The sequence below is a fragment of the Orcinus orca genome, chromosome 20 (assembly GCF_937001465.1).
Source record: "Orcinus orca chromosome 20, mOrcOrc1.1, whole genome shotgun sequence".
NCBI lineage: Eukaryota > Metazoa > Chordata > Mammalia > Artiodactyla > Delphinidae > Orcinus > Orcinus orca.
Window position 1 is genome coordinate 41,073,821 of NC_064578.1, and position 553,424 is coordinate 41,627,244.

The 553,424-nt window shown below is 43.9% G+C and overlaps 12 protein-coding genes, 2 long non-coding RNA genes, 1 other non-coding gene and 3 pseudogenes across 47 annotated transcripts; 11 read left to right on the top strand and 7 right to left on the bottom strand.

Annotated features, from left to right (window-relative positions):
- Positions 1-76,364: 76,364 nt before the first annotated feature.
- LOC117198251 (uncharacterized) lies at positions 76,365-94,513 on the bottom strand. Of its 2 annotated transcripts, XR_007474469.1 has the most exons (5): positions 94,379-94,513; positions 90,342-90,406; positions 83,270-89,055; positions 81,906-82,074; positions 76,365-78,226 (listed from the first exon to the last, which is right to left on the bottom strand). It is a non-coding gene; the product is annotated as an uncharacterized LOC117198251 (long non-coding RNA). The 2 variants fall into 2 exon arrangements; XR_004479334.2 differs by lacking the exon at positions 76,365-78,226 and having other exon boundaries at positions 79,435-82,074.
- Positions 94,514-94,622: 109 nt separating this feature from the next.
- Positions 94,623-101,446, top strand: PDCD5 (programmed cell death 5). The gene is made up of 6 exons (XM_004284130.4): positions 94,623-94,810; positions 95,728-95,765; positions 98,418-98,479; positions 99,929-100,020; positions 100,871-100,942; positions 101,252-101,446. Exons 1-6 carry the CDS (start codon positions 94,745-94,747, stop codon positions 101,297-101,299), a joined length of 378 nt encoding a protein of 125 aa, XP_004284178.1. The 5' UTR covers positions 94,623-94,744; the 3' UTR covers positions 101,300-101,446.
- A 2,643-nt stretch (positions 101,447-104,089) lies between these two features.
- ANKRD27 (ankyrin repeat domain 27) lies at positions 104,090-157,682 on the bottom strand. 20 transcript variants are annotated; one of them, XM_033413930.2, is made up of 32 exons: positions 157,531-157,682; positions 149,884-150,021; positions 149,601-149,792; positions 148,309-148,440; positions 141,298-141,408; positions 139,255-139,411; positions 138,141-138,295; positions 137,640-137,699; positions 137,099-137,152; positions 136,927-136,992; positions 136,763-136,839; positions 135,811-135,932; positions 134,660-134,738; positions 134,030-134,162; positions 129,285-129,377; positions 128,098-128,225; positions 127,511-127,593; positions 126,568-126,683; positions 125,269-125,361; positions 123,686-123,883; positions 121,705-121,764; positions 121,495-121,614; positions 120,866-120,988; positions 120,432-120,476; positions 118,292-118,414; positions 111,188-111,385; positions 110,383-110,502; positions 109,062-109,223; positions 107,905-108,016; positions 106,942-107,020; positions 106,681-106,753; positions 104,090-105,436 (listed from the first exon to the last, which is right to left on the bottom strand). In XM_033413930.2, the coding sequence occupies exons 3-32, from the start codon at positions 149,730-149,732 to the stop codon at positions 105,203-105,205; spliced, it is 3,438 nt and encodes a 1,145-aa protein (XP_033269821.1). In that variant the 5' UTR covers positions 149,733-149,792; positions 149,884-150,021; positions 157,531-157,682; the 3' UTR covers positions 104,090-105,202. The 20 variants fall into 20 exon arrangements, with proteins under 20 accessions (XP_033269821.1, XP_033269830.1, XP_049559814.1 ...); XM_033413939.2 differs by having other exon boundaries at positions 120,946-121,005; XM_049703857.1 differs by adding an exon at positions 142,339-142,595 and having other exon boundaries at positions 121,495-121,764.
- A 195-nt stretch (positions 157,683-157,877) lies between these two features.
- RGS9BP (regulator of G protein signaling 9 binding protein) lies at positions 157,878-165,472 on the top strand. The gene has a single exon (XM_033413954.2). It carries the CDS (start codon positions 158,717-158,719, stop codon positions 159,428-159,430), a length of 714 nt encoding a protein of 237 aa, XP_033269845.1. The 5' UTR covers positions 157,878-158,716; the 3' UTR covers positions 159,431-165,472.
- A 3,181-nt stretch (positions 165,473-168,653) lies between these two features.
- Positions 168,654-175,718, top strand: NUDT19 (nudix hydrolase 19). The gene is made up of 3 exons (XM_004284133.4): positions 168,654-169,653; positions 173,563-173,770; positions 174,647-175,718. The coding sequence occupies exons 1-3, from the start codon at positions 168,940-168,942 to the stop codon at positions 174,850-174,852; spliced, it is 1,128 nt and encodes a 375-aa protein (XP_004284181.1). The 5' UTR covers positions 168,654-168,939; the 3' UTR covers positions 174,853-175,718.
- A 148-nt stretch (positions 175,719-175,866) lies between these two features.
- TDRD12 (tudor domain containing 12) lies at positions 175,867-266,681 on the top strand. Of its 3 annotated transcripts, none has more exons than XM_033413806.2 (32): positions 175,867-183,736; positions 191,930-192,088; positions 198,138-198,274; positions 199,830-199,949; positions 204,945-205,000; positions 206,313-206,398; positions 212,020-212,209; positions 212,676-212,765; positions 222,408-222,505; positions 224,279-224,355; positions 227,255-227,335; positions 228,735-228,795; positions 229,134-229,241; positions 231,390-231,575; positions 233,415-233,574; positions 234,056-234,183; positions 235,853-236,044; positions 236,288-236,416; positions 237,180-237,297; positions 237,906-238,045; positions 238,179-238,399; positions 240,900-240,999; positions 253,557-253,744; positions 254,490-254,700; positions 255,923-256,015; positions 257,889-258,061; positions 262,035-262,144; positions 263,227-263,287; positions 263,377-263,490; positions 263,575-263,728; positions 263,813-263,884; positions 264,331-266,681. In XM_033413806.2, the coding sequence occupies exons 1-32, from the start codon at positions 183,713-183,715 to the stop codon at positions 264,421-264,423; spliced, it is 3,930 nt and encodes a 1,309-aa protein (XP_033269697.1). In that variant the 5' UTR covers positions 175,867-183,712; the 3' UTR covers positions 264,424-266,681. The 3 variants fall into 3 exon arrangements, with proteins under 3 accessions (XP_033269697.1, XP_049559802.1, XP_033269698.1); XM_049703845.1 differs by having other exon boundaries at positions 198,138-198,250; XM_033413807.2 differs by lacking the exon at positions 263,813-263,884.
- On the top strand, positions 185,633-186,035 carry LOC105748800 (2-iminobutanoate/2-iminopropanoate deaminase-like; annotated as a pseudogene).
- A 211-nt stretch (positions 266,682-266,892) lies between the features above and the next one.
- Positions 266,893-301,852, bottom strand: SLC7A9 (solute carrier family 7 member 9). 2 transcript variants are annotated; one of them, XM_049703863.1, is made up of 12 exons: positions 299,373-301,849; positions 297,727-297,874; positions 297,207-297,449; positions 296,647-296,772; positions 296,311-296,410; positions 295,506-295,550; positions 294,895-295,018; positions 293,936-294,039; positions 278,792-278,888; positions 277,646-277,795; positions 269,357-269,531; positions 266,893-267,263 (listed from the first exon to the last, which is right to left on the bottom strand). In XM_049703863.1, exons 1-12 carry the CDS (start codon positions 299,457-299,459, stop codon positions 267,199-267,201), a joined length of 1,464 nt encoding a protein of 487 aa, XP_049559820.1. In that variant the 5' UTR covers positions 299,460-301,849; the 3' UTR covers positions 266,893-267,198. The 2 variants fall into 2 exon arrangements, with proteins under 2 accessions (XP_049559820.1, XP_033269673.1); XM_033413782.2 differs by lacking the exon at positions 266,893-267,263 and having other exon boundaries at positions 268,333-269,531; positions 299,373-301,852.
- LOC101271327 (NF-kappa-B-repressing factor-like) lies at positions 286,923-293,422 on the top strand. The gene has a single exon (XM_033413780.2). The coding sequence runs from the start codon at positions 287,261-287,263 to the stop codon at positions 289,760-289,762; it is 2,502 nt and encodes an 833-aa protein (XP_033269671.2). The 5' UTR covers positions 286,923-287,260; the 3' UTR covers positions 289,763-293,422.
- A 2,865-nt stretch (positions 301,853-304,717) lies between the features above and the next one.
- On the bottom strand, positions 304,718-385,000 carry CEP89 (centrosomal protein 89). Of its 5 annotated transcripts, none has more exons than XM_033413668.2 (20): positions 384,848-385,000; positions 381,703-381,809; positions 376,169-376,327; positions 373,245-373,431; positions 368,298-368,369; positions 363,323-363,425; positions 360,523-360,551; positions 358,246-358,288; positions 355,768-355,986; positions 354,297-354,439; positions 345,523-345,573; positions 345,275-345,358; positions 338,912-339,015; positions 335,992-336,107; positions 333,847-334,027; positions 320,857-321,024; positions 319,919-320,060; positions 316,345-316,434; positions 311,640-311,809; positions 304,718-306,896 (listed from the first exon to the last, which is right to left on the bottom strand). In XM_033413668.2, exons 1-20 carry the CDS (start codon positions 384,884-384,886, stop codon positions 306,656-306,658), a joined length of 2,448 nt encoding a protein of 815 aa, XP_033269559.1. In that variant the 5' UTR covers positions 384,887-385,000; the 3' UTR covers positions 304,718-306,655. The 5 variants fall into 5 exon arrangements, with proteins under 5 accessions (XP_033269559.1, XP_033269558.1, XP_004284307.1 ...); XM_033413667.2 differs by having other exon boundaries at positions 354,297-354,442; XM_004284259.4 differs by lacking the exon at positions 368,298-368,369.
- LOC101271573 (partitioning defective 6 homolog beta-like) lies at positions 340,511-342,875 on the top strand (annotated as a pseudogene).
- A 249-nt stretch (positions 385,001-385,249) lies between the features above and the next one.
- Positions 385,250-387,900, top strand: FAAP24 (FA core complex associated protein 24). Its single transcript, XM_033413673.2, has 5 exons — positions 385,250-385,379; positions 385,566-385,684; positions 385,806-385,945; positions 386,120-386,272; positions 387,012-387,900. The coding sequence occupies exons 2-5, from the start codon at positions 385,579-385,581 to the stop codon at positions 387,258-387,260; spliced, it is 648 nt and encodes a 215-aa protein (XP_033269564.2). The 5' UTR covers positions 385,250-385,379; positions 385,566-385,578; the 3' UTR covers positions 387,261-387,900.
- On the bottom strand, positions 387,792-443,814 carry RHPN2 (rhophilin Rho GTPase binding protein 2). 2 transcript variants are annotated; one of them, XM_033413671.2, is made up of 15 exons: positions 443,683-443,814; positions 429,159-429,274; positions 414,578-414,706; positions 411,838-411,913; positions 405,084-405,161; positions 404,586-404,710; positions 402,840-403,006; positions 400,521-400,708; positions 399,957-400,113; positions 398,259-398,378; positions 396,567-396,761; positions 394,714-394,790; positions 394,209-394,325; positions 393,743-393,898; positions 387,792-389,560 (listed from the first exon to the last, which is right to left on the bottom strand). In XM_033413671.2, exons 1-15 carry the CDS (start codon positions 443,749-443,751, stop codon positions 389,294-389,296), a joined length of 2,037 nt encoding a protein of 678 aa, XP_033269562.1. In that variant the 5' UTR covers positions 443,752-443,814; the 3' UTR covers positions 387,792-389,293. The 2 variants fall into 2 exon arrangements, with proteins under 2 accessions (XP_033269562.1, XP_004284185.1); XM_004284137.3 differs by having other exon boundaries at positions 394,209-394,355.
- LOC105748801 (translationally-controlled tumor protein-like) lies at positions 432,181-433,133 on the bottom strand (annotated as a pseudogene). The gene is made up of 2 exons (XR_007474467.1): positions 432,823-433,133; positions 432,181-432,609 (listed from the first exon to the last, which is right to left on the bottom strand). The product of XR_007474467.1 is annotated as a translationally-controlled tumor protein-like (transcript).
- Positions 443,815-452,473: 8,659 nt separating the features above from the next.
- GPATCH1 (G-patch domain containing 1) lies at positions 452,474-496,336 on the top strand. Of its 4 annotated transcripts, none has more exons than XM_049702902.1 (20): positions 452,474-452,615; positions 457,981-458,115; positions 460,439-460,524; positions 462,709-462,869; positions 463,463-463,560; positions 464,086-464,144; positions 464,875-465,117; positions 466,190-466,337; positions 469,595-469,674; positions 472,266-472,470; positions 474,386-474,682; positions 475,658-475,836; positions 476,106-476,233; positions 477,225-477,361; positions 477,701-477,867; positions 484,833-485,046; positions 488,631-488,738; positions 490,713-490,810; positions 492,251-492,399; positions 496,058-496,336. In XM_049702902.1, exons 1-20 carry the CDS (start codon positions 452,489-452,491, stop codon positions 496,086-496,088), a joined length of 2,850 nt encoding a protein of 949 aa, XP_049558859.1. In that variant the 5' UTR covers positions 452,474-452,488; the 3' UTR covers positions 496,089-496,336. The 4 variants fall into 4 exon arrangements, with proteins under 4 accessions (XP_049558859.1, XP_049558860.1, XP_012393880.1 ...); XM_049702903.1 differs by having other exon boundaries at positions 477,225-477,328; XM_012538426.3 differs by lacking the exon at positions 452,474-452,615 and adding an exon at positions 452,662-452,809.
- LOC125962678 (uncharacterized) lies at positions 461,698-464,077 on the bottom strand. Its single transcript, XR_007474194.1, has 3 exons — positions 463,897-464,077; positions 462,341-462,425; positions 461,698-462,127 (listed from the first exon to the last, which is right to left on the bottom strand). It is a non-coding gene; the product is annotated as an uncharacterized LOC125962678 (long non-coding RNA).
- Positions 496,337-496,472: 136 nt separating the features above from the next.
- WDR88 (WD repeat domain 88) lies at positions 496,473-534,333 on the top strand. The gene is made up of 11 exons (XM_033413812.2): positions 496,473-498,011; positions 508,512-508,622; positions 513,195-513,283; positions 514,366-514,429; positions 516,969-517,107; positions 518,454-518,583; positions 525,895-526,082; positions 528,160-528,242; positions 530,001-530,069; positions 531,859-531,951; positions 533,905-534,333. The coding sequence occupies exons 1-11, from the start codon at positions 497,697-497,699 to the stop codon at positions 534,076-534,078; spliced, it is 1,455 nt and encodes a 484-aa protein (XP_033269703.1). The 5' UTR covers positions 496,473-497,696; the 3' UTR covers positions 534,079-534,333.
- Positions 534,334-536,127: 1,794 nt separating this feature from the next.
- TRNAT-AGU (transfer RNA threonine (anticodon AGU)) lies at positions 536,128-536,201 on the top strand. Its single transcript has one exon. It is a non-coding gene; the product is annotated as a tRNA-Thr (tRNA).
- The last annotated feature ends 17,223 nt before the right edge of the window (positions 536,202-553,424 follow it).

Genomic DNA, 553,424 nt, shown 5'->3' on the forward strand with positions numbered 1-553,424 from the left:
GTTGGGTCTTCGTTGCTGCGTGTGGCCTTTCTCTAGTAGTGGCAAGTGGGGGCTACTCTTTGTTGTGGTACGCAGGCTTCTCATTGTGGTGGCTACTATTGTTGCGGAGCATGGGCTCTAGGCCCGCGGGTTTCAGTAGTTGTGGCTTGTGGGCTCTAGAGCACAGGCTCAGTAGTTGTGGTGCACAGGCTTAGTTGCTCTGTGCATGTAGGATCTTCCCAGACCAGGGCTCGAACCTGTGTCCCCTGCATTGGCAGGCAGATTCTTTTTTTTTTTTTAATATCTTTATTGGAGTATAATTGCTTTACATTGGTGTGTTAGTTTCTGCTTTATAACAAAGTGAATCAGCTATACATATACATATATCCCCATATCTCCTCCCTCTTACATCTCCCTCCCACCTTCCCTATCTCACCCCTCTAAGTGGACACAAAGCACCGAGCTGATCTCCCTGTGCTAGGCAGGGCAGGTGGATTCTTAACCACTGTGCCACCAGGGAAATCCAGGACTACCATCTTTGAAAGAAGGGAAGCACACAAGGTGAGTCCCAGTCTTACCCTGGCTTTCTCCCCTTAAAGTCTTTCCCAAACCATGGCACAGGGAAGATGGAGCTCAAGCGGAGAATGACAGTCTTACTGAAAGAAAGAGATTGGAGTTCAAGGATGCACCAATGGCTGAGATTTGGTAGGAGTTGGAAGGGCAGGGTACCAGAGAGGAGGGAATTGCAAAAGAGAAAATCTGAGAAGTCCCTTTGGGTCCTTGGCCAATTCATAACCTGCACATGTATAGCTTAGCAGAGAACATCTAATAAGTAACAGAGCTGAACAGAGATTTCAGAGGTTATATAGTGCTGAGGAGATGCTGGAATTGGGGTCCAGCCAGCATGAAGAGGCCATGGTGAACCCCCCAATAATGAGACCCAAGAAAAGCTATACCTTTTCCTAGGAGTAGAGGCTATTATCCTATCTTTTCCTAGGAGTAGAGGCTATTATCCTATCTACCTGTCAAAAGCAAATATAAGTCTGCTATGAAGGATGATAACCTTATCCATGGCCTCAAATTATCTCTCCAATTCCTTATATACAATGTCTAGCACTCAATCAAAAATAACTAGGAATAATAAAAAAGCAAGACTGAAACAGAAACTGAAATAGAAACAGAGCCACAGTCTAATTAGATATTGAAGTTTAAAGCATAGACTTTTAAAATAACTGCTTATTATATTCAAGAAATTAAATGACAAGATGGAAATTTTAGGTGAACTGAAAACTATAAAAAAGAACACAATGGAAATACTAGAATCGAAAAATGTAATAAATTAAGTACTCAGTGAAGGGTTAAATAGCAAATTAGACACAGCTGAAGAGAGAACTGATCAACTAGATGATAGGCTAGAAGAAAATATTCAGGCTAAAACATAAAGGAGAAAAGGATGAACAATGAAAGAGCATGAGACATATATTAGAACATTTCACTTTATCCTGTAAATGTAACTGAAGCCCCACAAAGAGAAGAAAGAGTATGGGGCTGTATGACTTTGGACAAGCTATCTGTACTATTAGCTTCAGTTTCCTTTTTTGTAAAATAGAGTTTTGATAATTACCTATATGGTCATTGACTGGATTAAATGACATGACATTTAAACCACTAGGCCTAATACTTTGTACATGGTGAGTACAATAGGTGGAAGCTACAGGGTATCACCATCATCATCATCAAAATTAGATAATAGGGCTTCCCCGGTGGCGCAGTGGTTGAGAGTCCGCCTGCCAATGCAGGGGACACGGGTTTGTGCCCTGGTCCGGGAAGATCCCACATGCCGCGGAGCGGCTGGGCCCGTGAGCCATGGCCACTGAGCCTGCGCGTCCGGAGCCTGTGCTCCACAACGGGAGAGGCCACATCAGTGAGAGGCCCGCATACCACAAAAGAAAAAAAAAAAAATTAGATAATAAAGACAGATGTTAAAGAGCCCTTGGTAATTTTATGTGAGATATTCTTATGTTGCTATAGAAAATATCTTTAAAAAACAAAACAAAATAAAACAAAAACCTTTAGGGACTCAGAAGGAGGCTAACAAGAACAGCTTGTAAGCAAATCAACTTCTTAGTAATTTCTGAGTTACATATTTACATCACAAAGAGAGGTGTGTTTGTGTTTGTGTCTGGGTGTGTATGTGTATAGAAGAGAGGAAAAAAGAGCCATAGAAAAAGACTGAGAAGCTGATGGCCTGCATGTTTTTGGAAGCAACATCATCATTATTGAAGATAAATGTCAAAGCCCTGCCAAAAAGCACATATTCATAAAGAAAGCAGAAGTGCCTGATTGTGTATGAATCTACTTAAGAGAGGGAGGGGAGTGAAGGAATGTGATTTCAGGATTAGCACAGTAATTAGAACAGCAGTGTGCTAATTAAGGCTCATAAATTTAATGAAACTATTAGCATTTTCTCTTGCAAGAAAAGGTGGATCCCCCTTCCCCCAGGGGAATGACACCTGTGAACAATTATCTCTTATCATTGCTATTAAGATTATTTACATAACTTGTGCTCATTCAGAATTCACTGCTGTTAATGCTGTTTTTTGTTTGTTTTTTTGTTTTTACAATGCCTGATCTCATGCTAGATTCTCTCTCTGACCAGGAAACTGTTTGGGGATTGTTGCTAATTAACGGTATCGTACAAATGGACAAAACCATTGTTAGGGGACCTACTGTACAGCTATTCTGCTCTGTCTTTGTGGGCAGCGTTTTCGTTTGTTTAATAGAAAATCTGAATCTCTGTAAGAGCTTGGTGGTTATGAACATTATGAACACAACCTTCCCTGGGCCACCATTCAGCTCAGTGATTCCTTCCATGAGAACTTAGCACCTACTCTGTGACAGGGTGAGGCCTGAGGATAGGGAAGGTCCTATGATATAAACATGAATAAAAATATCCTGTTGTACTGAGTGAAAATGGTTATGATGATATGCTTTAGACAGTGCTATAAAAACTCCTCTAAGGGAAAACAAAGTTAGGAAGTTTCATGTTGAGAGTTAACAGAAAACCTAACTCTGGCTCAAACCATAAAAAGAATTTATTAGCACATCAGGCCTTTAGGTAAGACTTAATCTAATGTCTCAGTGATTAAATGGACTCAATTAATATTTATTGATACCCATAGGCACTGGGAACACATTAGTGTACAAGACAGACAAGGTCCATGGTTTCACTGAACTTATATTTTAGTGGAGGATACACACAATTGATAAAAAATATAAGAAAATACCAAATGTTTGAAGAGAATTAAAATAAGATGTTGTGATAGAATGTAAGTAGGGGGTTACTTGGTTTTAAGTGCTCAGAAAGGCTTCTTTGAGGAGATGGCATTTAGGATTTGACTGACTAGAAGGAGGCAAGTAGGTGGGAGGAGCCTGGTGCGACTAAGGGTCAGAAATGAGAACATGGGGAAAGGAGAGAGTGGTAGAAGTATGCAGACATCAGACCACATATGCCACAGTAAAGAGGATGAATTTTACTCCAAATGTGATGGGAAAACATTGGAGGATTGAGCAGAGTAGTGACGTTATCTAATTTTTGTTTCAAAAAAAAGTATCCACGGATGCTATATTCATTTTCTGTTGCTGCCATGATCAAATTAGCAAGATATGCTTAAGGGAATTCCCTGGTGGCGCGGTGGTTAAGAATCTGCCTGCCCATGCAGGGGACACGGGTTCGAGCCCTGGTCAGGAAAGACCCCACATGCCATGGAGCAACTGAGCCTGTGCGCCACAACTACTGAGTCTGCACTCTAGAGCCCGCGAGCCACAACTACTGAAGCCCACGTGCCTAGAGTCCATGCTCCACAGCAAGAGAAGCCACCGCAGTGAGAAGCCCACGCACCAGTGAAGAGTAGCCCCTGCTCGCTGCAACTAGAGAAAGCCCACGTGCAGCAACGAAGACCCAAAGCAGCCATAAATAAATAAATAATTTTTTTAAAAAAAGATATGCTTAAAACGTTACAGTTATGTTTTCTCTCAGTTTTGTAGTCAGAAGTCTGCATGGCTCAGCTATTTCCTCTGCTCAAAGTCTCACAAGGTTGAAATCGAGGTTCCCTTCTGAGGGTTCTAGGGATGAGTGCACTTCCAGCCTCATTCTGATTGTTGGCAGAATTCACTTCCATGCACATGTAGAACTAAGGTTCTCGTTCCTTTGCTGGCTCTCAGCTGGGGACCACCCTTAGTTCCTAGTGCTCTCTCTGTGGTCCTTGCTATAGCCCCCTACACCTCAGGACCAGCAAGGAGGTGTCGGAGCCCCACGCTGCTGCATCACTTCTACCTCCTGTCTGCTGCATCTTTCTGATTTCAGCTGGGAAAGTTCTCCACTTTTAAGGGCTAGTGGCATTAGATTGGACCCACCAGAAAATAGAGGATAATCTCCCCGTCTCAAGGTTTATAACCTTCAACACATCTGCAAAGACCGTTTTGCCAAGTAACATGACATATCCACAGGTTCTGGAGATTAGGAAGTGGAAATTGAGGGCAGGGGGCATTACTCAGCCTACCACAGATGCCGTGTGGAAATTAGACTTGGGTGGGCAGAGGGTAAGACTGGAAGCAGGATGACCAGTATAAGGGTATTTCAGTAGTCCAATTAAAAGGTTATGGTTTGGGCTTCCCTGGTGGCGCAGTGGTTGAGAGTCCGCCTGCCGATGCAGGGAACACGGGTTCGTGCCCCGGTCCAGGAAGATCCCACGTGCCGCGGAGCAGCTGGGCCCATTAGCCATGGCCGCTGAGCCTGTGCGTCCGGAGCCTGTGCTCCGCAACGGGAGAGGCCACAACAGTGAGAGGCCCGCGTACCCCCCCCACCAAAAAAAATGGTTATCGTTTGGGGAACAGAATGGTAGTGATGGAGAAGGAAGAGAAGTGGGGTTAATAGGAGGTGCTGATGGATTATACACTGGGAATAAGGGTAAAGTCAAGGGTAACACCTAGATTTTTTTTTTGACTTGGGTAACTGGGTATATGATGGTAGTGCCTTTTCTTGAGATGGAAAAGATTGGCATGATAGTCATTATTGGTGTTCAACAAATATCTCTGGTTCTCCCCTCCCCCTGCCTCCCTTTCGGTTGGATGCAGTCCTATGACTAGTTCTGGCCAATGAGATGTGTCACTTCTGTGTCAGAGCATTTACCTGCCAGTGCAAAATCCTCAAGAACTCTCGCAGTTGGTGGCTGCAGCAGCCTGGGTCCTGAGAAAGGATGGTGTGGAACAAAGCTTCCTACCAACTTGCATTCAACATGTAGGGTAAGAAATAAACGTTTGTTGTTTTAAGTCACCTTGATTTAGGGTTGTTTGTTATTGCACCTCAGTCTCACCTATCCTGACCTGACATACTGGGGAAGGAGCAAGAATAAAGAGTTATGAAGTGGCCGTGTTAAGTTTGAGATGCTTAATCAATGCTGTGTCCAGGAAGTGCGCCTCTCTGTCCACTTTGCTGCTCTCCGTCAATTAGTATTAACATATTATCTCCATCCTCATAGACCTCTTCCTGCTTCTAGACTAGCTGTCAGTTGCTCTCAAGATCTATATGCTGGCATAGTTCAGGTTCAGAGGGGAGACAGTATACTTCCAAGATAGCTCAAAGGTCAAAGAATGGAATTTTTCTGATTCATGTGTCCGTCTTAGAACCAATCGCGGAGACCATGGGGATGGGTTATGTTGACAATTTAGGATAGTCAGTTTCTCCCTCTGGAGTTGAATGTGAGACAAACTGCATGTAAATCACATAGCTAGGAAAACCAGAGTATTATTGGGACGGAAGATGCTGAGAATGCAAGTCCAGTACAAGAGAAGAACACATTTTCAAGTTCCTACTGTAGGTCTGGCACGGTGCTTGCTAGGTACTTTGCTTGTATCATCTTATCGGTAATGCCATCCTTCATGGAACCCATTATAAGCACTATTAATCTCAGCTAAAATTGTCGCAGATATCATGTATGTAACTTTTTTCCACCCACAGATTTCTTTTGACTTTTTTTTTCCATGGAAGCTATGAAAACAGTAAGTAACATTTGTTTCCAGTGTCACAACTATGATAACTGGCCATGTAGAGAGATGTCTGCAAAACCTATGGTCTGCCCATCTGTAGCAGCTGTGTTACCTGCATTGCCACATCTGCTTCTCAGAGAGTTTGGCCCCTCAGCCTCTTTAACAGGCAGGAGACCACATTCATGATCCCTCACCACAGCTGTCTTACCCTAAGTCGGTTATCTTCCCTAAGTGTGATTGGAAATATGACTTCAGGACGCGACTCAGCCTCCACTGGCAATTTGAATTGTGAAATCATAGGGCTGGAGCAGCTATGTGCACGCCAAAGCAGACAAAGCCAGCCTCCACACAGTGAAGCAGGCACAGAAAGTGGCCATAAGAGGCTGTGTGACCACCCAGTGAAGCAGGGGGAGAAATGCTAGGTTGTGGACGACAAGTGCCTACTTGTAGTCCCCCGAGGCTGGCCTCATGCATTGTTCTTGGGTTCCATGAAGTACCCGTTACCTTTCCAATAAATTAGTTCTTTGACTTGAGCTAGTTTGTGTGTCTGTTTCTAATAACCAAATGACCCCTGATGAAGATACTCTATGAAGGCAAAGAGTTCTCCTGAGTCTGGCTTTCTTAAGGCAGACATCTCTTTTTGATGTTCTTTACTTTCATAAGACCATGTCCATACAGTTAACACAGTACTTGTCATCCTGAATTATGTAAGTTTCTAGGCTTCTCACTGTGCTGTGAATTTCCTGAGGGCAGGGACTATTTCTTTCTCATCTTCAAATTCCCAATGGCCACTCAGAGTGAGCATATTGTAAGGGTTTATTGCATTGGATTCTGCAGTTAAGATCAGGTTCATATAGCCAAATAAAACTCAGTGAGCTATAGTCAGTCAGTTCCTCCCAGGGAGAGGAAGGGAGTGAAATCATGGCGCCTAGCGAGCTAAGTTTCCCTTCTTACTACCTATCGAAGAAACTGATTCACCTACATTCTAAAAGGAATGTATGAAAATGAAATCTCCACTCAAAAATAACCAGGCATTCAATAGTCCAAAAAAAAAAAAAAAAAGGGACTTTCCTGGTGGCACAGTGGTTAAAAATCCTCCTGCCAATGCAGGGGACATGGGTTCGAGCCCTGGTCTGGGAAGATCCCACATGCCGTGGAGCAACTAAGCCTGTGCACCACAACTACTGAGCCTGCGCTCTAGAGCCCGCGAGCCACAACTACTGAGCCCGCGAGCCACAACTACTGAAGCCCGCACACCCTAGAGCCCTCAAGCCACAGCTACTGAGCCCAAATGCTGCAACTACTGAAGCCCAGGCACCTAGAGCCCATGCTCGGCCACGAACAGTAGCCCCGCTCTCCACAACTAGAGAGCCCGCGCGCACATAGCAACGAAGACCCAACGCAGCCGAAAAGAAATAAAATTTAAAAAAAAAACAAAACCGGTGACAAAAAATATATATACATTAAAGGATATCTATTATGTTATTATTGGATACAGTGCTCTAACATTTATTAGGCCAAATTTAATTTTGTTATTCAGATATTCAATATATATAATTCCTTATTTCTCTGCTTCTTCTTGTCAGTTGTTGAGAAAGGTGTTAGAATCTCCCACTGCGGCTGTTGCGTTTGCCTATTTCTCAGTTTACTCCTGTTAATTTGCTTTATATGTCTAGCATTAAGATTTAGAATCACTATGCCGTCCTGGTGGACGAGTCTCTTTAACATCATGAAATGCCCCACTTAATTTCTAAATGGTGCTTACCGCCTTAGCTTACTTTGTCTGATATTAGCAGAGTCACAGCAATGCTCTTCGCATGGTATATATATATTTCCACCCTTCTTCTTGGAAACTTTCTGTATTCCTATATTTATGATGTGTCTCTTATAAACCTATAGTTGGGTTTTCTCCTCCATTCTGAAAATGTTTTCCTTTCAATAGGAGTGTTTAGTCTGTTTAGATTTTAGTGTAGTCACTGATTAATACATTGAGAGACTGATACTAAACAAGTGATTTTGTGTCCTTCTCAGGGCATCACATCTGAAGACACATGATACCATTTTTCTTTTTTCAATGATATTAATTTTGATCACTTAGTTAAAGGTGTTGTCCAATTACCCATTGTATAGTTATTATGAAATGATAAAGAGTAAGTGATGTGTGAGGAGATATTTTGAGACCAAAAACCCTGTTCTTCATCAATTCCAACTCCTCCCACTAGATTTACAACCCATCCCTGATCTTATTATTTCAGTGTTCACATTCTTCTAGATTTGAACAGCTGAAGTCCTTCAAGCTAGATCTTGTCTTTTTTACACACCTTATTATTTATCTTAACCTTTCCTCTCTTTCCGGTACAATAAGACATTCAGTGCTCATTGTATGTGATTCCTTCCTGGGCCCTATAACCAAACATTTCTCTAAGGGGCTCTGGTCCCTTTGATAGGAAATGGTAAATATTTAGAAACCAAACACTAGATGCTAGGTGTGCTCATTGCTATTGAGCACCATGGCTTCTAGGCTTTTTCAGTGGACTATGTGAAGAAATATAGAATCACACACACACACACACATGCACATACATGCAAGCACAAGAAAATTTAAATACATATATGTGTGTGCATAAATATATACATACACATGACTTTGTGCCAGTACAGCCATTTCCAATTCAACTCCACAGTGTTCTTCCTTGCTTTCCCTAAAGTTAAACAAAAACAAACAAAAAAAATCAATATTTATGCCTCTTCTTTTGCAGTGAGAACCCCGGTTCCCAATATTATCAATCCAAAACCACATAGAATAGTTGCAGAATTGCTATGCCTGTAAGTCACTATGAAGATCAAGCCAACTCAGAAAAGTTCAGTATTTATTTGCAGGTTTTTTTGTTTGGTTGGTTGTTTGTTAGACTGAGGGTATACAGTCAAAGTATTGCGTTCAAATGTTACTCGAATTAAGCACTTCCCCATTTATTGTGGTTGTTATTCTTATGAAACACAGTTGGATTCAGGGATTTATGTTTGCATTTAGTTTTAGGTTTCCCCCCTCCTCATCCATGCTGTTCTGTTTGTTTGTTTTAGTATTTAGAACATTAATATGATTACAAAAGCCAAAAAAATCAAAAATAGGGCTTCCCTGGTGGCGCAGTGGTTGAGAGTCCGCCTGCCAATGCAGGGGATGTGGGTTCGTGCCCCGGTCCGGGAAGATCCCACATGCCGCGGAGCGGCTGGGCCCGTGAGCCATGGCCGCTGAGCCTGCGCGTCTGGAGCCTGTGCTCCGCAACGGGAGAGGCCACAACAGTGAGAGGCCCGCATACCGCAAAAAAAAAAAAAAAAAAACAAAAATATATTCTCAGAGAACTGTCACTTTCTCCATTAATCTTCCCACCCGACTTTGCTCCCGTACACAATCCATTTTACTAGTTTCTGGTCTTTATTCTTTCTTTGTTTCTTCTTGCAAAAATAAGCAGATGTGTGTATGTCTTCTTATTTTCCGTTTTTCCTTACACAAAATGAATATATTCTTTTGCACTTTGCTATTTTTGCTTAACAATATATCCTAGAAATCATTCCATATCTTTTCATAGAGATTTTACTCATTTGTTTAATAGCTGTTAAGCCCATTAACATTTTTTTAAATATGTATTTATTTATTTATTTTGGTTGCACCGGGTCTTAGTAACGGCAAGTGGGCTCCTTAGTTGCGGCGTGTGGGCTCCTTAGTTGTGGCATGCGAACTCTTAGTTGCAACATGCATGTGGTTCTAGTTCCCTGACCAGGGATCAAACCTGGGCCCCCTGCATTGGGGGCGTGGAGTCTTATCCACTGCGCCACCAGGGAAGTCCCAAGGCCATTAACATTTATTGATATGATTGATATGTTTGGTCTTAATGCCCTCATATTGTTTTAATTATTGTGTATATTATATTTACTGTGTTTCTATATATGCTATGTCAACTTCTTTCTAAAATTATTTTTTATATTTAGGAAAGCTTGTATTTTGTTTCACTGGTTACCTTTGTATTTATACCTTTAATGCTCTTCATTAGGCATAAATGAGAAAAACTCATTTAACTTTTACTATCTGGTGTCTCAGTTGTCTGTTTATTCTCACCTGTTATCTATTCAACAATCAATGACCATATTCTACTTTTCCCTTTTTCCCTTCTCCTCCAAATTTTAGTCATAATTTTTAGTTGAATTCTTTACACTTAGTCAGAATATATTCTGTTTACTGTTACTTCTCCACACTTGTCTCCACCTGTTGTAAGGTTCTTACATTTTACCCGAAGTGATATAGTATTATTTGAAGGTATTCTGTAATGAAGGTGCATATTGTAAACCTTAAAGCAATCTCCCCACCTCTCTCTCCCTTGCTTTCTCTCTCTTTACCACAATTTATCTGTAGCTATTTAGACCACACTTGGAGAATTAATGTCTTAATAAAATTGACTTTATCAAAAACCTTTCCAAGGAGTTCCACTTCCATACTGGTAGCATGAGGAATTCTGTGGTCCTGCTCCCCAGTGAAATAAGCATAAACTGGAAAATAATTTTTTTAATCCAACCATTTAAAGTCTCTGGAAATTTTCTTAAGGGCATACGGCAAACAAACAAAAAACATTTATTCAAGAAAACTTGGTAAAACTTGGTAAAAACAGTACAAGTCTGTGGCGTTTGAACACAGCCTGTCCCCTCGTGCTCCCCCTCGACTGAGCATGACAGAAAGGCAGGTGCAGATGAGGACACAGGGCTCCCTCCCCAAGCTCCCCGCTGGTGGCTGCGGTATCTTCACAGGAGGCACAGGTCACCAGCGTTTCTTACCCCTCAACCCCAGCTGCAGGTTGCAACGAATAGATTACAGGCAAGTGTGGTCAAGGGCATGGGGCTCCATTCTTCCACCTAGGTCCCCACGGTTGGAGGCTCTAGCTCAGGGATGACACACTGAAAACAGCAGGCCCTATTCATAGGGCTGAGGGTCAATGCCAGGAAGAGCAGGTTGGGAAGACCAAGAGCTACCACCCTCCACCACTGTCCTCCTCCAAAAGCAAGGGTGTCACTCAGAAGAGGGCTACTCCCTCCGCCACCAAGTCCATATGACCCAGCAATCACACTACCTAAATGCGTTGAAAATTTATATCCATTTTTATAGCAACTTTATTCATAATCGCCAACACTTGGGAACAACCAAGATGTCCTTCAGCTGGTGAATGGATAAACTGCAGTACATCCAGCAGACGATGGAATATGACTCAGCACTGAAAAGAAATGAGCTATCGAGCCATGAGAAAACATAGAGGATCCTTAAACGTGTATTACTAAGTGGAAGAAGCCAGTCTGAAAAGGCTACATGCTGTATGATTCCAATTATATGGCATTCTGGAAAAAGCAGAACTATGGAGACAGTAAAAGGTCAGTGATTTCCAAGCGTTGGTGGAGAGGAAAGGCTGAATAGGCAGAATACAGAAGATTTTTAGGGAAGTGCCTCCTCCCTAAATACACGTTGGAAGCTTGTCATTATACATTTGCCAAAGTCCCTACAATGTACACCACCAAGGGTGAATCCTAATGGAAACTGCGGATTTGGGGTGATTAGGATGTGTCAGTGTAGGTTCATCATTTGTAACGAATGCACTCCTCTGGGGGGGGATGCTGATGGTGGGGGAAGGTGTCTGGGGGTAGGGGGAGCAGGGAGTAGATGGGAAATCTCTGTACTCTCTGCTCAATTTTGCTGTGAACCTGAAACTGCTCTAAAAAATAAAATCTATTTCTAAGTTAATTAAGTGAAAATCAGTCATAACACGAGCTCAAAACTAACAAAGAAAAAAAAAAGCAGACGATTTGAGCCTGCCGTGTAACGGCAAGATTATAAAACATGAAGAATGACTTCTATCCATGATCCGTTTGGGCTTTTCCAGAAGGACAGTATTAAAAGATTCGGCATATTAGCAGCTGAGATTTCAACATAAATCATTAGCCCATTAACATTTCTGTGATATTTTATGATAATATACAAACTCCGTGAGTGATATTTTAAGAATTCTAACCCAAACAACTGGTGAGCCGTCTGTAAAATCGAAGCTGCTTTCTATCTGACCACCAAAATCTAATGGTACTTGTTACATTAAGATATTTGAAATTAATTTTCCTTCACATATATAATCCACTCCATTAAACTTAAATTATAATGCATATTATTTGCTAATTTTTTCTAATATCCTTCCAAGAGATTTGGAGGAAGGTGGCACAAGGGCTAAATGTTCTGCCCCAGCGGCATCACTCGATAGCAGCATGACCTTGGACAAGAAACACATAAACACAGAAACTGTGTCTCAGTTTCCTGAACTGTAAAAAGATTAAATCAATAGTCTCATCCCATAAGGCCTGAAAGGATTAAATTAGTTAATAATTTAAAGCTCTCCAACAGTGTCAAGCATGGAGTAAGCACCTAATAAATATTTACTGCTGTTATTAACACAATCTTGACACTTCTTAAAAGGGAGTTTGGCTTGTGTAATTATTCTTCTTACCCAATGAAATAAAATGTTTACCCCTGGTGTGACGAGATCATCTATTAATAGACACTTCCACCCTTTTTTTTTTTTTTTTTAACTCCATGACCATTTTGAAACACTTCGTACCATCAGCAAAAAGTAACTCTAACTTCCCAGAGCACTGGCCGCGATGGGACCATTCCAAGCATGGTCCCGTCAGAGAGCGCTTCTAGGCGCCATCCTCTAGGCCCTCTTGTTTCCATTTCCACAAGACTCCCTCCCTCCCTCCATTCAACTCTCTGCTCGGATATTACCTTCTACGAGAGGCGTGCCCTACTCACTCTAATGCTGCTTCCTACCAGCCATCAGTGCCTACAATTACACTTCTGCTTGTTCTATTTTCTATTTCCCCCACGAGAATGTAAGTTTCAGGAGGGCAAAGACTTTATCTTGTTCACTGCTCTAGCCTCTGCTTCCAGAAGCCCCTGCATGCAATCTAGCTGCCTTGGCCCCCTACACAAAAGAGCCCCCTTCACCCCAACCCTTCCACCTTCCTTTCCTTTAGAGTTTGCATCACCATTCTGTTTACTTCTTTTCCATGCCCCCTACTAGAACCGTGTCTAGAACACCTGCCACCAATAAGACACCCAGTAAATATTTGTTAATGGATAAAGAGTGTCTGGCACATAATAAATCCTCAGCAAACGTGCTGAATGAGTCCATGTCCCTGAAGATGTCATGGAAAGACTAAAGGAGGGCTAGATTCCCATGGTCCATCAAAGCATCATAAAAATTTCCAATCAAAAAAAAAGAATAGGGCTTCACTGGTGGCGCAGTGGTTGAGAATCCGCCTGCCGATGCAGGGGACGCGGGTTCGTGCCCCGGTCCGGGAGGATCCCACGTACCGCGGAGCGGCTGGACCCGTGAGCCATGGCCGCTGAGTCTGCGTGTCCGGAGCCTGTGCTCTGCAACGGGAGAGACCACAACAGTGAGAGGCCCGCGTACCGCAAAAATAAATAAATAAATAAAAAAATAATAACCTCATTATATCTGACAGAAGGCACACTGGTTCTACCATAAAGCCATGACTGCTAAGCTCATTTGGGCGCTCAGCTTGGCCCAGAAATCCTATTGTGTTGCTGGTTGACGCACATTCTTTATCGCTTTCCACAACAACCATTTCAAATCTTCTCCCCTCTTTAAACGTCTAGTCCCCTTCCCATCCTCCATTCTCATACATAAAACCATGTATTAGCTATCTATTGCTGTGTAAAAAATTACCCTAAAACTTAGTGGCTTAAAACATAAAAAGCATTTGTTATCCATGGTTTCTGCTGTTCAGGAGTCCAGGGGGGGATTAGCTGGATGCCTCTGACTCAGAGCTTATAACTGGGCTTCAGCCAAGTTGTCAACGGGGTCCACGTCTCCCCTGAAGACTCAAATGGGACAGGACCTTCTTCCAAGCTCATTCCCATGGTTGTTGGCAGTGTTTGCTTCCTTGCAGGTTGTTGGTTAGAAGGCCCCCTCAGTTCCTCACCTGCTGAACCTTTCCATGGGGCAGCTCACAACATGGCAGCTGGCTTTCCTCAAGTGCACTTGCCTGCAAGAGCGTTGGAGACAGAAGTCACCGCCTTTCAGGTTATCTCATATTTGAAGTGGCTTCCCATGACTCTGCCATATTGTATTCGGTGGGAGCAAGTCAGTAAGTCCAGCCCACACTCAAGGGAGGGATTACACAAGGGCATCAGCACCAGCAGGCGCCACTGAGGGCCGTCTCCAATTTTACAGAGAAAATAGAAGCCACGGCACAAGAACTTTCTCATCTCCTACTTCTTCATCGGCACGGTCCTATTATCGCAACAGAGAAGCTGCCCTACCACCTGTGGTTCTGTTCCCATTTTGATCCTTCTCAAGATGCTTGCAGAACGGATTATCCCTCCTTTGTTACACGGTCAACCTCTCAATGCAACTGGGTCTTTCTCATTGCTTGTCAGTGTACTCACGACTCTTCTGACAGAAACAAACCAATAGAAGCACAAACCAAATCAATCTAAACCCTCACATCCTCGCCTTCCAACATATCTCTATTTCTCTCCGTTGTTGAACAGTCCAAATGCCCTTCTCCTTTCCCCCCCAAAAGCTGCATATAGTCGCTTTTCAACCCATTCCAAGGTAGATTTGGCAGGATGACTTGACTAGCAGAGCCCTTGCTGTTCTCCCCAATGGTGCCACGAGATCTGGTGAACCTTTTTAGTCCTTGTGCTCTCTCAGTTTTAAACACTGGCAATTTACAATAGCCAAGACATGGAAGCAACCTGAATGTCCATCGACAGATGAATGGATAAAGGAGATATGATGTGTGTATATATATATATATATATATATATATATATATATATATACACACACCATGGAATATTATTCAGCCATAGGAAAGCCATAGGAAAGAATGAAATAATGCCATATGCGGCAACATGGATGGACCTCATACTAAGGTCATACTAAGTGAAGTAAGCCAGACAGAGAAAGACAAATATATATCGCTTATATGTGGAATCTTAAAAAATTATACAAATGAACTTATTTACAAAATAGAAACAGACTCACAGACGTAGAAAACAAACTTATGGTTACCAAAGGGGAAAGGGGGTGGGGGAGGGATAAATTAGGAGTTTGGGATTAACATATACACACTACTATATACAAAACAGATAACCAGCAAGGACCTACTGTATAGCACAGGAAACTATATTTAATATCTTATAATAACCTATAATGGAAAAGAATATGGAAAAGAATATATATATATATCCAAATTTATCCAAACTGAGATATATATATATATGTATATATATACATATATATATAACTGAATCACTTTGCTGCACACCTGAAACTAACACAGCATTGTAAATCAATTATATTTCAATAAAAAATAAAAATAAATACTGGTGACCACTCCATCCTTTCTGAAATACCCACTTCCCTTATTTTCTAAGACAGTGCTCTCCTGATTCATTCTTATTTCCCCGGCCTCCCCTTCTCTATCTCTTGTGCAGGCGTATCTTCTACTACTTATCCCTTTGGATGTTAGAGTCCCTCAGGGCTTGGTCCCAGGACTTCCCTTCTCCCCTGTATTTCCTCTCCTAGTGACTTACCATGTCCCCACTTCCAGGACCACCTAAATTCATATGACTCACAAACTGAGTTCTCCAGCCCAAACAAGTACGTACTGGCCTATTCAACATCTCTTCCTTGCTGTATCAAAGGCAGTTCAAGTTCAGCATGTCCAAACAAGCTCATTATTTCTTCCTCCAAACCTGTTCTTTTTCAGTGTTCTCTAGTGTATTTGTTTCTGGGGCTGTTATAACAAATTACCACAAACTTGGTGGCTTAAAACAACAAACTTATGCCCTCACAGTTCTGGAGTCCAAGAGTCTGAAATCAAACCTCCCTCGGAAGGCTAGACCTAAGGGAGAATCCTCCCTTGCTTCTTCCAGCTGCTGGTGGCTCCAGGTGTCCTTGGCTTGTGGCTGCATCACTTTAGTCTCTGCCTTCACCTTCACGTGACCCTCTCTTCTCCTTGTATGTCTCAAATCTCCCTCTGCCTTTCTCTTAGAAGGACCTGGAAAAATCCAAGATGATTTCATCTCAAGATCCTAACTTATAAATACCTCTGCAAAGACATTTTATTCAAATAAGGTCACGTTCACAGGTTCTGGGACGTCCACATCTGAGACCACCATTCAACCCACTCCATCTACCTCAGTGAACAGTACCTTCATCCATCCTGCTGTTCAAGCCAGAAACCTGACTATCCTTGCGCTATCTTTTCGCTCGCTCCGTACCTAACGCATCCAGAAGTCATTCTACTTCTTCTACATGTATCTGTCACTTCCCCCTCCTTACACAACCTAATCCAAACTAGCAACACCTCTCTTCTAGAGTCCTGCAGCAGCCGTCTGTCTGTGTACACCTAGCCCTGTGCCCAAAGATCTGTTCTCCATATACTGCGGAGGAGGTGTTTCAAAACGCAAGTCTGAGCGTGCTGCCCCGCCCACTTCGTCCCCCATCTTTTCTCTGCTCTTGTGAAATGAACCAATAGCAGTAACATAGTCCATATTGAAAATGAAAATGAATTAAGAGGATAAACTTTAAACTGTGAAGTCTTTAAAAAGGTGATACATAGCAGGCAAAGAAATGTTTTGTAAAGCAATTAAGAGGGGTCACTACAAAAACGAATGGTTTTGCACACACCCCTATGTTCATAGCAGCACTATTCACAATAGCCAAGATGTGGAAACAACTTAAACAACCTAACAATCGACAGATGAATGCATAAAGAAGATGTGGTACCTATATACAATGGAATACTACTCAGCCATAAAAAAGAATGAAATAATGCCATTTGCAGCAACATGGATGCAACTAGAGATTATAATACTAAGTGAAGTAAGTCAGAAAGAGAAAGACAAATACCACATGAAATCACTTATACGTGGAATCTAAAATATGACACAAATGAACCTATCTATGAAACAGAAACAGACTCACAGATATAGAGAACAGACTTGTGGTTGCCAAGGGGGAGGGGAGTGGGGGAGGGATGGACTCGGAGCTTGGGGTTAGTAGATACGAACTATTCCATGTAGAACGGATAAACAACAAGGTCCTACTGTATAGCACAATCTCCTCGGATAAACCATAATGGAAAAGAATATAAAAAAGAACTTATGTGTGTGTATAGCTGAGTCACCTTGGGGTACAGCAGAAATTAACACAACATTGTCAAATCAACTATACTTCAATAAAAAAGTAAATTAAACTGCAAATCTTTCTTAAAAAGATGAATGATTTGGAACGCAGCCGGCTTGACACCCGACACTTTAACACACTGCAGCCTAACCAGGCCCCTTCTCTGGTCTAGAAGAAAACAAAGTCTCTGGACACTGATGTGCTAAAGACCATCTGCCTCCCTTCAACACTCATCATGTAGTAAATACTGAGATGGCTGGAATCCCTCCAGAGGATTTCTGGCAGCAGCACTTTAAACTCGTCTGCTTTTCCCATGCTCATCTTTCCTCATAACTCTCCAGCTGTAATACCTGAATAGGAGCTGTCCAAATGGTTTCGAAATGGAGTGCCTCTAAGTTACCAACTTTCATACTCCTGTCACTACAGAGCAGTCTGCTCCAAGTTATGTTCCAATAATAGCTCAGTGGAGACCTTACAGGTCCAATGGAAGCAAATTTCTAGCATGAAAAATATGACGTTCACCAATCCATCATGAACTACCTTCTGGGCAGCCACGATGTATCAGCACTACGCTGGTTCTTCTCTGGCCTTAACAAGGGTTTTGGCCCCAAACCAGTGAGATGGAGAGCAAGGTGATTTTATACAAGCGAAATGTTCCCTTCACATTTCTGTGTCTTCAGCATAGGCTTAATTCTGCTGCAAAGAGCCCTAAAATCTCAGTGACTTAAAGAGAGGAAGGTTATTTCCCACTGTTGCTACATATCCAGCAGGCTGACTGGGGCTTTCCATCATGCTGTCCTCCCTCCTAGACTGATTGATGAAGTAGCCCCTGTCCAGGATGTGCCTGGTCACTATGACAGAGGGAGAGATGGCTCTGCGGGGTCTTGCACCAGGAGTTAAAAGGTCTGGCCTGGACACTATAAAACTCTCAGAGTAAAACATAGGCAGGACACTCTATGACATAAATCACAGCAAGATCCTTTTTGACCCACCTCCTAGAGAAATGGAATTAAAAACAAAAATAAACAAATGGGACCTAATGAAACCATAATGAAACCACAGCAAAGGAAACCATAAACAAGACAAAATGGCAACCCTCAGAATGGGAGAAAATATTTGCAAACGAAGCAACTGACAAAGGATTAATCTCCAAAATTTACAAGCAGCTCATGCAGCTCAATATCAAAAAAACAAACAACCCAATCCAAAAATGGGCAGAAGACCTAAATAGACATTTCTCCAAAGAAGATATACAGACTGCCAACAAACACATGAAAGAATGCTCAACATCACTAATCATTAGAGAAATGCAAATCAAAACTACAATGAGGTATCACCTCACACCGGTCAGAATGGCCATCATGAAAAAATCTACAAACAATAAATGCTGGAGAGGGTGTGGAGAAAAGGGAACCCTCTTGCACTGTTGCTGGGAATGTGAATTGGTACAGCCACTATAGAGAACAGTATGGAGGTTCCTTAAAAAACTACAAATAGAACTACCATATGACCCTGCAATCCCACTACTGGGCATATACCCTGAGAAAACCATAATTCAAAAAGAGTCATGTACCACAATGTTCATTACAGCTCTATTTACAATAGCCAGGACATGGAAGCAACCTAAGTGTCCATCGACAGATGAATGGCTAAAGAAGATGTGGCACATATATACAATGGTATATTACTCAGCCATAAAAAGAAATGAAATTGAGTTATTTGTAGTGAGGTGGATGGACCTAGAGTCTGTCATACAGCGTGAAGTAAGTCAGAAAGAGAAAAACAAATACTGTATGCTAACACATATATATCAAATCTAAAAAAAAAAAAAAAAGGTTCTGAAGAACCTAGGGGCAGGACAGGAATAAAGACACAGACATAGAGAATGGACTTGAGGACATGGGGAGAGGGAAGGGTAAGCTGGGATGAAGTGAGAGAGTGGCACTGACATATATACACTACCCAATGTAAAATAGATAGCTAGTGGGAAACAGCTGCATAGCACAGGGAGATCAGCTCAGTGCTTTGTGACCACCTAGCGAGGTGGGATAGGGAGGGTGGGAGGGAGACGCAAGAGGGAGGGGATATGGGGATATATGTATACATATAGCTGATTCACTTTGTTATATAGCAGAAAGTAACACAACATTGTAAAGCAATTATACCCCAATAAAGATGTTTAAAAAAAAAAAAGTCTGGCCTGGAAATGGTTCATGTCTTTTCTGCTCATGATTCAGTCAACCACCAGCGGGCCCCAAAGTGCACCCTGCAATGAGCCCGGAAATGGGGAGAAGTGGAACTACTGGCAAACTGAAGATTATCACAGTCTGTGCTTCTTGTCACTAAATATTTAGACCACCCTTCTTCCCTACAAGCAATATATACTTACACCCCCAAGGGCGATAACCAAAAGTTCCATCCAATCAGGGCATCAGGCTTAAAGTCCACGACCTATGGGTGTTGCACAGGAATTTCTAAATTGGGTTGAAGGAGGCGCTCTCTCCAGAGACTTAAGAACCAGATGCCAAGTTCTCTACTCCACCTCCAAAACTGTTGCCCCAGTCCCAACTTAACAAAGATAGAAAACTCGTGGGCTAACAGCAGTCAACACACCCTTCAACAAGGGGAAGAATAAAAGGCACTCAGACACTCACTCTCTTTCCTTTTCTCTATTGTATTTATTGCATTTCACATTTCCATAGCATCATTTCTCTGCCAGGAATCCCTCCAGGCGCCATACACACATCAATTGACTTAATCCTCACTACAACCCCATGAAAAAGGTATGATCACAAACCCCATTTTCAGATGAGAAAATTCAACCAATGCATCTGTTCCAGGTCCCCCAGCTAGTACGTGCTGGAGCCGACCCAGCAGCCTGGCTCCAGAGCCGCTCCTAACCATTACACTATGCTATCTTTTCGGGGTATCTCCATCTCTAGAGGTTCATTTGCAAGTAAAATCCTCAATTAAGCTCGCAACCTAAAAGTGGGAAAATGCTTATTAAGAGAAGTATAGTTTAGTCTTGGAGGGAACAGATTTGTTACTGGAATCACCAGTGCCTACTCTACCCTCATGCTGTTGTCTTCACCCAGGATGAGTTGGTGGGACACTCACACCTCTCACAGATGGGTCTCCCTATAAGACGGAACACAGATGGAACACCTCCTGCTCTTTGCTGTCAGAAAGCCTCCACGTAGAAAGCACTGCTGCCTTGTTGTATTGCCAGCAGAGGAAAACGCCAGTGAACACTTCCACGCTGGCGTGAGTGGCGATGGAAATGGAGCTTCTGGATCCAAACCAGGAAGTATTTTTGAAGACTGCCTTATATGCAGCTCCTGATTGCTGGCTATGAAGGGATGAGCCCAAGTGCTGCCTGAGCCCATGCGCTCCTGCAAGGGCAGGAAGAGTGAGCCAGCACGCAGAGAGAGGTGGTGGTGGACCAAGAGAATCCTAGCAGCATTCGGGACCCAGGTTCCAGTCCCTCCTAGGAACCCCACGGGGTGGTAGACCCTTTCCTTCTAAAATTTGTTCAAGTTGGAATGACATCCCTTGCGATCAAAATGGGAGATATACCACAATTTATTTAACCAATGTCCTACTGATGCCTTTGAATTTTTCTAATATTTTTGCTAATGCAAAAAACGCTTGAAAATTTTTCTTGTTCTTTAAGTGTGTCAAGAGGATGATCCTAAAAGTAGAATCGCTTTCTACTTTTAAAAAATTACTGATGCTTTTAAATTTACCAACACTTTAAACATTTTGTTGATATTGCTAGTCCTAAAGCACAGTGTCAATGCACAGACTCTCCAGTAGTACATGAGGGACCTAATTCCTCACGTCCTCACCAGTACTTGCTATAATCAGTCTTTTTATTTTTTAATCATTGGGTGCAAATAAGTGATTTCATTTTGCTTTTAATTTATTATTTTATTTTTGGCTGTGTTAGGTCTTTGCTGTTGTGCACAGACTTTCTCTGGTTGCGGCGAGCGGGGGCTACTCTGTTGCGGTGTGTGGGCTTCTCATTGTGGTGGCTTCTCCTGTTGTGGAGCACGGGCTCTAAGAGTGCGGGCTTCAGTAGCTGTGGCACGCAAGCTCTAGAGCGCAGGCTCGGTAGTTGTGGCATATGGGCTTAGTTGCTCCGCGGCATGTGGGATCTTCCCAGGCCAGGGCTCGAACCCATGTCCCCTGCATTGGCGGGCAGATTTTTGACCACTGTGCCATCAGGGAAGCCCCATTGATTTAATTTGAATTTACTTAATTTGTGTGATTAAACATCCTTTTGTATTTCATTGACCATTCATCACTGCTTTTACAATTTTTTTTAATCTACCTGGGATTTATTTTGGTGTGAGTAAAAAGATGAGGATTCCAACTATTTTTTAAACATATAGTGGCTTTTCGACACTACACTTCTCTGAACAGTTACCTTTATCATAAAATTAATTCCCTATATACTTGGGCACAATCATGAACTCTCTGGTCTATACCATTCATTTGTCCCTCGGTCTTACTGATTCTTATGATAAATGAAAGTGTTAATGAAATAACCTATTAAATGAGATAGATTCTAAAATAGGGTCTAAGAACTAAATTCAACTCTGTGTTGTTTATATGAGACACACCTGAAACAAACAACACCACAAAATTGAAAACAAAAGGATGTATAAAAATATACAGGGAAGACGAGGGGAAGATGGCGGAAGAGTAAGACGCGGAGATCACCTTCCTCCCCACAGATACACCAGAAATACATCTACACGTGGAACAACTCCTACAGAACACCTACAGAACGCTCAGACCTCCCAAAAGGCAAGAAACTCCCCCACGTACCTGGAGGGGATTAGGAGCGCTGCTTAAAGGAGCTCAAGAGACGGGCACCAAGCCGCGGCTAAAAGCGCGGACCCCAGAGACGGGCATGAGACACTAAGGCTGCTGCTGCTGCCACCAAGAAGCCTGTGTGGGAACACAGGTCACTATCCACACCCCGCTTCCGGGGAGCCTGTGCAGCCCGCCACTCCCAGAGTCCCGGGATCCAGGGACAACTTCCCCAGGAGAACGCACGGCGCGCCTCACGCTGGTGCAACGTCACGCCGGCCTCTGCCGCCGCAGGCCCGCCCCACACTCCAGGCCCCTCCCTCCCCACGGCCTGAGTGCGCCAGAGCCCCCAAATCAGCAGCTCCTTTAACCCCGTCCTGTCTGAGCGAAGAACAGACGCCCTCAGGCGACCTACACGCAGAGGCGGGGCCAAATCCAAACCTGAGCCCCGGGAGCTGTGAGAACAAAGAAGAGAAAGGGAAATCTCTCCCAGCAGCCTCGGAAGCAGCGGATTAAAGCTCCGCAATCAACTAGATGTACCTGCATCTGTGGGATACATGAATACACAACGAATCATCCCAAATTGAGGAGGTGGACTTTGAGAGCAAGATTTATGATTTTTTCCCTTTTCCTCTTTTTTTGAGTGTGTATGTGTATGCTTCTGTGTGAGGTTTTGTCTGTATAGCTTTGCTTCCACCATTTGTCCTAGGGTTCTGTCCGTCCGTTTTTTTTCTCTTAATAATTATTTTTTATTTTAATAACTTTATTATATTTTATCTTATTTTAGTTTAGTTTACTTTATCTTCTTTCTTTCTTTTTTCCTTCCTTCCTTCCTTCCTTCCTTCCTTCCTTCCACCCTTCCTCCCTCCCCCCCTCCCTCCCTCCTTTCTTTCTTTCTACTTCTACTAATTCTTTCTTTCTACTTTTTCCCCCTTTTCTTCTGAGCCGTGTGGATGAAAGCCTCTTGGTGCTGCAGCCAGGAGTCAGTGCTGTGCCTCTGAGGTGGGAGAGCCAACTTCAGGACACTGGTCAACAAGAGACCTCCCAGCTCCACATAATATCAAATGGCGAAAATCTCCCAGAGATCTCCATCTCAACACCAGCACCCAGCTTCACTCAACCACCAGCAAGCTACAGTGCTGGACACCCTATGCCAAACAACTAGCAAGACAGGAACACAACCCCACCCATTAGCAGAGAGGCTGCCTAAAATCATAATAAGTCCACAGACACCCCAAAACACACCACCAGACGTGGACCTGCCCAAAGAAAGACAAGATCCAGCCTCATCCACCAGAACACAGGCACTAGTCCCTTCCACCAGGAAGCCTACACAACCCACTGAACCAACCTTAGCCACTGGGGACAGACACCAAAAACAACGGGAACTACGAACCTGCAGCCTGCAAGAAGGAGACCCCAAACACAGTAAGATAAGCAAAATGAGAAGACAGAAAAACACACAGCAGATGAAGGAGCAAGATAAAAACCCACCAGACCTAACAAATGAAGAGGAAATAGGCAGTCTACCCGAAAAAGAATTCAGAATAATGATAGTAAAGATGATCCAAAATCTTAGAAATAGAATAAACAAAATGCAAGAAACAGTTAACAAGGACCTAGAAGAACTAAAGATGAAACAAACAATGATGAACAACACAACAAATGAAATTAAAAATACTCTAGATGGGATCAATAGCAGAATAACTGAGGCAGAAGAACGGATAAGTGACCTGGAAGATAAAATAGTGGAAATAACTACTGCAGAGCAGAATAAAGAAAAAAGAATGAAAAGAACTGAGGACAGTCTCAGAGACCTCTGGGACAACATTAAATGCACCACCATTCGAATTATAGGGGTTCCAGAAGAAGAAGAGAAAAAGAAAGGGACTGAGAAAATATTTGAAGAGATTATAGCTGAAAACTTCCCTAATATGGGAAAGGAAATAGTTAATCAAGTCCAGGAAGCACAGAGAGTCCCATACAGGATAAATCCAAGGAGAAACATGCCAAGACACATATTAATCAAACTGTCAAAAATTAAATACAAAGAAAACATATTAAAAGCAGCAAGGGAAAAACAACAAATAACACACAAGGGAATCCCCATAAGGTTAACAGCTGATCTTTCAGCAGAAACTCTGCAAGCCAGAAGGGACTGGCAAGACATATTTAAAGTGATGAAGGAGAAGAACCTGCAACCAAGATTACTCTACCCAGCAAGGATATCATTCAGATTTGATGGAGAAATTACAACCTTTACAGACAAGCAAAAGCTGAGAGAGTTCAGCACCACCAAACCAGCTTTACAACAAATGCTAAAGGAACTTCTCTAGGCAAGAAACACAGGAGAAGGAAAAGACCTACAATAACAAACCCCAAACAATTAAGAAAATGGGAATAGGAACATACATATCAATAATTACCTTAAGTGTAAATGGACTAAATGCTCCCACCAAGAGACACAGATTGGCTGAATGGATACAAAAACAAGACCCATATATATGCTGTCTACAAGAGACACACTTCAGACCTAGAGACACATACAGACTGAAAGTAAGGGGATGGAAAAAGATATTCCATGCAAATGGAAACCAAAAGAAAGCTGGAGTAGCAATTCTCATATCAGACAAAATAGACTTTAAAATAAAGACTACTAGAAGAGACAAAGAAGGACACTACATAATGATCAAGGGATCGTTCCAAAAAGAAGATATAACACTTGTAAATATTTATGCACCCAACGTAGGAGCACCTCAATACATAAGGCAAATACTAACAGCCATAAAAGGGGAAATTGACAGTAACACATTCATAGTAGGGGATTTTAACACCCCACTTTCACCAATGGAGATCATCCAAAATGAAAATAAATAAGGAAACACAAGCTTTAAATGATACATTAAACAAGATGGACTTAATTGATATTTATAAGACATTCCATCCAAAAACAACAGAATACACATTTTTCTCAAGTGCTCATGGAAGATTCTCCAGGATAGATCATATCTTGGATCACAAATCAAGCCTTGGTAAATTTAAGAAAATTGAAATTGTATCAAGTGTCTTTTCCGACCACAACGCTATGAGACTAGATATCAATTACAGAAAAAGATCTGCAAAAAAATACAAACATATGGAGGCTAAACGATACACTACTTAATAACGAAGTGATCACTGAAGAAATCAAAGAAGAAATCAAAAAATACCTAGAAACATATGACAATGGAGACAAGACTACCCAAAACCTATGGGATGCAACAAAAGCAGTTCTAAGAGGGAAGTTTATAGCAATACAATCCTACCTTAAGAAACAGGAAACATCTCGAATAAACAACCTAACCTTGCACCTAAAGCAATTAGAGAAAGAAGAACAAAAAAAACCCCAAAGTTAGCAGAAGGAAAGAAATCATAAAAATCAGATCAGAAATAAATGAAAAAGAAATGCAGGAAGCGATAGCAAAGATCAATAAAACTAAACGCTGGTTCTTTGAGAAGATAAACAAAATTGATAAACCATTAGCCAGACTCATCAAGAAAAAAAGGGAGAAGACTCAAATCAATAGAATTAGAAATGGAAAAGGAGAACTAACAACTGACACTGCAGAAATACAAAAGATCATGAGAGATTACTACAAGCAAGTCTATGCCAATAAAATGGACAATCTGGAAGAAATGGACAAATTCTTAGAAATGCACAACCTGCCAAGACTGAAGCAGGAAGAAATAGAAAATATGAACAGACCAATCACAAGCACTGAAATTGAAACTGTGATTAAAAATCTTCCAACAGGAGAAGGCGGAAGATGGCGGAAGAGTAAGATGCGGAGATCACCTTCCTCCCCACAGATACACCAGAAATACATCTACACGTGGAACAACTCCTACAGAACACCTACTGAAGGCTGGCAGAAGACCTCAGACCTCCCAAAAGGCAAGAAACTCCCCACGTACCTGGGTAGGGCAAAAGAAAAAACAGAGACAAAAGAATAGGGACGGCACCTGCACCAGTGGGAGGGAGCTGTGAAGGAGGAAAAGTTTCCACACTCTAGGAAGCCCCTTCGCGGGCGGAGACTGCGGGAGGCGGAGGGGGGAGCTTCGAAGCTGCGGAGGAGTGCACAGCAACGGGTGCGGAGGGCAAAGCGGAGAGATTCCCGCACAGAGGATCGGTGCCGACCGGCACTCACCAGCCCGAGAGGCTTGTCTGCTCACCCGCCGGGGCGGGCGGGGCTGCGAGCTGAGGCCGGAGCGCAGGGAGAGGACTGGGGTTGGCGGCTTGAACATAGCCTGAAGGGGTTAGTGCACCACAGCTAGCCGGGAGGGAGCCCGGGGAAAAGCCTGCACCTGCAGAAGAGGCAGGAGACTTTTCCTTCCCTCTTTGTGCCCTGGGGCGTGAGGAGAGGGGTTTAAGAACGCTGCTTAAAGGAACTCCAGAGACGGGCGCGAGCCGCGGCTAAAAGCGCGAACCCCAGAGACGGGCGCGAGCCGCGGCTGAAAGCGCGGAATCCAGAGACGGGCGCGAGCCGCGGCTGAAAGCGCGGAATCCAGAGACGGGCGCAAGCCGCGGCTAAAAGCGCGGACCCCAGAGGCGGGCGGGAGACGTTAAGGCTGCTGCTGCCGCCACCGAGGGGCCTGTGTGCGAGCACAGGTCACTCTCCACACCCCTCTTCCGCGGAGCCTGTGCAGCCCGCCACTGCCGGGTTCACGGGATCCAGGGACAACTTCCCCGGGAGAGCGCACAGCGCGCCTCAGGCTGGTGCAAAGTCACGCCGGCCTTTGCCACCGCAGGCCCGCCCCGCACTCTGTGCCCCTCCGTCCCCGCCGGCCTGAGTGCGCCAGAGCCCCCAATCAGCGGCTCTTTTAACCCCATCCTGTCTGAGCAAAAAACAGACGCCCTCCAGCGATCTACACGCAGTAGCAGGGCCAAATCCAAAGCTTAGCCCTGGGAGCTGTGAGAACAAAGAAGAGAAAGGGAAATCTCTCCCAGCAGCCTCAGAAGCAGCGGATTAAAGCTCCACAATCAACTTGATGTACCCTGCATCTGTGGAATACCTGAATAGACAACCAATCATCCCAAATTAAGGAAGTGGACTTTAGGAGCAAGATCTATGATTTTTTCCCCTTTCCTCTTTTTGTGAATGTGTATGTGTATGCTTCTGTGTGAGATCTTGTCTGTATAGTCTTGCTTCCACCATTTGTCCTAGGGTTCTATCCGTCCATGTTTTTTTTTTAATTTTTTTTCTTAATAATTAATTTTAATAACCTTATTATACTTTACCTTCGTTCTTTCTTTCTTTCTTTCCGTCCTTCCTTCCCTCCTTTAGACAACGAATCATCCCAAATTGAGGAGGTGGTCTCTGACAGCAAGATTTAGGATTTTTCCCCCTTTACCTCTTTTAGTGAGGGTGTATGTGTATGCTTCTGTGTAAGATTTTGTCTGTATAGCTTTGCTTCCAACATTTGTCCTAAGGTTCTTTCCATCCCTTTTTTTTTTTTTCTAAATAAGAAGTTTTTAATTCAATAACTTTATTATACTTTATTTTATTTTTACTGTATCTTCTTTCTTTCTGTCTTTTTTCCTTCTTTCCCTCCTTCCTTCCTTCCTCCCTCCCTCCCTCCCTCCTTTCTTTCCTTCTTGCCTTCTTTCCTTCTTTGCTTCTTTCTTTCTTTCTTCCTTCCTTCCTACCCTCCTTTCCTTCTTTCTTTCCTCATACTTCTACTAATTCCCTCCACTTTTTCTCCCTTTTATCCTGAGCGTGTGGATGAAAAGCTTTTGGTGCTCCAGCCAGGAGGCAGGGCTCTGCCTCTGAGGTAGGACAGCCAACTTCAGGACACTGATCAACAAGAGACCTCCCAGCTCCACATAATATCAAACGGGGAAAATCTCCCAGAGACCTCCATCTTAACACCAGCACCCAGCTTCACTCAACGACCAGCAAGCCACAGTGCTGAAAAACCTATGCCAAACAACTAGCAAAACAGGAACACAACCCCACCCATTAGCAGAGAGGCTGCCTAAAATCATAATAAGTCCACAGACACCCCAAAACACACCACCAGACGTGAACCTGCCCACTAGAGAGACAAGATCCAGCCTCATCCACCACAACACAGGCACTAGCCCCCTCCACCAGGAAGCCTACACAACCCACTGAACCAACCTTAGCCACTGGAGACAGACATCAAAAACAGGAGGAACTACAAACCTGCAGCCTGCAAAAAGGAGACCCCAAACACAGTAAGATAAGCAAAATGAGAAGACAGAAAAACACACAGCAGATAAAGGAGCAAGATAAAAATGCACTAGACCTAACAAATGAAGAGGAAATAGGCAGTCTACCTGAAAGAGAATTCAGAATAATGATAGTAAGGTTGATCCGAAATCTTGGAGATAGAATGGACAATAGATTGGACAAAATGCAAGAATCAGTTAACAAGGACCTAGAAGAACTAAAGATGAAACAAGCAACGATGAACACAATAAATGAAATTAAAAGTACTCTAGATGGGATCAATAGCAGAATAACTGAGGCAGAAGAACAGATAAGTGACCTGGAAGATAAAATAGTGGAAATAACTACTGCAGAGCAGAATAAAGAAAAAAGAATGAAAAGAACTGAGGACAGTCTCAGACACCTCTGGGACAACATTAAACGCACCAACATTCGAATTATAGGGGTTCCAGAAGAAGAAGAGAAAAAGAAAGGGACTGAGAAAATATTTGAAGAGATTATAGTTGAAAACTTCCCTAATATGGGAAAGGAAATAGTTAATCAAGTCCAGGAAGCACAGAGAGTCCCATACAGGATAAATCCAAGGAGAAATACGCCAAGACACATATTAATCAAACTGTCAAAAATTAAATACGAAGAAAGCATATTAAAAGCAGCAAGGGAAAAACAACAAATAACACATAAGGGAATCCCCATAAGGTTAACAGCTGATCTCTCAGCAGAAACCCTACAAGCCAGAAGGGAGTGGCAGGACATACTGAAAGTGATGAAGGAGAAAAACATGCAGCCAAGACTACTCTACCCAGCAAGGATCTCATTCAGATTTGATGGAGAAATTAAAACCTTTACAGACAAGCAAAAGCTGAGAGAGTTCAGCACCACCAAACCAGCTTTACAACAAATGCTAAAGGATCTTCTCTAGGCAAGAAACACAAGAGAAGGAAAAGACCTATAATAACGAACCCAAAACAATTTAGAAAATGGGAATAGGAACATACATATCGATAATTACCTTAAATGTAAATGGACTAAATGCTCCCACCAAAAGACACAGATTAGCTGAATGGATACAAAAACAAGACCCTTATATATGCTGTCTACAAGAGACACACTTCAGACCTAGAGACACATACAGACTGAAAGTAAGGGGATGGAAAAAGATATTCCATGCAAATGGAAGCCAAAAGAAAGCTGGAGTAGCAATTCTCATATCAGACAAAATAGACTTTAAAATAAGGACTATTAAAAGAGACAAAGAAGGACACTACATAATGATCAAGGGATCGATCCAAGAAGAAGATATAACAATTGTAAATATTTATGCACCCAACATAGGAGCACCTCAATACATAAGGCAAATACTAACAGCCATAAAAGGGGAAATCGACAGTAACACATTCATAGTAGGGGACTTAAACACCCCACTTTCACCCATGGACAGATCATCCAAAATGAAAATAAATAAGGAAACACAAGCTTTAAATGATACATTAAACAAGATGGACTTAATTGATATTTATAGGACACTCCATCCAAAAACAACAGAATACACATTTTTCTCAAGTGCTCATGGAACATTCTCCAGGATAGATCATATCTTAAGTCACAAATCAAGCCTTGGTAAATTTAAGAAAATTGAAATTGTATCAAGTATCTTTTCTGACCACAACGCCATGAGACTAGATATCAATTACAGGAAAAGATCTGTAAAAAATACAAACACATGGAGGCTAAACAATACACTACTTAATAATGAAGAGATCACTGAAGAAATCAAAGAGGAAATCAAAAAATACCTAGAAACAAATGACAATGGAGACACAACGACCCAAAACCTGTGGGATGCAGCAAAAGCAGTTCTAAGGGGGAAGTTTATAGCAATACAAGCCCACCTTAAGAAGCAGGAAACATCTCGAATAAACAACCTAACCTTGCACCTCAAGCAATTAGAGAAAGAAGAACAAAAAAACCCCAAAGCTAGCAGAAGGAAAGAAATCATAAAAATCAGATCAGAAATAAATGAAAAAGAAAAGAAGGAAACAATAGCAAAGATCAATAAAACTAAAAGCTGGTTCGTTGAGAAGATAAATAAAATAGATAAACCACTAGCCAGACTCATCAAGAAAAAAAGGGAGAAGACTCAAATCAATAGAATTAGAAATGAAAAAGGAGAGGTAACAACTGACACTGCAGAGATAAAAGAGATCATGAGAGATTACTACAAGCAACTCTATGCCAATAAAATGGACAATCTGGAAGAAATGGACAAATTCTTAGAAATGCACAACCTGCCAAGACTGAAGCAGGAAGAAATAGAAAATATGAACAGACCAATCACAAGCACTGAAATTGAAACTGTGATTAAAAATCTTCCAACAAACAAAAGCCCAGGACCAGATGGCTTCACAGGCGAATTCTATCAAACATTTAGAGAAGAGCTAACACCTATCCAAAATATAGCAGAGGGAGGACCACTCCCTAACTCCTTCTACGAGGCCACCATCACCTTGATACCAAAACCAGACAAGGATGTCACAAAGAAAGAAAACTACAGGCCAATATCACTGATGAACATAGATGCAAAAATCCTCAACAAAATACTAGCAAACAGAATCCAACAGCACATTAAAAGAATCATACCCTATGATCAAGTGGGGTTTATTCCAGGAATGCAAGGATTCTTCAATATACGCAAATCAATCAATGTGATAAACCATATTAACAAATTGAAGGAGAAAAACCATATGATCATCTCAATAGATGCAGAGAAAGCTTTTGACAAAATTCAACACCCATTTATGATAAAAACCCTGCAGAAAGTAGGCATAGAGGGAACTTTCCTCAACATAATAAAGGCTATATATGACAAGCCCACAGCAAACATCATCCTCAATGGTGAAAAACTGAAAGCATTTCCACTAAGATCAGGAACAAGACAAGGTTGCCCACTCTCACCACTCTTTTTCAACATAGTTTTGGAATTTTTAGCCACAGAAATCAGAGAAGAAAAGGAAATAAAAGGAATCCAAATTGGAAAAGAAGAAGTAAAGCTGTCACTGTTTGCAGATGACATGATCCTATACATAGAGAACCCTAAAGATGCTACCAGAAAACTACTAGAGCTAATCAATGAATTTGGTAAAGTGGCAGGATACAAAATTAATGCACAGAAATCTCTGGCATTCCTATATACTAATGATGAAAAATCTGAAAGTGAAATCAAGAAAACACTCCCATTTACCATTGCAACAAAAAGAATAAAATATCTAGGAATAAACCTACCTAAGGAGACAAAAGACCTGTATGCAGAAAATTATAAGACACTGATGAAAGAAATTAAAGATGATATAAATAGATGGAGAGATATACCATGTTCTTGGATTGGAAGAATCAACATTGTGAAAATGACTCTACTACCCAAAGCAATCTATAGATTCAATGCAATCCCTATCAAACTACCACTGGCATTTTTCACAGAACTAGAACAAAAAATTTCACAATTTGTATGGAAACACAAAAGACCCCGAATAGCCAAAGCAATCTTGAGAACGAAAGAAGGAACTGGAGGAATCAGGCTCCCTGACTTCAGACTATACTACAAAGCTACAGTCATCAAGACGGTATGGTACTGGCACAAAAACAGAAAGATAGATCAATGGAACAGGATAGAAAGCCCAGAGATAAACCCATGCACATATGGACACCTTATCTTTGATAAAGGTGGCAGTAATGTACAATGGAGAAAGGACAGCCTCTTCAATAAGTGGTGCTGGGAAAACTGTACAGGTACATGTAAAAGTACGAGATTAGATCACTCCCTAACACCATACACAAAAATAAGCTCAAAATGGATTAAAGACCTAAATGTAAGGCCAGAAACTATCAAACTCTTAGAGGAAAACATAGGCAGAACACTCTATGACATAAATCAAAGCAAGATCCTTTCTGACCCACCTCCTAGAGTAATGGAAATAAAAACAAAAATAAACAAATGGGACCTAATGAAACTTCAAAGCTTTTGCACAGCAAAGGAAACCATAAACAAGACCAAAAGACAACCCTCAGAATGGGAGAAAATATTTGCAAAGGAAGCAACTGACAAAGGATTAATATCCAAAATTTACAAGCAGCTTATGCAGCTCAATAACAAGAGAACAAATAACCCAATCCAAAAATGGGCAGAAGACCTAAATAGACATTTCTCCAAAGAAGATATACAGACTGCCAACAAACACATGAAAGAATGCTCAACATCATTAATCATTAGAGAAATGCAAATCAAAACTACAATGAGATATCATCTCACACCAGTCAGAATGGCCATCATCAAAAAATCTAGAAACAATAAATGCTGGAGAGGGTGTGGAGAAAAGGGAACACTCTTGCACTGCTGGTGGGAATGTGAATTGGTTCAGCCACTATGGAGAACAGTATGGAGGTTCCTTAAAAAACTACAAATAGAACTACCATATGACCCAGCAATCCCACTACTGGGCATATACCCTGAGAAAACCAAAATTCAAAAAGAGTCATGTACCAAAATGTTCATTGCAGCTCTATTTACAATAGCCCGGAGATGGAAACAACCTAAGTGCCCGTCATCGGATGAATGGATAAAGAAGATGTGGCACATATATACAATGGAATATTACTCAGCCATAAAAAGAAACGAAATTGAGCTATTTGTAATGAGGTGGATAGACCTAGAGTCTGTCATACAGAGTGAAGTAAGTCAGAAAGAAAAAGACAAATACCGTATGCTAACACATATATATGGAATTTAAGAAAAAAATGTCATGAAGAACCTAGGGGTAAAGCAGGAATAAAGATGCAGACCTCTTAGAGAACGGACTTGAGGTTATGGGGAGGGGGAAGGGTGAGCTGTGACAGGGCGAGAGAGAGTCATGGGCATATACACACTAACAAACGCAGTAAGGTAGATAGCTAGTGGGAAGCAGCCGCATGGCACAGGGATATTGGCTCGGTGCTTTGTGACAGCCTGGAGGGGTGGGATGGGGAGGGTGGGAGGGAGGGAGACGCAACAGGGAAGACATATGGGAACATATGTTTATGTATGACTGATTCACTTTGTTATAAAGCAGAAACTAACACACCATTGTAAAGCAATTATACCCCAATAAAGATGTTAAAAAAAAAAACAAAAAAAAACAGATTGCAGAAGCAAAAAAAAAAAAAAAAAAAAAAAAATCTTCCAACAAACAAAAGCCCAGGACCAGATGGCTTCACAGGCGAATTCTATCAAACATTTAGAGAAGAGCTAACACCTATCCTTCTCAAACTCTTCCAAAATAGAGCAGAAAGAGGAATACTCCCAAACTCATTCTACGAGGCCACCATCACCTTGATACCAAAACCAGACAAGGATGTCACAAAGAAAGAAAACTACAGGCCAATATCACTGATGAACATAGATGCAAAAATCCTCAACAAAATACTAGCAAACAGAATCCAACAGCACATTAAAAGAATCATACCCTATGATCAAGTGGGGTTTATTCCAGAAATGCAAGGATTCATCAATATACACAAATCAATCAATGTGATAAACCATATTAACAAATTGAAGGAGAAAAACCATATGATCATCTCAATAGATGCAGAGAAAGCTTTTGACAAAATTCAACACCCATTTATGATAAAAACCCTGCAGAAAGTAGGCATAGAGGGAACTTTCCTCAACATAATAAAGGCCATATATGACAAACCCACAGAAAACACCATCCTCAATGGTGGAAAACTGAAAGCATTTCCACTAAGATCAGGAACAAAACAAGGTTGCCCACTCTCACCACTCTTTTTCAACATAGTTTTGGAATTTTTAGCCACAGAAATCAGAGAAGAAAAGGAAATAAAAGGAATCCAAATCGGAAAAGAAGAAGTAAAGCTGTCACTGTTTGCAGATGACATGATCCTATACATAGAGAATCCTAAAGATGCTACCAGAAAACTACTAGAGCTAATCAATGAATATGGTAAAGTAGCAGGATGCAAAATTAATGCACAGAAATCTCTGGCATTCCTATACACTAATGATGAAAAATCTGAAAGTGAAATCAAGAAAACACTCCCATTTACCACTGCAACAAAAAGAATGAAATAACTAGGAATAAACCTACCTAAGGAGACAAAAGACCTGTATGCAGAAATTTTTAAGACATTGATGAAAGAAATTAAAGATGATACAAATAGATGGAGAGATATACCATGTTCTTGGATTGGAAGAATCAACATTGTGAAAATGACTCTACTACCCAAAGCAATCTACAGATTCAATGCAATCCATATCAAACTACCACTGGCATTTTTCACAGAACTAGAACAAAAAATTTCACAATTTGTATGGAAACACAAAAGACCCCGAATAGCCAAAGCAATCTTGAGAACGAAAAAAGGAGCTGGAGGAATCAGGCTCCCTGACTTCAGACTATACTACAAAGCTACAGTAATCAAGACAGTATGGTACTGGCACAAAAACAGAAATATAGATCAATGGTACAGGATAGAAAGTCCAGAGATAAACCTATGCACATATGGTCCCCTAATCTTTGATAAAGGAGGCAGGAATGTACAGTGGAGAAAGAACAGCCTCTTCAATAAGTGGTGCTGGGAAAACTGGACAGGTACATGTAAAAGTATGAGATTAGATCACTCCCTTACACCATACACAAAAATAAGCTCAAAATGGATTAAAGACCTAAATGTAAGGCCAGAAACTATCAAACTGTTAGAGGAAAACATAGGCAGAACACTCTATGACATAAATCACAGCAAGATCCTTTTTGACCCACCTCCTAGAGAAATGGAAATAAAAACAAAAATAAACAAATGGGACTAATGAAACTTCAAAGCTTTTGCACAGCAAAGGAAACCATAAACAAGACCAAAAGACACCCCTCAGAATGGGAGATAATATTTGCAAATGAAGCTACTGACAAAGGATTAATTTCCAAAATTTACAAGCAGCTCATGCAGCTCAATAACAAAAAAACAAACAACCCAATCCAAAAATGGGTGGAAGACCTAAATAGACATTTCTCCAAAGAAGATATACAGACTGCCAACAAACACATGAAAGAATGCTCAACATCATTAATCATTAGAGAAATGCAAATCAAAACTACAATGAGATATCATCTCACACCAGTCAGAATGGCCATCATCAAAAAATCTAGAAACAATAAATGCTGGAGAGGGTGTGGAGAAAAGGGAACACTCTTGCACTGCTGGTGGGAATGTGAATTGGTACAGCCACTATGGAGAACAGTATGGAGGTTCCTTAAAAAATTACAAATAGAACTACCATATGACCCTGCAATCCCACTACTGGGCATATACCCTGAGAAAACCAAAATTCAAAAAGAGTCATGTACCAAAATGTTCATTGCAGCTCTATTTACAATAGCCCGGAGTGTCCTAAGTGTCCATCATCGGATGAATGGATAAAGAAGATATAGCACATATATACAATGGAATATTACTCAGCCATAAAAAGAAATGAAATTGAGTTATTTGTAATGAGGTGGATAGACCTAGAATCTGTCATACAGAGTGAAGTAAGTCAGAAAGAGAGAGACAAATACCGTATGCTAACACATATATATGGAATTTAAGGGAAAAAAATGTCATGAAGAACCTAGGGGTAAGACAGGAATAAAGACACAGACCTACTAGAGAATGGACTTGAGGATATGGGGAGGGGGAAGGGTAAGCTGTGAGAAAGAGAGAGAGAGGCATGGACATATATACACTACCAAACGTAAGGTAGATAGCTAGTGGGAAGCAGCCGCATAGCACAGGGAGATCAGCTCGGTGCTTTGTGACCGCCTGGAGGGGTGGGATAGGGAGGGTGGGAGGGAGGGAGACGCAAAAGGGCAAAGATATGGGAACGTATGTATATGTATAACTGATTCACTTTGTTATAAAGCAGAAACTAACACACCATTGTAAAGCAATTATACTCCAATAAAGATGCAAAATATATATATATATATATATATATATATATACAGGGTAAATGTAAACAAAAGAAAGTATGGGTAGCAATACTATCATCAAATATATAAATCGTGGGCAAAAAGCCTTAAATAAGTCAGAGGATGACTTTACAATGATGACGGTTACAGTCCACAATGGAGATGAGCTGATGCTTTTATGCACCAAATAACACAGCATTGGAATATATGAAGAAAAGCTATAGGAGATACATGTTGAGAGAGATAAGCACAGTAGCAGGAGGAGACAACATAAAATTCCCAAAACCAGTCAGGTCAAGTACATAAATGAGTATACCAATAGAGAAGTGATTTAGACATGTCACGTGTATATTTAGAAGGAATTTCTTGAAGTTTGTGATTATCTAAAATTAGGGGGTGGTATGGAAAAGTCAAAATATGTTTATTAGCTTTAAAAATAAAAAGTTAATGAAGGTGTTCCACCCCCTTCCCCCACTAAATTCATATGTTAAAATCCTAAACCCCAAAGATGATGGTATTAGTAGATGAGACCTTTGGGAGGTGATTAGGTCATGAGGGTGGAACCCTTATGAATGAGATTAAGGCTCTCCCACCCTACTCCCAAGTTCCTTCCTTCATGTGAGGACACAAGAAGTCTGCAACCCAGAAGAGAGCCTTCACCTGACAACACTGGCACTTTGATCTCGGAATTTCAGTCTCCAGAACTGTAAGAAATAAATATCTGTTGTTTAAAAGCTTCTCAGTCTGTGGTATTTTGTTATAGCAGCCCAAATAGACTAAGACATTCCCCTTGTAGAAAAAATGAAAAGACAGAGATGCTTTCCAATTCTCTCTGCTTCCATTACTTCTGCTGGCCCTAGCTGAGATGTCTATGATCTCCTACATTTCTTGAATAAGCAGCATAATGCAAAAATAATAACATTTTAATAAGTAAACTCTGGTTTATGGCCACAATTGTCATAGTCATTTTAACCTAATAATTTTGTTTATTTAGATTCAAGGCTCACCACAGACTTCATTCTTCATATTCATAAGTTCTTTATTTTGATTCTTCTTTTAATATGTCTTCCATCAACTAAAGCATATAATTTAAGAAGCAGTTGTGAGTTCTTAGTTCAAAGGCTTTCCCTCACTGCACTCTGCCAACAATTGTTCCATTATCTTTTGGCAACTTGAGTCTTGGAGGAAAGTCTGAAGCCAACCTAAAATTTCCCATGATAAGATGACTTTATCCTACCCTGATGCCTATAGGATTTGTATTGGTCCTGATGACTTTATACTGATTTGTCTTGTTATAGTAAGTGAATCCTTTCAGTGTACAAATTACAGTGATCTTTCTGTTTTGTCTACAAATTTGGTTTTGTTACGTTTGTTCTGTTCTCTTCGGGAAACCCTCTGTGTGCTGCATCTTTACTGTCTGCTTTCATACCCAGCATCTAATCATGTTTCGCCTCTGCCTTTGCCCCTTGCACTTGGTGGGTTTTCCCTCGGATCTCATCTCCATGACAGCAGGACAGATTTGATTCTAAGGTGCTTCTGAGGTGGTTTTCATTTTAAAAAGCTTTCCCCTCCACTCAGTCTCCAAGAGCCACTTTCCTTCTCTTTCTGTTGTTTGATGCTCTTGTCTTTGATGTTCTGCTTGACCTCTTGCTAAATAGGCATGCCCTATGATTAAGATTAATGACAATTTCTTTGAGACTTTGGAGAAGTTTTAAATAAACGTTTCTTCAGGGAATTCCCTGGTAGTCCAATGGTTAGGACTTGGCGATTTCACTGCCAGGGCCCGGGTTCAATCCCTGGTCAGGGAACTAAGATCTTGTAAGCCGCTTGACACAGCCAAAAAAAGAAAGAAAAAAAAAGATGTTTCCTTTTTTTTTAAAAGATTTATTTACTTTTTATTTATTTATTTTTGGCTGAGTCGGGTCTTAGTTGAGGCATGTGGGATCTTCGTTGAGGTATGTGGGATCTTTCATTGTGGTGTACGGGTTTCTCTCTTGTTGTGGCGAGCGTGTTTTCTCTCCTCTAGTTGTGGTGCACAGGCTCCAGGGCGCATGGGCTCTGTAGTTGTGGCACGCGGGCTCTCTAGTTGAGGTGCACGAGCTTAGTAGTTGTGGCGCGTGGGCCTAGTTGCCCCACAGCATGTGGGATCTTAGTTCCCTGACCAGGGATCAAACCTGCATCCCCTGCATTGGAAGGTGGATTCTTTACCACTGGACCATGAGGGAAGTCCCCAAAAGATGTTTCTTTAGTTGTGTGATCTAATTCTTGTTAAAGTGTGCATCTGCCCTTTCCACCCCCATTTTTGGTTTTTTTTTGTTGTTGTTATTTTGTTTTTGTTTTTTTGGCGGTACGCGGGCCTCTCACTGTTGTTGCCTCTCCCATTGCGGAGCACAGGCTCTGGACACGCAGGCTCAGTGGCCATGGCTCACGCGCCCAGCCTCTCCGCGGCATGTGGGATCCGCCCGGACCGGGGCACGAACCCGTGTCCCCTGCATCGGCAGGCAGACTCTCAACCACTGCGTCACCAGGGAAGCCCTCCACCCCTATTTTTGTAACATCTATGCCTAAGACCCACGTTGTTTCCTTTCTGGTCATCACTGAGTAGGGGTAGCTCTCTAAGCCTGCCTCAGAATTGCATGATGCCATCACTCTTTTTTTCCTGATAACCTGAGTGTTGTTTTAATTCTTCCCTTAGAAAGAGAAGTGAAGACCTAGCTATTGACTATTTTTTTTTAATTGGAGTATAACTGCTTTACAATATTGTGTTAGTTTCTGCTGTACAATGAAGTGTATCAGCTATAGGTATACATATATCCCCTCCGTCTTGGACGTCCCCCCCGCCCCCGCCATCCCAACCATCTAGGCCATCACAGAGCACTGAGCTGACCTCCCTGTGCTATACAGCAGGTTCCCACTAGCTATCTATTTTACACATGATAGTGTATGTATGTCAAACCTAACCTCCCAACTCATCTCACCCACCCCTTCTCCCCGGCTGTGTCCACATGTCTGTATTCTATGCGTTAAATCTGTTCATTCTTCCAGCTGCTGGAGAATGAGTGAGAAGGGCGAGGAGTGAGCTAGAGTAACTGTGTGTCTTGACTTGGGAATGTTGCCTGCAAATCTTTTCCATTGTCTCTTCCAATATTTCAGGCATTTCTCTCTTTGGGGAAGCAAGGCAACATGGCAGGAGTCCCCAGATCAAGGTAAAGTCTTACAGCTCTGGATTGGTTATCTATTGTGGCCTTACAAACAAGTCCAATACTTCACAGCAAAGAACAGCAATTTGTTATTATCTCTTTACAATTCTGTGGGTTGAGTGGGCTCAGCTGGGTGGTTCTTTTGTCTCATGCTGTTTCATTCAGTTGAGGTCTAGGACTGGAGTCGTCTGAGGTTTTCTTCACTAACATGTCTGGCAGCTGGGCCAGGATGGATAGAATAGCTAGGGGCTGGTGGGGCATCTCTCTCTCCAAGTGGCCTTTCCATCCAGCTAATTTGGGCATTCTCACATGATGGTGGTGTCAGTGTAGTTGGACTTCTTACGTGGCAAACAGCTACCCCTGTGCAAGTCAGGTTTTAGATGGAGCGACTGGAGAGCTTTAGCATGCATGTGACCTGAACTGAAATGGCAGAAATTGGAGGGATGCAACAGCTGACTGCTGGGACAGAACCACTATCCCTCTGTCTTAGGGCTGCAAGAGAGGAGTGGAGAGCTCTTGAGTATGTGGGTCATGGTAAACCTGTGCTTCTCTAACTTTAAAGCACACAGAAATCCCTTGGTGGTTTTTGATAAATGCATAGTGTTGTGTATCCACAATTAACATTACAGTGTCATACTGAATAGTTTCACTGCTCTAAAAAGTTCCCCTGTGCTTCACCTATTCAAACCCCTGGCAACCACTGATCCGTTTACCATTTTTACAGTTTTGCTTTTACCAGAATGTCATGTAATCAGGATCATAGAGTATGCAGCCTTTCAGACTGGCTTCTTTCATTTAGCGATATGTATTTAAGATTCATCCGTATCTTTGTGTGCCTTGATATTACGTACCTTTTTCTTGATGAATGGAAAATATTCCATTTTGGGCTGCTTCCAATTCTTAGTGATCATGATTACAACCGCTATAAATATTAGTGTGCAAGTGCTTGTGTGGACATAAGCTTTCAAATCAGTTGGGGAAATACTTAGGTAGATGATTGCTGGATCATCTGGTAAGACTAGGTTTAGGCTCAAAATAAACCACCAGTCTTCCAAAGTGGTTGTCCCATTTTGCATTCTCACCAGCAGTGAATAAGAGTTCCTCTTGCTCTGCATCCTTGCCAACAATTGGCATTCAGTTTTTTGGATTTCAGCCATTCTAATAAATCTGTAGTGGTATTTTATTGTTTTCATTTCTATTTCCTTAATGCAAATGATGTTGAGTATCTTTTCATGTTTATTTGCATCTCCATATCTTCTTTGATAAAGTTTCTGTTCAGATCTTTTGCCCAGTTTTAAATTGAGTTGTTTGCTTCCTTACTGTTGAATTTTAAGAGTTCTTTGCATATTTTAGAAACAAGTCCTTTATCAACTATGTGTTAATATTTCTCCCATACTATGGTTTTTCTTTTCACTCTCTTGAGAGTATCTTGCACAAAGAAGGCTTTCATTTTAATAAAGTCCAGCTTATCAGTTTTTTCATTCATGGGTTGTGCTTTTAGTGTCGTACCTAAAAACTCATCACCAACTCTCAGTCAAGAAGACTTTCATGTTTTCTTCTAGAAGTTTTATTTTTAATTTTTTGAAATTACTGTTTTCCACACTAGCTGCACCAATTTACATTCCCACCAACAGTGCACAAGGGTTCCCTTTTCTCCACACCCTCGCCAACACTGGTTACTTTTTGTCTTTTTGATAACAGCCATTCTAACATGTGTGAGGTGATATCACATTGTGGTTTTGATTTTCATTTCCCTGATGATTAGTGACGTTGAGCATCTTTTCTTGTACCTGTTGGCCACCTGTAGGTCTTGAGACTTCTTCAAACCCATGCGTTGTTTAGAAATATGTTGTCCCAGTTCTAAGTATTTGGGAATTTTCCAGCTATCTTTACTGTGTTCTGTTACTTTCCAGCTTTCTGTTACAGATTTCTAGTTTCATTACATTTTGTTCTGAGAACATACTTTGTATGATTTATATGCTTTTAAATTTGTTAAGGGGTGTTCTGTGGTCCAGAATGTGGTCTATCTTGGTGATCTGCTGTGGTTGGATGGAGTATTCCATAAATGTCAATTAGATGAAGTTGATTGATAATGCTTAGGTCACTTATATCCTTACTGATTTTATGCCTGCTTGAGCTATCAATTACTGACAGAAGAGTTTAGAATCTCCAAATAGTGGATTTATCTATTTCTTCTAAGTTCTTTAGATGTTGGGGCTGAAACCAGAAGTCCCAAGACTTTGTTTTTATCATTCATGTCACTGATAAAAATGTGCTCATGCACACTGTCTACAGAGGCAAGAAGCAAGAGATTAAAGCACCCCTCTAAGACCCTTCTGTCAACCGGGATTCCTTAGGCTGTCTCCCTGCACATAAATGAAGATGAATGAGTAGGCAACACAGAAATAGGCCCTTAGGGCTCTAGACCATTTACATGCCAAAAGCACATTACTCAAAAGCTCCAGGGTATCAAATGAGTGTCACATTCAATTTGTTGAAACAGACATACATGTAAATAATTGTTGCGAAATGTCACCAGACAATTTAGAGTCATAACTTTTTTATCCTAAAGTCACAAAAACTCAAGTTTAACTCTATTCAAACAAAACTATCAATTAAAAAAATATATTTTGCCTAAGTCAAGAGATTGTCTCTGCAACTTCTTCCTATAGTCAGTGATTGGAAAGGGTTCCTGCACCCAATTCCAACTTGTTTGCGAGGAGACTTCCCCACACCAACAATAGGCGATTCTCAGATGCCAGGAGGGTGTCCTACAATTCAACTCAGTTCTGACACGATCAACCCAGAGACAGAATCAGACTCCACAGGTAAAAGGCTCGGTCCTAAAAGACCGCCCTTCACTTTAGACGCCAGGAGCAAACTCAGGTTGTTACCTGTGCTTCCGACCAACTGACTATAAGCCAGAGGTTCCCATGACCCCCTCCTTGGGTTCGATTAATTTTCTGGAACAGCTCACAGAACTCAGGAAAACCCATTTACTCACTCGATTACCAATTTATTATAAAAGGATATTAAAGGATATGAATCAACAGCCCGATGAAGCGATACATAGGGCAAGGTTCCAAACAAAGAAGCTCTGTCCTCGTGGAGCCTGGGGCATGGCAAGGTGGCACTCAGAAGCATTCTGTTTCTCTGATGTGAAAAGGGGCCGAAAAGCTGTCCTTCTGGGTCTTTATGGTGGCTTCATTACACAGTAATGATTGACTAAATCATGAGCCAATGATGATTTATTCAACCCCCAGCCCCTCTCGCCTCCCCAGAAATCAGAGGGTAGGACTGAAAATTCCTACCCTCTAATCACAGGGTTGGTTCTCCAGGCAACCAGCTGCCTTCCTTGGGTGCTTCTAAACGTCACCTCGTTCACATAATAAAAGAAACTTTTACGTAGGAAATTCCAAGGGTTTTGGGAGCTGTGAGCCAGGGACTGTGCATGAAGGCCAAATATATATGAGAAATGTACTTTGGTCATCTGAATGACTAAATATATATTTCCTATAAATCACAATATCTCTGTGATTGATAGATTTAATTCTTTAGAAAGATCATAAAGTTTTCCGTGTTTAAAGCAACATTTCTTTTAATAAAGCTTTGTGTCCTGATGATGGAGAGTAGGCAGAAAAGGAGTCAGGCAAGGAGAAAGCTGACATTCCACATTGACCAAGGTCCTATATGGCTAACCAGCCCTCCACCACTGTTATTTCAGCAATAAGAGAGGCAGCACCCCACCTCTGACACCAGACGGGTCCTGGGACATATACACCATCCCTGAAGGTGTTGCAGAACTGTAGAGCCAGACAGGCTTGGCCAGAGCCATTGCTCAGCCACTTGCTGGCTCTGTGAGCATAGCAACCTCACTGAGAATGGGGAAGGTAACGATTCTTCATCTCATCAGGCCATCATGAGAATTCAATGAAGCGATGCATCTGGGCCTCGAACAGGGCCAGCACATCACAGGTTCTCAGCAGTTGTTAATTCCTCCCCTGCCCACCACTTCTCACCCCATATCTTGAAAATATTATTTAAGAGACACCGCCAAATGCATAAGAGACATGTGCGTTAAACCTGCACTTAGGTATGCCTTCTCACCCGTCACATTAGCAAATATGGAAACCCTATGTGACAGAGGTGGCATTACAGGATGGAACATTCAATAATAGTATCGGGACGATCCGTATAGAAAAGAAGCCCTACCTTTTACCTAATGGGTGAAACTCTTCATGGATTATAAATGTTTAAATGTGAAAGGCAAAACTTTAAAAATGCCTAGGAGCTAGCACAGGATAACATATGACCTTGAGTAGAGAAGAATTCCTTAAATGAGATACAGAAAGCACCAATTGTAAAAGAAAAATTAATATATTGTACATTTATATATAATATTTATATTAATTTATAGTTATTTTAGTATACTTATATATTTTAATAATATAGATTATATACTACATATATTTATATATAAGTTTATTTTTTATTTTATCTTATACATTATATAAATTATATTCTTATATTAATATTAATGTGAACATTAAAATTAAGAACTTTTGTTCATCTAAAAATATTATGCAGGTTGTATAAGATGTTAACAGCAAGGAAGGTAGATAAAGGATAAACAAGAACTTTCTGTATTATGTTGCAACCCTTCTATTAGTCTCCAGTTATCTCAAAATTAAAAGTTTAAAACCAAGGATAGAGAAAGTGAATTGACAAGCCGTAAAATATTTGCCACACATATGAGCAGCCAAAGGATTAACGTCCTGACTATGTGAAGAACTGTTACAAGTCAATAAGAAAAGAAAATACAAATAACCCAATAGAAAAAAAGTACATACACACACACAAAATACTAAGAACAAAAATAAAACAAAAACATGGAACATATTTCACACAAGAATGACCCATAAACATAATCATGACTCAACCTCATTAGACATCCAGGAAATGCAACTGAAGACCACAGTGAATACGATGTCTGTGACCTGCCTTAAACTACTTCAGTAAATACACGCAGCTGGGTGATGGGGAAATGAGGCCAGTTACATTGCTATTCTCTCTACTTATAAACACTAGAAAATGTCCGTAATAAAAGGTTTTCCCAAACCCCACAGTTAGATACTATATTTAGTTTGCTCAGGCTGCCATAACAAAGTACCACAAACTGGAGGGCTTAAACGACAGAAATGTATTTTCTTAAAGTTCTGGGAGCTGGAAGGCTGAGATCAAGGTGTCAGCAGGTTGGGTTTCTCCTGAAGTCTCTCTCCTTGGCTTGCAGATGGCTGCATCTTCACATCATTTTTTTCTCTGCTCATTATCTGTGTGCTAATTCCTCTTCAATGAGGACCCCGGGCGTACTGAAGTAGGGCCCACTCTAGTGACCTCATTCTAACTTTAAGGGCTTCAAAGACCTTACCTCCAGATGTGGTCACATTCTGAGGTTCTGCTGGTTAGGACTTCAACATGTGAATTTGGGAGGAACACAGTTCAGACCATAACAGATACAATTCTCCACCCAATTGATTGGCCAAAAAAGAAGCCTGACGCATGTTGGTTGATGAGCACACAGACCAGCAGGAACTTGCCCCACTGCTGATCAGAGTGTGAACTGCCAAACCACTCTAGAAAAGACCACAGCAATTTTATAAAGTTGAACACACACATATTCTATGATCCAGTAATTCCTCAACTAAAGGAAATCCTGCACATGTGCCCCAAGAGACACATGGAAAATTATTCATTAGAAATATGATTTATAAAAAAGAATGGACGTACAACCAAATCACTTTTCTGTACAGCAGAAATTAACACAACATTGTAAATCAACTGTATTTCAATTAAAAAAAGAAGTGTGATTTATCATTTCCAAAAGAAACAAAAAGGCAATAACCCCAAAAACAGGAGATGGGATATATGAATAACAACACAAGGAGGTACAAATGAAGAGGTAATAACAGGAGAGAAGTTCTCAGTTATAATGTATATGATACTTATATAGCTTTATATGATAGTAAAAATCATATTCTAATAATAAGGGGTTAGTTAAATAAACAATGGTAGAGACATACAACAAAATGTCATGCAACCACTAAGAATCTTGTTCTCAAAGACTATTTTAGGATACTGAAAAATATATCATTTAAAAATTTCAGAACAACGCAGAGACTGAAGATAGTGTATCCAGCTTCCTTTAACGGCAAATGCCTAAAAATGGCACGCACGCATATTCACACGTATACGTGTATTTTTTAATCTATGACAGAGTCCTCAAAAAAAGAAGAAATGTCTTCAATAAACCAGCAATTATGAAGAATCCCCGAAATTCAGAAGGCAGATGGGCCTGAATTGGAGGAGAACTCACCCGGCCAAAACATGCACAAGAGTGGACTTCTGTGGACCGTGGGAGCAGTCAGGGTGCTGGGAAAGGAAGGGGCTGCACATTCCAGGATGTGTCCAAACAGGTGCTGGCCACACTGCAGCAATAACCCCCAGGCAGGTCCACTCAGTCTTCTCCCCAGGCCATGCCAAACAGTGGGCAAGAGCAAAGAGAGTGAGTTCCTGGGAATCCACCAAGTAAGAAAGGGCTGTATGAAAAATAGCATGTAATAATCTTGGAAATGAAGGGATGGGCCAAGCAACAGAATGGACAGTGCTATGGAGCCAGTGAGAGAGCTCCTTGCGGATTTGGATTCACATGAGACCAGGATGGAAAGCCTGAAGGCTGAGAGCCAGAGAGAGATCCAGGAATTTCAACAGCAATTCAGCTGAAGATCCAGGAGGAAAAGGGAGGAGAAGAAAAAAAACGAAGGAAGAGTAACCGTGCTGAAGACACCTGAGTCCCCAGATTAAAGTGCCCTCTGAGCATCAGTGGAAAGGAGACCTACCCAAGACACAGCGTGTGAAATTCAGAACAGCAGAGAGAGAGAGAAACTCTTAGAAGTTTCCAAATAAATATTTCCTACAATGGACAAGAATCAGTACACTTCTCAAGGACTATTCTAATTATAGGACAACAGAGCAATTTCTTCAAGGTTTTGAGGGACAATTATTCTGCACCTAGAATACCATTCCCAGCCTGAGTATCTTTCAAAATGAAGAGCCAGATGACAAACACAGACTCTGAGGGGCCATGAAATGTCCCAGATTAGTGAAGAAAGATACTAATACATGTAGAGTTAAACCTCGGTTATCAGATGAATGTTACCTATGACCTTAACAGGAGATGAAGGAGCAAGGGTCTTACAACATGGAAGTCAAAATCTTGATCGAATTTAATAATCTGTTGGATCACTGATTCCCAAGAAAACCCAGATCATTATTTTCTTGGGAAGCCGCACCCCACCAAGTGAGCAGTTGTTTGCACCATCTGCAAGGGTGACATATAGAAGATGTAAAGGAGTTTGTTGGAAAAGACAGATGTGTTTTTCACATCCTCGAAAACCTAAAGTGTTATGGAGACATGAGCACCTGGAACAAAACATTCTTAAAGCTAAACCACTTTGCCGTACAGCAGAAACTAACACAACACAGCAAATCAACCATACTTCAATAAAAATTAATTTAAAAAAAAAAAAAACTAAACCAAAAGTGTGCAAATCCCTGAGCCTAGTCAGGTGAGTTCTGTTGCACTGGGAGTTACTCACATGCTCTCTGTTTCCAGGCCAAGCCCATGCTTTAAATCTCTAACTGAGCTTGAGCAGAGTCCAGCCCTGTGCTACCTGAGCCACCTTCAACGCTGCATGTAGAAATACCCATGCAACCTGGACAGGCCTTCCACAAGGTTTTTTCCTAATACTTAGTGACACAGGGTCATTTTCTTCTTATCAAATCATAATTTAAAAGCATATTACAGGAATTCCCTGGTGGCACAGTGGTTAAGAATCTGCCTGCCAATGCAGGGGACACAGGTTTGATCCCTGGTCTGGGAGGTTCCCACATGCCGCAGAGCAACGAAGCCCATGCGCCACAACTACTGAAGCCCATGCGCCACAACTACTGAAGCCCGTGCGCCTAAAGCCCGTGCTCCACAACAAGAGAAGCCACTGCAACGAGAAGCCCGCGCACTGCAACGAAGAGTAGCCCCCGCTCGATGCAACTAGAGAAAGCCCGCACACAGCAACGAAGACCCAACGCAGCCAAAAATAAATAAATAAATTTAGTTAAATAAATAAATTAAATAAAAACATATTACAAAAAGTTTTAAATGACAATAAAACCTGGGAATTTGCTAAACATAGCATTACTGGATCTTACATATCATAAAATCTTACCACAAACAACCACAAAGTAGAAAAAGGTAGTGTGATGGGCAATTTCATGTGTCAACTTTGAATTCCTATCCTATATAATGATTTATAGCTTCATAATCACCAAACAGGTGAAACAACATTTTTAGGATGAAAACCTGACCTGATAAGATTTTAAAATTAAGTTCTTTTCTTTCGGCCAACATTTCAACATGGTGCAGTAAATAGAAAAGAACTGGATTGTAAGATTTTTTTTTTCTTGGCATAAAATTCTCTTAAGCTCTCTGTCTTTATATAAAATGAGCATAAATTGGATCTATAGAGTTTTAGCTGAATAATTAACTTAGAATTCAGCTTCCTATTGTAATAAGATTGAAAAAGATAAGTTAAAGCAGGCCTGTGATCATTTTACCCCAAAATACAGTTTCTTCATTATAAGGAACCAAACAGAAAAGAAGTTAAAGAACTTCCTTAATAAAAGCACTGAACTGCCACAAACCTAATAGACTATTAGAGCCTAGATGAAGATGGAAAATTGCCTAATAAAAATTGCAATTTGCACAGATTTTCCCCATAATTACATAACTTATTAAGTTCCATTTTCCAGATACCATAATGGGGTTCACCTTTCATTTAATGCGATTTGTGATCACAGACTACTGCAAGCAGCAAACGTTGGTAAAATCAAATCCATAATTACATTTTTGGTTCATACATGAAAGACTGAAATATTCATTAGCTGATACATACACTATTTGTTAAAATTAAATAGAATGAAAAATTCTGAAGAGGGTTTTACTCAATCCTTTAACTATCTTTATCAGGCCGTTTGGTCCATTGACTGTACCAGGTAAGGTTAGGAAGGTTACAAAACAAGGAGAGGAAACATTTTGGGTCTAAATTCATTCAGTCTGGTTCAATACGGTAAGTGTTTATTAAAATCCTCCTATTTGCCTGGCCCTGTCTGAATTAAGCAGGTATCATAGGTGCCAAATGCCTGTTTCATGGTGAATGTTGTAAATAGCAACTACTTGACAGTTTTGTGGTAGAAGAGATAAGTAAGCCTCCAAATTTGTCATGCCTCCCTGAGGCCACACCCTTTTTCCATGTGACTTTGTAGCTCCTCCCTTCAGGAGGTGTGGTCTGGTTCCCCAGCACTTGGATCTAGGCTTTGCAAGTTTGGCTGATAGACCACAGTAGACGTGCAGTTAGGCAAGAAGAAACCTTGCAGCTTCCTCTTCCGGTTCTTGGAATGTTCCAGCTGCCACGTGAGCAAGTCTGCACTAGACTCCCAAGTGATGCGGGGCCAAGTGGAGGGAGAGGTCCCGCTGACAGCCAGCATCAAGGCCCCAGACCTGTGAGGAGACCATCTTGGACTCTCCAGCTGCCAGATAACTGTAGTCATGTGAGAAACGCCAGGTGAGACCAACAGAAGGATCCCCCAGCTGAGCCCAGCCAACACATGGAATCGAGAGAAATAATAATTATTGTGGGGGTTTTTTGCCTTTATTATTTTTTATTTATTTATTTATCCATTCATGTATTTAGTTTTTGGCTTCATTGGGTCTTCGCTGCTGCACGCGAGTTTTCTCTAGCGGGGGCTACTCTTTGTTGCAGTGCACGGGCTTATTGCGGTGGCTTCTCTTGCTGCGGAGCACGGGCTCTAGGTATGTGGACTTCAGTAGTTGTGGCACATGGGCTTCAGTAGTTGTGGCTCGTGGGCTCTACACCGCAGGCTCAGTAGTTGTGGCGCACGGGCTTAGTTGCTCCACGGCATGTGGGATCTTCCCAGATCAGGGCTCAAACCCGTGTCCCCTGCATTGGCAGGTGGAGTCTTAACCACTGCACCACCAGGGAAGCCCTAGCCTTTATTACTAATAAAAATGTTCAGACATAAAAAAGTAGATAATATAGTGTAATGAATCACCATGTGTTCATCACCCAGCCTCGACAGTTACCAACTCACAGCCAATCTTGTTTCATCCATACCCTACCCAGCCCCTATCCAACACACACACAGAATTTCATCTTTTCATTTCTAAATATTTCAATATATATCTTCAAAAGAAATGGACTTGGGCTTCCCTGGTGGCGCAGTGGTTGAGAGTCCGCCTGCCAATGCAGGGGACACAGGGTCGTGCCCTGGTCCAGGAAGATCCCACATGCCGTGGAGCAGCTAGGCCGGTGAGCCATGGCCGCTGAGCCTGCGCGTCCGGAGCCTGTGCTCTGCAACAGGAGAGGCCACAACAGTGAGAGGCCCGCATACCGCAAAAAAAAATTTTTTTGAATAAATAAATAAATAAATAAAATAAAAAGAAATGGACTCTTTTTAGAAAAATAACAACACCTATAACAATCATTTCTTAGCATCATCAAATGTCCTGTCCATGTTCATATTTCCCCAACTGTCTCATCATTTTTTCCCCACAGTACATTATTTGAATCATGATCCAAACAAGGTCTATGTCAGAAACTGGCATTTGGTTAACACATCTCTTAAGTTTCTTTTTTTTATCTGTAGTTTTCTCCTCTCTTTTTTTCTTGCCATTTGTAAAAAGAAATTGAAAGCCTCCACTCTTAAGCACATAATGTAGCACCTTATGGCCATTTTTACAGCTATGCGTTTGGAGGGAATACCCTCCTCCCAAACATATTTCTTTCTTTCTTTTTTAACTTTCCTTTTTTGAATTTTTGAATTTTATTTTATTTTTTTATACAGCAGGTTCTTATTAGTTATCCATTTTAGACATATTAGTGTATATATGTCAATCCCAATTGGGAGATTTGCAAGCAGATTCTTAACCACTGTGCCGCCAAGGAAGTCCCTCAACGATGAAGTCTTGCAGGGTGGTCTTAGAGTAATTCGCATCTGTATACAGTCATCCCTCAGTATCCACGGGGGATTGCTTCCAGGACCCCCGCAGATACCAAACTCCGTGGACGCTCAAGTCCCTTATGTGAAAAGGCATAGTGGGTCCCTCCTTATCCCCAGGTTTCACATCCATGAATTCAACCAATCATGGATCTGATCAATTGTTGAATCCATGGATGTGGAACCCGCGGACACCGACCTGATCGTGGTCACGTAGTGGACTCTCAAATACACAAGTTGATTGAGTTTGATTGGTTAATTTATAATGAACTAAAATCCACTGATATTTGTCCGAATGTTGCCCTTTTACAGAGCTCAGTTGAGAAGTGTGGGAAGGGACGCTTGTATGGGAGTATGTGCGCTCTGGGCTGGTCCTCCAACCAGCTGAGGAAATACCTGTCTGCGTCTGACTGTTCTATTCCCTTCCTTCCTACCAGACCTCTAGGCTCTGAGTACCAAAACTCCTCTCAGACTAAGTTAAGGAGGGATTTAGTTTTCAGTATCATCAAAGCTATCCACAACTTGAAAACAGACCAGTGAGGTTTGCTGGGTGTGCATTCAGTGCAGTGCTGGGCTTGCACCTGTGATTGCTTTCCTATGGACTGGGTTATTTTACAGATCTGTACCGGCAGACCTGAATTTAGATTTTTTCAGTTAGGCAAATAATCTCTGAACGGTGAAAAAAATAATCCTAGATGCTATAGTTATAGTCCTGTAGGAGATGAACCAGTTTTCTATCTAAACCAGCAATCCTACCCTAACACTCCTTTATTAAAGTTGCCTAAAATACCCAGTTCCTCTAACGCACTTTGAATCAGTTTCAACATTTTCCTGGTTCCCACATTAATTGAGTTAAAGAAAATCTTGGACACTTGTTCATATTATTGTTGAGTCTTTTTATTTAATCTTTTATAAATTACACTTTGCATAAGGCAAAAAAAACCCCAAGGTCCTGAAGCAGCCACTGCCTTGGGGTGGCTCTGGGCCACAGGGTCTTGGCGTCTCTCTCTCTCTCTCTCTCTCTCTCTCTCTCTCTCTCTTTCTCTCTCCATTGGTCCCCACTCTCCTCTTGGCAGGGTTGTTACTGACTTAGGTCCTCGGACCTTTTAATTACTAGAAATTCATCAGAGGCCAGAGGAGGAATTCAGGCAAGGCTTCATGGGACTCAGGCTGCGGCACCCCTCGTGTGAAAAGCAAGTAACAGGTGCCCTTGCTCTCTCTCCTCTCCGAGGAGGGCAGGCTGGTCCCCTAAACGGGAGGAGAGGGTAGGGGCAGGACCAGTGTGTCGGGCCGGAAGGGTGGCTTAAGTGGCCTGCCCACCGCTTGGTGGCGCTGTGGGCAGGCATCATGCACAGTACTCAGTCTTTGCTCCCAGCACCTTACAAGTGGCAGTTAGTCAGAAAGAGAAAAACAAATACCGTACGCTAACACGTATATATGGAATCTAAAAAAAAAGGTTCTGAAGAACCTAGGGGCAGGACAGGAATAAAGACGCAGACGTAGAGAATGGACTTGAGGACATGGGGAGGGGGAAGGGTAATCTGGGACGAAGTGAGAGAGTGGCATGGACATATATACACGACCAAATGTAAAATAGATAGCTAATGGGAAGTATCCGCATAGCACAGGGAGATCAGCTTGGTGCTCTGTGACCACCTAGAGGGGTGGGATAGGGAGGGTGGGAGGGAGACGCAAGAGGGAGGAGATATGGGGATATATGTTATACGTATAGCTGATTCACTTTGTTATACAGCAGAAACTAACACACCATTGTAAAGCAATTATACGCCAATAAAGATGTTAAAAAAAGAAAAAAGGAGTGGCGGTGGGTTTTGGCCTTTTTATCTATTTGTTCATAATTTGCCCCAACTGGGCATGCATGTGGTTACTTTTACTCCCTTACAGTTTCTTTGTACTCTGTTGCTGGAGGAGATGTTTGTCCAGGTGCAAACCCTGCAGCAAAGGGTCCCAGGTCACCACCCATCCCAGAACGGCTCTTTCCACACCCTTAGGGAAAATGGCTCTCAAGTTTGCATGTTCTTGATTTAGAGGAATGCCCCATTGACCAGAGTCCAAGGATCTTAAATACATTTCCAGGACAGGGACCGACAAGTATGACTCCAGCATCTGCCCCTTGACCACTGAAAGATAAGGACAGGCTGTGATATTTCGGCATTTGCAATACCATATGCTACTTCAGGGACTAGTGGTGGCTGCCCTGAGGGCCCTCACTACCTCCTGATGCCTGGGCCTGTGGAGAGAAACGGAGGGTGGTGGGGCGGGAATGTGTTATAATGCCATCCATCTCCCCCTCCCATCTCTGTGCTTACACACCCTTCACCATTTACTGTTGTTTTTTTTTCTTCATTAGCATTGCTAAAATCTAAGTCATTTTTATCTTTTTCCAGAGAAGCATTCCTCATATTAAAAATCCTATTTTAGTTCTTTTCTCTAATTTGTTGTTCTCTAATTTTGTCTCCAGTCATTCCATTTTTATTTTTCTTGGCTTTGTTTTATTGGTTTTCCAGCTTTTCATTGAATCCCTAGTTCATTTATTTCCATCCTCTCTTAGCTAATAATGAAAACACTTCTTCTCTTGCTCTGAGCAAAGTTTGCCTGCATCTCTCATGAGCTTTGGTGCCTGGTGCTCTCCACAGTCCTAACTTTTAAGGAGTCCATAATTGTGTCAATGAAAAAATGTTGCCTGCCGTATCAGTAAACAAAGGTTGCTGTAGCCATCAAGCCATCACATTACAGCTGCCCCAATGGTGAGCCCTGAGGAAACTCAGGTTAGAAACAGGATGCCCGCCCTCCAGCAGTCAGCCACAGCAGCCGCTCCCTACGATGCACCCGGAGGAGACTCAGGATGAGAAAGCACAGAATGCTGACCCCAGATAGCTGAGGTGCACATCAAAGGAATGATTTCAGTGAGTCTAGACTCTTGCATTTCCCATACATAGAAAAGCACTAAATTCCTTAATTCCTTGAGATGTCTGATTTTCTTGAATTAGCAGTAATCTTTTGATGTTCCACTACCTGGTCTTTGTTGCCAGAAACTCCTATATATCCTGGAGGACACTCACCTCTTCAGAGCAGTCCCTCAGAGCTATGTGAGAGGCTGCATCCTGGGCTTAAGTCCTCAGTTTTGGTGGTCAAATAAAACATAATTCTCAACTTTTATGTTGTGTGCGTTTTTCAGTCAACAATTGCTTTTTGGAAGAAGTTAACCCTTGACAGAGGGTTACTGAAAAGACTTATTTGCTTAACTCCCAGACCTTGAATTTTTAAAATAAACTTTTTGTAATTGGTTTTTAGTTTTATGACATTGTTGTCAGAAAATGTACTCCTGGGACTTTCCTGGTGACGCAGTGGTTAAGAATCCACCTGCCAATGCAGGGGACACAGGTTCGATCCCTGGTCTGGGAAGATCCCACATGCCGCAGAGCAACTAAGCCTGTGCGCCACAACTACTGAGCCTGAGCTCTAGAGCCCGGGAGCCACAACTACTGAGCCCGTGTGCCACAACTACTGAAGCCCGTGCGCCTAGAGCCCGTGCTCTGCAACAAGAGAAGCCATGACAATGAGAAGCCCGCGCACCTCAACAAAGAGTAGCCCCTGCTCACAGCAACTAGAAAAAGCCTGCGGGCAGCAACGAAGACCCAATGCAGCCAAAAATAAATAAATTTTTAAAAAGGAAGAAAGAAAATGTACTCCTGCCATGTGGGACTGGAGAGTTTCGCATATCCTGAGACAAGGAGGTGATTATGCACAGGACACAAATTCCATGGATCTGTAAGTCAACATTATACAAAGCCTCTAGCCCTTCTGTTTTTCCTGTTTGACCTGTCAAAGGTTGAGAACCGTGTGTTCAAGTGTCTCACTCTGATTTTCCTTAATGACAGTTTATTCTTTCTTTTTGTTTTTTTTTTTGGCTTTGTATATTTCAGCTTCAGTAATTTACTACATCTGTGTGGGCGATATGAATATCTTCATTGTGAATCATGCCCTCTGTATCATTAATACATTGACCCAAATCCATATCACATATTCATGATATAACCCCAGTTTTTTTTTCTTGCAGCCACCTGACATTCATTCATTCATTCAAATATTTGCTCATTTGCCATGTGCGGGGGCTCCATCCCTGGTACTGGGGACAAAGGGGTGAATAGAACCAACAAGAACCCTGCCCTCAGGGAGCTTCTAGTGAAGGAGAGAGACTGAGCAAATTTACCAAGGATGTTAGACTCACATTCGCACATACCCACCCACTCCCACATTCACATGCCGTAGTACACAGACACACTGTCACACACATCCTTGCACACTCTCATCTTGAATCTGTATCAGTATTCCTATAGAACAGATTTCTATGAAGGGAATTTGGCGGTTGAAAGTCATGGGCATTTTAAATGGACAAAAACTGTCACATTTACCCATTCCAAAGAGGGTGTAAATTTGCAAGCAGCTTTTGGAAGGAAAGAGCTCTTTGCAGAAGAAAGCTCTCTGCAGGAGGTCCCCTTGTCTTGTCACTAACCTAACACAAGGCACCCCCATGCTGTACTCATCTCCAGCCCTAGCACACCTTTCAAATCTTTTTTTTTTTTTTTTTTTTTACCTTTCAAATCTTTTGACCACACAATACCTTGCCTAACCTGTTGGTTCTTTCCATAGATCAAAGAAGTAGAAATGAAGAATAAGTAATTAATAGACGACCAGATCTCTTCCTTAGCTTCCTTTTCAGTAATCTCTTGAACAAACTGTGTGAACAAGAGAGCATCTAAAGAAAAACCACAAGAAGTCAGCAAGCCTGCACACAAGCCTGCACACAGTGGGGGATGACGATGACTCTGACCCCCGTTTCGATGATTAACTGAGATTACTTCCCTTTTTCCCTTTAAAAATTTTCATGGCCAAGCAGAACCTTCGGAGGTGGTTTTTGGAGGACGCTGAGTCCACCATCTCCCCAGATTGCCAGCATTCTGATTAAAAGCAACTTTCCTTTCTACCAACATCTTTCTCTTTCTCTTGCGTATTGATTTTTGAGCAGTGAGCAGCCGGACCTGGTTCGGTAACAATTTCACACTCCCATCAACAGAGCAGGAATACTTCTCCCCAACACCCCTACAAACACTAAATTTTTTTTCTAAATTTTTACATTTAGATTGGTCCAACAGTGTTGGTTTTTTTTTTTTTTTTGCTAGTTTATTTATATCTCTTTCATTTATAAACTTGAGTACCTTTTACCGTATGTCATCTATTTTTAGAAGCCCTTTACATGTTATGGATATTAACGCTTTGCCATATGTCACAAATATGTTTTCAATTTTGTTATTTATTGTTTAACTTTATTTATGATGTGGCTGTGTATATAAGTTTTAAATTTGAGGGGGTCCTCTCTTTTTTTCTTCTATTGCTTCTAGGTTTCTTTTCTTTCCATCTCTCAGATTATGAAGTAGGTTCCTATATTTTCTTCTGCTACTCTAGAAATTCTTTTATTTTTAATCCATCAAGGTTTCTGTGAATAACATGAAAGCAGAGAAGTAACTTCTCCCAAATGGATAACCAGTTGTCCAAGGCTACATTTACTAACTAATCAATGGACCAATCCACCAAGAGAAGTGAAATACTTTATCAGAGAAAGGTGGAGAGGAGAGAGATGCCAGCATCTGTTCCAGTGCAAAAAATTTTCTTTCCAAATCTAAGAGCCTGTATTCAAAGAGGAAATAGTAACTACATGATAAGGAGCCATATCCAGCCAACAGCCTTTCTTTATTTAAGGAAGATGAGTCTTTTTTCACAGAAGAGGTCAGGCTTCTGGTCTGAGTCCAAGATGCAAGGAGGTGGCCACCCAGTCATGAGCTGAGCTCCTAAATCTCAGGAAAAACATATACCAGGAGTGAAGGTGGCTAATACAGCATGCATGGCGTGATGAACACTGCCATGGGGACCAATTTAATATGAAGCCAAGTCCTTTGTTTTATTAAAACTCAAATGCTTACCTTGAAGAAGGAGGTTGTCATGGTAACTCTTTCAGAAACAATGTCTTCCCTGTGGACCAGTTGTCTAAACTCTGGAGAATAGCCATTCCACTCTGTGATGACAATAAAAACCCACAGAGGAGGGGGAACCTGGCAGCCCCAGGGTGTACCACAGGGAGAGCCTCACTGGTATTCAAAACACTTCAAAAATGGTAAAACAAGAACTTAAAGTTATATGACACTTGTAAAAAGAGAAGTTGCTTAGATCAACTATTTTACTACACAGATATGAAGTAGTAATAAATAAAAACGACAAAATGAACAGAGTGATAACTATCATAATATTAGAATGGGTTTGCTTTTTTAAAATATGGGGATTTTCAATACTAAATTAAAATACACTAACCTAAACTTTCTCCATTTTCATCTTCTACAGCTTCTAAACTATTATCTTCTTAAGTCTTAAACCTATTTCTGGGTAACAAGCACCCAGAGCTTGACAGAACCAGGTTGAATCTGAGCCCTGGTACTTCCCAGACATGTGACTGCATTGGTCATGGTCTCTGCTGGGTGCTTAGAAGGTTTAAGAAAAGCTGTTTAATGAACATGTAACTGAGCAGGACCCTCTGAGACCTTCCCAGAATAGACCCCCACCCATGTCCTCCACCTGCCTTTTGTCTGTAAAAATCTGTAGTCAAAGAATAAATTTAATTAGAGAAGTGAAAAAATGCAGAAAGAAAGGAAAACAGTCAAGAAAGACAAAATAATACTTTAGCCATTAAACAAAGTCAAGAACCTTTAGTTCTTCCTCAAGGGCTATAAATGATATTCTGAGCCATGTCCTTTGAGCTGTTTTGCAGATACTGAAACCCCTACCATGTGGAACTGCATGCTGCCCACAAGCATGCAGACCCCAGACCTGTTGGAACCAGAAGGTTGGTGATGCTGACTCCCGGTTACCTCACCACCAACCAATCAGAAGCATGTCCACTACCTGACCACGCCCGGCTCCCCGAACACTATAAGACTCCTCACAACCCCCTCCAGGGTGGGACACACAGTTCTGAGGGCATTAGCCCTCTGTGGCCCCCTCTGCCTGGCAAAGCAATAAAACTATTTTACTTTACCCAAAACTCTGTCTCCACGTTTCTATTTGGCACCGGTGAACAGAAGCCGAGTTTTGGCAACAAACAGACTCTTCAAAGGGGAGGGCTGAGGTGTGGGGACCAGCAACCCGGGGAAGCTGTTACTCCCGGGCCTGAAGAGGTCAGAGGAGGAACCCTGTGAGCACTGGGGCTGTGTGAGGGGGTCCGCGACAGGAGGTGTGGCCTTAGGTAGAAGAAGGCTGCCAGGTTCAGAACGCAGGTTCTGGGGTTTAAATCCTGCCTGGACAAGCTACATGCCTGGGTTACCTCATCTGTACATGTGGCTAATAATACTGCAAATAGGGCTAAGGTTTAAATTTGATACTGATTAAAACACTTGGAACAGTGGTTGGCGCTGTTCAAATCATAAGTACTCAAATGTGAGCACATAGTAATAATAGCTAAGGAAATTAACCTTGTGAGTTACATTTTTTTAATGGAAAAAGGACTTCAAAGTTTTTAGGGAAAACAATTTTGACCCTAGAACTCCTAACCCAGGCCAAGTATCAATCAAGTGTTTTCAAATATGCAAAGATTTAGAAAATTGACCTGCCAAGCACTCATTCTGAGAAAGTTACATGTGGACGCACTTAACTACAAATGAGGTCTTCCAGTGAACAGTATTTGCAGAGTAAGAGCACCAAGTCCCCATCTTTCACAGTGGGAGCCCGTGTGTAATATCCACGGCACAGAGATCCACATATGGTAATTACAGTCTCGGATGTAAACACTAGAGAAACTAAATAGAAAATGGAGGAGTGCCTCAGAGAGGAAGGTGATAAGATGGGGAACTCTTTCCATTGTAAGCAATTCTCTATGTATGTTTTCCACCATGTGAAAATTGATAAAAACAATTTTAATTTTTCACTGATGATCATTTCGTGACATCAAAACACATCTTCGATAATATTCAACAGGTGGTTTTACCATTTTAAAAAGCCTTGATCAACACAAGGGAAAGGGGGTGATACAGATTGAGACTTAACAGGCATCTGAGCCAATCACAAACCTTCTCTGAAAACCCATTAGAACAAACTGAAAAAGCAGTTGAATCATTTGAGCATTTGCTGATTAGGTATTCGATTTTAAGGAATTGCAGAAGGGTTATTGTGGATTTTTTTATGTTTTCTTTTTTTAGAAATACATGTTGAAATATTTACAGATGAAATTATATGGTGTCTGGGATTGCTTCAAAATCATCCAGTGGGAAGAGGGTACTGATGAAAGCAAACTGACTATAAGTTGATAATTACTGAAATGTGGGGGTTATATGATTTTCTGAGCTTGTATGTATGTTTGAAATTGTCCATATTAAAGCCAGACACAGAATAGGGATGTATACACTAAGTGGCAACAGCACACATTTTGACATCTTATATTTTTTATTTAAAATGTAATGTTCAGGGCTTCCCTGGTGGCTCAGGGGTTGAGAGTCCGCCTGCCAATGCAGGGGACACAGGTTCGTGCCCCGGTCTAGGAGGATCCCACGTGCCGCAGAGCAGCTGGGCCCGTGAGCCATGGCCGCTGAGCCTGCGCGTCCAGAGCCTGCGTTCCGCAACGGGAGAGGCCACGACAGTGAGAGGCCCACGTACCGCAAAAGAAAAAAAAAAAAAAGTAATGTTCAGTTTTAAGATAAAGCCTTAATTGAGGCAGATTCTCCTCCTTCTAAGGGATTTGAACATAAATTTCTGAAGAGTTGAAGTGTGGACTCCACTGGCAATCTCCGGCTCTTGGGGGGTGTAGAACAGAGACAAGCAATGCACAAAAGGGAACAATTCTCGCGCTCCCCAAAGCTCCAAGGACCCTTCTGAAATAGCCCCGAGTCCCCCGCACCCCTCACCAAGTCCAATCCCTGATTCACTTGTTGGGCTGGTTTGCTGTGCCCGGCCAGGATGCCACTTTCGTTGGTGGTAGGAGGGCTGGGTGGGGGGGAGAATGAAGCAGGAGGAGAGAGTGTGTGGCAAGATTTGAGAGCGAGAACCAGACTGTCAACTGGAACAGTGCATACAGTAAGCACTTAATAAATGTTTGACTGGATGGATGAGAACCAAAGCACAGATACTGAAGAAAGGCAGTAACTTTTTCCCAGAGGTAAGAGGTCTGTTGATAAAGACTATAATAAAAATGTACATAATTTCCAACAAAAAGCCAAGAACTCCCTGGCAGGAATAAGTGCCAATATTCCAAATATTCCAGTGCTCCGCTGAGGGTCATTCTCACTAAGGGAGTTTCTGCGAGTGTTGTCTAAACTCTTTTCTAACCCTCATTTATTTACCTTTTTAGATTTCCATATTATTTTTCTACTGCATTTACTGGTTGATTTGCATATAGTGTGGCCACAGCAACCTCTCCAATGTCATAAATATGCAAAGGCAGCCACAGTCGTATCAAAGGAATTTAAGAAACAAAATAAAAAGTCCAAAATATGACTTCTTAGACATAAGTGAAAAAAACATCCCAGACATGGCAAGATTGCATGTAAATTGCTTGAGCTGAATTTAGACACTCAATTAGGTACTTAATTATCCTGAAGCTTTATTGATGCCCTATTAGAAGTGGGCTCCATCCCTTAGAATCAAATAAAAGACACAGGTCAGCTCCCTGGAGTGGCCTGAAGGCAGATCTGATGGGTTGAGGCAGGTAGCTTTCAATCAACAGTTCACAGACCCCCTCCACTCCTATTGTCCTAGTCACAGCTCTCATTGAACAAGCATTTTCCCCCGAGAGCATCTCAAACCTGAATGTTAAATGTGGCTTTCTTCCAGGGCTCCAAGCAATCTCTCTGCATGGTCTGGCTGTAAGGCCGCCAACATTCAGCCGCAGCTGACCCCTCTCTGACCTTCCAGGGGTCACCATCCCAGCTGCTCTCCTGAGCTGCACCGAGCGGGACCCTGATGGAGCTGTTAGTGGTCTACAGCCCACCCCCTCATTAGTAACTTAGGTCCACAGGCAGCAGGCTCCAGGTCCCTGCCCCGGTATCACATTATATGATAATTATACTCAGATTAGTTTTTCATACCCTTTGGACAGAGACATGCTAATTTGGATTCTTAGACATTAAAATCGTATAAAGTTCTCAAGTGATTTTAAGTCCAGTTTCTTAACTGGGGTGCCCTAATGGAGAGAAAAAGATGTGGCTATCGGCTTCCTATCAAGAGCTGATTCCTCAAATGACTTTAATAAGAAGCTTCTTGGGGGTGGGGATGTCAGGTCTCATATCCGATTCAGCACCTATTTTTATTTTTTTATAAATTTATTATTTATTAAAAAAAAATTTTTTTTGGCCGTATTGGGTCTTTGTTGCTGCACGGGGCTTTCTCTAGTTGCGGCGAGCCGGGGCTACTCTTCATTGCGGTGCGCGGGCTTCTCATTGCGGTGGCTTCTCTTGCTGCAAAGCACAGACTCTAGGCACGTGGGCTCCAGTAGTTGTGATGTGCGGGCTTCAGTAGTTGTGGCACACGGGCTTAGTTGCTCCACGGCATGTGGGATCTTCCTGGACCAGGGCTCGAACCCGTGTCCCCTGTGTTGGCAGGCGGACTCTTAACCACTGGGCCACCAGGGAAGTCCCCGGCACCTTATTTTTGAATGCCCGTAACCTATTTACTGACTGTCTTCACACCTGCTCAACAGTTCTCACCTTCACAGCCCCAAATTGCACAAAGGCAGCAACAAGAACTGGAGATCAGTTGGCCACCTACGTTCATCATTTATTCTTTCAAACTCATCACCATCAGAAATAGAACTGTCCAAGGTACCTCCAAATAACCTACCCAAGTGGTGAAACATTAGTCACGGCTCTCTTTGTCCAGAGCAGCTGTTAACAGTTCAGGCTCCAGGGCTGCAACACCAGCTCCTCTGATTACCAGCTGCTTAACCTCTCTGGACTCCACTTTCTCATCTGTAAAGTGGGACTGCTGTAGGATTAAAAGAAATAATGCCCTGAAGCACACAATCCAGTGTCTGGCCCACAGAGCCTTCAATAAATGTTATTTTTTTTTATGAATATAGAAAAAGAAAAAATACATATTGAATCATTCTCAAGTGGTAAATATATATATTATGTAATAATAGTATATATATTATGATAGTATATATAAATATATAATAATATATAATATGATATATAGTATATGTCTTTTTCTGTTTCCTTTGCTTTTTCTTTTGCCACTTTAGAATGATTCCACAGGTAGGGACACTTCAATTATGTTCTCTGCCTGGTGAGCATTCTTGTCAATTCTGGCTGCTTTTCCCTCACTTGATGGAATCTATCTGTGTCTGTCTGTGCCTATCTGGGTCTCTGTCTCTCCCTCTCCCTTTCTCTCCAGGAACTCCCATAAACTGAGATTCCTCCCCCTCCTCCCTGAGAATATCAGCCTCTATCCACCCCATCCTTCCCTAGATCCTCCCAAACTTCCTGGCCCCGCTCCCTTCCTATCTGGTTCTCACACTGAATCCCAGGGTTGGTCGGTCTCCCTCTGGCATTCCCAATGCCCTGCCTCAGTCTCACAGCCCACCTGCCCCAGTCCTACACCGGCCAGGCTGCCAAATCCTGCTCTAGAAGCCACGCAGCCCTACAGGCTGGCAGCCACTGCCACAGCTGGGCCTTCAGGACACACACCTCTCCCTCTGCCTTTCAAAACGCCAGTGGCAGAAGACTGTGGTTCTTGGTATCTGTGATGAGTTAGAACTATTTCTGGGGACCTCCCTGGTGGTCCAGTGGTCAGGGCTCTGCGCTTCCACTGCCGGGGGCCTGGATTCGATCCCTGGTCGGGGGAACTAAGATCCTGCAAGCCGTGCAGTGCGGCCAAAAACCAAACTATTTCTGGATAAAATTTTCTCCTACAAATTCCTAAACGTTAACCTTGAAAGTCAAGTGATGGGATTAGGAAAGCAGTTTATGGAATGGCAAGGCATTTCAGCCTCATCGATGAGAGAGCGTCCTTCAGATGCCCAAGGCAGATTCAAGCTTCTAGAAGCCTGCACGTGATTTGTAATGGACGTGGTCAACTAAATACTCTTGAAAGTACATGAAGTTCCAGAAAGCACCAGTCACAAGGTTAAGGAATCTTGGGACCCCGGTTTCCCATGGTCAGAATAAAGAGCTAGGAAGGACACAGCACTCTGTCCTCATGCTCATCGTTTTACCAGCAAAAATCCATTCTTAGGGAAGTGTCTCTTATAACACAAAAATTTTCTCAATAGATTTTTAAAAAACACTCTAGGAAAACAAAGAAGTTCAGAAATGGTGGATACAAGGGAGCAATGCAGGAAGGAAGTGGAGACAGCATTGAGGATGTTGTCATGTAAGTCCCAATAGAGATGACCAAGACTAAGAAAGAGGCTGGAAGGAACTGATTTGAGATGGGAGAATCTTTAGGACTTAGTGACTGATTGATCGGGGGGAAAAGGGTGACAGAGAGAATGGAACCTATGGTAAGCCCCACCCCCATCATGTCTGGGAGAAGGTAGATGTGATATTGTGATTTACAATAAGAAATGTATATTTGGTCTTCAGCCAGTTCCTGGCACAGAGTTCTTAAAACCATTGGAATTTCCTAAGTGATGAGAGTGATAGAAAGTGTCTTTTGTTGATGTTAATGAGATGACTTGGAGGAAGCACCTAAAGATGGGGGCTGGTTGCCAAGGGAACCAACCAAGTGATTAAAGGGTTGGAAGTTTCAGTCCCACCCTCCTGACCTCTGGGGAGGAGAGAGGGGCTGGAGGCTGAATCAATCACCAATGGCCAATGATTGAATCAGTCAAGCCTATGTAATGAAGCCTCCATAAAGACTCTAAAAAGACGGGGTTTGGAGAGCTTCTGGATTGGTGAACATGTGGAGATAAGGGGAGAATGGTACCCTAAGGGAGCATGGAAACTCCAAGCCCTTTCCTTTCCCAGACCTTGCTCTCCACACCTCTTCCATCTGGCTGTTCCTGAGTTATATCCTTTTATAATAAACTAGTAATCTAGAAAGTAAAATATTTTTCTGCATTCTGTGAACCACTCTAGCAAGTTAGTCAAACCCAAGGAAGGGGGTCATTGGAACCTCTCATCTACAGCCAGTCAGTCAGAATCACCAGTGACAAACTTTCATGTGAAGGGTGTGTGGGGGGTAGTCTTGTAGGACTGAGTCCTTAACTTGTGGGATCTGTTGCTGTCTCCAAGTAGATAGCGTCAGAATTCAGTTGAATTGTAGGACACCCATCTTGTGTTGGGGAATTACTTGAAATTGTGTGAAAAACACATAGGAATTGGTGTCAGAATTGGAGTAGATAAGGAGTCTGGTTTCAGACTTGAAGGATTTGAGACACCTACGGAAGACCCATGTAGAGAGAAATCCTATAGGCAACTGGATCTTCTCCTGGGAGTTTAGGAGCAAGATGGGGATAGAGACACAGTTTTTGGAGCTATCAGCATCACAGGTGGTACATGAAACCCTGGGGAGAAATGAGAATATCCAAAGATGCTCAGGGAGAGAAGATGGCTAAGGACAGAGCTGGGTGTGGGGGTCTCAACCTGGGCTTCTAGCAGGTGGAGAAGAACCCAGCAAGAGACAGAGAAGAAACAGTGAGGGCAGCGAAGGAGGAAGCCCTAGTGCTGCAGAACAGAAAGTGAAGAGAGTGGTCAGCAGGTCCTCAGAGCTCAGGTGTTGGGTAAAGTGAGAAAAATCCCATTGCATTTGGCAATCAAGAGTTATTGGCTCTGTCTGAGCCATTTGTCAGATCAAACCTAGAAGTTATCCTTAATTCCTCTTTATCCTTTACACTCCACATTGAATCCATCAATGATTTTACTTGCAAAATGTAACTCAGATTCATCTACTTCTCGTATTACCACCATCATGACCCTGATCCTGGACAGCTATCATTTCCGGCCTGGACTTAGCTCTCTATAAGAATGTCTATCACCAATATTAAATGGGACATTGGTTTGAATTCTGTGAATAGACTTCCAGGTTGTTTGTTTCCATATCCGTGAAAATAAGGAGACACTGAAATAAGGAAATTTCCATCTATTTCTTTTTTTTTTTTTTGCGGTACGCGGGCCTCTCACTGCTATGGCCTCTCCCGTTGCGGAGCACAGGCTCCGGACGCGCAGGCTCAGCGGCCATGGCTCACGGGCCTAGCCGCTCCGCGGCATGTGGGATCCTCCCGGACCGGGGCACGAACCCGTGTTCCCTGCATCGGCAGGCGGACTCTCAACCACTGCGCCACCAGGGAAGCCCTCCATCTATTTCTAATATGATAAATAAGCCAGCCTCAGCATGGTGGGGATACACTAGGGACATTCCCACTACAGTCATAAAGAAGACAAGGGTGCCCCATCACCCCTATAACATACCATTATCTTGGCAGCAGTACCCAAGCAGTTAGTTGATAGAAATTAGAAGCATAAAAATTAAACTAAAAATAGAGCTCCCATATGATCCATCAGTCCCACTCCTGGGCATATATCCAGGGAAAAATATAATTCGAAAAGATACATGCACCCCAATGTTCATTGCAGCACTGTTTACGACAGCCAAGACATGGAAGCAACCGAAATGTCTGCCGACAGAGGAATGGATAAAGAAGATGTGGTACAGAGTTTTCAAGAAACATTCTGAAACTCTTCCAAGGCAATAAGCTTTTAACCCCAATATATCCTATCAACTTGCAATGCTCTCACTATAAAGAGTTTTTGGTAAAATGGGAAGATAAGTGAAATAAAATTTGGGAATCAAGAAAAAAAATAATTTCACAATATATACATATGTCAAGCCATGCTGTACACCTTAATCTTTTTTTTTTTGTGTGTGTGTGTGTGTGTGTGTGTGTGTATAAACAGTAGTATTATTCAATACATTTGTATAAAGTTCAAAAATAAGCTAAGTTAATTTACAATGTTCCAAATCAGTATAATCCTGAAGGGAATAGTAATAGTGATTGCAAAGGGAAATTCTGTGGTGTGGTTAATGTTTTTCTTTTTTAAATTTTATTGGAGTATAGTTGATTTACAATGTTGTGTTAGTTTCAGGTTGTACACCTTACTCTTATAGAGTGCTGCATGCCAATTATTTCTCAATAAAACTGGAAGAAAAAAATACATTAGGGGGATAGAGCGAGTGAGTGAAGTCATCTTAGACCATTCAGCCCCATTAGACCACAGGTAACTACAACCACTTGAGTGAGCCCAGATGAGACCAGCAGAAGAACCACCCAGCTGAGGCCAGCCCAAATGACTGATCCACAGAATCATGAACAAACAAAAGGGTGGTTGCTATAAGCCACTATGTTTTGGTGTGGTTTGTTATACAGCAATAGGTAACTATGTTTGTGTCTAACCAAAATTCATATGCTGAAGCCTAATCCCCAATGTAATGGTACTTGGAGGTGGGTCCTTTGGGGGAGTAATTAGGTCATGAGGGTGGAGCCCTCATGAATGGGATTATAAGAAAAGACAGGAGAGAGCTTGTGTCCTCACTCATTGTCTCTCTCTCTCTCTCTCTCTCCCCACCCCCCCTCTCTCTCTATATATAATATAAGGACACAGCAAGAAGGCAGTCATCTGCAAACCAGGAAGAGGGTCCTCACCAGACACTGAATCTGCCAGCACCTTGATCTTGGACTTCCGGCCTCCACAATTGTGAGAAGTAAATGTCTGCTGTTTAAGCCACCCTGTCTGTGGTATTCTGTTATAGCAGCCCGAACCGACTACAACAGTAGTTAACCCTGTATCTCAGTTTTTAAGTTACAGGGTATCAAAGATGGATTGTGACTCAGGTAGAAGAGGAATAAACATCACCTAAAGATGGATAAAGTGACAAACAGGATTGTGAACCCGTTTTTGAGGACCAGGGAGTACGTGCTTTGATTCTTTGAGGGATAGTTGCAACCTGTTAGGTGAAATCATGATTCTGCTACTGTTTTTGGTTTTTTTGCGGTACGCGGGCCTCTCACTGTTGTGGCCTCTCCCATTGCGGAGCACAGGCTCCGGACACGCAGCCTCAGCGGCCATGGCTCACGGGCCCAGCCGCTCCGTGGCATGTGGGATCTTCCCAGACCGGGGCATGAACCCGTGTCCCCTGCATTGGCAGGCGGACTCTCAACCACTGCACCACCAGGGAAGCCCTCTGCTACTGTTTTTATCTGGAACTTAAGAATGGGTAAACGAAGTGAGTATGGATGCCAAGATGACAAAGGTGGAGTGTGTTACATTTTTTTCAACTTGGCGGCCTCTATTTCTCCATCAGCAATAGCCACCAAAATTACAAAAGTATATCCCTTATGACACGGTGATCCCACTTTGGTATTTTTTTCTACAGGTATTCACACCAGTGTACATATGTGAAAATGTATCTCTTGAAGGGTGTTCATTGTAGCATTGTTTTCAGTAACAAGGGACAAGAAACAGTCTAAAGTTTGTCAAAAGTTAAATAAGATATGGTAAGTTCATATAGTAGAGTACTATGCAGCTGTAATAAAGAATGAAAATGACAAAACTCTGTGTGTATTTATATGGAAAGATATCTAAGAAACTGATAGGTAAAAAGGGCAAAATACAGAACCATAGGTAGAATATGGTCTCTTGTATAGCAAGGAAGAAAAATAAAATATATATTTTATATATGCATGCATAAATATTCTCTAGAAGGGTATAGAAGAAACCAATGGTAGAGGGGAACTGAGGCAGAAACAGAGCAGATGGGAGTAAGGATGGAAAGAAATTTTATATACTTTTTAAAAAAAATGTGAACATACTTCTATTTAAAAATTAAACATGCACAAAAATTAATTATGCATTGTTTTAAGAAAAGCAAGTATTATTACAATGATAATGACATTAGTTTAAAAATGTAGTTGCATCTAAATTTATTCTTCTTACTTAAAATTCATTTAACTTATGGAGAAAAAGAGCCACACTGATTTGGCCAGCTCTCATCCCTCAAACTTTAATTTTAGCCATTTTCAAAACTGCAGAAAATTTGAAATAATAGCATGTTAAACAGCCATATGGCCTTCTTCTAGATTCACTACTTGTTAATATTTTGCCATATTTGCTTTATCAGTCTCTCTATACAGATGTACACAAGCAATTCACACTTTTTTTTTTTGGCTAAATTACCTGAGAATTAGTTGTAGACATCATGACACTTTAATCCTTATGTATTTCAACATGTAGCTCCTAGAACAAAGACACAAAAACACAAGTTATGGCCATCAAGAAATTTACTATTAACTAATAAATAGCCCATGTTTAAATTTCCCAGATTGTCCCAATTGTGCCGTTTATACTCATTTTTTCTTATCCGGGATCCAGCCAATGATCACACATTGCATTTAGTTGTTTTGTCTCTTGACTCTCTTTTAATCCAGAACAGTTCCCCAAATCTCTCTTGGCCTTTCTTGACACTGACATTTTTGAAGAATCCAGGCCTGTTGTTTTGCAGGAAGTCTTTAAATTTGGATTTGGATTCCTCATGACTAGACTCAATTAAACATCTTTGGCAACGATTATCACAAGTGATGTTATGCCCTTCATCAGAAGACTTATGGTATCAGCTGGTCCCATCATTGGTGATAAAGTTTGATCACTTAGTTAAGGTGGCATCTACCAGATTTCTCTGTTGTAATGACCCTTTTTCCCCTTTGTAATTAATAAGCCTTCAGGGGTGATACTTTGAGACTGTGTGACTCTCCTGTGGCAACAACATATTACTCAATGGTTTAGCATCCATTGATAAGTTTTATCTGAATCAATTATAAAGTTTGTTGCAAAAAGTGATTTTCTAGTTTTACCATTTCTTCTACATTTATTAAGTGCCACTCTTTTCTATAGGGTAGGGTATGAGGGGCAGTATTATTGGCCTCAAACTATTTTTTATTAAATATGTTATAATCCATTACTGTCATCATTCGTTATTATGCTCAAATTGTCTCAGGTTTGCCCAGTGCTGATACCTCCAAGTTAGCTCCTGTGTCCTTTTGCTACGTTCCCATCAATTTTGGAGCATGTCCTTGCATTTGGGAACAAGATATCCCAGCCTCAGTTTGCACATTTTCTGCTCCAGACCTGAAATTCACTATTTTCCAAGAAGCTTGGTTTCCTTTTAGTAGGGAATGGTATTTAGAGACCACAGTCCGGGTGCCAGGGGTTTTCACTGCTTCTGGTCTCTTTTTACCTACTCGCTCTGGTAAAGAGCTGGTCTTCGTTGTTTAATCAGCTCTCATTCATTTCTCTACCCCACCCTCATTTTCTTTTCCCCCTTCTTTGGCATCAAATCCTTGGCAAAATGTTGGAAGCTCTGAAGATTAGAAAATGCGGACCTAGACGGTACAACATTTGAAGGGAGACGACATCTTCATTTCTTTCCCAGCATGTCCCCTCAAGCTGAAACACGTTATAACTGGACTATGTTAAGGGTTATCTATGAAGAAAGGAGCAGGCAGCAGTTCTCCATTCACATCTTTTTCTGCTTGAGGGTAAAGAACTGGAAGAATTTCATCTAATACAAATATGATTTGAATTTTAAAAGTCTGTGTCTAATTACTACTTATGACTATGGTAAAAATTGATTTTATATACTGTAATTGTGTGATTTGAATATGTAATCAAAAATGCAAAGCTTGATGCCTTTGATTTTTATTTCCATAACCAATGCTTCTCAGTTCACATATTTCAGTGGTTTCTGGGTTGAAACACCTTTTTCTAATTAGCAATCAAGACGTGCACAGTAGTTCAAGACCTCCTCAGGGTTTGAACCACCCTGCATAATGCATTTTATTCCATATCATGATTATGCTTGGCTCTTCGCTGAACCGGTCCTTACCTTGGCCACAGAAAGACATCCCACAGGGAGTCTGTTCTTGAATTCTTAAGTGGCCTAAGATTTGCATCACCCTGGCAGGTAAAAGGGTCAAATTTAACCATCAACTAGCAAACATTTTCAGAAGACAAAAAAGTAAGTTACAGTTTGCAATGACTGGAGCTGTACCCTAATGTTTTAATAAAAATATTTTTATACACGAAGAACATGTGTTCTCTGAGGACACCACAGAAATCACCACATGATTCTACAAGACCAAGCACAAGCCATGAGGTCCCTGGCCTGTGAAAACCAACTGGCCACCCCAACACCTCTCTTCAAGGTCAACCTTTGTGGTGCTGTATATCAACATTCATAAGATATATGGGCAGCCACCAAAAACTCAAAGCAATGCTCCACCAAAAATGGGAAACCGCTGGTTCACTGGGAAGCCTAATGGTGACTACGACTTAAACTGCTTCTGTGCCTTAAGCATTTCAGGAGCAACCCTTCCCTCAGGTCAAAGGAAACTGTGCCCAGGCTTCAAGTCAGCTCTGTAAGCCCAGACCCCCACCCCAGTCCAGAGGCTCCCCCTACCCCAACCCCTCCCCACAGCTCTCTTCATGTCTGGCACTCTCTTTGGTTCACAACTGTTTGCCACTTCCTGTGTTTTGCCTTATATTTTTGCTTTATTACTTTCGTCTCCCCACGTCAATTATGTAGTCCGTCACCAACGAAGAAGCACATAATACTCTCTTCAATATCTCTACGGCATTCTCTGAAAATAAGCACTCTTGTTTCTGTGGTTGTGATCATTGTTAAGGATGTGAAATACAGAAAGCTCGTGTTTGGGTTTTGCATGCACCTAGGGAAAAAAAACTCTAGGGTTTTTCCCCCCTGAAGTCAACTATGGTTACAACGAAAACTATCATTTCTTTATTTCAGTTCCTCCTCACCCACCCAACAGAATGCCCCCCAACTCTGCCTGCCGTAAGAATCCTGTAGGAGAGTGCCAGGATACACTAGACACACAGAGACAACAATAGAGTGGACACAGGACATTTGAGAAATATAAACCAATAAATCTACCAATTTCTGTATTTTTTTAAACAGAAAAAACACTGTCATTTCAAATGTCCATGGTACCTATAAAATAGTAATTATATACCAAGCTACAAATAAAACCTAAATCAATCCCCCCAAATAACAAGGCACATACTCTCACCACCACCAAAAAAAAAAAAAAAAAAAAAAAAAAAAATGGCTTAAACCAAAAAATGAATAAATAAAATCTAATGACTTGTAAACTGAAATTTGTTCTCCTGGTCAAATTGAAAATAAACAAAAGTCACCATCTTATAAATAAAGGACAGTAAGAGCAACATATGTCAAAATTTGTCAGGTGGGGACATAGTTATACTCAGAAAAAAATGCTATCTACCCTGAAGAACAAAGCCACGATATTTTATACCTCCTTCCATTATGAGGTAGAGATTGTTTACACAGCCCTTGGACCTGGGTCATCCTCTGACTTACTTTGGGTAGTAGAATGTGTGAGAGTGATTTTGTGTGAATTCCTAAGCACGGCAATTTCAATTTTTTCTCTCTTGGAATGCTGCCTCCATACTGCCACTTAAGGAAACTTCTAGCCCACTGAGGATGAGAGACCATGTGCAGGAGAACCCAGGGGCCAGCACTAACTGCTGGACACCTAAGTGGCGTCTCCTGGACCTTCCAGCCCAGCTGACCCGCCCCCATAACTGATCCCAAGTGAGATGAGCAGAGTAACCCCAGACAACCTAAAAAAATCATAAGATACAATAAAGTGTTGACATTTTGAGCCATAAATTTTAGGGTGATTTGTTATGCAGCCATAGATAGCAAATGATAACTTACTGTTTATCATAAATCATGGAATTTTGAACTCATCATAAATAAATGAAGCAATTCTAGTGGACTGTGCTGTTTTGGCCAGTAACCCAAGTTGGTCCAATCAGTGAATTCCAGCACTTTTCTGGACACTTCCCTGGCACTTGGCTCCAGCTGGGGGCAAGTAGGCTGCAGCAGGTCCAGCCTTCCAAAGTTCATCACAGAGAACCAGCCTCTCCTTCGGCATAAGTCTCACCTTTCCTCCTTGGCTCCAGGTGGGTCCCTGTGGCCAGGAGATTAAGACCTGCTGATTTGCTCAACCCTGAACCCTCGGTGCCCCTGGAGTTGAGAGTGGAGTTCTTAGCCCACGAAATGTGCTCAGTACTCATCAAGTATTATTATCTATATTGTTATTATTACCTGGAAAATACATTGCTGGTTTTCTAGGAAACAAAGAGGCACTCTTCAACTTGTCCCTGACTTTCACCCCCTCTGGGGACTGGGACACAGGACTTATGCCAAAAGGTGTGAAGTGGGGAGTTGGGGGGGTCATCATTCCTGCTAAAATAATGATTTTATTTATTTTAGCAGAATTTTTTTTTTTTTTTTGGTTTAACCCATCTTCCCCCACCCCCCTGTGGTGGTAAGAGTATGTGCCCTGAGTTTAGAGCAAGCAGCAAAGAAACATTTTTCTTTTGAAAGTATGTTTATGTCGCTGTCAAGCAGCCCAATAATACTGTCTCCCTCCAGGCTTTCTCCCTGCCGGGACCTCCTTACAGACAAGCCTGCACCCCAGATGCCTGCGGGCCCTTCAAGAACTCTGCAGCCTCCTAGAGCAGGAAGATGCCAGATGCTCCCTGCTTGGGGCAGGGCGACCAGGGTTCGAGGGGGCCGGCTCTGTTCTGACTCTCCCGCCCAGTCTCTGCTTGCCCGACCACCGCAGGAGAAGCCTCGAGAAGACCGGAGGGAGGCCTGCCTCTGAGGGCAACCCAGAAACAAGGGTTTGGCCAGAGGAAAGTTAACTCCAACGTTACAGAGCGACCCTTCGACGTTTCTGTGCGTAGCGGTCCCCAGCCTCTCCTCCCCATCACCGCGGAGAACCGTGGCTGACGCACCCAGGACCGAATCGGGGTGGCGCCCTCAGAGCCCGACCCCCGAGCTTGGTGAGCTGGGGCTCCCGCTGCGGGGAGGGACATTGGCAGAACCCCCTGACTCCCCACGCGGCGTCGGGGAGGACCCATGGTGGAAAACAGCGCGTCACCAGTAGTGTTTTGATTCCAGCCACAGAGCGGGCGTTAGCTGTGGCTCTTTTCCGCGGCCTCGGTCAGCCACTGAACACTTCTGGTTTAACCACTCCGGGGAGTGGAAGGTGTTGCCGAAAACCCAGTGTGGTTTCTACTGCGCCAGCGTCTCTGTTGCAAAATTAATCCCATAAGTGGCTGGTAAAGGGCACGTTTCCCAGGTAAGTGGCGCCGGCGCGTGCGGTGACCGCGCAACGAGAGGGCGCCCTCTCACTTCCAGTCCCCGCGCTGCAGCCCATCCCCACCGCCTCGGACACCTGGCCAGCGGTCTCAGCCCCTCCCCTCTTCCAGAGCTTGCCAGGGTCCTAGACTGTGGCAAGGAGACTGCCCAAATGCGCTGGGCAGGGTCCAGGCAAGACCAGGCATTGGCTTGCCTGACCAGCGCAGCTGCCATGTGACTGCCGCGGCCGGGGATCCTCGCCACAGACGGAAATGGTGACCCCCAGTGGGTTCTGTAGCCTGGCACGTTCTGGGCTCTTCTGTCCAGTGCCCGAAAGGCAGGAGCGCTAAGGATCTGAGACCTCTCCTCTCATCCTGCCCTTGCTTCCCTACCCGAAGGGGCTGGCAAGAAAAGGGAAGACCAGAGAGGGGTCTCCAGGCAGAGGCAGGCAGTGGGAAAGACGGCGGGTGCAGGGGGCTGTAACCCTCGCACCCCACCCCCTCCCAAGCCTTGGCTGCCTAGCCCACCTCCTCCCTGCCTTGGGGCCCTGGAGAGAAGGGCAGGGGGAAGGGGAACCGCACCAGAGGTCACCACTGCAGGGTGACACCCTTCCAAACTGATAGTCCTTGATTTTCAAAAAATATATAGAAATAAGTTTATACACATTTCCAAAGTACACAACTTCTTTGGAGGCTTATTATACCCATGAAAATATAGGTTATAAACACAGTAACCTGGTAGTTCCCTGGTGGTCTAGCGATGAGGATTTGGCTCCTTCACTACCATGGCCCAAGTTCAATCCCTGGTCTGGGGACTGACATCCCATAAGCCATTTGGCACAGCCAAAAAAGAAAAAAAAAAAATAGAGTACCATTTGTTTCCAGTGAAGCAGGCCCAGAATCCCAGCTGAGTGTAAGCTGGCCTCGCCTACAGCTGTGCACCTGTAGGTGTCGTGCTGCTTGTACTGAATGTCAAAGACACCCCTTAGATCAGTCGGCAAGAAGAGGGCTTTCCATTTCTACCCCCGGCTACCGTTCACCTCGGCAGGAGCAACACTCTTGGGTAACTCGCCCTGATGGAATGGCAGCCTTGCAGGTCACTTCCAGGCAGCCTATCCCAGAGGTGACGACCAAATTAAGATGCTGGAATCACACCGTGTGTGTTGAAAAGAGAAAAGAGAGCTTGGAACAAAGGGAATGAGATGGGGCAGCTCAGCACACTTGGAATAGGGTGCAGAGATGGTTGGAAGGACCTCGCTGCCTGAGTCCTGGATTAGGCAACGCTAACATGACCCACTTCACACAGTGGCATCAGCCTTCCCCACTGATGAGAACCAGAGTCGAGGATGAGCAAGCCAGTAGACGGTAGGTGCCTGGGGCATGCACACACTCGCTCTATCAAGAGCTACAGGGGCAAGGACGCCTGGCCTAGAACATACATAGCTGGCCGACAAGCCTCTGAGCACCGTGCCTTTTACCTGCACGTCTTGGGCAGGGGACTCGCGACGCCGGAATGAATGTCACCAATAAAGAAGGATGATGCTTCCAACACAAAGCACAGAAGATAATTGAACACGTGCTGCCTGACACCAAAGAGGGACTTTGCCCTTGAAAAGACAATTCGTGTGCATGGAAAAGAAACAATGCCTGGAACCACATTGTCTGGATCCAGGTCTCACTCTGGGACTGAATGAACCCTGTGTTTTGTGAGTGGATTGTTTAAAACTTTTTTTTAAAATTCATTTATTTTTGGCTGCATTGGGTCTTCATTGCTGTGCACAGACTTTTCTCTAGTAGCATCAAGCAGGGTCTTCGTTGCAGTGCGTGGGCTTCTCATTGCAGTGGCTTCCCTTTGTTGCAGAGCATGGGCTCTAGGCACATGGGCTTCAGTAGTTGTGGCACATGGGCTCAGTAGTTGTGGCTCAAGGGCTCTAGAGTACATGTTCAGTAGTTGTGGCACATGGGCTTAGTTGCTCCGCGGCATGTGGGATCTTCCCGAACCAGGGATCAAACCTGTGTCCCCTGCACTGGCAGGAGGATTCTTAACCACTGCACCACCAGGGAAGTCCAGGTGGATTATTTAAAGATGCCAGGTTTCTGCTGTGGGCTGTACCTGAACTAGAAGATGCATTTGAGTCAAAGAATTGAATAAGTGGAAGGAGTGGATTGTAAGGGATGTTGCTGTATTGAGAATACTCAGGGTTTTTTTTTCTATTAACTAATTTTATATTTTTTTAAATCTTTTTTTTATTTTGCCACACTGCACGGCTTGTGGGACCTTAGTTCCCCAGCCAGGGATTGAACCCACACCCTCGGCAGTGACAGCGTGGAGTCCTAACCACTGGACTTCCAGGGAATTCCCAAGAATACTCAGTTCTGGTGTATAGAATGAAAGACACAAATGAGTAGAGCAGTAGGAAAACTCCTAAAATGTGTCTGTAGATTAGGAACGTGTGAGATATGGGAGAGAAGAACAGAACCTATGTCTGGTGAGCATAGACGGAAAGGATGGAACAAATCAATGTTATCAGTTGGTGAACATTTGGGTGGTTTTCAGAACTCACTTTTTAAAAACGTGCAGAGACTTGAACAGACACTTCATTGAAGAAAATATACAAATGGTCCATAAGCACAATAAAAGGTACTCAATATCGTTAGTCATTAGGGAAATTCAAATTAAAGTCACCATGTGATACCTCTAAGCATCTACTCAAATGGTTAAAATTTTAAAACACCAAGTGTTAGTGAGGCTATCAACCAAATGGAGCTGTCAACATGCCACTGGGGACCATTAGAGAAATGCAAATCAAAACTACAACGAGGTACCCCCTCACACCAGTCAGAATAGCGATTATTAAAAAGTCTACGAATAATAAATGCTGGAGAGGGTGTGGAGAAAAGGGAACCCTCCTACACTGTTGGTGGGAATGTAAGTTGGTACAGCCACTATGGAAAACAGTATGGAGGTTCCTTAACAAACTAAAAATAGAGCTACCATATGACCCAACAATCCCACTCCTGGGCATATACCTGGAGAAAACCATAATTCAAAAAGATACATGCACACCAGTGTTCATTGCAGTATTATTTCTAATAGCCATGGAAGCAACCTAAATGTCCATCAACAGATGAATGGATAAAGATGTGGTATATATACACAATGGAATATTACTCAGCCATAAAAAAGAATGAAATGCCTTTTGCAGCAACATGGATGAACCTAAAGATTACCATACTAAGTGAAGTAAGTCAGACAGAGAATGACAAATATCATATGATATTACTTATATGGGGAATCTAAAAAAAAGATACAAATGAAATTATTTTTAATATCTTTATTGAAGTATAATTGCTTTACAATGTTGTGTTAGTTTCTGCTGTACAACAAAGTGAAACAGCTATATGTATACACGTCCCCATATCCCCTCCCTCTTGAGCCTCCTTCCCAACCTCCCTATCCCACCCCCCTTAGGTTGCCACAAAGCACCGAGCTGATCTCCCTGTGCTATGCAGCAGCTTCCCACTAGCCATCCATTTTATATTTGGTAGTGTATATATGTCAGTGCTACACTCTCACTTCTTCCCAGCTTCCCCTCCCCTCCCCCGCAAGTGTCCTCAAGTCCGTTCTCTACAACTGCATCTTTATTCCTGCCCTGCCACTAGGTTCATCAGTACCATTTTTTTAGATTCCATATATGTGCGTTAGCATACAGTATTTGTTTTTCTCTTTCTGACTTACTTCACTCTGTATGACAGACTCTAAAGAAGGATGTCATACATCTTATTACATCTCATTACAAATAACTCAATTTTTTCCCTTTTTATGGCTGAGTAATATTCCATTGCATATATGTGCCACATCTTCTTTATCTATTCATCTGTTGATGGACATTTAGGTTGCTTCCATGTACTGCCTATTGTCAAATGAACGTATTTACAAAAGAGAAACAGACTCACAGACATAGAAAACAAATTTATGGTTACCAAACGGGAAAGTGGGGGAGGGATTAATTAGGAATTTGGGATTAACAGATACACACTACTATATATATTGAATAAAATAGATAAATAACAAGGAACTACTGTATAGCCCAGGGAACTATATTCAATAGCTTGTAATAACTTATAATGGAAAGGAATCTGAAAAAGAATATATATAAGTAAATCACTTTGCTGTACATCTGAAACATTGTAAATCAATTATACTTTAATAAAAAGAAGTGAGTAGTGTGTATAGCTGTTACACTACAACTAGCACAAAAAATGAAGACAATATTCTTCTGACATTCAAAACTATAATCTAACTCAGCAAAGAAGTTGTTTATGTCTTTAACAAACAAGTGATGTTCCAAAATATGTCTTGTTTCACTTTTGTCTTACTCCTTAAAGTAAATGAAACTAGCAACCGACAGGTCAGAACTACACTAGTTAATTGCAAACTTTGGTTGGCTACAGATACAAGACTCTGGAAAAATCAGTGAAAACATTTTGTGATAATCAGTTGACTGTATGGGATTTACGATAAAAAAATACATTTTATTATTACTTATAAATTAGTAATAAACATCCTTTATATCAGCAAAATTCATAATACTTTTAAAATAATACTTTTAATATGTTAAGTTATTAATATGCTAAATAAATAGATGTTAAATATATAACTTTTTCCAGAGAGCCTGCTGTTAAATATTTACCAGTATACTACTGGGCACAAGGGAATACTTTGGATGATGGAAATTATCTATATATTGATTGGAGATATGGTTTCATGGTGTACACATTTGTCAAAACTCATTAAACCATATACTTAAAATGTGTGCATTTTATGGTATGCAAATTGTACCTCAATAAATTTGATTTTTAGAAAAACAATATAAAATTGAAGACTTTGACTGATAAGCTAATGAAGGCCTCAGTGAATTCCATAGTGGCTGGGCCTTGAAGAAACATTTGGGGGTCATAGCACAGTTTGTTCAGTTTTTTTTAACTTTAAGCCCAGAGAACACAAAAGTCAAGAACGTCCTCTGACCACCCCCGCCAGTCCCACGGCCTGCACACAGCTGCAACCCCGGGTCCTCCATCCTGAGCCAGTACACCTTTCTCTGTCATCCTCTGAAAATATCCAAGAACTCACTCGTCTATTAAAATAACGCCTGAGATGAACTGCTCTGCAGTAATTATCAGCCAAGAGTAAAGGAAATGTGTTCTGCACTTTTCAAAGCCTCTTTTATCTGAGTCTTTGATGAATTCCCCAGGAGTAGCCCTTCAGTCCCAGCCCTTTGCACAGGAGGTGAGCAGGAATGACCCCATTCACATGGAGGCACATGTCGGCCACTGCACAGAGAGGAAAGCCAAGTCCAGAAGTTAGGAGGGAAAAATCATAGATCAGGATGCTCTGTCTTCACGAAGCTAAATGTTCACAGTGTTTGGAAACAGCCTGTCAGCCCACTGAAACTTTCATTTTTCGTCCAGATAGATATTGCAGTCCCATAATCCTCTGTCATACATGTATGTATGTATATGATCACATACATATATACATAAACATATATGCTATATATCATATATGCAAGCTTTTATACCAAGATAAATTATTGTTGTAAAAAAAAGACAAATTGATTTTTGCCTATTTGTGAATTAAAATCCTAGCATCAGTCTTCTCTTCAGCAGCCCTCGTGGAATAACTTGCTGTTTAATATCAGTTAATCCATCAGCAGGTATACACAGAATAGTGACTACACGTTTATGACGGCTTCCTGGAAAGATGGGCATTTATTGCTTTGTGTCTCTTTAATTGACCTGGGTAATCCCAGCTCACTGTTTCCATCATATTCCTCTTCTAGACCCAGCAGAGGAAGTATGTGCCTTGAAATCATCACTTTATTGCTATTAATACATACTAGCCAGGACTATTTTGTTTGATATATTTTAATAACCAGTTGATCTTTGGATTTCACTCTGAAATGATTCTATCACAAAGAGAATCTTTTTTTTTAATTAATTAATTCATTTTTGTCTGCGTTGGGTCTTCGTTGCTGCGCGCGTGCTTCCTCTAGTTGCGGCAAGCGGGGGCTACTCTTCCGTTGTGGTGCGCGGGCTTCTCATTGCGGTGGCTTCTCGTTGCAGAGCACAGGCTCTAGGCACGTGGGCTCAGTAGTTGTGGCGCACAGGCTTAGTTGTTCCGCGGCATGTGGGATCTTCCCGGACCGGGGCTCAAACCCCTGTCCCCTGCATTGGCAGACGGATTCTTAACCACTGCACCACCAGGGAAGTCCACAAAGAGAATCTTTACATGTTTAATTAATAATAACTTAATTAATAAAGCTTATATTAATTGTAAACTTTGGTGATTTTACAAGAGTAGTTAATTGTAGTTAATGCACAATTATTTAAGGAATAAGGGATCAATTTCTCACGAATGAAATCATGTTGACACAACCCCAGGAGGAAACAGATGTGAGCGAGTCACAGAGAAGACAGTTCAGCCCCAGAAGTTACCCTGCTCTGTAGCATCCCACAGGAGAGACGTAGGGCCCCTGGCACAGAGTTTTGCTGCTCCTTACTATTCAAAATCAGTCCTTGGACATACCCGGCAGTCCAGTGGTTAAGACTCCAAGCTCCCAATGCAGGGGGCCCGGGTTTGATCCATGGTTGGGAAACTAGAACCTGCATTCATGCCTCAACTAAGAGTACGCATGCCTCAACTAAGAGTACGCATGCCACAACTAAAGATCCCGCATGCCGCAACTAAGAGCTGGCATGGCCAAATAAATAAATAAATAATTTTTAAAAAAAGATGAAGAAAAGCAAAATGAGGACTGAATGTCCCCCAGAGCCTGGGTAGATGCAGCAGAGTGAAAGTCCCTCCCCCAAAGAACAACACACAGGAAGTTCTAGAGAGAAAAATCACTGTGACTGAGGAAAGGGAGCCCCTAACCCTGCTCCCCTGCATTCTCAGCAAACTCCCCAAACCCCGCTGATGTGTCTGCACCTGAAGGAAGCAGACTGAGGAGAAATGAGGCTGAGGGGCTTTGGGGTAAGTGCACAGTAAGGCTGCCCTTTGGCAGAAGCTCCCACCAGGTCGGGGAGGGGCTGGCTGAGTGTCTTTTCTTTCTTCTCTTGAGAAAGGTTCAAGGGAGTCTTCTGGGCCTCCTATGGAACCGGTGCATTAGTTTGCTAGGGCTGCTGCAACAAGAGTACAGAAATTTATCCTCTCACAGTTCTGAAAGCTAGAAGTCTGAATTCAAGGTGTCAACAGGGTTGGTTTCTTCTGTGGCCTCTCTCCTCGGCTTGTAGGTGGTCATCGTCTCCGAGCGTCTCCACGTGGTCTCCCTCTGTGTGTATCTGTGTCCTAATCTCTTCTTACAAGGACATCATTCATATTGGATTGGGGCCCATCCTAATGACCTCATTCAACCTTAATCACCTCTTTAAAGGCCCCATCTCCAAATATAGTCACATTCTGAGGCACTGGGAGTTAGGATTTCAATATAGGAATTTCTAGAGGACACAACTCAGCTCATAACAGCCAGGAATATTCTGTGGAAGCTATGGAGGCAAGGGTGGGTCCTGGAAGGCTGACCAAGAGCAGCCCCAGGACAGAGGGACTGACGAACTCTGTGCTCCTGAGGACAGGCACTGCATCTTACCTGCCTTTATTTCCCAAATGCCGAGCACTAGGCTTGGCACTTAGTAGGGTTTCCAAAACAATGCTTTTTGAATGAGGGGATGAATGAATGAATGAATGAATGAGCATGTTACTAGAAAAGGTATTCCCGTTCTCTGCACCTTTTTTACAAACAGGTGAGAATCTTTCTGGCTTTATTTAAGGACAGGTAAGGGCCCTCTTAATTTCCTCTGAGGTTGGTTCTCTTTGGACCAGACAGGTGAGGGCTAGGATCAAACTTCATCTTGGCCCCCAACCATTCAGCATCCATCCTCTCTGCACCAAGTCCTCTCCACTCCCCGCCCCCCTCCCTCCCCTCAAGGAGCAGGGCTCAGAATTCAGAGAGCTCCAAAGACCCAAGGCCATGTACACAGCCTAGGAGGAAAACATGTATCAGCACAAAGCTACAGAGAAAACAATGCAATGTCAGGATTAATACACTTGAGGAGACATAATACATCAACTAGTTTCCATGCCCATATTGTCATTTATTATTTATTTATACATTATCATGATGTGGGATAGGGGTGCATTTCCATTTTTTTGACATTTTTTGTGTAGGGGATCCAAAAGAAGAAGGCTCTGGGGCCTGGGAAGCTCTTAGACTGGCCCTGTGCCTGTTAGCTTTCCAGCTAGGAGAAGGAGGTCCTAGTCAGGGTAGCATGGTGGTACCCTCGCCCTGTGGCATGGAGATCATCCTCAGAAAGAAGCTGGCCACAGAAGCTTGAGTGGAACTGCTTCTGAAGTCAAAGACTCCATGACGGGTTTTAGGTGAAAAACTGTTTTCTAAATGTTTCCTGTTGGCCCCCCTTTCCCACCAGGCACAGATGACAGCTGTCATCATAAAGGATACAGGACCTGAGGGTTTTTTTTCCACCTAAGAGTGGTTTCAGAACTTGGTCAGTTGCTTTGGGAGGGAAATGAGGCAAAAGGCGAACATGTTTCTTTCTCCCAGAAAGAGCACAGTGTGAGGAACAATGATGGTGTGGCTTAGCTCCAAGAGTAACCCTTGTGGGTCCTGACATCTGACATTGTGCCTTTAACAGTGAGCTGGAAAGGATTTTGAAAAAATGCCATTCTGTGCACTGTGGGCAACTGCATGTACAGTAGGTCTGCTCTGCGCAGAGAAGCATCAATATCTATTACTTAGAAACAGATGAGAAGGCGAATCGGCAGCTGCTAGACCATCAGATGAACTGCGCTCTGTTGTGTTTCAAGCCTAACTTTCCTTCTGCCTCTTACATCCCGTAATTGTCAGTGAGCTCCGTGGTACCCTTCCATGACATAACTGATCAACTGCAGGATCATGGCTAATAAACTGATATAAAAGAGCTTATTAAGACATACCTTTAAGTGTGAGATAATATGTGATTCAACACGCGGCACAAACAGCTCAGAAGCCCAAGCTCACCGCCAAGCTTACTGTGGCTTTCTCCCAGGGAATCACGGCATATGGTACCATAATAGAGCAGGAATTTACAGCAACGGAGATGTATGAGGGAGATTAAAGCTTCATCTGTAAGGACATATTGCGTGGCAAAAAACACCGTTATTGTATTTCCTGCTTTGTATTCTAATGAGAAACTTAATCCCTTTCGGTAGAGTGTGGGCTCCCTCTGCTGCTGGCAGGACATATCAGGACTCTATGCACTAAGGGATCCCTGGGCACCTGAGCAGAGCAGGTGGCCTGTCCTGGGAGGAGAAAGATGGGGCTGAACATTCAGAGGGACAGACTTGTTCTGTAGGCTCTGCCTCTGTGTGACACTGGGACTATCTGTGCCCCTACTGCAAGTGATGGAAAACACAACGATGACCTGTCCACATCACCTGTGTCCATCCTGAAACAGGTCACAGAAGTGATGCTGAGAGGCAGCCCTCCCCGCTGAGTGGCGACCCTCCCCTCTCTCCCTCTCCTTTCCCTTCTCCTTCTTCTTTTCTCTCTCTCTCTCTCTCTCTCTCTCTTTACCTTCCACACAGCCACTGCCAGAAGCTCCTCCAGTTCTGTTTCAGACCCCTCCCAACAGTTTTGCTACTGCTCTGGGTTCTGCCTCGTCCTAGCACGGCCAGCACCTGACTCATGTGGTACCGAGGAGACTGCATCACCCAGAAGGTTTAACACCTTCCACCCATCAGTAAGCAACTCGTCTCAAGACACCTGGTCACACCCCACTCTCAGCCTCCCACCACCGGTCCAACTTCAAGAGTTGCTTCGTCTCGGCAACAGGATGTTTTAATGTAGTATCCACCCCAAGAGCAGAAACATTTTAGTGCCATAACTTTGATGTGTCCCTTTTGGCCAAATCTAAATAAATAAATAGACCATTAAACTCCAGCTGTTTCTGCTACCAAGATAGGTATGGGAAGAGGATACGGCTTGGGGGTGGGGTGGGTCATACACCATACTCTTTGAAACTAGGACCACACTTGCTCCTCTCAGAACCATCAACCATCCTAAGCAAAGCAGCTCATTCTCCGATAATCTGGTTATTCGCGTGGTATCTCAAATTCTCTGATTTCTCTCTTTAAGTTCTAACGGCCATACTACTGTACTTTCAGTTAGTCAATAGAGGTGCACGTCTGTGTGTCTGCAGACTTCCTGGTGATACTAGCGGTCTTTTACCAGGTACACATTAGCTACTGGGTGAGAGGGGTGCGGGTATACTGCTAGTTCTCTGGGTTACATATGCTGATATATGATCACCTATTCTCACCTGCAGCCTGCAGAGAAAAATGTTCAATTACATTTCAGATGGCGTCCTCGGGCATAACACATTTATATTTCATATCGCTAATTTCAACACTCATAGCATTTATTCATTTGTTCATTTAACTCAGAAGCCTCCGCAGTCATCCAGATGAGAGGAGCTTGCCTGGCCAAGGCAGGTGGTAGAAGAGGAGGCGGGGAGGAGCCGGGCCCTGGAGAGGTTTTGAAGACAGACAACAGGATACTCGGGTGAGTTGGATGTGGGGTGAGACAGAAAGAGGGGGGTCAAGGTGACTCCAAGATCTCTGGTGCGCAGTTACGAGGGTGCCTGTTTTTCAATCTGGTTGCAAGGTGGTGCTATTTACTGAGATGGCAAACAGTGGAGGGAGACAGGTTCTGAAGGAGAGGTCAGGATTTGTTCGGGGCATGATGCATTTCAGATGCCTGGTCGACATCCTTGTGACGATGTGGGGTGGGCGGGTGGATGTCCTGCGTTGGGTTCCAAGGGAGGGTGGGCTGGAGACAGAACCTGAAATTCACCAGTGGATAGATGGCACTGGATGAGATTGCCAGGGGGTGAGTATAAAAAGCCTGGGGCAGAGTCCTGGGGTAACTTGCAGATAAAGTCAGGAGGAGGGGCAAGCCCCATCCTACAAAGGAAAAGCGAGAGGAAAACTAGGAGATCATGGGGCAAGTATCTCAAGGAGGAGCGAGAGAGCAACATTGCTGCTGATGGATTGAAATTATCTCAGTAACCCTGAACAAGGCAGCTTCAGAAAATCCTAATTGGAACGGTTCAAGAGAAAGTGAGCCATGAAGAAGTGGAGATAGCAAACAGAAACTACTTTTTTCAGTTTTGCTATAAAGGAGAGGAGAAAAATAGGGCTATGGTAGAAGGTAAATTTTATATTATGTATATTTTATCACAATTAAAAACATGTTTATTTTTAACTGTGATAAAATATACATAATATAAAATTTACCATCTTAACCATTTTTAAACGTCCAGTTCAGCCATGTTAAGCACATTCACATTGTCGTGCAACCAATCTCCAGAATTTATCTTGCCAAACTTGAACCCTGTACCCATTGCATAACTCTCCATTCCCTTCTCCTCCCAGACCCTGGAAACCACCATCCTACCTTCTGTCTCTATGAATTTGACTACTCTGGTATATTAATCTGCTAAGGTTGCCATAACAAATTACCACAGGCTGGGTGGCTTAAAATACAGAAATTTATTTTTTCACAGTCCTGAAGCCTACAAGTCCAAGATCAAGTACTGACAGTTTCGGTTTCTCCTGAGATCTCTCTCCTTGGCTTGGAGATGGCCATCTTCTCACTGTGTCCTCACATGGCCTTTTCTCTGTGTGCATGCATCCCTGGTCTCTTCTTATAAAGACACTAGCGATATTGGGCCCCACCCATAATCACCTCTTTAAAGAACCTGTCTCCAAATGCAGCCACATTGGGAGTTAGGGCGTCAACATATGAATTTAGGGTGGACACAATTCAGTCCACAGCATCTAAGTGCTTCATATAAGTAAAATCATACAGTACATGACTTTTTGTAACTGGCCTATTTCACTTAGCATAACAACTTCAAGGTTCATCCATGTTGTAGTACCTGTTCCAATTTCCTTCCTTTTCAAGGCTGAGTATATTCCGTTGTATGTCTATACCACATTTTGTTTATCCATTCATTCATCAATGGGTGAATGGGTTGCTTCCACCTTATGGCTATTGTGAATAATGATGCTATGAACATGGGTGTGCAAATATCTCTTCAAGACCCTGATTTCAATTCCTTTGAGTATATACCCAAAAATGTATTACTAGATCATATGGTAATTCTATGTTTAATTTTTTGAGGAACCAACATACTACTTTCCATAGCAACTGCACCATTTTACATTCCCAGCAACAGTGAACAAAGGTTCCAATTTTTCCACAATCTCCTCAACACTTGCTATTTTCTGTGTTTTTGATAGTAGTCATCCCAATGGTTGTGAGGTGGTATCTCACTGTGGTTTTGTTTTTTTTAATTGAAGTATAGTTGATTTACAATGTTGCATTAGTTTCAGGTGTACATCAAAGTGATATGTATATATATTATATATATATGATATATACACATACTTTTTCAGATCCTTTTCCATTATAGGTTATTATAAGATATTGAATATAGTTCCCTGTCACTGTGGTTTTGACTTGCATTTCCTAGTAACTAGTGATGTTGAGCACCTTTTCATGTGCTTGTTGACCATTTGTATATCTTCTTTGCAGAAATGTCTATTCAAGTCCTTTGCCCATTTTGAATTGGGTTGTTTGTTTCATTGTTGAATTGTAGGAGTTCTCTATATTCTAGACATCAACCCCTTATCAGATATATCATTTGCAAATATTTTCTCTCATTCTGTAGGTTGCCTTTTCATTGTGTTGATAGTGTCCTGAAAGTTTTAATTTTGATGAAGTCCAATATATCTATTTTTACTTTTGTTGCCTATGCTTTTGGTGTCATATCCAGGAAATCATCACCAAATTCAATATCACTTTTAAAAAATTAAAAATTAAAAAAAATTTTAAAATTATAAAAAGCACTTTGAGATCCTAAGAGAGTACAGAAGACACGTGGCAATGGAACAAGAATTTAAAAGTCCCATTAGGGGACTTCCCTGGTGGCGCAGTGGTTAAGAATCTGCCTGCCAATGCAGGGGACGTGGGTTCGAGCCCTGGTCCGGGAAGATCCCACATGCTGTGGAGCCACTAAGCCTGTGCACCACAACTACTGAGCCCAAGTGCCACAACTACTGAAGCCCACGTGCCGAGCCGGTGCTCTGCAACAAGAGAAGCCACTGCTATGAGAAGGTCACGCACTGCAACGAAGAGTAGCCCCCGCTCACCACAACTAGAGAAAGCCGTGAGCAGCAATGAAGACCCAACACAGCCAAAAATAAATACATTAATTAATTAATTTTAAAATAAATAAATAAAATAAAAGTCCTATTAATTGAGACAAAGGTTATTTAAACAAAATAGAAAATGCATATATACTATGAACTCTTACAAGGTAAATATGAGTGCAAAACTGTTATAAAAACAAGGAGAAATCTACAGAAACACAATAGTATGGTAAGAACTTTAAATAATTCTTTAGTCTTTGATAGATCTGGTATATAAAAAAATTAACAGGTATATAGAAGATATAAATAGCTTCATGTTGTGTATGTGTCAAACTTGTCTACAACCAACAAAGGGTACACCTTTCCCAATCCCATAAAGCATTTTAAAAAATCAGTCACAAATAATGCAATGAAAAAATCTCAGGAATTTTATACAAGCCTACATTCTCTGATTCCAGTGCAATTTTTTTTTAATTCAAGTGTTAAAAGTTTTTAGAATTCAAACACTTGAAATTTTACAATCTTCTGGTGGTTCATTGTACTGTTCAACAGACATTTCCAGCTTTCCATTTTCTAGGCACAGGGTAGGATTGTACTTCTTCACCCCCTTTGATGTTAAGAATAGTCAAATGATTTTCTTTGGCCAATGAAATATGAAGAGAAATGATGGGTATCATTTCTGGGTGGAAACTTAAAGGGACAGTGCAAGATTCACTAGGTTATCTCTGCCATGGCAACTGGCAACAGCAAGATGGCAGCTGCTCTGTTAGCCTGGGTCTCAGAGTGGGGAGACCTGGAGCAAAGCCACCAGCCAACCTCGGTGAGCAAGAAATAAACTTTTGCTATTTTAAGCCATTAATATTTTGAGAGTTTTGTTATACAGCATAGCCTAGCCCATCCTGACTGATACAAGCCTCCTAAATAACTTCTCAGCTAAAAAGATCAAAACTGCAAGTTGGAGACAAGAAAATAAGTGCTATTTTCAAAATGATGGGCTGGCCACTCAGTTTTTCTCTTCTTCCCCCTAAGACCCTACAAAAATGATAGTAAAGGACTAAAATGGGAATAAATCCACAATGACAAAGAGAACAGGAAGTTGTCCATCAGTGGAAGAAAGTTTTAAAAAAAATTGTGAGACTGTGTCAAGCTGATACAGAAGTAATGACAGATGACACACCGCAGAGGAGGTTGCCGATCTTCCCTACAGAATTCCAGAGAGGCATAAGACAGAGTACGCAAGTGAGACCGGGCCAAAAACACTGGGATTACTCCAAAGGCTCTGTCTTAAACAGTCCAGTCCTTAGCTCCTCCCCTCGTTCAGAATGCAGGGCCTCCAAAGATCAACTCTCCAAGTGAAACACCTGAGAGTTCTTCCATTAAATAACAAAGAAGAAAAGGGAGGAGGAGGAAGAGGAGGAGAAAGAAGGAAGAAGGAAGGAGAGAAGGAAGGGAGGGAGGGAGGGAGGGAGGAAGAAGGAGGGAAGGGAGGGAAAGAAAGAGAGACAGAAATTTGTATTCATTTGCTAAGGGCTGCCTTAAAAAAGTACCACAAACAGGAAAAAAACAACCTCAAAGGAAAGAAAACTAATTCAGGAAATAGAAGAGAATTAATAAATTTTTCTAATTATAATCATAACTATATTCAGGAAGTTATTGCATTCAAAATCATAAACAAGATACTAAGTAAACAGGACAATCAGAGAACAAGAAAGGGCTCTTACAGAATGAAAATATCATGCTGAAATAAATTGAAGGCCCAGAAGATAAAACAGAAAAAATCTTCCAGAAAGCAGAGCAAAAAGACCATGAGATGGGAGACATGAAAGAAATGAGACTCAGAAGACCTTTCCGGGAGGCCCAGTTTTACAGGCATTCCAGATAAAGAAAGATAGAAATCAGAGGGGAAACATTATCAAATGAGCAATACAACAATATCTCCAAAAGGTTAAAGTTACACGTTTTCAGATTGAAAGTACCTACAGAGCAAACAGCACAAGGTCTTTTAAAAGACCCACATGTCTGCAAAATTTTAGAACACTGGGAAAAAAAGAAAATACTCTAAAAGCTTCCGCAAGGAAAAAAATACCACTTATGAAGGAACAAAATTCAGATTTTTTATCACCAACACCAAATGTTAGAAAACAGATGATATACCTTCAAAGAGATTGACTACTAAACACAACTGAATCATGGATTGACAAGAAAACAAACAGCTGTGGAGAAGTTTATTTGAACAATTAGAGAGAGACAAAAGTGGGTTGTATATCAGTTAGATGATATTATTTTATTTACATTACTTTATTGAGTGCAATAACTGTAGTGTAGTTATGCATGAGAATGTCTTTGTTCTTAGGATATATATACTTGGGGTGAAGTGACATGATATCTGAAAGTTACATTAAATGGTTCAGAAAAACTGTGCATGTGTATGTGCATTTGTGTGTGTGTGTGTGTATGCATGCACACCACATGTGTGTAGACAGAAAGATATACCAAATATGGCAAAATCTTAATGATTAGTGGATCTATGTGAAGGACATATAGGTGTTCTTTTCACTATTCCTTCCATTTTTTTATAGATTTGATATTTTTCAAAATGAAAAGTAAGGAATTTAAGAAATACAACTGATACATAACAAAGCTGTAAGGGAAAATAGCAAATAATTTTTAAATTTCTTAATTTAAAATAATTCAGAGGGAAAATTCTTTTTTCTAGAAGTTTGTAATTAACCAAAGAATTAAAGTATAAGATTAAATATTCAGACATGCAAGAACATAGAAATTTTACCTACTAGCTCTTTTTCTTAGAAAACTACTTGAAGATGTGCTTCAAAAAGATGAGGGGTTAAACCAGGAAAGAAAACAGGGAGTCCAAAAAACAGGATACAACCTAAAACAGCAACAAAGGGAAATCCAGAATGACAGGAATGCAACAGGCCTAGAGAGGAACCTGTCCAGATTAAAGAGAGAGGAGGAAGACAGGTATCTGATAAGAAAAGTGGAGCTGTCAGAATACATGATATGATGGAGAGTTTAGAAATGTTCAGTTTTCTTTGATAAAGAAAAACAAGGCACCCCAATTTCATTGCAGCATTATACGCAAGAGCCAGGTCATGGAAACAACCTGAGTGTCCATCAATGGATGAATGGATAAAGAAAATGAGGCATATGTATACAACAGAGTATCAGGCAGCCATAAAAAAGAAGGAAATCCTGCCATTTGCGACAACATGGATGGACCTAGAGGGTATTATGCTCCGCGAAGTAAGTCAGACAGGGAACGACAAATACCATATGATTCCACTTATATGTGGAATCTAAAACAAAACAAGTGAACTGAAAAGCAGTTATAGATAAAACCGAAACAGAGTCACAGATACAGAGAACAAACAAGTGGTTGCCAGAGGAGAGCTGCGGTGGAGAGAGGAGTGAAATGGGTTGAGGGAGATCAAGAGGTACAAACTTCCAGGTACAAAATAAATGAGTCACAGGACAAAATGTACTGCATAGGGCATATCGTCCATAATAATGTAATATCTTTGTATGGTAGCAGACGGTAACTAGACTTATCATGGTGATCATTTTGTAACGTATAGAAATGTTGAATCTGCACCAGGCACTAACATAGTGCTGTGGGTCAATTATACTTCAAATAAACAAACTCGCAGAAAAAGAGATCAGATTTGTGGTTACCAGAGGCAGGGGGAAGGGGTTTGAGGGGAGGAGGAATTGGATGAAGGTGGTCAGAAGTTAGAGACTGCCAGTTATAAGGTAAAGAAGTCCTAGGGATGTAATGTACAACATGATTCATATAATTATATTATACTTTGCTTTATGTTACGTATGTAAATCGTTAAGAGAGTAAATCCTGAGTTCTCATCACAAGGAAAAAATATATTTTCTTTTACTCCTTTTTCTTTTTTTTTGTATCTATAGGAGATGATGGATGTTCACTAAACTTACTGTGGTAATCATTTCACGATATATCTAAGTCAAATCATTATGCTGTTCACCTTAAACTTATACAGGGCTGTAGGTCAATTATATCTCAATGAAAAGGAAGGAAAAAAAGACTGAATTATGATTACAGATTGGAATATGAATAAGATGTAGCACAGATAATAAGAAGCACAGATAATAGAAGCTGAGAATGTAGAAAAAAGGATGCAAACTTACTGGAAGGTTAGAGATGCTGGCATCTTCATCTTTTAAAGCTGGGAGTCAAGAGACACTGTCTATACCTGATGGAATAAGAAAGAGAAGGTGTAAGTGTGTTGCTTAAACAATAGACAACTTTGGAACTGAAAATAGTAATATGTGTATTAGGAAACTAAGGAAGAAAAGTAGGAGTTGTGGAGTGTGTCAAATCCCTATCCATCAGGGGATTAGAAAATATCTAAACTATATAAATGAAGACATCATAGCATAGGTATGTTATTTAAATACATAGCTTCTTGGGGCTTCCCTGGTGGCACAGAGGTTTAGAATCCACCTGCCAATGCAGGGGACACGAGTTCAAGCCCTGGTCTGGGAAGATCCCACATGCTACGGAGCAAATAAGCCACCCGTGTGCCACAACTACTGAGCCCACATGCCACAACTACTGAAGCCTGCGCGCCTAGAGCCCGTGCTCCTCAACAAGAGAAGCCACCACAATGAGAAGCCTGCGCACCGCAATGAAGAGTAGCCCCTGCTCGACGCAACTAGAGAAAGCCCGTGCGCAGCAACAAAGACCCAACGCAGCCAAAAATAAATAAATAAACATTTTAAAAATAAATAAATAGCCTCTTAACTCATTTCCTGATGCTGCATTTGCCTTCTCCTCACACACGCAGTTTACAGTCCAGCCTCAATGGCTCTCTTGTAGTTCCTTAAACATTTCAGGCAGGCTCCTACTTCAGGGTCCTTCCGTTCCTTCTGCCTGGAATTCTCTTCCATATGATGTCTCTGTGACTCTCTGTCTCTCCTCCTTCAGGTCTTTTTTCAAAAGTCACCATCTCAGTGAACACTTCCCTGATCCACCGCTCTCTATCCCCACTACCTGACTTTTTTTCCTCTGTAGAACTTGACTTATCACATCTAATATACATATTCTGTCCTTTATTTCTATACTTATACTATATCTCCACTCCACCAGTACTATGTAGGGGGGGATGCAGTGATGCTTCCCTGTTTTTATTCACCTCTATATACACTGGTACCTAAAACGGTTGCTTAGGCACATAGAAGGCAGGCGCCCAATATATAGTTAATAAAAGACTAAATGAAGGAATAACTACAGAGCAAGCTGGAGGTAAAGTTTTACCTTTGGGAACTAAGACTGGTTGGGTAGGAGTGGGCCAGGAATAGCTGCTTTTCCTCACGTACAACTGACTTTTTTTAACCATATTATTTTGACCAGGGTTTAAAGAAATTATTATTACCTTTACAAAATAGGAAAATGTTTTAAGACATTGTGAAAGAGAAAAAATAAGACAATTGAAAACACTATACACACACACACACCTGTACTCACAAGTAAATTCATTCGTTAAATATTTTCATTATTAAACAAGAAAGAATAAAAACAAGCAAATAGAATATTCATCTGAAGGAACCAGAAAGAAATTAACAGTGGAAATATGAAAAGGAGGTAAAAATAAATAAAGAAGAAAGTAATCAGTACTGATAAATTTCAGTTCCTTGGGGAAAAAAGAAAAACAGCAACATATTAAAATAGCTGGAAAGCATAATCAAGAAACACAAAGAAACAATAGCCCAAATAAACAATCAAGTCAACAATCCCTAAAAGGGATATGACCACAGATACAGATGTGATAGCCAGATGTTTCTAAAATGTGAAACCCTGAATGAAATGAATGGTTCTCTAGCAATTAAAATTATCTTGAGAAGAAACAGAAAACCTGAACAGGCTGATGAAGAAACCCAAATGGTCTGACAGAGAGTCCTTTTATATCTGCCCTAAAATAGTCACACAACTACATAAAGAATTTAACTTTGTTTTGTGACTTATTTTTTAAACCTTTAAATATTTAATCTATTGGGAATGTATTTTTTATTTAAGGGATGAGGTGAAAAGCCCCATCTCTGCTTATCTGGTTTCCTTCCCTCTTCATGGGTGTGTGCCACTCAGGCATCATCAGCCCAGGTAGGGCTGCATCTTCCCCTGTGAGTGGAAGTCACAGGACCCATCACATGGCCCATTGTACAGCCTGTCCACAAAGGGTCTCAAAACGTGACACCCGGAAATAGAAGTCGACTCCAGACTGCCATTTTTATCATCTCTCCCCGCAAAATCTTGCCTGTTTACATATTAGAGAAAAAGCATCCTTAACGTTTAAGAATGTTAAATTCAAAACACATGGATTCTCTATACCCAAGAATTGAAAGAGATATTTATACATCAATATTCATAGCAGCATTATTCAGGAGAGCCAAAAAGAGAAAACAAGCCGGGGCTGCCCTGGTGGCGCAGTGGTTAACAAACTGCCCGCCAATGCAGGGGACACGGGTTCGAGCCCTGGCCTGGGAAGATCCCACATGCGGTGGAGCAACTAAGCCCGTGTGCCACAACTACTGAGCCTGCGCTCTAGATCCCGCGAGCCACAACTACTGAGCCTGTGTGCCACAACTATTGAAGCCCGCGCACCTAGAGCCTGTGCTCTGTGACAAGAGAAGCCACCGCAATGCAAAGCCCACACACTGCAGTGAAGAGTAGTCCCTGCACCCCACAACTAGAGAAAGCCCGCACGCAGCAATAAAGACCCAAAGCAGCCAAAAAAAAAATAAAAAAATAAAAATAAATTAATATTTTTTTAAAAAAGAGGAAACAACCCAAGTGATGAATGGATAAACAAAATGTGGTTATATATATTATATATTATATATATATTATATATATGTATATGAGAGAGAAATGTTATTAAATAGGAAAGAAATTCTGACACACGCAACAGTATGTGAGACAGGCTGGGACCTGGGACCCTTTGCTGCAGTGCTTGCACCAGGACAAACCTCTCCTCGAGCAACAAAATACAAAGAAGCTATAGGGACTAAAAATAACTGTGCACATGTGCATTTGGGGCAAATTCTACAAAGAGACCAAAAAACCCAACTGCCACTTCTGAAGAGCTGGGTGCAAAAACAGGGTGTCGGGAGCATAAGCAGGGTGCTGTGCATGCCTCCTGCAGTCAACACCACCAAAGGGGTGGGCAAAACACCTAAGCCTCCCCTCTGGCCCGACCCCTGGACACACCCCTACCCTCACCCCATATTAGGAACAAGCTCATCAGCCCCAGGGAGTGAACAAGGGAACCTGTTACTTGTTCTTGCTCCCGGCTGCTGCAGCAGGGGCCCCAATAAAGCCTTGCCTGAATTTCTTGTCTAGCCTCTGATCAATTTCTATTGATTGGGGAAGGCCAAGAACCCTGGTCGGTGTCACACGGATGAATCTTGAAGACATTATGCTAAATGAAGTAGGCTAGTCACAAAAGGACAAACGTTGTATGATTCCACTTGTATAGGTACCTATAACAGGCAAATTCAGAGACACAAAGAATGGTTCAAGGGCTGGGGGGAAGGGGGGATAAGGCACAGTTTTAGTTTTACAAGATGAAAAGAGTCCTAGAGATTGCACAAGGTGAACGCATTTAAAACTACTTAACTGTGAACTTAAAATGGTTAAAGTGGTAAATTTTATATTTTGTCACAACTGAAAAGTCAGCACATGCATGACACAGGGTTAGGGAGCTGACATTCCGGCCAACACACACCACCAGGGAATTCACCCCAGGACAGCGTGTGTGTGTGTGTGTGTGTGTGTGTGTGTGTGCGCGCGCGCGCGCGCGCCCCAGAACAGCGTGTGTGTGTGTGTGTGTGTAGTGTCCCGGAGTTCACACCACATCCCACAGCCCCCAAGCCAACCTCTGAGGAAAGGCCCATCTGATTCCGACTCTCAGCCTCCAAGTTTGTTTTAACTTGGCTTCGTAACGGCAGGATGACCAGAGTCTCTATTTGCTCCAGCCCCACCCCCAACCCACTTTAAGGGTACAATTTAATATTTCTGAACAAATTTTAAAATTGTGCAACTATCACCACCATCCAGTTTTAGAACATTTCCATCACTCCGCTTAGCGTTTCTAAGCGCCCGGATCCTCATCTGTAAATGAAGACAACATGAGCCCAGCACATTACAGGCCACCAACAAATTTTACCTAGCATTATACTTGTTGAGGATGGCCTGTTTCCAGGTTACTATCTTTTCCCACACGCAGCCAGATCTTTGCCCGGCTGGCGGCCGCGCGCGCAGAGCACAGATTTGCAGCGGGGAGGTGGAACCGAAGTCCGGAAGGCTCCGCGCGGCTGTTCTTCCCCGCAAGCCGCGGCCAGCGATCGCGGAATCGGGCCTCTCCCCGCACCCTGGCTGGGGCGCGCGGCCCGGCTCCGGGCTGGATTGGTGATGCCTGGGAGCTGCGGGCGCCTGCGCAGTGGGGGGGGTGGCGCGCGCGCTGAGGGGCTGCTAGCGGTCTCTCGAGTGGGCTAGAGCGTGGCCGTGGCTGCTCGCTCCGGACGGCCGCACCATGGCGGAGGAGGAGCTCGAGGCGCTGAGGAAGCACAGGTTGGCCGAGCTACAGGCCAAGCACGGGGTGAGCGCGCCCACCCCCCCGCCAGGCCCGTCCCCTGAGGGGCGCCGCCTTCACCCGAGGTGGAAGGCGCGGCCCCGGGCGGAGGCTCCAGGCGCCGACGCCCCAGCTCTCCCCGCGGCCGAGGACCCCGCCTCCGGCGCCGGTGGCCTCCTGGTCGCTTCTGAGCAGGCTTGGCCCCTCTCCCCAGTGCGCGGGGTCTCGGGCGGCCAGCGGACCATATGCTGCCCTGGGCGGGTCGGGCGCGGGCCTCGCCCGGGCAGGGGCTGGTTCTCGTCCGGGCAGGCATTGGTCCCAAACAGAATTCTCAGCCCCTCGGGTCTCTCGGTGCCTTTAGCTCGTGGATCTAGCCTGCTTCGACTAGCATTCCTGCCGAATGTTTTCTAGAATTTAATTGTTCCGACCCAAGGGTCTGCTGTGTGCCAGGTGCTGAGGGTACAGCGGGGAACATCGCCTGATGGAGTTGACAGTCCCGGGGACGGCCGGGCACTAAACTAATCCCGTAGCTAAAACGCCCAAGTAAGGGCTCTACTGCAAAGAGGAAGGGAGTAATGTGTTAGGGGTGGAGTGGGATGGTCTGGAAGGAAGGGCTGTTTGAATCTTCAGCGTTCCCAATACCGAAGCACATTTTCTTTTACAGAAATTATTCTTACCACGTAAAACACGGTTTCGTAGAGCAAGGACTCTTCTCTCTAATGGTTGTTTGTATTCTAAAACATTCTCTTAGATTGTGATGTTAGAAGCTTATCAAAACGTGGTAGTAAGTGGAAACTATCAGTTTGACTTTTGTGAGGCCCGGCTTTGAATTATTTGGTAAGCCGTCTCTACCACTGCAGGAGCCTGTTAGGTATCAGAAAGAAAATAGGAGTTCCTGTTTTTTTCCTCTGTGAAATTACTAAAAGATAAAATTGTTTTTTCAGGACCCTGGCGATGTAGCACAACAGGAAGCGAAGCAAAGGTACGGGCTGGAACTCTGAACTGTTTTTTGTTTTTAATGTAGTGGCTCTTTTTTTTTTTAATTAAGGAGTACTTGACATACAACGTAAGTTTCAGGTGTACAGCATAATTATTCCATATTTGTACATATTGTGAAATGATCCCTACAATAGGTCTAGTTAACATCCATGACCACACGTACTTGCAAACTTCTTTTCTCGTGATGAGAACTTTTAAGATCTACTCTGTTGGCAACTTTCAGACATGCAATATAGTAGTATTAACTGTAGTCACCATGCTGGACATTCATCCCCATGACTTATGTATAACTGGAAGTTTATACTTTTCTGATAATCTGCACTTGGCCCACCTCCCAACACTGATCTCTTGGTCTGTTCTCTGTGTCTGTGGGAACTCTGAACTTTTTGAAGGATGGTTTCACCAAATTTTTTTAATTTTATTTTAGTCACCTTAATAGGTGTGTGACTCTTAAAGATCTTCCTGGCATAGTGATTTTTCCAAAAATCATCATCACTGTTATTATGTTTGTTAAATAAACATGTATGGAATCCCACATTACTTATTACTTTGTATTGCAATTACTGATAGATGTTTCTCTGCTAAACTGTGATTACCTTAAAACCAACATAATCATAAGACTACCTCACAGGTATGTGGTGAGGATTGCAGGGGTACAGTGCTTCACATTTAGTAAGTGCTCAGTAGTATTAATTATCATTCTATTCTCAATGGTATTTTATCCCAGAATATCACAGAGCACCTCACACTTGGCAGGTTTATTGAATGAATGCCTAGTTACCCCATCACGCTACCTTTTTTTAATAACAGATTTAAAAAAAACCCACATAAGATAAAATTTACCATCTTAACTCTTTTTAAGAGTATGATTCAGTCATATGAACTATATTCTCATTGTTGTGCAGTAAATCTCTAGAACTTTTTCATCTTGCAAATCTGAAACTATGCCTATTAAACTCCCCATGCCCCCCCGCCCCCCGCCCCATACCTCCCAGGGCTACCTTTTAACTCATTCGTTCATCCAGCGAATACTGAGCACCTGCTCTCGGTCAGGCACTGTGTTGTGTCTACAGAGATAGGCAAGGTGGAGAAGGTTCCTGCCCTTGCGTAGCTTACATTAGAGGGAGAAGACAGCTGGTAAGCACCTGGGATAGTGCTAAGAAGAAAATAAAACTACTGTGTGAATTTCACTGATTATAAGAAGTGCATTTTTTTCACATTCTAACATATCTGACATTCGAATGTCTCATAGTTGATTGCTCTTGTCCTGGATTCTTCCAAAGAGGATTTACTTTTTATTCTGCCATCACGTGGGTCATTTCTAACCTGAGACCTCTTAAAATTCACTGCTTGAGGGCTTCCCTGATGGCGCAGTGGTTGAGAGTCCGCCTGCCGATGCAGGGGACACGGGTTCTTGCCCCGGTCCGGGAGGATCCCACATGCCGCGGAGCGGCTGGGTCCGTGAGCTATGGCCGCTGAGCCTGCGCGTCCGAAGCCTGTGCTCCGCAACGGGAGAGGCCGCAACGGTGAGAGGCCCGCGTACAGCAAAAAAAAAAAAAAAAAAAAATTCACTGCTTGAGGTTCCCCCTTTCTCCACACTGGTGCTGTGAATTCAAACAGCAAACCTGCAAGACTACAGCTTGAAGTTCAAATTCTCAGAGACACTTTTTTCTTCACTCAGGGCCAAGGTCATTGCACGCACACTTCCTTGCTGTTCCTTTCTGCATAGCGGGTTTATTTCTTGTTTACCGTGTATTGAGGATGTTGCTCTGGGATGATACCCCAGCTATGAGTGAGGGTCTCCTATTAGACACCTCATCTAGGGTGTTTTTCATTCTTGGAGATACAGAATACTATGGTGTGTTTTCTACTCTGGCCTCTTAGATTTAGTGAAATGTAGTAATAGTTCGTGGCAGGGTTGCAGTACTCAGGAGTGATAAGGAAATGGCCTGTGGAAGTGGGCTTCAGTCTGTGTTCCGTGAACCCCAGAGCTCCTCAGATGGGGGCAGTTAGTAGGCACAGCCAGCCCGAGCTCCCCTTCGAATTCAGCCAAAGAATCTCTGCTTTTGTCTGTGTTACATATTAAGTTCCTTGAAGGGCTTCATTTGAAAAACAATTTCTGCTTAAAGTTTGAAACCACTATCCTGTGAACTTGAAATAGTTCCTACTTGGATAGGTAGGAAGATGCAAGGATAGAAGCAGAGTTATAATTTAACTCCCCTCCCAACCCAAAAACTAGAACTGAGAGTCTGGAAATATGGGATCTTGTCCTACCTTGGCCACAAGTTACCTGTGTCTCCTTAACATTTCCTCCATGGACCTCAGCTTCTTTATCTCTAAGAAAATTACCGGGATTAATCACTTGGTCCTTGTAATTGCCTGAAATCTCACTATAAATTTCTAGCACCTCTCACTAGGTACTTAATAAATGTTTATAATCGTGGTTGAACTGAAACTCCACTCTGATTAGGAAAATGTGAAGTTTTACCTTTCAACCTCACAAAATATAAAGATACACACTCACAAAATATAATGCTGGCCTTTGAGTGTACGAGTGGATTCGTTACATTTCTCTGTGTTCAACAGGAATGCTGACAGCTTAGTTCTAATTTTGCTTGACCTGTTTTTGTTGTAGGGAAGCAGAAATGAGGAACAGTATCTTAGCCCAAGTTCTGGATCAGTCAGCCCGGGCCCGATGTAAGCATCTTCAGTTTTCTTTATTTCCATAAAATTGGCTTGAGTTATTTGAATGGGGAGATATATATGAAATTGTTGCTATCTCTAGATTAAATATTTGTTTAACCTTAAAACGTGAGATACAGATTATTTGTAAGAAATGTTAAGTTTATAAACCTAAAGAAATGTACTTAAATCATTATTAGAAGTACCAGCTCCATTCTCTCCTACCAATGAGATGATCTCCAAGTGCATACAGTCGGCCCTCTGTATCCGTGGAGTCAGAATCCACAGATACAGACGGCTGATAGTACTACACCATTTCATGTAAGGGCTTGAGCATCCTCGGATTTTGGCATCCTCAGGGGGTCCTTGCAGGTACAAAGGGATGACTGTATTGGGTAAAATTTATAGGAAACAACTCTTAAATCGAGTCAGTCACAAAATGTTGCTGTTAGATGACACGGGTGACTGGGGCTCTGGTTTATTGTACAGGCAGACCTTGGGGGTATTGCAGCTTTGGTTCCTGACCACCACAGTAGAGCGAGTCACACAAATTTTTTAGTTTCCCAACACATATAAAAGTTAAGTTTATACTATACTGTAGTCTATTAAGTGTGCAATAGCCTTATGTCTAAAAAAAACAGTGTGCATACTTTAATTTAAAAATACCTTATTGCAAAAAAAAACCTTATTGCTAAAAAATGTTAATCATCATCTGAGCCTTCAGCAAGTCACGATCTTTTTGCAATAACATCAAAAATCACTGATCACAGATCACCATAACATATATAAGAATAATAATAGTTCAGAAATATTGTGAGAATTACCAAAATGTGACACAAAGACATGAAGTGAGCAAATGCTATTGGAAAAATGATGCCAATAGACGTGCTCCAAGCTGGGTTGCCACAAACCTTCATTTGTGAAAAACACAGTATCTGTGAAGCTCAATAAAATGAGATATGCCTGCATTCTCCATTTTAGTGTATGTTTTTTTCATAATAAAATTTTTCATAAAAACCATGTAGAAAAACATATTAAATGATCCATCAGAATGAACCAGTATCTTCTGTATTGTAACTTGAAGCCCAGCTTAGAAGAGGCAGGCCTAGATGAATCACTATGATTATATATGTGTAGTAGTATATAAATTGCTTTTCAGAGGGCAATAGTGCTTTTTCTTCTTTAAGCATGGAGCTTAGAATCTGAGGACCCAAGTTTAATCTTGGCTCTGCCACGACCTCTGTGTGGTCTTGACTGAGACTGACACAGCTGAACTCAAGTTTTCCTCGTTTTTAAGAGGAGTAACGATAGCATCTGCCTTATCTACCTTGCTAGTCTCAAGACATGAATAAATCTGAAGGGCTTTGGAAATGTCAGTGCTTAGTTTCAAGGTATAATATAAGTGCATTTAGTTCTGACTTCTTTGTGTATGTGTGTATATAGATTTTTTTTTTTCCTTTTTAGTAAGTAACTTAGCACTTGTAAAGCCTGAGAAAACTAAAGCAGTAGAGAATTACCTTATACAGATGGCACGGTATGGACAACTAAGTGGGAAGGTAAGCTTGGACTGCCTTGAGGCAGTTTTAAACTGTTGTTACCTACTTTATCAAAACATTTTCAGAAGGTCAGTTTTATCTCTTTCTGGTTGCAGAATTCTTGTTGAAGCAATTTTTAAAGGAGAGAATAGTTGTATCTACCATCCTTCCTAAAAGATAACTCATTGTTTAGTTAGTTCTAAGTGCTTCTACACTGGAAACAAGGTTTGTCAGTAATACTAATTAAAACAGGTAAAGTTACGCTTGTTTTGCAAATGAAGAGGTGCTAAAATTCCTGGTTATTATGTGTGTTGCTGTAATGCCATGATGGGTATATTCTGCACCCCTGACCTTGCTTCAAGACCCAGATGAGCCCCACCTGCACTGGGAAGCCCTCTGCCGCCACCACAGCCTACAGGGGTCAGCCCGCCCTGAACCCCTTACACTGAGAATGTGTGTGGAAGAGACAATGACTGCTTCACCTTTTTTGAGTGACTCATCTCCTGCTTTTAAGCTTCTCAAGGTTTCAGGGGCAGAGATGGTGTATCTCTGTCCCTGACACTTAACACAGTGGTGTAGGTGGTTGTCATTGTCTGCCAGTGGTGATGAAGGTGTTCTTAAGTACCTGTTAATTTTGTATTTTTCGAGGAAGCTAACTGATGGATACTTTTCCTCCCTCAAATGAAGACTAGCAGAGCAGATTTTATGTGGAACTTAAACCAAGAGTTATAGCCAGTGGCTTCAGCCCGCTGTCCCACTCTCCTTGCCTCTTGACCTCTACCCCGCACCCCGGAAGGACTAAAACCATGCAGTCTGCTGAAGTCAATTCTTTGTTTTAAAAAAATACTGTTTTTCTCTATGGTTATCCTAGGTATCAGAACAAGGTTTAATAGAAATCCTCGAAAAAGTAAGCCAACAAACAGAAAAGAAAACAACAGTTAAAGTAAGTTTCCCCAAATGCATACGGCAAAAGAAAGATTGATATTTTAAATAAGGGTTGCATCTGCATGTACTGTATCAAACATGTTTCAGCCCATAGACATTTTCGTTTTATAACACAGGGAAGTTTGGGGAGAAAGGCTGCATATATTGAGGGCCTAATTTTCAAGGCTCTTCTATTGTTTTGAAACACTAAGTTGTTTTAAAGACAGACAGAAATGTCTCCCTGTAGTAGGTAGAAATTTGTGTTCTCAGAAAATCTGAGTTATGCTTTGTGAAACATGTTATGATACTCATTTAATTTTCCCCCCAGTTCAGCAGAAGAAAAGTAATGGACTCTGATGAAGATGACGATTATTGAATTTAAGACGTCTAGAGACTGGAACTTAATGGAGCAGTTCTAGGACAGATAAAACACTTGGCTGAAGTTCAGATCTCGTTGGGATGTTTACTTTGTTTACTGTCTATATGCCTTTTAAAAATAAACTTGTTATGCAAAATAAAACAATTTGGACAGACTTGTTTTAAAACCATAGCAGAATGAACAGAAGACCTGCATTTTCAATTTTTTCCTTTCCTATCAAAAGCTTTTGAACATGTGTAGCAGCATGAATATATCCTTTGTAATTGTGACATTAGTGTTAGGTGGGAAAGTGGCCTTAGCAGAAATAGAAGCTGCTCAATCATCTTCAGTAAAAAGAAGATAGCAGTGTCCAGTAACATCGTGGGATTTAAGACTCATGGATTAAGCTGAGTCAACTTTAATATTTCCAAGACATAGGTTCTGAAAGCAGGTAAGCTATTTTTCTTCCTGAAGATAGTACTTACATTTAATGTGGGAAAATTCCTAGCTTCGGTTTCATTTATAATATGCTTTTCAAAGGCATTGAGACTAAATTATCTAACAAATATGACCCGTATCCAAACAACCTCTGTAACTAGAGGATACATCCATTGGAAAAAAATTACCAAAATAACTGAGACATGCTGGTAATATACTTCAACATTAGTAAACATGTTTGTAAGAGAAATGATTTATAATGATTCAGATCCAGTTGAGACAGTTTAGTGGTTAAACATCTTGGTAGAAATGTTCTGGGTCTTCACTGATAAGGTTGCCGGTAACTTAAATGTCATCCCTTGGGACTTCCCTGGTGGCGCAGTGGTTACGACTCCGTGCTCCCAATGCAGGGGGCCCGGGTTCAATCCCTGATCAGGAAACTAGGTCCCACATGCATGCTGCAACTAAGAGTTCGCCTGCCACAACTAAGGAGCCCGCCTGCTGCAACTAAGACCCAGCACAACCAAATAAATATATTTTTTAAAAATGTCATCTCTTATATTGTGCTTTACTCCCACCAGGTTATGAAAAACTGCTCATAAATTTAAATCGTAAACTTAACTCTAGGAAGTTCCCTGGCGGTCCAGTGCTTAGGACTCGGCACTTTCACTGCGGTGGCCCGGGTTCAATCCCTGGTCAGGGAACTAAGATCCCGCAAGCCGCACAGCACAGCCAAAAATAAATAAATAAACTGAACTCTCAAGTGAGCTGTTTGGTGTACCTTGTAGATAGATGTCTTAGTCCTGGGAGGCCTAGCCCTGGAGGAAGTTCATAACATTTAATGAGATGAATAGGATTAGTAGCAGGAAAGTGATGGGAAATGTGGTTTACAATCCCAATCTCTGCTTTAGCTAGCACACTGCTGATACATGTTGAAACTGTATTTGAGATTTTACTATGTTTGAGACTTGAAATTTGTAACCATAGATGCTGAAGAAAGTCAGTGTTAGAATAAAGTGTCTAGTATTCCTGAATAAACGAATGAGTAGAACCATTAAGAACATCAAAAATTTTTCAGAGTAACAGAGTAAATCATCAAAAGTAAAATCTGATCAAGGATTTTGAAAAAAAAAATCCCAGTTACAGGTACATTTGTTTTATGTCTCATTTACATAGAAACGCTGGAGGGAGACTAGACAATTCTCAGCAAGTTTGCTACACACTTTCTCTTGCAGAATAACCACTGTCCTGATGGAGCTGCCAATGTGAATGTGTTTAAAGATTGTCAACCTCCCATCCTTCAGAGACACGCGAGAATGGAAAATGACTCTGTGTACAAGGATAGAGGTTCTTGATTGCCTCAAGGGGGTGGAGTACGTTTCCGTCCACGGGGTGGGGGGGTGGGTATTCTCAACTTTCTAATTTAACTTTGAATTCAGAACATTCTTACACAGAACAGAAATTTGGGCATTACCAATGTCTGAATTGTCAAATTTATTTTTAAGTGGGAAAGTAACTGGAGAAAAACACAAGTGTTTTTAAAAATCATGAGGTAATCACTTCAGATCGCTCACCCTGCTGATTACCAAAGTAGCTCAAGAGGAATCGTCTCCCCTAAGATTGACAGTCCCATTCGTGGCATTTACATCTCCAGATGAAGGGCACGCTGAGCTGGAATCTGCCAATTCAGGTGACACTGCCAGCCAGGGCCTGACCCCAGCTCTGACGGTGCAAACAAATTAGCCCCCTTATTATTTCCATGAACCTGGCTCCTCATTTGACAATTCTACCAGCCAGGACAATTGTTAGAAATTAATTGGGGGGTATATGTGAAAGTTTTCTATATTATATTGCACCACCCCCAAAATTAGGTGGTGTCAAATGTATGTATTTGCATCTTGGAAATGGCGGTGCTGATAAACGGCATAGGGTCAAGTTTCTTAATTAGGATGGTAGAGAAGCACAGCAACTTAAGTCAATGAGGTGGTTTTGCTTAAAAGTGGGGGAAAGGAGTAAAAATAGAACAAAGAAACTTGCAAAGCAACGTGCTTGTTTCCTATTTGGGCTAAAAGCTGTATTATATTCGGTTTTGCTCTTCTGATGTTAAAGGAAATTCAAACATCCTTGTGGGGGCCCTAGACACCGGGCTTACTGGATTAGGTCAGCCCTACTCAGGGTACCTGGGTAATGCTCTCCGGATGATCCAGTTTACATGCTTCAGTCGTACTTATATCTACAACTGAAAAATAAAATGTATCTCCATCCAATGGGGGAAGGTTTTTCCATATACAAAGCACATGTTCATAGCAGAAAGGCTGAGAAACACATCTCCCTAGCAAAACAAACTCAAAAAAGTACACCGTGACACGCTCAAGAATCATAAAGTTTACTGTTTCTTTTCCATCATTTGGCACATGTCCAAGGCACATTAGAAAATTAAAAATCATAAATTACTTTGTAGAAAAATAATCAGCCCCTCCCTTCTGTACATACGCAAGTGTTTCCAAGAACGTGCACAGAACCATTTTCCTATTACAAAGTTGTTTGAAAATGTACTCTGGACAAACCCACGTTTGCAGCTCTAGACCAATTGATAACAAAAAAAATGAGTATAAGCTATAGAAATTTATAAAAAGGAATAAATGGTAATAAATTCTAATTTAAGGTAACTTTGACCTGGTTTGTGCTGTAAGTTTTGAATCTTTTGAATCAAAAGACTAAGAAAAGGTGTGCCAAGTCTACTGTCTAGTTCAGGAACCATCCATCAGGTGTGACATTTAAGGGAGGCTCTTAACGGAAAGGGATTTTTCCAGAGACACTGCTACAGGTGTATAAGTGCAGTGATCAATTATCTGTACTTAATTTTTTAGAAGAAAAATTATACCCAACTTTCCCCACATACATAGTGTAGAACATGTCATATGTGTCCTTTCAACTAAAATGAGCATCAAAATGGCATTTAGGCATCTTTGGGTTCAAGTGTTGCTTGCAAAGGGACATTTTTCAGGTCCTATTTCCTTCATTCCAATGCAACATTTCCGCCCGGCCTCCACGGTACCATGAAACCTAAATTGCTTTTCTTCAGCTTACCGCAGAGGGAGGAATTCTTTTAGCTGTGGTTTGCAAGTTTATACACATCCCAGAGGTCTAGCACCTTTCAGTAGAAGGAGGTCAGAATCTGGTGATGAAACCTCACTGTAACCAAGGAACCCTAATACATAAGAAGAAGCGTCTTAAGGATCTGGACACTACTGGAACTTTTGTCCATTCCTTTTCAAGTGTATCCATTAGCTTTGAAGAGGAAAGAGATGGTGATAACTTTTAGTTGTTGCATTCTTTCCATCTGCCACAGAAAAGCTTTCAGGACCTTTCTGCTTTTCTCTCAAGACAAACAGTAAGTTCGTTTAGTTCTAAGCTGTACTCAGGCTTGGCATCTTCTTGTTGAGGACTCACTTCTTGGCAGTAGATAGTTCCTTATTACTATTAAGATTGGGAAATGCTAGCCTCTTGGGGAGCGGTCAGGTTGCCAGCAGTCTCTGGGCCCTTGGGTACAACCGCATCATTGACTATGTGTCTACGGAGCATTCGCCTCTGTCCAGGAGCAGTTTGTCTCGGTCCAGGCCTCTCCGGCTGACCATCGTTTCCTTTGTCAGCTGTCTGAGAGCTGCTCTGGTCTGGCAGGTTATTCTGCTTCCGAGTGACTCTTTGCCTCCCTGGCTAAAGAAAAGGTATGATTCAAACAGTTCACATTTGTGCTGTACTTGAAACAACCCACACAATAACAGCTCCCATAGAGTGCTTCTATGTGCCATCCAATGTGCTCAGTACTTTCCAGGCATAATTTCAACTCTTAACATCCCTGCGGTGAAAGTATGACATTTGCGCACTCCATGTATCAGACACAATGTAAACGCTTTACATGTTTTCACGTTTAATCTTTACAACTCTAACAAGTGTGTACTATTGTTATCCCCATTTTACATACAGCTGAGGAAACAGGATCAGCAAAAGTTAAGCAATCTGCCTTAAGTCCCCCAGCTATCAAGGGGAACGCTAACACTTGATTGAACCCAGGCAGATTTCAAAGTTTGCAGGTTTCCCAGCCAGCAGCAGGTCTATTAGCAAAGCCATGGAAGATTAACTATGAAATCAAAATGAGTCATCTTAACAAAAATCACTAATTCTCTAAAAGATTTAGAACTTCAGTGTATTTGTTCCAACAAGCCTATGCCACACATACCATAAATTCGATTTCTCATAAATAAGGCATATATTATATTGGCAAGCAGCAATAAGAAAAGCCGTGTTTCAACACGGTCCTACTGTATAGCACAGGGAACTATATTCAATATCTTGTAATAAACTATAGTGGAAAAAACGTGAAAAAGAATACGTAACTGAATCACTTTGCTGTACCCTAGAAACTAACACAACAGTGTAAATCAGCTATACTTCAATTAAAAAAAAGCCAAGCCAAGCCATGTGTTCAGAGAAGAGCCACCTAAAAACACCACAGAACGTAAAGCAGGAGAATTAAACAGTGCTATAGGAAGACGGCCACATACAGAATTGTCTATACGGGCAACTTTACACCATACTTGAAGTTTTTTACCCATCTATATACAAATGTGTTTTCTTCCTTACATTAGTGATTAACACATTAGTGAATTTGCTTCCACAGGAAAATGTGAGAGAGTTCATCTAGTGTGCACACTGTAAACTGCAGCATCTTTCCATGCAGTACAACTGTCCCCACTTTTTCTTCACTTTCCTTTCTCAGCTCAGAAATGCATTATTAAATATAACAATAAGTGACCATGCCACCAAGGAACTCATTTTAATTGTTAGTAACTCTTATCAGTGAAGGGAATAATGAAATGAGAAATGTGTTTACCATGGATTAGTTTTGAAAAATTCAGGCTTGAAAAAGTAAGATTATAAGCCAGTGTTTAATAACTCACCTCATGCAAAGAATCTTCAGCAAAATTAGGGACACTTCTATCTCTTGCCATAATCTCCCTTGAGGTCCTTCCCCTGAAACCCAAAACAAACTAAAATAAACGTTAGGGATAGTGGTGCGAAATACTCTGGTTGGCCACAAGGCGGCAGCATTTGATGAGTGCAGATTTATTTATAACCCATTAAAGCTGCATATAACCTGCTTGAGTTGTAAGTAAAGCTAAGGTCAAAAGCACAGAAATCAACTCGAATCTTATACTCACTTAAACTGACCAACTGAGTGGACAAAGTAAAACTGTCTTGTAAAAGGTTCATCTGGTAGATCATACATTTTGGAGTTCCCTGTAGATAAAAGGATAAACATCTGAAAACTTCCAAACTAGTTTCAGAATTGTTTAAAAATTATAGCACAGATGCAAACTTTCAACCTTCTTTTTGTTAAAGTCTAACAAAATTTAGGAAATTAAGCACTGCATTTGATTACAGAAACGTATTAGTAGATACCTATTTATTACTGTGTGAACCCCCATGAAACAAAGACAAATCCTTAATACACTGATGTTCCCCAGGCACAGCCAACTAGGGTGAGACAGCCTCAGGATTATCCAGATGTGTGAATGGGCTTATTCACATTACTGCATTGCAAACTACAATTGCAGTTTTTTAAAAAGTTGAACAAGGACCCCATCTAAACTGGAACAACTTTTTAAAAAGAGGAAAATACTTCAGCCCCACCCCTGTTCGGCAGCTGCTGTCCTAATGACCATCTACCTCTGTACACCTGCAGATTAACAAAGAATTCTTCAAAGGTAGCATTTACCCCAGGTGTCCAGGAAGTGCTGAGAAAAAGGCCTGGATTCAGAACATGAGACATGAAAGAAACTACCAGAGGTGTTTCCTCCTCCCTGGTTGGCGAGTGGAGGCCTGACCTTCAGGGTAATGCCCAGAGTGTCCATCTTACCTCTTTAGGGAGCATCACAATCAAGCAGAAAACCAGTATCCAAACAATGGATGAAAAAGGATATTACGTACATTTCTGGATGAAATGTATGTTACAGGACGGATGAAACAGGATATAACGTGCATTTCTTTGGTGCCTATATCCCACCCCCAGTCATGATTATAATTGTTTTACATTTACAATTAAGTGAAAACCAGCAACCAACGGCTCATGAACTTCCAAATAAACCCAAGTTGAGAATTACAGAAAGGATGTGAGTTCTTACATTTTTTCCTGATCTTGACAGTAACGTACTCGTTGTGGTCTGTTTCTCCAACATCGTCTAACGTGGCCACACAGCTTGGTACTACCTGAAGCAATTCCATTATTTTTGAATTCTACAATGTGAAAGGAAAAAGGTAACAGTAACGTTTTGTATGCTTTCTTAGCAGGTTATTGCCTGGTTTTGATCTAAATGTCAGTGTTGGCATGGCTGGGCAGAAAAGCTAAGAAGCAGCTACAGACAAAACTTTGAGGCCATAAAGCCTAGTGGTGAAGAACAGCACTGCATTTGGGGGCTGGCTCTGCCCTCTACTAGGTGGTACTCTGGGCACGTGTTTCACTGCTCTGTGCAACTGGGTTGACAAGAACAGGATCTATTACTGTAGAGTTATCGTGAGGTTATCAAGCGCCCAGCACATAGTAAGTGCTCAATAAAAGATATTCATCATTTGAGAAAGTGCTAAATTGAAAGTATAAAATTTTTCAATTCTGTTAAGAAACACAACTGAAAATTAGAAATTAATATACTAAGCCTATAAGTAGGTCGGATTTATGGTGACTTTAATATGTCAGTGGTGTCATTTAACAGCCTAGTAGTTGTCTACCTGAGTAGGAAACTAGATAAAGATTCAACATGGAAAGAGGAACAGTAAAGAGGTCCCTCCTTTAGTCTCCTCCTATTTCCTCACCATTTCTCCATGGCGCACGTCCACGCACTGGGAGGGTAGTAAACCGCACATCATACTTCTCCTTACAGAACTCAAGGTTTGTTCGCTAACTGCACACACTCCCTCCCTCGTGCTGCTAGGACCACAGGCATATTCCCAGTGCAGGGAGGGTGAGACCAGGACGCTGTGTCAACCTGCTCTTCCCCACGAGTACCTAACTGCTGGACTGTGTGCCAGAGGCGCCGAGGCCTGTGGTGGGTAGGGGGCACCTCTAACCAGGCCTTTGAAAACTGCCCCAGCAGGCCGCCTCTGATCAGGTGACCAAGGACCAGGGATGCAGCTACACTCACAGACTTCCAGCACACCTACTCAGCCTGGCACGGCAAGTCAGAGGTCTGACTACTGCTCTTTCAGATCTGGTTTAAACACAGGGGATCCCCGTGAGCTGTAAGGGAGCCTGGGATGCTCTCAGCAATGAAGCGCTCCCACCTACCTGTTCAGCACAGTCTATAGCTGTGCACTGCCTCTTGTTCAAGACCTGAACTGATGCTCCATGAAGCAGAAGCAGCTCCACCACGAAGACGTGCTTTTCTATCACAGCCTCGTGCAGTGCTGTGTTGCCCTTATTGTTAGAAGCATTAATGGAGGCCCCATGCTAGAGAGAGAAACGGCACAATCAGAAGGAACGTTGAATCGATGTGGTACCTATATGGGTGTGCCCTATAACATTCTTTCAACTTTTCTGTATGTCGGAAATTCTTCTTAAGATGTTAGGAGTAAAAGTAATACTGAGGAGAAAAGATTTATGTACAAAGATATTCATGGCAGCATTTATCATTATAACAGGAAAAAAAATAAGTCACCTAAATGTATTGAGCAGAAACAGTTAAAAAAAAACGACCATGATACATCCATAATTATGCAACCACTAAAAACTGAGGTTTTAATAAACAATTTTCGGACTTCCCTGGTGGTCCAGTGGTTAAGAATCTGCCTGCCAATGCAGGGGACATGGGTTTGAGCCCTGGTCCAGGAAGATTCCACATGCCACGGAGCAACTAAGCCCGTGTGCCACAACTACTGAGCCTGCGCTCTAGAGCCCGCCAGCCACAACTACTGAGCCTGCCCTCCTAGAGCCTGTGCTCCGCAACAGGAGAGGCCACCGCAATGAGAAGCCTGCGCACCGCAATGAAGCGTAGCTCCCCCGCTCGCGGCAACTAGAGAAAGCCCGCGCACAGCAACGAAGACCCAACACAGCCAAAAATAAATAAATAAATAATAAAATAAATTAATTATAAAAATTAAATAAATAAAATAAACAGTTTTCTATGTTAAGTTAAAACAAGCAAGACAGAAAACAACAGTGATCTAAACTATGCACATTTTTAAGAAGTCACCAAAGTTAGTTGCCTTTGAGAAACAGGGTTATGGAAAAGTTGGGTTTCTCTCTACTTTTAAAAATTCTGCAGTCAACACATATACCCTTTATCAAGAGAGGCAAAAAGGAGCAGTGACATAAAAGGACATTCAGCTCACACTGCAGGGGACAATTCAACTGACCTGGTTAAATGAGGCAAGATCCAAACCTTAGCAAAAGCGGCGTCTCAGTCCTTAACTCTGCATCCCTGATGCAGCTCGGACGCTGAGACCCCATTACTGCAAAGCTCCCCACCCCAGGGCTAGCTTAAAGCAAAAGCCAAGCGGCCTCCCTCCCCGCCCCTCCCCGGTGCGCTGCCAGAGGCCCGCCACGTGGCGGGATGCCCATCACCAAGCCGTGTCAGCAGCTCCTGGGCTGGGGGCGAGGGGGTCCTTACCTGCAGCAACAGTGCCGCAACTTCGTGGTGGCCTCTGGAACAAGCATAAAGGAGGGGTGTGTTTCCACTTATATCCTTTTTATTGGGTTTTGCATTAGAATCTAGTAGACATTTCACCACCTAGGCCGGAGAAGAAAAGTGTTCAACTTTAATTAAAATTTGCAGGGAGAGATCATCTAACTTGCTATTCTTTTGACTTTTCTGTAAGCATATCTAGAAGACTCTTAGATCCATGTCTGACCCTCAGGAGAAAGCAGACCAGTGAAGGGGGAGGGATTAACATTTGCTGAGGGTCTTGTGTGTGTGGAGGTGGTGTACTAGGCACGCGTGTTTTTCATTTAATCATTCCGTCTCCTCTGTGGAGAGCTGTAATTATTACTCCAGTTTCACATGTTAGAAAACTAATGCTAGGCATTACCCGAAATATGATTCCTAGCTTTAAAAACCTTACAGTGGAACTAATAAGGAAAAATGAAAAAATAAATAGATACTGAACTGTTTGGCACAGATGACCAACACCCAAGAATCAGAGAGACAGCTCCCGGCTGGGGTCAGAATCAGAATGACAGCCTCTGTGCTGCCAGACGTGAATGCCAGTGGGAGGGGGGTTGGCTCCACCCCCAGAAGCCCCAGATTCTGTGTTCTGTTGCTGAGTGGTCCTACCGTGTACATCTCAGAATCTCGGCGCTGGGAGGAAGGAAATGGGCCCGTCCTCTGGGCCAGTAAGCAAACTCTTCCCTCGGCAGCACTCCTGCCAAGTGAGGTTCTAACCCTACACACGCTGTGCAAGAGCCAGGACCCATACCTGGAAGTGGCCCTTCTGGCAGGCCAGGTGCAGTGGGACAGCCTGCTTTGCGTCTCTGGCCCCCACGCTGGCACCGTGCTGCACGAGGAGGAGAAGGAGGTCCGCCCGACCATGCAGGGCAGCAACGTGCAGTGGGGAGGAACCATCCTGGCTGGTCACATTCACACCAAGCCCACTGGCAGGAATCTTTGCCAGCTTCTAATAAGTGCAGAATGTGGAAACGGAAATGTTGTTAGTACTTAAGGAACCCGGCTGAAGGAACTGAAGCCATCTGTCCCTCACAGCCCCTCTGTAAAATCTGGAATCACAGCAGCATCCTGAATCCGGTTGCCCACAGGTGAATTACTACTTTAGAAAGGTATGATACATCGAAGGATTAACTTCTGTTTTCAAGAAAGCAAGTCCCCTACAATGATACCGTTTTATGCCACGGCAATTGAACGGGGAAGGCAAAGTCTGTTTGACAGATGGTGCTGAAACAACTGGACATCCACATATGGGAAAACTGCCCATCAACCCTTACCTCACACCAAACACAAACACTAAAATGCATCACAGACCTAAATGTAAAAGCTACAACTATTAAACTTCTTGAAGTAAACACAAAAGAAAATCTTTGCAACATTGGGATACGCAAAGATTTCTTAGATAAGACACAAAAAGCAAAAGCCAAAAAAAAAAAAGCAAAAGCCATAAAAAAAAAAGCCAAAAAAAAAAGCCATAAAAAAAAAAAAGTCAGTTTGATAAACTGACTTAATAAAAATGTTTAATGTTTGCTCTTTGCATGAGGCAAGTAAGAAAATGAAAAGGCAAGTCATATAAGGGCAGAAAAATGTTTGCAAATATGTGTATCTGACAAAGGACTTGTACCAACCAGAACTTAAAAGCAAAACAAAACAAACTCTTACAACTCAATAAGACAATCCAACTTAAAAAAAAAAAAAAAACAGGCAAAAGATGTGAAAAGACTTCACAAAAGAAGACGGTTGAATGGTCGGTCAATGAGCATATACGATAACATCCTAACATCCGTAGTTTTCAGAGAAATGCAAATCAAAATCAGGAATCACAAAACCAAAGGGTCAGAAAGCAGGTCGGTGATGGTCAGGGGATGCAACATGCAATATGGCAAACTTCAACGGAGCAGGAAAGAATATTTGGGTGATAGAGATAGTCTATATTTTTACTGTGCTTGCGGTTACACATTCGTTTGTCAAACCTCAGAAAACTGTTTGCTACTTATCTCTGAAGTTCACCTTCATTTTTATCATGGAACTTCCCTTTTATTCACAATGGTTTTAAAACCAATCATGAGGAGATAAGAACAATCCATCAGTAATTAAGAGGGCAAACAAAACAAACCAGTAGAACTAAAAACAAACATTAAATTGTGATGTTGAATCATATATTTGATAGTGGAATTAATATGTCAATGTTTTCTGTGATTGATCAAGGATTAAAACTTGGGTTATCTAGTTCACTTTTCGATGATTAAAAATGTTATCTCTTTAAAAAGCTATGCTAAATTTAAAGGGTGAATTTTACTGTACATAAACTATACTTCAAAAATCAAAAACAAGCAGATGAAGAAGTAGAAGGGAAGAACATGAGGAAATACCACTGCACACTTACCAGAATGGCTAAAGTTAAAAAGTCAAAATACCAAGTGTTCACCGGGATTTGGGGCAACTAGAATTCTCATACCCTGCTGGCGGGAATGAAAAATGCTACAATCACTGAGGAAAACTGGTCATTTCAAGTTAACATATACCTCCTGCATAACCCAGCAATTATACTCCTAGGTAATTACCCAAGTAAAAATATATTTACACAAAGAACTGTACACAAATGTTCACAGTTGCTTTATTCACAAAGCCAAAAACAGGAGACTACCAAATGTCCTGATTCCAGGTGTTGCATGTAATCAACCGTTTATTCTTTATCGCTGAACAGCGCCCCGTGGCATGCCCCTGCATTACTTTGTTTGGCAGTTCACCCACTGAAGGACACGTGGGTTGTTTCCAGTTTGCGGACACTGCAAATAAAGTCGCTGTGTACGTTTGTTTACAGGTTCTTGTGAGAATATAAGTTTCCATTCCTCTAAGATAAATGCCCAGGAATGCAATTGCTGAATCATATGGTAATTACATGGCAATTCTATGGCTAGTTTTAAAAGGAACTGACAACAAACACTGTTTTCCAGAGTGGCTTTTATATTCCCACCAGCAATGGATGAGTGAACCAAGTTCCCCACATCCTCACCAGCATTTGGTGGTGTCACTTTTCACTAATTTTGATTTTAGCCATTCTGATAGGCGCATAGTGTTATCTCACTGTGGCTATAATTTGCATTTCCCTGATGGGTGATGACCTTGAACATCCTTTCATGTGCTTATTTGCCGTATCTAAATGCTCCTCAATGAAATGTCTCTTCATTCCCTTTGCCCATTTTCTTATTGGTTTGTTTTCTTTCTTTACTATCGAGTTTTGAAAGTTCTTTATATTCTAGATTCTGGCCCTTTGTCAGACATGTGGCTTGCAGGTATTTTCTTTTTTTTTTTTTTGCGGTAAGCGGGCCTCCCACCGCCGTGGCCTCTCCCGCTGCGGAGCACAGGCTACGGACGCGCAGGCCCAGCGGCCATGGTTCACGGGCCCATCTGCTCCGCAGCATGTGGGATCTTCCCAGACCGGGGCACGAACCCGTGTCCCCTGCATCGGCAGGTGGACTCTCAACCACTGTGCCACCAGGGAAGCCCAGGTATTTTCTTTTAGTCTGTAATCTGCCTGTATAGCTTCTTTGCATGGGTTTCCACAGGACAAGTTTACAATTTAAAGTCCAACGTATCCATTTGCTCTTTATGGATCATGCTTTGGGTGTCAAGTCTAAGAACTCTTTGCTTAGCCCTGGGTTCCAAAGATTTCCTCCTGTTTTTTTCTAAACGTTTTATAATTTTACATTTTACGGTTAAGTCTGTGATCCATTTTGAGTTAATTTTTGTACAGGGTGTGAGTTTATGTTGAGGTTCATTTTTTTGCCTGAAGATGTCCACTTGCTCCAGCACTCTTTGTTGAAAAGGCCGTCCTTCCCCCACCGGCTTGCTGTCAGACCTCAGTTGACTATATATGTGTGGGTCTATTTCTGGGTTCTCTGTTCTGTCCCAGTGGTCTGTGTGTCTGTCCCTCCACCAGGGCCACACTGTCTTGATTACTGTAGCTACATAGTTAGCCTTAATATTGGGTAGAGCGATCCTAATTTATTCTTCATTGCCAGGATCGTTTTAGATATTTTAGGGCCTGCACCTTTCCATATAAATTTTAAAATAAGCTTGTCTATGTCTACAAAAACTTTGTTAGGATTTTGATAGGAACTGCATTAAAACTGTAGATCAGGGCTTCCCTGGTGGCGCAGTGGTTGAGAGTATGCCTGACAATGCGGGGGACAAGGGTTCGTGCCCTGGTCCGGGAAGATCCCACATGCCGCGGAGCAGCTGGGCCCGTGAGCCATGGCCTCTGAGCCTGTGCGTCCGGAGCCTGTGCTCCACGACAGGAGAGGCCACAGCAGTGAGAGGCCCGCGTACCGCAAAAACAAAAACAAAAACAAAAAAAATACTGTAGATCAATCTGGGGAGAAATAACATCTTTACTAGGTTGAGTCTTCATGATCTGATATACCTAAGTATTTACGCACTCTGACTTTTTTCATCATTTTGTGATTTCCAGCATACAAATCTTGTCCATGTCAAGTGTATCCCTAAGTAGTTCATATTTTTTTTGAGCAGTTGTAAATGGCGTTGTAAACATAGCATGTGCTCATGCATGTGCTAGCTGTCTAACTCAATGTGTATGTCCCATGCTAAGAAAATTAATTTGACTTTACAAAACAGATATAGTGGTGTTATCCTTTGTACTGCAAGATAATACTACCTTATCTAAAAAGCTTCACCATGGATGTCTCTAACCTAAGAATACTGAAATGACTTGTAGTTTTTCATTCACTTGTAGCTTTTTCAGCTACAGGGTATTGTGTACATTGGGATGTACAATTTTTCTTCTGTCCGCATGCTGCTGGATATGTACAGTCCAAAACAGACTTCCCCAAGGTGGGCTGCTGTGAAAAACAAAGGGATTAAAAAGGCAGATGCTGTTTCAAAGGATGTGATGTGAATGAAGTAGCACAGCCCTCAGGCCCATCAGTGACTGTGGCTGGAAGCAGTAACTGTGTCTTTGCTGTCCTTCTGGGCATTTACCCACTCTGCTCTCCCCCACCTCACAGTTCATTAATTGTAGCAAGAAACTGAATTACACACTACAGCATCTGTTGAATTTATTGGATAAATTTATGTTCCTTGCTCTTTTAAAGCCTACTATCTTTTTCTCTTTTTGTAATTTCTCAAAGAGACACAAAAGTAAATTGCTTCATGCTGTGATTAAATTAAAACTATTCTTCTAGCCCAGTGGTGTGTTTAGAGTTTGCTCAGCGATGCAGAATAAACCGCTGATTACACACAACAACCTGGAAATCTGGCTGAGTGAACAAAGCCAATCCCCAAAGGTTCCATGCTGTATGATGACTTTTATATAACAGCTTTGAAATGACAAAATATTAGAACTGGAGAACAGATTAGTGGTTGCCAGGGGTCAGGGATGGTGGGCTGGGGTGACAGGGAGAGAGGTGGGTGTGATTATAAAAGGCAACATGAGTTATTCTCCTTGTGATGAGAGAACTGTTCTGTACCTTGAATGTGGTGGTGGACACACAAACCTACACATGTGATAAAACTAAACAGAATGCAGGAGAGTAATGGAAATACAAACAAAAATAAACAAATGGGACCTATAATGAAACTTAAAAGCTTTTGCACAGCAAAGGAAACCATAAACAAGATGAAAAGACAACCCTCAGAATGGGAGAAAATATTTGCAAACGAATCAACGGACAGAGGATTAATCTCCAAAATATACAAACAGCTCATGCAGCTCAACATCAAAAAAACAAACAACCCAATCAAAAACTGGGCGTAAGGACTTCCCTGGTGGTGCAGTGGTTAAGAATCCGCCTGCCAGTGCAGGGGACATGGGTTCCAACCCTGGTCCAGGAAGATCCCACATGCCGCAGAGCAACTAAGCCCATGCGCCACGCTACTGTGCCTGCATGCCACAACTACTGAAGCCCGCGCGCCTAGAGCCCGTGCTCCACCACAAGAGAAGTCACTGCAATGAGAAGCCCGCGCACCACAACGAAAGAGTAGCTCCCACTCGCTGCAAAGAGTTTTTGAAATGACAAAAGAGAAAGTCCGCACACAGCAACGAAGACCCAACGCAGCCAAAAAAAAAAGGGTGGAAGACCTAAATAGACATTTCTCCAAAGAAGACATACAGATGGCCAAGAAGCACATGAGAAGATGCTCAACATCACTAATCATTAAAGAAATGCAAATCAAAACTACAATGAGCTATCACCTCACACCAGTTAGAATGGGCCTCATCAGAAAATCTACAAACAATATATGCTGGAGAGGGTGTGGAGAAAATGGAACCCTCTTGACTGTTGGTGGGAAGGTAAATTGATACAGCCACTATGGAGAACAGTATGGAGGTTCCTTAAACAACTAAATATAGAATTACCATATGACCCAGCAATCCCACTACTGGACATATACCCTGAGAAAACCATAATTCAAAAAGACACATGCAGGGCTTCCCTGGTGGCACAGTGGTTAAGAATCCACCTGCCAATGCAGGGGACATGGGTTCGAGCCCCGGTCCAGGAAGATCCCACATGCTGCAGAGCAACTAAGCCCGTGTGCCACAACTACTGAAGCCCACGTGCCTAGAGCCCGTGCTCCGCGACAAGAGAAGCTACTGCAATGAGAAACCTGTGCACCGCAACGAAGAGTAGCCCTTGCTCGCCACAACTAGAGAAAGCCCATGCACAGCAACAAAGACCCAATGCAGCCAAAAATTAATTAATTAATTAATTAATTAATTAAGAAAAGGACACATGCACCCCAATGTTCATTGCAGCACTATTTACAATAGCCAGGACATGGAAACAACCTAAATGTTCATCAACAGAGGAATGGATAAAGAAGATGTGGTACATATATACAATGGAATACTACCCAGCCAGGAAAAGGAACGAAATTGGGTCATTTGTAGAGACATGGATGGACCTAGAGACTGTCATACACAGTGAAGTAAGTCAGAAAGAGAAAAACAGATATCATATATTAACGCATATTTGTGGAATCTAGAAAAATGGTAGAGATGAACCGGTTTGCAAGGCAGAAATAAAGACACAGATGTAGAGAACAAATGTATGGACACCAAGGGGGGAAAGGGGGAGTGGGATGAATTGGGAGATTGGGATTAACATATATACACTAATATGTATAAAACAGATAACTAATGAGAACCTGCTGTATAGCACAGGGAACTCTACTTCACCTTGCTGTACAGTAGAAACTAACACAACATTGTAAAATAACTATACGGCAATTAAAGAAAAAAACAAAACTAGACAGAACGCGTAAATAAACACACGTGCAGGCATGCGCGCGCACACACACACAAGCACAAATAAAAGCGGGGAAACCTGAGTGAGACGGATGGACTGTATCCATGGTAATATCCTGGTTGGGATATTGTACTGTGCTTTTGCAGGCTATTACCATGGGGGAAACAGGGTAAAAGGCACAGGGGTCTCTCTGTGCTTGGAGGGAGGGTCCTCCCGCAGAGGGTGCACCAACGTGAGCAAAGGCAGGGGGCAGGGGCTCTTGCCTGCATCCTCCCAAGGGACCACGGCCACATGGACGGAGACCTCCGGGCATGTCTGTTCATAAGCTCCTGCCTTGTGACTCAGGGGCCCTGAGAACCACTGAAACACTAAGCCCGCGTTCATGGCCCTGTTCCCTGACCTGCCCATTCAGAAAGCAGGCAGCCGGAGCCAGATCCTGCATGAGTGTCCACTTTCCTCTACCTTGAGCTGTATCTCAGGGGACACCTACAACCAGCCACTCGGCCGTTAGCTGGCTGAGAAGCAGACAACTTTCCTAAGGGGAAAAAGAAGAATTTGCCCATCCCCCAAAAGAAGAAAAGCCAAACCTTTTGAGCTGGAGCACATTTGGGGCACTGGCACAAGGGGTGACAAAATTCAAGATCCACCGCCCTGACAGCATCCTCCGCTTCATCCGGGTCCTCCTCTGTCCACTCCAACAGGTAACGCACCTGGCGCCGGGCAGTAAGGAGAAATAGGGACTTAAAACCCATCCTCAGCTTCTTTACAAGTTATGGTATCTTAGAGACACACACACACACACACACACACACACACACACACACACACACACACACACACACACACACACACACACACACACACACACACACTTCTCTAATCAGGACGTATTGATACATTTCCTCAACCACCAAAGTAACTTATAAATGATGGCTGCTCCCTCTTGAGGATTCCAGGGTTCACCTGTGCTCAAGCCTTTCTCAATCGTTTCAGTAGTGACAGAGAGAGTCTGAGCTCCCATTTCTGCAGCTTGCGGCAGATTCTCTTCTTCCATCTTAAAAAGGGGCAGAGCGGTGTTGCTTCAGTGTGATGGCTTTAGAGCCCTGTCCTGGAGCATTTCGTGAGCACCTCCTCTTACGTCATCTAACTGTCCGCTTTCAACAACTGGTCCGTCTCATCCTACGGGGGAGGAGACTCACTCCGGGGGCCACTTGTTCAAGGCCACAGGATGAGGAGGTGGTGGCCAGAACCTAATCACAGGCTCTCTGATGCCACGCCAGTGTCCTTTCCACTTTAATGCCCTAGCCCACAGGTGAAAGCACCGAAAAGACCCTAACAGGTCAAATTTATGTTCCAGTAAACACAAGTTTCTAGGATATTAAACGTGAGAAAAGAAAACAACATAAATACATTTCTAGGCCTGGTTCTGAGCACTGAGGAAGTCAGCAAAAGCCTGCAAGGAGTGACAAAGGGCCCCAGGAAGACCCCGTTCAATCCCAAACAACCCCCACTCCAGGTCCCTTCCACGTTTCTGACAACAGATGCTCCTCAGGGTGGAAACGCCAAAGCCCTCACCTGAACCGCGGCCTCACCTAACAGACTGGCTGGGACGGACCGGACCGAGGGCAGTTCCTCTTGGTGATTAGAAGGAACAAGACGGGGGTAAGGGAGCCGAGGGGCGGCAGCTTCGGGCACAGAGCAGACGCATCACGACGCAGGGATGGTCACAGTCTCTTCTCCACACTGGCTCTCGCCGCGGCTCACAGGGAGCCTGGGACACTCTTTCTTTGCTTCCCCCCAAGAACACTGGGTGCCCTGGGGCTGGTCTCTCTAGGGGAGCAACAGCCAGATCCAGAAGCCTGTGTCCTCCCCCCGCCCCGAGTAACCACGCGTCAGGCTGATGGATTCAGTGGCCTCTGGGCAGAGGCTGAGACACTGCCAACTACCTTCCGATTCTCAACACCCCGCAGGCTGTGGTGATCAGATGCCAGGAACTGCTGTCCACCACCTCAAGCTCCATCATTGGCAAAAAGCACTCTTGAAATACACATTCCTGTGAAGCGCTCTTGTAAATCTGATCCACTCAGGCCTCCTAATCTGGTAAGCGCTAATTTACCCCTCCTTTTAAAATGGAAGACAGAAAACATTCCTTTCAGGAAGCCAAAGGCAAGCCAGGGGAACTGCCCATGGGCGTCTCCAGTGACCTCATCATAGATGTTCCCTGACACCTTAGCACCATCTCGTTCGGACACTTGCTTGTGAGCCCTTGGAGCCCCAAGTCTGAGACTCAGCCTCCCAGCCAGGGATTCACACCGCCCACAACTCCTGCAGGGCCACACCAACGCCCTCTGGGCTCTGGCCTCCCCTTCGCCACCTCCACCCTTCCCCACCCGGTCTGTTCACCCTGCTCCCGGCTCGTGGACTCTGGCCCCGAGCCCGCACGCTGTGCCCCTGGACACAGGCTGGTCCTCTTGCCAACATCACTGCCCTCCTGGAATAGGAATGTCTAAAGGGCAGGGATAGGCTCACACTGCAGCTTTATTCCACCTGCCTCGTTACTTGCGGGGGGCACGTCACATCCCATCAGCAAGTACTCATGAAATGCGCCCCTTCTGCGTGAACGTGAACAAAGAACCCTGACGGCTCCTGACTCACCTGGAGACAAGACACATGAGCACAGCTGCTTAAGCCGAGAGCAAGCTGCTGAAATTCCTTCTAAAAACTCACCATTTCTAGGTCTCCATCAGCAATGGCTCTTAAGAGTTTTTCTACCTTAATAAAAGAAAAAAGAATGTAAGGAAACTTATAATAATACAATAAGAATAGAAATAATAAAAACCTTCTGAAAACCTAGTAGCTTTCATGTGTCTCTTGATCTCATTCAGTATCTTTCAAACACATCCCCCGCACCTTCCGCATAAGGTCTGTAAGATGACCTGCCATTCATGTGGCACGGTGGGACGACAGCCACCTGGGAGCACGAGCGCTTCCTAAGAGGGCAGCCACCCTTCAGAACTGCATCTATTCAGCTCTCATTATCTGCCAGCTACAGGTACCATGAGGGAGGGCACCCCCCCCAGGAACGCCTCCAGGCCTCTGTTAGGCTCTGGAGCACGCCTCTTGGCTTTCTTTCCTGCGGTTCTGCATCGAGCTAGGCTTACTGGGCCCTCCGAGAGCAGGTCACAGCCTGGGGGTGACAGCGAAGGAGGAACCCGGGGCGGAGTCAGTGAGGGCTCCCCACCTGCAGGGGATGGGCACATCCACGCCATGGTCTGCTCTGTGGGCTGACAATGGACAAGGTCTAAGGTAGGTTAGACGGAAAAAAACACACAGACAAACAAAACAGGCTATGAGTCAGCTTTACAAAACGCAATGTGTGAGAACATGTACACGTCTACATAAAGTCTGCAGGAAGTCAGGAACGAGACACATCAGGTTAACAGGGGTGCTGACGGAGAGGGGGATCAGGGCAGAGAATTTACTTCGTAAAATGATCTTAAAGCAGTGGACCTACAGGTGACTTTACCTGTACTTTTCTTAGAATACCCCCCTTCCCATCTCTCTCTCTCTCTCTCTCTCTCACACACACACACACACACACACACACACACACACACACACACACACACACGTCCGTCCATGAAGGGCAAGCAGGGTGAGGCTGGCCGGGCTCCCCTCGAGGGCGCTGACCTTCACCACAGCAGACACGCTGCCCCAGGGGCTCTCTAACTGGCCCCCAGAACACAGGCCGCCCCCCGCCCCTCTCTGCCCTCCGGTCTGGGGGCCTCACCTCCCTGTAGAACTTTCTGGGCTCCTCTTGCCTGGAGCTCAGCGACGCGGATGAGAAGCTGGAAGCGCAGGAGCCCTGGCTGACGGAATCCACGGGGTACTGAGGGGGCCGCGCGGGCACCTGCAGCCAGGGAGCCCGGTGAGGGGTGGGTGAGGGCCAGACAGAGGCTGGTCTCAAGTAGGGCCGGCAAGCACAGCCCTGTTCTCTTACCTCTGAAGACTTCTGCCCCCTCTCGAAGGACGGATGGTGGGCTTCCATCATGGACAGAATCTAGGAGGCCAAAGGGGATGCGAAAAGTACTGAGATGGGTCGCCAAGGTCTCATCACTCCTATGGCCCCACTGCGCCCACCTCCTTGGAAAGCCACGTGGCCCAGCCAGGCCCTCGGAGAGACAGGGGGGACACCAAGGCCCAGAGCAGGCGGGAACCTACTCAGGACCACGCTAAGTTCAACAGCAGGAGCCAGTGCTCCCCACGAATGGGCTCAGCGGACAAGGGAAGCCCAGGCACAGAGGGGCCCCAAAGGCTGCCCATCCAGCCTGGGCTGGTGGTCCACAGCCCTGAAGTGTGACCTTTCCACTGGCAGCCACGGGCCTTAACTGGGACCAGCTCGGAGCTGAGCCCAGAAGGCCATCCGCTCCTTGTGTCTGCAGAACTCCCTCTGGAAAGGCCTTTGGAGAAGCTCCAGTGCAGAGGTGCCCTCAGCCCCTCATGGGCATCTCAGGCCAAGGGTGGTATCACCCAGTCCCATGGCTCTGGCTGCTACAAAGCTGAGACCCCGTGAAGGCATGGGCAGCTGAGGCCCCCGGGTCAGGAGCAGGGATTTAAACCTTCAAAAACCACACTCCTGGGCTTCCCGGGGGGAACAGTGGTTGAGAGTCCACCTGCTGATGCAAGGGACACGGGTTCGTGCCCTGGTCCGGGAAGATCCCACATGTCGCGGAGCGGCTGGGCCCGTGAGCCATGGCCGCTGAGCCTGTGCATCTGGAGCCTGTGCTCCGCAACGGGAGAGGCCACAACAGTGAGGGGCCCGCGTATGGCAAAAAAAAAAAAAAAAAAAAACCCACACTCCTACAGGTCTTATGTTGTGTTCTTATCACACACACAAAATAATAATAATAATCGATAAATAAAAAGGGTGGGAGGAAACTTCTGGAGGTGATGGATGTATTTATGGCACAGATTGTGGTGTTGGTCTCATGGGTGTGGACTTGTCTCCAAGCTCAACAAGTTGTATACACTAAATACGTACAGCTTTTTGTATGTCAATCATCCCTCAATAAAGTGGTTTAAAAACAAAAACTGTGCTACTCCTAGAAGAAGACATGAACAAACTAAAAGAACTCCCTAGAAGAGGACTGGAAATTATAAAACATCAAGAGGCAGAAAGTAGGGCCTGTGCAAAGGGAGACATTTGGAGACCTGTATTAAAACGACATCACCTATGTGAGCCACTAGCCGGGATGCTCTGGGCATCAGGACCTCGGATGGCCGTCGCACGTGGCCCTGGGCTTCCTCTGGCTAGTTGGCCAAACACGTTTCTCTGAGGACACCCCTTCAACAGAGCTGCTGCTGGGAGGCGAGACCTCTGGAAGCTGTTCCCAGCAACAGAGCTGCTGCTGGGAAGGCCTGGCCTCTGGAAGCTCCCATCACTCCCCACCTGCTCATGAGCAAGCAGTGCATGACATGTGGCCCCAAACTACGTGCTTCCAGAAATTACCAGCAGGATGGGCTAGTAGTTCATTAATGAATCATTTATGGAGGAAATTACACCCAACGACGTTCGAAGTTGGCCAAATCAGAATAAAATTTTAGGCGCTGAGGGTGAAGGAACAGGAAAACAGAGCCGATGCTTGCTGCTTCCAACACCCTGTCCCCGCTCTTCCCGGCCGAAGCCACCGTCCCATTTACTCTCGCTCCACTTGCCCAGAAACCAACAGCACTCAGAGGCCGGGGCAAACTCTGCTGGGAGCAGCTCTTGGCATGACACTGTGAAAATCGCCTACTAAGATGGAAAATAAGATGAATAGGTAAAACCCATGAACGACCAGGTCCCGAGTGCAGCAGAGAAGATGCGGCCAAGTTCTAGCCTTGGGGACTAATGCACGGTTTGAACAGCTCGGCCAAGACCTAAGCTGCGGATGCTGATACCGTTTAAAGTCATACTGCTGCTCCGAGATGAAAAAGGCTACCTTTGAGTTTAACGCACACTTGAGGGGCGTTTCCTTCAGCCTGTTCTGGATCTCTGTGGACGCTCCGTTCTGTAGCAACGTCTCTATGATGCTTTGGTAACCCCAGCGGGCAGCAATGTGCAGGGGAGTGTCTCCTTTCTCGTTACCAATATCTAGTCTGCAGGACTGCACGTCATAGTAGACCAGAGCCTTCACACACTGCAAACAGAATGGGAAAGGCCACTGTGAACTCACAGGCCCGGCCTTGGGCAGATCTGTGCAGCCCGCAGCCTCGGCCCACGTCCCAATTCGATCAAGGCACCATCTGCCAAGCAAACATACAGTAACAGAACATTAGACCTCCAGGGTTCCAGATCACCTGATCAGGACACATCGTTTTTGGTTTTGTTTTTAAAGAACCCAACTGCCAATCAATAAGAAATGGCTGAATAAATTGTCACACATCATGTGCAGAAAGGAGTCACCAGAGCAGGCCTGAGACCGCCATCCCCGGAAAGGCCTGCTTGCAAGGCTGGCCCCCTTGACCTGCGATACTCCTTGGGAGCTTGGATTTGGGGAGTGTTCTCACAGTCCCCTGACTGATGAGAGGGGCTCACTGGGCCTAGTTTGCCCAACAGTGGTTTATGCTGAACACCTGCTGTCCTTCTGGGAGTCTGGAATGTTGAAATGTTCTAGGCAAAAGGGTGTTCACACGACCAGCCTCCAACCAAAATCTTGGGCACTGAGTCCCTAATGAGCTTCCCAGAAGGAAAACACTTGGCACGTGTTATTAACGACCCGTTACTGGAGGAATAAGCTGTCCTGAGTGACTCCACAGGGAGATGCGCTTGGAAGCCTGCACCTAGTGTCCTCCGGACTTCATCCTTGGACCCTCCCTTTGGCTGACTTTGCTCTGTGTCCCTTTACTGCAATAAATCACAGCTGTGCATACAACCATATGCTCACCCTGTGAGCCCTCCTAGCGAACCACTGAACTGGGGAGTGGTCTTAAGGACCCTGACACAACACACGTCATAGACTATGTGTCGCGATTACAGAACGGGTTAGATCTACATTTATTGACCTATGGGATGCCCATGATTAAGTTAGGAAAATAAGCTGCATAAAATTGTGTAGGGTATGATCTCGTTTTCGCTCATCAACCACCTAACCCAGGCTCAACCCACATCTGTATAAATCTACCTGGATATTAGCATGGAGAGAAGTGAGAGAGGGTGGTTAGGAAAAAAATAACACACACACACAGAGTTAAATATTAAGCAAACCCGGAAATGATGAAATTCCTTGATATTTCTTTAAAAATATAAAATGTAAAAATTGAGTATGAAGAAAGGTAAGAAGCAGATGGTAGCGGAGATGAATGCACATGATTTCATTTCAAGAAAAGACAATTATGTTTTAGATTTCTGTTATTTCAATACAGCAACTGTAATGTGTTTTTAAATTTTTTAATTAAAAAAATTATATACCAAATGTTCCAATAACTGTCAACATAAAATACGACATTCAACCGACTGGAAATTCACTTTTCTCTGTGAGAAAGGGTAAACACGGCCGCCCTCGGCGCAGCAAGGACCACTTACGTCTTCGTGGCCGTAGGTGCAGGCCAGGTGCAGAGGGGTGTTGCCGTTGTTGTCCTGCACTTCGGTGCTGGCTTTGTAGTGCAGCAGCAACAGCTTCCAAAGGAGAGGGGAGAGCAGTGAGCACCAGCAAGCCCGGCAGTGCAGGCGCGTGCTTCCTCAGGAGCACGGCCTAGAGCCTCACAGTGGGAAGTCGCTGGTCTCCATTTTCAACCTTATCTACTTACACTACAGTTAAAATTATATCAACCCTATAATGGAAAATAATCTGAAAAGGAATATATATTATATATAGAGAGAGAAATACATTATATATATATACACACACACATATATATCTGAATCACTTTGCTATACACCTGAAACTAACACACTGTAAATCAACTATACTTTTAAACAAAAATTTTTTTTTTTTGGCGGTACGCGGGCCTCTCACTGCTGTGGCCTCTCCCGTCGCGGAGCACAGGCTCCGGACGTGCAGGCTCAGGGCCATGGCTCACGGGCCTAGCCGCTCCACGGCATGTGGGCTCCTCCCGGACCGGGGCACGAACCCGTGTCCCCTGCATTGGCAGGCGGACTCTCAACCACTGTGCCACCAGGGAAGCTCCAAAAAATTTTTTTAATTTTAAAAAACCAAAGCAAAAAATATTATCATCACTCTCATCCTTCCTGATAAAAAGTTTAGAGATTACTAAAAAAAAAAAAAAAAAAAAAAAGAGTGGATATATGTTTATGTATAACTGATTCACTTTGCTGAACACGTGAAACTAACACAACATTGTAAATCAACTCTACTCCAATAAAAGTTAAAAATAGAAAAACAGAAAGAAAGAAAAACAACCCCCATCAATCACTAGCAGTAACTGAGGCACTTTATGTACCAAACAACTTAAGCTGAAATTGAAACATCACTGACTGGCAAAATAATTTTGCCTTTCTAGTTTCTGGCCCGTCTTCTCATCAGTAGATGTTAAGTCTACGGGAAAGTCCATCTTGGGGCCCTATTTAAAATATTTCTAGTATCTTGGGGGTGGGTGAAGGAAAATCCTATCTCATTATTAAAAAGTATGATACCAAAAAAAATGTTTAGAGATTAAAAAAAATCTACAGCCCCACCATTCCTCCCCCACATTACCGTGACATTTCAAACCTACACCTAATAGCTTTTGCCCAGCAGACCCTCCGTGAGGTGCCTGAGACCCCAGCCCTCCCTGTGGCCCGACCGAGCCAGTGTGGAACACAGGAGGGGCCAGCCCTGCAAAGCCACGTGCAGAGCCAGCCCGTCCGAGCCCAGATGCTCACCGTCACGCTCTGACAGCCCTTCTGACACGCAAGATGCAGCGGGGTGGAGCCATGGTAGTCTGTAGCGTTCACCACCGCGCCCTTGGAAACCAGAGAGTCGATGAGGGATGCCTGCCCTACAGAACAGAAGGGAAGAGAGCGGGCTTTCCAAACCCTGCAAGCGAAGCCATGGCATTATTTCACCCTCTCATTCCCTGGCACGAGACATGCCGGGAGGCATTTTTCTGCTTGCGGGGAACAAGTGCTAACGTGAAGTCAGACTCTGCAGATTCCAAACACTCTGGGGTAGCCCCTGGAGGGGACTCAGCTCCAGTCCAGCCCCCAGCCACAGAAGGTAGGAGAAAAGAGCCTTAGACGTCCACAGAAGAGTCCATGGTGCATCAATCTACAGGATGGAATACTGTGCAACCAGTAAAAAATACTGCCATGGAGAAATGTTCCTACGTGTCGCCGAGTGAAAAAAGCACCGTACAGAAAAGTATGATCCCCACAGCATCATCTATCTTATACACACACACTCACAAGCATGCTGACATTTCAGACAGTCATGAATCAAAATGATCTCTGGGAGACAGGATGGCGGGTGATACTACAGATGCTTGTGTTTGTGTTTTCTACCTTGAAAGTGCACATTTTTTCTTTGCATGTGCACTTTAAAAGACAGTATAGCACAGAGAACTGTATTCAATATCCTATGATGAACCATACTGGAAAAGAATGTTTAAAAAAAAAGAATAAAAAAAAAATTAAAGACAGTAAAGTTATATTTTTTAAAGGAGGAATATAAGAACCCCAATTCTGAGGCCATTCTCATAGTTCAGATTCAAGCCTTCCCTGGCTGGACCACCAGCCCAGGGGCAGTACCAAGCATCCACACGGTAAGACCCAGCAGCCACCCACTCTCTGCAGGGCCACCCTCGGCCCCATCCCTTTGCCCACGTACCGCAGAGGGCAGCCACATGGAGCGGTGTATGACCCCTGTCGTCTCTGGAGAATGGAGTGACAATGGACGGGTCATTCAGCCTCCTAAAAGAGAAAGAGGATACAAAGAAATACACCAGGGTCCTGGGACAAGAAGACAGATCTCCAGGTATGATCCAAGCTGGGTCTCCTCTACCGTGTCCCAGAGAGCAGAAGCCCCGACTTCCGCAGGGCCTCTCTCCCCACCCACCCCTCCAGGCCTTGACAACCAGCAAAAGAGCCCAATAAGGATAAGGGGAAACCAGAAAGGTTACAGGCAGGAGCCGACAGTCCTCCCATCCTAAAATCCACTTTCCGAGCCGGGGGCACGCCCTCTGCCCACCTCCCCTGGTAAAGCAGCCGAGCAGGGTGCCAAGTATGTTTACAATCTTTATTCCACCTGATTCTCCAAAGGGACAGACGTTACTCTCTCCACTTCACAGCAGAGGAAGCAGAGTGCAGCGAGGATAAGTTCCTTATTCCAAATCTCACAGCAAACAAGTGGGAAAGTTCCGCCCAGGCCCCGAGTCTCCCCCTTCCTGGCGCTGAGCCCACATAGGACCCTCGTACCCTGAGACGAGTTTCTCACAGTCATCACAGAAGCACAGAGGGTGACACATCTTTTGGACGGCATCTTTATCTCGGTCTTCCTGGCTCAGAAGTCTTTCCACTTCTTTCTGGTTACCTGATGCGATGTGCTAAAAAGTGACATCAAAAGCACTATTGATGTGAAGGAACTATTCGCTCTCTAAGGTGTGAATTTTCTGAGCATCCTTACTGAAACACACATCTACGTATGGATGGAGGAAACAATTTGCTCTCTGGGACTTGTTTCAAAATAATTTGGGTGGACAGGGAAAAGTGGGGGAGGGGACAGAAATGAAACAGGATTGGGAGATGGCTACACGGGAGTTCCTTAATTGCACTACTCTCTTTTATTTTTATAAATGTTAGGGTTTTTCCAAAACTAAAGAAACAACGACATGACAAAATTCCCAGAGCCGCAGGAGTAGGGGGGCAGTACATCCTGAGCCTTGGTGTAGACTTCGACCCCCATTAAAGGGTCAAATCGTCTAGGAATCCAGTAGAGCCTTGGTGTGCAGGACAGCTGTAATGATCGCAAGACCCCATCAACAGGCGAACCTGCAGGGCTCACCCCTGTGAGGCCTGGATGTATTCCCCACAGGGAGTGAGATGTTCTCAGGGGTGCATAGCTCTGGGTCCTCCGTGGAACCCACCCTGGCCCCGGGTGGCCCTCTGACGGCTGCCTCGTAGGGAACCGCGCCAGCCTCCCAGCGGTAGATCAGATCTGAGGAAGGAGCCGCCTGCCTCTGCCTGAGGATCCGACCACCGCCAGGTGCCTTGCTCCCAGCCCAGCACACTCACACGAACATCTGTAACTGGGGCTCCCGGAGCCAAGAAGAGGCGTCAGTTCTGGCAGAGCTGCCAGTGACGTGCCACTGAGCTGACTGGGAAGGACCAGCCATGTTTCGCCAGATGGGGAGAGGAGGACAGCCGGGCAGAGGGTTCCACACGCAGGGCCCGGTGCCCTCGCTATGCTGCCCAGTGGGGCTACAGCGCAGCTCACGTCGGGGGAGACGGGCAGCCGAGCTGATCCAGCATCCGTATCGCTCCCTCGAGCACAAAATGAACTCCTGCACTGAACTACGCAGACCACCCTGATGGATTCTACAGAGGTGTGGGAGGATGGAGAGCCCCTCACATATCTGTGCCCGCAGGACCTCTGCGTGTCTTACCTGAAACAAGCAGTCAATGGGAGTTGAGGTCAGCTGAGACAGCAAGCTCATTCTCTGCTTAAGGAACAGTCTGTCGCCAAACCCCTCGGACTCCTGCAAGAAAAGCCGACAACCCATTTTATCCCACGTCGTGAGCTGTCAGTGCAGATCCTTGAAAACAGAGGACCCAGGAACGATTCCGGCTGTTTCCCACAAAACAGGACCGGCAGTGCCTCTCCCCGCCCCCAGGGAGCCGCACAACAGACCCTCATCAGGCTGGGAGAGGGGCTCCCTGTCTGCCTCTCCAGGAAGTGGGGCTCTGATGACAGCTTCCCGGCAGGAATCTGGGAGGGGGCAGCACGATGGCTCCGTGTGTGTGTGTGTGTGTGTGTGTGTGTGTGTGTGTGTGTGTGTGTGTGTGTGTGTGTGTGTGTGTGTGGAATGTGGCATCTCTAAGTGTGAAATGTGGCGTGCACACAGCACCATCCCCCACGTGGAAACCTGGATTGTCCCGGCCTCCCCCTCCTCTCAAAACATCTGTCCTAATGCCTGCACAGCCCTGTCCGCTGCATGTTACCTGGGTCCACAGACAGGGGAACCATGTGACAGGCTGGTCTACCCTTCCCAGTGTGAACCAGCAAGAGAGAGAAGGGTCCTGCTTTTTGAACATACTTACTAAAACGTCAGACAACACGGCCACTGGCCCGAAGTCCAATAAAATATGGGGTCCACCCCAAGAATAAACTCAGGTCTTCACAGTGCAGGTAATTTTTACCTGGCTATAGAAATCTAAAAATGTATCCTTTCTCTATGAAATCATTTCTAGTGAGACACTTAAATGCTCACTTGAGCACCTGTGACTAAATTGGTAACAAATTAACTTCCTTGAAAAGAATCTTGGTGGGAGACAGATGGAATTGTTTCCAGCCAGCTGCTGCCAGAAGAACTCACCAAACCCTGAGAAAATTATGGGAACATTTCTCTCTGTGGCCCCCTAGGTTCTGACGAAGAGGTCCAGTTAAAGACAGAGGTGGCAGCATTTCTGGGGCCCACTGCCAAGCAGGGCCCCTCATGCCAGCCGCCCTCATGGGGTTGTCTTGGCAGACAAACACCAACCCTCAGACGTAGAGCTCCCTTTGCTCCCTGTCGGTATATGCTGTGTAAGGCTCGATCAACCTGTTTTATTCAGGGATTTACAGCTGAGCTGTAAATCAGAGAAACATCAAAGACCTTATTGTTCAGGTAAATTTGGGGCTCCTTCCTCCACTTAGGCGACTGCTTGAAGGGCACTGATGAAAAGAGGCAGGTCTTCCAGGACTGACTGGTCAGGGAAGAATTAGCAACCAGAAGAGATAGCATATCAGCTAAGACCAATTCGGGAAGAGGTAAATACTATTTATTGGAAGCCCAGTAATGTGAAAAAGACCTGCAAAGCTGGAGCAGAGAAGGGTGGAGATCCTTTCAAGGTTCTCCTCCATTTTTTTCTGTCCACAAAGGTAAATCTAGAGTCATCCCAGTAATGGTTATTTTCAAAAAAGCTCAAGTCTTCATTAATGAACATGCTTAAAGAATGTTTACGGTCATCTCAAGTACGATTATGTCTTGGGGAGAAAATTTCTGTGAAACTACATTATAGTATATAAAGAGTCAACAGTAAAACATTATTTGATTTCCTAACACTTAGTCCTTAATGCTTTTCAGAAACCTCACCTGCTGTGTGGAGATACACTTGGGCTCTTTCCCCGGGAAATTCTATCAATACCAACAAGCAGCCGTGGCCTCGCACTTTCCTAGACGGAACTGCACTAAGGCACAGGCAATGCCACAGACGGAATCCCAACGCTGGCATCACAAAAGACAAGGAAGCCACAACACCTGCTCTGTCCATAAAGGTAAAAGGACATCTCTCAGGCCTGACCCACTCAAGACCCAAGGCTCGGGCTCCACGGCCACCCGAGAGGATGATGCAACCTTGTCGCAATTCCAGGGGGACCAACCACCCTCCAATCCAGGAGGGCAGGACCAGGGTCTGACAGCCCAGACAAGACGGGCGCACTGGGCTGTGTCCCCCCCTTGCCCACCCAAGCTAATGGCCATCCTTGGGGCTATCCACGCAGGATGCACCAGACAGCCAGGAAACAGAGGCATCCAGATGCCGGTGTTGCCAGATCAAGGAAGGGCATCGGTATCACATAACACTTCAAAAAGGCACTTTCAAATATGCCATTTGATCCTCGCAACCACCTGGCAAGGGTGAAATACCTAACACGATCCCCAGTGTAGACAGGAGGGACAGAGGCTCAGAGAGACAAACTGACTTGCCCAAGGGCTGGACTCAAACCAACACCAGCACAAGAGGGGCCACCCCTCAAACACTGCCACAATCCCACTTGGAATATTTTCTGAAAGAAAAGTATGTGTGAGAAGCTGACTGTTAGTGTTTGGTCAACCACCTCTTTACTCTCTGGCCAAAGGCCTTCAAGCGTTGGACTTCCTGCCTACATGCCACGGAAAGTAAGAAAGCAGGATGGTTGTGGTACAGGATGGGTGCAGCAAGGGGACGGGAGCACCTTCAAGAGGTGGGCACCTCCCTCCAGGTGACAAGGGGCACCCCTGGCCCCAGCAAGGAGCATCAGGCAAGTCCTCTGCAGGGTAGTGGGTCCAGGAGGGGAGACCCATCAGAGGGAAAGAACCAGAAGGGCAGGGCCATGATGGAAAACCTCCGCAGGCACCATGGGAACAACACGTGTTCCTAGAACCTCACAGAAGACAATTCAAACTAAGAAATCTTGCTGCCCAACTCTGGAAGTGAGCGGCATCTCTTTTTTTTTTTTTTTTTATAAATTTATCTATTTATTATTTTATTTTTGGCTGCACTGGGTCTTTGTTGCTAGGCACGGGCTTTCTCTAGTTGCAGGGGCCACTCTTCGTTGCGGTGCACAGGCTTCTCATTGCTGTGGCTTCTCTTGTTGCGGAGCATGGGCTCTAGGCGTGCCAGCTTCAGTAGTTGCAGTATGCACGCAAGGCTCAGTAGTTGCAGCTCATGGGCTCTAGAGTGCAGGCTCAGTAGTTGTGGCGCATGGGCTTAGTTGCTCCGCGGCATGTGGGATCTTCCCGGACCAGGGCTCGAACACGTGTCCCCTGCCTTGGCAGGTGGATTCTTAACCACTGCACCACCAGGGAAGCCCCGAGTGACATTTCTGATTCTGCAGACCTGTGTGTATGCAGAGGCGCCCGTGAACACACATGTGTGCATTCTAGAATGTTAATGATTTCCCCCTAAATTAGAAACAACTTTTCACGAGAGTCACAGCCAGCCACATCTGAGATGAGATGCACAGCCTCTAATTTCACCTGCGTATGTGTGTGGGCAATCAAATCAGAGCAGAACTTAATTCTTCAGCAAGCACCATGATACTGTCAGGCTATGTGCCAGCAAGTGCAGCATAAGCTCAAATTCTGGTTAAAAATAGAATTGTACAAGTGCAGAAAAAAGACATATGCCAAAATGTTAATAAGTCATCCCCAACTAGTGTGTTTATGGGAGGCTTTTGTTGTCTTCACTGCTACTTTTTATATTTCACATATTAGTAACAAGCAAATAGTTTTCTAATCAGAAAAAAATAGAACTATTCATTTTGGGGAAAAAGTATACAAGGCTATCTACATTACAATTTCAATTATGTAAAGTATACATGGCAAGGAAAAAGACTAGAAAATACATAAACATGTTAACAATAAATGAATTCAGGGAACTGCTTGTACCCGAGTGTTCCTGTCTGAACAGGCCTATGTTCTTTTCCACGTGTTTCAACTTATTACTTTGGGAGCTTCTAACATCAGGGGAAAATTAAGATCGAAGTTCAATCCTCAGGACTCTTGGTGTTTTTTTGGTGTTTTTTTTTTTTTGGCTGCCTTGGGTCTTTGCCATCACATGTGTTGTTGCTGCATGTGGGCTTTCTCTAATTGTGGCGAGCGGGGGCTACTCTTCGTTGTGGGGCAGTGGCTTCTCTTGTTGCCGAGCATGGGCTCTAGGCGTGCAGGCTTCAGTAGTTGCAGCATGTGGGCTCAGTAGTTGTGGCTCGCGGGCTCTAGAGCACAGGCTCAGTAGTTGTGGCGCACGGGCTTAGCTGCTCCGCAGCATGTGGGATCTTCCTGGACCAGGGCTCGAACCCATGTCCCCTGCACTGGCAGGCAGATTCTTAACCACTGCGCCACCAGGGAAGTCCCAGGACTCTTGGTTTTTAATACAGAAATCTCTTCATTCGATTGATTTCAACTTTGCAATTTCTGTGAGTACTGTCACGCTTTGCTGGTTGGTATGGCAGTGAAATAAGCCAGCAGTGCAATCTTGGTTCAAGAGTCTCACAGTTCTCATGGGAACATCATCGCCTCCACTAGCCAAAGCTCACCAACCAACCAAGAGAATAATAATAGGGCCACTGAGTCCTGAAAACTGCAGACGTTAGTAATCTCATCTCCTGCCCATCATGATCAGGATACCCCAGTTCACCGCTTCTAGCTTCCCCTTCTGCCCGTGTGCTTTTGAGGATGACAAGGATTAATGAAGCAGATCAACAAAGTGAAGGACAAGATAACGCACAAACTTTCACAACCTACGGGGGGCTAGTGTTCACTCACTGGGCTGAGGCCCCATTCTCTCGGGAGAGCATCTCTGACGGCCCCTCCCCCACACCACCCTGAGAACCCCATCACACACGCCGTGACACCCACAAAAAAAGGGCAGAGAAGGAGGGAGGTCTTACCAGTGGCTTAACGGAGAGGCTTCCCTGCCGAATATATTCAATTGCAGCCTCAACTGAGGTCAGGCAGTATCCCAGTTCATCTTTTGCTGAGCTGCTAAATCTGAAGTTTTTGATATAACTCAAATTTGCCATCCTAATAGAAGGAAGAAAAAAGTTTTATTGTTGTATACCCAATTAACACTTTGGCAGAAGCAATGCTATTGGCTTCATCATCAAGTCAGTTGGCTCCTGGGAGCCAGGGCTGCTTGTCCCTGGATCTTTATTTAGAGGGAGCACAATTAGGAAAATAAGTAAAGCTACTTGCGACTTTCCTGGAATGGGCTAGTTTTTAGAAAGCTGGTAATTATACAGGGAACTTGCATTTCTGTGGGAAAAGGACGGGCTTTGGAGCCAGACAGAATTGGAGTCTGCTTCCCGCTCAGCCACTGACTAGCCACATGCTCCAGAATGAGAAACGTAAGCTCGCTGGCTCAGTTTCCCCATCTGTACATGGAATGACAGCCACCCCTTGCAGGACGAAAGCGGGGCAGTACCTGGCTCATAAGGGGCACTCAGTTTCCTAGAGTGACACTAAAACCACCCCAGTACAGTGCTGCCATTTTGAAAAAGCATTTTAACAAAAAATATTACCAATTAGGGATCTCTGTTTTCACAAGCAAATACAACAGGACTGATAGCAGATCATCAGCGCACATGGTCTCCAAGTTAACTGCAAGGGGGAAACACATGTTCAAAGCCATCCTGGGACTCAAATGGACCGACAAGTGTTATCAACTCCCCACCACCATCCAACCCACAAAACCACAATCCAGGAAGATGACACATCAGGGAGAAATTCAATCGCACGATTTCCTTTCTAGCGTCCTGAATAGATGTCAGACTCCAGGGGAAAATGAATGCTTCGCATCCTCAGAACATGTGCAGAAGAAGTAAACTGCAAGCAGACCACCCCTCGCTACCTCCCGGGACAGATAAAGAGCCCGAGGAAGTCAGCAATGGTGGATACAACTTGAAGGCGTGCCAGAGGCACTGCCAGAAGCCTCTTTCCTCCTGGGATCATTTCTGTTTTAAACACCTCAGAGTCTAATGCCGATCTGCAGCTTGACTCTACTGTTTTCATTAAAATTTTGTTTAAGTAATCCATTCACACATTTAAAATTTCAAAAAGTACAAAAGAGCCAACCGTGCACCTCTCCCATCCCTGCCACCCAGACTTCTTTCCCAGAGGCCAGTGCTATTGCTTCCCACGTACCTGTCCACAGACAGTCTATGATCTCCCCATTGTATACATGGATACAGAGTCGCCCCCTCTCCGCAATGCTGCTGGAAGGGTACCATACACACTCCTGTTCTTTCGTTCATTGATAATACGCTTCGAAGATCACCCCCTATCTGCCCACACAGATCTGCCTTCTCATTACTTTTTTCTTAGCTTATTTTGTTTTTACTTTTTATAATGGAAAATTTTAAACGTATACAAAATTAGAGAGAACAACTTAACAGTTGAACCCCCATGCTTCCATCACCAGTTTGGCTCGTTTTTGAGGCCGCTGCTTCTCCACCAGCATTTTCTCACCCTAAAGATGCCTCACCTACCCTGCCCCCCGACCCCCATTGCTAGGCACCCACTCCTCAGATCCGACACCAGGGCACTCACACAGAAATGCTCTGTTGCCCATCCACCCATCTCTATGAGCCTTTAAGATGACTGCTTCTCAACAGACGTTTGCAGCTGGATGTATGCAGCCACCCCACTGCAGGTCCCTTCACCAAGCACACACCTCTCTGGCTGGGAGACTGGGTGATCAGCTGCACCACCTTCCACAAACAAGCCAGCTTCTGCTGCGGGGACGTGCACCTGTTCAGCTGAGCCAGCTCCCTCTTGGCACGAGGTATGTTGAAGCTGCAAAATAATTTGGAAAGTGACCACGTAAGACCACGGTGTGAGGGCCCTCCTTCTCGGATCTAATCCCATACCTCAGATTCACATTTCTTACAGCAAACCGTAAGTAAAGACAAACAAAACTAGAAACTCAGAAGTAATCGGACTCGGGTCACTGGCAAAACCCAGCAGCTTTCAAGGTGCCAATCAAGCTGCCAGGTGATGTAGCTGCACCAGAAAATTAGGAAACAAAATCAGCAAGCCTTAGCCCCAGAATGAAATAGGCCAATGGGTGGCGGTGGGGGGGGGGGGGGCGTTTAGACATAAACAATTTAGATTTTTTTTTTTTTACTTTTTGGCTGAGCTGCACGGCATGCGGGATCTTAGTTCCCCAACCAGGGATCGAACCCGTGCCCCCTGCAGGGAAGCACAAAGTCTTAACTGCTGGACCACCAAGGAAGTCCCTAGACATTTTTGTAATAAAATGAAACTTAATCCAAAAGGAGATGCCCCTAAAGCAGGGGTCCCTCAGACTGGCAGGTGAGGAGAGACATCTGTGTGCAGGGCCCACCTGGGTGAGCTGCGTGCCTGCCCAGAGACCAGCTGTGTACGACTCCACCCCTTCTGGCTCCCACTCACCGGATGCTGGCAGGCGGGTGCAGGAGCATGCCAGCTCCAAAACAGTCATCTGCCAACCTCAGCCCCTTTATCTTTGGTCACAAATAACTGCCCTGCTCCACGGTCTGAACCATGTCAAATCAGTGCCGCCACTGCTGCTTCGGGGGTGGGGGGGGGATGGCGAACGGTGCCCCAGCCCCTGAGGACACGGCCACAGCAGTGCAAACCCTTACCTGAACTCAGGTTTCACACCAATATCCTTCTGCTGAAGATCCTGAAGGCTCCTTGTGATTTTGTTAAAGGCAGCATCCTAACAAGAGATTTTAATGAAGCTTCAAATGTCTTAAAAGGCTTAGAACAGGGCTTCCATCCTGGACGATGATGATGGAGAACCTACCTCACTTGCCTCCATGGTCCCCACATATTTAAAGATCAGGTCGTAAATATCGTGCTGGACATACATCTGTGAAATCAACAGGACCCAGTTCAAGGCATGTGAGTGGGGGGTGGGCGACAAAGGAGCCCCCGGCACTGCCGTCTTCTCTCCCCTCGCTGCCCTGGCCCCTTACCTCTACAGCCTGTTTCATCAGGTTCATCTGGGCCTCCTGCTTGGCGAGCACTTTCTGGAGGACAAGACGAGTACAGTTACAGAGCATGGACTAGCATGTGGGCAAACTGTAAGTCTCTCTCTCTCTCTTTTTTTTTTTTTTTTTTTGGTTTATTTAGTTGATTCACAATGTTGTGTTAATTTCTGCTGCACAGCACAGTGATTCAGTGATACATATATATACCTTCTTTTTTTTATATCCTTTTCCATTATGGTTTATCACGGGATGTTGAATATAGTTCCCTGTGCTATACGGTAGGACCTTGTGGTTTGTCCATCCTATATATAATAGTTTACATCCGCGAACCCCAAACTCCCACTCCATCCCTCCTCCAACCCTCTCCTCCTCGGCAACCACCAGTCTGTCCTCTATGTCCGTGAGTCTGTTTCTGTTTCGTAGATAGGTTCACTTGTGGCATATTTTAGATTCCACGCATAAGTGATATATGCTATTTGTCTCTCTCTTTCTGGCAGGTATCTCTTTTGAACGTCGTGCCGCTTACCAGGTGGGAGTCCCTCAGCAGCTGCTGGAGGCATCTGGTGTAGAGAGCATTCACGGAGTCCTGTGCAACACAGAGCAGAGAGAGGTCACCCTCGTGATCCGAGGCCACGACACAAAACCTGGGACATGTAACATGTCCTGGGGCAAAGAGAACATTTCACAAAATGGATTTCCTGGGTGACAAGCTCTAAATCCTAAAGCAAGCTTATCAAATCAAGTGTGTGATTTGTTTTTCAACGTTTTTTAGGTACATGCATTAAAAGTAGGAAAAAAAATTCCCCTTAGGGTTAACATAGATGATAACAATATTCATCTTTATACTTCTCTGCAATTTTCAAGTTTTTACGGTGGTCTGTAGTACTTTTATAGGTAAAAAGAAACATTTAAACAAAACTTCCAACGATGGAGGCAGCAAAGTTACAGAGTGAACTGAGAGGGATCCTGGTGCTCTGAACTGGCCTGAGACAAAGCACGCTTAGCAAAGCAAGACACGGCTACTGACTATGTGATGACGGAGGCTCTTTCTTTCACACTCTCTGAACGTTCGCTGGAAAGAGGCGATGTTCCTGTCAAATCTCTCTGCATGTCTTCCCAAAAACTCTCTCACGTCTTCGATGGTTTTCAGGGAAAAGGGATCTGAGGGTGTTGAAGGCTCTTCTGAAAAAGAGACAGAGGGTCAGGCTGGCTGAAGGCTTCACTGTTTCCTAACAGGGCAAGTCCCACAACCCTTTGCCCTGCTCCTCCAGGATCTGACGCTCCATCTTCCACAGGAGGAGAGGGATGACCTTATTTCAAGATATCGCCCAAGAGCAGCCCAGTTGGGGGTCCAGAGAGCCTGGTCCTCTTGAAGCCCTTTCCTGGGACCAAACCTGAATTATCTGGGACCCTAGGCATGACCTGTGAGGCTGTGGTGAGGAAGCCCTGATTCCTGACAATAAGAGCCTCAGATAGGAGCGTTTGGCACATTAATTGTTATCTCAACTTCGTGGAGCACCAAAGAATTATTACCTGTTAAAAATAATGAGATCTAGGGCTTCCGTGGTGGCACAGTGGTTGAGAGTCCCCCTGCCGGTGCGGGGGACGCAGGTTTGTGCCCCGGTCCGGGAAGATCCCACATGCCGTGGAGCGGCTGGGCCCGTAAGCTATGGCCGCTGAGCCTGCACGTCCGGAGCCTGTGCTCCGCAACGGGAGAGGCCACAACAGTGAGAGGCCCGCATACCACAAAAAATATATATAAATAAAAAAAATAATGAGATCTCAAAGAGGCACAGCAGTGGGGCTGGGTGGGTAATAATGCTGTAAGAAGTAGCCCTAAAGCCGAGGCCCAGAGACAAAGCCAGGGCTGCCACTTTGCACAACTCCAGGGGGCGCCATTCCCACTAAGGTCTATGTGTGTAACACCCAATATCTGCAACCACGCACAGCAGCCTAATCCACGTCACCTTGGCTCAGGATGACTTTCTGATTAAGTTTTAGGGGGAATTATTGTAAACAGTTATGCAGGTTTCTAGCGGGCTCTTGAATATTTTATGGGATGTTTACAACAGCTGCGTCAGGAGGAAGTTCAACAAGCACATTTCTCCCAATCAGGAGAAAGGGGTTTTCTCCCAGAATACCTGAACTCTCTCTCTTTTCCAAAGGATGGGCTATGCACAGTATGCTGAAACTTTCTTCTTTTTCATTGTAGAAAGTTTCTTCAAAGAGAATGGGCACGGAGAGAAGACAGGCGAAACCAGCTCCTAGTTTAATCCTGTTTCCTTGGATAAAGACATCCTGGAACAAGAGAGCCGTCACTGCACCAGCAGCCTGTGTGACTGCCGACCCCTCAGCCTGGTCCCCATGTGGCACTTCACCCCACCCGCCTGCCTCTGCTCCAGTGTGAGTTTGGGGGGGCACCAACACTCTTCCAGCTTGCTTTCTGATACTAACATGTTTTCTTCCCTCTTTGTTCACCCTGTCACTCCAGCTACACAGTACCCTGATTCTTTTCACATGTTGCAACCCAAAAGCACTGTACCCTCCGCAAAAGGAAAAAGTAAGAAGGTTCTCCTCTCTGAATAAGAGATCAGAATGACCCGACGCTGCGACCCAGAAGCACCAAAGATGCGCGCTGCATCCCCTCCACGGCTCATCACTCTGGCCGTGGCCAAGGTGCCCGGGAAGACCAGCCACGATGAGCCCAGTGCCTCTGTTCTCTTGGTAGATTTGGGTACCAGGAAGAGAACAAGTAAACTGACGGGCAGCTGTGGTGAGCAGATCCCTGGCAGGAAAATGGAAGCATGCTTGGGAGCCACAGGGCTGCAGACCACCCTTCACCCCAGACTGGCGTACTGGTACCCACCCCCCTGGACCCATCCCTCCTCGACGCCCCCCCCCCCAGTGCCCACGGCCCCGGCTACACCAGTGTGGGCCCCCACTCCTGACTGCGGGTAGGCTGGGGACCACGGCCAGTCCTGAGCAGGGATGGAACCTCCCCCTCTCGGAACCTATCTTCTTCCGCTTAAAAAAAATAAGAGAATGCCTACCCCAAAGTTAACATCAACAATGAGACAGACTGCCATCACGTGCCTCCTGACACGATGCACTGAGAGAGATAAAACACCCTTCCGAGGCGTTCCTACTGAAAAGGCATAACTGCGATCTAATCATGGGAAACATCAGAGAAACCCACACTGAGGGAGAGTCTACAAAGCAAGACAAAAATGTCAATGTCATGAAAGACACAGACTGAGGAACCGTTCCAAATGGAAGGAAACTAAAAAGACTAACCACTGAATACACTGCATGATCCCAGACGTGATCCTGGATCTAAAAAAATAGATCTTTTTTGCTATAATAGGGTATTACAACTAGCAGAATTTGTTGAAGGACAGTATGCTGGGACTTCCCTGGTGGTCTAGTGGTTAAGACTCTGCACTTCCAATGCAGGGGGCGCGGGTTCAATCCCTGGTCAGGGACTAAGATCCCACATGCTGGGGTGCGGCCAAAAAACCCAAAAAAGATTAAAAAAGGACAGTATGTTGGAGAAGCGTATTCTATCAATGCTAAATTTTGTGTGATCACTGTGCTGTATTATAGGAAATACACGTTGTTTTGAAGCAAAGGGACATGGTGTCTGCAACTTTTAGTCTTTCTGAAAAAGGTTCAGAAAAAGTAATAATGTGTGGTGTAGACAGATAGAGAGATAGACAGATGGATAGATGGGGATGGGGTGAGGAAGTAAAACAGATGTGGCCAAAATGCTAACAGCTGACCAATCTGGGCAGAAAGGTATGTGAGAGTTCTCTGTACCTTACTGAAACTTTCTATAGGTTTGAGATGATTTCAAAACAAAAAATTCTTAAATTAGAAATTCGTCCCTGATCCCAAGGGCACTGGGGATAAACAGCTTGCTCTGACAGGGCCTCTCTGGGGAGGTGTCCCAGCCACTCCCCGACTCCCCGGCAGAAGACCCACGGGCTGAGGGAGAGGTGCCCGGCCCCGCCTCACCTCCTGGCTGCAGCCAGCTCCTCTGCCCTCAAAGGTAGCAGGGCTGCTGTGGTGTCAAAGCCATCACGTAACACAGACGTGAAAGGGTGAGAAGCAGGATTCTCTCCCCTCCCCCACTCCCAAACACTGAGTGAGTGGCCCTGGTTGACCCACAAGAAACGAAAGAATACCTTTCCATTTAAGGTCTGAAAGTGTTCTTCCACTGGGATCAAAATATAGGACTCAAACTGACAAGTAGACTGAACACTGCCTGACAGGCTTCCTTTGCAGGGTACTAACACCTGGAAAAAAACAAATTAGGGTGAATACTCAACAGACGTGTCATTTACAACTTCAGCAGAACACGAGGCATCTCAAGATGCTCCAGCAGAACCGCCACGGGGACCTCCTGGCAGAGAGGACCTCTGGGGTCACTGGCCAAAGGGGCAGCAGCTGATCTGTTGCCACTGTGATGGAAGCTGAGGCCCCCACCCAGCCGAGGGAGGAAGCACACGCCTCCCCCACCCCGGGGCCTCAGACCGGAGGGCTCACTCCCACCCCGCTGGGCCCTCCCTGCAGCTACCCCAGGGGCCCCCTCTGTCCTCAGCAGGCTCAGGAATGATTCCAGATGAAGAAACAATAGTTTGAAAAGTACAGAAAAGTGAAACTAAAAAATCGCACGGAATCCCACCACCTGAATGATAAACGCAGCACAATGAAGACAGTTTCCTTCCCATCTTCTTTCTATGCTATTTTAAGCTGAACTGTGATCACAGTTTGTTTTACCAGCCACAGAAATACAGTTTCCTATTGCAGGCTGCCACCTCCACCAGAGATGTCTCAGGTGCCAGACTGTGTCTCTGGGGCAGCCTCAACCTGAAACGTGAATTTTGGTCCCACCGTGGCCACCATGTTGACCGGGCACCAGCTTCTTTGCTCAGCGCAGCAAAGGCAAGGAGCTGCCCTGGCAACCACACGTGTATCTGTGCTCGGCCCAGGGACTCACGTTTAAGAGGAATCTCTCAGATTCAAGTGCACCTGGGAGACGACGACCAAAGTGGTGATGTCGCTCAGAGCCCCAGGTCCTAAAGCAGCCTGGCGCAAGGCAAGCAGCTTCTGCACTATCCCCACTGTACAGACAAGGAAACCGAGGCTCAAGGAAGTTCAGCAACTTGTCCCGGGGCACGCAGCCAGTGAGTGACAGAGCCAGGACTCAACCTCCTGTTCCCCACCTCACCACAGCCCAGTCCTGTGGCCTCCTGGAGGCCAGTGCTGGGAGCAGGGAGCACAGCCCAGCATATGCTGGAGTTTCCTCTGTGAAGACACCACGAAACTCTGGGGCCTTCAAGAGCAGCTGTCATTAGGAGCTTCCTCAGGCAGGTCAGAAAGAGCTTCTCTCCCCACGAGGGATACGCCAATTGCTCACGGCAGAAAAGGGAGGCCCTCGTTGATGGAAGATCACAACTGTCTATGAAGTGGGCTTGCCTCTCTGCAAAAAATCAAGACTGAATCAGACCCAGAGCTAGACTTAACTACCAAGTTCAGGAAATACAGAGACCAGAGGACCATGGTAAACACCACCACAGGACTGCAACCGGCAAAAGCCAGAAGGCAGGAAACTCTACAGGATGAATGACCTTGATACTTGAATTGTGGGCAAAGAAGGAAAACGAGGAAAGTGGGGCTTATAGTTAAAAAAACAGACTGTGGTGATGATTTCACAAGTCTACACACATGTCAAAATGGATCCAGTTTTACACATTGAGTAGGTACAGTTTAGTTGTTCTTTTCAAAGTTTAGCTCAAGAAAGTTAGGAGGAAAAGAGATTTAAAAGGCATACCAAGCAACAAGAATTTACTGTAGAGCACAGGGAACTATATTCAATATCTTGTAATAACCTATAATGGAAAAGAATCTGAAAAAAATATATATATATATAACTCAATCACTTTGCTATACACCTAAAACTAACATAATACTGTAAATCAACTATACTTCAATTTTTTAAAAAAAGGCCTACCAATCCAGAATAATGCGTGGATCACCTTTGGATTCTGATTTAAACAAACCAACTGGAAAACAAACAAACAAAAAATTATGAGATGTTCTGGGAAATGTGAACAGTGACTAGACATTTCACAACAGTAAGGAGATATTGAGGAATTTTTTAGCTGTGATAATGGTATGTGATTATTTTTTTAAGTCCTTATCATTTAAAACTACATTCCTACATATTTACAGATGAAATCACATGACTACCTTATATAATTTTCTGGAATTTGCTTCAAAATGGTCCCCTGGCTAAGGGGAGAGGGCAGCAGAGATAGAAGTGAGATGTGCTGGCATCTGAACCGGGCACTGCGGAAGCTGAGTGATGGGGGCGTGGGGTGCATTGCATGATTTGTTCCACTTGTACATGTTTGAAATTAAACATAATAATTTTTTACAAATTTTCAGATAGCCAACTTTATTCAACTAATTATTAAAATTTAGTTTGGTTTTTCTGTTTTTTCTTCATTCAATATTCATGACACTGGGCACTGTTGGAGATAACGGTGCTTTGTCCTCATGGACATTACGTTCTAAGTGGAGGATAGAGATTTCTGAATAATAAAACACATATTCCATATATCAGTAAGTTCTATGCAGAAAATAAGGCAGAATATCAGGACAGAGGATGACTGGAGTGGGGCAAGGGTTCGCTAACTCAGGTAGCGTGGTTACGGAGGTCTCTGAGGAAGTAGCTTTTGAGCAAGGAATGGATGAAGAGAAGGAACCACCAACTAAAGATCTAAGGGAAGAACATTTTTGTCAGAAGAAAGCATGTGCAAAGGTCCTGAATGGGCTTGGTGGTAGCAGATGTGGAATGAGACATGGGGGAGAAAAACATAAAAATTTTAAATGTTAATGAAAGTGCAACTTAAAGAAAGAAACGGGAGGCCCTCAGGTATGAGCCAGAACTGAGAAACAGCCTCAAGGTTCCTAGGTGGCCTCAAGGCAGCCGTGAACACAGAAAGATCTTGGAAACCCGAGGGTTGGCCCCAGGCCAGGGGACAGCATGAACCAGGCCTAGGGGATGTTTACGCAGGCCAAGTGATTGCCCCACTCCAGCTCAATGGATCAGAGTCACATAGTCCCATCTGAGGAAGGGCCTCCGAGGGACCAGCAACTTCTTAGGTGCTTCAGAGACACCCCACCCCTGTCCCCACACCTGTGACTGCATTCTGTGAGCCTGTTTACACACACCTTCTCCGCCTCCTTAGCTTGAATAAGGCATGACCGGCTCCTACTTCACTGAATCCCCATCACCAAGCACACTGCTCACCATATGGTAGGTGCCAATCAATATCTGTTGAGTGCACTGGGGGCCTCCAATTTCAGGGACTCCCCCAAAGTTTTCAGGCAGACAATGCTGCCCGGGGCACTTCATTGCCAGCACAAGCCAGGGCTGGCTCTCTGTAGCCCCATCCATCTCCACCAGGATCCTGCTAAGACTGGGGTGAGGAAGCCAGCCACGGAGGAGTAGGGTGGAGCAGCTATGAAGCCACCCTCCAGAGACAGGGCCAGGTGCCTGGGGGCTCTCGTAAGATGGAGGTTCAGACTACCTCTGGAACAGAGGTCATGGCGTTGGTTTTTGTTTGTTTGTTTATTTGGCTGCGTTGGGTCTTGGTTGCTGCGTGCAGGCTTTCTCTAGCTGCGGCGAGTGGGGGCTACTCGTTGTTGCAGTGTGTAGGCTTCTCATTGCAGTGGCTTCTCTTGTTGCGGAGCACGGGCTCTAGGCACGCGAGCTTCAGTAGTTGTGGCTCATGGGCTCAGTAGTTGTGGCTCGGGGCTCTAGAGCACAGGCTCGGTCGTTGTGGTGCACGGGCTTAGTTGCTCTGCGGCATGTGGGATCTTCCCGGACCAGGGCTCGAACCCATGTCCCCTGCATTGCAGGCAGATTCTTAACCACTGAGCCACCAGGGAAGTCCCGAGGTCATGGAGTTTTAACAGCCGGTGTGGAGGACACAAACTTTACAGTGACCAAGCAGACCATAAGTTAGGGACCTACTCAGTTCAGAGCTTAACAATAAAACTTTTTATTATAGCCCCTTTATAAAATTTTTTAAATAAATAATCGTCATTAAAGAAGAGAAAGAATAAAAGCAAGAAGCAGGATTAGTCTTATCACCCCAGGGTGCCCTCCTGACTCCTCACCAGGCTGGGTCATCCACTCCACAGGAGCCCATGACCACTTCTGTCCTAATACTCATCCCTCTGTGCTGCACATGGCCTGTTTCTGGGATTCCCTGAAGGCATGCTGTGTTCCCCTTTCATCCGTGTAACCCTGCAAACCCAACACAGTGCCTAGATGTTCAATGTCTGTCACCTCAATCTATACTAAACAAATCCTGAGAACTGGAATATGGACCTCAGCACCCTTAGCTCAGCTGTATGGGTATTTACTGGAAAGTCAGTTCTCTGGAACGTGGAAGCCATTGCTGCTGGGTTCTTAGGCTAGCCCTCAGAAGCCTGAGTACCCCATAATTAGAGGGCCACAATAAAAGGACCAAATTTAATTCCCTTTTGTCATTTTTGTTTTTCCTACAGGCAAATGGACCCACCTGCAGTCCACCAGGGAAACCTAGAGAACTTTTGCCATAGCTCCATGGACAAGAGACCCAGGGGTACAGCAGGCCTGCCCAGCTGGCTCTGAAAAAGCCACGGTGCATAATAGCTGGATGGTTACAAGAACAGATGACCATGAGAAGCAGTGTATGGGTGTCACAGGCCTCTGGGCTTGGAATGGGGGGACGTTGGGAGAGGAGCCTCCACGGATCAGTCAGAGAGCGGATGGTGGAGGACGTGGAGGCAGTCCCATCAAAGGCGGCCAAACCCGGGGAGGGGCTGGGGCAGGTGAGGGGCCCGCCAACCTCCACCCTCAGCCGGCGTGTGAGGGCGGGGCCCAAGCTCGGCTCGCAGGGGGAAGGGGGAAGGCAGTTAACCCTGGGGATACACACATTCAAAAGTCGTGACTTCACACTTTTAGAGCCCACTAAAGGACTCTAATCCCAGGGAAGATTCAGGGGCCGCCAAAGTTGGCCCAAAGGCCAAGCCCCATGGAAGGAAATTCAGCATTCACCTGCTGAGGTCACGTGGGTCCTTCAGCAGTGGCAGAAAGGATGAGCGCTCTTCTAGAGGCCACTGGGATACTCTACTTTTTCATTCAACCAACGGACACGGAAGGAGCACTACAACAGATTAGACAGGGATGAGCCGGGGCTCCATCACACGGCCAACAGTTGGCAGGGGCTAGTCACCAACACCTGGCCAGGCTGAGCAGGATGGCGAGAGCTAGCTCCTTCCCACAGCTGACCTGTGCTGAGGAGTTGTCCTTGCTGATTCTCGAGTCCACCGAACGAGGCCAAGGAAGGCCCGAAATCTAGTGCTGCCCAGTGTGGGCCCCAAGCAGCCCCTCATGGATCTCAGTGGGGGCTGCAGTAAGGGGCCTAGGGCACCACTGGAATGCAGGATGACACAGCTTAAGAAGCATCTTTCTGCAAATCTCCTGAGCTGTTTTGCAGATGTGAACCACGCCCCCCAACACACAAATGGAAGAACTACTAGAGGACCATGAGCACATAGCCCAGGCCTCTTGGAGCCTAAGGACTGATAACCCCTGTGACACCACCCTGCTGCCTCGCCATCAGCCAATCAGAGAACTGTGTACAAGCTGATCACATACCATTCAACACCTCGACACCCCCCCCCCCCGCCCCGGTGTCGGGCTGGTAGCACAGTGATGAGCAAGACAGACAGGTCCCCCAGGGCTTCCTGAGAAAGAACTGCGGGTCCACAGTGTAGCATTTTAAAAAGAGAAAGTTACATATGATGACACACTCTTGTCTAGACAACATTTTTTTAAAATATCATAGAACAAAGATGGGAAGGAAGTATTTCCCAAGTTGGGTCAGGCCCTCCCATTTAACATGATGGCTTGGCTTCCTCTACTTTTTCTCTGTGACACTTACCATAATTACTCAATATGTATCCACAGTGTGACCATCTCTCCCACTAGAATTTCAGCTCCATGAGGGTAAAGATCATGATGCCTATTCATGGTTTTGGCTGAATCCCCACATCAAACATAGTGCCTTGCATACAGCAGCATTTAATAGCTACTGTGAAATGAATGGATGACAGTGAATGCCTCTGGTGAGCTTTATGAGATTTTTATTTTCTTCTTTGGAAACAGCTCTACTCTCTTTTTTTATAACGAAGTTTGTGACTTCTAAAATCCAAAGTAAAAAAATTCTGGGAAAAAGATATTAATCACAAAACCAAACATAAAAACAAGAAGGGACTTGAAAAAAAATCAGGCTTCTGAGGGCAGAGAGTTGGACTGGGTATGGGGAAAAGCCAGCTCCAAGCTTGCAGAGAAACCCGAGTTAACTGATTTCTCCATTGGTTCAAATCCTCAGCCGCCTGACACACCTAAGATCGTATCACATGGCAAGAGAAGCAGGAACACAAGTAGGAGAAGAGGACAACGTAGGAAAAGAAGAGGGCCCAAGGCAGATGGGTGGCACAAAGGCACCCAGCTCGCTGTGTCCCACGGTGTAAGTAAGATGCCTGCCAAGTTCACCAATCTGGGAACCAGAAAGACCTGCAGCACAGGGCCTGCCCTCCCTCCAGGCAGCAGACTATGGTTTCTCTCTCTTCTCTTGCTCCTGTTCCCTGGCTGCTCCTGTAGGCTTCTGAGGTTGTGGCCTCTATTACAAAAGTTCTCGGTCCTTTCTCTTTAGGAAATGCCTTTGAAGGTGACATACATGTGTGTGTATACACGTTCCCTTATCCTATGGGAGTGAGCACCCATCTCACAAACGAGGAGGAATATGATTTCTGCCCTGGAGAAGCCCTCCTGGTCCCCATGGAAACAAGAGAAACAGAGGTGAGACCAGTGACAACAGGGGCTGAGAGTTCAGAGAAAGGATTACACCCTGGGCTGGTGCAGTCCCAGGAGGCTGCCTGGAGGAAGCAGCTTGGGGCAGTCCCCCTCTGCTCATTCATATACCAAGCATGGTCTGGGGCTTGGTGCACTTAGCAGGCCTGTACCTGACTCCCTCTAAACTTAACTGAAGTCTACCATATTTGGGGCCTTGTCAGCATTGCTCGGTTCAAGCCTCATGGAGAAGGACCACCCTCGGGATCGATGCACTTACAATGCCACGGGTTTGGGCCACCTTGTTGCACAAGTCAGGACGCCACTTTTGAAGAGCCAGATAGAAGGGATTTTTCAGGAGGTCCTCATCATACAGAGCCATATGGACTTCAGATGGGGCAAAAAGAGTCTCCTGGGACGAGAGAGGAAAAAGCAGTAAATGACCACTTTCAGAATGACCTAACACATAAAAGTCCTGATCTAACAATTTCTAAAAAGCATCCCTGACACATATTACTCTACACTACAGACCTAACACGCCATCGGGAAAGATCAAAGATAACCCACCAATTCCAAGATGACTTTTTTTACAGGTTAAATGTATAAATTATGCTCAGAAAATCTTCTTGACTCCAAGTCACTGCAAAAGTAAAAAATGGCTGTTTTTAGAACATCATACATGACCCAAATTATAACATCTTAAAGATATGCATGTTTTTAATGAAATATTTTTACCATAGAGTAATAATGCTAATCTACCACCCAGAATTACCGAATCTTAACCACTTTGCCGTATTTGCCTCAGATTTTCTTTTCAGAAATAAAGTATATCAGAGTAGACTGTGCCCCTCCCCATCCCATTCTCTCCTCCCCTTTCAGAGGCAACCACTATCCTGAAGTGGTTTCTGTATCCTTCTTGCTCATGTTTGTACTCCTTTTTAAACTCATGTATTCATAAATAATATAAAATCTTGTTTTTTAAAATATTTATTTTTTGGCTGTGTTGGGTCTTTGTTGCTGTGCACAGGCTTTCTCTAGTTGTGGCAGGCGGGGCCTACTCTTTGTTGTGGTGCACGGGCTTCGCATTGTGGTGGCTTCTCTAGTTGCTGAGCACGGGCTCTAAGTGTGTGGGCTTCAGTAGTTGTGGCACGCAGGCTCAGTAGTTGTGGCTTGCGGGCTCTAGAGCGCAGGCTAATTAGTTGTGGCGCACGGGCTTAGTTGCTCCACGGCATGTGGGATCTTCCCGGACCAGGGCTTGAACCCATGTCCCCTGCATTGGCAGGCAGATTCTTAACCACTGCGCCACCAGAGAAGTCCTAAAGTCTTGTTTTATGCGCTCCAAAATCTACATAAATGGTATCACACTACAAGTAGTTTGGAACATATGCTTTTCAATCACCACTATGTTTTCAAGTTCTAGCCGTGCTGATCCATACAGCTCCCATTCATTCACTAATTTCTGCTGTACAGTATTAAGTGAACATGACACAATTTATTTATCTAACATCCTATACTTAAGTTGCTTCCACATTTTCAGAATTAAAAACAATGCTAAAATGAACGTTCTTATACCCTTATGTGTTCCTGGAGCACATATCCAGGAATGTTGCTAGGAGAGACACTGCGGCATGCATCCACCTGCACCTTCCCCAGATGCTGACAACGCTGGACCACTTCCAACCTCCATGCAAAGTCCATGAGCATTTCCCTTCTTCATGTCACATCCTAGCCAACGCTTCTTAGTAACGTCAGGCTAGTTCATTTCTGCCAGTGAGTATACAATAGTATTTCACTGTTTCTAATTTTCATTTCTCTAATGAAGTGGAACATCATTTCCTTACATTCTATAAATTACCTTATCATGTCTTTTGACCACTCTTCTAATGGGTTCTTGGCCTTTTTCTTATGATTGGTAGTTCTTTACAGATCTGGACACCAAAAGATGTTGCAAATATCTTCTCCCAATCTGTGACTTGTTTCTTCATTTTTCCTACTGGGTGTTTTCAGAAATAAAAGTGCTTGATTTTTTTTTTAACATCTTTATTGGAGTATAATTGCTCTACATTGTTGTGTTAGTTTCTGCTGTATAACAAAGTGAATCAGCTATACATATACATATATCCCCATATCCCCTCCCTCTTGCGTCTCCCTCCCACCCTCCCTATCCCACCCCTCTAGGTGGTCACAAAGCACCGAGCTGATCTCCCTGTGCTATGCGGCTGCTTTCCACTAGCTATCTATTTTACATTTGGTAGTGTATATATGTCAATGCCACTCTCTCAAAAAGTACTTGATTTTAACGTGACTGAACTTGTCCGTCTTTGCCTTTACTGGTCGGTGCTTTTGGGATCTAAGGAAAGCCTATCTATCATCTCGGCATGCCCCTTGGTAAACTGACTTCACTATTCCCCCTCTGAGAAGGTGGAGCCTATTTCCCCGCCCCTTGAATTTAAGCCATCCCTGTGATTTGCTTTAACTAACCAACAGACAGAATTGATGCTCTGTGATTTCTGAGTATCAACCTCAAGAGGCCTTGCAAACTTCACTCTCATTCGTTCGGCAACCTGAGACCACCATGCAATGGAGAAGCCCATGGGATGAAAACCCATGTGGGGAGAGAGAGGCCCAGGTAGTCCAGTGAGGACAGCCAACCCACCAGCTGAATGCAACCACATGAGTGAGCCCAGGTGAGACTAGCAGAACCACCTTGCCAGCCCACAGATTAATAGGACATAATAAATTGTAGCAGTTTTAAGTCACTAATTTGGGGGCTGGTTGGTTATGCAGCAAAGGCTACCTGAAACCACATCCTTTCCAACTCCAAGGCCACAAAAATAGTCCCTGTAATTTCTAAGAATCTTAAAGGTTTTCATTTTTAGGTCTTCAAGTCATCTTTATTTTTATATATGCTATAAATTGGGCATCTAATTTAATTTTTTTCTGAAGGTAAGCTATCTTAGTCTGCTTAGGCTCTGATAACTAAATACAATAGACTGGGGGGTTCAAACAACAAACATTTATTCCTCACAGTTCTGGAAACTGGGAAGTCCAAAATCAAGGTGCTAGTAGATTTGGTTCTTGGTAAGGGCCCACTTCCTGTACCATAGATGGCCACCTTCTCACTGTATCCTCATGGCAGAGAAAGAGTTCTCCTGTCTCTTCCTCTTTTTGTAAGGCGACTAATTCCATCATTAGGGCCCCATCTTCATGACCTAATCTAACCCCAGTTAGAACCCAAAGCCCCATCTCCAAATACCATCACATTAAGGATTAGGGCTTCAACATATGAATTTGGGTTGGGGCTGGGGGGACACATTCAGTCCAGAGCATAAGCCAACTGTCCCATTGTCTTCTTTTATATATTTTATCCCTTTCACACTAGCTGATAATGCTGCCTTTGTCATACTCCAAGTTCCCATATATGTTTGGCCTATTTCTGGGCTCTATTCTGTTTCAATGGTCTTGACCAGCGCCATCCAACAAATTTATGTGAGAAAGGTAATTACATATACATTATGCATAATTACATGTCATTTAAAATTTTCTAGTAGCCATATTTTAAAAAGGTGAAATTAAATTATGTATTTTATTTACCCAAAATACATTTCCAACATGTGATCAATACTTCAAAATTACTGACATATTTTACATTCTTTTTACTTCTACTAACTCTTCAAAATTTGATGTGTATTTTACTCAATTCATACTAGCCTCATTTCAAGTGCTTAATAGCCTCATGTGGCTAGTAGCTATTACATTGGATGGGGAAGGGCTAGACCACATTCATTTTCATGACTACAGCTTCATAATAAGCCTTGACATCTCACAGAGGAAGGCCTCTCCCCTTGTTCTCCAAAATGACTTGGTTATTCCTAATTCTTTATGATATCACATGAACTAGAGTCAGTTTATCAATTCCATGAAAATTCCTATTGGGATTTTTATTGGAACTGTACTAAATTTATGGACTGGAGAGCCAACGTCTTTATAATAACGAATCTTATCATCCATGAACATGGTATGTCTTTCCACCTTCATCCTCTTTTATGTCCTCCAATTAAATTTTCTTCATTAAAGATCATAGATCATATAAAACTTTTATTAGACATTATTTATATATTCTGTATAGATTTGCTCCTGTTGTGAATGGGGCCTCCAATGCCCCTGGTCTGCTCCCCTTACCATACATCAGTGTGGTTTTACTGAACTGTGAGAGAGGAATATGAAAAATGGGCACAGAAAAGAAGTCAGAGTTTTAGCCATGTCATTTCACCTCTCCGAGCCTCCATCTTAGTCTGTACAATGGAGAATATGAATACCTGTCTTGCAGGATTCCCATTTACATGCTACCTTCACTATTTTTGCTACACTGCACACCAATGTACTGCCACTTTCTGCTAGCCCACATGGTGCCTTTGTGAGAATTACAAAAAGGCACCCCATCTTCCCAGTAGGTACAGTCCTGTGCCACGGCACATGGCTTAGTAAGCAATTCATAGGCTATATATATCAGCCTAGTTTGCCAACACCTCTCCTCCCCCAGGCAGGACACCTGTGCAATAAATAACCTGTACACTTGTACACAATGGCCCTATTGTTAAAGTTTGACATTTTCCTTTAAACACCTACTCCCACTTAAAATTTATTTGTAAAAGAACTCTTATTACTACTTTAAATGAAAAATAGTATCACTTCCCATTAAGATCGTCTTAAAATTAAAAATTATATATCCAATTGACATTATTTAAAATCTGGCTACATACCACTGCCTGCCAAAGGTTCTGAACTTGAGCCTGAGGCCTCTTCTCTTCATTAAAAGAAGAAAATTAGCAACTATTAAAGAGCATCAAGTAAACTTACCCTTGATACAATCAGATGAATGAAATATGAGTGAAAAACTGAATTACTTTCTCATTATGTAACAGTATTCCCAAACACCTCTTTGGGAAAACACCAGAACAGTATGCATAAGTGCATTATGAATTCTATTCCTTATAGCTAATGTTAAAAACAGCCACCATTTGAGAGCATCCTTGGTCAGGCACCGTGATGACATCTATACATCCTCATCCCATTTTAATGTTCACAATAACTATAGATAATTAACTATAACTAATGCTCACAATAACCATAGGTATCATTAGCTCCACGTCACAGATGAAAAAACTGAGGGTCAGCTGGCCAACTCCAGGTTAGACAGATGTCAGAATTTATTCTAACACCCATCCCTTTAACCACTACATTCATCATGTAAAATAATTATGCCTGGATTAGGGGTTATTTCATGAGCCACAGATGCACAGACTCCACACTTCATTTCTCCTAAAGGAAAAGTCCCCATGACAGCCACACAGGCTCAGCATCAAATTCCCTTGGTCTGGTCCAGCCTGAGCTGTCTTAGCTGCAGGCCATCCTGGGGACTGCCTAAAGAAGGCCCCTGAGCTCCCTGCAGATCCTCTTAGGGAGAAGAGCCTAGCATGAAAATGGCTACATATAATCCCTTCACAGGCCCCAGCTCTGCAACCATTCAGGTATTTGAATTGTTGAATTCAATTATTACTGGAACCCAGATAATCCTTTTATGAGTCTCTACCAGAACAACTGGATAATATAATTTTGCTAGGACAGAGTCACAAGAAAACAAAATTCTTCCTAGTTCCCGACACAGCTGGTTCTACATGGCGGAGCACAAAAGTAAAGATGCCTTACATAAAAACCACATGAGAAACAGGATGCGACAAGGTCAGACTAAAGCTGGGAAGGGACACTCCTCCTTGCTCCTCAGACAAGATGCTGGCAGAGCAGCAACACCCCTGCCCCCAAGATGGGCTTTGATGGAGGAACTAACCACCTAACTGGGAAGCAAGAAGAGTTAAAAAAATAATAATAATAAGACAAAACAAAAACAGAACAATGCCAGGAGAAGTAAGGACGAGATAGAGAAGGGAGCAACAGGGAAGGGTTTGGGGTGGGGAGTGTGGGAGGCATCCTTGGCAGGGACCAGAGCAGGGCCAAAGGGTCAGGAGGTGGGAACACGTTCCTGGTGAGCAAAGAAAACTCAAGAATAAACTTTTTTTGACTAGATGTGAAAATGAGCTCTGAGAAATAATAAGAATCCAAACAGAGCAGGTCAGAGAGGGGCAGCATGGGAAGGGAAGGGCCCTGAATGCCACATTAAAACATTCAGTTCAACTGCATGAATGGTGTAAACACACAAGACTCTCAGCAAGCATTGCTCGTGAATGAGATGGAGCTGGCTGGTTTTCAATCCAAGTCATCTGCTCTCTCTTGGGCATCAGTCTCCTGGATGCCAATGACTGGATCCTCTGTCCAGGAGTAGGGATTCAGAGACCTCTGTCCAGCACTGTTCTCGACCTTTCTGCCCCAGTGTTAAAAATATGTAATAATGCTTAATGCCAGAGTTGAATTCTTATATAGGGGTACGTGCTTTAAAATAATCTGACAAGTTTACTTGCAAGAATTGGTTTCATATTTTAAAATATTGAATAACATGTAAAGTAAACTGACTTTTCCTTGTAAAACTGGAAAGACATGTGAATCCTCATATATAAAACTCCTTAAAAAAAAAAAATTCCACCCCTTCCTAAGTGCAAATGATGGGATGATTTATAGAAAATCCAGTGAAGTCAGTCAGAGATACCAAATAACCCTGCATGTGAGTTATCTGAGGTTACTCTGAACAAGACCGCCAAGTGAGGCCTCAGACCGGTTCTGGGCATTTTAGGAGGCGGTGTGCACTCGTGGTTTTGTGGTCTTCAACCGTCCTGCCAGCCCGGATGAGTCTGGCTTGTCAGGGACCATCTGGTGACAGCGTGCAGGCTGGCTCAGCAGAATCCAGCCCAGGAAAGTCTGCACCTCCCAGAGATGCACTCCCTGCTGAAATCTCACTGCTGTGGCTTCTCCTGCCCTGCCAGGGCTCTGACCAAAGACCCCGACCAGGCATATTCTCCAACTGGCTTAATTTGTGACTCAGAAGGAAAAGGCCAAAAGGGAAAACTTTTTATCCATCTATGTTTAATACCAAATGGAAGCAATTTTATGATGTAACGTGTAGCACTACCGTCACTTGTGTCCTTCTGGCCTGTAATGTCTATGGCTCCTGCCCATATGTCTCTCAAAGCTCTTCTTCAAAGCACTATGCAGCCTCGCTGCCTGGCTCACTGCAGGCATGCAGTAACTGCTGGCCCCACTTGAACAAAATGATAGTGACGTGTTAGAAAAAGATCAAGCTCCCAGGAAGGGATCATCTGTCACAGAAGCTGGAAATCCACCGCCCAGACGCAGGGGAGGGTGAGGGGCTGGCCCCAGGCGGTCCTGCAGGCACTGGCCAAAAGCCAGAAAAATGAACATGCTCAGAGCTGGCTAAACACAATGACTGCTGGAATGTGGAGGATCACGGTAGGAGAGAAGGCCTCAGGGCTGGAAGAGGGCTGTGACCACTCACGGAGCGGGGGAAGTTTGGAGGAGCATAACTGCCCCTTGGAATGCCACTCCATCACCCTGCTCCTAGAATTGCAGGGGAGCCACCAGCACCCACGTCCCTGCCAGTATTTTGGGCAGGAGGGCAGGAAGTCCAAGGACCACTGCTCAGTGTCTCTCGGATGTGGAAGCAACCTCAGGACAAATCATGTCCAATTGTTGGAGTCTGAATCCTTTCTAGATCTGGTACCTATCATCGCATGGTCACATTCCCCTGCTCCCCTAGGAAAGGAGGAAGTTACTGGACACCCACCTAATCCTGGCACTTCATAAACAGAGCGACAGCCCTGATAGAAACACTAACTAAGAGGCAGACATGCGAAAAGCAAAGCCCCAGCAGCCGCCCTCATGAGGGCAACACAGTCCAAGAGCCACAAGGAGGCACAATCAAGACCTTGACCCAAGGCTCTATGCAGACACTTACTGCTGCTCTCCCGGCAGGTGGGATTATTTCGGGTGACAAGCCAAGGTGAGGAGAACTCACCCAAGGTGTCCACCCAGCTTCAGCGGCCCAACTGCTTTCCTGCCACTAGGGCTCCTGAGAAGTACCTGTGTCTCCCCCCATCCTGCACTTCTCCCTCTGAGGCCGACAGGCCCTGCCTCTTGATTCACCACAGACCTGTCCACCTGAAAGACACAAAGTGATCTTTCCAACACTGAAGTCTGTGCAGGATTCTTCAATGACTTCCCCTCCACTCCCTACCAGATGAACTCTCAACTTCTCTGCATGGCATGGAGGGCCTCACTCCTGGCCTCCTGCCCACCTCTGCAGCTTCATCTCCCTCTGCTGTCCCCAGAGCTCCCCAAAGAGATGCGCTCTCCCTTCTTTTACCGATTTTGTCCTAAAAACTACTCTTCCTCTGTCAAGGCCCCATTTGGCCCATAGGTGGCTGGGACCCTCCACCTCAGAGAATGGCCAAGGGCCAGAGTACCACCCAACCCTGGCCACAAACCACCAGTGAGACAACCAATTAAAGGACAGACTGCTGAGTGAGAACGAGCCCTGAACCTAGCGCTCCGGACCCCGGGGGGCTGCCTCAACATCAGGCCCGGCAAGGCGGCCTGGAAATGTAAATATCCCGCTAATATCTGTCTTTCTTCTCTAGGGCTGGTGGAAGGGTGCATTACTTAATCAAAATAGGGGCCTCCCTCCCTAAAACCCACAGACTTGGAAAATTCCAGCTCGCATGGCAAACTAGTAGTCCCTACAGTCGCCCCTGCCCCTCATTCCCTGAATGTCCTAAATCCTCAATGAAGACGCGCCACTTGCTCCCGTGGCCCTGCACGGGCCGCGAGTGCCCACGTCCCCAGCACCTCCAGAGTCGGCCAGAGCGGCACGGCCTTCCTCTCGAGCCTACGGGCAGTCCATTCTCAACGAAAAGAAGTGAACAGACCCAGAGTCCGGAACACCTCTTGGTGCTCCATAGTTTTCCTGGAGAAATCTTTACCCAGCAGGAAGACGAGACCCCGCCCCATGAGAGGCAGGCTAGCAGGGATTCCCTCCTCTCTCCCCCGCGCTTTTATTACCGCGGGGACCACGACAGCTCGACCCGATGCTCCGGACCCCCACCCCCACCCTCCCCTCCACCCGCCCCGCCAGGCCTCCCTTAAACCGTGGAGGCCACCCAGCCCGTGAACGACACTGCTGCCCCAAGTCTGAGCTCCCGGGATCCCGGACCTGCTGACCTGTCCTGGAGCCGCGGGAGTCAGAGGGCACATGCTTCGCCAACCCCACCCCTAGCCTCGCAAACACACCAGAGGAGCAGAGCGAGCCCGGCTGAGGACAGGAGCCGGAGAGCCCGGGCGGGGCAGTCCACCCGGCGATGGGCCGGGGCCCTGGAGGCCGCCCGGAGACCGCCAGCCCAGCTTGGGGCGCCGGCTGAGGAAAGGAAAGAGCCCCTCCCCCTTCCAGCTCCGGGGCCCCGCCCGGCCTCTGGGCCCCGAGGCGCAGCAGTCCCGAGGGAAGGAGGGCGCGGGAGGAGACAGGAGGGAGGACACTTACTTAAAAGGCTACATAGTTTCACTCCCCGCTCTTCCCAGAGCGGCGCCGACCCCCTCCCGGCCCCTCGGTTCAGACCTCAGGCCCACCACCCCAACGCCGCAGATCTGCTCCACCGCCCACCCCCGTCGGGCGGAGCCGCGCCTCAAGATCTCTAGTCAGCCCAATGAGAGGTCGTCTTTATTCAGAGTGACGCGTGCGCAGAGCAATCATTGAGTCCGCCCAGCCGGGGGTGGGGTTCAGGAGGCACACAGCACTTCCTACTCAGGCTGGACCAGCCCAGAGCCACCGACTGCGCGTGCCCGGAACGGGAGGGGGCGGGGCCGAGAGCAGATCTGATCCAAGGGGTGGGGTCCAAGCTCTGTTGCTGGAAAGCGGGCTGGTCTAAGAAGGGGAGATTTTGGGAGCCGTCCCGCCCCGCAGATCGCCCTTTACTGCTCGTTTTGGGAGACGGAGGTGCCCAATCCTACGAGGCATAACCACTCCCGTCGCTGGCAGGGTCTAAGAGTCAGGGTACCTGGGTTCTAGCCCCTTCACTTGCATGGACGTGGCGTGATCCTAGCCCCCCCTTTTTTTATCGAGCCTCAGTTTCCCCTTCCGTAAAACAGAGGATTGGATCTGACGAACGCTAATATTCCAGACCGTAATGGGGTGCGGAGGGGGAGATGGGGGACCTACACGTGACCTCCCGCGTGGGGCCCCGCCTATCCCTGGTCCAGGGGATGAAAGCGCCCAGCGAGGACGGGAGGGGGTGGGCGGATCCTAAGAAACCCTACCCGGCCGCCCTTGGCAGCAGCTAAGGCTGAGGGCGCGGCTCCGCGGCCGGCTAGCCCTGGCGACTGCACCGGAGGAGGATGGCGACCGCAACCCGGGCTTCGCGGGTGGCTACCGTGGAGGCGAGGACTGCGCAGAGATTTGGCGTGTGACTAGGAGCGCACCTGGGGAGGATGGACGAGGGGACGGGAAACAGCTAACGGCTCTCTCTCCGCGCCGAGTCCGCGGAAGCGCACGTCGTGGATCCTGAGCGGCTCTGTAGACAGCAGCGGCAGTGGCTAGCTCCTCTCAGGCCATGAGGAGTGCTCGGGCCGCCTGGCCAGGGGACGCCGTCGGGGCTGGCTGTGTCCTGCTGCGCTGAGGGCGTGAGGCTGAGAGGGGCGCAGGCGGCCGGGCTGCGCCGGAGAGCAGCGCCATGGCGAAGGAGGAGTGCAAGGCACTACTGGACGCGCTCAATAAGGCGACTGCATGCTACCACCACCTGGTACTGACCATCGGCGGCTCCGCGGACTCGCAGAACCTGCGAGAGGAGCTGCAGAAGACGCGCCAGAAGGCGCAAGAGCTGGCGGTGGCCATCCGCGGCCGACTGACACCTCCGCTGCGCGACCGGGGCCTGGGCGCTGAGGAACGTGCCGAGTTTGAGCGCCTCTGGGTGGCCTTCTCTGGCTGCCTGGACCTGCTGGAAGCGGACATGCGGCGTGCGCTGACCTTGGGCACCGAGTTCCCGCTGAATAAGCCGCTGCGGCCGCTCGTGCGTACCGGGGTGGAAGGCGGCGCAGCGAACGTAGCGGCGCGCGCCCTGAGCGCCCGCAGCCTGCGGCACGAGGCGGAGCGCGGCTTCGACGTGGAAGACCTTCACCAGCTGGAGCGGGAGATCCTTCAGGTGGGAGAGATGATCCACGATATGGAGATGAAGGTCAACGTGCCCCGCTGGACGGTGCAGGCCCGGCAGGCGGCAGGCGCCGAGCTCCTGGCCAGGCCCAGCGCCGGCGTCTCCTCGATGCGCTGTGTGTCCGTAGAGCAGCGCATGGGGCCCTGCGACCTGAGCAAGGCCCTGGCCGCCACCATCTTCAGCGCCGTGCTGCTGGCGGCTGTGGCCTTGGCCGTGTGTGTGGCGAAGCTGAGTTGACCCATACGCGAACGACCTCCTCGCTACCCGGAGACACCCCTCGGAGAACATCTGCAACCGCCAGGACTAGGGATGAGAGTGGGATCTGGCATGTTTAAGGGGAGCGGTTCTAAAACCCTGCGTGTGTACGTTTATGTTTATACGCGCGTTTCAAGCACACATCTGCCTGGGCAGAACATGGCTTCCTCTTGATGGCCCGGGAGGAGTTAATTTTGCGCGGGCCACCGGGTCATTACCGCTAATGTATGCAGGAGCTTTATCCCCTATTAATAGTTCGTAGTGAGCGGAGATTCCTCCGAGTTAATACCGCCTGTGCTGCCGGGGCGTGTTTACACTGAGTCTGAGCTTGGTGTCCCCACCCCTGCCGGTGATTCCCATTCTCCGAGTGGGGCAGTTTGGAAAGAGGGTGAGGTGAAATGAAGTGTGTTTTGGCCTGTGTGTGTGTGTTGGGTTTGTTTTCTAGACGAGAAAACAAACTGCAATAAGAGGTAAGCAGTTTTTATTACCTTAATCCTTTGGGGCCTAAGCTTAGGAGAGTGTGCAAATAGAAGTTCATGCAACGTGCTTTCTTTTAGCACATGATTACACACTTCTGCACACCCTTGCCTATTGAAAAGGGCTCTGCCCAGTCAGTCTGGAAGGGGTGCAAGCTTTGGGAAGGGCCACCGGCTATCTAAACAGGCACTTTCTCCTTAGCTGGGGCTTATTTTTGTTCCAGAACTAGACTAGAGTTTTTATCCTCCTTTGGGGGAGGGCTGGGGAATCCTCTTTGGAGCCCTTAATCCTATCTATCCCTTGGAATTTGCTTGCTGGCCAGTAGGAGAGCTGGCTTTGGAGGGAGCTGCACAGCTCCCTGACCTGGACACTGCCCCCTGAGAGGGTCAAGTGGGGCATCACTGGGCACAGAGGTCTTGAGCCAATTAGCCCTGAGACTGGGTTAGAACGTAACAGCTTTAACTTCAAATTTAAGGAGATTAAAAAAAAAAATCATTTGTTAGAAAAATCCTGTAGCCACATTGTGTACTGTCAAAGCTGTTATTTTTTTTATAAAGGACATTTGGCCACGAATTCATACGGGTACCAATGAGTCATACACAGTGTCTTTACTTATATACTTAGATTGCTAAACATACATCTCCACCTATTTTTAAAATCTATCTTCTTAAGGCAGGAGATCATAGCATAAACTACTGGAACCACAGATGTAGATGACAGAAGTTAGGTGGCCCTAGCCTCTTTGTGGCAGTAAATAAGGAAATGTGGTAAACACCTTAGGTCCCAGGCTAGAATTTGCCTGAGCACTGAGCTCCCACCTGTGGATCAGAGAGAGCCTTGTTGGGGAAGTAAGGCTGAGAAAACAGATGCGTTTAACTCTGAAGGTAGTTTGGAATAAAACCCAGAGATTGGTTTGGCTGAAAAGTGACACGGATTTTTTTTTTCTCTCTCTCTTTTTCACCCCAGAAGTGAGAAAGGGGACTAGGAGGAGGGAATCGGCAAGTTTTCACAAGGGCAGTTTGGAGGGTCAAGGGTCAGAAGCAAATAGCAGCAGTAGTGCTGTCTGGGCACCCAGTCCGACAGGCCACCCTCTCCCAGCCTTGATCACCCACTCCCACTCCCACTCCTCCTGAGCACACAGATTCCAGTACTGTAGATAGTGAAAGCAGAGGATCTGTTTGTGTGTTTCTGTGATAATGGTTTTAAAAGACCCAGAAGTCTTAAGCCGATTAAGAGTTCTATAACAATAACTAATAAAAGGAACTCCTTCTGCTTCATCCGATCTGGGTGACTGAATTGGGCCATGTCAAATTCTTTTTACACATGCCTTCCCAGGGTACCTTCAGAAATGACACAGAAAGTTTCCTAACTCCCCTCTTCCTCATCCCACATGCAACACAACACAGAATCTCTGTCACCTTCCCCAAAGTCTCATTTCTTTCAGGTAAGGGGAGGCTGGGGGGACTTCCCTGGTGGCTCAGTGGATAAGAATCCACCTGCATTGCAGGGGACACGGGTTTGATCCCTGGTGCAGGAAGATCCCATGTGCTGTGGAGCAACTAAGCCCGTGCGCCATAACTAGTGAGCCTGTGCTCTAGAGCCTGTGGACCACAACTACTGAGCCCGAGTGCTGCAACTACTGAAGCCCTCGCGCCTAGAGCCTGTGCTCCGCAACAAGAGTAGCCACCACAATGAGAAGCCCGCGCACCACAACGAAGACCCAATGCAACCAAAAATAAATAAAATTAAATCTTTAAAAAAAAAAAAAAAGAGGCTGGGGCATATTGTGACCCAGTGTTGGAAAATATCCCTAAATATATTCTGTTGTCTCTAAAACTGTGATTCTTTGTCCTTATCAACGAGTTTTGGGTCATGATTCATCAGAATGTATTAAAGAAACAACCCATCAGAAGTTGTGTAATCCATTGCTTCTCTGCCTTTTGGCTAAGATCAAGCATGGAAGTTGTGTAATCCATAGAGATCAATTGGGACAAGCAAAATTCTTGTTTTCGCTCTTTCCAGCCACTTGGCACATCCTTGAGTATTTACTTATATGTGCAATCAGATGTGTACCTGATTCTGAGAATCCTCTGCTCACTGAACTTAGTGATAAAGTATTGCACACACACCAAAAAAGCTGAATTACAATAAACATATTTATCCTGTGGACATGTTAACCTATACAACTCTTTGAAAATGTTAAGCATTTGTAATATTTGGCATTATTTGGAGTTATAACATTGCCTAATAGGACTTTTGCTATATGATGTAAGCAAAATCACTTTCTGCTTGAGCAATAGGCTGCTCAATAACAGCAATATCTCCCTGCTGTCATTTCTATGTATAATTCAAGAGGTTGCTTTCTGGTAGAAGCCTGATTCAATGTAGATGTTGGATATCAAAGTCATTAATTTTCTAAAAATATTTGTTATGATATTATACCATGATACAAGTGATTAAAAAATTACAAATATTTAATATAGGGTATATATGATAATGGTCAGTGTTAGAGTCTACTTTCCTAAATTAAAGGTACAAGTTAAAGGATAGATATTTACCTCAAAAGTTAAGTGCTATTTTAAATCTCTTGTAAAGTTAATACCTGTAAGAGAAAACATGCCTGGCTTCTCTTTTAGGAAAATAGCACAGCTTTATCTGATACTGAGAAGACAAGAACTTGGAATGCCAAGGCACTTATCACGGGAACTTTCAACTATTCCTATTAGAAAAAAACAGAAAACACGATAATGTTTGTAGAAGAAAAATATGCCTGGCAAATTCTTTTTTCCTGTTCTCTAAGAATGTATGCTTTTAAATGCCACAAGGGAAAATATTTTTGGTAAGTCAAATTAGAGCATAAACTTCACAATTTACCTAAGGTTTACAATAAGCTACATAAGAGATGTGTGCTGTCCAATGACTAAAAAGCCGTTTGGGTTGAAGAGAGTTCTAGTTTGCATGAGGACCCTGATCATGCTGCATTTTCCTTTTCAATGTGCACATTGATACATTTTTAGCTACACAGTTACTTCTCAGAATGCAGTTCTCTGTTCTGTAATGAATGTTTGTGAAGGGTACAAGCCCCAAAGTGTGATCCTGCAAGGCAGGCTAAGAAACAAAAGTGCTTTAGCAGTGGCCTCTGCTTTCCTTTGGGGAATGCCTCCTCCTGCAACGTGGGACCAGCTGTGATGGGCAGGGCTCTGCCTTTCTCTCTGAGTACCCCAGACAAGTCACTGACCTCCCTGTGCCTCACTTCCCTCATCTTTGAAATGGGGGGGGGGGCAACTGATTAACTCAAAGTTCCCTTCCAGGGCTTAAAACATTTAATAGAATGCAGTTAAACGAAAAAGGGTTGTTTTGTTTGGGGGTTTGGTGGGGAGGGGGTTGTCATTGTTGGTTTTGGTGCGTATGGAAATGGAATCTTAGTTTGTCTAAAATTAGTCTGTTGGTAAAATTCCATATGAATTTTAAAAATCAGAATGAAGTAAGCTTACTGCGATTTTAGTCCACATCAGAATTAGTGTCTGGACTTAAAAGCAAATTTGTATAAATGCTACTTACTTATAGTGTTTAAATTAGATTAGGAATTTAAATTCAGACTCTTAAGTCTGAGTCCAAGAAAGCCTAGTGTTTATTCAACAGTTTGTTTTACCCAGCAATCTAAACTGATTCTGGTAAATTACAGATGTGAAATCCCATCATTTGTGATGGAGTCTAAGAGAATCCTGTTCTGTAACTGACCTGGTGCCCTCAGAAGTATAATTGCATTGGCTGCCTGATTTGGGGAAATGAGCACAGCATGGGCTGTTTTGTATATGGCAACAGATCCTAGTTGGAATTAAATGCTCCGTGTCTACTGTTTGAATAACTTGTCTAACTAAATGGCTATTAATAATTAAAAATTAAAGATAACGTGCAGCATTTATAACTTAGTTGAAAAAGGCACCCTCAAATGATTCAGCTATCAACTCCTTTTTTTTTTTTTTTTTTGGCGGTACGCGGGCCTCTCACTGTTGTGGCCTCTCCCGTTGCGGAGCACAGGCTACAGACGTGCAGGCTCAGCGGCCGTGGCTCACGGTCCCAGCCGCTCGGAGGCATGTGGGATTTTCCCAGACCGGGGCACGAACCCGCGTCCCCTGCATTGGCAGGCGGACGCTCAACCACGGCGCCACCAGGGAAGCACAACTCTTATGAGTTTTTAAGATATTCTTAATCTTCTTCATGCACATTTAAATTGAAGTGAATATCCTGATCAACATATTTACCCTTCACAGATTTCATTACATAAAGAGATGTTCAGAAAGACTCCAGGATTATATATCTCCAGGTGCTTTTCTACAATACAATTATACTCATCTTTTAATGCAGGATGGAATCCAGGAAGAATAGTAGGTCTCCACATAAACAATCTTTGGCTGTGGTCACTGTAGATCAAAGTCATGTTCAAATACTGTTTCTTTGGCTCTTAGGAACTGACCGAAGGTGCAGGAACTGACCACATGCTGCAGCTCTCTGTCCATGAGCACAAGATGGATTTCTGGAAAAGCATTCCTCTCTTTCATTTACTTATTTTCATCTCATTACACAGAGGATTGTGGGTGTTTTCATTGCAGTACTGTGAGATCTTGGGCATCCTGCTTCTTTGGTGTTTCAGTTTAGAATGTTATAACCTTAAGGCTTATATGACAAACGTAAACAAGCCAAATGAGAACTCCTGTTGGCAAAATGATTTTCAAGAGTCCTTCTAACATGCTGTTGTCAGAAAGCAAATTGGAATGTCCTTTGTCTGTAGGTATGTGTTAGGCACATAGAGAAGATCTAAGAGGAAATATACAGAAATGAAAATGTAAAGGTGGTGGAATTATGAATGGTATTTTTTCAATATATTTTTATTTAATATTCTTATATTGTTTTTACAATAAAAGTTTGAATGCTCTTATCATCTAGAAATTATTAGTTATTAAAATATAAATTTTAACAGGGTCTCATTTATAATGAGAAACAATTTCAGAACACACATCCCCTCCCCCACCCCGCCAGGCGCCACAAACAGGCAAAGCAAAACTTTTGGCATCTTACCTGCAGGGAATCAGAAGCACGTTTTGAAATGCAGCATCAAGACAGAATAGCATCGAGGTTAGGAGCACTGACTATGGAATAGGGTACCCCTGAGTTCAGATCCATTCTTTTTTTTTTTTTTTTTTTTTTGTGTTACGCGGGCCTCTCACTGTTGTGGCCTCTCCCGTTGCGGAGCACAGGCTCCGGACGCGCAGGCTCAGCGGCCATGGCTCATGGGCCCAGCCGCTCCGCGGCATACGGGATCTTCCCGGACCGGGGCACGAACCCGTGTCCCCTGCATCGGCAGGCAGACTCTCAACCACTGCGCCACCAGGGAAGCCCCGGATCCATTCTTATTGAAGATTTTCATTAATCTCCCTGACCTCAATTTCCTCATCCTTACAATGGGAGTAATAATAGGATATACTTCATAGGGATATTGAGATAAGACTTTTTGCAGGCACAGGGCTCAATAAATGTTGGCTGCCTAAAATGGGACGGTTGGACAAAAGAAGCAATATATATGAAAACATTAACTTTCTATAACTTAGGTAAAATCGGCTGGAAATCATTTTGAAGATTAAAACTAGATAAACTTGTCAACGAAAGAAGGTATGTAATAAAAAGGTCAAGGTTACAGAGGGAAATTCAGGTTGATCTAGAAGTTGGAATCTGTACATTTTTAAAGTCAGACTTATTGAGGTATAATTTAAATACAGTAACATTCACCCTTCTTAGGTGTGCAGTTTTGAGTTTTGACAGATATGTACAACCATGTATCCACCGCTGCAATCTAGAATGTTTTCATCACCACCCAAGAGTTCCCCCATGTCCTCTGTAGGCGATCCTTTCCTCTCACCCCAGGATCTGGCAACCACTGATCTGATTTCTGTCCCTACGGTGTTGCCTTTTCTAGAATGTCACCTAAGTGGAATCTATGCATTTTTGAGAAAACATATTGTGCACCTTTTTTAAACCCTTTTCAAAAAACCTTTTGAGAAATCATTTTTATGTGATGATTCTTGGTGCACTGGATGTTGCTGGTCATTCATAGGTGAATTCCATTTAACTGCAGTGACACGCCTTCGTTTCTAGGCAGGCTGAACAAACTCTCCTGCTACAGTGGATTCTCCAAGCTGAAGTCATCTCTCCGTGGCTAGCCCCCGCATTCTCTTCTTTTCTTTTTCCACTGAAAAACGTGATAAATAATGGATAACAGAAATGAATTTGGGCTCAATGAAGTAGAGATTGAAATAAAAGTCCACTTGGAGCTATGGGTAAGAAACAATATGACGTTTGGAAAGTTGTTTTTTTTTCTTTCGGGATCATGCATGTTCTAATCAAATAAGAACATTTCTTATTGTAAAGATAGCTGGGGAAGACCAGACCAGTGGAACATAAGAACCAAGAGTCAAGTGTCCGTCTCTGAAGTAAGCAACTGTTGTCATAAACAAAATGACTCAACTCTTGTGATCAAGTGGCACATGGTAACTGCTAGCCCTAGCAGGGGATGGTTGTGTGCACTTACTGTCAGGCCTGGAGTAGCTGGCACTGTGCCCCTGGCAGAACAGGGCGGAGCAGGACACTTGGAGGACACGCCAATAGGTCTGGAGACAGATTCCAAACACTTGCTGCACGTGTGACCTTACATAAATCACAACCAACTGTCTTTCCATATCTCTTGCCCATTTTCTACACAACTGGAGGTTTTTTCTTCTCAGTCCTTTGTGATAGGCATTAGAGATATTTTCTCAGTTTATTATATCTTGGACTTTCTTATGCTGTCTTCTGTCATAATAAAGTTATAAATATGCACAGTGTGTCAAATTGATCAATCTTTTCCCTTATGCTTCTAGATTTTGAGTCAGACTATAGAGGAATTTACCTGTTTTCTCCTAATGCTTCGATGGTTTTTTATCCACTGTGGTAGCCAGCCTCCAAGATGACCACCAATGTTCCCTACCACCTGGTGTTTTCATGTAGTCCCCTCTCACACGGAATAGAGCTGACCAGTGTAACAACAGGATACTGTGCAAGTGATGGAATGTGACTCCTGAGGCTAAGTCAGGAAATGCATCATGACTTCTTCCTTCCACTCTCTTGGATCATTCACTACCATGTCTCAAAGACATCCAAGCAGCACTATGGAGAGGCCAATATGGTGAGGAACTGAGGCCTCTGGCCAACGGCCATATGAGTGAGACATTGTAGAAATGGATCCCTCAGCCCCTAACCAAGCCCCAGCTGACATGCTCACCAGTCTCATGTGAAATACTGAGACAGAACAACCCAGCTAAGATGCTCTTGAAATCTTGATCCACAGAAACTGTGAGATAATAAATGTTCATTGTTTGAAGCCACCGAGTTTTCAACCTCCCAAGCTAAAACTTTAACTCCTTCTTTTCCCTTGCTCTGCATATTCAACCAATTACCACGTTACCTCAAGTCTACCTCCTAAATACTCTCTGGTGAATCATTCCCTTCCTCCCACCTCACCCCCTCTTCACAGCCACTCTCCTAGTTTAGACCCTCACCATTTCTTCCCCAGCACGTTCCACGGGCCTCCAGAACAGCCCCATCCAGTTGAGTCATCAGGCTGTTGTCAGGGTGACCTTTGAAGATATGAACTTAATCATGTCACCACCTTTTATGGCTTCCCATGGCTTAAAGCACTGAAATCACCTGGAGAAGTTGGGGGATTGTTAAAAACACAGGCTCCAGGGTGCCATCGTAGACTCCACAATAGATTGTGAAATGATTGTCTCAGAGCAGAGAGCCATGCAGTGGGAAAGCAGGTAAGGGAGGGGTCCCTAACTGTGGATTATGCAGAGACTCAAGACGGATGAAATTTGGCAGACTCCCCCCCCTCCCCCAACCTGCCAGTACATGTGATCTCCCTTGGCCTCTGTGTGTTTTTCTAAACATGTGGTCTTGTTTCCTGTTTCTGGGATGCGGTCAATACACAGGGATCTGCATCTTTAGAAAATGATGCCAACAAAAATCAACCTAAATACTACTGTTGCCCTCTCTGGATTCTCCCCCAGGGAATATCCCACATTAAAATGATAGTTTGAAAATGAGGCTCAACAATAGTCTATATGCATATCCGGACACATAACAAATGGGTGATCAACTATAACAGCTATTGTGGAGAAACCGTTAGTAACGGATAAGGCGCTATAAAAGAGAAGACTGCTTTAACAGGCTCTTTCTAAAGGTGGAGCAGAGCAAAATTTCCATCTCTAGGCTTGGATTAAAATTCTCCCATGAAAGTGGAAATTATCCAGTGACCTAAGATGCTTAAGGTGGTCCCAGGTGCCCTGACAATAAAAGGTGTCCAGATCACAAGATGGGAGCTTGTCTGGGGATTCAAGGAGGACCTTTCACACTCAGACTGTGCAGTGTGAAATTTGTAATTTGGTATCTGGTTCATGCATCAGTTTTTCATTGCAAAGCTCGGACACCTAGCCCTTGGACGCCCCCCCATCCACCCCTACCCCACCCCCCCGCCAAAGGAAACAAACCCTCTTTGTTTAATCGAGAAAGTCCTAGTTCTCGGGTTTTGGTCGGATAGGTGTCACCAGACCTAGGTTTGCATCGCACTTTTACCTCGACAAGTCATTGTGCAATCATAAGCATTCCTGCTCTTGGTCCGAGTGTCCTGAGTGAGGGTGTTGAGGCCCTCCTAGCAAGCGGCTGTGACAGCCCTTGCCCCGCGAGAGTGACCCGGCTGGGAACAACGGCACTCGAGGCGGAGCTTCACCGCACTGGCACACGCCTGCTTCTTCCCCTTACAGGCAGGCGCGGGTGAGGCCAAACAGCCCGGGTTCACCGATCGCCCAGCGCGCACCTTGCCGGGAGTTCACCCAGCGAGACGCCGGCCTCCGTCCTCAGGCCCGGGGAAAACTCCAGCCTCACCAGAAGCTGAGCCCGGAAGCCGCGCGCCGCCACACGCCATGAGCGGCCCCCTGCGGCCGGGCCCAAGCAGTTGGCGGCGGGCGGCCACCGTGGTGCTGGCTGCGGGCTGGACGCTCCCGGTGGCCGCCGCCCCGCCGCGGCCCCCGCCGCCCGCCGAGGGCTTCCGGCTGCTGCTGCTGCTGCGCTCCGCGCGCCAAGGCTTCTTGCCCGGGGCGCACGTCTTCCCGGGTGGGGTGCTGGACGCGGCAGACCGCTCGGCCGACTGGCTGAGCCTCTTCGCGCCGCACCACCGGCCGCCCCGCTTCGGCCTGGGCCCGGCGCCGCCCAGACGCGCCACCTTCCCGGTGCTGCCTGATGCCAGGCCCGGAGCCGCCGACGGGGACGAGGCGGCGCTGCCGGATGACGTTGCCTTCCGCATCTGCGCCATCCGCGAGGCCTTCGAGGAGGCTGGCGTGCTGCTGCTGCGGCCCAGGGGCCCCGGGCCCATCGCGTCCGAGCCGGGCCGCGCCCTCGCGCCGCCGCCGGCCCTGGCCGACTGGCGCGCCCGCGTCCGCCGAGACCCGCAGCATTTCCTGCGCCTGTGCGCTCACCTAGACTGCACTCCCGACATCTGGGCGCTGCACGACTGGAGCGCCTGGCTCACGCCTTTCACGCAGCGCCGTGGCCGCCGCTTCGAGACCACCTTCTTTCTGTGCTGCCTGTGCGAGCCGCCGCCGGTCTTCCCCGACTTGGTGGAGGTGGTGGACTGCCAGGTAGGCGTCCTCCCGGCGCGGAGTAGGGACCCACTGGAGCTTGGGAATGAGGATCCCACCCCCGGCCGGCGGCCCAGGCCCACCCGGAACCTCCAGATAGGCCGGGCCCAGGGAAGCTAATTCGCTTGCTCAGGCACATACAGCCAGTACGCGACTGAGCGGGCATGGGACTCAGGTGGTCCGGTCCCCGGCCAGCACGCTAAAGCCATGACCTTGGTGAACTGCTTTCTACTTTCCCCGGCTTCACAGCCCCAGGGCCTCGACGATGTCTCCCCACGCGGTTTCTCCAGCAGGAGGCCAGCGGAGACGCTAGGAGCTCTGCTAGCGCTGATCAGGTGCCAGGCTCCTTCCTAAGCACTTGCCGTGCATTAACTCATTTCAACCCCCAGCAGTTTGTTTCCTCATAGTTCAGTCTTTTAAAATTTATTTGAGACTGTTTAATTTGAGACTTGTTTTATGGCCACGAATATGGTCTACCTTGGTGAATGATCCCTCTGCACCTAAAAAGAATGTGTATTCTGCTGTATTTGATAGAGTGTTTGTAGAACTGTCAGTTAGGTTAAGTTCGTTGATAGTGTCCTCAGGTCTTTCATATCATTTACCTGTTCCATCAAGTACTGAGAAAGGAATGCTGAAATCTTCAAAGAATAATTGCGGATTTGTCTTTTTCTATTTTCAGTTTTTCAGTTCCATCAGGTTTTGCTTCGTGTATTCTGAAGCTCCCTTGTGAGGTGCTGCATAGGACTATTCAAGCTTGATGGATTGAGCCTTTGATTATGATGAAATATTCTTCTTTATCCCTGGCAATGTTCCTTATTCTGAAATCTGAAGTTTACCATCTGATACTAATACAGCCGCTCAGACTTTCATTTGATTAGCAATAGCATAGTATATCTTTTTCCATTCTTTACTTTTAATCTGTGTCTTTATATTTAAAGTGTGTTTCCTGTAGGCAGCATATAGTCTTACTTTTTTATCCAATATGACAGTTTCTGCCTTTCAACTGAAGTGTTTAGATCATTTGTATTCAGTGTTATTCTCAATAAGGTTAACTTCAAATCTACCATCTTGCTGTTAGTTTTTTAGTCTGTCCCCTCTATTCTTTGAACTGTTTTTCTTCTTTTCCTGACTTCTTTTGGATTAACTGAGTATTTTTAGGACTGTGTTTTATCTCCATTATTGACTTATTAACTGTACTTTTTGTGATTGCTTTAGGGTTTGCAATATACATCTGTCATTTCATGTGTAGTATTAGAACCTTAAAATAATATACTTCCATTTCTCCCCTCCTGTCATTTATGCTTTTGTTGTCATACATTTGACTTTTATTTCTATTATAAACTCTATAATACACTGATTATTTTTGCTTTAAATAGTCAATCTGTTAAAGACTGTGAAAATGAGGGGGAAATGTCTTTTATGTTTACCTGCACATGTACCATTCTTAGCACTCTTCATTACTTTGTGTGGATTTAATCTACATCTGGTATCTTTCTGCCTAAAGAACTACCTCTAATATGTCATGTATTTCAGATCTTCTAAATTTGTTTAGAATGAATGAATCTAAATTCATTCTAAACAGTGAATCTTCTAAATTTTGTCTGAAAATACGTTATTTTGCTTTTGGTTTTTGAAAGATATTTTGGCTGGGTATAGAATTCTATGTAGGTTAACAGGGTTTGTTTTTTTTTTTCTCTCTCAGTACTTAAAAATCTTGCTTCATTATTTTCTGGTTTGCATAACCTTCTGTTGAGAAGTCTTTTTTTTTCTTCCAGTTTTATTGAGATATAATTGACATACAGCACTGTGTAAGTTTAAGGTGACAGCATAATGATTTGACTTACATATCCCATGACATAATTACCACAGTAAATATAGTGAACATCCATCATCTCATAGAAAAGTTTGCTTTTAACTCTCTGTTCCTCTGTATGTAATGTGTGTTTGTGTTTTTGGTGTATGTGGCTACTCTAAATATTTCCTCTTAATTATTGGTGTTCAGTAATTTGATTATGATGTGCGTGGTTTTCTTTTTGTTTTATGATTTAATTATTTGTTTCTTCAAATATTTTTCACCTCCCTCTGTTTTCTGGGATTCCATGTATGTTGGACTACTTGATAATGTTCCACAGGTCCCTGGTGCCTTGTTCATTTTTTTCAATCTTTTTTCTTCTCTGCTTTATTTTGAATAGATTTATTGCTATATTTTCAAATTTTCTCCCTTTTCTTTCTTTTTTTTAAAAATAAATTTATTTATTTTATTTATTTATTTTTGGCTGTGTTGGGTCTTTGTTGCTGCATGCAGGCTTTCTCTAGTTGTGGCGAGTGGGGTCTACTCTTGGATGCGGTGCGCGGGCTTCTCATTGCAGTGGTTCTCAACATGGGATGATTTACCCATCCCACCCTCAGGTGCATTTAGCAGTGTCAGGAGACATTCTTGGTTGTCACAACTCAGGGACTTCTACCGGCTTCTACTGGGTGGAGCCCAGGGATGCTGCTGAATATCCTTCCACAAAGAATTATCTGGCTTAAAGTGTCAGTACTGCCGAAGTTCAGAAACTGAGGGGCAACAGTGGAACTTAGAGCCCGCGTCACCCCGCCCCACCACCGCCCTGTGAGTTTGAAGCCCAGGTTTTTTAGTTACAGGATCTTCCTACGTTCTCTCATCTGTAAAATGAGAGTATGCAGGGTTATCCTAAGGATTGGAAATACTTTATGTAAAGTATTTTTGCTCAAAATACTTTTACTGGTAACTAGTAAAACTAGTGTTTTACTAGTGACAAGTAACCAATAAACAATAAGTTATTTAAGTTATTTTAGCCTATGGTCTAGACCAACCTGAACAGGTTGAATTAAGTGAGTTAATGGCTATTGTTTAACCCTTTATCTTCATTGTTACCACTGAACTCACAGGATACCTTAGAGATTGGGTGGTCCTTTGAGGCCAGAGCTTTGTTTTTCAAAATGTAACCTTGGCCAACTTCAGAAGAATCTAGGGTGCTTATTAAACATAGATTGCTGGGCCCCATAGATTGAAGATTTAACAAGTTTCTCAGGTTTCTCATACAAGCTTGTAAACTTTGGGCCTATAGATATTCAAGGCAGTCAATCTCAACTCCCTGGTTTTGGGTGTGAGACTCAGTTTCCCCAGTGTAAGGAGATATTTAGTAAACCAGTTGAAGAAAGACCTTTTGGGGTTATTTCATATTATTGAATCAGCTCTTTTTATCTAAATGTGTATGGAAGGAAGGCTTGGGAAAGTGGGCAGGTCACAGCAGTGAGGCCACTTAAGTGAAACGGGTAAGTGCTATCTGGTTGATACCGTGCAGTTATTACACTCCTGGGCCGATAGACTGAGTCACATCTCTTGACCTTCCTGAAAGCTTCTCTTGCTCCGGCCTCTTTACCTTCATTGTAACACATGGCACACTACATTTTGTTTGCTGAAGGCCCTATTAGGGCCTGAGAGATCTCTGTCTCATCCACCACCACATCCTCAGTGCCTAGCCAAGGCGCCCATTTATGGGAGGAATGAATGGGCACTAAATTCTCAATCTGCTGTCATGAGTTTATACTTCAGAGTCTTCCTTTAGGAGTGACCAGAACCACCTTGCCTTCTTAGCATCTCCTGCCTTTTATGCTGAACAGCGCTCCCAGGTCAACCCTTTGTGATCTATCCTGGTTTATTTACTAGTTCTCAGGATCAATGTCCCAATAATCAACCTCTGAAGGGGATCAACCCAGCTTTCTTCACCAAATCTTTTCATGTTGTCTCAGAGGAATCTAGCGAGACACATTAATGAATTACTTTTACATTTTCAGTTAGCTCTTAGGTACTGATCTAAGGATCTCGAGTCTTGCGTTGTCTATAGGATAAACTTCAGGAAGCCTTACCTTTGTCTTCTGCAGTGGTCATCTCCGTCAGAGGCAACTGAAAGCTTCATATCAAAGGAAATTTGGCTTGCACCTCCACAGTTCTACGAAATAAGAAGACTAGAACACTTTGCCTCTCTCTCTGACTTGCACGAATTTTGTTTGGATCGTGAATTAGAAGGGGTGGAAAGATGGCTGCCAATCACATTATTAACTGCTGATGGAACAATCCAGCTTTTACCAGGTAAATCAGTGAGTTATCAATGTTTTTGTTAGTATTCACATTTAATGCTCTGGGCCGTATTATCTCACACAGAGACATGAACTACAGTCTCTGTTTTACACACTACAGAGGTACTAATTAAATAAGATCAAGGTCTGTAAGATATTCATAGTATTTATTATAACCAGAAATTCTGGATACATTACTTTATATACACTTATGTAAATATATTTCCTAGACACTAACAAAGTTCTTTCTTGTATATTAGCTCACTTTTTTACATTTTATTTTTAAATTATGCGAACTTGTAAATTGTACTTATTTGATTGAAAGAGAGTTTGTTGGTGGTCAATTGTTGTTGGGTGAGTACAGGATAGAGGTTTTGTAGCCGCTTACGGTGGAGTTTTGTGACCTGTCTCACTTATGGCTGCTTATCTCACTTCTCAGAATTGTGAAAATACTTGTTGTTCATCCTACAGTGGGACAGCTTAGCAGTTTTCATGTGTAAATAATAATTTCTGTAATTTAACCTTAAAATGATTAGAGCAGCCCACATTGAAACACCAAAAATATATGGATATCAAGGGCAACATTAACACTGAATGGGATAAAGAGAGTCATGAATTAGTGTAAAAAATTATAGTTCAGGATGAAAAAATACTAGTCATCAATGTACCCAAAGAAAATTCTTGGCTGGCAATTGGAGAACTGGGGAGGGTAGGGGTGGTATTAAAAACACAAAAAATAAATTGAGGTAAGCACAAAAAATTAGGATTTTTTAACAACTATCTCAGTTCCAAACACCTGAAATAGATAAAAATAAACACTGATTTATATATCACAAATATATTGGAATGTTTTATAAAATAACACTAAAATTAAAATATTATTTTTCAGGAGATGAGATGTACTTAGAAGATTCAAACTATTTAGAAAATCTTATGTCCACTGAAAAAAAGAATGAAGAAATCATGAAAGGCGGCAAGAAATTTCACCGAATAGTGATGTACAATCGCCATGATTATAACATCCACGTGACAGTTCAGTCAAAGTATAAACATGTTTACCCTAAGAACTATGTAGTGAGTAAGAGCCGTCTGTAGAGAATGGCTTCTTTGTAAGCGGGCCTCCTTGAAGTTGTCCTGATGAAAAATGAGGGTTGACTAGACGTGCCTGGAACTTAAGCAACTTTGTGCCTGTAAGTTCTAGTACAGTCTTTCATATTTCAAGTGTATTACGGAGCTCTCTTATTTTATTCTTTAAACCTTACAGTATCACACAAGTATAAAGTATTAATGATCTTGTTACCAAAACGAGAAAAAAATTTTCACGAGGGTTTCCGCTTCTGTATTGTTTTGTTATCAGAAGTTTAAATAAGATTTTCTACTGTATTGTCTTTTAACTGTATTAGCACTCTGCCTGATGTGCTGGGAGATTGATCCATAAATTCCTTAGACTTTCTGCTGGAATTAATTTAAGGATGTATGATTAGATACATGGTGAACAGTAGACCGAGGTGACCTTCAAGTGACTGTGTCATTATTTTCTTATGACTTTAGCTTGATGATTAAGAGAGAATTCTATTTAAAACTAAATGGCGTGAGTTATTAGGTTTACCAGATTGGAAATTAGTTTAGTGACTGTTGTAAAGAAATATGAAGCCATAACAAAAGCCATAATTATGTTTACCTTGGAGGGCTAGTTAACAGAATCCAGAGAGCTTAGAGGGATGTAGAACTATTCATCATTTAATGGTACTTACTAATGGTGTTTGTTTTCAGTGTTTTTAATATGGGTAATTTGTTCACCTCCTCTTAAGAGAATAATGTTTATTGATTAAAGATGGGAAATGGTTTAGACGCCAGTTCATTTTAGATCTTTGACTATATTATGCATTGTACATTGAATTTCATTTTTCATGAAACGTTCTGGTTTTCCTATCTATAAAATAGAGCTATTGATAATTAAAGTTTATGTGTATTATTTAATCCTACTTAGAGGAATACATCTAGATCAGTGGTTCTCAATCCGGGCACTTTTGCCCTTCCGGGGCATTTGGCAGTGTCTGGATAAATTTGGGCTGTCACAACTGAGAGTGCGACGCTTCTACCATCTAGTGGCGAGAAGCCAGGGGTACAGTTTAATATCCTGCAATGCACAGGACAGCCACCCACAGTGAAGAATTATCTGGCCAAGTTTGAGAACTCTGATCTAGAGGAAAATCTATTGTCTTTGGTAAATGGTTCCAACATGTAAAATTTGAGAGCCACAGATAGAATTAGCATTCAGTCTGGCTTCTGAATCTATAGAAGTTCTCTTTACTCACTTTTGGCCTTGGGCATACTATTCTTTCATTCTCACAGAAAACAGAATGTTATAATCGGAAGAACACCATGATTTTGCTGATGAGAAAACTGAGAAACAGATTCACACAGCTAGTTAGTGCCACAGCCAAGAGTAGAACCTGATTCTTTTTCTAGCAAGTGGCATCTGTTGCCTGTCACTAAAAGCAGAGGTCTGAATATGTCTGCCCATCGCATCTTGGTATTACAGTCGCCAAGGAAACCACAACTCAGCCAAGCATTGGATGAAACAATGCTTTCCTCACATAAAGAGGCAGAGCAAGACCAGCTTTTGAATGACCTCCGTAAGAATCCAAAACTGGGCTGGCATCAGGCTAGTATGTTCTTGTCCTCACAGTTCTTTGTTAATATAAAACAAGAGTGCCCTATAACATGGAAAATATAATACGGACTTGAATGTAAGGGGACTTCTTCTCTCCTGGGGGATGATTTGTGGGGGGAGCCCTCATATATGGGCATATGTAGGTCACATTCTTTAAACCGGAAATTGCTTGCCTTCCACTTTCTCTTTTCTCTTCTCACTGGCTGGAAATGGTGGCAACTGGAGCAGCTACCTTGGACCCAGAGACAGAAGACAGATGTTAAAGCATAACTGCCTACCACTTGGATTGCTCACCTCTCGCTTGTTATGTGAAAATGAAAATACACTTCTATTTTATATAAACCACTATATTTTAGGATCTCTTTGTTAAAACAGTTTAGCTTGTTCCCTAGTCTATACTTTTCCCTCCTAAGCAGGTTCTCTCAGTGTAGCCTTCCCTGTGTCAGAAGGGAAGTTAAGTTACCAGTTACTGAAGCTAAAAATCTGAGTCATTCATGATTCCTCCCTTTCCTTCATTCCAATATCCAGGTGACTAGCACGTCCTATTGATCTATTAAACACAATTATCTTGAAACTCCCATCTGCCCACCTCTGCACTGCTATCGCCTTAGTCTAAACCATAGTTGTTTCTTAGCCAACTGTAACAGCTTCAGAGCCAGTCTCTTCATTTTCATTCTTCCCCCTCAAAATGCATTCCTCCTGAAAAAGTGAACTTGACATTGAAACTTAAGTCATGTCCTGTCAGTGCCCTCATTAAAGCCCTTCCATGGCTTTTCCTGACACTTAAACACTAAATTTGTGGTCTACAAGGCCCCACCTTTCTCTCTGATGTCATCATACACCCCTCTCCCTCTATAATCCCATCGGAAGGGTCTTCTTTCTCTTTCTTGACTGCTCAAAGTTCTTTCCCACCTCAGAACCTTTGCACACACTGTTGCCTTGAGACAAACCTGGATCTCTGAACTGTTTTTGTTCTTGGGTCTCCTTGTTACTGTAGCTTCAGAAAAACAGACATTAAGAACAGAGGTTGGACATCTAATATGTGGATTATTGGCATGTCTAAGTGAAAATTCCAGAACAAATAAATAGAAGAAAAGCATTATTTAGAGAACAAAGTTTTCTTGAGCTGAAGGAAAATATTGTTCTTCAGATAAAAAGGTCCTGCTATGGTCAAAGCAAAAATAAGAAAAATTGTTCAATACCTGGATGATATTTTGAATTTCAAAGACAGAGAATGCATAGATTTTCAGGGAGAAAAAGAAAAGATTACTCACAAAGGCACAAAATCCCCTTAGTGTGTATCACACAGTAACATGATAAACTGGACAGCATATTCTGAGGGGAAAAGGACGTGTGTGGTCAGTAATTTTATATCAACCATGTGTGAAAGCCACAGAAATAGTCCTTGTTTATATATGGGCTCTGAAGATTCCGGAGCTCTGAAAAATATGATTTGATAGAAATACTATAGATAATTAAAATTTTGATTATTGGAAATAAAAACTTTTGAAGTAGAAATGCATGGTAGAAGTCCTAATGGTGAGTGTGGAAATAAAATACAGGAAGTAAGTATGAATAGTTAAATATGGCTAAAAAGCACTGCAAGTATTAAAAATAATTCAAATTTTAACGTATTTTGTAAAAAAAAAAGTAACTTTCTTACAAAAATAATTTGGTTCAATAATCCCAGATTATGTTATCATTAACAGGAAGTGGCTATGGGAGGAATAAAAAAAAACACATGAAAGGAGGGAATCAATGACTGCAGGTTTGTGATAATACCTGTTTAAGTGTTTTGAAATGCAAAAGTGGCTATTAGAATTTAAAACAGAATGGTCACTTTTCAAATCAGTCAAAACGAAGCACAACCCCTAATGTAGAAGATAGAAAATATGAAAATGGCAACAAAACAAAAGCTTAGAATAAGACAGTTCAGGTAGGAATAAATATCAACCATGCTGATGCATGAAAATGGGTTAAATTTATTGAATGATAAAGAATCTTAGATTAAATGTTTTTAAACCTAGTTATCTAGAGGAACTTGAAAAAGAAGAATAAACCAAGCCCAAAGTTAGCAGAAGGAAGGAAATAAAAATAGAAACTTGAGCAAAAATAAATGATATAGAGATAGGAAAACAATAGAAAAGGCTAACAAAACTAAGAGTTGATTCTATGAAAAGGTAAAATTGACAAACCATTAGCTAGACTAACCAAGAAAAAAAAGAGGATGCAAATCAATAAAACTATAAATGAAAGAGGAGACATTACAACTGATACCACAGAAATAGAAAGGATCATAAGAAAGTACAATGAACGCAGTATGCCAACAAACTGTGCAACCTAGAAGACACGGGTAAATTCCTGGAAACATAGAACCTACCAAAACTGCATCAGTAAGAAATAGAAGATCTGAACAGGCCAATAATGAGTAAGGAGATTGAATCAGTAATTTAAAAAGAAAACAAACAAAAAAAACAAACCTCCCCAAAAAGAAAAACCCAGGACCAGATGGCTTCACTGGTGAATTTTACCAAACATTTAAAGAAGAATTAATGCCAATCCTCAAACTCTTCCAAAATTTGAAGAGGAGGGAACACTCCCAAATTCACAAGGCCAGAATTAGCTTGGTACCAAAGGACACTACAAGAAAAAAAACTACACGCCAATATCCCTGATGAATACAGTTGCAAAAATTCTAAAGAAAATGCTAGCAAACTGAATTCAGCAGCACATTAAAAGGATCATACACCATGATCAAGTGGGATTCATCCCTGGAATGCAAGGATGGTTCAACACGCAAATCAATAAGCGTTCTACATCACATTAATAAAATGAAAGATAAAAATCATACGAGCAACTCAATAGATGTGGAAAAAGTATTTGACAAAATTCAATATCCATTCATGATAAAAAAAAAAACAAACTCAACGAATTAGTTATAGAAGGAACTCAACATAATAAAAGCCATAGATGACAAGCCCACGGCCAACATCGTGCTCAGTGGTGAAGGGCTGGAAGCTTTTCCTCTAGTATCAGGAATAAGACAAGGGTGTCCATTCTCACCCTTCCTATTTCAACATAGTACTAGAAGACATCAGGCAAGAAAAAGAAGTAAAAGGCATTAGAATTGGAAAGGAAGGAGTAAAATTGTCTCTATTTGCAGAACACATGATTTTATATATTGAAAATCCTAAAAACTCCACTGAAAAACTGTTAGATCTAATCAACTAATTCAGTAAAGTTGCAGAGTACAAAATCAACATACAAAGATCATTAGCATTTCTATACACTAACAACAAATTATCTGAAAAAGAAACAAAGAAAACAATCCTATTTACAATAGCATCAAAAACAATGAAATACTTAGGACTAAATTTAACTAAGGAGGTGAAATACCTCTATCCTGAAAACTGTAAACCATTGATGAAGAAAAGTGAAGACACAAACAATTGGAAATATATCCCACATTCATGGACTGGAAGAATTAATATTGTTAAAATGTCCGTACTACCCAAAGGCATCTATAGCTTCAATCAATCGCTATCAAGATTCAAATGGCCTTTTTTTTTAAACAGAAATAGGAAAAAAATTCTAAAATTTATATAGAACTACAAAAGACCCTGAATAGTCAAAGCAATCCTAAGAAAGAAGAACAAAGCTGGAGGCATCACACTTCCTGACTTCCTGACTTCAAACGATATTACCAAGCTATCAGAACAGCGTAGTACTGGCATGAGAACAGACACATAGACCAACAGAATAGAATTGAGAGCCCAGGGGCTTCCCTGGTGGCGCAGTGGTTGAGAGTCTGCCTGCCGATGCAGGGGACACGGGCTCGTGCCCCGGTCTGGGAAGATCCCACATGCCGCGGAGCGGCTGGACCCGTGAGCCATGGCCGCTGAGCCTGCGCGTCCGGAGCCTGTGCTCCGCAAAGGAGAGGCCACAGCTGTGAGAGGCCCGCGTACCACAAAAAAAAAAAAAAAAAAAAAAAAAAAAAAGAATTGAGAGCCCAGAGAATGAAACTAGACCCCTATCCTATACCACTCACAAAAATCACTCAAAATGGATTAGACTTAAATGTAAGAACTGAAACCACAAAAATAGAGGAAAAAGTTTGTTGACATGGGCCTCGTCAATAATTTTTTGAATATGACACCTGAAGCACAAGCAACAAAATTAAAAATAAACAAGTGGGACTACGTCAAACTAAAAAGCTGCATAGCAAAATGATCAACAAAGTGAAAGGGCAGCCAAATGAATGGGAGAAACTATTTGCAAACCACACATCTGATAAGGGGGTTAATATCCAAAATATAAGGAACTCATACTAGCTAATATCAAAAATGCAATCCAATTAGAAAATGGACAAAGGGCCTGAATAGGTACTTTTCCAAAGAAGGTATTCAGATGGCCAATAGGTACATGATAAGGTGCTCAACATCACTAGTTATTAGGAAAATGCAAATCGAAACCACAATGAGATACCAGTAGCTCACACCTGTTGGAACGGTTATCATCAAAAAGATAAGAGATAAGTGTTGGTGAAGATGTGGAGAAATGGGAACACCTGTGCATTGTTGGTGGGAATGTAAATTGGTACAGCCACTATGGAAAACAGTAAGGAGGTTCCTCAAAAAGTTAAAAATAGAACTATCATATGATACCATTTCTGGGTATATATCTGAGAGAAATTCTGAAGAGATATCAGCACCCCAATGTTCTGTGAAGCACCATTTACATGAAAACAACCTCAGTGTCCATCAACAGATGAACGGATAAAGATATACGTATCTATCTATCTACCTATTTATCTATATATATGTATGTGATGGAATACTATTCAGTTATAAAAAGAAGGAAATCCTGGCATTTGAGACAACATGGATGGACCTTGAGGACCTTATACTAAGTAAAATAAGGCAGACAGTGAAAGACAAATACTGTATTATCTTACTTATATTTGGAGTCCAAAAAACAACCTCCTAGAAACAGAAATCAGATTTGTGGTTGCCAGAGGTAGGGGTAGGGGTGGGGGAATTGTGGAGGTGGTCAGAAGTACAATCTTCCAGTTATTAGATAAATAAGGTCTAGGAATGTAATGTACATGATGAGAATAGTTAACAATACTGTATTACGTATTTGAAAGTTGCTAAAAGAGTAGATGGTAACAGTTCTCATCACAGGGGAAAAAATTTTGTAACGGATGGATGGATGGTGGTGATGGATGTTAACTAAACATACTGTGGTAATCATTTCACAATATATACATATATCAAACCATTATGTTGTACACTTTAAACTTATACAATATATGTCAATTATATCTCAAAACTGGAAAAAATTAAATCTAATTATAAGTTGTTTAAAAACAATACTGCATGAGGGCTAAAAATAAAAAGAGGGGAACATAAGCAAGAAGAGCTTAGAGACTACTAATCAGATGAGATGGAATTCATCATAGGAACCAATAAATAAAAGTTAATTTTAGTTTGATATATACAGTTAAAAATGAAGATACGAGAATCTTGCAGCGAGTAACACAATATTAAGCTATGGAAAAAATACATTAGAAACAAGGATAATCTGACAGATGTATAATATTAGTGGGAACCACGACAAATGCCTTCTCTGATGCACAGAACAAGTCCATAAAAGATAACTGAGGCGTCTTGGAAAGACCCTGGGCAGGCATCAGGCTTCTGCTTTTGGGTTGAATGACATAACTGCAAAAGTTCATTCCATCTCAACTGATGCAAAATAAATACAACTTTAAAAGTTCTTTTAGGGCTTCCCTCGTGGTGCAGTGGTTAAGAATCCGCCTGCCAATGCAGGGTACACAGGTTTGAGCCCTGGTCCGGGAAGATCCCACATGCCGCGGAGCAACTGGGCCCGTGAGCCACAACTACTGAGCCTGCGCGTCTGGAGTCTGTGCTCCGCAACAAGAGAGGCCGCGATAGCGAGAGGCCCACACACCGCGATGAAGAGTGGCCCCTGCTTGCCACAACTAGAGAAAGCCCTCGCACAGAAACGAAGACCCAACACAGCCATAAATAAATAAACAAATAAATAAATAAATAAAAGTACTTCCCACTAATTGGGGGAGTGGGGAGACAGGTACAGATATTGACCCCCTTAAGCCTCAAGAGGCCTGGGTGGCTGGAGCGCCATGCAGTGAGTTCCCATTTCAACAATCTTGACTCTTCATCTCAGTGTGATATATAATTATTTTCATTTTCTGTGAGGCATGCTGTGAAAAGTTTGGGAAACACCATATTGTAGCATGGTACCTAGTCGAAGGAAAAAAGTGTTAACCCCACCCAAAGACCTGGGAGAGGGCTGGAACTTCCCTGGAGGTCCAGGGGTTAAGATTGTGTGCTACCACTGCAGGGGGCAAGTGTTCCATTCCTGGTGGAGGAGCTAAGATCCCGCATGCCCTGAAGTGCGGCCAAAAAGTAAAAAATAAAGAAAAACACAACATTAATAAAAAAAAAAGTGGGAGAGGGCTGTACTCTGCATCTTCTTTGGGGCTTGGGAACTGCCTCTGAGACCTCGTGTTTAAATCCGACCTGGTGATTTCCCTTTTTTTTTTTTTTGACAAGGTCTGGAGCTTTCAGGTGAACGGGGCCGGGTGATTGGGGGGGGGCGCGGCCTGGTTGGCCCCATTCAGTAACACGTGAACTTCATGTACTTTGCGTTGTGCTTTCCTCCAGACTGGCAGCACATTTTTGCTGCTTGGAGCTTTAAGCACATGTTTACTTGACCTCTGGAACTCAAACTTACATTTAAAACTGAAGGCTTCAGGTGAGTGCTCGCGAGGACCCAGGGAGCGAGCCACGTGACGCCCCGCGCAGCTCCGCCCCCCCGTCGGCCCCCAAGCGCTGTGAGCACAGCTGCGGCCAGTTGTGCTGGCGGTTGGCGCGCCACGCGGTTTCTGGAATCCTCAAGGCGTACGCTGGCAGGGGGCGGGCGTTGGGGGGCGGGGCGGGAACCCCAGTGAGCCCTCGCCGGTGTTCAGGTTGGAGGACGGCGCGTAGCCTGCGGTTAGCTGCGGTGCTGGGCCAGGGCTGCGGGGCCTGGGCTGGGCGCGCGGGCTCCGCGGCGCTGACCTGGAGAGGAAGCGTGACTCCGCGGAGGCCGGCACTGCAGGAGACTCTGTTTTTGCCCCCAAAAGTTCATCTCGAGGGAGTAGCGACGGGGAGACCAGGAGCCGGGCGCGGCCGCTACGCTGCGCGTGTTTCCCGGGCGAGTCTGCCCGGTGGCCTGCGAGGCTCGGGGAAGATGCTCCACGTCCTGGTGCTGAAGGTGAGCGAGCGTGAAGCCCTGAGCCCGGCCGTTCACCCGCTCCCCGTGCAGGGTCCGCCCCGGCTGGGGACCCGCGGGAAGGGGTGCCGGATGAGATCCCGGACGCTTAATTTCAGATAAACAACGGGGAATTTTCGTTCAAGGCTGCCCCATGCAGTATTTGGGACATACTTAGAGTAAAAACTCATTCGTTGTTTCTCCGAAATTCGGATTGAACTAGGTGTCGTGTATCTAGAACTTCAGGGGGAGGGACGGACTCTGACCCCTTCTCCCGGTCCCGGTTCGGCGCTGGGTGAGGCCCCCGTCGCGCCCTCGGTCCGTTGACCTATTACTCTCCCCCGACGCCGGTCCTCTCCGGCCGGTCCCCACCTGCATTGGACAGGGGCGTGGGTGACCTGTGTCTCTCCTCCGAACACACGCCCGTCCCGGCTGCACTCGTGGGGACCCCTTCCCGCTCGCGCCCCAGGACTCTGGCGGCCAGCCCCTCCCCACGCGGGCTCCTCCGGACTCGCCGTCGTTGGAGTCGGGGTGGGGGTGGGCAGCGGGAGTTCGCCCCGGAGGGGGCCTGCAGAGCGACCTGAACTGCAGCTTCTCCTTTGAGTGAGGTGCGTGCTCCTTAAAGATGCCAGAGACCGGGAAAGCACGTAGTGTGTTCACGGTGTGTACTTGCAGGAAGGAGTTTACAAACCAGAGCAAAGGGGTGGGTATTGGGAAAAGGAAATATAAAGAACTTTTTGGAAAAGATCATACTTCGGTGGGCAGAGGAGAGGCATGATGGCATTTAAAAAAAAAAAATCAACTTTCCTGTTCCTGTTTTATGTAGTTTATACCAACAGAGATTCACAAGCGTTTGAAGCAGCTGATTCTTACAGAGGATTCGCTCTGAGACTTTTAGGGTTTCGAGATGTAACTGGCAAGCTCCTCTCCACCACCTTCCCTAAATAGTCTGATTTCTCCTTTAGAAAGACAGGGCTCTTCCAGGGGGTACGGATGATGCCATGTGCAAATCCATGAACTTTGGAAGGAGTTGCTGGACTCTCACTGCCTCTAACTTGGGAACCCCTCTTTTCTCAGTTGGACCCAAGAACCCTTTTCTCTACCCCCTCAGCTCTGGTCTGGCCCCACTGCCGGTTCTTACCCTGCTCACACTCAGAGCAAATTTTCTATCCAATATAGGAGTATTTCCTCAAGTGTGGTACCATTACCAGCTGTAGTTTTCCAGATTAATTTAGCTTTTACATGGATAAATTTTTTCCCCCAAGTTTTTGCCAACAGATGAATGGATAAGCAAAATGTAGTATTTACATACAATGGAATATTATTCAGCCTTAAAAAGGAAGGAAATTCTGATATATGCTACAACATGGATGAATCTTGAAGACATCATGTTAAGTGAAATAAACCAATTACAAAAGGGCAAATACTGCATGATTCCACTTATGTTAGGTTCCTAGAGAAGTCAAATTCATGAAGACAGAAAACAGAATGGTGGTTGCCAGGGGCTGGGGTGGGGCATGGGGAGTTATTGTTTAATGGATATAGAGTTTCAGTTTTGCAAGATGAAAAAGGTTCTGGAGATGGATGGTGATCAAGGTAGCACAACAATATGAATGTAGTTAATGCTATTGAATATGGTTAAGATGGTAAATTTTATGTGTACTTTATCAGAATTAAAAATAAATTTAAAATTTTTAACAGTTATGTATTTGTAATATATTTTAGAAATAAAAACATCATAACTAGCATTACAGACCTGTTAGGATGAGGCTAAGGGGAAAAAAGGTGTTGACTAAAAATATATGTAAAGGAAGCATCCCAGGGAACATGCAGTTGTGTCAGAAATGAGGAAGGCAGAATGCAGTGAGACCCAGAAGCACTGCAGGAGAAAAGGACGTCATGTCATCCTTGATCAGAAAGGTGATCAGCACAGGGAAAGCCCCAAGGCCATTGGTCCTGCAGTCAAGCTTTGTTAGTGGAAAGGATCACTTACATTTCAAGACAGCTAGGTATGGACCCTTCAGAGGGACAGCTTGTGCCAGGAGGGGTGACAGAAGAAGCTAAACAAGCCTTGGAAATAGGGGTGAGATTCTGAAAGCTGCAGGCTGTGACCTCAATAATGTGGTAGAAGCAGCTGTTCTGCTGGCCGAGTGTATGACTTCAGTACCGTCAGTGAAATCCACAAACAGAATGTCAGGAGTGGTTTTCCTGCTGGAGTGCTTACCCGGATGCTGCTTTGTTCTGAGGAGACTGGATTGAGATTGAAGCAGTAGCTGCCCAGGGACCTCTCACGACAGTATGAGCAAAAGTGGGCCACGTGCTAGTTAGTCTGGAAATTTCATAATGTTTTAAAATTAACGTCTTAATTTTTATGATTGATGTCGGAAAGTAAACTTGACTAAAATATCTGAAGTTATTATGCAAATACCATATACTAAGGGGAATTGAACATGAATTGATAATTAATGATGAGTCCAGTTACTGATGTTATAAATTATACTTACACCCACTCATGTTACTGAATGTAGGAAAAGAGACACTCATTACATAGTTATCCAGATAAATGAAAGTAAAGGGAAATAACATGTAGGAAACATGAGTCACTAGTCCTGAGAAACAATAAAGAACATACTTTAATTCAATTAAATCCTATTAATTTAATGATGTGAGGTATTTAGTTCTCATGCCAGATAGCTGATTCTACTTTTACTTGAGTAGAAATAAAGTATTCAAGTTTGAATGGTAGAGATAAGGAGAAGAAAGTGGACCAAAATATTATATAGATACTGTTTTTCTAATGGAAATAACGTAGACATGCAGGGAAAAAATGTGTAAGGCTGATGACTGCAGTGTGGGCAGCATTGCCTTATGGCATCGGCGGGAAGCAGCAGGCCCCAACCTTGGCAACTTGAGCCACTTGTTCTTCTGGAGGGTGAAACTGGACCTGGCCTACATTTTTTAGGTTTCAGTAGCAGATTAAAAAAAAAATTGAAACAATCTAGAAACTTCAAATTATCTATGATGCCTTCAAAATATTTTTAAACATCTTTCCCCATCTTAATATTTTGAAGATTTTCAAACTCAAAAACAAGTTACAAAAACAATATTGAGAATAACCATATACGCTATACCTAGAGTCAACAATTGTTAACATCTTGTCATATTTGCATATTTCTTAATAATATATGTATATAAAATTGTTGACTTCTTTTGCCGAACCATTTGAGAATTAGTTGTAAACTCTAAATACTTATGCCTGTGTTTCCTAAGAATAAAGACTTTTGCTTACATAACCAGAATATAATTATCACGCTTGAGAAATGTAACATTGATACATTAATATAAAATCCATACTCAGATTTCTCCAACTGTGCCAATAATGTATTCTGTAACTTGTTTTCTCTGATCCAGTATCCAATAAAAAATTATACATTGCTTTTAATTGTCGTGGCCTTTTATTCCCCTTGAATTTGGGTCAGTTCTCTGGCTTTTTTTGTATCTTTGATGTCATTGAAATTTATGAAGAGTAAGGGCAGTTGCTTTGCAAAATACCCTTCAGGTTGGATTTGTCTGTTTCCTCATGATTGTGTTCAGGTTAAACATTTTTAGTAAAATACTGCATAGGTGATGCCACGTCAGAAGACAAGAAGCTTTTAAAAAAAATCATTACTTTTGATGAAAAATAATTTAAAAATCCAACTTTTTATTAGGAAATACTCTAGACATACAAAAATGTATAGAAAATATTATAAACACCTGGACATCTATCACCTAGCTTTGCCAGATTTTAACATTTTGCCATATTTGTTTCATATCTTTTTTAACCATAAACTATTTTATTGTTTTTAATGTAGAGTTCTGTGATGTTTTGAAAAATGCGTAGTCATGTAATCACCACCACGGTCAAAATACAGAGCAGTTCCATCACCCCCCAGAATTTCCTTGTGGTCCTTTGTAGTCATTTCTTTCCCCCACCTCTAGTCCTTGGCAACCACTACTGATTTGTCTTCTGTCCCTATTAGTTTTGCCTTTTTCCAAAATGTCATAAAAATGGGATTGTGCATATGGAATCATACAGTAGTATGTAGCCTTTGAGTCTGGCTGCTTTGACTTACTGTAATGCATTGGGGGCTCATCTGTGTTGTGGCACTTGTTAGGAGTGAGTAGTATTCCATTGTATCAACATGTGACAATTTGTTTATACGGTCACCAGTTGAAGGCCATTTGAGTTGTTTCCAGTTGAGGGAGATTATAAATAAAGCTGCTAGAAACTTTGCATACAGGTTTTTGTGTGAATACAAGTTTTTATTTCATGGGTAAATCAGTAGGATTTACTGATGTTTGTTACTGATGTTGTTTGTTACTGATGTTTGTCAGTATGTTTAATTTTATGAGAAACTTTTTCAAAGTAACTGTACCACTTTACATTTCCATGAGCAGTGCTCTACATCCTCCTCAGCACTTGATATTGTCAGTTTTATACATTTTAGCCATTCTAGTAGGTATTTACTGGTATCTCACTGTGGTTTTAATTTTAATTTCCCTAATGACAAATGTGTTAATCATGTTTCCAGGTGCTTGTTTGCCCATCCTTCCATCTTTTTTTGTCAAGTATCTGTTCACATCTGCCCATTCTTCTAACTTGGTGGTTTGTTTTCTTATTATTGACTTTGTAGAGTTTTTTATATGTATATTGGATAAAGTTCTTTGTTGAATATGTGATTTGTAAATATTTTCTCCCAGTTGGTGGCTTATCTCTTCCTTCTCTAAACAATGTCTTTCAAAGAGCTGAAGTTTAAAATTTGGATTAAGTCCAGTTTATCAATTTTTGCTTATACGAATTATGATTTTGGTGTTTTATCTAAGAAATCTTTGCTTAACCACAGTCACAAAGATTCCCCCCATGTATTCCTCAAACATTTTTTATAGTCTTATATTTTACATTTAGATAAATGATCCATGTGAGTTAATTTTTGTATATGGTACAAGGAATGGATCGAGGTTCATTTTTTTGCATATATCTAATTGTTCCAGCATCATTTGTTGAAAAAACTATCCTCCTTCCATTGAATTGCCTTTGTGCCTTTATTGAAAATCACTTGACTACACATGCGTGACTCTGTTTCTGTTGTGTTGATTTATGTATCTGTGCTTTCTCCAGTACCACACAGTTCTGATTACTGCAGCTTTATATTAAGTCTTGAAATCAGATAGTGTGTCTTCCAACTATGTTGTTCTTTTTCAGAATTATAGGGGCTATTCTAGTTCCTTTACCCTTCCAATAAGAATTTCATGAATAGTTTGTTGATTTCACAGCTGCTGGAATTGAGTCCTTTTTATAGACCATTTTGGGGAAAATCAAAATCTTAACATTCCATGAACATAGTATATTTGCATTACAGGCTTTTCTTTGACTTATTTCACCAGTGTTTTGTACCTTTTAGCATGCAAATTGTTCATTTTTTTGTTAGATTTATTCCTAAGTAATTCCTGCTTTTTGGTGCTATTGCAAACGATACTGTTTTTAAAATTTAAATTTCCAATTTTTATTGCTGGAATATAGACATGCAGTTGAATTTATTATATGACCTTGTAACCTGGAATCTTGGTACAATCACTTATTAGTTCTAGTATATTTTTTGTAGACTCCTTAGAATTTTCTACATAGATATTCTTATTGTGAATAGAGACACTTTTCTTTCTTTTCGGATTTTCCTGACAATCTTTTCTTGTACTGACTAGGACCTCCAGCACAATGTTGAGTAGGAGTGGTAAGCACACCACTAATAAATTTTTTATTTTGTTTGTTTCACTTTTTGGTTCTAGAATTACCCTTTTCCAAAGGTTATTTTTTTAAAATAGTTTCCATTTCTTACGTGAAATTCTCCTTTTTAAAAAACAAACTCACTATAGCCATCTTATCCTTAAGTTTTTGAACATGGTATTTATAATAGCTGCTTTTAAGTCCTTACCTGTTCACTTCAGCATCCGGGCAGTCTTGGGTTCACTTTCTGTTGGGCATTTTTTACCTTGGCTGTGCACTGCATTCTCATTTCTTTGCCTGTCTAGTATTGTTCATGCTACACTGAGGGTTGTGGTGACAGGGAACTACTGTGTGCTCTGTCAGCACTTTGGGAGGCTTGGTTTATAGTTCTTTGCAGACCTCTTGATTTTGCCCTTGTTGACAGAGCACATTCTCTTTGTCTTGCAACATGGTCTTTACTCCTCAGGCCTGGCACTGCAGGGGTTCTCAGGGAGCCTGAGGTGTTTACTGAGCCTCCTTAACTCCTGCTCCAAACTCCCTTTTCCTGTGATGGGTGTCAGAGAGAATCAAAGCTGGACATGGGTTAAAGCAGTGAGAACAGATTGTGTTCAGTGACTGCTGATGTACGGGAGGGAGCTGAGTTCTGTTCCAATTTGTGTAGAGATGACCGGACGTTTTAAAGGGAGAGTGAGGAGGACGAGGAGAGGGGCTTCAGTGGAAAATGACAGAGGGTGGGTCAGTGTAACTGTGGTGGGGCAGCTGTGTCCACCGCCTCTGGGGCCAGGCTTCTGAATTCCCGCAGAGACTGGGAGGCCGGGGCCCTGTCCTACCAGATGATTACATCCCAAAAGAATTGGTTATCAGGTCCTCGAGAAGGAATACTCCTGAGTGGTAGGAGATAACATACACATCCCAAAGGGATAGGTAGGCTCCACAACTGAGGCCCTTTTCAGTAAGTTCTGTGACAAGGGGAGGTCAAGGGCCTGTGTCAGGTGTTGGCTGGGACAAAAGTAATTCTTTCTCAGGCAGGCATTGTGGAGGGGACATGGCCTTATGCTGTGAGTTTGGGTGGCCTCTTAGTGCAGAGGTTTGGGCAGTCACTCTGTGTCCAGAGTCCTGCAGTTCTTGTGGGCAGAAGCTGAAACTGTATTTCCATCAGCCTCCCGACTGTGGCTTCTCCCAGGACTCCCTGGAGTCTCACCGTGCCGTTCAGGCTCTGCCGAGGGTTTGAGGGGTTTCGTGTGCAGACTTCAGGTCTCTCCCCTCTGTGGCTCAGCGTTTCTCCCCTTCATGTACAGCTGCTCTGGCAGCCCCAGACGCCATTCTCTGGTTTCTCAAGCCACAAACGGGGTGGCTTCTGCTTCAGTTGTGTTCTGCACCCCCAGGACCGGGGCTGTTTTCAGGGGAAAAGCTGTTTATGAACATGGGTCTCACCTAGCCATGTTGCCTCCCTTCAAGGATTGAATCTCCCACCTGATTTTGCTCACTCTTCAGTGCCTTCAGCCCGTCATTTTCTTTTTTTCCAGGGTTTATCATTGTTACTTGCAGGTGGGTTAGTCTATATGAGCCACTCTGCCATTACTGGAACCAGGATGGCCAGCTGTTCTTTTTTCCAACTATTTATTATAAAAATGTTCAAACATTCAGAAAAATAGAATACTAATGTACTCCTCTCACCTGGTATCTGGGATCCAAAATCTTGGGATGCCATTGCTTTGAGGCCCTTTCAGTAGACAGGAAATATAGCACATTTGAAAAATCATGAGCTTTTGCTGATATTTTCAATTCAAATTTAACTTTTCATTTTATATTTGTATTTTCTCTAATGATGAAAATCGTGGTTTCTAATAACACTAATAGATAATAAGATACATTTGGAGAAGTCTTTCATCTCTCTTCCTTCTACCCCATTCCTGGCTTCCTCCGTACGTAATAATTTGTATGTTTTTGGTTTATCTGCCATTTCTTTATTTTAACATGAGCAGAATGTACATACATTCACATTTCCTTCTCTTTCTTATGAAAGACATAGAGTACAAAGAACGCTGTTCTGAACCTTGCATTTGTATTTTATTACGGATATTTTCAAAGTACAGGTCAAGGGCATTGATCTCTGTTTGCTTTTTCAGTCAGCACATGATTCTAAATTCCATATTACTGGTTACGTGTTTTAGAGTTTTATCTTTGTGTCTTTTATCGTTTTTCCGAGTTTTATTGAAGTATAATTGACATATGACATTATATAAGTTTAAGGTATACAAGATGATAGTTTGAGGGTCTTTTATCTTCTATCTGACCATTTAAGACAGAAGTACTTGTCAAGAATTTGTTAGAGCACTTAAATTTGAAAGAGTTACTGTGATTCTAAGGTTTATTATTTTATGGTTCCACTTTTAAATCATGCATTGTTTTGTCTTTTAAAAATTTTACAGATCGAAGATCCAGGTTGCTTCTGGGTTATTATAAAAGGATGTAGTCCCTTTTTAGATCATGAAGTTGACTATCAAAAACTAAATAGTGCCATGAATGACTTCTATAACAGCATGTGTCAAGATATAGAAATAAAACCACTAACGTTGGAAGAAGGGCAGGTATGTATCTAAATGTGCTTTAAACAACATGTCTTGAAATACTACTCAAAATGGAGACTGTTGTAGCAACTAAGATGATAAAAACTTTTAGAGTACTTCAACTGCTCATGGTCATTGCCTTGTGTTAGGTTCTTTCGGTTAGTCATGGAAAGTGGCAATTGTTGTATCAGGTTCACATGGGGCAACAGGAGGTGGAGTGTCGTCTAAATTCAGGCATAGAGCCATCGTCTTGGGGCTGGGAACCAGAGGATCATTCTAGATCCATCACAGGGACCTTAGCAGAGGGAGCATGGGGGTTTCCAGTCTAGGGCCAGTGCCTCGCTTTTGGTTGCCTGTGACTTTGACCAACTCGTGGTGTTTTATTTTCCTTACTCCACATTGTGGCCCCTCCTTCCTTTCCTGCACCCTCAGCTCTGTGCCCATTGTCTGCTTCTCTCTGCAGGTTAGTCATTTCTCAGAAGAATTTGAATTTTTTTTTTTTTTTTTTTTGCAGTACGCGGGCCTCTCACTGTTGTGGCCTCTTCCGTTGCGGAGCACAGGCTCCAGATGCACAGGCCCAGCAGCCATGGCTCACGTGCCTAGCCACTCCGTGGCATGTGGGATCTTCCCGGACCGGGGCACGAACCCATGTCCCCTGCATCGGCAGGTGGACTCTCAACCACTGCTCCACCAGGGAAGCCCAAGAATTTGAATTTTTATAACAGTGTAATAGGAAAAGATTTATAAACTATGAGAAAAATTAGAAATAATTTGAATTCCTCAGCCCACCCTAAATATTTATTAATAACATTATTTTTTCCATGCCATTTACTTTTTTTTAAAATTAATTTGTTTTATTTTTGGCTGCATTGGGTGTTCGTTGCTGCGTGCGGGCTTTCTCTAGTTGTGGTGAGCGGTGGCTACTCTTCATTGCAGAGCACGGGCTTTAGGTGTACAGGCTTCAGTAGTTGTGGCACGTGGGCTCAGTAGTTATGGCTTACAGGCTCTAGAGTGCAGGCTCAGTAGTTGTGGCGCACAGGCTTAGTTGCTCCGCGGCATGTGGGATCTTCCCGGACCAGGGATCGAACCCATGTCCCCTGCATTGGCAGGTGGATTCTTGTGCCACCAGGGAAGTCCACCGTTTACTTGTTGAAGAAACGAAACCAGGTTAGTTGTCCTTTTAAAGTATTCCACGTTCTGTATAGCCTGGTTGCTTCCTTGTGGTGGTGGTGAACTTTCCCCTTCATTCCCTATATATCGTGCAGACTGATAAATATAAAGCTTTGATTACATTTATAGCCACGTTTTTTCCCCAAGAATGACTGGTGCTGTGAGGTTCCTCTTGTATTGAATTGGGAGAGAATCTCACTTTCGGTGATGCTGAGGTTGACCGCTGCATTCAGACGGCAGCAGCCTAAGTGCCCCCTGTGGTTCCCGTCGGCTAGTAATGCTATCCAGTGACCACCACCACCCAAATCAGCTCTTTCGTTTATGCTTGCAAAATGGTCATTTTCACGTTGCTTCTGCATTCATGAGCTGGAATTCTTCCATAGAGAACCTTCCCTCATCTGTTAGAACGGTTTGGCTTCCTGAAGTAATTCTGGAAAGGTGGAAAAATTGCTTGATTCTTTTCCTTATCAGTCTTCCTGTGCCTCGTTATCTACATTGGCGTCTAGAGGTTTGTTTTGTTTTCCTCTCCTTGTTATTTTTAAGTACTATATTGATCTCATGGCTTTTAATGTATTCATCAGTTGCAATCATTTTTCTTGATGCTTAAGTTATCTCATTACTGGCCAGTAGAAGCCCTAGTTTACCACCTTTTCAAAGGTGACTGACTGTGTGAATTATTAGCTACAGGTTTCTTTGACTTTAGCATGAAACAGAAATACCCTCCATCCTCTGGCGCAATTTCTCTTGAATTATTTGAGCCTTGAATTATGTGAGGCTCTCAAGAACACACCCCTTGCAGAATAGCTGCCCTATGTTTTCCAACTTCAGTTCCCGAGGGCAGGGATCTCTGCCGTCCCACTTCTTCCCTGTTGGGCACAGCAGTCCCTGCTGAGCCACTTTATAAGCCTGTGGTCAGCCTATGGTTTGCCTGTCTGTGGCCTGTCAGTCCCATGGGACAGTCAGGATGCCAAGCACTGTCACTCTAGCAGGGCAGTTTCCCTAAAAGGGGGCTGCAGGTATTTATTCAGTCATTCACTGAATAGGTTTTGAAGACATAGTACATGCCAAGCGCTGTTCTAGGTGCTGGGAATATGGCAGTAAACAAAAAGACAAAAATCCCCTTCATCATGGCGCTGACGTCCATTTGTGGCTGATAGCAAACAAATGTTAGAGGGTGGTAAACAGGCATGGGAAGCAAAACCGGGAAGATGAGCCTGGGGTTGTGATTTTGTGTTGTCCTGGCACATGATTGACAATTATTTGTAAGTTTTGTTTTCTGATTTAAGAAGGTAAAGCAATGCGTTTTCCTTATTTCACTTTCTAAAAATTCTCCTTAGTTAAGGAGTCAAAGTGACTGTAGTAAGAAAACCAGTGAAATAGAGTTCAGGTGCCCTGTGTTCTTGTTTTCCCAATAAGCAGTGTTTAGCTTGGGGTAATCCAGCCTCCTTGCATCTTTAAGGTAAAAGGTATGAGATGATGTTGAGAGTACCTTTTAGTTCTCTCATTATTGACTAGAGATTTTTAATTTAATTTTTAAAAATTTTTATAGTAGTATGGTTGATTTACAATGTTACAGGTTGCAGGTGTACAACAGTTGCAGGTGTACGACAAAGTGAATCTGTTATACATACATCCACTCTCTTTTAGATTCTTTTCCCATATAGGCCATTACAGAGTATTGAGTAGAGTTTTCTGTGCTATACAGTAGGTCCTTATTAGTTATCTATTTTATATATAGTAGTAGGTGTGTTAATCCCAGTCTTCCAGCTTATCCCTCCACTGCCCCCCCCAACTTACTCCCTGGTAACCACAAGTTTATTTTCTACATCTACAACTCTATTTCTGTTTTGTGGATAAGTACATTGGTACTCTTTTTTTGGATTCCACATAAAAGCGATATCATATGATATTTGTCTTTCTCTGTCTGATTTACTTCACTCAGTATGACAATCTCTAGGTCCATCCATGTTGCTGCAAATGGCCTTATTTCATTCTTTTTTATGGCTGAGTAATATTACATTGTGTATATATACCACATCTTCTTTATCCATTCCTCTGTCAGTGGACATTTAGGTTGCTTCCACGTCCTGGCTCAATATTGAGCTCAATTAAATAGTGCTGCAGTGAACATTGGGGTGCATGTATCTTTCCGAATTATGGTTTTCTCCGGATATATGCCCGGGGATTGCTGGATCATACGGTAGTTCTATTTTTATTTTAAGGAACCTCCATACTGTTCTCCATAGTGGCTGTACCAGTTTACATTCCCACCAACAGTGTAGGAGGGTTGCCTTTTCTCCACACCCTCTCCAGTGTTTACTGTTTGTAGATTTTTTTGATGATGGCCATTCTTACCAGTGTGAGGTGATACTTCATTGCAGTTTTGATTTGCATTTCTCTAATTAGTGATGTTGAGCATCTTTTCATGTGCTTTTTAACTGTCTATATGTCTTCTTTGGAGAGATGTCTATTTAGGTCTTCTAACCCACTTTTTATTGGGTTGGTGTTTTTTTTTTTTGATATTGAGCTGCATGAGCTGTTTTGTATATTTTGGAGATTAATCGTTTGTCAGTTGCTTCATTTGCAAATATTGGGTTGGCCAAAAGGTTCATTCATTTTTTTCCTAAGATGGCTCTAATAGTGCTTAGTTGTCTTTAACTTCATTCAAAACAATTTTGTTAGACTGTATTGTGACAGCTGGCATATCAACGTGCATTGAAAAAAAAAATCAAAGTTGGTGAATTTTTGTGTAGCCATTTTAATATTGAAGATGGAAGAAAAACAACATTTTCAGCATATTATGCTTTATTATTTCAAGAAAGGTAAAAATGCAACTGAAACGCAAAAAAAGATTTGTGCAGCGCATGGAGAAGGTGCTGTGACTGATCGAATGTGTCAAAAGTGGTTTGCGAAGTTTCGTGCTGGAGATTTCTCACTGGACGATGCTCCACGGTTGGGTAGACCAGTTGAAGTTGATGGCGATCAAATCGAGACATTGATTGAGAACAATAACGTCATACCATGTGGGAGATAGCCGACGCACTCAAAATATTGAGCTCAAGTGCTGAAAATCATTTGTACCAGCTTGGTTATGTTAATCGCTTTGATGTTTGGGTTCCACGTAAGTTAAGTGAAAATACAACCTTCTTGACTGTATTTCCATATCCATTCTCTACTGAAATGTATTGAAAATGTTCTGTTTTTTAAACAAATTGTGATAGGCGATGAAAAGTGGATACTGCATAATAATGTGGAACGGAAGAGATTGTGGGGCAAGCGAAATGAACCACCACCAACCACACCAAAGGCCGGTCTTCATCCAAAGATGGTGATGCTGTGTATATGGTGGGATTGGAAGGGAGTCCTCTATTATGAGCTACTGCCGGAAAACCAAATGATTAATTCCAACAAGTACTGCTCCCAATTAGACCAACTGAAAGCAGCACTCGACAAAAAGCATCCAGAATTAGTCAACAGAAAATGCCTAATCTTCTATCAGGATAACGCAAAGACAACATGTTTCTTTCATGACCAGGCAAAAACTGTTACAGCTTGGCTGGGAAGTTCTGATTCATCTGCTGTATGCACCGGACACTGCACCTCCAGATTTCCATCTATTTAGGTCTTTACAAAATTCTCTTAATGGAAAAATGTTCAATTCCCTGGACGACTGTAAAAGGCACCTGGAACAGTTCTTTGCTCAGAAAGATAAAAAGTTTGGGGAAGATGGAATTATGGAGTTGCCTGAAAAATCACAAAAGGTAGTGGAACAAAAGAGTGAATAAGTTGTTCAATAAAGTTCTTGGCAAAAATGAAAAATGTATCTCTTATTTTTACTTAAAAACTGAAGGAACTTCTTGGCCAGCCCAATATTTTTCTCCCATTCTGAGAGTTGTCTTTTTGTTTTGTTTATGGTTTCCTTTGCTGTGCAAAAGCTTTTAAGTTTAATTAGGTCTCATTTGTTTATTTTTGTTTTTATTTTCATTACTCTAGGGGGTGCCTTGAAAAAGACCTTGCTGTTATTTATGTCAGAGAGTGTTCTGCCTATGTTTTCCTCTAAGAGTTTTATAGTATCCGGCTTTACATTTAGGTCTTAAATCCATTTTGAGTTTATTTTTGTGAATGGTGTTAAGGAGTGTTCTAATTTCACTCTTTTACATGTAGCTGTCTAGTTTTCCCAACACCACTTATTGAAAAGACTGTCTTTTCTCCATTGTATAGTCTTGCCTCCTTTGTCAAAGATCAGATGACCATAGGTGTGTGGGTTTGTCTCTGGACTTTCTATCCTGTTCCATTGATATATATTTCTGTGTTTGCCAGTACCAATACTGTTTTGATTACTGTGGCTTTGTAGTATAATCTGAAGTCAGGGAGCCTGATTCTTCCATCTCCATTTTTCTTTCTCAAAATTGCTTTGGCGGGCTTCCCTGGTGGCGCAGTGGTTGAGAGTCCGCCTGCTGATGCAGGGGACACGGGTTCGTGCCCCAGTCCGGGAAGATGCCGCAGAGCAGCTAGGCCCGTGAGCCATGGCCACTGAGCCTGCATGTCTGGAGCCTGTGCTCTGCAACGGGAGAGGCCACAACAGTGAGAGGCCCGCGTACCGCAAAAAAAAAAAAAAAAAAAAATTGCTTTGGCTATTCATGGTCTCTTGTGTTTCCATACAAATTGTAAATTTTTTTGTTCTAATTCTGAAAAATGTCATTGGTAATTTGATAGGGATTGCATTGAATCTGTAGATTGCTTTGGGCAGTATAGTCATTTTCACAATATTGATTCTTCCAATCCAAGAACGTGGTGTATCTCTCCATCTGTGTCATTTTTGATTTCTTTCATTAGTATCTTACAGTTTTCTGAGTATGACTAGAGATTTTAACACCGAAGTTTTCTTTTTATTTTGTAGGTTTGTGTGGTTTATTGTCAGGAACTGAAGTGCTGGTGCAGGGCTGTTATTAAGTCAATAGTGTCTTCAGCAGACCATTACCTCACAGAGTGTTTCCTTGTGGATTTTGCCAAGTACGTTCCAGTGAAATCCAAAAAGTATGTATGTATGTATTTATTTTGCCTCATGCTTTTTAGGGGACAAATGTCTGTTTTCAAGGAGAATGTCAATTTTCGAAGTAAGGGGCGAGAGCTTCAAGATGGGAAGACTTGCAGGTTCCAGTTTTACAAGCAGTGAATGTAAGAGCAGGTGCTCAGGATGAGAATTCAGCAGGCGCCTCCGGCCCTCCTTCTGCCTTCCTTCCTAGAAAGTGCAGGTGCTCTCTGTCAGCCGCTCTCCTGGCCTGGCGTGGCATGGCCCCTGAGTTTGCTCAGGTGATGGAATGGGTGCTTCGGGAGGCCTGGCTACCTGGAGGCAGAGAGAAACTCTTCTTGTCGCCACAGAAGGGATGGTTTGCTGGCACAGCCTTAGATTGCTGAGAGCAGAGCGTGCGTCCCTCGTCCTGCTTAACAGAGTGAGGGTGTGACTGTCACAGAAGACAGGAGGCCGTTCAGAGTGACCCTCGATGACTCCAGGACCACACACCACGGTTCCCTAGAAAACACTTGTCAGCAAGTTGGTCTTGGTGTTTGTGGTAATTTTTCTCATGGTTTCCTATCCCAGAGTCAGAGGGTATCAGTTTAATAAATCATGAATAGTAAGCATGAGGACCCTTCTTCCAAAAGGGAAAGAGTGGTCCCAGCTGCAGGGGAGGTGGGTGCCCTTGATGGGGAGTCTGTGTCAGGGGGCCGCTCCCACAGCAGGGCTGGCAGGTCTTCATGGAAAAGGAGGTGCCTTTCTAGCTTGTGGTTCTGCGCCCATGTAACCATAGTGGTTATTAAAATTAACACCGTATTTAACGGTTTGGAGAGATTTCCTCTTAGTATTTGGAGTTTTAAGTTTAGTTTGTTTTGGGCAAGAGAATTGTATGATTAGAGCGGGGAGGCCTGGAGGGGCGGTTAGTGCAGCCGCCTTTTCTAAACGGTCCGAGACCAAGGTGGCCAGGCTGCCCACACACGGCCCCTGAGAACCTGTTGATGTCGAAACCATATGTTCAAGTGCTCTGTCGTTTGCCTGAAGGAGAATGGAAATAAAAATGCTGAACAGCTTATGAAACCTCAGCCCATCAGCTCTTTTGTGCAAAGTTGACAAATACTAATTCTTAAAACATCTGCTTATTTACAGAAGCTTCAAGATAATTCTGGTCGTGTATTGAAATTGCTATTTTAAAATCTTAAATAGAATTTGCTTCCAGGTTTGTTCGTTATTACCCAGTGTTTCTCAGTCTAAGGAGACAGTGTTTTTCTAATGCCTCCCTGCCCCCATGCCATAAAATTTTAACGCCAAAGATTACTGAGTATCTTTTATGTACTATATGTATATCTGTGCTTTATACATAAAAAAGTAAGATTTTTCTCAGCCCCCAAGAACCAGTTTTCACCTTGCTCGGCAGATGTCTCCAAGCACTTGCTGCTGTTGGTGGCTGTAATAGAAACAGAAATAATCAGGTTTTGTTTCATGTTAAGTATTTTAATTATGTACTAGGTGTACTTTAAAGAAATATGTTATATATAATTTTTTAAATCATGGAACTCTTTCTCTTTCACTGTTAAGCATCCGAGTTGCAGTAGAAACTTTTATGCAGCTTCCCTACAGAGCAAAAAAATTCAGACTGTACTGCACAAAACCTGTCACATTGCACATTGACTTCTGTGAAGACAGCGCTGAGATTGTGTAAGTACAGCTTCTAACATAGGCTGAATCGTTAGTAAAAGTCTTAAATTGAGTGTATGATGCTTATGTGAAATCAGACCCTCTTGAGAAGTGCTAAGCCATTTCAAAGGTCTCTTTGTCCTTCAGGAGGTGTCTTCTGAGTCACTGTGTCAAACCTGGCCATGTAGCCCCATCTCCAGAGGCTGTGTTGTGAGGGGGTTAGAGTATGGTCTGAGCTCTGTGCTATTTGGCTTCTTAACTTACAAAAAGGGATAAATTAAGTGTAAAGAGAAACATTTATACATCGGGTCATGGAGCATTAAAAAAAAAGTCCATGACATCCTTCTCCAGCCCCATTTCCTCCCTCCCTCCCTCCTGGGAGGCTTCTGTGACCTGTTCAGGCTCTGAACTTGCAGACCTTTTTCAGTGCTTTTATACATATTCACATGCATGGAGCTTTTAATGAAAATTAGAACACACTGTCTTATTGGCAAATTTAACTTAAGAATGTATTGAGTTGGCCAAAAAATGCCTTTGGTTTTTAAGTAAAAATAAAGGACACATTTTTCATTTTCACGAAGAACTTTATTGAACAACATATTTACCCTTTTGTTCCACTACCTTCTGCCATTTTTCAGGCAACTTCATAATTCCATCTTCCCAAAACTTTTATCTTTTTGAGCAAAGAGCTGTTCCAGGTGCCTTTTACAGTCGTCCGGGTAATTGAAATTTTGTCCATTAAGAGAATTTTGTAAAGACCTAAATAAATGGAAATCCGAAGGTGCAGTGTCTGGTGTATATGGCGGATGAATCAGAACTTCCCAGCCAAACTGTAACAGTTTTTGCCTGCTCATGAAAGAAACATGCAGTCTTTCTGTTATCCTGATGGAAGATTATGCATTTGGGACACTTCCCTGGTGGCACAGTAGTTAAGAATCTGCCTGCCGGTGCAGCAGACACAGGTTCGATCCCTGGTCCAGGAAGATCCCACATGCTGTGGAGGAACTAAGCCCGTGTGCCACAGCTACTGAGCCTGCGAGCCACAGCTGCTGAGCCCACATGCCACAACTACTGAAGCCGGCACACCTAGAGCCCCGTGGTCTGCAACAAGAGAAGCCACCACAACGAGAAGCCCACACACTGCAATGAAGAGTAGCCCCTGCTCGCCAGAAATAGGGAAAGCCTGCACGCAGCAATGAAGACCCAGTGCAGCCAAAAATAAAGATAAATAAAATTAAAAAAAAAAAGTGGAAGCCAAATGTTTAAAAAAAAAAATAGAGAATCGTATGCAGAAGTATGGTCAAGAAGGTGTTTTTTGCTTAACTTATGTGGAACCCAAACATCAAAGTGATTAACATAACCAAACTGGTGCAAATGATTTTCAGCACTTGAGTTGAATATTTTGAGTGTGTCGGCTATCTCCCACGTGGTATAACATTGATTGTTCTCAATTACTGTCTCGATTTGATCGCCGTCAACTTCACCTGGTCTGCCCGACCATGGAGCATCGTCCAGTGAGAAATCTCCAGCACGAAACTTCGCAAACCACTTTTGACACATTCGATCAGTCACAGCACCTTCTCCATGCGCTGCACAAATCTTTTTTTGCGTTTCAGTTGCATTTTTACCTTTCTTGAAATAATAAAGCATAATATGCCAAAAATGTTGCTTTTTTCTTCCATCTCCAATATTAAAATGGCTGCACAAAAATTCACCAAAAATTTTTGATGTTTTTTTTTAATGCACGCTGATATGACAGCTGTCACAATACAATCTAACAAAATTGTTTCGAATGAAGTTAAACACAATTAAGTGCTACTAGAGCCATCTCATGGAAAAAAAGAACAAACCTTTTGGCCAACCCAGTATTTTGAAGTTCTTTGCCAGTACACGTATTCCCTTCTACTTTCAGTCGTTTTCCTGGGTGAATACAATTGGCATACTTGCTGTCTTTAACCGCTTCTCTCTTGATAGCCAGCTAGATTGTTACCAAACCAGTTTGCACTGTACATTCTCGTAAGAATATACGTAAATCAAAATGAGATATATAGGTGTAGAAATGTATACATGCATGCATGCACATGTGTACACATGTATCATACACACACACACACACACACACACCCCTGTCTAGTAATTTGACCACATTGCCAGTGTTGGTACAGGATGGGTCCCTGCACTGGGCAGTGCTGTGTCAGGGTTATGATTGTGATCTTTGCTGTCTTGAATGAGCACTACCTGAGGTCCTGGGGGTAGCCCCATACTCCCCCTCCAACACTGTGGCTTTGTGGGAGAAAGAAGCGTTGGGAAGCAGCACAATTTTTTTTTTTTTTTTTTTCTGTGGTACGCGGGCCTCTCACTGTTGTGGCCTCTCCCGTTGCGGAGCACAGGCTCCGGACACGCAGGCTCAGCGGCCATGGCTCACGGGCCCAGCCGCTCCGCGGCATGTGGGATCTTCCCGGACCGGGGCACGAACCCGTGTCCCCTGCATCGGCAGGCAGACTCTCAACCACTGCGCCACCAGGGAAGCCCGAAGCAGCACAATTTTGATTCAACTTGCACGTCCCGGTGATGTTGCATTCTAAGTTCTCTCTGAACTTGGAAGCTGCCTCTCTTATGGATGCTTTTGTGGGATCTGTGGAGACCCTCCCAACTCCACTCCCCCAGCCCTCATCACCTGTAGCTCCCTTGGGATGACGAATGCATCACTCTTGTGGCTGCCTCGGAATCCACACTGATAAGCCAGCTGGTCTCTGCTGAGGCCGCTGTTCCACCCGGCTGCCCAGCAACGCCTGCCCCCTTCCTGTCCCTCTTGCAGAGCAGCCAGCCCTCCGTGCCCAGCTCTTCCTCAGAGGCAGACCCCTGTCTTTCTCACGCCCCCTCTGCATTACCCCCTTCCCAGCGCCACCACAGTGCTCCCCAGGGGCCTTCCCAGCCTTGGACACACCCAACCCTAGGAGTCCCTCAGTGTAGGCGATGAAAGCCTTCAGGTAAGTGATCTCACTGGGTTTTGATCACCTTCTTTGATGTTGCTGGTTTTGTGTCTGTGCCTCATCTAGAATGTCTTTCTTAACATGTGTATTACAGTTTTTGTTAAATTTCCCTTCAAAAGGACTAGCAGTCTATACCCCCATCATTGGGGTGTAGAAAGTGCTGCTTTCCCCACACAACGTAGAGTATCATCAGGCTTTTTAACTTTTGCTTGTTTGCTGGACAACAATGGTATTTTGTTTTAAGTTGTATTTTTCTGACTTGTAAAGTTGGGTATCTCTTCACGTAGTTTGTGTGTGTGTGTGCGCCGTGTTGAGAGAGAGACACACATACACCGACACACAGACTAATTGATTAACGTGTGACAGACTTGTTGATTTACTTGTTCATAGACTAGATTGATTTTTCTCTTGGGCCTTTTCCTTATTAGGAATCTACTACATTTTGTTAAAAAACAAAAAGCTTATTAGGTAATTTTTTGTATAGCAAGGTTTTAAAACCACTGTATTCGTTTGTTTGTGTGTTTGTTTATACCTCCCTTCGGAAACCCTTTGTGATTCTTTGAAGTAATGTGCTTAGTGTCTTAGTAAAAATAAAAATAACAGGGCTAAGTGCTTTGTGTACATTACCTCATTTGATCTTTGAAACAACCCTTGGAGGATGGTGATGGCATCTCTGAGAAATAAAACCAGTGGAGAAACATAAAACATATCACTCTAACCTTACTTTATTTTATTTTTGTTCCATGCTTCTAAATATTGGTTTTTCATGATCTTCCACTGCCTGTGGCTTCTCCTGCGATTTTCTTTCCAAAGCATAGTATGACTCTGACTCCAGTTTGCGAGTGTGTGTGTGTAGCAGCCTAACCTGACGTAGCATCAGATCCCACAGGTTAAGGGCTTCACCCTACAAGACCTCCCCCAGCCCCCGCCCCTGCAACTTCAGATGCCAATTTCAAGTCTGGGTTGTCACCTGTGCTTCTGAATGGGATGGCTATAAATGAGAGGTTCGCTTCTTGGGTTTGATTAATTTGCTCACAGAACTCAGAGAAACATTTTACTTACTAGATTACCAGTTTATTATAAAAGATATAACTCAGGAGCAGCCAGATGGAAGAGATGCGCAGGGCAAGGTGGGGAGAGGCGCTTCCTTCCCTCTCCAGGCACGCCTGTCCCCCACATCTCCACGTGTTCACCAGCGCAGAAGCTCCCAGCCTAGGCCCTTTTTGGTGTTTATGGAGGCTTCATTACCTAGCCGTGATTGATTAAATCTTCGGCCATTGGCAATTGATTCAACCTCCAGCCCCTTTCTCCTCCCTGGAGGTCAGGGTGGTGGGACTGAAAGTTCCAACCCTCTAATCACAAGGTTGGTTCCCCTGGCAACCAGCCCCCATTTTTAAGTTACCTTGGTGCTTTCCACTCGTCACCTTGTCACTCTCACCACTGAACTCTGTGCCAGAAACAGGGACAATGACAAAATAGATATTTCTTATCATAAAATCACAGTATCACACATAGGAAAGGACAAGATGATAGGGAGAAATGGGACACAGTGAAAGGGGTACCACGAGACAGTAGTGGCTGCGTTTCCCACAGCCACTTTCAGAATGTTGGTTTAACCAACATGTGTGGGGCCCTCGCTCCGTGCCAGCCTGTGCTGAGCAATCCTAACTCAGGGTCCCTGTCCTGGGAAGCTAGCGTTCTGGCTGGGAGATGGGTGTCGCAGGTAATGGGATGGTGGTGTTGGGACATGATGCCGTGGAGGTGGGCACAGTAGCTCAGGAAGCCCCAGAAAGGGGCCCATTCTCAGCGAGTCTCTGCACTGGCACAGGCGGGCATGGAAGAGAAGTCTGCTGCGGGGTGCAGCTGGGATCATCACCCCCAGGCCAGAGCCGGACCCCTCGTTACCTGCATCATATGTTCAACGTGTAATATCAGAAACATCCAGTGTATAATTTACTAAATGATGTTAGCGTACTGACCTCAGCTTTTTATTTAATGAAGTTGCCTCTTTTCTCCGTTCCAGACCTGCCAAGAAGTGGGACAGTGCAGCTATTCGGTACTTTCAGAACATCCTAAAAGGTGAGGCAAGTGCATGATCACTGCCGCCGGCTCTGAACTGACGCCTTCTGTTGATGAGAGGGTTTGAGATGTGCGTGCTTAGCTGTCTGACGCCCTTTGTGGGGTTCATAAGTGACCTGGAGCTTCTTCCACCCCAAGTGTCACAATGACCCTGCACCCCTGGAATTTTGGGGGTGGATGTGGGCATCAGTAATTGACAGGTGAAATCAGGAAGGAGCTATGTGGGTGAGGACCCTTACACAATAATGCCTGTCTCTTAGTTGGCATAGAAGCTGCAGCACTGCAAAATAAATTTACGTGCATTTCATTGAACCAACAGTTGATGAAAAGCCTAACTTTTTTTCTGCAAGCAAGGGGTAGTAAATGGATACTTTGTGATCACCGTCATTGCTAATGAAGATGTGTAGGATGTCTCAGCACCTCTTTAGTGTGCTCTTTTTATTTTATATCCTTGGCTGTAAGACAGACTCTCATTTGAGACATCTGTCCTAACCCCTGGCCGTCTGAGCCAAATAACTGTGCCCAACTCCAGGGCTGTTCTGAGGAGTAGTGAGTTTGCATTGCCTGGGGTGCTGGCCCCTCTCCTCCACTGCCCCACTGTCCGGGTAAAGGAGCAACCAGAGGCGTTGCACCTGGGAGAAATGGGAGGGGCGCCTCTGGTTTTGTAGCTTGGGCCCTTGTGAGCCCACAGGGGGCCCGGGAGACACAGGTTTGGAGGAGGCAGAGTGCTTGGGTTGAATACCGTCCTGCTACGTCCGCATAGCCTCCTCACCTGTAAAACGATAACAGTGCTTGGAGCTGCTACATGGAGCTGCTCTTTGGGGCATTTGGAGGGGTGGAATGGACTCAGGTGAAAGACTGTGACTGGGCACGTGGGTTTGGGAGTCACTGGAAAAGAAGAGAGGGCCCAGAACTGTGCTCGAGGTGCTGTCACAGGGTGACAGGAGGAGGATGGCGGGCTGAGAGGGACAGAGGACACATGGCTGACTTCGTGCCGGGAGAGCCTGCACCTTGCCTTGCCCAGTGCCAGACCCGTTCTGCGGGAGGAGGCTGTTGAATGTTGTGGCACTGGGTAATCGTGAGTGGTTAGCAGAGATTAATAGGTGAGAAATAGTCATAGTTGTTTAAAGCATACTTTTTTTTTTTTTTTTGGCCTCGCGGTGTGGCATGCGGGATCTTAGTTCCCTGACCAGGGATTGAACCCGCACCCCCTGCAGTGGAAGCATGGAGTCCTAACCGCTGGGCCACCAGGGAAGTCCCTCAAGCATACTTTTAATATCAGCTACTTTATGTTTTGATTTATGCTATTTAGCAGCTACCCAGGTGGAAGCCAAATTGTGTGCTGTGGAAGAAGATACTTTTGAGGTTTACCTTTATGTAACTACAAAACATGAAAAGGTAAGTGAAAGAATTGTATTAAAATATTATTAAAAATGCTTATTAAAACAGTACACACCTAGGAAAACAGTGTCATTCACACAGCATATAAATTTTCTTAATCTTTCAAGGTCTGGCTTAGATCAGAAGTTAGCCAGGTCTGTTTTTCTTCTTTTAATTACTTAAAAAAATTAGTATTTTATTTAGACAGCATTTTATTGAGTAATGGACAAGAAATTATTCCCATAGTGATGAGTGTGAAATGTTATTTTCTTACGAGAGGATGTAATTTTCTTGAATACACACATTTGGTGTGGCTTTAGTTCCCTGCTTTTTCCCTTCCATAATTTTCTCATTGTGTGGACATATGCTCACTGTAAAGAATTCAGATACCATAAGTAGAAAGGAAGTGGGCCTCACCTGTGAGCCCCCTCTTTCCTCCACCCAGTTATTAGCTGTTCACCTTTGGCTGGCTGCCCTTTATGAAGGGTGGTATGAGGACGCAGCAGCTGTGTACCTTGTGTGGAGGTGGATAGAGCTGCAGATCTAGGGCTGCTCAGGGCCCACAGAGGGCATCTAAAACCTGGATTTATTTTAAAACTTTGTTTTGGAACAATTTACACTTACAGACGAGATGCCAAATTAGTGCAGAGATTTTTGTATGTGCTTTACCTGGGTCCTCCTAATGTTAACCATACAAACAAGTAGTACAATGATTAAAACCAGAAAATTTACACTGATAAAATATAATTTAAAAAAATCTACAGACCTTATTTGAATTTTGCTGGTTTTTTCACTGATTTCCTCTCTCTGGTTTCAGGTCTGATCTCAGATCCCACATTGCATCTGACTGTCCAGTCTCCTTAGTTTCCTCCAATCTGTGACAGTTGTCTTTCCTCCTCTTTTAAGACCTTGACACTTCTGAAGAGTACTGGCCAGTTATTTTGTAGAATGTTACTCAATTTGGCTTTATTTGATGTTTTCTCATGATTAGCTTGAGGTGTTGCATGCTTCTAGCAAGAATGCTACAGAAGTGATGCCCTTCTCAGTACGTCAGGGCGGGGGTTATGATGTTGATAATGTTTTATGATTTGTCATCTTAATCATGATCACCTGGTTAGGGTGGTGTCTGCTAGGTTTTCCCTCAACAGAGTTACTGTTTATTCCGTTTTGAAATTATTAAGTATCTCACGGGGAGATACTTTGAGACCATGCAGGTAGCCATCAATGACTCTCTCTGCAAAACTTATTTCTGTGGTGTTTGCCCATTTCCATCATGCCCTCTGCATTTTTAATTGGAATCTATGAGGAAGAGCTGACCATTCTTCCCATTTATTAATTGATTCAATAATTTATCTTAGTATAGACTCTTTGGATATTTATTTTACTCTGAGGATATAATCCACCATTATCATTATTTTCCTGCTCAAGTTGTTGCAGATTTAGTTGTTAGGAGCTTCTTCAAAGTGGCTGATGTGTCCTTTCTGTGTGTCCCATCATAGTTGAAAACTCCTACTTTCTGGTACCACAGGATGCTCCGAGGCTAATTTTGTCCTTTTCCAGCCCCAGAATCAGCCACTTCTCCAAGAAGTGGTTCCTTTTATTGAAGAATGGTCTTCTGATATTAAGATCAGGGCACTAGGTGTGCTCATTATTACTACTGGGGTGTCATTGATTGCAGGCCCTCTCAGCAGACAGATAGGAAAGACATGTATGTACGTTAACCCACTTACACAAACATTTACATCTATTCCTAGATCTATCCATCTGTATATATATTAAGAGCTCTGGTACCTCTAATTTCAATCCAGCGCTGCAGGGTTCATTCTACCCCTCCCCCTCCTCATTCCTAACACCTGTCTCTGACAGTAAGAAACCTGCGTTAGCTACAGTATAGTTACTTGATTAATTCTAGTATTCACACAGAGTAATTTCAGACTTGCTAACCCACATTCCTGTGCAAAAGAAATTTGTCTTTAGCCTTAGAGCATGCAGCCCTGGATGCAGAATTACTTAGGTTAGCTCTTTTCTTCCCTACCCTCTTCAGTGTCATTGTGTTATTCCTTTGTAATAAGGTTCATTTGTTACTCTTTGGATTGTGTTTTGGGTTCCCCCACATTCTTGTTGATTTTGCCTGTGACTTTTCATTGCTTATTTTACAACTTGGTAAAAATGCCAGAATGTTGGCTCTAGGACCCGTCTTGTGAAACATCTTTTAAACAAGTTCTCCAGTGACCTGCTTCTTTCTTCTTGCTTTTCTTTCTCTGTGTGTATGGCTGTGTTCGGATGACAACTTGCTTTTACCCCAGGGTGTTAAAAGAGCAGAGGCATGCTCAGCGGAGAGAACTTACAGTGGACGCATGAGGTCATAATTGCCAGAAAAGAAAAAATGGGGTCAACAGTCCTTTTCTAGCTCCCGAAGGAAGCACAAGGATGTGTCCCAGCGTGTTCTCTCTCTCTCTCTCTTTTTTTTTTTTTTGCTTGTTTTCTTTCACACAAAATTATTTTAAGATACATCCACGTTGATCCTTTTATTGTCAATATCCTTCCATTGTCTGGATATACTACAGTGTGTTTATCCATTCACTTGTTGATGGACATTTAAGTTGTGACCCCTTTGGGGCAACTACAAATGAAACTTCTATGAAGATTCATGTACAAGTCTTCCTGTGGACCTGTGCTTTCATTTTTCTTGAATAAATACCTAGGAGTCCCACTTCTGGGTAGTGTTATAGTATAGGTATTAAGAGCCTACCAAATTGTTTTCCAAAGTGGTTGACCGTTCTACAGTCCCATCAGCAATGAGAGTTAAAGTTCCTTCACATCTTCTTCATTACTTTTATGGTCATTCTCATTGGTGTGTCATGGTCTCTCATTGTAGTTTAAATTTGCATTTCCCCAGTGACTTACGATGTTGAGTATCTTTTCATATGCTGTTTGCAATCCGTATATCTTCGATGAAGTATTCAGATCTTTTACCCATTTTTTTTCCTTTTTTTAAATTGAGGTATAATTGACATACAACATTATATTAGTTTCAAGTGTACAATACAATGACTTAATACTTGTGTATACGCATTGCAACATGTTTAGTTAACATCCGTCACCACGCGTTACAGAATTTTCTTCTGGTGATGAGAACTTTTAAGATTTACTCTTAGTAACTTTCAAATGTGCAATACAGTATTACTAACTATAGCCACCCTGCTGTACGTTATATGCCCGTGACTTATTTATTTTATAATTGGAAGTTTTCACCTTTTGACTCCATTCACCCAGTTCATCACCTTCCCCCCGTTTTCCCCCACCCCAGCTCTGGCAACCACCAGTCTGTTCTCTGTATCTGTGAGCTTGGGGTTTTCTGTTTGTTTCCTTTCGGTTTTAGACTCCACATACCAGTGGAGATTACATAGCATTTGTCTTTCTCTGGCTTATTTCACTTAGCATGCTGTCCTTAAGGTGTTGTCACAAATGGAAAGCTTTTGTTCTTTTTTGTGGCCAAATCATATTCCATTGGGTATATGTATATACACTACATTTTTTTAAACATCTTTATTGGAGTATAATTGCTTTACAATGGTGTGTTAGTTTCTGCTTTATAACAAAGTGAATCACTTTTACATATGTCCCCATATCTCTTCCCTCTTGGGTCTCCCTCCCTGCCTCCCTCCCTATCCCACCCCTCTAGGCGGTCACAAAGCACCAAGCTGATCTCCCTGTGCTATGCGGCTGCTTCCCACTAGCTATCTATTTTACATTTACACCACATCTTTATTTATCCATTCATCCACCCATGAAAGCTTAGATTATTTCCATTAACTTGGCTATTGTAAATAATGTTGCAGTGGTCGTGGGGATTCATGTATCTTTTCAAGTTAATGTTTTCATTTTCTTCAGATAAATAGCCAGAAGTGGAATTGCTAGATTGTATGGTAGTTCTATTTTTAGTTTCTAGAGGCATCTCCGTGCTGTTTTCCATAGAGGGTATACCAATTTACATTCCCACCAACAGTGCATAAGGGGTCCTTTTTCTCCACATACTTGCCAACACTTGGTGTTTCCTTTTAACAACAGCCATTCTGACAGATGTGAAGTGTTACCTCACTGTATTTTTATTTATTTATTTAATTTATTTATTTTTGGTTGCCTTGGGTTTTTGTTGCTGCATGCGGGCTTTCTCTAGTTGTGGCGAGTGGGGGCTACTCTTCGTTGCGGCGCGTGGTCTTCTCACTGCGGTGGCTTCTCTTGTTGTGGAGCACAGGCTCTAGGTGTGCGGGCTTCAGTAGTTGTGGCTCACAGGCTCTAGAGTGCAGGTTCTAGTTGTGGCGCACGGGCTTAGTTTCTCCACAGCATGTGGGATCTTCCCAGACCAGGGCTCGAACCCGTGTCCCCTGCAGGCGGACAGATTGGCAGGCAGATTCCTAACCACTACACCACCAGGAAAGCCCCTCATTGTGGTTTTGATTTGCATTTCCCTGATTATTAGGGATATTGAGCATCTTTCCTTGTACCTGTTGGCCATCTGTATGTCTTCTTTGGAAAAAAGTCTATTCAGATCCTCAGATCCTCTGCCCATTTTTGAGTTGGATTATTTGGGGGTTTGTTTGTTTGTTTGTTGCTGTTGTTGTTGTATGAGTTCTTTATGTATTTTGGATATTAACCCCTTATCAGACAAATGACTTGTAGATATTTTCTCTCATTAAGAGTCTTTTCATTTTGTTGGTGCTTTCCTTTGCTGTGCAGAAGCATTTGAGTTTGATGTAGTCCCACTGGTTTATTTTTGCTTTTTGTTGCCTTTGCATTTGGTGTCAAATCCAAAAAATCATCTCCAAGACCAGTGTCAAGGAGGTTATCACCTGTGTTTTCTTCTAGGAGTTTTATGGTTTCAGATCTTATATTCAAGTCTTTAATCCATTTTGAGTTTGCTTTTGTATATGGTGTAAGAAAGTGGTCCAGTTTCATTCTTCTGCATGTGGCTGTCCAGTTTTCCCAACACTGTTTATTGAAGGGACTGTCATTTCCCCATTATATATTATTGACTCCTTTTTCATAATTTAATTGACCATATATGTGTGGGTTTATTTCTGGGCTGTCTTTTCTGTTCCATTGATCTATGTGTCTGTTTTTATGCCAAGACCATACTATTTTCATTAGTATCTTTTGTCCATTTTAAAATTGGTTTTGTTTTCTTTATATTCAGTTTTGAGAGTTCTTTATGTATTCTGGATACATGTCCATCCAGATATATTATTTAAAAATATTTTCTCCTTTTCTGTGGTTTGCCCTTTACAGTATCTTTTGAAAAGCAGAAATTTAAAATTTTGATAAAATCTAATTTATCAGTTTTTTCTTTTATGATTTGTGTTTTGTCTTCACCCTCTTCCCAGATCTTTACCTGGCAAAGCCATGTTAGTTCTCAAGCACTTTCAAGTAGACGTTTTTTAGATTTTGTGCCAGGAAGGTTATTCAGAAATATCTAGTTCACTGTTACTAGAGCAGAAGTCAAGAGATCAATTTCTGTCAAATTATGTTCTATAAAATAATTTTTCTGAAGATTGAAATTTTCGGTTAAGTTTGGCATATTTTCTGAACAGTCACCTGAGTATATTTGTCTTATTCATGAAATGTTTAAAATTATACAGGTTTGTGTGAACGATGATCTGGTTGCAAAGAACTTCGCTTATTATGTATCACCCACGGAGAATAAAAACCTTGATTCTTTAGAGAAACCAAGATTGAATATAAAATCAGCATCCTTTTCCAGTAAACTCAATCCAGCGCTTACTCTTTGGCCAATGTTTTTGCAAGGAGAAGATTCTCAAAGGATGGAAAGTGAGTGGATTTCACCAATATGTTTTTCTTAAACTGTCTTATTTATAGGAATCTTAGCGTATTGATATAAATTGTTGTACAGACTTTTCCCCGTGTGGAGGCAGAGACTTCGACTCTGAATTTAATATTTGAATTTTAATCCTGGTGAGTTTGTTACAAGTTTTGAGGTTCTAAAAGAGCTGCTGCCGTTCGTTTTTATGAGAACAGGATAAAAAACTATTGTCAATTTCTTATTAACATGGAGTTATATTTTCAGAAGTCCATATGTTCGTAATTTAAAGATATTATCAAAACAAGGTTTTGTTTACTGTTTTAGATACTTAGAAAAAAGCCATTTATTAGCAGAAAATATGAGAAGATTCAGTCACGGACAATGGAAACAACTTTAAATGTTTCTCTCTACATCCACTTTTGTATTTTGGGTTTTATTTCATGCTTTAACCCTGAAATGTATTCTTTCTGTCAGAGTCAAGTGGTTTAACTTTTCTGGCAAAGTCTCTCCAGCATCCGTGCCCCAAGGGTGTCGGTGACCTCGGGCCAACCTCTAGGATCCTGGGTGAGTTCTCTTTTGCTCCATTTCATAGGCAACGTAAAAGAACACCCTTAACTATCTAAAGATTGTAGGGGTTGTTTAGAAGGGCTGTGGTAGTTCTCTCTCTTTTTCCCTTAATTTAATGGAACCAATTTATGATGTAGATGCTGACAAAGGTAATTTGCCTTGCAGTCCATAGGATTTTGCCATAACGTAAAGAACATAACAGGCACTTGTTCATGTGTAGGACTGATTTATTCCAGCCCAGCCACAGGCCAGTGATGATTATTTGTCTTCAGAATACACATATGGATTTATGATTGATTTTTACTTTAAGCAATAGGAGGCATAGAAATAAGAAAGAGGCGGGGGCTTCCCTGGTGGCGCAGTGGTTAAGAATCTGCCTGACAATGCGGGGGACAATGCGGGGGACACAGTGGTTAAGAATCTGCCTGAGTCCTGGTCCGGGAAGATCCCACATACCACGGAGCAACTAAGGCCGTGCGCCACAACTACTGAGCCTGCGCTCTAGAGCCCACGAGCCACAACTACTGAGCCTGTGCTCTAGAGCCCGTGAGCCACAACTACTGAAGCCTGTGCACCTAGAGCCCGTGCTCCACAGCAAGAGAAGCCACCGCAGTGAGAAGCCCACGCACCACAGTGAAGAGTAGCCCCCCCCCCAACAGCAACTAGAGAAAGCCCACGTGCAGCAACGACCCAACACAGCTAACAATAAATAAATAAATTTATTAAAAAAAAAAGAGGCATTTATGAAATCAGACATATCTAGTCTTTAATTCCATATCTCCAAGGTATTTAATGAATTGGATTTGTTGGGCAAGGGTGAAACATGCCAGCCACTCTGATGCATGGCTCACTCTCTGTGGTGATTCCTCTGTGATCACTCTTACATTGGGTGTATGTATACCTGTTGATATTTCAGATATATCCATTGTAAACCTCAAGTAAACTAAAGCTTTAGTCAACTAAAATATTCCATGCACCTTAAAATTTTTAAATTACCTTGGTAATGTTCTTCATCATAGAAAAATACAGATAATTTTCAAAGCCTGTCACCTTTGATGTACCTACTTATTAAAATTTTACAGTTTTTTTTTCCCAAAGTTTTCCAGATGTGAGGGTGTGTCTTACAGAAATGGGATCCTACTATACCTACCTCTTTGTAGTGGTTTTTCACTTCTTTCTAGGTCAAATGCATCCAGTATAACCTCTCTGAGGTGAGACTCTGTCAGTCCACTCCCTCCTCTGTGGCACTGGGAGGCCTTATTCCCTCCTGCTGAGTTGGTCAGATGGGCTCTCCTTGTGCAGAGTTTGTGTGGTGGATGTTGGCCTATGTGGCCCCCACCCATATTCTGATGTGCCTCCTGTAGGGGTCCCAGATGGGAATTTCTGCTGAAAGGAGCCCATTACTAATGGGAACGTGTTATTTCCATCTGTGTTTTTTCCATTTCCACAAGAGCAAGAAAAATACCAGGCGCTTAGATGGTGTTTAAGCACTGTACAGCTTTCCATTGTATAGACATATTATTTCCAGTAGCCCCAGATTGCTGGGCAATAATTGTTTCCTACTTTTCTTTATTACAATCAGTGTTGGAATGAACTCTGCATATCTTTGAAAAGGAAGCGGTTGATGGTAAACAAAAGAAAGCTAATGTGAGATGTGACTGGATTATCATGTAAGAAACAATTATTAGATGTTACTTATTCAAGCAAAGATTTCCTTTTTCTTGTTAATTATTGTGAGGCGCTGTTTCAAGTATATTTTTATTAAGTTTTGGTACTTCTCCTTGAAGTTGCCTTATTTTTTCAAAAATCAAAGTGTAGTACTTTTCCATACTTGGCTGAACAGTCAAATAGTATGGAAAGGCTATAATGAAAAGTAATTTTCTCTTGTCCAGCTTCTTCTCACCCAGGCCCCTCCCTAGAGGTAAACCTTTTATTTTTTCTTAGCTATTTATCTTGGCAGTTAACTTTAAGTTTTAAAATATTTATGATTATTTTACTCTGCCCAGGCTTACGCATTCTAGACCTTGTCCTGACTTCTGCGGCAGGTTAGCTCTCGCACTCCCGTTCCACACATCTTCAGTCCTCAGATACTCAGGAAGCGCCTACTGTGTGTCAGGCACTGTTCTAGGATTCATCAGAAAAGGAATCAAAATCTGTTTTCTCGGAGTTTACTTACATTTTCTCAATAAAACTTTTAATTTAAAATGATCACAAACTTCCAGAAAAGTTGGAGAGCATTACAGAGAACTTGATGTTATCCTAAACCATTTGAGAATAAGTTGCCGACTGGAACGCCCCAGCTCTCCCCAATACTTGAGTGTGTTTTTCTTGGAAATAAGGGTACTCTCAAAAATATTCACAGTACAACCCATCTAAATCAGAAATTAACGGTGATACATTGTGATCATCTAACCCTCAGCTACCATTGAAATTTTGCCGGTTGTCCCACTAATTCCTTTGTGGGAGAAAGATGCAGCTCAGTACCACTTGGTGCAATTCCCGGTCTCCCTCGGTCTGCAGCAGTCATCAGTCTTTCCTGGATTTTCCTGACTGTGACACTTTTGAAGATTATGGACCAGTTATTTTGTAGAGGATCCTCAATTGTGGCAGATGATTTCCTGTTTCCAATTACATTGATTTTTGCTCTGATTTTTATTCCTTTTTCTGCTTACTTTACATTTAATTTGCTGTTCTTTTCTAGTTTCCCAAGGTGGAAACTTATATTATTAATTAAAAATTTTTCTTCTATTCTAATATAAACATTTAACGATATCAGTTGCTCTTTACTGCTTTTGCTGAATCCCACAGATTTTGATAAGTTGTATTTTTATTTTCATTTAGGTAAAAATGTTTTAAAATTTCTCTTGATTTCTTCTTGATCTCTATATTATTTAGAAGTGTGTTGTTTAATCTCCAAGTATTTTGGGATTTTCCAGCTATCCTTTTGTTATTAAGTTAGTTTAATTCCATTGTGGTCTGAGAGCATACATTGTACAGTTTCTGTTCTTTTAAGTTTATTTAGGTGTGTTTTATGTGGTCTGTCTTGGTGTAAGTTCCATTTGAGCTTGAGAAGAAGGTATAATCTGCTGTAGCATGAAGTAGTCTAGATATCGATTAAGACCAGTTGATTGGTGGTGCTATTGAATTCAGCTGTACTCTTAACTGATTTTCTGCCTGCTGGATCTGTTCGTTTTTGATAGAGGGGTGTTGATGTCTCCAACTGTAACAGTGTTCTCATCTACTTCTTGCAATTCTGTCAGTTTTTGCCTCACATATTTTGATGCTCTGTTGTTAAGCACATACACATTAAGGTCTGTAATGTCTTTTTGAAGAATTGGGTCCTTTATTATTTTATTTATTTATTTATTTGGTTGCGCTGGGTCTTAGTTGCAGCAGGCAGGCTCCTTAGTGGTGGCTCAAGGGCTCCTTAGTTGCGGCACATGGGCTTCTTAGTTGCAGCAGGTGGGCTCCTTAGTTGTGGCTCAAGGGCTCCTTAGTTGCGGCACACAGGCTTAGTTGTGGCATGTGAACTTAGTTGCCGCATGGATGTGAGATCTAGTTCCCTGACCAGGGATCAAACCCCAGCCCTCCCTGCACTGGGGGCACAGAGTCTTAACCACTGCACCACCAGGGAGGTCCCTGGGTCCTTTATTATTATATACTGCTTCTATCCATAATTTTCCTTGTTCTGAAGTCTACTCTGTCTGAAATTAATACAGCTACTTCAGCTTTTTTTTTTAAGCTGTAAATTTTTTTATCGAGGTATAGTTAGTTGATGTACAATACGTATAAGTTTCTAGCGTACAACATAGTGATTCACAAGTTTTAAAGTTTATACTCCATTTATAGTAATTATAAACTATTGGCTGTATTCCCTGTGCTGTACAATATATCCTTGTAGCTTATTTATTTTTTATGTAGTAGTTTGTACCTCTTAATACACTACCTTTTTTCTTGTACCTCCCCACTTGCCTCTCGCCACTGATAACCACCAGTTTGTTCTCTGTATGTGTGAGTCTCTTTCTCTTTTGCTATGTTCACTCATCTTTTCTAGATCCCACACATAAGTGATACAGTAACAGTGTTTGTCTTTCCCTGTCTAACTTATTTCACTAAGCATAAACCCATCCATGTTGCTGCGAAGGGCAAATTTTCATTCTTTTCTCTGGCTGAGTGATATTCCATTGTGTGTATATGTGTGTGTGTGTATGTACACACACACACACACACACACACACACATACACCACACTTCCTTTATTCATCTGTTTATGAACACTTAGGTTACTTCGGTATCTTGACTGTTGTGAATAATGCTGCTGTGAACATTGGGGTGCATGTATCTTTTGGAATTAGAGTTTTCTCTGGATATATGCCCAGGAGTGGAATTGCTGGATCATATGGTAGTTCTATTTTTGGTTATATATATTAAAGACTGTTTGTTTCCTTTGCCTTAGGAGACAGATTCAAAAATGAAATATCGACTACTGTATTGTGCTATACAGTAGGACCTCATTGTTTATCTATTTTTTTGGGGGGGGGGCATGCCACAAGGCTTGCAGGACCTTAGTTTCCTGACCAGGGATCAAACTCGTACCCCCTGCAGTGGAAGAGCAGAGTCCTAATCACTGGACTTCCAGGGAGTTCCCTGTTTATTTTATATATAGTAGTTTATATATAGTAGTTTATCTGCTGCTCCCGAACTCCTAATTTATCCCTCCCTCCCCCTTTCCCCTTTGGTAACAATAAGTTTGTTTTCTGTGTCTGTCAGACTGTTTCTGTCTTGTAAATAAGTTCATTTATCATATTTGAGATTCCACATATAAGTGATATATGATATTTGTCTTTCTCTGCATGACTTCACTTAGTATGATAATCTCTAGGTCCATCCATGTTGCTACAAATGGCGTTACTTCATTCCTTTTCATGGCTGAGTAGTATTCCATTGTATATATGTAGCCCATCTTCTTTATCCATTCATCTGTCAGTGGACATTTAGGTTGCTTCCATGTCTTGGCTATTGTAAATAATGCTGCTGTGAACATTGGGGTGCATGTATCTTTTCGAATTAGGGTTTTCTCCAGATACACACCCAAGGGTAGGATTGCAGGATCATATGGTAACTCTGTTTTTAGTGTTTTAAGGAACCTCCATACTGTTCTCCATAGTGGTTGTACCAATTTACATTCCCACCAACGGTGTAGGAGAATTCCCTTTTCTCCACACCCTCTCCAGCATTTATTGTTTCTGGACTTTTTAATGATGGCCATTCTGACAGGTGTGAGGTGATATCTCATTGTGCTTTTTTTTTTTTTTTTTTTTTTGGCTGTGTTGGGTCTTTGTTGCTATGCGTGGGCTTTCTCTAGTTGTTTCAAGCAGGGGCTACTCTTTGTCCTGGTGCATGGGCTTCTCTTTGAGGTGGCTTCTCTTGTTGCGGAGCATGGGCTCTAGGTGCACAGGCTTCAGTAGTTGTGGCGCACGGGCTTAGTTGCTCCACGGCATGTGGGATCTTCCCGGACCAGGGATCACACTTGTGTGCCCTGCATTGGCAGGCGGATTCTTAACCACTGCACCACTAGGGAAGTCCCTCATTGTGCTTTTGATATGCATTTCTCTGATGATTAGTGATGTTGAGCATCTTTTCATGTGTCTGTTGGCCATCTGTATGTCTTCTTTGGAGAAAAGTCTCTTTAGGTCTTCTGCCCATTTTTTGTTTTTGTTTTTTTTTTTTTTTTTTTTGCGGTACGCGGGCCTCTCCCTGTTGTGGCCTCTCCCGTTGCGGAGCACAGGCTCCGGACGCGCAGGCTCAGCGGCCATGGCTCACGGGCCCAGCCGCCCCACGGCATGTGGGATCTTCCCGGACTGGGGCACGAACCCGTGTCCCCTGCATCGGCAGGTGGACTCTCAACCACTGCACCACCAGGGAAGCCCTGCCCATTTTTTAATTGGTATGTTTGTTTTTTGATGTTGAATTGTATGAGCTGTTTGTATATTTTTGAAATTAAGCCCTTATCAGTCATGTTGTTTGCAAGTATTTTCTCCAGCCTGTAGGTTGTCTTTTGTTTTGTTGATGGTTTCCTTTGCTGTGCAGAAGCTTGTAAGTTTAATTAGGTCCCATTTGTTTACTTTTGCTTTTGTTTCCTTTGCCTTGGGAGACTGACCTAAGAAAACATTGCTAGGATTTATATCAATCTCTGTCTTTTATTTGGTATATTTAGACCAATACCGTTTAAGGTGATTATTGATTTAGTTGGATTAATATCTGCCAAACTTGTTACTATTTTCTATTCATTGCCTTTGTTTTTTGTTCTTGTCTTCCACTTTTTGTCATTTGTAGCTTTAATTTAGCATTTTATGTGATTCTGTTTTCTTTTTTAGCATATCAAGTTTTACTTCTTTTCTCACTTTTCTGAATGGTTGCCTTAGATTTTGTAATATACATTTACAACCAATCCAAGTCCACTTTCAAATAACACTATACCTCTTTACGGGTAATGCTAGTACCTTATAATAACAAAGTATTCCTAATTCCTCCCTCCTGTCCATTGTATCATTGTTGTTATTCATTTCATGCATTCATAAGTGTACATAGGCGTGTGTGTAATTTATGTATATTTATATATTTTTATATGTATATGCATAAGTAATTAAATATAGTGTCACTATTATTTTGAACAAACTGTTATCTATTACATCTATTTTCAAAAAAAAATTTTAATTTGCCTTCATTTATTCCTTCTCTAATGTGCATATCCTCAAGCTCAAATATTCTTTCCACAGATGAGTCCAGTCTACTAATAAGCCCATCAAAGGCATTCTTCATTTCTGTTAGTGTTTTTGAACTCTAGCGTTTCTCCTTGATTCTTCTTAGAATTGCCATGTCTCTGTTTATATTACCCATCTGTTCTTGCATATTGTTTACTTTTTCTATTAGAGCCCTTGGCATATTAATCATAGTTGTACTAAATTTCTGGTGTAATAATTTCAGCATCCCTGCTGTGTCTGACTCTGGTTCTGATTTGCCCTATGTCTTCAGACTGTCATCTGTTTTGCTTTTCGGTATTCCTTGTAATTTATTTTTTTGTTTAAAACCAGACATGATATACTGGGTGAAAAGTAGGCCTTTAAAGATACGGTTGTAAGATGTAGAGGGAGGGTAAGCCGCCTATAATGCTACGATTAGATCTCCATCTTTGGGAGCCTGTGCCCCTGGGCTGTGACCTTCACATGTGCTTTTCAGTCCTCCACCTCTCCTGCTTTGGGGGGGACAGGATGGCTGGAGGGGGTAGAGAGATAGAGTGGGGTATTTCCCCTCCCCCAAGGCGATTAATCTCTGGTAAAGCCCCAGTAGTTTAGGCTCTGGTTAGTTTCTCCCGAGGCCCAGCCTTGTTGAGAACAGAATGTGCTGACATATTTCAAATTGGTTAATTTTCCCCTCCCTTACTGGCAGCCCCAAGGGGATTTTTATATGATCTTCACTATGAGAACCTGGTAGAGTTCCAGTAGGTAAGATTCACAGAAGTGCTGGGGGCCTCCTGGAATTGTTAACTTACTTTCCCACCCTGAGCCTCCAGGAAGTGGTCAATTACAGTTCAGATTTTTCCTGCTCCAGTGCGGGTTCCTGTGGAGATTTCTGCTCACATCAGTTGCGAATCTCTGTCTCCCGCGTCTGTCTCTCCAGTTGTGGGGGAAGAGGTTTGCCCTGCAACCTCATTTTTTAGGTCAGATCTAATAAGAGTTGTTATTTTTCAGTTGGATTAGCTTTTTACTTATTGTTATGATGGAGTGGTGAATTCCAAACTCCTTACATGCTGGAATCAAAACTGGAAGTTAAATTGAGTTTTGAAATGTAAGATTTCAAAGGGAGTTTGGAATTCACCACTCCATCATAACAATAAGTAAAAAGCTAATCCAACTGAAAAATAACAACTCTTATCATATAACAACAATAACAACAAATAACAATAATCAAATATAAGATTACAGCATTTATTTCTTCATGGAGATTCTAATCGCTTTTCTTTTTCCTGCTTGTATTATCTATCTTTATTGACTCCTTAAGTTGTTCCAGATTCTCATTTGGGTATTATATATCTGTATGACTTGAATCTTTTTTTTTTTTTTTTTTTTTTTTTTGGTGGTACGCAGGCCTCTCATTGTTGTGGCCTCTCCTGTTGCAGAGCGCAGGCTCAGCGGCCATGGCTCACGGGCCCAGCCGCTCCGCGGCATGTGGGATCTTCCCAGACCGGGGCACAAACCCGTGTCCCCTGCATCGGCAGGTGGACTCTCTCAACCACTGTGTCACCAGGGAAGCCCTGACTTGAATCTTTTAAAATTTATTAAACGTGTATTATGACCCAGAATATGGTCTCACTTGGAAAAGGCTGTGTGTGTACTTGAAAAGAATGTATGTTCTGCTATTGTTGGGGAGAGCATTACATAAAGGTCAGTTACGTCATGTTGGTTGATAGTGTTGTTCAGGTCTTCTCCGTCTTTATTAATTTTTTTTTTTGTCAACCCATCTATCAACTACTGAAGGACGGATGTTGATATCTCCAACTTTGCAATTGTTTTATTTTTGTCTCCTTTCAATTCTATCAGTTTCTGTTTCATGTATTTCGAGGCTGTTACTTAGGTACGTGAAAGTTTAGAACTTTTATGTCCTCTTGATGAATTGATCTGCGTCATTATTAAATGACCCTTTAATCTCAGATAATATTCTTTGATCTGAAGTCTGCTTTGTCTCAGCTGGGGCTGTCATCTGAAATACGTATAGTGGCCTTTCCACGTGGTTGCTTGGGCTTCCTCACAACGTGACGGCTGGGCTTCAGAAGTGAGCATCAAAGAGAGCAAGTCATAAGTACGTGACGTTTTTGTGATCTAGCTTTGGAAGTCACATAACACCCCTTCCCTGTTTACAAGCCCACCCAGGCAGTCGGGAAAGAGTATGAGCCCATCTCTCCGTGGCAGAAGTGTGAAAATCACATTGTAAGAATAGCATGTGTTGGGAGTCATGTTGTGACCTTTGCAGAATAGATTCTGCCAAGTTGGGAAAATAAATTATGGTTAATTTTTAGCCATTAAAGGAATTTATAAAACATTTTTTAATAATAAGGTTGAAACGAGATTTTTAAATTTAATCCCCTCAAGTAAACACAAAATCCTATTCCATAACAATTTTATATATTAAGGTTTTACAATAGTACTTTTTTTTAGTATAATCCTTTTTTTTTTTTTAAGGTTTTTTTTTGGGGGGGGGTGCTGTGTTGTTGGGTCTTCGTTGTTCTGCGCGGGCTTTTTCTAGTTGTGGTGAGCGGGGGCTACTCCTGGTTGCGGTGAGTGGGCTTCTCATTGCAGTGGCTTCTCGTTGCAGAGCATGGGCTCTATGCACCCAGGCTTCAGGAGTTGTGGCTCGTGGGCTCTGGAGCGCAGACTCAGTAGTTGTGGCGCATGGGCTTAGTTGCTCCGCAGCATGTGGGATCTTCCCGGACCAGGGCTCGAACCCGTGTCCCCTGCATTGGCAGGTGGATTCTTAACCGCTGCGCCACCAGGGAAGCCCTAGTATAATCCTTTTTGTCCTATTTTCTATTTATTAATAACGCTTTCTAAGATAATTTTTATTACTATTTGTATTTTGCAGATACAGCTATAAAGTATAATACGGATTCATTGCGAGACTCACCCAAAAAAAAATCAGAAAAGAAACAACAGTGCGTCTCCTTAAAAGATGTAAATAAGGTGGTCTTTTTAAATGTGCATTAAATACAAAGTTCATATAATGTTCATTTTAGAATATTCTCCTTTAAAATCTACTAGGAACCAAAAATATGGCTATGATAGTTTCATTCATGAAAAAATATAAGTTTACATGTTTGCTCTGTTTCAAAAGAACAGGGTAACTCCAGCTCCTCCCTTGTCAAGTCCTTGTTCTTTTTGTTGTTGTTGTTGTTTAACTTTAGTAGCTTAACACAAAAAAACTTTGTTTTGCAGTCATACAATATGCGTTCTTGAAGCTGGGGGGGATGCTCTGCTCCGTATAATCCTTACTCAAGGACCTGGGTTCATCACCTAGAACATCATAATCGTAGTGGCGGGGGATAAAGGGAAAAGAGAATTGTGAACCTGCTATAAAGTCCTTCTACCCAGAAGTGACACATGTCACTTCTGATTATGTATCATTGGTCAAAGCAAGTCATATGATCATGTAACTGCAAAGGGTCATAAAAGTACATTCCTGCTGATTAGCCAGAAGGAGAACTGGAAATAATTAATGAGCTGCAATGTATACTGTTAACTCCCAGAAATATTACTAAGTGAAAAGAAAAAGCATGCTTTATTCTTCATGTTAAAAAACATGTTACAGGGCTTCCCTGGTGGCGCAGTGGTTGAGAGTCCCCCTGTCAATGCAGGGGACATGGGTTCGCGCCCCGGTCTGGGAAGATCCCACATGCCGCGTAGCGGCTGGGCCCGTGAGCCGTGGCCGCTGAGCCTGCGCATCTGGAGCCTGTGCTCCACAACAGGAGAGGCCACAACAGTGAGAGGCCCACATACCGCAAAAAAAACACAAAAAACAAAAAACCATGTTATATATACTATATACTCTTGAAATGCATTGAGTATTTCTGGAAGTCCACGTTGAAAATAAGGAGATAGCTCTAGGTAGGCATAGAAAACCTAGGTGGTTTAATTTTCTTGAAGTCTTAATTTTCACTGTATATGATTTTGTATTTTATGTATTTCATAGCAGACGCATGTATTATCTAGTAAGGGTTTCCCAAAAGGAATATGTGAGTCCGGAAGAGACTTCTTAAAAATTACTTAAATTGGGGCTTCCCTGGTGGCGCAGTGGTTGGGAGTCCGCCTGCCGATGCAGGGGACGCGGGTTCGTGCCCCGGTCCGGGAAGATCCCACATGCCGCGGAGCGGCTGGGCCCGTGAGCCACGGCCGCTGAGCCTGCGCGTCCGGAGCCTGTGCTCCGCAACGGGAGGGGCCGCGGCAGTGAGAGGCCCGCGTATCGCCACACACACACACACAAAATTACTTAAATTTATAAAGATTTAGTAATCATGGCTTATCGATAAAATCTCCAAGTGGGAGACACTTTAAACTCGAATCCTTGTTCTTGGCTTACTGCCCACTCTACAGAAGTGGGTGTTTACTCTCATTTTAACAAGGGTGTAAAAATCTGGAATTATGGGACACTCTGATAGTTAAGGGCAAGTCTAACCTGTCCCTCCAGGTCTTTTGAAAAGACAGGTGAAAGTAATTCCAGGACATTTTAACTACTGATTATACGAAAAGGCAACTGCCCGCTATTTGGACATTTCAATCTAGTGGTTATAGCAGTGGCATAATCACCCAGCTCTCCAGTTCTTGGTCTCTTCATATCTGTGTTGCCTGAATGTTATCTGGGATGGTTGTCTATGAGAATAACTCCCATGGAATTTTGGTTCCTCAAGAATGTATATCATGTTAGCATAATTATTCTTTCTGAAAAAACTTTTTTTACAGTGTGCTGAGTCTTCAGTGTATTGGCCAATGAAAAGAGGCACAACCATGTCTGCCGATCCAGATACACCAGCAGCAAGGTATGATTTGAAAACCAGTGTAATTGACTAGAGACTTAAGTATGATATTGTTTTATACAGCATTCTGTAAGATTGATGATAGAAGAATATCCAATTTCAAAAAAGGAGTGACCTTGGAAATATCGATTAAACATATATTAATTTAAAATTAAAATGTTTGACAACTGGCTAGCAGCACCGTTGACCAAAAAGTGGTAGTGATTCTTGTCTCCTTGTTACCTTATCAGACAAAGTTGTGTCTGTAAGGCAGGTCCAGTGACACTGTCTTGATGTAAAGGATGCGTAAATGTGGGCCAGATGGCAGTTCAAGTTGGTGGAAAGCAAAGAATGGTCTGTTATATTTTTGAAGATGAGCATCAAAGGATCTGTCCTCATCAAGATCCATGTCAGTGATACTAATGAGATCACAGAAAGGATGTATTGTAATGTTATACATTTCACATATAGTGTAAGATCTTAAAATGGGAAGCTTCCATTTCTCCCCTTCTGAACTTTATGCTAGTGTTGTCATACATTTTATTTATACATTTGTTATAAATGCTGGAATCTATTATTATTTGTATTTAAGCAGTGATTTTTCTTTTAGAGGGATTTAAATAATAATAAATTAAATAATTTATTATTATTAATAATAAATTAAATTTAAATAATAATAAGAAAAATTATATATTTACCCACGTAGTTACCATCCATGCTTTTCAGTTTTTGTGTAGATGCAGATTTCCATCTGGTACCATTTTCCTTCTACCTGAAGGACCTCCTTTACTATTTCTTGTATTATGGGTCTGCTGGTGATGAATTCTTTCAGCTTTTGTATGTCTGAAAAAATATTTTAGCTTCACTTAAAAAAAAACAAAACCTTTGCAAGGATAGAATTCAAGGTTTAAATTTCTTTTCCCCTGTGTTTTAAAGATGTTGCCCCACCATCTGCTTGCTCATATTGTTGCCAGTGCAAAATCTACCATCGTCTTTTTTCTTTGTTCCTCTGTGTGCAGCATGTCTTTTTCCTCTGCTTTTAAGATGTTCTCTTTATTGCTGGTTTGAACAGTTTAATTATTGTATCACATGTCTTGGTGTAGTTTTGCTCACGTTTCTTATGCTTGGGGATCATTAGGGTTCTTCATTTGTAGGTTTCTGTCTTTTCATCAAATTGGGTAAGTATTCAGCTGTTATTCTACAAATATTTTTTCTGCACTCATCTCTTTCTCCTGTCCTTTTGAGACTCTTATGAGACAAATGTCTCTGAGGGTCTGTTCATTTTTGCAACCTTTTCTTCTTGCTGTTTGTCATATTAATAATTCTGCTGATCTATGTTTAATTGACTCTTCTGTCATCTCCATTTTGCTACTGAGCCCATCCAGTGAATTTTTTATTTGATGTATTATGTTTTATAATTAAATAAATTTTTTATTTAATTTTTTTCTAATCTGTATTTTTTTTTTGCTGAGAAGAAAGGAGCGTTCTTATCATGCCGTTCAGTAGTGCTCCCCTTTCCTTTTCTTATGGAGCATGGCTATAAGAGCTGCTTGATAATTCACACTTCGGAGCTGTGCTGGGGTTGGCACCTGTCGATTATCTTTTCCTTCTACAGTCTGTCTGATTTTCCTGATTCTTTGTATGTCAAGTAATTTTGGATTGCGTCCTGGATATTTTGAATATTATGGTAGGAGACTCTGGTTTAGAATCCTCTGGAGGCTGTTGACTTTGTTGTTTGTTTTAGCAGGAGGTCATCGCTTCCTTAAGGTTCAGACCTCAAACTCTGTCTTACTTGCCATGGGTGGTGATTGTGGCACTGTTTCTAAGTCTTTGGTACACTGCTTTGGGTCTGTTCTGAATATGCTCAACTTGGGGTGAGCGTGGGACTTCTTTTGGGGCCATAAAAAGAAATAAGGGATTTCCCCCCCCCCCCCGCCACCCAGCTCTCTATCTCTTTTTTTTTTCCCCAGGATTTTCCTCACATTCGCCATTTTCTAGATGCTCTCTCTCTCTGTTCCTCTGACCAGGTAGATGGTTTCTTGTGGAGAAGCCACCATGCAGTTCTGTGTGATTGGGGCTGCTTGTGTGATAAAATAGCAATAGAAATAAGAGAGGAAAAAGGAGGGGGATTTTCCTTGTACAGTCTTTAGACTACTGGGTCCCTATTTCCTGGTTCCTTAGAGGGAGGGAGAAGTTTTCTCTCAGGGTTTTAAGTGACCGCACTGCCGTTACCACTGCAGCATGCAGCTCCGTGATCAGAGCTGCCCTTGGGGCAGGGCCAGGAGAGGAAGAGAAGAGAGAAGTCGGGATTCCTTACATCCTCTGGTTTAAGGCCCTTCCCTGTTCTCTGGCTTGAAATACAGTCGGCCCTCCTTATTCACAGCTCCTGCATCCGCACTGACAAAGGTCCCTTGGGTACGGAGGGCTGACTGTACTACACCATCTTATATGAGCATCCGTGGATCTCGGTATCCGCAGGGCTCCTGGAACCAGTCCCCCGTAGATACTAAGGGATGACGGTGGACAGTTTCTCTCAGGGTTTTTGATGTCTGCATCTTCTACGCCATTCTGCAACTCAGGCTGCCCTCAGCTCAACACCAAGGGAAAGCCAGGAAACTCTCCATAGCTCTGGTGGCTTTTCACGTTTTGACTTCTCTCCGCTGTAGTTGCGTACTTCGTCCCAAGTTTCTAGTTGTAATCAGTAAGGAAGAGAGGATGTAGTGGGCTTGCTCGCTCTTGGCAGCCCAGGACTGTCAAGATGGTTCTCATACTCAAAGGACTCAGTTTCAGTTCTCACAGAATTTACTGAAGTTGATCAGCTTATTCCAGTGGAACTTCTTAAATTGTCTCCCAGAAAATGACGGTATTTTGAGGTTGGGGATAAATGGGTTCAGAAATTTTAATAAAAGTTTTTGATTTCTAGTGCTTTATGTCAGAAGTCAAATGAGAAACCACTTAGATTGGCTGAGAAGAAAGGATACAATGAGAAGAACGTCTGTGTGAAGTACGGATTTTTTTCTTGGCCTAAATTTTTACTTGAAATAATTGTAAACAACAGTATAAGCAGGAAGAATTGAAAATATGATTTTATTATTAATTTCAAACCTGCATTCCCATAAAGTAAATAAATATATACACACACACGTTTTTTCTTTTCCATTTGCTAGAGTAGATTTTTCTGTTTAAAGCTTTGTTCCACTGTAAATAGTCATTCTCTACCTCCTGTTCCTGATTCTCTTGTCAGGTGAACAGTTTTATGAAACAAATTATATATAGTCGATCTTTTGGGGCTATTGATTTTATATGGGTTGGTGCTTGCTTTCTTCCCAGTTTTTTGACGTTAAATAGATCTACCACCTGCTGGAGAAACTGTTTAATTATTTGCAGTGTAGAACTTCAGGATTTTTGGGGTTTTTTTTGTCCTGCCAGATTCACAAAGTATTCACTTACAAGGTGTTAACAATAGAGCGATCACTTCATTTTATACTTGTTTAGTCCACAAAATATTTTCCTACCAATTTTTATGATTTCTTACCCTAGTAGCTTAAAAACGCTCTTCCGTTCCAAGTAACTGTGGCTGCTCTCAAACCACCAGAGCGACAAAGTGTTTGAGACAGTTCAGAAGTGGGTAGGTTGTACTGCCTCCACTAACTGGCCTGAGATGACTGGGGAGAGGGTGTTGACCCTACAGCCATTTTGCTGCCCCGACTTCCCAGAGGCCACTCTGTGGCCCTGTGATGTCCCCTTGCCCAGCAGGAGGTCCTCACCGTGTCCAGGGCCGAGGGCTCTGAAGGCCGCCATGGAGCCCGTGGATCTGGGGGTGGCTGTTAATGTACCAGAGTTGACATCCTCTTACCCAGGCATCCCTCCACCTAATACCTGAAAGTTGTGGTGCTACAGCAGGTTATTTTCCTTGGAACCAAAGACCTTGGTTATCCATGCAACTCGTTTCTTTTAGCTACGTGCCCTTTACTTAGAACCCACTGGTGAAATGACCTCAGTTATTCTATCAGTCTGTGGTGGGTTCCAGGGAACCTTGAAGTGATTAAAGATTGAACAGCAAAAAAAGGAAGGAGGCAGTGGGTTTCTTAGAAGAAACATGAGATGACCTAGTGATCATGCAGTCTTTCTCCATGTCCGGAGCAAGTGGTCCTGGGATTGGCAGTGCTGTGTCCACAGAGCAGGGCCCAGTGGGGGAGGGAGAGGGGGCAAGCATGAGACTGGCAAGACCCCCATGGCCCCTTACGTAGCAATAGACAAGGCAGAACAGAACAAGCAGGAATGTCATAGCCATGCCTTGGGAGGCAGAGTTCATTTTACCTCTATCGAAGAATTAGAATAGTAGCTCAACTGAAGAAATATAAACACTCCCTCCTTCTTCAAATTATCCTTTTATTTTACAGATTATTGCAGTTTCTAAATCCTGATCATTTGAGAGCCGATGGAATCTCTGATCTGCAGCAGGTATGGCAAACACCCGCAAGAGAAAGCTGTTTACTCTTTAAATCCTTCCCCTTCCTCCCTCAAGATTTGAGATATGAAGAGAAACTCCTTGCATGGAGGACTTCACCTGAAGATACCCTTTTAGAAATTATCTAATGAATTATTGCTTTAGAGACGTGGCTCTTTTGGGTAATGGATAATCTTCCTTTTATTTTGGTAATTTTGGTGGGTTTTTATAAGCGTATAAACTTAGGGTTTTACATGGAAACCAAACTCTTATATCTTCTTTATTTCCATAAAGTTCTTGGTATTCTGTGCTAACACCACAGGGCAGAGCCATCTGACATCTGTGTTCTTAGTTGCAGAAGCTGAAGTCAGGCTCCCGGCTGCCCTTGGTCGTTCTGCGGACCAGGGTCGAGCCCTGCTTGTCCATCAACACGGCGCCACTCTCGGCAGACCTGAAAAAGGTGACGGGGCTCAGACCAGGCTTGTGAAGGAGGACTGACCTGCCCTAACATAGAAAGATTTTTAATAAAACAGTTTTAAGTTTGCATTTATATAATTTCTTTGCTTTTGAAATTTTCTTTTAAGATTTTATTATTAATTTCTCATTTATTCTTAAAGTCGAGGTTAACTTCTTATAAGTGAATAATTCTTTTGTGGAGAAACCTAAGTGCTTTTCTGAAATAAGTTTTCAAATGCGCCTCTGAAAAGGGGCTTAGAAGGGGCACAGGTAGTCAGGGCAGTTAGAATGTACTTCTTGGTATTCTTTTCAGAATTGCGTTATAGACCTGTGGTTTCACTTAGATCATCAGTTTAGATCATAAATCTTTATCTACTTCCCTCTTGATATTGAAAAAAAGTAAAAACAAAAATACTACAAGGATGAATAGAATGAGAGCGGAGCCTTTATTGGACAAGAGATTTCTACAGGCTTTTGGAAGATGGAAAAGAAGCAGCCAGGATGGCTGACCGCCTGAGGAAGGAGTGACACGGGGAGGGCAGTGAACTCCCTGCCTTGTTTCCTGAACATCTTCAGCCAGTTTCTCAGGAAGGAGATTGGAGGCTCTGTTTGGAGAAACCGAGTGGCCCTAGAGAATGACCTTGCGGTGATGCTGTTTTCGAATCCTCTCAGTAAAAATGCATGCTCGCTGCCTGTCTCCTTGCAGTGATGTGACGCTCACATGGTGATGAGCTCTGCCCTGCCTGCGGATATAGTCAGCTTTCAGTGTCCTCGATGTGAGCAGACATCAGGGATCCTTCGACATTGGAAGAAAGCCTTACCTAGGGAAAAAAAAAAAAGACCAAAACAAACTCTGAAAGAAACAAACAATGTAAGGAGTGGAAGAAAACATTAGAAAATAGATATCCTCAGAGATAAGAGAAGATATTGCTTGGATTTAACAATAATAGGGTGCTACTAAAAACAAAAGGAACAGTCAGATAAAAAGGGCTCTTAGAAATTAAAAATGCTATGGAAATAAAAAAACAGTAGATACGAGAGGTAAGATAGAAGTTAACAATCAGAAAGTAGAACACAAAGACAAAGAGATGGAAATGGGGGGGAAAAGAGAATTTGAGGGTCAATTTGAGGTCTCGTATCTGAGTGGGATTTCTAGAAAGAATGACGGCAGAGGACCGAAAATTCTGAGAATAACACATGGACACTTTCCTTACTTAATGGATATGACTTTCTAAATTAAGAGGGTTTGCCGACCGGAGACCCAGCACAACCGAGGAGCAGGAGCGTAGACACGTTGCTACGAAGCATCTGAACTGGAGGGATTCAGAGATCATGAAAGCTTCCAGAGAGAAGAAACCCATCCCACGGCGGAGTCAGGAATCAGAATGACTTCAGACTTTCCCACAGTTCACCAGAGGAGCAGTGACTCCACAATTCTCGTGAAAAGTTATTTCCAGCCTAGAGGTCTGTACTCAAACCATTACTGAAGTGTAAGGATAGAATGAAGACATTTTCACACGTGCAGAATCTCAGATTGCCTTCCCCTGTACCCTTTGTCGAGAAGCTACCGAAATTTGTTCTCCACCAAACCAAGTAATTCAACCGAGAAAGTTTCAGCAAAAAGGGTGATGTTGCAGGGGAATCCCAGTCCCGAGTGCAGCTGGGGTTCAGGGCCGGGGGATGAGACCTTCAGAGAGAGGACGGTGCTGATGAGTTCAGCCTGTTGGCAGATCTCATCAGTGTGGCTGGAGAACCCTCCTCTGTGGAACATTTGGGAGGTTTTGATGACAGCGAATTACATAGAAAAATAAGCAAACAAAGGCAAGTTATTAAAAAACTTTCTAAGTGGAGCTGATGCACCAGCAGTTTATCAGGAGGAAGAGAAGCCACGTCTTTGCTGTGGTGAAATGTTAAGCACCTCGTGCTTCAGCAGACTGCCTATTGGATCCTTTCAGTTGGGAGCCCAGAAAAGCAAGAGTCTTTTGAGCAGGAGTTTGTTGCTGGAAAAGATTCAGGGGGGACTTATTAAGTTAGGTCTTGGATAATACCAGATTAAGCAATGTATACTCGTTACTGGGGTAAAGTGAGCAATGAGAAGTTTAGTAGTTTTCTGGGTTTTATTGTTGTTTTGGTTGTTGTTGATGTTTTGTAGGCTCTTCAAAGAAATAAGTTTCCGGGCCCCAGCCACACTGAATCTTACTCTTGGCCTCCCATAGCACGTGGCTGTGACATGGTGGTCATTTCTCATTGTGGAAATGACCCTTTGTTGTACCTTCCACCACTGCTTACGATTTTGCAAACAGGGGGCTGCTACAAGTCATTACCAAGTAGAAATGGAGTAAGTTGAAGACATTTTTGTTTAACAACAAAATGGATTAAATATTTATTTTAAATTTGACACCTAACCTTTGGTAAAGTTTAAGTTACATTAAAACTGGCAGGGGGCTTCCCTGGTGGCGCAGTGGTTGAGAGTCTGCCTGCCGATGCAGGGGACACGGGTTCGTGCCCCGGTCCGGGAAGATCCCACATGCCGCGGAGCGGCTGGGCCCGTGAGCCATGGCCGCTGAGCCTGCGCGTCCGGCGCCTGTGGTCCGCAGCGGGAGAGGCCACAACAGTGAGAGGCCCGCGTACCGCAAAAAAGAACCAAAAAGCAAAAACAAAAACAAAAAAACTGGCAGAACAGAGACCGTCCTATGAGAAACTCTTTTCTCAACACAGTCACTGATTCTCTCACACTGATTCTTACCGAGAACCCCTAGTTGTGAGCCATCGGCTGAGTTGGGAGAGTCCTGGCTTTTAGTGATGACTGTACAGTTTATAGAATCATCTAACTGATTCGATTCACGTAATTATCATGGCAAACCCTTGAGATGGTCATGCCGTGTATTGTTTTCACTATTTTATAGATGAGAAAATTAAGCTCATGAAAAGTTACTGGTAAAAGTTCTTACCTGCTGACAGGTGTGACAAGAAGTGGGACTTGAATTTAGGATTTCTGTCATCTTGTCCCTCTTCTTTAAATTATCTTCACAGAACCCCACACTGTTTTATAATCCCACTTTATTTTTCCCACTCATAAGAATCAGTTAATAGCTGAGAAGGATGATGGAAAGGAAAGAAATTGGATGTGAGGGTCAAATGATGGTGAGTGAGTGACATCTGCTTTGCTGGGGTTTTGGCTGTTAGGTGAATTGATGTGTATGAGACCCGTCTCAGATCTTCTCCCAAGATACACTACAGATGGTTCCATCGCTCGTTATAAGGTGAAAAATAGCAGTGCAAGAGACAATTCGAATTTCATCTTAGGAAAGATACTAGTTTATTTTTCTGATTATGCCATGTAGTTTAACGAGTTCTCTTTGGAAATCTGTGTTGGCTATGTTACGATGTATTGACTTAATAATATTAAATGGATACATTTGTATCACTCAGTCAGGTAGCAGCTGAGCCCACTGATGAGATGCAGCTTGTGTTGAGATAGACCCCTGGCCGGGCCAGAAAGGAATGTCCAGGTCTGACCCTTGTGTCCACTCTGCTTTTTCCGCATCTCCAGGGTCAGTCTGCATTTAGGCGTGAGCCCTGGAAGCAGGCGCTTGCCTGCGTCTGCGTAAAAAAAAGAGGAGACTCATTCTTGTCTTCAGTTAATTGAGGGCATGTGTCCAGGAAGGTGTTTGGCAGGCAGATGTCGAGAGATGTCGCGGGATAGTAGAGGGCAGGGGTCAGATGGTGCAGTAGGGAACTTAACCTCCTAAGGAAGTGACGTTAACCTTTTTCAGGGCCCCTTTCAGGAGGCAGTTCATCCTTGTGCTTAGCAGCAGGAGGTCTGGAGCCAGATTGCCTGCTTCTTCTGAATATTAGCTGTGCAGCCTTGGGCAACAAACTTCACCTTTCTGTCCCTTAGGCTCCTCATCTGTGAAATGAGGTAGTAATAGGTCTCACCCTGTAAGGGGACTTTAAGGACTAAATGATTTAATACTTGTGCATAGTTTAAGCCCCAGCAGAATCTGAGTCAGTGTGTCTGAATCCATTCTAGTGAAATTATATTTTGACTTTTCTGACCTGCATGACAGTGATGATAGCAAAAACTTACAGTGCTTACTGTGTACAGGGAGATGTTCTGCATGTCTTTGATTCTTAACCTTTGTCCAAAATTACGTGAATTTATTTGTCTTTGCAGCCTCTGGCAGTCATCGTGTGCCCTGGGTGGAAAAAGGCCCAATTAGTTTTTGAATTATTGGGAGACTATAGCGTGTCCTCCAGGCCTGTTGTTCATCCTGTGGTATTAACAGTCGGACTCCACAAAGATGAAGCCAAAAATATGAAGCTTCCAAGTGGGTGTAAGCATCCTTTCCAAGCTATCTGGTTTTCCCTAGAGAACACAGTGGAAGCCTGCTCAGGCAGGCCTGGGAGCCAGCGCTGACCCGGGGCTTGTGTGGTGATCAGCCAGACGTCACTTGTCAGTTACCGATCAGTGTTGGTGGTGAAGGTTTACTCTTGGCTTACATCTGTTTTACTGAGAAAACTAAGTCTTTTCATTCATGTATCAACTAGTTATCAAACACTTACTGTTTATTAGCTGTTGACTAAAACCACCCCCTGCCTTTCAGGAGCTCAGAACCTGGTGGGAACGCAGGTATTTAGTCAGACAGTACAGGGGCAGCCTGGGCAGGCCTCTTCTCACACCCACCTGAGTAAGAAACACAGGGTTTATTTCATTGAAAGGCATTTCTAGAAAGTATGTGGAATCTTAGCAAAGGAAACATTAGAAAAACCTGTGGAAAATCTAAGGCGTTAACTGTGTTTTCTTTTAAAATGTAGGCAATGTAATTGTTACAACACCACATAGCCTCCTGAGACTTCTCAAATATCAAAGCTTGTTATTTCTTAGACTCTGTCATCTGATTTTGGATGAGGTGGAAATATTATTCTCTGAAGCTAATGAACAAGTAAGTATGCCATTTATTTAGATGTCATTACTACTCAGAAATATATATATATGTTTTATATATATATATATGTAAAATTAAAGTCTTTTAGGAGTCAGGAAACGTGTCTAGTTGGGAAGAAGCTGGTTAATCTAAAAAATGTTTCCCTTTAACTGCTATAATTAAGAGGAGAGAACATTTATCTGAATTTCCTACCCAATGTTAAAGTTCTCTTTGAAGAGCAAAATTTCTTTCCCAGGGACATTTTCTAAAATCAGTATTTTTCTGGTTATGTAAGCAATACTTTTATTTTAGAAAATTTGAGAAATAGAGAAGAACCCTTGAAAAACCCCAACATCCATAATCTTATGCTCAGAGGTTACGTAACCACTGTTACTGTTTTAGAGTATTTCTTTTCTTTTTGTAATTCCTGTGTCTATTGATACATATAATTAATAATATCAGGACCTTATTTTATGTATTAGTTTGTAACTTGCATTTCAGTGAACAGCATTGTGAGTATTGCTACCAACTGTTCTCTAGCATGATTGTTACTGTTACCTTATTTTATGTATTGGTTTGTAACTTGCATTTCAGTGAACAGCATTGTGAGTATTGCTACTAACTGTTCTCTAGCATGATTGTTACTGTTACCTTATTTTATGTATTAGTTTGTAACTTGCATTTCAGTGAACAGCATTGTGAGTATTGCTACTAACTGTTCTCTAGCATGACTGTTACTGCTACCTTATTTTATGTATTAGTTTGTAACTTGCATTTCAGTGAACGGCATTGTGAGTATTGCTACTAACTGTTCTCTAGAATGATTGTTACTGGCCATGTGGTATTGAACCCTGTGGACATAACATAATTTATTTTCTGATTGTCTTATATATGGACATTTAGCATCATTTGTGTGTATGTGTGTAGCTGAAGAAACATCTTTTGGCACGTGTTTTCTTAGGATAAATTCCTAGGAAGGGGATTAATGGATCAAAGGCTATGAATTCTTAAAAGGCAGTTGTTGGAAGCAGTGTAGCATGAAGGTCAGGAGCATTCCTTTGGGAGCAGCAGTGGCCCCAAGGTCAAGCCCAGGCTTTGTGACTTACTGACTGCCTCAGTTCTTATTTGCAAAGCTAGTATCTGGAACACTGCCTTGTTCAGTGGCACTCTGAAAGTGTAGATGGGTTTGCACTCCCTCTGGCAGTGTGCCTCCACGCCACACTGCCTGCACCCCTGGCAGTAGGAGGCCCTCGTCCAGCTTTCTTTTCTAGGCTGATTGTTACACGTGGCATCTGATTTGCTTAATCTGTATTTCCTTGATTACTTTGTTAAATTGAGCATTAATTCATACTGGCCATTTGTACCCATTCTTCTAGGAGCTGCTTGTTCATTTCCTTCGCTTGTTTTCTTTCACTGGGATCGTCTTTTTCTAACTAGTTTGTAGAAGTTTTTATGTAAGGCTGTTCATCCTTTGTTACCTGTGTTGCCGGTATTTACCTAGATGTTTGTTTTAATTTTGTCTATACATAAACATTTTTCCTTTTTAGTTTTTTCTTTTACTTTCATGTTTAAAGACCTTTCCCACTCTGAGAACAGAAAATATACATTCCTTACATTTTATGTTCTGTCAAACTAATTATTAGTTTCTTTTGAAATAAAAGTGAAATTAATTATGCTGATTTTTTAGATGTTTCCTATATTAGATAACTTTAAAAAAATTATTGAAGTTGAAGAAAGGGAATCTGCCCCACATCAGATTGTCGCAGTTGGAGTTCATTGGAACAGACATATAGAGCAGTTAATCAAAGAGTTCATGAACGACCCCTACATTGTGATCACAGCCATGGAGGAGGCTGCCCTCTGTGGCAGTGTCCAACAGGTAAAGAGTCCTGGGTGTGTGTGGTGGGGGGTTGGTGAGCCCAAGCAAGTAACCTTTATTCATGGCTTAATATTAAAAGATTACAGTATTAATTTCATATACAATCTGTAATTGTGTATTTAAATTTATATTGCTTTTCTATACCTTCTTTCCTATTAAAATTATGACTTTGCCATAAAAAGTAAAACTGGAGCACCTTGAATATTTTTTAAAAATCCCACTGTTTCTGCATTTCATTACCAGGTAGTACGTCTTTGCCTGGAATGTGAAAAGACCTCCACTTTACTCCAGACTCTTGATTTCGTTCCAAGTCAGGCACAAAAGACCTTGATCTTCACCGGTTCTGTAGCTGAAACAGAAATAGTGTGTAAGGTGAGCCCTTCCACACATGAAACGTTCTTACTGCTTGTTTAGACTGTGGTTGAATCTTGAGTCACCCGAGAATTACTTGGAGTAGTTACGTATTTGACAGGGAAATCGCCTTCCCATGGAAGCCAGCGGTCCACAAGGGGGACCTGGCAGAGCATGAAAAGGATCTGGTTCATGAAAAAGTGCCAACATCTTCTGAACCCTCTATTTAAGACAATAGAGACGATAATGCTAAAGTATATCATCATTTAGCCAATTGGCTAAAGATTTATTTAATCTAATTGTATATAAATTAATGCTAAAGTGTAGAAATGAGGCCAAATACAGAAGAATCAGTAGTGCACCGACCTTTAGCAAAGATGAACTAGCAGGTATAGTGAAAAACAACAGTACCCTCTTGACAATAGTACCATGTTTCATGTATACGTATACATATCTCTACAGATAATCTGTGTAGGTAAGTATACATGCACACAAGTATATATATACGCACATATACGTATGTACACGTTATTTCAAAAGGAAGGAAAATAGTTTTAGCAAAATAATGTTTGTTTCACTGGAGCAAGTTTTTAGATATAAACCATAGAGTTTTGAAAATATATTTCTTTAAATTTACAACCATTTCATTCTTAGAATTAGTGGATCAGTGAGGTGAGACCCTCACAGATAATTTTAAATGATTTGTATCGATAATTATTGATGAAAAATTATCTTCAAGCTTATGTTCCTGACTGTGAACTGGCCCCTTTGGTTTCATCTTTAGGTAGTAGAAAGCAGCTCCGTATTTTGTTTGAAAATGCATAAAGAAATGATTTTTAATTTAAAAAGTGTTTCAGAACAGTGGAAGAAGAAGTTAAGTTCTGGTTCTCACATTGTATTAGGTAAGTATTTTAATTTCTACTTGTATTTAGAGAAGGCTGAGCTAATAGGAATCATGTCTTCAATTCATTAATTTATTTACCTCCTCCAAATTTCTCATCATTTCCCAGATTTATTGAGAATGTATTAGTAATGTGAATTTCAAAGTGAAAATTAACCTTGACTATGATTTTGATACTGAGGTGGAATCCAAGTGTCTCAGGTTAGTAGGCAGCGAGCGGCCCTTGGGCTAGCCGTGCTCCCTGCAGTTCCAGCTCAAGGATCACTGTCGTATGTATATGCCTGTGATGAAGCTTGTCGTAAATGATTGTTAAATTTAATATTGGAAATATAAAAGTCAAAACGTATAAAGTAAGTGAAAACCATATGGGCAGCCAAGATTTGTAATAGAGGCATTTTTCGAGTTAAAAAGGAGACCACTTTTCTCTGGAATTTATTAATTAGTGGGCTTTGACATTTTGGGAAGAGAAATGGGAAGGGAGTTTCTTTGCATCTGAAAAGTAAAATGCAGTAAAGAAATGTTTTGAAGTATGGTTCCTGGAATTGTTCTGTAAAGTATGTGCAGTAAAATTCCAGCTTCATTTGAAATTGTCCGAATCCTTTTCTCCAGCCTTAACAGATGATTGCACACCACTCTTGGCCATCACCGATGCCACGTGTGTGATTCACTTCAGCTTTCCTTCCTCGCCGAAAATTTTTGGTGGACGCCTGTATTGCATGTCTGATCATTTTCAGAGTTTAACTGAACAGGTTTGATTAATTTATATTATCACTTAATGTTTCACTGGCGTTTTCCACATAATGACAAATGCAGAGTCCGGAAAGTTTTATCATTTAGACCGGTACGGATGATCTGCTTCCTTTATTCACCCCCAATTTTAAGGGTTCTCCTGCAGAACAGAGAGAGAAAAAAACCAAATCTGTGTTGCTGCTGACGGAGAGAAATGCCTGCCATGCAGTTGGCGTCCTGCGCTACTTGGAGCGAGCAGATACCAAGATTCCTTCAGAGCTCTACGAGTTTACTGCAGGGGTTCTGGAAGCCAAAGAAGATAAAAAAGCCAGAAGGCCTCTTTGTCCGTATCTTAAGGCTTTTGGTTTTTGCAAGTAAGCCAGTCATCTTTTTCATAACTGACATGTAGCATACAGTAAACTGCACAGATGATAAGTTTACAGCTTGATGATTGTCATATGCATATGCAGCCCATGTGAGCTACGGCCCAGCTCTGAGGGAGCCCCTGCAAGGTCCCCTCCTGTTCCTTCCCAATTTGAAGTAACCACCCTCACTCTACCAGCACTGACTAACTTTGCTTGTTTTAGAATTTTATATACATGGAATTGTAGTGTGCTCCATCTATCAATACTGTCTGTGGCATTCATCCGTGTTGTTGCATGTATTGGTATTTTATTTATTTATTTACTTTGTGGCTTAGAATTCCATTGTGTGGGGACTTCCCTGGTGGTCCAGTGGTAAAGAATCCACCTTCCAATGCAGGGGACGGAGGCTCGATCCCTGGTCGGGGAGCTAGCATCCCACATCCCACAGGGCAACTAAGCCCATGTGCCACAACTACTGAGCTCACGCACCTCAACTAGAGAGCCCGCGTGCCACAAACTGCTACAGAGTCCACACGCTCTGGAACCCGCGCCACAACTAGAGAGAGAAAACCCGCACGCCACAACTAGAGAGAAGCCCGCGTGCCACAATGAAGAGCCCGCGCACCACAACAAAAGATCCCAAGTACCGCAACGATGATCCCGTGTGCTGCGATTAAGACCTGACGCAGCAAGATAAATAAATAAATACTTTTTAAAATTCTGTTATATGAATATATCATGATGTACATATCCATTCTACTCTTGACGGGCCTGTGAGTTGTATTATGTATGAAGCTTCCATGAACACTCTTGTACGTGTCCTTTTCTGGAACTATGCACCCGTTTCTCTTGGGTATATATTATACTCTGGAGTGGTATTGCTGGGTCATGGGGTAGACTTGTGTTTAACTTTGCCAGAGTGGTTGGTCATCTTGTGATCCCACCAGGTGTGTGTGAGGGAGTTTGGGTTGCTCTGTATCCTCACCAACACTTAGTATTCATGGGGGTGTAGGGGAAAACCATTGTTATTTTAATTTGCATTTCCCTAAGAATTCATGATGTTGAATGGCTTTTCAACATGATTGTAGGACATTGGACATCCTTTTTTGTGAAATGCCTGTTCAGGTCTTTTGCCCATTTTTAAAATGGGGTATTTATTGGTTTATAGGAGTAATTTGTTTATTCTTGATACAACTGCTTTGTCAGAGATATGCATATATGCTTTGAGAAACTTCTCCCAGTCTGTGGCTTGCCTTTTCACTCTTTTAAGAGTCTTTCAATGGACAGACATTTTTAATTTTGATGAAATGTTTTATGGTTACTGTTTTATTGTGTTTTAATATAAGAAATAAATTGCCTATCTCTAGATCATGAAGACATTCTTCTATATTTTCTTCTAGAAGTTTTATAGATTTAGCTTTCACATTTAGGCATATAATCTATATTGAATTAATTTTTGTGTATAGTGTTTGATATGGGGCAAGGTTTACTTTTTTCTGTATGGATAATCTCTTGCTCCAGCATTCTTTATTTAAAACACTGTTGTGTTCTCACTGAGTTGGTGCCTTTGACATAACCCAGACGATAGTACATGTGATCCATTTGTGGACTCTCTCTGTTACATTGGTCTATTTGTCTATTCTTACACCAGTACTACACTTTTTTAAGTACTGTAGCTTATAGTGGGTCTTGGGAAATGGTATTTAAGTCCTCCAACTTTGCTCTTCTTCAAGGTTTTTTTGGCATTTTAAGTCTAATGCATCTCCATGTTTATTTTAGAAAGGGTTGTCAGTTTCTTCAAAAACGTTGCTGGAATTTTGATAACTGCATTGATTATATGAATCAATTTGGAGAACTTGGATATATCTTAACAGTCAGGAGATCCCTGAGTCAGGGATCCAGACACGATGCCAATACTTGATCAGTGGATCTCTGGGACTGAGTAGTAGATGTCTGTTAGATATCCACTGGATTGAATTTAATTTTAAGATAACTGTTGAAATTAACTTCTTTGAATTATGTACATTATCCAGGTTATTAGCAGCAATTTCCATTATGCCTTTAAATAAAATATTGAATTTTAAAACTGAAGCTTTAACTATTTCTCAGTTTGGGTTACGGAATGGCTCCTGGTTTAGAGGTTCATTGGCCCCTGTTGTGGGTTATAGTGATGTGTTTCTGATTCAGAGTCTTTATTTTGGAAGTATATTTTGTTCATTTACGTACTGCATTTAAGACTGTCTGGAGAAGTAATGCAGTAACTCTGTCCTTTGAGTTTACTTAGTGCCAGTTAAACTTTAGGATCCTTTCCACTTATTTACATACCGTTAGTGTCATCTGAGGGATCTAATTAGCTTTACAGCATTTGGTTACTTAACTTTACAGCGTTTGGAATACAAGTTCTCTGATTTCGATTCTAGATTAATTTTCCCGGTGAATACTTTAAAATTCATGTTGAAAATTGTTATTTTTTTTTTCCTGGTTTTAAAATCCTGTTCCTTTTTTTCAGAGACAAAAGGATCTGTCCTGATCGACACCATGTTAATCCAGAAGTAGACATGCCAAGGAAGTTATCCAACCAAACTCTACCAGTGTTTGGATACATAAAAGTAAGTCCTATTAAAGAACTTGTCGAATGATTAATGGTCATTTTAATGAACAACTTTCATTCTTTAAGAGGTAGAATTTAATAGAAGGCAATTATGACAGTACTAATTACCACCGTTAATCTGACAGTAGGCACTTATTTTAAGGGTTCTTATACGGTGCCTTATTTCAAGGTGCCAGTTCGTTCATAAAACCAAGATCAAATTGGAAGATAGATAAACCACTTAAATTTAGGGATTTCTTAGTTATCTTTTTAGAAAGAAAGTTGTTTCCCTTTGGGGACTATTAAAAATAATGTGATGATTACACGAACCTTTTCAGATCATCCATGATTATTCCTTTGGGGAATATTCTGAGATACAGATAGAATTGCTGAGTTGAGTTGTCACTTTCTTGTGAATCTTTTTTTTTTATTTATTTATTATTTCTTCCTTTCTTTTTGAGTTTGAGTGTTCTGCCTTCACCTTCCCTTTCCCTTAGGGCGAATCTGTTATGTTCATTCATGCTTGTGCTCCTCCTTGTGTGGCTATGCTGTACTCGTTTCCTGGGGCTGTTGTACAAATACCATGAACTGGGTGCCTTAAAACCGCACAAGTTTATTCTCTCACAGTCCTGGAAGCCAGAGTTTGAAACCAAGGTGTCAGCAGGCTGTGCTCCGTCTGAAGACTCCCTTTCCTGCTTCTTCCAGCTGCTGTTGACTCCAGGCGTGCCCTGGCCTGTCCTCACCTCGTGGCCACATCCCTCCAGTCTCTGCCTCATCTTCACATCACCCTCTCCTCTTCTCTCTGTGCCTCTTACAAAGCACACGTGTCAATGGATAAAGGGCCCACGCCCATAATCCACAGTGATCTCCTCACCCAGAGATACTTAATTACATCTGCAAACACCTTTTTTCCAAATAAGGTCACAGTCACAGATCGTGGGAGTTAGCACAGAGACAGTTTTCTTTGGGGGCGTGGCAGGAGGCACGGATTACCATTCAACCCCATACAGTTTTCATTGATGAAATGATTTTTGTCTTTAAATTCTGATTCTTCCCAAGTTCTATCACCTCATTTCTACATTTTAAAATTCTGACTTATGTGGTTCTTTTATATCATGTGTCACTTTCTTAATAAGCTAAAAGGCAGCTAGTTTTGAAATTGGAGTACAGTTTTCATCTGTTTTGTGGATACATTTTTCTGGTGGCCTTCATTGTCTCTAGGGACTGTTATTCTGCTTCTTATTCTCTTTTTTATTATTGTAACTTAATATGGGATTTGACCTTGATACTTTGCTGTTGCTCATTTTTCGGTAAAATTCCTTTTCCTTAAATTTGAGGAGGAGGTGTGGGTCAGGATAGCTTTTCTAATTTCACAGAGTTTCCATTTCTGTTGTTTCCATGTCTGGTTAAAAAAAAAAAAAAAAAATGAGAACACAGTTTCTGAGATTTCTGAGATGCCCTGGCTCTGTGCCCCTCACCCAGGTACATCTGGCCTTTCTCTTCCTTCATCTCTCTTGTCCCTGGGTGGACAGTTTGGAGATTTCACAGGGGCCCAGCCTTCACCCACTATCAGAATGCAGGAAAGCCTTCCAGTGCAGCTGCCCTTGTCACCCAGGCCCACCGTGTTTTCAATGAACACCTGCTGCCTCTTGTGGAATCCTCCTGTTGCTAGTCTTTCAGACGAGCTCATACCTCCCAGTGCTGCTTCCTGCACACACAGTGATACCACGCAGGTCTTGTGATGTGGGTGGTTTTTACTCATCTGCTATTTTTGTTGTTGTTATCTAAATTAATAGATTTTATTTTTTTGAGCAGTTTTAGTTTTACAGAAAAACTGAGCAGAAAATACAGAGTTCCCCTGTACTCTCCCCCGGCGCCCCCAACAGTTTCCCCTATTATTAGCATCTTTCATTATTGTGGTACATGTGTGATAATAGATGAGCCAATATTGATAATTATTATTAACTAAAGCCTACAGTTTAAGTTAAGGTTCACTCCTTGCAGTGTACGTTCTATGGACTTTGCCAAGTGTGTGATGACACATATCCACCGTTACAGTATCACACAACACTTTCACTGCCCTGAAGGTCCCCTGTGCACTCCACCTGTCCATCCCTTTACCTCTTCCCCAGAATTCCTAGCAGTCACCGATCTTTTTACCGTCTCTGTAGTTTTGCCTTTTTCAAATGTGATATAGTTGCAGTCATACAGGGTGTAGGTTTTTTGAACTGGCTTCTTTGATTTAGCAGTTTGCATTTAAGATTCTTCCATGCCTTTTTGTGGCTTAACCGTTTCTTTTTATGGCTGAATATACTACAGTTTGTTTATCCATTCACCTATTGAAGGACATCTTGGTTGCTTCCAATTTTTGGCAATTATGAATAATGCTAGGATAAATATTCAAGTGCAGGTTTTTGTGTAGACAGAAGTTTTCAACTCATTTGGGTAAATACCAAAGAGTGTGACTGTTGTGTGTGATTATGTATATAGTAAGACTATGTTTTGCTTTGTAAGAAACTACAAAACTGGTTTCTGAAGTGACTATACCATTTTACATTCTTACCAGCAATGAATGAATGAGACTTCTTGTTGTTCCACATCCTTGCCAGTGTTTGACGTTGTCAGTGTTTTAGATCTTAGCCATTCAGTCAGGTGTGTAGTGGTATCTCATTGTCTTAATTTGCAATTCCCTGATGACGTGATGTTGAGCACCTTTTCATATGCTTATTTATCAGCTGTAATCTTCTTTGCTGAAATAGCTGTGAGATAATATGTTCAGGTTTTTTGCCCATTTTTTAATTGAGTTGTTTGTTCTCTTATTATTGAGTTTTAAGCGTTCTTTGTATATTTTGGATCCCAGTCTTATCAGATATGTGTTTTGTAAAAATTTTCTCCCAGCCATTGGCTTGTCTTTTCATTTTCTTTATATAGTCATCTCTTGTTATCCGTAGATTCAACCAACCTCAAATCTAAAATATTTGGCAAGCAAGACTTGAATTTGCAGTGGTCCAGCAACTATTTACATAGCATTTACATTGTATTTACAACTATTTACATAGCATTTACATTGTATTTACAATTATTTACATAGCATTTACATTGTATTAGGTATTATGAATAATCTAGAGATGATTTAAAGTATATCCTTAGGCTGTCCTTAGGTTATATGCAAATTCTTACACCATTTTATGTAAGGGACTTAAGCATCCAATAATTTTGGTATTCACAGGGGGTCCTGGAACCAATCCTCCGTGGATACTAAAAGATGATTATAGTGCCATTTGGACAGCAGAAGTTTTTAATTTTAATGAAGTCCAACTTTCCAATTTTTTCTATCACAGACTGTGCTTTTGTTGTTGTATCCAAAGAGTCAGTGCCAAACCCAGGGTCACCTGGAGTTTCTCCTATGTTATCATCCTCATCTGCTTTTATTTTGGGGTCCATGGGGATGTTTTGTTAATTACGTTTTTTTTTTTTTTTTTTTTTTAAACATCTTTATTGGAGTATAATTGCTTTACAATGGTATGTTAGTTTCAGCTTCACAACAAAATGAATCAGTTATATATACACATATGTTCCCATATCTCTTCCCGCTTGCGTCTCCCTCCCTCCCACCCTCCCTATCCCACCCCTCCAGGCGGTCACAAAGCACCGAGCTGATCTCCCTGTGCTATGCGGCTGCTTCCCACTAGCTATCTACCTTACGTTTGGTAGTGTATATATGTCCATGCCTCTTTATCGCTTTGTCACCGTTTACCCTTCCCCCTCCCCATAGCCTCAAGTCCATTCTCTAGTAAGTCTGTGTCTTTATTCCTGTTTCACCCCTAGGTTTTTCATGACATTTTTTTTTTTCTTAAATTCCATTTATATGTGTTAGCATACGGTATTTGTCTCTCTCTTTCTGACTTACTTCACTCTGTATGACAGACTCTAGGTCTATCCACCTCATTACAAATAGCTCAATTTCGTCTCTTTTTATGGCTGAGTAATATTCCATTGTATATATGTGCCACATCTTCTTTATCCATTCATCCGATGATGGACACTTAGGTTGTTTCCATCTCTGGGCTATTGTAAATAGAGCTGCAATGAACATTTTGGTACATGACTCCTTTTGAATTATGGTTTTCTCAGGGTATATGCCCAGTAGTGGGATTGCTGGGTCATATGGTAGTTCTATTTGTAGCTTTTTAAGGAACCTCCATACTGTTCTCCACAGTGGCTGTATCAATTTACATTCCCACCAACAGTGTAAGAGGGTTCCCTTTTCTCCACACCCTCTCCAGCATTTATTGTTTCTAGATTTTTTGATGATGGCCATTCTGACTGGTGTGAGATGATATCTCATTGTCGTTTTGATTTGCATTTCTCTAATGATTAGTGATGTTGAGCATTCTTTCATGTGTTTGTTGGCACTCTGTATATCTTCTTTGGAGAAATGTCTATTTAGGTCTTCTGCCCATTTTTGGATTGGGTTGTTTGTTTTTTTGTTATTAAGCTGCATGAGCTGCTTGTAAATTTTGGAGATTAATCCTTTGTCAGTTGCTTCATTTGCACATATTTTCTCCCATTCTGAGGGTTGTCTTTTTGTCTTCTTTATGGTTTCCTTTGCTGTGCAAAAGCTTTTAAGTTTCATTAGGTCCCATTTGTTTACTTTTGTTTTTATTTCCATTTCTCTAGGAGGTGGGTCAAAAAGGACCTTGCTGTGATTTATGTCATAGAGTGTTCTGCCTATGTTTTCCTCTAAGAGTTGGATAGTTTCTGGCCTTACATTTAGGTCTTTAATCCATTTTGAGCTTATTTTTGTGTATGGTGTTAGGGAGTGATCTAATCTCATACTTTTACATGTAGCTGTCCAGTTTTCCCAGCACCACTTATTGAATAGGCTGTCCTTTCTCCACTGTACATTTCTGCCTCCTTTGTCAAAGATAAGGTGACCATATGTGCGTGGGTTTATCTCTGGGCTTTCTATCCTGTTCCATTGATCTATATTTCTGTTTTTGTGCCAGTACCATACTGTCTTGATTACTGTAGCTTTGTAATATAGTCTGAAGTCAGGAAGCCTGATTCCTCCAGCTCCATTTTTCGTTCTCAAGATTTGTTGCAGTATGTCCCTGGCTTTGGCTTTGCTGTCTCACTGCTCTGTCTGTCTTTATGTGGGGGATTCAGCGAGAGTCAAAAAATATGACACCTCACTGTGGCCACCTTCCAAGAACCCCTCTAACCAAGACCTTCCTTTTTATTTAATTTATTTATTTTTTTACTTTATTGAAGTATAGTTGATTTTCAATGTAGTGTCAGTTTCTGTTGTACAGCCAAGACTGATTCAGATACATACATACATTTATATATATATATATATATATATATATATATATATATTCTTGTTCATATTCTTTTCCATTATGGTTTATTACAGGATATTGAATATAGTTCCCTGTGCTATACAGTAGGACCTTGTTGTTGTTTATCTGTTTTATATGTATTAGTTTGTATCAGCTAATCTCAAACTCCTAATTTATCCCTCCCCCACCCCCTTTGCTCTTTGGCAACCGTAAGTTTTCTGTGTCTGTCAGTCTGTTTCTGTTACGTAAATAAGGTCATTTGTGTCGTATTTTAGATTCCATGTATAAGTGCTAGCATATGGTATTTGTCTTTCTCTGTCTGGCTTGTTTCACTCAGTATGATCATCTCTAGGTCCATCCGTGTTGCTGCAAATAGCATTATTTCATTCTTTTTTATGGCTGAGTAATATTCCATTGTGTATATATTACCGCATCTTCTTTATCCATGCATCTGTTGATGGACATTTAGGTTGCTTCCATGTCTTGACTGTTGTAAATAGTGCTGCTATGAACATTGGGGTGCATGTATCTTTTGGAATTAGAGTTTTCTCTGGATATATGCCCAGGAGTGGAATTGCTGGATCATATGCTAGCTCTATTTTTAGTTTGTGAAGGAACCTCCATGCTGTTTTCCATAGTGTCTGCACCAATTTACATTCCCACCAACAGTGTAGGAGGATTCCCTTTTCTCCACATCCTCTCCAGCATTTATTGTTTGTAAACTTTTTAATGATGGCCATTCTGACCGGTGTGAGGTGGTACCTCATTGTAGTTTTGATTTGCATTTCTCTAATATTTAGTGACATTGAGCATCTTTTCATGTGCCTTTTGGCCATCTCTGTGTCTTCTTTGGAGAAATGGTCTTCTGCCCATTTTTTCATTGGGTTATTTGTTTTTGTTTTAGAGTTGTATGAGCTGTTTGTATATTTTGGAAATTAAGCCCTTGTCAGTCACATGATTTGCAAATATTTTCTTCTGTTCCATAGGTTGTCTTTTCATTTTGTTTATGGTTTCCTTTGCTGTGCAAAAGCTTATTACCTTGATTAGGTCCCATTTGTGTACTTCTACTTTTATTTCTGTTGCCTTCAGAGACTGACCTAAGAAAACATTGGTACGATTTATGTCAGAGAATGTTTTGCCTATGTCCTCTTCTAGAAGTTTTATGGTGTCATGCCTTATATTTAAGTCTTTAAGCCATTTTGAGTTTATTTTTGTTTATGTTGTGAGGGTGTGTTCTAACTTCATTGATTTACATGCAGCTGTCCAACTTTCCCAACACCACTTGCTGAAGAGACTGTCTTTTCTCCATTGTATATTCTTGCCTCCTTTGTTGAAGATTAATTGACTGTAGGTGTGTGGGTTTATTTCTGGGCTCTCTATTCTGTTCCATTGATCCATATGTCTGTTTTTGTGCCAGTATCACACTGTTCTGATTACTGTAGCTTTGTAGTATTGTCAGAAGTCTGGGAGAGTTATGCCTCCAGTTTTGTTCTTTTTCCTCAGGATTGCTTTGGAAATTCTGGGCCTTTTATGGTTCCATATATATTTAAGGATTATTCTAGTTCTGTGAAAAATGTCATGGATAATTTGATAGGGATCACATTAAATGTGTGAATTGCTTTGGGTAGTATGGCCATTTTAACAATATTAATTCTTCCAGTCCAAGAGCATGGGATATCTTTCTATTGAATCATCTTCAATTTCCGTTATCAGTGTTTTATAGTTCTGAACATACAAGTCTTTCACATCCTTGGTCAGGTTGATTCCTAAGTATTTTATTTTTAAAAGGGATTTTTTTTTTTTTTTTTTACTTTCCCTTTCTGATATTTCATTGTTAGCATAAAGACATGCAACAAATTTCTGTATGTTAATCTTGTATCTTGCTACCTTGCTGAGTTCATTCATCAGTTCTAGTAGTTTTTGTGTGGAGTCTTCAGGGTTTTCTATATACAGTATCATGTCGTCTGCCTATAATGATACTTTCACCTCTTCTCTTCCAGTTTGGATGCCTTTTATTTCTTTCTCTTGTCTGATTGCTGTGGCTAGGACTTCCAATACTACATTGAATAGAAGTGGTGGGAATGGGCACACTTGTCTTATTCCAGATCTTAACAGGAAGAAAGGCTTTCAGCTTTTACCATTGAGTGTTACGTTGGCTGTGGATGTGTCATAAATAGCTTTTATTATGTTGAGATATGTTCCCTCTATACCCACTTTAGTAAGAGTTTTTATCATGAATGGATGTTGAATTTTATCAAATGCTTTTTCTACATCTATTGAGATGACCATGTGGTTTTTATCTTTACTTTTGTTGATGGAGTGTATCACATTTTTTGATTTGCATATGTTGAACCATCCTTGTGACCCTGGGATGAATCCAACTTGATCGTGGTGTATGATCTTTTTTATGTGTTGTTGGATTCAGTTTGCTAATATTTGATTGAGAATTTTTGCAACTATATTCATCAAAGATATTGGCCTGTGATTTTATTTTGTGGTATTATCTTTGTCTGCTTTTGGTATCAGGGTGATAGTGGCTTCATAGAATGACTTTGGGAGTGTTCCCTCCTCTTCAATCTTTTGGAAGAGTTTGAGAAGGATTGGTAATAGTTGTTCTTTGTATGTTTGGTAGAATTTCCCAGTGAAGCCATCTGGTCCTGGACTTTTGTTTGCAGGGAGTTTTTAAATTACATACCCCCCATACCCCTGGTTCCCAGGGGATCTGCTTTCTGTCACTATGGTTTTGTCTTTTACTGGAATTTCATATTAATGGAATTGTACAGTATGTGGTCTTTTGAGTCTGATTTCTGTTCCTCAGTGTATTATCTTTGCGATTCGCCTGTTTTCTATTTTATTGCTGTGTAGGATTCCACTGTATGTTTGTCTGTTCACAAATTGATGGACATTTGGGTTGTTGACAGTTTCTGGCTGCTTCGATCATTTGTGTTACATCTTTGACAGTACATGTTCTTTTCTCTGGAGTAACACCTAGGAGTGGAATTGCTGAGTCATATGGTAAGTGTATGTTTGTAAGAAACTGCCAAACAGTTTTCTAAAGAGGTGGAACCATTCGCATTCTGACCAGCACTGCACGCAAGAATTCCAGTTGATCCACATTCTCATCAGTACTTGGTATTCTCAGTCTGTAATTTTTGCCACTCTGTTGCATTTGCACTGTTATCTTATTTGTGTTACCCTGGTGATAAAGAATCTTAGACATCTTTCCACTGCTTACTAGCCATTTGTATCTCTTCTCTTGTTAACTTTTCTGTTCAGAATTCTTGCCCATTTTTTATTTGGGTTTCCTTCTTGTTGAGTTTTAACAGTTCTTTATATATTTTAGATATCCTTTGTCAGATATATTGCAAATGTTTTCTCCCAGTGGAAAAGCAAAAGTTTTTAATTTTGATGAAGCCTAGTTTTTTACTTTTTTTTTTGTTTGTTTTGTTTCTTTTTTGTTTTTTACTTTTTTATTTTGTATTTTGTGCTTTTCATGCCATAAGAAATCTTTGCCTACCATATGGTTGCAAAGATTTTTCCCAGTGTTTTTATTCTAGAAGCTGTATAGTTTTACATTTAGCTCTGTGATCCACCTCAAATTAACTTTTGTGTGTGGCAGAGTTTTTTAAAAAGAGGCAAGATTTTTTCTTCTGGATAATTGGTCACTCCAGCATCATTTAGTATAAAGACCTTCTTTTCCCCCTAAATTATATTGACACCTTTGACAAAAATTAGGAGACCATATATGTGATTTCTGAATTCTTTTTTTTTTTTTTTTTTTTACTATTTATTTATTTATTTGGCTGTGTCAGGTCTTAGTTGCAGCACGCGGGCTCTTTGTTACAGTGCATGGGCTCTCGGTGCGGTACGCAGGCTCTAGAGTACACAGGCTTAGTTGCCCCCCTTGCACGTGGGTTCTTAGTTCCCCGACCAGGGATCGAACCTGCGTCCCCTGCACTGGAAGGCAGATTCTTAACCACTAGACCACCAGGGAAGTCCTGATTTCTGAATTCTTTATTCTGCTCCTTGGTTTCTTTGTCCTTATACAGTATCACACTGGCTTGATTACTGTAGCTTTATAATCTTGAAAACTGGTGGGTAAGTCTTCCAACGTTGCCTGTCTTCTTCAATATCCTTTTGACTGTTACTTCGCATGTCCATATAAAATTTTAGAATCAGATTATCAATATCTATTATACTTAGAATCCTGGTGGGATTTTGCTTGGCATTGCGTTGAGTCTGATACCAAACCAACCTTGGGTCCACTTGCCTGTGTGCATGATAAAGCCGCTCTACTGACACCAGGTTGTAGTGAAGGAAGTCCAGCGTCTACTGTAAGGTGCCAATACAAGGAGAACGAGTGGCTCATGCTTTAAAAACCCGCAACTCCCCAGTGGGTTTCAGGAAACCATTTTTAAGGCCAGGTGAGGGATGGGGAGTGACAGGGTATGTGATCAGCTCCTGCACAGTTCTCTGATTGGTTGATGGTGAGATAACAGAGTGGTGTCACGGGGGTTAACATTATCAATCCTTAGGCCCCTGTAGGCCTGGGGGCTATGTGCTCATTGGTCATCAAGTAGTTAACATCTTCTATTTGGTGAGGGGTTTTCACATCTGTAAAACAACTCAGGAAACATGCACAGATACAATTACCTGGGTGCTTCAGAGAGAAGCTAAAGCAGAGGATATGGGGGAGGGGTCTGCCGTGGGAAGGCCCCACAGGGTCCTACTCGGTTTCGAGTCTATAGATTAACACGGGAAGAATTGACATCTTAGCAGTACTGAGTCTCCTTAGTCCGTTAACGTGGCGTATCACTCGTTTGTCTCGGTCGCCTTTAATTTTCTGAGCAACGTGTTACAGTTTTCAGTAGATGGATCTTCTACTTTTTGTGTTAAACTCATCCCTAGTATTTCATGTTTTTGGATGTCATTGTTATTTTTCTAATTGTTTTAGAAATGTGATGGATTTCTGTATCTTACCTCGTGTCCTGCAACCGTAACAAACTGAATTACTGGCGAGAGGGGCATCGAAACAGGTGGGGAGGTGTGTGGCCAGAAGGGACCGTCCCATGTGCCCAGGACTGAGGGGTTTCCCACCACCCAGGATGTTCGGTGCTGGAACCAGGAAGAGTGGGTCACCTGTGTGGAGGCCTCACGCTCTCGCCCTCCTGGCAGGAGAGTCCAGTCCACAAGCTGCTTTTTGCCACCTCCGTTCTGCCAGCTCGGCGTGTCGTGGATGTGCTGACGCCGTGTGGAGGGGACTGCCACACACTGATGCCTGCTCGGGCCTGGACTCTGTTCATCAGTGTGTGCTGAACACAGAGCCTTCTAACTTAGGAAATGCGGGGGAAAAGGAACTCTCCCCTTACTCCTGTCATCCTAAAACAGTCACCATTGGCATCTTAGTATATTTTCTCTGTTACTTTTCTTTGTGCATCTTTCAAAAACTATATTTGCAGTTGGAGTGTATGTTATATCCTGCCAAGCTCTCCTAACATTGGAGTGAGAGTTTTTCCCATCCCCTGCACCTCCTGTCCACTGACTCCTGTCACCCAGTGGGCTTCTGTCTGGGATGCCAGGTTGTTGGGGCCCCTAAACCATAGGGGAGAAGACTCCCTGGGAGAGGCCATCTGCCGGGCTAGAAGGAATACTGAATTCCCTGCCCGAGATGAGGGCCGGCTTGACAGAGCACTGGGGGTTCCCTGAGGCAGACTCTCCACGGGCTGGAGGGTGGCTGGGTTGGGAGCCATGATAGACGTGCTACTTGTCCTCTCCCGGCTCACCTTCCAGTGGGGACGGTCAGCAGTGAGTAAGATGGTGACAGTGCTGCGGAGAGGATGAAATGCAGTGAAGTTCCGCGGTGTGTGCTGGGGGACACGGGGCCCTTTGGAAATTAGAGGCAGGGAGGGGCCCTCTGAGGAGGGGTCAGCTGCCCCGAGGGCCAAATGATAAGAAGGATCCAGCCGTGAGACTATCTAGGGAAGGATATTCCAGGCAGAGGAAGCAGCAAGTGCAAAGGCCCTGAGGTAGGAGTTGTGTGGAATGTTTGTGGAGTAGGACAAGGCTTACAGCGAGTGTGAGGGGCGTAGGCAATGAAGCTGGTGGGGGGGGGGGGGCGAGCACAGAGGAGAGCCACCGGCTGTCAGCCCTGTGAGATCCAGCACCTTTTGGTCACAAGGGGTGACCTCTCCCCTGCCTGCCTTGCCTCCCAGATGGCGCTGCCCCCTCACCAAATAACCACTGCTCACTCCTGCCATCTGCTCACTCCCGCCCTGTAGCCAGGGCTCCCTGCCCTAATGCATACTGTTTGCCCCCCGTCTGGAATGCCTCCTCCGTACTCTTGCGTACCTGTGCGCACCGACACCCCAACACACGCCAATAACCCTGCGTACACTTGCCTGTGAAGAGTTGTCTTCTTGACCACACACAGCTGTGGCACATCTGTGCACCCACGGTTGCTTAGGGTCCCTGCAGGACATGCTTCCTCTCTGAGTTCCTTGTGCCTCGTACACAGCAGGCTCTCACTAAAATACTTCAGAAAGGGCTCCAGAGACACGGAGGCTATGTTTTTTTAAGGATTTTTCTAAAGTGCAGTTAAAAAGTAAACAAAGGAACACTTACTAATAATAAAGCTTTAAACTAATATTTACCCAAACCACTTCCATTAAATTTAAAGTGAAACTATAATTATTTGTGTGTATGCTAAGGTTTTTATTCTGTTTTTTGGTCAGTTTCCTAGTTTATTTTTAAATCCCTGTTGTGTGCTTTGGGCTCTTAGGTCAGGTGCTGACTTTTGCAGATACCTCTTTGCTTCAGATTGAGGTTTTTAAAAATTAATTAATTAATTTATTTATTTATTTTTGGCTGTGTTGGGTCTTCGTTTCTGTGCGAGGGCTTTCTCTAGTTGCAGCGAGCGGGGGCCTCTCACTATCACGGCCTCTCCCGTTGCGGAGTGCAGGCTCCAGACGCGCAGGCTCAGTAGTTGTGGCTCATGGGCCTAGTTGCTCTGTGGCATGTGGGATCTTCCCAGACCGGGGCTCGAACCCGTGCCCCCTGCGTTGGCAGGCAGATTCTCTACCACTGCGCCACCAGGGAAGCCCTGTTTTTTTTTTTGAAGGGATTTTATGTTATTTTATTTTTTTCACATATTTATTGGAGTACAATTGCTTTACAGTGGTGTGTTAGTTAGAGTGAGTTTGTTTTCTGGATATGTTTACTGTTTATGTTTCAGATAATACCCTTTTATGTTTTGAATGCAACAAATTACTTTGGTCGCATAGTTGATAAACATGTGGATCTTTATGCAACTCTTGCTGCTGACATGAAAGAGTATTTTGAAGATTCCAGTAATAAAACAACTGTTGAAAAGGTGGAGAAATTTGGATTATATGGATTAGCAGAAAAAGTAGCTTTTCACAGGTAAAGTGTCTCTTTATTTCATCTCTAGAAGTTGTGAAGCATAAGGTGACTTCAAGTGGTGTTGAATCGCTGTTTTTATCTCTGCCCATATGACCGGTGTACACGTACTGAGCCTGGCTGCCTCCCAGGAGGGCGGTGGTGGGGTCGTGTTCACCCTGGTCCGGCTCAGCCGTACTCTCGAGGCTCCTCTGCCCTGGGGCTGCTGAGCACAGAGCGTGGATGACAGTGTGACATTTACCTATGGACAGTCAGCGACTCACTTAATTCTTACAAAATTCCCATCAAGTGGGCACAGTTCCCATTTTACAGAGAAGCAGACTGAGCCCTGGTGAGGCTATGTAAGTCAGCTAGGTCAGCCCAAGAAGTGGCACTGTCAGCGTTCCATCCTGCCTCGTGTGCCTGTTTGCACCGATGGCCCTCGAATGCCCCACCCGTCCCCGCTTGGTGATAGCCCAGATTGAGAACCTTGGAACATTTAATTTGCTATGTTAATTTTTCTTGTGTTGTCAGATAAAGGAATTTCCTTTATTCAAAGTACTACACTGTTTTTTATACATAAGAATACTTGAATTAAATAAATCATGGCTAAGTGCTCTTGGTGACTTCAGTTATTTTATTTCTAGTATGGAGTAAAGCCGTGCAGTTTAGGGAACTTTTGTGTGGTTTGCTTCTAACGAGGAAGCCAAGGCGACGACTATTTCCCTTTGGGTCTCTGTGTTAGACTGAGGCCACTGTTGTCCTGTAGGGTTCAGGTGTTGGAGATGAGCCAGAAGGAGGACACGTGGGCCCTGGATAATGTCCTTGTGAAGTTCATAGATGAAGGCAGGACCAAACTCATCACAAGAGACCAGCTGCTTCACCTCCCAGAAAGTTTCCACACTCTGCCCCCTCAAGCCGTGGAGTTTATCGTTTGTAGAGTGAAACCCGCGGACAATGAGATTGAATGGAATCCAAAGGTGAGCTATTTGGGCTTTTTATATTTTGTTGACTTTCAGAATATATTTAACCCAGAATATACACAGAATTGAGGTGTATTTGAATTTGGAGTATTGGGTTTGGGTTCACTGCTTCCTGTTTCTGGTCAGGAACGCACTCACAGCGCCATGTGTAGACCAGCTCTGAGCCCTCAGAGAGGCCGGGCGTGATGGGCCGTGGTCGTCATTAGTGCTCGCACACTTTGGGTGTGAAATATGCACTGTGCTAAAAATAAACTGGCTGTTACTTAAAGAGAATAAACAGTGTATGCGCTTAGGATACCCGTGTCACGGGGGGCACATAGGTGATGGACCCTCGCCAGAGGGACCAGGTAATTCCACTGGGCTTGGGAAGCTGGGCAAGGAAAGAGAGAGAGCGTCCAGAAAAGCTTCCAAAGGAGGGGACGTGCCCTCTGGGTCCTTCAGAGTGGGTAACTAGCATGTCACCAAGCAGAGCGGATAAGGCACTGTGAAGGCGAAGAAGCCCCCCTGTACCAAGGCATGGAGCACATGCCGTCTCGGGTGGGTGGATAGGCCCCGCCTTCGGCCCGGCAGGGACGTCACCAGAGCACTAAGTCCTGTTCATAACGAGGCTCCTGCTTCTTCAAAGGAAGGCTCCATTTCCTACAGTCTGATTAACAGGATATGAAAGAAGCCATTGCCGTTGGCAAAGCAAAAGGTTTGGGTTGTAAACAGTGGAGTTGAATGAGGACAGGTGCAGAGGTGAGTCCCCAGCACAGGTGTGTGCTGTGGACTCCTCACACCGCGTGGTTCCCAGCGTGGGTGCGTGTCCCCCATCCCCTCTGTCAGCTGTCAGCCTGTCTTTAAAGGATGGATGTTTCTTTCTTTGGAAGCTCAGTGAGAGAGTGAGGAGAGTTCGTTCTACTGTTGCTGGGGACCAGGGCCCCCCAACCCCAGTGTCCCTGCTGCTGAGCAGCCCCAGTGTGTGACCTCGTCCTCTGGAGCAGCTGGAACACCCTGTGCTCGGGACTCACCTTTGCACCTGTCCTCATTCGTCTCCACTGATGGTTACCCTTGTTGGTGAAGGGGTGTGATGGCCTCCATAACCTGCCCCATGGGGTGGTCGGGAGGCTCAAATGAAAGGCATGGAAAAGCTTCTTGCAAAACTATAGAGCACATACAGAATAAAGTATTTTTTTAAAGCTTCAGATAAATTACTTAAGTGGTTTTTTTTTTTTTTCAGGTTACTAGGTACATTCATCATAAAATTAATGGGAAACTGCATGATGCAAAAGTGATGTTGGCTTTAGGAAATACGGTTTGGATTGATCCAATGGTAAGTATGCATTTTTCTTGAAAAGAAACGTGTGTTTGGATGGGCCCCTAAAATTATCCAAATTATTCTAACCTGTTGCTTGAATAACTATTTGCCTCACATAAACGGAGGCTGATTTGATAAGGGCTCTGTGTAAAGGAGAGCTTTTTCCATGTTATTTGGGTCATGAATGTGGTCATGGGTTTTTTGGTTTAAGGGAACCTTTTATATTGTAACCCAGCACTCACAGGTTGTGTGTGTGTGTGTGTGTGTGTGTGTGTATGTGTAAAAATCACACACGCTCACACATAACAACCGAGACAGAAACTTCATGAAACTATTAATAGTTAGTACACACGGCAGTGTCTCCCATTTATAATTCTTTTCCAAGTGGTGACTGTGCACTGGTAATCCGATTTCACAGTCCTCTGCCCACACAGGTGGGAAGCCCTGGGACAGTAACTGCCCTGCAGAAGCACAGCCTGTGCTGGTGTAGTTGTAAGTGATCTTAAAGTGGTCAGTAATGTGGAGGATTCCGGTCCTCAGGCTTTCCAAGACAGATTTTATTATGTTTGCGGTTCCTACCTCATCCATTCAGCAGATATTTATTGAGCACCTACTGTGTGCTAGGACCTGTATGGGGCACTGGAATTCCATCCATGAGCAGACTCCTACCCTGTGGGGGTGGGTGGGACTGAGCATGAGCCCAGGACATGTGACTCAGGGCCTCAGTCCGTCCCTGCTGAGGCCGGCACCATCCCCCCTCTGCTTGCACCCTGGGAACTCTACTTTTCAATTCAGAGTTTTGCTCTATTACACTTAAATCTTAATTATTATGATTATTTATACGATTTAAAGGAATTCAGTTCATAAAAACTGTTTTGTTGAAAGTTCTTTTTATAAGAGCGAAAAAGCCTTAACATGGAAAAGAAGAGTTTGGGTATAAGATTTAAGAGTAAGAGGAGAATATGATTTTTAGAAGGGAAGGTAGAGACTACCAGTGCAGGTAAATGAAGAGGTCTGGGGGGGTCTTAGTCGATGTCATAATAGTCAATATTGTGGTGGTTTTTCATCAGAGAAAAAAATGGAAACTTTATTAAGCAAGGATTTTTTAAACTATAGCTAAGAGAATGAAGCAAAAAAAAAAGAAAACCCACCTGGCAAACATGCTTCCGCAGCTCCAAAGTGTAGCACTGTTCATCGCACACTGGAGGGGAGACAGACCCCACACCTGCCGCCTTCTCCCCCCAACACCAGCTCGGTCCCCAGGCTGAGTGGAGAAAGGCTCTTCTGCTATCCCTGGACGGGAGTGCATTCCTGATTCCCACGCTCCCCGGGGAGGCACCCCAGCCAGCGCCAGCCTGGTCTACTCCGACCCCCATGAAAGTCCTGGGGCCACACCTCCCAACAACAGGAATCAGACAATTGCAGATTTTCATGTTTTACTTAATTTTGTGTAAACTGAAATGGATGAGAATGTTTTGGTTGCAGAAAAAAACAAGTGGAGGAAACTGTCCAGGACGCAGGATTTAGGGCCTTGGTATAGGCCCTTTCTGGGCATCTGAAGACCCTGAGCCTTCTTGTGAGGAGAGGTAAAAAGCACAGGAAGGAGAACCAGAAAGATTTAAGAATTGTGCGTGTGGTTACAGCATCACGGATGGGTCTTGTCTGGGATTTTACCTCGGGACTTGATTTTGGCCCCAGCCCCACACCTGATCATAGTTCTCCAGTACGGGGCTGCGTTCTGGAAGATTCCAATGAGGAGGCCCTTGTGGTGGCACATGCCCTGGTGCATCAGACATTGCACAGTGAGATCAGGAGGCCACGGTGAGAGTGTTTGTGATTCATCTAAAGTTCTAAGTGTAATTCCTGCATATTTTTTCTTTCATTCAAGGTGCACACGACAAAACTTGAAAACTTGAAAACTTCTGTCATTGATTATAATGTTCGAGCTGAAATTTTGTCAATGGGAATGGGCATTGATAACTCAGAACATGTAGAACAACTGAAAAAATTATACAAAGGAGCTAAAATGCCAACTTTTGAAGAAAGCGTAAGCCAGACCCTGTAAGTGGACTTTTGTCTCCTTTTGGAAGAGCTGTTTTGTGGCAGTATAACTCACAAGTGTTATGGACATTTTTTCTGAAAGTAGAATAGTTTAATGAGTCTCTGCGTTCCCATCACTCAGCTTCAATAATTACCAACATTTGGGGAGTCTTATTTTATCCAAACCCCAGCCCACATTTTTGTTTTTGTTTTTGTTTGACTGTTATAAAACAAATTCCAAATATATTTCATCTGTATTTCTTACAGAATGAATTTTTGTTAGCTTTTTATTGACAGCACACATACAGAAAAGAACACGTATTGTAAGTGTGGCTTGGTGGATTTTCTGAGCACAGAAACCAGCACCAGATCAGAAACAGGGCATGACTCAGAGACACCTCCTGCTCCCCCCGCGGGCAGCTGCTTTCCAGACACAAAACAGCATGGATGGCTCTTCCCTGGTTCATACTTTGAATGGAATCATGCAATGTGTCTCTTTCATATCTGGCTTCTTCTTTTTTTTTTCTTTTTTTTGCGGTACGTGGGCCTCTCACCGTTGTGGCCTCTCCCGTTGTGGAGCACAGGCTCCGGACGCGCAGTCTCAGCGGTCATGGCTCACGGGCCCAGCCGCTCCGCGGCATGTGGGATCCTCCCGGACCGGGGCACGAACCCGTGTCCCCTGCATTGGCAGGCGGACTTTCCACCACTGCGCCACCAGGGAAGCCCTCTCAGTCCCCTTTTGAATGTCCTAATTTCCAGCGAGTCTCCCCCTAGCTTCTCCAGGCCTTTGATGGTCTGTTGTGTGTCTCCTTGCGTCATACCTTGCCTCAGGTGTCCATGGGTCTGTAGTGGCCTCTTCTGAGCAGTGCCCACAGCTTTCCTGCCTGTGTTCTGAGTTCCGTGAAACAGAGGTGAGCATCTTGCATTATAGTCCCTCAGGTGTCCCCCAGATGGCTTAGAGTGGACTACACAGTAATTCACACACGAAGTCTGCTCTGCCCTCTCTGGTTTTGGGGGTGGGGGGTGGGGGGACAGGAAGGTGGTCCAGACAGCTTCTGCTGGTTCTTTCAGTGTGTCTATGGGGAAATGGGAACCTGGAGCTTCCTAATCCTCCCTTTTGCTCTGTGTGTGTTTTGGATGCTGGAATATTTTGTTCAGTCTGACTGTGTTTCATTTGACCTAATTAATAGATAAATACTGCTAACTGAAGTTGCCAATAGGTAAAGTTGAAATTTTAAAATTTGTTCATTTATTCAGCAAATATTGATCGATTGTCTACTGGGGATACAGTAGTGAACAAAACAGATGAAGGGCCAGCTCACATGTCAGTGGAGACAAATGATGAACAGGTTACAGAAATACAGAGTGGATAATGTGGTGGTATGTGAGATGGAGCAGATCAACACAGAAGGGAAGACGGGGTAGTTTGGGGTCTGAGACGGTGAGCAAAGACCCAAGAGGTGAGGCCTGACCCAGGCAGATACCGAGGCGTAGACCCATGTGGGCAGAGGGAAGCCTTGGTTATTCCTTGGTTCCAGGAACAGAGAGGAAGTTGCAGTGACCAGAGCAGCAAACAAGGGGAGAATCTAGGTGTGAAGGTCAGATCTTGTTGGACCCTGTGGCCATTGCATGGGTGGGCTCCTCGGAGGAGGAGGTGGAACCATGAGAGAGTTTTGAGCAGAGGAATGGCTTAATCAGAACATTCTGGGCTACTGTGTTGAGAACAGACTGGAGCGGGGGGACAAAGTCAGTGCCCAGAGTTCAGGACAGGATGACAGCGGCTCAGACTAGGGTGGTTTTGTGGAGGTGGTGAGAAACAGCGGGTTTCTGAATGTAACTGTAGTGGGCGTGTGGTCTCGGGGGGGCCTGGTCAGCAGATCCTGGTATTGAGAGCCAGGTTGCTGGACAAGGCCCCAAAGGATTGAGCACTGGGACTCTAATGTTGAGAGGTGGCCGGCAGTGGGGACATGGGGGAGGAGCCTGAGAAGCAGCAGCCTGGAGCCGGGGGGCCGGGGAGGGCGTCCAGGACAGCAGGTGAGGGAAGGGTTTCACAGAGCAGGGAGCCATGAGCTGCCAGGTGCTGCGAGGTCAAATGAAACGAGGACTGAGAACTGACCAGTGGATTTAATGCTGTGACCATTGGAGACCTTGAAGGGTTCCTGAATTACTGCTGAGGGTAGGAGAATTTCAAAGAACATGGCAAAGATTAAAATAGTCTTAAGTTTGTAGAGGTTTCTATCTTAATAAAATTGGGTGCCTATGGAATTAGGATAGATTTTGTTTTCTACACACTTTCAGGAAACAAGATTTGCTCCATACTTACTTTTAAGATATTCTTTTAAAAATGAAGACACTACTACAGTTCAGTAGATTTAATCAAGACAGGTTGATCACTTATAGGAAACACCACAACGACCGTTGAGCCCCAGCTCTGCACAGAGCACTCTGCTCAGTCCCTCTGCACATGTGATTCTGTGGTTGCACAGGAGTGCCGCACACCTTGGTGATAATCACAGGCAGAGGGACGTGCAGAGGCCTTGCAGTCTACGGAGGGAGCCTGCCTCCAAGAAGGGACTCCACGTGGGGAGGTGGGTTGGGGAGCTGGGATGGTTGGACCAGAAGTGAGGAGAATGGCACCATTCCTACAGCAGACTGGGAAAGAGGACAGAGTCTGGGGACGTGAAGATCTGGAAGCCACAGGGCTTAGTGGTTGGCAGACCCAGGGGGGAGTGTGACTGTATAATTCTGAGCCCTCACGACTGAGAGTAGCCAGCTCGGAGAGGAGGACACACTGAGTGGGTTTGGACACGAGTTTCAGGTTAGTGAAGGTGTAAGCCTAGAGCTCAGGAAAGCGGCTGGGGAGGCTCTGGTTTGCTGGGGTTTGAGGAGAGTCAGAACTTGTGTAAGTGTGAGAGGTGGAAGGAACAGGACCCCAGGAGATGAGGGTCGAGGGGAGATCAGAGCCGTGGTGGAGGAAGAGGGTGGGCAGCAGAGCGTCTGGGGCTGCACAGCGGTGAGGAGAACAAGGCCTGAGGAGGGGTCCCTGCCTGGGTGGCTGGAACGTGGGACACTGCCCTCCATGCCACAGGCATCATGGGTGTCCGTCAGTCGTCCCCTTGGAGACACACACGCACACTCCCTAACCACAGGTGTGTGTGTGTGTGTGTGTGTGCACACATGTGTTTGTATAGGTTTGCTCCTTTACGCTTGAATTATCTCAAAAAGGATGCACAAAAAATGAATTACACTGTCACCCATGAGGAAGGAAATTGGTGGTTGGGGAACAGAGGTGAGAGGTAGATTTTTCACTGTGTAGACCTTTCTATTTATTTTTAAATATTGAACCACATTAATGTGGTTACCTGTTCAAACAACCAAAAGAAAAGCACAATTAAAAAGTTTTACAAGAATGAGATAGCCCTCTATATACTGATATGGAATAATCTCCACTTATTAAGTACAATAAAATAAGGGGTAGGAAAGTGAATGTAGTAGGTTCCCATGTGTTTAAACTCGCGTGTGTGTCTTTAGCTAGAAAGATGCAGATGGCAGTATTTGCCTTTTTATGCAAAGAATGTTTCTAGCAGTAGATCCAGACTGGTAAGAGGGTGCTCTGGGGAGGCTAGGGCAGGAGAGGAAAGGCGATGGCTTGTGTTATCCTCTTTGAAGTGGGTAGCAGTGCATACTGTCCTCTAAGTGATTTGAAAAGAATTTTATTTCGGTAAATGAGTTCCTGCCTTTATCAGATGATATGTGTGTCTCGATCAGCTACTCTGCACCCGATGCCAGGGACGCAGTAGTGCCCAGAGCTGACTGACCTGCCCGTCATCTGTAAATGAGCCGTAAGCTCTGTGCGGGTCTGACTCGTGGTAGGAGGTACTTCACAGACGTGTGTTGCTGGCCTGCCTCCCTCTTCTTGCCAGGAGGTCCCTGTAGGGAGCCAGATTTTGCCTGTCTCCTCATCTCACAGTTAACCTCTGCCTCTTCTACCCAGGATGCCTTCTTCAACAGAAGACGATGCTTGTCTGCAGAGCACACAGCAAGAGGACAAGGGCTCAGAGAGAGGTGCCGACTCCCAGACAAACTCAGAAAACCCAACACATGGTTGGTTATGTAAAAGACTTAACTTAAAATCATTAATGCTTGGAAATTTACCACCGTTTAGGCTTTCCACTTTTAGATGAATTAGAGAAGGTGACAGAAACTGATATTACCCAACTTTCTATTTTTGACAGTACGGCTTCCAATTTTTTTGGTAACTTTTTTCTTATTTGAAGTATAATGCTCACCCAGTAAAAGTGCACAGATCTTAAGTGTACAGCTCATCAGAATTTTTCCTATGTGTATTACCATTACCCACGCCCAGATCAAGCTGTTGAACATTTCCAGAACCCCAGTGGTCTCGCTTACGCACCCTCCCTGTCTGTAACCCTGCCCAGTAACCCCTGTTCTGACTTCTGTCACCATCAGTGTTGCTGAATTGGAAGCACATGGTATACACTCTTGTGTCTTCTTTCACTCAACTTTATGTCTGTGAAATTCATCTAGATTATTGCAAGTAGCAGTGGTACTTTTTTATTGCTGAGTTGTATTCCATGATATGCATATACTACAGTTTATTTAGCTGTTCACCTGTTACAGGACATTGATTGTTTTCAGTTTGGGACTGCTGTTAACAAAGCTGCTCATAAACATTTTCGCTCAAGTCTTTGGAAGCTTCAGATGTTTCAGATTGAGAATTTAAATTGCATTGTTTTAGGAAACGTTATGTTCAGCAGTGGTTCCGTGTGTGTACTGGCCACTGTTCTGGAAGCCGTTAGTGGGGCCCTAGCAGGTTAAGATGCAGAGACACTGGAGCATTTGTATCACATGGCCAATAATTATATGTGGTTCCTTTTCAGAGAGTTTACTTTCCCAGTTGTTTAATCATAATATTTAACAAGGCAAATATTTGTTTTCTTAGTCTGATATTTGTTTCTTAGTTATACTAAGTGATCTGCATTTTAATTTTTAAAAATTATTCTTTGCAATTGGATACTTTGGTTACTATGAAGTTTATACTCTTATAGTCTTAGTGAGTAGTTCCTCAACTAAAAGTTGCATAAAATGCAAAAAAGTACATACACATACATATATTATGGAGTCACATATCAATAACCTATAGGAAAATTTGACTTTTTGTACAGAAACTTTACCTGAAAACACTGGAGATGCTTCCATTAACAAAACTACAGGGCCTCTGAAAAGGTATGCTCATCATTGTTGGGGGTCTGCTTCCCTTTCTTGCCTAGCGAATAAACAGAGATGAGTGTATAATCCTCTTCACTTTCTTCTAGCTTCCACCCACAAATAAAATGGTTCCAAAAAGAGGATGTGGTCATATTGAAGATAAGAATAAGGAATGTAAAAGATTACAAATGTAAATACTTTAGAGATAGAGTTGTTTTCAGGTGGGTTTATGGATAGCTTACAAAGTAAAAGAAATAATTTCTAACATTGTGAAAGGCTGACCTCCTTTCCTTTTGTAAACCTAGTGCCTGGGCGGGAGAGAGATTTTACTCGGCTGACTTGGAGCTGCAGGCCAACATAATAAAAGATGATTGCAAATGCACAGTGGAAAATGGTGAACCAATAATCACTCTCTCGAAAGAGAAAAAGGAGTCTTGGTGTGGCTTACTCAGACAGAGGGTGAGTTGAAATCAGCTGCGCTTGGGCTTAACACGCTGAGCATGTTTTATTCTCTCACTTAACATAAACTGTTATATTGAACAGAATCCTAACGTGGCTTTTGATTTTGATCACTGGGAAGAATGTGACGAGGATGAGGATAGCCACTTCTCCAGGGTAAGGGGGGGCACCCATCCCTTGGAGAGTCGTAGGTCCCGAACACCGTGGGGGTGGACGCAGTCACTCAGCTGACTTCAGCAATGTGGCCTTCGTGGACATGGGTCTTCATGTAAAGCTCTTAGGTATCCGTTTTCTCCTCGTGGTTGATCTTGGTGCTAAATGTTCTGCTTTGAGGAAGTTATCAACTCTTGGTTATAAACATACCTCCTTATAACACATTTACAAATATTTCTCCTAGGAAAATCGTTTATTCATAAGCAGGCAAATTTTACCTGCTTGTTTCTTGCTTAAAATAATGAAAATATAAAATAGGTCACAAAATACAGAGCTAGAACCCAAGGGACTTTTTCTGCAATGACCAAAATAATGGGGTGGGGTGGAGGGGGGGAGATTTGCTAATTAATCTATAATTAGTAACACATTTTTAATACTATCTCTCTTAGCTGGTAAATTCTAAAAACCCGTCCTGCAAAGTGGTAGAGTTGGTTGAGACCAGTGACAAAGCTTCAGATGAAAACGAAAGTGAGAGTGAATGAGAATGTGAATTAAATCCTGCAGAGCGGCCAGAGGACTCTGAACAGAAATGGACGTTGCTACATGACCGAGAGCTGAGAAGACAGGCAGTCACGTTCAGACCTTTTGTCACTTCAAGGATCAAGTATAACTAAGTGCTACCTTGTGGCACCGGGATTAGTAACGGTGAGAAGTTCTTAACTGATTGAACAATGGGCCGATGATGAGACTCTGGAAGGAAGGTAGAAGCAGAGACACAGCGAGTGCTGGGCTGTCCTGCCCATCGCCTCTGGTGTGAAGCCCACCTCAGCACTCAGGTTGAGTGATGCCCGCCGCGGCGTTCGGGTAATGAACTGTACCATCTGGAGTTCGTTTTTCTTTTTTTTCATTTAGACCTGTGTTTGGTTACATTCTTAAAACCTTCTCTTGTGCATATAAATTGAGATTTCTTAAAATTCATACCCCGCACGGCTTAACAGACCTTTTCAGCCGTGAGTTAGTTGAGATTCAGGGTTAACTGTCTGTGTACTAATACTCCTAGTATTCTTTCGATATTGATAGCTACCCAGGGTAAGTTTACTTCCTGTGAAGAGACAGTCCAAGGATGAGAATGGGGTTCCCTCAGCAATAGCAGCCTGACCCAGGGCTTTCCGGAGGTAAAGCTAGTGCTTCCGAAGAACCCTTGGAACCTGCAGAGTCCTGGACAAATAGGACACAGGTTTCTCTCCAGTGGAAACGGAAAAGGTCATGTGGGGTGCCTGGAGGTAACCCTCAGAATACCTGGATGTGGTGAGCCCTGAAAACATTCATGACTCCATCCTGGGATGAGGCTGCGGTGCCTTAATAAGGGCACGAGGTTATCAAGAAATGTGTATTGTCATTACCGCTTCAGTGTGGGAATGCCCAGAGCCTGACTTTTCATGGTAACTGGAAAAAGTTAGACAGGCGAGCTATTGGGAAATTTACACCCCGTGCACTGCTGTAGTGTGGGTCTGGCGGCTTTGCCTAGAAGTGGAAAAGAGCATCGGTAGGTTGTTGGAACTGCCCGCAAGATCTTTCTTCTTTTTACACATCAGAAAGCACAGGTGCCCAAGTTTGTGTATGTCCCAGGTATTAAACGAGAGGTAAACTCTCTGTCGTCAAGCTGTCGTGTCCTGTGAGCAGGCGTGGATCACCGTCTGGCTGTCAGTTTCCTCATCCGTAGAATAAGACGTTCAGCTCCTCGTGGGGCCTCACCTGGCCTCGGGGGGGCCCGAAGCGCTGCTGGGCGGGGTCAGGCTGCTGCCCTCTGGTGGGAGGACGCGGCATCCAGCCTGGACAGCTGCCAGGAGCGCATCCTTGCTGCTGCCGTGACTCCCGTGGGTTAACTGGCAGGTGTCCGATTGGCACATGAAGTGTACGGGGAGTGATTTTCCTTTTTCTTGGCTAAATAGGGCAGGCTCTTTGGGAAGTGTGAAGTGCTGGTGTCTTTGCTGGCAAAGGTCCTGATTCTGCAAAACTCTTTTAATGTCCTCATCCAGTGTACTTTGCTTCCACCGGGAAGGGCTCTGGATCGGCAGCCAGGCCTCCTGAGCTGCACTGGCTTTCCTTGCGATTGTTAGCCACCTGCAGTGTGTGCTCGGTTGTATTGTCTCTTTCGTAAAACAGCCCACAATAATAGCAAGCAGTAGAGCTGCACAAACGTGTGTTGCCCACATGCAAATGGTGGGGTCCTGCTCTCAGGGAAGATAGAATACTGATGCTCTCGTGTGGTTCACCACCAGCTAAATGAAAGTATTGGCCAGAGGAGGGTCCATGTTTAAATTTCAGTTTCTTTTTTGAGACATTTACTGTTATTTGAAGTTCTGAATAACATTTTGTAAGACATAGGACACCGGCTTGTGAAGTGTAAACAATTACTAATTGCTTTTTTTGTTCTCTACTATTAACATGTACTGATCTCACGTTTGGGGGGAAATTTCTGAAATGCCTGGTAAAAGTACTTTCGTCTCTATGCTTCTAAAATTGCTCACATACTTAGTAAATTTTGGTGTGAGTGTCTTCTGCAGTATATCAATAAAATTTCAGTGTTTTCACAGAAATGTTACTTTTTCCCATTTTTTTACACCGTATTTTGTCAGGAAAATCCATGAGTGCCAAATGCAAAATAGAATTTTATACACCACACTTTCTGGTTTGACCGAAATGCCAGTGAAGGCTGTCAGGGAACCTGCGATGCTGAGCCCCTTGAGCCCCTTGTGGACACAGGCTGCAAATGGTTCCGGATGGCCAGCTTTGCACTGAGGGCCTTGACGTCCAGCCTGGGACAGACCTGTACATACATCCCAGGTGAAATATGGGTAGGTAGTAAAGCATTTGTACTTTATTTAGTATTTTAAAAATCTATCTCAATCAAAGCAAAAGTTCCACCAATTTTATATTTTTATATATATATATATATATATATATATATGTATATATATATACACACACATATGCACCTTTCTGATCACTGAGTTTCAAGAATTCCCTTTATTGAAGCAGGTGTGATGTGCCCCTTGTTGAAGAGTCACCGTGTGGTGGGGGCCGTTCTGACTCAGCCCTTCCCTGGCCACCAGCCTTCTGCTGGGTTACATCCTCACCTGCTAACTTCAGCAAACACCCACCCAGAGAGCTAAGGATAGCTAAAAATAACAGTATTATACACATGTGAATACATTTTCTTCTTAAGAAAAACATCAGGAAGAAACAACCACAAATACTGCTTACAAAAATAAATTCTTCACAGCTTAGACTTGGCCACAGGAGGCTGGGCTTTGTCACTCTGGAGCTTCCTCTGGGGGGACGACTTCCATCAGCATCTGAAGGTGCATGGTGAGAGGCTCTGGAGGGAAAAAGTGCAGTCAGAAAACCGTAATTTAAAATTAGCTTCGCGGGCTTCCCTGGTGGCGCAGTGGTTGAGAGTCCGCCTGCCGATGCAGGGGACACGGGTTCTTGCCCCGCTCCGGGAAGATCCCACATGCCGCGGAGCGGCTGGGCCCGTGAGCCATGGCCGCTGAGCCTGCGTGTCCGGAGCCTGTGCTCCGCAACGGGAGAGGCCACAGCAGTGAGAGGCCCGTGTACCGCAAAAAATAAAAAAAAAATTAAAATTAGCTTCGCCTTGCTTATCAGTGAGCAGTGATATTATTACTACTTCTTGGTGATGTCTCACATCAGAGCCTGTGCTCAGGGGACACAGGTGGGTAGAGGTGGGCAGATCCATCCTGGGAGCTACGGTGGTTCTTTGGAGATAAGTTATTTCCCATTAAAGCATTAGGAACCTACTAAATATTTTACTGCCACCAAAACATTTACAGGAAGAATATGAATGACTCAGTTATATGTGTATATTTAACTACCACTGACCAAAGATCGAATGTTTGGTCTGAAGTCACTAAGTCTGCATCCTGTTTAAAATACAGGTTGTTAATTCTTTTTACCTCCTTAATTTTAACTTCTTATTGGTTTCTGTACGGAACAGCTCGGCTAAATATTCTAAAGCTGAGAAATAAGACATATTTCAGGCCTTTAGGTTGTAAGTCATCCTAGGTAGCTTCTCTGTCAGTATGATCAAATGCAAGTCCATTTTCAGAGGCATGGGAAAAAGTGGCTGTTTTTCAGGTAGTAATATACCTTTTCTTTCGTTTCTATAGCAGTGTCCCTGCAACCCCTCTCAGCTTCGGGCTTAGATCAGCGTAAAGAGGTTAGGGGTAGGGGGAGCTATTTCAAGAAAGGGTAAAAGTCTTTGGGAAATAATAAAGCCATATTTTGGTTTTGCTGTCCCTTTGGTAACGAACATGAAACAGATTCTCTGCCTCTTAGAACACCGCTGTCAGGTGAGAGGTGGTACCAGTTTCACAGGTGGGGACACACAGGCAGAGGGAGTGGAGGCAGGCATCCCCGTCGCTGAGGCAGGCATCCCCGTCGCTGGCGGCTCAGTCTAAATGGAGTCTCAGGGCCAGCTTCCCCCACTTGCAGTTGGGTTTTGCTCTTTGCTCCCTTGTATGTCTCCCTAAGTTGTATGCATCTAAATAAAAAACCACATGGGGTGCCTGAGGAATGACTGTACTCTCCTGGTGAGAACGAGCTGAAGGCAGATTTTTCATCACATTTACTCAGGTACTACGTGGCTGCTGTATAGATCCAGGATTAAATTGTACACAGCCCAGTTCCTGCCTCTGGGGGGCTCATGTTTAGGGTGACGGAGACCAGGCAAGGCTGTGGATCACTGTTGGTGTGGTGAGGGGCTCGGGAGCCTGGCAGGCTTTTGTGAATGGCGCTCCTTGCAGCCGGCTGCGCCGTGTAGAACATAACACACCCTTGGGTGTGCTTCAGGGTGCTCTGATGTACTCTGCCGCCACTGCTTGCTTTTTCAAGATGAAAATGGCTAATACAGCTAAACTTTTAAACAACTTGCCTAAAATACACAACGAATCAGTACGGCTGAGTGAAAAGCAAGAGCCGTGGCCTTGGCGTTGGAAGGCTCAGGCCCTCGTCCCAGCTCTCGCATTTTGGGGGTCTCTGGGCTGCTGCTGAGACTCCCAGATGATGTCCGGGTATCAGGCACGAGGCAGTGCTTCGGGTGTGGGATGCACGACAATGTGAATATGTATTGTCACTACTGACCCGTACACTTAAAAATGGTCAAGATTTATGTTATGTGTATGTTACATTTGAAAAAAAGAAAAAAAACGGTGCTTCCTTTTCCTGCTTGTTACAGGAATTGATGGGAACAAAGGAAGAGGCCACAGGTGGACCCCAGAGGTGTCACACTGAGGAGAACAGGTCATGCCTCCTCCCAAAGAGGAGATGAAATTTGTTAGCTGAGCAAGACCCTGTGATGAGAAGGTCCCGGTAGAATCGGGACAGATGAGGCTACAGGATGTCGGGCCTGCCTCACTTTACTAACAGCAAAGCAGTCCCTCAGCTGATACTTACTTGAGATTTTCTGAGCCCATCCAAACTTATAGTAGACAAAAAGGAAATAAAATATAAGGCCGCTCAGCATAAATAACACACAGTAGAGGTACTCCCATGCAGGCTGGCTGATGATTGGGGCCAACACCAAAAACACGGATAAGAGAGTCACCAAGATGGGGATGAAAATGGGCACCTGTAGGCAAAACAGAGTGGTGTCATGATTTTGGCCATGTGCATTCATTTCCTTTTTGAAAATTTTCATTCAAAACAAAACACTTGACAGAAAGAAGAATATAATGAACTCCATGTACCCCTCCTCCAGTTTCAATCATTTGTAAGTAAAATTGCCAACCTTAGTTCATCTTTTTCTTTTCCCTAGACTGTAAAGAAAATGCCATCATGTCATTTTACCTGTAAAATACGCGTTATACATCTCTAACTGATGACGACTTTGTTTTTAACATGTTTGTTCGCTCCTCTCTTTATCTTGCCATTAATTCGTAGGAATTGGATGGTTTATCCTATACAGTATCTTCGTTCTAGCTTTGCCTGATAACTTGCTCCTCTGTCCCTCTTGTTTCCTGTAAACCAGTAGTTAGCTGTGGAGGCAAGAATACTTTGTAGCTGGAGCAGTGCACTTCCTCTTGTAACACATCATGAGGCACTTAAGGTCTGACTGTCACACTTTTGAATCCCTAAAGTCCATCAGTGGATTCAGGGGCTGGAGAGGAATCCAGTCCCAGTGGATCTGGATTCACCCATTTCTCCAGGGCGTTTGGTAGGAAATGGCATTTAGAAACCGTAATCTGGGTGGTTGGGAGTACTCAGTGTTCTTTTATAAGGACAGAGAAAAAAATTTCTTTTCAAGAAGGGAAAAAAATTCATAAATTTCTACTGATCGTTTCCGTTCAAATGTAAGATTGCACTTTTTTCCTTACTTTCTCTAGACTTATGCCTTCTTTCCTTATGCTTCTGAAAATCTTCTCAATGGCTTTCACATAATTACTTATTTTATTTATCCTACAATGTGCCTATAATAAACTTCAAAATAACTGTACCAATACTACCACTGTAAGAAGTAGTATGAAGTTTAAGATTTTTTTGCAGTTCTTTTTAACTGCACAGTATAAGCCACAAAGGAGATGCATTCAAAGTCCTGCACTTCAGTTCTAGTGATTATGTTCTCTGTGTGGTTATGTCATCTACTTGTTACAGAGTAAGGTTTCTTTATCTCCATTTGTTTCTAGTTTTTTAGGTTTTTGCTTTTTCCCTTTTTTATTTGATTTTTTTCATATTATAAATTTTTTCTTGATTTTGCTTTATTCTTCCATTATTTCTCTTTCAGAATAAACACACGTATATGCACAAATATACATACACATGTTCATCTTGCACTCCTCTTACATAAAAGGGAGCAAATGCATAAAACAGTTTTGCGCCTTGCTTTTTTCCATTAATATATTCCAGAGAGTCATAGTACTGTGTAAAATTACTCATCCATTTTTTTACTGCTGCATACCACTCTACTTTGCGGATGTACCAAAACTTATTCAACCAGTCTCCCATCAATTGACATTTGGGTTGTGTTGAACCTTTTTCTATTACCAATTAATGCAACAAGTAAGCTTATATATATTTCATATTTTTGTCGACTTCACTTAGGGATGGATTACCTCCAAACAGGATGGCTGGGTCTAAAGGTAAATGCATATGTAATACTGCTGGATATTGCCAGGTTTCCCTCTGTAGTGGCCATACCATTTGTATTCCACTAGCAGTGTTTGAGAAGGCTGTTTCCCCATAGCCTCTCCAGTGGAGTGTGGCCAAACTTTGGGATTTCTGCCCATCTGATAGGCAAGGAATGGTATCTCATTAGAATTTTGGTGTGCCTTCTCTTATAAGAAATAAAATTGAGTTTGCTGGGGTTCATTTGGTTCATGTTTAAGTGTCGTTGCATTTTTTCATTGAACTGTCGTTTTATTTTCTTGTGTCCATTTATATCTTTTGTCCATTTCAATTGTTAGTAACTCCCATCTCAATTTTAGTAACTTTAAATTAGGGATATTTATCCTTTTTTTGTGATATTATTGCAAATATTTTCCCCGATATTTTATGTATATGTGTTTTAAACTTCTCTCTTTTTGAATGCATTCATTTTTATTTTGGGGTGGTTAGAGTTGCCCCTTTTTAAAAAATTACTCCTTGATTTTGAGTCATGGGAGAGGTTTTCTTCATTCTTGAATTACAAAGCAATTTATATTTTCTTCATGTATCAGCACCATGATATCTAAATTTTAGAATCTATATATTTTTTTGAATTTCTGAATTTTTTATACAGCAGGTTCTTATTAGTTATCCATGTTATACATATTAGTGTATACGTGTCAATCCCAATCTCCCAGTTCATCCCACCACCACCAGCCACCACCCTCCACCCCCACCCCGCCACTCTCCCCCCCTTGGTTTGTTCTCTACATCCGTGTCTCAATTTTAGAACCTATATTTTAATATTTTTCTTATTTTTAGATTTTCCCTGGCTATTTTGTCTAGTTTGTTCTTCAATATGAACTTTATAATCAACTTGTCGAACTCCAGGAAAAAAAATTAGACGGTGTTTTTGATTGCGATCTCATTAAACATCTAAATTAGTGATGCTGAGTTTCCCTATCCAAGAACATGATGGATTTCCTTTTGTTCAAGTTACCTTTTCTGTCTTTCAGGAGAATTTTACTTTTCTACTGTGATGTCTAACCTCTTGTTAAGTTCATGGCTAGGTGTTTTTTGGTTTGGGGATGAGTTGTTCTCTTTCATTATCTTTTAATTGGATATCGTTTCATAAATGAAGGCTATTGATTACAGTGTATTAGTTTCATGTCATATTACTTCACTATATTTCCTTATAGTGTTTTCTTTGATCCTTTTGGGTTTTCCAGATGTACAGTTTTATTTTCTTTGAAAGGAGAAAGTTAGACTTTTGAAAGTCTTTTCTAATTCTTATGCTCCACATTGCTTTCTCTTGTTTAATTGCCTTGCTGATATCTTCAGAACAGTGTTAGCTGACAGCAGAAATAGAAGGAAGGCTTTTTTTTTTTTTTTTCCGCGGTACGCGGGCCTCTCACTGCTGTGGCCTCTCCCGTTGCGGAGCATAGGCTCCGGACGCGCAGGCTCAGCGGCTGTGGCTCACGGGCCCAGCCGCTCCGCGGCACGTGGTATCCTCCCAGACCGGGGCACGAACCCGCATCGCCTGCATTGGCAGGCGGACTCTCAACCACTGCGCCACCAGGGTAGCCCAGGAAGGCATTTTTGTCTTCATCTTGGCAGAGATCTTTCTAGTGTTACCTTATCAATTAAAATTGCTTTTTTGCCATAGGGCGTGTTTGTGTGTGCGATCATGCCAAGGAAAAGGTTATAAATTCCTATTTGTGTTTTTATCACTAATGTATGTTGAATTTTATCTGGTGGTTTTTGGCAACTGTGGGAGGTGATTATAGGGGGTTTTACCATAGGTATATTAATATGATGAATTATATCCCCAGGAGTTAAATAAATCCAGTTCATTCTAATCTTTAGCCACCCTTGCACAGACCTGACTTAGTAATGATATGTTTTTAATAGAATTGGATTCTATTTGTTAAAATATCTTATTTAAGATTTTTATATCAATATTCAAAAGTGAGATTGGTCTGTGATTTTCTCTTCTCCCCTTTTTTGTGCTATCTTTGCACCGTTTGGTATCAGTGTTATAGTCCATAAAAATAATTTGAAAAATCAATAAAACGTCCTGTAGCTTACCTTAAAAAAAAAAGAGAGAAAGCATAAACACAAAAATAAGAAAAAAAAATGGAGAAATAATCTCCAGAACACAGGAAGGTTTTTTTTAAATCATAAACTATTTTGTACAACTCTATACAAATAAATTCAAACACCTAGATGAAATGGACAGTTTTCTAGGAAAATATAGTTTACTAAAACTAACCCCAGCAGAATCTGAATTCATGGTGAAATTCTAAAAATCATATAATCCAGTTAAGTGCTTTCTTTATGTTTATTAATCCCTTCTATATCCTTTTGGTTTTCTTTGTTGTTCTTTCTCGTGCCCTTTGAGTTGCCTATTTAATTTGTTTTCGTTTTTGTTGATGTAAGTAATGTAGTGGAACTTCCTTAAAGTGCTGATCATAGGTTATACGTCTTGTTTTCATGATTGTTACTTTTAGGAATTTATGTACTTTCATTTCCTATTTCCTTTTGGACCAAAATGTTTAATTTTTAAAATTAATTTCCTGTTTTATTGCATTATAGTCAGAGAATGTGATCTGTATCATTTCTGATTTTTAAAAAAATAAATGTACTTATTTTTTATTATTTATTGTTTTAGGCTGCGTTCGGTCTTCGTGGGTGCACGTGGGCTTTCTCTGGTTGCGGCGAGCAGGGGCTGCTCTTTGTTGCAGTGCACGGGCTTCTTATTGTGGTGGTTTCTCTTGTTGCAGAGCACGGGCTCTAGGCGCGTGGGCCTTAGTAGTTGTGGCACATGGGCTCACTATTGTGGCTCATGGGCTCTAGAGCACAGGCTCAGTAGTTGGGGTGCATGGGCTTAGTTGCTCCACAGCATGTGGGATCTTCCCGGACCGGGGCTTGAACCCGTGGCCCCTGCATTGGCAGGCAGATTCCCAACCACTGCGCCACCAGGGAAGCCCCATTTCTGAGTTTTTTAATCAGGGTTTTTCTTTGTGGTATTAAACATTGTCAGTGGTCAGACCTGTCCCATATGCACTATGTTTGCTATTTGGGGGATTCAGAATTTGAAATGAATCTCTAAGATATACCTTGTTACGTCTTTATAGATCTGCAGTCACTTTTACTAGTGATGTGCCTGGATCTGTCTTGTTCTCAGAGAGATGTTTTAAAGTCTCCTATTAGTGTGTGTGTCTGTTTCTCCTTGTATTTCCTATAGTTTGTTTCGTAAAAGTAATTACTGTGTGGTGTGGTGAATGGGTTTTCATAACTGTTGTCTCTTTATTGTGAATTTTAGCCTTTTGCATTACTAAATGGTCTTTGTCTTGTGTTTCGGGCCTGAGTGCTTGTCTGATAAGATCACAACCCCTGTTTTCTACGTATTTTCATTTGCTGATTTTTCTTTGCCTATCCTTTTACTTTGCATTTTTCACAGCTCTGTAAACCTGCCTGAAAATTTTTTCTTTTAATGTCTCATTTAAACCCATTTAAACTGAATAAGCTGGTTTATTCATACAACTGATAAGTTTGGTCTCCATATTGCTTCATATTTCTATATAAAGTACCTTCGACTTACTGTCAGTTTTCTGCCCTTAAAGAGTGACATTCTGTGGGAAAACTCTTCCCGGGGCCTACTTCCTTTAAGTGGGAAAATTACCATGTATCACATGAAACCCCAGACTTCTAACCAGTGTTTTCAGATATAACAAAAAACAGTAAATGCATATATATATCCAACATGTGTTATACCTGGAAGTAAACTGCTTTAAAAATGACCTCCTGGTGACCAATTAGTATGATTGTTAGTAAATGGTTACCTTTAATGCAATAACATGTTTCCCAACATCTGAGACACACATGCCTCACACTTTCCAATATGCCTCCATATGACTGCGACTTGTGTTGGATTTGGAATGCCATTTGAAACTTTCCTCACACACGTATTAAAAATATTGTATTGCATTTGGGGAATTTAAATATTCTTTTTTTTCCATATAACTATCAACTAGAAATAAGAATATTAAGAGATTCATAGATTCTGTAAAGTTTGGGGATGTTAAAAATCAATAAGCAAAAAACAGTAACAACAAAAATCCCTAATAAGCATTCTACCGGGAAAATGTCAACCAGGAAGATATTCTCATTTGTTTCCCTATTCGAGTCTTTATATATAGGTTCTTTTATGATACGGTTTCGTGGATGTGTTTGTGTGTGGGTATGTGTGTTGGATATATCTATCTATAAACACTGTTTTTGTTCTGAGAGTTACCATTATAAATAGTAGGTATTAATACCTTTGTCTACTCTTTTTTAGATATTATCTATAATAAGCAGTAATGAAATAAGCTAGGATTTCTTCTCTTTCCCCCCAGCATCTAATTTTAAATCGTATCCAAAGGCAGTTTCCCTGAGATACTTTCCTTAACTGGCATACTTTCATATGCTTTCTCTCCCATTTTTGTTGTGTTATGTTGTCAGTGCTTAATATTTATATACTGTTTTGCTATCTTTATCTCCCATCATTTAGTCTTAGTTCTTTAATTAAATATATTCACCTTATGCCAATGGCTTTTTGGTTTCTAAAGCTCATTCTCTAGCGATTCCTTAGGTCTCATGTAACAATATATGCTTTGAGTTATTTCGTTGGTAACTAACTTTATTCTTCAAGGTCAATTTGACTGGATATAAAATACTTGACTTACATTTTTTTTCCCTTGAATATCTTAAATAAGTTGCCCACAGTCTTACAGCATGAAGTGTAGCTGATGAGAAGTCTGATGCCTGTATTATTTCCTTTCCTTTATAAGCAAATTGAGGTGAAGGAGGACAGGAAAGGAGAAGTGGATATACCCAAAGCTTTTTTTTTTTTTTAAAGAAACTCCATAGTTTTATCAGAATGTATTTCTTTGTTGCCCAGTCTAGTTCGGATTTCCCAGTTACACTGTATGCCTTTCAGTGTGTTGGTTCAAGTCTCCCCTCCTTTTGTGGTCTCCCCTCCTACCTTCCCTCACACTTCAGGAAATGTTTCTTGAATCATAGCTTTTAAGCTGTTGGTGGGAATGTAAACTGATACAGCCACTATGGAGAACAGTATGGAGGTTCCTTAAAAAACTAAAAATAGAATTACCATATGATCCAGCAATCCCACTACTGGGCATATACCCAGAGAAAACCACAATTCCAAAAGACACATGCACCCCAATGTTCATTGCAGCACTATTTACAATAGCCAGGTCATGGAAGCAACCTAAATGCCCATCAACAGACGAATGGTTAAAGAAGATGTGGTTCATATGTACAATGGAATATTACTCAGCCATAAAAAGGAACGAAATTGGGTCATTTGTTGAGACGTGGATGGATCTAGAGACTGTCATACAGAGTGAAGTAAGTCACAAAGAGAAAAACCAATATCGTATATTAACGCATATATGTGGAACCTAGAAAAATGGTACAGATGAACCGGTTTGCAGGGCAGAAATTGAGACACAGATGTAGAGAACAAATGCGTGGACACCAAGGGGGGGAAGTGGCGGGGAGGTGGTGGTGGTGTGATGAATTGGGTGACTGGGATTGACATGTATACACTGATGTGTATAAAACTGATGACTCATAAGAACCTGCTGTATAAAAAGATAGATAAAATTAAATTTAAAAATTAAAAAAAAAAGAATTCTGTTACTTTCATTTTCTTCTTCAAGGACTCCGGTTATACATATGTTAATCTCTTTTTTTTCTTCCTGTCTCCTTACTTCATTATTTTCTCTCAAATCCTTTTTACTTCTGTTTGAGAGATTTTGCGCAGATTAAAAATCTGTGCTACCATAATGACTTTGCCTGCCTGATGCCCCGGTTGAGGTGGAGCTGCCTGATTCCAGCAGGCTGCTCCACGCCTTCTCTGACTCCAGCAACTTGGTGATAGTCAAGCTACTGTGCCAGAAAGACTTTTAACCAGATTTGTGAAACAACGTTCCGAAGCTAAAGACATTATCTTTATTCTTGCACTAGTTACTGAAGCCCTCTTCTTGCCTACCTTTTTCTTACATCTTCACTTGTTATCATAAGAATAAACAGCACAGTTTTTTTTAAAAAGCAAACCAAAAAATCCTGTAACATAATCAAAATAAAATACATCCTTCCTCCTCGATGGTATATGGACCCACACCAGCCATGGAGGGAGGTGGGGAGGAGCCCAAAACAGATTGCAAACACGGACCGTTAGTGGTTGTATGCATAGGAATGGGTCTGGGCCAGAATCAGAAGTCCCCATCGGTCGACGGAAAGTGTATTCCTGAGGGGTCCTGGAACTCTCAGAACTGGACATCTCACTTCGGTTAGAGAGACAGGTCACAGGTATTGTTGATAACTTTAATAAATTATGAGATGAATGACTGGATCATAATCTATAATATGAAATGAACTGAAGAGCAAACTCCACTCTAAAGTATGATGTTCAAGAGAAGAGTCAGGTTGAAAACAGAAAGCATGCTCCTAGAAGTTAAAATAGTTACCTCTACCTCCTGGTTCATTTCAGAAAATCAAAGCCACTTGTGACATCTGGGGAACTAAACCTACCTTGATAGGCCTTTTCAGTTCTTTCCTCGTAAACCTCATCACAACTAGTCCAAAGATCGTCAAGCCATAAAACAGCCATGCAGCAAAACTGAAGTAATTGACTAATGAGTTTATGTCACCAGGGATGATATAAATGATCGCTATGATACCCTAGAAGAAAGAAGAAGGAGTTTTTAGGTCACTCGTACATGAAAACATGAACCTTATCACTTCACAAAAGATGGAAGAAGCCGTTTTTTTCTGTGGATAAACACTTTAATGTGAAAGAAAACTCGTATGTATCCCATTATATTTGGGGTTAAACCAGACTGGTGCTATGACAGCTCTTCGAGGTGTGATGGAAAGGACTTGGAAAATTTGTAGCTCTTTTAAGCAGGGGAGAAACAAAATGTGTATGTATATTGCACCAGCTTCCTAATTATGAACTTTCCTTCCAGAGAGTTTTCACTGGGGGAAAGGGCCCTGCACCATAAAACCCAGGCTGTCTAGGTCTGGTCTTGACTGCGTTAGCTGCAGGGTCCTAGACTTGTAATTCCAAGGGCCTTGTAATTCTGGGTCCTTTTTCTCATCTTCAAAGGGAGTAGGCTGACAGAGAATAAGGGCTCCCTCTGGGGGTGGGAGGAAGAATCTGGCCCTGAGGCTGGGGTGTGGATGGTCCAGAGGTGCCCAAAACAGTTGCATACAGCCAAGGACTATCCCTCACTGAGAAATTCCAATCAGAAGATGTCAAACACCTGTAATTCACAAGGGTCCCATGACTTCTGAATTATTGGACTGTAATGAGAAGCTGTTGTCATTAGCCACCTTGTAAAATGCCTTATTCTCCTTCCTCATAAGCTAGTGGGTTTTTGTACAGTTTGTTACCAGGGACTCAGAACATACAAATGTACATGTAAGAAGTGTAGAGGGTACAAGCTCAGAAGATTCAAACTGTCTTTCGTGGATAAATTCAGAACAAGGAGCAGAAGTTGGGTAAATTATTTGAATTGTTCTGAACTTTTTTATATACCTGTTTATATAACTGAGGGCTGGGGGAACCTGGGTCATTTGAAAATCACTGAGCTTAGTGATCAAGTTTACTTCATCATCCAAACTGAGGGACCCTCTGCCTTAAGGGGGTGTTTTTGTGGCAGAATTCATACTTACATAAAAGATGATGGCAGGGGCCGGAGTGAGGCGCTTGACGCTAACATAAGAGAGCACTTTAAGCATGTGGCCTTCCCGGCCTGCAACGTAAACAAGTCTGAAAGGGCAGTAATAAGGAAGTCAGTCGATGAGGGTGAAGGCTGCTGTATGATCACCGAGCAAGTGTGTCCTGAGCATCACTACCCAGGCCACAGAGAAAGGGACTGAGTTATGACCCTGGTGTCTTCAGGTAGGAGTCTAGCCTCTTGAGATGACTGCGTTTTGCAGAAGTAAGTGAGGTGATTAAATGCATCTTAGAGGAATGCATCCTGGTGCAGTGGGGTCACCTGTGGGGGGTGGGGTGGAGTGGGAGATTGAGGAGCCCCTTTCAAGGAGGAGGTACCTGATCTGAGTACTGAGATTTATGCAAGAAACAAATGTAAAAACTAGTCAAGGGCCTATGGACCTCAGTGCTTGGAGCACCTGACAGAAGCCAACACAGACATGCCTTGCACTTCCTAAATCCAAAGTCTGTATTTTTAAAAAATCAGAAAATCAAGGGTGAGTCAGCAGATGCAAACAAATGGCTGAGCCACCCCGTCCACCCCCCAAGAACTTCTGATGATTCAGGAATCTGAAAAGCTATCTTTAAAATGGTAAAGGAAAAGGAAAGGAGAGCTAAACAGAATTCCTAAGGAAACAAAAAGTTACTTTAATTAAAAAGTTAATCAACAACAGACAAATATACAAGTGAAAAAAGTAAAAGCTAGACTGAATATGAAGCATAGAAAAGCATAGAAAAGCATAGAAAAGAAAAATGTAGACATGAAATTAAGAGAAGAGACCTAGGAAGAAGCTCAAGTATATTGAATAGAGTAAGAAATTCAAAGAAGAGCACAGAGCCTTTACACAATCAAAAAACACTGAGCCTTCAAACTGAATCCTGTTCTAGACAAAAAGATACCCAGATATAAACATTAGAGTGGAAGGGAAAAAAATTTAAGCTACTGAATTTAAAAGATAGCTACAAAATTAGGGCAATCAGAACAACAGCCATGGCATGAGAAACACTTTCAAAGTGATGAGGGAAAATTGATTTGACTTTCAGATTAGAATACTACACAGCTAAACTATCATTCAAGACTACTGGCAAAATACATTTGTAGATAATAACTGTGAGACATTTACAGTTCTTCAGTCCTTGTTGGAAACTATTAAAAAATCTACAACCAAAGAGGACACTGAACTGAGAAGGAATTGATTGAAGAAGCAACATTAAGGAAATAGCAGTAAAGCACATTTGGTATGTATATAAGTATTGGATTTTTTGTTTCTGTCATGATGGACTTTTTTTGGAGGGTTGGTTGGGATTATAAACAAGGTGTAGCTGATACACTAGATGATATGAAAGGGAGAGCCCTTGCAAGAGAGGGAAGAGAACTGAGATAGGCTCTACTAGGTATTCATGTTAAATTTTAAAGATAATTGCTAAAAGAATAGAATTATAACTTCCATCCACATCAGCAGAAGAAAAAAAAGGAATAAAGGACATTTGATGGTTAATAAATCAGGGTAAGATTTTTTTAAGCCAAGAAAACACAAAGGAATACGTTAGAAATTAATCCAGCAGTAATCACATCCGGTGTGATCAGATTCCACTTGCCCAGCTGGAGACTCTCCGGTTGGGTTTGTTGAAAGAGACACAAGCCACAGCCCATGACACTGAGAAGTAGACAATAAAAGGGATGGGACATGTTACCAAAAGTAGCAGCCTTAAAGACAGCTGATTCAGCAATATCAGTATCAGAATTTAAGGCAAAAGAGGGAGCATTCCTACTGAAAAAGAGAACAGTCAGAAGATATAAAAAACAGAAGCCCTTGCAAATATACAGTAAAGGTAGAAGATCAACCATGTACAAAGCTAGTAGGAAGGTTAAAAGACAAAAGTAGTAAAACCATCTATATCCACAATAAGCAGTTAAAGAATACACAAAACAATTAGATGTAAAACACGTCAAAAACGGTAATCGTAAGGGGAGGAATGTACAAATGCAGGGTTGTTAAATACATTTGAAATTAAGAGATCAGCAACTTAAAACAATCATATATATATAGTTTGCTATATATAAACCACATAAATACAAACCAAAAATCTATACTAGATACACACATAAAAAAGAAAAAGGAATTAAAACTATCTAAAAAGATAGTCATCTAATCACAAGAGATGAGAACAAAAGAAGGAACAAAAAAGACCTACAAAAACACCCCCCAAACGAATAACAAAATGGCAATAAGAACATACATATCAATAATTGCTTTAAATGTATATGGACTAAATGCTCAAATCAAAAGACACGGCTGAATGGATACAAAAACAAGACCCATATATATGCTGCCTACAAGAGACTCACTTCAGATCTAAAGATACAGATTGAAAGTGAGTGGATGGAAGAAGGTATTCCATGCAAATGGAAATCAAAACAAAAGCTGCGTAGCAATACTTATATCAGACAAAATAGACTTTAAAATAAAGACTGTTACAAGACACAAGGACATTACATAACAATCAAGGGATAAATCCAAGAAGATATAACAATTGTAAATAAATGTGCACTCAACATAGGAGCACCTAGATATATAAAGCAAATATTAACATACATAAAAGGAGAAAATGACAGTAACACAATAATAGTAGGGGACTTAAACACCCCACTTACATCAATGGATGGATCATCCAGGCAGAAAATCAATAAGGAAACACTGGCCTTAAATGACACATTAGACCATATGGACAATATATAGAGAACATTCCATCCCAAAACAGCACAATACACATTCTTTTCAGGTGCACATGCACTGTTCTCCAGGAGTGATCACATGCTAGGCCACAAAACAAGCCTTGGTAAATTTAAGAAAATTGAAATCATAGTGAGCATCTTTTCTGACTACAATGCTATGAGACAAATCAACTACAAGAGAAAAACTGAAAAAAACATAAACACGTGGAGGCTAAACAATATGCTACTAAACAACCAGTGGATCACTAAAGAAATCAAAGAGGAAATCGAAAAATACCTGGAGACAAATGAAAATGAAAACACAATGATCCAAAATCTATGGGATGTAGCAAAAGCAGTGCTAAGAGGGAAGTTTATATGCCTACCTCAGGAAATGAGAAGACTCTCAGACAACTTAATTTTACACCTAAAAGGACTAGAGAAAGAACAAATGAAACCCAAAGTTAGTAGAAGGAAAGAAATCATAAATATCAGAGCAGAAATAAATGAAATAGAGATTAAAAAAGAAAAATAGAAAAGATCAATGAGGAACTTCCCTGGTGGCACAGTGGTTAAGAATCCGCCTGCCAGTGTAGGGGACACGGGTTCATGCCCTGGTCCAGGAAGATCCCACATGCTGCGAAGCAACTAAGCCCATGCGCCACAACTACTGAGTCTGTGCTCTAGAGCCTGAAAGACACAACTACTGAGCCCGCATGCCACAGCTACTGAAGCCTGCATGCCTAGAGCCCATGCTCTGCAACAAGAGGAGCCACTGCAATGAGAAGCATGTGCACCTCAATGAAGAGTAGCCCCCACTCGCCGCAACTAGAGAAAGCCCATGCACAGCAACGAAGACCCAACACAGCCAAAAATAAATAAATAAATAAATTTTAAGAAAGGAAAAGATCAGTGAAACTAAGAGCCATTTCTTTAAAAAGATAAACTCAATAAACCTTTAGCCAGATTCATCAAGAAAAAAAGAGGGCCCAAATCAATATCATCATAATTGAAAAAGGAAAAGTTATCAGCGACACCACAGAAATACAAAGGATCATAAGAGATTACTATGAACAAGTATATGCCAATAAAATGGACAACCAAGTACAAATTGACAAATTCCTAGAACTGTACAATCTCCCAAGACTGAATCAGGAAGAAATAGAAAATATGAACAGACCAATTACCAGTAATGAAATTGAATCAGTAATTTAGAAAAGTCCAGGACCAAGTGCCTTCAAAAGTGAATTCTACCAAACATTTAGAGAAGAGCTAACACCTATCATTCTCAAACAATTCCAAAAAATACAGAGGAATGCTTCTGAACTCATTCTATGAGGCTAGCATCACCCTGATACCAAAGCCAGACAAAGATATCACAAAAAAAAGAAAATTACAGGCCAATATCACTGAACATAGATGAACATAGATGCAAAAATTCTCAAAATATAAGCAAACTGAATTCAGCAACACTTTAGAAAGATCATATACCATGATCAAGTGGGATTTATCCCAGGGATGCAAGGATGGTTCAGCATCTGTAAATCAATCAGTGTGATACATCACATTAACAAATTGAAGAATAAAAACTATATTATTATCTCAATAGATGCAGAAAAAGCTTTTGACAAAATTCAACAACCACTTATGACAAAAACTCTCCAGAAAGTGAGTAGAGAGAAAACACACCTCAACATAATAAAGGCCATATATGATAAGCCCACAACTAACATCATACTCAACAGTGAAAAGCTGAAAACATTTCCTCTAAGATCAGGACCAAGACAAGGATGCCCACTCTTGCCACTTTTATTCAACATGTTATTGGAAGTCCGAGCGACAGCAGTCAGACAGAAAGAAAGAAAGAGAATGAAAGAAAGGGAAGCCAAATTGGAAAGGAAGAAGTAAAACAGTGACTGTCTGCAGACAACATGATACTATATACATAGAAAATCCTAAATACACTACAAAATAAAAATAAAAATAAATACTACTAGAGTTCATCAGTGAATTTGGTAAAGTTACAAGATACAAAGTCAATATACAGAAATCTGTTGCATTTCTATACACTAACAACAAACTATCGGAAAGAGAAATTAAGGAAACAACAGCATTTACAATTGCATTTTAAAAAAAGAATAACACACCTAGAAATAAACTTACCTAAGGAGGTGAAAGACCCATACTCAGAAAACTGTAAGACATAGATGAAAGAAACTGAATACAACACTAACAGATGGAAAGATACACCATGTTCATGGATTGGAATAATTAATATTGTTAAAATGACCATACTACCCAAGGCAATCTACAGATTCAATGCAATCCCTATCAAAATACCAATGGCATTTTTCACAGAACTAGAACAAATAATTTTTAAATTTGTATGGAAACACAAAAGACCCCAAATAGCCAAAACGATCTTGAGAAAGAAGAACAGAGCTGGAGATACCACACTCCCTGACTTTAGACTATACTACAAAGCTACAGTTATTAAAACAGTATGGTTCTGGCACAAAAACAGACACACAGATCAATGGAACAGAATAGAGAGCCAAGAAATAAATCCACATGCTTATGGTTAATTAATCTACAAAATAGGAGGCAAGAATATGCAATGGAGAAAAGACAGTCTCCTCAATAAGTGGTGCTGGGAAAACTGGACAGCTACATGTAAAAGAATGAAATTAGAACATTTTCTCATACCATATACAAAAACAGACTCAAAATGGATTAAATACCTAAATGTAAGACCAGAAACCACAAAACTCCTAGAAGAAAACATAGGCAGAACACTCTTTGACATAAATTGTAGCAATATGTTTTTGGATCTGTCCCCTAAGGAAAAGGAAACAAAAACAAAAATAAACAAATGGGAACTAAATTTAAAAGCTTTTGCACAGCAATGAAACCACTGACAAAACAAAAGACAACCCACTGAATGGGAGAATATATTTGCAAATGATATGATCAATAAGGGGTTAATATCCAAAATATATAAATAGCTCATACAACTCAACATCATAAAAACAAACAATCTGATTAAAAAATGGGCAGAATAACTGAATAGATATTTTTATAAAGAAGACATACAGATGGCCAACAGACATGAAAAGATGTTCAACATCACTAATCATCAGAGAAATGCAAATCAAAACCACAATGAGATATCTATCACCTCACACCTGTCAGAATGGCTATCATCAAAAAGACCACAGCAAATGTTGGCAAGGATGTGGAGAAAAGGGAGCCCTTGTACATTGTTGATGGGAATGAAAACTGGTGCAGCCACTGTGGAAAACAGTATGAAGGTTCCTCAAAAAACTAAAAATAGAGGGACTTCCCTGGTGGTGCAGTGGTTAAGACTCTGTGCTCCCAGTGCAGGGGGCCTGGGTTTGATCCCTGGTCAGGGAACTAGATCCCACATGCATGCTGCAACTAAGGGTTCACATGCCACAACTAAGGAGCCAGAAAGTCACAACTAAGGAGCCCATAAGCCGCAACTAAGGAGCCCGCTGGCCGCAACTAAGGAGCCCACGTGCTGCAACTAAGACCTGGCGCAACCAAATAAATTAATTAAATATTTTTTAAAAACTAAAAATAGAATTATCATATGACCCGGCAATTCCACTCCTGGGTATATATCTGAAGAAAACAAAAACACTTAATTCAAAAAGATACGTGCACTTCAATGTTCATAGCAGCACTATGTACAATAGCCAAGCTATGGAAGCTACCTAAGTGTCCATAAACAGATGAACAGATAAAGAAGGTATGATACACACACACACACACACACACACACAATGGAATACTACTCAGCCATAATAAAGAATGAAATTTTTCTATTTGCAACAATGTGGATATAGCTGGAGAGTAGGTATTATGCCTAGTGAAATAAGTCATACAGAGAAAGACAAATACGGTACGTTGTCACTTATATGTGGAATCTAAAAAATAAAACAAACTAGTGAATTTAAAGAAACAGACTCACAAATATAGAGAAACAGACTCACAGATATAGAGAACAACTTAGTGGTTACCAGTGGGGAGAGGAAAGTGGGGAGGGGTTTAAGAGGTACAGACTACAATGTATAAAATAAGCTACAAGGATATACTTACTGTACAGCACAGGGAATATAGCCTATGTTTTATAATAACTATAAATGGAGTATAATCTTTAAATATTGTGAATGACTATGTTGTACATCTGGGACTTTTACCCGTGGGACATATAATATTATAAATCAACTATACCTCAATAAATTTAAAAAAAACAGGAGCCCATAAAACATAGGAGGCAAAGCTTGACAAAACCACTGTGAGAGCATAAGATTTGAACAGTCAAGGTACAAACTTAATGATAACATAAAAACCTAGAAGTTAGTAGAATACACATTATTTTCAAGACCATGGGAACACTTATAAAAATGGCAGTAAGCCACAAGGGAAGTCTTAAAACTTCTCAAGAAGTAATATTGTAAAGATCACACTCTCTGAGTACAATACAATAACATTAGAAGTCAGATTTACACAGGCCAAAAAGACTCATTTTTAAAAACTACTTTTTGAACTTTGAAAAGATATAAACATAGTATTAATTCCCAGAACAAGTCAGTGAAACTGGGAGGAAAGGGACTGCTAGATGGAGGGGAGACTTAGACTCAAGATGATGCTGTGAATTCACTCTTTAAATTCTGTCAGTTCTCCACAAATCAATATATAAATTCCATGCACTGAAGATGCAAGCACGACTTTTCGGAACTGGACAAAATTACTGTAAGTGCATCTGGAATGCTAAACAGGCAAGGAGAAGTCTGATGTGGGAGCACCAGTCCTACCAGATTTTCCATTACTGAAGCTGTGAAACATGTAATAAGTAAGATAATAGCACAGGAAAATATTTAGCTGTGAAACAAAGTGAATCAAGTACATTGGAATGATAATGCTGGATTTCAAACCAGTAGGAGAAAGGGTGGACAATAGGTAAATGTTTGGGGAAAAAAAGTGAGATTTATGCCTCACGTCAAGACGCTTTCTAGATTGGTCAAAGAGCTAAAGTAAAATGCTAGAAGAAAACATAGGTGGGCATTTTTGAAAGGAGAGAGGAAGGTCTGTTTATGTGAGATAGAAAACTCAAAAACCAGTAAGCAAAAATCTTAGATTTGACCTCATAAAAATGATATCCAACATAATTCAATGTAGCACAAGCCCCTGGCCAACCCCCAAGCTGCACAGGTACATAACTATACAAAGTTAACTCAAAATGGATCGTATACCTAAATGTAAGAGCTAAACCTAATAAACATTTAAGATAAAACAGAAGAGAAAATCTTTGTGACCTTGCGTTGGGCAAAGGTTCTCAGATATGACAACGAAAGCATGACACATGAAAAAAAAAAAAACCTGATAAACTGCCCTTTGTCAAAGTTAAAAGCTTTGGTGTTCAAAAATACCACTAAGAAAAGGAGAATAGCTCATAACCTCGGGGCTGCACGCGGGTAGGTAGACTAGAGGAAGGGGAGCAAAGCGTGCCGGTGTCTTTTTTTTTTCCTTCCCAGTGCAGTGCGTGAGTCTGCGGGTAGCCGGAGGTGCGGAGCGTGGGGCCTGGCTCGGCCTCCCGGGCGCGCGTGTGACTGCGGCGGGTGCCCTTCTCCTGCACCTCCACGAGTTGGAGGAATGCAACGGGCGTGCTCCCGGGTTGCCGGGGATGCAAGCTCGTGCTCGCCGCTTCAGCGGTCGCCCGTCACGCAAGCACTCCAGTCCCCTGGGAGTTGGTTTCGCGCCTCGGTGCGCCCCTCCTCACCCGGCCCCTCCCACCGACCTCCGCTCCCGCTCTCTCCTGGTAGCGAGTCTGCTTCATCCCTGGGGTCCCTGCTTGGGGGCAGAGAAGATGGCTGGCATACGTCTGCTGTTGGGGGGCGACTTCCTGTCGCCGCCGCCGCCCCCGCCCCCGCCCGAGCCAGTGCTGGAGCAGTGGCGCTATAGCCACGAAAGTGACCGGCAGTGGGCTCTGCGGCGCAGCTTCATCTGTCGACACCTGCACAGCTATCCCGGCGCTGCCCTAGACCAGCTCCTCGCGCTCTCCGCTGCCTGGACCAACCACGTTTTCCTGGGCTGCAGGTACAGCCCACGCTTGATGGAAAAAATTCTCCAAATGGCTGAAGGTATGGATATGGGGGAGATGCCTTCATATGATCTGATGCTGTCCAAACCTTCCAAAGGTCAAAAACGTCACCTCTCAACATGTGATGGTCAAAATCCTCCTGAAAAGCAAGCCGGTTCCAAATTCCATGTGAGACCTCGTTTTGAGCCTGTACATTTTGTAGCTAGTAGTTCAAAAGATGAAAGACAGGAAGATCCTTATGGCCCTCCAGCAAAAGAGGTAAATGAACAAACACATTTTGCCAGCATGCCAAGAGACATCTACCAAGATTATACTCAGAACTCTTTCAGTATACAAGGTGGAAATTCTCAGTATTGTGATTCATCAGGATTTATTTTCACAAAAGACCAGCCTGCAACAGCCAACATGTATTTTGACAGTGGGAACCCTGCCCCCAGCAGCACATCACAGCAGGCAAACTGCCAGTCAGCTCCTGAGCCTTCACCGTCACAGACATTTCCTGAGTCAGTGGTAGCCGAGAAGCAGTATTTTATTGAAAAATTAACAGCAACTATCTGGAAGAACGTTTCTAGTCCAGAGATGACTTCTGGATCTGATAAAATTAATTACACATATATGTTAACTCGTTGTATTCAGGCATGTAAGACAAATCCTGAATATATATACACTCCTTTAAAAGAAATCCCTCCTGCTGACATCCCCCCAAATAAAAAACTTCTAACAGATGGTTATGCTTGTGAAGTTAGATGCCAAAATATCTACTTAACTACAGGTTATGCTAGCAGCAAGAATGGTTCCAGGGATCGAGCTACTGAGCTAGCTGTAAAACTCTTGCAGAAACGTATTGAAGTTAGGGTTGTCCGACGGAAATTCAAGCACACGATTGGAGAGGACCTTGTGGTGTGTCAGATTGGCATGCCTTCATATGAATTCCCTCCAGCTCTGAAACGACCAGAAGAGCTGGTGGTGCTGGCTAAAGAGGCTTCTGGACAGCCAATTTTTAATGCTTCTGCCAAACACTGGACCAATTTTATCCTTATAGAAAATGCAAATGATGCAATTGGTATCCTTAACAATTCTGCCTCATACAACAAAATGTCTGTTGAATACAAATATGAGATGATGCCAAATTGTACATGGCGTTGTCGAGTGTTTTTGCAAGATCACTGCTTAGCTGAAGGTTATGGAACCAAAAAAACAAGTAAACATGCAGCTGCTGCTGAGGCTTTGAAAATCCTTCAGAAAACACAACCCACTTACCCATCTGTCAAAAGTTCACAATGCCAAACAGGCTCTTCACCCAGGGGATCTGGGAAGAAGAAAGATATAAAGGATCTCGTAGTTTATGAGAATTCTTCAAATCCTGTGTGCACGCTGAACGACACAGCTCAGTTTAATCGAATGACAGTTGAATATGTCTATGAAAGAATGACAGGACTCCGATGGAAATGCAAGGTGATTCTAGAGAGTGAAGTCATTGCAGAAGCAGTTGGAGTGAAGAAAACTGTCAAATATGAAGCTGCTGGGGAAGCTGTGAAAACCCTCAAAAAGACCCAGCCGACTGTCATTAACAACTTGAAGAAAGGATCTATTGAAGATGTGATTTCAAGAAATGAAATTCAGGGTCGCTCAGCAGAGGAGGCTTACAAACAACAAATCAAAGAAGATAACATTGGAAATCAGCTGCTGAGAAAGATGGGTTGGACGGGTGGTGTTTTAGGTAAATCTGGTGAGGGCATTCGGGAGCCAATCTCTGTCAAAGAGCGTCATAAGCGGGCAGGGCTTGGTCTTGATGTAGGGAGGGTAAATAAAATTGCCAAGGGAGATATTGAACAGATCATCAGAAACTACGCCCTCTCGGAGAGCCACACGGATTTAACCTTCTCTACAGAGCTGACTAATGATGAGCGGAAGCAAATACATCAGATTGCGCAGAAGTATGGTCTTAAGAGTAAGTCTCATGCGGTGGCCCATGATAGGTACCTGGTGGTAGGCAGAAAAAGACGGAAGGAGGATTTACTAGACCAGCTCAAACAGGAAGGCCAAGTGGGGCGTTACGAGCTTGTGATGCCTCAAGCGAATTGAGATCTTACTAATTTATTTCGTAAATGCCTAATGAGGCAGATTCGTGGATTAAAGAAATGCTGCATGTTCTGGTTGCAGAGTATATTCATTAAGATGTTTCACCTTGTTCATTTCATAGAGTGCTTTATTAGATATTGGAACTTGAAGAATTCTGTCCACTTGTATTAGCTTAATCCAGCAGATAATATCGTGCGGTTACTGTTTGTGTCTTTGATATTGCTGTGTCCCTCAGATTTTCGTAGTTTGTACAAAGTAAGAACACATATCCAAATGGAATTTCACCCCAAGAAAGAAATTCCCATTTTAAAGGGCATAGCACAGCAATTTGCAACAATATGTAAAGTTGATATTGACTACAATAAAACTACAGTCTTAATTCCAGACTTAACTGAAGATGTCAGGTCATTTTGTATTATCTATTTTCATCTTTATGTGAAGCCAGTTATAGAAGGTTTAATAGTAAATTGTGCTGTACGTGTAAATGTCCTTACCAACTAAATGATGTAAAACTTTGTTAAAGTAATTTTAGTGTTCATTTATTTATAACTTCTACCATGTGGTTTCCAGAATATTGGAAGTGATATACTGTATCTTGTGATATATGAGTGTTAACAAATTCTAGTCTTCATGCTGAGAGAGCACTACTTGAGAGAGCAATTGAAAAGTTCCCAAAACTTTGATTCAGTCTGAAGAAAGGAAGCTGGAACTGTCTGTTCTTGGTGCCTTGCAGAGAGACTCGCAGCAACTCTCCGCCATAGCTTTCACATGATTTGGGTGTATAGCACATCCAAGGTGGCCACAGCTGTGGTGGAGCTTGGTAAAAGACTGAAGATACATTGGTGCTTTGATGAAAAGGTTAGCGGGCTGGTCCCTCTCTCAAAAAGCTTATTTAACCCCCAAAGCCAACTTTGTAACCTATTTAAAACTGCTATTTTCGCTTATTTCTGGAATGTAAAAAAAACTGTATAAAAAGGATTAGTGTATGCTTCCTGAATAAAAAGGAGCCAAAGTTGATCAAAAAAAAAAAAAAAAAAGAGAATACAAGGCACAGACTGGGAGAAAACACGTGCAAATCAGATACCTGATAAAGGATGTATCTAGAATATATGATGAACATGTACAACTCAATAAGAAGATAAAAGGAAGCCCAATATTTTAAATGGACAAAAGATTTGAATAGATATTTCACCAGAAGATATACGAATAGCTAATAAGCACACAAAAAGATGCTCAGTATCATTAGTCATCAGGGAAATGCAAATTAAAACCACAATGACAGGGGTTCCCTGGTGGCGCAGTGGTTAAGAATCTGCCTGCCAATGCAGGGGACATGGGTTTGAGCCGTGGTCCAGGAAGATCCCACATGCCACGGAGCAACTAAGCCCATGAGCCACAACTACTGAGCCTGCGCTCTAGAGCCCATGCTCCGCAACAAGAGAAGCCACCGCAATGAGAAGCCCGCGCACTGCAACGATGAGTAGCCCCCACTCACCGCGACTACAGAAAAGCCCGCATGCAGGAACAAAGACCCAACGCAGCCAAAAATAATTAATTAAAACAAAAAAACACAGTGTCATACTAATACCCAGTGGAATAACTTTAAGCAAAAGACAAATACAAGTGTTGGTGAGAATGTAGAGAAACTGGAACTCTCATGCACTGTTTACAGAAATTAAAATGGAGCAACCACTTAGAAAAGAGTTAAGCAGTTTCTTTAAAAGTTAATCACAAAGTTACTATATGACCCAGCAATTCTATCCCTAGGAATCTACCCCAGAGAAATGAAAGCATTTATGTCCACACAAAGACATATATGGACAGGCTCTTTGGTGGGGCTAATGGCAGACTCCGGGAGGGCTCACGCCAAGGAGCACTTCCCAGAACTTCTGCTGCCAGTGCCCTTGTCCCTGCGGTGAGCCACAGCCACTCCCCACCTCTGCAGGAGACCCTCCATCACTAGCAGCAGAACCAAATGAGATACGAGTAGGAATGCCATCCCTCAGAGTTCCCAGAGACACCCTGGAGCTTCATCCGGACTAATTTCCTTCCGCGGACAGGCCATAGAACTCGCAAAGAAAGAGCGTCCTCCAGGCCTGCACTCAGGGCAACTCTGTTTCTGTAGCATTAAAAGTGTTCTGTTACTGAGAAAATACCCCCAAGCAGAAGATACTTACACGTCGCCACGCACGGCACTTGGGGTAGGTCCACTGTGAAGGTACCCGGGTTTTCGGGCATGGATTTGTGCTAGAAAAGCCTTTTCAGAGATCTCTAACATAAGTTACGGGTCCTTCTGCAATGAGCAGACAAATGAGAGGGAACCAGGGACTCACCGGAATTCAACTCTTTCACGAGAGAGGACATGGTGTTAGTGACAGAATCCGCTGCTACTAGAGAAAATGCCCTGTAATGGACCTTCCTTTTTCCCTCAGAACAGAGAGTACATCATTCTCTCCCTTCAAAATGTAAGCTTTTATCCCCTATAAACAGTGGATGAGAGCATCTTTTTCCTCAGTCTCCCTGGATATTACTGATGTTAGACAACTTTTTTTCGAATCTGCTAGGCAAAAGATCTACATGTGAGGACCTGGAAGGATGTTCGTGATATATCGCTAATTCAAGGAAGACGCAAATCGCAGACCAAAATGCAATGCATGATCGAATTTGTGTGAAAAGAGTATGTGTCCATAAAAGCACCCTTAAACATTAAAAAAAAAAGAGAGAGACAAATATGTACATGAATGCTCACAGCAGCGTTACTCACAATAGCCCAAACTGGAAACAATCCAAATGTCCATCAGCTGGTGAATGGGTAAATGAAATATACATCTATAAAATGGAGTACTATTCAGCAATTAAAATGAATGAACTGATACCCGCTAGGACACAGAGGAACCTCAAAAAGAATACGCTAAGTGAAAGAAGCCAGATGCAAGTGTCATACTGTATCATTCCATTTACATGAAATGTCTAGGAAAAGCAAAGTCAGAGAAAAGTCAGAAGCAGATCAGTAGTTGCCTAGACCTGGAGGTGGGAAGGGGATTAACCATACTAGGCATGAGGGAACTTTTCAGAATGATGAAAATGTTCTAGAATTGGACTGTGATGATGTTTGCACAGCTTTGTAAATTTACTAAAATCACTGAATTGTCGAATTACAAAGTGAGCTTTATGGCATTTATTCCTCAGTAGAGCTGTTTAAAATGTGTTTCTATATACCTGCAACAAACCATCAGAAACTGAAAATGTTTACATTTTTGAAAATACCATTTACAATAGCATGAAGAAATATTTCAGAGTAAATCTGACAAAATATGTGCAAGAATTTGTATACTGTATACTGAAAGCTGTTACTCAAAACAATATTTTTTTGAAAAAAGTTAAAGAAGACCTAAATAAATGGGGAGCTAGTCCATGCCCGTAGATTGGAAGAATCAATACTTTGAAATGGCGGTCCTCTCCGAACTGATCTATGCATTAGGTAAAGCTCTAAGGAATGATTTTGTGGCATGGATTTCTCTCTTTTTTTAAGCGTCTACGTGCTTATAGTTTGGCAATTTCACTCTCAGAACTCTATCCACTCAGAACGCTGGACAGCCGGGCAAAGACGTGTTCACGAATGTCCCCTGTCGCAGTGTTTATAAAAACCACCCCCAACTAGCCCGTGAGTGGAGGTGATGTGAAACTATGCTCCATCGTAAAGGGGATTCCAAAGCAACCGTCTCTACACCGGATAGGGTCCAGAGGCTCGGCAGGGGCTGGAAAACTGCCTGTTTATGTAAATAAAGTTTTAGTGGACCGTAATCACAGCTTTTGGCCTTTCGACTGCAAAGACAGAACATGACAGGTTTACACGGGCTGCAAGCCTAAAACCTTCACTATCTGCCCTTTAAGTTTACCAATCCCTGATCTAGACTGTGTATCTATTAACCTGAGAAGATGTTCAAGAAAGCTCATTCGGTAAAAAGTCCCACGGGTCAACCTCGCTCACCCGGGTCGCGAAGCCCCGCCTTGCGCTGGGGCGGGCAGCACTGTCCCCGCTCCCTCGCTCCCTCGCTCGGGGCCCGGGGGCCCGCGCAACGCGCCGGTCCGCGCACGCTTTCGGCTCCATCACCCCAACTCAGGCCTGGCGCCGCCCTGTGCGCACTCCGCCCCGGGGTGGGGGCCCGGCCCTACCTGCCCGCCGTAAAGCACGTCCCGTTAGCGGCGCCGAGGGTTGAAAACGCCACGAAGAGTGGAACGACCCACGAGGCAGGGTAGAGGACGCGGTCACCAAACGTCTGCGAGAGAAGTGGGTGCGTCCTGAGACCGTGCGCGCCCCCAGGAGCCACCGGCCCCGCAAGCTGCTGTGCCCTCCCAGCGGCCCCGCTGAGCTGGGCTCCCGGACACCTCCGGGAGGCACAGTGGAGCGCCCGTCGGGAGGAAACGACCTCCTCTGCGGATGGTGATGGACATCTCTTCTCCACCTCTTCCTGGCATAATTCGCAGTGTTTCAGCAACCTCTGCCGCCCCTGCCTCTCCCTCCCTCGGAATGACCTGGTCTCCCTCCCCTCTGAGCCGCCTATTCTCCGGTCAGTGGCCCGTCAACAAGCTGCGTCTCTCCACGCTCCCCATCCTTGTCACATCATTGCCTGTTTTTAGTTTCATTTCCTGTCCCGCTCCAGCTCCGAAGGCCTCCTCCAGCACGTGGACCCCACCCACCTTTCCACCTGTCCCTCACACCCATCCCTCTGTCCTCTTCCCTCCTCCCCCAGCTTGAATTCCACAGTCCATTATTATAACTCCCTCTTTTAATGACTCCTTTGCTCTTTCTCTCCCCTACACTTGCCTGTCAAAGCCCCAACCCTGGTGAAGTCCAACCCTGCTGCAGCTACACTCTGTGCCTTCCCCGGTGCGGGGGAGGGGGGGGGCGCGGGCGGGGTGTGCTGGGAAAGCAGGACCTGCCACCTGCTGGCAGCCTGGAACCTCAGCTGGGTGGCTGGGACTGCCCTAACCTGCACACCCTCTCCGCGTCTGGTCTCCTAGACGATTATTTCCCTCCCCCGCGGTGAGGGCCTTTCAACTTGAGCACTTATCCCTTGCCTGTCCCCTTCCCACACACCAGGCACCCTCCCGCAGAGACCCTGGGCACTCACCACGGCCACAGCCTGGGACTGCAGGAGCTCGGTGGCTGTCATCACAGTGAAGTAGGACACGTTCATGAGGATGTAGCACCCTGTCACCAGCGGGATCCCGATGATGATGGCCAGGGGCAGGTTTCTGGGAGGGGCAGGGACCCAGGGACCCAGTCAGACCAGAGCATCCTGTTAGAGACTCACAAGGTTGTTGTCCTCGTCTACGCCTTTCTTCCACCCGCCCCGGCCAGCCCTCCACCTGCTCCTGGGGTGGGCTGGGGTCACAGCTGCCCTTCCTGAGGCCCACCCAGAAGCAGGGGGCTTGTTGGACAGCAGAGCCCCAGTGGGGACATGTGACATTTTCAAATGAGAAAGAACTCTCCCTCTCTCAGACTCCAGGGCAGTAAAATTGAATTGGTTATAAAGCAAAATAACCTAGAGTTCTTCCTTCCCCTTAGCAACCATTCTACTGCCCCAAACAAAACCAAGCTCTAACGAGTGTAAATGAGGAAACCATCCTCTGCGTGGAAGGGGGTGGTGGGTGATGACGGGGGAGCAGCTCCACTTTATGGTTGGGGGAGAGAAATACCCTCACCTGTCCACTGTCTCCTGCCCTGACTCAGCTTTCTTACCTGAAAGGGTTTCTGAGTTCTTCTGTAATATAGTTGAGTTGATTCCTAGAGGGGAAAAAAAGTAACGTGAGTAACATAACTTTGACTTTCTTTGCTAAGATTATGAAACACAAAATAATAAATGTAGGTCTCATTTAAGCTACTCCATCACAGAGAAAATTCCCCTTGTAGGAATTTCGGGGCAGTTTCTTTCGGAGAGAGCCCTGGTGGTGGTGGGACTACTGAGATCTGCACATCTTTCAGTTGGTAGGTCTTTGCCCTCCATGGGAATCGTGTGAATTTTCCACAATTATTGGGAGCAATGAGTCCCCAGTGTGCTTTGAAAACAAATGGAAGATTCTTTTTCTGAAAAGGGAATGGAGCCTGCAGATGCTTTGCATGAGGGAAAGACCAGTGTCCCGGATGGCCACTGGACACAAACAGAATCTCACCGACTAAACCTAGTGTTTGCAAGTGCTACTGAATATCTGCCTTGTCCAGTGCCTAGCAGCCCTTGCTGCCTCCAATCCGGCTGAGCCTGTGTGTGTCTGGTGAAGCTTCTGGCACAGGGTCCCACCACTGCGGGCTCACGGGACACTGTGTCAAGGGCTGCTGGCATGTGAGCGAATGGGACAGGGGCAGGGGCCTCAATGTCTCTGGGGTCCGAGGAGAACAGAAGCGTGAAGGGTGGGGTGCTTCACGAAAGGGAGATGCAAAGGTAAATGTCAGGCTCCCACCAAACCCCGAAAAGGAGAAGTCGTTGCTTTCCACAGGGTTTCAGTAAAATAGCCTAAAGAAACCCACAGCCAGACGTGTACCATCTTACCATCCATCATACGCCCAGAGTCCGTTATAAAACGCCAGACCGATGGCTCCCAGAGACAGCTTTGTGCCCTCAAAGGAATTTTCAAAATTCCTTGTATTTCCTGTAATTAAGCCAGACGGTGAAAAGCGGGTGTCAGCTGACCAGCCTGGGACTTGGCATCACCTGCCTGGGAAGGCAGGGGATGCCTAATGACCTCAGGTGATTAAACACACGCTGAAAAACCGGGGAACGAAAGATTGTTTCTGTTGAATTCCTGCCTTAAGGGTACGCTTAGGAGCAAGACTTCCAAATGGTCTGTGCTGTGTGGCATCACACTCCCCTCCAGCCACAGGTCACCTTGGGCCAGGAGGACAATTCCGCTGATGATGATGACGACCACGATCACCATCTTGGTCGCTGTGAACACGTTCTGGACGTAGCTCCCCAGCCGCACGCTCAGCGCGTTCACCGTGGTGATGAGCACTGGGGAAGTCAGAGGTGGGCAACATTCTGTGTCTGTGGGCTCAACATCTCCCTCCTTTCTTAAGGCCCTGGAAAGAGTCTCCTTTCCACTCCCAGGCCCACCCCTCCAGCCTCCCCTCTCCACTGCCACATCCCTCAAATGCACCTTTGAAATCCAGCCGGGCTGCCTCCCCCCAAGGGCAATGGAGAAGCAGCCGGGCCCCTGTGGGACAGCCTGCTGCCAGCCGTCCCTGACAGCTCCGATGGCCCCGCAGAGCAGGGACTGGATGGCCAAGGGCATCAGGCTTGGGCCCAAGACTAGACCTGGCCCTGCTCCTCACCAGCGCCTCCAGGCCCACTCGGCCTCTTTCTGGCTGTGCAGGAGCCGAGTCTCCCCACACCATCCGTGCCGGGTCTCTTCTGACCCCTGCCCAGTGTTTCACACACGTACTCACAGATGGCAGCAGCAGCCAGGAGTTTAATGACAACTTGAGGAGGGTTGCAGCCTGAGTAGAAGGGCGCAGAAACGTACTCAGAGAAGCTGAGACAGATGATGGCAAAGGACGAGGGCTTTATGACGAACAGGCTGGTCCAGGAAAAGAGATAGGCAGGAATGGGGCCAAAGGCTTCCATCAGGTAAGGGTACTCGCCCCCCGACTTGGTGATCATCGTGCCAAGCTCCGCAAAGCACAGAGCGCCTGGAATACAGAGAGGAAGGGGGCCCCGGGCCCCTCGTGAGGCATTGCCCTGGTCGAGGGAACCCCTCTCCCCCGTGGGGGACATGCTCCCGGAGCCCATCACGGTGCCTCTCCTCCTGAACTCTGGCCATTGGACATTCTGTGAAGCCCGATTTACACCTGTCTGTGCACAAGCATTGAAGGGGATCCCAGGCAGCAGCAAGACCAGGCACAAACAGAGCCCCAATAGCAGCCCCACACTCAACAGAAGGTGTTCAGGGCAGGGCATCTTTGTTACCCAGTGTCGCAAGAATCCCACAAGCCGCCCAGACGATGAGACAGGGTCCCACGGCTTCCATGTTGCTGAGCACAGACTTGGGGGAAATGAAAATCCCGGAGCCGATGATGGTGCCCACGATGATGCAGATGCCGCTGAACAGGCCCAGCTCGGGTGTGGAGAAGGGGAGAGGAGAGTTAGTGCTGCCACCCAGTGGGGCTCAAGAGGCCCAGACGCAGCCCTCTTCCTCCCTCCCTCCCTCCCACTCTGGGTGTGGCCAGGGCAGCCCCCAGTGTCCCAGGCGCCTTCACCCTGTGCTGTTGCAGGGGGAGCACCAGGGAGCTGCTCCTGGGGCTTCGCTTGTAAGTCAATTAATCCTCACAACAGCCTCATGAGTCGGGTACGCCATTATCATACCCATTTTACAGAGGAAAAAATAGAGGAACAGAAAGATTCCGTTACTGCCCAGGGTTCACATCCAGTACGGTTCATAGGCCCGGCCGAGTTTCCATGCGCCAACCCTTACCACCCTTGACAAAGGTGCCCAGATGGTAAATAAAGGCTGATTTGACAATCAATCACCAACAGGAAAGGCCCTTGGGACCCACCTCTTAGGTGGGCATAGCAGAACGGAGCTTCTCCCCCCAGACAAAGAGTGAAGTCAGGGTTTGGGGCTCCTGGCCAGGGGAGTGGGGGTGAGGGGGTGAGCAGCAAGGTCTCCAGGGACAGAAACACTCGGGGGCTGTGAGCTTCCTCTCATGTCATTCTGTAGAATATGAGCTTCCTACCAACGAGACCCTGCTCAGACACACCCTGTATGATTCCGTCCTATGAAGTTCCACAACAGGGAAAATTACTCTGCAGAGATAGAACTCGGGGGGTGGGGCCCTCCTGGAAAGGGGCAAGAGGGAACTTTCTGGGGCGACCAGTTTGTCAAACACTTCAAACTGAACACTGAAGAGATGTGCATTTCACTCTATGTAAATCATACGTGAATCAAGAAAAAAAATTTTAAAGGAATAAAATAGTTTGATTCAGTATATATAAGTCCATGCCACTCTCACTTTGTCCCAACTTACCCTTCCCCCTCCCCATGTCCTTATATAAAGGACCAAATGTAAAATGGACAGCTAGTGGGAAGCAGCCGCATAGCACAGGGAGATCAGCTCCATGCTTTGTGACCACCTAGAGGGGTGGGATAGGGAGGGCGGGAGGGAGACGCAAGAGGGAGGAGATATGGGGATATGTGTATATGTATAGCCGATTCACTTTGTTATAAAGCAGAAACTGACACACCATTGTAAAGCAATTAAACTCCAATAAAGATGTTAAACAAAAAGAAGGAATAGGATTTCCCTATCACTGGAGGTATTCAAACATAAGAGGGACCAACATTTGGTGAAGGTGCTGTACAGGGGACTCCACATCAGAAGTCCTCTCCGACCATCCCGGAAAAGGCCACTGGTCTGAGCAAACAGCCACCCCTTCGGGTGCTTACCCAGCACGCAGAAGCACACATGTATTAACCTCACAAGAATATGCTGAGTTCACTGGCGAGAGAGAAAGGTGAGTACAAGGAATTGTTCGATCAGAGATGGGGTGGGGGGACTTGGCCGTGCACCCCGTGGCTGGACCTGGGAAGAGCCTGCCCCTAAGGACGGCCTTACCTCCTTTTGGAGATTTGTGGTCTTGTGTTCGATGCTCTGGATCGACTTCTCATCCTCTCTCCTTTTTCTCAGGCTTGTCTCTTCCATTTTCCACCCGCTGCCAATTCTAGGAGGCTGCAAGGAGGACACGGGTGTTCACTCAGCAAATGCTCTATCGGACAAGATGCAAATGGGGGCTCAGCTGTCGCACCTGGGTTGTGGGAACTGATTCTATGAGCAGATGATTAGCTACAGTTTGGGGGAAATGCAGCTGTCGACTCCTTAGGGATAATTTGCTCAGTCCCAGCAAAATTTTGACTGCCGTTCAGAGCCTGGGCAGCTGGGGTTCCAAGCTCTTTTCCAAACTACTCCGGTACCCCCGTGCCCCCTCACCTATCCTATGCGCCCACACCCTCAGCAGTGACATGCCTGAAAGTCATTCTACAGCCCAACCTCATTTTTTCAAAGGCTTTTAAAAAGAAATATTTAAAAACATACTGGAATATCCTTAGTGGAGTCAAGTCTGAAGAAGGAAGGCTTTTCTCATAATTACTCCCCAAGTAATTAAGGCACCTCACACAATAGATCCACGGTATAGATAGTTTTTCATTGAGTGATGCCAGGAACGTTGCTGAGGGAAATCCGTTCAAGGCTGAACTACTTAGTGCTCATTCCCTGTTCCCCTTCTCCAGATGAAGTCCCTCTCGGGTCCCTGGCCAGGGGATCAGCCAGCCTTCCCATCACCTGGTGGCCTTACCTTCTCCTTGACCTCGAGGAGCCCAGGGACCTGCCCAGGGCAGCTGACCACCTTCCTCTGCACAGTAGTGCCCTAGGAATGGCCATGTCTCGTGCCCAGGAGAGAAGGAAGCCACAAGGTACAGAGGTCAATAAAGGTAATTATTAAACACCTTTTTTTTTTTTTAAGCAACGAAGCTTGGATACACCACACAAAAAAGGGAGGGTCGAGCAGCCAGTTTCTCTCCAAACTGTTTTTATTTTGCTCATTTGTGTCCAGACCAGTCTGTTTTAAAATTAACCAGATTCCCCCCAGATCAGCTACATCCTATAAGGAGAAATCTCTCTAAAGACTGGAACCAGAGGAGATAAACTTTGGAACCCACTCTTTTATTATCTTAATAGGTTCTATTTACAACTCCAGGCAGGCGGCACCAACAGTAGCTGCACTCCTAACTCACAGGTTGGGGGGAGCCCTTTCCCTCCCCACTGAGGAATTTCCTCCAAGGTCCTTGGCCTGTCTGCCTCCCACTGGTTCTGACCAAGCTTGTCTGGCCCCTGCTGAGACCGCATCTGGGACGGAAGAGCCCAGCCTGAAGCACTGCTGCTTATCGCCCATCTCCTCCGGCAGTTTTGCGCTGGGGTAGATTTAACAGCATCCCAGATATCCAGATGAGACCAAAGGTCACAGGACAGGGTTGGTGAGTCACTGAGGTTTACTGTGGGAGCACTTTGGGACAGGCAGACCTGGGAGGAGGGCAGATTTCTCAGGGTCATCTCTTAGAGCCTACTGAGAATGTGGAGGACCTCTGCTTTCCCAGAGTCAGGGTCCTGATGTAGAAGTTTGTTACCTGCCCCCCTTGACGGGGCCATGCCTGCTCATCAGGGCACCTGATCCTCTTGTCGGCCGTGGCCAGAGCCCGAGCAGAGTGCTCGTTCACGGGCTGTCTCTCCAGAGCACGGAGGCAGGACCTGCCCCCAGGCTTGCCTGAGGCACCCCTTAAGCATTTGCCAACAGTGCAGCACTCAGAGGTAGGTCTGGCCCATCTGTACTTGCAGAGCCCTACAGAAGGCTCCCTGGGTCAAGGTTGCCCCAGAGGGCTGATATTCTAACAGAAACCACTGAGGAAAGCAGGGTGGGGGGGTGGCGGTAGTGGGGAGTTAGAGGGTCCTGTGAGCCCACACCAGCCACGTGGTCTCAGAGTTACTTAGCCTCTCTCCAAGAACTGAGTTCTGAATCTGTAAAATGGGCTAGTCCTGGCACTCCCCTTCACAGAACTGTGAGAACTGCAGAAGGTTATGCATTAAGTGTCAGCATTCTGTTAATGCAGAGGATCCCATGGGCTTCTTGGGCCTCTGTCAAATGCTGAGTTTGGAACATCTGGGCATGAGGATCCTTGCTGAGGGTCAGAAATCGACTTCAGTTCATTTTTGGCCCTTGGTGCGCATTTCTTTTCTTGAAGCTGTGGTTTCTTCTTGTTTTGTTTTTCCCCAGCAGAGTGAGTGTTCAACCAATTATCGTAAGGGTTTTTCCCCCCCTCAGGGAAAATAATGTGGATGTGTCTTCACAGTTTTTTCCCCAGTTCTTTAGGACCTTTGGTTCACTGTGCATCCAGCTCTTCTACCACATGGCTGAAGTTTTACCTCCTTGCAGTCAAATCCCTCTCACAGTTAATTTCCTAGGAAGTTTCATGTTATTTATTTTTTTCATACAACTCCATTGCTTCTTAAGTTTCTGCTAAAGCTCTTGACCTTCACTTTCTTTTTTTTTTTTTTTTGTGATACGCGGGCCTCTCACTGTTGTGGCCTCTCCCGTTGCGGAGCACAGGCTCCGGACGCGCAGGCTCAGTGGCCATGGCTCACGGGCCCAGCCGCTCCGCGGCATGTGGGATCTTAGTTCTCCGACCAGGGATCGAACCCAAGCCCCCTGCAGTGGAAGCGTGGAGTCTTAACCACTGGACTGCCAGGGAAGTCCCGACCTTCACTTTCAAACTGTGCCTTTTCCAATTGCACAGATGCTTGCAGTTTGAAGATGGTAACACCATCTGCATTTTATCGTCTTATATTTGGTACGTATTTGGTTCCCTGGTCCTGTAACGGTTTATAAAGACACGTTCAGCCCAGCAGTGTAAATCCATATCCCCACAGCCTCTTGGCTTTTATCTTCTGAGTCAGGGTCAGAGTCAAACCTTCAGGACAGATGCCGGCTCTTCCTTTACCACTTAAAACTTGTCCCAGACCTGGCTTCAAGTTTTCAAACTTTCTTCTGTTCCTAAGTTTACTCATCTTATATTCCTTCCCTCTGCTGCTGACAGTACTTCAGAGCTTTGCGGGGGACCCAAAAGGCCATATAACAGGCGTTCACTTACCTACCAAAATCCCAACCGAAAGAACTCATAAAGAGTCAGTGGAATGTGCAAAGTCTTTAAATGTCAAGGATTTACAGTCTGACTGTAAAACAATTAGCAAGGAAAGCACAATTTAAAAACTCTTATCTGGGAAACAGTATCTATATATATCCAAGAGCTATTGGAATAGTGCAATTCTACCTTAGAATTGTCCATCATTTTTTTTAGATATAATTGACACATTAGTTTCAGGTGTACAATGATTCGATATTTGTATATATTGTGAAATGATCACCACAATAAATCTAGTTAATATCTGTCACCACACATAGTTACAAATACTTTTTCTTGTGATGAGAACTTTAAAGATCTATTCCCTAGCAAGTCTCCAACAATACAGTATTATTAACTATAGTCACCATGATGTACATCACATCTCTTGAGACATTTATTTTAGAACTGGAGGTTGTACCCTTTGACCACCTTCACCCATTTTGCCCACCCCTCACCTCTGGCAACCACCAATCTGTTCTCTACATCCATGAGGTGGGTTGTTTGGGTTTTGGGTTTTTTGTCTGTTTTTCTGTTTATCTGGTTTTGGGGGTTTTCTGGGGGGAGGGATCCTGTTGGTACATTCAAGTGAGAGCATCCATCTCTGTCTCTCTGACTTATTTCGCATAGCATAATGCTGTTAAAGTCCATCCATGTTGTCATAAATGGAAAGATTGCCTTCTTTTTATGGCTGAATAATATTGTATTACATATATGTATATATGTGTATATATATCACATCTTCATCTATTCATCCACTAATGGACACTTAGGTTGGACACATCTTGGCTGTCATAAACAATACAGCAATGAACATGGTGGTGCAGATATCTTTTCAAGTTTGCGTTTTTACCCAGAAGTGGAATTTCTGGATCATATAGTTCTGTTTTTAATCTCCATACCGTTTTCCATAGTGGCTGCACCAGTTTACATCCCACCAACAATGTACAGGGTTCCCTTTTTTCCACATCCTTGCAAACACTTGTTATTTCTAGTCTTTTGGATAATAGCCATTCTGATAGGTGTGAGCTGATACTGTGATCTTGATTTGCATCTCCCTGATGATTAGTGATGTTGAGCATCTTTCCATGCACCTGTTAGTAATCTGTATATCATCTTCTTTGGAAAAATATCTATTCAGATACCTCTGCCCATTTTTTAATTAGATGATTTTTTTTTGGCTGTTGAGTTGTATGTGTTCTTTATATGTATTGGTTATTATAGTTTCTATTGAAGCATATTTTTTTTTCTCTAAAGTCACTCTCATTTCTACCAAAGATGGCCAAAGTCACACTCATTTGTTTTAAAATAAGTTTAGTTTCATTAAACTTGACCTGATTATTTACATAAGTTCAGCAAGAATAGCAATTGACCATATAGGCTGTTTTAAATCTGCTTTGCTGGAACTTTTCATAAGGAACCTCCAGATTGAACTTTTAATAGCCTCTTTAGGCTAAGAAGCCATGTCAAGGAGTCATCATCAGACTCGCCTGTAATACCTACAGATTCGGGTGAATTCCTCTCTTCTTGAAGTTCCCCCAAATACCCTGAAGTTCCCCCAAATATCCTGGAGGAAGGCCAGAAAGTGACCTTCCTTACTCACCTGGCAAGGCTGTTGGGAACTGTGTAAGCAAGGAAGCAGGCTGTTTTTCCAAGGGCCTTTGTGGCTCCACAGTCAATCTTAGCTCCTTAAAGCTGTCCGTCAAATCTGATTCTAGGGCTTCTCTGGTGGCGCAGTGGTTGAGAGTCCGCCTGCCGATGCAGGGGACACGGGTTCGTGCCCCGGTCCGGGAAGATCCCACATGCCGCAGAGCAGCAGGGCCCGTGAGCCATGGCCGCTGGGCCTGCGCGTCCGGAGCCTGTGCTCCGCAACGGGAGAGGCCGCAGCAGTGAGAGGCCCGCGTAGTGCAAAAAAAATAAATTAATTAAAATAACCATCTAAAGATTTCCATCCTGCTGGGATGAGTCCTGCGACTCTTTCTGATTCCTCCTTATTCTGTCACTTTCAGTATTTGCCTTATTTACCTTATTTATTAATAACCCTTTAAAAATTTCCACCTTGTTGGGAAGAGTCCCTTTGACTTTCCCGTCAGCTTCTTCCCATTCTCTTAATGTCCAAGGGAAATATAATGGGAGCCACATATGGGATTTAAAGTTTTCTAGTGGCCATATTTTAAAAAAAGTAAACCAAACCAAAAAACAAAACAACAAAAACAAAACAAAACCCACAACCAGGTGAAATCAATTTTAATAACATTTTATTTAACCCAATATATGCAAATGTTATCTCAACATAAAGCCAATATAAAAATTATTAGATATTTTAATTATTTTTTTCATAGTAAGGCTTAAAATCTGGTGTATATTTTATACGCCAGATGTGTTATAGCACATCTCAATTCGGATGCTGTATTTTCATCAGAAATACTTGACCTATATCTAGATTTCATAAAATTTATAGTTGAGAAGGCAGGTTCACCTACCCACATGCTCCAACACACACGTCAGTTTTCCCGTGATGCACTGAGCCCCTGCTTGCTCTGGGAGCTCATGGCTCTGGGCTTCTGTCCTGGTGCTTTTCTTCTGAGCACCTTGCACGCTCTATAATGATGTCTGCGTTCGTCACTACTGCTGTTCTCAACAAACAGTGCACATAGGTAAGCATCCACAACATATTGGCTGAATAAATATATTTATATCAAAATTAATAAAATCCAGAATTCCCCCCTCTCCTAAGAGTTAGAAGACCCGCTGGTCTACAGAGATGTAAGCTGTTGGAAGAGGGTGGGGTCTCTCCCATCTTCTCAGAGGTTGAGGGGCAAAGGCGTCACTTCTGATCCCTCCACCCCTCTGCACGGGACAACGGCAAGACAGGACAGCCCCCCAGCTGCTGTCACACCAAACGCACACCCACACTTGTGCCTGGATCCTCTCCACTCAGTCCTGACTTCCCCAGGGCTGCTTTTCAATAGTGCCAAAGGCAGCAGGGCTCACTTGGGTCCCGGGGTCATGTTTTCTAACTGTTTGCCTTGGGTTCCTTTCAATCTGATCAGGACCTTTCTAGAGCCACATGAAGACTCACGAGGACCAAGAGAGAATGGGACCGGTTGCTGCTCAGACTGGAAACCGGCAGGATGACAGGAGCCCCCCCACCAGCAGTCAGGCCTTACCGCCCACCCAACATCTAGCCCACCCAACCTCTTTTAAAATGTAAAAGAACAATGATTTTCTATGTCAACTTCCCACTTAGCAATCAAAGAACACATGTGTGTAACTTTTATATATGACCAGGGACCAACGCTGGGTCTATCTGCACACCTGAAACCACACAGGCCTTAGCTATGAGGGGTTTGGTAAAAGGATAGGACAGGATTCTACCCTCCATACACTGTTTAGGATCCTTTGCAGCCTTCTTCCAGCATGCCGGGGACAAGCAGCCCTAGACAGCTGGCATTACCGCCAGGAGTCCCAGGAACGGCCCTGGAGGCAGGGGTGATCTACCTGAGGAGATGGCACAGGGTGGAGCTGGACTACGGCCCCGGCATCCTTCTCGGTGGTGGCAGTGGGGCAGGGATCCCACCTTGGTGCTCAAAGTCAAGGCTCTCAGAAGGGGAGCGAGGTTACGTGGCCCCAGAAAAATTACCTTTCCAGGAGGACAGGGAAGGGCTCGGGGAGAGGGCAGGACAGATTTTGTACAACCTACTGGGGCACGAAGACCAGCACCTGTTTTTTGCCAAACAATAAAATATCACCCAGAGTGAATGCACAGGTCTCATCGCTGGGGCTTCCATCGACGGCTCAGCCAATGAAACTAACTCATCAAACACACAGGTTGAGAGCTCGGGCCTGCCCGCCCTTCCCTCTGGGGCTTTCCCAGCGCAGACCTAGGAGCCCGGAGACAGGCCAGCTTGCCAGGTCACCTGTTAGCCTGAGCAATGGATCTCACAGAGCCCGGCTCGGTGGCAATGGGGTCAGAGGACGTGCACTGGCTAAATATAGTTCAGCAGCACATTTTTAAAATAAAGCAAAATGTAAAAAAGCAGGTTAAATTTCTGAGACAGTATTTCTTCCTTGCCCTGAGGAGAAGAAACGCTGCAGTGGTGGGCGGGAGTCTGCCCTCTCCTCCGCGCTCCCTGTCCTGCATAGGGCAGACCTCTCCACAGAGGGGCCCTAGCCCAGGGGCTCCGGCAGACCCTGGTGGGAGGTGGGAGGCGGCTTCAGGTCACAGAAGCTGAAGCGGCAGCCGTCCTGCATGTCTCCCTGAGAGATGCCGTCCAGGCAGTGGTCCGCAAAAGCTCTGGTGTTGTCCCACGGGCCTGTCCTCTCCAGTGTGGCCTGGAGAAGTTCTCGGATCCTTCGGTTTTCCTTGGAGGTGGACTCCCAAACAACGTCAAGCTCACCTTCCATTTCTCTGAGAGAAATAAACAATATAAAGAAAAAGTTTAAAATAACACAATTTAAAAAATATTTATAGATCCCTTATGAATCCTAAAGTAGTGAGAAGCCAAGTGGAAGAATGTTTAAAGTCAGAGAACAGAGCCCATTGTGCGTGGGTTCTGAAGCAAAGATTCCCAGTGTCGAATGAAGCCCGATGTCCCCTGGAAATAGAAAAAAATACAAAGGCACAGGCTGAAAATGACGTCTTAGATTTCCTCCCTACATCCTGCCTTTTCTTCTATTTTGGCACCAGTGCACACACCCTTTGCTCTCCATGGCATTAATGTTACAAAAATAAAACACGATAACTGCAGTGGCTGACCTACAGTGCAACGGCCTGGCTGTGGGCGCCCACACAGCATGGGCCCTGTAGGCCTCTCCAGTGTTCCCACTGCGACCTGACCAACACTCAGACACCTTTCACAGCCTCCATCCACAGAGTCACTGATGGGCCCAGACACAGAGAGTGAGTGAGAGGGTGAGGAGGAGACCAACTGTGGAGAGTGAGGATCACAGCCCAGGTCACAGAGAAGACTGGCCCAGACCATGTGCCAGGAGGGCGAGTGTCCAGAGGGAACCAAGGCTGAGCCAGGACTGTGTGACGGGCCCCATGTGGGCAGCTGAGGAAACAGGGCAGGCAAGGTACACATGTCCTCACAGGGCTGTGGTCCACTGGGGGAGCAGACCAGATACCTGCCTCCACCTCACATGAGCCCCACGGGGAGGGAAAAGCAAGCCTCAGCCTGAGAGGAGGAATGGGCCTCGTGCAGGACGGCAGGGCTGGGAAGGCCAGCTCTTTCACAGACACTGCCCGGTGGTTACGCAAAATGTTAGCAACTGGATTACCAGGTGGACTCAGCACTGTTGTTTAAAGAGGAGGACACCACAGAGATTCAGGGAGGCCAGTGACACATCCACTCGTCCAGTGTCACTTTCCTCGTGAACTGTTGTTTCCTTCCAAAGCCCATGATGCCCACTAATTACTCTATGTCTAAAAAATCTCCATGCTTCCATTTTCTGATGCAAAACACCCAGATGTTTGATACATTACATCATGATAATGTACAGTTAAACTCAAAACAAAGAGAGAAGGAAATCTCTAAGGGCGGAAAAAAAAAAAAAAAAAAAAGAGGATTAAACTGAAACCACAGAGTTTGGCAAACAAAATGTTTGTATTGCTTTGAGGACAAAAGTCCATGCTAGAAACCCAGATTTCTGTAGAATGGAGACTAGTCTTGGGCACATGCAAACTGGGTGCAACAGAAAACCACAGGGCTCACTCACATCCATGTTTCCCCTCTTCCTCCTAGCAACACTGTGAACTGTGTGTCCCAGAATTAGGCAGGTAAGTGGATATATGTGAAGAACCCTCAAAGGAGGGATGGTTGGGTGGAAAAATCTGCCAATCTTCAAAAGAAATCTGCTCTGAGAGGCTCCTTGGGGACTGTAGCCACTGACTTGTTTTCAAATGAATCTGGGGTTTGAATATACACTGTTCCCCATGGTAGAGCATCCCCAGCCCCTGACTGGAGTGAACCAAGAGTAAAAAGACATTTTTGAGACAATCAGGGAAAAAACTCAATGGATGAGTTAAAAGTACATTGGACACAACCAAAGAGAGAATTAATGAAGTGGAATATTGAGCAGAGGAAACCACCCAGAATGCAGCTCAGAAAAATATTAAGAAATATCAGAAAAATCAGAAAAATTTATCAGAAAAATATTAATAAAATATTATTAAGAAATTATACATTCATTGTAAATGTAATAATGGCATCGTGAAATTTTTTTTGGTTTTGGCCATGCAGCTTTCAGGATCTTAATTTCCCGACTGGGGATCGAACCCAGGCCCTCAGCAGTGAAAGTGCAGGGTCCTAACCACTGGACCGCCAGGGAATTCCCTGTGAATATTTTTAAAGTCCTTTTGTATTTTAAAAAAAGCATTACTGTAGATTCTTTTTTAAGTTAATAATAAAATTAAAGTGACTCCAGGTTTGGAAATACCCTCTGGCACCAAAGAAAAGCAAATGCAAACCTGCTCTGGAGAAAACATCCTCAGCCCAGGCCCCTAGGACTCCACAGACTAAACTCAACCCATACGTGAGTTCATGGTAAAAAAATTACTGTACGTAGAATAAAATAAGCCACACAGGGCAAGAGTCAACAAAACCAGATTTCAGACCCCCAAATTGCAGATAATGAAGCTGTCACACACAGAATATAAAATAACTAGGAATAAAATGTTAAAAGAAATAAAAGATGTATTAGAGATAAGCAAAGACCAAAAATTTATTTTAAAAACGACTAGGTAGATTTTCAAAAGAACCAAACAGTACTTCTGAAATTGAAATATACAGTTGTTGAAATAAAAAACCTCCATGGCTAGGTTAAACAGTACATTGAACAAAACTGAACAGAGAACTAGTAAACAGAAATATTGAGAATTACCCAGAATGTAGACCAGAAAAACAAGGAGATAGAAAATGTAAAAGATAAGACACATGAAAAGATTCAATAAGAAGGTCTAACATACATTTAATATGAGTTCCAGAAGGAAATCTAGAAACAATGAGGGGAAAGACTTATTTTAAGAGATAGATAATGACTGGTAATTCCCTGGTGGTCCAGTGGTTAGGATTCTGCACTTCCATTGCAGGAGGCACAGGTTTGATCCCTGGTCAGGGAATTAAGATCCCACAAGCTACACGGCACAGCCAAAAAAAAAAAAAAAAAAGAGAGAGAGAGAGATAACGACTGAGAATTTTCTGGAAGTAATGAAAGACACAAAATCACAGATATAGAGAATAACTTATACCAAGCAGATAAGTGAAAAGAAATTCATAGTTAAATACAATGAAACTGCAGACTACAAGAGACAAAGGAGATCTTAAAATAGGCAAGAGAAATGATGGATCATCTAGTTTTAAAAATGACAAGAGTTCTCAACAGCAATAATGAAACAGAGAAGACAGTGGAATGTGCTGAGAGAATAGACTGTCAAGGTAGAACCCAGCAAAAATCAACTCACAAGGATGAGGGCAAAATGTAGACATTTCCAGATAAACAAAAACTAAGAAAGCTTACTCTCACTAAAACTTCTAAAGCATGTACTTTTGGAAGGAGGAAAATAATCTGAGAAATAAGGTCTAAGATGCAAAAGAGAATAGTAAGCAAAGAAACTGGTAAACTCTAGGTAAATCAAAATAAAATAACTATATTGAAACTAGTTATATGTAATTTCTGGGGCTAAAAACAATGATATAAAATAGATCTTTGCTTTTCATCTTCACGTATCTGTATCTACATGTAATGACACTAGACACCAAGAGCATATAAACTGAGTGGGAAATAATTAGGTTAGAGCATTAGGTCTTGCATTTGCGGGTAGAGATGTAGAGGTGCTGATTAACTTTAGATTTTTGTTAATGTTAGGTATCCATATGAAATTTCAAGGGCAACCACTAAAAGAACATAAACAGAATGTTTAACTTTCAAACCATTAAAGGGCAAAACATGGAAAAAGGGAGAAAGTAAAAAACAAAGTTCCATTTTATTAACGCAATTCTAAACCTCCTGTCTGGCAAGAAAGTTGGTACCGGCCCAACTTTTACAAAGTGACCACTTATGGTGGTAAGAACTTCTGTGACTACAGAAAACCTGTTAGATAAGACTTCATTTTGCCTGGCATTAAGAAACATCTGGCTGATAGAAAACATAAACAGCTGTCTGCATTCTGTCTGGTAACAAATACACGGATTCTACTGTAACTTGAAGAAAATCACATCCGAGTGTCATTATGATTCTTCCACGTGCATCAGTTCACGTCCCAGTCTGTCAAAGACAACACAGCCATCCTGAAAAGGCCGACTTAAATGTGAACCCAAACTACGTGAGGGGACCACCAGGTTCACCTCCACAAAACATGCGCCATTCCCCAGGGTTTTCAATACACTGGCAATACCTCCTCTATCACACGTTTAAAGGACAAAGGTGTAACTGACAGAGTACCTTACAGCCACAGAGAACATGATATACCCATAATCTTATGACTGTGATCTTACAAAACGGGAAGAATCTGAAATTTAAAGTTCTCAGAAGTGAGAACATAATGGCAGAAATAAAACATTTAATCAAAGATTAATAAAATCTCCCAAGAAAATGGAATAGAATAAAAATATCAAAGAGATGGAAAAGAGGGGGGAAAAGGGAAGGACAATGAGAGGACTGGATTGATTTAGGAAGTCCAATATTCAAACAACAGGAATTTTTAAAGGAGGGATTAAAGACCTGGGATCTACTGTACAGCACTGGGACTATAATTACCAGTGCTGTACACTGGAAAGTTGCTAAGAGAGTAGATCTTAAATGTTCTCACCATAACAACAACAAAATGGTAATTACATGAGGTGAAGGATATGTCAACCTTATTGGGGTGATCATTTCACAATATATATGTATATCAAATCACACTGTACACCTCAAACTTATACAACGTTCTATGTCAATTGCTAGGGAAAATCTTGTCAAAGAAAAAAAACGAGGAGCAAATAAAAAAACCAATATTAAAATATATTTAATATTAAAATCAGATAAAACTAAAATGTAAAAACAAAAATAAGCAATCAAATGAACAAATCAGGTCCAGAGGGTTTCACTGGAGGATTCTACCAAACATTCAAAAAACAAACACATGGCAACGGGGCTGGGGTGGCCAGACCTTTTCTGCTGCAGCGCCTGGTCCAGGACATCCTGCTTGTCCTGCAGCATCCGATGGAGGTGTCTCATCTCCTGCTGGTACTGAGCTGTCTTGCTAGCAAAGTCTTCCTGCTGCTCTGTCAGACGGTGACTGATGTCACCCATCTTCAGGGCCGCCTGCTTCCTGTACCCCTGGGGGAGGAGGATGATCTCTGAGTGAGGGGGTGCTGCCCGTGGTCCAGGCGAATAGCTTTGTGGATGCGTTCCCTCTCCACTCTTTGGCCTGTCAGAGGCCCTGAACTGAGTAAGCCCTGGGCAAGTCCGATCTGAGAGGGCAAGTCTGGATCACAAAAGTCACATAAAGTAATAAAAGAACTTCAAGTATAATAAAAACAAATTTCTGACTTGCATCATGCCTAGTTTTTTATATGCCACAAATAAAAATTAAAACAGAAGGACCTGGCAAGGTCTGTCATACTCTATTGGTAAACAGGTGACTGAGATAAAAGCCTGATTCACTTATTTTCCTTCTTACATTTTTATTGTATAGTTCTTATGGTTAACAGATTTCCCTCAGAGCATTTCCAAAACTGTTGTCACATAGATTCTGACGTGTAGTTCCCATAGGTTCAGTTCTCATTAGAAATTATGACATTCAATGTATACAACTCCTCTGACCCAAGAGTTAGTTTACTATACAGTTTTTACATTTCCAGGTGAAAGAACATTTTCTGCTCTCTGATTTTGTTGATTAATTTCTGGTATTTATCTTTTTGATCAACAAACGTCTGCCTTATTTCTACTTTAGGGGTTTATTGAGGCTTTTTCTTTTTTTTTGGTAGCCAGTCTATGATCAATTTTTGTGATTGTTCTGTATGTGTGTGTGTGTGTGTTTACACACACACACACACACACACACATATACACACATAAATAAACCTTATAGATTATGTTGTAAAATCTTCTATATTCTTACTTTCGTATAACTTCTTGATCTGTCTTAGACCAAGAGAAGCGGATCACAGCTCCTATTATCACTAAGTTTCCATTTCCCCTTGTATCTCCTGTAGTCTATAAAATTTGCTGCGGTGTTATTTAGTACGTAGGCATTTGTAAGTACTATGTATTATTAACTGTAGTCTTTAGCATTATCAAGCCCTCTCCTTTTTTTTTTTTTTTTTGGTCTCATTTAGTGCTTTTGGCCTGAACTCTCTCTTGGCGGATGTAAAGATCGCAACTATGCTTTGCTTTTGTTTGCATAAACCTGAATTATCTTCACTCATCCTTTTATTTTTCATCTTTCTGAAACACTACTCCTGACTGTCTCTTGGTTCTGGCATGCAATAGTGTTTTCCTTTATAATATAATCTAAAATTGTTTCCTGTTAATGGGTGAATTCAGCTCATTTATATTTTCTATAGGGCAGATTTGTTTGCCTCGATTTTATCTTATGTTTTATTGTTTTATCTACACACATTTTTAAAGACTTTAATGTAGTCTGTTTTCTTTGCTCTTTTTTGCTGTTGTAATTTTGCTATTAAGGAATGAATCTCTTTTGATTCTTGTGGTTACTTTTATTTTTATGCCTTTATATTACATGTCCTTAGGCCCCTTATTTATTAAAGTAGCATAATGTTAGCTCCTGACAATCTTTTCTTCGCTCTTCCCCTACTTAAATATGCTTAAGCTCCTCCTACTGAAGTTTTCATCTTTAAATGATATCCTTTGACCTCAGTTATTACAGGTGACGCAATCAGCAAGTTCATTCTACTTTCTAACTTCCTTCCCCCTTTACCTATCGTTTTTGCCTTGGCTGTATTCCTTCTACGTTGTCAGGTTGTAGTATGTCTACATGTAGCTGCATCAGCCTTACCCCTGCCTTTTCAAAGGCTCAGTTCACAGTTAAGTATATCCTTTGCTCACAAGCAGTACTCTTCTGAAATGTGCCCAATCACTTCTTGGCTGAACTCAAGCTGATGGATCCTTAGGAAAGGTTTATAGAAAAGATGTTCCAGAGTCCTTATATGGTCACAGCTGTCTGAAGAGCAGCCTGGTTGGATGAAAACATCCTTGAATATTCATAGATGGAACTCCACTGTTCTCTGGCATTCGGTGTTGTTGTTGAGAAGTGTGACGCCAACATGATTTTCTTTTTCTTATGTCCTGGTCTTTCGCTTGGGTGTCCAAGGTATTCTTTCTTTATCTTGAAGTCACAGGTCTTGATGTCAATTTTCTAGGGCCATCCTGGGTCAGTTTTTCATAGGTACTTAATGTGCCCTTTCAATATGTAGATTCAACTCTTCATTTATTTCAGAAAATTTTATGAATCAAAACTTTTAAGAATTATTCTTTGGAGCAGAATAAGTACCATTGTTTTGACTTCTGCTTTAGGTAAACTGCATCCCTATCACTTTCTACTAGTGTTTTTTTTTTTTTTGGCTGCACTTTGCGGCTTGCAGGATCTTAGCTCCCTGACCAGGGATCGAACTCGGGCCCCCAGCAGTGGAAGCACAGAGTCCTGGATGGCCAGGGAATTCCCTCTACTAGTTCTTTTTATTTCTGCCTTCTTGTCTTTGCCTTTCTCATTTATCCTTTATGTCCCTTATCCTGCTTTTATCATATCTTTCTCCCTGGGCTCCTTATAATTTAGTCTACATTTCTCCTTTCCTTCTATTTCTTCCCTGAGTTGTGTCAGTTCCATTTCACATCCTCCTTTGTCTGGCCATCTGTGTCTCTGCTTTTTGGCATTTTTCCCCAGCTTTTACTGTTTTATTGAGTTTGAGCTACCTGGCTACCTGCCTACCTCCTTACTTGTCTATCTACCTACCAACGTATCAGTTCACCTTACAGTACAGGTTTCAATTTTGATCTCCTTTGTGGCAACATTATTTCTGATGCGCTTACATCATGTGTAAGAAAATTATACTTCTATTTTTCTTAAAGAATTTTTGTATGGAGGCCACTGAATTCTTTTGGGATGAGATGAGGTTCCTGCGACGGTGAGAGCAATGGGTCAACTTCCAAGCTTCACACACCACTTCTCTTGCAGTCCCTTCTCTGGCTCTCTGAACCCAGCCTGGTTCTGAAATACTTCTGCCTGCAGCTCTGATTTCCCAGATCTCATCATTGCCCTGGCTTCCAAGTTGATGTCCTCACTTTTAGGAGGGTTTTGCTAAGGTCTCCTGAGATGTCACCTCTGAATTTTTTTTTTTTATGTGGACCAGTTTTAAAGTCTTTATTGAATTTGTTACAATATTGCTTCTGTTTTTTTATGTTTTAGTTTTTTGGCCACGAGGCACTCGGGATCTTAGCTCCCCGACCAGGGATTGAACCCGCACCACCTACATTGGAAGCGCGGAGTTCTCAACCACTGGACCACCAGGGAAGTCCCTGTCACCTCTGAATTTTGACAAGCCTTTTCCAGGTCTCTTCTCCTCACTTTCCCAGAGATCCTGCCCTATCTGACCTGGATCTGGCTCACAGATTTCTTCTCTGGGTGACTGGGTGGAACTTTTTTATTTTTACTGCTCTTATTCAGTTGAACAGTAATGAGACAAATTCCCAAGACAAGGCCAACCGCTCTGAAGATCAGACCTTCTCTTTGGGAAATAAAAGCCAACAGGAAAACCAGGAAAAAAAGAACAAACTACAACTGCTCTTTATTACTCATAATACTTCTATGCAGATTCCCATCATGAATAGTGTGGTATAGTCCTTCTAGCCTTTCTGATGCAGAGTTGAGATACTGTTTTCTATACTGCCTTTGATCTTGTTACATTTTTTAAATTGTAAAATATATTATTTGATTCCCCCAATAGTTATTGAATTAATTGAATACTATGCACCAGGTGCGATTCTAGGTGCTTGGGATATACCAGTGAACAAAAACAGAAAAAGAGAAAAAATCCCTTCACTTGTTATTCTGGTCAGAATAGACAAACAGTAACCAACAAACATAATCAATAAATTACGTAGTCTGTTGAAAGGTGATGTTGTCTCTGGAAGAAATAACAAAGCAAGGATAGAGCCTAGAGATATTTCTGTGTCTTTTTTTGTTTTTAAACAGCTGCATGGTATCTTATTGTGCAGATGAACTAAAGGTTACTTAACGAATGGAGAGGTGCTATTTCTTATTATTTTTTTTTTGGCTGCATCACACAGCATGCAGGATCCTTAGTTCCCTGACCAGGGATCAAACCCGTGCCCCCTGCAGGGGAAGCACGGAGTCTTAACCACTGGACTGCCAGGGAAGTCCCGAGAGGTGCTTTTTAAAAAAATTTTTAATTAATTAATTAATTTATTTTTGGCTGTGTTGGGTCTTCATTGCTGCATGCAGGCTTCTCATTGCAGTGGCTTCTGTTGTTGCAGAGCACGGGCTCTAGGTGCGTGGGCTTCAGTAGTTGTGGCACGCGGGCTCAGTAGTTGTGGTTCACAGGCTCTAGAGCACAGGCTCAGTACTTGTGGCACGCGGGCTTAGCTGCTCCGTGGCATGTGGGATCTTCCTGGACCAGGGCTCGAACCCGTGTCCCCTGCATTGGCAGGCAGATTCTTAACCACTGCACCACCAGAGAAGTCCGAGAGGTGCTATTTCTGCCAGAGAAACCCAATACTGCTTTACTCTGTGGATGATCAGTGATACATACATGCAAAATGGGTCCTTTTCTTAAACATGGAAATCTGACCCCGGGAAGCCCATTCCCATTAGGAGTGGCTAAATGTCCACTTACCTTGACTTTTTCCTCCAACCTTCCCAAGCGAATATTGCCTTCAATGATTTTGTTGAGAACTCCATGCTTCTCACTTTCTAAACATTTAGCCTACAGAGTAAAGTGAAAAAAAAAAACAATGGGCTCTTAGTTTAACAGGAAAATTAAAATAATAAAACATCTTCTGCTGAGAGTATTACTACAAAGAGTATTACCATTCTGCCACTCGTCCTGGCCTGACACCTCTCCAGCCCCCCACCTCCAGATTCCTATCCCCTGTGTGAGGGCTGTGGGCAGAACTTGGACCAACAGCTGAGGAGGGCAAGAGCCAGGAACGGCAGTCTGGGCGCCCCTTCTGGGTACACCTGGAAAATCTGAGCCCCTCAAACAAGGGGGATGTGAGCTTCCAGGACACTTCTCTATTCTTGGGGAATATACCATTCCTTCCATCATATCCAAGGAACAAGTGCCAACATGCAAATAAACTTCTCACTGGACTATCTGAATAATTAACAAAATTAAGGATAACTTGAGATGAACACACAATGCCATTCTCCAAACCAAATGTGATGGGCAGTAGATCAAAGAGGGATGTCACTGAAGTGGAATAATTTAGATTAATATCCAGATGGGACATGGACTACTACACACTATAAATTAACCATTTCAAATGGTAAAATTTTTTTAAAAAGTAAAGGGGAGCATTCCTTCTAAGGTGGTACAGTAGTGACAAGTGAGTTTCTAGAAAGGAAAACTAAGACCCAGGGAATTAAACTTGCTACAAGTCACATGGAAACCCATCCTAAAGGGATTCGGAATGAAGATGCCAGTATCAATAAATTACTATACAGGGGGCTCTCACAAGGCCCAGGAGACCAGGACAGGGTAAGGTGAGGGTGCACGGCCAACAGTCCCACGACAGGGCAGAGGCAGCCAGTACCACCCCCGAACCCCAGCTACAGAGGCTGGTCTTGGGGCTGCCAGGGGCAAGGAGGCTGCAGGGCCAAGGGGACGGCAGTCCGTGTGCACACTGAGGTCCCTCATGGTGGGTGGAGCCAGGGCAGGCTGAGAGCAGCTCCCCCAGCATCTGGAGGGTCTGAAGATTCTAAATCTGAGCCTGGCTTTCAGGCCATAAATAACAAAGGTCAAGGCGGGAGGAGAGAACACATTTTATTAATAGTCTGTTGGCTTAATCTGTAACTTTTAAGTATTTGGACAAGCAGTATATGGCCTCCATTTGTATGTCCATCCTGGGTCCACAAATATGAGGAGTGAGCCTAAGGGGACCGTCTGATGGTCGAGGAGGCTCTTGACTTCATCACGGGAGCCTGGGATGCTCTCTGGCCCAAACAGGAGGTACAGGGCCTGCCTCCTGGGGGAACCAGCGTGTCCCACCCTGTAAACAAGATGGCCCTTACACGAGGCAGCCAGGCTCCCATGAGTGTTTGCTGGATGAGTGCGTCTGCTTGGCACTTTCCATCTTTCAACAAGCTTTTGTGTTGCCCTCGATATCCCAGTGGGTAAGCTCAGGAGACACAGCAGAAGAGGAAATGGGCACTCAGCACTGGTACAGAACATGCCAGAGACCTCAGCACTTGGGTTGGGATAGCGACCTCTCAGGAGGGGACTACTGGTTCAGGAGGTCTGAATGCTTTTAAGGGTCCTACCATGGCATGTCAAAGTCAAATTGCCTCTAAAAGCCTCGGGGAAGGGCTCAGAAATCACCAGTAATGTATAGCCACACGTACCACGCTCCTACCAGCAACTACTATAATTTAAAAAAAATTTGTAACATTAATATAAGTGCAAAATGGAGTCTCAAGACTGGCTTAATTAGCATTTCTTTTATTACAAGTAAAGATCAACATTTTGCCCCAAGAGCTGTATACTATTTATATGTTCTCTTATGTAAACAATGGCTAAAAGCCTGTGTCCATTTTCCTAAGGAGGAACTTAACATCCTTCTAACAGATGGGAATAAGCCTGTGACACATCTGACAGACTCTCTGCCCCTCAATCACCCTGAGGAAGGGTGGAGTTACCTCCAAGTTGGCTGATTTCTGACCCTTACAGAAAGTCTGCTGGGCTCTTGGAATGACATGCATTAAATTATTACTTCTAATCCTATGCCACCAGAGATCTGCAGCACTGCTTAAAGAAACATGTTTAAAGGTACATAAGCAATATGTATTCAAAGTAGAAGAATCACAAAATGCAGATAGGTAAAAAAGGTTTTTAAAAAAATCACCTGTCATTTCACCATTTGGAGATACAGTTATCTAACTCACTGTTATATTTTGTGGTAAATTCTATCAGACTTTTTTCAACACATAGCTTGGCACAGCATCTGTCTCCTTTAACTGCATGATCTGCTGTAGACATCTTTTAAAGTCAGTGTGGAGATGTGAGATCACGCCCACAGCATCACTCTTGCCGGCTGAGCAGCGCTCCACCATCAAGGGCAGGGGTCCCCAACCCCTGGGCCACAGACTGGTACTGGTCCACGGCCTGTTAGGAGCCGGGCTGCACAGCAGGAGGTGAGCGATAGGCGAGCGAGCGAGTGAAGCTTCATCTGTATTTACAGCCGCTCCCCATCGCTCGCATTACCGCCTGAGCTCCACCTCCTGTCAGATCAGTGGCGGCATTAGTTTCTCATAGGAGCGCGAACCCTACTGTGAACTGCGCGTGCGAGGGATCTAGGTTGCACACTCCTCATGAGAATCTATTGCCTGATGATCTGAGGTGGGGCTGAGGTAGTGATGCTAGCGCTAGGGAGTGGCTCTAAATACAGATCATCATTAGCAGAGACGTTTGACTGCACAGAGACCATAATAAATGAATTGCTTGCAGACTCATATCAAAACCCTATCAGTGAGCGGCAAGTGAAAACAAGCCCAGGGCTCCCACTGATTCTGCGTTATGGTGAGTTGTATAATTATTTCATTATATATGACAATGTAATAATACTAGAAATAAAGTACGCAATAAATGTAATGCACTTGAATCATCCTGAAACCATCCCCTGCCCACCCCGGTCCACGGAAAAATTGTCTTCCATGAAACTGGTCCCTGGTGCCAAAAAGGTTGGGGACCGCTGATCTGGGGACCACCAATAATGGACACAATTCATTTCCTCAGGACTGGTGCCACTAGAAACAGTGTGGGATGAGTACCCCTGGAGCTACCTCTTTGTGCCCTTTAAACTGTGTCATTGGGACGAACTCTATTTAACCTGTCTAGGATTCTTATGTCTCATCTTCAAACAGGGACTACATTAAGACAACTTTACAGAGAGAATATAAAGATGCCCCTGTGTGTGTAATAGAGGCCTGATGACTACTGTTCCCAGTTGAATGGACTGATTCCCTTAGTTTACCTTCTAAAATATCATTTGCCAGTATTTAAAAGTTTGGGTTATTTGCCTTTCAAAAATGTTTTTCACTGATGGTTGAAAAATAAAATTTTGGAGAACTTGAACATTTATGGTTGAAATGTAAAAAGACGCAGCTTTTTATGGATCATTAAAAACAAAAACCTTTAAAATTATGTTTGCATATTAACTTGCAGCATACTTGAAGTAACTGAGGAAACTTACCAAATACATAAGATTGTCACGTTCTTGGGTTATATTCTCTGCCAGGACGACAAGATTTGCCAGGTACTGGTGAGCAGACATTTCGTTCTCCATGGCTTTTTCCACCTGCTTTTTGAAGACATCAATTTTCTTTTGAGATCTCCTAGAGAGGTCCCCCAAATGGTGGAATAAAAAATTCATTAGCCTGCATGGCCAGGGCATAGTGAATATCTGTATCATAAAAATAGCAAGCATGTTATCATTTAAGTGTATTTTGCAGCAACCTAAATCTTCTATTTAGTTTCAAGGTGAGAAGAGGTAACTGAATTTAAAGGAAGCATAATTACTGACTCCAAGCCAAGTCAATAGGAATCACAAAATGCTTAACACACTTAACAGACTAATACATATTATTCTAGTAACTTTTTGGCTTGTGTTCTTTAAAAGATATTTTTGAAAAAGGAATCCAGTAATCCCTGGATTAGACTTTTGGGAAACACTTAGTAAAGAATTTCTAGAACTTTCAGAGTCCTAGGGTCAGCATTATGACTATCAACCGTAATTGAACAATAATGTTGGTCATATTTTAACGTTTTTTTTTTTTCGGTACACGGGCCTCTCACTGTTGTGGCCTCTCTCGTTGCGGAGCACAGGCTCCGGACGCGCAGGCTCAGCGGCTATGGCTCACGGACCCAGCCACTCCGCGGCATGTGGGATCTTCCCAGACCGGGGCACGAACCCGTATCCTCTGCATTGGCAGGTGGACTCTCAACCACTGCGCCACCAGGGAAGCCCGATGTTGGTCATATTTTATATGTTGGTATTTAATAATCTCATCTATCCCTTTCCATTTCATTGCCAATATTAGAAAAAGAAAAGATAAAGAATATGAAATAGAATATTCAATTGTCTTTTTTAACTATTAAAAAAAAAAACAGCTTAAGAAAAAAAAAACCCACCTATTTATTTTCTGTGCCTTTTCGAGTTCAGCTTCCAGCGCCTTGTTTTTAGCCGTCAGATTTTTCTTCTCTAATAGCAGGCTCTTTTTCTGCACTTGCAGGGCTGCCAACTTTTCCATCAACTCTTCCATCTCAGCGTTTTCTTTCTCTTCTTCCTTCTGCAACTGGCTGATGGATAAAAACATCACAAGCCTGTACCCAGTACACTGAGGTTAAATGAAGCAGCCACCGCCAGGCAGGGACAGCACAGCCTTCCGGCCTGGCTGGGCCCTTTGGAGGCCTCTGTGGGAGCATCGTCATCCAGCCCCTGGCACAGCTGGTGGGGCGCTCCCGGAGGGCGGCAGAGAGGGGGTAGCTGGTACACAATGCTTTGACGGTAATGATTTAATCCCTTTTTCTGCCCACCATTTTTGCTTATGTCTGTGTGTGTATGTGTATTGTGTGTGTATATATACACACTTATTTATACTCCCTCCAGAAAGAATTTAAGACAGCTTGATTTTTTACATAGTTATAATTGCCCCTCCTTAAATCCTAATGCTAAAACAAATTTTATTTCATACTAAAATAATTATGTTTTTCTGATAAAAGAAACAAAAACAAGGAGGGCATACAATCAATATATAACTCTGGCAAAATGATGCCTGAGAGAAGAGTTATTCCTTCACTGGTTCTCTCGGTCAATTTTCACGAAATAACTGAGACCGAATAGGTAGGGCCACACACACAGAGGCTGCCCAGCATTCTGAGCGATGGGGTCTCCCAGGGTACCACGTGGGGTTTACTACTTCCTGGCTGGCTGGCTAGTGAACAAGCCTCACGCTGCATGTGTTTGGGGTCTGCCTCACTTGCCACACAATTTCAGTGACCAGCCTTGGTTGGCTCCCTGAACACTCAGTCAGGAATTTTCCAGTTTCCACTGCTCTCTAGTTTACTACTTTTAGTTAGTCAAAGAGCAGAGGACACACCTGGACAAAACCCACAGAGTTGGGGTTTGAATTAAACTCATCTTTTATCTTTTTTCTTTGCTGCATTTTGTTTTGAGTTTAGAATTTTATTTAAAGGTAATTTTGCCACTTACCTGACACCAAAATCAATCGATTCACAAAATCAGTCAAAAAGTTCACAATGAAAAGCAACCAAAGACAATAGGAAATGCTGGGAAAGTGCTGGTGGGCGTGCACAGCCGCCTCAGAGAACAATATGTCAAAATCTAGAAAATGCATTTACACTACAGCCAAACAATGCCACCTCTAGGTATGTATTTAGGGAAACCGATAAACTGCACAAGAAAGTTTACTGGGGCATTGCTTAAAGGAACAAACTTAGAAACAATTTAAACTTCCATTAATAGGCTAAGTAAAATGCAGTATTTCATATGATGGAATACCACCATGCAGTTAAAAAGAATAAACTCTCAGACTTCCCTGGTGGTGCAGTGGTTAAGAATCCACCTGCCATTGCAGGGGACATGGGTTCGAGCCCTGCTCCGGGAAGATCCCACATGCACTGGAGCAACTGAGCCGGCGAGCCACAACTACTGAGCCTGTGTGCCACAGCTACTGAAGTCCGTGCACCTAGAGCCGGTGCTCTGCAACAAGAGAAGCCACTGCAATGAGAAGCCCACGCACTGCAACGAAGAGTAGCCCCTGCTTGCCGCAACTAGAGAAAGCCTGTGCGCAGCAATGAGGAACCAATGCAGCCAAAGGAAAAAAAAAAAAAAAAGAATAAACTCTATGTATCTATCTCAACATAGAAAGATGTTTGAAAATTGAGTGTAAAAAGCGAAGATACTAAAAGTATGAATTCACTTATGAACACATAAAACACACCAAAAAAATACTATGTCATTCATGGATACATGTAGAAATAAAAAATAGATTGGAAATATAATTCCAAGTTTATGATAGTCATTGCTTTTGGAAAGCCAGGGAAAACAATGGGACTAAGGATGGTGGTTAAAAGGGGCTTCAGCTGTATTTCTAACAATATAGTTCTTAAAACAAACAAAAAAAGGTGGAAACAATTTGCACACACATACAAAAAGTTAACACTTAATATTTGGTGGGAGAAATAGTTGATTAAAAAAATTTTTTTTAATAAAATGTGTCCTATTCTATCCCTAGAGTCTCACTCCTCAGAAGAAACTTCTGCTGACCATTTCTGATTTTAGTTCCTCTGGTGAAAAACCATGACTTAAATTTTTAAATTGTGAAATGTAATATAGAAAACTATACAAACGGTAAATGCATATTTTAACAAACAATTATAGTGAACACCCACATAATTACCACACAGGTCAAGAAACAGAACACTTCTGGTACCCCAGACACTCCCATGTGTTCCCTCCCACGCCCCTAGTCATAGAGTCCCTCCTTAATCATCTCTATAGTGTCATCGTCTATCTATGCATCACTACAGCTTAGTTCAGTTTGCCAGTATTGGAACCAGATATAAAGGGAACCAAGACCCATTCATAGGTGCACAAAGGGACTATATGTACTTTAGTGTCATGACGCCTATGAGACTCACCCGTCTTTTTGTGTGGCTATAGAATATTTCGTTGTATCAGTATACCAGACACTATACATTCGTTTTCCTGATGACAGTCACTTGGGCTATATTCTGCACACACACTTGCAGGATTCTCTAGGGCAGTGCGACTCAAAGTGTGGTCCTCAGATGGATCAGATGGGCAGTCTCCAGCTGTCTGTTACTCATCCACAAGATAAGCACAAAAATTGAGAAAATGGCTCCAAAACTTTTATAGCATTTCAACGTTGCTGTGACATCTGGGCAGTCTGAGGTGAGTGCACGCATTCTGCTGAACAGCAGCTTGGGTGTTGTCACGTTTGCAGAGAGAGAAGCGTATGGTAGGAGCCGCATACTTGTCACGTGCAGCAGGAATACATAACAATTTATAATTTTAAGATTAATTTATCAACTGTAACTCAAGAATATATAAAAACCAGAATTCATTTATTTCACTGAAAAATAATTTAACTATTATTTTACTGGACACACTGACCTGGATTTACGATAAAGGGTTAAAGAAGAAGACTGAAAATACAAAGACTTCTTTCTGCTTCCAGCCAAGACAGAGTTACAGAGACCAGATTTATTCAGCTAGAAAACCAGGCAAAACATAAGAAACAACAGTTTTCAGACTTTGGACAATAGGCAGTACAGGACTGTGATCCCTGAGAGGGAAATAACAAGGTGAGTACTACGACTGCTCCAGCTTACTGCCTGGCTGCAGTACAGGGAGGGAAAACCCAAACCAAACCCAGTGGACTTGCTGAGTTGAGGAGTCAGAGATCAGAGATCAGAGATCAGAGAGGCCAAGGCAGGTAGAAGTTGTGGGCAGAGAGGAGGGAGTGACAGGGAGAGAGGAAGGGCTCTGGAGATCTTTAGGCGGGCTCACCACCAGTCTTTGGCTGACTACTGATCTGCACATGTATGAGAGGAAACTACCTGAGGCCGAGGAAAGAACCACGAGAAACAAGGAGGCAGAAAAATTCCTGACATTCACCAAGAACTGGGAATAGTGCAGGAGCCCACCAGCCAGAGTAGAAAGACCTTATCATATAAGGGGGATTGGCGATAACCCTCAGAAGGGTATTACTGCCTTTGTAGTAGGGTTAAACTAGCCCTGACTAAAGGCTGCTTTGGGCCTACCCTAAAAAAAGCAAGCTTTGAAAGAATCCAGCTACTGTCTAGTAACATAAGTGTGCACTAGGACAAAATGTAACACTATTCAAAGTGATGCACTAAATCTAGCATCCAGCAACACAAAATCTACAATAGTCAATATCCAATCAAGCATGGGAATAAGCAATAAAATAGGGTCCATGATCAAGAGGGAAAAAAATAATCAACAGAACGGATGCAGAAGTCAGAGAGATGATGGCATATAATAGAGAATAACAGCATGGGGAGGAGAGAAATGAAAACTACAAAAAAGACTCAAATGGATCTTCTAGTGATGGAAAAAAACAAGTGGAAGACGTAAACAATACGTTGGATGAGAATAGAAAGATTAGACGCTACAGAAGAAAAGATTAGTGAACTGGAAGACAAGCAATATAAACTACCCATTTCAAGCACAGAGAGAAACAAGAGCAGGAAAAAGAAATGGACAGAGCATCAGAGGCCCATGAGACAGTATCAAGTGGTCCCAGGAGGAGAGATGAGAGAGGGAAAAATAGAAAAGAATATGGAAGAAATAACGGCTAAATTATTTCTAAATCTGATGAAAAATATATATCCACAGCCCAAGAAGCTCAATCAACCTAAAGCTGAATAAACATAAAGAAACCACACCAAGGTACATCCTAAGTAAATGCTAAAAACCAGCAACAAAGGAAAATTATTAGAAGAAGCCGAAGAGAAAAGACATCACTGTTCAGAAGAACAAAGATAATAACCACTGCAGATTTTCATTAGACACAATGCAAGACAGAAGGCTATAGAGAACACCTTTAAACTGAATGGGAAAAAACTCCAAAACCAAAAACCCGTCAACTTGGAATCTTTACCCAGTGAAATTATCAATAAAGTTTAATGATTTTTCCAATAAAAGTACTGTGAATCTTTCTATTCCTTTCTATTTGTGATGCTTTGTAGATAGCTCTTTCCTTCCTCGTTTCTTTCCTTTTTTTGGGGGGGGGGTCTTTTTCAAAATCTCATTTTCTACATATTTATTCCTACAAAGAAATACAATCGATTTTTGTAAATTGACTTTGTTTCTACCAATGTTGCAAAAATTCATTATTATTTCTATTTTTATTGAAGCATAGTTGATTTACAATGTTGTGTTAATTACTGCTGTACAGCTAAGTGACTCAGTTATATGCATATACATGCTTTTTCATATTCTTTTCCATTATGGTTTATCACAGAATTGAATATAGTTCCCTGTGCTTTGCAGTAGAACCTTGTTGTTTATCCATTCTATATAAACCAGTTTGCATCTGCTAACCCCAAACTTCCAATCCATCCCTCTCCCACCCCCCTCCCCCTTGGCAACCACCAGTCTATTCTCTATGTCCGTGATTCTGTTTGTGTTTCACAGATAAGATAGGTTCATTTGTGTCATATTTTGAATTCTACATATAAGTGATATCATATAGTATTTGCCTTTCTGACTGACTTAGTATGATAATCTCTAGTTGCATCCATGTTGCTGCAAATGGCATTATTTTGTTATCATTTTTATGGCTGAGTAGTATGCCACTGTATATGTGTACTACATCTTCCTTATCCATTCATCTGTTGATGGACATTTAGGTTGTTTCCATGTCTTGGCTATTGTGAATAGTGCTGCTATAAACTTAGGGGTCCATGTATCTTTTAGAATTCTAGTTTTGTCTGGATATATGCCCAGGAGTGGGACTGCTAGATCATATGGTAATTCTATTTCTAATTTTCTGAGGAACCTCCATACTGTTTTCCACAGCGGCTGCACTAACTTACATTCCCACCAACACTGTAGGAAGGTTCTCTTTTCTCCACACCCTCTCCAGCATTTGTTATTTGTAGAGTTTCTAATGATGGTCACTCTGACCAGCATGAGGTGGTACCTCACTGTAGTTCTGATTTGCATTTCTTTAATAATTAGCGATGGTGAGCATGTTCTCATGTGGATATTAGCCATTTGTGTGTCTTCTTTGGAGAAATGTCTCTTTAGGTCTTATGCCCATTTTTCAATTGGGTTTTGTTGTTGTTGTTGTTACTGAGTTGTATGAGCTGTTTGTATATTTGGGAAATTAAGCCCTTGATGCTTGCATCGTTAGCAAATATTTTCTCCCATTCTGTAGGTTGTCTTTTCATTTTGTTTATGGTTTCCTTTGCTGAGCTAAAGCTTGTAAGTTTGATTAGGTCCCCTTTGTTTACTTTCGTTTTCAGTTCTACTGCCTTGGGAGACTGAGCTTAGAAAACCTCGGTATGATTCACGTCAGAGAATGTTTTGCCTATGTTCTCTTCTAGGAGTTTTACGGTGTCACGTCTTATGTTTAAGTCCTCAAGCCACTTTGAGTTTTATTTTTGTGTATGGTGAGAGGGTGTGTTCTAACTTCACTGATTTACATGTGGCTGTCCAGCTTTCCCAACACCACTTGCTGAAGAGACTGTCTTTTTCCCATTGTATATTCTTGCCTCCTTTGTCAAAGATTAATTGACCATAGGTGTGTGGGTTTATTTCTGGGCTCTCTCTTCTGTTCCATCGATCCACATTTCTATTTTTGTGCCAATAACACGCTGTTCCGATTACCGTAGTGCAAAAGTCTATTATTTCTAATGATTTATTTGTAGATCTGTTTTCTACATATGGAATTCTATCATCTATAAATAATGACACCATTATTTCTTTCTTCCCAAACTTTATAATTTTCTTTTTCTTGCCATGTGCACTAGTTACCATTTAGTAACCAATGCTGTTTATGCTGTTTAGAAATGGTATCAGAGGGCATCTCTGTACTGTTTCCAGTCTCAATAGGAAAGCTTGCAACATTCCACCACTGAGAGTGACATTTACTGCAGTTTTATTTTTCAGCAGGACCATTAAAGAAGTTCACATCTATTACTAATACTGTTTTTAGAGTTTTTACATCTAGATTCATGAGTGAAAATGAAATGTAATTTTCCTTTCTTATACCATCATTGTTGGGTTTTGGTATCAAGGTTATATTTACCTCATAAAATGAATTAGAGAGCATTAACTCTTTTTCTGCTCTTTAAGAAGTGTTTAGGTGAGACTAGAATTATTTCCTCCTTGAATATTTTTAGAGCTCCTTTGTGAAGGTATCTAGGCCGGTAGTTTTCTTCAAGGGAAGATCTCTGGATTCAATTTCTTTAATGACTAAAGGAATATTCAGGTATTCTTTTTCTTTATAAGTCAGTTTTGACAAGTTATATTTTTCAACGAATGTGACTATTTCATCTAAATTTCCAAATGTATTGGCACGAACTTACTTTTAGGTGCATCTAGTTGATGGACTGAACCTTTTATCTCTATGAATTGATCCTCTTTGTTACGTGGAGTCTTTACCTTAACATTTATCTTGTCAGATGTTAATATAATTTACCACCTTTCTTTTGGTTCGTGTTTGAGTAGTATAACTCTTTCTGTCCTTTTACTTTTGAACTTTCTGTGTCCTTATGTTTGAGATGTATATCTTAACGACAACACAGAGCTGCTGTTGAGAGTTTTGGTAAACGACTCCGTGATACTGCTGCCTTGGCATCCATTTCGTGTGGCCAAGAGGCCTGCGGGGGTCTTGAACAGACACTAGCCCCGCTCTGGAGCACAGGCCCTATAACAGCCAGCAGAGTCACAAGTCAATGTACGTTCATCATATGACTCCCCCAACGACCCTCCTTCCTCACCTCGCAGGGCCTTCCCCTCATGCGCCCTTTAGGTAAGAACCCCCTCTCCCCCTTGAACCTTACCCAAACCCTGCTCTTTTCTGGTTTGAACTGACCAATTGGCCTTAGCCCAGGAAGCCCAAAGCACTCCACCCACGGACCCTAATAAAGGCATGTGCCTCAGGTCCTGCGGCTTCTCTCTGCCTGCACCTGCCTTGACCTCCCACGTGGCCCCGCGAGGAGTGCTGTGCACCTCCTCCAGGACCTGTGAGTGATGAGCTTCTCTATTTGACTTTCCCTACTACTGATACATTTGCTTTTAAATCTAACATTTTATTTTGTGTTTCCTGTTTTCCCACTTGTTCTACCTTTTCTTGACATCATTTGGATTACTTTTTAAAAAAATCATTCTTTCTTTCCCTGTACTAGTTTAGAAGTTAAACACATTCTGTTCCCAGAAATTTCATCATGCGTATTTTCAAACTATAATCAACACCTTTATCCTCTTCTGAATGATAGACTTTAGAACACAAATCCCATTTACCACCCTCACTAATTATATGCTCTTTCTGTTGTACATTTTAATTCTATGTATTTTTAAGTCCCCAAAGATATTATCATTATTGGTTTATAGAATCAATGTTCATTTACATTTATCCACAAATTTACCACTGTATTTTAGTTCCATCTTGCTTCTCAGATGTGCCACCTTGAGTTACTTTCCTCCTCCAGACTTATGCCTTCTATACCCTCCTGGAATTGCCTTTAATGCAGGTCTGCTGGTGGTGACACTCAGTTTGGGTTGGAAAATACCCTTATTTGACTTCACTTCTGAAAGGGATTTTTTCTGGTAATAAAATCCTAGGTCATCCAGGCTTTGCTTGTATCCAGCGCTCTGAAGCTACCATCTAAGGGACCACAGCACCCCTGTTAAGAGCCTGCTGCCGCTGAACTCCTCTGAAGGAAACTGTCCCCGTCGGGCCAGCACAAACCATGTATCGTCATCTTCGGTTGGGGAAGACTCTCAGCTATCCCATCTCTAACCACTCCTTTTGATTTAAATATATCCCTATGCTGATTCTTGTCTCCAATCTAGTGGTACCTCAACCTTTGAACACTCTGTGCCATCCCGAACTAGTTTTGCTTCTGACCTATTTCAGTTCACTATTTCACAGTTCAGCTGTATCTAATCTGTAGTTAAGCCCATCCACTGAGTTTGTATTTTTCAGTTCTAAAAATTCTATTTCTTCCTTTTCAAACCCACTATTGTCGCGTTTTAGAGTTCCCTGAAGACAATCTGGAGCTTGTCTTTCCTTTCTTTAAGCACACAGCCACCAGCTGTTGTATAGTCTTTGTCTGAGAATTTTGGGTTCTGTGGGTCCTTTTGATCAACGGCTTCAGGGATCTGGAAATGCCCTTCAACTATTAATGCCTCCCTTTCCATTTTCTTTAATCTCTCTGTGATTCCTGACGATCTGAGGCTGCACCTCTTGGGTGGGTCTTCCATCTGTTATCTTTTCTCTCCATTCCCAACTGTTTGTTTCCTGATGTTCTAGGTGAATCCACAAATTTCTCTTTCAGCCCTTCAACTGATGTTTTTTGAAAATTCTGGTAATCGTTTTTAATTTTTCTTATTTAGTGATTACATTTTTGCCATGGCATTTTATTCTTTTAAACTCTCCTTGGGAGCACCCGGATGGCCTAGTGGGTTAGGATTCCGGGCTTTCACTGCCAAGGGCCTGGGTTCAATCCCTGGTTGGGGAGCTGAGCCGCCTGGCACGGCCAAAAAGCTCTCCTCAATCCCCTGTGTAATCTCAGTTTCCCTTGAAGTGAGTTTCTCTGCTCATCTAAGTCCCCTCCATTGCAATTTCCCCCCTACACCCAATGCTCCTTGCTGTTGGTCACATCTAGCCGTCTATTCTTACTTTAGGATGAAGACTGGGTATTTGGTGTGCACTGTAGCAGGGGACTGTTCTGTCCTGGTGCCTCCCTGAGCAGACACATCGCTGACTGATGACCAGGACTCCATCTGTGTAGGTGAGTTATGTGAATAGCTGGCTTCACTTTAGGATACAGGACCCCCCAAAACCAGGATAAGGAAGGCTTGCCTTTCGTAGATACCACTAGTCACCACAAACCCTTAGCTCTCCCCAAAAGAGTTTGCTAAATTTCTTTAGTGACGTAGGTTGACACCTGGTTTCTCTCCCATCACCCAAGCCGGGTAAGCTCGAGCTTTCTAGGCAATAGTAAAAGCAAACAGCAATCTAAGCTTCAAGTTGTAACCACCAGTCTTAGTCTAAGCCAACTGGACAGTTCACTAGGAAAATAAGCTTCTGCCGTTTCCTGCATCACAGTTCCTTCCAGGTATGGTTGCCAATAAGCAGAACAAGCAAGACAAAGTGGATAAGCCACTCTGGGTTGATTACCTGCACTGCCTTCAACAGGATAGGAGAACGACACATGTGCACCATACCGAGAAGCTCACTGAGCAGAGGTTCAGACCAACCTTTTTCTACATCAATAAAAATCTTTTCTTCATGACCTCACCTTTGCCTGAGGTACAACCCTTTCCTAACTCAGACTCACCCCCATTGTAGGAGCTAGTTCAACAGCCGCTCTGCTGCTAGTTAATAATTCCTCTTTTGTATGTGGCGTTATCTCTATTATGACAGCAGCATGGGAAGGGCTCCCCCTCACCGAGGCAACCAGAGGGCAAGTGCACTGAAGCCCCAGAGGCCCTTCTGTCACCTTTAGCCTAACTCCAAGATGTCCTTGGCTCCAAGATGTCCTTGGCCCCTGTGTGGAGTAGCCCAGACCGAAACACTCTGGGTTTCCTTCTCCTTATTTTGCCTATTTTTCTACCAGGTCTTGGTACCTACCGCCTATACACACTTCCCCGAATTCACATACTCCGTCTCTGATGAATCCATGCCCCTCTTCCCACGTTACAGATTTCCTCTCCAAGAGTGCCAACAGGCTCAACACTCCCCCACCTCCACCCTCCTCGTTCCTCTATTCCTTACCCCACCTGTCAACTCGGAGTCCAAAGCCTCTCAGCAAAAAGCTGGCACCAGGGCTTTCCCTCCTGGAGCGTAAGGACCTGACAAGCGGCTTTTCTGACTGTGGTGTAAGTGCCTGACATTAAGCTTTGGATCTGAGGCTTCCATTTCAAAGACATGCTTCTCGAATAAACATACTGCTGGCCACACAACTAGACAAACAGCCAGGCCATCTTACCCATAAGGTTCCCCTTTTAGAAAGCTCTGGGTGCCCTAGGTACTGACCGCTTCAGTGGCCCCCTTCCTGCCCCAAATTCCTGCTTTCGCCAGTAAAGAGTGAACCCGTGAAACCCTAGGCACTTCACCCTTGACCCCAAAAAGGGCAGAATCTCAGGTCTGTGCTGTCTCTCTCTCTACCCTCGACCTTGTCGTGTGGCCCCAGGTGTACCGTGAACCCTCCAGGACCTGTGAGGAATGAAACTTGTTTCTTCAGCGTTTCCTGATGGTGCTGCTGGGGCGCATCTTACAATCAGAACAAGAACTGTAAGGGCCTGGCCCAGCCAAAACAACACTTGGGTGGGGCTGGGGTGGGAGGGGGTAGCTCGCCAGAAGTAGGATGGCCCAGGTGAGTGCTTCAGGCATTTCTATCAGACAGCATCACTACTGACAGGCTGAGACTAGCAGGAAACACCTCCCAGTCCAGTGCCTTCTGAGCCACTACACTCCTGACCCAGTTTCCACTTAAAAGAGATTTGGTGACCTGTTTGTTCCTTCCATGACCACATCTCCCATTGCCTTCACTCCCATTGCCAATTAGTGGCTTCCTTCAGAAATTTTTTATACCTTTTATACTCACCTCTACGGGGCTATTAGGATATGTGGTTATGACGCATCCATAAAAAAAAAAAATGAGCCACAGGAGTGAGTATTTGAGGAAAATAAAATCATAAAGATGAATATGACTTCAAAAAAATGTCCTTCCTCTACTGGAACAGAAAAGTAAAGTACAGACCTGGCCCAGACAGCATGCAATAGTATAGTCAAAACACTGGGTTCCTGTACTTCTTATCATCCGCATTTACTGATACACCAAGCTAAGCACTTTGTATGCACTAACTCATTTATTCCCCCCACATCAACTACCTTGAGCTGAAAGCCCCACCATTTAAAAAATTATTTCTTCTCTATTACAAAAGTCATATGCATTCATAACAGAACACTTGGAAAGCAGAGAAAACACAAAGAAAATTTACATTACATTACTCGTTATGATAGTTAAGTTTATGCGTCAACTTGGCTAGTCTATGGTGCCCAGTTGTTTGGTCAAATACTCGTTAGATGTTTCTGTGAAGGTATTTTGGATACGTGACTAACATCTCAGTCAGTTGACTTTAAGGGAGATTATCCTTGATAACGTGGGCAGGCCTCATCCCATTAGTTGAAGACCTTATGAGCAAAAACTGAGGTTTCCCAAAGAAGAAAGAATTCTGCCTCAACACTATAACATAGTCTCAGGTTCCAGCCTGAGTCCCCAGCCAGCTGGGCTGCCCTATGGAGCCTGGATTTGCCAGCCCTCACAACTGCACGAGCCGCTACTTAAAATAAATCTCTCTCGTTTTCTCCAGATATATACATACATAACCTATACATATCCTATTGGCTGTTTCTTTGGAGAACACTGACTGCTGATACACCCATAATTTCACCTGCCAAAGATAATTTCTATTACTATTTTTCCATTCTTCCAATCCTTTCTCTATGTACGTATGGAATATAAGTAATTTTATATACATATATGTAATTACACAGACACAGACAGACATACACACACAAGAGTGATGAACTCGTCCCAGTCATCTTCGTTAACACGAGAAGTCCCGCATCCTGGGAAACCGCTCAGTCCCAGGCAAACTGGGATGGCTGGTCAGCTTAATACACACACACACACACACACACACACACACACACACACACACACCCCTTTTTTCTTTTTTTTTTTTTGCAGTACGCGGGCCTCTCACTATTGTGGCCTCTCCCGTTGCAAAGCACAGGCTCCGTACACGCAGGCTCCGGATGCGCAGGCTCAGCGGCCATGGCTCACGGGCCCAGCCACTCTGCAGCATGTGGGATCTTCCCGGACCGGGGCTCGAACCTGTGTCCCCTGCATCGGCAGGCGGACTCTCAACCACTGCACCTCCAGGGAAGCCCCCCTTTTTTCTTTTTAAATAAAATTGCAATCATTCTGTACATACTGTTTTGTAACCTAATCTCTTCACTTACAAATATATTGTGGCTATTTTCCAATGTCAAAAATATTCTTCTGTGACATCATGTTTAATGGCTGCACTGTATTTCATTTTACGGTTCTATCCTTTCATTTCACCTCTAAAAACAAGAGAGGCTGGAACAGTAGGGGAAAAAATCATATACCTACACACAAACTGTAGACCACAGCCCTCAAGGACGGCCTTGTTCTACTTTAATAAAATATTTACCATTCTTAGTCTTGGACTCCTGTGCTGGTGTAGCAAAATGACTCAAAAAAAGAGGGAGCACCCTCTCTCTACCTGCCTATAACAACATGCATGGTGACACATTAATGCTTGAAAAGACATTGAGTCCTTACCTTTTTAATTCATTTACAATTGAAGTGTGCACTTCTATTGCAACTTTGCTGTCCAACTGTAATTTTAGCTCCTGGCATTCCGTCCGCAAAATTTCCAATTGCTCCTTACTTTTAGTTAGCTCCTTTTCTTGGCTCTGTGTTTTAGCCTCCAGAAGCATTAGCTGTTTAGTCAGTTTAGAAACTGAAACACAAAATAGACGGATAAAGACTTGGTACAGAAGAGCTAATAAAGCATGATTACTGATTACTAATACTAGTGAGAGCTTATAAAAGATGATCTCTGGGCTTCCCTGGTGGCGCAGTGGTTGAGAGTCCGCCTGCCGATGCAGGGGACACGGGTTCGTGCCCCGGTCCGGGAAGATCCCACATGCCGCGGAGCGGCTGGGCCCGTGAGCCATGGCCGCTGAGCCTGCGCGTCCGGAGCCTGTGCTCCGCAACGGGAGAGGCCACAGCAGTGAGAGGCCCGCGTACCGCAAAAAAATAAAAAAAAAAAAAAAGATGATCTTAAAAAAAATGTGCTGGCGATTTAGAAATTAATACCAAAGCCTTTGTACTTAGCAATTACTGTCCCTATATTAAGTAGTCACTCAATATACACTTTCTTACTGGGGATCAATATACTGATATTATTGTTAAATATATAATATTTAACAAGACATGATTCCAGTCTTCAAGGAACTGACTTTCCAAAGACTGAAGCCTTAAGTCACACACAGATGTACAAGTGTACATCATGATGTCATCCCTAAAACTGCAAGATTTTCAAGATTTTAAGGACATCAAGTATGGCCCAACTAAGGGCAGAATTTGTTTTTCTTCCCTTTCTTCATTAACTTTTTATGTTTAGTGTCCTACATCTAAAGTAAATCATAAATATTTTCATCCTAAGTGACATGGAAGTATGTCATATTAAGATACTTCCTGGGCATCTGCTGAAACTAGCACTCAGAAGTATTACAGAGTAGAACTCTAAATCCTTCTGTTCTGGGAAAACATTTAGTTGAACGAAATGAATAGCTGTTTCTGGGAAATGGGAAAATAACATGGGCAGCTGACTGAATCACACAGGCCAAAATAATCATCCTACCTGTTTAGATCTGCTGTGTTTGAGAGTCAGCTCAGTAATTATGAAATTAATTTCCCTGTCGTCTCTGATCTTTGAGGCTTTGTCTCCCCTCCACCCCAAGCAATGCCAGGACAAAGGCAGCTACTCCTGTGCCTGCTCAGTCTATGGGGAGGAAACTCCTGCTGGATTGAGAGCTGCTCTCACTGCGGACCCGGCCTGGCCGGCAGACACAAGCCAAGCACCAGCCCCGCAGCTTCAGCTACAGCAGGGGCTGGTAGCGGACTCTTCCGTGGTGTGGAAAGGGAAGCCGCTGAATAACAGGTGCAGGAGGGGAAACAGAAAGGACTCATGCTGGCTCACAGAAGACAGCTTGTATCTTGGCCTCCTGTCCTACATTGTTCTTCACCAGAAAAGAAAAATCAGTAAAGCCAAAGAAAAAAAAAAATACCACTCTCTTTTGTGCTCATAAGTTTTGGTTTTAATCGAAGTGGAATAAATGACTCAGTCTGGCCACTACAAAGTCCACTGTCATACGCTGTGAGGCTCCTGGGATGGGGCGGCAGGGCGGGGGGTGGGGGGTGGGACACGTGGGGAGAGGAGGCGCTCACAGAAAGGATCTGACGGAGATTTAAGCTACGGCAGCGCCTGCAGCGCTGAAGGAAGGGCGAGAGCACAGAGAAACTGTTTAGAGAGTCAATGGTTCCTACTTATTTACTCATTCAACAAATTTTGGGGAACGTGTCCTCGTGTTGTTTCAAATATTCATCTCACACGATTTTTCCCAGTTACGTGGCACACTGTTTTCCCCAAAACTCAGTTCTGCTCACTCTAAAGCTGTCATCCACAATTGATTTACAGAAGAGAGTAACTCGACACCGTAGAGTCTAAGAGAAAGCAGTCAGTGCATCACGGGTGATGGCTGGATATGCTATAACATAAACAGCTGCCCTTCAGTAAAAAACATGTTCTAAAAAACATGACTTCCAGTGTCTTCAAGTGGGGTTGGGGGTGGTACCAGTGTAAAATGACACAATGGCGACGTCACAGCATCACCACCACTCGCGGGACGGACCGCTCACCTTCCTGGAGACGCTCCTGGTGCGTGTCCTTGGCTTTTGTTTGCTGAATCTCCAACTGCTCTATCAACAACTTGTTTTCCTCTAAAACCAGTTCTGCTTGAGTCTGAAGCTGACGCCTACAATTGATTTACAAAATTAAATACTGACATTCAGGTGCAGAATGATTAGAGACACTCCTGAGTCTAAAAGAAAGCATCAAATGTGTTGTAGGTAATGACATGTTTTAATGCTAAACATGTTATTAACATAGTAAGTCTTGCCATTTCCATTAAATTGAGGGAAAGGACAGAAAGGAAGTGTGAGTTACGAACTGCTTTAGTAACTTGTTAAAATGTAAAATTTCAAACATATACAAAAGTAGAAAGAAGAGAATAGAAACCCCCATGTACAAAACGCCCCGCTTGAACCCCCCAGGTTGAATTTCACCTGCGCAAACCGTATCCTGACAGTTGGTGCAAAGTAAATCCCAGCTCAGCTCAACCTCATGATCGCAAAATCCAGTGAAAATGAGCTAAAGGGATCTTAGAAATCATCTAGTTAAATGTTTACCACCCGAGGTACATGGTAAACCAGTAAATTATCTCAATTTTCCACTTTAGACTCAAAAAAGTGAGGTGCAGGAAGGAGGGAGAAAAAATGAAAGGAGTCCAGCTCTAGTGATTACCTCCCTCAACAGAGGCTGTGCACTAGCTCCTTGGCACCTGGAGGCGTCCCTACCAGCTGCCCGGCCTGTGGGGCGACAAGGCCCCACGCTGTCCCACAGGGGAGCTCCCCTAGGCGGGCCGTTCCAGCCTCCTCATGCCTGCCTCAAACAGAGCAGCTCCACTCTGGACTTTCTTATCAGACTTCCTCCCTCCCTCCCTTCCTCCTTTTCTTTCTTTTTTAAATGAAAGGGATCTCCCATTCCTAAAAAAAAAAGGTCAAAACCTCAAATTTAGTTTAATTCTCCTTCCCATTTTATAGGTAAAGAAACGAGGTCCATTAAGCATGAGGTTACCCAGCTGGTCAGAGGCAGTTAGGGAAAGAAATGTAGAGTTTAGCTGCAGCCCAGAAGTTCATCGAGAAATTATCTGAAACTAAGGAGAAAGACTCTGCTGATGTGTGAAGTCGGCGTGCCCGGGGGTCAGATCGGGACGCAGTGCACCTCACGCCTGCGCAGGCACAGGGAGCAGCGGTCTAGGCCGGGCAGGCGAGGGCACGACTGGGACGGGCTTCGGGGTGGCAGGAGATCTGCCTACAGGGTGTGAGGCCCCGGTCCTGCCCCAGCTGGAGGACAGTGAATTCAGAGTAGGGGGAGGCCAGCCGCAGGGCCTCAACAGGCCCTGTGCAGAACTGACAGCTTTCTGCAGCCCAACCCTGTGCCACAGGTCACCAGGCTAGAGCAGGATGCATATTTTGAAGTCTTATAAACAGGACTGGGGAAGACAGTGGGCATGTGGAGTTCAAAGTGGGGTCTGCCTTTCTTTTCTTTCTTTCTTTCTTTGTTTTTACCGTAACGAGAAGTAAACAGGTTTGACTTACAGCTATACACAAGGTTAGAGAAAGAATCTGAGGGTTTGGGAGAGGAAGCCTGGAAGCAGCCCAGCTGACCTGCTTTCTAGGGCACTATTCAAGGAGGGTTTGAGGGGAGACACACAAGGAACCCTGACAGAAGAAAATCAAATTTCAACAGGGGAAGCCACAGTACAACAGGATCCAGTAGCTGCCCAACCAGTCCCAACTGACACATCAGTGGCCATAAAATCAGTAAAGTAAAATCAGTAAGAATGCTGTTGACTCAATTCCAAATTTCTATATATCACATATGGGAAATATTTAATTTTTTTCAGTGATGTTAAGACATTAAAAAAATATTAACTATAACATACCTACCCAAGGCAAAAAAGATATACCTGAATAGCTTTTGCTTTCTTGGTCCTGCTTGGGTATTGCCTTTAGACTTTTGAAGACATTTACTTTCTCAAGTGCACTGAACAGGCATCTGTTGCTGCCGTGCTAGATGAACAGGACATGGCCCTGCCCTTGAGATGCTCCCAAAGGAGAAGAGGGAGACAGGTGTGAACACACATAGGTAGGCCCAGCATGGCAGGTACAAGGACAGGGCGTGTGTTTAGGGCCAAGTCAGAAACTGAGACAAAGGAACAATTCACTCTGCCTTCAGGGAGAGCTACTGACTAGCACCATTTGAGCAGGGCCCTAATGGAGGTACAGGAGGGCAGGAAGGGGTGTTCCGGGGGGAGGGAAGAGCATCAACAATAGGCTGGAAGTGAGGCAGCGTTCAGCTGTCTGGGAGCGGAAGGGGCGGGGCAAGCGGGAGCTGGGAGTGCAGGGCCTCATCCTGGACTGTCTGTCCTAAAGCCCTGGGAGCCATCAGAGGGGTCTAAGAAACGATGCGACTCAACAGGTTCGGGATGGGAAAAGTGCCCTAGAAAAATACAACCTCAGAAGATAAAAATGGAGACAGCAGGGCTTCCCTGGTGGCGCAGTGGTTGAGAGTCCGCCTGCCGATGCAGGGGACACGGGTTCGTGCCCTGGTCCGGGAAGATCCCACACGCCGCGGAGCGGCTGGGCCCGTGAGCCATGGCCGCTGGGCCTGCACGTCCGGAGCCTGTGCTCCGCAACGGGAGAGGCCACAACAGTGAGAGGCCCGCGTAGCGCAAAAAAAAAAAAAAAAAATGGAGACAGCAAATATATATATATATATATATATATAAACCTATTTAGAAGTTTTAAAGTAGCCTTTAAAATACAAGTTTAGAATAATTTACTAGTTTTCACTACACCTTATTAGTTTCTTAGAAACTCTCCATTAAAATGTTTTAGTTAAAATACATATATATTTGACAATTTAATAAAGTTTATTCCTATTATCTTTTCTTTTTCTTAATTAGCAAAATACCAGAAACACAACACCACTTGCCATTCCTCACTGGTGACAAGACTATTCTTATTCCGCTCTTGGTGCAGTTCTTCATTTTCTTTCACCACTTCTTGGACTCTCATCTTAAACGTTCTCATTTCCTCCTGAAACAAAATTTGTGTAAACTGTAACACACACATACATTCATCTCTATATTTCTTAGTTCTAATGCTGTCGCTGTGGCTAAAATCAAATGTTAATAGCTTTTAAGCAAAGTCTCATAGTACCAGCAGCCTTAAACTTGGTACCAGCACCAAGTGCCTGCCCTCGAGGAGCTCACGGTCTAGCGAGAAAACACAAGACACACATACCATGCAGAGAACAAGGGACAAAAGCACCTCAAGTTAGTTCGATTCCTAACTTGATAACATTGTTCTATAACTGCCAAATATTTGAAAAGATAAAAAGGGGAATACAAAAGGCAGAGATGGGCTTCCCTGCCTTCTCACTGGGCTTCCCAGTGAGAGGCCCGCACAGCGCAAAAAAAAAAAAAGGCAGAGATGCCTATAAATGCCATAGTTTTTTCTTTGTTTAAAGACTTTGGAGGATAAATTGGAGCTTTTTAGATAAAGATAAGAATGTTTCTTCCTAATTGAAGCCCATTTCGGTAGGGAAGGGCTTAGTGCAGGGGTTGGAGTCTCATAATTTTGCCCCATTACAATCACGAGAAAGCCTCCCTTACTTAAAGCCATCAGTCAGTCCAGCTTCATCACTCATTGGCCCCCACACGAGGACTGTCGCTTGGTCTGTTTTCGACTGCTAACAGTCTGTGTTTGTGGCACTCAACGCTGGGTGGTCTCCATCATGGCTTTTCTCAGCTAGCCCTTGGCCAGCTTCAGTATTGTGTGTTGTCTTCTGGTGAGAATCTTAGGTGTTAATATTTATTCTGGGACGCTTCTAAATATTCTTCTCCCAGCTAGCAGACATTTATACTTATAAAAAGCAACAATGCCAAGCAACTTCTCTTTCTCTCACCTTTCTGCCCAAACGCACTCCCTAATTGCTAGCAGTGCACTGGCCCTTTTAGAGAACATGGGTGGGGCAAACTACAGCGCACAGGCCAGGGGTCTATTTGGTCAACAGCATTATGGGAACATAGCCACGCCCATTCGTCACACCTGCTCTGCAGCCGCTTTCATGCTACAGTAGCAGAGCTGAGTAGCTGCGAAGAGAGACTCCATGGCCCCCAAAGCCTAAAATTGATACTAAGTAAATGTTTACAGAAAATGTTTCTGGAACCCTATTTTAGAAGGAGCACTAAATAAGTATTTTTATTATTTGGATTGATACTTAACCAATTATACAAGATTAATTCACCCTCTTAAAAATTAAGTGTCCAGGCGGCCGTCGCCGAGGCCCGAAGGGAGGGAGCCGCGTTCCCGCCCGGCGCACAGCCAGTCTCACCCTCGGTCCCACCGCGTGAGGAGCCAGCCAAGCGGAGCTCTGCACGGAGACCCGAGCCGCGGTCGCCCCTCTGCAGGTGCCTGTGAGGAGGCGCCTGGGCCGCAGCCGAGTCCCGAGCCCGCCGGCCGGGCACTCGCTCTCCGCGCTCCGAGGGGCTGCCCGGCTGGAGGAGGCCGTTGCGGGCCAGGCCTCAGGATGAACCGCAGACACCGGCAAGGAGCGGGCAGCGGCTGCCTGGCCCCCACCGTGGCGGTGAAGAGCAAGTTTGGAGCTGAATTTCGTCGGTTTTCACTGGAAATATCAAAACCTGGAAAGTTTAAGGAGTTTTATGGATTACTGCAACATGTTCATAAGATACCCAATGTTGACATTTTAGTAAGCTATGCAGACATCCATGGAGATGTACTGCCTATAAATAACGATGCTAATTAACACAAAGCTGTTTCAGCGGCCAACCCACTGCTTAGGATTTTTATACAAAAAAAGGAAGAAGCAGACTACAGTGCCTTTGGTACAGGCACACTAATAAAGAAGAAGAATGTTTTAACCAAATTTTTTCGTCCTGACAAACAGAGAAAAAAGCCACACATAGTCATTAGTATGCCCCAGGACTTCAGACCTGTGTCTTCTGTTATAGACGTGGATATTCTCCCAGAAACACATCGTAGGGTCCGTCTTTACAAATATGGCACTGAGAAACACCTAGGATTCTGCATCCGGGACGGCTCCAGTGTCAGGGTGACACCCCACGGCTTAGAGAAGGTCCCAAGGATCTTTATACCCAGACTTGTGCCAGGAGGTCTGGCTCAAAGCACAGGACTATTAGCCGTTAATGATGAAGTTTTAGAAGTTAATGGCACAGAAGTTTCCGGGAAGAGTCTAGATCAAGTAGCTGACATGATTGCAAACAGCCACGACCTCACCATCACAGTGAGACCAGCAAACCAGAGGAATAAGATCATTAGGAAGAGTCGGACTTCCGGCAGCTCTGGCTAGTCTACCGACAACAGCCTTCCTGGCTATCCACAGCAGATCGAACCGAGCTTTGAGCCAGAGGATGAAGACAGCGATGAAGATGACATTATTATTGAAGACAATGGTGTGCCACAGCAGAACCCTAAGGCTCTTCGTAACACCGAGAGCCTGGAATCATTAACACAAATAGAACTCAGTTTTGAATCTGGACAGAACGGTTTTATTCCTTCTAATGAAGTGAGCTTAGCACCCTTAGCAAGTGGCACAAATACAGAATTTGAAAGGCGTGCTCCAGATCAAAAACTCTTAGAAGAAGATGGAACAATCATAACACTATGAAACCATCGCGTCTGAATGCTTTCTGAGTGAGGATGCCGTGGAGACTTGTAAATTTGGCTAGTTTAAAGCATATGTACCTCTGAACCAGTGATCTGGGATAGGCATGAAAAAAATATATTGCAAGCTTAAAATGTTATTAAAATAGTAGTTTGATAATTAATATAAACTTCAGTGGGTCAGAGGTGAATTTAAGTCTAAAACAAAGGGGCCTTTGCTAATGAAATGATGTGCTTTTGCTATTTTGTCTATAGAGAACTGGATGTCAGAGCACATTCCCAGAACTACACATAAGGACTAGATCATTTCCGTTTGAAGTGGTTGCATATTTAACCTGCTGTGCAGAGCCTGGTTGATTTTTCCTTTAACTGTATATCTTTTAATTCTAACGTGAAGAAGTCTATCTTTCGGTACTTTGGGACCTTGGCTCCTATATTCCCCATGTTGTATTTTGATTTTTTAATATTGTTCCTCTGTTGCTAACTGTAGCGAGTAATTTTTTCAAATTTTTTTTCCTAATTTCTAAGAAATCAAATCAATTGACTGTTTTTTACGGGTTGCTTCCTAAGTTATAAAGCATTGAAGCTATGTTCCTGAATTAAGAAACTCTAACAGTTGTTCAGGTCCGTGTTTGCCCATCTTGTAGCTTTCATATTTACAGACTCATTCCATTTGGGCATCACTTATGTTGTGAAAGCCCGTTCCATCGACTCTGGTGATATGGGAGACTCTCTCCTGTAACCTCTTCTTTTTTGTTTTTGTTTTTGCAGTACGGGGGCCTCTCACTGTTGTGGCCTCTCCCGTTGCGCAGCACGGGCTCCGGACGCGCAGGCTCGGCGGCCATGGCTCACGGGCCCAGCCGCTCCGCGGCATGTGGGATCCTCCCGGACCGGGGCGCGGGCCCGTGTCCCCTGCATCGGCAGGCGGACTCTCGGCCACTGCGCCACCAGGGAAGCCCCCGTAACCTCTCCTTGTCCTCATTCCAAATCTCATTAGAAATCATTCCTTTTGTTGTGTGTATATTTTGTTTGTCTGCCTTTTTACTCTTTTAATGTATTTGAGTAGTGTGAATTATTTTCGTTAAAAAAAAAAATGCACCCAAACTAAGAGATTTTTACACACACAACAACCTTGCAACCTTGTGCACTTTTTATATGAAAATTTTGGGTTTTCCTTAATGAGATTTCTAGGAACACTGCCTACACTTTATGAAAAGTATGTCGTCTTCACCTCTGACAGGTAGAGTGTATCTCGATTAATTTTATGAGGCTATTTATTACTTTCCGATGCATCCACTTAGCAAGGTAAGAGTAAGGCTGCGAACTTTCGTTCCTTGCCTGGTTTCATTGTATGGAGGTGCACAGGCACTACAGTAGCTTGTATATAGAGACTAAGAATAGTATGAACTACATGAGTTCCCTGTGACTTATGGATATTTCTCTCAGAGTTATTTATTGATTAATTTTATGCTAGGGCTAGAATGGATACCTTATGACAACTGTGTGCTATTAAAACAAACAATGAAGAATCAAATGACTCCGTTTTGAAGGATATTTTCTCTATATGGTAAAAGTATATGAAGTAAAGTTGATTAAATGAAGCTCTCTTGACTCAGAGTACTTCAGTGTATTTTGTTCACATGTTACCACTAAACATGTTATCACTAAACTGTTAACTGCACAACATTATGTAATACAGTGTACTTTTTGTTGAATTCATTGAAGTTCTTCCAGTTATATAACCACTATTTTTTAATGGCATTCCAGGTTTAACATTCTGTTGAGTTCTATAAATTTGAATCTTGAATGGCAAAATGTTAATAAGTAGAAGGTTACATTTCATTTATAATTATAAGCGGTGCAGGGCTTCAACATTTTAAGTAAAAATACTTTCACATACTAGCTCTCTCTCTTTTTTATTTTTAACAAAGTTTTAACATCAGAACTTTTCGCTTAGGGGAAGAAATACTTCAGAGCTTGACTTTTTGTACAACTTTTAACTGTAAAATACAGATTTGTCTTGTATATATTCATGAAAATGGAAATCAAAGCTGCTAGTGCTTTTTTTTTTTTTTTTTTTTGTGGTGCGCGGGCCTCTCACTGTTGTGGCCTCTCCCGGTGCGGAGCCCGGGCTCCGGACGCGCAGGCTCGGCAGCCGTGGCTCGCGGGCCCAGCTGCTCCGTGGCATGTGGGGTCTTCCTGGACCGGGGAACGAGCCCGTGTCCCCTGCATCGGCAGGCGGACTCTCAGCCACTGCACCACCAGGGAAGCCCTGCTAGTGATTTTTAATTATCCCACTAAGGGTATATGTCAACGGTCTTTTCAACTGGATCTCTCGTTTAAATTATTGGTGAAAGAATTGATTACTAGACGTATTGTAAAACCAATAGATCTTGGTTATACAATAAAATGTCGATTCATTGGTAGTCTGAATTATTTCAAGTGTACCTTATTAACAAAAATATCAGTGGACTCAGCATAAAATTTTATAGTACTAAATGTCAAGCTAACTGTGAATTTTGTTCTGTATCTCAAGTAAATTTATGATAATGTCCTCATGAGCTATCAACAAAATATATGTACTTTTGTGAACTATGGATTTTCTAATTAAATTTTACATGCAACATGATTTTTACATGAATGCTACTTTGTTTAAACTATCAAATGTCAGTATTTTACTACAATTTTATTATAAAATGTACATTATCACTAAATGAGCTTTGATTTTAAAAATTAAATTAGCTTTAGTTGTATATTATTTTTTACAAATATAGACTTGTATAAAGGCTAAAAAAAATTAAGTGTCCAACAGAAAGCCTAGGAGAAAAGGTTCACAACTGCATTACATGGGCCATGTACATGGGACAGCAGAACAAGAACAGGATGGGTGACTCTTAACAGACCCTTCCAATCAGGGATCCTAGAAATACCAACTCTTTTCTCTCTGGATCCCTCCAATTCCAGGGATCTCTTTGGTCACTTAAATAAGGAACATAGAGGTTCGCAGCACGGAAAGGCATGGGACGTATCTATAATACCTGCACAGCCTTGGTTTCCTGTATCATTAGAATGAACTCTGCTCCAGGAGCCATTCCCATGAAAAAGAGTGAACACGGCAGAAACAAACAAAAACCTCACTTCCCCACCACTACCAACAGCTCAGTAATTAGACTTCCTGGGGGTCAGCTCTTCATAGAATTAAGAAGCATCTAAGCCTGCCTGAAACATCCCCGGTCTTCTACCTTCCTTGTCTGCCCAAATGTCCCTTTTACCAGTGCTGTTTGCAGCTGCACAGGACCAGGAAAGTAGCACCTCCCACTGCTGCCTTCTCCGCACCCCAAGATCCCAGCCCACGTGGGGCTGCCTGTCTGGGAAGCCACGGCTTCCAATGCTGCACCCCATCCCTCCAATACTTCTCCCATCAATCCCAACCCACCGCCCTGCTCCGCCCGTCCCTCTCTCCTGCCTTCCCTCTTCCTTCTCCCCATCCCCACACTGCTACACTCCCTCCTTCCTCCTTTCCTTCTTTTAACAAACACTTGAGTACCTGCTAGATGTTGGCTATACCTATCTTCAAAATGTTGCTTCCAAGTTTGAATCGGTCTTCTTTTTTACAAACCTTGTTCTTCTGAGACTTTCGCCCACCTACCTGAAGGCTGGCATTGAGCTCGTCCTTCTCTTTCATTCTGTCTTCATAGGCCAGCAACAAGGGGGACAGGTACTTTGTATCCACCTGAACATAATGGAATAAAGAAGATTAATATCTTTCTTACATCTAAACACAATCAGCACATCTTTAAAAAGGAAAGAAAATATACTTCATTTGGAATGGTTTGTAACAGCTATTCAATTATAGCCCAGAAAATATGGACCTGAAATTAAATAACTTTCACTTACCAGCCAGGGTGGTACAGGGCCCTTTGATGGGAGGCCTTCAATATTTAAACTCTAAAAACAAAACACACGGTGAAGACAAATTAAATTACACTTCCTCTGAAATTTCAAGTCTTAGCTATTCTTAACCTAGACTGGGCATCAGCTATCTAGGAATCTTGTGTGTGTGTGTGTGTGTGTGTGTGTGTGTGTGTGTAAATTGATATATTTGTGTATATATTTATATACACAAATTTATATATATAATTATCTGAAGTGTTTGAGAGTAATTTTTACACATAATGCTCCTTTTCCTCTAAATACTTCAATGTATATTTCCTAAAAGCAAAAGCATTCATCTATTTGACCACAGTACCATCATAAAAATCAGGAAATCAAGACTGATGCAATACTGTATTCTAATCTATAGACTATGCTGAAATTTTGCCTATTTTCCCACTGATGTCCTTTTCTGGTCAAGAATCCAATCCAGGATTACATGTTGCATTTAGTTGTCAAAACTTTTCAGCATTTTAAAATGTGGAACATATCTAATAATTTTTTATTGGATGCCAATAAAACTTTTTCAGTGTTATGTTGTTGAGTGTCTAGATTTTGTTGTCTTCTTTTAAAGTGTTTTGTTTTCTTTTTCTTTTGTAGGCTCTTAAGTTACGCACAAAAGACGATGCTTTTGAGGCTCATCTTTTTCAGAACCCAAAGGTCTCCGGGTGCTAATTATTTTTAGCTCACAGCTCCCTGAACTTGTTTTCTGCCTGGCCTCACAGAGTTTCATCCTATACATGTGCAGATTAGTGTTCAACAAAGGACTGCGAGGAACCCCATGTGGATTTATGTAGCTCTTGCCATGGCTCCCTCCTCTCTGGTGTTCCTGCCCCACAAATCCCAGTCTCCTCTGCTTCCCCAAATCTGTCTCTTCAGTTCAGACTGCCACACTCTGCTTGCGTTGCTCCACCCGGCACTGTTATCCGAGAGAGCCTCCAAGCAGAAAGCAATGTGATCATAAGGCTCATCTGTTTATCCTCCTTCTCCCCATGAGGACAGTGCTGCCTGCTGTCTGATGTCTGTAGAGAGTTGTATTATTCATTCTGCCCGGTTTTCTAGTTGTTTACAGTAAGAGGCCAAAGCTGGTAGCAGTAATTCCATCAGGGCCAGAAGGAATGGCCCTGATGGCATAATTCCTTATCCAACAAAAATTTTCTAATGCGTTTACCATCTCATGATTCATTCAGCAAACACTGGAAGCTCACTAAGCCATTGTGGACGTTACAGCACATGTCACTGTTTACAAGGATTGTATGGTTCCACACAGAGATGGGTCTTCTCACATCGCACAGGGCAGAACGTGCCTTGAGAGTGGAACAAACAGAAGCCTGCAGTGGTTGGAGAGAGAGATCACCTCTGGCTGGAGGCATCAGGGGAGACTGTCATGGAGAACGGTGGCCGCAAAGGGTAGAATGGAGTGCACATTTTGGGGGTGGCGGGTGAGGGCAGCAGCCAGTCGCTGGGCCTGCCTGCCCACAACCTTCTGAAAGAGAACTGGCTTGTTCACAGCCCCGCAGAAGGCCCTGGCCTAGGAAGCCTGTTTTGGATCATAGGACCCCAGGAACCTTAATATTTTTGTTAAAAAAAAAAAAAAAAGTTAACATTATGTTAAGTGAAAGCAGTCAGCCACAAAAGCCCACCTGTTGTATGATTCCAGTTATACAGAACACTCAGAATAGGCAAATCCACAGAAAGTAGTGGTTGCCAGGGCCAACGTGGGTGGTGGGAAAGAAGGGGGTGTGACCGCTAACAGGTGTGAGATTTCTTGTTGTGAGTTTTCTTGTTGTGATGAAAATGTTCTACAATTGATTGTGATGGCGGTTGCACAGTTCTGTGAATACACTAAAAATCACTGGATTGTATACTTTAAATGGGTTAATTAGACGGTATGTGAATTACATCTCAAACCTGATATTTAAAAAATTTAAACCTAAGTCCTACTTCAGAAAGAAAGAAAGCAGTCCATAAAGCTGCCCTGAACTCCCAGGAGCCACGTGACAACACCGTGCACACCTGGCTTCCCCCGCCACCCCGATCCCAGTAGGAGCCGGTGAGCTGGGCGTCCTGACACCCCCACCGCGCCTCCAGCCCCACACAACCCTCACACACACGAGCCTCCAGGGCACAGACCTGAGCTGCTGGGTCCTCTTGTTGTTCCTCACAATTTTTGAGGTTTGCTCAGAACCTCAAAAATAGCGTAGTGGTTTGCTCAGTGAGAGTCTGTCGAATCGAATTCTGCAATCCTGCTTCTCAAGTAAAACCTAGTCTGTCTTCTCTCTTTATATACACATAGACTGTGAAAGGATCTCCACCTCCAAGTTAATTACACACCCATCACCCCACATATTTACCATTTTGTGGGGAGAGAACACAAGTTCTACTCTCTCAGCAAGTTTCAACTATACAGTACAGTATTATCAACTATAGTCACCATGTTATATATTGGATCCTCAGATCTCATTCATCTTATACCTGAAAGTTTGTACCCTTTTACTTGCCTCTCCCTATTTTTCCCACCGCCCCGCCCCCCAGCCCATGGCAGTCACCATTCAACTCTGTGTTTCTATGACTTTGACTTCTTTTTTTAAGATTCCACATATAAGTGACACCAAGCAGTATTGTCCTTTATCTGGCTTATTTCACTTAGAATAATACCCTACACGTCCACCCATGTTGCAAGTGACAGAACTGCCTTGTTCTTTAAGGCTGAATAATATTCCACTGTATGTCACATGGTTTTTATATATATGTATATATATATGTATATGTGTGTGTGTGTGTGTGTATATATATATATATATATATAAAACGTGACATATACCACATTTTCTTTATCCATTCATCCTTGGCTATCATAAATAATGCTGCAATGAACATAAGAGTACAGCTATCTCTTCAAGATAGTGATTTCATTTCCTTTAGATATACACCCAGAAGTGGGATTGCTGAATGGTACAGTAGTTCCGTTTTTAATTACTTGAGGAACCTCCATACTGTTTTTTATAGTGGCTGCACCAACTTACATTCTCACCAATAGTGTACAAGGGTTTTTTCTCTACACCCTCACCAGAATTTCTATCTTTTTCAAAAAAGGCACGCTAACAGGCATGAGGTGATATCTCATTGGGGTTATAGGTTGCATTTTCCTGACGATTAGTGACGTTGAGCACCTTTTCATATACCTGTTGGCCATCTGTATGTCTTCTTTGGAAAAATGTCTATTCAGATCCTTGGCCCATTTTCAAATTGGGTTATTTGTTTTTGTGCTATTGAGTTGTATGAGTTCCTTGTACAGTTTGGATATTAACCCTTTATTGGACACGTGGTTTGCCAATATTTTCTCCCATTCCATAGGTTGCCTTTTCATTTTGTTGATAGTTCCCTTTGCAAAAGCTTTTTTAGTTTGATGTAGTCCATTTGTTTATCTTTGCTTTTGTTGTCTTTGTTTCTGGTATCAAATCCAAAAAACCAGGGCTTCCCTGGTGGCGCAGTGGTTAAGAATCCGCCTGCCAATACAGAGTACACGGGTTCGAGCCCTGGTCTGGGAAGATCCCAGATGCCGCGGAGCAACTAAGCCCGTGCACCACGACTACTGAGCCTGCGCTTCTAGAGCCCGCGAGCCACAACTACTGAAGCCTTTGTGCCACAGCTACTGAAGCCCGTGCGCCTAGAGCCCATGCTCCGCAACAAGAGAAGCCACCGCAATGAGAAGCCCGTGCACTGCAGCAAAGAGTAGCCCCCACTCACCACAACTAGAGAAGGCCCGCACGCAGCAACGAAGACCCAAAGCAGACAAAAATAAATAAACAAATAAATTTTTTAAAAAATCCAAAAAATCAATGCCACGACCAAGGAGTTTTATGATTCAGGTCTTACATTCAAGTCCTCAATTCATTTTGAGTTGATTTTTGTGTATGGTGTACAACAGGGGTCCAGTTTCATTCTTTTGCAAGTGGATATTCAGTTTTCCCAGCATCATTTACTAAAGAGACTATCCTTTCCCCATAGTATATTCTTGGCTCCTTTGTTGACCGTATACACATGGGTTTATATCTGGGCTCTCAATTCTGTTCCATTGATCTATGTGTCTGTTTTCATGCCAACAGTACACCGTTTTGATTACTATTTCTTTGTAATACAGCTTGAAATCAGGAGGTGTGGTATCTCCAGCTTTTTCTTTCTTGAGTCTACTTTAAATATTTGAGGCCTTTTGTGGTTCCATATAAATTTTAGGATTGTTTTATCTGTTTCTGTGAAAAATGCCACTGGAATTTTGATAGCAATCATACTGACTCTGCAGGTCACTTTGGGTAGTATGGACGTTGTAACAATATTCTTTCAATCCACGAGCACAGAATATCTTTCCACTTATTTGCATCATCTTTGATTTCTTTCATCAATGTTTTATAGTTTTTGGTGTACAGATGTTTCACCTCCTTATCGCTTCTCGGCCTTTTTGCTAAGATCAAGTGTACATGTTTCACCTCCTTAGTAAATTTATTCCTAAGTGTTTTATTCTTTTTGATGCTACTATAAATGGGATTGTTTTCTTAATTTCTCTTTCCAATAGTTTTTGGTGTGTAGAAACACAACTGATTTTTGCATATTGATTGTGCATCCTGCAAATTTACTGAATTCATTTATTAGTTTTAACAGTTTTGTGGTGGAGCCTTTAGAGTTTTCTATATATAATTTCATTGTCATCAGCAAACAGAGGCAATTTTACTTCTTCCTTTCCAATTGGAGGCTTTTTATATCTTTCTTGCCTAATTGCTCTGGCTTGGTCTTCTAGTATTCTGTTGAATAAAACTGGTGAGAGTGGACATCACTGTGTTGCCCCTGAAGGTTTCAGCTTTAGATGTAGGCTTGTCATATATGGCCTATTACTATGTTGCACTATGGTCCTTCTACACCCGGTTTGTTGAGAGTTTTTATCATGACAATATGTTGAATTTTTGTCAAAATTTTCTGCATCTATTGAGATGATCACAGGTTTTACTCTTAATTTTGTTAATATGGTGTATTATATAGTAAGTCCCCTACATACAAACCTTCAAGTTGCGAACTTTCAAAGATGCAAACATGTGCTCCATCAACATCAGGCATGAGTGAAATTGCAGCTTGCCCTCTGTCTCCTATTGCTGATGGTCCTTCAGCTGTACCGGCTCCCACCTCCTCTCCCTCCTCCAGTCAGTAACTCTTCTTGCCTATTCACTCCATGCCAACCCCTGTATGCCAGCTGTTGTACTGTGCTGCTCTACTGTAATCTTACTATATCGTAAGATTAAAAATGTTTTATTTTTTGTGTTTTACATATTGTGTGAAAAGTATTATAAACCTAGTATGGTACAGTACTATATAGCCAATTGTGTTAGTTGGGTACCTAGGCTAACTTTGTTGGACTTAGGAACAAATTGGACTTACAAATGTGCTCTCGGAACAGAACTCGTTCATATGTAGGGGACTTACTATACTAATTTGCAGATGTTGAACCATTCTTGTATCCCATGAATAAATAGCACTTGATCGTGGTGTTTGATCCTTTCAATATACAGTCATCCCTCTCTGTGGAGAACTGGTCCTAGGACTGGCCGTGGATACCAAAATCTGCAGATGCTCAAGTCCCACAGTTGGCTCTCCAGATCCACAGTTCTACAGCTGCCAATTCAACCAACCGTGGATTCTGTAGTACTGTACATGTTTACTGAAAATAAAATTCACGTATAACGCACCCATACAGTTCAAACCCATGTTGTTTGAGGGTCAACTATACTGTTGAATTCAGTTTGCTAATATTTTGTTGAGGATTTTTGTATCTCTGTTTATCAGGGACATTGGCCTACAATTTTCCTGGAGTGTTCTTGTCTGGCTTTGGCATTAGGGTAATGCTGGTCTCGTAAAATGAGTTTAGCAGTGTCTCTTCCTCTTCAATTCTTTAGAAGAGTTTGAGAAGGGTTGGTATTAATACTTGGTATGATTTCAAACAATCAGCTTAGCTCATTGATCTTTTCTAGTTTTTATTTAATTTACTTCTGCTATGATCCTTGTTATTTCCTTCCTTCTATTAACTTTGGGCTTCATTTGTTCTTTTTCTAGTTACTTGAGGTATAAAGTTGGGTTGTTTACTTGAGATCTTTCTTGTCTCTTAGTGTAGGTGTTTATTACTATGAACTTCCCTCTTGGAATTGCTTTTGCTGTATCCCATAAGTTTTGTTATGTTGTGTTTCCATTTTCATTTGTCTCAAGATGTTTTCTGATTTCTTCTTTGATCCACTGTTTGATCAGAGTAGCATGTTGTTTAATGTCCACATATTTGTTAATTTTCCAGTTTCCTTCTTTTAATTGATTTCTAGTTTTACACTATTGTGGTCAGAAAAGATGCTTGATATGACTTCAATCCTTTTAAATTTATTAAGACTTGTGTTGTGGCCTAACATATGATCTATCCTGGAGGATGTTACATGTGTGCTTGGAGAAGGATGTTTATTCTGTTGCTTTTGGATGCAATGTTCTGTATACACATGGTCTGATGTATCATTTAAGGCCAATGTTTCCTTACTGATTATCTGTCTGGATGATCTATCCATTAATAAAAGTGGGGTATTAAAGTCGCCTACTATTATTGTATGACTGTTTTTCTCTTTAGGTCTGTGAATATTTGCTTTATATTTTTAGGTGTGCCTATGTTGGGTTCACAAATATTTATAAATGTTATATCCTCTTGTTGGAGTGACCTCTTTATCATCTTATAATAACCTTTGTCTCTTATTACAGTCTTTGTCTTAAAGCCTATTTTGTCTAAGTAAAGCCAACCCACCTTTCTTTTGGCTTCCATTTGCATGGAGTACATTTTTCCATCCCTTCACTTTCAGTCTGTTTATGTCTTTATATCTGAAGTGAGTCTCTTGTAAGCAGCACATACATGGGTCTTGCTTTTTTATCCATTCAACCACTCTATGTGTTTTGATTGGAGAATTTTAGCCCATTTATATTTAAAGTAATTATTGTTAGGTATGGACTTAATTGCCATTTTGTTCACTGTTCCCTGGCTTTCTATAATTCCTTTTGGTTCCTTTCTTCTCTTGCTCTCTTCAAGTGTGATTTCATGATTTTCTGTAGTGTTACGTTTAGATTACTTTATCTTTACTCTCTGTGTAACTACTATAGGTTTCTGCTTTGTGGTTACTATGAGGCTTACATAAAACAACTTATAACCGTCTATTTTAAGTTGATAACTTAAGTTTGAATGAATTGCAAAACTACATTTTTTATTCTCTCCCCATTTTATGTTTATGATGTTGCAATTGACATCTTTTTATCTTGTATATTCATCAACAAATTATTGTAGTTATATTTTTACTATCTTTGTCTTTTAACCTTCATACTAGATTTATAAGTGATTAACCCACCAACTTCACAACAACAGATTATCTTTAATTTTACTATATATTTACCTTTACCAGTGAAAATTTTAATTTCATGTTTTCCTGTTACTAATTAGTGCCCTTGTATTTCAGCTTGAAGAAAGTCCTTTAACATTTCTTGTAAGGCTGGTCTGGTGGTGATTAACTCCTTCTGCTTTTGCATGTCCTGAAAACTCTTTACCTCTGTCTACTCCAATTCTAAAGGACAACTTTGCTGGGTAGCGTATTCTTGGTTGAATATATTGTGCTACTCCCTTCTGGTCTGCAAAGTTTCTGCTGATAGATCTTATGAGGGTTTCCTTGTATGTAACATGTTTTTCTCTTGCTGCTTTTAAGATTGTCTCCTTGTTTTAAATTTTGACAATTTAATTATAATGTGTTTTGCCATGGGTGCCTTTGGATTCATCTTATTTAGAACTCTCTGGGCTTCCTGGATTGAGATGTCTATTTCTTTCCACAGGGACCTTTTCAGCATTATTTCTTTAAATGAGCTTTATGCCCCTTTCTCTCTTTCCCCTCTGGGACCTCTGTAATCCACATGATGGCATTCCTTAAGCTATCTTCACTCTTTTTCATTCTTTTTACTCTTCTGTTTGGATAAATTCCACTGCCCTGTCTTCAAGCTCACTGATCCTTTCTCACACTTGCGCTAGTCTGCTGTTGAAACCCTCTATTGAATTTTTCACCTCAAGGATTATATTCTTCTGCTCTATGATTTCTCTTTGGTACTTTTTAAATATTTTCTATCTCTTCGTTGAAATTCTCACTTTGTTCATGCTTTCCTGACCTTGCTGAGCATCTTTATGACTGTTATTTTAAACTCTCCATTGAGTAAATCACTTATCTGGATTTCATTAAGATCAGTTTCTGGAGATTTATCTCGTTCTCTTCTTTAGAACATATTCCCTTTTTTCTTCATTTTCCTTTACTCTCTGTGTTGGTTTCTGTGCATTAGAAAAAACAGCCACCTCTCCTGTCTTGACAGAGTGGTCTTGTATAGGAGATAAGTCTCATCCATCAGCCTGGCCCAAGCTCTTGGCTGCCTCTCAAACCTCTGTGACTGTCCAAGCTGCTGCCTTTATTCTTAGTGGTTCCCAGTAGTTGGGGATGTTCCAAGACCCATCAGAGAAAGGGAGGGTGGGAAGGAGGGAGGGAGGGAGAAAATAGAAAGGTGCTCAGAAAGACTCTACTTTGGATGTATCTTTTTTTATACCAAATTATAATAAATATGAGCCCTTTAGAATTGGAAGCCAATTCAACAGGAAAGGCTAAAATATCAGAAAACTGATTTTTCTTAATAGGAAACATTACCTCTTCCTTGGATAAATGCCTGAATTTTGTTTGATATCTACTCAGTTCTACATTCAAACAATGAACAGTCATTTTCAATCCATCATTTTCATCCACCAGTTCTTGAGCTTGTTTTCTTAGATAATGTAATTCAGGTGCAGCGACTACTGAAAAATATAAATTCAATATTATACCATAAGAACTTATTTCAAATTTATCAAGATTTTATATAAATTGCTGATTGTCCTTCTTTCCCTTTTAGGCTCACGAAGGCAGTGAATGACAGATATATAGATACAAATGAATAAAAGTTACCAAGTTTTTTTAACATTGAATAGTCAAAAGTGCTTTGGAAGTTTGTGAAAGTTTTTGCATGTATAATTAAGGTAAAATAAAAATTTTAGGTTGAAAAAAAGTCATTTCAGATGATATACAAATATGTTCCTTGAAAATTATATAGAATAAACGGAGAATTTATTACAACTAATAACTTTCCCACATAATAGTAATGTCTTATTAGAAAACGTCATAGAAAACAGATCCCACAAAATAATAGCACAAATAATATAAAGTATCTAGAAATGTGCCTAAGACAAGAAATATGCAGGGTCTCTATAAAGAAAACTACAACATCTTTCTTAAGGCCATAAGATTAGACTTATATAAACAGATAAATATACAGAGAAAACATTGAAAACAGTGAATATTTATATGACCTTAGCATTATTATTATTATTTTTTTAGCCGTGCCACGCAGCACGTGGGATCCTAGTTCCCAGACCAGAGATTGAACCTGCCCCCACTGCACAGTGCAAGTGTGGAGTCTTAACCACCAGGGAAGTCCCTGATCTTAGCATTAAAAAGAACTTGACACCAATGGCATAGGTCATAACAGAAAAATATCCTATAAGTTTAGCTGAATTATCAACAAACTGAGAAAATATTACATACATGACAAAGGCCTAAAACCCTTAATATGTAAAGAGCTCCTACAAATCAACAGAAAAGATCAAAGCATCTCAATTTAAAATGGGAAAACTTATAAAAGAGAAAGAAAATGACCCACAAAGATAATGAAAAAAGTATTCAACTTCATCAATAGTAAATGAATTAAACTAAAATGGGATTTTTTTTTTTTAACCTATCAAATTCGCAAGGAAAATACAATCCTCATCATTGGTAAGTATGTGGTGAAAGAGCCACTTTTATATGCTGCTCATGGGGATAAAAACTGATATGAAACATATGTACAATACTATGCTAAGAATCAAAAGAAGTATTGGAATTTTAGCATAATAATAATGACACAGCAGATGAAATCAAATTTCAACAAGTATAAGGATATTAATGAAAGATCTTAAAATCATAACAAAATATCAAGAACATTAATATCACCAAATACTGTAACATAAAATATTAACTTTCAAAATAAATAAGAAAATTTGAATTCTTGTTTGTTCCTTTAATAAAAGAACTGTGTAGTTGTCCCCACCTTCCTGAGAGGATGCTTTCTCAACTTCTTTCAGCTTTCCATTTTCTTTTTCCATCCTTTTAAGTTTTAACTGTAGTTCTTTCATTGTTTTTTTTATTATGTTAAGTTCAAGAGTAAGGGTTTGATTTGCATTGTTTAGATACAAATTGTCTTCTTTTAATTCCTCGAACTTTTCTTTGGTTATTTCTATATGTCTTCGATGTGTTCTACCATTTACATCTAAAAAGGCACAGGAAAAAAGTTTTAAAATATTAATTGATATTTACAATTCTACATCAAAATTACAGGAGACAATTTCAAAAACCACATGAGCAACTCTTCATGTCAGTGCCTGCAAAGAGAATGGCCTATACAGCAAAGAGTGCATGGTCTGTTGAGACTACAGTGAGCAACAGGAAGAGGGATGACAGAGGGGGAGGCAGGAGCCAGTGGAGGCTCTATACTATTGGACATAGGATTGTACATATCATAATATGCAGAGTGGAGGTTGTATCCTGCAGGCCACCAGGAGCCAGAAAGCCTTTCAGGCAGAAGTACGGAAAGAAGAGGCTCTACTCTCAGATGAAACCCTGAGGACAGCAGTGAAGAAACCGAACAGGAAGGAGGCCTAGCCCAGAGGCAGGGAGACCAGTCAGGAGACTCCTAGAGTAGGGATGGAGAGGAAAGGACATGAGAAAAGGATTCAGGGGCGAAAGCTCAGCAGGGCTCAAGAACTCAACTGGGTGTGGACAGTGAGGGGGGGCAAGTCAAGGATGAGCACCAAGACCTGTGGTTTGGAAGACATCTAGCCAGACAAGGGACACAAGCATGGCAGGGGAAGGGAAGCCCAGGCTAGGACACGGGCCCGGAGCTCTGAAGGCAGCCTCAGCTGGAGAGACTGAGGCGCCACCAGCATGTGGGCAGACCTGAAGGCACCGGGGTGAGAAAAAAGCCAGAGACCACGAAGGATGTTAGGAAGGAGCAGCAAGAAAGATGGAGGAAAGCAGAGAGCGATGTTCCACAGGGAGATCAAAGGAGGTGAGGGCTACGATGGGCTCCCAGACCGGGCAGAGCTTCTGTGTGCAGATGTGCAGACAAGGGCGGAAATGCTGGTGGCTCCAGACAGCCTCCCCTGACCTCTGACACACACATCCCCAACCCCTAGAACATGAAAGGAAAGTCTAAGAAATGAGTAACTCCACAGCTATACTGAAAACAAGAGGTGAGCCACCAGGAATCCCGGAAAGAAAACATTTGGGATTAGATTGAAGATGGAAGCTGCAGCCTAAAATATGCCAGGGGAGGTCAGCTCCTGGAGGTGGGAGTGCTTCCAGGGATGTGCTTTGCCCTGGCAGGTAGTGGGGACACAAAGTGACCTAGAAAGGGCTGATGAGGTATCCAGTTAATGTGGCAGATGGGATCAGCAATGGTTCAAGCCCCCTGGGCCGGGTAGTACAGACAGGCTCTGAGGACAGAGGCAGGCAGGCACTGGGGCTGGGGAAACTCAGGAGGAAGAGGGACCCCCGAACCCCCTGGCTGACCACACACCCTGTCTGTCCCTGTCAGTCACTGGAGACAGGCTGTACGCCTGACAGCCCACTGGTTTCCCCCTCTGAGCAGCCTGCAGTAATCAGATACAGCATCCCCAGGCAGACCAACAGGGACTCCCAAGGACCAAGGCGAACACATCACACATCACCAAGAACCATGTGAGCTAAGAGAAGCACCAAAATCAAATAACAGAGGACACAGGTGGCTGCTCAGCAACTGTAAGATTTTTGAATGGGTGTAGTTAAGATTCCAGAGAGATGTTTGTCAATACTTAACAGAAATCATGGAAACAAACAGTTTCATTCACAATACAAATTCAAAGGATGGGTTGAGCAGCAGAATACATACAATGAAGAATCAACCTGTGGGCTAGACATTAGAGCCCCAGCAATATCCCAGAATACAGCAGCACCAAAAACACCAAGATAGAAAGGGTGAAAACAAAGCCAGTCAGACATGGAGGATAGACAAAAGCCTTGATTCCTGATAGGATTTTCAGACTAGCAATGTGAGGCTTAACAGGAAAAAAATTACAAAATCCACCTTGAAAGCTAATGAGGCTCCTCAAACTGTAGAGGGGATAACACCCCAGAAAGTATCTCTAGACCCCTCAGCTCTGTCTCTAGCCCCTGAGCAGAGCCCCCGTTTGCATACACCCCCCTCCCAGTGTCTGCCTATAACCCACAGGTCCACTCCCCTCCCCAGGATCTGAGCACATGCCATGGGGACATATATCCATCATCCAACGTGTACACGTTTGGACTCTCTCTTTTAAGGCAAAGGTGGAAATTCAACAAACTGCCTCCTCTTCCCAATTCTGATAATGGGACAGAAGCAACAGCCCTTACAGGAAAAAAAAAAAGAGATCTTTGTTTTATGTGAGATTATTCTGGGTATTCGCTAGAACAATCAGCTTTTCAATCACAATGAAATTCAAAAGGCAAATACCTGGAGAGGGTGGAGGTTTTCCACACAATGATGGTTTTTCATCCTAAGGAAGAAAACAACGTGAGAGTAATGAATTAAGAGTCTCAGCATCTTCTAAAAGTGGATTGGCACAAGCAGGTAGGTCATCGTATATCAAATATTTAAGCACTTTTTCCCCCCTTCATTTTGGCTCTTATAGTTGCTAGTTTGTTTTAGCTTTAGAAACTTTAATATTCACTGTTTCTTTTAAATGAACCAAAACCTTAAGGGATTTCCCCTCTTGGCAGGTTCTCTGAGCAGCAAGGGAAGTCCTGCTTTCTTCCTGCCTTTTTGTCCATGAGTTCAGTGTCTTTTTTTTTTTTTTAATTGAAGTCTAGGTGATTTACAATATTGTGTTAGCTTCAGGTGTATAGCAAAGTGGTTCAGTTATACATATATATATTTTTCCAATTCTCTTCCATTATAGGTTATTGTAAGATACTGAATACAATTCCCTGTGCTATACAGTACATCCTAGTCGCTTATCTATTTTATACATAGTAGTGTGTATCTATTAATCTCATACTCCTAAGTTATCCCTCCCTCCATCCCCTTTGGTAACTATATGTTTGTTTTCTATATCTGTGAGTCTATTTCTGTTTTGTAAATAAGTTCATTTGTATTATTTTTTAGATTCCACATAAGTGATACCATATAATATTTGTCTTTGTCTGGCTTACTTCACTCAGGATGATAATCTCTAGGTCCATCCATGTTGCTGCAAATGGCATTTCATTCTTTTTTCTGGCTGAGTAATATTCCTGTGTGTGTGTGTGTGTGTGTGTGTGTACCACATCTTCTTTATCCCTTCATCTGTTGATGGGCACTTAGGTTGCTTCCATGTCTTGGCTATTATAAACAGTGCTGCATATGAACACAGTATCTTTGGAAATTAGAGTTTTCTCCGGATACATGCCCAGGAGTGGGATTGCTGGATCATATGGCAACTCTATTTTAGTTTTTTGAGGAACCACTATACTGTTGTCCATAGTGGCTGTACTAATTTACATTCCCACCAACAGTGTAGGAGGGTTGCCTTTTCTCCACAATTTATTATTGGTAGTCAGTCACGGTGTTTACATGCAGGTCCCATAAGTGACAGGCCACCAGTTCACATTCTAAAGCATGTGATATGACTGTAGGTGCTGAGCAGAGATGCACAAAGCAAATTCCAACTGGCCTTTTCTCCTTGGGATATGCAAAAAGACCCCATTAGCTTCAGAGAAGCACGTTTTCAAAGCACTGAGAAGGGCTTCCCTGGTGACGCAGTGGTTGAGAGTCCACCTGCTGATGCAAGGGACACGGGTTCGTGCCCCGGTCCGGGAGGATCCCACATGCCGTGGAGCGGCTGGGCCCGTGAGCCATGGCCGCTGAGCCTGCGTGTCCGGAGCCTGTGCTCTGCAACAGGTGAGGCCATAGCAGTGAGAGGCCCGTGTACCGCAAAAAAAAAAAAAAAAAGTACTGAGAAAAGAATACAACATCCTCCTTTTCAACCCAAAACTCAGAGGAAAGGGAAGTCTTTGAACTTTTGTTCATTTTTCTACTACACGTCAGTCTGATTCTAAGTTTCTAATTTCTGCTGAAAAAGTAGATAAGGTTATAAATTAACTCTACTGAGAAGTCTTTAATTTTTAAACTCCTTTGACATCGCAGAATTAAAAACTTAAGTAAACTATTTCCATGTCTGCAAACTGGTTATTGTCTATTCATTCTACAAATGAAAATGTAAATGTAAGTGATTTCTAATCCCTCAATACATTACATTCATTTTAAACTATGCAAAACATGAGTTTCTTCATGTTTTAAAACTTTTTTTAAAAAAACATTCAATGGAAAAGAACTCTTAATGGAAGTCTTCTTCCCCACAAATCACAAAAGTTGTTTTGAAATTATGGTGGAAATTCTACTAATTGAGAAAATCAGTTTTTAAAAAACAATCCTTGGGCTTCCCTGGTGGCGCAGTGGGTAAGAATCTGCCTGCCAATGCAGGGGACATAGGTTCGAGCCCTGGTCCGGGAAGATCCCACATGCCTCGGAGCAACTAAGCCCATGCGCCACAACTACTGAAGCCCGCATGCCTAGAGCCCGTGCTCGGCAACAAGAGAAGCCACGGCAATGAGATGCCCGCGCACCACAACGAAGAGTAGCCCCAACTCGCCACAACTAGAGAAAGCCCGCATGCAGCAACGAAGACCCAACGCAGCCAAAAATAAATAAATAAATTTTTTAAAAACACACACACAAAAAAACAATCCTTACCTTTAAATTCAGAATAGAATGTTTACCATCTGATTAAAAAAAAAGAAAGAAAACTTTGTAAAGCAGAGAAAGACATCTGACAACTCAGAAGAGTACAATCTTAGGAACTCACCTTCTGCAGATGAGCTAAACCAGGCCCAGGTGGGCAGCCTTCCCAAGGCCACATGAGAAGCGGGTCCAGAGCCAGGCAGGAGCCCAACTCAGAACTGCTCATCTCTCCCCGCTGCTCGTACCTGAGCACCTTCAGTGGCTCACATGATTGGAGAACCAAGGCCAAACTCCTCAGCGCGACTCTGAGCCTTCTCCACCTTCCCAGCACTCCCCCTCCCAGAGCTCTCTACCCGTGCCACCGCCATTCCCCAGATGGGCTGAGGCTGATGCCTCCCCGTCTCCCTGCCTCCAGTAGCAGTCCACTCGGTCAGATGCTGGTACCTCGACCAAAGGATGTCAGGGTCCAAGCTTCTTGGCCGGGTACTGCTAGGGCGCAGAGTGGCACCTCAGGCTGACAGAGTTTGAGGCTTTAGCCTTCAGACAATAATTATCAGCTAGCATTATGGAGGATGCTGTGCTTCACACATACGACTAAATTTAATCTTTATAAAAAGAACCTGATGAGAGGTGCACTCAAACTGAGTAGAAGTGGGGTTAAGGAACTCACCAAGCCTCTCGCCACCTGGATATGACAGAACCAAAGCACTAAAAACCAGTGTTTCTGATGTGTTGCCTAAGGATCACTCACATCAGACTCTCCAAAGAGCTTGTTAAAAATACAGACCCTCTGGGGCTCCAGCCCAGATTCACTGACTCAGAATTTGGGGCTGGGGTGGGGCCTTTTCACAAGTGTCCAGGGGCTTCTAATCCCCATCACAAACCAAAAACCACTGGAGGAGCTGAACTCCCTCCCAACCACCACCTGCGTTCCCAGTTCAACACCACCTGTGTTACCAAGTGCGCCAGTTACCACACTGCCTTTCAGCTCCAAACCCACCTTTATTGCTGGCTTGTGTTACTGCAGCAGCGCTACCTTGCCAGGAGGAGGAAGGGGCTTGGGTTCCTCATTCCAGAAGGCTGTCTCCATCCCTCTTTCTTTCCCTGCGTTCCTCTTTTTCTCTCCCCTCTCCTCCTTTCTTCCCTCTTTCTAGGTGGCCAGCAGCACTTCCCCATGGGTGGCTTCTCCTGGAATTCCCCTGGAGAGGGCAGCTTTCCAGCGAGTTCTGTTAGCAACACACCTCGGCTAACTTCTCCACCCGCCAGTGGGCCACAGCTGCACCCTCTCCAATGTCTGCATTGGAGATTCTCCAAATGTTTCTTCTCTTGGGGGCTCTCTGTTAACAGAAGAGGGAGCAGCTGTTCTCTCTATCTGCTATTCCTGCATTCTTTAGATTTCTCTCTACCCCTTAGTAGGCAATCCTCTTATAGTCAATAATTCTTTACATTAAACTTTCCTTTTTCAAATCACCATATACATTCTGTCTACTGATTGGATTCTGACTGATATATAACACATCAGGCCACAGACAACACAGACCTTAGAAAATGGATGGACATGTATGAACACACAGATATTCAGGATGTGTTACGATTTTTTTAAAAAGGCAGGTAATAAAATAACATAAATTTTATTCACATATGCATTCGAAGTTGTTAAAATTGTACTCTACGGGAGTACAACTATGTGTGTTTAACCTCCTATATTTCTGCATCAGTTTTTTTTTTTTTTTTTTTACAGTGAGAAAGTATTAATTCTGTAATTTAAAAAGAGATATGGGCTTCCCTGGTGGCGCAGTGGTTGAGAGTCCGCCTGCCGATGCAGGGGACACGGGTTTGTGCCCCGGTCCAGGAAGATCCCACATGCTGTGGAGCGGCTGGGCCCGTGAGCCATGGCCGCTGAGCCTGCGCGTCTAGAGCCTGTGCTCCGCAACGGGAGAGGCCACAACAGTGAGAGGCCCGCGTAAAGCAAAAAAAAAAAAAAAGATATACTTTTTACTTGAATTGAATATACACATGGATTTCCCACAGGGATAAAGTATGCTGGCCTAATCAATTGGCATTTTCTGGCACAGGTATTAGTAGGCTGGCCTTCTGTTTATCAATCAGTCCCCTTGTGAACTGACTTATATGACAGGTTTCTTGAGGCTAAGCAACTCTGAGGGTCCTGATAAAGCAGTGACTGGTGCCCACTGTATGCCAGGCTCTCCTTCTCACTTCTCAAACATAAGCCACCTCTTAGGAAACGGAAAACCTTTGTTATTTAATGTGCTGAATTCTCTCACTGTGCCAAATGAAATGTACAAAGATGCGCTATTACAAAGTTGTATCATAAACATGTCCCTGCACTCTTTCATCCAAAACACGTGTAGTCACAGCCTGCCATGGGCCAGGACCCTGATCCAGGCACTGGAGCTAGCCTGGTGAACAAGACAGACAAGCTCACTCGCTCATCCTGGGGAGACCACTGGGTACCCACCCCTCACAGCGCTAGATGTGGGGCGCAGAGAGGAAGGAGCGTGTGGAGCTTCAGAGCCTGAGCCCTGACCCTCCACCCCAGGGGGCCTCTCTCGGCTGCCGGAACTGACAAAATGGACCCCAGTGTGAGGGCCTCAGGCTTTAAAGATGACCTAACACCCGGGCAATCAACTATTTTCACTGTAACCCAGTGAAAACAAAACTCAGGGATATTCCCACTTAAAATCATGGAACCACAGTATGAAGGTGCAATGGCTACATGTTCCCCCAAGTTAACCAATATTTATTGCCACAAAATGCTTTTTGATATTAAATTAAAAAAATTTTTTTTTACCTTTTTCTTGTGTATGCTCTGGTGGAACAGGTGAGCCTGGAAACCCATCTTGTTCAGAAATATTTTCCTCATCTCCACTGTCCACCCCATGTGACGATGGAACCTTTTTGTTACAAAAGACAAAGGAACAGCCAACTATGTGATAAGTGCTTCTGTATCAAATTTCTTCCCAACAAACCCAAAGGTCTTATTCCACACCTTCTCCACTGCTCTTTCCTCTCTACGACATAAAAGGACCGCATCTGGCAGGGCTGGATGAAATCTCGGGTCCCTCAGGAGAAGCCCAGTGGCAAAGGCAATGCCGTCCAAATTATGCTTAAGCCACTGAGAACTTCACAGCCACCCCCACCCCCTCAATGCTACCTGGGCAGCTCGCCTTCCCCATTCCTGCCAGGGACCAACTCAGGAAAAGGGGCTGCCTCTGGCCTGCTCTGCATAGCACCCAGTACCACCCTGCCTTGGTACTGATGCTGTGTATTCATCTCTGCATGGGACAAGACCTGCTGACGAGCCCTGTGAGAGCCCTCATCCAGGCAACTGTTTGGGATCGAGGCCCATTATGCTGGCTGGCTGTGAGTCCACTGCGAATGTTTCCTGATGGAATGGAACTCTCCCCTGTGCTGTCTGTGAGCATCTTCTACATAGGTATCATGAATGGTGGCAGGGCTGCAGAGCTGCCCCTCACAGACCTGTGGGCCATCACTGGGACCTCCCCTGATGAACAGGAGACCACCCCACTGGCAGGGCTCTGGGAGGTGGGGACAGAGGCTGCCCAAGGGGAAGAGCAGTGAACCATGTCTTGTACAATAAGCTGTGACTGGTGCTCCCTCGCTGGCTTCCTTTCTGCTACACTAAATAGTATCTTGCATATGTGATCAGCTTGGCTGAGCTGTGCTGGGCTGCAGGACGTGGAAGGGTCATCCCCATGGCTGGCAGGGAAGGGGCAGAACTCACTGCCAAGATGCCCAAGAGAAGGGGCATTTCAGAGCCAAAAGCTAAGGCTAGGCCCACCAGGCTCTGGGTACAGGGCTCCAGGGCGACCCAGCTCAGAGCAGCAGAAAGGTCTCCCACTCTACTCATCATCTGAAGGGATTAAAAAGAAATGACCTCTTAGGTTTTGTCTCCTAGGAACCCATTTGCCTTGTTCACCCTATCAAAGATATATTATGCTACTCACTTTTATCAAGGAAATACGAAACTCCTATGGCTTCCCTGGTGGTGCAGAGGTTAAGAATCCACCTGCCAATGCAGGGGACGTGGGTTTGAGCCCTGGTACAGGAAGATCTCACATGCCGCGGAGCAACTAAGCATGCACCACAACTACTGAGCCTGCGCTCTAGAGCCTGCGAGCCATAACTACTGAGCCCACATGCCACAACTACTGAAGCCTGTGTGCCTAGAGCCCATGCTCTGCAACAAGAGGAGCCACCGCAATAAGAAGCCTGTGCACCGCAATGAAGAGTAGGCCCTGCTCGCTGCAACTAGAGAAAGCCCACACGCAGCAACAAAGACTCAACGCAGCCAAAAATAAATAAATAAACTAAAAAAAAAAAAGAAAATGCTAAACATACCCTATTATGGAAAATAATGTTTGGCAGCATCTACTAGCACTAAGACTGATCGTACATATGCCCTATGACCATACATGTATCACTCATCAGTATATATGAGCGGTATAGACCCACCAGAAATATACATATATACACACAAATGTTCATAGCAGCACTATTCCTAAAAGCCCCAATCTGGAAACAACTAAATATTCATCTTCAGTAAAATGAATAACTAATTGGATGTTATAATTGTACAACTGGATATTATACAGCAATAAGAACGAACCAACAACTGCTACACACAATGACAGAAGACTCTCAAAAACTCCAAAGAATACGTACTGTATGATTAAAGTCATAGACTCCTCAGAATAGGCAAAACTAAGCTACGCTGATTTTCTAAGATCCAGTCTACTCTCGGAGTCAGGGCAGTGGTTAACTCTTGGGGGAGTAGTGAGTCCTCTCGGTCACAGAGGAGGACTTCTGGGGTCCTAGTAGTGTTGTTCTTTTTCTTTTAATCTGGATGGGGGCTACTTTGTAAAAATTCACTGAGCTGTACACTTATGGCTTATATGCCTTTTGTGTATATTTCATACATCGATAAGTAAGCCTAAAGAATTTGTGACAATATTCTAAAAACACTCTAATATAAAAGTTTTAATTTAAAACATTTTTAAAACTATTACATACTTCTGAGTATGAAAATCACCTGGTTACTAAAACAAAAATTGTTTGGGTACTGAAGGAAGGGAGGAAGAAGCCCGCCAACTCAGCCACAGTGCTGCCATCAGGGATGCCAGGAGTGGCCTTTCCCTCATCCGTCTGTAGCCCTGGCCTAACCTCCTTCATCCTCCTCCTGGTTAGGACACTAACTCAGATTTTAAAGGGTAAAATGTACATGCTAGAATTTACAGGGTAATTATCAGAAAACAAGCCAGTATAATTTGCAAACTAGTAGAGGGAAAGAAATAGAACTAAAAAAATCACCAATCCAAAAGAATGGAAGAGGAAAAAAGATAGAGAGTAATAGGACAAGTAGGAAAAATAAAGATGGCAGATTTAAACTCAAATATATCCATATAATATGTTAAACATAAAAGAACCAAATGGTCCAGTAAAAAGACAAAGGAAAAGTTGGTCAAACTTGGTTAACAAAAACCACATGCTGCATTGAATTGTAAACATTAAATGGATGAATAGTATGTATGTGAATTATATCTCAGTAAACTTAAAAAAAAAAAAAACTAGATGCTATTTACAAGACAGAGCTAAACATAAGGATACAGAAAGGTTAAAATTAAAGGATGGATCGGGAATTCCCCGGATATCCAGTGGTTAGGACTTGGCGCTCTCACTGCCGGGGCTGCGTGGCATGGCCAAAAAAAATTAAAGGTTGGAAAAAAATAGACCACGCAAATATCAAACAAAAGAAAGATGGAGGGGACTTCCCTGGTGGCACAGTGGTTAAGAATCCGCCTGCCAATGCAGGGGACACGGGTTCCAGCCCTGGTCTGGGAAGATCCCACATGCCAAGGAGCAACTAAGCCCGTGCGCCACAACTACTGAACCTGCGCTCTAGAGCCTGTGAGACACAACTACTGAAGCCCGCGCGCCTAGAGCCCATGCTCCGCAACAAGAGAAGCCACTGCAGCGAGAAGCCCGCGCACCGCAACCAAGAGTAGCCCCTGCTCGCTGCAACTAGAGAAAGCCCGTGCGCAGCAACGAAGACCCAATGCAGCCAAAAATAAATTTAAAAATTAATTAGAAAAAAAAAGAAAGATGGAGAATGTCAGATGAAATAGACATTAAGGCAAAAAACCTCTTTAGAGATAGAGAGGTTCACTTCATAGTGACAAACTATTCAATTTGCCAAGAAGATATAATTTTAAATTTGTACACACCTAAAAATGTAGTCAGGTGCAAAATAATACACGTTCTATGATTCCATGAATATAAAGCTCAAAAATATGCAAAGCTAATCTGTGACATCTTCTCTTACTTGGAGGTGAAAGCAAGATATTGGAAAACCTGGCAACATGGCAAAGAAGCTGCAGCGTCTAGGTTCCTGTGACTGTGGGGCGAGCCAACTGTAAGAGCCAGCGGTGATTAACCCTGAGGATGCATAGGGTGCAGCCCCAAACGGCACTGGCACCTTCCCAGATGCCCCACCTCAGATCAATGATGCCAACCTAAGAACCCCAGCCCAAAGGGACAGACACTAGTGGTGGAGCAACAGGAGGGTTCAGTTAGCTCCACCCCAGGGTAAAGTCCAGGCAAGAGTGTGGTCAGATTGTGCAGTGGACCAAGGACTAACTCTGGGAGGGGTAGTTTTGATCTGTAGGGTCGAGGGACTGCGCGGGCCTGCACTGGGACCTTTGTAAGTGCGACAGCATGCTGGACCTCCCCTGGTTTGGTACGCTATGGTAAGGGGAATAAGCGTTTGTGAATCCACGCCTCCTCACTGCTGCATGGAGGAGACCCCACCGCTGGAAGATGGCAGGGCTCACTCTTGGTGGCTTCTGCAAATTGGCTGGAGTGACAGCTTGGTGCCTGACTTGAGATCCTGGCCTTCTACCTCCACCAATGGGGGTCCAGCTCATGCAGAGGTGCTTGCGTTGGTAGAGCAGAGTCAATGGTCTACACGTGCATACACTAACCGTGGACATTCCTATCTGCACAGGGATGTGTACGTGTAAATGTGGACAGGGAGACTGCAGGCACCACAGCCCACCTGGCAGTCAGGGCCCCGCTTCTACCTTGCTGAGAGAACCCTGATTTTGTTCGGTGCAAGTGGGCTCAGCCCATAGTGATAGTAACCCTCTTCCCCTTAGCCAGTAATTGGCCAAGGGATGGGCATGTGACCAATGAGTCTCCTGCTGGGAGGCTCCCAGGAAAAAATGTTCCCCGTAATGAACACAGCGCAGCCTGAAGGACCTTGCCCTGCTTCCTCCTGTCTGCAGGAAGAACTCGCTGCATTTGATGACCACAAAGAGCAGGCCAGGAGAATCTCAGCTGCCAGCTTTTGACAGGCAGCTGAAACAATTTGGAATCTCCTACCTTTTGATTTTGTTATGTGAGAGAGTTAAAGGTCTATTATTTAAACCTTTTGTTTGCCTGTTTGATTATTTGTAGCCAAGAAAATGATACAGACATCAAAGTGACCGCAGAGGCTTGTCCTGGAGAGAAGAGGAGGGACGGAACGGCAGGGTTTCAGAGCAGTGTTTGCTTTACATGCAGTATCAAACGTTTTTATAAGACATGGGGATTCTTGTATACTTGTGTAACAGAAAGAAAATTTTAAAGAAATTAAAAATTAAAAACTGTGGAGAGAGAAGGGGGACATTCCTAATTCTCAACCACAGCAGCAAAAGATTCCCTACTACTCCTTGGCCTCCAGAAGTTTCTAGAGATAACTGGTTTACCCCTGCATGAATGATTCCTCTCTGGATCCAAGGACATGGCGGACACTCAAATATTCGTTGGTTGGCAGTTGGCTGGATGAATAAATGAACAACATGAATGAATATATGATATTTTATGACAAGATGCTCTGTAAATCCACAAACACAACAAGAGCAAGAATGTGTGACAGAGGAGCTTCAGTAACATCCTATCGGTGACTTCTTGAAAATGGTAGCAGGCAATTAGACTACACTCTCCTCCCTTAAAACCTGTTGAAATCAATTGAAAAAATGAAAAGAAAAAATGCAAGCAAGCTTAGTCAATGGCCAGAAAACAGCTACCAAACCTATGAAATGTGGAAGACAGGGAGAACGCCAGAAGCTGCCAAACTTCCTCAGACGTCAGGTATGCAGATGCTCCGACAGTCACAAACTGTCACGGCTGCAAAGGTCCACAGTGATCCTCTGACGGGTGCACTGAGAGCAAGGATGTGATGGTCCCCGGAGACGTACAGTAACTCCCACAGGGCAGAAGGGAGGGTGGGCGAAGCTAAAGGGAGACACTTGGGAGAGCCCACCTTTGCCATCCAGAATCCAGCTCTATACTCTCAAAGAAGTTAAAGACAGCACAGTCTGACATGAGGAACCCAAAGAAGAGATCCAGGAGATCAGGTAAAGTGATAAGGCAACAGAAAGATGTGTGAAGTAAATCAGCAGAACTCAAAAAAACAAAAGGCAAAATAAAACTACTACAGAGGTAAAAGCTATACGAGAAGCCATAAAACATAGTAACCAAGTGCTGAGAGAGATGAGGATAGACAGAGTAAATCACGCAAAGGGAAGCTGAAAAGGAAATGGGGGGGACAAGGGATTACAGAAAACATAATAGACATGGAAGACAAAGGATATCCAGCAAACACGTAACTAGTGCTCCCAACGGAGAAACAATGAACGGATGATGAAACCAGTCAAAGATAAAATAAAAGAGGGGAGGAAATATTCCCTGAAAATAAAAAAGGGAGATGAAAATCTATGTCTGCAGAATTAAATTATATGCACTAAATTTCAGGAAAAAAGGACAGAGAATAATAAACACCACGACTAATCCCGGTGATATTACTGAACTTCAAAAGATAAAAGAATGAACCTACAAAGGTATCAGGCAGAAAAATCAAGTGACCTCAAAGGGGAGAAGAAAGGCCTTAGCTCGTTCTTTGCTGTCACTCTCAGCAGCCCTCTCAGAAAAGGTTATGTGGTCTCATGCCACCGTGTACACTTCCTTTAATTAATTATTAATTGTGTGACTATGGACTCTGTCTTATACTGATTCTCCAGCACCTAGCACAATACCTAGTACTCAATCAGATGCTCAACAAGTAAGTGTTGAATTATTTACCTACCCAAAGACAGTTTCCTCCCTGACACAGTCCTTTATAAGATGAAGAAGCTGAGGCACAGAGACATTATCAGACCTCCCAAGTCACACAACTGGGAACTAGAGAAGCTGGGACTTGGACTCAGGTCTCTGTCCGTGGCGTTGCTCTTTCCACTGGGCCCTAGTGTTGTGGGAACTGACCACACGTTCACGCACCCCACTTCCCTTGCGGCCTTACTTTTGGGTGGCACCAACAAGACAACTGCTGAAAACAAGACTTGCTTTCCATTTGTTAGGCCATTTCTGAGTGGGTGCACACCTCACATGAAGATGTTTGCCCAAACTACCCTGAAACACAGAGAGAGGCATGAGGTAGAGACTTATATCCAAATTGCCCGATGTGGGTTGGTCTGTTTCCTTAACTTACTAGTTTCGATAAAAAAGAATAAAATTGTAAATTATTTACCTGAGATTATAGAATGTCTATAGTAAAAATAAGGAGGGCAATTTTACTTTTTTTTTTTTAATGAAAACATCCCCCATTGGCAGTATCTCCTTCAGAGCTAGCGCCATCTAGTGATGAAACAGCAGTTTTACATGCTGCACACATCGATTCTTTTCAAAGATAAGTATTTTAATCATATGATAAATTTAAGACTACTTGGTCAGTTTGAAAAAAACAAAAAAAGCTCTATGTCTAAGAAATATTCTTGATAGGCACAAGGATTGTAAACACAAATTTTAATTCTAAACAGGGAAAACTGGGTTGCCCTGATCTGAATCCAGCCTCTGCCACTGGGTGGTTGGTTGGATGATCTTGGGCAAGTTATTTATCCTGTTTCTTCACACACTTACTGCCAGGGGTGTGAAGTAAATGAAACGGCATGTGTGAGCTGCCTAGCAAATATCAAATGCTCAGAAAAGGTCAATGTGTCTTCCTCCCCCTATTGTATTGTAAGGCTGTGGGAAACTGAAATCCCCTTCCAGCTTAAGGGCCCCTTCATTCATGCCATCTGCAACCAGCCAGGACAATGTTCAGGTTATGACAGACCTGGCAACTGCAATCAGTTACTAATACTCCACCTCTGGCTCCTGGGCTGTATAGGGAAAGGCTTTCCTGTTGGTTGGGATGTACAGAAAGGTGGAGACCGGCACGCACATACTGCTGCTGGGAAGGCAACTGGGAACCACTGCTTTGGAGAACAATTCGGCAATATCTAGTGTGAAGAAGCACACATAGGTACACGCACCAAACGTGCAAAGGAACAGCCTAAATGTTCATCAGGAGGCGAGTAGACAAATTAGCATGTATCCACCTCAAAGCTTCAATGCTGAGTGAAACAGCCAAGAGGTGGAAAGACTGATTCAGTACAACAGTGACCTCTGTACAATGAAAAACATACACGGGGCTCCCTGGTGGCGCAGCGGCTGGGAGTCCGCCTGCCGATGCAGGGGACGCGGGTTCGTGCCCCGGTCCGGGAGGATCCCCCGTGCCGCGGGGCGGCTGGGCCCGTGAGCCATGGCCGCTGAGCCTGCGCGTCCGGAGCCTGTGCTCCGCAACGGGAGAGGCCACAGCAGTGAGAGGCCCGCGTACCACAAAAAAAAAAAAAAAAAAAAAGAAACAGACTTCTAGAACACATCCCAAATCCAGGAGAAGATGGCTATCCAGTGATGGAGCAGATGGGAGATAAAGATTTCAACACTAAGTGTAATTTTCTTTCTTTTATTAAAAACTCGGAAGCAAAAAAACCCAAAAAACGAGAAACAAAAGATAAGATGTCAATACTTGTTCATTCTGGAGCATGAGAACACTAACATGCTATGCTATTTTCTGCTTCTCTGCTTCTCTCCTTCTGGGGCTGGGTTATAGAAAATGTACGTATTCAGCTCTAACAGACAGTGCTGAGCAGCTCCCCACAGCGGTGGCGTAAACTCCGCCCCGGCGGCGTTAGAGAGCTCCTCCACACCCTCACCAGGCCTCGCCAGTGTTTGTTGCCTTGCTCTACTTTTCAAGTGTTTAAATAAAAGACATTTCCGAGACTTCCCTGGCTGTCCAGTGGTTAACACTGCACACTCCCAACACAGGGTGCACGGGTTCGATCCCTGGTCGGGGAAGTAAGATCCCACATGCCGCACAGAGCGGCCAAAAAAAAAATTCCACACTGCACACGGGTCCTACAGCCACCATGACACACTTGCCTGAAAAATAAACTATCTGTTCTGTTAATGACAAAGGAGGTTGTACAGGTCACTATAATCTCTCTCCTCTGAGGGAAATGTGGTAGCGAGCTTTACTTCCAAAATCGTTGAGTGATACAGCTCTATCTGTAACCTGGGTCCAACATACTAGCCAGGAAGCGTGCAGACAGAGGGGCAGGGGGAGCTCACACAGGCTGTTAGAGCCCCGCAGCTGACCTCCTGGGGTTCTTGGCAGCGGCCTGCCTGTCCAGCGCTCCTTGCTGTAGAGAAACCTAACTCTGCATGTTAAAGTCTGTATATGCTAGAAAGTGATGGTTAGTTTCTGAAATACTCACATAAGGATTCCTCAAAATAAGTTCCCTGACGTCACTTAAAATGTGATTCAATATAGTAGAGGATAGTCAATATATTCAATCTGCATATATTATAGTTGGATGTTACAAGTCTATAAGTATACTCACTACAAATAACACATTATAGTGATGGTGAAAAAGAAGAAAGCGAGAAAGGAAAAAGAAATTATGGTGCTGTCCTTTGCCGTTAAAGAAATGGCGCTATCCAGTTTCCAAAACCCTGGGAGCAGAGTGTTTAAACCAGGGCACGCAGGCAATGGTGGAGAAATGGGCTCCTTCAACCTCTCTGGACCTCGGCTCCCCCATGTGTGATGGGGCCGTAAACGGAATCTACGTCAGCGAGACAGCAGGAAATCAATGCATGTGAGAGTTTGATTTACAGACTCACACAGGGTAAGCACTCAAAGAACGTCTGCTGCTAAGGAGAGACGAGTGATCATACCTCCTCTTGTCAGGCATGAATTTGAAGAAACATTGCAATGTACACATCGATACAGAAAAGTGACAGGAAAATTAGCTTTGGGGGGTCAAAGGAAAGAGCAAGATGACCAGCACCGGATGGAAACCTACATTAAGAATGTGAAGATGGGGCTTCCCTGGTGGCGCAGTGGTTGAGAGTCCGCCTGCCGATGCAGGGGACACAGGCTCGTGCCCCGGTCCGGGAAGATCCCACATGCCGCGGAGCGGCTGGGCCCGTGAGCCATGGCCGCTGAGCCTGCGCGTCCGGAGCCTGTGCTCCGCAACAGGAGAGGCCACAGCAGTGAGAGGCCCGCGTGCGGCAAAAAAAAAAAAAAAAAAAAGAATGTGAAGATGTTTATCTCTGTTTTTGAAGGACTTGTCTTGAAAGATAAAGGAAAGAGTTTTGAATTTTAGCCTAACAAGACAGAAAATGAGACTGGACATGTTAAAAAGAAATAAGCCCCCAAACAAAAGCCATTAACTGCCGAAGAGAGAAAAGGAAAATCCTTACTAACGCACTTGACACAACTGACTATGAGTTAACGTCAAGGTGCAGAAGAAACGCTGGAACGATGCAAGCACCTGGTTTCTGTGTGGCACGGCATACACGGCGTCGCTGACGCTTCCCTCTTCTTTGCGAGCACTTGTGTCCCCCGACTCCCTGTGGCTGCCTGACAGGTACGTGTCAGAGTCCTCTTCCTCCTCGTAGCCCAGCATTTCAAAGGATGGCAAAGAGGATCTTCTTCCCGTCTCATTCTGCCTGTGTGGTCTGTATTAGAACATTCAAGAGCAAAGCAAACAAACAAGCCACTTAATGCTTCACATAGGTTCATATACGTGTATTAAATGCACTGCCTCAAGTTCCACTGTAAAGTATTACGACCACATTACGAAATATACAGAAGCTAAAGGGTGATGTCATCCACAATTCCATCTCCTTGTACACTGTTAGCATTTCTTTCTAGCTTTTCACCTAGGTTTTTATAGTTATTATCACTGCATACATATACAATTTGCCTCCTCGTTAACAAGTTTTTAAAGTCAAAAGGTTAGGTTCATACACCAGTTTTATCACCCGTTCCCCTTACTTAGTTTTTTTTTCCCCAATTTTCACCATTATAAATAACCCTGTAATGAATGTCAGTGTGTAGCAAATCTCTTCTGTATTGAGGATTAGTCCCATAAAACAACCAACCATATGGAGAACTGCTGAGTCAAACAGTATAAACACACACACACGGAAAGTACACCACCAACAGCAGGAACGTTTCGTGGGTCCACAGGCATCCGCGCAAAATCGTTTCCCCAACCTGCAACTATGTTGGTAATAATTTTCTAAAACTTGCCAAAATCATTGAAATCTACTGTAAAAATGTGCATTTCTTCCTGAGACTGGATATTTTTCCATGTATTTGGATGTGAGCCCTGGTTCCTCTACTGTGAATTGTCTGCTCATGGCCTTTGTCCATTTATCTACTCTGCCTCTAGTACGCCCATTCCAATATGAAATTAACTTTTCCATCTACTAAAATTAAAACCCTGACTTTGTATTTACTATAAATATTTTTCCTATTCTATTGATCTTATTTTGACTATAAATTTTTTTAACATACAGATGATTAAAAAAAATTTTTTTTTAACCTTCCAAACCTTAGCTCGGAAGTACACAGCAGGCTTCTCTTTCTGAGAGGCTTGATGAGATTGGGCATAGGATTTCATGGTCTTATTTCTATGTATATAAAAGTTAATCCTTTCATTCAATAAGAATTTGTTTTGGTGTATGAATTAGGAAAGGCGCAAAGCTGATTTCTTTCTAATACTGCTAATGAATATACTGTTGAATCCTTTCCTTTCCCTTTATCTGTGGGGCTGCCTTTATTAAAGATTCAATATGCCTGCAAACACGAGGCTCACCTCAGGGTGTTCACGCGCACCTCTCTATCATTGAACCAGCACTCCTCTACTTTGACTACTTCAACTAAATGTTTTAAAATATGATGGGGCTGGGGCTTCCCTGGTGGTGCAGTGGTTAAGAATCCGCCTGCCAATGCAGGGGACAGGGGTTTGGACCCTGGTCCAGGAAGATCCCACATGCCACAGAACAACTGAGCTCGTGCGCCACAACTACTGAGCCGGTGCACCACAACTACTGAAGCCCGCGCACCTAGAGCCCATGCTCCACAACAAGAAAAGCCACTGCAGTGAGAAGCCCGCACACTGCGACGAAGAGTAGCCCCCGCTCGCCACAACTAGAGAAAGCCCACGTGCAGCAACGAAGATCCAACGCAGCCAAAGATAAATAAGTACATTTATTAAAAAATATATATATATATGATGGGGCTAATGCAGCCCTCCCCCTGAATCACTATTCTTCCTTTCCAGATTTCCTCTTATGGTCTTATCTGCTTATTCCTTCCAATGAATTTCAGAATCACTTCCTCATCTTCAGTTCTTATTCAGCCAAAGTATAAATTCTTACCAGGAGAAAAACAGGCTATATTCAAACATCTCAGAAATGGAGTCAAGATTAAAATTCAAAAACCAAAACTATAAACACATCCTAGAAGGAAATATCTGAGCATCTGTATAATGCTGTAATAGGGAAGATCTTCCTAGATTTGACAATAATGTCAGAGACTACAAAGACTGCTAGCTCTTAATACATAAAAATAAAGAACATTTTGGTATGTTAAAAACAACTCAAAAACCAAAATTGAATAAACATGGCAGATACAAGGCAAATCTAGTGATGCATCCCCCACCTCCACCCCACAAGCCCTTAAAGTCCTCAGGGTCTTCCCACTGCTCCTGGGGGAGATACCAAACCTCAGAACAGGATACCAAAGGCACCCCCAGCCTGCCCACTCCTCCAGCACCATCTCGGATGACTCCCCACCTCACTTGACTCCTCCCAGCCACAAATGTCTTCCTTCAGTTGCTCACATGTGTCATGCTCCCTCTTCTCTCATCCCAGCCCCACACTGACCACCTCCCAACCCATTCCCAGTTGGTTCCTGTATGGCCCGCAGCTCTCCCCCAATGCCCTCTCCCTTAGGAGGAAACCTTCCTGGCTCCTGGCCCTATGTCAGCTCTAATCCAGCTCAAGCAGTAGAGAAAGTGATGTTAAAGAAGAAAGGTTACAGTAGGCGTCAACAAAGGTAAGTTCAGTGTGACCGTTCAGAGAGGAGATACACGAGAACTGGAGACTGACAACTCTCACCATCTAGGCTGTGGCTAAAAGCAACACTGAATTCACCAGCTCAGCGCTGCCATGAAAGCAACCGGTGTCTTCACAAGCTATAATTTAACAAGATCCACTCTAGAGAAAATTCGGATACAATTCAAGACCGATTAATGTCCCAAGACAGTATCCCTTTGACACTGGAGATGAAATCCCGAGTACTAAGCTCTAGTCCTAGCCACATGCACCCACATGCACACACACACGCTCAGAACTGCCCTGCCTCTGCCCCGAGAGGAAGCTGAACCCGTGACATGGTCCTTACTGATGCCTCAGCTCCGAGGTGGTGGCATAGGGCTCGATGAAACTGTCCTTTTCAAGGTAGGTCGTGTCACTCTCCGAGTGGGATCTCCGGCGAGGCTGAGGAATGGCAAAAGTCCGGCCAGTCAATGTTGTTGCTAGAATGGCTGCAGCCAGAGCAGATCTATGGACAAAAACATCCCAGTGAGCCAGTGAGACACGAACCCTCAAGGTGAAGGTTGAACAACAGGATACATGAATTAATCAAGGTTTACTTTCAGTTCTACAGTGTTCAGTGTGTACCTCCTGGCTACGTGCCTGTAGTCTGTTATGTGCCATTGCACAATCTCACTTCATTCTCACAGCAACTGTATGAATGGATATTACTGTCATCTCCAGTTTTCAAAGACATTAAATGACTTGTCTAAGCTTTCCTAGCTAATGGGAGATGAAACCAGGTCTGTAATCCAGGCAGTCTATATTCAAGTAGTGTTCCTATTAAAATGAAAGATCAGAATGGGGGGAAAAAAAGGAGAAAGAAAAAGATATAAAAGAAATGAAAAGGAATTTGAAAATTTTGCAAATTATTCAAAACTATAATAAAGGACAGAGTAATGGGTTTACCCTCCCGCTTGAAAAAGCAAAATAAACAATTAATTGTCCCAGCTTACTGCCTGAGAAAACTTCCAGGTCACAGCACAGGGAGGAGGAAATGAGGTGTGGAAATGGAGTAGAGAGTCAGGGAACACCAAGGCAGATAGAATTTGCAGGACAGAAGACCAGAAAGGAAAGAGCTGAACAGAGAGAACTCCAGAAACCTGCAGAAGGCCCCTGAGTGCTCAGCAAAATGCTCGTCAGCGCAAGAGTGTGAGGACACTACGGAAGGCTGGGGGAGAGCCATCCACGAGGATGCGAGGAACAGCGCCAGGTGCTCACACGGGGCTGCGGACAGTGACTGTTCCCACCACACAGATGGGAACACATTATACTTCATGGGACACTGGGTACTCTAAAGGTGGTGGAGAATAAGCAGCCCTAGACTGAACACGGCTCCAGACCCTGCCTAACAAATCATAAAAGCAAGACCCAAAAGATCAAACTGGTTCCAAGGAATTTAACTGCATCCCAGAAAAAAATTCAAGAAGACCTGTGGGAATACAACAATATCCAGCACTCAACAAGGTAAAACTCATAAAAGTGTCTAGTATGCAAACATACATAAACTAGGCATGCAAAGAGACCACCTTCATGACCCATAATGAAGAGAATAATCAATCAAAACCCACTCAGAACTGACACGCTAGAAGTAACAGAGAGGGACATTAAGACAGTTATTATAATTATGTTCCACATGTCCCAAAAGGTAAGTAGAGACATGGAATATTATTAAAAAGACTTGAACTTCAGGAGATGGAAATTACACTGGATGGGATTAACAGTAGGTTAGTGAAATTAAAGGTGAAACAATAGAAAATAACCAAAATGAAATACAGAGAGGAAAAAATAACTTAAAGAGCATAGTAAGATATGAGATTAAAAATGCTATTGTTTTATGTTTTAAGCCACTAAGTTTTGGGAACTCCCTGGCAGTCCCGTGGTTAGGACTCCGTGCTTTCACTGCCGAGGGCCCGGGTTCAATCCCTGGTCAGGGAACTAAGATCCCGCAAGCCACACGGCATGGCGAAGAAAAAAAAAAGCCACTAAGTTTTGGGGTAATTACTTACATGGCAATAGATAACTTTCATCAAATGGTGCTGGAACAGCTGGATACCCACGTGCAAAAAAGTGAACTTGAATCTATGCCTCCCACACCATACACAAAAATTAACTCAAAATGCATCACAGACCTAAATGTAAAGGCTAAAACTATAAAACTTCTAGAAGAAAATATAGGATAAAATGCTTTATGACCTTGGGTTAGGCAAAGATTTCTTAGATATGATACTGAAATCATGATCTGTAAAAGAAAAAGCTGACAAGCTGACCTTCATAAACATTAAGAATTTCTGCTCTCTGAAAGGCTGCTAAGAAAATGAAAAGATAAGCCATAGATGGGGAGAAAATATTTGCAAATCACATATTTGTATGTGATTTGTATGTGATACAAGAACTTGTATCCAGAATATATATCCAGAATAGTGTATATATACAGTAATAGGAACAAAACCCAATTTTTTAAAGTGGGCAAAAGATTTTACCAAAGAAGATATACAATGGCAAATAAGCACATGAAAAGATGTTCAGGGACTTCCCGGGTGGCGCAGTGGTTGGGAGTCCGCCTGCCAATGCAGGGGACACGGGTTCGAGCCCTGGTCCGGGAGGAACCCACATGCCGCGGAGCAGCTGCGCCCGGGTGCCGCAACTGCTGAGCCTGTGCTCTAGAGCCCGTGAGCCACAACTGCTGGGCCCGCGTACCACAACTACTGAAGCCTGCACGCCTGGAGCCCGTGCTCTGCAACGTGAGAGGCCACCGCAATGAGAGGCCCGTGCACTGCGGCAAAGAGTGGCCCCCACTCGCCGCAACTAGAGAGGGCCTGTGAGCGGCAGTGAAGACCCAACGCAGCCAAAAATAAATAAATAAATAAAGTTATAAAAAAAAAAAAAAAAGATGTTCAACACCATCAGTTACTAGAGAAATGCAAAATAAAACCATAAAGATACCACTACACACCTATTAGAATGTCCAAAATTTAAAAGACTGGCTAAGACAATCCCTTCGACCTGGGCCTGGCAGAATGGCTCTCACAAACAAGGGTGGAGAGAAGAAGGGGCCAGTCTGCCATCAATGAGGTGGTGACCAGAGAATAACCCACCAACATTCACAAGCACATCCATGGAGCAAGCTTCAAGAAAGGTGACCCTTGGACACCTGAAGAGATCCAGAAATTTGCCAGGAAGTTGACAGGAACCACAGATGTGCACATGGACTCCAGGCTCAACAAAACTGTCTGGTCCAAAGGAATAAGGAACATCCCATACTTTATCAGTGTGGTTGTCCAGAAAGTGCAATGAAGATGAAGATTCACCAAACAAGCTCTGTACATTGTTATCTACGCACCTGTCACCACCTTCAAAAACCTATAGGCAGGGACTTCCCTGGTGGTGCAGTGGTTAAGAATCTGCCTGCCAAGGCAGGGGACATGGGTTCGAGCCCTGGTCTGGGAAGATCCCACATGCCACGGAGCAACTAAGCCTGTGTGCCACAACTACTGAGCCTGTGCTCTAGAGCCCGCGAGCCACAACTACTGAGCCCGTACACCACAACTACTGAAGCTCGTGAGCCTAGAACCCGTGCGCCACAACAAGAGAAGCCACTGCAATGAGAAGCCTGCACACGGCAACGAAGAGTAGCCCCCACTCGCCACAACTAGAGAAAGCCCGCGCACAGCAATGAAGACCCAACACAGCCAAAAATAAATAAATAAACCTATAGACAGTCAACGTGAATGAGAGCTAATGGCTAATTGTCAAATAGTTATAAAGCCACAGACACAGACACACACACACACCTGATCAAACCAAGTATTGGTGAGCACGTGAAGAAAATGGAACTCATACCCTGCTGGTGGGAACATATATGGAGTAACAACTTTGGAAACAGTTTGACAGTTTCTGGTTAAATATATCCCTAGTATATGACCCACCTATTCCACTCCTAAGTATTTACCCAAGAGAAATGAAACCACAGGTCCAAAGATTTGTGCACAAATATTCATAGCAGCTTTATTTCTAGTAGCCAAAAAACTAGAAACCACGCAAATATCCATCAACAGGTGAATGGACGAACAGTGGCATATTCATACAATGGAATATCACTCAGCAATTACAAGGATGAATTACTGATTTCCACAACAATATGGATGAATCTCAAAATAATTATGCTGAGTGGAAGAACCCAGCATAAGTATTTTGTATAATTCCATTTATAAAAAAGTCTAGAAAATGGAGGCTAATCTTATAGTGATAGAAAGCAGATCGATGGCTGCCTGGGATGGGGATGAGGGTGGGCTGGGCCGAGGTATGGGAAGTGAGAGGGGGAAGGAGGGAGGATTTACAAAGGGGCATGAGGAAACTTGAGGGTATGATAGATACATTTATTACCTTGATTATGGTGATGGTCTCACAGGTATAAACATATGTCATAACATCAAATTATTCATTTAAATATGTACAGTTTACTGTACACCCATTATATAATAAAACTGCTTTAGAAAAAGATAAAAGACTATCTAAAGCAAGAATAAGAACACCATATTGTGGGGTTTATAACATATAGAATTAAAACATACAACGACAGTAGCAAAGGATGGGAAGGAGGAAACAGAAGTGATTGCTGGAAGATTCTTACACTATTACGCTAGACGCGAAGTGGAATAATGTCAGAGGTTAATTTGAATGTTAGTTTTTAGAGTAAAATAACCTAGAAATAGGCCAAATTTGCCAAAATCATGTTGATTATTTGGGGCTAATAAAGATCATAATCCAGAAATATATTTTTGGAAAACACAGGAGACTACAAAGATTTTCTAACGAGTCTACAGCATGCTTGCCGCGAAATGACATGGTCTTTTGTTTGTTTTTCTGCTTTATAATGGAATGTGAAGCTAACTCTCTCACTACTGCTGCTACATAAACATTTCAGTTCTAATGACACAACTTAAGGGTTGTTCACACAAACACTGAAGAGCCAGACAGACCTACAAGTCCATCGCAGCGATGCCACCACCCACCAGCCGTGAGACCCTGGGCCAATGACTAACACTTGAGCTCAAAACAGAGATGCCAACAGGACCTCTCTCACAGGATCGTTGAGAGGATGAAATGAAACAGTGCTTCTTAAGCACTGACCAGAGTCCTTGGCACAGAGGAAACACTAATAAATGGCTCTTCTTGTTATCAAGATTGTACCGAAGGAAAAAACAAACACTAAAAATATTTCAAAGTGTTTGTTATCAGGAGGCATACAATATTCAAAGAACACTAAAAGAAGGTACCACCCTTGAGTGAAATTATTTCTCATTGTTAACAGTTAAGCCATGTATCCATGTATTTTATGGATTAAAAAGAAAGTCTAAAATTCTCCTGTGCCTAAAATTTTGGAGGGCATAGGCAGGGGTCTTAGGTATAAAAGAAGTCAGCTCTCTGGTGTGTTAGGAGCACTGAAGGATAGGGGTATCTCGGGCCCTGGCAAGCGAGCTCACTTCTCCTTCCTTCCTGCAAAGCAGTTCTTCTGCTTGTGTTTAAAAAGAAAATTATGTGCACATTTCAAATTCCTTTTAACATACTATCAACCTAAATATTTGTGCTTCAGTGTTTTATATTTTGAAAAATTGCATTCAATTATGACATGTGAGAACTCCACAGACCTGAAAAGAACAGACCATTATCCCACGGAGAAACCATATTAAGTGCTTCATTATGGAGCCGTGATACGTATTTCAAAGGACATGATTCTAATCACCCCCCTTGTGATTTTCTTACCCATCTGAACAGTTCCGGGACCCAGCACTTGGTGGCTGAGCTCAGGGTGACCTCAGTGCCTGCTCACCCGAGACTCACCTTGGTCTCTCTGGAGAGGGGCTGGGGCCACGTGGAGGAGGTGTGCGGGGCACAGCTGGCTTCGGTGCGACGCTGGCTGCAGGGAGAAGGCCATGGATGATGTGTTTCTGCACAAATGAAACCCAGCAGAGGTCAATGGGATCATCTCTGGGGACTGCGACCACACCTCCCTGGGCCTGGGAGGGAACACCTGCACTGGTCATCCAGGGATCTAGTCACACCAGGAGGTCCACTCCTCCCCCTGCCATCCTCAAGCCCCATCTGGCCAGGCACACGTGCCCATGCAGGGAGCACCATATAGCTGCCCTCGGTGGGAACCTTCTGGCCCTTCCTTCCTCAGAACAGCTTCCCTGACCATCCTGCAGAGTCCCCCTCCAGCACCCCCAACTGGTCTCACAGCACTGCCCCTGATGACCCTACTTACTCACTTGCCGCCCCCCCGGCTGGATGGAAGCTTCCTAAGAGCATGCAACCTTCTTGCCTTTATCAACCCTGGAACTCTGGCACTTAGCACATTGTCTAACGCCTGGTAGGGGCTTAATAAGGACTTTAGGTAGTTTATCTCAAAGATGCAGAGTAACAAAAACTAGTTCTCACACACAATGAAAGTCGGAGAACCCTGCTTTAGGCAACTGGGAGGCCCTGAGAAGTTTCTGAGTGTAACCCAATCTTCATTTCTTGTGCACCAGCCATTCATTTGTATCTACTAGAGGCAAAACGCCATGACAGCATTTCACGACAATGAAGAAACCTTGTCCTCATCTTTAAGGAGGGACAGTACAGAGGAGAAACACCCAGATATTTATAATACAACACAGAATCATGGAAAGTGCCAAGGCAGAGGTAAAGACAAAGTGCTGAGGTGACCCAGGGAGGGAAGGGCTCCCTAAGATCTGGGGACCAGCAAGGGGACCGCTGATGTCCTGTTGGAGAAAATCTCAGAGCATTTAGACTGGGTCTTCAAAGATGGCCACTGCTCTCACATTTGGGAAATGCGACAGAAAGGCATCCCACGAGGAGGGAGCAAAAGGAACAAAGGAATGAAGCAAGACGTTAGCGGCAGTGTTCTAGAAATAAGCACTCCAGTTCGCTGGAACACAGAGGCATGTGAGTTGGAGAGGCTAGCAAAATGAGCTGGAGTCAGAGTGGGGACTGTTTCCATTTAAGAGTTTTGATACCAGACTAAGGAGATCTTGTGACCTAGTGAGAAGCACCCACTGAAAGTGGCCCCGGGGAAGACTAATCAGGCTGGGGTGGGCACAAGGTACGGGGGCGAAAAGGAAGGTGCAAGCAAGGGGAAGAGCCAGGGTTCTGGGCATACTTCAGGAGTGAGGGACGAGCAGACCTCCCAAATGTCTTCTGCAGCCCTCCCACCCCCACCCCCAGTCCCACGTTGATGGCCAACCCCAAGAGCAGTCACTGCTGAATCCCACCATTCTCCAGGATATACACTTGTCTGCCACCTCCCCCATCCCCCACTGCCTGGCAGATGCTCAAGGACAAGAAAGGCTTTTCTTCACCTTTGAATCCCCAGGGGCTGGCATCCAGAAGGTCCTTCGAAAAAGCCTCGTGAGTTCTGTTTATTTATTTATTTTTTGATAGAGTGAATCTCACATAGTATGCTGAACATTTCTCCCCTGTACCACGATAATCATCTCCTAACTATGGTTCTCCTGCCTCTAGTCTCTAATAAAACACAGGATGATCCTACCTCAACCCAGCATGAAAACTCTCGGGTTGACAGAGAAATGTCCTCTCCTGGCACAGAAGGCTGCTAAGGCTGCTATCAGGTGGTTCCTATCAGGGGCCCCAGATTCTTTTCTGGCGGGCCCTCCTCATCCCTACACATGCTGTAGCACTCAGAATTGCCTTCCTGTTCCCACGTAGCAAATGACTCTTTGTCAGACTTTTGTACATGCTGTTTTCTCCACCTGGAATTCTATTTCCTTACTCCTCCCAAGGCCCAGGTCAACTCTCTCGGCTGACTTTGCTGCCCCTTCCGGTATATGCCTCTTCGGCACTTTTTCCCTCACCATTTTGTGTTGAATGACTTATAGGTTTGTCTACCCTTTAGCCTTTGGGGCCATAGGCTGTCAATCAATTGTGGGTATCTGGCACACGCACAGTAGGAACTCAGTAACACAACAAAAACCTCAATAAAGATGCTGAGTTAGCAAAATTGCACTGGAAAAATATGCTTCAACTATGCCTTCCTTGCTTCTCAACATCCACCTGTCTAAAATGACTTCAGCAGGTCATAGGGCTGAGAACAGGAAGCCAAGTCAGACATGCTTTCTGATCCCAATCTGAAACGGAGTTCAGGAGTACCCTTATCAAAATGCTTTCTCTGTATTTAAAGTATTAAGTTTATGGAGAACTGGATGTAAGTAGGTCTGGGGTTTCACCAGGCAAGTATGGAAAAGGGAGACAGGAGCAACGCCATTGCGGTGGGGGGCAGTGGTTACAAAGAAGTATCATAGGAGGAGGGGTCAGAGAATGAGCCTGGAAGTGTGCGCCCGCAGTGCCAGAGTGGCCATGGTAAGGTCTGCAGGGAAGCATTCCAGGCAGAAGAAAGAGCAAAGACAAAGGCCTGAATAAACCTAAAGGTGGGAATGGCTGGAGTGTCTGTGTGTGTGACTTGTGGGCAGTGGGCACGATCAGAATTGCATTTTAAAAGAATCCCTTTGGCTGCTTTGTGGAGAACGGACCTAGGGGAAGGGCAGGAACGGAGACCGAGAAATAGGGAGGGGTTGCTGCAGCAGTGCAGGTAGATGATGGAGGGCGGGGTGGGAGCGGGGACGGCTGCCAGATGCATCTGGTGGGTGGAATCTATGGAACTTGCTGGTGGGGTGTACATGGTGCGTGGCGGAGGAAAGAATCAAGAATGACTTCCCACAGAGGAATATTCAGTAGTGGAGCAAGTTTGTGCCGGCAGGAGTGAACTCCCGACACCGGAGCGAAAGTTACAGGTGAGACAGGGCGAGTCCTATCGACTGAGGCCGACACTGGGATAGAGGATCCGTGTTCCAAACACGAAAATTCAGGGCTTCTCGAAAGAAAAACCAATTCCTCTTGTGCCGCTACCTTGCCTCCATCCCAAATCCCAACCCCTTCCCACTTAACTCCCGGGCGCAGATATACTTACAAACTGCCTCTTGCCGCCTCTCCGGACCCCCAGGAGCATCCTTGCTGCGAGGGTTGGCCAGACCGGCACTGGACTGACAAGCAAATCTCAAAACCGAGTACCACTCCCTACAGCGCGCCGCCTCCAACGGGCCTAACCCCAGACGCCTTTTGTACGCAACTGACTTCGCAACAACCACGTCTGCCATTGGCTCTGCTTTTCCCAAGACCAATCAGAGAGAAGGTTACTGCACACCCGTCGCTCATGGCAACCAGCGGGTACTCTCAAATCCTCTCCAGGGCTGAAATTGTGTGCGCTGTTCATTCTCTTATTGGCCAGTCACGTGTCGATCTCTGAGGCCATAGCCTATCCGGCGCCAGGGGAGGCAGAGGGCGGGCAGGATAAAGGACGTGGAGAGCGCGCAGGAGAGAACCCGGAAGTGGGGCGCCGTAGGTAATGTCGCGGGAGACCCAGAACTGGGCCCTGGCCGGCTCGGCCCCCGCCCTGGACTGGATGGAGGAGCCACGGCGCGGGAGTGTCAGGGCCCAGGCAGGTGACGCAGATGAGGGACGGGGCTTCTAGGGCAGGGATTTCCTGGTTCTTAGACTTTGGCTAATAATCAAGCCTCTTAAAGAACACACTGCAGACGGGCCCCTGCCAGAGGCCGGGGCTGGGAGTGGAATGCGAGGCCGTGTGCCGGAGAGCTTGCTCAAGCGCCGTCTTGTATTCCGCTCATTAGATCCAGGCAGCCGATGGAAGGGAACACCCCTGATGGCACAGGCCCCATGCACGTGCCGTTTGGGCACATTGTGGCCAATGAGAAATGGCGCGGGTCGCAGCTGGCACAGGGGATGCAAGGTCGGTGGGCTCCCTCTACTAAAGCCCTCTCTCACCTTAGCCCACTTTTTAAAAACGTTCTACCTATTGCCGTCTTTTCATCCAAAGCTCACGGAACTTATTTTCTTTTCTGTATTTTAAGGAAAAATTAAACTCGTTTTTGAGGATGGCCTGACACCGGTAGATTTTTACTTGTCTAGCAGATCCTGCATTCTTTATATCACCGAAGCTGATTTGGTGGCAGGAAATGGCTACAGAAAGAGACTTGTTCGGGTTAGAAACGTAAGTACTGAATTAAAGAAACAAATTGAAAATTGACTTCTATCCCCCCTCTGTCTATCCCTTGGAATAATTTATATAAAACCATTGGCCATTCCAAGCACCCTTGGATAGCTTCTTAGTCTTGAATGGAATTTTGTTACAAAATAGTTTCCTGTCTTTTTTTTTTCATTGAAGTCCAGTAAACTTCAAGGGATTGTAGTAGTTGAGAAAACTCACATGAGTGAACAGTACTTTCCAGCCGTACAGAAATTTACTGTGCTGGATCTGGGGATGGTGTTGCTTCCAGTGGCCAGCCAGACGGAAGCGTCCTGTCTCATTATCCAGTTGGTAAGTACTGATTCCTACTCCTCCACGATATCCCTGTGTTAGGACTCTTGACTGACCTTCCTGGACCTGCTACTCTGACAGACAGCTGCCCTTATTATAGGTACAATCCATCAGGTCAATCTCTATCAGTGACTGGTTTGGTTTCTAAAACCTTTTTGAGGAGTTTAAGTTCAGAAGCTGCCTCTGCAGCTAGCTGAGCTTGCCCCCCATTCTAGGCAAGTATGTAACAAAGCAATCAAGTTGGAGACCTGATTTTAGCCTCCCAGGCTGTGATGACTCCATCATGCACTATTCTGCACTTAGGCTGGTGACGCTGTCAACAGCTTCTTCGCCTCATCCACACGTATCTTTTTCTTTTTTTTTTTCGGCCGGGCCACGCGGCCTGTGGGATCTTTGTTCCCCGACCAGGGATCGAACCTGCACCCCCTACATTGGAAGGGCAGAGTCTTAACTACTGGACTGCCAGGGAAGTCCCGCCATGTATCTTTTGTCTGCACTTCTGTCTGCAAGTTCATGTGTTGGTTTTTTTTAACCTAGTGGTTTTCCATATAGTTCATCTTTTAATAATTTTGCTGATGCCTGAAAAATTATATTCATGTTATATATGAGAATATTTGCAGTGGTGAATCAAGCTGAACCAAATGGAAAAACTAAAACTAAATTTCCACAAAACAGAATTTTAAGAAACCTCCAGTCCTCTAGAGGGCACTCATGTGCTTTTCCTTTCATCTCGGTTCAGGTTGAAGAGCAAACCAAAGAGCCCAGTAAGAACCCTTTACTCAGGAAGAAACGAGCTCTGATCTCCGAGCCAGCCCTCCTTCGAACTGTGCAACAGATCCCAGGAGTCGGGAAAGTTAAAGCTCCTCTCCTGCTCCAGAGGTTTCCAAGTATCCAGCAACTAAGTAATGCTTCCATCCAAGAACTGGAGCCGGTGGTTGGACAGTCAGTGGCCCAGCACATTTATGCGTTCTTCACCCAGTCCAGGTGATGGCTCTTCCCACGGCATCTCCTTTACACCACGAACCACAGGATCTTGTTTCCTTTCACATTAAGAAACAATATTTCCTCTCACAGAAACTAGGGAAGGATGAAGTGAGGCCTGAATGGCACCTGCCAGTTGTCCTGCCCTGCTTTCTGGGCTCAGGTATTTACTTCAGGTAGTGTGCCCCAGATGGCACTGCCCGCACCCTGCTAGCATGAAGAGGGCTGGTGGACACCTTCCTAAGGGAGTCGGTTTAAACAGGGACTCTCAAGATTCAGCAAAAAGCCGGCTTGGGCAGATTTTAATGTGTGACCTTCACCTGTATCTATCATGGAAGGTGGTGGATGTGACCGTCTAAAGGAAACAAACCTACAATGAATGAAGCACTGTGTACCATAAGCCCCTTGTTTCTTCTGGCAGAGCCACTGTTCTTCAGGTCTGGTCTTAATACACCTGTGCTTTGAGGGTGGCTGCCAGTGTAAACAAACAATTGTCCTGCCTTTTTTCTTCCTTCCTTCCTTTCTCCCTCCATCCCTCCCTTCCGGGTAGCTGCACAGTTTGTTTGTAATCACTGAGCATGACTTCTGAGCACAGAAAGCCTGGAGTCCAGAGTTCCCATTTTAAAATAAAAAGCCAATGTGTGCGAGGGAGGGAAAGAATGTGTTTGTAAATGTATAGCCCAACAATGGGAAGAGAAAAGGGAAAATGGCAGGTGCAGCTGCATCCAGAGAGGAGAGCCTGGGGATCAAAATGTACAACTGCTCATTCAAAAAATAAATACAATTAAAGAGGCTATGTGTTTTCAGGGATACTAAGATAACTTGAGAGCTAAGTCCTGTTTTGTGAAATGTTAGTAATTTTTAAAAATCAAATATAATAACGTTTTGTGCATTAGGGTAAAAATGATTTGAAAGAGGAGAGAATTAAAGTGAAATCAAAGTGGAAACCATTAACTCAGGCAAATGAATGCATTTATGTAAATATTTATACAAAAATAGCCCTAAGAGCAATGGATACACTTTCCCAAATATGGTTGTTTCCCTTTTGATATTACACACTAGAAAATATTTAAGTTTGTTAATTCTCAAAATTACATGTCAATGATATATTTTTAAAAGCTATATAACTTGTACTATGCCAACAGTGAATCTTATTAGAGTCACAGTGTCATCAACATATAGCAAGAGAAATCAGTTGGTAAGAATGTCATTTTAAAAAGTCAAATAGAGCTCTAAACTTGAATCATTTACATCCTGACCTTATACAATGTTTTTAACCCTTCTTAAAGACGCTTAAAATATACAACTATGTACTTTCTACTTTAAACAAAATGAAAAATGTTTTGAGTATCAAACAGTATATTATCTACCTTGTAGACAGCATCTTCATCTAACACTGCCACTGTGTTAGCGACTTTTAAATGACATAAAATAGAAGAAAAGTTGCTCCTAAATGGTTGTTTATCTAATAAGTCATGACAAATTTGGCACTAGACTTTATCTGGAAACAGCATTCATATTATTTAGAAATAATAGTAAAATCTTGTTGTTTTAGGTTAATGAATTTCCCTTAGGAAGGAGCTCTTTGGGACAGTTTTTAGTAACACTAATTTAAGTCTATCATTATTGTCCCTTGCCCTGCCTTAATTTGGGGTCATCTGAATTCTGAGTTAAGGAATTATCCATCTATCACCCAAGTCTGGAAACTTACAAATAGGACCAGTATAGGAAATCCTAATTTAACTCTGATAGTAAGTAGCTAAGAGTCTTAATTATAGTCGTTAAAAACAGCCATATGTCCACATTATTCTATTTACAATACTTTATATAATAAATAACTTGCAGCAATATGGTGAGACTCCCCTAATAAGTTTGTTTTCCACAAATTTCTAGAGGTTTCTTGTTACTGTCATTCATAAAAACATATCAATTGTAGGTTTACGCTGTGAGAAAATGGGATTTGAGAATATTTAGAAATTTTCCGCTATGGCACAAATATGAAGGCCCAGTCCGCACGGGAAACGCTTTTGTTTCCTCACGTTAGTACAAAGAACTGTCGGAGGTGAGAAGGCTGAACGGAGAGGGGAGCTTCTTCTTGACCGGAGGCCCCGCAACCCTGACCCCAACCGATGGGAGGCACAAGGTGCTTGCCGACTTCTGTCTGTTCTTGTTGGTGTTCCAACTCAAAAAGGACAGCTTTTTCGAGATTTTCTTGGTTTTATCAGTTTTATCATCATCATCTGTGGCTAAGCAGATCATGGAGTAAGTTTTCTGCATTCCCACAGAGTATGTGGCACATTTACTATGCTGCACACAGAAAAAGAAAGAGAAAGGTGTTAGAAGTCAAGATGTCAGAGAAACGATTGCGAAGTTTGAGACTCAGATTCTGCACTCATAGCATCCTCTTTAAAATGACGTTGACATAATTCTGAAACTCAGTGACAAATGCTTATACAGAATTAGGTTCTTGACAACAAGGACAATTCTTAAGGAATATACTCAGTAGTAGTAATTTAGGCTAGAGACCACTACCTTTTAAGGTTATTACATTTGGAAAAGTAATATATACTCATGGTCAATGATATGAAAATGCATGAGGTGAACAGTAGGTGTCCCTCCTACCTGGGCTTTCAGGCTCTTCCCCTGAGGTAACCACTATCTGTTACACTTTTAGAGATAACATTCATATACAGGTATTGATATGTGTGTAAGTATAAATCACCATTTGTCTTTCCTTACGAATACACCACACACACTTGTCCGCACCCTGCTTTCTTCACTTAATGTATCCTGGATTTCAGCGCACACCAACAGATACAGATCAACTTCATTCCCTTTAAAGACAGTACAGGGTCCATGTGATGAGGATATTAAATTTTTCCAATTTTTTAAACATGAAATAAACGTCAAATTTACCATTTTAACCATTAAGTTCTGTTTATTTCACCAGTTTAAAGACATGCCCTCCCATGTGCCTGGACCCTCTCACTCCCTCTCTCCTCCAGGTATCCCCTCCTTTCTGCTCTCCTGTCTCCTAAACCTTTCCCATCTGCACACAAGCTAACTGTGCTATCAACACACACACCTTTGAAAAACTCTCCTTTACCCCTACGTCCCCTCCCAGCTACCACCGCAATATCTCTGCTCCCTTTCACAAGTCTTCCCTTTCTCTCATTCACTTGTTTCCCGTCCTCATCCAGCATGCTCCCCACTACCCAGTCCCCAAATCTTCCTGGGGCACCTCTCTGACACTCTCAGGGCCTTATGGAGCACAGCTAGAAACCACTGCACTCGTCTAAATCTTAGATTATACAGATGAGGACCATGAAGCCTGCTGAAGGTCAAACAGCTTATTAACAGCAGGCAGGGCCTGATTCCAGGTCTTTGATTCCAAGCCTGCGATTCTTTCCACGACATCAGTGGTAGTCAGAATGGTGGTAGTCTCCATTTTCCCGAGGCTCAGAGCAAGTCTCTGACGCCCAAGGTCACGGAACTGGTGAAAGCCAGGATTCAAATGCAGGCAGTCTGAATACAGAACCCTTGCTTTCATCCCTACGTCAGATTCTTCATTGGCCTGGTTCAATCAGAAATGTGACAGGACTAACAGATAAGCCTTTCAGTCTCTTCAGGGGCAGGGCTGCTCTCTAAAGCTGCAGGTCCTCCGGCTGTGCCTAACAGACTCCAGCCCTCAGGCCAGAGCCCAGCACTTTTATATATCCTCTTCTTGGACAAACTTCTTTTGTTTCTGGTTGAGACCTTGATCACTAGTCTAGCAATGCTATGGATTCCACCCCTAAAAGTGCCATTTTTCATGATCCCTTCTCCCAAGATGCTCTGAGTCCCTTGACTACTTTATCTTCTTTTTTCTAATTGAGTTATAATTCACATACCATAAAATTCACTATTTTAATACAATCCAGTGGTTTTTAGTATAGTCACAGAGTTGTGCAACCACTAATATTACCGAATTTCAGAACATTCCCACCCCCCTCCAAAAGAAACCCTGGGGAATTCCCTGGCGGTCTGGTGGTTAGAACTCCGTGCTTCCACTGCAGGGGGCGTGGGTTCGATACCTGGTCAGGGAACTAAGAGCCTGCACGCTGTGCGGTGCAACCAAAAAAAAAAAAGAAACCCTGTCCCATCAGCAGTTACACTCCCCATTCCCCGACGCCCCAGCCCCTGGCAACCAACCACTAACCTACATTCTGTTTCTATGGGTTTGCCTATTTCTTACCAATGGAATCACACAATCATTCACTCTCCAACCCTCTCTAAGTCTGAGTTCTGTTGCCATTTCCCCATGAAAAGTGTCCTTTTGTCCTGCTGCCAAATATAATAGACATGGCCCTGCTTCCCTCATTCTCCACGTCTTAACTGTGTTCAGCACAAACCACCACTCTTTCCAGGCAGGATCTTCTTCTCTTGGTTTCAGAAGCCCCTCTTTATCCCACCGGTCTGCACCTACTTCTAACTGACCTCCAGACGCTTGTGGTGTCTCTCGGGGTTGAGTCCTCCACCCTCAACCCCTCGAGGGTACTTTCGTTTAGTATCTTACAGCTTTAAATATCATCTCTGTGCGGATAATCCTCAAATATTTAGTTCTAGGCTGACATGTGCCTTGAACTGAAGATCTGAACATCCAGCTGCCTACTTTACCTTTACATCCGGATGCCTAATGGCACGCGAACCACACACTTGCTTTTCTCTCTCCTCGGACTCCCTCAACCTTGCCCCGTCTCCCGTCATTAAGAAAAATGATGCAGTAATTCAAGCCAAAACCTGTGCAGTCCTCTCTCTTTCCTGCATCTTTTTTTTTTTTTTTTTGCGGTACGCGGGCCTCTCACTGTTGTGGCCTCTCCCGTTGCAGAGCACAGGCTCCGGACGTGCAGGCTCAGCGGCCATGGCTCACGGGCTCAGCCACTCGGCAGCAGGTGGGATCTTCCTGGACTGGGGCACGAACCCGTGTCCCCTGCGTCGGCAGGTGGACTCTCAACCACTGCGCCATCAGGGAAGCCCTCCTGCATCTTTTTTATACAAGTCATCTACAAATCCATCAGCTCTATATCCAAATTACGTCTCAGGTGCACCCACCTCTCTACACCTCCACTGTCACCCCCTAGTGGGACGGTGCTAACGTCACTGGCCTGGGTGACTGCCACAGCCAGCTTGCTCTGCGGCCACCCGGCTGGCCTCCAGACAGCAAGACGGCCTTCTAAAATAAACATCATGCCACGTCACTCCCCGTCTCAAAAGGTTTCAAACTCCCTCCACTGCCGATGAAGCCCTGCCTCCCTCCCACCGCATTTCCCTCCACTCTGGCCCTTGTCAAGATGCTCCGGCCGAAAGGCCTTCTTTTAGTTCCTCTGGCAGGTGAAGCTCATTCCTGCCACAGGGTCTGGTCTCTGCACCTGTTGGTGCCCCTTCCCACGTGCTCTTGTACCTCTTCACATGGCTGGTTCCTCCTGTCACTCAAGCCTCAGGGCAAGCCCTGCTCAGGAGCCCCTCCCAGCTCCAGTCATTCTAGCACATGACACATTTTATTTCCTTTACAGCACGTACCCAAAATCACAACCACTTATTGCATATTTAGTGCTAGCTTTGTGGGGGCAGGGACCTTATCTGTCTAATTCCAGCTGTAGCTCCAACACCTGAGAAGGGCCTGGCACACAGTTGATGCCCAATCGATATTTGTTGAATGAATAAACACATACTGTTCTAGAGGGAAGCGTCCAAGGTACATAATTGAATGCAGCAAGCACAGAAGAGTGCGTATGCCACAATTCCTCCGACTTGGGGAAACAAAGGGCTGTAACTGTGCACATGGACTTGCACAGGCTCAGACGCTTCCCAAGATCTCCCAGGAAACAGCTAACACTGTCCCGGACGACGTGCGGAGAGCATCTTCCACACATCATCTCAAGCCCTTCTGTATCAATTCAGTATTTTTTTTAACCATGAGTATGTACTACTTTTGCAATTGAAAAGAATTTAACCAGAAAAATAAATCAGTTGGTTCTTTTATCTATAGCAGGGGTCCCAACCCCTGGGCCGTGGACCAGTACCAGTCCACAGCCTGTTAGGAACCCGGCCGCACAGCAGGAGGTGAGTGGCAGGAGAGCAAGCAAAGCTCCATCTGCTGCTCTCCATCTCTCCCCATCGCTCCCCATCGCTCACATTACCGCCTGAGCCATCCCCCCCACCCCGCCCCACCCCTCATCCGTGGAAAAAGTGTCTTCCGCAAAACCGGTCCCTGGTGCCAAAGAGGCTGGGGACCGCTGATCTATAGGATTAAAAAAAAAAAAGGTTTCCAGTGATCTCTCTGACCCAAGTTGAGCACATCCCAGTGATGACGGGCTTAGGAGTTCAGTCGTTTGTGGCACGTTACAAATGCGGGCAGGAGGCAGGGGTCCGGATAAAGACCTCTGGGGCTGGACTCACACTGACTTCACTCCACGTCGCTGTTTGCTGCCAGGGGCCATCAGCACTCACCATGGACGATGTGGCATCCAGGAGGCTCACGACCTTCATCTCAATGTCGTTCTGGCCAAAGCTCTTCAGCAGCTTCATAACCTCACTCACAGTCAGCCACTTACAATCCACGTCTTGAATGGAAACAATATAATCCCCTTCCTTGGCTCCTGCCACCTATGAAAGTATGATTTAAATAAAGGTCAATGTTCTGTTCATTCAGATCCCTAAAGCAGTTCCCAAGTTCATTAATAAAATAGTTATCTGCACAAATTTGCTTCAAGAAGGCAAAAATTAATCCTTTTCTCTTTGGGCAAGAAAGGTATGAGAGACCTTTCACATAAAGCAAGGCCTTTTACATAGAGGAACCCTACATTGAATCACCCACATACATTTGTTTGGGCAGCTCTCTTTATATTTTACCAGTTTCTCTGTCTGCAAAGATGCCAGGGAGTTTTGCTCCCCATTTAGAAGGGTCCACACTTACGGCAGCAGAGCAGTACGGATCCAGGAAGTGGACTTGAACCGGGGAGTTTCCTCTCAGGGTGAACCCCAAGTCTCCTTCTTCTGCAGTGAAGTGAATGCTTCGAGGAGGCGTCCATCTCTTATTAGCCGAAAACACAGATAAAGGGCCCTTTGGAATAGAGCATCATTAGCTGTAGGAGCTGAAGGCTGAATCAGGAACTTTTGAAAACCAAAGGAAATGATGCCTTATTGTCCTTACAGATTTCATTCGGCCCTGCTCCGAGACTAATGATACCATCTGGGATAATACGTGCTACGAAGTCATACAAGAATGTTAATTGCCATTTGCTCTAAAAGATCCAACATATTTAAGATAAAATTATCTTTTTTAAATTATCTTAATTTAAATAATCTTATATAACATCTCTAATTAAAAATCAAAAACATCTAAAAGTAGCCTTTTACATACTTGCAATTTATAAAACAGCTTTCCCCTCAAGTCATTATGAAATAAATGTTCAACATACCAGCTTCTGGAAGAAGTCCGTTACTGTCACTTTGGAGAACTGTGGCGGTATAATTTCAACCTCTCGCTCAGTTTTAGCTGGAAAAGAAGATTAAAAGTAAAAGCATAAATGTTTCTCTAATTGAAAGTTATCCTTGAAGACTCAGGCCTAACTCCATTTGGGTATCTACTATGAGCTATATCCCACTCTGGGGCTGGGACAGAGTAGTGGCAATAAGACAAATTCCCTGCCTTCGAGGAGCTTATTTGTATTCTAGGGGACATCCAATGGTATTCATAAAATCCTACTGAGAAGTAACCTACGTTTCAGGTGTGGCTGTTATGGAAATGCCATGCTTTCAGCACAGTTTCAGGCAAGATGTGCTTCCTCTCTTCAGTATTAATGTGTGATGCGAGGATTTCACAGTGAGAAGTGGGTTTGCCAAATCTCCACTATCATATTCATGGCAGGCTCAAGCCAACCCTTCCCATGAGGCGAGGAATGCTACTCAGACAAAAAAGAAAAAAAAAAAGAATGAAATCCTGTGACTTGCAACTAAATGGATAGACCTTGAGGATATCATGTTAAGTGAAATAACTCAGATAGAGGGAAAAAAAAGACGATATGATTGGAATCTAAAAAAATCCCCCAAAACAAATGAACAAACAAAACAAAAACAAACTCACAGATACAGAGAACAGATTTGTGGTTACCCGAGGGGTTTGGAGGGGAGGGATGGGCAAAATGGGTGAAGAGGGTCAACTCTATGGTGATGGATGGTAACTAGACTTGTGGTGGTGATCACTCTGCAGTGTATACAGATGTTGAATCATAATGCTGTCCACCTGAAACTCATACAATAAAAAATAATAAATAAATAAATAAAGTCAAACTCATAGAAGCAGAGAGCAGAATGGCGGATGCCGGGGGCAGTGGCGGGTGGGTGCTGTAAGGAAATGTTGGTGAAAGGGTACAGAGTTTCAGTGATGCAGGATGAGTAAGTTCTAGAGGTCTAACACGGTACAGTGACTATTACAACACTATACTGTACACGTGAGGGTAGATCTTAAGTGTTCTCACCACACACACACACACACACAGACACGATGAACTAGATTTTGAAGAAATCTTCACTGCCAAAGTAAAAACTTTTCCCTGCACGCCCTGGATCCACTGTATCAGTGAAAATTTTACTTCTTGTTTCATAATAAAAGTAATTTTTGTCTGGGGGAAAAAAAGAAAGAAAATGGAGAAAACAGGGTAAAGATCAAGCCTTGGAGCAGGAATAAGGATGCAGGTGGCTTTCAAACTATGGAGCCGGAGGTAAAAGACAGAGAGCAAAGCGCAGTTTTCCAGAAGGCAGGTGGCACGTGGGTGGGTGTGGAGCGTAGGGAAAGCGTCAAGGCGAAAGGCAGCTCCTGGGGTCTCCTGACTAGCGGTGGGGGCTGGAACCCTAGGGGAGGCCGTGAGACTTTAAGGGAAGGAATTTAGAGGAAGCAAGCCAGGGAGAGGAGACCCGCAAGAATGCCAGGAGGGGAGGTGGGTTTGGGCACGACCATCAGCAAACAGGGTGGAGAGGAAAGTGAGGGCAGAGAGAACCAAGGTGGCAGGGCCCTGACGTCATAGGTGGCGTGTTGAGGGGCAGGAGGGGGGGTCGGCTGCCACCAAGGGGTCAACAAGGACGAAGACCATAAAGAAGGCCCTGGATCTGGGAAGGAGGAGGTGAGGACTCCTGGGCAAGAGCAGCACGCGGCCCTGTCCCAGTGCCCGGCACACAGCGAGGGTTTGCCCAGCCCCTGCAGGAGGAGCGCCCCAGCGCCCCTGCCTCTCACATGGCACACTCTGCACGTGGCACCGGCACCCAGGCCACTCACAGATGATGTCGGGAACGTCGATCAAGCTCAGCAGGTCATAGTCGTCACGGAGCTGAGTGTACTTGAGCCGGGACCGCTGGTGTGCCGCAGACAGCACCTCCTGCAGCACCTCGATGTTCCGGAGCTTCTTGCACAGGCTGGCCTCCCTCACGGACTCCTCGTGATGGGTAACAGCTCGGCACAGATGGGACTTGCCTGCCCACAGAAAATCAAGACCACAGGACACATGTCATAAACTGCAATGTGAGTACCTCAAGGAGAGCCCGAGTGCCCAAGGATTCGCCCAGAAAGGTGGACGTTCTCTTTTCTGAAGGATCTGCCTGGATGGCTTCAGTCCCTCTTAAATGTGTGTACAATATGCTCACTTGTGCCTATAAAACTTTCATTCAGCAAACATTTACCAAACATTCTAGGCATCAGAGATAAAGCAATGAACAAAAACTCGCCTCTGCATTCATGGAGTTTACATGCTAGTGGTTGAAGACAGATAACAAGCAAAGAAATATGTAATGGGTTGTGTGGCTATAAGGTTCTGGAGAAAAATAAAGCAGAAAAAAAAATAGGCAGATGTGGCACGAGAAGATGGGGACTGGGGAGTCGCCCTCTATTACAGGTGATCAGAAAAGGCCTTTTAGAAGGTAACTTTTAAGCGGAGCCCTGAAGGACGTGAGGGAGCAGTCAAGAGGATATCTGACAGAAGAGCGCTCCTAGAAGAACAGCAGCAAGTGCAAAGGCCCTGGGGCAGGAGCATGCCTGCATGTTTAAGGACAACAAGGAACTTGGGAGTTTGGTTGGAGGGAGTGAGGGCTGGAGAGAAGGGTAGGGAATGAGGCCAGAGAGGAACAGGGGCTTGACCATGGCCAGCCTCACAACTGCAGGTGAGGAATTCTGCTCCACCTCTGGGTGAGATGGGACCACGAGGGCTCCCTGGTCAAAAGCTGGGCAAGCTGTGTGACCTCTCTGGGCCTCTGTTTCCTCAGATGAAAAATGGGGAGTCATACCATATGTATCTCATAGGGTTGTGTGAGGTTTAAGCGAGTCAATGTCTGTTAAGTAAGCACTGCGTAAGCTTGGACCAGGGTGGTAGGTAAGAAGTGGTCAGATTTGGGATATTTTTCTAGGTAGAGCCAACAGGATTCGCTAATCAAATGCGGGGATGAGAAAGAAAGATGAGGGCGGAGAATGCGTCCAAGGTTTCTGGCCTGCACACCTAGAATGATGGAGCTGCCATCCCTGAGATGGGGAAAGTGCATGTGTGGGGTGGCGGGAGACAAGATCGGGTGGAGGAAGAATTCAGGTTTGGACATGGAAAGCATACTCACTCTGAGACCTGTTAGAGACCAAACTAGGACAATTCATTACCCGTTCTTAGGTGTGGCCTAAGAAATGCGTCCTTCCAGATTAGCATGACCAAGGGCCATCCCCTGGACCCCGCTAGGGTGTTGGAAGATTGCCAAAGCTCTGGCTCCATCGTGGGAGCCCTGGTCCCTCGCAGAACCTGTGAGAACACAGCTCTGGAAGCCCGTTGAGGCCAGAGGACTATGCCTCCCGGTTTCTGAATCCAGAGTGGCCACGATGACTCGGGAAGCCCTACTCTCCGGGCCCTGCCCTGGGGACCTGCGTGGAGCTGCTGGTGAGTGGAAGTATCAGATGGGGCACGGGGAGGGAGGGAGCACGAGAGCCGACACACACCCAGCCGCTGGCGCTGGTGAACGTTTTTCAGCGTGGCCAAGGGCGTCATCCCCTCTGGCATGTGGTCGTAGAGCTGGGACAGGCACTTCTCCTGGTGGTCCTCATCTGAGCCAGGCTTCACTGCAACAAGAACCACAGGATAAATCCCTTCTTGCGGCCGCGGTGCGGGCTCTAGAGGTGGCACCGCAGACCCACTGAGAGATCCCTCTTTCAACCACATCCCCAGGTTCCCTTCTCCAGCTTTACAAGGCACTTGGGATAACAGGTCTCCTCTCCACCCCTGGACATACCCAGGCAATCCAGCCCAAGGTCTCTGTGCAGGGGGCCCGGCACACTCTAGGGGCTCCGGATTTGGCTCCAAGCCCCTGCTCTCTACCTGCTCCCCATCACCCATCTTATGAACCTCCAAGCACAGCCCCACCTCAAACCTCTGGGGGCCTCCATGCCTGCACCCTCCCTGGCACATGTCCCCTCCTGACCTCACCAAACCACCCGCTGCTACCTCAACACTTCCGGCTTCTGTTCCAGGGCTCACTCAGATCCTGTTCTCACTCTAGCTGTCCTTTCCCTCCTCGTTCGGCTGGAAAAGTCCTCCTCAGAGTCCCCAGTCTAACTCGAATGGCACTGCCTCTGAGGAACCATCCATGCCTACACCGAGGACTCCAACTGCTGCCTCATTTGTGTTCCTACCACAGTGACTGAAGCACTGTATTTCGGCTGGTTTACATGACTTGTCCTGCCTAACAGACCATAAAATAATACTAGCAGGAGCAGCTGACACTTCCAGAGAGCCCACCATATACAAGGCGCTATTTAGCTTTGCACAGAGGCATTTAGTTTTCACAACAGCCTGTGAGATAGGTTCTCTTCATGTCCCCATTTTACAGATGAGAAAACTGAGGCACAGAGCAGGTAAGTAAGTTGCCCAAGATCACCCAGCTAGTAAATGACAGAGCTGAGATACGAACCCAGGCAGTCTTGGCCCCAGAGGTTTTCCTTTTCGTTACTCAGAGGGCTGCCTTGATTAGCACCAATTGCAACAAGTCCCACCCAACCTCAGATCAGAGCCAAGACTATGGGGAGGAGGGTGAGGCACTCACTGCAGGCTGCACATTTAAGGAGGTGCCCCAAACTCAGCCATCAAGATATATATGATATTTTAATACAATTTTCTAAATATCAAAATTAATACAAAAATATTCATGATAAACAACCGATCAAAATTTTTTTTTTATTTCAGGTTCCCACGTGGCTCAGTAAGGCACCGTTATTGCTCTGTGTCCTTATTTAAAATTTTAATCACCAAGGATTTTTTGGTCTTAGTTTTGATTCATTTACAATTATAATTTTAAAATATTATCTCAATTACTGAGTTTATCCCCTTAGATTTCGTGCCTGAGGCGAGTGCCTCCCTGGTCTAGTCCTGGCCCTAGATTCCAGGTGAAACATCATCTCCATGAAGCCGTCTGTTCCATCCCAGGCAGAAGGAACGCTACCCCTCTTCCTCCCACAGGAAGGAACCACATAACCCCTAATCCCACCCTGTTGCCTGGGCCAACATGTAATCCCCACCCTCTGCCCCTAGGCTGTGAGCATCTCCCAGGCAGGTAGACAGCTCTCACTCAGCTCAGAATCACCCAGAGGAAGTAAAACCACAGCCCTGACCAAAGCCCAGAGCCCCGAGATGCCAAGCCTTACACTGGTGGTCGATGAGGAGGGTGGCTGTGAAGTAGTGGGCCAGGGCTTCGTAGTGGTGGGCCTTCACGCAGGCCAAGCTGGCCCAGGAGTATGGGATGTTCTCCTTCACTGGCTCCTGGTTCATGGCCGTGTACAGCTGCCGATAGACGTCTCCCACCTACAACGGAAAAAATGTTGGGAACGAGGAGGGTGGCACAGGGGCCCTCACGTATCCGGGCTGCAGAAAAAGAGCCCTTTCTTCTGGGCAGCGGCCCCTGCCAGAGGTCGCTCCAGAATCTGGGAGCAACTCCAAGGTCTCCTAGCGCTGTCAGTGTCAGAGTTAACAGGGAGATCGGGCCACTGTCATTATGCTGGTTTTTAGGCTAAGCTGCAGATGGAATCAGTGATCCATATCTGAAACACCATTACTTGCCAAGAAAATGCAAGCCAGCACTCTGGCCAGCCTGGGCGGGCATGCTGCCCAGGTCACGGGCAAGCTGCCGTGGGAAGCCCCCGCTGCGTCCAGTGGGCCCACACCGACGAACCCCACTCACTCCGAAAGTCACGGGAAACGGCAAGGCTCACCTTGGCAGCCTCCTGAGCCACCTTCACCAGCACGAAGAACTCGTTCTGGATCCCAGAAAGGCAGATTTTCTCAAACGTGCTTTCTTGGGCTTGCGCCAGCATCATTTTGACCAGCACACTGAGCATGGCGGGACTCATGTCGTAACTTGGAGTGTGAGTAAACGTCTCTTTCAGGTAGTTTAAAACCCCTACGATTGGAATTGGTTTGCACGTTAGTTGGGGATCATATTTATTTCACCATGCTGCTCAGGAGTATGGAAAATGACAGAAGCAAAAATATAAAACTGGTGTCCTGAAGCATCTTTAGAAAAATCTGATTCTCAATTACCATAAGATCCAGCAATGCTACTCCTAGGTATAACCCCACAGAATTGAAAGCAGAGACTTAAACTGATACTTATACATGAATGCACATGGCAGCATTATTCCCAGTAACCGAAAGGCAGAAACAACTCAAATGTCCATCCACAGACATGGGGATACACAAAATGTGGTATATACCTACAACGGAATATTTCAGCCTTAAAAAGGAAGGCAATTCTGACACACGCTACGACATGGATGAAGACATCACACTAAGTGAAATAGGTCCATCACAAGGACCAATGTCGTATGATTCCACTGGGTGAGATGAGGTCTCTGGAATAGTCAAACTCATAGAGACAAAAAGTAGAATGTTTCCCAGGGGCTGAGGGGAGGGAGGAATGGAGATGTAGTGTTTAATGGGACAGAGTTTCTGTTTGGGGTGATAAAAAAGTTCTGGAGATGGAGAGTTGCACAACAATGTGACTGTACTTAATGCCAACAAACAGTAATCCTAAAAATGGTTAAAATGGTAGTTTTGTTATGTATGTTTTACCATAGCTAGAGAACTTTTGTTTTCCAACTCTCTTCCAAAACATTTACGTCTGTATCAAGCAAGGAAACCAGCCTGCTCCCTATCCATTCCTGTCTCACCTGGCACACTTGTGAGAAATTCCATACGTGACTACACATATGATGGAGGCGAAGGTAGAAGGCAGGCAGAATGACGGAAGGGCTCTCAGGCGGACATGCTCACGCTTAACCCCTGGGTCATTCAGAAATTCCGGGCTTTCCCCCAGGACCTCAAGAAAGATCAACTCAGCCACTCCAGTGGAAATTTTCATGCCGTAGCCCTCAGCTGACTTTTTTATGTGTTAGAAAAGTGTCACAGCATTAAATGACAATCAACCTGGAGCTGAAATAAAATCTCCGGCACAAATCCCATCTGACTGGTTCTTCTGGTGTTGCGCAAAGCATACACTGCCCTGCAGAAGGAAGGCGACGGCTGCAGGCTGTCTGCTCCTTTCTGGGGTTCGCTCCTACTCTGTTCTCAAGCTTTGTTTTGTCCATATCTCTGGAATCTTAGAGACAGGTCACCAAGCATACCTGCTTCAGAGTCCTCAGAAAGAAAGATGAGCCCAGAAAAGGATTTACAGTGAAAGAAATCAACTCCCACGTGGAATTTCACAGTGTCGTTTCCTCCCAAGGGATCAATCATTTTAACCAAGCGATTCCATGATCAGCCAAAATGGCAAAGCCACAGTTCTTCACGGCCTTGCAGAGCAAAGTCAGATACCCCAAAAGTATCTGCCAGGGTAACACTCCGAAACAGAGTGACAAGGACCCGCACAGAAGGAAACCCGCTGTGGAGCCAGCTCAGCGCATCACACGTTGGTCTGTGCTTGTCACTGCTTTTGCCCACTATTCCCTGTGCCGAGACTGCTGGTCACAGGCCCTGCTAGAGGGAAGCGATGCAGGACCCTCGAACACCCATGAGGCAGGCCTGTCCGTTGCACCTCGCCTGGCAGCCCCCAGTCCTCTAAAGGCTGGCACTGTCACTTGGTAGGGGGCCGAGAAGAGCAACCTTGGGTGAGCGAGCTTCTCAGAATGAGCATAACAGAAAGGCAAGGGTAGTCATATGCACCAAACAGGCACGTCTGATGAAAGAAAAAAGAAAAAGCCTACATTCCCACCATTTGAGAAAACTTATTCTCTTCTTCGAAACTGTGTTCAAAGAAACAGTCCATTCACTGCCATCTCTGGGGCCACTCGTTTGGAAAAGATTAATCGTTAACTACTGTGTACACAAGCCATATTCAGACAGAAACAGGGTTTGAGCCAATAAGCGATTTTCTTGGTGGGAAGATACACCGGCTCTGGAAACTGGCCTGGCCCTTTCAGGCCTGTGAGGCCAAGTGTGGGCCTGTGGAGGACCCACGAACCCCCTTCAGCTGGGGTACCAGGGCCACCTGGCAGGGCCAGGGCTCTATCCCGGCAGCCCTCGCAAAGACACACCTGCGGCTCTCTGAAAGGCATCCACTGTGCTCTGCAGCCCAGCTTCTGTCTGTCGATTGCACCGGGTCCCGATCTGTGTGTACAGGGCTCCAATGTTAAACAGAATGCTGGCCTTCTCCAGCAGCAAGTTCTGTTGGCTAACCGGAACCCCCGTGAGGGAGTCATACCTATTTAAAAGAAACGTCTTTTGAGAATATGAATTCCTTGGCTAGCGAGTGCCACCTCTGGGTAAAAATGGACAGAACTTAGTTCTTGAATAAAACTCAAAGATGCACATGCAATGAGGTTTTATTTCCAAGCAAGACGATGGGCCTGATCATACTGAATAAAGACACCCGCAAGCGCAAACTGAAATAGGGATTCTCAACCGGGACGTCCTTCCATAGGTGAACGGATATACAGACTGTGGTACAGCTACACGGTGGAAAATTATGCAGCACTAAAAAGAAATGAGCTATCAAGCCATGAAAAGACATGGAGAAACCTTAAATGCATGTGACTAAGTGAAAAAAGCCAATCTGGAAAGACTACATACTGTGTGATTCCAACTATATGACATTCTGGAGAAGGCAAAGAGAATCAGTGGTTGCCAGGATTGGGGGTGGGGAAGGGTGAGGATGCCTAGGTGGAAGGCAGAGGATTGTAGGGTAGTGAAACTGTTCTGTGTGATACTATGATACGATGTGGATACATGTCATTATTACATTTGTCCAAACCCATGGAAGGTAGCCCACCAAGAGTGAACCCTACTGTAAACAACGGATGTTGGGTGACAGTGAGCCAACGTAGGTTCATCAGCTGTAACAAATGGAACACTCTGGTGGGGCGATGTTGACAGTGGCGGAGGTCGTGGGTGTGCAGGGGCTATACGGGGACTCTCTACACCTCCCACTCGATTTTACTATGAACCTGAAACTGCTCTAAAAAATACAACGTACTAAAAAAAAAAAAAAAAAAAAAGAAGGCTTCTCCTAAATGAAATATAGCAAATCCTAACCCTTCATAATTCTTCCTGAAGTCTAAAAGACTCAGGATATGTTTTAAAGTTCACCTATCAACCAGGGGATAGATACGGAGCTTCTTCCTAATTCAACACTAAGGAGAAGTCACATTTGGCCCTTTCACCCACGTGCCGGCAGCTAACACATCTTCAGGAAAAGTCATCTGCCTTTCCTTCCAAAAGGAAGCATGGATAGCCATCTGCTGTGGTGAAATTAAACTCTGAATAGGCCCCTTAGCTACTGGGATTTACTTTCGTTTCACACAGCCCTAAGCAACTCAGAGAAGAGGTATAGCATCTCCAAAATATTTAGACAACACTAATCATGGTAAGTACCAACTCTGGGGAAGAATCCAAGGTTCTGCTTCAGTTTGTAAAATCTGATCTATTTCTGTTTGCTGCCCTTGTCACTGGGACAAAACCTGATTCCCACTCCCATGCCATCTGGGACAAGAATCTTGTTTCTTGTTAGTTCCACCTCAGAGCCCCAGTGTTTCCCCCGCGATAAAACGAGCATGAAAAAAATGCCTCTTCTCCTCGGCTCACTTGCTCTGAGAAGCAAGAAGCCATGGTCCGTTGGAGCCTTTTCCCCCTGGATCCCCTTCATAAGTAAACACTGGTTTATCTACATGTCTCCTGTATTAATGGGACAGTTAGAAAGAGGAGGCCACAGTGCAGAGGAGCCTCCGTGGGACAGAGGCTCCCAGCGGTGGCCAGAGTGGGAAAGCCCCAGCCCAGGCACGTACCAGGTAAACAGGATCCCCATTTGTCGGGTGGGTGGGAAGAATCGGCTCTCAACAAACCCCAGCTGGATGAAGTAACTCATCAGCAGCTCGACCCCAGCCTCATCTCGGCTGGGCGTCCGACAGGCCTGAAAGGAAAGGAACCACTGAGGGGGTGAGGGGGTGACCGGGTGAGCATAGTGCAGACAGCCAGGCAGGGAAGATGCTCACACACGCTATTTCTCTGGAGCCTAGGCCCCAGTGCTGGTATCATGAACTCTAGGAGAGATGGGCAAGGCTGGAGTGAACTCATGAGTCCTGGAACCCAGCCCCAGACATGTATGTCTGTCCCCTCTGTGGTCTTCTTATGTGGCAAGTTGAATGGACGATTCTGACAGTTCCTCCCTACCACCTCCGACCACCAGCGATTCTACAAGGCTTCAGATGAAATAATGGGATCATCTGAAGACTCATCAAGCTCTAGTAGCCACCCTCCTCACCCTGCCGCACACAGGAACATACTTGTCTCAGATCCATAAGATCTGCTATTTCATCTTCATAGAGGTAGCTATCTTCACTGTAATGTTCCAGGATAAAATCCTGTAAGAAAAATGAGATACTGTAAGGTGTGACTCAAAACCGTAAACAGGTAAAACAGTAATGTCTAAGGTCCCCCCCTTTAAAAATACATGTAGAGGGACTTCCCTGGTAGCGCACTGGTTAAGAATCTGCCTGACAGTGCAGGGGACATGGGTTCGAGCCCTGGTCCGGGAAGATTCCACATGCAGCGGAGCAACTAAGTCCGTGCGCCACAACTACTGAGCCTGCGCTCTAGAGCCCGCGAGGCACAACTACTGAAGCCTGCCTGCCTAGAGCCCGTTCTCCGCAACAAGAAGCCACTGCAATGAGAAGCCCGCGCACCGCAATGAAGAGTAGCCCCTGCTCGCCGCAACTAGAAAGCCTGCGCGCAGCAACGAAGACCCAACGCAGCCAAAAATAAATAAATAAATGTTTCTTTAAAAAAAAAAATACATGTAGAATTCATAAAAACTTACGGGAGAGTGTACACTGCAGTGATTTTCTAAGTGGTGGGATTTATTTTCTTAATTTTATTTATGTATATTTAAAATTTTTGTTTTTGTTGCTTCAGTAAAAAGGGAAGTTGAAGTTATTTTTTATTTAAAAATGGGGACTTCCCTGGTGGTCCAGTGGTTAAGACTTTGCCTTCCAATGCAGGCGGTGCGGGTTCCATCCCTGGTCAGGGAGCTAAGATCCCACATGACTAGCGGCCAAAAAACCGAAACATAAAACAAAAGCAATATTGTAACAAATTCAGTAAAGACCTTAAAAATGGTCCACATCAAAAACACAATCTTAAAAAAAAAGCGTCTTGGCAGCACAGTTAAGTGACTTGCATAAGTGACTATAAGTTCAATAATAGCAATACAATAGCAATAGCAAACATCACAGATATTCAGGGGCTTAGATCTTCGTCCTTTGTGCACAGAGTCTTCCTGGCAGAGGGAACTCATGTCTGGGGACTGTTACGAGGATGCTACCCTCAGCGTCTGTGATGGGAACCTTTGTGAGAGCAGCTCCGTGCACTTCCACAAACAAAGCACCCCTGTGAGACCTCCAACGGGGTCCAGCGTTTCACGACCCCTTGGTGAGTTCATTCGGTCATAAGATACATTGACGAACACCTGCTATGTGCCAGGCACTGTTCACAGTGCTGGGGCTACTTCAGTGAACAAAACAAAGATCTTGCCCCATGGAGCTTATAATCTCACAAGGGAGCACAGACATTAAGTAACAGGCACAACAAATAGGTAAATTATATCATATATTAGGAGGAGGCAAGTATTACAGGAAAAAATAAGATGAGTAAAATGGGAATGGAGAATGGATTCTTGCATAACATCCTCCGTAACTGCTGGCTCTCCCTGGCTGCAAAAAGTTGAGGAGAGAGATTGTTCATTACATTTTCCCAAGTGTCTGTGAGTATTCTTTTTACACGCTTTCTACATTAAAGACCCTTCTGCTTTTTATATGTTCAATGAATACCTACACATACACCCATATACTCTCCACTTACAAAAATGGGACTGTACTGAATGAATATACAACATTGCTTTGCTTTTTTTTCTTTTTTGCTGCACCATGAGGCATGCAGAATCTTAGTTCCCCAACCAGGGATCAAACCTGCGCCCCCTGCAGTGGAAGCGCGGAGTCTTAACCAGTGGACCATGGGGGAAGTCACTGAAATGGTTTTCAAATATAATTAATGATGTTATTAGTGACATTAAGTATGGTGAGTATGATCTGGGGGACAAAGCTCCTCGAGGGCTTCTCTGATGACATCCCTGAGAGCAGCGACTTTTTTTTTTTTTTTTTTTTTTTTTTTTGCAGTACGTAGGCCTCTCACTGTTGTGGCCTCTCCCGTTGCGGAGCGCAGGCTCCGGACGCGCAGGCTCAGCGGCCATGGCTCACGGGCCCAGACGCTCTGCGACATGTGGGATCTTCCCGGACCGGGGCACGAACCCGCGTCCCCTGCATCGGCAGGTGGACTCTCAACCACTGCGCCACCAGGGAAGCCCTAAGGGAAGAACTCTTATAGTGATGTAGGCAGGGTTATGGGAAACCATAGGATTGTGCAGGACCTCCAGAGCCATTAGAACCACAGAGTTGAAGGGTCAAGGGGGAGAAGGAGCTACGGGAACCTGGAGAGATGGCTGCCTGAAGTGAGCATCCAACAGCCACGAGGACCTTCCCTGCTGGGGGGGATTGTAAAAGGTACCCAGCTGAGGGAGCTGAGGAGTTAAAAACCCCTACTTCCCTCTCTTCCCATCCTCTCATCTCCTGCTGATGCTACTCCCCCTCAGACACACCCAATAGAAAGCCACAGAGCAGGGTAGAGGAGGGCTGAGGGGGAGGGAGGGGCACGCAGTGCAATGGACAGTATCCAGCACCACAGATGGATTTTTTTTTTTGTATTTATTTATTTTTGGCTGCGTTGGGTCTTCCTTGCTGCGTGCGGGCTTCCTCTAGTTACGGCGAGCGGGGGCTACTCTTTGTTGTGGTGTGTGGGCTTGCAGTGGCTTCTCTTGTTGTGGAGCACGGGCTCTAGGCGCACAGGCTTCAGTAGTTGTGGCACGCAGGCTCAGTAGTTGTGGCTCGCTGGCTCTAGAGCACAGGCTCAGTAGTTGTGGTGCATGGGCTGAGTTGCTCCGTGGCATGTGGGATCTTCCCGGACCAAGGATCGAACCCGTGTACCCTGCACTGGCAGGCGGATTCTTAACAACTGCACCACCAGGGAAGCCTCACAGATGGATTCTTTATACATAGTTCAGGAGAAACTGGCTACCCATTTTTTGGTGAAAATAAAAAGAGTACTACACCTCATTTTTTTTACACACAAATTCCTGATTAAAGATTTAATGTTAAAAAATTTTGAAGCACTGGAAGAAACTATAGCAAAATATTTATGTCTTCTTGATGTGGAGAATGCCTTTCTGAACATGTTATCAAGGAAGAATTGTTAAGGGAAGAACTGTTAAGCTTAACAACACAAAATCTGTTTGAAAAAAAAAAAGATGTACTTTTTAAACTGGTATTGCTTGTAAAACAAGTTAAAGGAGAGAAACTACTGGGAGAAATATTTGTAACGTACATAACCAAGCCATTACTCTCCTTCATATGTAAAAGAACTCTTAAAAGCAACTCTATGGTAAAGCAGACGAAGGACAGAAATAGGTATTTCCAAAAGGACACTTGTGAAGGACAAATAAACAAAAGCGGGAACTCTAGTACTGATCAAAGAATGCAAACTGTCATGATATCATTTTTGCCTGACCTCACAAAATCAAAATGATAAGCGATACCCAATGTAAGCAGTCATACACTGTGGGAATGTAAGACAGGACCTCTGACTTCTGGTGGGTAATTAGGTAACATGTATCTTTTTTTTTTTTTTTTTTTTGGCTGTGCTGCATGTGGGATCTTAGTTCCCTGACAAGGGATCGAACCAGTGTCCCCTGCAGTGGAAACACAGAGTCTTAACCACTGGACCGCCAGGGAAATCCCTAACATGTATCTTTGACCTACCAAATCCTCGTCCAGAAATTTATCCAAAGGGAATATTCAGCAAAGTGTGCAAACGTGCTAAGGGAGCTGCTGACAACAGTATTTGAAAGCCGCCTTAAGAATGAAATTGGGACTTCCCTGGTGGCACAGTCGATAAGACTCTGCACTCCCAATGCAGGGGGCCCGGGTTCAATCCCTGGTCAGGGAATTAGATCCCACATGCATGCTGCAACTAAGAGTATGCATGCCACAACTAAGGAGCCAGCGAGCTGAAACTAAGGAGCCGGTGAGCCACAACTAAGGAGCCTGTGAGCCGCAACTAAGACCCAGCACAACCAAATAAATAAATAAATATTTTAAAAAAGGAATGAAATCAATAGTTACCTTATTTAGCACCTACTACCAGAAGACACCATGCTAAGCCTGAACAGATCACAGGAGTCTCACAGCCTCCTAAGGCAGGCCCCGATCAGAGGACAAGATCGGGTGTTCATAGATTAAGTACTGAGCAAGTTACATAGCTCAGTGGGGAGACGGGGGGCGGGGGAGGGAGGTGTGTGGCTGTGAGGGATCTTTACATGTCTTGATATTTTCTGAATGTTTTGCAATACTGTTCTCAGTAGGAAAAATAAATTAATAAAGACATATTTAAAAGCAAAACAAAATGTGAATTCTCTGAAAGGGAATTGATTTTGATCGTGTTTTTTCGTGAAGTCATTTTAAAGTCCATTTATTTAAAACAGAAAAAAATCAGACCATGAAGCTTCAATGACCATTAAACATCTCATGGATACACAGATTTGAAAGACAACTTGAATTGCCCTAATTCAGTCGCCAAACTACTTCTGTGGCACCTGTCTGTGTTACTCTCAAGGACAAATGTGGAAGGAAAAACAGAACATCCCCCAAACATTCTCATTTTTGTATGACTGACATTTGTAGAGTCCTTTTTAGGCTAAAATGACATGGCTGGAAGCCTCAGCTGAATAGCACTTGGCCATACCCACAACATGTGATTTTTTTTCCCCCACTGGCTTTAATGTGAATTCAGCACATGACATGTTTGGATCCTTACAGATGCCCATGAAATTCCCAAGTTTCTCCAAGAGTCTACCTTTTAAATGCCTGTGTTCTTTATTTTTATCTTTATTTTTTGGTAACCTTTACAATTCCTTCCAAACTCAGACATTTTGTGGTTCTAAGTATGTCTTTTTTTTTTTGTTTCATTGAAACATAGTTGACTGCAGTTCTATGCTAGCTTCAGATGTATTACATATGATTTGACATTTGCATACATTATGAAATGATCACTACAGCAAGTCTAGTAACCATCTATAACCAAAGTTATTACAGTATTAGTGACCATATTCCTTAGGCTGTATATTATAACTCCCTGGCTTACTTATTATATAACTGCAAGTTTGTACCTCTTAATCTCCTTCACCTACTCCATACCCCCAAATGCCTGCATTCTTGCAGCTCTGGCACCAAGCAACAAACTAAATCTTAAAAGAAACTATTCTAACAAAAGCAACTAAAACATTTCCACAGACATAAGCATTGTCTGGAGTCTCACAGACCTGTGGCAAGTGTCACATCTAAAAGTTCAGGGGACCTGTGAAAAGCTGCCATATAGCTCTGGATTGTTTCCTACCCAGAAAATAAAATCCTTGACAATCCTGCATCCAATGTCCCTTCTTAAACTCCAAAATAAACCCCAAACTCACAGGGCCCGGGACCTGGATTTAAACAAGCAGCAGTCCACAAGGCCATGAGTGAAAGGGCTTATATGTCAAGGGACTCACGCAGTCTCTGATGGAGCTTGGAGGTCAAGTGCAAAGGCTTCTGAAGCATTAACCAACTGCTTTTTAAAAGGACAAATTGTGTAGGGCCCCAAATGCCATATCATCATTTTTTTCTTTTCTAAATTAAAAGCAGTCCGAGATGAGTCAACTAGCAGGATTACTGTGAAAAGAAACAAAATTCTCTGAAGCATTTTTCACGACGCTGGGATTCATTCCTATACACCATGCCTGTGCTGGAAAGCTCAGAGACAGGCACCACCTTCCACCTCATCGCCACTTTCTCCTCCTAAATGGAAGTTTGAGGTGAGTCAGTACAACTCAGAATGATGGATGTGGGGCAAGGAGGAAGAGGAAAGCATTCCAGGCGCCGGGAGGCCTCTCCTGGCCCCAAGGCATCTCTGGGCGGCTCCATCAAAACACATCTTCCACTTCCCACCTGGATCCCCTACTGAACCACGGGATCCAAAGGCAGGGCCTGTGACCTCAACAGCACCCTGCACAGTGACAGACACAGATGGGCCTACGAGTAACGCTGCTTGCCAGGGACACACTGGCTAAGGGGAGGCCAGATACCGTTCACTTTAAAGATGTGAATTGTGCGGTGTATGAATTATATCTCAAGAAGGTTGTTATTGGAAGGAAAAAAAAAAAAAGAGGGAAGGAAAGAAGGGAGGGAGGGAGAAAGAGGGGTAGAGAGAAAGAAAAGAGAAGGTAGACATCCAGGAATTAGGGAGCAGCGGGATCCATAAACTCTAGCTCTTCAAGTATTTACTTTGTTTTGGTGTTTTTTTGGTTTTTTTGTTTTTTGGCCAAGCTGCGTGGCTCGTGGGATCTTAGTTCCCCGACCAGGGATTCCACCCGGGCCCCGACAGTGAAAGTGCCAAGCCCTAACCACTGGACCATCAGGAAATTCCCTGATTTACTTTGAAATGTATCAAAAAATAAAATGGATTGATGTATAGATTCAGGGATGCATAAATGGACGAATACGTGATAAAGTGACTACAGCAAAATGTTCACGGGAGAACCTAGGTAGTGAGTATACAGGGATTCACTGTCAAATTCTTTCAGTTTTTCTATTTTTACAATAAAATGTTGAGGGACAAAAACTTTGGCTATTCTTCCAAAAACGTGGCCTAAATTGGTTATATACCCTCTTTGACCTGGGGTGGACTGGCCCGGGTTTCCAACCCCTTCCCCAGAAGCCTCAGTGACCAGATGAAAGGGAGCATCTGAAAGGACGGGACGGGCTCTGAGGGGGCTCAAGGCCACCCTGCAGAAATCAACTGACACTGGCACATTGAGCCTAAGGCCACTCTCAAGGGATACACAACTTCTACATTTCCCTTTTAAACAGTGAGTCCAGTGCCCCTCGCTTTGAGATTTACCTTGAGAACGACTGAAAAGTCAACGTCCTTGGTTTCCTTCAGGCCAAGCGGAATCAGGGGAATCGTAAATGCCTCCCTAGAAGGAACACAGCAAGGTACATGAACATCCGTATCCCGGCCACTTTGCACCCCCCGGCCTTCCCCCAGCAGCCCAGCTCAGGTCCCCACCCGCTCTCCCCCGCCAAGCTAGCACACACCCGTTCATTTTCCATAAAGACCACTTGGGTCACGTCCCCATCTCTGTTCCAAAACTGGTCCCAGTCCCCGGCAACTTTTAAACGACCCAGCCTAACACATGAGGCCCCTACCAGCTCCACCCTGATTTAGCCCTCCAATCGCTACACTTCTTTGAGTAACTGTGCTGAGAACCTATTGTGCACCCAGGGCTGTGCCTGGTGTGCCCACTGCTCCACCATCTGGAGCATCTCCACCAGCTCCACCCAACCCCCACCCCCCTCCGCCTCTCCTCACTGCAGCGGGTTCCATCTCCCCTGCAGCCCTCCAACTCTGGGCTCTCAAGGGCCTCCTCCTATACGGTGTATCCCTCTAGGCATCCCATCCCCAGCACAGGGAAGGCCTTGAGGGCAGGGGCCCCATCTGACACCTAAGCACACCTGGCTCCCAGCCCTGGGTGGGAGACCCTGACCGGCTGTTTCCCCTCCACCTCCTCTCCCCGCACTCACCAGTTGGTTACCCAACAGGTCGCCCTGGGAGTGGCCTTAGGGGCAGAGCTAACAGGAAGTGAATGGGGCTCAGCTATGTTTTGCAAACAGGGATTTCGCTCCCAGACCTGTAACAGGAGACCTCCTGGGGTTGCTCAGCCCAGCCTGGGGAGGAGGCCAGGAATGCAGGCAGGGTGAGTGGACAATAGGCTGTAAGCTGAAGCTGCCTCTGTGGGGGACAGAAAACAACAGGGCTAAGCTGAAAGCAGGCGAGCCCCAGCGGGGTGTATAGCTTCCCCAAAGCCCTTTCCTGAGGGAAAGCTGGATCCTGCTAGAAGGAGATGAAGACAGGCTGTGCTGCCCTCCTCTGGGCCCCAGCGTGCTCCTGGCCTGACCCCGACGGGGCTGGCTCTCCCTGTGACTGTCCAGGAGCAGCCAGCGTCCCGAAGCCTCCGGGCCAGGGCGCCCCGCCCTCCACCTTGCGCTAATATAACTTTTTCCGTAACTTCCGGCTTCCCTGTGTTTTCTCATCTGCACAATGAGATTGTTTCTTCCCTGCCTACCTCATAGAAATGTTTAAAAATCAACCGTGCTGAGAAAAAAACAATCTGCTTTGAAAACAGGAAGAGGGGCTGATGGAAATGCAAGGTGTCATTATGCATCTGCACATCTCTCTCCCCTCTTCCCAATGCACAGGGGACCGACCGGACACTTTAGAGCCGCAGCGTGGTCACACAGGGGCCTTAACTGCATGTCTCTGGGGAACACCCTCGTGATGGACAGCCCTGTGCTTCTGTATGGTGAGGGGGGAATATGAAACATCCTACATTTATCACCGAAGTTTGGCCCGGCCTTGCCTCCTGGAGGAACTTTGACCTTTGGGCAAAACACTGGAATTTAATACCAGAGCATAGGCTGGGGGGAGCTGTGCATTGACTGTTCTGATTAGGTGTCAGACTGCACTGGGAGCCCACAGGTAAGCGAGGCAGGACACACGGGCTGGCTCACGGACAGTCACCAAAGGAGAAGAGGTTTCACACGCGACTGAGAAAAACACCTCGGGGACAGTGCAGAGGATTGGGAACAATCAGGAAAAGTACATTCCAAAGGTGACTCAAGGTTCCCCAACATTTTCATTCTGTTAATCCAGGGAATTATTTTCTGACTGGGTTTCCCCTGGGACTCCCTTATCTTTTGAGAAGTACCACTTCCCCACACAGAAAAGTATGTAAACTGTTCTTTAGAGCTCAAAGTTTTTTCTTTTTTTTACGGCTGCCCCACGCGGCATGTGGGATCTTAGTTCCCTGCCAGGGATCGATCCCACGCCACCTGCGTTGGAAGCACAGAGCCTTAACCACTGGACCACCAAGGAAGTCCCCTCAAAGTTATTTCTTCTTAAAGATGGACTTTTCTTTCCAAGATAGCTCACCTTGGGGTGAGAGACTCTCTGAGCTTTTCTGAAGGTCACACCTCAACGTTTGGTCTCCTATAAACACTCCCTGAGGGATGCTTCTGAATTAGAACATTTGTTTCTCAAATATTTAATGGGGGACATTTCCAAAGTGTCTCAGTCATACTGTCTCCTCAGGGAACTTGCAAAGGTCTCATAATCTTTGATATAAAAGGCAGTTTTTATGTTTTTGTACTCTTTTCAACAGAACGACCCAGAGGCAGACCGTGTGCAGAGGCTGATGGAAGAAGGCAGGGCTTCCTGGGACCCATCTGGCAGGCTGGCTCTCAGAGCTAACCACAGCCGCCCTTCCAGGGCATCTTTATGACAGAGCCACCACCCAGGCCACCTGAGAGACGCCATCTCCCCGCCTGGACCCAGCCACGTAGCTCTCCCGTAAAACTATGTCCCATGTGTCCCCAGGACAAATAAATGCCTTCTTGTCCAACTGGCCAGGTATTTCCAATAAACTCCATGGGTTCATCCCTTTAATTCCTACACTTTGCTCAACCCCAAATTGGATCAAAGTGGGGTCTGCCGCACCCTCAGGCCTATCTGTGCACCATCCCTGATGCAGGCATGTTCCAAGGCTCAGAAAGTATCCAAAAGAAGTGTTGCCCCCACTTACTCTGTGCTCTGATAGACTCCCACCGAGATGTTGAGCCCCTCCAGCTCTTCCTTCAGCATTTGCAGGTCTGAGTTCAAGAAGCTCAGTTCCAGGCGCACCTGCTCCCGTACCTTTTGGTTCGTGGCTGCTCTGTTCAAAGAGAGCGGGGAGAGAAGCATCCTCAGCAAGCATCCCAGCTGCTGGGCGAGCAGATACCCCAACCCTTGTCCCCATAGGGAAGTTCTGAGGGTCTGCCTGCAGACGGAGGAGCCATATGTGATCAGATAAGGTGTCTCAGGGATGCTGGGCACCTGCTCCATTTTGAGCCACACCTGCCAATAAATGGACCTAGGATATAGCCAATGACACTGAGCTGCCTGACATGAATGCTAAGACCACTCTGTAAGAATTAGCCTTGAGAAGAGAAAAAGGAGTTGCTCCTAGTCACCATAAATTTTCCCCCTAAAAGGAAATGGATGAGAAATAGAGGAGGAGGTAACACTCTCCACTTCATCCTATGAGGCCAATATCACCCTGATCCAAAACCAGAGGAAGACACCACAAGAAAACAAAATAACCAATCAATATGCTTCATGAATACATATGCAAAGATCCTCCATAAAATATTAGCAACCTGAATCTAGCAACATATACAAAGGATTATACATCACGACCAAGTGGGATTTATCCCAGGAATGCAAGGTTGGCTTAATATCTGAAAATCAATTAATGTAACATACTATATCAACAGAATAAGGGACAAAAAATAAATTGTCATCTCAACAGATGCAGGAATAAAAGCATGTGATAAAGTCCAACACAGATTTATGATAAAAATCCATAACAAGGGGCTTCCCTGGTGGCGCAGTGGTTGAGAGTCCGCCTGCCGATGCAGGGTACACGGGTTCGTGCCCCGGTCCAGGAAGATCCCACATGCCGCGAAGCGGCTGGGCCCGTGAGCCATGGCCTCTGAGCCTGCGTGTCCGGAGCCTGTGCTCCGCGACGGGAGAGGCCACAACAGTGAGAGGCCCGCGTACCGCAAAAAAATAAAATAAAATAAAATAAAATAAATCCATAACAAGCTAGGAATAAAAGATAATTTACAAAACTTGATAAAGGGCATCTACAAAAACACACAGCTAACATCATACTTAATGGTGAAAGATTGACGCTTTCCCCCTTATGATCAGGAACAAGGCAAAGATGTCCATTTATGCCACTTCTAATCAACACCATACTGGAGGTTCAAGCCAGCAGCAATAAAATAAAGAAAGAAATCAAAGGCATCTAGATTGAAAGGAAGAAGTAAAACTGTCTTTATTCACAGCTGTCATAATCTTGCATGTATAAAATCCCCAGGCAGCCACAAAACAAATACTGGAACTATTAAATTTAGTTAGGTCACAGGATACAATTCAAAATATACAAATCAATTTTTTTTTCTATATACTAGCAATGAGCAATCTTGAAATGAAATGAAATGAAATGAATGAAATTTCACTCAAAATAGTATCAGAAAGATTAAAATACTTAGGAATAAAATTAAGAAAAGAAGCACAAGACTTGTACACTGAAAACTTCAAAACATTGCTGTGATATTTAATGGAGAGACATTTCATGTTTTTGGATTGGAAGACTCACTATTGTCAAGACGTCAGTTCTCTCCAATTGATCTATCAATTCAAAGCAATTCCAATCAAAACGCTAGTAAGCTTTTTAGTAGAAATTGACAAACTGAGCCTAAAATTTATATGGAAATGCAAAGGGCCTAGAAGGGCCAAAGAAGTTTGAAAAAGAACAAAGTTAGAGGATTTATGCTATCTGATTTTAAAACTTACTATAAAGCCTCAGTAATCAAGATGTGGTATTGGCATAAGGAAAGGTAATGGAACTGAACAGAATCCAGAAATACATCCTTACATTTATGGTGAATTGCTTTTGACAAAGGTGACAAGAAAATTCAAGGGGGAAAAAGTCTTTCTGACAAATGATGCTGAAGCAATTGGACATCCCTAGGCATGTCAGTGTCCCCAAGACCACCGCCAGGCTCAGTGATCTATTAGGAGAACTTGCAGGATATAGGACTCAGGATATAGTTGTACGCATTGCTCTGATTTATTACAGCAAAAGGACACAAAGCAAAATCAGCTAAGGGGAAGGTGCATGGGGTGAAGTCTGAAGGAAACCAGGCACAGGCGCTAAGCCTCCTCTCTCCCAAAGGAGTCACACAGGACATGCTTAATTCCTTCAGCAAACAGTTGTGACAATGCACGTGAAAATGCTATCTTCCAAGGAAGCTCACTGGGGTTTTTACTGGGGGCTGGTCAGGTAGACGTCTCTGCCTAGCATGTTCCAAAATTCAAGACTCCTAGAAGGAAAGCGGTATTCAATATAAACCACATTGTTTGTGCAAATAGTTTAAGTATAGCGAGCTCCTCTTATCAGTTCTGGGAACGGTGGGAACACTCCTGAAATCTAAGTTTCCAGATACCAGCCAAACATCAACCTTGCAAGCAGGGCTTTCTAAGGATAGCCGTCTCAGGCCGGCTATGATAACTCTTTTCTGCACAATAGGCAAAAAATAAATCTCCATCTAAATTTTACACCAAACCAAATATTAAGTCAAAATAGATCAGAGACCTCAATAAAAGAGCAAAAACTCCAAAACTTCTAGAAGAAAATCTTCATGACCTTGAGTTTGACAAAGTATTCTTAGCTACACACCAAAAGCACAATCCATAAAAGAAGCAACTGAGGACTTCCCTGGTGGCGCAGTGGTTAAGAATCCACTTGCCAATGCAGGGGACACAGGTTAAATCTCTGCTCCGGGAAGATCCCACATGCTGTGGAGCAGCTAAGTCCGTGTGTCACAACTACTGAGCCTGTGCTCTAGAGCCCACAAGCCGCAACTACTGAGCCCGTGTGCCACAACTACTGAAGCCTGCATGCCCTAGAGCCCACGTGCCACAACTACTGAGCCCACGTGCTGCAACTACTGAAGCCTGTGCACTCTAGGGCCTGCGTGCCGCTACTACTGAGCCTGCTTGCTGCAACTACTGAAGCCTGCGTGCCTAGAGCCCATGCTCCGCAACAAGAGAAGTCACCACAATGAGAAACCAGTGCACTGCAACAAAGAGTAGCCCCCGTTCGCCACAACTAGAGAAACCCTGTGCACAGCAATGAAGACCCAACGCAGCCAAAAAAAATAGAAAATAAAAAATAAACTGCACATAAAGAAAAAAAAGAAATCGATTAACTGGATTCATCAAATTTAAAAACTTCTGTGCTTCAGAAGATACCATCTAAATAAAACAATGAAAAAAGACAGACTGGGAGAAAATATTTGCAAATTATATATCTGATAAAGAATCTGTATCCAGAATATATAAAGAGTTCTGCTAATTAAATAACAAAAAGACCACTCAATTTTTTTTAATGGGCAAAAGATTTTTTTAGTTGATTATAATTGACATACAACATTATACTAGTTTCAGGTACACAACATAATAATTCTATATTTGTATATTTTCAAAATGATCACCACAATAAGTCTATTTGCCATGTGTTACCATACTTAGTTACAGAATTTTTTTCTTGTGATGAGAACTTTTAAGATCTACTCTCTTAGCAACTTTCAAACATACAGTACAGTATTATTAACGATAGTCACCATGCTGTACATCACATTCCCATGACTTATTTTATAACTGGAAATTTGTACCTTTTGACCACATTCACCCATTTCATCTCCCCTGCAGCCCCCACCTCTGGCAACCACCCATCTGTTCTCTGTATCTATGAGCTTGGGGGTTTTTGTTTGGTTTGGTTTTTTATTATTTTTTTAAATATTTATTTATTTATTTATCTGGCTGTGCCAGGTCTCAGTTGCGGCACACAGGATCTCTTAATTGTGGCACGCAGCGTCTTTAGTTGTGGCATGCAAACTCCTAGTTGTGGCATGTGGGATCCAGTTCCCTGACCAGGGATCGAACCTGGGCCCCCTGAATTGGGAGCATGGAGTCTCAGCCACTGGACCACCAGGTAAGTCCCTAGGAGTTTTTGTTTGTTTTGTTTTAGATTCCACATATAAGTGAGATCACATAGTATTTGTCTTTGTCTGACTTACTTCACTTAGCATAATGCCCTCAAGGTCCATTCATGTTGCTGCAAATGGCAAGATTTCATTCTTTTTTATGGCTAAGTAATATTCCATGGTGTATGTGTTTGTGTGTGTGTGTATCACATTTTCTTTATCCATTCATCCATTGATGGACACTTAGGTTGTTTCCATATCTTGGCTATTGTAAATAATGCTGCAATGAACATAGGAGTACATATACCTTTTCAAATTAGTGTTTTTGTGTTCTTCAGATAAATATCCAGAAGTGGAGTACATAGGTCGTGTGGCAATTCTATTCTTAATATTTGAGGAATCTCAATACTGTTTCCCATAGTGGCTGTACCAACTTACAGACCCACCAACGCTGTAGGAGTGTTGGGATTGTTTTCTTAATTTATCTTTCTGATCGTTTATTATTAGTGTATAGAAATGCAACTGATTTCTGTATATTGATTTTGTATCCTGCAACTTTACTGAATTCATAAAATGGGCAAAAGATTTGAATAAACATTTTACTAAAGAAGTTCTATGAATGGCTAATAAGCACACATGAAAAGAGCTCAAAGTCTTTAGTCAACAGGGAAACGCGTGTTAAAGCCATAATAAGATACCAATACACAACTACTAGATTGGCTATGATAAAGAAGACAAACAATAACAAGTGTTAGTGAGGATGTATAGAGAACCTAGAACCCTCATGCATTGCTGAATGTAAATGACATAGCCACTTGGGAAAACAGCTGGGTAGTTTCAAAAAATGTTAAAACATAAACTTAGCATACAACCAAGTAATTGCACTCCTAGGAATCTATACGAAAGAAATGAAAACATATGTCCAAACCAAGACAAGAGTGTGAATGTTTATAGTAGTATTATTCCTAATAGCCCCCAAAGTAGAAAGAATCCAGATATCTAACTGGCAAATGGATAAGCAAAATGTGCTACATCCATAGAACGGAATAGTGTTAAGCAGGATGGAGAAACAAACTTTACCCAAATTCTCACAGCAGGGGTTCTGCCACCTACTCGAAGACCTTACAGGTGCTAGCTGGAGATTGAGGTCAGTCACCAGTAGCCAATAACTTCATCAATTATGCCTCGATAATGAAGTAATGAAACCTCCATTAAACCCCTAAGTGATGGGGAACTTCCAGGTTGGAGAACACATCGAGGGGCAGAGAAGGAGGCCTGCCTGCAGAGGGGATGGTGGCTCCTCTCCCTCCTCGGCCTGTGGATCTCTTCCACCTGGCTGTTCCTGAGCTGTATCCGTTAAAAATAAACGCCAATAAAAACCCAGTTCTAAGCCAGGTCTTGCTGAGCACATTTCCTTGAACCATTTTGGCAAGTCCTCAGCCATGGCTCAGGCCAGGTACCAGAACTGTCCTCATCCGTGAAATGGGTCACCAGCCAAGAGCTCCAGCCAGCCAGAGAGACAGTACCTGACTACCTTCTCCTCCTCAGCTGATGAAAATCCATCTACCTGTCATTGGCCAGCTTTGCTCAGCACCTCTCCACCTTTCCTCCAGACAGCAAAGCGCTAAACCACTTCCCCTGCAGTTGGCCCTCTCCCCTGGGGCTTCCCCTGCCTTGCACATATTTGGGCCCATCAGTTTCTCTCCGTGGTGCATATATATTCCCTTCTCTCTCTCTCTCTCCCTCTCTCCCCCTCCCTTGCTTCAGCTCGTTCTCCATGACCAACTAACGAGCTTATGCCCCCTCAGAAAGAGCAGCTGTGGCCTGGCTGCAGATAGGATAGCACTTGCCCTCTCACTGCCCAGTAAGTTTTCACACATGCACGTTTGGACTCCCCAGCCAGGCAAGGAGATATTGGAAGCTCAGTTGGTGAATGTCATTGGGTTGGGAATTTTTTTTGGAGAAGGGCACGATCACCGGTAAGAAATGCATTTATATCACAGCACGGTACACACACCTCCAGCCCCCCAAAAAAAAAGTCTCACAAAACCATACTCTGCCATACATGTGATGCTCTCCAAGATATTCTGTTCGAACTCTAATAACTTCTTTTTTAAAAACAATAATGTTTGAAACTCTCCGTTTCTGATTCTGTGACACCAACTGGGTGCCCAATAATTCAATTCAATTCTGACACCAACTCCCAGAGTTCGAAGAGACCCCACAGGTTAAGGGCTCAGTGTCACAAGGCTGCTCCCACTTCGGGGGTCAGTTGCAAGCAGGTGGGGGCAGGCGGAGGGCACCTGAACTTCTGACCAAACAGCTACAAATCAGAGGTTCCCACAACCCCCTTCTCAGTTTCAATAATTCACTAGAAAAACTGGACAGGTACATGTAAAAGTATGAAATTAGAACACTCCCTAACACCATACACAAAAATAAACTCAAAATGGATTAAAGACCTAAATGTAAGGCCAGACATTATCAAACTCTTAGAGGAAAACATAGGCAGAACGCTCTATGACATAAATCACAGCAAGGTTCTTTTTGACCCACCTCCTAGAGAAATGGAAATAAAAACAAAAATAAACAAACAGGACCGAATGAAACTTCAAAGCTTTTGCACAGCAAAGGAAACCATAAACAAGATCAAAAGACAACCCTCAGAATGGGAGAAAATATTTGCAAATGAAGCAACTGACAAAGGATTAATCTCCAAAATTTACAAGCAGCTCATGCAGCTCAATAACAAAAACACAAACAACCCAATCCAAAAATGGGCAGAAGACCTAAATAGACATTTCTCCAAAGAAGATATACAGATTGCCAACAAGCACATAAAAGGATGTTCAACATCACTAATCACTAGAGAAATGCAAATCAAAACTACAATGAGGTATCATCTCACACCAGTCAGAATGGCCATCATCAAAAAATCTAGAAACAATAAATGCTGGAGAGGGTGTGGAGAAAAGGGAACACTCGTGCACTGCTGGTGGGAATGTGAATTGGTACAGCCACTATGGAGAACAGTATGGAGGTTCCTTAAAAAACTACAAATACAACTACCATACGACCCAGCATTCCCACTACTGGGCATATACCCTGAGAAAACCATAATTCAAAAGGATTCATGTACCACAATGTTCATTGCAGCTCTATTTACAATAGCCAGGACATGGAAGCAACCTAAGTGTCCATCGACAGATGAATGGATAAAGAAGATGTGGCACATATATACAATGGAATATTACTCAGCCATAAAAAGAAACGAAATTGAGTTATTTGTAGTGAGGTGGATAGACCTAGAGTCTGTCCTACAGAGTGAAGTAAGTCAGAAGGAGAAAAACAAATACCGTATGCTAACACATATATATGGAATCTAAGAGAAAAAAAAAATGTCATGAAGAACCTAGGGGTAAGACGGGAATAAAGACACAGACCTACTAGAGCATGGACTTGAGGATATGGGGAGGGGGAAGGGTAAGCTGTGACAAAGTGAGAGAGTGGCATGGACATATGTACACTACCAAACGTAAAACAGATAGATAGCTAGTGGGAAGCAGCCGCATAGCACAGGGAGATCAGCTAGGTGGTTTGTGAGCACCTAGAGGGGTGGGATAGGGAGGGTGGGAGGGAGACGCAAGAGGGAAGAGATATGGGAACATATGTATATGTATAACTGATTCACTGTGTTATAAAGCAGAAACTAACACACCACTGTAAAGCAATTATACTCCAGTAAAGATGTTAAAAAAAAATTCAGTAGAATGACCCAGAAAACTCAGGAAAACATTTTACTTCCATTTATTGGGGTTTATTTTTAAAGGATACAGCTCAGGAACAGCCAGATGGAAGAGATCCACAGGCCGAGGAGGGAGAGGAGCCACCATCCCCTCTGCAGGAAGACCTCCTTCCCTGCCCCTTGATGTGTTCTCCAACCTGGAAGTTCCCCATCACTTAGGGGTTTAATGGAGGTTTCATTACTTCATTACCGGGGCATAATTGATGAAGTCATTGGCTACTGGTGACTGAACTCAGTCTCCAGCCCCTCTCTCCTTCCCAGAAGTCCAGGGGTGAGGCTGAAAGTTCCAACCCTCTAAACAGGCTTGGTCTATTCTGGCAAATAGCTCCCCCTCCTGAAGGCCCCCTACCCCCATCAGGTGTCATCGCATTAGCATACAAAAGACATGCAGGAGGTTCCAACGGTTTTAGGTGCACTGTGCCAGGAACCAGGCACAAAGACCAAATATTTATTTTTTATTATACCACAGCAACCCACTGAATTGATTTCATTACGCACCGTGGTTCACAATCTGCCCCTTGTAAAACCTGAGCTACAGAGATGTTATTGAGAACATGACTGATTCACTAGCTGATAAAGTCTACGAGGGTACAAGGGAGGAAATCCTCCCAGCCCTCGGTATTGGGAACAACTTCTTCTTAGCAAATGGTCTGCTTCCAGCTAATGGGTATGAAATGTGTTCCAGGTCACATTCCCTTCTTACTGCCTGCCGGAAAACTCGGAGACAAACATGGCCCACATCTAACAGAGGATATAAGAGCTTGTAGCGTGTACTAGCCTTACTTCCAGCTAAATCTCTTTTAATCTTCTTCCTCCTGCCCCCATATCCTCACTCGCTCCTGTTTTAATCTTACATGCTGTACGAGTGTGTCAGGGTGCCTCAAATACATGTTAGAGTGAGGCAAGACAAACAATTATAACTCCTGGAGGGACAAGACCTTTTCCTACTGTTTCTCTTGGAACCTGACATTGTCCTTTCCACACGGTGGAGGCTTTCAATTTCAGCTGATGAAAGAAAAAAGGGCAGAGTAAAGACCACTCTCTAGAAGCAATGGTGTGTGAGTCGGGGATGGGGCTGGGGGTTTGGGGTATGGGGGGGTGTGACTGGTTCTCAGCAACAGAATGGGTCCAGCTTAAATATGACAATTGAGGCCCTAAGACCCCCACCCAAACACCTGGAGAACCTCCAAATATGCCAACTCCTGATTTTCCCACCTCTAGATACGGATCTGCTACTTATTCTAGACTTGGCAACAATTTGAGATTTAGGATTTGCAACAAATCAATGACCTGCTCTTCGGACATGGACCTCTTCATGAGAGTCATGCGTCACTCCGGAAAAAGCTGGTAGCCAGGTGGGGCTCTCAGGGTGGGTTTCCACAATGCTGACCTTAGGGTGCAACGCTGATTCAGAAAGGAACCCTAGAACGTGTGCTGTTCCTAATACAGGTCATGATTTCTCACGGATTCACTGGTGGAGGGGGGAATGAGGTGCCACCGGTTCAACATGGTGGGTGTGCCCAGTTCCCCTGTGCCCCAGCTGGGGGAAGAGCTGGCCCAAATCAGGGATGAAGACCAGAACCTCGGGCTCCTCAGTACTGGTGCTCTGCACCTGGGCTGCCTTTCTGGGTGAAAATGAATCCCTTCTAGGGGCCTTTTTGGAAAAACATGGGTTTTCTCAGCTTTCACTTGGGTACGCTTCTACTCTGAAACCCCTGTGGTCTGATAACTGATGTTACAGCCAAAAGAGGCCCTGAGACCGACCAGGATGAGGCAGTAGGGTGTTTCAGCCCTTTCCTGCCCAGGGTCTCCCTGCCCATGTTCTCCACGGCCTCCTTCTGGCCTGGACCACCAAGGAGAGGCCGTCTCCCTTGGGTTTTTCCTAAAGAGCATACACATACTGCAAAAGTCAAGAATGGAAAGGTGGGACTTCCCTGGTGGTGCAGTGGTTAAAAATCCTGCCTGCCAACACAGGGGACACAGTTTCGAGCCCTGGTCTAGGAAGATCCCACATGCCGTGGAGCAACTAAGCCCATGCGCCACAAATGCTGAGCCTGTGCTCTAGAGCCCGTGAGCCACAACTACTGAGCCTGCGTGCCACAACTACTGAAGCCCACACGCCTAGAGCCCGTGCTCTGCAACAAGAAGCCCCTGCTTGCTGCAACTAGAGAAAGCCCATGTGCAGCAACGAAGACCCAACGCAGCCAAAAATAAATAAATAAATTTATTTTTAAAAAAACTTTAAAAAAAAGAAAAAAAGAATGAAAAGGTGTCCAACTTACTCTGAGTGATCAAGCCACCATATGTGAACAGGAAAAAGAAGGCCACAGTCTATGATTTCCTGAGGCCACTGACAACATCCAGGCATGTCCCTCAAGTTGGAGCCTCTGAGACCTTTTCCACCATAGACACCCCATGGGATGTATGGTTTCTTTGCCCCGAGTCCAAAATTTCTCTAACATCCCCATGTTTTGTCTTAAAGATGTACATGAATTTGCATTCTGATCCATGAATCTCCATTTATTTTAGTGTAATTTTTCTCCCAAGTCTTTTAGTAAAATTGTCCCTCCAGGAACAGGCTTGTTGACAGGCAACACAGGCTTGTACCAGCTTCACAGACCTTACTGGAACAGTTTGGCCTTAATCTGTCTGACCCCAAATCCTGCTCTGCCAGGGATTCAGGAAAGCTAGAGCAAGTATTGCCCAGTGTCCTCATGTGGCCACCTGGCTAAGGCAGCAGATCAGCCGGTCTGGCAGGACACCTGCTTCCAGCCCATCTCTCAGTGTAGAAAGGCAGGCCTCAGAGTTGGTGCAGGCCCCCAAGGTTTTGGCTCATACACCCCACTGCCCAGACACCAGCCCCTCTCAGAACTGACAGTGTGAGCGGTCATTAACCTCAAGTCACTCTCATACAGCCCAAATCACCCCAGGGCACCCCTGTCCCAGAACTTCACGACCCTCTGGTCCAGAAGTTGCAAACTGGAGGTCCACGGGACTTGCTCACTTGATTCTCAGGGTGTTATTTCTTCCCCCTTGAATTAGTTGCCGATATTTTAAAATTCAACTATCAGAAGATAAAAAAGGGGACAAAAGTCAGATCTCTCTCTCTTCTCCTGAAAAAAACAAAACAAAGCAAAACTGACAATCTGGCAACCCTGGCCCTGCCCCCTCTATGGGCCACACTGTAGCTGTCCCCCCTCCAGAGAGCATATGCTCTGCTCTTTACTGCAGTCCCCACCACTCCCTAACGCATCACAGCACCAGTCCCAGCCCCCTTCACTCTTTTCCATGCGCACCTGGCCCCGAGAAGGGAACCTGAAGCCCAAAGATATTAAATGACCCACCCTTGTTCAAAGAACCAGTTAGTTAAAATTGAACTATGTGGCAACTTGCTTTAAATTTCACAGAGGCCATCTGTTTTTCAGAAACATCATCACGTTCCTACCCCAGCTTTTCTCAAGGGAGGGAAGGGAGCTAGGAAAAGAGAGAGAATATTATCCTTGCTTAGCCTAAAAAAGCACATTGAAAATATCTGATATCTTCCTAATCAGACTCCAGGAAGCTCGTGGACTCTTGGCCGATACGGATCGGAGAAGAAGGCCTCGAAGGGGTAGAAAACCAGGCCCCTCAGAGCACCCGCCCAGACTCAAAGCTCCCTGACCGATGCAGGTAAGGACTGGGATCCTCACGTTCCTGCATTTGGGGGGACATTTTCCCAAACGCCCACTCCCCCAAACATTCCAATGGCTCTGCCTTTATCAGGGAGCAACAGGAGGACATTTAGGAACCTGAAAACAGACCGACAGGACGGCAGGGCCCGGTTTATGACTGAAACTACCCTTTGCTGGCAGGGACAATCACCTAATCGGCCACCCAGAAACACTCACGGGCCAGAGCTGGGCTCGGCTACACGCCCTATTTGTTTTCGGGAAACCGTTGGTGCCGGTTAAGTCAGATTAATAAATACCTTTAGGGTTTCCTCTGACAACATTCCCAAGAGAGGGGCACTTTGAGCTTTTAGGTCACTCCAAGAATCATTAACAACCTCACTCCACCCCCACCCCGCCAGCTCAACAACTGCTGACCAGACAATGAGCCTCAGAGAGGCTGTTTGCTGGTGTCATTAACAGAGCAAGACAGACAAAACCGCCCTAGGCCCCACCTTAGCAACGCCAAGTGCCCTGGCCAGAGGGGGCCTCCCTGACCACCCTCCGTCTCCAAGGCCACATCACACTGCATCAGCCTCTATCACATTTCCCTTTCATCGGTGCCCTAGAAAACATCACCTCCTGACGTGAGTGGATTTGTTTGCTTGTGTATTTCGGTTTCCCCTACGAGAGATTAAGCATCAGGAAAGCAGGGCCTCGTCTGAATTGCTTGCGGCCTTATCCCCTCACATCTCAGACATGGCCTGCCACTTAGTAGGTGCTCAGTAAATCCATTTGTTGCGTGAATGGACAGGCACAGGGTCAGAGCTGCCCACCTGCCCCCTCGGCCGCACAGCTGGCCTGGCAAGGTGTCAACCAAAACCCAAGGCCACAAAACACACCAGGGGGACCACACCTGCAGCGTCCTCAGCACAGCAAGCTCAGCACACGGCAGGACTTCCCAAAATCGGGGGTTTGGACTTCCCTGGTGGCACAGTGCTTAAGAATCCTGCCAGTGCAGGGGACATGGGTTTGATCCCTGGTCCAGGAGGATCCTACATGCCACAGAGCAACTAAGCCCATGTGCCACAACTACTGGGCCTGCACTCTAGCGCCCGCAAGTCATAACTACTGAGCCCATGCACCACAACTACCGAAGCCCACGCACCCTAGAGACCGCCCGCTGCAACTACTGAGCCCACGTGCTGCAACTACTAAAGCCCACACGCATAAAGTCCGTGCTCCACAATGAGAGAAGCCACCGCAATGAGAAGCCCACGCACCGCAACAAAGAGTAGCCCCGCTCGCCACAACTAGAGAAAGCCCACGCGCAGCAACAAAGACCCACTGCAGCCAAAGAAAAAAAACCACAAACAAACAAAATTGGGGGCCTCTCTCGAGCTGTACTGGCCGCTGAGGCCCGCTGTGCAGCAGACCTGACAACTCCCATGTCCAGACTTCTCTGGGGACAGGGACACGGTCAGCCGTTTCAAAAGGTGGAATGTTACCGTATTTTCCCCAGTCTGCTCCAGGAACAGCCTCCCTTCCACCCTGTTACAGAAGTAGCTGGAGAAGAGGTTCCCAGACACTTGGCCACCCCAGGACTTGCATCCTCTGCTAGTCCATGAGCAACAAAACCAACACAGGCACAGCACTGTTGTTCCTGACCCGTGGACAGTGGGTTGCTTATATTATTCTTCTAGGCCTTTGCAGTATTTCACAATAAAAATGCATGAAAGTAATCCACGCACTTTGTTAAAAGAACATTCAAACACTGAAAGGATAAAGTGACAAGTCACGTCTACCCACCCAACCCTGGTCTTACTCCCAAGAGCCCACTCTACTAACAGCTTTTTCTTCGCCCCTTTTGGAAAAAGTCTATGCATACACAAAAGCACATGCACGTATTTTTTAAACACATACGCAGGGCATGCTGTCCTGCGTCTCTCTTTTCCCCCATTTCATACCTCAGAGATCTTTCCTAACGAACAAATACAGACCGATTCAGACATGAATTTACTCCTAGTTCATGGTGAGAAACCCTCCTCTTGTCTTTACTGAGTGCTCGGGTGAGCGGCCCGCATGGAACAGCAGATCACACTGTTCGTACATGTATGTGACCACCAGAGTCTTGTGGCTTTTTTACCAATCCACCTGGTTTGGTGTATTTGTTTTTCCCAACAGCCTCCAATCAGCCTCAGGGCTCCCTAAGGTCTTCAACAGTGAAGCAGACCTACTGGGAACACCCATTATCCATATCCTGCCAGGTTTCCAGGTTCCAGGTCCCAGCAAACACTCCACATGTCTTTCTGAGGCTCCAGGAAGCATCTGTCTCACTTAGCCGGGCAGCAGACATACTGCCTGCCTCCACACCCAGTGCAGAAGGCAGCGTGGGGCTGGCAAGAGCCACCCCTAGAGCTCTGAAGAAGTCTGAACTCTTTGTAAACAAGAGGAAGCTGCCACATCATCTTGCATTGCATTGAAGGGTGTGGGGAGGGCTTAGAGCTGCCTACAGGTAAGGCCTCTGTGAGTTCTATGATTGATAAGTAACTATGTTACCATCAGAGAATAATAATGAGTGCCCCAAGAGCCCAGAGCTGTACTGGGCCCCTCTCATTAAAGATGGACACTGGCAATTGAAAGGCTCCTATCCCCTCCTTTCTGCCTTCCTTTTCTTTCTTTCTTTCTTTTTTTTCCCTTTTTATTTTTTCAAATCTAATGTTTTTAACCTAAGTATAGTTGATTTACAATGTTGTGTTGCCTTTCAACAAATATTTAGCAAGCAGTGATTCTAGATCAGGCATAGTGCTACGCAGTAGAGAAAACAGGTCCCAAAGAAAGCAGGGAAAACAAACAGGAATCAGATCATTGGACTTCCCCCATCGCCCTTCTATCCCAAACACACAGACAGGCTGTGTAAAATACTTCTCTTTGACACAACCAAGCTCTAGGCGAGACAGGGCCCACTCCAGGTGCCAGAAAGGAGGAGGAAACTCAAAGCTAAAACCAAGAGCTGAGAGAGGAAGCTGGGCAGGCCTGGGAGTTTAGGAACTAGATGGACAGGCCTCAGGAGAGTCCGGGCTCCCAGCCAAGGTGGTAGAGCCAGCAGACACCTACTTCAGAAGGTTCTCCGCTCCCGTTCTCATCCGCACGGCTTTCAGGATCTGCTGGTTCAAGGCAGCCCTCTGATTCTGCAGTTTGCTCCGGCCAGTCTGTGCGAGGGGATTGCAACCCTGAGGGAAAACAAGAGATGCCCGTTCAGAGGTCAGCCACTCTAAAAATGATGACAAACGTCTAATACAACAGAAAATGTTTTAAAAACTCATTTTTTCTGAAAGTAAAAGTAATATATTTTCCAACATGGAAAATATATAAAATACAAAAAATATAAAAAAAGTCAGTCCTAATAACACAACTCCAAAACAGCCACTGTGATTGGTTTCTTTCCTGCCCACCTATTTTACAATATATGCATATTGTTACTTTCCACATTAGTGGCTGAGTAGGGAGTTCCCCAGACCAGCCCCATGTCTGGAGTTTCACAGGACTCAGCATACAGTTGCACTCAACAGCTAAGATTTATGACAGCAGTTTAGTAAAGATACATAGCTGGATCATAGGGAAGCAGAGGTAGAGTCTGGAGGAATCCACGTGCAGGCTTCCTTATGCTTTCTCTGTCCTATGACGGGTCACACAAAGCACACTCTTCCCCTAGCAACAAAAATGCAGCAACATGCATGCAGTGTCACTGCCCAGGTTGGCCCATTAGAAAATCACATTCATGGTTTTTATTAGGGGCTGATCACAAAGGCACCTTCTGCCTAGCACATACCAAAATTCCAGGCTGCCGAAAGGAAAGCAGGTGTTCATTGCAAACCACATGGTTTTCGCCATTAGTTTAGACACAGCGAGCCAACTTCATCACTTAGGGGATGAAAGGAACACTCCAAGGGCCAAGCTCCCAGAGACCAGGCAGGGGCCAACCTTGCAAGCAGGTCTTCCTAAGGAAAGCAGCCTCAGGTCTGCCATGTTAACCCTTTTCTGCACAGTGGCACACATAGGCTATCATGTTCTCTCACTTAATACTCTATCATGAAGTGATAGAAGTGCTCCTTTGTTATGAAGTGCTCCTCAAAACCATGATTTTAATAATTGCATAATGTTGCCTTTTTTTAGGATTTACCATTTCCTTATGGTCAGACAGTTAGATTGTTTCCAAGTATCTGCTATTATCTATAATTATTTGGTGCATATTTGTAAACACGAATCTTTGTAAACCTCAAGTTTTTCCTTTAAGGTATATTTCTAGGACTGAGTTACAGGGCGTCTAACCTCTTTAAGCCCCCTCCTCCCCCTAAGCACCAGCCCAATTATCCTCCAGCAAAGAAAGGTACTATTTCCGGTCCCTTCTCCCCGGTAGCATTAGGCAACCATGAGTCTATTGATAATTTCTGTCTGCATAGACTTGCTTATTCTGGACATTTCACTTAAGTGGAATGATATAGAATACAGTCTTTCGTGATGGGCTCCTTTCACTCAGCATCATGTTTTCAAGGTTCCTCCGTGGTGTAGAACATATCAGTACTTCACTCCTTTTTGTCCCTAACACTCCAATCAATATGAACATTCATTTATCCATTCATCAGTTGATGGACATTTGAGCGTGTTTTCACTTGTTGGCTCTTATGAATAGGGCTGCTTATTTGTGTGTAAGTTTTTATGTGGATGTATGTTTTCCTTCCTTCTCTTGGCTATAGATCTAGGAATGGAACTACTGGGTCATGTGGTTAGTCCTATGTTTAACCGTTTGAGGTCAAACTATTTCCCAAAGCGGCTAAAATATTTTACATTCCCACCAACACTAGACAAGGGTTCCAATTTACCCCATCCTCATCAATACTTGTTATTGTCTTTATTAGAGCCAACCTAGGATGTGTGCTATCTCACTGTGGTTTTGATTTGCATTTCCCTTATGGTTAATGATGTTAAACATCTTTTCTTGTGCTTATTGGCCATTTATGTATCTTTGGAGAAAGATCAATTCAGATTCCTTGCCCAACTTTTTTTTTTTTTTTTTTGCCACATCACAGGGCATGCGAGATCTTAGTTCCCCAATCAGGGATCGAACCCTCGCCCCTAAAGTGGAAGCGCAGAGTCTTAACCACTGGACCGCCAGGGAATTCCCTCCTTGCCCTTTTTTTCTTCTTTTTGCGGTACGCGGGCCTCTCACTGTCGTGGCCTCTCCCACTGTGGATCACAGGCTCCAGACACGCAGGCTCAGCGGCCATGGCTCACGGGCCCAGCCGCTCCGTGGCATGTGGGATCTTCCCGGACCGGGGCGCGAACCCATGTCCCCTGCATCGGCAGGCAGACTCTCAACCACTGCGCCACCAGGGAAGCCCCCTCCTTGCCCATTTTTAAACTGGGTTATTTTTTACTGTTGAGTTTAAAGTATTATTTTCAATCTTTGCCAAATTGATATGCAAAAAACAGGTATCCCATGCTCCCAATTTGCAAGGATTATTAGTGAAGATAAACATTTTTTTTCATATATTATTGATCACTTGAATTGCTTTTTCAGTGAATTGTCTGTGTTCTCTATCCATTATTTCCTGGGGTATTTAGATTACAATCAGTGTTTCATTGTGAAAAATTTAAAATCAGAAAAAGAGTTTCCTTTTTTTTTTTTTTTTTAGCTGTGCGTCTTGCGGGAGCTTATTCCCCACCAGACACTGAACCTGGGCCACCACAGCAAAAGCGCCAAGTCCTATAACCACTGGACCGCCAGGGAATTCCCATCCTCTTTTTTTTTTTTTCTTCCAACTGTGTTAGTCTCTTTTTATTCTTGTGGTAATTTCTTCCAGAGTTAACTACTTCCATTTGTAGGTGATGAAATGTGTAAGAAATCCACTTCAAATGTTGGCACTGCTATGAGCACGGTCTTTCCCTTTACTTCAACTGAATCACTGTTGATTCTTGTGTATATTCCAAGTCCCGGAAGTGGTTTTCACTGTGGAAGTTATCTGAAGATGGTCTTATGCTTTCTAGTAGTGGTCTACAACCAGGTTCTAGCTTCTCCAGGAAGGCGACACAGGATGGATTTAGATATTACATATTAAACTAAGAGGCATTCTCTAAATTGAGTTTAAACGCATTTTATTTTTAGACAACCTACATGACATTTTTTTTTTTCTCAAAAACAATGCCTCCGCTCCAAACAAATCAACATCAAAACGAAGAGCTCAAGATGACATCAGTCCCATTTGTCTAAGTCCTGGTGTTGTGTGGATGAAAAGCGGCAGCCGGCCAGTTATGGCGAGCAGGTGATAGAGCCAAACAGCCAAATTTGTTGACATTTTTCCATTTCTAGACCATCCTTAAAAGAAAATCATATATAGGGTCACACCATCCTCACGGTAGTCCCGCAGAGCAGCCATGCTATCTGGATTCATGTTTTCACCAATAAAGAACTGATCGTTTTTGAAATTAGCAAGGATGTGCTTGATTTGTTCTGCAGTCCCTGTCATAAAAGGTTTTACTCTTTCTGGTCTCTGTTCTTCAAGCTTCCCTTTGATTAACTTCATGTAATCTTTTTATTTGGCGGTGCGTGGGCTTCTCACTGCTGTGGCCTCTCCCACTGCAGAGCACAGGCTCCGGATGCGCAGGCCCAGCGGCCATGGCTCACGGACCCAGCCGCTCTGCGGCATGTGGGATCTTCCCGGACCGGGGCACGAACCTGTGTCCCCTGCATCAGCAGGCAGACTCCCAACCACTGCGCCACCAGGGAAGCCCTTCATGTAATCTTTGATGTATTTCTTGTAGGCTTCTTTTGTGAAGCTGGTTTCCTGCAAGTGATGGTTCATGACAATAACCACACCAGTGATTACTGTGCAGTCGGTACCTTCGCCCTCGGGGCCTTCAGCGGAGGCAGTCATCAATGTTACCCTCTGTCCTACTGACCATATTCCCCTCCACCTCCAGACACAGCCCTTCCGCGACCTCCCGGATCTTGTGGATGTCAGAGAACATTTCATCATGGCTGATGAGGTCCCGGTAGATGATCATGATGGAGGGAGACATGGGTGGCACTAGATTAGTAGGAGCCCGGAGCTCAGAGGGAGCGTGGTGCAGCCGGAGCGGCGCTCAGTGGGGGAAGGGGGAGCAGGTGGAAAAGCTTTTTTTTTTTTTTTTAAAAATTAAAGTAGCATTGATTTACAATATTGTGTTAGTTTCAGGTGTACAGCAAAGTGATTCAAAAAATTTCCTTTTAGCCTAATAGTGTTTTTCCCACCCCAGCAGGTAGAAGCCCAGGGATCTGAGGGAACGCTCCATTCCTTTCTGAAGCTTATCTTTCGGTTCCGCCCTGACGGTCTTGTAATCACACCCTGGGAGTGGCTGGTGGACAGTATTTGGTGAGGGGACTGCCCTTTCTCTCTACGTCACTGCCTTGGTCACTGCCATCACAGCTCCACACATACCTAGCCTCCCACACCTCTGCCCAAGCCACATCCATGGCCTTGACCCCAAGGAAGAAGAAATGGGTTCTCTGCAGCCCCAACCTTCTCAGGCATTCCCATATCAGTGGCCTTTAGACTAGAGGGTCAGAAATACGTTACATCTCTCCTTCCACAAAGATTTTTCACTCCCCATCCCAGCAGGTGGCCACCCACCTGTCCCCCATGCAGCCGCCCAAATTCAAATTACACAGATATTCAGAATCTGAGCTGGAATAGTCTTAAAATTAACATCTTTCAAACCATTAAATGATCCCTGATTTAAAATAAAAATCAGAAAACTAATTCTCTCTTTTCAGATCTAAGATTAAAATGTCTTTAATATTAAGATAACTTAATAGTAAAGGGCTAAAGTAATTGTCACTCTCTTTCCTTTCCACGTCCTAAAATTACTACGAAGGGATGGCTCAATCTGACTTAAAATTACATGGCTCACCAAGGCTGTGTTCTATTTTACAGAGAAGCCTTAATAACTAATTCCTTTACATACATTCCCAGAGCTAAGATTACGCAGCCATTCCCTCTCACGGATAAGAACTTTTTCCTGCTCCCATACTTCACCCAACTTCTGGCTGGCCTGGAATCACTACACCCTAACCAGCCCACAGATGTAGGGTCAAGTTTCCAGATAAGACATAGGAATGCTTAGGATTAGATTTGACTGAGTAATTGGACCGCAAACTACATTACTTCTTACTGACAGGTAGGAATGCCAGACCTGTTGGAAACACCAGAAACGCCCGCAGGCCTGTTTGGAAACTTCCCAGAGCCCTGAGAGATGAATCTGGGCAAGACTGTCCAAAAGACCCCCTGGCATCACCAGAGGCTGCTAGCTGTCCACCGGCCCCTGCCAGGGGTTCTCTGCTAGTGGGGACCCACAGTCCTCAGCCATACCTTAGTTCTTTTTTTTTTTTAACATCTTTATTGGAGTATAATTGCTTTACAATGGTATGTTAGTTTCAGCTTCACAACAAAATGAATCAGTTATATATATACATATATTCCCATATCTCTTCCCGCTTGCGTCTCCCTCCCTCCCACCCTCCCTATCCCACCCCTCCAGGCGGTCACAAAGCCCCGAGCTGATCTCCCTGTGCTATGCGGCTGCTTCCCACTAGCTATCTACCTTACGTTTGGTAGTGTATATATGTCCATGCCTCTTTATCGCTTTGTCACCGTTTACCCTTCCCCCTCCCCATATCCTCAAGTCCATTCTCTAGTAGGTCTGTGTCTTTATTCCTGTCTTACCCCTAGGTTCTTCATGACATTTTTTTCCCTTAAATTCCATATATATGTGTTAGCATACGGTATTTGTCTCTCTCTTTCTGACTTACTTCACTCTGTATGACAGACTCTAGGTCTATCCACCTCATTACAAATAGCTCAATTTCGTCTCTTTTTATGGCTGAGTAATATTCCATTGTATATATGTGCCACATCTTCTTTATCCATTCATCCGATGATGGACACTTAGGTTGTTTCCATCTCTGGGCTATTGTAAATAGAGCTGCAATGAACATTTTGGTACATGACTCTTTTTGGATTATGGTTTTCTCAGGGTATATGCCCAGTAGTGGGATTGCTGGGTCATATGGTAGTTCTATTTGTAGCTTTTTAAGGAACCTCCATACTGTTCTCCACAGTGGCTGTATCAATTTACATTCCCACCAACAGTGTAAGAGGGTTCCCTTTTCTCCACACCCTCTCCAGCATTTATTGTTTCTAGATTTTTTGATGATGGCCATTCTGACTGGTGTGAGATGATATAGGAGCCATACCTTAGTTCTTAATTGGTTCACAACAGGATGTAGAGCTGCTCCAAACTGAACTGAGGGTTTGTGCCCAGGACTGAGGCAGCACCTGTCACGCCTGCCTGGCCTGGGAAGTGGGGAGGGATTGGGGGGAACAAATGAACTGTCCTTGCCTCTAGGGTCACTGTCCACAAGTCTTACAGTGAAGTTGAGAGTCTGTCCACTACACAGAGTCTGTCAGTTACCTGACCAGCCTAAGGTTTGGGCATTGGCGTCAGTCTCAATACGTGGAAGGATGGTCCGACTGCCAACACCCAAGAAAAGCAAGTACTGAGTAAAGCTCAGCTTCCTCACTAGCTTAGTGGCGTCTCCCACGTTGTCAGTCAGCCCACGTGGACTCTGGTATGGCATCTCGGACCCCACAGTTCTGAGGCTTGGAGGGTAAGTGAGCTACTCAAGATGCTAGAGGCAGTAAGGGTGGGAGGAGGACTTAAGCCCACGTCCTTCCTGCCACTCTGAGATGAGCCTGAGCAGCAGGAATGTGTGGGAATCGGGGACAGCTCGCCCACCAACCCCCGGACACCCCTTACGTGCTTCCTGGCTGAGGGCTGCCCAGCTCAGTGCATATCTTTTGGCCACAGTGACCCACGGTCCCACTCTCCCACCTCGCAGCCCATAGCGGTCAGGGGTTATAAATCCATGCTCCCACACCTCCCTTCCAAGGGGAAGGACATCTGATTCATGCTTGGCTAGTTGTAAAACCAAAGGCCCCAGCCCTGAGTTTGATTCAGGGTGAGCACCTGACATAGGACAACAGAGCCCATCAGGAGGGGCCTTCATTTTTCCCCATCAGCCTTGAACCTAGGAGGATGTGAGACTGGGCAGCTGCAGCCACGTTACCACTGTGGGGGGAGTGTCTCCCCCCAGATGAAGCCAACCTAGGGGGAGCAGAGCTGAGAAACTGAGTTTTGGTGGCAGCATTGGAGCCCTAGATCAAGGTAGGCCTGAAGTCATTCCTCTGGGCTTCTCAGTTACAGGAGCCAAATGCATTCCCTTTCTTGCCTAAGCCATTTTTTAAAAATTGAGGTATAATTTACACATAATGAAATACATAGCTTTTTAAGTACATAGTTCAATGAGTTTGGATAAACGTGTATACCTATGTAACCACTATTCCAATCAGAATATAGACCATTCTCATTACCCACCAAGGCAACCAAGACTCTGATTTCTATCACCGTAGACTTTTGCCTGTTCTAGAATGTCATATAAATGGAATCATAGGGCATGTATGCTTTTGTGTCTGGCTTATTTTGCTCAATAGTATGCTTTGAGATTCATCCATGTTGTACTTATCAGTGGTTTGCTCCTTTTAATTGCTGAGTAGAATTCCATTGTAGGAATGTACCATGGTGTGTTTATCTGCCTAAACCATTGGGGATTCGATCTTCTGGTAACCACAACTAAGAAAGTCTTAAGTAGAATAAGTTCACCCAGAGTGAAAACTCTATTTGTTAATATACACGCACATGCCTTTAGGGTATAGTTAAGTTGTTCAGCTGGGAAACAAGTATTTAAGAGCAGCACCTAGGCAAAAACCGGAGTCAGTGGATTTGGAAGAAAGGAAAGGCTACTTGACCTACAACATGCAGAGACTGACAGTGAAAAGGCAGATAGGCCAGGCCACTGGGAAGGCAGACACAGGGTAGGGAGCAGTCTTTCCTCCCCAGCAGGGGGTGGGGGGGCCCTGCTCTAGGCAGTGCCTGGCGCTTGGCTCTCCTCCACCCCAAGAACCAGTGAGGGCCTTTCTTCCACGCAGCCAAAGTTAAAGCCCACACATGTAGATGTGTCTCCAGCAAATTGAGGGCACAGTGTGAACTTGAAGTCTCTAGGTCAGGAGTAAGACTGAGTGAAGGTGACCATGCAGGGTTCCCTGGCTCGTGACCCTCACGCAGGGCATGGAAGAGTGGGGTGCTTTTTGCTGCCTCTCCAGCACGAAGATATTTTCTCTGCCTTCCTTCCTAGTCATGCAACCCCTCACTCAACCACCAAGCTCTGGAAAACAGAATTGTTTGTTTATGAGTTAGCCAGAAGCTGTCAACCAGAAAGCATAGAAATAGCATGCAATACCGTGCAATACACAAAAATACATCTAATTTAACTTTTCACCATGCTGGAGACTCAGGGCAGTTTGGATGAACAGAATCTACCTTTTCCGTGTCCATAAAAATTAAAACATGAATTTGGCACTTGTAAAGAGGTCTCCTCCCCTTCCAGGATCTCTGCCAGGTGCCTCCCTCTGGCGTCCCCATCCATTCACATGGGGGTAGGGGGCCACAATATGAACAGACTCCCTTCAGTCACTTCTACAAATCTTTACAGACACCTACCGTGTGTGTACAAAGTGTGTGCCACTCTACAAAGATTTACAATCACCAAAATTTCTAAGAGACAAATGTATTTTCAGACCCAACTGATGACCTGTTTATTTCAACTGGTAGGATGTACTCACCACTAGTGTGCAGTCCTTGGTGGGGGGGAGATGGTATGTGCGTGTGATTTTGTACACTTCTCTTATTACCCTTTTTTACAACAATTTATGTTACTTTTATAATACAATAATATTGGAGAAAAAGAAACTACTTCTGAAGTTGTAGTTTTGGATCACCTGCCTTTTTCTCCTCTTAGAATCCAATCGAAACAGGATTTTCTACGGCATATGGCCCTAGTGAACTCCGTGGGTCTGACTAGCAAGGCCAGAAGGACCTGCATCTCTCCCTGTTTCTGGCGCTACGGGCAGGAGACCTTGCCCCCAGCTGGCACCCCTTGCTGTCAGCTCTGCCGGACACTCAGTCTGGCTGAGCTGCACCTGCGGTTCCGCTTTCCTCTGTGGCCACCTCCAATACAGCCTTTGTGTCACGAGACTCTAGTACCTGAGCCAAAGGAGGAAGTGGTGATCAGGCTAAAGGCAATGCCCTGTATCATCAGGTGGCGTCTTGGAATCCGTCCAAATAGCCCCAGGAAGCAAGGGACATTTACAGTGTTACAGCTCATCATGCTGACTCTCCTCTGAGTCACCTGAAAATTCTGTTCCTGCCAGGGGACCCCCTCCTGGCCAGGATCCCGCAATGTGAGGAGGAGTTTGTCCACCACGCCCTCTGGGCTGCTGGTGTGCACCAGTGCAGCTGGACAGACCCTCACCAAGGCCATGATCAGCCTGGATCCAGCCTGGCCTGTAGGGTCTGGCTCTGACCATGGTGGGGTAGCGGGTGGGGAAGAGGCAGCAGCACAAACTTTTACACCCTTCCTCCTCCCTCGCCCACCCCCACCTGGAGAAACATCATCACTACCCAATAAAAATGGGGGCAGGGACTTCCCTGGTGGCGCAGTGCTTAAGAATCCGCCTGCCAATGCAGGGGACACGGGTTCGAGCCCTGCTCCGGGAAGATCCCACATGCTGCAGAACAACTAAGCCTGTGCGCCACAACTACTGCGCCTGGGCTCTAGAGCCCACGAGCCACAACTGCTGAGCCTGAGAGCCACAACTACTGAAGCCCATGCGCCTAGAGCCCGTGCTCCGCAACAAGAGAAGCCACCACGAGCTTCCCTGGTGGCGCAGTGGTTGGGAGTCTGCCTGCCGATGCAGGGGACGCGGGTTCGTGTCCTGATCCGGGAGGATCCCGCATGCCACAGAGCGGCTGGGCCCGTGAGCCGTGGCCACGTGGGCCTACGCGTCCGGAGCCTGTGCTCCGCAACGGGAGAGGCCGCAACAGTAGGAGGCACGCATACCATTAAAAAAAATAAATAAATAAAAAGTAAAAATAAAATTAAAAAAAGAGAAGCCACCACAACGAGAAGCCCGTGTGCCGCAACGAAGATCCAACGTAGCCAAAAATAGATTCTCAAAAAAAAAAAAGATGGACTGGATGAGCCCCCATGATCCACCCTGTGCTCCTCAGACTCAGCCCAGCATGTCCCTCCACATGTGCTTATATAAGATGCACACGTGTGTCTAATGTGAAATTACACCCCACTAAGATGAATGGTGCAGAGGAGGACCTAAGAGGAGCCTCTGGGTTAAAAAAAAAATTCTCTTCCTTCCTTCTCTGCTGGAGCCTTGAGGAAATCCAGAGTAAACAGGGACCAGGAACCAGGACACAGTGAACCTTGGGACCCTGTCCAGCCTGGAGGCTTCTGTGAACAAGAAACAACTTCTCCTCCAGCTCTTGGGTAAAAACAATGGAGCTAAATTCATTTCGGGCCATTAGTGCTCCCAGAGGACGGCGAGGCAGAGATAAGGTCCCACAATGCTGCACTTTGTACTGAAGGTCTTCTTCCCCTTACTGCTAAGGTCTTTCATTTAGGCCCTTTCAACCGCCTTTCTCTAGTTTTTTTCTAGCTAGCTTTCTCTTGACCAAGAATAGGTTTTCCTGTGGGTTTCAGGACTATAGCCCCCAGAGAGCCCTGGAGATGGGACCAGCTCTCAGGATGTAGTGTCTTGTAAATGTGTATTACTCCGCATTAACTATAGGCCCAAACACACATTCTTCCAAGACTTTCATTAGGATAAGCATAAAAATCTGTTCGGGAAAAAGAAACTCCATTTCCACTGGTCATTCTTTTAAGAAAACAATTTAGTATTTAATTATTCTTATAGAACTGTACCTCTATTTAAACATATTAGTGTCAAGAAAGAAAACAAAAAGTGAGAAGCCAGAGAAGAGAGAAACATATTGTGATAGACCAGAAAGTATTCTGTATTTGCATTTTTTGTTTTTTTTTTTTGTTCTACACGGGCCTCTCACTGTTGTGGCCTATCCCGCTGCGGAGCACAGGCTCCGGACGCGCAGGCTCAGCATCCACGGCTCACGGGCCCAGCTGCTCCGCGGCATGTGGGATCTTCCAGGACCGGGGCACGAACCCGTGTCCGCTGCATCAGCAGGCGGACTCTCAACCATTGCGCCACCAGGGAAGCCCTTTTGTTTGTTTTAAATTCAGAGAGCCCCCTGCCCCAAGCTGCTCACCCAGGAGGCCAGGGTCTGTACTGGTGTCCATGTCTGACCTGCGGCCAAACTGAGTCCTTGTCCTCGGGCTCTGTACAGCCATGTCCTGCACAACCTCAAGAAGACCCTGATTTGCCAGGGGGCCCTCTCTGCCAAAGACCGTCTCACTCGTTCAGGGTCCAAGACCAGCAGGCAATAGGAACCTCCTCATTCTAAACAAACCTGTCTTCTTCGCTCTCCTCTACCCCCATCCCCCCCAAGCAACTATTTTCTCTGCCCTTCTTCCACCTGTACTCCACCACACTGACTTGAAAGATTTTTCTTTGATGTGGACCATTTTTAAAGACTTAATATTTTATTGAATTTGTTACAATATTGCTTCTGTTTTATGTTTTTTGGGTTTTAGGCTGCGAGGCATGTGGGATCTTAGCTCCCCGACCAGGGATCGAACCCGCACCCCCTGCATTGGAAGGTGAAGTCTTAACCACTGGATCGCCAGGAAAGTCCCCACCACACTGACTTTTGCCCCCAATTCTCCACCTACTCATTTACCAACAGCCCCCTAAAGGACTAAACCCAGTATTTTCCAGGGCTCTTCTGACTTGTCAACCTCATCTCTCCACTAAAAAGATCTCTTCTCTCAGCTGCCTTGATACTGTCACCCTCTGGGCTTGTTTACCATCTCTCTGCCTGTCCCTTAAATGGAGGCATTATTCTCTTCTGCCTTGGGTCCTTTTTCACAATATGCCACTGCCTCCCACACTGGTGTCCCCCAAAGCTGCATCTCCAGCCAGGGTGCTCTCGTGGCTGCCGGGTTCGTGGAGTGGACTCCCCACTGGGACCACCATGCAGATGTCGCTTAGGGGCCTCGAGCCCACCACCTCTACCTCAGCCTCCTGGTTGCCCCGCCTCAGTGAGGCGCCTGACCGTCCCCCCAGACACCAAAGGGCAGACGTTCTGGACTCCCATCAGCAGCACTTCCCCACCATATTTGGTCCATTAGTTCTTCCCATCCCTGTTGACTGCCTTTGCTCAGGCCCTCATCACTGCACCCTCCCCACTGGGATCCCTGCCTCCAGTCTGGACCCCTGGTTTGAGTTAGGGGTGCAAGCTGTTGGAAAGGATGGGTGGTGAGGCTGTGTTTGCCTAGTACTTTACATAACTGACTGAAAAGTCATCAGTAGATCGTATCGGAGTAGGACAGAGACAATATGAGGACTAACCTTCCACACTCCTCCCTGCCTGGCTCCACCATTGCCTCTCCCCCATCGTTCACCTACTGATCACTCAGCTTTCCAAGTGGTCTTTCTGGGACACAAATCTCACACGTCTGGTCCTGCATGAAGCACTTTGATAGATCTCCAGGTTCCCTTCCCATGCATCCAGGATGCATGACTCCCGAACAGCCTAGTTCCCACTTACACCTCCACACCCCCAAGGGTTCACTCACAAACGCTCACAGTCCTGTGCCTTCACCCATGCTGTTCCCTCTACCTGAAGTGTTCATCCTCCCCTCCTTCACCTGTATAACATCTACCTCTCATTCAAGGAGCACTGGTTTTAGGACAAACTGGCTCAGATCACACAGCAGGGAAAGTTCCATGTTGACACCTTTTATTAACCTTGTACTAGGAACACTCTTTGGACTACTATGACGTAGCACAATGATCATTACAAGGTCTTGTTTTCCAAAGAGATGTTTCTAATTGCAAACCAGTGATTCATCTTATTTTGCACCCGTGATTCTCTTTATCTACCACCAGAGAAACCGCAACTGAAAAACACTCAGCTTTGCATCCTTTCACAGCTCCCTTGCCTTCCACTCAGTCCTATGCACATCCTCCCCTGGAAAACCTGTTCTGGAAGACAAGGGAACATAACCCTGGCACGTGTTCACCACCTCTTCTGCCCCTTCCTCTGTTGTTTCCCCCAGATGCTGCTATGGATCCAGACCTCCACCTGTTCAGAGGACAATTTGGGGAGGAAATGAAGTCCCAGAAAGATGCAGCAACTTGCTGGAGTCTACACTGCAATTTTGTGGGGGAGGCAGTCAGGATTTGAGGCCCTAGGCTGAGATCTAGGGATTCCCAGGCCTGGCCTCCTTCTGCAATTCCATGGCCTGTGATGCTCTGTCCCCAGTGCCACACATAATTAGAAGTTATAATCCTATAATTCCATGATGACATCTTTTAACTTAAATACACCTTAAAACTACTCCTTTTTCTTTTTAACCAAAAAGAATTTTTCCAACTCTGTCCTCACCTGTTTCCAGATTCTCCTCCTGCCCATCCTCTAGGGCCACTGCTCCTCACCAGAAAGCAAAAGCCCAAAGGCAGCGTCATGGGAGGAGGAAGACGCCAAGAGCATTCACTGACTGGATCATTAGGTGTGGAACAATTGAGAATTGACTGTTCTGTGGGAAACAGTTTCACTGCCCTGTTTATAATTTCGTCCTCTGCCTTCGGTTATAGAAGTTATAAAAAAAACAATTTCTCAACCCACCTAGTCAAACATGGCCAAGAGTCAAAGGCTATTTTTAGACTCATAGGGACAAGGAAGAAGGATGGAAGGTGTCCCCGTGCCTCCGGGCTCAAAAGCATCTTTGTAGCCCAGGCCTTGCAACCTACGGACATCCCAGCGACCCCGCTCCGTGGATTGGAGCCACTTTTGACGGGCTGAGCTGCGAACCTTCAGGGCGGGAGGCCACGGTATGTACCAAGCTCCCGCAGAGCCCGCACCTCCCGCAGGTCTACCCAACAATCGGATAAATCCGCTTCAGCGAAAAGTGGTGAGGGGGCGAAACCGCTGCCCTCACGTCTGCAGCGCGTACGCCCTCCTGGGCAACTAGGGGCAGAGATGGGGGCGACGCCCGAGGTCCCCTCCCATCCTCGAAAAAGTCGAAGAGGCAAACACTGGAAGCATTCTGGAGGCAAAAGCGGAACGCCATCCCTTCTGAGGGGCTCCTATTTCCACGCGCCCCGGCCAAGCGCTTGGGTGGAAGCTGGGCTCGGGTCCCCACGCGCCGCAACGCCGAGGGCGCCAGCGCACTGGGAACCGGTCCCTTCCCCAGGGCCGCGGGACGGCCGACGGGGGCGACCCCGAGCACCTCTCCTGGTCCTGTCCTCCGCTGGCACCTGCGCGAGGAGGCCCAGACACCACTCCCTAGCCCCGTAAGTCACCTGCTCTCGGCCGCCGGGTGCACCGCCGCCGCACCCCTCCACTCCGACCCTCCGCCGGGCGCGCCCCAGGCCAGCGCGCCCCCTCCCCCTCCAGGCCTGGTCGACCCCGGCCGCGCGCCCCGCAGCCCCCTCCACAGCCTGGGGGGAAAGAAGTCTGGAGCTCGCAGAATCCTAGCCCACCCGAAGCCGCCCACCTTCCGAAAGTAGCCGTCGTCCTCCTTCTCCAGCGGCTGGGGGGCCGCGGGAAGCAGAGTGTCAGTCATGCTGGCAGCGCGGGAGCGCAGAACAGACTGAAGCTCATCTGCGCGCTGGCCAGAGAGGGCGCCTGGCCCCGCCCCGCCCCGCCCCGCCTGAGTGACCGCCCCTCTAGCTCCGCCTGAGGTCCGGCCGGGGGCCCTGGAGACCAAGCCAGGCCCGCCGAGACCACGCCTCCGGTCCCGCCCCGGCTCCGGATTGGCCGAGCGCAGCCGTGCCGCAGGCGAGGCTGGCGGAGGGGAGAGCAAAGATCCCCTCGGCTCTTCGCTCGCTCTCTCCCAGCCTCAGGGGCTTAATCTGGGAGTGGTTGCAGCCTCAGCCCGGGGGCGCAGGGGCGGGCCGGGGGTCTCCGCTGCCGCAGCGAGGCCCGGGTTGGGGATCCAGCTCCTCGTCTGGAACCGCGGGGATAAATGCAGCGAGTGGGTGAAGCTACGGCTCCTGCGCGCACGACGAGGGGACAGTGACCATACCCGACGCCACGTCGAGGGCGCGGCGGGAGCGCTGGGCCCTGGGCCGAGCAGTCAGAAACAGCTTCCCGCCAAAAGGGATCCCAGGGCAGAGTCCGGGACGCTGAGGGAGAGTTAGGCGCCACCGAGGGCCTTGGCGGGTGACTCAAACCTGTTGGCACAGCGATCAACCCCCTGTCCCCCAACCCGCTCTGCAGAAACCAGGCGGATCCACTGGGAGGTCACAGATGGCGAGGGGAGAGGGGTCCACCCAAGGAGGGATCCCCAGAAAGGGTTTCGTGCCCAAGAGACTCGACGAGTATCCTTGAGCACGCTTCTTAACCACCACTTCGAACCTCAGATTTCTCAACTACAAAATGGGTCCCGATCACCCTCTCTTGACCTGGTTCAAGGTATTACAACCAAAGTGGTGTATAAGCGCTTAGCTGCGCGGTAGGGACACGAATAGCTTATGAGCGAAAGGGGAACTCCTGGAGACAGGGGTGGCACCGCTCTGTCTCCCAGCTCCCCTTATCGGTGGACTGCGCGGGTAGAACTAGCAGACAGGGTGCCGGGACTGGGCTGCCGGAGCCGGAAGCCCCCCAGCGGCCACGCCCCTCCTGGCCAGCGTCCTGCAGTTCCTACCCCCTCCCCCAACTAAGGGACACCTTTGCGCAGTTACTGCTACATTTGGCCGTCGCGTAGGTGCCACAGGTAGAACAAAATACAATCTGCTTTCAAAACAAGCCAAGCGTTTCCTTTTCTTCTTAAAAAAAAAGAAAAAAGTATGTGCATCAGGGGGATGTTCAAGAGTTTAAAATAAATGGTAGCAACAGCCAAGTAAATGTTTAAAAAAAAAAAAAAAGAAACTCATCATCACTGCCGGCTCCAAGACGCAGCACAAGAAAAGGCGTTCTCTGAAAGGACTGTTTTAATACTAAGAAAGAACCTGAAGAATCTTAAGCAGCTGGGACAGGTGTTTGGGAAACTGTGGCAAATGCAGAGACTTCCCTTCTCTCTTAGGGTCAGAAATGAGTATCAAGCTAATTTCAGCATTGTCGGTCACCCTAGAATTAATTCATGGCCCTGGAAATGTACACTCCTCACGCCAGCTGGGACTTGAAAACCACCGCTTCCGTTTTGGGGATCCTGGGGTGGCGGGTCACTCTATACGACTGCTGCTACTACTAATAATAAAGTTATCAATAATAGAACCTCTATTCTAGCCAGAAAGTTTGTAGATATTATGTTTCACGAACCTTCTGCAAATAAGAGAAATGAATAATCTCCATTTAACAGGTGAGAAGACCGAGGCTCAGAGGAGTGAAGTGGTTAAGGGCACACTAGCCATTAGTGGCTGAGATCGGTGTTTAGTTCAGGGCTGCTGACTCCAGTCATTCCCTACCACTCTCAGATTTTTGTCATCTCCTTCTACTACCTTAAAGCTCCAATCGCCCTTACAATTTGTCAGATATACATGTCACTTGTACTATTATGGACTTAATAGTCTTCTTTAAAATTACTCACTTTAAAACACACACTTCTGTCATACAATGGTTAAAGAAATATAGTTTGTATAATAAATACTATATCTAGTGTAATAACCCACAATTTTATTAGAACTGAAAATCCTAATCAGACCTGACTAGCTTTCAGAAATAAATAAATAAAAAAAAATAAAATTACTTACTTTAACACTTTATTTTAAAACACAACTATGTCATAACAATAAGCAGAAAACCAGTGCTACTTTGACCTATGCGGACATACACATAAAAGTGAATATAGTGCCATATGGGAACATATGTTTATGTATGACTGATTCACTTGTTATAAAGCAGAAACTAACATGCCATTGTAAAGCAATTATACCCCAATAAAGATGTTAAAAAAAAAAAAGTGAATATAGTGAAAACCAAAATCTGTTAATCTAGCCCAACACCTTTGCCTTCTTGAGTTGCTTCTTTTATTAAAAAGGAAGAAGAGCAAGAAAAAGAAGCCTGCTGTTAAGGACACACCAGCCCACCCTGATACTAGCTTCAGAGGAAAAGAAGCACTTCTCTGTGAGTCCCAACAGGCATCTCCTGGCCCTGTGAACCATCTGTGTGTCACTCCTTGAGGCTGTGCAGGACCAGACATCTCTAGACATTCTCATGGCTCCTTGCAGGGGGCTCACAGGCCTTAGCCCGTATCTCTGATCCTGCTGTGATCAGGAAATGAGAGCTGCTGCAGCTGACCCAGCAGGAGAGTAACATCTAACCTCCTATTTGTCAACCCAGTTGGTGGTGTGTGTCACAAGAACTGCCAGCGAGCCCCCTGTGCTCCTAACAAAAGAGTCGGGGTGGGACTTTCTGACATAGGCAAAGGTTTAAAATCTCAACTGCAAACAACTATTTTGTGAAGTCCCTGTTTTACCATCTGGCTGGGGCCAGCAGTTGACCGTCCAGGTACTCAGTTTCTTTAAGTAAAATGTAAGTCACACCTCCTAAGACCTGCTTGTTGAAAAAAGGAGCACTGGCTTCTCTAGGGGCAGCCTGATGTACATCCTGTCTTGGAGAATCTGATGAAATTTGCCAAATTAAAAGCAGAAATAACAAATTAACTCTTAAGTGAGTGAAATTCATTGTAAATTATAGACCCAATTTTGCAATTTTTATGAAAAAAAAATCTTAGAAATTGAAGCCATATGGTGCCATGGAGCGCTGACTTGAGAAAACCACACTAGATTTGGCAGCTCTGCCACTAAGTCACCTTGGCCAGATCCTTCTACCCCTTGTGACCTCAGTTTCCCCAGCTCTGAAATATGGTCTTAAATTGCATAGCAGTCATTTATTGCATACTTTATGACAGGAGCTGTGCTTTGCATTTTGCATACATGATCTCAGTTGATCCACAGCCCTATGAAGTGGATACTTTTTCATCCCCATTTTAAAGAGGAAGAAGCTGAGGCTCAGAGGTCACCAGTCTGCTAAGTTAGATTGCCTGATGCAACACCATGCCCTATGCTACTCTACACTGTTCCTTGCGATTTAAAAGGAAAGATATTTTGTCATATTTGGAAGAAGTGATTATGGATTAAAAATAAATGAGTGGGGGCTTCCCTGGTGGCGCAGTGGTTGAGAGTCCGCCTGCCGATGCAGGGGACACGGGTTCGTGCCCTGGTCCGGGAAGATCCCACATGCTGCGGAGCGGCTGGGCCCGTGAGCCATGGCCGCTGATCCTGTGCGTCCGGAGCCTGTGCTCCGCAACGGGAGAGGCCACAACAGTGAGAGGCCCGTGTATCGCAAAAAAAAAATAATAAATAAATAAATAAATAAATAAATAAATAAATGAGTGGGACTTCCCTGGTGGTGCAGTGGTTAAGAATCCGCCTGCCAATGCACAGGACATGGGTTCAAGCGCTGGTCCAGGAAGATCCCACACGCCGCGGAGTAACTAAGCCCACGTGCCACAACTACTGAGCCTGCGCTCTAGAGCCCGCGAGCCACAACTACTGAGCCCACGCACCGCAACTACTGAAGCCCACGTGCCTAGAGCCCATGCTCCGCAACAAGAGAAGCCACCACAATGAGAAGCCCGTGCACTGCAACGAAGAGTAACCCCGCTAGCCGCAACTAGAGAAAGCTGGCGCACAGCAATGAAGACCCAACGCAGCCAAAATAAATAGATAAATAAATTTATAATAAATAAATAAATAAATGAGTGACAGAACGGCAAAAAATACCAAGTATTGGTGAGAACGTCAAGCAACCAGAATCTCATACATTGCTTGTGGGAGTGTAGATTGGTACTACCACTTCGGAAAACTGGCATTTTCTACTGAAGAGGGACATATGCATAACTTATGATCCAGCAATTCCAAATCTAGGTAGATATCCAACAGAAATGCAAACATCTGTTCTCCATAAAACATGTACAAGAATGTTCACAGCTGCACTTTTCAAAATAGCCCCTAACTGGAAACTACTCAAATGCCCATCAACTGTAGAATGGATAAGAAATTGTGGCATATTCACATAATGAAAACGAACACATTACTATTACAAGCAACAAATATGTTGTGAGCAAAATATTTTGCTCACAAAAATATTATTGAGCCAAAGAAGCCAGAAAAAATACTGTATGATTGCATTTTACATAAAGTACAAAACAGACAAAATTAGTCTCTTCTGGGATTATTGCTTCTGGGTTCTGGAAATTTTCTATTTCTTGACCTGCTTGTTGTTACACGGATGTGTTCACTTTGTGAAAATGCACAGAACTGTGTGCATACATTGTATTTCAGTAAGAAAACTCAACAGAAAAAAAATGAGTGACACTGATTCCCAAGCATATAGAGCAGGTTTCTTTGCATGTCATGAGTGACCATCCCACTGCCAGCACTGATGTGTGGACCATAGGGACAAATTACTCCCTACCCAGATGATTCAGCCCATCTTCCTATTGGGCAGTTTCCTGAGATTTGTGCTTTCTTGCCTGTCTGAATAAGAAAGGAAGGGTATGTGGTGTTTAAGCTTCTACGGTTTTGCATAAAAACACATTGTTGAGAGAGTGGCAGGGACATATATACACTATTAAATGTAAAATAGATAGCTAGTGGGAAGCAGCCGCATAGCACAAGGAGATCAGCTCCATGCTTTGTGTCCACCTAGACGGGTGGGATAGGGAGGGTGGGAGGGAGACGCAAGAGGGAGGAGATATGGGGATTTATGTATATGTATAGCTGATTCACTTTGTTATACAGCAGAAACTAACACACCAGTGTAAAGCAATTATACTCCAATAAAGATGTAAAAAACACACACACAAAAAACACATTGTTTAGGGGTTCCTGCTGCCAAGAATCAGGAGTATCGGGTAATTAGTGACCAGGGTTGCAGATGAAGCATCCAGTCGTTCCTTCTGAAGATCTGGAGTCAGAAAGGTTGGTAATTACTGTTTTTATTATTATTTTTTTAAATATTTATTTATTTATTTTGGCCGTGCCAGGTCTTCGTTGCAGCACGTGGGATCTTTGTGGCAGCATGCAGCTCTTAGTTGCTGCATGTGGACTCTTAGTTGTGGCATGCAGACTCATAGTTGTGGCATGCATGCAGGATCTGGTTCCTCGACCAGGGTTCAAACCCGGGCCCCCACCCCTGCCCCCACTGGGAGTGCAGAGTCTTACCCACTGGACCACCAGGGAAGTCACATTACTGTTTTACTAAATGCAGTGATTGTCAGAAATCTAATTAAGTAAACTCTCAATAATAAATTTATTGGGTTTTGCTTGCCTCTTTAGAAGCTATAAGCTGTAAGAAAATTATTTGGAGTAATTCAGAAATAAAATCACGGACCTTCATGATTTGTCTGGCTGTATGGATTAGTCCCCAACCTTCTTTACTTTCAATATCTACATTTATTCACACGATGATCAAAGGGTGATGCTGGGACCCTGCAGGGCTTCAATAAACAAAGACACTTTCTCTTTGGTACATTAAATTTCTCAAGGCAGGAAAGGGGCTAATACATACAAAAACCTTTAAAATGAAAACTAAGACACTGATATAAAAATGTTTTGGAAAGAATACTATGGATGTAGCTCAAAACAAAATTCAAGGGGTACAACGCTGTATACATGTATCCCTCCTGCTGTGATTTCCTTTGATCAGTGGCTACCACTATTACCAGATTCTTTGGGGAGTTCACTGGAGATACAGCATATTTGTGGGTGTATTGTGTCCCTACATTGTGGATGTAATATGTTTTCTTTTTTTTTTTGCGGTACGCGGGCCTCTCACTGTTGTGGCCTCTCCCACTGCAGAGCACAGGCTCCGGATGCGCAGGCTCAGTGGCCATGGCTTACGGGCCCAGCCGCTCCGTGGCATGTGGGATCTTCCCGGACCGGGGCACGAACCCGCGTCCCCTGCATCGGCAGGCGGACTCTCAACCACTGCGCCACCAGGGAAGCCCTCTGTTTTCTTTTAATATAAATGGCAGCAACCTGTGTACTCCGTCTCACCCCCTGTTTTGCTCATTTAACAGCATATGCTGGAGATATACCCCACCAGCATTTTAAAATGCTTTACAGTATTCTATCATATAGGTTGTTCCAGTTACCATTGCTGTTAACAAATTACTGCAAATCTTAATGGCTCCAAACAAGAACAATCATTTTATTATTACCTCTCATGGTTCCAGAGGTAGCTGTACTCAGCTAAAAGGTTCTTGCTTGTGGTCTCTCACGCAGCTGTAGTCAGATGGCTGCTGGAACTGGAGTCATTTTGAATCTTCCTTGCTCACGTGTCTGGTGATTGATACTGATTGTTAACTGGAACCTCAGCTGGGTCATAGGCTGGAATACCTACACACAGCGTCTCCTCATGGCCTGGGCTTCCTCACAGAATGGAAGTGGGGTTCCAAGGTCCAGCATCCCAAGAAACAGAAAGTTGAAGCTACCAGTTTCTTTTTTTCTTTTCTTTTCTTTTTTTTTTTGGCCATGCCGGTGGCTTGTGGGATCTTAGTTCCCTGACCAGGGATCGAATCCCGGCCCCTACAGTGAAGGAGCCGAGTGCTAACCACTGGAACAGCAGGGAATTCCTGCTACCAGTTTCTTCAAGCTGGGGTGTGGGAAATGTTATATTGTCACTTTTACTGAATTCTTTTGGTCAAGGAGTCATGGAGCTTAGATTCAAGGGAGGGGACATGGACTCCACTTTTCGACCAGAAACTTGCCAAAAATTTTGAGGTTGTGTTTTAAAAATAATTTTTTGGGGCCTTGCTGTGCAGCATGCAGGGATCTTAGTTCCTCGACCAGGGATCGAATCTGTGCCCCCTGCATTGGGACCTCAGAGTCTTTTTTTTTTTAAGATTTATTTATTTATTTTTGGCTGCATTGGGTTTTAGTCGTGGCACGTGGGATCTTCACTGAGGCATGCGGGATCTTTCGTTGCAGTGCCCAGGCTTCTCTCTAGTTGTGGCATAGGGTTTTCTCTCTCTCCAGTTGTGGTTCGCGGGCTCAGTAGCTGCCCCAGGGCATGTGGGATCTTAGTTTCCCGACCAGGGGTCGAACCCGCGTCCCCTGCATTGGAAGGCAGATGGATTCTTTACCACTGGACCACCAGGGAAGTCCCTAAAATAATTGTTTTTGTTAAAGTCATGTACCATGACTTATTTAATTAGTTCTTCATTCTTTTCTTCAAATTATTTATTGAGTGCTTACTACCTTCCAAGCACTGTTCCAAGCTCTGAGGATACAGCAAAGGAAGAAAGAAAAACTGGGTCAAATCTGTCTTCTTGGAGCTTACGTTCCAAGGGGAGCTTACATTCCATTCCATTGGGAAAGACGATAGACATATAAATAGGTAAATCAAATTATATAAGGTGACAAATGTTGTGGAAAATATATAGTAGGGTAGGGGGTGATAGGGGTTGGTTTTTAAAATAGGGTCAGAAAAGTTTCCGCTGAGTAGGTAACCTTTGAGCAGAGACCTGGAGCAAGTGAGGCAATGAATCATGCTTGTAGTATTCCAAGCAGTGGGAACAGTGAATGCAAAGGCCTTGAGTCCAGAGTGTGCTTGGAGTGCTCAAGAAACAATCCCAATCCCAGAGATTCTGATTCAGGAGGCCTGCGGGACGGGTAGGAGGAACATTTTAGCAACATGCTAGTGATTCTCACTCACACAGACTTCTGACCCTCATTTTGCAGACCCGGGCTTCGTTTCTCTCTTCTGTAAGAAGGAGGTTTGCGGTGGGATAACAGCACCCTATTGGACAGATGTTTGTTTCTTTGGCTTCAGTAAGGGAGCCCTCAGCGTCCCTCACCCCACCTCACAGCAGCCTTTTGCTTGTCCGCTTGCATTTTCTTTCTCCTTTTCTTCGTTCTCTTTTCAAATTTCTTTCCTTTTTTATTTTTCTCTTTATTCCTGTTTTCCTCTGTTCCCACCACGGCCCCCCCTTTCCTTCTCCTTTTCTTTTAATCTCTTCTTCCTTGACCAAGTGTTGTCCCAAGCTACCGTCACCGTGGGCATCACGGTTCCCCTGTCTGAATCCTTTCAGAGGTCTGGAAGGGGACTCCACTTATCAACCTAAGGGTGATATACACAGAGTGCGTGTGTCTATCTGTAAGTACAGGCAAGTTCCCGCAGATGGCAGGGGTAGGACTGAGGGGAGCAGGGTCGGCCGGCAGGGGAAGTGGGGGAAGGGCACGGACCAGGTTGGGGAGGGGTGTGGGGTGGGCAGACTTCGCGGAGAACCACCCCTGCAGCTCGACAGCGGAGGGCCTCCCACCTTCTCCCAGGCGCCTCCTCCTGACCGGCACATGGTGGAGCTAGGATGGGATGTCGTGGCAGCCAAAGCCTCCGAGACAACTCCTGCCGGGGTCCGCCTCCCACAGGACGGGTTTGAGAACCACCCGGCGCAGATCCGAGAGAGGATTGCCGGGCGGGGTGAGCACTTTCCGCCACCTGCGCTTAGAACTTCACTGCAGTTCGCGGAGATTAAAGCGCGGAAGGCATTTTGCCCATTGAGGCCTCCGTAGCGAGGGGGCGGGGCCCGGAAGGGAGCAGGATGGCGGCGCTGGATAGAGACAGCGACGAGGATTTGGTCAGCTATGGGACGGGCCTGGAGCTGCTGGAAGAAGGTGCGGGCTAGATTTGTCGCCGGGGCCTGTGGAAAACAGGCCGGGGGTCCAGGATTCGGGGCAAAAACGCACAACCCTGTGCCAGATCTTGTCTGGCACCGGGGGAAAGGCTCGCCTGCTACGGGCTCTGGGAACAGCGCCCGGAGAGGCGTGCACTGTGTTTGCGGGGTGCTCACGTTTTGCAGGGACGGATGGGAGGCCCGGAGGGATGGGAAGAAGAAGGATGACAAACAGGCTCGTGTGAGAGCGGGGATAGGGGAAGAGCGGTGGTCAGGCAATGTTTTTCCTAGGAGAGGACGTTTGAGCTCAGCCTTGAAACAGAGAAAGGAAGCAACCGTACGAAGATTTGGGGGGAGAGCATTTCAGGCGAAGCGAACAGCAAGTGCAAAGGCTCTGAAGTCGGAGCCAGTTTGGCAAATTGAGGGACAGGCAGGACTGATGTGGGTGAAGCAGACAGCACCAGGGGGAGGCTGGTAGAAGATGATGGCAGAGGGGGAGGCGGGGGTTGAGTCTTAGTTGGTATGGTCAGGGAGTTTGGATTTTAATACTAAGTGTAGAAGAGTCATGGGGGAGGGGGTTACACAAAGGAGGGATGTATATTTTTCAGATTATTCTGTCCTCGATTTTGAGGGTAGGCGGGTTGGAGGTGGGCAGGAGTGAAGCAGGGAGATGAGCAAAAAGAGGCCAGGCGGTGATAGTGGCGGTGGTTAATTAGTGGTGAGTTGAGATGTGCTTTGAAAGCAGAGCTGACCCTACTCGCTGGTGGAATGTGGGGGTGAGTGCAAGATGAAGCAAGATTCTCCCCTGTGTTTCTGGTCTGATCCACTTAATGACCTGATTTGTTTCGTAAAGTATGTGTTGGATGGCTAGTAAGGTCTGATGGCAGTGCTAGCCCTGTGGGAAAGACAAAGGAAGTTTGGTGGGCTAGGAGTTATTTGCAGACTCTCCTTTTTTCCTACCCTGACCACATCGTGTCAGGTTGGTTGTCCTTCTGAGACGTTGCCACTGATTACCCTCTTATGCTCTACAAACAGTTCTAATCATTAGAAACTTCTGCCAGATGCTGGCCCTGTTCCTACTGTCTGCTTACAGAAGACAGAGAAATGCTAGTCTCCTGAAAGCTTCTTATGTGTTTAAAGACACCCCTTGCATTTTCTCTAAGACATCTCTGTACCACACTCAGTTTTCTAATAAATTAAGCTTAAAGTCCCCTCAACCCTAATTTGTCAGAGCTTTCTTCAAGCATGGGACCAGAGTGTGGGTAGACTGGGGCCGTTATTAGTATGTCCTTCATTTTAGACTGTGTTTCTTTACCACAATCTAAGCTCACATTAGCTTTATTAGCAAACACATCATCCCATAGTCTCAAGGAACTGGTTGACAAAGATTCTTAATTTGAGGGGTTTCAAATCTAGTTGAGAACAAAAGTATGAGGTTCACAAGTGCTAAAGTATGTGATGTAGAGAGGAAATAACCTACACAAGCTAACAGGGAAACCTGAGAAGGCAGGATGGGACCCCTTGAAAACTGGTTAGAATTTAGGTATGCAGGAAGAGGACAGGGTTAAACATGCATGGGTGGAGGTTATTACAGCCCTGCCAAGCAGGAGTTTGTGTCATTTCTATATTTCTGGTCTCACAGTTGTTTCCTTGTGAAGTGACATATTGTAAGTCATCAACTATTTGACCTATATTTTTCTAATTCTTCCTGTTTTGATGGTGTACGAAATCTGTGATGAAGCCTAATGGTCTAGCCAGGCTCTTGAAGTAGAATGGACTTTTTTTCCAGCCCCCCCCACCCCAGCCTAAAATTATCCTTTAACTTCTCAGTACTAGGAGTTTTTGAGGATTGATCCATTGTTTCCTAAGCACTTTGAAGTTAAAACACACTCTGACTACATTTTACAATATAACATACTAGACCAATAATCACTTTTACCTCCTACTTTGAAGTTCTAGTGACAGGTTAGACAAACATTGGTAGAGGAGGGACTCCATTACTTAATTAAAGTTGCTGGCCCTGACAGAAAGTTTTATTGGGTAAGAGAGTGGCTGATCTGTTACCCACAGACTCATAGACACATAGGCCCTCTGGCCTGGAAGGAAGGTGCCTCAGTGCTTATCTAATCTTCCCTTAGATACATTCACTTGGCTGTAGAGTTCTCCTCATCGCCTGCTCATCCTGCACTCAGATTAATTTAGGACCATTTTCTTCTTCCTTGATGTTGTGACTCTCCCACTTAAAACTATCTGTGGCTCCCAGTCACCCACAGGACATAGCACAGACCCTGCAGCGCTGTGTTCCAGGCCCGCTGCGCTATCTGCCCTTTTGGTTCCATCTTCCGTGCATTCCCTGTCCTCCAGTCAGACTAGACTGCTTTCTCAAACATCTGACCTTCCCCTTTTCCACCTCCTGTTTCCTGTTTACTGATGGAATTAATGCCTCTGTGGGGAATTGTGTCCCTATGTGCAGCTGTCAAATGCTCACGCCTCTGGGTGACTCTGATGTTGTGGACCTTGAACATTGTCAGAACAGTTCCTATACATGCAGGTCTCCTCCGCTGGGCTCGGAGTGCCCTGGGAACAGGGACGGAGTTGTATTCAGTTTTCCACACCCAGCATCTAGAACAGGGCTGCTTCCACGGAAAGGCCCTCAGTAAACTTCTGGTGGGGAGCAAGTAAAGGACAGAATGGGTTGTGTCCCCGACTTGGAGGCAGAGTTGAGATCTGATTTCAGCTTTGTGCTTATTAGCTGTGGACCTTAGATCACTTACTTAATCAGAGCCTCCTTATCAGGGTATGATAAATGGGATAATACTGTTAGTAACAATAATTATAATAGGGCCTGGCTAAAATGCCACTTCCTCCCTGGAGTTTTCCTGTGCTGTGGTTAGAGGCAGCGCCTCCTCCTCAGGAGCCCTGTGGGACCTGGTCAGCCACACTGCTTGGCCCTCGTCATCTGCTGTCCAGTTCTACCTAGTTGTCTGCAGATCTTATCTCCCCTTTCAGCTCAGGAGTACCTGGAGAACAGAGCAAGCACAGAACCTCACATTGGCAGGACCTGTCATCTCTCCCCTTAACCCAGTGGTTCTCAACCAGCGATGAACTTGCCCCCCACCAGGGGACATTTGGCAATGTCTGGAGACATTTTTGGTCGTCATGCTTTTTCGGGATGGGGGCGTTACTGGCATCTAGTGTAACAGGCTAGGGATGCTGCCAACCGCTGTACAAGACAACTAAGAATTATCCAGTACAAACTGTCCATAGTGCTGAGGTTGAGGAACTCCACCTTAGCCAGGAGTCATGCCAGGTGCACGTGCAGTAAAGGAGCATGTGTACTGTATTTTCTAAGAAATGGTGAAAGTCTTGGACTGTGGGACCTGAGTTGTAACTCAGTTCTTTAGAATGAAATGAAATTGTAGTGATATTAACCAAGCTTTGCTATGGCCAGGGACTGTGCTCAGTTCTCGTGGTTTTTAATCCTTGGCACCATCCTACAAGGTGACTTCGGTTATTATCCTAATTTTATAGTTGTGGAGACTGAGGCTTAGAGAGATCAAAAAACTTGCCTATAATCACACAGCTAGCAAGTAGGAGGGCAGAGGGATTTGAATCCAGATCTCCTGTCTTCGGAACCCTCTTGATTACCCTGCTGTGGGTTATATTCTAGAAATGACCTAAAGCCTCCGAAAGCTACAAGTAAGAATTTAGGACTATGAGGCTAGACATTTCTTTACTATTTGTTGCACTATCCAGAAGTAGTAACTGGCTTAATTATTGAAGTAACAGGTATACATGGGCTTTAGGATACATCTTACCTACTGTATGTACTACTATTACTATAACAGCAATAGCAGCTAGGGGACTTCCCTGGTGGCCCAGTGGTAAAGAATCCGCCTTACAATTCAGGGAACGCAGGTTCAATCCCTGGTCAGGGAACTAAGAGCCCACATGCCGCGGGACGACTAAGCCCGAGCACCACAGCTACTGAGCTCGTGCACCTCAACGAGAGAGCCCGTGTGCCGCAAACTACAGAGCCCACGCGCCCTGGAGCCCTGTGCCACAACTAGAGAAGAGAAAACCCGCACGCCACAACTAGAGAGAAGCCTATGTGCCTCAACAAAAGACCCCACATGCCGCAACGACGATCCTCGTGTGCTGCAACTAAGACCCTACGCAGCCAAAAAAAATAATAAAAAATACATAAATAAAATTAAAAAAAGAGCAGCTAGTACTTTAAATGTGTTTATTGTGGGTCCCTCTTTTTGTTAAGCACTTTACAGGCATTATCTGATCCAATTTGCATAACAACTCTATGAAATAGATATTACTATTAATGTTCCATTTTACAGATGAGGAAATCGAGGCACAGAGAGGCTAAGATGACCATAGTCCCTAGTAAAGGTGACCAAAGTGCTAGTAAAGGTGGGCTTAGCTTTAAAATCCAGAGTGCCATGACTCTCAACCCCAAGCGCTTAACTACTGTCTAACTTGCTTTCAGTAGTGAATGTTTGAAAATAACTTGATGGTTACTTTTTGTTTTAAATCGATTCAGAAGTTTTAATTAGAACTGATAAAATTAGGCAGTAATTTGTGTCATGAAACTTGAAACCTAATGAAATTCTAAGTTCTTTTTCGCTGGTGTTATTTAGCACCCCAGCCCTTTTCAGCCAAGTAAGTAAAGGAATAAGCTTAAAGAACAGTAATTATGACATCAGGAGAGTCCCAGAAATAAGGAAACTCAAGATTTGGGGAAAATGGGCAATGCCAATGGAAAAATTCTGGAGTCGGGGATGCTGTGAATTTCTAGAAGAGATACAGAAGTGTGTCCCTTGCTGTAAACCTCTGCACACCATGTGCCACCTCAGCAGCTTGCCTCCTTTACTGCCAGCAGATTTCACCTCCATCTCTGAACCCTTCGCCCAATAATTCAGTTTTCATAATGGAATTTAGTGGGAAAAGCAGGCCATTTTTGCTAAAACATTTCTAATATAAACGAGATATTGTTTTCTAAACTACATCAGCTACTAAGGTCTAGGAATAGCAACTTAATTAAACTTGTTATATTTGAAGTTACAAGAAGTGAACAATGCATTATGTTAAAGAAATGTTCTTTTCCTTAAATCCTCTCTAACCCACCATCACCTTCTGTCCCATTCAAAATTTTTTCAGGCGAGAGACCAAAGAAACCAATTCCTCTTCAGGATCAGACTGTCAGAGACGAAAAAGGAAGGTATAAACGATTTCATGGAGCCTTCAGTGGAGGTTTCTCTGCTGGTTACTTCAACACCGTTGGTTCAAAAGAAGGTAGGATTTTCTTACTTGTAGCTACTATATCGCTAAAGCAAATGATTGAAATACCGTAGGAGTTTTGCTCCCCTCCCTCACCTCTCCCTTTTAAAAAAACTTTAAAAAACATTTTAGTACATACACTGTAGTCTTTTGTGTTCTTTGAATGTTTGCAATGTTTCCAGAGACAACTTATGTGTTGTTCATTGATTATAACCTGAAGGTGAGAGAGTTTTCTTTGACTTTAAAGAAAAAAAATAGATACGTCATAACCAAATGATTAAATGATAATAAGGACTTCTGTCTTATGCTGTATCTTGCCACACACTCAGTGCTCTCACACAGATTCACTCAGGGCCTAAGGAGGGCAGGTGTCCCAGCTGTTTTGTGGCTGAGGACGCTGCAGGTCCCAACACGGGGTTCCACAGCATCACTTGTCAGTACATGTTCTCCACCTGGAGAAAAGTCAGTCAAATTTGTCACATTATGCAGTATAATAAATTCTGTATTGTTTAAAGTAATATATGTTGGGAATTCCCTGGCAGGCTTCCACTGCAGGGGGCACGGGTTCAATCCCTGGCCGGGGAACTAAGATCCCACATGCTGCGCAGCACAGCCAAAAAAAAAAAAAAAAAAAAAAAGTGTGTTTTTAAAAAACATTTTAACACAGAAAGTGGAAGAAAATGGCTTATGTATATCAAATACGAATGAAGATGACTGATTAACTCACATAGCAGTTATTAAGAGCAAGATGAGCCAGATCTTTCGTATATATTTTTAAAAGTAACTCATACATAACAATGATAGTAGGGACTTCTCTAGTGGTCCAGTGGTAAAGAATCCGCCTTACAATGCAGGGGGACGCGGGTTCGATCCCTGGTCAGGAAGCTAAGATCCCACATGCCGTGGGGCAACTAAGGCCGCATACCACAACTACAGAGCTCACGCGCCCTGGAGTCCATGCGCCACAACTAGAGAGAAGCCCACGCACCACAACGAAAGATCCCACATGCGGAAACTAACACCCAATGCAGCCAAAAATAAATAACTAAATAAATAAAAATAATAAATAAATCTAAGAAAAAATGACGGTAGTAAAATAAAGATGAAAAACAATACAAGAAAGGGGTGGGGGAAGGCATGTAAGAAAAATAATTAGGGTAAATAAGATGGTTGAAGTTCAGTATCCAGAATGTATAAAGATCAGTTCAATGAGCAAATGATCAAAGTATTTGAACAGTTTACTCCAGAGGAGATAGAAATGCTACATGGAATATTCAGCCTTATTATTAAGAAAAGCAAAGTAAGGTAACTAAGGCACTATTAAAGTAGCGCACTTATTAAAATGTTAAAAATGGCAGTAGAATTTGTGAAGAAAGAAGTACACGGATACATTGCTGATTGTTATAATTATGGCTGTGCTGTATATTATAATTGAAAAGTAAGACCAGCTCAAATGATTAGTCATCACAAGTAGACTGTGATATGTTAACACACTGGAATATCTCTTTACCATTAAGAGTGACAGATTCAGGTCCTGTGCAGATACAGGGCAAAGACCATAGACATCCAAAGTGGAGGAAGGTGCTGGGCCAGGGTATCGCCTGGAAGAGCTGGTCTTCACTGTCCTGGGGTTCCTCCCAAGTTGGCCTACAAGGCTGCTCTACCCACCTACCAAGAATAGGTCTGCCCCATACTCCTCAGCTCCCCGAGACTCTGGTTGGAAGTCAGAAGGAGGTGTGCCACTCTTAGAGAAAACTAAAAAAGTGTATCTTAGAGGGTTACAGATACATTTGACCTCTGGGGCATTTTCTCCACAGCACATGCTTGGTTACTGTGGGTGTTAGTTATAGGACTCAGGTATTTGGTGGAATTGGGGGCCTAGTATGGTCATCGCCTGCCCTTAAACTAGCCAGGTTGAATCCTTTCATGGCTGACTAATGCACCCTGACATACTGTTTCTTTGATATGTTAGTATGTTGGTGTATATTGCTGTCCTGGTGGTCTCAGAGTCGTCCTGCCTTATAAGGTGACCTTGCATCTTTTTGCTGAGATCTGCTTGTGTTCCTTTCACAGTTTAACTTTCAATGTATCGTTTTATTTCTCTTGGTTGCAAATTCTTACGGGGAAACCTTACTGTATCCAGTAAGTTCTGACAACAGGGCATATGGGGGTTAATAAGTTTGTGTGGCCTAATTGTGTCTATGTGAACAGTGAGATGAGAAGTAGCTAAGAGTTTGTAGTTATTGGAGGTTTCAGGTCCGCATGTGTTACTTAATTATTTAGTTATAAACCAAAATACCATCTGGGATTGTAATGTTCTAAATGCATTTCTTTCAAGGATGGACACCCTCTTCCTTTGTGTCTTCACGACAGAACAGAGCAGACAAATCTGTTTTTGGTCCTGAAGATTTTATGGATGAAGAGGTGGGTGTGCAGAACTTTAGCTGCCAGCTAGCCGGTGAGATGTGGGTGATTGGTTGCTGTAGCACCTTCTCTCTCCCCAGAAAGTTCAGTGTACGATTTCCTCTTTGTTTGTAAGACTATCATTTTGGTATTTGGACTCCATAGTGCCCCGTACATCAGTGGATTCTTGTTCATTGGCATAGTGCCTTAACTGGCTGGTGCCAGTTTCTAAAGTCAAGAGAGTAAGGGGGGAACTTCCCTGGTGGTGCAGTGGTTAAGAATCCCCCTGCCAATGCAGGGGACACAGGTTCGATCCCTGGTCCAGGAAGATCCCACATGCCGCGGAGCAACTAAGTCCGTGTGCCACCACTACTGAGCCTGTGCTCTAGAGCCCGTGTGAGTCACAACGGCTGAGCCCATGTGCCACAACTACTGAAGCCCGTGCGCCTAGAGCCCATGCTCTGCAACAAGAGAAGCCACTGCAATGAGAAGCCCGCATACTACAATGAAGAGTAGCCCCCGTTCACCACAACTAGAGAAGGCCTGCGCGCAGCAACGAAGACCCAACATAGCCAAAAAAAAAAAAAAGACTGTAAGGGGAAGGTCATATACAGGCAAATTTACTTGAAAAAGCCCCAACTGCCCCAAAAGTGCAGTGTCTGTCAAGCTGAGTCCACAGCCTTCCATGGTGACGCTTTTTTAAAAAAAAATATTCCAGCATAATTAAAACTTTTTTAAAATTTTATATTGGAGTATAGTTGATTAACAATGTTGTGTTGTGTTAGTTTCAGGTGTACAACAAAGTGATTCAGTTATACATATATGTGTATCTATTCTTTTTCAAGTTCTTTTCCTATTTAGGTTACTATAGAATATTAGGTAGCGTTCCCTGTGCTATACAGTAGGTCCTTGTTGGTTATCTCTCTTTTAAATAAAGCAGTGTGTACACGTCAAACCCAAACTCTCAATCTATCCTTCCTCCTCCCCTTCCCCCTTGGTAATCATAAGTTCGTTCTCTAAGTCACAGTGACTCTTACGCACACTGCAGTTTAAGGAGGAGTGAGTGACTAGACTAGAGAAAGGAGTGAAAGGAAGCCCTGTGCAGGTATCTGGGCACCTCATTAAAGTGACCGCTTCTTAGGGGTAAACGGTGGGGGGTTTCTAAAGTGGTGCTACTGGCCTGCAGCCTGGGCTACATTTTCTTGTAAAATTAAGCCTCTCTTACCTTAAAACCTAGTCATGGGTTCATTTGTGATAAAGATTAAGTAAAATACTTACCTGAGCATGTTTTAGGCTGCAGGTAAGTGGCAAGGGGTGGTCCCCTTCCTGTTTGACTAGCAGAATCTATGAGGTAACATATCTCATGGAACAAGAAGTCCAGATGTCAGCAAGGCCCCAGGCTCTCAGGTAGCTTCTGCACGTCAGCTTGTCCTTCCACGACCTCACCTCACTGTTGCAAGGTGGCCACAGTAGTTCCAGGTGGCACATCCGGGATGACATTATCCAGTGGGGAGGAGGACTTTCTTCTTGGAATCTTTCCTTGAGAGCAGAGAAGCCATTTGGTGGATTTTCCCTCACATCGGCTCCAGTGAATTGTTCTACAAGCTCGTTCTTAAAGCAGTCCCTGGTGAGGAAAATGGGATCAGAATGACTGGCTTAGACAAGATGTGAACCCCACTCCCTAACCCTCCCCTGCCCCAACACATCCCCCCCCAGGGACATCACTCCTGAAGGGCATGGTGGCGCAGAGCCAGGCCAGTGCCTGGACAGCATCAGGGCTCCTTGGGGAGAGCGGAAGGGTCTGTGGCTGCTGGACAGGCAGCGGATGGTACTTAACTCTAAGCCTGGCACAGAGGTGCTCCCGAATGCTTGCTGACTGTGCCTCCAAGACCTTTTCCGCCTTCACACTGACCTTTGAGGTACTGTCCAAGAAGAACAAAGAACAGAGCACTTACTTCCTGTTTTCCTAGCTTGGCAGTGCCTGTTGTGGCTTCACTGAGTGGCCACTGTCATGCCCCTGTCCTTGGGCACTGGCCTTAGCTTATCCAAAGTCAGGGCGTAAATCAGCTGCTCTGCTGATGCCTAACTCAATTTCATAGTTTTAACTTTTTTTTTTTTTTAAGTAATAAAGCTGTGTAATGTATCATGTTTAATCACTTTCCAAATAATGTAAGTAATTCTGTTTGAATTTTTTTTTTTTTTAAGGATCTTAGTGAATTTGGGATAGCACCTAAAGCGATTGTTACCACAGATGATTTTGCTTCTAAAACCAAAGATCGAATACGCGAAAAGGCCAGGCAGTTAGCAGCAGCTACTGCCCCTATTCCTGGCGCCACTTTGCTTGATGACCTCATAACACCAGCAAAGTAAGAATTTAATTCTGACTTTTCTGATCTTGGCATCACTGCCTTGCATATGTGTGATGATCCTACTTAGAGATAGTTTGGTTGCAAGTAGGAGAAGCCCTTTCAGCCTAGCTTGAGTACAAAAGGGGGTTTTGCCAAAAGGACCTTGCGCTGTTACCGCATGGAGTGCTCTAGAGCTCCAGGCACTAGCTGTGTTAGTGGGGCTCATGGCAGCTGGAGAGCTATTAGGAACTGGGGTGACTTCCCTCCCACCCCCTGCCTCACAAGCCTTAAGGGCTCTCTCCTCATTCTGCCCTCTTTCTGCATACTTCTTGTTCTGCTTCTGGGTATGTGGCCTGTTGTGGCAGCCTCAGGCCATCATGGTTTCCCAGGCCACATGCTTGGCATCTATGTGCCCATCGCAAAGGCCTGGGAGAGGGGGCATCTGATCAGCTTCCCCAGGTCCAGTCAGCTGTGGTGGGAACAGCAGGGCCATGCAGTTCTAATAGGGATGGGGGAAAGGGCTGAGGCGTGACAGGTATATGAGCTGCTTATTTCCTACTGTTCGTTAGTGTTTTAAAAAGAAGTTCATTTTCAATGCCTTGATATCCTAGGTTATCTGTTGGTTTTGAATTGCTAAGAAAAATGGGTTGGAAAGAAGGACAAGGAATTGGTCCTCGAGTAAAGAGAAGACCACGCCGACAGAAATCTGGTACGTATACTGATTGTCATTAATTCTACAGCAGACTTTTTGATGACTACATGTTTCTAGAAGTAAGATTGCTGGGTCAAGCGGTGTGCACGTATTTTAAGGTTTTTTTGTGTGTAATTTACAATAACTTTCTGGAAGGATTGTACTAGTTTACCTTCCCACCAGCAGCATATGAAAGTTCTTGTTTCCTACTTTTGCCAAAACCGTGTTATAGCTTAACATGATTATTTTCTGTTGTTCCTGTCGCTTGGTCTCTCCAGCCAGACTGTGAACTCTTGGAGGCAGCAGTACTTTCTTTAGGGTTCTCAGTGGTTCTGGGCAGTAGTGGTTACTCACCATGTGCATCGTTGCCAGAGTGCAGGTGGGGCAGGGGCTGGTGGAAACAGTCCCTGAGTGGTCAGCATCCGACCCTAAAGCTGTAGCGTCTTTTCCAGGCTCAGCCGTCTACCGCTGAAGAGTGTCAGTGAATCAGGTTTCTGTAACTTTAGTCACCTCTGACTAACGCATTTGAAATCTCTTTTATAGATCCTGGAGTAAAAATCTACGGCTGCGCGTTACCCCCTGGAGGCTCTGAAGGATCTGAGGTATCATATGGGATGATTGACCTTCCGTTTGGCCCAGTAGCACCTGTTACTTTATGAGCGTGAAATTTAGGTTCGGAAAATTTTAGAAATCAGTCAGATCACATTATGGGGAAATACCCATACCCTAAAAATGTCCTCATTCTGTCAGATAGTGTATTTAGCAACATGCCAGCCCCATAGATGTCCCAGGTCTGTTCAGATTCTTAATATGGAGTTGTTTGTCAGAAATAGGCTCACAAACTAGAAAACAAACTTATGGTTAGCAAAGGGGATAGCAGTGGGGGCCAAGGGGGAGAGATAAATTGGGACTTTGAGATTAACATATACATAGTACCATATATAAAATAGGTAAACAACAAGGACCTACTGTATAGCACAGGGAACTATATTCAATATCTTGAAATAACCTATAATGGAAAAGAATCTGAAAAAGAATATATATATATATATATATATATATATGTATAAAACTGAATCATTTTGCTGTGCACCTGAAATTAACACAACATTGTAAATCAACTATACTTCAATTAAAAAAAGGTTAAAAAAATGGAGTTGTTCGTGTTAGTATCATTTGTTCAGGGACTTGATTTCGTCATTTGTAATAGTGGAAACGAAAGTATGATAATTGTTCTGTTTGGAATTAATCACTGCATTTGAAAATAGTATTTTACAGGCTTTACACCAGGCAGTGACTCACCTTCATTCCATTTTGAAACACTGAAAATAGGATGAAGATGATGACTACTTGCCAGAAAATGTGACCTTTGCACCCAAAGATGTCACACCTGTGGATTTCACACCTAAAGATAATGTACATGGACTGGCTTACAAGGGCCTGGATCCCCACCAAGCACTGTTTGGAACTTCAAGAGAACACGTTAGTCTCTTTAGTGGTGGACCCAAAGGTGCCAACAATCTTCTTGGAGATGTTGGAGTGAATAAAGGAAGAAAATTGGGAATTTCAGGCCAGGTAAAAGTGTTTCTGTTTTATAAACAGGGAACCATTGACAAATGAGAATTCTTGCTGTATTATATTAGCCCCATAGTAAGCACTCATTATCCATTGACTAAATGAAGACCTTAAAGTGGTTGTATTGTCCTTAGGAGCTTGTCCGAAGACATGTAAAGCACACCGTCCTAATTTGAATATGTGTTCCTGAGACCCTGTGACCTAATGTGCCCGGGGGAGTTTGTGTGTGAGGAGTGAGGACTGCTTTCCCACACCCCTGCGGGGCTGAGCAGAAAACCACACTCACCTCTTTGATTTAGTTAATAGTTGAATTACAATCTGCCTTTCCAAGTTCAGGTCCAAGTTGTACTACCTCTCTAACTCTTTCCTAGTGCTGCAAGCCCTAAGTCAGGAACCTGGGTGTAAGTTTCACTTTTTACTGAGGGGCCTTGGTAAAAAGACTTGCTTTTTACCTTTGAGGAGATGGAGAGCTTTTCCTGATTGCCTGTCTTCTCAAATTGATTCAGAGTCTCTTTCCTAGAATAAGTTCAGAGGATGGTTACTTTGTCATTTCATTTGTACCTTTTCTTTCCTTCACATGTTTTTTTTCCAATCCTTTTAACAAAAAGTGATATTTGTTCTTCGCCATTTCCCACAAAGATTAGGAGTTCTTCTAGCAGCCGTTAGAGTAGCGGCGGTCTTCAGACCCTGGTCACCAGCACTGGCACCAGACCATGTTGTTCAGTAGATGAACATTCTGCCTTTCTCCTTTTGGAGGCCCCATTTCTCCCCCTGCACTGCTGCTTGGGTGTCTTCTCCACTCCTCTTCCTGCACTAAGACCCAGACCCTTGGCTGCTGCTGAGTCTGGAGGACAGCTGCAGTGCTGGAGGCATGACATTCACTTCTGGTCATTGTTTTCCAAAAGGCTTGCATACTTGTGTTAATCTGGGGCTCCCATTCGCTTCTCTCTTGGTGATTTTGAAGTGCTAATGTGGTCTGATCAGTCACATCCTTATAGTAGCCTTATCCTTCAGTGCAGGCAGGCATATGCTAACACCTATAATGGCTCAGTGTGAAATCTTGCTTTTGAAGGCTTTTGGTGTAGGTGCCCTGGAAGAGGAAGACGATGATATCTATGCCACGGAAACTCTATCCAAGTATGATACCATTTTGAAGGATGAGGAGCCTGGAGATGGACTATATGGCTGGACAGCACCCAGGCAATATAAAAATCAGAAAGGTAATTCCATGGACCCGCAACCGATGGTAGACCAAGTGTTGGGACATTAGCCTCCGTGGAGCAGGGAGTTGTTGGTCAAAGATGCAGAGCGAGGAACAAGTGGGGATAAGAGAGTCCTGTTGTGGGAAGTAAGACAGAAGTGGCATTTAGACCAGTTCAAGGCCAAAGCCAACTGTCAAGACAGTCAAGTGGGGAGGAGGGAGGGGCCTGGAATCAGGGAAGGAGCAAGTGTGTGGACACGTGCTTGCTCGTGTTGCAGGTCAGAGCTGACAGTGGGTCAGAGGGACGCACTCCCAGCTCAAGGAACTGGGCAGGTAGCCAAAGGAGGTCAACTGAGGCAGCAGGTCAGGAGGTCAGGCATGGGGACCAGGTGGTAGGTACACAGAGAGCCTGCTGCAAAATGGAGATTGGTGCCCAGCTCATCTCATCACTTAAACTTATCTGGTTCCTAAGGGGCTCTTGTTGAGCTAGGAGATGAACATCTCTTGACACACCTGGAATTTCAAGTCAGAGTCTTATAGTGATTCAGATTCTGTGGTTCTAAGTAGGATTTCAGTTTTTCTTTCCAGAAAAGATATAGGAAGGAGTCAGTAGGTATTAATGACATGTGATTTTGATTCATTCAGACCTGGATTTGAATCTTAGCTCTCAATCAGACCCAGATTCGAATCCCAGCTCTCTACTGCCCAGCTTCATGACCATGGGCAAGGCTTGTAGCCTCTCTGGGCGTCATTTGTAAAGTGAGGATAAAATCCACTCTGGGGGTCACTGTGAGGATTAAATGGCATCACAGGTTTGTCATAGTACCTGCCTCAAAGACTGAATAAATGGCGCCTACTGTAACAACCACTTAAAGTAAGGAGGTGAGAGTTCAGATAAAATCTATTTAGATGTTTTTAGCTATAGTCAGATCAAGTTTGATCTAACTCTTATAATACATCTAAATAATCTAAGCATCACTCCCCAAAATGATGCCAATTTTACATTTCTAGAAGAGAAAAAAGCAGGTGAGAAACAGTCTTTAGTTTGCTTAATGGCTGTGAGCACAGACTGTGAAGAGAGATTCCCTGGGCTCCCATCCTGGCTCTCCCCATTTATCAGCTGTGACTTTAAGCAGGCTCTTCAACCTCTCTATGCCTCAGCGTCCTTGCCTGGGCAATGGGCACGGCAATGGCTTACCTATCCCATGGAAATGTAACGTGTGTAAAGGGCTTAGAACGTGCCTGGCACACAGCAAGCACTCTGCAAGTGTGAGTGGCCTCTGTCACCATCGCCACGAAAAGAATCCAGGGTTTTACACGAGGTGCTGGGCGGGTGTGCACCCAGACGTTAGTAGATGTTACCTCTGGGTGGGAACTAGGCTACTTTTATTTTCTTCCTTTTGCTCACCTATATTTTCAGATTTTTCTACTAAGACTATGTATTGTTTTTATAACTTCAAAGAAGATATATAATATTAAATTAATGTTATATTAATTAATATAGATTATATTAACGTATTAGTTATTACACTAACTATATCAACATACTAACACACATACTATATTATTAACATTAATATAATGTATTAATTTATAATAATTACTAACCTATAATAAATATACATATTTAAATCTGCCTTCTCAGCCACATCTTTGGCTTTTCCTTTGTATAACACCTTTGCCCTGGCTGATTAATCCCAGCCTTCCCGCATCAAGCCTGGGTTGGTGCCTCCCTCTGAGGTCCCCACCCTCTGCTCACGGCCTCTCTGCCACAGTTCCCTCTCCTACCCTTAGGGTCACAACATCTATAGTTTTGACCTTACGGTTTTTCACTGAGTGAATCTATACATAGTCAGTCTCCACGGCTGATTTTTAAATTGTTCTTGTTTTTTTTTCCATGATAAGTAGGGCTATAGTATTCTCATGGCTCTCTCTTTGTAGACATTTGTTTATTTCTTCATAAAGGTGAAATTGCTGGGTTTTTTTTTTTAAATAAATTTATTTATTTAGTTTTGGCTGCGCTGGGTCTTCGTTGCTGCCTGCAGGCTTTCTCTAGTTGTGGTGAGCGGGGGCTACTCTTCATTGCAGTGCGCGGGCTTCCCATTGCAGTGGCTTCTCTTGTTGCAGAGCACAGGCTGTAGGGGTGAGGGCTTCAGTAGTTGTGGCACGCGGGCCATAGAGCTCGCGGGCTTCAGTAGTTGTGGCACACGGGCTTAGTTCCTCCGCGGCATGTGGGATCCTCCCAGACCAGGGATTAAACCCGTGTCCCCTGCATTGGCAGGCGGATTCTTAACCACTGTGCCACCAGGGAAGTCCCAGATTGCTGGGTTTTAAAAGAATACAAAATTCGAAGAATGTAATTTAATCCTATATTACTCTACAGAATTTTAGGGACTTTCAGAAGCTGGTCCAAAAGTTCTACGTCAGTTGAAGTGCAAAGAATGAGATTGTGGGGAGGGTAGTTACAGGGCAGTGCTGCATTATAAGTGGCTGAAAACCTCAGTGCCACCTGCCCTGCGGGCAGCCGTGCCTGCTTCAGGGTTCAACACCCAGCTTGTGTAAGTGCTGGTGGTCATGTAGCATGGGCTTTTGGCAACAGAAAATGCAGTTCATGCATAGGGATTTTCGACATAACCTCTATGTGCAGAAAATCCTTGAGAATCAAAGGGGTTGTCTCCACAACCAATAGATCATCCCTGGCTGCAAGTTAGAGGGCATTAGTCATATCCTGAATGAGTGACCTTTTATCTCTTGTTAGAATTTCAGTTGAGAAAAAGACAAAAGCACCTTTTAATTGGTCCCACAGTTAGATTACAGGCTGACCTGGTTGTATTGCCTTTTGTGTCTTACTTGGATGGTTGCTACAGAAATTGGGAGGTCATGTCCCCATGGTTCTTCACCTAGTTTTAGAAATGACTCTTCCAAAGTTATTTTTATTTTTATCCATACTTGTTCTCTTGATGGTTTTTCTTGAGATCTTTTACTCTACAGAGTATATTCTTTGGTGCCCCTTAGCATAGGACCTTACATACTTTTTCTGAATAACGATGTTGAGGTGCCATTGTCACCTGGACAGCCTAATCAGCGGTGTGGTCTGGGCTGCCAGTCACTGAGTCAACAGAGGTGTGAGGGCTTTACATGCCATTCTTTCCTCCCTTTTACTGATTGCAACTATGACATGTAGTGTTTATATTCTCGGAGATAAAAAACTGAGGTCTTTTGTCTTATTCTAAGTTTCTCTGCCTCTGGAATTAATCAAATGACATCATTTTGTAGAATCAGAGAAAGAGCTTCGCTACGTTGGCAAAATTTTGGATGGATTTTCCTTGGCTTCTAAACCTTTATCTTCTAAGAAAGTAAGATTTTTCTTTTTTTTTTTTTTTAAATGATTTAGCACTTAAAGTATTTGCTGCTGTGTAATCTGAGTTATTCTATTAACAATTGAAAAGATAAGTAAATTCTGCTAACAGCAAGCAACAGTCTGGTTACTAGTGATTATCCAGGGAGACACATTCTGCATTGGAAATGTCAGTCAGTAGCCACATCGTGTTCAAAACATCTAACTGCCGATCTTTTAAATCCGAACTTCAAGTGAGTGGTTATTTCCATTAAGGAAGAATTACATTAGAAGCTGGTGGGAGAAGGGAATTGATCTAATCCTAGGGGCAATGTAACTTAAAGAAAATTTCAAAGAGCCATGTCAGCCCATGGTCCCAGCTCCTCCTGGGCGCTGTGAGCCCCTTAGCTGCTGTGGGCAGGGCTCCCTGGGCTCCTTGCCTGCGCCGAGCGGAAGCTGGGAACGTGTGGGTCGAGTCCTGGGGAGAACTCCTCATGCCTTTGCAGGTAGTTCTGTTTCTGTGAGCGTTTTCACAGCTTTGGCCACGGGGCTCTTGAACACCCAACAGAGTCACGTGCTCACAGGTTAGCATGGGTGCTGGTAGCTCAGGAGGGGTGCCTGGCCGTTTGCCTCCTTGGCATCCTTGTTTTAGATTGTTCCACACTTTAATGGGCTTTTTGATTTTAACTCAACAAACATTTGTTAAGTACCTCTGTGGCTTGGCCTGTGGTTCTCCAGAAGCAGGGAGGCCAGGAGCAGCGCAGCCTGAGAAACCATATACGTTATTACAGCAGCTTTGATTTGTTTAGTCGTGATAGTTAATGTGTTGTAACAGAGAGCAGAATATGTTCAGAACAGTGTTGGGCACATAGTCAGCCGCTCTTATTTACCAGAAATGTCATATTATGTCAAAGGAGAATGTGAGTTTTTTACATGTACGAAAAGGGAGCATAAAAATGGTTAAGTACTCATTCAGCTTAGGACTCAAGGGTAAATAGAACTGTTTAAATAAGTCTTGGCCCCCAAGTAGCTCCTGCTCGTCGAGGGTGCCAGACAGACAAATCCACTGTCGTGGCAGAGCGTGTAAATGGAGATATGGGCACTGGAGGTTCCTCGCTGGCATAGGGCTTTGGGTGTGAACAATTCAGAGCAGGGCTGTGTTCCCTGAGCCTTTCACAGAGAGACAGGTTTTCTAATATGTGGCTAAAAACCCAGCCTTTGGAACCAGAGGCAACACAGAGCAGTGATTTAGCAGAGGGATTGAAATGCTTTGAATCCGATGGCGGATATTAAGAAGAGTCATGTGTATACACCCCTCCTATCTGCCATGCTCCTGTGGGTTTTTTTGTGTCATGGTAACACGAGAGTGTTTGCTGGCTGACTTGGGAGTTAACGTTTTCCAGAGAAGGCGGTCAGGCTAAGATGATAAAAAATGAGGTTTCCTAACAATGATAATAGCACTCTTTCATGACGTTCATTGGACCAGGTGCTCACCCCAGGCTGCACTTTACAACCACCTGGGAAGCTTGGGAAACTCCGACTGCAGCCGACTTTTCTGTGGTGTGGGACACAGGCATCAGCATTGTTAAACCTCTTGAGTGAGCGCTGTGTGCGTCTGGGGCTGAGAACCACAGCCAGAGAGTGTTCAGTGCTTCACTGGTTACAGAGCTCAGAATTCCAGGTCGCTGAAAAATCTACAAAACAGATTAGATAGGATGGTCCATAAACATGTGTTTGTTAGACCAAGAGCACGGGAGACCATTTAGAGCAATAATTTAAAAATATCTAATACTTTCTTTTAGCTTATCTGTTCTACCATCATTGATACCTGAATTTCCCAAATGTATTTCAATTTCACTTCAGTCAGCTTTTGAATGAAAAATACCTTGGACCAAAAAGAAGGCCAGAAACTCCAATTTGGAACTGAAACATAACCAGAAAAAGAATTCTGAATTTATATATTAAAAAAAAGTTTTTTTTAAACCTAATGTGATTTTTTAAAAATTAATTAATTAAGTAGTTAATTAAGGCTGTGCCGGGTCTTAGTTGCGGCATGCAGGCTTCTTAGTTGCGACATGCGAACTCTTAGTTGCGGCATGCATGTGGGATCTAGTTCCCCGACCAGGGATCGAACCCGGGCCCCCTGCATTGGGAGCACGGAGTCTTACCCACTGGACCACCAGGGAAGTCCCAAGAATTCTGAGTTTAAAAGTAACTTATTTAAAGTTATTCTTTTTATTTAAGCTGTGAATCATACTTTTCTAAATTTTCTGATTCACAATGGGCCAGTTTTGCACGTGGGCCAGTAGTAGTAACTATAGTTATTGTTCTCATATAGAACATGCGTGTTAGTATCTCTGAGTAGAGTGGTCGGGGTGATACTTAAAATGGCCACGAGAACAGTGTGGTTCTGGGGACCCTCCAGATCCAGTACGGATGTTGGCGGGGCACCTGGGCAGGCTGTTCCCAGTGCTGCCTCCCCGCCAGGTGCTAGCCTGGGAAAGGGTGGGGTTAACCACGCTCAGAGGTAATGAGTTTTCTTGGTTAAATGAAACATGATCCCCTTGCAGCCTGTATGTTCTGAGTTTTGTTTTGTTTTGTTTTTGTAAGATTTATCCACCACCCGAACTGCCAAGAGACTATCGACCAGTGCATTATTTCAGACCTGTGGTGGCTGCAAACTCAGAGAACTCCCACGTACTTCAGGTATTATCAGAGTCAGCTGGAAAGCCAACACATGACCCAGGAACACATAGTAGGCACCACCTGAATGCCTCCAAGCGGGGAGAGTTGCTAGGAGAAACGCCTATTCAAGGTACGTGCCACAGAGAAGATTAAAATCATTACATTTCTAATAATCTGAGTTATCCAAATCAAAATGGAAAGTCATTTTCCCACTGAAATTTTTTACATAATTTTGTATTCCCAAACTGTGGGAATAAAATTGTTTATTGTGAACGGCGTAGTTAACAGTGTACACATCCTTTACTTGTTGTTTTCCCACCATCAGTTTGAGTTGTGTCATTAAAATTATAAACCCAGTCTTAAGTGCAGCAGTTTTCAGACTTTTGATAATTGTCCCAAGAAGGAAGCAAAGACTAGGGCCATGTGTACCTTCACTTTTTCTGCACAGCCTGGGAACGTATTGTTTTCTTCTCAGGGGAAAAGGGTACTGTTGCTCTTTTCCTGAAAGCCTGAAAGGAATGAGTGTGTCTGAAAGGATGGATAGACGTGGAGAATCCCCTGGTGGGCTGGAACCGAGAGACCCGCTGTGAGAGGTGGACTTGGACTTGCCGTTTGGGAGCCTGCTAGGTGCCTCAGCTACAACAGACCAAAAGGGAACTCTTGGTCGCCTGCTTCCTTCCCCAAAGTCGCTCTTTCTTCCGCTTTCCCCTTCCCAGTAAATGATACCACCAGTGACCCACTGCCTGGCCCGGAGCATGGGAACCCTAATTCGTAGCTCCTTTCTTTCCCTGCCTCCCCCTCCCTACCCATTCCCTCAGCAAGTCCTCTCAGCTCTACCCTCAACATGCGAGGGGACCCCATCCACTTCTCTTCGTTTCCGCTGCTTCCACCCTGGTCTCAGCGCCCATATTCTCTCACTTGGATCATTGCAGCAGCCCTTCATTGGTCTCCTTAGTTCCCTTCCCTTTTCTCTGCAGCCTGTTCCCTTTAACAGCAGCCAAATGTATCACTCCCCACCTGCCCCCGCTAAAACGCTCCAGTACTGCTCACACTAAGGAGAAGTCCAGACTGCCCACAGGGCCCTGTGGACCCCACCCTGCCTACCTTTCAGGCCACAGCTTACACCACTTTCCCTGAACCCCCTGTGGTCCAGCCTCATGAGCTCCCTCCTGCCCTCTGAACCTGCCGACCATGATGCCGCCTCGGGGCCTTCATATTTCCTCTGCCTCTCTTTTCTCTCACATTTTGGCTCTTTTGTTTTTTTTTTTTTTTGGCTGCGCCGTGTGGCTTGTGGGATCTTAGTTCCCCGACCAGGGATTGAATCTGGGCCCTCAGCAGTGAAAGCACAGAGTCCTGACCACCGGACCACCAGGGAATTCGTGGCTTCTTCTTTTTACTTAGAACTTACCTCAGATATTATCCTTTTAGAGGGCCTTTCCAGGCTTTCCCTGCCCACTATTTAAGCTAGTTAGCTCTCCCTCTGCCCCCATGGCCAGCCCTCTCACACAGGTCGCCAGGTTTTTTTCTCCCCACAGTCCTCCTCTCGTGGTGGTTCTCTGCTGTTGCTTCTTGGTTTCTTTAATGTCCATCTCCCTCACTAGTGAGAGCAAGACCTCATCTGTGTTACTCTCCCAGCCCCAGGCCTGGCAGTGGGCGCTCAGTGAGCATTTGTGACACGCGTGAGTGTTTGATGGGTAGCTGTGCTCTGAGCCAGGGCTTGTGCTGGGCAGGACCGTGGAGATGGTGGTTGCCACAGACCGGAGGTCCAGAGTCTGGGATGTCAGGTTCCTCATTCTAGGACCACTCACTGGCGTTATAAACATCCAAGTACTAACCTCCACTTTTGCCAACTATAAAATAGGTGTGTCATTATTTTATTACTGTCTAGTTCACAGGGATAGTATGAATACAGATGAAACACTAAATGTAAAATGCTCCCCTCCAATTACATACATTTGTGATATTGAAAATGTGTGTAGAGAGATACGTGAGTGTAGATGTCTTATGATACTTTTCATCTCTTGCTATTATTGTTTCTTTTTTAGGGGCACCTACTTCAGTGTTAGAATTTCTGTCCGAAAAAGATAAAGAGAGACTCAAGGAAATGAAGCAGGCAACTGACCTTAAAGCAGCTCAACTCAAGGCCAGGAGCCTGGCCCAGAATGCCTCTAGCAGCAGACCCCAGCCCTCCTCTCCAGACGTTGGACACTGCTCTTGGCACGTGGCACTGAGTGGTGGCACAGCCCCCGTAAGAGCCAGCAACTTCAAACCTTTCGCAAAAGATCCAGAAAAGCAAAAACGATATGAAGAGTTTTTAGTAAATGTGAAACAGGGTCAGAAAGGTGGGTGCTAGGCCTGGGCCTCCCACATGTCGCCAGGGGTAGTGTTCTTACTGTTCTGACCCTAGGCCCAGATTCAGAATTGAGGTATCCTGCTCTGGCAGTGTTTTACTTTGCCCTGCTGTGAACACTGTAAAGATTTCAGGCCCTGGCTCTTGACTTGAGAAAGCAAGAACAATCGGTCTGTGTTTCTCTGTATCTCGGGTCCCAAAGATAGCAGTTTAAGTAGAGAGTGTGCCTTGGCAGTGGCTAATGCTAAATTACAGACCATTTACTGTTTGCAAATGCTTGACTTCTGTGTAAGGGTTGCATTTCCTGCCACGAGAACAAGGTCATTTCCCACTCTATCTTAAGATCCTAACCATCTAGCTCTAAATCATAGTCTAAAATTTAACTTACAAAGAGAGTTGGCTGTTGAACCATTACATGGGGAAAAAGTCACTCTATGATCTATGAAGTAAATATGGCAAGATTGAGGCAAGAGATTGCTCTTTTACGCAGTAGTCCTTGTGAGAGCTTGTCAGCAAATTAGAGGGGTTGGTTTTCAAAAGCAGATCTTTGTGTACTGTGCCTTAACTCGCACTAAGATTCCACACCCCTAGTGTTTACATGTTAAATTAAAAAAAAAAAAGTTAGAGAAAGGAGTGTTTTCTGCTCAAACTTAGGAATATAATTAGGATGAATTTTCACTGTCTGGGACTGGTAATAAGTTCCTTGCTTTGAAAATTTAATCAAGCATTAATCCCCAAATGTTTTTCTCTGCTATATACAGTAGACAGAATTCAATAAAAGCATCATTTTGAGGGAGGGAGCAATATTACCTGCCAAGTACCTCCCGCCATGCTCTTAAAAGCCAGGATAATGATTATGTGTTTCCTCTGGTGAAAACTACAGGGATACAGTGGTGCCCACTAGATGTTCTCCTTTAAGTTCCCCATTTTTCCTAGGAGTGAAGCAGTTTCTTGTTCTCTACCCTAGATGCTCTGGAATGTTGTCTTGATCCCAGTATGACAGAGTGGGAGCGACGCCGTGAGCGGGATGAGTTTTCTCAGGCAGCCCTGCTGTATGTGTCTTCCCATTCGACTTTGTCCTCCCGGTTCACTCATGCCAAGATGGAAGACGATTCAGAGCAGGTGGAAGTCCCTCGGGACCAAGAGGTCTGTCGCCATCATTCCCTATGTGGTGAATTTTAAAATTAAAACACTGTATAGCTAAAGACGTTAAATCCCTCAGTGAAAAGACCAAAATACACATGGCACTGTAGAATAAGAAATGGCTTTATGCTTTTAGCTTCCAGTGTACTTTAGCAGAAATGTAGCATAAGCCGTTCTGAAATTTTGGAAGATTGTTTGCAAACTTGTAAATGGAAAAGCAGACAGGTCAGTTTTGTGGCCACTTGATGAAACAGATGACTGTCTTTTCCCAGAATGACGTCAGTGACAAGCAGTCGGCTGTGAAGATGAAGCTGTTTGGGAAGCTTACCCGAGACACATTTGAGTGGCACCCTGACAAGCTTCTGTGTAAGAGGTTTAATGTCCCTGACCCATATCCAAGGTAAGTTGGATAAACCTGCCCTTACATCAGTACTTATTCCCCTGTATTAAAGCTAACTCTCCACCTACATATTCACTTAAATTTCCTTTTTCTAGATGAACTTACTTGTAAATGCTTGGAGCTGCAGACTTCGCAGATTTAACTTCTATTAATTTGTTACTAAAAAAAAAAAAGCAGACATCCAGGTAGCAAAGATAGGAAACTCAGATACACCAAGTTACAGAAACAATGTCTGTCTAATTTGCCACCTTTTTAATCACACACAGAGAGTTTACATTTGAAATGAAACTTACGTTTTCTGATTCTCTATACAAGTTCAGTACCTTCTTATTTGATTATAAACACCACAAGAAAGAATATACAGTTGAATCAGAGACTTTGTCAGAAAATTGAGGTATATTTTTAGCAGTGGAACTTTTCCTTCATGGAAATCCATTGTCAAAGTTAAATTCTAGGGCTTCCCTGGTGGCACAGTGGTTAAGAATATGCCTGCCAATGCAGGGGACATGGGTTCAAGCCCTGGCCTGGGAAGATCCCACATACCGTGGAGCAACTAAGCCTGTGCGCCACAACTACTGAGCCTGTGAGCCACAACTACTGAAACCCACGCGGCTACAGCCCGTGCTCCGCAACAAGAGAAGCCACGACAATGAGAAGCCCACACACCACAACGAAGAGTAGCCCCCACTCGCCACAACTAGAGAAAGCCCGTGTGCAGCAACAAAGACTCAACGCAGCCAAAAATAAATAAAAAAAAAAAAAGTTAAATTCTAGCTCTTACTATAATAATAAAAAACTCATGGCTCCTAAAGTCAGACATTCCAAATTCTAAAATTGCTTTGAGAAGCAAAAACATCTTAAGGGACCTTTTCAACCAAGTAGAAGAGCTACTGGTGAACAACATGAGATGGACAGCCTTATAGGAATTGGATTTTATCCTCACAGTTGTTATTAAGATTATTTATATATATGTTTCCTTTTCAACCCCCAGTTCAACTTTAGTTGGCTTACCAAGAGTGAAACGTGACAAATACTCAGTCTTCAACTTTCTGACAGTCCCAGAGACAGCTTCCTCACCTGCAACTCAAGCATCAAGTGAGAAAGTTCTGCAGCACCGAGGTCCCGACAGTGAGTAGGGCTTCCCCAGGTCCGTGGTCTCCACCCCTAGTCTGTCGGGAAGACAGAAGTAAAGGGTCATCTTGTCATAGGGGTACACGTAGTGTGAACCCTCCTTCCATTAAAAGAATCGTTCATATGAATACATTAGCTCGTGCTAAAGTGGTCCAGATACACACTGTTTTGGGTTGGAGCTCTGCTTCAGCATCTGCCACATTCCCAGCACCTTGCACAGTGCCTGGACCATACATAGTAGGCTCGTTGATGTTCTTGAATGAATTAAAGAACCATAATGCAGAGCTTGCCTTTTGCTTGCTAATTCTAATGTTAGGTCTATGTCCTACCTTTCAGAATCAAGAAAACCATCCAGATGGGATACATCCAAACAAGAAAAGAAAGAAGATTCCATTAGTGAATTTTTAAGTTTGGCTAGATCAAAAGTTGGTCCACCTAAACAAGAGTCCAGTCCATTAGTAAACAAAGAGGAAGAGCATACAATGGAATCAGTCTCAAATGAGGTATTTGGGGCTCTCAAGTTCTCTTTGCCAGGCTGACTGTGGCCTTTGCCTTTCTCTGTGGTGATGCTTTTTGTCATTCGATAGCAGTGGTCAGCGGACTTTTGCTGTGAAAGGCCAGATATTAAATATTTTAGGCTTTGTGTGCCATACGGTATCACAACTATTCATCTTTGTTGTTGAGTGTGAAAGAAACCACAGGCAATGTGAAAAAATTGAGTACATCTGTGTTCCAGTACAACTTTATTTACAAAAACAGGCAGTGGGTTGGATTTGGCCCATGGGCAGTAGTTTGCCCACATCTGCTGTACAATTCACCAATTTCGGTCATAGCCTTAATCATTTGAGGAGAGGTTATAAACTTCTCTGCCTAGAATGGCTTTCACTTAGCATCAACCACTGAAACAAAATTCAGTGTATTGTATAGAAAATATGATTTGCCAAGTAACAAGTAATCCCTTTTGTGGAGAGTATAGAGAAATTATCCGTTGGATATTTTAAAAGAATTACTGCCTAGGGCTTCCCTGGTGACGCAGTGGTTGAGAGTCTGCCTGCCGATGCAGGGGACGCGGGTTCGTGCCCCGGTCCAGGAGGATCCCACATGCCGCGGAGCGGCTGGGCCCGTGAGCCATGGCCGCTGAGCCTGCGCGTCCGGAGCCTGTGCTCCGCAATGGGAGAGGCCACAACGGTGAGAGGCCCGCATACCGCAAAAAAAAAATAAAGAAAGAAAGAAAAAAAAATTACTGCCTAAATAGTTGAGTTGAACTTAATAAAAAGTTGGTTTTATTTCTAATAGCCTCATTAAAATTATTTTTTAAATTAACATACATTCAACTTGACTTAAAAAAAAACTGCAGTACAGTGAGTTGTTATACATATGTAGATTCATGGAACCACTACCACAATCAGGAGGCAAAATGATACCATCACCCCAAGAAGCTCCCTCATGCTGTCCCTTCATAGTCATACCCTCCCCTCACCCCAAGCCCCAGTCAACCATTGAGCTCTCCTCTGTCTCAATAGTTTTGCTCCTTCCAGAACGTTACATAAATGAAATCAGATGATATACATACGTAGCCTGTTGAAACTGGCTTCTTTCACTCAGTGTCATACGTTTGAGATTCATCAGTACTGTGTGTGTATCAGTAGTTCCTTCCTTTCTATTGTTTAATGGTATTTCACTGTATGGGTACACCACAGCTTGGTCCATTCACTCTTTGAGGACATATGGTTGTTTCCAGTTTCTGGCTATCATAAATAAAGCTGCTATGAATATTCATGTGGAAATTTGTATATGAACATAAGTTTACACTTCCCTAGTGTAAATACCTAACAGTGGGATTACTGGGTAAGAGCTAAATATAGATGTAACTTTATAAGAAACTATCAAACTTTATTCCCAAGTGCTTGCTTCATGTATTTCGAAACTCTCTTGTTAGGTGCATACACATTTAGGATAGTTATATTTTTTTTTGATGAATTGACCCATTCATCATTATGTAATAGTACTCTTTATCCCTGATTATTTGCATAGTATGTATTTCTCCATCTTTTCACTTTTAATCTATATGATTATATTTAAAGTGGGTTTTTAATAAGCAACATGTCATTGTCATTAGGTGCTTTATTTTTAAATACATTTTGATAATCTGTATGTTTTAATTTTTGTATGTTTTGACCGTTTGTATTTAATGTAACTTGTTGATGTAATTTGGATTTTGGCCTGCAGTTTTGTTTGTTTCTATTCCCACTCTTTCTTGTTTCTCTCTTTCTCCTTTCCTACCTTCTTTTGTATCACTTCAATAATTTCTAGTTCTCCATTTGAATTTATCTATTATATATTTTTTCACTCTATTTTTGCAGTGATTGCTCTAGGGATTGCAATATACATACTTAACCTTTTCACCATGTATTTAGGATCGATATTTTACCACTTCAAGTGGAATAGACAATCCTTACCGTCCCTTTACTCTCCCTGCTTTACGTTGTGGTCTTATATGTTACAGTATATATATAGTGAAAACCTCATCAGACAATATTTAAATTTTTGCTTTCAGTTGTTATACACATTTTAGAGAACTGCTGAGGAGATAATGGTCTATTTGATTTACTTGGATCTTTATCATTTCTGTTCCTGAAGTTCCAGGTTTCCCTCTTTTAAAAAAAATTTTTTTTAATTCTTTTATGTTTTTGGTTGTGCTACGCAGCATGTGGGATCTTAGTTCCCTGATCAGGGATTGAACCCATGCCTCCTGCAGTGGAAGTGTAGAGTCTTAACCACTGGACCACCAGGGAAATCGCAGGTTTCCTTCTCTTATCGTTTCCTTCTGTCTAAGGAACTTCCTGTAGCATTTCTTTTACAGCAGTTCCAACAACTAATTCTCCTAATTTTCTTTCATCTGAGAATATCCTGTATTCCATCTTCACTCCTAAAGGATGTTTTTGCTGGATGTAGAGTTCTGGGTCAACAGGTCTTTTCTTTTAGCTCTTTAAAAATGTTGTGCCACTTCCTTCTGGCCTTGTAGTTCCTGATGAGAAACCTACAGTCGTTCACATTGTTGTTCCTGTCCTTGTAGTGATGTGACTTTTCCTCTGGCTCCTTTCAAGATTTTCACTTTGTCTTTGGTTTTTAGCTGTTTGGTAGTGATATATCTGGGTGTGCATTTCTTTGAGATTATTTTGTTTGGGGTTTTATGAATTTCTTGAATCTTTAAGTTTGTCTTTGACCAAATTTGGGGCATTTTCAGCCATTATTTTATTCAAATATATTTTCTGCACCACACTCTCGTGCCTCTCCTGAGACTCTGATGACATAAATGTAATACTTTTTGAATTCGTCCTATAGGTCTTTGAGCCTCTGTTCTGTTTTTCACTCTCTTCTTTTTCCTTTCTGTTGTTTAAATCAGGTAATTTCAATTGATCTGTCTTCAAGTTCACTGAGTCTTTCCTCTGTCATCTCCATTCTGCTATTGAGCCCTGAATCTTTGATTTGGGTTATTGTATTTATATCTTTTATTTCTTTGCTGAGACCTTTTTTTAATCTTTTCTTCATTTGTCTTTATTCTTGGAGCAGGGTCATAATAGCTGCTTTTAAAGTCTGTCTCGTAATTCCAACATGTTTGTCGTTCTGGTTCTTGTCATTTGGGGTTGGTGTTTGCTGGTTATCTTCTGCAAGTTGAGATTTTCCTGGTTGTTTGTGTACCAAGTAACTTTGGCTTGTACTCTGGACACTTTGAATATTATGTAATGAGACCCTGGGTCTTGTTTAAATTCTAAGGAGAATGTTGCCTTTTTGTTTTGTTGTTTTATTTTGCTTTAGCAGACAATTGACCTAATTAGGTTCAGGCTACAAGTTCCAACCCATCTGGGTTGAAATGTCCTTCCGTTTTCAAAGCCTTTATAGTACTCTTCAGATCTTTCCTGTATGTGCTCTTCCTGGTGGTTATTCTGGGACCTGGCTGGTAGTTAATCCCATAGTTCTGTTATCAGAGGCTTTGATTTGCTCATGGAATCAGATCCATGAGCTCAGAGGTGAGCGAGAAGCTCATAAACCACTATATAGGATCACCCTCTTGAGCTCCTCCTCTTCGTGATCTTCCTGACATTTTCTTCTTCTTTTTTTTTATAAATTTATTTTATTTATTTATTTTTGACTGCGTTGGGTCTTCGTTGCTGTGTGCGGGCTTTCTCTAGTTGCGGCGAGCAGGGGCCACTCTTTGTTGCGGTGTGCGGGCTTCTCGTTGCGGAGCATGGGCTCCAGGCGCGCGGGCTTCAGTAGTTGTGGCTCGCGGGCTCTAGAGTGCAGGCTCAGTAGTTGTGGTACATGGGCCCAGTTGCTCCACGGCATGTAGGATCTTCCCAGACCAGGGATTGAACCTGAGTCCCCTGCATTGGCAGGCGGATTCTTAACCACTGCGCCACCAGGGAAGACCCATTCCTTACATTTTCTGACTCTGGGCTCCCCCTTCAAGTCTTCCAGTCAGAAAGCTGGGACTTTAGTTTGCCTGCTCAGCCTTGCACTTCCTGTGACTGTTTCTGCCTGGAGTCAAGTGGCAAGAGGGCAGGAAGGGGAAAACAGCAATAGGATGCACTCCAGACCGTTCGGACCACAGCTCCTGTGGTCAGAGGAAAGGGTTCCCCTCCTTCAGAGGCTGGCAGCTGCAGCCACTACCCATGCCACCACGGATTTGGAAGCACTCCATTTGGGTTTTAATGGCATAAAACCCTAACCAGGGATTCTGGCTCTGTGATATGGTCATTGGATTAGAAAGCCTTCTAGATTTTCTCAGAGCAGTTGAGATAGTATTTAGATAATTGGGCTGGGATGTCTTGGTTCTTGCTTTTTCACTTATTAGCTTGTGACCTTAGGAGGGTCTCTTCCCCTTTCTGGGTTATTTAGTTTCTTTCCCCGAAAGCTTTCTGAGACAGCACAAATGTGAATGTGCACACTTCTGGTGGAAGGTGTGGGGTGGTGAGGGAGCTTTGCGGATACAGTCATGTGTGTTTGGTGTGCGTTGTTGTTTAATTTCAGTACAGCTCCTATTATATTCCGAAAAAAATCAAAACAAAAAAGATCAGCTTCTGTAGTTATCTGAGAGTTGAATATCTCATGTACTCATGTACATTTATTAATGTAGACACTATTAAAGGCCAAGACTGTCTGCAAACACTGTCATTCAGTTACGGTCCATGCATGTGACGTTGGTATCTGTGGTTTGCCATAAAGGTGTATGATCCATGGCTTTTCTAGGGAATTGTGGCCATGATTTCCTGTGTTTTACTGTCAGCCTCTCTCTCCTGACATTTTCTATAATTTTTAAAATTTTGAAACAATCTTAAAAGTTTAAATACAGTACAGATAATTTTGTTTCCTGAACCACTTGGGTATAAGTTGCCAACCAGATGCCCTGTCACACCTGTGTTTCCTTTAAAGAAGGGCATTTTCTTATATAAGCACAGTACATCTATCAAAATCAGGAAGTTAACATTGATACATTACTGCTGTCCAATCCTCAGACCCATTCAGGTTCCACTAGTTGTCCTAATAATGTCCTTTATGGCAAAAGAATTCAGCTCAGCATCACTTGTTGCATTTAGCTGTCATGTCTCTTTAGTCTCCTTCAGTCTGGAACAGTCCCTCAGTATTCCCTTGACTTCCATGATCTTGATACTTTTCCTTTAAATTTATTTTTTAAATTTATTTTAAAAATGAAATTTAATTTTTTAAATTTAATTTTTTTTTTTTTTGGCCAAGCCGTGCGGCATGTGGGATCTTAGTTCCCTGACCAGGGATCGAACCTGTGCCCCCGGCATTGGGAGTGCGGAGTCGTGATCTTGTTACTTTTGAAGATTACAGGCCAGTATTTTGTAAAATACCCCTCAATTTGGGCTCATCAGGCGTTTCCCCAGGATTAGATTCTGGTTCTGCATTTTTGGCAGGAACACCTCAGAAGGGATGCTGCTGTGCTTTCGCTGTGTCCTGCCAAGTAGAACACGACGATGATTTTTCCCGTTACTGATGTTCACTTTGATTATTCGAGTAAGGTGGTGTCTGCCAGACTTCTCCACTGTGAAGTCAGTCTTTTCCCCTTTGTAGTTAAGTACTTTTATTTATCCATTTCTTATTAATTTGTACTTAATACACATTTAAGAGCTTTGAAATATATAAATACCCTGTCCTTCATCAAACTATTTATGTCACTGTGGACCCACGGTTTCCTATTTTATCCAGAGGGATAATTCAGTACTATCATTATTTATTTTAATGCTCCAATTGTGCTAGTTTGGTTAGTTGAAGCCCCTTCAAGTTGGCTTCTGTGTCCAGTTGAAATGTCCCTTTTACCCTCTGAGCATGTCCTCACTTTCTGGGCACAGTAAGATGTTCTGGCCTCATCTTTTTATTTCTCAGCCCCAGCTCTAGAATCAGTCCTTACTCCAAGGTGTCTTGGTTATTTTTAGTGGGCAATGGTATGCTTTTCTTCCTTAATTTTTTTCTATGAAAAGGGTTTACTTTAAAATCATAAATTCCACTATATTGTGTCGGTTTTCCTCACGTGCATATTTGTAACTCTGCTTCAGAAATTGGAGGTGGTGTGGGACTGGGGAGGGACCCCAGGCCGAGAGCAAGGAGAGCTTGGTAGAGTCCAGACCCACCATGGGCACGTAGCATGCGTGTGTCGGTGACAGAGCCTCTTGTCGCCCTGACCCACGTTCTTCAGTGGTAAAATGGAAGGACTGAAGTGGGTTCTGATCTAGGCCAGTCCTGGGCTCTCTCGTCACTGCTGTTCACACTTAGCACGTTAGATCACCCCATGTCTGTCTGGTGATTAGCTGTTAGGACGTGGGAGCCATGTCTTCTTCATACCTTTGCTCCTTGTTTATAGAATGGAATGTATACCAAGTCACTGCCTCTTTATTGGCTCACCTGACTCTCCATACCTGGGCTGCTTTTAGGAAGGGTGACGTGTAATTGCAGAGGGGATCTCCAGGACCATTTTGTTGGCTTGTTCTCGGTGCCTTCCCCATTGTGTGGAGGCCCCCAGTTTTCTCTTCAGCACTTTTATACGAGTACACTGTCTTCACTACCTTTCATGTGGGACCTCTGAAGGCTCAGATAGACTTTTGAAAACAGGACAGAGGCACTGTGCTAGTCCCTACTCCTTTTTCTGGTTCCTTTGCAATTCTGATTAATGACCTGTTTCCACATATAGCTTCAGCTGCTTCTACCAGTCAGCACAATATACAGGTGTTGAATCAGAAGCACCACAAAAATGATGCCATGTGAGCCATCATTGTTTAGTTAGGCAGTGCGTGGGTGTGGAGACCCATGTAAATGAGCACAAACATAAGTATGTGTGCATATGTGTGCATGCGTGCGTGTGTGTGTGCACGGGTGCCATGTTCCTGAACACGTGTCTCCTTTCACCCTTGCTTCTTCATTTCTGACTATTATGTCACTGTTAATACAGGTAAACAAAGGTGTGGATTCACAGACTGAAGGAGAGGGTAGCCGCCCATCCATGGACTTATTCAAAGCCATCTTTGCCAGCTCCTCAGATGAAAAGTCTTCATCCTCTGAGGATGAGCAGGGCGACAGCGAGGATGATCAGGAGGGTACCAGGGAAGCCGACTTCAAAGGTTCCCAAGAGGCTGACGTGGTGGAAACGTCATCTGTGGCACAAGGTATGTCACATATTTTAGACTTTGGGATCTAAAAAAGAAAACAGTGATGTTTCTAGAGAAGGCACTTTCTTCATTTAGTGTGTAATTTGGAACCAGGATAATTAGCAAGTGATGATTTTTTGATGATGTTTTAATCTTTTGTATTTTTTAAGTTAAAAAAGTTGTATTTAATTATAGTTAATTTACAATATTATATTAGTTTCAGGTGTATAACATAGTGATTCAAAATTTTTGTAGATTGTACTCCATTTAAAGTTGTTATAAAATATTGGCTATATTCCCTGTGCTGTACGATATATCTTTGTATCTTATATATTTTATACCTAATAGTTTGTATTACTTAATCCCCTACCCCTCGTTTACCCCTCCCACCTTCTCTCTCCCCACTGGTAACCACGAGTATGTTTTCTATGTCTGTGAGTCTGTTTCTGTTTAGTTATATTCATTCAGTTTTATTTTTTAGATTCCACATGTAAGTGATAACATACAGTATTTGTCTTTCTTTGTCTGAGCTACTTCACTTAGCGTAATACCCTCCCAGCTCCATCCATGTTGTTGCAAATGGCAAAATTTCATTCTTTCTTATGGCTGAGTAGGATTCCATTGTGTATATACACCATATCTTCTTCATCCATTCGTCTGTTGATGGACACTTAGGGAGCTTCCATATCTTGGCTATTATAAATAATGCTGCTGTGAACATTAAGGTGCATGTATCTTTTCAAATTAGAGTTTTCGGGTTTTTTCTGGAAATATACCCAGGAGTGGAATTGCTGGATCACATGATAGTTCTATTTTTAGTTTTTTGAGGAACCTCTGTACTATTTTCCACAGTGGCTGCACCAATTTACATTCCCACCAACAATGTACAAGGGTTCTCTTTTCTCTACATCCTCACCAACATTTGTTATTTGTGGTCTGTTTGATGGTAGCCATTCTGACAAGTGTGAGGTGATATCAAAACCAGGATGATGGAAAAAAAAAACCACAACAAGATTTATACCAGCAGTTGTCTTTTCATTATGTTGATGGTTTCCTTTGCTGTGCAAAAGCTTTTTAGTTTAATCAGGTCTTATTTGGTTTTTGGTTTTTTAAAAGTATTTATTTAGTTATATATTTATTTATTTGGTTGCACCGGTTCTTAGTTGCGGCAGGCAGGCTCCTTAGTTGCGGCTCCCTGGCTCCGTAGTTGCAGCATGTGGGCTCCTTAGTTGTGGCATGCGAACTTTTAATTGCGGCATGCATGCGGTATCTAGTTCCCCAACCAGATATCAAACCCGGGCCCCCTGCATTGGGAGTGCAGAGTCTTACCCACTGGACCTCCAGGAAGGTCCCTTATTTATTTATTTTTGCTTCTGTTTCCTTGCCTTGGCAGACAGATCCAAAAAAATATTTCTATGATTTATAATCTTTTGTATCTTTAAATGGGGTGGAGCAGAGTTTTTTTTTTTTCTCTCTCTATCTGGTATAAATCTCTGATATATTTTTAGGATGTAGAGATGTGTTTGATAATATTGATTTTCCTACTTATCCTAGTTGAGGAGAATTAAAAAATAGTAAAATTTTCATTTAAAAAATAGCTTCTTTTTTTTTTTAACCTGGTTGCTGATGAGGTGCCAGGATTAGTGGAAAACATTTGGTGATGACATATACAGGGTTGCTTCCTGTTTTCCTCTCTGTAGGGCAGATTGTATGCTCTGGAACAGCCATCAGATGGGCATTGCCTGGCACATAAGTAGCACTTGGTAGATGGTGTCTGTTCTCGTTACAGTGAGTCTAACACCTGGTTAGTAGCCTGTCTCCTTGTTCTCTTTACCCCAGCCAGGAGTTTGGGCATAGGAAAGGAGGCTGTCTGGTGCTTGCAAGGGTGGGAGACTTTTCAGATGTTTGGGTGGGTGGACAGAATTTCCTATCTCAGTTTTAGATTGTTCTGCCTGCCCCTTTCAGTCTGTGGTGGACTTGGGTTTAATTTTTGAGGGCCTTTAACCAAAAAGTTACATAGAGATATAAAATATTGTTTGTTCTTAGGTGATTGCAAATGTCAGCCTATTTTTTTCTTTGTGAGAAAAAAACAACTTATTTTTTTATTACAGAGTCATATATTACTTGAAAAGTTTAAAAATATAGATATATAGGGACTTCCCTGGTGGTCCAGTGGTTAACAATCTGCCTTCTAATGTAGGGGATGCAGGTTCAATTCCTGGTTGGGGAACTAAGATCCCACGTGCCACGTGGCAACTAAGCCTGTACGCTTCAACTAGTGCGCCTGCACGTCACAACTAGAGAACTCAAGTGGTGCAACTACTGAGCCTGTGCGCTCTGGAGCCTGTGCCACAACTAGAGAGAAGCCCGCACGCCAAAACAGAAGATCCCACATGCCACAACTTAGACCTGACACAGCCAAAAAAAAAGAAAAGAAATGTAGAAAGCTTAAGTCTCTGGGAATTCCCCCTTCCCAGAGATAACCACCATTAATGCTTTGATGCATATTTTTCCGGACTTTCCCCATCTTTCTCTCTTCTCTCTGAAAACCTAATCATCTCTTTTTAAAAAACGAGATTATTAATGTGAACACGATAATTTGTTTATATTCAGTTTTTCTCCTCTGACGATTTATTTTGAGTGAAATGAAGCTTTCTGAGCTGGGACATAGTCTTACATCCTGTTTTTTAATTAATTAATTTTTGGCTGCATTGGGTCTTCGTTGCTGCACACGGGCTTTCTCTAGTTGCAGCGAGCGGGGGCTACTCTTGGTTGTGGTGTGCGGGCTTCTCATTGCGGTGGCTTCTCTTGTTGCTGAGCACGGGTTCTAGGCGCACGGGCTTCACTAGTTGTGGTGCGTGGGCTCAGTAGTTGTGGCTCGCAGGCTCTAGAGCACAGGCTCAGTAGTTGTGACGCACAGGCTTAGTTGCTCCTTGGCATGTGGGATCTTCCCAGACCAGGACTTGAACCTGTGTCCCCTGCATTGGCAGGCGGATTCTTAACCACTGCACCACCAGCAAAGCCGTACATCCTGTTTATTTGTAAGTCTTTATTCTCCTGAGATGGCCCTTCCTTGAGGTTGTGTTTCTACCTTTTATTTTTATTTATTTATTTCAGTTTTTGCGATATTGTATTTAGTCCTCTTGGCTGGCTTAATCACATTGTTGTTTTTGTTTTTTGGCCATGCCACGTGGCATGTGGGATCTTAGTTCCCTGACCAGGGATCGAACCCACACCCCCTGCACTGGAAGTGCAGGGTCATAACCACTGGACTGCCAGGGAAGTCCCGATGGTGTTTCAACCTTTTAGGTCTCAGGTGATGTGGAGTGTGTGCCACAAGTACCCTCACCACCCCTGTGGTACAGCCCCTGGGGCACCTGCTTGCAGGTGCCCTTGTGTGACCGACATCCCAACTCAAATGTCCAGGAGGTCAGAGGTTGGGCCTGTGTGTTCACTGCTGTGTCCTCAGCACCTGGCGTGAGCTAGTTACGCGGGGTGCTGACGAAAAGCACATGCTATCTGGTAAAAACAGACATTTATTGAAGACTCAAGCACATTAATATTTGGCATGTATCTAAAATTAATATCCTGGTGTTTTTCAGCTAGTGAGCCAGCGCCCCAGGAGCCCGCACCTTTCTTCCCGATTCAGAAGATACAGATAGATGAAAGAGAAGAGTTCGGCCCGCAGCTGCCTCCCGTCTTCTGCCCCAGTGAGTCGAGAGCTCCTTATGTCATCCTTTTGCATTGGGGCCAGAGTCTCCCCCAAGATAGGACAACTCTAACCACATTGTTCTGTCTGCCAACGTAATCCAGCATGAGGCTGACCAAATATATATGTTTGTTTCTAGTTTATCCGTTCTCAGCCATGTTTGGAAAATCAGTGCTTCCACCTTGTGCCTAAATGATAGGTGTTGCTTTTCAGCCTTAGAGTCCTTTGATATTTTTTTTTAACTTTTTAACAGATAGGGCCCTAAGTATCTCAAACTTTGTCATGTATAGAGATAAAAAAGTAAAAATCTAGGGCACAAAGATGGGATAGGAATTGTAGGGAGAAGGATATTCTGAGACTTCTTTATACTTTGGCTAATGCAGCAAATAAAACTAATCCTTTCAGAAGTAAGTACAGCTCATCCTCCTCCCGCAATATCTGTTAACAACTTCTGTTCAGTGCCAGCTTAAACTGACATCTCATGTTAAAATGTTTAGACTGGTTGGCATCTCGTTGAAAGCTGAGTTAACAAACATCTGATAATAGGGCCCAGATATAGAAATGACATAAAATTCTATTATGTACTTTATAGTTTCCTGTAGTGCCCACATATGCATAGTGGCTTGGTTAATTAACCCAGCCTTCAAAGAGATGAAAGCAGAGAGGAGTCAAATGTGTGAAGTTTTGAAAAATTGTGGTGAATGTATTTCTCATTTGTGTAATTGTTCAGATCTTTAGTTTAAAATAAGTGTCGGCACTTGAAAGCTAAGTTAGTTATGCCCATTTCCCAGATGGTTCTTGATAACCTTGTAATAGTTGATAACTTAATTTGGTCTATGGGCTATTTTCCAAAAACTAGCATCAAAAAAAAAAAAAAAGTTTGGGGAGGTCAACCTGGGAAACATTTGACCAAACTGTAGGACTAGAAAATTGCAGGCATTGGTTAACTGGGTTTGGGAAATAAACCGTACTCCTGAAATACCTCGGAATTTTTCTTTAGGTAGAAAAAAGTTGATTTAATGACTTACACTGTTTCTGCTATAGATAATTTTCTGCTGGTTTGATGACCTGGAAGTTAATGACCTATGAAAACGTTTTGGTCAGAATTTGGAGGTGGAGAAGTGGAGTGCATGCAACTTCTTTAGTCTTTTATTTTTTTTTTTAAATTTAATTTTATTTATTTTTTTATACAGCAGGTTCTTATTAGGTATCCATTTAATACATATTAGTGTATACATGTCAGTCCCAATCTGCCAATTCAACCCACCACCACCACCACCACCCCTGCCACTTTCCCCCCTTGGTGTCCATATGTTTGTTCTCTACATCTATGTCTCTGTTTCTGCCATGTTTACTCATTTTTAATGATCAAGTACATTATTTTGTTTTGGTGCTAATTTTTTAGTGTTTCTGCTTATAAGACAAACTCACATGAAATGTGCTTTTGTAAAGGGTGGACGGTGTCACAGGGGCGGACAATTATGTGCCAGATTCTGGGCTATGGGATTCATGTGCACGGTCCCATCTAATCCCCTCTGTGTCCCCAAAAGGATAGGGATTCTTATTTTCCCCATTTTTCAGACAGGAAAACAGACTTGGAGAGGTTTAGCGACATGCCAAAGACCACAGACCTGCTGACAGAGCCAGATTCAGACTCTGGTCTATCTCTGAGTTTACCTGAGGATGTTAAATGACAGAAGGCTGGTAGGCATTCTGGTCTGACTTTATCTTCATCTGGCAGATAAGACTGTGGCCAGACACCATTGGATCACTCTGGTCTTAGGTTGAGGTTTCTGGCAGTTTCTAAATATAGATCTACAACGTGATATGCTAATCTGCTTGTTTATCAGTGAGGCAGGGCAGGAGTTCTGCCTTAATGGTAAACATCTGTCTACGTCAGACTCCTAACTCAGTAATTTAGCCTTCTCTTCCCCTATAGTCTCTAAGTAATGTCTTTATTACATTCGTGTTTCAGATGCTCGTCAGAAACTTGAGGCACCTCTCAAAGAGAAACATAAAAAGAACAAAGAAAAACACAAGACCAAGAAAGAGCACAGACGGAAGAAAGAGAAGGTAACTTCTGGGTGTACCAGGATCAGTGTGTGGGGTCAGACGCCCCTGCTTCTGTCGTCTAGACCAGCCTCCAGGGGTGACCCATGAAGCCAGTCAAGATGGAGGCCACAGGTCTCTCTACACCTTGACAGAAATGTTGATAGTCAATGGAAACCCTCGATTTTCAGAAAAACTTTTTTTTCTTTTGCTTTGACCACATCGCACGTCATGCGGGATCTTCCCTGACCAGAGATCGAACCCGTGCCCCCTGCCATGAAGCACGGAGTCTAACCACTGGACCGCCAGGGAAGTCCTGTTTTTCTTTTAGACAGAATATCTTAATTTATTCAGTTCTACTTAAAATTTTTTTTTTTATTCATGAACATTAAAAAGTAGGAAAAAAGGACATTTAAATATCTTAGAGTTGAGAATTCCCTGGCGGTCCAGTGGTTAGGACTCGGGGCTTTCACTGTGGGGGCCAGGTTCGATCCCTGGTCGGGGAACTAAGATCCCACAAGTTGCTTGGCCAAAAAAATAAATTAAATATCTTAGAGTAATGGTTGAGTATTAAATAACAGAATAGTTAATTACTGTGTTTAATAAAACAATTGTTTTTAATAAAATACTTAGATAATGAATAAAAACATTTGATATTGATTATCATTCAGTATTAAAGGAAGGTATTAGTTTGCACATTTCTCAACTACTTTGTCATCATTACAAATAGAGATTTGGGTCTGTAGCTTGCCATTTGAAGTGGTGGACACTTAAAGTACACTGTTGACACTGCTGTCTCAACATCTGTGTCTTCTTTTGAGTTATGGCGCAGGCTTTTAATTCAGTTAATGTTAGTTAGTGCTGGGTACCCACAGTGATCTGGGTAGTGGTAGAATTGATTAGAAACAGTTCCTCTTTTGGCTACCTGAAAAAAGGATTCTTGAGCATGGAAGGTAAGAGAAGGTCTCCTGGAGTGAGAGGAAAGAAACCGGTGCCGACAGATTTGAAAACCAAACTCACGTGTTTCTCACCGGCATATGTGCTGTTCTCTGACCTTCTACCAGTTTCTTCTTTGTGCTTTTCCAGGGAGCTTGCCATCCTGATATGTGGTTTGTCACATATGGCTAAAGAAATGGAGCAGGCAGGTTCACGGGCGGGGGGCTGGGGGGACGGGGTCACCTTGGATGAGATGGGGGCTGAGTGTCATGATGGGGTCCTTCCTGTGCCTGCTTGGTTCTGCTGTGTCTGTCGCCAGAAGATCAATTCTGTGAGCATATGCGCGGTGGAGAGTGTGCCCAGTTGTGTGTCCTGGTCTGTCCCACACCAGGCTAAAGCTCCCCCAAGTGAAGTTTTTTGGTTTTGAATGACTCCAGCAACCAAATGCCTCATTAGCCTGCCACTGCGTGGAATTAGGAAGGGAAACACCCATTTGTTCTCCTTGATTTGTTTATTTATTTATTTCAGAAAAAGAAACACCGGAAGCACAAACACAAAGGCAAGCAAAAGAATAAAAAGTCAGAGAAAAGTAGTAGTTCCGAGAGTACGAACAGCAGTGACAGCCAGAGTGATGAAGAAGGGGCCGCAGACCTGTCACCCCAGGAGCTGCTGAGACGGTAGGCGACGGGAGACAGTAGGCTTTCAGAAGCCCTCTGAGGCTCGTTGAAACGTTGCTGTGTTTGCATAGAGGGAAATGTCAGAAATGATAAATTTGTGCTTTAACTCGTTTTTAAAAAAGTTAACTTTTAATTGCATAAGTAATACGTAAATATATTATCATTGTGAAAATTCAGATCTTACAGATAAGGCTTGAAGTGGGCCATGACCAATTCCCCAAATCTCTCTTCTCTCCACAGTAACCTCTGTCATCTGTTGCTTTGTAACTCTGAAGACTTTTTTGCACAGCCACACACACACACACACACACACACACACACACACACACACACAGGTACATGTGCATTTTGTTGCACGTTTTTAATATAAATAATATAACTTTATGTAGCATAAATCTAGAGGGAATGAACATTTAGAAGGAATAAATATCACCAAATTGTTTCCACAAGTGGCTCTATCCATTTAAATTATGAAAGCACCTTGTAATTACATCAGTTACAAACAGCACAGAGATGTTTGCCAGCCTGATGGGTGAAGAATGGCATGTCATCTTCGTTGCATTTCCTGAATCAGTAATGAGGCTGAGCAGCCTTTCCTGTGTGTCTCAGCCTTTGCCATGGGCTCTTTTGTGAATAATGTGCTCCTGTCCGTTGCACAATGTTCTGTTTTCTGTTAGATTTTTATACTGGTTTTTAGGTACTGTTTTTACTGATTTTTAGGAATTTAAAAATAATTCTGGATAGTAATCCTTTGTGTTTTAGAGTGTTACCTGTTATATGACTTTTAACAATCTTTGTTGAACAGAAACTTTAGTTTTGGGAACACTCAGTTTTACGAATTTTTGTGTTGTTGTCGGTATGTTTTACATTTTGTCTTTTTAAGGCCTTCCCTAATGTAAGGTTTTGTATATATATATAGACTATTCTCATGCTTTTGTAGTTTTGTTTTGGTTTAACCTATTTGAATTGTTTTATTTTCCTTTTTTTTTTTTGTGAACAGAGTAGGGTAGGCATCCAACTTACCTTTCTCCAGATAGATGGCCGGTTGTATTAGTGAGAGTGAGTAGGCAGCTGCGATGAAAAGAAACCCTCTCAACCCACTGGCACAGCACAGTGGAGCATAAGTTAAATTGAGAAAGTTACTCAGGATCCCAGTTTGTTCCGCTCTAGAATGTGGCCCTCAGAGGAGCCGAGGGGAACGGGTTGGAGGATGGTCTTGGAGGTTGTTATGGTCCTGCCTGGAAGTCGCTGTCTTCCCTTCCCCTCCAGCCCCCGGGCCGGAGCAGCTGGGTGGCCCTGCCCGGCCAGCACGGGACCAGGTAGGGCAAGTCCAGTTGTGGGCCCAGGGTGACGGGGGACACGGCAGGCGCAAGCCCTCGCCACTCGGCCCCACCGGTGCTCTGGGCTGTTAAGGGAGGTGTAGCTTGATCAGATTCTAAATGCCTGTGCCCATGTGTATCGGTTCCTGGATTCTCTGTTCTGGTTTCTTAGCCATTTTTTTTTTTTTTTGCGGTACGCAGGCCTCTCACTGTTGTGGCCTCTCCCGTTGCGGAGCACAGGCTCCGGACGCGCAGGCCCAGCAGCCACGGCTCACGGGCCCAGCCGCTCCGCGGCATGTGGGATCTTCCCGGACCAGGGCACGAATCCGTGTCCCCTGCATCGGCAGGCGGACTCTCAACCACTGCACCACCAGGGAAGCCCCCAGTTTTCTATTTTTTCATCCGCCCTCTTTTAATTACTCTGGCCTTATAGTATATTTTGCCGTCTGGAAAGACAAGTGCCGCTGCCTTGTCCTCTTTCATTTATTTCTTTAGAATGGACAGGACCTTCTCATGGTTCAGAAACAATACGGATATGAGCATTTCAGTTTAATCCAGAGCCCCCTGAGCGGCTGTGTTGATTCCCGTTTCCCTTTCCTCATGGCACGTGCCAGTGGTGATAGGGACGGGCCAGGCACTGTGAGGCACACCATGGGTGTGGGCTCGTTTAATCCTCACATAAGGCTGTGACTTGTGTCCCCTCCTCTCACAGGCGGGGAAAGCAAGGCCCAGGGAGGCCCACTGACCCTCACCAACACCTGATATTTTCGCCCTTGACCGTTTGGGGCCATGTGATGAGTCATTCCTGCGGGGAGGCATTTGCGCTTGCACACGTGGAAGCCCCTCAGTGCCCAGCGGGAGAGTGTAGTGGGGTGGGCTGAGCACAGCAGTCAGAAAATGTGGGCAGGTAGCTGTGTGCTGACTTGCGTCTAAAACTTAACCACTTAGAGACCAGAAGCTGCAGAACAGCGTATATGCCTGTTGTCACCAGGCCTTTGGATTTCCCCGCATGCACATGTATGTACATCCTTGCATAGAAAAGGGCTGGAGGGGTTCTTACACCCCTGAGAGCACTTATCTCTGAGGGGGGGGGACTGGGATAGAGGGAATGCAGCGTCTGAGGTGTGACATGTATTTAAATATTACTCTTGTGGTTGCTAAAGGTATAGTTTCCATAGCCCCTCACCCCTAAGCTTCCTAGGTTCTCCCCAGGGAGCCTGGAGGGGGCCCCCTCCATCTTTTGTGCCTCACTCCACTCTGTGTATTACCTGTCTGCATCTCTCTCCTGCAAGGGGCATTTTGAGGGTCACGACCACATGGGTCTTACTTGCATCCCCAGCGCCTGGCTGAGGTCTCACTCTTGTCAAGGGCCCCTGCTGCTTTCCTTCAGTGAAAGCACAGCCTAGTTCTGGATGGACTTGCAGTCTGCCCCCTCCATCCCCTCCCCAGGAGACACTGATCTTCCTGCTGTCCCTGTAAGTTAGCTTTGCCCATTCTAGAATTTCACAGACATGGAAACATACAGTTAATTACACTCTATAGTGCATTCACACTGTAAGTTCCCAGCTCCGTGCATGTTCACTCCCTGAACATACCTAGAGCAAGGAATAAACCAGCACTCCAGAAGCCCCTCCCACTTAGCATCCCCACCCCCGCCCCCCAGAGGTAACCACTCTGGCTTCTGTCACCGCTGGTTACTCTTGCCTGTGTTTCAGGTTTATTTAAGGGACCCATGCACTATGAACTCTTGCATCTGGCTTGTGAGATTCCTCTGTATTGGTGTAGAGCAGCTGGTTCGTTCTCATTGCCACAGAGTATTCCTTTATGGGATACACCGCAGAGTATTCATCTGTTCCGTTGTTGGGGGCATTTGGTTTTCCACTTAGGGGCTGTAGAGCGCGAATCTGGAGTCATTGTGACCCAGCTCTTCTTGATGAGTAGAGCCGCCGTGAACATTCTCGTGTGCACGAAGCTGAGATTTAAGACTAACGGCTCAGGAGCTTTTGGCCCTGGAGCAAACATGGTTTTGTTTTTTGTTTTTTTAGTTCCTTCCAAAGGTCATACAGGAGATAGGTGTGTGCAACCAGGATTGGAACTTGCTTTTATAAATGGGTCTTAATATGAGATGTGGAGGAGTGAGTCTCTCTGTGTGTTTTGGGGGAACAGAATCTTAAGAGTGCGGATTAAACGGTACTTTCTTTCATGGTGTGGGTCATCCTCTGTATTTTGTGCCACTTTGGCTCAGGGAGAGGCCTGGCATTCTTCTCCCCTGCTGAACTGTTTGGTTTTTCTGTTTGTATCTAACTTTCCTCCTCTCTCTCTTTTATTTCCTTTTCTAGGCTGAAGCGTCTTCCACTAAGAAGGCAGTAATTGAATTCTGCCCTGGCCTGTCCCAGTACCAGATCTCCTCCGGGATGGAAGTTCATTGGTCACTCAGTTAATAGATTGTACAGATTGTATTTATATGTAAATTTTTGCTGTAAAATAATTTTTTTTTAAAACCTTGACATTTCAAAGCTTGCCTTGGAAGGTTGCTGAAATTTCTATTTTTAACTTCTTTTAGTGTCAGAGGAAAACACTCAGACTGTACAGTTTAATTAAAATGAAATTTTTCTGTTTTTTTCTTGAGTTTTCATTTCCTGAAACTTTAAAAAAGAAATGAAAAGCAAAGGCTTCTCTCTGGTTTTGTTGTGAAGAAAGCCAGGTTCAGATAAGGACAGCCTGACTTACTTAAGGACCCGTGTGGGAGGGAGGTGGTCGCTTTCCCATGTTTTCCTGGGGAGTGTGGTTCCTCCCTCATGTGGTTGGTGCTGGTGGCCAGGAGCCAAGTGGGCAGCACAGTACCAGGATGCTGGCAGGTGGCCTCAGCCTCTCGGGGTAGATGCCACCAAAGTGTCTGAGAAAAGCACTGGGACCAAGAGTGGAAGAGTGCGCCCACACCCTGGGTCACACAAGCTCCAGGTCTTTGCACTGCAGCCCTGGGTCCCTGCTCTGAGGCTGCCTCATCTGCCCAGATGACACCTTTAGAAAAAGTAGAGTGCAGAGGTTTTTTTCTATTATCAAAGTAACATTGTAGAAAAATCAGAACAATTGTAAAAGGAGGAAGAAGGAAGAAAATCATTTCTACTTCTACCTGCCAGGGTTGACAACCCTTGCTCTTTTGTTATAATTCCATGCAGTCATTTTCTAGCATTGAGTCTGCCCCTGGACAAGACGTGACTGTTTTTTTTTTTAAGTGTTTTTTTAAAAATTAATTAATCTATTTTTGGCTGTGTTCGGTCTTCGTTGCTGCGCGCGGGCTTTCTCTAGTTGCGGTGAGTGGGGGCTACTCTTCGTTGCCGTGCGCGGGCTTCTCATTGTGGTGGCATCTCTTGTTGTGGAGCACGGGCTCTAGGTGCACGGGCTTTAGTAGTTGTGGCTCGTCAGGCTCTTGAGCTCAGGCTCAGTAGTTGTGGCGCACTGGCTTAGTTGCTCCGCGGCATGTGGGATCTTCCGGGACCAGGGATCGAACCTGTGTCCCCGCTTTGGCAGGCGGATTCTAAACCACTGCACCACCAGGGGAGTCCCAAGAGGTGACATTTTGTTCTTTGGTATTTCATTGGCATTATGACAGGTGTTTCCCTCACGTGCTTCTATATTTTGTGTACCTACCCCTAACAGCTGCATCTTAATTAATCCTGGGCACATTCTATAATTTACGGACCGTTTCTCTGTTGTTGACGGTGAAGTGGGTTGGCCAGGAGGCCCCTACAAAGGCAGAAGACACAGATCATTCCGGGAGGCGGAGCCAGGAAGACCCTAAGCGAGGCCACGAGGATGGGGCCGCTGGTTTCACACACTTGGCCATTTTTCTGTGGCTAACCGTATTGGGCGTTGAGCGGAAGCAGCGAGATCTCCGGGCTCAGGAAGGGCGCGTGGGTCCCAAGGTGGGGGCGCGGGCGCGTGGCGCCACCGTTCGTGGCCAGGCCGGGCTCCGAGATGGCCTCCCAGCCCCCGGGCGCCCCCAGCTCCGCAAAAGCCCTGGACCAGGACGGGAAGACAGCGCTCCGGAGAAGTAACGTGCAGCTGTCCTCGCTCCACATCCGCGACGGTGCGCATCGGCCCCGCAAGCTGCCCTGGGTAGCCCTGGTCAGGGCCTGCGGCCGCTTCAAGCTCTTGCTCTTGGAGGCGCGGCGGGGCCGGCTGCTGTCCTCGCTTAACCCCCTGGCCGTGGGCAATGACTTGCCACCGCCGAAGAAGCACTGGATGCGTGAGAAGGCAGCGTTCTGGGGCGACCAGGAACCCCTCTCCAAGGTCAGAACCGCCCCCAAGGGGAGGGGGTGTGGCTTGTTCCCAACAGGTGCGGAGAGCTCCAGAGCCGGCAAGGGGGCCTGGGAGGGAGCCACCTGGCTTGCTAGCCGGGGCGGGGGGGGGGGCAGCTGGAGGAGAGGCTGGGTGGCCCAGGGAAACCATCCTGGGGGAGGGGAACCCTACCCAACCCAGACCCTGTGGGCTCCGGCTGAGCCTCCCAAATGTCCCCATGGTGACACTCCCAAGTGCATGCCCCGGGGTCAGTGAGGGAGCCCTGTCACCCATGAAACAGCACTAGAAGCAACAGAAAACTTAGAAGAAGAAGAATACAGAAATAAAACCCCCAAAACACTACTTAGTATTCTAAATGATATTTGAGAGACAATACATTGATGAAAAGAAGGCCGGTGGCTGGGAAGAAGAAACAATCTGTGAACAGAGAGAAGTCTTGGGGATGAAAAAGAGGATTTCCAAACGAAGATCCTCCATGGAGGCTTTCAAATCAGAGCAGAGAACTGGAACAGAAAATTAGAAAACAAGCTCGTGGGAGAGAAAAAATATAAAGGAACAATAATTATGAGAGAAAAGAGAAGAGGAAGGCAGGGGAGATGCAGAAGAGCCAGTAAATGTATGAGGTATTGGGGTGGGGGGAGGGGGCAGGAGGAGGAAAGAAATGCACAAGGGAACAGTGAAACGTCCCTGGGCCGAAGAAAGACTGGAGCGCTCATGTGGAAAGACATAGTCAAGGCTTCCCTTGTGGTGCAGTGGTTGGGAGTCCGCCTGCCTATGCAGGGGACGCGGGTTCGTGCCCCGATCCGGGAAGATCCCACATGCCGCGGAACGGCTGGGCACGTGAGCCATGACCGCTGAGCCTGCGCGTCCGGAGCCTGTGCTCCGCAACGGGAGAGGTCACAGCAGTGAGAGACCCGCGTACCGCAAAAAAAAAAAAAAAAAAAAAGAAAAGACATAGGTTCACTGCAAGATTGGAGGGAAATAAAACCTGCAAGTGGTGAATGCCTGCACTGCAAGGATAGGAGCAAGGCTGTCCCTTTTCCAATGCAGATGGAAAAGCCTGCGATCAGACTGAGATGGAGGCTTCTCCAGCGGTCAGAGGACCTCAGAGCTGAGTCCACAACTGGGCCTGTCGAATGGCTGACTGTCTCGGCCAGGCCACCACAGGGGTGCATTGGGGTCTCCATGCGGAAGTCTGTTGGAAGAGAAAGCAGTGTGTGCCAGTGCTTTCCTTGCTTTTATTTGTGACAGTTATTCTGATTTTTAAGTAAAATTAAAGGAGAGCATAGGAGTTGTATTTTATTTCTGTTCTCCATAGAATACCCCCAAGATCCAAATTCAATAGATAAAAAAGGTTTGTGGGCATTTTTTGTTTTTACAATTGTCTCCCCACGGACATAGTGTGTTCTCTATGTGGTTGCCAAGGGGGAGGGAGGGTGGGGGAGGGATGGATTTGGGATTATATATAGAAATGAATCACTTTGCTGTACACCAGAAACTAACACTGTAAATCAACTATACTTCAATAAAATAAATTTTTAAAAAGAGTCTCCCTAGCACCCCCCCCAACTACCCTCTTTCCCTCTATGGAGGCAACAAATGTTTCTAGTTTCCTCTGCATCCTTACAGAGATATTTTATGCACATACCAGCACATACATGTATATTCTGACCCCTCCGTTTTTTTACATAAATGGAAGCATACCTTAGACCTCTTCTGCACCTAGTTTTTAAACTTTTTTAAAATTTATTTTAGAGATCTTTCCGTATTTAAAAAATATATATATTTATTTATTTTGGCTGCACGGGGTTTTAGTTGCGGCATGCAGGATCTTAGTTGTGGTAGGCATGCGGGATCTAGTTCCCCCGACCAGGGATCGAACCTGAACCCAGGCCGCCTACGTTGGGAGCACGGAGTCTTACCCACTGGACCACCAGGGAAGTCTCGAGGTCTCTCCATATTAGTAAGGAAACAGCTTCCTTGTTCTTTTTTTGTGGCGAGTATTCCATTGGCTGGCTGCCCCCTGATGGATTTAACCAGTCTTGGGTGCATGCACATTCAGGTGGCTTAAGATTTTTTTTGGCCTGGGGTTTTTATGATCCATTAGGTTAACAGAAGTTGAGAAGTTATATAAAGCTCTGGGATAAAAGTATTCTTTTCTGTGGTGGACTGGCCGAGACAGCCATTCGACAGGCCCAGTATATAGAGAAAAGTATACCTAAAGTATTCTCTGCCTGGCCAGACTGTTGGTCCCTGACAAAGCCAACAAAAGGACATTTTCTTCAGAGCTGCAAAAACTCAGAAAGGATGCCTCTCTTTGAGGAAAAAGTTACTCAAGGGAATACTGTGGCAAACAACAAAAAAGTCAGAATTAAGAACTGGAGTAAGAAAAAGCAGTTTAGAATAAACAGGGGAGCAGTGACTGAAAACAGTACACCTTGGAAGTGTTTACACAGCAAGGTTAATGCAGTTGTTTAGCTCAGTGAAAATGTTAACAGATTATCTTTTGAAGTGAAGGTGCACCATGCAAGAATAATAATGTTCCAGGTGCTTTCATCCAACAATCTGAGATGGTTTGCTAAAGAACATTCTCAATGATAATTCTTCATTCTTGGCCTTTAAACAAGGCACATTCACACATGGATGTGTCACAAATTTTAAAAATAATTGGCTCAAAACCTCTCCTTGGCTCCCTGGCACATTTAAGAGGAAGTCAGGAGATCTGACCATGACCTTCCCAGCCATTTCGGCTCTACCTCATCTCTCTCCTCTTCCATCTGACTCGCTGACGTTCAAGCCCGTCTGTCCGGCCTCCGGTGTCCTCGTTTTGTCCCCCTCCCCCAGAGGGGGCGGGTGTCTCTCCCTGCCCTCGGTCTAAAGCAGCGCTCACCTGGCTGTGGCCCTAACCTGGCATCGCGTGCCGCCTGTGCAGTGGCTGCCCCATCTCCCACCCTGGTCCCTGGGAGCAGGAGCCCGCCAAGCGCACTCCTGGTCTGGGGTCTTTTCTCCCCGGTTCCTGCTGCACCGCGGCACCGCGATCAAGGCCCGGCCAGGGAGGCGCAGGCAGATTTGTAGAACATATTTGTGGGACGCTACATATACCTAAAAAAGCTCACATTTTTTGCTTTTACAAACATCGGATTCTCTTCTATATGCTAGTTTTGTTAGGGCCTCGGACAATGTACCTAGAGTACAAGAGTGTGGAACTTCTCTGCGTGGCTCCTGGGGCTCCCTCTCCATAATGCACTCCAAAAGTACTCTGCCCAGAAAGGTCCGGAAGGGGGTGGAGGGATTTCCCCGCTCTTGCTGTTTTCCCATACCAAAGTTCTGTTTTTTGTGATGAGAAAAAGACCGAAGCCCCGAGAGCTTTGCCTCGAGGCAGAGACACCTGCAGAGCAGGGAACTGAGGGTCGGCTGTCTCGACCCCAAGGCGCAGGCTTTGGTGGTGGAGCCTGGAGCAGACCACTGACCGGGTCTCGTCCTGGGCCCCGCAATCGGCCTGGGCTGCTGGCAGCCTGCAGTCCAGGCCCCGCCCCCTGACCCGTCCCCGCGCCCCGCGCCTGCCAGGCCCCGCCCCACGCCCGCCGCCGGGCTCGGTTTGCCTGCGTGCCCTGGCGGCCCAGCACCGACCTGGCGCCTCGCATCTCGTCTGCTGGCGGCCCAGTTCCTGTCCCACCTCTCCCAGCCACCCAGAGCCGAAGGGCCGTCTCACTCCCGCCTTCCCACAGCCCCGTGTTCCCCACAACCCCGAAACCGCTCCCCTACCCTAGACCCCCGCCTCCCCTCATCCCTGCACCTCGGACTTTACTCGCCTCATCCCAACCTTGTCCCCCCATACTGGCGGCAGAGCCTCAGATCCCTCCTCCCAGCACTGTCAACTTAAAGAAAAATGCACAGTGTAAAGTTACCAGTTCACTTTTATTCCTGGAGCTTACTGCAGACTGTAGCATGGGAGACAACCTCTCGGATAGCTCTGAGGGACGGCTCCAGAGAGGTAAGGGAGGAGCCAGGGTATATGAACATTTTGCTGGGAAAAACGTGCAGTCAAGCATAGAAAGCTTACTGTTGATCACAAAGAACAGACATCTCAAGTTAATGATTTTAGTGCTTTTCTGTGTATGGGAAGAAGATGGAAAAACTGGGATCATTTAAATGTTCCTTAAATACGCGTCTTAACCATGTAGGAGCTGGTGCATCCAAAGCACAGAATGCTTCCTGTTTTTCTCTGTCTTGAATTCCCCTCAGGTGCACTGTCTGTGGGCCACTGCAGTGGCTAATGGCTTGGTCTTTGTAGAACTGGAAGAGCAGGCAACATTTTTTTCTTTGCAGTACCCCTACATCCTGGACACCTCCCTACCTCCTGTGCTGATATTAGTAATTTGTGTTCTCTCTCTTTTTTTCTTAGCCTGGCTAGAGGCTTATCAATTTTATTGATCTTTTTAAAGAGTCAGCTTTTGTATTAATTGATTTTCTCTATTGATTTCCTGTTTCCAGTTTCACTGAGTTATGCTGCAATTCCTAGTATTTTTTTCCTCCTACTTCTTTTGGATTTAATTTGCTCTTCTTTTTCTGTTTTCTTAAGGTGGAAGTTTATATGATTGATTTTAGATTTTCCTTCTTTTTTCATGTATGCATTCAATGCTATAAATTTCCCTTTAAGCACTACTTTCACTGCATCCCACAAAGTTTGGTAAGTTGTATTTTCATTTTTGTCTAGTTCAAAATATGTTAAAACTTTAAAATTTTTATTTATTTATTTTTGGCTGCATTGGATCTTCGTTGCGGTGCACGGGCTTCTCTCATTGTGGTGGCTTCTCTTGTTGCAGAGCCAGGCTCTAGGTGTGCGGGCTTCAGTAGTTGCAGAGCGCAGGCTCAGTAGTTGTGGCTCACTGGCTCTGGAGCGCAGGCTCAGTAGTTGTGGCGCACGGGCTTAGTTGCTCCACGGCATGTGGGATCTTCCGGGACCAGGGCTTGAACCTGTGCCCCCTGCATTGGCAGGCAGATTCTTAACAACTGGTGCCACCAGGGAAGTCCCAAAATACGTTAAAACTTCTCTTGAGATTTCTTCTTTGGCCCATGTGTCATTTAGAAGTGTCAGTCTCCATGTATTTTGGTATATCCCAACCATCTTTCTGTTATTGAGTTCTTGTTTAATTCCATTGTATTCTGAGAGCAGACATTGTATGATTTCTGTTCTTTAGAATTTGTTAAGGTGTGTTTTATGGCCTAGAACGTGGTCTATATTGGTGAATATTCCATATGAGTTTGAGGAGAACATGTATTCTGCTATTGTTGGATGAAGCAGTCCATAAATGTTTATTATATCCAGTTGATTGATATTGTTGAATTCCTCTGTATTCTTACTAATTTTATGCCTGTTGGATCTGTCCATTTCTCATAGAGAGGTGCTGAAATCTCCAACTATGATAGTGGACTCATCAATTTCTCTTTGCAAGTTTAGTAGTTTTTGCCTCACATAGTTTGATGCTCTGGTGTTCTGTACATGCACATTAAGGATTACCATATCTTCTTGGAGAATTGACCTTTTTATCATTATGTAATGTCCCTCTTTAGCCCTGATAAATTTTCTTGCTGTGAAGTCTGCTCTGTCTGAAATTTTTGATAGTGTTAGTATGGTATATTTTTCTTCATCCATTTACTTTTAATCTATATGTGTCTTTATATCTAAAGTGGGTTTCTTGTAGACAACATATTGTTGGGTCTTGTTTTTTGATCCACTCTGACAGTCTCTGTCTATTAATTGGTGCATTTAGACCATTCAAAGCAATTGTTGATATAGTTAGATTAATAACTACCATATTTGTCACTGGTTTTTATTTGTTGCCCTTGTTTTTTTATTTTTTTTGGCCGTGCCACGCGGCTTGCACCGGCTTGTTCCCTGACCAGGGATTGAACCCATGCCCCCTGCATTGGAAGCACAGAGTCCTTAACTGCTGGACCTCCAGGGAAGTCCCTGCCCTTTGCAGTTTTAATTGAGTATTTTATGTGCTTTCATTTTCTCTCCTTTCTTAGCATATCAGATGTACCTCTTTTTTACTTTTTAAAGTGGTTGCCCAAGAGTTTGCATTTATAGTTTACATTTATAGTTAATTCAAGTCTACTTTCAATAGCCCTATACCACTTAATGGGTAGTGTGGGTACCTTAAAGTAACAAAATATTTCTAATTCCTCCCTCTTGACCCTTTCATTGCTGTCATTTATTTCATATATACATATATATGTAGTTGCTATTATTATTTTGAACAAACTATTATCTGTTAGATCAATTAGGAATAGAACAATTAAAATATTTCTTTTACCTTCACTTTTCTCTTTTTTGATGCTCTTCCTTTCTTTATGAAGATCTGAGTTTCTGACCTATGTCATTTTCCTCCTCTCTAAAGAACTTTTAATGTTTCTCTCAAGGGGTATCTACTGGTAACAAGTTTCCTCAGTTTTTGTTTGTCTGAGGAAGTCTTTATTTCTCCTTTACTTTTGAAGGATAATTTTGCAGGATACAAATTTCTAGGTTGGTGATCTTTTTCTCTCAATACTTAAAATATTTCAGTCTATTCTTTTAAAAATATTTATTTATTTATTTATTTATTTATTTTTGGCTGTGTTGGGTCTCCGTTGCTGCGTGCAGCGAGCAGGGGCTACTCTTCGTTGCGGTGCACAGACTTCTCATTGCGGTGGCTTCTCCTGTTGCAGAGCACGGGCCTTAGGTGCGCAGGCTTCAATAGTTGTGGCACGTGGGCTCAGCCGTTGTGGCGCACAGGCTCAGCCGTTGTGGCGCACAGGCTCAGCCGTTGTGGCGCACGGGCCTAGTTGCTCCACGGCATGTGGGATCCTCTCAGACCAGGGCTCGAACCCGTGTCCCCTGCATTTGCAGGCAGACTCTCAACCACTGTGCCACCAGGGAAGTCCCCAGTCTCTTCTTACTTGCATGGTTTCTGAGGAGAAGCTGGATGTCAGGCTTATCCTTGCTCCTCTATAGGTAAGGTGTTTTTTCCTCTGGCTTCTTTCAGCACTTTTTTTTTTTTTTTTCTGTATGCGGGCCTCTCACTGCTGTGGCCTCTCCCGTTGCAGAGCACAGCCTCCGGACATGCAGGCTCAGCGGCCATGGCTCACGAGACTAGCCGCTCCGCAGCATGTGGGATCTTCCCAGACCGGGGCACGAACCCGTGTCCCCTGCATCGGCAGGCGGACTCTCAACCACTGCGCCACCAGGGAAGCCCCTGCCCCTTTTCTTGATTGGGCTGTTTGTTTTGTTTTTGTTGTTGAGTCCTGTGAGCTGTTTGTATATTTTGGAAATTAAGCTCTTGTCAGTTGCAGCTTCATTTGCAAATATTTTCTCCTACTCGTAGGTTGTCTTTTCATTTTGTTTATGGTTTTCTTTGCTGCATAAAAGCCTGTAAGTTTGATTAGGTCCTATTTGGTTATTTTTGCTTTTACTTCTTTTGCCTTGGGAGTCTGACCTAAGAAAACATTGCTATGATTTACATCAGAGAATGTTTTGCCTATGTTCTCTTCTATGAGTTTTATGCTGTCATGTCTTATATTTAAGTCTTTAAGCCATTTTGAGTTTATTTTTTGTGTATGGTGTGAGAGGGAGTGGTCTAACTTCATTGTTTTACATGTAGCTGTCCAGCTTCCCCACGCTACTTGCTGAAGAGAATGTTTTTTTCTCCATTGTATATTCTTGCCTCCTTTGTTGAAGATTAATTGACCATAGGTGTGTGGTGTTTCCAGTTTTTGATTATTATGAATAATATTTCTATGAATGCCCATGTTCAAGTTTTTATGTGGACATTTGGTTTCATTTTTCTTAGGTAAAAACCTAGAAGTAAAGTTGCTGGATCATAAGTTAACACGTATGTTTAAATTTTGAGGAATTGCTGAACTATTTTCCAAAGTGGCTGCACGATTTTACATTCACACCAGCCCTGTATGAGAGTTCCGATTTCTCTTGTTATTGTCTGATTTTTTTGTTTTTGTTTTTGTTTTGTTTTGTTTTGTTTTGTTTTTGCGGTACGTGGGCCTCTCACTGTTGTGGCCTCTGCCGCTGCGGAGCACAGGCTCCGGACGCGCAGGCTCAGCAGCCATGGCTCACGGGCCCAGCCATTCCATGGCATGTGGGATCTTCCTGGACCGGGGCACGAACCCGTGTCCCCTGCATCGGCAGGTGGACTCTCAACCACTGCGCCAGCAGGGAGGCCCTATTGTTTGATTTTTTGATTACAGACATTCAACTAGGTATGAAGTGGTAGCTCAATATGTTTCTTTGTTTGGTTGGTTTGTTCTGTTTTTTATATTTAGGTGCTATAATCGAATGTCTTTTCTTCCCCAGTTTTATCGAGGCATAATTGACATACGGCACTGCATAAGCTTAAGGTGTACAACATAATGTTTTGACTTACATACATCATGAAATGATTACCATAATAGGTTTAGTGAACATCCATCATCTCATATAGATACAACATGAAAGAGATAGATAATATTTTTTTCCTTGTGATGAGAACTTTTAGGATTTACTCTCTTTACACAATATGGTTTTGATTTACATTTCCCTAATGGCTTAAGATGTTGAGCACGTTTCCAAGTGCTTATAGATTATTCACATATCTTTTTTGGAGAAACGCCTATTCAAATCATTTGCCTATTTTAAAATTGGATTGTTTGTTTCTTTATTGTTGAGTTTGAAGTGTGTTTTACGTATTCTAGACACAAGTCCCTTACCTGGTATATGATTTTCAAAAATGTTCTTCCATCGTATGGGTTGTTTTTCACTTTCTTGATGGTGTCTCTTGAAGCACAAGAGTTTTTTATTTTGATAATGTCCAGTTTATCATTGTTGTTGTTGTTGCGGCTGCTGCTTGTGCTTTTGTTGTCATATCTAAGAAACCACTGACTAATGCAAATTCACAAAGGTTTCCACCCATGTTTTCTTCTAAGAGGCTTGTAATTTTAGCTCTCACATTTAGGCCTTTGATCCATTTTGAGTTAATGTTTGTATATGGTACGAGGTAAGGGTCCAACTTCATTCTTTTGCATGTGGATATTCACTTGTCCCAGCACAATTTGTCGAAAAGATTTTTCTTTCCCTTTTTAATTATCTTGGCACACTTGTTGAAAATCAGGTGACCAAAAATATGAGTGCTTATTTCTGGATTATTAGTTCTATTTCATCCATCTATATGTCTATCCTTATGCTAGCACTACACTTTCTTGATTACTGTCTCTTTGTATGTTTTGAAAATTGTTTTGAAATTGGAAATTGTGAGACCTCTACCTTTGTTCCTTTACAAGAGTTTTTTTGGCTATTCTGCTTCCCTTGAGTTTCTGTATAAATTTTAGGATTGAGGTAGGAGGTAGATGGGCCCCTGGGCTGAACAGCTGGTTTTTGTCAAGTGGAGTACAATCGAAGCTTTGTTCTCCCTGGACACTCCAAGGAGGAGGTTAATGGCAGGAGCTGAGCTCTGCTGGAGTAAAAAGATAAGACGACCACTCCTGAGGTCAAGGAAAACTCCCTGACTGCACAGGTGCAGAAAGACTCCTTGGGGTTCAAAAAGGAGGGCCCACCACCCCATAACAGGTGACGCCGAGCCTCCACAAGCCTCTGCGCTGGAATCCATCTTGACAAAACGATGTGCGTGCATGTTGGGGAGTGTCCTAGAACAAGTCAGATGTGGGAAAAGAACTAAGAAAGCTGGCCAAAGGTAAACAAAGATGTGGAAGAACTACCCTTTATAAATGATTTAACCGCCTCTTTACTGCACTCCTCCTCATTAGGGGGGACGCCCACAGTCTTTCTCTCCAGGTGTGTATTTCTGCCTTGCTTCTGTCTTAAATAAACAAACTGTTTCTCTGTGTGCTCTCCCACTTGTTGTGCTGTGTCTCTAATCATAAATTTTGGACCTGTTTTTACAATTTTTGCCCCTTTGAGAAATTCATTTTTCAGATGGGGCAAGGGCCAGGGGAAGTTTGCATCTAGCCTCTAGCCCCTGGTGGTCTAGCGACTAGGATTCCTGGTTTTCATCCAAGCTGCCCAGGTTCAATTCCTGGGCAGGGAACTAAGATCTCTCTTCAGGACCGCTCACTGCTGTCTCTCTGATACCAGGATCAGCTTGTCAGTTTTAGAAAAGAAGTCTGCTGGGATTTTGATGGGATGGTGTTGAATCTGTAGATCACTTTGGAGGGTATTTTCATCAGAATAGTAAGTCTGATAATCCATGAACATGGGTCGCTTTTCCATTTATTTAAGTCTTCTAAAATTTATTTTAATGATGTTTTGTAATTTTCAGAGTATAAGTATTACACTTTTTTGGTTAAATTTATTCCTATTTTGATGCTTTTGTAAATGCAATTTTCTTCTTAATTTTTTTTCTGGATTGTTCGTTGCAAGTGTATAGGAATACTATTGATTTTTAAACTATTGATCTGGTATTCTGCAACCTTCTGAACTCATTCAGTCTATCCTTTTTTCAGATCCCATTTAAAATTATGAGGGGACACCAGCACATTGTGAGTTCCTGTCACTTCTGTGTGGATGACACAAAGGTCCTCAGTGGCTCCTATGACTGCACCGTGAAGCTGTGGGTAGGTGGCCCAGTGTTAGGTGGAACCCAAACGTCCCATAAGCTTATGTCTCCTCTTGTGGAGAGTTCCCTGGTACTGAGTTCCCAGACATTCAAGGATCCCAAAGATTTGGAGAGACCTTTCTGAGCAAAGTGCAAGAAGAAGCAGCAAAGTGAGGGCTCACCCTAGTTTCAAGTCACTGGAGAGAGATGAAGTTAGTGTGTCTGCTGTCTGCCTGTTAATTTAGAAACAGTGGGAGCAGGGATGGAGACCGCTGGACCAGGAGCTCACCACCTTTTGTTAGAGGCTGTGCCTGAGACCTAGCTGGGGTCTCTGAGCTGTGTTATCTCTCTGGGCCTCCTTCTCGTTTGGAATATTCAGTTCCATCCACAGAGATGGTATTATGGCTAGGCCTAGGGGATCACAAGAGGACAGAAAAGTGGCCAGACCTGGGACCTGTCCATGAAGGGTGATTGGGAGAGGTAGGCCTGAGCACAGGTCAGTGCCACAGGGTGCAGGAAGCAGGGGCAGAGGAACAGGGATGTGGTGGTCAGATGAGGTTACAGGGAGGTGGCCACCAAGAACTCTTCCAAAGTCTTCTGGGCACAGCCAGCAGACTCTAGTGGGCCTGCTTGGGGGCACTGCTGGTCAGTCGGGAGCGGGTGAGGAGGGAGCAGGGCTGGGAGATGGCAGTGGCCATCAGGGGCCAGGCCACAGAGGACTGTGTGGCGGGGGCAGGGCCCACGGGGAAGGACGGTCAGTTCCGAGTTTTGCTGTCTCATCTGGCTTCAGGGGCAGGAGGGGAACAGGGCGGAGTGAGTCAAGGCTGGTTCCTGGGTTCTGCTTTGGGTGACTAGGTAGAGGGTAGCTCCTTACCCTCCGGATCACCTTGGAGGAGCATCTTCTGGGTCATCTTCTGGGTCTTGGCGGGTACCAAGCCAGGCAGACTGGGCAGGAGGGTTTGGGGCTATCCAAGTGGTTCGGGCCCCGCATTAGTGACCTACCAGCTGTTTGACCCTGGGTGGTTACATGACCTCCCGGGCCTCCCTGAACCTCCCCAGGCCTCACAGGATCAGCCGTGTGCTGGGGCCACCCCAGGGCCTGCCTGGCCCATACCAGGTCCCGACAGACATCCGCTCTCTCCTTTTCTGTGGCTCTTATCCACCCCCCATCCCCCCACCCATCCCCATGATCTTGTTGGGAAAACCACTGCTTCCTCTGGGAACCCTAAGCCCTTTCCCAACCCTCTGGGATGACTGAGAAGGCCTGGGGGTGAGGGGGTCTCTGCTGGTTGTCACCCAGGGGGAGGGGGGAATGGTGACTTTCCAAGTGTGCATTTTGCTTTGTCATCTTCAGATGCTTCTCACGTTCTTCTCACCTTCTGAGTCAGTGGAAGGACTCTCAGGGGCTTCTGTCTATTTTGGCCAGAGGGCTTCTGTCTCTATAAGGGGACATCTGCCTGTTTTCTTTTGTTGTCCCAAGATTAGGGACCATCCATCCAGATGTCCTTGGCTCCCACAGCAGCTTCACTGCCCTGGCTCCCTACCTACTCCGTGCCCCAGCCAGGACCCCGTCACTTCAGCCTGCCCAAGCGTCCTCAATACCTGACTTACTCACAGCCCCACCCCCTGCCACCACCTTCTCCAGCTGCCCCCTCCGTCCCTCTGCCCTCCTTCACACCTCCACCCCTAGTTGCAGAATCACTAGTTCTCTGGTCTCCCTGCCTTGGCTGCCCCTCCAATGGTCCTCTTTCCCCCTCCTGGCTCTCTTTTCCCCATCTTTTTCTCTGCTCCTGGCTCCTCCTGTGGCTCTCCCTGCCCCAGCGGCAGCTCGTGGCACGAGCCCTCCCTCAGGAGATGACTAAGCCATTACCCTGCACATCACCTTCTCTGTCACAGTATCTTGGGCAAGTGTCTCCTTGCCTCTCCCTTCTCTCCTCCACTCTCACCGTCTTCCATCTCCAGTCCTTCCTCTCAACCCACCCAAAGCCAAACTTCTGATTTAATCTTTTAAAAAGGTCCCTTTCCCCTAACTGCAGATCACTGTGAATAATTTAGAAAGACCATAAATGTATGAAGAAGCTGAGAAAAAAAGTATTCTTAGTCGTGTGCCCAGTCTCTCTCTGATATGGTACATCTCTTTCCAATCATTGTAAAAAAAAAAAATCACTGGTAGTTTTTCTCATACTATGAAGGTAATATGGTTTTATCACCAAAATACATAAAGACACAAAGAAGAAAATAAAACATCCTTCCATGAACCCTGAGTTAACTACCATGAAAATGTTGGAGTGTAGCTTTTCTTTTTCCTGTTCGCACATGTATACACACATTTATGAAATTGAAACCATACAGAAAAACTGTTTATATAATCACAGTAAACTTGGGCTACAAATATTGTCACAACTCCTTTATGTTTCTAACCACTTATTAGAACCCCTTCCTCCCCATTCATTCAAAGTCCGACCAACATCTCCCCTTAAATTATCTGAGTCCACAGAAAGAATTCCTGGTTCCAAATGCCCGGTGAAGGGGAAACTGTCTTTATTTGTCTTCTCACACCCCTAGCCAATGACCCATTTATTTCAAGAAACATTCAATACAAAACAGAGACATTTCCACTGTCTTTGGAATTCACTAACAACATCTGGCTTGTATTGCCGTCTATTGAATATCTCCTGCCAAATCATTCATGACTGTGCACATTTTCCAAGAGAGTTATCTGTCCGTGGTTGCTATTCCTCCTCTTGGCCATATGGCAGCACTATTGAACGCTGAACCTGCACAGTCCATTCTAGTTCTGCCCTTAACTGGCCCGGGGCCCTGCACGGACCTCAGTGGGCCTCAGCCCCAGGCCCCACGACGATCATTTTCTTAGTTCCCGGACAATGTTTGTCCTAGAGCAACACACCAGCCAGGGAGGCTGGATCACAGGCTGTCAGAACCAGCCCTTTCTTCCCAAGCCACGAGGCTCATGAGCTGGGCCTCCAGCCTGAATGTGTCCTGCTCCCATGAATTCCTCTCTGGGATCTCTTCCTGTCGGTGGGCTTTGATTAAGGCCTGCTGGGTTCACCCAAACACAACCGCACCGTTTCAAGTTTCACGGAGCAGGGGTTGGGGGACTGGGTCTGTGCAGAAAAGAGTTCGCACGGGAGGCCTGAGACTGCTGTCCTTGGAAAGGCCCACTGGCAAGGCTGGCCTTGGCTGGCATCTGGGAACTTGACTGGTAAACAGTGTTCTATAGTCATACGAATCTTTCCCTAAGTGATAAAGGGGCCTCACGGACGGTTTGTGCAAACCACGCGGTTGATGCTGTACACCGGCTCTCCTTCTGGGAGTCTGGAATTCTGGTGCACGCTGCAGAGTGTGTGTGTCACCCGACCCCGATAAAAACCTGGGCCCCGAGGTTCAGGTGCGTCTCCCCGGTAGACAGCACCTCACACATGTTGTTACAACTGGTTGCTGCAGGAATTAAGCATGTCCCGTGTGACCCACAGAGAGAGACTCTTGCAAGCAGTGCCTGGTTTCCTCTGGACCTCACCCCATGTACCCTTCCCTTTGCTGATTTTGCTTTGCGTCCTTTGGCTGTAATAAATCTTAGCCGTGAGCACGACTATATTCAGAGTCCTGTGAGTCCTGGAGAATCACCAATCCCGGGGGTGGTCTTGGGGACCCCTGACACAGGGTCCTTTGCCTCCCAGCAGGCTTGGGGTCTTCATGCAAAGTGATCTCTGCATATCAGGAAGAATTGTCCCAGGCCTGCCCTGATCAGGCCAAAAGCTCCCCCAACCGGGCACCATAATTTCATATAACAGTGCAAGGCCTTTCTATGAATTCACTGTCTTACTAATAACATTTGTTTCAAGGGGACTTTCCACCCCTGCTTATCCTGAAAAGCTGTGGACACATTTCTTACTGAAAGTATTTTATCTCTGCCCCAGCACGCACCCTTCACTTTGGTACCCCGATTGTTCCCATCCTATTGTCACTTATTACCCTGCTCTGTTCTCATCCTATTCTGCAGTTATCTCCCTTCAGTGTGATCAGAGTTGCTTGGGCCCCACTGTTGGGAGTGCTCAAATTTGTTTTAACTGCCCCCTTTAGGTGGACACAGACTGTTGCCGGTGTGTTTGCCGTCTGTCCCCTCTAACACGTGACAAACCTTTTTCATGCATGCCACAACTCAGATTATCTCCTTAAGGGAGACCCCCTCAGGATAGAATTGCTGGGTCAAACAGTGGGAACTTGTAAAAAGTTCTTGAAAGATCTTGCTAGATTTTGTGGCGCCTCTTTGGCCGGTAGAGAATGAGAAAATTACCCGTTTGCAGCTCTGCCCTCAGAGCCGCCTGTTTCCATCGGCCACTGTGGGATCGAGGGGGAGTTTTCCCGGGGTTGCCGGCGAGGGTGTCCTTCCTGCTTTGGGGGTGGAGGGGAAGTCCTTTTGCCCCTCTGAGCTGGGTGAGAGTCATAGGGCAAGGTTCTCAGGTTCTCAAGGTTCTCAGACAAGCCCAGGGCTGATGTTGAACTCAATCACAGCTTCAGCCGACACCTCAGTGACCTCTGGCCCTCTCCCCCTCTCTCCCGCTGTTCTGAGGATGCCGTGGATGGATCTGTTGTTCGGAATTTTGAGCCGGGGCCCGGAGCTCCTGTTTTAGAATGCAGCGTCACGGCTGACAGCAGAAGGTGACTTGCCCTCATTTTACTCTGGTCAGGAAAGTGAGAGGGAAGAGTAGGCCAGCACACAGCATGCCCGGGTCGGTTCACTGTCTCTTAAGCAAATACCCAACCTTACTCCCATATATCGGTCTCATGGTTCCCATCTTTTGCTGTGAGAATCAAGTAGATGTGATAACTCTTTGAAAATTTAAAATGCTAAAAGGCAAATTTTATTGTGGCTGAAGCCAGTCTGAATGTTCTTCACGGAGTTTATTTCCTGCAGTCACACCTGTGGACTGGGTCAGCTGCGAGGCTCACTAGCGATTCAGTCCAGGACCTCATTTCACAGGGGAAACTGAGACGCAGGAAGTAGAGGGAAGCCCAAGCTGTCACCTGGGGAGCGTCGGGGCTGGGAGGCAGCCTAGGGGCTGGGAGGCAGCCTCTGGGATGCACTTGCATTTACCCCTCACACAGATGCGAGACGGGCCTTTAAAAGGGGATTTGCTTTAAAGTGGATTCACTTTTATCCTGAGCAGCAGCTACAAAATTAGTCTGCTAGTGAAAACTAGTGTGGGAATTTAAGTTTCGTGGGAATTTATCTTACATAGAGGACAGAGACTGTCACAGAAACATGAAATATAAGAAGACAAGGGTACACTTATATTATTTTACTAAATGTACAAGAAAGCATTTCAGAATGAGATGAGCTACGAAAGTCTTTTCCTGTAAAAATACAGACAAGTGACCAGAGAAAGAAGTGACTGATCCTTGTGAGTTTTAGCTCCTTCTAGAAGAAGACAATTACAGAACAGAAGAAATGATACCTTTAACGCCCCAGATATAAAAGAACATATTTGTGTGACTGAGGGATTAAAGAAGAGAATGGTGCTGTGGTGCCTTCTGTGTTAGGGGCTCTCTGTTTTCACTGAGAACCTCTGTTCTCCGGGGGGGCGCTCATGGAACATCTTTAGGAAGATTCAGGTATTATTTGCAATCTTGGTCCTAAACTATAGAAATTTTCTGTAAAAATTTCCTATTTTTTTTCCATAGAAACCACAGGCATAATAATCTGGGTCATTAAGACCCTATGTTTGTCATTTTATTTCCAGAATTATTGCAGCATCTTACGACAAAACAGTGAGGGCTTGGGACCTTGAAACAGGCAAGCTGCTGGTACGTATGCTTTGCCCTAATGGAGACATCACAGCACAGGGTCTTTTTGTAAAATTAACTTTTATGGGAGTATAGTTGCTTTACAGTGTTGTGCTGGTTTCTACTGTACAGCAAAATGAGTCAGTTATACATATACATATATCCCCTCTTTTTTGGATTTCCTTCCCATTGAGGTCACTCTGGTGCACTCAGCAGAATTCAGAGCACAGGGTCTTGACTGGGCCTTAAGTGGCCTTGAGCTGGGCGTGGAGTGTGAAGGGTAGCCAATCTTTCAGGAAAGGAAAATTTTCTCAGGGACCCAAAATGATGGAGGGTGGCCTTCAGGGAAGGAAGGCTTTCTGAAGCAGGCAGAAGAGGGCTCTCTTTGAGGCATGGGGAGGATGTGGAAAAAGGGAAGAAGTGGAGGTGGGTGTGGGAGGTGGCATTCCAGGCGGAGGGAACTGCATGGGAAAAGAGACCCTCCCCTAGGGATGTCTGCTTTTGATGGGGCAAGAGGCAGAGCTGAGGCCTTGGGACAAAGGCCATGCACATGGCCAAAGCACGAGGCTTCTGGGCCCTTCCCAATCTGTCCTCCATCTAAGAGGGTACCACCATCCATCCATCCAAACTGGCCCGAGATCCCCCTCTCTCTCCTGCCTGGTAGCCAGGCAGCCCTGACCCTGCTCCAGGGGTTCCTCAGGGTCTCCTGTCCCATCCCCATCGCCCTTCCCCCAGCAGCTTCTCATCACCTCTCCTCTCCCTTCCTCCACTTTTCTCTCCTTAAAAAAAAAAATCTTCCTTCCTGGTGTGAAGATCAATTTATACTCATTGTAAACAATTTTTGGAAAGACAAGATAAGCCAAGTTCAAAAAAACAAACACAGAAACCTTAAAACAACTCCCAGAGATTACAGTTAACACCTTGGTGTCTCTTTTCCTATACACATGTTAAATGTGAACACGGGCAAGTATATTCTGTTGGCAACATAGTGTCATTATATACTAGCAGATATAGGAGCATCAGTTACTCCTGACTTCGAGCATTTTCCCAAATGCTTATTTCTAATTTATTTATTTGGCTGCACCGGGTCTTATTTGCAGCATGTGGGATCTTCGTTGCTGTGTGTGGCAACAAAGTTGCCACATGTAGGATCTAGTTCCCTGACCAGGGATCGAACCTCAGCCCCCTGGGCCCCCTGCATTGGGAGTACTGGACCACCAAGGAAGTCCCTATTTTGTTTTTAAATAAGTCCATTTGTATCATTTTTTTAGATTCCACGTATAAGTGGTATCATGTGATATTTATCTTTCTCTGTCTGACTTACTTCACTGAGTACAATAATTTCTAGGTCCAACCGTGTTGCTGCAAATGGCAATAATTCATTCTTTTTAATGGCTGAGTAATATTCCATTGTATATTTATACCACATCTCATTCATCTGTTAATGGACTTTAGGTTGCTTCCATGTCTTGGCTATTGTAAATAGTTCTGCTATGTACATTGGGGTGCATGTATCTTTTTGAATTAAAGTTTTCAACTTTTCCAGATATATGCCCAGGAGTGGGATGGCTGGATCATATGGTAACTCTATTTTTAGTTTTTTAAGGAACCACAGTGGCTGCACCAATTTACATTCCCACCAACAGTGTAAGAGGGTTCCCTTTTCTCCACACCCTTTCCGTTTATTATTCTGATGATGGCTATTCTGAACAGTGTGAGGTGATACCTCATTATGGTTTTGATTTGCATTTCTCTAATAATTAACGACATTGAGCATCTTTTCATGTGCTTTTTGGCCATCTGTATTTCTTCTTTGGAGAAAGCCCTGGTTTCTTTTATGACCTAGTCATACACTATCCCTTCTGCCATATTGTATTCAAAGAAATGAGTCACTAAGTTGAGCCCACACTCTTGGGGCAGGTAATTAAGCTCCAGCTTGTGGAGGGAGGACTATCAAAGAATTGGTGGGCATATTTAAAAACCTTCACAATGGCAATACCATAATTTAGAACATACAGAGAGATCCTCCTTTCCTAAATATGTTGAGTAGCTCTTCGTCCCAAGGGGCTGAGGTTGTAGGGTCTTGTCCACAGGGCAGACATTCAATAAACACTTACCAAACTGAACAAGAAAAAAGTTGGCCGGGGGGCATTCCCTGGCGGTCCAGTGGTTAGGACTCTGCGCTTTCACTGCCGAGGGCTCGGGTCCGATCCCTGGTCGGGAAGCTAAGATCCCACAAGCCACTTGGTGCAGCCAAAAAAAAAAATAAAAATAAAGTTGGCCATTACTAGAACCTTGCTGCCAGTTCTGCTAGGTGCTTGCTATCCTTGTTCATCTGTCCTAGACACACATTAATTACATTTATTAATTAAAAATTAATTCATGAAAACTAAACAAACGAAAATTCAGTTCCTTATTTGCACCAGCCTATTACAAGTACTCCATGGCCACATGTGGCCAGTGGCTGGCATACCGAACAGTACATAGAGAGAACATTTCAGAAAGTCCTGCTGGAATGCTGGGCTAGAGAGAAAACCTTTGGATTGTTGCCCTATTTCAGTGGAAGCTCAGTCATGAAACCTTCATAGTCTCCTGTAAGTTTTCCCCTGATGGTAAATACGTGGTCTCAGGCTTGGATGTGGACCATGGAATCTGTATAACAGACGCGGAAGACACCACCACCGTGTCCCACATCAAAGGTGAGTTTGCATGGGCTCCCTGCTCTATTCTGTCTGTGGTAACAGCCACTTGTCACTTGACAGACAGTGACTTTCGATTGCTTTATTTGGTGAACCTGCAATGCTATGAATCACATCATTAAAGATGGGACATTGATTGATAAATGCACAGGCAGTTAAAACTAAGACTGCTTAAGGATTTTCCGTTCAGTCTCGTGCTTGTAATAAATGAAGCAGTGCTCTGCTCCAACCTCACGTGGACATTTAAAGCCCAATTCTTTATTGAGTGGAGTCCCAGCCTTCTTAACATTTTGATCTGTCATTTTTAAATATAAAAATAATTATCACACTGATTATTAATAATGCATGTAAAGTATTTATTGTGTTTTACAATGCTGATGATTTGCAATATTATTATTATTCATTGTCATGTAGAAAGAAACAAATTCAGACAATTAGAAAAAGAACAGAATGGCATCTACGGAAAAAAAATCATCGTATGTCAATTTCCCAGTTGTAATCCTATATAATGATTATGCAAGATGTTATCACTGGGGGAAACTGGGTGATGGGATCTCTCTGTATTATTCCTTACAACTGCATGTGAGTTAACAGTTATCTCAAAAGAAAAAGTTAAAAAATACATAATCATTGTAAAAAAAAAATTAGTAAGTGTGTAAAGTAAAAAGAGCAAGGCTGCCGTACCTGTTTGGACTCCTCCCTGGAGGTACGTATTAACAGTACATTGCTGGGTGGCCTTCGTGTGTGTGTGTGTGTGTGTGTTTGCACACACACAGTACTACTTCCCACATGCATTTATTGTATTTTTATCAACATGGCACCGTGATAGGTGCACTGCCCCACAGCTTGCATATTTCCTTAATGTATCACCGCACACTCTACCTCTCCTCATGCTCGGAGTTCTAGCTGCACGCCACGCCCCTCCATGCTCTCTCCCCACGCTGGACCTTGGCACGTGCTGTCCTTCTGCCTAGAGCACTCTTCCTTTCCTGCTTCCCTCGATAACTTTTAGGTCCCTTCCTCGACTTCTCGGGGCTGGGCCAGGCTTCCTTCTGCTGGCTGGGAGCCATGGCATATGCTGCAGATCGTTGCCTGCTCAAGGGTGTCTCCGCGTCCACGTGGGAGCTCTGCAGGGGCAGCGGCAGGGGCGGGGGGCAGTGCTCCTTCTCCAAAGCCTGGTTCACGGCAGGCACTTTGTGTGAGTGCAGAGTCCCTTGTGAAAACCAGAGTTGCATCTCTGTAATACTGTCGCTGTCTAGGGGAGCAGGGTGAGCCTCTGCGTCCCTTGGAGCCTGTGGCCCAGAGTATGGAACGCACGGTAACGAGTCACTTTCCTTGTGCCTCAGATCATCACAGGATGTCGGTCACAGCGTGCTGCTTTGACCCAGACAGCCAGAAGGTGGCTTCCGTCTCACTGGACAGGAGCATCAAGATCTGGGATGTGACATCCCAGGCCACGCTGCTCACCATCACCAAGTGAGGAGGCCCTGGGAGGCCGGGCAGCATCCTGCAGCAGGGAGGTGGGTGGGAGTCCCCCTTCACGCCCTCCTGGATTCGGCCTGTGCCCCTTTGGCTCCCCAGCTGGTGTCAATGTGGGGCATCTCCAACTATGGTCCGCTGGTGCTGTGAGGAGGCTGGAGGTGGAGAAAGGGAAGGGGACCGACAGGCAGGGGGAAACCACTAGCTGTGGTCCCTGGGCTGGGACGGCCCTCAGATGCATTCATTTCAGTGTGAGCCAACACTGGTAAACATTGTGCAGTGTCCCACTCCCACCCCAAAATGTGGATTTCCAGCATCCCATGTAAAATGGGAAGATCTGATAATCCAGGGCCTGCAAGGGTCACTTTGTCTGTGGCCACCAGCACCAAGTGGGTGGCCAGCCCTCTCCAGCGGGCCTTGGAGTCAGGATCCCAGAATGTGCATATGCCCTGTCACCCTGCCCGCTCGGCTCAGTTACGAGCCCGGCTGGCCTGGACCAGGCTTTCCCCTGGGGGTCTGGCCCGGGGTTAAGAGAGTGCAGGTTCTCATCCTGCGTGACCTTGGACCTTAGTTTCCTCACCTGCAAACTGAGCCCAGGTGAGGTCTGCACGAGATAACACACAGGCTGCATGGTGGGCGCTCAGCACGGGCTCTGTTACCAAGGGTGATTCCCGTGGACACCAGGGTCGGGAGGGGCCGTGGGACACCTGCCCTGCTCCTTAGACCTACTCCGTGGTGGCAGTGAGGAGGGTGACGCAGCAGAGGCGGCCGCAGCTCCAGCTGTGGGTGTCACAATCCACTCCACTTTGTTTCCCCAAGGAGGGTGGAAAGGGAGCTAAGGAAAATGTCTATTGGTATATTGGATTGACCCACATTTGTGAATTTTCTGGAAATGTAGCTTTTAGCAAGAAAACATAGACAAGGATTCTCAGGGCTACAGCACAGGGCTGGCTTCATGGCATGAACCTCTGAAGTTACACAGGACTCCACACACGGAAAGTCTCACACTTGATTTCATGCTCTGCCGTTGATATCTTGAAATTCTTCATTTTTGAACAAGGGACCTCGAATTTTTTATTTTAAAAATATGTAATTTACTTTTTGAAAATGTAAAGCATGCAACACAGTACAAAATTTAAAAGGTACAAAAAGATATATAGTGAAAAATCTCTCTCTTACCTGTCTCGTAACCATTGTTTCCCCAGAAGCCATCACTTTTCCCCCTTCCTTCCTGCCTGCTGGCTGCCTTCCTTAACAGCTTTATTGAGATATAATTCATACACATCATACAACTCACCCATTTCCAGTGTACAATTCAGTGGTTTGGGGGATATTACATTATTATTTTTTAATTGTGGTAAAATATAGAATTTTAATCATTTTAAACTTATTTCACTGACATTACATTTACAATATTGTGCAACCACCACCACTTTCTATTTCCAAAACCCTTTTATCACCCAAACAGAAACTCGGTACCTGTTAATAATAATTCCCCACTCTCCCCAACCCTAGCCCCTAGTAACCTCTATTCTACTTTCTGCCTCTATGAATTTTCTTATACTAGAAATTTCATATGAATGGAATCATACATTATTTGTCCTTTTGTGTCTGGCTTATTTCATCTAACATAATGTTTTGTTTTGTTTTTTAACATCTTTATTGGAGTATAACTGCTTTACAATGGAGTGTTAGTTTCTGCTTTATACCAAAGTGAATCAGCTATACATATACATATATCCCCATAGCTCTTCCCTCTTGCATCTCCCTCGCTCCCACTCTCCCTATCCCACCCCTCTAGGTGATCACAAAGCACCGAGCTGATCTCCCTGTGCTATGCGGCTGCTTCCCATTAGCTATCTATTTTACATTTGGTAGTGTATATATGTCCATGCCACTCTCTCACTTTGTCCCAGCTTACCCTTCCCCCTCCCTATGTCCTCAAGTCCATTCTCTAGTAGGTCTGCGTCTTTATTCCCATCTTGCCCCTAGGTTCTTCATGCCCCTTTTTTTTTTAGATTCCATATATATGTGTTAGCATATGGTATTTGTTTTTCTCTTTCTGACTGACTTCACTCTGTATGACAGACTCTAGGTCCATTATGGACACTTAGGTTGCTTCCATGTCCTGGCTATTGTAAATAGAGCTGCAATGAACATTGTGGTACATGACTCTTTTTGAATTATGGTTTTCTCAGGGTATATGCCCAGTAGTGGGATTGCTGGGTCATACCGTAGTTTTATTTTTAGTTTTTTAAGGAACCTCCATACTGTTCTCCATAGAGACTGTATCAATTTACATTCCCACCAACAGTGCAAGAGGGTTCCCTTTTCTCCACACCTTCTCCAGCATTTATTGTTTGTAGATTTTTTGATGATGGCCATTCTGACTGGTGTGAGATGATATCTCATTGTAGTTTTGATTTGCATTTCTCTAATGATTAATGATGTTGGGAATTCTTTCATGTGTTTATAGGCAATCTGTGTATCTTCTTTGGAGACATGTCTGTTTAGATCTTCTGCCTATTTTTGGATTGGGCTGTTTGGTTTTTTGATATTGAGCTGCTTATAAATTTTGGAGATTAATCCTTTGTCACTTGCTTCATTTGCGACTAATTTTCTCCCATTCTGAGGGTTGTCTTTTCGCCTTGTTTATGGTTTCCTTTGCTGTGCAAAAGCTTTTAAGTTTCATTAGGTCCCATTTGTTTATTTTTGTTTTTATTTCCATTTCTTTAGGAGTTGGGTCAAAAAGGATCTTGCTCTGAGTTATGTCATAGAGTGTTCTGCCTGTGTTTTCCTCTAAGAGTTTGATAGTGTCTGGCCTTACATTTAGGTATTTAATCCATTTTGAGTTTATTTTTGTGTATGGTGTTAGGGAGTGTTCTAATTTCATTCTTTTACATGTAGCTGTCTAGTTTTCCCAGCACCACTTATTGAAGAGGCTGTCTTTTCTCCATTGTATATTCTTGCCTCCTTCATCAAAGATAAGGTGACCATATGTGCTTGGGTTTATCTCTGGGCTTTCTATCCTGTTCCATTGATCTATATTTCTGTTTTTGTGCCAGTACCATACTGTCTTGATTACTGTAGCTTTGTAGTATAGTCTGAAATCAGGGAGCCTGATTCCGCCAGCTCCATTTTTCTTTCTCAAGATTGCTTTGGTTATTCAGGGTCTTTTTTGTTTCCATACAAATTGCGAATTTTTTTATTCTAGTTCCGTGAAAAATGCCATTGGTAGTTTGACAGGGATTGCATTGAATCTGTAGATTGCTTGGGTAGTATAGGCATTTTCACAATGTTGATTCTTCCAATCCAAGAACATGATATATCTCTCCATCTATTTGTATCATCTTTAATTTCTTTCATCAGTGTATTATAATTTTCTTCATACAGGTCTTTTGTCTCCTTAGGTAGGCTTATTCCTAGGTATTTTATTCTTTTTGTTGCAATGGTAAATGGGAGTGTCTTCTTAATTTCACTTTCAGATTTTTCATCATTAGTGTATAGGAATGCCAGAGATTTCTATGCATTAATTTTGTATCCTGCTACTCTACCAAATTCATTGATTAGCTCTAGTAGTTTTCTGGTAGTGTCTTTAGGATTCTCTATGTATAGTATCATGTCATCTGCAAACAGTGACAGCTTTACTTCTTCTTTTCCGATTTGGATTCCTTTTATTTCTTTTTCTTCTCTGATTGCTGTGGCTAAAACTTCCAAAACAATGTTGAATAATAGTGGTGAGAGTGGGCAACCTTGTCTTGTTCCTGATCTTGGTGGAAATGGTTTCAGTTTTTCACCATTGAGGACGATGTTGGCTGTGGGTTTGAACCTACTTTCTGGAGGGTTTTCATCATAAATGGGTGTTGAATTTTGTCGAAAGCTTTTTCTGCATCTATTGAGATGATCATATGGTTTTTATTCTTCAGTTTGTTAATGTAGTGTATCACATTGATTGATTTGCGTATATTGAAGAATCCTTGTATTCCTGGGATAAACCCCACTTGATCATAGTGTATGATCCTTTTAATGTGCTGTTGGATTCTGTTTGCTAGTATTTTGTTGAGGATTTTTGCATCTATGTTCATCAGTGATATTGGCCTGTAGTTTTCTTTCTCTGTGACATCTTTGTCTGTTTTTGGTATCAGGGTGATGGTGGCTAACATAATGTTTTTAAGGTTTATATATGTTATAGCCTGTATTAGAATTTCATTCCTTTTTATGACTGAACAATATTCCATTGCATGTATATACTACATTTTGTTTCTCTACTTATCTGTTGAGGAACACGAGTTGCTTCTGTCTTTTAGCTGTTGTGAATAATGCTTCAATGAACACTGGTGTACAAATATCTGTTCAATTCCCTGCTTTCAATTCTTTTGGCTATATATCTAGAAGAGGAATTTCTGGATCATGTGGTAATATTATGTAAAGCTTTTTGAGAAACTGGCACCTTGCACTTTACTCTTGCACTGGGCCCTGCAAGTTGTATAGCTGGTCTTACTAGAGAAGTTTGAAAATTCATAATCTCAACTGATTTTGAAGCTTGCAAGGAATAAACACAAGTACTTTGTTATAATTTTTTTGCATCAGTTGTCAAACATAATTTAGAAAACTCAAGAGGAGAAGGAAAATCTACTGTATTTACCCATACTTTTGCTTACCATGTTCTATTTTCTGATATTCCAAGTTTCCTTCTTTCACCATTTTCTTTCTGTTTAGAAAAATTTCCTTTAGCTATTCTTTTAGGGTAGGTCTGAGGGCAACAAATTCTCTTTGTTTTCCTTCATCTGAAAATGTCTTGATTCCTCCTTCAATCCTGAAGGATATTTTTTTGCTGGATATAGAAATCTGTGCTGACAGTTCTTTTCTTTCCTCATTTGAAAACTGTCATATCACTTTTTTCTGACCGCCATGGTTTCTGATGAAGAATCCACTGCTGTTCAAATAGTTTTTCCCCTATAAGTAAGGTGTCATTTCTCTTTCATTGCTTTCAAAATTTTTTTCTTTTTCTCTACTTTTCAAAAGTTTAATTACAATGTGTCTGTGTATAGATTTCTTTGGGTTTATCCTACTTGGGCTTCACTCTGCTTTTTGAATCTGTCCTTTGCCAAATTTGGTAAAATTCTAGACAATTTCTTTGATTATTTTTTCAGCTCTATGTTATTTCTCCTTTTCTTCTGAGATGCTGATTACCCAAATGTTAGATATTTTGTTATAGTCTCACAGGTTTCTAAGGCTCTTGTTTTTTTCAGTCTATTTTTTGGATTGGTTAATTTATATTGTCTGTCTTCATATTTACTGATTATTTCCTCTGTCTTCTCCATTGAGGGTTTTTGTTGCTGTTGTTGTTTTTGTTATTGTATTTTCAGTTCTAAAATTTCCATTTGGTCATTCTTTATACCTTCTATTTCTTTGCTGAGGCTTTCAATCTTTTTGTTTATTTCAAGCACGATTATAATTGTCCATCAAAGCATTTTTGTGATGGCGGCTTAAAAATCCTTGTCAGATAATTCTAACATCTGTGTCATCTCAGTATTGGCATCTGTTGACTGTTTCCCATTCATGTTGAGATTTTCCTGGCTCTTAGTATGATGAGTGAATTTCAGTTGCATCCTGGGCATTTTGAGTATTGCATTACGAGACTCTAAGTCTTACTTAAATCTTCTGTTTTAGCAGTCTACCTCATTAGAGCCTGGCAAGGGTGGCAGTCTAGACTCAAGACTTTGCTGACAGGGGTGGGGATGGGATTGCAGTTTTTCCCAAGATTTTTCACTGGAGTAAGGCAGGCATTGTGTAAAGGTTTTCTGTCTTACTAGGCTATCCCTTTGGCTAGGGAGAACAGGCTTTTCTTGGGAGCTTTTTATCCAGTCCTTATTGTTTTGAGGGTTGCAGGCTTTCCCAGTACCCAGTCCAGGATATAAGAAACAAAAAGAAAACTACAGGGACTCAACAGCATGCCATCCTTGGGTCCCAAGATCCTTAGCTGGTCTGCCTTCTCTTCTCCACCTTTTACAGTCTTCTGTTTGCTTTATAAATGCCCAGGCCTGTTAGCTGTACTCTTTTTTAAAAAATAAATTTATTTATTTTTGGCTGCATTGGGTCTTCATTGCTGCATGCGGGCTTTCTCTAGTTGCAGAGAGTGGGGGCTACTCTTTGTTGCAGTGCATGGGCTTCTCATTGCGGTGGCTTCTCTTGTTGCCGAGCTGGGCTCTAGGCACGCGGGCTTCAGTAGTTGTGACACGCGGGCTCAGTAGTTGTGGCACACGGGCTGAGTTGCTCTGCGGGGTTGCTCTGAGGCATGTGGGATCTTCCCGGACCAGGGCTCGAAACTGTGTGCCCTGCATTGGCAGGCGGATTCTTAACCACTGTGCCACCAGGGAAGCCCCTGTTAGCTGTACTTAACAGGAGGAAAAGGGAGCAGTACATTGACTCCATCTTGTCCAGAACGTTTTCCCCAAACTTTTGCACTAAGTAAAATGGTCTTTTATGTTATGTGGAGTTTATCTGAAATGAGAGCCGCATCCTGGAAAAGAGAGAGAGCCTTGGTTTAAACCTCAGCGACAGTCTCTGGATTCAGAGGAGGGCTTGTTATTCACCTCCAGTATATGCTGGGATGGTTCTTGCCCCACCAGGTACTGGGATTTGGACATTTTAAGCCTGGACACCCCTGGGAAGCCAACATTTCTTCTCCTTTGATCCTACTCAGTTTGTGAGCTTCAGAGAACTAAAAGAGTCTAAAACTCTGACTTGAGCTCTAGAAAACAGTTTTGTTCAACCTTTTCTTCATTTAGATGAATTGATATTATAATCCAGGCTACTCAGAGATGCTCAATTATGTTTATAAGTTTGCTTGAAAACTCTCTTTGTAACAGGAGATGACAGTCACAGGGAAAATACTTTGAAGATCATAACAAAACAAAGAAAAGCAAAATCCTGACAATTCTTTTCTGTAAAAAAATAAGACATTTAAAAATTGAGAATGGGGCTTCCCTGGTGGCGCAGTGGTTGAGAGTCCGCCTGCCGATACAGGGGACACGGGTTCGTGCCCCAGTCCAGGAAGATCCCACATGCCGCGGAGCGACTGGGCCCGTGAGCCATGGCCGCTGAGCCTGTGCGTCCAGAGCCTGTGCTCCGCAATGGGAGAGGCCACGACAGTGAGAGGCCCGCATACTGCAAAAAAAAAAAAAAAAGGAATGGGGTCACAGGGTATCAGCTCCAATGCCCCCTCCACTCACCTCCCCTTTAGTGTGTCCACGGATCCTCCAGGAGTGATGTACTAATGTGTGCACCCTTCCATATATGTTTCAGAGCACACACCAATGCAATCTCAAACTGCTGTTTTACCTTCAGTGGCCATTTCCTGTGTACAAGCTCTTGGGATAAAACCTTAAAAATATGGAACGTCCATACAGGGGAGTTTCGAAACCGTGGAGCCTGTGTGACTCTGATGCAGGGTCATGAAGGTTCTGTGAGCTCCTGCCACTTTGCCAGAGACAGTGAGTAATTAAATGTTGAAGGATTCCACACCCGTGGGAGTGCTGGGGTAGAGTTCCTCACGTTCCATTCATGTGGACTTTCCTTAGTATAAAGAGGTGATTTCCAATGATGCCAGTGGTGAGGGTGGATTTATTTTCCCCAAGAACAGAAAAGCCAAGAGGGAGATTCATATGCACAAGTTTGCAAATGATGGAAACTCAGTTTGATGTAGCTTAAGCAACAAGATAAATCTGTTAACATTTTTTTCAAATCTATTTTTTTTATTGTTTTTTTTTCTTTTTAACATCTTTATTGGAGTATAATTGCTTTACAATGGTGTGTTCGTTTCTACTGTATAACAAAGTGAATCAGCTATACATATCCCCATATCCTCATATCCCCTCCCTCTTGCGTCTCCCTCCCTCCCACCCTCCCTATCCCACCCCTCTAGGTGGTCACAAAGCACCGAGCTGATCTCCCTGTGCTATGTGGCTGCTTCCCACTAGCTATCTGTTTTACATTTGGTAGTGTATGTATGTCCATGCCACTCTCTGACTTCATCCAGGAGCTGGTCACCCTTCAGGAGGGCTGTGTCCAGACAGACAATGCTCTCAGGAAGCCAACCCTTCCGCTCTATCCTTCAGCTCAGCTTCTCTCTTGTATTGACCTTTCTCCTCAAGGAGGCAAAGATGGCCTCTGGTGGTCCAGGCCAACAAAGGTTCTGGTCACTGGCAATCCTAGAGAAAGAGAAAACCTCTTTCTGGTGGTGCCCGTACAAGTCCCAGGGAAGACTCGCATTGGCTCAGCTGGGGATACATGCCCATCTCTGAACCAACCCCTTTAGCAGGGGATGGAAGGCTCTGATTGGCCGTGCCTGCGGGACTTGCCCATCCTTAGAGCTGGAGGTCAGAGTCGGTACCCTCTGAACCAGAGGCACTGAGAATATGTGAGGGGTGTTTCTGCATGGGACATTGGAGAGCTGTTTCCAGATCAAGGGGCCTGGATGTGACCAGGAGCAATGCCAGGAAGCAGCCAGGGGCAGCTGGCCCCAGTGAGAGCTGTGACTGCTCCCGACACCCAGGAGCCAAATGTTATGACTCTACTCCGCGGTCCTCGTGGGGAGTGGGGCTTGCTCTGTGTGTCAAGGGGAGTACCCAGCCAACATGCACATAGTCAGGGCCTGGCTTGAGAAACGTTTCCCTCTCAGAAGCAGCCTCTGTGTAAGTCAGACCCCGCTGTGAGGTGCCCCACCAGCTCCTGTCCTTGGCATTACAAGTTTCAGAGTTGCGTATAGTGAGTCAATCATCACTATTTGCGGATTCTGTGTTTGTGAATTTACCTACTGGGTAAAATTTATCTGTAAGCCTGAAATCAATACTCACGGCACTTTTGCAGCCACCCATAGATACATGCAGAGCGGCAAGAAGCTTGCCACGTGCACACGGTCCCAGCTGAGGCTGAACAAGGTGACCCTCCGTCTTCTCCTTTCAGTTCTCTTATCATAAGGTGTCCTTGCTGCGATCTATTTAGTCCCACTTTTTTGCATTTTGTGCTCTTTGTTGATGATTTTGCTGTTTAAAGGGGCCCCCCAGCGTAGTGCTGAAGTGCTGTCTAGTGTCCTAACGGCAAGAAGCCTGTGATGTGCCTTACAGGGAAAACACATGTTAGATACGCCTCATTCAGACATGAGTTATAATGCTGGTGGCCATGAAATCAATGTTAATAAATAAGCAATATGTGTCAAGTAAGGTGTCGTTAAACAGAAACAGACAGAAAACAAGGTTATGTACTGATGGGTTAATGAAAATGTTGTAACCAGAGGCTCACAGGAACCTAACCCTGCATTTCCCCTAAAGACCAATCATCACCCATTGAGTGTTTGTGATGACTTTGTAGAACGCAACTACCATGAATATCGAGCGTCAACTGTAATTGATTGGGGGTTGTTGAGTCCCACCCGGAAGGGGTTTGAGTGTCCTCAGAGTGAGCCATGGTAGCACCTCACAGATGCATCTGCGGCCTGCTTGGGCCTCACCAGAGAGGAAACAGTTGGTTGAGGAAGGTGACCCCCTGAGACTCTTTCATTTTGTGTTCCAGCCTCTTTGCTTGTGTCTGGAGGGTTTGACAAGACTGTGGCTATTTGGGATGTAGGAGAAGGCTACCGGAAGCTCTCCTTGAAGGTACCAATGCCAGCATCAGATAGAAGATCTGAGCTTCATTCTTCATTTCATGCTGGGTGCTGGGTGCTGGGGATACAACAGTGAGACAGACCTAAATGTTCGCAATGGAGCTGACACCTCTATGGGCAAGGTCAGACCAGGAACCAACAAACAAATCCTCCATAGTGATGAGCGACACAGAGTAGCCACAACAGGGTGATATGATAGAAACAGACTCCAGGGACTAATCCACAGTGGGAGGGCCTCTTGGAGAAGGTGGCCTTTGAGGTGAGAACTGGATGGCAAAGAAAGACTGGATGAGTGAGGATCTTGGGGAAGGGCGTTCCAGGAAGAGGGAGCAGCAAATGCAAAAACTCTGAGGAGGGTCAGTGTCTATGAACAGCAGAAATGACTGTGCAAAAGGTTGAATGCCATCATGAGGCATGCATAGAAAGCTGTGGGGCTTCAGAATGGTGGGTGTCAATGGTGGGTGAGTACTTTTGGCTGCAGGTTAGAGGAGACTCAACTTAAAGTGGCTGTATGGTAAGGAGATGGATGGTGCAACACAACGAGAACCCAACGGTTAGGCAGCCCCAGGATCGGCTACGTCAGTGCCTCTGTTCCAGGTGCCCCCACCCCGAGACTTCTGCATACGCATTGATCTTGTGATCTCATGGCCGCCTTTGGCTGTGAATGCTTGCATTGATGACTCTTGGTTTCTCTATTTCCTGTGGCCCAAATGTAGACTGTGTCCCCTTGATCACCATAACATTCAGTATCCCAAAGCTGTTCTGTCTGACCCTCTTCTCTGTGGGTTTGGAGAGGCAAGGGGAGTTTACATCATAGCACGTGAATGGCTTAAAACTGAATGTTGTGGTTAAAAGTCCCTTTGTGTTCCTATCAGGCCATTCTATCCTCCCTTCTCCTCTCCTCTCCTCTCTCTATTCTTCCACCCTCCGATTCCTGTCCTTTTGTTATGCACAGCAGTTTAACCTCACTGCTGCTTCCTTCCCTCATACCACGCCTCACCATTCACCTCTTTCCATTAGGGGAAGGCCAAAGAATGAGACAGATGCTGACACAGAGCTCTGACATCATTAAGTGTTTGAACCAGCAAGTATTTATCTTCTCTAAATTCCTTTTACCCCAGGAAAATAACCCCCATTTATTTAAGCCACAGTGGGTAGGTTTGCAGTTACTTGAAGCCAAAAGCTCCCTCACCAATAGGATCGCTAAGTGGTATTTCCTAGAACAAAGAATATGCAAACAAAAACCTGCAAGAGGTGCTCTGGGACCAGCTGGGAATATAATTTTTTTTTCCCATTGTGCTAAGCACCAGAGTACTATTTTTAAAAACTCATATGGTGCTGTGATATATACATGAATCCCAAGCTTTTACACTTTGTACTCCACTTTAAATATCGTGGGTGAAACCAGGGAAGCACAATTAATTGCTCTTAAAAGTAAGCAATGGGGCTTCCCTGGTGGCGCAGTGGTTGAGAGTCCGCCTGCCGATGCAGGGGACACGGGTTCATGCCCCAGTCCGGGAAGATCCCACAGGCCGCGGAGCGGCTGGGCCCGTGAGCCATGGCCGCTGAGCCTGCGCGTCCGGAGCCTGTGCTCCGCAACAGGAGAGGCCACAACAGTGAGAGGCCCGCATACCAAAAAAAAAAAAAAAAAAGTAAGCAACGTTGGATTCTTGACTTTGTTTGTTTGGTTTTTGTTGTTCTTTCAAAGGTTTTTCTTTCTAGGTCCTCTTAAAATTCTACTTTTCTTCAGGGCCATAATGACTGGGTGATGGATGTTGCCATCAGCAACAACAAGAAATGGATCCTGTCTGCTTCGAAGGTAAAAGTGGCCAACCTTTGAGTGACTTAAAATCTCTATCACATTTGTGAGAATTAGTGTTAGCAGAAGTGCATTGTCAAGTAAAATTCCTCAGTCTGAAGGACCGAGCAGCTCAGTCTGAAGGCTATACCTGGCCAGGCCGACCCCATCCAGGAAGCGGGAACGTGGAAAGTGGGTCCTTTGCTCATATGGGAAGTTGCCAGGTATTTCTTTGCACAGTTGTCATTTGAACTTCATTGGAACAAGGGCCTGTCCAGACTGGTAAGTGATGGAGCCAACAGGGGGCCTTGGAGGGAAAGGGGTCAGCTCGTGGGCAAGCAGACAACCCCAAGGTTCCAGGTGGGTCGTCCCTCGCTAGTCACTGCATCCTGGGATTCCCGTGCCAATGGCACGTAACAGACAGCCCAGGATATCCTGAGGGCTGTCCTTCATGTGTGAGCACCAAGAAGTGGGGTCCCACCTTGTCCCCCAACCTTTGTTAGAGCCATCTTATTCTCTAGGCTGGGGGTTTCTAGGTGTATAAAAATGTGGGCAAGACTCTGCCTGCCATGGTCAACTTCTTAGAGAGCCAATGCAGGATACCATCACACCTGACCAAAAAACCCCATAATATTATAATACATAATAAAAATTATATGCCAATGTGTTGTTACTTTAGCATAAAAAATGTGAAAAATATTGTCAATTATATCTCAGTAAAGCTGGAAAAAAGTAAAAATGCAAGACAAAGTATCAAAAATGAGTGTTTATTTGAAATTATGTCTTATTTACTTTTCTGTTACATAAATGCTATTATTTAAACAAAACAACAACAGGACTAATCAATAACAGTGATTAGTAGTAACTGATAGTAGGATAATTAAGCAAATACGGTTAAGAAAAAATTATATTTTAGGGCTTCCCTGGTGGCGCAGTGGTTGAGAGTCTGCCTGCCGATGCAGGGGACACGGGTTCGTGCCCCGGTCCGGGAAGATCCCTCATGCCGTGGAGCGGCTGGGCCCGTGAGCCATGGCTGCTGAGCCTGCGTGTCCGGAGCCTGTGCTCTGCAATGGGAGAGGCCACAACAGTGAGAGGCAGATCATACAGAGGGTTACCTATAACCTTACCCTCCAGTTGCCACTTGCATTGTGTGGTATATTCATCACAATTGATGAACTAATATTGATATATAATTATTAATTACAGTCCATGGTTTAAGTTTCACTCTTTATGTTGTGTGGGTTTTGCCAAATGCATGTCATGTATCCACCATCACAGTATCATACAGAACAATTTCACTGTCCTAAAAACTCCTTGTGCTGCACTTGTGCTGCATCCCTCCCCTTCTTCCCCAGAGCCCCTGGCGACCACTGACCTTTTTACTGGCTCCATAGCTTTGCCTTTCCCATAACGTTATAGAGCTGGAATCACACAGTGTGTAGCCTTTTCAGACTGGCTTCTTTCACTTAGAAATTTGTATTTAAGGCTCCTCCATGTCCTTTTTGTGGCTTAACAGTTCATTTCTTTCTTTTTTAATCACTGAATAATATTCTGTCACATTAATGTACCACAGTTTGTTTATTCTCTTATTCAGGGACATCTTGTTGGTTGCTTCCAGTTTGGGGGACGTGGGACTTCCAGTGCTAAGGCTAGGATGGTGCTAGAGAAACTGGGACAGTTGGTCACCCTAACTGTCCCTCTGCAGGTCGAAGTTGTCCACGTGTAACCTGGATGCCATGCCCCTCCCTGGGTCATCCAAGCCTAACGAACCCATTTTGTAACTGCTGGTTTGCTGTTTAACTTGTTTTAGGATAAGACCATGAGACTATGGAATATTGAAGAAATTGACCAAATTCCTTTGGTAATCGAGTATAAAAAGGCCCGGGGCTTAAAGCTGAAACAGGTTGGTATTGGGTAAAATGAAGCCAAAAGAAGGCTTTCATTAGTTCTCTCTACAAATTTATTCTTTGAACAAACTGGGCAAGTGGGGATAAAACTATGAACAAACAGATTGACATTTTTGCCCTGAGGGAGCTTACATTTCTAAAAGGGGAGACAAACAATGAATAAAGAAATTAGAAAAATATGTAGTAAGTCACATGATGATAAGTAGTTTGGAGGAAAATAACATAGGAAAGGGAAACGGGAGTGCGGGCAGTTGCAGCATTCTAAAGGGTGGTCAGGATAGGTCTCATTGAGAAGGTGACATTTGTTCAAAGACTTGAAGGTAGTGAGGGAGTGAGCTGTGCAGCTCTTTTAGGGAAAGAACTTCCCAGCAAAGGGAAGAGCCCATGTGGAGACCCTGAGGCAGGAGTGAGCCTCGTGCTGAGGACTGGAGTGAGCAGGGTGGGTGGGAGGCGATGAGGCTGGAGGGAGTCCTGGAGGGAGGCTGGCACACAGCTGGACCCCGTGTGGGCCTCCTACGCTCCTGCAGCAGAACCCCGGCCAGGTCCCCAGTGCCCCGTTTCCCATGGATGGGGCTCAGGTCCCAATTCTCTAGTGGATGATCATGGCGGGTACATCTTCTGCTTCACCAGGTATAGCCAGGGCTGGCCCTGGGCAGTGGAGGCCAGTCCCTGCTGGGGCCTCGCATTGCAGGCACCTGGCTGCCACCTCAAGAGGCTGAGGAGTCCCTGCTGGGCCCTCGTGAATCCTGGAGCTCCCTAGGCCTGTCTCCACTCAGAAGGCCTGGCTGGGAGCCACTGCTTCTGGGGATGGCTAATTGGAGAATGGCACCGGGGGGCAGGGAGGTAAGGGGTGGGACCCAGGTGGAACCCCATCTTTGTGGCCAGCTGGTCCTCATGGCCTTTGTGGCCATGTCGGCCCGTAGGCCCTGGAAGCTGACTGGGTACAGAGCAGTGCTTGTGTCCTCCACCTGCCACCTGGGGAGGGACCCAGGAGCTGCTTCCTCTGAGCCCTGCTGTTCTGGGCTTGGGTCGTGGGAAATGATGCTGTAGAATAAGGCAGGTAAGGGATTGAATTTCTTTCTTGCAAAAGAAATAAAAGAAAGAAACCTACCTGAAGTTGTAGCAAAGACGAGCTCGCTGCATTTGACTTGCTCTGATTCAATACGAGAAACTTCAGAGGCCGCACTTCCCAGAAGACCTGCCCTGGGCGGGGTTGGCCCCATCTCTCCTGCAGGCTTTGGTGCCCTGGAGTGGGCAAGCGTGGCAAAGCACAGGGGCTTGGAGAGCCAGGGCAGGGGCTTGCCGCCTGCCGGCTCGTCTCAGGGGGACCGTGCGTTGGTGGGAGCCCCGAGAGACCTCTGCCCGTGGCCTGAGAGCCCACAAGTGTTGCTCACTTGTTGGTGGGAAAATGTTGCAAGTGAGCTGTGCCACTGTATCCACAGTCCTCTGGGTGCTTCGGCTCAAAGACAGAGGAGGATGCTCAGCACCTTCGTCATCTAGAAAAAAACTCCTGCTTTGTTCAGAAGTCTTGCCTACTTGATTCTCAAAAGTTAGGTATCCCCAGGATGTCAGGGAGTTCGGATAGCCCCTCGGCCCTGTACTTTTGCTCTGCACAGAACAGAGGGTGAGGTTAGACACCCACCCCAAATCCTCAGCACCATCAAGTGGCTTTCCACTCCTCCCCGCCACCCTGGGACCCCACAGCAGGGGACATGAGCTGGAAGGACCTGCACAGCTTTTGAGAGGGAAAAGAGCAGGAAGCCTGTGCCTACTCCCTCTCAGTGGCCTGCAGTTTCTATCCTTGTGCGCTTAGAGCCCCAGAGAGGGGAGGCAGCTCTTGCCTTGGCCCGGCCCAAGGCAGTTGGATCAGGGGGGAGAATTCTAACTGCATGCCTTGATCTCCTCTGATCAGCACCTCCTTTCTACTCTTTTAAAATATTTCATGTCAGTGTGAAGAATGTGACAGGCCTTTCTCCATCTACGAAAGTGACATCTTTTCTGAAACAGTCACCAAATGTGTGTTCTGCCGGTTCGATGCAAAAGACTTGTCAACAGAGGCCTCACCATCATCAGAGGGGGAGGTCTCACTGTCAAGGGAGTGCAGCCTGGGTGAGGATGGCTGATGGCCACTGGAGCCTTTGGGTGACTCGAGCACAGGCCACCTGTCATATAGGTTTCGGGGCTCTGCACAGGCCTTTCTCTGGGGCCCCTCCCCAGCGGGTGGGCCTGTCAGGCTGGGGCAGGGGCCACGCTCTGGCTGGGCTCCCACCACTGTGCCACCTCCTCAGCTCCACAGCCCCTTGGGGATCCCTCTGTCTTTAGTTTACATGCAGAATAAATATAGATTCTTTTGGAAAACAAGTGTGCATGTGAATTCTAGAAACATTTTTGTTCTTTCTAAATTCTATGTCCTGGTGTCCATCCTGTCTCATTTTTGGAACACATTCTGGTCTCTGGATTTGCCCTGTAGAGCAGCCGCAGCCTCTTCGTTGTTGAATGAAGAGGAAGCTGTGTAGCTCCATCTGTGGAGTGGACTGTACCGTGGCACTGTGGGTGCCTCCCTGGCTAAGGCTCCCAGATGGTCACTGCTCAGAGCAGAGGAAAGTCTGGTTAGGCAAGTGGGTGGTGGGCATTTCCATCACAGAATACTTCTTGCTCTCCACCCCAGTTTCTTTACTCTCCAGGATGCCCATGCATGTGTACAGCCTCCTTCCTGCTTCCACGCATACAATGTAATCAATTACTTCACAAAGAGCAAGGTATCAGTTAAACGTGAAGGGCTCCCTTTTCCATCTGGTATGGCTTACAGGATTTCCGTCAGATATCATTAGTATGCCCCTTAGTCCTTTAAAAAAACTTAGTTGCAGGACTGATTTACTTAATGTTCATTGATTGGCATCCCATAATTCTGCCCATGCGCACCATAACCTGGTAGTCATTGCTTGGGCAGGTCCTGTGCTTGGTGCTACCCTCCTTCGTCACAACCAGGATGACCGCCCAGCTTCAGCAGGCTGTTCAGTATTTATGCATTAATTTACATGAATGATGCATGAACATGGCAAAACTCCACTGCGTCAGCCTCCCAGCAATTGGGCTCTTTTTGGAAGAGAAGTCTTATCCCTTCTCTGGCACATGAAGACATACATAAATGTATTCTTCCTCAGTGCTGTGGAGGATGTCTGGCCTGCATCCACTGTCCCCAGGGACGGGCAGTTAGGTTGCTTCTTGTCTTTAGCTCTTACAAACAATGCTGGAGTGAACCTTCTTGTGTACATACTTTTGCAGAGACCTACATTTCTGTGGGTTAGGCTCTCCCACTGGAGAAACCGCTGGGTCAATGGATTAGCAGGTTTTGGTTTTGTTGCTGCTCAAAGGCACTCTAAAAAGTGTTGTGATGAAGTGGCTGATGTGTCTGAGTGAGGAGCCCCAGAGGGGCAAGTGAGACGCCTGAGGGCGGAGGGCTTTGCCTTCCTCTGGCAGCGGAAACCTTCCACGTACGGTGTTGATGCTCTAAGGCCAGCGGCCTGGGCCCCTTTAAGCGCTTGATCGTTCAGTGCCTGCTCAGGGTCTCTTCAGTGCCCCCGGACTCTCCCCGTGCTCAGGGTCCGCGGAAGAAGCCCAACTGAAGCTATGGGTCTGGTTTCCACCAGCGGGCGGACAAGCCCCCAGAGCTGACGGCGCCGGAGACCCCGGTGGTCAGCGTGCGGCCGAGGAGGGCAACCGGCCTCCCAGGCTGAGGGCGCCAGTGTGATGGGTCCGACACGTGGTCACTGCGGGACCACGGCCGGGTTGAGCCCTGATCCAACGCTGGGGAGCCGGCAGCCCGGCCGCGCTAGCGGGCCCTGGATCTCCGGACCGGGCCGGGGCTCGGCCTCGCCGGACAGCTTGCGTCAGTTCTGGAGGGCCGAAGACCAGATCTTTCGCGAGCATTCCCCAAAGATGGGCCACCCTGGGGTCTGACACTGCAACACTGGGAAGACTAGCCGGCCCGGGCCCGCCCACTGCTCACTGCCCGAGCTTCCGGCTTCCGAGTACAACTCTTCGGTCTAAGCCGCCTGCGACGAGGACCTTACAGAGCGCATGCGTCAGCCGCCGACAAAACTTGTGCGCGTGCACGCAGCCTATACAGTAAATGGTGATGGGGAACGGACTCTCGCGGTAGTTGTGCGGGCGGCGCCGTGGCTTAGTTGGTTAAAGCGCCTGTCTAGTAAACAGGAGATCCTGGGTTCGAATCCCAGCGGTGCCTCAACCGAGCGTCCCGGCTCTCTTTTTACCCACGCCCTGTTTTGCTCTGCGCCCCTACCCAGTTCCTCCTCGCTTTGAGGGTGTGAGGGGCAGCTTAAGAAGCCAATTTAATGCCCCCCTGCCCGCGGCGGTGTGGGGCGCTGGCCCTCCTCGGAGTCAGCCCCTAGCGTTTCACTGAGCTGCGGGGCATCCTTGACTCGGCCTCCGGAGCAGAGGGGACGTCCCCTGGAGGCGGCGCGGGACTCCCCGGGTGCCGTGGGAACACTCCTGGGGTTAGAGATGCCCCGCAGGGCAGGCAACCTGCCCAGGTTCCGCCGCCGCTGCGTTGGGAGGCCGAGCCCGGGCACTTCTCCGTCGATTTATTCCGGAAGCGGCCGACTGGACCTGACATCTCTCACATAGGCCTGCTGACTTACTCCCCTCTCTCCAGCCGCGCGATCCGGATCATCATTCCCCAGATTGAAGACTGGGGCTTGCAGAGGTCAAGTGAGGCCCAAAGTCACGGGCACCTGGGAGAGCGGAGGATTGAACCCGGCCAGCGTGACCCTCAGGCTGATGAAAGAATGAAATTTCCAAGGAGGGAAGCTGGAAATTTGGGACTTCCTGTGCCAAATTTAGAGCCGGCTTCTCCAGAGGGCCCGGTGTGAGGCTGAACTCTAAGGCCCGGGGCTGCACAAGTAGACGGTTGTGGGTCCTGACCCAGAGAAATTGCATCGGAGGCTCTGGGGGTGCAGTGAGGCATTGGAATTAAAAGTTACCCAGGAATTCTCATGTCAAACGAAACAAAATTCAAGTCAGATGCAACAGGACAGTCCCAACGAGCTGCAGAAATTGCAGTTATGGTATCAGCCTGTGTTCTCAATAGTCAGACCACCTGCCCCAGAAGCAGCTCCTTTCTCTCCTTCTCCCACGGGTCTGAGTTTATTGTGTGTGTGTGTGTGTGTGTGTGTGTGTGTTTCCTCCCTCTTCTTTGGGGGTCAGTTCTCGCCCTTTGCAGCTTGGTTGTTTTTGATTGGCGTTGCACAGGAGAACCTGTGGGGATACTTTGAAGCTTTGCATTTCTGTTGGGAGCATCCTCCTAATCCAATTGGAGATGAGTTTATTGGTAATAAGGCTTGAGTCACTGTGGCGCTGGGGTTTGTTTTGTTTTGTTTTTTCTGGCTCATCTTTACTGCTAGCCTGAGGTATTCCAGGTCAGTTTTGAGCATTTACCTATTAGGTGACTAAGGGGAGATGTTGGTTGTGGGTGTGAGTCTGGGTCTTAGGGAGGGTCAGCTGGAGAAATGCATTTGCGGGTCACCAGTCTTGCGTGCAGCAGTTAACTCTGAAGGTGTTGCAAGGGTGAGCACTCCTGGGCAGTGAGCAAAGCCAGAAAAGACAAATAGGCCCAGGGTTGAGTGCACCCCTCCTTCTTTTCTTTAAAAATGCCATGCTATTCTTGCTTGCTGTGCCCTGTGCTTGGAATGCTGTTTCCTGCACCTTTTGCAGAAATGGGTCTTTGTCATCTCCTGGCCTTTAGCAAGTGTATCACCTCTTTGGGAGGCCTCCCCTCACCACGCTCTGTCGAGGAGTCTCTGCCACCCCCTAGGCCAGCGTCCAATACCTCATCCTGCTTATTTCCTTTACAGCCTTTTCACGGTCTGAAATCACCTTGTCTATTGTCCATTTTCTCAAAGAGAATTAAGCCCCGAGAGGTGGGGAGCCACATATGTCTATTTACCTAATGATTCTTGGAATATAATAGGCATTTGTGGACACATGACTTTTAAAAAATTGGCCACATTCTCTTGATTGGATTATGCATTTTGAGGGTTTTTTTGGACAGCTAGCCTGTCTTTTCAAATGCTGTAAGGCAGCAATTCACAAAATGTGCTTCATGGACCCCTAGGGGTCCCTAAGACTCTTTCAGGCGGTCAAATCTATTTTCATAATGATACTGTTACATCGCTTTATCACTGTGTTGACATTTGCACTGATGTGCTACAGCAGTCCGCTGGCACCTGAGCAGGAATCAAGGCAGTGGCACCAGGGGGCCCTAGTTGTCATTATATTTATTCTACACTACCACACTTTCACAGAAAAAAAAAATTTCCCTTAAGAATGTGCTTATGAAGCAGTAAGCATTATTAATTTTATTAAATGTTAACACAAGTACTTTTAATATTTTGTGTGAGGAAATGGGCAGTAGGCAGAAAGCACTTCTGCTGAGTACCGAGGTATAGTGGTTGTTCTGAGAAAAAGTACTTGTGTGATTGTCAGCTGACAAGACCACGTTTTTCGTGGAACACCATTTCTACTTGAGAAGATAACTGGCAGGCAAACTATGCTTATTCAAACTTGGGTATTTAATAGACATTTTCTTGAAAATGAATAAAGTGAACCTATCACTTCAAAGAAAACAACTGACGGTATTTGTTGCCAACAATAACATCTGAATTTCCAAGTGAAAACTAAAATTTTAGAACGGTTTTATACACCATCATGAGTTTGACAGTTTTCCAATATTTAAAATCTTTCTGATGAGATTGGTGGTTATATTAATGAATATATACGTTTGACATTGTATAATGAGATAAGTCAACGTTTGGAAGATATGCGTAATTCAGTGAGCCAATATTTTCCAAATGACCGATGCATGATCCATTTAAAGAGGACAGTCTACCAGTGTATTTTAGTGTAACAGAGTACGAAAAGTTCATTGGTACGGTTTCAGATTCCACACTACCATTTACTCAGTTTGGGTGTAGTATAAAAGAAGAGTATTCACAATTTTCTGGAAAAGGCTATTAAAATACTCCTCCCTTTTCCATCTATGGAAAGGGCATATGAGGACATATTTCTTCTACTTCAACCAAAATAACATATCACAACAGACTGAATGCAGGAGTGGATATGACAATTTAGCTGCTTTCTGTTAAACCCAATATAAAAGAGATTTGCAAACTGTAAAACAGTGCCATCCTTCTCACTCAATTTTGTTTTATTTTGTAAATAGTTTCATAAAAAATGTTATTTAACATGCAATGGGCTTATTATTGTTATGTTAAAATGAATTAATACATATTTTAAATTCTTCTCAGTTTTAATTTCTAATATCTCAAATATTGATAGATATTCCAAATAAACAAAAACTTATTTGGGATCCTCAATAATTTTTAAGAGTACAAAGAGATCTCAAGATAAACAATTGAGAACCACTGTTTTAATGCAAAAGCTTTTGGATCCTTGAAAGGTTTTAAGAGAGACAGAATAAGTGAGAGTACTGGGGTGTGTGTGAGGGGTTGCAAGCATTCCCCTCAACCCACTGAATCCACTTCTTTGAATTACGGTGACTGTGGATTGGAATGTGGTGACAGCACCGTTTTCACTGATGGATGACTCCTTTGATAGTGTTGAGTGAATTGTCTTGATTAGATGACAAAATTATGATTTAAATAAAGTTTTGAAATCATACCAATACATCCTTCTGATGAAAGTTCAAATAAGAAATGTATAGACCAAAATAGGTGAGAAGCAATATAGTGTTATAGTTAACACAGACTCTGGAACCAGGCTGCTTTGCCATGTACTAGCTGTTAGCTGTGTGTATTTGTTACCAGTGATAAGCTCTGGGCACATTTCTTATCTTCTCTGTGACTCAGTTTCTGCACATGTAAAATGGAAAGTATAATAATAATTACCTCATTTGGTTGTCCTAAGGACTAAATGAGTTATTTTCATAACTTATTTTCATGACCTTAGTTCACATACAGAAAGTGCTTCATAAGGGTTTAATGTGAGGTCTTCAACTGATTGGATGAAGCCCACCCATATTAGGGAGTAATATGCTTTACTCAGTATTTACCCAGTAATTAACTTACTCAGTAATTACTCAGTAATATGCTTTACTCAGTCTACCAATTCGAATGTTAATTTCAGCCAGAAACACCCTCACAGACACACCCAGAATAATGTTTGATCAAACATCTAGCCACCCTGGTGACCCAGTCAAGTTGACACATAAAATTATCCCCCCTAAAAAACCCATATCCCTTAATTATGAGGGTTCTAATTTCTCCACAGCCTTGACAACACTTATTATTACCTTTTTATAGCCATCCTAGTAGGTTTGAAGTGGTATCTCACTGTGATTTTGATTTGCATTTTTCTAATGACTAATGATGTTGAGCATCTTTTCATGTGCATGTTGGCCATTTGTATATCTTCTTTGGAGAAATGTCTATTCAGATCCTTTGCCCATTAAAGGATTAATGGGTTATTTGTCTTTCTATTATTGCATTGTAATTATTTTTTATATACTCTAGCTACAAGTCCGTTATCAGATATATGATTTACAAATATGTCGACCCATTCTGTGAGTTTTCACTTTCTTTATACTGTCATTTGAAGTTCAAAAATTTGTAATTTTGATCAAGTCAATTTATCTGTTTTTTTTCCTTTTTTGCTTATGCTTTTGGTGTCTAAGATTGCATTGCTAAATCCAAGGTCATGAAGTTTTAAATTACGTTTTTTTCTAAGGGTTTTAAATTTTTTGCTTTTACATTTGGGTCTCTGATTCATTTTGAGTTAATTTTGTATATCATGTGAAGCAAGGGTCTAACTTCATTATTTTGCATGTGGACATCCTGTTGTCTCAGCACCATTTATTGAAAATCAATTGACCATAAATATGAGTGCTTATTTCTGGATTCTCAGTCCTATTCCATTGATCTACATGTCTGTCCTTATGTGAGTATCACACTGTTTTGATAACTGCAGCTTCGTAGTAAGTTTTGAAATTGGGAAGTTTGAGTCCTCCAACTTAATTCTTCTTTGAGATAGTTTTGGCTACTCTGGGTCCCTTGAATTTACATATGTATTTTAGAATGTTTGTCAATTTCTTCAAAGAAGCCAGCTGGGATTTTGATAGGGATTACTTTGGATTCATAGATCATTTTGGGGAGTATTGCCACCTTAACAATAGTAAGTCTTCCAATCCATGAACATGTCATGTCTTCCCTTTATTCAGGTCTTCTTTAATTTCTTTCAACAATTTTTTTTTTAGTTTTCAGAGTATACATTTTGCACTTCTTCTGTTAAATTTATTCCCAAGTATTTTCTTCTTTTTGATGTTATTGTAAATGGAATTGTTTTCTTAATTGCTTTTTCATACTGTTCATTGCAAATGTATAGAAATACAATTGGTTTTGTATCTTAATCTTATATCCTGAAACCTTGCTGAACTTGTTCATTAGTTCTAATACTTTTTTAGTCAGTTCCTTTGGACTTTTAATATACAAATCATGTATCTGTGAATAGTTTTACTTCTTTTTTCCATTCTGGATGTCTTTTTATTTCATTTTTGTGCCCAACTGCTTTGGCTAGATCCTCCAGTACAATTTTTTTTAAAAAAACTTATTTTATTTATTTATTTTTGGCTACTTTGGGTCTTTGTTGCTGCATGCGGGCTTTCTCTAGTTGCGGCGAGTGGGGGCTACTCTTCGCTGTGGTTTGTGGGCTTCTCATTGTGGTGGCTTCTCTTGTCGGGGAGCATGGGCTCTAGGTGCATGACATTCAGTAGTTGTGGCTCGCGGGCTCCAGAGCACAGGCTCAGTAGTCGTGGTGCAAGGGCTTAGTTGCTCTGTGGCATGTGGGATCTTCCCAGACCAGGGCTCAGAACCCATGTCCCCTGCATTGGCAGGCTGATTCTTAACCACTGCACCACCAGGGAAGTCTCTCCAGTACAATATTGAATAGAAGTGATGATAGCACACATCTTTGTCTTTTTCTCATCTTAGGGGCAAAGCATCCAGTCTTTCACCGTTAAGTATGAGGTTAGCTGTGGATTTTTCATAGATGCCTTTTATGAGGCTGAAGAAGTTCTCTTCTATTCCTAGTTTGTTGAGTGTATTTATCATGAAATGGTGTTGGATTTTGTCAAATGCTTTTTCTGCATCTGTTGAGATAATTATGTGGTTTTTGTTTTTTATTCTATTGATGTGATATATTACATGAATTCATTTTCAGATGTTAAACCAGCCTTGCATTCCTTGGATAAATCTCACGTACATGTGTTTTTCACATAAATGATCAACAACTTCATCTTGCAAGTCTTTCCAGGTGCGTGCCCCTAAATTCTTTATATTCTCCTGTGTTCCTGGCTTGGCTGTGGCTGTTGCATGAATCAAAGGACCCCTCCCTTGCTGGTGGGCATTGTGGTGGTATGGGGTTTTCTCTGAATCTCACCACCATGGACAAACCTGGGATGTTACTCGCCTCACACACAGGTTTCTTTGCGCATATGAGTTTTTCTAAGACAAAGTTGAGAAAGGATTGCTGATGGTAGTGTGGATAGGCCACACGTTTTTCCCCTCTTCCAGCTGTTCTGGAAAACCTACTCCTCCATACCTGCCAGCCCTGGAGTCTGCCAATATCAGGAATAGCTTTTTAAAATGCCATCTCGTTGTTTTAACCCATATTTCCCGTGCTTCCAAGTGGAGTTGGACATCCTTCTATGTTTATTGGCCATTTGCATTCCTTCTGTGAATTGCCTGTCCATGTCCTTTGCTCAGTATTACGGTTGTGTTGTTTGCTTTTCTTATTTGATTTGCAGGCAGAATTTACATTAGATAAGAATCCCTTGCCTTTTGTAGACGCAATCAATATTTATCTCTCATTCTGTCATTTGCCTTTGAACTTTGTTACAGAGTCTTTTGTCTTTTCATTTATTTATGTCCTCTTTCAAGTCCTTTGGTCAGTTTACAATGTTCCTAATCTAGGTCTTGTATTATTTCTTGCTGGATTTATTTCTAGGTATGGTGAGTGGGATAATTTTCCTATTATTTTAAAATTCCTGTACTCCTGCTGTGTAGGAATGCCCTTGATATTTGGATGTGGCTTTTTACAGTCTTTTTTTTTAAAAAAATAGATTTATTTATTTATTTATTTTTGGCTGCGTTGGGTCTTCATTGCTGCACGTGGGCTTTCCCTAGCTGCGGCAACTGGGGCTACTCTTCATTGCGGTGCACAGGCTTCTCATTGCAGTGGCTTCTCTTTGTTGCAGAGCACAGACTCTAGGCGAGCGGGCTTCAGTAGTTGTGGCACGCGGGCTTCAGTAGTTGTGGCTCTCAGGCTTTAGAGCGCAAGTTCACTAGTTGTGGCACACGGGCTTATTTGCTCCGTGACATGTGGGATCTTCCCGGACCAGGGCTCGAACCCGTGTTCCCTGCATTGGCAGGTGGATTCTTAACCACTGCAGCACCACGGAAACCCCTGGATGTGTCTTTTTTAAGCAGCCCTGTTGCCTGACTCTCTTACAGTTTGCTTATAGTCCCTTCAACATTTTGTTAGATTTTTGGGCAGATTCTGGGTTGTGCAAATAGGGGTATTGAATGATAAATTTAATCTTAAGGGGAAAAAAAAGATAACTTACAAACCAGAAAGAGATATCTGTAATACATATGAGTAACAAAATAACTTTTGGCAGAGGAAGGGCCCAGTGGGGTTAGCAGAACAGTAGAAATTATGTCATCTTATCAGAATTTGAGAAGCCAGGTTATCAACAATCCAAGTATTTATCCAAGAAAAATTAGTATTTAGCAAGAGAAATTAAAACAATATCCACAAGAAGACTTGCACACAAATGTTCACAGATGCTCTAAGCACAGTAACAAAAGCTGGGACCAGCCCAGCTGTCTGTCACAGGAGATAAACTGCGGCATATCCAGGCCATGGACTTCTACAGAGTAACCAAAAGGAATGGACTTCTGACACTTACATCCATGTGTATGAAATCTCACATTGGGCAGAGTAAAACAGTACAGAATTTATGATTCTATTTACATAAAACTTGAGAAAGTGCCAGTTAATCATAGGGACAGTAGATTAATAGTTGCCTATATGGTGGAGGGATTGACTGAGAAGGGGCACCAAAAAAAACTTTTTGGGGTGATGGCAGTGCTCTTTATCTTGGTAGGGGTATGTATTTATCAAAACATTTATTTATTTACTTATTGTGGCAATCTTTGAAAAAATTTTATTGAAGTATAGTTGATTCACAATGTTGTGTGTAATTTCTGTTATACAGCAAAGTGACTCAGTTATACATATATATATATATTCTTTTTCATTATGGTTTATCACAGGATATTGAATAGTTCCCTGTGCTGTACAGTAGGACCTTGTTGTTTATCCATTCTATATATAATAGTTTGCATCTGCTAATCCTAAACTCCCAATCCTTCCCTCCCCCAGGCAACCGCAAGTCTGTTCTCTGTGTCTGAGAGTCTGTTTTGTTTCACAGATATGTTCATTTGTGTTGTATTTGAGATTCCACATATAAGTGATATCATATGGTATTTGTCTTTTCTTTCTGGTTTACTTTGCTTAGTATCTCTAGGTCTATCCATGTTGCTGCAAATGGCATTATTTCATTCTTTTTAATGGTTGAGTACATTCCATGGTGTTTCCATGTCTTGGCTAATGTAATTAGTGCTGCTATGAACACAGAAGTGCATGTATCTTTTTGAATTACAGTTTTGTCTGGGTATACGCAGGAGTGGGATTGCTGGATCCTATGGGAACTCGAGTTTTTTGAGGAATTTCCATACTGTTCTCCATAGTGGCTGCACTAATTTACATTCCCACCAAGAGTGTAAGAGGGTTCCCTTTTCCGGGTGTGGCAAGTTTTGAGGGTTACCTCTAGGGAGTCAAGAAGTAAAGCCTGGCGCTTAGTAAAGCAGCCCCCAGTTAGCCAGTGGTGACCTTTGATCTCTAGAATACCTTGGAACTTGATGGGGGGAGGGTGTCCAGACTTCCAGTGACTGTCCAAAGGTAAGCTTGTTAGGTTCTTCCACTAATAAAGTGGTGGCAGCTACTGCCCAAAGGCAGCCAGGCCGACCTCGGGCCGCAGAATCTAGTTGTTTGGAAAAATAACGTAGCTTCTGTATGAGGGCTCCCAGAGCTGTCCCCTGCTTTTCAGCCATGTACAAAATGAATGGCTTTTTAAAATCGGGGAGACCCGGAGCAGGAGCATTAGCGAGGACCTGTTTGATACTATTAAGAGCCTTTTCCTCTTCCCCAGTCCGAAGTAATGGTTCTGTATCGGGGCTTTTAGTGGTTTCATATAGGGGCTTAGCCATTAGCCCAAATCCTGGGATCTCGATTCTGCAAAACGCTGCCATGTCTAAAAAGGTATGGAGATGTTTCTTTGTCTTTGGGGCAACGAGACCTGATATAGTTTGTTTTCTATCTTGAGACAGCTGTCTTCTTCCAGAGTTTATAATGTAACCCAGGTATTTAACTTGTTGCTTTGAGATTTGTGCCTTTTTCTGGGAGACCCTGTAACCCTGGGCCCCAAGGAAATTAAGAACTTCAATGATGTTCTCCTCTGAGGCTTCCATGGTAGGGCTGCATAATAATGTATCATCCCATACTGTAGAATAGCCCTTTCTTTTAGGCATATTTCCCTTAGTTCCTTTCCTAGGGCCTGGTTGAACAAAGGTGGGTTGTCCCAAAACCCCTGTGGTAGTACTGTCCGGATGTATTCTTTCATCTGGCCCGAGTGGGAATTAGCCCACTTGAAGGCAAACAGATATTGTGAGGGGGGGTTAACTGGGATGTAAAAGAAGGTAGCCCTGAGGTCCAGCACAGCAAACCATTTAGCATTTTCAGGGACTTGGGCTAGTACGTTATAAGGATTGGCCACAAGGGGGTGAATAGGGACCACGACATCTTTTACTGCTCAGGTCTTGCACCATCCTGTATCACACGTTTGGCTTAACTGGCAGAATGGGGGCATTGCATTGAGGCTGACAGGGCGCCAAGAGGCCCTGTCTTAACTATTTATGAGGGATTGTAACCCCTTCTTTCCTCTAACCTTATGGGGTATTGTCTCTTGTTAGGGTAAGTGGCTTCTGGCTTAAGGCTGATTTCCGCAGGTTGGGCATTTATGGCCCTCCCAGGGACTCATATGGTATATGGTATTTGTCTTTTCTTTCTGGTTTACTTTGCTTAGTATCTCTAGGTCTATCCATGTTGCTGCAAATGGCATTATTTCATTCTTTTTAATGGTTGAGTACATTCCATGGTGTGTGTATATATATATATATATATATACACCACATCTTCTTTATCCATTCATCCATTCATCCATCCATTTATCCATCCATTCATATATATATATACCACATCTTCTTTATCCATTCATCCATTCATCTTTATCCATTCATCCATCCATTCATCAGTTATACTGTAGTTATTCTACTGCTTGTAGAATATGGCTGGGAATAGGCCCTTCCTCTTCTTGTTGATCTGCCTTAGCTGGGGTCAAGATAAGGGGCTGCTCGGGGCCTCCTAACCATAATATGGCCTTGAGAGAGCCCAGAAGATCTCTCCCCAGTAGTGGGGTAGGACACTCAGGCCCAACTAAAAAGCCATGTAATATCAAATGCTGCTCAAATTGGCAAGTGAGAGGCCCAGTAAAGTACTGGGTGCGAGGCTTTCCATCGACACCCGTCACTGTGCAGCTTTTAGAGGAAAGAGGCCCAGCCTGAGAAACCAGGACAGAGTAAATGGCTCCTGTATCAATTTAAAAAATGGATCTTCCTACCTGCTACATCAAGGACCACTGGGGCTCCTCGATGGAGACAGACATCTCATGGGAGGAGCTGCCAGGATCCCTGGGCTGCCTCAGTCTTCCAGCCTGGCCATCTCAAGAGCAGGAGCCCCCCTTCCCCTTGGGGACCGCAGGCATTCCCATCTCCAATGACCGGTCTGTTTGCAGACTGGGCTTGGCCCGGGGGTCTCCTTCTGGTACTCATGGGCCCAATGGCCAGTTGACTTGCATTTGAAGCATTCCGCCTTGTTGGTCTCATCTCCAGGCTGATGGTTGAAACTTCTTTCACCCTTTGGGTTGCTCTGAGGTTGCAAGGCATGGCTGACAGCAATGGCTATCAGTTTAGCTTGAACCTTGGCCTGCCTTTTTTCATGTTGAGTTCTTTCCTCCTCCTCAGTTTATTGTGATGATTAGATATCCCAAAGGCTACCTCTAGGAGTTGTGACATAGGGGTTTGAGGGCCTAATTGTAACTTTTGGAGTTTTTGCCTAATATCAGGGGCAGACTGACTGGTAAAGTGTTGTCCCAGCAGGGATTGACCCTTGGGAGTGGAGAGGTCTCTGTTAGTAGACTTTCTAACAACCTTCCACAAGCTGTCCCTGAAAGAGAATGGGTATTTTCTTCCTCATGGGTAACTTCCTTGACCTTTTCATAGTTGACTGGCTTCCAAATACACTTTCTCATTCCTTCTAATAGGCACTGGACCTTGTGATTCTTGGCCCTTTTCCCCCTAGGGGATTATAATCCCAAGTGGGCTCCTGATTTGGGACTGTGTCCCCACCCACATCATAAATGTTGGATTGGTCCCTGGTGAGCTGGTCAGCGTGTCCCTGCCAGAATTCCTGGGCTGCCTCAGAAAAAGAGAATCTTTTGCTTCTCTTCATGGGTACAGCAAGTAGAAGAGACAATTTGGATGTCCCTCCAAGTTAAATCAAGGGCCAGGGTTAGAGCTTGAAATCCTCCGTGAATCTAATCCCAGAGGTGTTCCTTCTGACTTAGAAGGGGATGCTCCCGTGTTGAACAAACTTGAATCCAGGGATCCGAGTCAGGGCACCAAGGGCCCTAAGTCTGGACCCGGGGGCTAGTCGGCTGGTGGGTTCGGGCCACCTCCCCAGCCCCCTGTGGGCCCAATTCCTCCTTTGACTGTGGCGTACGGAACCACCAAGAATGCACTCTCCCACCTCGTACTTGATCCTGAAAGACTCAAAACTCATTTAATTGTACACTTAAGATGTAAGTATTTTACTGCATGAGAGTTAATCTCAATTAAAATATTAAAATAATCAAAGTCGTGTTAGCAGCCATCTGGATCTTTACCCCAGTCTGCCCCACCAGCTCCATGCGGATTTCACTCTTCCTTCCTATTGCCTGTGTCCTCATGGCGGGCCAGGCCTCCATCTGGGGGCTGTGTTGTCACCCCCTATTTCTACCTCCTGTGTAATTCCAGCTTAAGGGGCTCCAGATAGGGGTTCACCTGGGCCAGGAGGACAGAGATGTGCACACCCCATTAGCTGCTTCCTGGGAAGGGTTTCACATTTAATGATCATCTGGAAGCCTCAGCCTTGGGGATGAACCTGCTGACAGCCTCTGGGGAAGAAGCCTGACTGTCAGGGAAGGGCCCAGGGCTGGGTCTCCACTGTGCTGGGTTCTCAGCTGGGGGAGACAAAATCAGTCATGAATTTCTCTTACCCCAGCTCTGCTCAATCATGTGGTTATTTTTATCAATCAAACTGTACTGTCGAGTGTATTTGTACAAATTATAAGATTTTATTATTTAACTTAATAGGTAACTAATACAGAAACAGAAAAAAACATTTCACACCACATTATATTTCTTATAATTAATTAGATTATATTTTAATACAAAAACTCATCAAAATTTCACTTAAACTCAGCAAACATAAAGTATCTACTAGGCGTAGAATTATTTATTTACTCTGTGCTCTGGGAGCTGTAACATGAGGTTGGAAGGTCTGGGTGGGGGGCTAATTCAGGCTGGAGGGGCATTTAGCTGGGGAGGAAAGGGCAGGTGTAAGAATTAGTGTGGACTGGTTTGCAGCCTTGATGTTTTTGTTCCTCACCGGTCTGTGCCCCTGAGATCCTCCATCACTTCCCTCTGAACAGAGAGTGGCTTCTTAGAAGGCTGTTGCAATCAGTTATTTATTTTGTTTTATTTATCTTATTTTATTTTTAATTGAAGTATAGTTGATTTACAATGTTGTGTTAATTTCTGCTGTATAGCAAAGCGATTCCATTATACATGTATATGCATTCTTGTTTTTTATATGCTTTTCCATTATGGTTTATTACAGGACATTGAATATAGTTCCCTGTGCTATACAGTAGGACCTTGTTGCTTGTACTTTAAACAGTAAAACGGTACCAAGTCAGCCACTAGCTGTGCTTCCTCTGCTATGTGCATCAGATTACCTGGCATACCTGTGTGTACCTGGGACTGAGTTGCATCCAGGAGCGTGGGAACCTTGCTTTAAGGAGGGTTCTGGAGGCCAGCTGATGCTCCAGGGAGCGACTCTGCTGATGAATTCCTCAGCAGAGCTTCCTCAGGTCAGCCCCAAGGGCACATAGCTAAGGGTGGCCTCAGAGATGGAGGCCACCCTGGGATGGCTGCCAGGCCAGTGACTCAGTAAGTCCATACCTATGAAAATCAAGCCCTGGAGAAGGCCAGGCTGAGCAGTTTCATGGTGGAGGTGCACCTCTGATTTCCCTCTTTCAATGAGTCCCAAAGCTCTTTTTAATGCATGACAGTAAAGAATTTTCTTTGAATCACCATGACTTATAGAACAGAATATAATTATATAAACGTATTCATCAAGCAAGGATTTCTAGACCACGTTTTCTAAGTTTGTAAAATATCATTATAGAGCTAAGAGTTTATTCTAGATCACAGCACTTCAAAATGAGATTGGAGGTAAACAAGTGAAGAGATCTGTAATTATGAGACCTGTATTATTTCTTTACGTTCTAAAATGAACAAATTTGTAATTAGTGTGTAACAATTTATTATCTACATAAACACATACAACTTCTCCCAGTAATTTTGAGAGAATGCTGGATTTTATATTCACAACCCACCACGTTTATTGTTGCATCTTATAGTCTATAATTTTGCTAACAATTTAGAAATAATAGTATAATTCTTTCAAACTACATCCACCACCCAAATGCTAAACAAGCAACATGATGGAACAGAACATGCAAATGTAGGTAGCAAAGGGGCCAGTGGATTCTGACAGATAAAGTGGGTGTAAACCAAGCGTGTGCTGCTGGCTGGGTGTTGTTTCCTGGTATTTTCATCAGTGTCTTTTGGAGGCGGGTCCAGTCGAAGGAGACAGTGTCAAGGCACATGGGACGGAGGGCATGAGGGCATCCTGTGTGGCAGCTCAGAGGACCGAAGCCCTGGCGGGAAGGGAGGCGACCTGTCGGGTGGGAGCCCAGCACCTGGTTCCCTGCGTGCTCCTTAGGACTCCTTCCAGTGAAGAAAAAGAGAACTTGGTTGGGTCCTGACCCAGGGAAGTCCCTGGGTGGCGCTGGCTTCTGGTTGGGTGGCCTAGGCTCTCCAAAATTCTTCAGGACCTGCTCATTCTCCATCCCTTGGTTCTGCTTCCCTTGGGGTTGCCTCCATTCCAGATGGGAGGGGAGTTGGTTGCTAGCAGCTCTAGACGGACATTCCACCGCCCCACCAGCTCAAGGGTAGAGTTTCCCCAGTTTCGAAATCTTGGGCCGAGCTTTGTGAGCCAGAGTTGGGCCTCAGGGCTTTCCTGGGTGAGATGCTGTCACCCGGAGGAAAAGAGGGAGGGCTGGGTGGGCGAATCCCACAGTGTCCCCTTGTGACCCTGGCGACACATCAGCATCATCTCCTGAATGACTCGAGAGACCTTCTGAAGGGACAAAACCAAACCAAACCAAACCAAACCAGAGGAAAGAAGATGCATGCGATGTGATAGTGTTTATGATGCTTAAAAAACAAACCCAGACTCACGTGGTATATTTTCCATGGTACACACATATAGGTATGTAAAAAACCTTTTTTTTAGGGGTCAGAAGGGTAGATAGGAAATTCATTTCAGTGTTTACCTCTGAAAAGTTGGGGAGGAGACTGGAATGAGACATCAAGAGGGCTCTGACTTTGTATATACTAGCCTAAACTAAACTTTAATGTTTAATTAAATAATAATTTGCATATAACTAAACAATAATTTACATATATATATATATTTTTTTTTGCGTTACGCGGGCCTCTCACTGCTGTGGCCTCTCCCGTTGCGGAGCACAGGCTCTGGACGCGCAGGCTCAGCGGCCGTGGCTCAAGGGCCCAGCCGCTCCGCGGCATGTGGGATCTTCCCGAACTGGGGCACGAACCCGTGTCCCCTGCATCGGCAGGCGGACTCTCAACCACTGCGCCACCAGGGAAGGCCCTAATTTACATATTTTTGGTGTATAGTGTTGAATTTTGACAAATGCATAAAGTCGTGTAACTACCACCACAATCATGATGAAGAAGTCTCACCACCCCAAAAATATCCCCTGTAGTTAACCCCACCACAAATCCCAGCGTCTGGAAACCACCGATCTACTGTCCACTCCTAGAATTTTGCCTGTTAGAGAGTCATATAACTGGAATCATACTGTATGTAGCCTTTTGAGTCTGGTTTCTTTGGTCCATGTTGCCGTATGTAACAGTAGTTTGTTCCTGGTTTTCTGCTGAGTGATATTCCATTGTCTGGATGTACCAGTTTGCTTACCTTGTTGAAGGAGATTTGGGTTATTTCCAGTTTGGGGCCATTATGAATAAAGTTGCTATAAATATTCAAATAGAGATTCGTGTGAACATAAGTTTTCACTTTTCTAGGGTAAATACCTATGTGTGGGATTGCTGGGTCAAAGGTAAGTGTATGTTTCACTTACCTATGACCAGATCAGAAACTGCACTCTTTCCCATAATGCTTATGCCATTTTGCATTCCCGTCAGCAATGGATGAGAACTCAAGTTCAAGTTCTACCACATTACCAGCACTTGGTATTGCCAATGTTCTTATTTTAGCTGTTCCAATATGTGTGGTGGTTTCCATTTGTGGTTTAAAAAAGACATTTTATTTTGAAGTAATTTTAGACTTACAGAAGAGTTGCAAAAATAGTACAGAGAGTCCTTCGTCAGATCCCCAATATTAACATATTACATAATTTGGTGTGTTTATCAAAACAAAGAAATTAATATAGGTGCAACACTGTTAACTAAACTGCAGACTATATTCAGATTTCCCTAGTTTTGCACTAAGGTCCATTTTTGGTTCCAGGATCCAACCTGGATCTCACATGGCATGTAGTCTTCCTGTCTCATTAGTTTCTTCCAGTAGGTACTGGCCAGGTATTTTGTGGAATGTCCCTCAATTTAGATTTGTCTAAATGTTTTTCATAAATGGACTGAGATTATGGGTTTTGGGGAGGACACCATGCAGTACTTTTCTTTTTTTTTGTCTCTGTTATTTTCTGGCTCTGCCAGCTCATCTGTGTATTCTCAGTCCCAGCCCTGGACAGTCTTCCCCAGGGACCCCTGGTTCCTTGTATTAGAGAATAGTATTTAGAAACCAAGTTCTGGGTGCTGGGTGAGCTCATTGCTACTGAGGTGTCACTGCTTCTAGGCCCTCTCAGCAGACAGAGCTAGGGAATTCTAAACATGCATATATACATATCTATTTTCTGTCTGTCTGGGTACATATTGATACTTTAACACATGAGTCCATACTGATATTTCTAACTGCAGTCCAGCACCACAGTGTTCCTTCTTGCATTCCCCCCTTGCTTTTTCGGTAACTTCATTCTCAGTCAGTGAAAACCTGTCTCTGTCATTATCTCCAATACATTTACTTATTTGTTCAACTCTACCAGACATGTAAAATGGTTTCAGAATTCAGAGCTTGGATCTGTTTGAGAAACAAATCTGCCAACCAGAGCACAGTTTATGTACAGTTCTTTTTTTCTTTAGTCTTACAGTATCTAGTCAATATACACTGTCTTAGCTCCTTTTTTCTTCACCAGTTTCAGTGTGGTTAAACCATCCATTTGTAAACAAATTTATTTGTCACAGTGTGCATTTCATCTTGGATTCCCCTGACATTCTGGGTGATTTCTAAATAATTTTTTTTTTTTTTTTTTTTGGCGGTACGCAGGCCTCTCACCACTGTGGCCTCTCCCGTTGCGGAGCACAGGCTCCGGACGCGCAGGCTCAGCAGCCATGGCTCACGGGCCCAGCCACTCCGCGGCATGTGGGATCTTCCCGGACTGGGGCATGAACCCGCGTCCCCTGCATCGGCAGGTGGACTCCCAACCACTGCGCCACCAGGGAAGCCCTCTAAATAATTTTATACAGTAAAATTTACTCTTTGTGGTAAAAGATCTATGGATTTTTGACAAATTACACACGCTGATTTTCCAGTGTTGAACCAGCCTTGTATTGCTGGGATAAACTCCATTTAGTATCCTTTTAATATATTGCTGGATTAAATTTGCTAATATTTTGTTGAGGAATTTTGCATCTATGTTCGTGTTGCATATTGGTCCATGGTTTTCTTTTCTTGTAAATTCTTTTTCTGTTTTTGGTATCAGGATAAA

Coding starts and splice junctions, on each gene's coding strand:
- PDCD5 (XM_004284130.4), top strand. CDS start 94,745: ATGGCGGAGGAGGAGCTCGAGGCGCTGAGGAAGCACAGGTTGGCCGAG. Junction 94,811..95,727: donor AGCTACAGGCCAAGCACGGG/GTGAGCGCGCCC, acceptor TTGTTTTTTCAG/GACCCTGGCGATGTAGCACA. Junction 98,480..99,928: donor TCAGTCAGCCCGGGCCCGAT/GTAAGCATCTTC, acceptor TTTCCTTTTTAG/TAAGTAACTTAGCACTTGTA.
- ANKRD27 (XM_049703846.1), bottom strand. CDS start 149,732: ATGCTCATGGACTTTGCATGGAGGTTGGAAGTGGTCCAGCGTTGTCAG. Junction 125,362..126,567: donor AGGGCTGTCAGAGCGTGACG/GTGAGCATCTGG, acceptor CTCCTTTGGAAG/CTGTTGCTGCTGCACTACAA. Junction 123,884..125,268: donor GCACCTACGGCCACGAAGAC/GTAAGTGGTCCT, acceptor TTCTGTTTGCAG/TGTGTGAAGGCTCTGGTCTA.
- RGS9BP (XM_033413954.2), top strand. CDS start 158,717: ATGGCGAAGGAGGAGTGCAAGGCACTACTGGACGCGCTCAATAAGGCG.
- NUDT19 (XM_004284133.4), top strand. CDS start 168,940: ATGAGCGGCCCCCTGCGGCCGGGCCCAAGCAGTTGGCGGCGGGCGGCC. Junction 169,654..173,562: donor TGGAGGTGGTGGACTGCCAG/GTAGGCGTCCTC, acceptor TGTCTTCTGCAG/TGGTCATCTCCGTCAGAGGC. Junction 173,771..174,646: donor AACAATCCAGCTTTTACCAG/GTAAATCAGTGA, acceptor ATTATTTTTCAG/GAGATGAGATGTACTTAGAA.
- TDRD12 (XM_033413806.2), top strand. CDS start 183,713: ATGCTCCACGTCCTGGTGCTGAAG. Junction 256,016..257,888: donor CGGTTTGGATTGATCCAATG/GTAAGTATGCAT, acceptor CTTTCATTCAAG/GTGCACACGACAAAACTTGA. Junction 263,885..264,330: donor AGGATAGCCACTTCTCCAGG/GTAAGGGGGGGC, acceptor TATCTCTCTTAG/CTGGTAAATTCTAAAAACCC.
- LOC101271327 (XM_033413780.2), top strand. CDS start 287,261: ATGCAAGCTCGTGCTCGCCGCTTCAGCGGTCGCCCGTCACGCAAGCAC.
- SLC7A9 (XM_033413782.2), bottom strand. CDS start 299,459: ATGGAAGAGACAAGCCTGAGAAAAAGGAGAGAGGATGAGAAGTCGATC. Junction 278,889..293,935: donor ACGTGCTTTACGGCGGGCAG/GTAGGGCCGGGC, acceptor CTGCCCTTTCAG/ACTTGTTTACGTTGCAGGCC. Junction 277,796..278,791: donor CCCCTGCCATCATCTTTTAT/GTAAGTATGAAT, acceptor TCTTTCTTCTAG/GGTATCATAGCGATCATTTA.
- CEP89 (XM_033413667.2), bottom strand. CDS start 384,886: ATGCTCCTGGGGGTCCGGAGAGGCGGCAAGAGGCAGTTT. Junction 358,289..360,522: donor ATTCTATTCTGAATTTAAAG/GTAAGGATTGTT, acceptor TTTCTTCCTTAG/GATGAAAAACCATCATTGTG. Junction 321,025..333,846: donor ATTGTAAATGAATTAAAAAG/GTAAGGACTCAA, acceptor TTTATCCATCAG/CCAGTTGCAGAAGGAAGAAG.
- FAAP24 (XM_033413673.2), top strand. CDS start 385,579: ATGGAAGGGAACACCCCTGATGGCACAGGCCCCATGCACGTGCCGTTT. Junction 385,685..385,805: donor GCTGGCACAGGGGATGCAAG/GTCGGTGGGCTC, acceptor CTGTATTTTAAG/GAAAAATTAAACTCGTTTTT. Junction 386,273..387,011: donor CCTGTCTCATTATCCAGTTG/GTAAGTACTGAT, acceptor ATCTCGGTTCAG/GTTGAAGAGCAAACCAAAGA.
- RHPN2 (XM_004284137.3), bottom strand. CDS start 443,751: ATGACTGACACTCTGCTTCCCGCGGCCCCCCAGCCGCTGGAGAAGGAG. Junction 414,707..429,158: donor GGAGCGGAGAACCTTCTGAA/GTAGGTGTCTGC, acceptor CTCTTTGAACAG/AGCAGCCACGAACCAAAAGG. Junction 405,162..411,837: donor ACTTTTCAGTCGTTCTCAAG/GTAAATCTCAAA, acceptor TTTTTCTTACAG/GATTTTATCCTGGAACATTA.
- GPATCH1 (XM_049702902.1), top strand. CDS start 452,489: ATGGTGGAGCTAGGATGGGATGTCGTGGCAGCCAAAGCCTCCGAGACA. Junction 475,837..476,105: donor AAGTCCCTCGGGACCAAGAG/GTCTGTCGCCAT, acceptor GTCTTTTCCCAG/AATGACGTCAGTGACAAGCA. Junction 490,811..492,250: donor ACAGACGGAAGAAAGAGAAG/GTAACTTCTGGG, acceptor TATTTATTTCAG/AAAAAGAAACACCGGAAGCA.
- WDR88 (XM_033413812.2), top strand. CDS start 497,697: ATGGCCTCCCAGCCCCCGGGCGCCCCCAGCTCCGCAAAAGCCCTGGAC. Junction 508,623..513,194: donor ACTGCACCGTGAAGCTGTGG/GTAGGTGGCCCA, acceptor CGCTGTTCTGAG/GATGCCGTGGATGGATCTGT. Junction 530,070..531,858: donor GGATCCTGTCTGCTTCGAAG/GTAAAAGTGGCC, acceptor AACTTGTTTTAG/GATAAGACCATGAGACTATG.